This window comes from Furipterus horrens, unplaced genomic scaffold, assembly GCF_987537825.1.
Source record: "Furipterus horrens unplaced genomic scaffold, mFurHor1.1.pri manual_scaffold_4, whole genome shotgun sequence".
Lineage (NCBI taxonomy): Eukaryota > Metazoa > Chordata > Mammalia > Chiroptera > Furipteridae > Furipterus > Furipterus horrens.
In genome coordinates, this window is record NW_028327174.1 from 61,668,441 (window position 1) to 62,244,494 (window position 576,054).

General features: G+C 38.5%; 6 protein-coding genes and 3 pseudogenes across 9 annotated transcripts in view; 4 read left to right on the top strand and 5 right to left on the bottom strand.

The window, feature by feature from the left end:
* The window catches only part of RXYLT1 (ribitol xylosyltransferase 1), a 21,207-nt gene extending 17,150 nt beyond the window's left edge, over positions 1-4,057 (top strand). Inside the window, exons 5-6 of the mRNA XM_090275636.1 lie at positions 513-683; positions 3,619-4,057. Of these exons, the coding sequence (XP_090131762.1) occupies positions 513-683; positions 3,619-4,033 (586 nt within the window). The 3' untranslated portion in view covers positions 4,034-4,057. The remainder of the gene's footprint in view (positions 1-512; positions 684-3,618) is intronic.
* Positions 4,058-18,110: 14,053 nt separating this feature from the next.
* Positions 18,111-294,206, top strand: SRGAP1 (SLIT-ROBO Rho GTPase activating protein 1). The gene is made up of 22 exons (XM_090273550.1): positions 18,111-18,488; positions 135,437-135,632; positions 141,559-141,721; positions 162,888-162,950; positions 193,706-193,888; positions 194,355-194,483; positions 214,587-214,808; positions 216,908-217,009; positions 231,867-232,064; positions 232,557-232,641; positions 239,828-239,855; positions 243,468-243,570; positions 247,107-247,167; positions 247,323-247,400; positions 249,507-249,641; positions 272,685-272,790; positions 275,841-276,065; positions 278,562-278,641; positions 286,741-286,921; positions 288,113-288,247; positions 288,389-288,728; positions 292,732-294,206. Exons 1-22 carry the CDS (start codon positions 18,422-18,424, stop codon positions 293,107-293,109), a joined length of 3,258 nt encoding a protein of 1,085 aa, XP_090129676.1. The 5' UTR covers positions 18,111-18,421; the 3' UTR covers positions 293,110-294,206.
* Positions 52,042-52,908, bottom strand: LOC150012071 (small ribosomal subunit protein uS17 pseudogene; annotated as a pseudogene).
* LOC150012072 (large ribosomal subunit protein eL15 pseudogene) lies at positions 76,813-77,428 on the bottom strand (annotated as a pseudogene).
* A 36,788-nt stretch (positions 294,207-330,994) lies between the features above and the next one.
* Positions 330,995-355,825, bottom strand: KICS2 (KICSTOR subunit 2). Its single transcript, XM_090275637.1, has 3 exons — positions 355,542-355,825; positions 347,354-347,639; positions 330,995-334,259 (listed from the first exon to the last, which is right to left on the bottom strand). Exons 1-3 carry the CDS (start codon positions 355,774-355,776, stop codon positions 333,443-333,445), a joined length of 1,338 nt encoding a protein of 445 aa, XP_090131763.1. The 5' UTR covers positions 355,777-355,825; the 3' UTR covers positions 330,995-333,442.
* A 293-nt stretch (positions 355,826-356,118) lies between these two features.
* On the bottom strand, positions 356,119-458,169 carry CUNH12orf56 (chromosome unknown C12orf56 homolog). The gene is given in 17 exon segments (XM_090275146.1): positions 356,119-356,201; positions 389,125-389,455; positions 390,606-390,692; positions 390,694-390,719; positions 395,196-395,235; positions 395,238-395,287; positions 395,290-395,408; positions 401,142-401,231; positions 401,849-401,912; positions 404,283-404,351; positions 404,354-404,427; positions 412,592-412,666; positions 419,544-419,671; positions 444,085-444,096; positions 444,554-444,858; positions 453,575-453,707; positions 458,107-458,169. Coding segments are annotated over 17 exon segments (1,749 nt in total).
* Positions 458,170-458,345: 176 nt separating this feature from the next.
* Positions 458,346-500,132, top strand: XPOT (exportin for tRNA). 2 transcript variants are annotated; one of them, XM_090273551.1, is made up of 25 exons: positions 458,346-458,732; positions 462,037-462,170; positions 465,564-465,646; positions 466,637-466,693; positions 467,400-467,469; positions 470,434-470,652; positions 471,491-471,675; positions 471,768-471,936; positions 473,263-473,499; positions 474,829-474,867; positions 475,003-475,065; positions 476,042-476,166; positions 476,546-476,690; positions 476,845-476,964; positions 477,313-477,407; positions 479,217-479,286; positions 480,808-481,046; positions 481,963-482,248; positions 483,405-483,594; positions 484,154-484,270; positions 484,424-484,539; positions 486,886-486,933; positions 490,161-490,232; positions 492,358-492,414; positions 499,519-500,132. In XM_090273551.1, the coding sequence occupies exons 2-25, from the start codon at positions 462,111-462,113 to the stop codon at positions 499,543-499,545; spliced, it is 2,889 nt and encodes a 962-aa protein (XP_090129677.1). In that variant the 5' UTR covers positions 458,346-458,732; positions 462,037-462,110; the 3' UTR covers positions 499,546-500,132. The 2 variants fall into 2 exon arrangements, with proteins under 2 accessions (XP_090129677.1, XP_090129678.1); XM_090273552.1 differs by lacking the exons at positions 458,346-458,732; positions 462,037-462,170; positions 465,564-465,646; positions 467,400-467,469 and having other exon boundaries at positions 466,634-466,693.
* A 3,003-nt stretch (positions 500,133-503,135) lies between these two features.
* On the top strand, positions 503,136-558,652 carry TBK1 (TANK binding kinase 1). 3 transcript variants are annotated; one of them, XM_090273553.1, is made up of 21 exons: positions 503,136-503,241; positions 505,824-505,942; positions 510,689-510,829; positions 514,364-514,493; positions 518,584-518,765; positions 523,744-523,904; positions 529,964-530,074; positions 533,668-533,847; positions 537,783-537,979; positions 538,955-539,013; positions 539,433-539,524; positions 542,305-542,406; positions 545,123-545,201; positions 552,282-552,403; positions 552,500-552,576; positions 553,183-553,222; positions 553,726-553,827; positions 553,922-554,018; positions 554,633-554,739; positions 554,962-555,033; positions 557,878-558,652. In XM_090273553.1, the coding sequence occupies exons 2-21, from the start codon at positions 505,856-505,858 to the stop codon at positions 557,927-557,929; spliced, it is 2,190 nt and encodes a 729-aa protein (XP_090129679.1). In that variant the 5' UTR covers positions 503,136-503,241; positions 505,824-505,855; the 3' UTR covers positions 557,930-558,652. The 3 variants fall into 3 exon arrangements, with proteins under 3 accessions (XP_090129679.1, XP_090129680.1, XP_090129681.1); XM_090273554.1 differs by lacking the exon at positions 542,305-542,406; XM_090273555.1 differs by lacking the exon at positions 503,136-503,241 and having other exon boundaries at positions 505,880-505,942; positions 510,750-510,829.
* LOC150012077 (H/ACA ribonucleoprotein complex subunit 3 pseudogene) lies at positions 523,449-523,617 on the bottom strand (annotated as a pseudogene).
* Positions 558,653-576,054: the final 17,402 nt, after the last annotated feature.

The following is a 576,054-nucleotide window of genomic DNA, read 5'->3' on the forward strand; positions in this document are numbered from 1 at the left end:
CATAAAAATGGGCCAGCTGCAATAAGCCTCTCCTATATGGCATGCAAGGTTTTGTGTGTGTATGTGTTGTTGTTGTTTTAATCTACTTGAAAAGCCTTTGAAATGGGAGCTCTTTGCTCTAACAGTATGTATTCTATCACAAGGCTAAAACATTCATTAAATTATGATCATTATTAATGTAGCAGGTTATTTATACTTTTAAGGTCTTGAATTCAACCTGCCTTACAACTACAGGTATGTAATAGAAATTGAAGAATATGAAACACAAAGCACTTTGGCACACAATCTCTATAGCAATTTTGTAAAAGATGTAATTGTAAGAATCTTTTTTTTTTAAAGCTGGTAGATTCAAGGACTCTTCTGAAGTAAGCATGGAAAATTACAGTTTGGGGTTTAGAAAGTCATATTTTAAATCTCTTCTTTCTATATCATCATGGTAAGATGTTGGGTTATGGGAATTTAGCCAATTCTATTGTCATATATTATTAACTCATATGTGCTTGTTTTTATAGATATAGGAATTTTCCTGTGGTGGAGGCAAGCTGGTCAATGCTGCATAATGAAAGGCCCTACTTATGTAATTTCTTAGGAACTATTTATGAAAATTCATCCAGACAAGCACTAATGAACATTTTAAAACAAGATGAAATTGATAAGCTTTGTTGGGTTTCAGTAAGAGAACAGTAAGTTCAGTGTTTACTTGATTCATTCATTTTGTTCTTCAGTCTGAGAGTTGCTTTATGTGACAGCACAGGTTTCCAAAGAGACATTGTTAACTCCATTTACGAGTGTATCAGTCTTTTCCAAGGAGATAGATTGGTAATTAAAGCTATGAAGATCTTGGACTGTATACATCGAAAACAGGGAGAATCTCCTATAGCTATAGTGCATCTCAAAGAACACTAGTAACTGTCACATGCAAATGTCAATTGTTTGGGTTTCCTTGATAATATTTGCTAGTCACACTTAACACACAGGAAATTGTGAATATGCCAATAAGGTCTTAGTTTCATCCTGAGATGTTCTTCAGACCAGTTCAGTGTTCCATTAATGGCATGGAGTACCCCTCACACCTCCAGGGAGCTGACATCACCCTGAAGACAGGAGCCACTTATTCTTCTTCTTCGAATCCCCAGATCTAAAACAGGATTTTGCATAAAGTTGGCCAGGATAAATGGGGCAGTGGATGGTTAGATGGATGGATGCATGCATGCACTGATTTAATAGAGCTTTCTTCCATTTTATTTTTTACATGGTAATCATGAAACAGGTGTTCGTGAAGTGAAAGAAGAAATTTTGGAATTACTTTATTTTTAAAAAAATGAAGTTTTGTGTGTATAAAGCAGTCATCAGAACTGATGCCTAAGAAGTGTCCTTCTAGATCTAGAAACATATTCATTGTAGGAGATACTGCCTTCTAGAAAGCATAACTCCCAACTCTGCTATTTGTATAACCATATTATATCCATTCAGTCAACAAATATGTGTCAAGCAACTGCTCTGTGCCCAAAACTGTTTTAGCTATGAGGGATCCAGCAGTGAACAAAATGATCATAGCATAGCACAAGCCCTCTAAGAATTTAAGTGCTTGTGGGAGGAGACAAAACCAGTTAAAATGTACTGTGTGTCCGAAGATGATATATGCCATGTAAAAAAAAAAAGAGCAGGTGAGCGATGTGGAGAGAACCAGGGATCAGGAGTGGAGCATTTGCTGTTTTAGAATGGCCAGGGAAAGCACTAGTAAGAGGTTCCATTTAAGCACAGACATGAAGTATCTGGGAGAAGAATAGTCCAGGCAAGGGAAGGGCAAAGGTAAAGAGACTAAGGCAAAAGCATGCTCATGGTTGAGGAACAACAAGGGACAGTGTGCCTGGAATGGGGTGAGTGAGGGTAGTGTAAAATGACAAAGTTTAGTGTGGGAATAGCATTATTCTTGTAATTCTTCTCATACTGATGGGCCAGGAGATCAAGTAAGTGTCCTCCCTGCTTCTCGTTGCTGCTCTCAGACCACCTCCCTTTTCCTCCCCAAAACCTCCAATTGTGAATCTCCTGCCAGCAGACAAATCCATCCATTCCTCTTCCTCTGTGAAGTCATACTCTGACCTTTGGCTTTATCTCCTTAATTCTTTGAAGAATTTAGTTCCTGGCACTCACTCCCTGACATTACTCCAATCTCACTGTTGGCGATCCAATTCTACACAGGTGGTCCTTCCATCACCTTGGTCTTGCAGTTGCTTTACCTCCTCTCCTCCATGATCTGGTCTCCACTTGACCATAGCTGTTTGCTATCATGTTTTTTTCTAGACCTTATTCATACACATACTGCTTCTCCCCCTTGATCTCCAGTTCCAGCATCTTTCTCTGTAGCCACTATTTCCTGTAATTTCCTGTAACCATTGTTCCCTGTAATAATATTCTACAATGTAGTTGGGACTTACAGCCTATTGTTCCTATTCCCTTTTCATTGTCATTTTGCTCACTTCATTTTCTTCTTTACCCCACTTAACCATCATAGTCAGTCATGATTGGATATATGTTCAGTGCCCTAGTTTCCTAATTTAGCCAACCCTAACTCTGGTTAGATCCAGCTCTCACCTGCACCATACCTGTGCCCATGCAACCAGACACACTTGGAGAAAGCTGCCAAGTAACTTCACTTTTAATATATGACCTTGACCCTCAAGTGCCCAACAATCATCCATTTCCCTTCTCTGTATTCTTCCATGCTCCTAGAACACCGTTTTATACCTTGTTCTCTCTTCCAAACCACTCTTATCATAAGTTAAGACCCTATTGTTTATTTCACTGAGAACATTGGAATAAGCAGGAGAAAACATCTAGCTTTCTAACTGGCATCTCAGCGTCTACCCTTGGCCCTGTATAGTCTGTTGTTAACACAACAGCCAGATTGGTTCTGATAAAACATGCATTAGATCAATCACCCTTGTGATCCAAACCCTCCATGGCAGGATTCTCTCACTTCATCTTCTCCACGTTTCCCCCTTAGTCACTCCACTTCAGCCACACTGGCTTCCTTGCTGTTCATTGAACATGCCAGGCACACGCTGTCTCATGGCCTTGGTGCTTTCTCTGCAGTCTATTCTCCCCCCAGATATTTGCATGTTTTGCTCCCTCACCTCCAGTTCCATGCTCAGATGCCCGTGTCATGAGACATTCCCTGATCACCTATTTTAAAACTGCAACACTACCTCCTTAGAAACTCCCTCCTCACAGCACTTAAACCCTTCTAAATAATTTCCTGACTTGACTTGGTGGCTACCTGTCTTCACCCACTAGATCTAGAGCATAAGCTCTGAGGGGGCAGGAATTTGGAGAGAGGTACAGAGAGGAGACCTGGCACTCAGAAAATATTGGCTGAAATAACATTCATTCAGAAATTTTATGGTGACCACTGGATTTTTAAAATGTATAGCTGTGAACTTTTCAATATCTTAAATACTTTCAAGAAATCTGTTTGGGCAAGATTTTATTTATCTTTTCTGCCTGTCTTCTCTATGATGGGTTTAACATTGCCTGTAAGTGACATTAAAAGGTAAAATCTTTTCTAAAGATATGCTTAGAAAAGTGAAAACTACCATTGTTTTTCTGATTTTCTAGGTGGCAGCCCCAGGAAACAAATGAAAGCCTTAAGAATTATCAAGAAGCTTTGCTTCAGAGTGACCTCACATTGTGCCCAGTAGGAGTAAACACGGAATGTTATAGGATATATGAGGCTTGCTCCTATGGCTCCGTTCCTGTGGTAGAAGATGTAATGACAGCTGGCAGCTGTGGAAATACATCTCTTTCCCATAATGCTCCTCTGCAGTTACTCAAGTCCATGGGCGCTCCCTTTATCTTTATTAAGAACTGGAAGGAACTTCCTGCTGTTCTAGAAAAAGAGAAGACCATAATTTTACAAGAAAAAATTAAGAGAAGAAAAATGTTACTTCACTGGTATCAACATTTCAAAACAGAGCTAAAAATGAGATTTACTAATATTTTAGAAAGTTCATTTTTAATGAATAAAGGTTAACTATTAACTAATTTTTTGAGCTAATATCTGATTTTTTAGATCATTTCACATTGTGTGTTTGTGTGTGTGGGTGAGTGATTGTGTATTTATAAGTGTTCTTTAAGGTGCCTGGTAGACCCTAGATTGTGTCTGTCATGGTTGACCAAGTGCCCCTTCCTGGGCCACTCCTGAAAATGAAGCTAAAATGTTACTCAGCTCACTTTTACGAAGTTGGATGATTATGGTCTGGGCTGTTCAACGGGCAGGATGTATTTTTGTTGAGATAATTTTGTTACAATGATTATTATGTGTCCTTTTACTGTTCAACAGGACTTTTTCCAAAAAAGGAATGAATTTTGTCTTCAGCTGAATGTGGTATTTAAAGTGATGGCTTCTGCCATTTTGGTGAGTTTCTCAGTGTTCCTGGGTCTCTCCTAGGCACACAGGAGGTACAGTGTATACATATTATTAAATTTCTATTTGTTTTTCTCTTTCTACTCTGCCTCATGCGGATTTGGTTATTAGTCCACCCAGAAAACCTTCAAGGGGAGAGGATTATTTTTCCTCCCTGACACATTGCAGTTGTGGGGGTCCAGAATAAGTCACCCCACAGTATGCCTTAGTGGTGTGCAGATTCTTCTGTGCAAAAGGCAACTTAAGCTTCAGGATCAAGAGAAACTTCTGCCCCTCCCTTGGCTACCTGGAAGGACCTGAATTAGGGGCCTTGCCCATAATAGGAGATTATCACAGATTGACCTTTGTATAGGGCAAGGCAAACTTATATTTACCAAACCTTTGCTCTTAGCATCCTGCAATAAACCTTTGAAGCCCCCAAGGTACATAAACTCATTCTTGTATCAGGATGTCTTATGTACCTCAATCCCCCTTTTTATCCTTGAACCTTTCCTGCATGTGGTGTTTCTGACTCTCATGTGTGTGGGGTTCCCATACCTATGTGTGTATTGAATTTGTTTTTTTCTCTTGCTGATCTGTCTCACGTCTGATTATTCCACTAGTCAGAAGAACCTTGAGGGTAAAGGAAAGTTTTTTCCTTCCCCACATAGTATGATAAAATGTATCTAAGTAGTTACAAAAGATAAGAAAAAAGGGGGTGGGGTGGGAAGGAAAGGTAGGAAGGAGGGGAGGTAGGAATGAAAAGTAAAGGAAGAAACATAGGCTGGAATTATAAATTTTATGATTTTTGCTGAGCTTCACTTTTGTGGGGGAAAAAAGTGCATCAGGGAACTAGAAAAATATCAGGATTGTGGACAAAAAAGGGGATGTTATGGAAAGTAACCTCATGAGGTGATCTGATCATAAATTCCTAACTGGGCATCTCATGATGGGTAGTCATGGCCCAAGCATATAATGAACGTCTTTAGTCAAACTTTTCTCTTTGTCTTAAGCAAGACCTGTCCATTGTTTCTATGCATCTAGGCTGATGCGCTTTTGAAATGCCTCTTTTCGGACCCCTCAGAAGGGAAATGACCCTCAAGATGGCACATAATCTTGTTAACTGTCCTCTGATCTGATCCTCGCCTTGCTTTCTCCTACCTTCATATAATCCTCCTTAATTCCAAATGCCTAAAAGAAGCTGCAAACTGTGGTTCTAGGAAGCATTTTTCTCAGTCCACTGAGACCTTGCTTCCAGGTGTACCCTCTGGCTCAAGTCAATTCCTATAAAAATTCTTTTCTGGTTTGGATGTTTCTTATGACAGGATTAAAACATAGGGAATAGTTAGTATATAAGGAAAATACATCATCAAGAATAAATTATCAATTGATAATATTTTTAAATACTTGAGGGGATGGGATTTCTGTGTCACACAGACTCAGGAGAAAAGAGAGAAGGAAAACAATCCAAATTGTCTATCAAATACTTACCTATATAATTCTATCTGTAACAGAGAGATGTGAAACAGTAGGTAAATAGATAAAATACAGGGAGGGGCAAAAGTAGGTTCACAATTGTGAATACTCAAAACAGTTTATTGTATTATTGTATTTTCCATACAAACAAATGTAAGCCTACTTTTGCCCACCCTATATATCATTTTGAGTTTTTTACATATTATATATATTTTTATAAATGTAAGTTATAAAGTAGAAATACAGAAACAAAATTTTCATTGTAATATGCAGTGAAAGGTGGATGACATTCACAGTGCAATTTCAGCTTTGTCCAGAAGTGGGAGTGGCGAATTCTATGGTTTCCTGAGTTCGCTTCTGTTATTTCTCAGCTGAGGAAGTGGGGAGAGTACGGACCTGGGAAAAAGAATGCTGAATTCTGGACAGAGACGTCTTCTGAGTGAGCAATTGTCTCCCACACTGTAGCTTTAGAACCATCGAACAGAACACCCAGCCACTACCGCGCAGGCATGATTTTTTGTCTTTCCTTAACAATGTAACAATCAAATTGACATCTGTTGTTAGGAGCTTTTCATTCTTAAAAGAACTGGTTGGAATCCAGAATGTGTTCATTATTTAATGAAAGATGAGTTTCTGTTAATCGAAGTTTGGTTGCACAATCAGAAACACAAAAAGTAGGAAATTTTTGTCATAGAGCAGTGTTCAAGTTTCTCAGAACTCGAATAGTTTTTAAAATTCTTCTTAGTGTGAAAAGACAAATGTGATTACTTATATTTTATTAAATGTAATACATTCATTACTTCCTCATGTAAATTTTACTTAACATTATGGAAGTTGAATAAGTCCTACTTAAATAACCATCAAGGCCTATGAGGATCCTATTACGTGTTCACAGACGCATATCCTGTGCAAGTGAGTGTGTCTCCTGTATTGTTTCACATTACTCAGACAATTCAAGGAACGGGAAAGACAAACAAACAGCCCATAAACACATGTAAACATGTTCATCCTTGCTAGTATCAAAGAAATGCAAATTGAAATAAAAAGGAGAGACCAGTTTAGATTCATCATATTGGCAAAAATTTTAAAGTCAAATTTGGGCACCTTTATGCTCTGTTGGAAGAGTTGAAATTGCTATGACCACTTTGGAGAGCAATTTAGCACATGCAGGAAAGTTAATGATGCATAGCCCTGTAATCCAACAATTCCACTCCCCTTACATTGAAAACCTGGCTGCACATTGCACTCATTATCCCAGTGGGTTATCAGACCACCACCCCATAAGAAACTCTTGCCCATATGCATTAGGAAAAAACTTCAAATATATTCATAGCAACATTGTTTATAACAGCAAAAAATAGGAAATGACATAAATGTCCATCAACAGAAGAGAAATGAAATGTATAATTATTCAATATAAAACTAATGAAACTATACAAACTACAGGTACATGGAGCAACATGATTGAATCTCCCAAATAAAACTTTGAGAATAGGCAAAGAACACATACACTGGAATTCTACATCACAGTTAAAATTAATAAATCAAGCCTATATAAAAATCTTATATTCATTTTCTATGGCTGCTATTAATAAAATTACCAAAAACTTAATGGCTTAAAACAACACCATTTTTTTTTTTTACCTTTACCTTACATTATCCTGGAAATCAGAAATCCAAAATGGAGTACACTAGGCTGAAATCAAGGTGTCAGCAGGGCTGTGTTCCTTTCTGAAGACTATGGGAGGGTCTGTTGACATGTATTTTCCAGCTTCTAGAGGTCACTGGCCTTCCTTGTCTCCTGGCATCCTTCCTTTATCATCAGAGCCAGCAACATCATGCTGAGCCTTTCTCACACTACCCTGTCTCTGGTACTCTCTCTAATTTAGAAGGACCCTTTCGATTACATTGGGCCCACTCAGATAATCCAGCATAATCTCCCTCCTTTAAGGTCAATTCCATCTGCAATCTTAATTTCCCTCTGCCGTGGAAGGTAACATGTTCACAGGTTACAGGGATTAGGATGAGGACACCTTGGAGTAGAGTGGGGGGGTATCATGGGTGGGGTGGGCATTTTCCTGCCTACCACAAATCTCAAAAATAATATATGATAGAAGACAGTGAATTAAAAAGTGGTGTGTACTATATGATACTATTCATATAAAGTTTTAAAACAATAACACTATTGCTTTAACACTACATCTTTTATTTATTTTTAAAATATATTATATTGATTATGCTATTACAGTTGTCCCAAATTTCCTCCTCTGTCCCCCTCCACTCAGTACCCTCCTTACCTCCAGCAATACACCCTCCACTTTAGTTCATGTCCATGGGTCATGCATATAAGTTCTTTGGCTACTCCATTACCTATATTGTTCTTAATATCCCCCTGTCTATTTTATATGTACCAATTTGTGCTTCTTAAACCCTGCACCTTTCCCCCCATTCTCCTCCTTCCCCCTCCCAACTGATAACCTTCCAAATTATCTCCATATCTATGATTCTGTTCCTATTCTCCTTGTATGCTTAGTTTGTTATTTGGATTCAATTAGTGATAGTTGTAAATTTATTGCCATTTTAATGTTCATCATTTTGATCTTCTTTTTCTTATATAATTCCCTCTAGCATTTCATATAATAATAGTTTGGTGATGATGAACTCCTTTAGCTTCACCTTGTCTGGGAAACACTTTATCTGCCTTTCAATTCCAAATGATAGCTTTGCTGGATAGAGTAATCTAGGTTGTAGGTCCTTGCTTTTTATCACTTTGAATACTTCTTCCCAGTCCCTTCTAGCTTGCAAAGTTTCTTTTGAGAAATCAGCTGATAGTCTTATAGGAACCCCATTGTAGGTAACTCTCTTCTTTTCTCTTTCTACTTTTAAGATTCTCTCTTTACCTTTAAACTCTGGCATTTTAATTATGATGTGTCTTGGTGTGGTCCTCTCTAGGTCTAGTTTGTTTGAGAATCTCTGTGCTTCCTGGACTTGCATGTCCATTTCCTTCCCCAAGTTAGGGAAATTTACCTTATTATTTTTTCACATAATTTTTCAATTTCTTGCTCTTCTGGAACCCCTATGATTTGGATGTTGGCTTGTTTCCAGAGGTTTCTAACCTTTTCATTTAAAAAAAATTTTGTTTCCTCCTTCTGTACTGGTTGGCTGTTTATTTCTTCCTTATGTTCCAATTTGTTGATTGAACCCTGGTTTTCTTTCCCTCACCACTAGTTTCATGTGGATTTTTTTTTCATTTCACTTAGTATAGCCTTCATTTCTTCCCTGACATGCTTAGTCTTTTCTGTCAAGTCTGTGAGCATCTTTATCACCAGCGTTTTGAACTCTGCATCTTTTAGGTTGGCTACTTTTTCATCTGTTATGTTCACTATCTCCTTGTCACTTAGTTCTCCCACTGAAACCTTAATCTACTCCCCCCCTCCCCACTTTGGGGCTGTACTTCTCTGTCTCCTCTTCTTGACAGCTTTCTGTGTTTGCCTCTGTGTCTTAGGTAAAGCTATCTTACCTGTTACATTGTAAGGGGCGGAACCTTAAGTATTTGTCAGCGCTAGAGATACCCCCCCCCATGTATCACCACATTGTGGTGCTGTATATTGGGGAGGGGCCTGAGAGAGAACAATGCCGCTTACTCAGTACTCACCATTTTCCCAGGCACTTCTCCCCCTTCCTGTTCTAAACAAGCTGCCTCCATTGAGAGGCCGGTAGTTTCTTCCTCCGCCCCAATCCCCACTGACTTTCACAGTCAGAAGCAACATGGCTCTGTTTTCCCCAGCACTGGAACTGTGCACTGTGCAGTCTGGTCTGGGGCTGGCATCAGTCTGGTTTGGGGCTGGGATCACTTCCCAGGTTTAAAATGTATGACTGTACTTTTCGCCATGGCTACAGTCCCTGTGTCACTGCCACTGCCTCCAGCCCTGCTGCCTCCTGCAGCTGCCAGCTGCCACCTCCAAGCACTACCCCTGCAGCCACTGCTGCTGCACTGTGCCTCATACTCTCCAACCCAGCTCCACCCCTCCTTCCTGGCTGAATATTTCTTCTTTATGTCTTCATTGAACTTCCAAGTAGTTACAATTTTCTGGATTTTCTGTTTTTTGTTTTTTTTTAGTTTTGAAATGTTTGTAAATTCTTTCTTAGTTGTGAGGAAGACTCAGTGTATCTACCTATGCCTCCATCTTGGCCAGAAGTCTACCAATTGTCCCCTTTTCTTTCATTTTTAAATCTGTATTTAAAAATAAATGTCAGAAAAAATAAAATAAAAATGAATGTCACACACACACACACACACACACAGACATATATATGTACCATATATACTTATGATGCATAATGCTATAATTATCACCCATAAACTCACTACCTTTTAAGTTGCAACTACCAACATGCTTCCCTTTCTGATACCTGTTTCCTCCTTCTTTCAGAAGTAACCATAACCCTGAATTTTATTTATCATTTTGTTGTCTTTTTAAAAAATTATATATATGTATGCCTGAACACATACTATTGATTATACATGTATTTGTGCTTTATAAAAGTGGTTTCATTTTGTATATAGTCTAAGACTTGTTTCTGTTATTTTTACTCAACATTATGTTTATAAGAATCATTTATGCTATTAAGTCTAACTATAGTTGTTAGTTTATCACTACTGTATTAAATTCCATTATGTGAATAGATCAAAATTATTTATGCTTTCTTATGTTTCCTGTCCTCTGTAAACTTAAAACTACTAAAAAAATACACAAGTAAATTTTTAAAAAATTTAACGCAGCATTGGTTCTGATTGGTTTAAAGAAAGGCCTAATACATAAAAGTTCAAATTTATACCAAAACATTAGAACAGAGAATAGTCATTTTCCAAAGATGTTCTTTGTTTTACAAAAGACTCCACTTTGAGAATTTTTAAAATAGCAAATGTCTCCATTCTATTCAAATAGAGTTCTGTTTACCAACTTTGCTTCCCTGGTTCCCTCACCAGGAACACATCTACATGTAAAGTGAGAAATGACTCTGTATTCACGCTACAGAGCAGATCCCCCCCAAAATCCCCAGAGCTATGGTTGGGGGATGAAGGAAGTGGGCAGCTTTCAAGATGCCTTTGCATATCTATAGCTGCTAGCTAGTGTCTTAGTTATGCAAAAGGTTTTAGTTCTTCCAAGGCACCAGGGAGATGGGAGGGGTTTTGACCATGGAATGGTGAGGAAAGAGCATATGGGGCCTGCCCAATGTGCTGTTAATGGTCAGAACTGGTTACCATGCCCACTGCATCACAGGTCACGGTCAGGGATTTGAAAATAAGGTGGCAGCCATTTTTGGCAGAGGGGGAAGAGAGGGAGAACCACGCAGTTTGCAGAGAGGAGAGATCCATGCGACTTTGAAAGGGCAAAGAGAGAACCATGCGTGATCCAGTGCAACATGGCTCATGTTTTCATGGACTGCTATATGGAGGCTGATGACATTGTACCCCAGATCCTGAAGGAGAGAGCTGACAGATAAGGGATGGGGAACTTCTGGGTATGTTTTTGGCTTCTAGACTTTTGGGGAGCAAGGGAAGTGCTGGGTCCTGTGGGAGAACAGGGCTCTGAGCTAAAGTGTTCACTGCCCTCCTCAGGTTGGAATATTGTAAATAAAGACCTGTTTTCCTCAACACTAGTTGTTGGGTTTTACACTAAAGTGCCACGTGGAAGAACCCCCTTTCACTCTGTAACATTCAGACAGATGACAAAATTAGGCAGCCTTGAAATGTGTGTTGCCAAGGTATGCTGTCAAGAAAGGAGGAGTCTGTCATTTATTTCCTAAAATATAAGCATTAGAAAATATCCATTGCTTGGAATAATAAATGTTTTTGATGGTGTTGACTCCACATACTAATCCATCTTTGAGTCTGACAAATAAACTGCAGCTGCCATTTCTTGCCTAACTTTGGCAATTATCCTCTGAATGATAATACCATCGTTTTTTTTTTAGAAGTGATAGGATTTAATACTTTAATCAGGATGAGCTCATTGAATATTCATATCCTGCTTATATTGTGCAGCAGCCACACAGGAAGTTGCAGAAGGATTTCAGAGAAAAAATAGTAACTGATGAGAAGAGGGTTATGCGTGGAAGTTTGGAAGTTATGAGTATGAGAGTGAACACAGCAAATTCTATTTTAATGCTGATTTGTACAAAATGGAACAGGTGATTTTGAGCAGTTGGTTAAAATATTATAAAGCAATTTATTCAAAGAAAATTAACAATATTTAAAAGCTCTGATTTATTTTAGCTTTAAAGAGTTTTCTTGAAAATCAGACAAGTTTTTTTTGGAGGGGGGCTGGCACGTCGGGAATTAAATGATACAACTGAACATTTTTAAAAGAATCATTCATTTTATTGTTCTTTTTTGTCTTTTCCACCCCTGTGACCTTTAGTTTCTTCACCTTTTTCTTGTCAAGCTGTTCTCTCCTGCTGCTCTCCTTAGTATCTCTTGCATTGACTGCTCTGACGCTTTGAGGCATCACTTAAACTCACCCTCCTTGTTATATCCTACCCTCCTCCCTACCAGGGAAAAAGTGTCAGAATGAAATTGGCAAGATCTTTTGACGGCTTTTCTTTACTACTCTGATGGCAGAAGAGGGGAAATAATTATTTATATGGTCCATTTCCACAAGCTGCTGTTACATTATGGGCTAAGTTTGGTTTTTTTATTCTTCTTTTTTTTTTAAACAATAGTTAATATTTCTTGACTACCTGGCAATTTACACTGGACTAATCAAAGCTATGTGTAAATGGGATTTCTTTAGTTCTGGGCAGGGTTCAGTTGAGCCTTCACTTGGATGTTTGGAAGTGGATTTTTAATTGTTGAATTTTGCTTACACCCACTGTAGAGTATGATGTTCTACTATTTCCTTTAATCATATGGCATTGCCATCTTTTATAATGAAAATGGTCAAATATCAACAATGTCTGATAGTTCAACTTAGTATAACCAAGTCCAAGCTCATACCACTCACCATATAACAGCCAATAAGTTGAGTGAGAGGTGTTAGGCAATGGAAGTGACTTTATTTGGAAAGCCAGCAAGCCAAGAAGATGGAAACCCTAGTGGTGTCTCAAGTCCATCTTAAGAAAATACAGAATTCAGACTTCTTTTTATGTCAAGGGAAGGGGAAAACAGAAGGTACAATAGGTGATTAAGGACTGCAAACATCTGAGCACAAGCAGGGGTCCAAGGAAAATTGTGCAACTTCTTTGTTCTTAGTCTGTTGACTGTAGTTGATGTGAGCCCCTGGTCATGAGGTTTCTGTAAATCTTTGATAAACAAAGATTTTTGTACCTACTTCCCTTATCTCCTTGAGAAAGGCACTTTCTGGTTTCTGAAAATGAAAAGAAAAAAAACCGTCCTGGTCAAGCTGCAGGCAGAATTCCTCTAATGATTAGCATGTCTATAACAAGACTAAGCAGCAGCTATAAACCTGAAAGCCGTGGGAACAGAGCAGGCTTGAACTAGATGGAGTCAGAAAGGCTAAGCATTTCACTCTGTTACACTAATAGATAATAAATATTTGTTGATTAGAACTGAAATCACTATAGAAATCATTCTATAAAAGATCTGAGGTAATGTACAGGAAATGCAGACACGGTAAACTAGTAAATTATAAAACAAATCCATTAAGACCAAAGAAATTCTCAATTAAGACAGGAATATTTAAACAAGGAGGTATATAAGACACAGATAAACACACTTCAAGGTCTTTCAAGATTACAAGGTTTTTGTTATAAACTTGGAAGTTAACTTGCTGCACCAAAATAATAACAATGATAAAAACAACCAACATTTATTTAGCACTTATGCGTACAGCTTGGCACTAGTGCTTTATATACACTTTGCAATTACTTTTTACCACAAACATATTCAACTAATTATTATGTCCATTTTAGAGATGAAAAGGTTAAAAAAAATTTATTATCTTGGAAGAGAAAACAGTCCCGTTTCTTAGAGCTACATTAAATTGGAAAAATAATCTTACTTGAGTAAATGCAGCAAATATTTTGTAAAGATATTCTTTTACTATCCCTTGGCCTTGGGCACAGATTCTTACACAGAAGAATCATACAGGGTCTTCCCCCTCACCCAAAATTTGGACCTTATGGGTCCTTGCTCCTCAAAGTGTGGTCTTTATGACAGTAGTATTAGCGTGGCTTAGATGATTAGAAATGCAGAATCTAAAACCTCACTCCAGAAGGCATCAGAACCTTATTTTAAGAAGATTCCCAGGTGACCTGTATACACATGAAAGTTGAGAAGTGTGGCTTTAAGTGTAGAGGAGATCCCATGTGTCCAAACTCTAAACAGACACCTTGGTGACTCCAAGGTGATTAGTGGTAAGGTCACACTTTATAAAACACTGCCCCAGGACATGATACCAAAATGCAATCCCCCTAAAGCGCTGCTGCAAGTATTTGAGAAGCCAAGGGGTCAAGAAGTTCAGAGAACAGGAGGCGTGACTGCCCAACAGTTCCTGTTCTGCTGCTCTGCTGGATCCAAGGACAAAACCTAGGATATTGGCAGGGCTACATCTACTTTTCCATCCCAGTGCCTAAGAGAGAACAAATCCCTTATGTATAGGAAAGTAGAAAGATGGCCTACCTCAATCATGAAATTCTTAGACGCTGAAACCATAGCTTAAAAAATTGTGTCAATTTGGCATTGAATCTTCAATGCAGTTGTATTTAACTTTTAAAAAAATCCTCACCCAAGGATATGTTTTTATTGTTTTTAGAGAGAGGAGGAGAGGGAGAGGGAGAGAGAGGGGCTGAGAGAGAGAGAAACAGAAATATCAATGTGAGAAAGAAACATTAATCAGCTGCCTCCTATATGCACCCTGATGGGGAATTGAACCCCTCAACCCAGGTAAGTGCCCTGAGGAGGAATTGAGCCCACAACCTTTTGGTATATGGGACGATGCTCCAACCAACTGAGCCATTCAGCCAGGGCTGGTTGTATTTAACTTAAAAAAAAAAAAAAAAAAAAAAAAAAAAGATTTAAATTACCACTGGGCCAAAGTGAAACTCTAGTATGATGCCTCATTTATTCTGTGGCTGCAAGGATCCTTATCTGCTCCAGGGAATATGGTCAGATGATACAGTAATTTCTACTTCTGGAAATTTGGAGTGATCCTGAAAGAAAAACACTAGCAACAGGGTGGATCAATACGTAGTACGAATTCCACTGTCAGGCCCTCCAGATTTCTCTGGAGTGAGTGTGGCAGGGGTGGTAAGCTTTAGGGGGCAAATTGCAAATTGCCGTTCCAGTTTTATAGCTAAGAAAACAGCTACCACAAGGTGGAGCAAAGTCACAGAATTAGAATCACAGTTGTCTGTTTCCTAACCTTGGGTCACCCCTGGCTCTCTGGATTTTAAGTCAAAGGTATTCTCCATATCTAGCTTTGTGAGGCAAAGTGGACTCTTAAATATGGGAAAGATAAAGAGAATCGGAAAGAGAGGAAACTATGACAAGAATAAGTGACCTGTTCATCAGACAGAATGGCTGGATCAGAAGAGCTTCACCAAGGGAAAACCATGAATCAGTCACACACATTTCACTGTAGGTGAACCTGTTTCATATGTTTAAAGGGACCATAAGTTCATAGGAAGCAGAGTGGAAAATTAGGAAAACCGACTTTGGAGGTAAGCTGATAACGGGCTGGAATTCTGCCCTACGCAGGCCTTTACACATTTTCTGAACTTTCAAGATTCTCATCAGTAAAGTCGGGACAATGCTGTCCATCTTGTAGGTTCTTGTAAGAATGTATGCAAAATGCTTTGTTCAGTGGATGGGACCCAATCCTCAGCAACAATAAAATGGTGGCTTACTAATATTGAGACATTAACATTAAAAAATATTTATTGACTTATTGGATACGATGATGAAATCAAATATAATTGAGATATTCTTCCTGAATTTTAAATATTAGTTTTCATTCAAAGAAGACTAAAACTGAGATAATAAGTTTCACTTCTCAGGTGCAAATATATAATAAATTCCAGTAGCACCATGGATGGATGACATGAATCACATTTAGACTTGGCTACAATGATCACCAAAGCACAATGTTTGCCTCTGGTCTCTCTCCCGGGGCCCAACCCATTTTTCCACACTGCCAACAGTTATCTTGTGATTATGACACTTCTCTACTTAAAAGGCTCCCTGCTGTCCACAGAACTGGGTCCAAGAGCTCAGCACAGGAGGCCTCTCCCAGTTGGCCCTGACCTTCCTTCCCAGCCTCTGTTTTGGATATTCTGGCTCTTCACCTTACACTTTTACACAAGAAATTAGGGCATTCAGAGTTCCATAGTAAATCTCCTGTGTGGCAAAATGGAAAAAAAAAAAAAAAAAAAAAAAACTTAAACAAAATTTTAACTTTTTCCTTATGTTCTATTCTTTTGTTATAAAGTAAAAAGAGTTGCTAAAATTTTTTTTGAAGTTGTACAATTAAAAATAACGTGCACACACTGTCAGTTGAAACATGCATATATATTACTATTTTTCATCTATAAGAGATCTGGTATTTTAATGGAAGACATCTTGTAACTCCATTTGCAATTGCCGGAAGTATAATGCCCCTTTCCCCCCTCCACCCCCACGAAATGCAACCCATAAACTCTCGGGGATGCGAACTACTCATTGTTCATCCATTAAGTCCAGTTCAAACACCACTGCGCTGGAAAGCCTTTCTCCCCAAATCTTATTGTCCCTTTTTCCTTCCTCAGGGTTCCCAGAGCTGGGAATATTTCTCTCTCTTTCAGCATTATTGTACTGCCTGTAATTATTTATACGATAGACCATATAGAGATGCTTTAGGGCAAGGTCCTAATCACTGAATCCCTAGCTCTGAGCTTGGTGTTTGGCCCACACGAAGAATCTGAAAGTTTATATCTGGATACGTGTATGAATGATCAAAGCCTAAATTTCCTGCTCTCTTCAGATCTTGCAGGGGAAACATTTTCACACTGGGCACGCCTTCGGACACAGGATTTTGATAAATCAGGCCCATAATATTCGAGAGGGGTTTGAAAAGGAGCCAGGAAAGGTCACAAGCTGTAAATGTGTCCTGTCAAAAAGCTAGGTGTGACCTATTCTCACACCCCGCCTTTCCCACAATCCTAGCACCCCGAACTATTTCTAGGAGGAGGAGAAGATTGTGTTCGAGGTAGGTATTTTCTCCACTTCGATTGAGGAGCTTCGCCACCCGTTGATTTTTAAGAGCCACGTCGTTCACCAGTCTTCAGTTTTCCTACGGGGGTCCAATATCTCAGAGTCACATCCCTTTCTGTCATGGAGGCATCTAACTCTGGATTTCTGCAATGGAGTCTGGAAGAGCCCCCTTCAGATCTACCGCCCTCGGCCAAAAAGAGTGCCCCTGGTTGGGAAGGGGTTTCCCAGTTGCTGGGTCTGCGATCCCGGTCAGCGTGGAGAACAGCGGGGGCAGCACGGGGGACCGGGCAGGGCTGCGTTGGCCACAGGAGGCATCCATCTTCCCGGACCAGCCCCCCATTTCCTCACCCGGCGGGGCGGGGACGGAGACTGGCAAGAGTGACCGCGCTGTCCCCTCCCCCGAGCCCTGCCCCACCTCTCCGAGTCCCGCGCGGTCCGCCCGCGGCTCACTGGCTGGGCGCCGGGAGCCCCGGGCCGTGGTCGACCCAGCCACTCGGCGGCCACTGGGGGCGCGGCTCCTCCCGGTGTGAGTGTCACCGGCGGCCTCCTGGGGGCAGCAGCGGAAAGGGAGACGAGGAGAAGGAGCCCGTTTGCCAAGGAGGCAGAGGATCCTCGCGGAGAGGGCTCTGGAGACCTAAACTCTGGCGGGGCTGCGCCCAGGTCGCGTTCAAACGGCGCTGCCGCCGCCCTCCCGTCTTCAGCGGAACTCGCTTTAGGACTGCGACTCCTTCTGTCCGTCCCGGCGGCAGCAACAGCCTTTGCCGACGGAAGAGCGCCGGGCGCGGCAGCAGCATCCCCAGCCCGGGCGGGACCACTGAGCGCCGGAGCCGGCGTCTGGAGCTGGAAGGGAGGAGGGTCGCTGCGCCCGTGGTGGGCGCGTTCCCCGGCGCCCGCCCTCCCCCGCTGGCCCTGCCCCGAGCGCACCGTGCGGGTTTCTAACAATGGTGCGGAGCGCCAGCGCGAACCCCGCGTCCGCCCAGCGGTAGTAGAGGAAGTGGCCCGGCTCCGGGTGGGGTGATCAGGGAGACGCCCCCCGCCACTCGCTCGTTGGAGTTTGCCTGCGCGCCGGGCCTCTCCGGCTCCGAGCCCCGGCTCTTCTCCGGAACGCCGACCGCATTTCGATACGGGGAGTATGGTGCCAGCGCTCGGGTTAATCTAGTACCCGGCTCGCTCCTTTTTTCCTCCTCCCCGTCCTCCTTTACCGCCTGTCGGTGCTGCCGCTGTGTTCCCGGCGTGTGGGAGTACAACTCTCCGCCTCTCCAAGGAGACTGGTCTGTGACCACCTAACCGAACTTGCCCGTTGAAAGCAAACCTAGAACAGCTGGATAATGTCCACTCCGAGCAGATTCAAAAAGGACAAAGAGATCATAGCTGAATATGAAAGTCAAGTCAAAGGTAAGGATGGGAGCGGCCGCCTTGCTCCTTTTGTGTGCTTTCTTGTCATTGTGCTCTCGGGGAGTTGCATTTATAACTTGGGGTCTGCCTTGCAGAAAGGTTGCGAGGGACAGTTCAAGCCCCTGGCTGAGCCACCCGGGGTTTGGTACAAGCCAATCCCAGCCTTAATCCTAGTCCCGTCAAACCCACAGGGAGTTGGAAACCCGGTGGCTTTCCCTGGCTGCCAGCGCGCACCTCCGAAAGGGAGAGAACTGGCTTTAACTTAATCACCGCCTTCAGCTGGGCAACTTACATGGGCGGCAAGCAGCCCATGTATTTCTCCCACTTATCATCATCGTCGTCATCATCATCATCATCATCATCAGCAGCAGCAGCAGCAGCAGCACCATCCTTATTATTCTTTTAAAATGATACCATTGTCACAACATAATTTTTTTAAGGAGTCATTTTTCTGAAGTCTGGACACCAACTGGTCTAGAGCTTCATTGACTGCAGGCAATTTTGACATTCACACTGTTCACTCTTAATTTATTAGGGCGAGGCCCACTTTTATAAAACAACTCCCTGGCACCCTGGCAGTTAAACCAACCAGGGACTGGTGGAATCTGACTCCTCCTTTATAATGGACCAGAATTCACTGCCATCTTTCACACTCACTCCAGAATATTGCCTTATCATTTGCTGGAAGCCACTTGCATGTAAAATGAGGGTTTGAATATTTAAGTAGTAGTTTCCATCCATTTACATTGTCAAGTAATGAAGGGACCCAATTAAGGTTAATTAAACATTTTTGCTTAACGTGCTTTGTGGTTTGAAAAATATGTTGTCTAGAACAAGTATTTTATGTGGCTGTTGAAGTCTTTCATAAACCTTTGTTTATTGTTTATTGTATTTTTTTCTTTTGTGGTCTCTCAAGAGTAGCTTTCTCTATTGAGACAATGGATGGAATGCTGAGGTCGCTACTGTTCTTTGGATTATTCGATGCAAAGTTCGTTAAAATTGCTGTGTAGACACCTGTGTTTGTACAGCTACGATCTGACAAAAGGGCTACCAAGAAAGGCATTCCTGTACTTGCCTTGGGTGTTCTTTTGTGTGGTCAAGTTGTGAAAATGCCTAGAGTCCTGTGAGAGGACCTGGTGGGGGAACCCTTTTGTCACCTGAGTGTGGACTTGGATCAACTCCTCATGACACCAGGCACACACCGTGTGCAAACCCAGGGACTCGTGTTTCCTTTATGCTGACCCCTACAATGGAGTTAAGCTAAACGGGGCTCAGGAAGATCTTTATCTGCTTGTAATTAAAACAATTTATATTTATAGGAACTGGTTCCATTGGCATGGATGTTTTATTAACAGGGAAGTAATTATTTCTTTAGAGACAGGTAAACTTTGTAGTGAGCATATCCTTTCTTTTCTTAATGAGCCCAACACCGCTTAAAACCTTTCATTCTAAGGTAGAACTCCTGTTCTTAGTCCCTATTCCTCTGTGCGGTTTTTCTACATGGCTCTTTTGTGGCAGATCTTCCACGGGCGGCAGTCTGGCTTTCCTGCTGCATGAACTTCCTAGTGTTGGTTTAGTTATTTCTGCTCTATGATCATATGTCCATGATCACGTTCTTATTTGAAAAAATATTCTCATGATTAATTTCTCTCAGAATATGAATTCTATAGTTATATGGTTACTTATATGCTTGAGAGTATACACCCCCTACATTAATTAAAAATCAATCAAATGGGTTGTGTTGCAATGTTTAATATGTGTCTGTTAAACCCAGTACAAAGATAAATTATGAACATGGTGAAGATTGTTTTTGGAACAAATTCTATCATATAAAAACTGATTGCTCTACTCCCTTCAACCCTTCTCACTTTTACACACCCTGGAGTCCTCAGGCTGCTTTAGGATCCTTTACTGCACTTGACCTGCCCTTCTCATGAGGGCCTGTGTCCAGACTTTAACTATCTCTTGCAATACTTACATATCTTGTGTCTATTATATACGAGATCATTATATACGTATGCAAATATGGGAGTAGGGTAATACAATCAAGTCAGATCATGTACACATTTAATGGCACGAATTCGCCTGTACTTGTAGGCAAAATCAAGAGGAGAGTGGGAGAGAAATGACGGTTAAATAGTGCATGAGGCCAGGTGTTCTATGCAGTGAGAGTAGGTTGCTTAATAAGAAAAGAATGAAAGTCAGGATTCTGATTTTCTGTTTTGTTTCCTAAGACCCTCTTTAAGGCTCAGTGTCTTACCCTGACAGGGTGCTAGTCCAGCATTTAAAGATAAGTGTTTTTAGAGCAGCCAGCTTTTAATTCTATCCAGTTATTTCATCTGATGAAAAACAAAAGAAATGTGGCCTATTCTATTGCTGAAGGAAAACCTGGCTGTGTTGGTGTCGTTAGGAGAAGACATAGGTCTGTTCCCAATGAATAAAGCCAAAGATATTGGACTCTGGGTGAGTTAGAAGTATGGGTGATTTTAAGAGTCATTTTTGACTTTTTTTTCCTTCTGACTTAGAACCTAGTACTCTGAAGTATTGTTTTTTTCTTATTCTTTCCCATTTCCCTAACCCACTTGTATTTATTTCAGAATTTCTTAGATAATATCTTGATCTCAAGGAATGACTCCAGATGTAGGGTTTGCCACTGTGGCTGCCTGCACATGTTTTGGGAACAGACTTCATGGAATTATTCTCAGCTGTCAAAAGAACCATCCTAAGTGATAATACATAATTTTATGTGTAAGATTATGAATGTGTCCAGTCAGATATATCATATTGGGCAAGTCACTTAGCTTCTCTTTGGGTTTTGGTTTTCCCAGTAAGATATGGAGTTTGGCTTCTCTCACTCTTAAGGATCTTTGAGTCTAATCAAAGATGTCATGACAATCATATTAATAACCTATTAAAATTTTCCAACTTTTTTTTGCATTTTCTCTCAGCTGCCATGTATTGGGGAGAATCATCTAAGCTTTTACATTTTTCATAATGAATTCACAAACACTATGTATTATTTGAGTACTCAGGGAATTAAAATGTGATGCAACAAAGATATATAAAAATAATAGCCCTGGCCAGGCGGCTTAGTTGGTTGGTGCATCATCCCATGCACCAAAAGGTTGTTTGTTTCATACTGGATCAGGACACATAACCTAGGTTGCAGGTTTGATCCCTGGTCGGAGCGCATATCAGATTGGGGGGAGGCCTGGGGGAGGTGTGCAGCCCATCGGTGTTTCTCTCTTTCTCTCAAACCAATAAATATATCCTCAGGTGAGGATTAAAAATAATAATAATAAATGTCCAATAAAGTACGACAGAATTGTAAGAGGAGGGAGAATTGGGAATTATACATGTAGTTGAAGAATAGATAGGTTTAGCACTGATTGGTGTGGCTCAGTTGGTTCGGCATTGTCCTCCCAAAGCAAAAGGTCCTTGGTTCAATTCCCGTCAAGGCACATGCCTGGGTTGAGGGTTCAGTTCCCAGTCAGGGCACATATGAGAGGCAACCTCTCTCACATGGATGTTTCTCTCCTTCTCTTTCTCCCTTCCTTCTCCTCTCTCGAAAAATAAATAAATAAAATATTTTTAAAAAAAGAATAAGTAGGTTTAAATCAGGGACAAAAGGACTACAAGCAATAATTTAAAAGGAGTGTGTTAGCAAGGAAGAAAAAGACTAACCATTTTATGCATGTTGGTCAACTTCCCAAAGATTCAGAATCCAGAGCAATTAATGACTTGTTTGTGCGGGCCCTTATAAAGCAATCTTGTCTGGAAAAGTGTATGACATGCAAACCATTCGACAATGCTACTTGCTAGCATCTCTGGGAAAAAACCTAGCATTGGGAAGATTGTTAACAAGTGGCTAACAGAAGATTTGAGGATTATGTATGGGTTTTAGTGATCTATGTAATTTTTGAATTCTGCAGCAGAAATATTGTGGAGCACATAAAAAATACTGGTTCATATATGGGACCAAAAGTATCAAAAAATATTTCATGAGGTAGACTGCATGGATGAAAATTTGGGTTTGCTTTTAATAATGCATATTGTTAGTTGCTAAGAGTTGATAGCAATTATTTGCAGTATTTTCCTAGGAATAATCTCATACTCATCTACGTGCCATACGCACAGGAAGTGCCAAGAAAATCTGTTGTTCTTCAACTACTCTGCTGCCTGTACTGCAAACAGTACATTTTGGTAGCAGATGGAACATGAGGAAATGCTAGTTCAATTTGAACTGACCCCATGTCATGGAATAGGTTTTAATAGGGAAATGAAATTAAAAGTGCTGTTGTCATTAACATGGAACCTGTGTCTGCATCTAATGTTCTTGCAGCTAAGGTGGAATAAAAACCAGCAACAACTTAAATTATGAATTAAAACCTTATAGCTGGGAGAGACTTTAAACACTTCCTGTCCAACTTGCTCATTTACAGGAGGCATAATGACAGAGTTACACAGCTAACTATGAAGGACTAGAACCCAGGGCGTCTGCTTTTCAGTGGCAATGGTTTATTTTTAGAATCCTCACAAAGTAGAGTAGAGAGAGAAGTCTATTTAGACTATATTACTTGAAGGAATCATAGTTGGACCTAAGAGAGAATAGCAACTCTGGTCTGTTAACAGGAAGAGTTAATTAAATTGATGAACTGTAATTAAGTGGGGTTTTGTGTGTGTGTGTTTTAACCAGGATCATTTTAAGAAATGGTAGTGCCTAGCCAGCAGCTTCATATGCTGGCTTTCAGAGCAAGGAAAACAATGGCTAATATGTATAAATGCAACTTGCTTGCTGTTTTGGTCTAGCTAATTGCAGCATTGCAAAAAGCCCTTTTATGGTGCCCAGAAAATCATTAGTTAGATGGAGTTCAAAAAATATTAAGGACTAGTTTTGGAGAAATTTTTGAGCAAAAGCATATCCTGAAACACAGTAAAGGAGGGAGTCTACTAAGGATGGTAAACCTCTGCTCTGACACTTGAGTTGGGTTTGTTTAGTCCTGTGTTTTGTTTAGGAGCCACACACCTTCGGATCTGGTTCCGACTGAGAGTTTCCTTTGTGGATTGACCAGACTGACCCTTATTTCATTCATGCTACCTATTTTCACTTCAAATCAGACAAGTAAGAATTAGAATAAAGAAATGGGAGTAAGCTGTATGTCTGATCGCTCTATTTTTGTTTTAGTAGTTTGAAGGCAGAGATTGGGATTAGAAACAGTTACTTGAAGAATTTTTTTCGTTATTTGAAGGTATTTTTATTTGTAGGTCCTGAGTTACTTTCTTATTGACATTATACAGATGTGTTCTCCTGTTGATATCTTGAGATGGGAAAAAATAGAACATAGTGTTTAAGAACAGAAACTTTGGTGTTAGCCATCCAGCTCTGCCACAATGTTTTCATTTTTAAAATGGGGTTAATAATAGTACTTGCCTCCTTGTCTTTGTGAGACTTCAGTGAGGTGATTTGTAGAAAGCATTTATGACAGGCTTGGCATGTAATTAACAGTCAATAAAAATTAGTAATTGTTCTCTGTTAGTAATTGGTTTTCTTTACATCTCCGCTTCTTATTATATTCTGACTTAGATAAGCTCTTTGAAATTCAAATATATAATCTCCAGTTTGTTGCCTGAATAGATCCCAAAGTGGCCAAATCTTGAATCATTGTGATAAATGCTATGTACTATTAGAATGGAAGGAGTTTTGTGGTACAATTGAAAAGGGAAGTGTAATACACAAACCAGAAAGAGTCCCAGCTCCTTATAAGGTAGATTTTATATCATGTCATTATACTTTTTACATTATATTTTATTATATTATAGTTGTCCCAATTTCTCCCCATTTGCTCCCTTCCACCAGCAAACTTTCTCAAACTATCCTCACACCATTGTTCTTGTCCATGTGTTATGTGTATGAGTTCTATGGCTACTCCATTTCCTATACTGTACTTTCATCCCATTGGCCATTCTGTAACTATCTATTTGTACTTCTTAATCCCCTCACCTCTTCACCCTTTCCTTCACACTCCCTTCCCATCTGGGCAACCATTAAAATGCTCTCTGTATCAATGATTCTGTCTCTGTTTTTCTTGTTTGCTTAGTAGATTTTTTAGATTCAATTGCTGATAGATATGTATTTATTGCCATTTTATTGTTCATAGTTTTGATCTTCTTTTTCTTAAATAAGTCCCTTTAACACTTCATATAATAATGGTTTAGTGATGATTAATTCCTTTAGTTTTTTCTTGTCTGGGAAGCTCTTTATCTGCCCTTCCATTCTAAATGATAGCTTTGCTGGGTAAAGCAGTCTTGGCTGTAGGTCCCTGCTTTTCATGACTTTGAATATTTCTTGCCAATCCCTGCTAGTCTGCAAAGTTTCTTTTGAGAAGTCGGCTGACTGTCTTATGGGAACTCCCCTGTAGGTAGCTAACTGTTTTTCTCTTGCTGCTTTTCAGATTTTCTCTTTATCTTTAACCTTTGGCATTTTGATTATGATGTGTCTTGGAGTGGGCCTCTTTGCATCCATCTTGTTTGGGACTCTATGCTTCCTGGGCTTGCATGCCTATTTCCTTCATCAAATTAGGGAAGTTTTCTCTCATTATTTTTTCAAATAGATTTACAATTTCTTGCTCTTTCTCTTCTCTTTCTGGCACCCCTATGATGCAAGTGTTGGATCTCTTGAAGTTGTCCCAGAGGCTGCTTATACTATGCTCACTTTTTTGTATTCTTTTTTCTTCTTGTTGTTAGGATTGGTTGTTTTCTGCTTCCTTGTGTTCAGAATCATTGATTTGATTCTCAGCTTCATCCACTCTGTTGTTTCCCTGTAAATTGTTCTTTATTTCAATTAGTGTAGCCTTCATTTCTGACTGGATCTTTTTTATGCTGTTGAGATCCTCACTAAGTTCCTTGAGCATCCTGAGCACCAGTGTTTTGAACTCTGATAGATTGCTTATCTCCATTTTGTTTAGTTTTCTTTCTGGAGTTTTGATCTATTCTTTCATTTGGGCCATATTTCTTTGTCTCCTTCCTGTGTTTGTTTCTATGTATTAGGTAGAGATTCTATGACTCCGTGTCTTGGTAGCATGGCCTAATGCAGTAGGTGTTCTGTCAGGTCTAGTAGCACAACCTCCCCTATCACCCAAGCTGGGTACTTGAGGTGTGCCCTTCATGTGGGCTGAGTACACCCTCCTCTTGTAGTTGAGCCTTGATTGCTGTTGGAAGGATTTACCCAGGCCAGTCAGCTGCAAGGACTGGCTGTGACCTCTGACCACCAACCACCACCTTCTGTGGAGGATCAGCTGTGCAGGGCCAGTGGGGTGGTGATCCGACATGATCTGTAGCTGTCCACTGGGTGGTGCAGGCCAAGGTCAACCCCCACCTGTGTTCTGCCCAGGGGCACCCTGCTTGAGCTATAAAGCAATCTGAGATGGCTGCTACTTGCTGGGCTTAGTATCAAGTGCTATTATATGTCAGTTATATCTCAATACAGCTGAAAAAAATCGAAGTGCTTTCTAATGACAAGCCAAGTGGACACATAGCGGTGCCACGTACATTCCTGCCAAATCTAGTGGTGTGATTTAAGCTGCAGGAGAAAACCTAGTGAGTCCTCAGTCTCATATGTCATTTGACAAGTAAAAGAAAATGTCACTTCCCCAAGTCAGGTGTTCTGTGAAGCCAGAAGTTGCAATAATCTTAACAGCATCCAACAGTTATTGAACGCTAACTGTGTACAAGTCACTGTTGTGGCTGCTTTGCATGGGTGGACAGAGCTTATATATACATTCCAAGCTAGAATGCATGGCAGGAGGAATTTCCAGTTGCTTCTCTCACTTAGCGTAGGTTGTACTTCCTGAATTTGGACCACGGTATACCCACCTCCTGGATTCAGTTTGCCAATATTTAGTGGTTTTGTTTTCTTTTTTCTTGTCTCTGAATTGAATGAAATAGACCTAAGATTTTACTTTCTGATCATGGATTTGGGTTCATATCTAAATTATATGTGAATATGTTGGAGAGTATTGTTTCTCTTTCTATTTTGTGGAAGAGTTTAAAATTTTGGAATATTCCTTTTTTTGAAACTTGGAAGATTTAGTTGGGTCTAGTTATTTTGTGTGTGTGTGAAGAACTTTTTAACTGCTAATCATTAGTTATAAGATTATTCTTTCTATTTCTTCTTTGGAAAGTTATATTTTCCAGAAATTTATCTATTTTGTATGTTTTCAAGTATATTGATATAATATTGATGATTGTAGTCTTATTGTTTTAAAAATGCCTTATCTATACTGAATTTAAAATATTATTTTGAAATATTTATTTCTATCTTGTCTCTTGATTATTAAAGGGGCTTGACCTTTTTTTGTTTTTTTCTTTGTATTTTGATCTTTTTTTTTTTTTTTGAATTTTTACTTTATTTTTAAAGAGAGGACAAGGAATGGAGAAAGAGAGGGAGAGAAACATCAATGTGTGAGAGAAATGTCAGTGGGCTGCCTCTCATAGGCCCTCAGCTGGGTACCTGGCCTGCCACCCAGACAAATGACCTGACCTAGAATCAAACCAGCAACATTTCAGTTTGCGGGATGACACCCAACCTACTGAGCCATACCAGTCAGTGCTTGATTTCTGCTCTTATTTTTACTACCACCTTCCTAATTTTCTTTGGGTTTATTTTCTTAAGTTGGATACATAATGCATTTATTTTTGTTTCTTTGCTACTGTACATACACTTTCTTCTTTGACCCAGAGGTATATAAGAGCATGCCTTTACATTTTTTAAGAAGTAGGCAAATTTTATTTATTTTTTTAAAAATATGTAACTACAATACAATTTGAGAATAATAGTGTTTGAAATTAATTCGGGATTGTTTGCTCTTTTACTATTCTCTGGAGGAGTTCATGTAAGATTGGAAGTATCTGACTCAGGTGTTTAGTAGAACTCACCTGTGAAGTTATCTAGGTTTAGTGACTTCATCAAGAAAAAAATTATGATTGTGTCCAAATTTACAGATTTTCTGATTAACTGATATAAAACTGTTTTGCGTATTCTTCTATCTTTTCCATCTCTGCAGCATCTGCTGTCAGGATTCTTCTCTGTTAATAACAATTGTCTGTGTCACCCTTTTCCTTGACTGACCTTGCCAGACGGATGTTGATTTAGTCTTTTCAAAGAACTTGTTTTTGCTTTCTTGGTTTACTGTATTTCATCTTTGTTTTCTATTTCATTAGTTTATTCTCCCTATTGTTCCCTTTCTTTAACTTTTTTTGGTGAGCATTATTTTGCTGATTCTTTTCTTTAAAGTTCTTATTTATTTTCCAAGTTCTTATTTTTCTTCTTTTCTAATGTAAATATGTAAAGTAATAGAATTTCCTCTAAATACTGCTGTACCTGCATTCTACAAATTTTTATGTGTAGAGTTTTATCTTTCAGTTCTATGCATTTTCTAATTTCCATTGTGGTTTTTTTCTGTGACTCATGATCCGTTTAAAATTTTCCAGGAATACACAGTTATTTCAGTTATCTTTTAGTTATTGATTTCTGACTTAATCCCATTGTCATAGAAAATGGTCTGATTATACTGATCTTTTGAAATTTTTTTCTAAATGTTTTCTTTGACTATGTGTCCCATTTAGGAGTATAAGCCTTAACCTCCTCCACTGGCCCTTCCCATCTCCTTTCCTCTGCTTTATAGCTCCCCCTAGCCCTTTTTCTCATTTGATCTCTTTTATACTGACTTTATTTTGTTTGAAGGCTTTCAAAATTCCTTATTTATGTGAAAGTTGGTGATGTGATTAAAATCATATTTTAAAAAATATATTTTTTAGGCCCTGGCTGTGTGGCTCACTTGGTTAGAGCATCATCTCAATACACCAAGGTTGTAGTTCCATCCCCGGTCAGGGCACAGATGAATCAACCAGTGATGCATAAATAAGTAGAACAACAAATCAATATTTGCCTCTTTCCCTCTTTTTGCCTTTCCTTTCCTCTCTCTAAAATCAATTAAAAAAATTTTTAATAAAATAAAAATATTTTAGTTTGAATCACAAGGGTCATATAGAATTTATCTATGTAAATTTACTATATTTTAGGAAGTAGAGGTTTAATAGTCAGTGTTGTTTTATTTTTTTAACCCATCAGTACATGACTCTTTTTAAAATTGAACTATAATTGACATATAAAATTATGCTATTTTCAGTTGTATAACATGAGACAATAGTTGTAAGTATTGTAAAATGATCACCGCAATAAGCCTAGTTAACATCCATCACCACACATAGCTACAATTTTTTTCTTGTGATGAGAACTTTTAATGTCTATGAGTATAATTCAAGTTACTATGGGAAGGTATGTTTTGTTTTTTATACAGAGAATGATCTGGATCTGGTTGTTGCCATCCAGAAATGATTAAGGAGGATACATATACAAGAGAGCAAATAATGTTACACTAAGAATTTTAAGTTCTTCATATATAGGTATGTGTCTTCACATGGAAAAATCCAGGATATGTGGATTTTAAGGATGGAAGTGTGTAGTGAGGACCAGTGAAAACCTCTCATCAACATAAGAACGTCCAAATCTGTAGGGAATTTTTATGAGTTTATTTGAGCCAAACTGAGGTCATATATATGTCAGAGAGCAAGATCTCAAATGGTCCAGAGAATAACAGTTTTGCAGCTTCTTTTATGTATTTAAAATTAAGGAGGGAATGTAAGGAAGAAAGCAAGGCAAGGATCAGGTCACAGGATAGTTAAGATTATGTGCTCTCTTGAGAGTTAATATCCCCTTTGAAGGACATTACTTCTGGTGTTTCAAAGGTATGTTAACCTAGATGCCCAGGAACAATGGTGTGTTAACATAGATGCCCAAGAACAATGGACAGGCTGGCTTAAAACATTTCACCAAAGAAGTTATAGGCCTGGGGTATGACAACCCGCCACCAGCGAGCTGCCCAGTTAGGAATTTATGATCAGATCACCCTGTGAGGTTACTTTCCATACAATGCCCCCCCCCCCATTTTTTTTTCATCCACACATTCCTGATTAATCTGAGATGCTATTCTGTTGGGAAATCTGGGGTCTTGCTGGACATTCAGGTCTGGTCTTTCATTGTTGCAGCTTGCGGGTGACAACTCTCCTTTTCTTGTGGAGCTGCCCCTACCATTTTACCCCTTGGAGATCTACTCTGAAGCTGCCTGCAGAGACCTATAATAAATTCAGGGCTCTGTGGAAGACGAAGCACCCTCCAGCCATCTTGGCATCACAGCAGAATAGCTGACCTGGCAGAACAAGAGCATTGACAATGGTTCTAGCAGTTCTCCAAGTGCTTGATGACCCAGTTTCTGGGCTGTCATTTCTCACTCCCTCCTCAGCTGGTCTGTGAAAGACCTCTGGACTTTTGCCCTTCAATTTTATTATTCGGAAGGTGCGGCTTACAAAAACAGATCCCTCCCTTAGACCTCCAGCAATTAAGATAGAACAATAGGTGTCTGCTTATCTTAATCAGACAATGTACTCTTCTGGGGAAGTTCAAATTTTAGACTGGCTGTGAAATTAGCATGTGTAAAAAATGAAATTAAGCCTCCAGTCCTTATTTTCAAAAGAGAGGGAGCAGGAAGAAGCCAGTCAGCTTGCCCACCTTGCTTTATAGTTGTTAAGTGTGCATGACATATTTTGACACAGGTCTCTTGTGATGATTTTTTTCTTGTGTTCCTGTTGAATGTCCACAATTGAGTACAGTTCAGTCAAATTATAATCCCTAAACTCCATGAAAAAGTCAGAACTCAGAGCCAGAAGTGTGATCATTGCTGTGGGATTGAGTGCCGCCTGGTCCCTGCCCTTCCAGAAGGGGATATAAAAACAAGTTGGTCCAGAGAGCACCACAAAGGGTCCAGCTGGCCCCTTGGCTCACTTATTCGCCCTCGTTTCTTCACTGTGCCCAGTTTTCAACTTTCTTTTCATTGTTACAGACAAAGGACCCATTCCTTACTAATAAAACATGGCACAGAAAACTGGTACATTTTGAGAATTTAGCAAAGAGAATTTGTAGGATTTTGTGTCCCTTAGTAAAGTGCTCTGAGTGTAGCATCCCCTCATTCGTGGTTTGGCTTTCCATGGTTTCCTTGTGGTCAGTCGTGGTCTGAAAATATTGAATAGAAAATAACAGAAGTAAAGCATTCATACATTTTAAATCATGTGCCGCTCTGAGTAGGTGATAGAATTGTGCGATGTCCAGTTCCAGGAGCCCAGGATGTGAAGCACCCCTTTGTCCAGCGCATCCATGCTGGGTACGCTCCCCGCCCCTTAGTCAGTTAGTAGCCATCTCAATGTTGGATCCACCATCATGGAATCATAGTGTTTGTATTCAAGTAACTTTTATTTTAGTTAATAATGGCCCCAAGAGCATGCGTATTGATGCTAGCAATTCAGATATGCCAAAGAGAAGCTGTAAAGTGCTTCTGACAGGGGACTCAAATGCTGGAAAATTTTAGCTTCTGATAACAGCTAATAAGCTTAGTGATCAATGTATGTAGAAAGCTATTGTTTCAGGAACTGGAGGAATGACCCACCTTGACTCCAGGAAACCACAAGCAGTTGCATCTTTGTGCCTCAGGAGGACTGCAAGCAATCAAGACAGTATTTGAGCCATCGTGCTCCAGGGCGAGACGACCACTGCCCAGGACACAAAGACCACCGCCCAGGGCACAAGGACCACCTCCCAGGACACAAGGACCACCGCCCAGGACACAAGGACCACCGCCCAGGGCACAAGGACCACCGCCCCGGGCACAAGGACCACCGCCCAGGGCACAAGGACCACCGCCCAGGACACAAGGACCACCGCCCAGGGCACAAGGACCACCGCCCAGGGCACAAGGACCACCGCCCAGGGCACAAGGACCACCTCCCAGGACACAGATGGAAGAATGCTGCAGCTTTTATCCAATTAACTTTTTCCCCGAATTCCAAACCCCTTACCTACAGTTTTCTCCTTATTAAAAGGACCCATTTATAATGGAATTTAAGACAGTCTGTTAGGGTACAAACCTGCCATCTTCTCAGATCACTGAACATCTGAATAAAGTGCCCATAAAGATTCAATCCCTGTCTCTGCTTATTGGGTCTGGTAGTTGATAGGCAGCATGGACATTGGCTTTCCAGTTTCACTTCTTTTAAGTGAAAAGGTAGGTAGGTATGCATAGGAAAAATATAGTATATATAGAGTTTGGAACTATTTGAGGTTTCAGACATCCACTGTGGATCCTGGAACATATGCCCTGAGGATAAAGGAGGGACTATTGTTATTACAAAAAGAGAAAGAGTTAATGAATGCTTTTTCAAATGGCTGCTCCATTTTATTTGAACTTCTGTTACTAGAGTATTAAAATGTTTATGGGAACTCTTAAATGTTTCACTGGAAGTCCATGTTTGAAAGATTTTCAGATACCTAATCTACAAATACATATCTCTTGTTTGAAGCTGGGAACTCAACTTCCTACAGTTTGGTTAGCACTGTTGTCTTTTCTATCAAGCATCTCATATTTCCTCTAGTGGTCTTGGAATTAAATTGTGAAATAACTTAATGAAATAATTTAATCAGACTGCTGGGGTGTGAATCCTGGCCCAGCCAGTCTCCAGCTCTTTGACTGTGGACCAATGACTAACTCTTATCCTGCCTTGCTTTGCCTGCCTGTAAAATGGAGATAATAATAGTACTTAAATTCAGAGCATTGTTGAGACAGATGGAATGCTGAACCAAAAAACTATCTGGCACACAGTCAGTGCTCAAAAAATGTTAGTATATGAACTCTGGCTCTGGAAGCAATAATAATAAGCTTTAGGTTACAGAAGACTTAGTAGCCAGGAGGAACCTAAGGAGATATGAGGGCTAAATGTAACGTGGCACCCTGGATAGGATCCGGGAACAGGAAAAGCACATTAGGTAAAAATTAAGGAAATCCGAATAAAGTATGGGATTTAATTAATTTTAAAAAATACTTAGTAAGAGTAGGAAAATAAAATATTTTCTGTTTAAAAATAATCTCACTTATATAATTTATGGTCATAAAACACTTACTGGCTAAAGGACAGAATGGGTAAGGCAAAAATGGAAATTCTGAAATGGACTGGAATATATCCTACCAATGACATCATCTATCTGCACTTACAATATTTATATATTTATTTACTGGACAACTGTGATCATTTGCAGAATTCGTAATATAGACTTTCTTTTTGCCTAACAATATCACCTGTTCCAGGCTACTCAGAGTTGATCTGTAGACCATTGTTGCTCAGTAAACTGTTTATTATCAGGAGATAAGGTAAATTGTGGCATGGCTTTCTTTATCCTGAAAGCCTTGCTATAAAATAATGTCAGCTAAACTAAGCAGTGCTTAGTGAGGTGATGATTTAGGTTCTGGAAGGAGCTCTTTATCTCGTGGGGGATCTGCCACACACTTCGTTTGAGTAGTCCTGGTCTGCACCATTCCATAGAACCTCATAAAGATCCGCCTTATCCCTTTAATAGCTATTACTATTACTTGTTCTTTGTTGATTTAGAGACATGATTGTCCTTCAAATGGAAGAGTGGTAACCTTCACCATTGGTCACCTGCGTACTTGAATCTTCATCAGTTTCAGTAACTGGGCCCCCTTTAGGAAGACAACATGGGTAGACGTTAATATTTTAGATAAATCCAATTCAAATTATGATCCCTTTTGGAACCTCAATTTTCTAATTTGAAAATGAGTATGATGATTTTATCTATTTTATAAGATTATTGTGAGGATTAAATGAGAGTATACCTTAGCATTGCTCTTGGTAAATAGGGCCCAATCAAAGTGAGCTTATTATTGTTATTATTATTATTATTTACTACTGCTTGAAGCTGTTGTCTTAATTAGTGACAAATTTTGTTCTTAAATAATTTAAAACTCACTTGTCTCCAGAAAGATTAGTTACTTAACAGACTTAAGTCTTACAAAGCAAACACTAAAAACATGGATTTTAATGGTCCTTTAGAAAAGCAATGGGAGACATCTAGCCAACCACCAGAGATTGTACTGGGCACAATCTCAAAAGCATTGTGTTGGTCAGCTTCCTAGACCTCAAAGAGATACTTTGTTACAATTCCTTGCATTGTTGGAGAACCTTGAGAGCAATGGCTTCTGTTTTCTCTGTGTGTATGATCACAGCAATAGCTGCAGATTGCTTATCATTCACCTGCACTCGTTCATTAAGGATCACCAGAAGTAAGTCATCAGCCAAACAAATGAAGAGATTTTAGTTATCTCAGCCACTGTCAAAGGCATCATCTTCTCACTTGCTTCCAGATAGGATATATCTGTGTGGTGTGTCTATGTGTGCGTGTGTGTTTCTATCCTCCCTTGGAGCATGGTGGCACCCTTCCTAAGGAACACCCAAGGAAGACACTTTCTGCACGTCCTTGGTCAGCAGCTTACTTTCACAAGTCTCCCAGTAATTTTACTCTGCTTTCTCCTCTGTGTTCACCTACAGGTATTCACTATGCCATTTAAGTCTTTATAATTTGATTGTTTTGGAGTGAGATCTAGTCTCTCCTAATAATGAATCAGAGAAGAGCTTGGGTCCAGACTGATACTTGTGACCTGATGCAGAATGCCTGGTTATAATAATATAAATGTGGCTTGCAGTTATTACTCTTGCTCTCTACAATACCAGCAGCTAACATTTACAGTGTGCTGCTGTTGAAAGAGGTCATATTGGTGTCATTTTCATACTTATAGGGAAAACAAAACTCATAGATACTAAAAGGTGGAGCCGCTGGGGTTCAAACCTGTGTTCCACCCACCTGCAGAGCTAGGTAAGGATGCTGCCTTATGAAAAGTTAAATGCTTAGATTTTGTGTCAGTCATTCTCTTTAAACTTCCAAAAAGCTAAGAAAAATAATTGCTATCTTTGTCTTATAAAGAGTTATATCAGTTCTGATAAAAGTGCTTTTTGTTCAATGCACTTTTGTTCAGTGTGTCCAAACGTTAACTTGTTGCCTTATTATTATGTCAATGGATTACTCGCTGAGGAAACTCATGGTGGAATTGCCTCTTTGTATGCAGTAGAACAGGCATTTTAGGAGAGCAATATTTTAAAAGTCCTAAACTGGAATACTTGTTAAGTGTAGTGCCCTGTTCCTGGTGGTAACAAAAATCACTGCTTCAGCTGCTTTGTTACTCCCAGTGAAAGACCTTGCTGGTTCCCAAGTGAAGAGGCCCCTCCCTGTCTTGATTTCTGCTGGGAAAGAAGTTGTATCTCTTTAGCCACCTATCTAAATTTACTTAAGTCGCTGTTGTTCATCTTTGAGTGGTATTGGGACTTCTGGTAGAACCACTTAGCATGTATGAGAATCGCTTGGAGGGATTGGTTGAATCTTGTGCTGGGCCCCACTCAAATTTGCGTTTCTTACAAGTTCCCAGATGATGCTGGTGCTGTGGGTGGGAGAGCACCCTTTGGGAACCATTGCTGTAAAAATCAAAGCAGTTTTGTAACTTCGTTAAGTTAGCCAGTTTGGATACACACTTTCCTCCTAATTTGACTAAGATCTTTACCTTTCTTACAATTGCTCTCAATTCCTGTAAAAGGACATCCAATCATGGCAATTTAAACTTGAGATTGTAGAAAATGCTTGCAGCTCCCTGCTTCTTGCTTTGCTACCCCACATTCTTAGTTTGTTAGTTTCTTAAATTATAAAAAGCCTTTTCATGACACACCTGGGTAAATTGAATACTAAAATGGGAATGTGATGAGCTTTTGAGGAATAAAGGTACAATTTCCCTACAAATCTTGGTGTGTTTTTGAACTAGGAAAAAGAAGGTAAGGCAAGGTACCCTTTTTAGGACCTCCTGTAGCATGTCTCCATTTTCTACTGTCACTACCAACTCTTAGGACAGTCCAGAGACTTGACAGCTAAGTGTGGAACAACTGATGTGCTTTGTTTTGTGGGTTATGGCTAATTCAAGTTAGTGTAAAGATGGGAGTTTTTATGTAATAGGTAATTCTGTTATGCTTCTTGAGAGCTTTTATTTGATTTTTTTTTTTAAATCCAATGAAATTCCTATAGCAATAGTTACAAGAGAATTACAACTTATGTGAGGGTTAGGATCTCAAATCAAACAATAAGTAGAAAAATTAAACAAAATTATACTCTTGAAAATCTCCAAGTCACCAGGTTAACAAGAACTACATCCAAGAAAGCTCAGAAGCCAGAAATTAACTTAAATTTCTCTTTGCTTATAGAATATGGCTTCACAATTCCAAATGGCCAAGGTCTAGTTGAAAGAGCAGAAGGATGTTGAGGAAAATATAAGATTTTTCCCTTCACCTGTCAGTTCCTTCCAAGTAAATATGGATATGTAGTTAAATTCCAATAAATTAAATGTGCTTATAATGTGACTCCATTATATTATTAAGAAAATTGAAACATTTGATTCTGAGTCACTGGTTTAAATTCTTTTATAGTCATGCAGGAATTAAATGTTATTAATTCATTCAGTCACTCATTCAACAGCTCTTGAATACCTCCTTTATCATCTACCCCGGGGGTAAATGCTTTTTAAGGCACTCACCTTGGCTTACAGTAGTTGCTCAGGCAGAGTTTATTGAATTAATAACTAATGAAACACAGCCTATGTCCTTCTGTGGATCATGTTCTGGCTTTAGAGATGGAGAAGTAAACAAAGATTTGCTATATATTACATTAGAGGTGTTTTAAATGTATGGGAATGTACAGTACAGACTCACGGGGAGTGGCATTTGAGTTAGCCTTGATGAATGAGTATGTGCTCTCCAAGAAAGAAAAGGAGTTCCAGGTAAAGGAAAGTCTCCTTGAATGTTTTTCCATTTTAGGAATTATTAGCTAGGTGTTTTAAATGCTTAGAACAGAGTAACAAGATAAGAATAGAAAGGTAATGCTGATAATAGCTAGTAAGTGTTATGGACCTGGCAGTGTAATGTACTTTACAGGCATTATTTTGTGTGCATCTCACAAGAAACACTGAGGTAGACACAGGCAATTTAATCATCCGGATTAGAAAATGGAGAGAAATTTATTTTGCTAGAGATGACATAGTTAGTGAGGTGGCCACCATGCTCTGTATGTTCTTCTGTGGCATTCAGCAGTTCAGACTGTGTGTGGATTGTGGGGAGCCACTAAGGGTGATATGGTCAGATGCAAGGGTACAAAACCTTGAGAGGAGGAAGCCAGTATGAAAGACTTCTTGTACTCCACAGTGGCATACTGAAGGACTTAGTTCTGTCCTTGACCTTGGGGGTGGAAATGTTGAGAGATATGAAGGAAACATGAGAGGTGGAATCAAGAGGACTTGATGACTCGTGGGAGAAAGAAGTGAGTGATAAGATTGCAAAAGGGGAGAACAAGATATACAATGATATACTGGAAGAAAAAGAAATGAAAACACATTGAGGTTGTGTTCATTTTTAAATGTGAGTTACCATCAAAAAGTGTGGAGGCTGCTGATGCAAACATATCCAAGAGATGCATGACTATCCAGAGGTAACTAAGCCTACGGCAAGAAAAATTGAATGGGCCAGGTGAAAGGTGACTGCCTGTACTTTCCCTTTTGCAGGTGATCATTTTCTTTCTCTCTCTTTGAGCCATTTGTCTTTTTCTTTTCAGAATAGTCCAAAACATATTTAAGCTGGGTTAAAGGTACCAAAGGGGAAAGGTGTTTCTTTTCTGTGGGAAAGAAGCTGTGCTAAGCTGTTCATGGCATTGAAGAATGTTAGAAGTGAAACAGACATTGGGGCTATGTAATCCAATTTCTTCCTCCCCATCCAGAGTCTCAGACAAGTAGTCATCTTGCTTGAACTCTTTGAGAAATAAGCAGCCCAGTCTTTCACAAGGAAGTTTGGGCAGATGTAATGGGTACAAAGTTCTTCCTTTTACAGGTGCAATTGGCTTTGCTATATGCAGGCAGCTCCTACACGTGTCCTTTTCCTTCCCTTAATATAGTTACAGAGTCAGTAACATCATACATGGTGTTTTATAGTACCAAGCACACATACATGCATAGTCACACATGATGCTCACAACCCCCCTCTGTAGTGGGCAGGCATGTGTTTGTTCTGATTTTAAAAATGAGGCAGTTGAGATTAGAGTCCCATGAAAAAGTATCTTAGATATTTTCCCCATAAACATTTGTCATGCCTGATTTGCATATTGCCTATTTTGTTTAGGAGGCATTGAAACACCAGGAGTCATCTGACCTGAGTTTCAGTTCTGGTTCCACCACTTTCTAGTAATGACCTTGGGCAAGTTATGTTGCATTTGTGAGCCTCAGTTTACACCTCAGAGCACTGTTGGGAAGATTAAGTTAGATAAATCTTGTAAAGCCATTGTAAAAGCTTGGCTTAGGGTTAGGTGTGCAACAAATGTGAATTCCCTTTCTTTTCCTATCTTATTTCAAATAAGCTTTTAGAAATCTATATGTACCATGATATTTATATTTATTTAATTTTATACTGGTAGTTCAGTTCTGTTATATCAGTAAATGGACATTATCCTGTTTTGCCTCGGCTTTATTGACATATAATTGACATAAAACATTGTGTATGTTTAAGGTGTACAATGTGATGATTTGATATACATATATAATTTGAAATGATTACCATAGTAATGTTAGTTAACACATCCATTACCTCACATGTTAAAATTTTGTATGTGTGTGGTGAGAACTTTTAAGATTTACTGTCTTAGAAACTTTCAAGTATGTAATATAGTATTAACTATAATACAGTATCATCATGCTTATACATTAGTTCCCCAGGACTTATTCATCATATAAATGGAAGTGTATACCCTTTGACTGATATCTCCTCATTCCTCTTTGCCCCCCTAGAATGGCAATCACCATTGTCATCTCTTGTTTCTAAGAGTTTGATATTTTAGATTTCACATATGAGATCATACAATACTTGTCTTTCTTCATCTGACTTAATTTCACTTACCATCCTTCCCTCACATCCATTCATGTTGTAAATAGCAGAATTTCCTTCCTTTTTATGGCTGAATAATATCCTAATGTGTGTGTATACATACATATATATATATATATATATATATATATATATATATATATATATATAATTTTCTTTTTCCACTTATTGATGGACACTTAGGCTGTTTCCATGTCTTGGATATCAGGAATAATGCTGCACTGAACATAGGGGTGCAGATGTCTTTGAGATAGTTGATTTCTTTTCCTTCAGACATATACTCAGAAATGGGATCACAGGATAGTTCTATTTTTCATTTTTGAAGAGCTAATGGAAGTTACTTTGGAATTTAATCCTGTCTTTTTTATCCTGTCTTTTTCATTTTAGTTATCTTTATCATAACAATCATTAATGTTACCTGATTTTTAAAAAGAAAAGTAACATTCAGTTATTTCAAAGGTCATAAAAAGAGGTGTTATCAGAAAGACATTTAAGCTATTTCCATTTGGAGAAAAAAAAAAGTTAAGCCTGCATTGACTCCTTTATCAACATTTAATTCTATATGACTTCAAATGGATTATCTTCCCGCATTGAAGCCGAATTGGTATTAAATGGGAAAGGAATGAGGGTAGGTTTTTTTTTTAATTTGGAATTTTTTCATCATGGAGTTATGTGATAAATACGTATGTGTGTCTTTGCAATTAAGTATTTGAAGAAGAAAGATCAGTTCCATTGGACTCTCTTTATTCCTTCATTCTTCTCATGTCTGTCTGGAAGAAAAAAATAACATTTTTATTTTCATCCTGAGAAATCTTCCACTTCCAAGGTTTTAAATCATGATAATGTGAAAGCCCTTTGACAACTGCTAGCTAATGTTTAAGTGTATGTTTAGTCTGCCAAACTAAGCTTTCTGAGGACTGGGATCCAGGGAGAACTTTTCACTATGTTACTGGCACATAGCACAGTTCTCATAATGACTTGTTAGCTATCTTCTGACTGGATTAAATGTTACTTATTGCTGTATCTGTTGAAATTTAGTGAGTGTAGTTTTATTAATGAGTCTTAGGAGTTTCCTGATCTGTCTTTTAGTTCAGAAACATACACTTTAGAAAAATATATACATTCAGAAAAAATATTTTTTTCAAAAATTTACAGAATTATATTGAGTGCCTTTCTCTATACAGAGACAGTGGAAATAATTAAGATACTTTGTTATCAATGTTAATAGTGCTTTGGACATCCTTAGAATTTTTCCTTTTGAGGAATGCATTTTTTCATTTGTCCCCTAATACTTTGGTGATGAAGGTGGTGCCATGGGCCTAAGTGAACTTATTCAGTCCAGGGTACAAAAGAGAGATCTCATTTCCAGAATTCCATATCTCCTCTTCAGATTTAGCCCAATAGCATGTGTCTGAAAAGACAAAATCTTTCCACGTCTCTGGTTTTAAAATTTCCCCCCAGTAAGTTCAGTTGTGCAGGGTGCCTGTTATCTGTTGTATCCATATTTTGTCAACTTCCTGGGCTCTTTAGGGATGTTTGCAGAGAAGAATTCAAGGCCAGACAGTGTGGGTGAGGGTATCTCTGGCTATGGCTTTGACTTTTTCCCAAAAGTGATAATGAATCATCTGGGAATGATGCATCATGCATTCTATATATTTCTTCTCTTCATGGTGGAGTTGCTTGTGTATCTAATTTTTGTTATGATCAGTTCTTCTCAATAGTAAATGCTTCACTCTTTATTTTATTTCATTGTGGTCACTATTTATAAATTCGTTTTTTCTGTATGCTGAATCACAGGTCTTTCAGTTTTCATTCACCATTTTGGCATTTAGATGCTTCAATATGAATTTGATTAAGAAAAAAGAATCCTCATATCTTGACTTCGGCAGGAAGTGTTTGCATTAGAGAGCTCCAGATTTACTGACTTTTTCTTAAGTTCTAGAAAAATGTCTAATATTTGCCACTTGAGGTTTTCTAAGTATTAATGCCATTTAGTGTAATTAAATCATTTTAAAATACATATTCCATAGCACTATAGCTGAGAGAGGTTTGCTGCAGAGGTGGACCACACACAATGAGAAGTGATGTACTTTTCAGTTGAGAATTTTTTGTTTACGTTAATATTTGACACAGTGAAGGGTGCGATATGATAAACATAATTCCTCAGTAGGGAGTATAAATTATACGCTCTTTGTGGATTATAATTAGACCCTGTAATCGCATTTTTAGGAGTCCATCCAAAGGAAATAATCATAGTTTTCTTTTAAAAATAAATAAACTATAAGTCATATAAATAAATATCTAAGTGTCAAGAAATAATCAAGTCAGTTATGGCATACACAAATGTTGGAATATTATGGACCCACTAAAATGATGACTTGGACAAGTTTTCAAAATTGAGAAACTTTTTTTTCTCTTTTTTATTTAAGTATATTTTATTGATTATATTATTACAGTATTCCCAACCTTTTTTCCCTTTGCTCCCCTCCACCCAGTACCCTTCTTCCCTCCAGCAATCCCATCCCCCTTGGTTCATGTCCATGGGTCATGTATATAAGTTCTTGGGCTTCACCGTTTCCTATATTATTCTTAACTTCCTCCTGTCTATTTTGTACCAACCAATTACGCTTCTTAATCCCTGAAACATTTCCCCATTTCTCCCCTTTCCCCCTCCCAGCTGATTACCCTCCAAATGATCCCCATACCTAGGATTCTGTTCCTATTCTGGTTTGCTTAGTTGGTTTTGTTTTTATTTTTTAGATTCAGTTGTTGATAGTTGTGAGTTTGTTATCATTTTAATGTTTGTAGTTTGATCTTTTTTTTTTTTAATTAAGTCCTTTTAGCATTTCATATCATAATGGCTTGGTGATGATGAACTCCTTTAGATTTACCTTGTCTGGGAAGAACTTTATCTGCCCTTCCATTCTAAATGATAGCTTTGCTGGATAGAGTAATCTTGGTTGTAGGTCCTTGCTTTTCATCACCTTGAATACTTCTTGCCAGTTCCTTCTTGCCTGCAAAGTTTTTGAGAAATCAGCTGATAGTCTTATAGGCACGCCTTTGTAGGTAACTCTGCTTTTCTCTTGCTGCTTTTAAGATTCTCTATATCTTGAACTTTTTGGTATTTTAATTATGATGTGTCTTGGTGTGGTCCTCTTTGGGTCTAGCTTGTTTGGGACTCTCTGTGCTTCCTGGACTTATATGGCTATTTCCTTCGCCAAATTTGGGAAGTTTTCCATCATTATTTTTTCACAGAAGCTTTCAATTTCTTGCTCTTCCTCTTCTCCTTCTGGCGCCCCTATGATTCGGATGTTGGCACATTTAAAGTTGTCCCAGAGGTTCCTAAGGCTCTCCTTATTTTTTTCAATTCTTGTTTCCTCATTCTGTACTGGTTGACTGTTTTTTTCTTCTGTATGTTCCAAATGATTGATTTGAATCCTGGTTTCCTTCTCTTCACCATTGGTTTTGTGTGGATTTTCCTTCATTTCATTTAGCATAGCCTTTACTTCTTCCCTTATGCGTTTGCCATACTCAAGCATATCTGTCAAGCCTGTGAGCATCTTTATCACCAGTGTTTTGAACTCTGCATCTTTTAGGTTGGCTATCTCCTCGTCTGTTAAGTTGGCTATCTCTTCGTCACTTAGTTCTCCCACTGGAACATTGATCTGTTCCCTCTTTTGGGAACGGATACTTCTCTGTCTCCTCGTCTTGACAGGCTTCTGTGTGTGTTTGCCTCTGTGTCTCAGGTACAGCTGTTGCACCTGTTTTGTTGTACGGGGTGGAGCCTTAGGTATTCATCAGTACAGGCTACCCGTTTTACCACGTGGTGGCGCTGTATGTAGTGAAGGGTTCTGAGAGGGGACAATGCCACTATCTCAGCACTCGCCCCTTTTCCAGGCACTTCTCTCACTTCCGTATGGGACTGGTGTCTCTCTCACTGTTGCCCTGGCTGTTGTTCCTAGAATGGGTGGGTCTGTGGATGTTCTAGGACTGTGGGGGCCCTTTAAACAAGTGGACTCTGCTGAGAGACCAGCAGTTTCTGCCTCCACCCCAACCCCCACTGGTTTGTTCAGTCAGAAGTGATGAGGCTTTATTTCTCCGGTGCTGGAACCGTGAGCTGTGCAGTCTGGTCTGGTGCTGGGAACACTCCCCAGGTGTCTCTCCCTACTTTTTAAAACTTGTGACTGCACTTTCTGCTGGCCTCCGCTGCCGCTGCCACTACCACTGCTGCCACCACCGCCACTGCCACACAGCGTCTTCTCTGCCCCGGCTCCGCCCCTCCTACCTGCCTGGATGAGTATTTCTTCTTTATATCTTTGTTTGTTGGACTTTCATGCAGCTCGATTTTCTGGAACTTCTGGTTGTCTCTAGTTTTGAGGTAGTTGTATTCCTTCTTAGTTGCGGAGGGAGACACAGTGTGTCTTTCTAGGCCTCTATCTTGGCCAGAAGTGAACCCAAAGTTGAGAAACTTTTAAGACATACCATTAAGTGAGTGTGTGGGAGGAATCTATGGTGAATAAAGTACCTTATACATCAGAATATTACATTTGTTATATCTGAGTAAATGAGGCAAGTGACTTAAAAATCTGTGTGTTCCTGTATTTTCCAAGTTTTCTACTTATTTATTTTTAGTTGTTGATTTTAGAGAGAGAAAGTGAGAAAGGGAGAGAAACATCAATTTGTTGTTCCACTCTTTTTTTTATTTTTTAATTGTTTTTCTCTTACAGTTGTCCCATTTTCCCCCCATTGCTCTCTCCTGCCATGCCTACCTCCCTCCTCTCTCACAGTTAATCCCCACCCTCTTGTCCATGTCCATAGGTCATTTATACTAGTTTCTGTTGTTCCACTTATTTATGCATTCATTGGTTGATTCTGTTATGTGCCCTGCCTGGGGATCTAACCTCTAACCTCTCTAACCAACTGAGCAGCCAGCCAGGGCCCAAGTTTTCTGTAACAAGTATGCATTATATTGATGATTGAATGAATGAGTACAGGTAAAGCACTAGAATGATGCCTGGCCCCATAGTGAGCTCTCAAATTGAGCTTTTACTGTTGGTGTTAGGTTTACTTTTATAATAAGAAAACTGCTTTTTAAGTCTACTCCAATTGAAATTCATTGTTTATGTAACCATCTGTTTAATATATGTCCTCCATTGACTGGGGTCCATTATCTGCCATTTAACGTCTTCCTGCAGCATATAACATAGTACCTGGTACATAGCTAAGTGTTCAATATATAATTTTTTAGACTCTCAAAGATCAGATTTTAAAATGTTTTCTCTTATTTTGGTTTCCCAGCAGGAAGATCACCAGTGAGGAAGCTGTTAAAAATTCTCAATTGGTAACAGCTAACATTTTATGTTTCTATGAGTGTTGAAATGTATGTGAATGAGGAAATTGCATGTGCTAAATTAATAGTATGTTGTTAACCAGAAATAGGTTTACTGGCATATTTTATGTACAAATTAGCATTGAGATGCCTTTAAAATTTTTCCAAAAGTTGTAATTTTCAAATTTAGGACAGAAAGAACTCAGAAAAGATTATGACAAAGCTACTGTGGACATCCTTTTAGACAGGTCCTAAAGTTACAAGTTTAAGCAAGAAGAGCCTCTTGTAATAGCCTGGAAGGTATTTTGGTGGGACAGTAGGAGTGTATTTGGATATACTAAGACTCATGATTCTATTAAAGGACATAATTTAAACCTGTAGTTGGTTACAAGTTGTAATATACAGAGTTTCTCTGTTGTACACAAAGTTTCTTAATTATCAATTAGTGACTTCTCAAGACTTGGTGATCGCTATGAGAGAGTAATGAAATTTAGCAATAATTACCAGCTGCTGTTTTTGAACCCAGCTGATGAAATCCACTCAGTAAAAGTAATGTGCTGACAGCAGTGTTTATTGTATAAAGTATAAAAGTCATGTTTATTGTATCTCCCCGAGTCAGAATATATCTTAAGTATACCAGAAGACATTGAGAGTAACAAGCTTTTTTTAAAATGTGCCCTTATTCACATGAAACCCACATAAAAAGTTTGAAGAACCCTTTATCAGAGGTCTCAGTTGTACTGAGTTAAGCTGGAAAAATTACAGAATTGGAAAATATTGTTTTGGAAATATTAGTAATTCAGAAATATGAACTCAGAAACCATAGGCACCTGGAGAAATTTTTAATATCCTGAACCACAGAACTTGTGAACTTCAAAAGACCTTAAAATCTTGATGACTTTTGGAATCTCAGAAATAGTGTTGAAAGAACAGAGAATAGAAGAGAATACTCAGGGGAGGTAGAAGAGGGTAACAGTGGGATAAGGAGAGACTTGACTTAGGGTGGTGAACACACATAAGTTTAAAAAAGGCGGGGAGTAGGGGAGAAATGAATAATCAGGAAATTTAATGCAATCAGAACCTCACAGCCTGTTATTTGGCAAACCCTGCTAAGCTACTGTAAATGAATATTAATCTGATTTTATCAGCTGCTTGTACTATATTTATTATATAATTTGAATATTTATGTCCCTGTAAATATGTTTCACAGTGAAATTATAGTGTTTACAGAACTCAGATTTCAAAAATTGTACAACCCTTTGATGGAGAAGAATTATGTTTAAATTCTACAAAATTCAAGATGTTTTTACCATTTAGCAGTAGTCTGAATCCTATGAGGCAGGTATTTCTGACTAAAATACTGTGACAGACAGAATGATATATGTTAAAACTGACTATGAAGACAACCGTGATTCTGTTAATTTATTGTTTATGCAAAAATAGATAACCAACTAGCGTACTTTCACTTTTTAGGATAAAGTACAATTTACTATATTTTCTCACGAGAGCTTATATAATTTTGGTTGACTGCATCCCTATCTGCTTGGAAATTATTAATGAAACTTTTTTTTTAAAAACAGTATGAACCCAGCTTTGGAATTGTACAGTTCATCCTAAAGGAGCAGTAATATTGAAAATGGAAATAATGGTTGGGAATTCCTCCTTAATTTTGTAATCTGTACTTAGTGTGTATGTGTTTTGGGAAAACTTGACTCTCTGCCAATGCTTTCTTCTTTGCAAACACGAACTCACAAAAAGGTATTTTTCCCTTCAGTAGGATTCAAACACTTATTGTTCTTCTGGAAAGTATAATCTAATAGGAAAATACAGTTCATATTAAAACAAACAAAAAAAGCCTGTAATTAAGATGTGTCTCAGTCACATTTTCCCCCATCTTTCACTGAAATAGAAACATGGATTCATTTAATAAAATTGTCAGTGGGTGAAACATTGTTTTCAAAGGTTATAGTAATGTTACAAATATCTGGTTACGTCATTCTGAGTCTCTAAAATATTAACAAATCCTCCTTTTACAAAATTTGGGTATATCTGGTTACTTTACATTTTGAGGTTAATTTAGATTGATGTAGGTTAATTTGCATATTGCTGTCTTTTGTGGACACTAGGGAGAATTAGGAGAACTTTGGAATACAGTGATGAGAACAAAGTCTAGATCCAGCACTCACTTGGCTTAGTCACCATCATTCTTAACAGTGGCTTTACTTCTGTGAGGTTGTTGGAAGGATTCCCTGAAATCCTTACAAATATGTGGAAAGTGCTTAAGAATATATGCCTGGAGTCATTGATGCTTCTCATACACTGCTATCACTCAGTTGATGCTTGAGCCTTTTTATGTTGTAGGTTATAAACTTAGTTTCAAACCTTTGCCTTTTTATCATCCCCATTTTAGAGAATTAGCTAGTTGATACCCTCTTCTTTAAAAAAGTTGACAAAGGAAAAAAAATTCAGAATGTAAGGCAGCTCTCTTTGTCTAATAACAATGTTAGAGATGTTCTGATAAATCAGATGCTTGATCCTAATGCCTAAAATGATATCAGAGCTTACTTTATTGATTCATTGCCTGTGCTGTGCTATGGCCTGCCTTATTGGTATAGAGCAGGGGTCAGCACAAATTTTTTTGAGAAGAGCCAGGAAATAAATATTGTAGCCTTTGTAGGTCTTACATTCTCTTTCACAACTACCCTGCTCTATCATTGTCACCAAGACAAGGCACAGACAATATGTAAATTAATAGGCATGGCTGTATTCAGTGAAGCTGTGTTTATAAAAACTGGCTTGTCCTGTCTGTGTATGTAGCTCAGTGGGTTGTGGGTTTGATTCCCGGTCTGGACACATACAAGAATCAACTAAGGAAAGGATAAATAAGCGGAACAAATCTCTCTCTCTCTCTCTCTCTCTCTCTCTCTCTCTCTCTCTCTCTTCCTCTCTCTCCCACCTCCTCTCTAAAATCAATTTAAAAAATTTTAAGGAAAAAAAAAAAACTGGCTGTAAGCTGAATTTGACCTATAGACTACCATTTGCCAACCCTGATGCAGATAATTTAGACTTTAGTGTTTTCTTTTTATAATCAGATAAATTCTTGCCTTCGTAATTATAGTAATTAATTATTTAGTTTATCAAAATCTAAATCAATATTCTAATTTTTTATTATTTTTGGTTATATATATACATAAGTATATCTGTATTTTTTAGCCTAAAAGAATAAACTGTCAACTTTTGATTGCTGAAGCTGTATGATAATTTATCTCTTGGAACAGGGTGGGGTGACGGGGAATACCTTGATTGCCTGAGAGATTAGACTTTATACCTTTTTATTCATACTTTTGTACATTTTGCATTAAATTAGACAGCATCAAGTTCTGTCTTTGCAATTAGATAGCTTCACTTTGCAGTTCTGCCCCCTCCTAGCTATAAGTCATTAGCTTACAGTGTACTTTCCTAGGACTCAGTTTTCTCATTGGTAAAATAGTGGTAATTTCTTACCTTGTTGGGTTGCTATGACGATTGAATGAGCATGCACTTAAAATGTGGGGCTCAAGGCTTGAAAAAGAGAAGCCCAATCAATGGTAGCTCTCAAAACCTTGGGTGAGAATCTTATCCTGAAGGCTACATGATTTTTAAAATATGTTTTTGTTATTTTACACATTTTGTCCCTTTTGGAGCTATGCCTGACAAACTATTTGTGCTGAAAGACTACTTTTGTCTTTTCTAATCTGTCATGGACTAATGCTCTTTAAATATATAATACAATAGTCCTACTTATCCACGGGGGATATGTCCCAAGACCCCTCAAGTGTATGCCTGAAACCGTGGATAGCACTGACCCCTGTATATGCTATGTTTACTCCTATACATACATGCCTATGATAAAAAAGTTTAATTTATAAATTAAGCACAGTAAGAGGTTAATAATAACTAATAATAACTAGAACAATTATAATATAGTGTAATAAAAGTTATGTGCATTTGGTATCTCTTCCCCTGCTAACTGATCTGATAACCAAGATGGCTACTAAGTGACTTAACGGGCAGGGAGCCTATTCAGCGTGGATCTTGAAAATGTATTGATGTGTGAACGAATGAGTCAGTGATGCTGTCCAGGCCTCTCACCAGCCTGACATCCTTTATCTGCATTCTCTTCACTCTGCTAGGGTCCCTCTCAAAAATATAACCAGATTGGGGGGGGGGGGGTGAAGAGAAGGGGTTCACTCCAGAACAACACATTGCTGTCAGCACTTTTTCAACGACAATAATCCAAAAGAACATGCACCATGTATTTTGGGAAGTTGACTTTTTCTCATCCCTTATTTTTTGGTGCCGATTGTGTAATAGCATTGTAGCAAAGCAGCCAACAGCCGTGCTGCCACCTTCAAAGCTGTCACATTGACTTTCTGGAAACTGTCAGGCCCACACCTTACCTTAGCTGAAATCCGATGGCATTGAGCTCTTGAGATTATAGATAGTAATTTTTTGGAGTAGACACAATGGTGTGTGAACATATGACTGGGCTGGAATTTATCAAAATGCTTGCATGGGATATTATAGGTCATTGACACATTGCAGTAAACCATTTGTGGGTATTTTCTGATATCTATATATGGAGTAATGTCACTTTATGATGGGGATAGGAAAGGGTATCAGAATTTCATGTGCATAGTCATAATCTAATCATTTGAGAAGAAAAAGAACTTAAGCAAAAATAAGTTGTTAGCCTAGAGTAATAAATTAGATTTTTGGCAGTTAGTTATGTTGCTGTTTGGTGGACCAGTGAAGTTCATAGCATATTGACTGAATGCTATGGCTTTGGGTTTCCATCTAAGCTGTATGACGTTGCTCAAGTTCTATAACCTCTTCAAGCCTCACTTCCTATATTTGTAAACTGGGGGTAATAATAGGGAGGCATAGATTGCTGTGAAGATTCAATGCATTAATTCATGTAAAGCACTTAGTGCTGCCAATATTTCTTAGCACTCATTATTGCCACTTAATGTATGTAAATTATTTGTTGGTATGGAAACACTTTTGAAAATAAATAGCCTTCAGAATACCAATAACAGTTGTCTTTGAAAACTACTTTTATGTGCAGAGTGCTAATTTAACATTTAACCATTTTATATGCATTAATTTATGCTTCTGGAATCCTTGAAATAAAAGTTAACTTTAACTTTGAAACATTTTACATTGAGGTGATTTTCAGCTTATTAAAAAAGTCACTAAAATCCTAGCAAAAATAATAAGCAAGCCATATTAAACAAAGTTTTAATTCAGTGGACTATAATATTAGAAAATATTATGAAAACTAGCAGTATAGAAAGTAAATGGAAAGTTGAATATAGAGTTGTATATACAGTATGACCATAATAAAGTAAATTTTGCATTTTAAGATGAATAGATAAATAATAGCTATAGTATAGTGCTGGAATTAAGGATGGCTGTTTTTTCCCCTCTACTTTCCAAAGTTTATAATGTTGCTGTAAGGTTTTTAGAATTGAAACATTTAAAAGACCAAGCATTTGCTATTCACTCTAATTCCTCAGAATGAAAGACATTCAAAAAACATATTGAATCTAAATAAGTCTTTTAGTATAGCTAGCAAATTTATTGAATTTATTTACAAAATGTTTGTTAATCAAGAAACTGCTTTGTAAATTAACTAACTTCCTAGTTGGCTAAGGACAAATAAGGTCTCTTGGTTTTATGTTTAGGCACCACATATTAATTAGATAGCTACACAGGGCCCAGAACAATTCTCTCAAAGTTTTTAGTCTGTGACAATTTATAGACATTTCATAAAGGAACTTTTCAAGGCCGGTTGGAAGTCAGCAGCTAAAACTTCCTCTGTGATCTGTTAAGGGGATCCCCAGAGATCATTGCTGGTTCCTGAATCGGGTGTGGAGATATACAGTTACAACCCAGGGAAAGTACAGATCTGGTTCCTCATGTGATCAGTTCTCTGTCACGGGCAGGGTGACAGCCTGCCAAGCCGACATCTGCCTAGCAGACCAGGCTGGCCCACCTGCCATTGCCCTTATTCCCACTCAGGGTCAGGCCAACAGGGACCGTTCTCATTTAACCCTGAATGTCTTCATTTTCATGAAGTATTCAAAGCAGAATGAAAGGCTCAGCAGGGCAAATGGTGGTGTGATTGAACCCAGGTCAGTTTCTTAAATTGCAGGACCGTTTCCCGGTTACAGATGGGGCTGCCCTTTGTGCATCTCAAGCTATTCCCAAAGCTTCTCTTGAAACAGAACACACTGTCATAGTAGCAAATGTAATTGACCTAGGTAAGTCGTCTAACCTGATGTTAGAAGGAAACCATTTAAAAAAAAATTGTTTTTAATGGTTGCTGCTTAGATTCCCAGTCAGGGCACATGCCTGGATTGTGGGTTCAATTCCAGATTGGTGCGCATTCAAGAGGCAATCAATCAACGTTTCTCTCCCTCTCCTTCTCCCTTCCTTCTCCTCCCTCTAAAAATACATTTTTTAAAAAATTTTGAAAACCTTTCAATTTAGGAACATGTTTGGTCATAAGAACAAGAGCATTTTCAATGAGACATATGGAACACTTCAACAAAAAAAAACTTTTTGAAATATTTTATTTTATTTTAAAGATTTTATTTATATTTAGAGAGTGGAAAGAAAGGAGAAAAAGAGGGAGAGAAACATAAATGTGTGGTTACCTCTCACGCACCCCCAACTGGGGAAACAAACCAGTGGACACACTGGTCAGGGTGAATGGTTTTTTGAAACAAACAAACAAATATTCTCACTAAAAGTATATGACATTTTGCATGTACACAATCGCTGGACTTGTGAAAATGCCACTAGTACCAGAATATGTCTTTATGCTGACAGCCCTACCCAGGACTTGCTCAGCATTGAACAAGATATAACTCTATTTTGACATTTCCTATACAGGGAAATACTTTTGAATACATACATTAGGAATTACAGAGAGCCTTAGTCACTGAGATTTTTATATGAAATAGTTGAATATGATTGTTTTGATTCCCACATTATTTGAGTAGATTTTTTTAAACCAACTAAGGTTTACGGAGGCCAGCAGGGACCTTTCCCTTCTCCCCTCCTGCTGTGCTATGTGGAACCATTGGCAGGAAAAAATGCTGAACTGGTAGCTGAACTGCTCGCGGATAACCTATTGTTGAGGGAACAGTGTCTGACTCATCAGATTCAAATTTGCTGCTTATATTTTCTAGACCATATGATATAATGAGAATATCTCACTAAAAACTATCTAAAATTTACATCAAGTTGCATTTTGAACAAAAGAGAAAACAGTAATATAAAAGAGGGTATTCTTTTTTACTAAATATAAATAATTCAAAAATACTTCAGAAGAGAAAGGAAGATGCCAAATGACATGACAACCCTTCCATGTGTCAGGATTTTAACTAGTGGGGTCATGTGAAGGCCCAGTGACCCCCAGAATGTGGCTCACTTCTATTTTCTGCGTGGGGGTGTCCAGGGAAAAACCCAGCCCATGAAGGGGGATAAGGACAAGAACCCCTTGATGGGAAGCCAGCCCGTGGTGGAGGTGGCAGGCAGGAGTTATCCATGCTTTTTGGAGGAGAGAGAGCAAGAGGAGACCCTCTTGCCCTAAATGTGCCATTTGGGTCCATTGGGAACATTGAAGTTGCAATGGGGTGAAGGAAAAAGCTTGGTAGCCACAGAGGGCCTCTGAGGGGAAAGGTGTGAGACCCTCCTGTTGCAAAAGGAGTAGCAGTCAGTGGCCAGGGATGGAAACAGGTGTGCCACCTGGATCCTCAGGTGCATGAGGATCCACTTCTAGGAGCTTAAGTTTAATCGGTTTAATCAATGCTGAGTTGTCTCCGGTCTGCAACCTGCTGTCTTGAGATGAGAGGGTTTTGTTCAGCTTTCCATGCCCTCACCCAGTGACTGTGAGCTTTTAGTTCAAGGAACAGAGTCTGCTTTGAAGAGAAGAAATGCTTTTTTCAGCCTTTCTTCAAGGTCTTTGAATGGCTTTTCATGTTTCCAGCTCTTTATCCTCATGGTTCATTTTTCATCTGCTTTAGAACAATTTTTCCTCCTCTTGCTGCAAGTCATGATCTGTTAATAAGGTAATAGCCTGAGAAGCTCTATTTTTTCTTGACAAAGTTCAGTCATTTTGTTTCCCTTTCTTGAAGATTTTTTTTTTTTTTTTTTGGACACAATAACTTTATTTTGTTTGAGATAGCGGGCAGGTATCTAGTCCCAGAAATTCTGGAATTGCCTCTTGGTGCCAGCAGCCTTGGTGACCTTGAGCAGTTGAAGTACACAGTCTTACTCAGAAGCCATGACAATGTTGCCGAGCTGGACATCTCTGAAGCAGGGAGCAGGTGCACTGACATGTTCTTGTGGCGCTTCTCAAAGTGGTTGTACTTTCGAATATAGTGGAGGTAGCCTCAGTAGATGACAGTGGTCCTCTGCATCTTCATCTTGGTTACCCCTCCAGACAAGAAGCGCCCTCAGATGGAGACATTTCCAGTGAAAGGGTATTTTTTGTCAATGTGGGTGCCCTCAATGGCCTCCTTGGGCATCTTGAAACCCAGACTGATGTTCTTGTAGCATTGCAGTAGCTTCTCTGCCAGTTTCTCCAAGCAGGACCCTCTTCCTATTTTGAAAGATGGTTGTGTGGCCTGCCTTTGGTAGGCCCGCTTGGTCTCTAATTCAGATTCAACTCTAAACCCGAGGTTACTTCAGCATTTATTCTCTAAAACGCTTCCCATCGCTTATGGAATTCACTCCTTAAAAACCGGAGACACAAAATCATCCCTCAAACAGCCCAGACACATTTCAGCAAGGATTACTCTCCAGGACACAAAGACACCCACCCAGGATTCAGTTCTTATCTGATATGTACAACTTCCAAGGGTGGAGACCCTGGGATTTAGGAGGCACTAATCTAGATAATGCAGACACGCACCCTCTGCCAGAATTAATCCCTGGGAAATCAAGGGAAACCCCCAAACTGAGGTGCAGGGTCCCACTGTCCAGAACACACACTCCTGAGGCCCTAGGAGGGGGCTCCGCCACTGCAGCCGCGACCTGAATCTTGATGATTTTGAAGTGCATTTTTAATTGAGTCTTGCTCAGTCTGAAGGCTTTTAAGATTATCTGTCAGGTCTGCTTTGTGTCCTATCCTTTAGAAATGTGAGTGTAGAATTGATTTTTCTCAATTCTGGCTGTTGAAATACATACTTCACTTTGTAACATCAGTGAGTTTCCTCCTGGCTCCTCTTGCCTGATCGTTGGCATGGTCTCCATCTCACAACTCTAAGTTATCACCTGTCTTCTCCGAGGGCAGCTGTCAGGTCTTGAACCTTTCACACGCGTTCTCCCATATCTTGATTTGACTTTCGAGAGAGACTCTGGAATTCTGCTATAGAGATCCTGGGGTGTTTCTTTCTGTTGTCCTTCATAGTGTTGAGTTTATTGTAGCTTTTTTCACTTGTGTCTTTATGGATTTAGTTTCTATGTATAGAGACTGGCTCTTCCTTGTAGTATCAAACATCAGCTCATCTTGTTCAGAACATGGAGGTTTTTCTGTTTCAAGTTGGTGTCCCATAAAGCACAAGATGGACCAAATCACAGGGCTAACATGTCCAGGGTACCTGGCACTTCTTCTGGTCTTTCATCTTCTTCCACCACAGGGTAAAATCTGATGGGAGCTTTCCATTTTACTAGAACTAGTGTTGAACTCTTAATGGCATGAAACCTTTTTTTTCACTGACTGAAAATTCTGCTCAAGAGAATTGGCAACACACCAACTATCCAGGCACACAACACTGTCTTCCGTTTTTTACCAGGGAGAATGAGACTGGTCCCACATCACTAGGTAGTGCTGCCATGAAACTCTGCAGTGTCACACTTTGGCCAAAAGGACAGCTCGTGGCAAAACAAAGCCCTGCCTTGGTACCCTAAACTGCCACAGAACGTCCTGAGGTCCTCATACCCAGCTGGGCCACAACAGACCCTGGTGAGCACTGGGCACAGTTCTGCTTGGAACCATGCTTGCACCTGGAGCAGGGATGGGCCATGAGTGGAGAGGATCAACAGGGGTACAGGACTGATCCCAAGAAAAACACGCCTTCATCTCTGCTCATGGTTCCTTCTTTTCTCCGACTTAACTTTCTGTGGCCCTAGAAGCCTCCCCCATGCTGTGTCTTCTGCCTTGAAAGCCCTTTGCCTCCTGTGTGCACAGGAACAATACTCATCCCACAGCTTCCTCCCTCTGCGGCCCCAGTTCCCAGGGAAGGACCAGCTGCAGAGTGGGTGCTCAGTGTTCCACGCACATTTGGGGAAGGAACGAAGGAGTGAGAGAGGGACAGAAGGACGAAGGTACATTTGCTATACCTGAAGATTCACACATAATGCCCTCTCTTGTTCCTTGTGACTCTCACATACCTGGCTCTGGGTCACTCTTCCACATTCATGGCGGCCTTCCACACCACTCTCCTGGATGTCCCCAGTGCCCCAGTCCACTGACCTGCACCTCTACACCTAAGTCATTATCAGAGAAAAGTTCTCCAATAACAAATACCCCCTCTCTCATTGTCCCCACCTGTTCTAGTTTTCTTGCCTGTTGGCTCCCAGATAAGGACCTACGGGGTCATTTGACTCTTCACACTGTTCATCTCATTATCTCCACACCATATGGTCCTCAGTTCACTCATTTCTCTTGAGGTTATTCTTTTACCCCCATCAAAGGTGATCAGTCCCTCCTCTGAACCCTTTCTGTGTCTGGCCCACATTTCTCTTACGCAGTGGAAGGGCTTATAGTTGGGTGGGATTACTCTTGTTCTAATGCCCATAACACTTAGTACATTTCCTCTCATAGAGTTGATGGGGAGGTTCTGTTCTGTTGAACTGATTGCTGGATTAACATTTGAAGCATGTTAGTATATTCAGGAAAAGAATTGGCAAAGGCAGTAAATCTGTGTCCCCCTCCTTCCAAAAAGTATGGTATAGCTATGAAGTTTGTAGGGGGGGAAATTATTCCAGACATTGTGTTGTAGAGGCTCTTTCCCAAAATTCAGTCTTGTGACTTAGAAAAACTATTATCAAAGTATCACATGCACATAATTAAAAAATAAAATACAGTATTCCCTCACTTATCGCGGGTATTACGTTCTAGACACCCCCGCGATAGGTGAAAATCCACGAAGTAGGAACTTTACATTGATTTTAGTATTTATATATATTTTAAGACTTTATAAACCCTTCCCACACACTTATAAACCATTCCCAGTCCCTTATTAACCTTTCCCACTCCCTTATTAACCTTTTCCACACTTTTATAAACACTACTTATGTTCTTAAACATATTCTACACTCTTAAACCTATGTAACTTTAACAACATACGTATACAGTACCGCAAAATCCCACAATATAGCAAAAAATCCGTGATAAATAGTTAAATATAATATTTTTTAAAATCCCGTGATACTGTGAGGCCATGATAAGTGAATCGCGATATAGAGAGGGACTACTGTAGAACAAACAAGTTTATAATGAAAAGCAGCCATCCCCTCCCCCACCTCCAGTCTTGAACTGCAGGGCCAACCATTTTTAAATGTTTGGGTTTTCGTTTATCTGGTGGCTACTGCCGTATTTCTAAATACTATGATTTAATCTCAAATAGAGCTCCTAAAAATAATGAAGTCATACAAGATGCAGACTGAATCATTGTTTACACTGAATTATTGTTACCAATTTTATTATGAAAATTATGGAAAAATGTTCTAGATAAATGCCTTTAAGTCATGATAATATTGAATCAAAATATTCACCTCTTGCTCTTCTCTTTTTAGTATTAGAAATGAAAGCTTTTTAAAAAAGTTTTTTGGTGTATTTTGTATATTGTTCTGTATACATATATAAATAGAATAAAAGTGCTGTTTCTCCAACTGTTTTTCTTTTCCATGTTCTTTTGCTTCTTGTGGCCATTTTTTTTTTTTTTTTTTTTTTTTTGGTGGCTGTTTGTTTGTTTGTTTCCATTGCATGGGGATTCAGTATGGAAAGTTTATAGCACCTGATTTACAAGGCCATGATAAGTGCTTATTGTAGCTCTTTAAAGCTACAGCTCACTATCTTTGAATCCTGTCTCTGAAAGTGGGCTTAGAAAGAGGCTGCATATCTGCTCTAAGCTGGTATTACAGCAAATGTGTTGAGCAGAGGCCTACTTTTTGAAAAAACGCACACTTCTGATGCCTCATTTCAGGGTGCAAAATGGCTGCCTGTGGTTGAAAAGAAGTTGGTAGGTAGAGACTTTAGCACATTTAATTAAAAGTACAGTGCTAAAAGAAATTGTAGCAATTATATATTATTAACCTAAGTGGTGCCAAGGCTTTGAAGTTGTTTGCCATGGCCCATTATTTCCCTTGATTGCATACCATCTGAGATTGAGCTGGGTTGTTTGGTTATGTAGGCATTTAGAAGAAGAGCAACATAGTAAACCCAAGTATAAAATTATGATCTTCTATCTCTATGCTGTATATCCAAGCTATTGCTAAGCGAATCCAGTCTTTTGCTCCTACAGTGATTTTGACTGTATTGTGATGCTTTCTCTGCCCACTCCCCAGTCAGGCATTGTTTAGTTTATTGGAAAGTACATGTTGTATATGTCAACTAAAAACAGGGTGTCATTTTGGGGCTTAAAGGAAGGAGGCTTTTATTTCAAGTTGAAATCAATGAATAAGGAGATTGAACATCTAAGAACAATGCCAGGGCCATTATCATAAGAAAACCAGTCTTTGCTAATGTAGGGCTTCTAAGTTACTGGGTTGGCCAAATGTCCATTTAGTTTTTTCCTGTAAAATAAAAGGTACATTTTTCATGTTCACCAATAACTTCATTGAGGATATTTTGAGTATGTTGGCTCTCTCCCACTATTGACTTCTAGGGGGTAGAAGCCAAGGATGCTGCTAAACATCGTCCAATGCATAAGACAGCAAAGAATTATTTGGCCAAATTGTCAATAGTACCAAGAAACTTCACAAACCACTTTTGACACATTCGGTCAGTCTTAGCACCTTCTCCAGACACTACACAGATCTTTTTTTGTGTTTCAGTTGTATTTTTACCTTTCTTGAAATAATGAAGCTTACTATGCTGAAAATGTTGCATATTTTCTTCCATCTTCAGTATTAAAATGGCTGCACAAAAATTCACCAATTTTGATATTTTTTAAAAAATGCATGCTGATATGACAGCTGTCACAGTACAATCTAAAAAATGGTTTCGAATGAAGTTAAAGACAACTAAGCACTACTAGAGCCATCACATGGAAAAAGATCAAATGAACTTTTTAGCCGACCCAGTATATGTGGTGAGCAGCAGGGGGGGGATTTCTGGCTGAGATAAGATCAAAATGTACTTTTCTGTATTAATAACTCTGCAGGGTGGCAAAGGTCTCAGTGAAAAGAATAAAATGTTTCTAGATCTGATTTTATCATTGTAAGCTGCACTCAGCTACACTTATTAAATAGAAGGTTTATTGAGTGCCCATGACATATTTGACAGCTAAAAAATGGCTAGGAAGCAACGGGCCAACCCCTTCATTCTACGGAAGAGAAAACCGAAACTTAGAGGCCAATTAAGTTGCCTAAGTGACTTGCCCCAGGTTAAGGGCTCAGTCTGCCAAGTCCATCCTCACTTCAGATGCCAGTTGCATATCTTGGGGAGTCTTCTGGGCTTCTAATCAACCAGCTTATAAATTGGAAGTTCCCACAACCCTTACCTCAGGCTCAGTCATTTGCCAGAACAGCTCTCGGGACAACAGTTTACTGACTAGATTACCAGTTTATTATCAAGGGGATATAGCTCAGGAACACCAGAGAGGGCAGTGTATGGGCAAAGGGGCGAGGAGCTCACAGGCTCCTTAGGTGCACCACCCTCCCTGCCCCTCTGTGTGTTCTCCAACTTGCAATCTCTTCTAACCCTTTCCTTTTGAGTTTGTATAAAGGCTTCATTACATAGGCACAATTGATTAAATCATTGGCCTTTGGTGATTAATTAAACCTCCAACCCATCTCTGCTCCCTGGAGGTGTGGGGTGGGGTTGAAAGTACCAACCCTCTAATCATCTGATTGGTTCCCTGACAACCAGTCCCTAAAGTCACCTCAGGAACACGATCCCAGGTGTGGATGAAAGGGACTTGTTTTGAATAACAAAAGACATTCATTCCTTTCATCTTTATTGCTCTTATCACTTAAGAATTCCAAGGGTTTCAGAAGTTCTATGCCAAGAACTACTGGCAAAGACCAAAATATGTTCTTATTATAAATCAAATGCCACAAGTATCCACTAGTCGCTACCAATTTAAATATCATAGGGGTCGTGGGGCCCTCCTATTTACATCCAGTTAGTCAGAAGCCCAGGTGAAACTTGGATTTGCAATTTGCAATCTGGTTTCTCAATGGGGCAGTCTTGTAGGACTGAACCCCTCACCTGTGGGACCTGATGCAATCTCTAGGTAGATAACCATTTAAATATAAATAAAATTATTTTAAAATAAGCATACTTAAAAATTCAGTTCCTCAATCATACAACCACATTTAGATTGCATTGGCCAGCACTGTTCTATCCCTTCCATGCCAGAGTTATTTACTATGAATCTAGACCTGGACTCCAAAGACCTGAATTTGAACTCCACATTCACTGCTCACCCTGTCATATGAGCTGCAAGGTCTCAAACAGTTCCTCTAACCTAGACAAAACTCCGTTTTTCCTTTGGGGAAATGAGGTGACATATCCTACAATGTCATGTTACACCTAAAGTGCTTATGTAAAGGTAGAAGTTGGCGTTGTTGGTTACTGTTGAAAAACATTAGCACTGGAAGGTCTTTGCCTCTTTCCTTGCTTCAAGGGGAATTCAGGGTATGCATGGTGTCTCAGATTCATCTGCTCTGTGGGTGAACTCTGACCCTGAAGCAGTAGGTTGATGAATGCCTTTATTCTTTGGTAAGATAAGACATTGCCTTCTGCCAAACTTCTCCCTCAGGTCTTTTCGTCCTTGGGTCTAGTTGTTTTTTGGTTTTTGTTTTTGTTTTTGTTTAATAAGCTGTATATAGTATAATGGTTAAGACCATGGGCTCTGAAACAGCTTGCTCTGCCAGCTCTGCCAAACATGTTCGCTGTGAGATCTTGGCAGTTCTAACCTGTTTTCTCTTCATATGTCAGAGTTACCGTCAAGGTTATATGATATAGTACCCATGAACTTAGTCTAGTGCCCAGAACTTAACCAGGAGCTACCCCCACCCCCTTCGCCGCCGTTTCCCTTGCTCCCACCGGCCGTTGAGTCAGTCCGGGGAATTGCCTTTCCCCTTAACCCCCTTCCCCCTGCCTTTGGTTCCTCAATAAACCAGTTATCTGTTCCCACAGCAGTCTCTGGGCGATTTCTCAGAGCAGGGCTACCCTGACAAGTAAGTGCTCAATAAATTGTTGTAAATAATAGATGATGACATTGCAAATTTAGTGTAGAAAACACACAGCAGAGTTGAATTATCTGGAAAGAGTACAAAGTCCATCTAAGTACAGATATTTAGTGCTCAAGGAGAGATGTGACATTGAAAGTTCTGTGATTTACAGGAGATGGGATTTCTCACTATACCTATAATTGATCAATTCAGGACAACAGGCTTTTGGTTCTTTTTCTGTGTTCCCCTGGCCTCTGCAGAGTCTCAAAGGCATATAAATGCCTAAGAGAAACAGGCAAGTAATGCGCATGCATAAAACCTACTGCATGGGAGACTATAGAGAAAGGAAAGGATTGTACCAGCCAGAGGTGTATGGACCCCATCCAGGTGGTCTAAATCCACTGCTAAGCTTCAGCTAGTTACTACTCTGAAGTAAATAATTAGTAAATAGAGATGGTTATATGAAATTTCCAAATTTCCAGTATTGTCTCAAGTTTTATTTCAAACTCTACACATACTGGATAGACTGTGTCTGTCAAGGTAAGAAACATCCAAACCTGTGAAGAATTTTTTATGAGTTTATTTGAGCCAAAACTGATGACAATTGCTGGGAAGGAAGCAAGACCTCAAATGCTTCTGAGGCTGACAGTTTCCCTTCCTTTCATGCATTTGAAATTAGGGAGGGATTTTTCTGTATTTAAAACAAGGGAAGACTACATGAGAATGGGAGCAAGCAAGGCAGGGACTGGATTACAGGATAGTTAACAAGAGTCTGTGCTCTCTTTAGAGTGGTCACCCTTTCGAAGGAGGGGTCTGAAAAGAGGCATTTCAAAGGTGTGTTAACCTAGATGCACAGAAACCATTGACAGGGCTTTCTTAAGGTGAAGATAAATCTTTTACAGGCCAGTGGCTGACTACCCACCATAACTTGCCCAGTTAGAAATTTATGATCAGATCACCCTGTGAGGTTACGTTGTGTTAGGTTTATTACAGGGCCCTTTTATTGTCTATAGGAATTAGATAATATGTGCAGCCAAATTTAGGAAGGGATAACAGTATGAGAACCAAGGGCACTAGAGCAGTCTTTAGGAGAATAATGTTTGGACATGCAAATTGTGGTCTCTTGCTGTATGATTTATGGCGTGGTTATTTGGAACAAAGGGATGGTTACTCTCATCAATGAAATCCATGCTCTGTCTATGGGAGGAGGTGAAAAAAATTAGAAGGAATTCAATAAGCCTTCAATTTAGGCAGTAACTCTTGAACATGCTTTCAAGAATTCCTTTGCTAATAACCCCAATTTACCTTGCCTGTGCTTTCAGATGTCTTAAAATAGCATGATTTCCCACAGTCTTATTGATATGATGGTGCTTCTCCACTTAGTAAAACATTTCTGCATTAGACTTCATTTAATTGCATTTTCACGTTCTTTTTTTAAAATTCTGAGCCTCAAATTCAATTTGGGAACACAGTTAACTCATACAAACCTTTCTGGGGATTTCATTTCATTTAGTATCTGGATTCGAGGGAGGGAAATAGATTTTTTCCCCTTGATATTTTTTTCCATGTTAATCTTTTCTTTTTTAATTTTTATTCCTTAAAAACATTTTTTTTAGGGAAACATTTGTAAGGCATGCCTTTATTAATTAAATGTATCAGGTTTTATTTTGAATCTTTTTTTTATTTCTTTTTTTATTATTGTTCTATTGCAGTTGTCCCAATTTTTCCCCCATTGCTCTCCACTGCCCGCTGCCCCCCCATCAATCTCCACCTGGTTCCCTTGAGATTTTTCAAAGATATTTATAGATATTAATATAGAAATCAGAGAACAATAGGGCACAGAAGGCCTCTTCACCTGAAACTGAATGTATTTCAAACACGGAGAAAAAGAAAGGTCTGGGAATGAGAGATGGTTGTGTCTCATCCTCAGCACAGCTGCTTCACTGTGATAAGAAAGCCAAGCTCGGTATATGCTGAGCCAGCCAAAGTTTATCCTACGAACTACTGAGAGAATAAAGGAAGAACTTCCTGTGGAATACAGCTAGGGTTGTAACGTGAAAAGCTGTGAGCATGGCGCACACTTGCAGGGGGTACTCCAACAGGATTTCCTGTGCTGGAAAAGAAACTTATTGGAAGTCTTTTAATTCATTCAGAAATGTGGAGCTGTTAAGACCTTGATTTTTGCAGTTAAGGAATCGAATGTAATCTAATCTAATCTAATCAGCTCAATACATGCCACTTCTAATGTATAAGAAGATTATGCATTGTGATATCACATTGTGGTTTTAATTTGCATCTCTCTGATGGCTAGTGACGTTGAGCATCTTTTCATATGTCTATGGGCCATCTGTCCTCCTTGGAGAAGTGTCTGTTCAGGTCCTTCCCCCATTTTTTAATTGGATTGTTTGTTTTCCTGGTGTTGAGTCATATGAGTTCTTTATATATTTTGGAGATCAAACCTTTGTCCAATATATCATTGGCAGCTATCTTCTCCATACAGTCAGTTCCCTTTTCATTTTGAGCTTGTTTCTTTGCCCGTGCAGAAGCTTTTTAACTTGCTGTAGTCCCCCCCCTTTTTTTTTCCTTCATTTCCCTTGCCCTAGGAAATATATCAGCAAAAATAGTGCTGTATGAGATAGCTAAAATTTTACTGCCTATTTTTTCCTTTAGGACTTTTATGGTATCAGGTCTTTATTTAAGTCTTTTATCCATTTTGAGTTTATTCTGGCGTATGGTGTAAGTTGGTGGTCTAGTGCATTTTTTTGCATGTACCAATCCAGTTCTCCCAGCACCATTTATTGAAGAGGCTATTTTTACTCCATTATATGCTTGTGGCCTCTTTGTCAAATATTAATTGACCATAGAGCTATGGGTTTATTTCTGGGCTCTCTGTTGTTCCATTGATCTGTCTCTTCTTATGCCAGTACCAGACTGTTTTGATTACAGTGGCCTTGTAATATAGTTTGATATCAGGTATTGTGATCTCTCCAACATTGTTCTTTCTCTGAGGCTATGTGGAATCTTTTTTGGTTCCATATAAATTTTTGAAATATTTGTTCTTAATCTGTGAAATATGCCATTGGTATTTTAATAGGAATTGTGTTGAATCTGTAGGTTGCTTTTGGTAATATGGACATTTTAATGATGTTAGTTCTTCCAATCCATGAACACAGTATATGCTTCCATTTATTTGTATCTTCCTCAGTTTCTTTCCATAACTGGAATCTAATGAACAGAATAAGCCAACAAGCAAAATAAAACCAGAGACATAGAAACATGGAACAGCCCTGGCTGGTGTAACTAAGTGGATTGAGTACCAGCCTGCGAACCAAAGGGTCTCAGGTTCGATTCCCAGTCAGGGCACATGCCTGGATTGTAAGTCAGGTCTACAGTCAGGGGTGCATGAGAGGAAACCACACATTCATGTTTCTCTCCCTCTCTTTCTCCCTCCTTCCCCTCTTTCTAAAAATAAATAAATAAAATCTTAAAAAGAAAAGAAAGAAACATGGAACAGCCTGACAGGGGTTGGGGGAAGGGGATAATGGTGGAAATAAGGGGAAGGAACTAGTCAAAGAACATTTATAAATGACCCATGGACAATGCAGTGGAGATTGGCTGAGTGGAGGGGGGCAAAAGGGAAAAAATTGGGACAACTGTAATAGAATAAACAATAAAAAGAGAAGATTATGCATTCTGGATTCATTCTAAACATAGTGTGATCTTGAATGGGAACATTTTTTTGAACATTTCATGAATTTTTTTCTTATGATTTTAAAATGTAATTCTGCCAGCTAATGTAGACATTTCATTGGGCACTCTAGTCACTGTTGCAATATGGGACATTTCCTCAAATTAAAATTTATGTCATGCTGAGTTTTAAACTGGATGTGTTGCTAAAACATTTAAAATGTTTATATTACATAATTATTATACAACTGAAGTAGACACCAAAACTTATCATTCAATCAGAATCATTTTAAATAAGATTCAAAGCAACAGTTATGAATTCACAAATGTATGTTGATATTATTTTTGTTAAGCTTTTTGTAATATTCATATTTACCATTGTTAGATATAGTTTTAAATTTACTTTATTTAAAAAAGAGAAAAACAAGTTTAAATTCAGGCATACCTTTTGGCAAAAGGAATGCTAAAGGAGCCTCACCACTTGATTCTTTTGCTTCAAATTGGTTGGAAGAGTCTTGATATATGTAATAAAAATAGTCATTGCAGTTATATATGCAAATGGTGGACTGGAGATCCAAACCTGGGCAGGCTAATGGCAGATACCTATAACCATCTCTACTGCCTCTTCAGAGGGACTGAATGCACCTGCTCAAAAGTCTCTCCTCAAATGAAGGGCCAGATTTGGTTATAAAGTAACAGAGTTGATTTTAACCTGTGAAAGTGGAACAGTAGTTTATTTTCTATTCCCTTAAATTATGTTTAACTTGTTTCTAAACTTTGAAAAAAATCATAGCCAGATGAAGAGGCCTGCACTAATCTAACTGCATAAAATCAGTTTGCGTGTTTATTATTATTTTTGTTAATCACTTTTAGTATTTTTGTCACATTCACTTATTTCCAATGTTCATGGTGACCTCATTCTTCACCAAACTTATCTCTCCTTTCTCTGAATTTCGTCTGTATTTCTCATTTGGTCAATCCATCATATAAAGTATTATTTTAGTCTTGAGCTCACAATTAGATTATAAACATTTTAAGGATAACATAGACCTGTATTTCTCTCATGCATAGTGTATTTATGTATATAGCACAACGTTTAGGACAGTACTTTTTACAAAGTAGGTTTTTAATAAGTATTACTTGATAGGATATTACTGAACCATAAAAATAGATGAAATAAGCCCTGGCTGCTGTGGCTCAGTGGATTGAGCATTGGCCTGAGAGCCAAGTGTCGCTGGTTCGATTTCCAGTCAGGGCACATGACTAGGTTGCACGTCAGGTCCCCAGTTGGGGGCGCGAGTGAGAGGCAACCACACAGTGATGTTTCTCTCCCTCTTTCTCCTTTCCCCTCTCTCTAAAAATAAAATAAATAAACAAATTAATTAATTTTAAAAAATAGGTGAAATATTGCCATTTGCAACAACATGGATGGACTGTGAGGGTATTATGCTAAGTAAAATAAGTCAGATGGAAAAGCACAAAAACCATATGATTTTACTAATGTAGAATATAAAACAGAAAAGAAACAAATGAACAAAAACAAACAAAAATAAAAATAAAAACAGACTCATAGATACACATGCAGATTTGTTGGTTACCAGAGCGGAAGAGGGTGGGGGAGGGCAAACTAGGGAAGGGGGCCAATTATATAGTGATGGATGGAAACTAGATTTTTGATGGTAGGCATGCTATAATGTATATAGATATTGAATTATAGTGCACCTGCAACTTATATGATGTTATTAACCAGTATTACTTTAATGAAAAAAAAATATTGTGAGTATGGGAGCGCATTCAAATGAAAGTAGGTAAATGTATATAAAGTATGTGTATGTAACCATTTTATTCTAGAATTTATCACATGTACTGAGAAGTAGAGAGAATAGTAGAACAAATTCCATGCACCAATAGCTAGCTACAACAACTATTTTTTCTAATTATGAAATATACATAATGAATATTGTTATATACGCACGTTTAAAGGAAGACCAGTGAAAAATTAAACCCCATGTTGTAATTATCTGGCTTAAGAAATGAATGTTATTAAAATTCCTAAAGCCCCTGGAATGCATTCTCTTCCCACCCACTGATGATAACTCCTACCCTGAATTTTGTATTATTCATTTGTGGCTAAAATTGCCACAGTTCTTTTGCTCACCGACACCAATGCTCCTTTCTTCTTTAGCAATGCTACTTGCCATGTTTTAGCTGGACACACACCTTCTAAAGACTATTTCACGTGTTCCCTTGAGTTCTGACCATTGTGATGTGAAGAAATGATATGGGAACTTACATGCTGTCTCCTTAGAAGGCTTGTGCTCTCCTCTCTTACCCCTTTCTATTAGTTGGGATGTGGATGTGATAGCAGGCACAGAGGCAGTGTCTTAGAGACCATGAGCCAGAAGCCATGTGTTGAGGATAGAAAGCAGAAAGATTGAAAAGTAGGTTTTGTTTGCCCCAACCCAGGTTAGGCAGGAAGTTCATGGCACTTCCCTGATCATTTGGCTAATATACTCTGGTAAGCTTTTAAAAATATGTATTCTTTTAAAAAATTTTAAGTGTACTTTATTGATTATGCTATTACAGTTGTCCCAATTTTTCCCCTTTTGACCCCCTCCACCCAGAACCCTCTTCCCTCCAGCAATCTCCCTCCCCCACTTTAGTTCACGTTCATGAGTTGTGCATGTAAGTTTTTTGGCTTCTCCCTTTCCTATATTATTCTTAACATTCCCCTGTCTATTTTGTTCCTACCAATTATGCTTCTTGATCCCTGCACCTTTTCCCCCATTTCTCCTTCTTCCCCCTCCCAGCTGATAACCCTCCAAATGATTTCCATACCTATGATTCTGTTCCTGTTCTACTTGTTTGCTTAGTTTGTTTTTGTTTTTAGGATTCAGTTGTTGATAGTTGTGAGTTTGTTGTCATTTTAATGTTCATAGTTTTGATCTTCTTTTTCTTAAATAAGTCTCTTTAACATTTCATATAATAAGGGCTTGGTGATGATGAACTCATTTAGCTTTACCTTGTCTGGGAAGCACTTTATCTGCCCTTCGATTCTAAATGATAGCTTTGCTGGGTAGAGTAATCTTGGTTGTAGGTCCTCACTTTTTTAAATTAATTAATTTATTTATTGAGGAAAACAGGTCTTTATTTACAATACAGTACTCCAACCTGGGGTGGGCTATGAGCATTCCTGCTCAGAGCCCTGTTCTCCCATACGACCCAGCACTTCCCTTGCTCCCCAAAAGGCTATAAGCCAAAAACATGCCCAGATGTTCCCCATCCCTTATCTGTCAGCTGTCTCCTTCAGGATCTGGGGTACGATGTCATCAGCCTCCATATAACAGTCCAGGGAAACATGTGTCGCATTGCACTGGGTCATGGTGAAGTCCAATTTTTAATAGAGTCCTTTCTGCCTGTCCCTAGTTCCAAAAGTTCAAAAGTCCAGGCTTTGGAGTCCACTGAAGTTGGCACAATTAAATAAGCAGCAGCCACAGGCCGGCTTTGTTACTAGCCCAGGCTACATGGCCTCACTTTCCTTCTTTCAGACTGCATGGTAACACACCCTTTCAAAACTTCATGGTCCTCTCTGCCCTTTCAAAGCTGTATGGTTCTTGGTCCTTGCTTTTTATCACATTGAATACTTCTTGCCAGCCCCTTCTTGCCTGCAAAGTTTCTTTTGAGAAGTCAGCAATAGTCTTATGGTAACTCCTTTGTAAGTAACTGTCTCTTTTCTCTTGCTGCTTTTAATATTCTATCTTTAATCTTTGGCATTTTAATTATGATGTGTCTTGGTGTGGTCCTTTTTGAGTCCAACTTGTTTGGGATTCTCCGTGCTTCTTGGACTTGGATGTCTATTTCCTTCACTAAATTAAGGAAGGTTTCTTTCATTATTTTTTCACATAAGTTTCCAGTTTCTTGCACTTCTTCTTCTCTTTCTGACATCCCTATGATTCGAATGTTAGCATTTTTGGAGATGTCCCAGAGTCGTCTTATACTTTTCTTGTTTTTTTGAATTCTTGTTTCATCTTTCTGTTCTGGTTGAATGTTTATTTCTTCCCTATGTTTCAATTTATTGATTTGAATCCCAGCTTCCTTCCCTTCACTGTTGGTTCCCTGTGAATTTTGCATTACTTCAATTAATGTAGCCTTCATTTCTTCACTTATATTTTTGCCATACTCAGTCATTTCTCTGAGCATCCTGCTCACCATTATTTTGAACTCTGCATCTGACAGGTGCCAATCTTTTTCTGGGGTTTTGTTCTGTTCTTTCATCTGGGCCATATTTCTTTGTCTCCTCAATTTGGCAGCCTCCCTGTGTCTGTTTCTGTGTATTAGGTAGAGCTGTTTTGACTGCCTGTATTAGTGCACCAGTTAAGTTGTATGAGGCCGAGCTGTAGGTGTTCACCAGAGTGGCGCATCCGCATCAATGCTTTGTGGCTGTGTGGGGAGAGAAGGGGGAGAAGGGGTTGGAGTGGGAACAATGCTGCTACTCGGCTTCTGGAGGTTTACCCAGCACTCACCCCACTTCCAGTCATTTCACCTATTTCCCCTATGCAACTGGTGCCCTTCCAGCTGTTTCTCTGGTAGTGATTCCCAGCTTGGATGGGTGTGTGTACATTCTAAGTTCATGCAGGTCCTTTAAACAGACTCTCTTGTGAAACCATCAGTTTCTTCCACAGCCCCAACCCCCACTGGTTTCTACAGCCAAAAGTTATAAGGCTGTATCTTCCCAGCTCTGGAATTCTGGGCTTTGCAGTCTGGCATGGGGCTAGGATCACTTGCTCCCTAGATATCCCTCCCAGTTTTTATCCACTACACCTGAATGTGGGACCGCCAGTTCTGCCACCACTGCTGCCACCTCTCCATGCCACACCATACCCTCTCAGCCCTGACTCCTGGTCTCCGCCCCTCCTACCTGTCTGGATGAATGTGACTTCTTTAAATCCTTGGTTGTTGGACTTCCGTACAGTTAAATTTCCTGGCAGTTCTGGGGTTTTTTTTGTTTGTTTGTTTCGTTTTGAGGTTAGTTGTAATTCTTCTTGTGGTTGCACGAAGAGGTGAATTGTGTCTGCCCATGCCGCCATCTTGACTGAAAGTTGAAAATATTTATTTTTGATAAAGTAATAGAGTTATACATACAGTCATACTCTGCTTCAGGATCTGAGGATCCCTGTTTTTGCCCCTGGTTCTGGGTTTTACCTTAAGTGATATTATTAGTGTCTTACTAAGTGGTTGTCAAAAAATTTTGATATTGTATCATACATTTCAAAGTTGCTAAGGGACTAGTTCTTAAAAGTTCTCATCATAAGAGAAAAATTTGTAACTGTAGAGATAGATTTAAGTAGACTTACTGTGGTGATCTTTTTGCAACATATACAAATACCAAATCATTGTTTTACATCTGAAACTAGTATCTAAATTTAAAAAACAATTCTAAAGCATGCTATGGTCAATTACAAAACAAAGTGTTATAATCATTTATCAACATCTGGGCACAAGAAAGGGTAGTAGCTGTATATGCCCTGATTATTTGATAACTGCTGTTATTCTTATTAGTTGATGAGAGCTGAGCAAAGAGAAGTCCTAGCTCAGGAATAGTAGGTGGTCTAACTGTCTTGGTAAAGAACCAGCATCATTTGAAAAAGCCAAGTAGATACACCAAAGCTCATGCAGTTTTCATATGAGGGGTTCTAAAAGCTCTACTCAAAACCTCGAAGACCAGCTTCAATTTATACACAGCTCTAAACTACCAAGTGCAGTAAGTCTGCATACTAGTTCATGGAACAATGGAGTGAGTATATGGGAAAGGGGGAAAGGGTGCTTGCTGTATAAGCAGGCCCACAGACGGAAGTGAGAAGTAACAGCAGACAGGATGACAACACAGGAAGGACTTAAGCCACATGCAGCCTGGGACAGACACTCCCACATACCTCAGTAAGCCCTTTTGCTATGTCGGAACTATAGTATAGCTACATGTAATACTTAGTGTTTATGGAGATGATCCTGAGTCATCAACATAGTGTGCTTAGTGCATTGTGTTTTAAAGGATTAGAATCACCCAGGTACATGGAGGAATGATACCTTGCAGCCCTGAAACTATAGGCAAAAAATTGGGAAGACTGACAGATCCAATTGTGTCAAAACTGATAACTTCTACATGCAGACAGAAAAAAAACAAAACAAGACAAAGTAAAAAGAGGCAAACGACAAATTGGGAAAACTAGTTTTACTATTTGTAACAGGCAAAGGGTTAATATTATAGCCTAGAGAGGGATCTAGAGTTTATACTAGAAGAGGGAGAGGAGCTGATAGGTTAAAAAAAAAAGTTTGTACAAAGGTAATAGAACTATGTTACTTTAAAAAACATGTATTTTACACTTAAAATAATAATAAATGCAAACAAGGTTAAATTAAACTAACAGAAAGGCATAGGACTTTGTATAAGGCATTCTAAAAGACTGTCAGCTAAAGTATGTGACATCTCTGGTTTTTTGTTTGTTTTGTCTTTTTGTGTACATGGGAAAGTGATAAAAATATTTAGGTCCCCAGAAAACTTTGCTAAGACTATCTTATACCACCGGGGTAATTTTTTTTTAATAACCTTATAGGGATTTGTGAGAACATTCTCCGAGGCCCAAAAATTCTATGGAAATTTTAATTTGAATACTTTAAAAGTTTCCTCTGTGATCTTAAAATCGCATATTTTGGATTATATGTTGATGACTCCCTGATAGATTGTTTCCTCACATTTACTTTTTAAAAAACAACTTTATTTGGAATTACCATAAAATTCACCCATTATAAGTGTATGTTTCTATGACTTCTGTAAATTTATAGAGTTGTGTGGCTGTCACTGCAGTCAAGGTTTGGAACATTTCTATCACCCCAAATATAAGTTGTTCCCCTATATTTTTGTGTAGGTAATCCATGATCCCACCTCTAACCCTAGGCAACCACTAATCTGCTATCTCTATGAATTTGCCTTTTTTAGACATTTTATGTATGCGAAATCAAACAATACGGGTTATTTTGCAACTGGCTTCTTTTACTTAACATTTTTGAGGTTCATCAAACATCGTAGTATGGGTCAGTAGTTATTTTCATTGCTGAGTAGTACTGCATTGCATAGACTTTACATTTTGTTTATCCAGTTGTCCTGTTATGGGCATTGGATCGTCTCCAGTCACATATACTTTTGTGTTTACAATCAGATTGGTACCAATAACCATCAAATTATGACACAGGATTTCTCAATTTGAGGTTTTTAGAATTATTTTCCAGGATTCCTTAGTACAATATTAAGAGGGTCCATTCATTATTAAAATTTAAGAAACACTGTTTAAGTATGTAAGATTTATGAGCAAGATTCTAGTGACAGAATTTACCCCCACACACACATTTGAAGTGTTACATAGAACTATATTTTTATCTCCCTATGTGGTTTGCTTAAATACATAATGAACACTGTGTCTTGGTTTCTGCCTAATAAAGCTAGAAAAACAGGTTATTGCAGTAATCTATCAGTATCATTAAGTGGATCCCTAAAGGAATCTTTATTATGTATCAGTTCATCAGGAAATTAATTTATATATTACACTTTGCCTCATATTTTATACCTATCCTCCAACCTTCCCTGAATAGCTTTTAAAAAAATCGATCTCCTCCCAACAAATTGACTTGGGATAACTTAAGCTTTGGGGGACTTTATTGGAATTATAATAATGGAAGACAGAATTGAAGGAAAGTTGAACAACCAGGATCCAGGGTAGCTCTGGGGAGCAAAGTTATAAGAATTCAAGGACAGTGTCTCTGGGATGCTGACATTTAAATAATTCAACTCCGAATGCCTTCGGTGACTGCGCAAATCAAATTCCTGGGAGACTGGGCTATCTGTTTATCCTTGCGGTGCTGAGCATGGAGAGGAGCCACGGGAGACTTACTTTGCATCAATCTCTCACACTTTTCCTTTTCTTCTTCCTTTCTTTCTTTTCTCTCCTTTTCTAGTATGACCTTACCTTTAACACATCTTCACTGTGTTTAAAAGGTTCTCTATTAATCCACCTTGATTATCTTAACTGCTTTCTGCCCCCCTCTTTTTACAGCTTTATTGAGATATATTTCACATACCATAAAATTCACACATTTAAAGTGGTTCAGTGGTTTATAGTATATTCACAGTGTCACCACAATCTATGGTTAGAACATTTTCCACACCCTCAAAAGAAACTTCTTACCTATTCATTATCAGTCACCCCATTACTGCCCTCCTCTCTGCTGCACCCTGCTCCCGCCCCAAGCAATCAGTATTCTACTTTCTGTGTCTATAGATTGGTCTATTCTGGACACTTCACATAAAGAGAATCATACAGTATGTAATCTCTTGTGACTGGCTTCGTTCACTAAGCATATCTTTTCTAGGTTCATCTGTGCTGTAGCATGTATCAGTGCATCATTGCTTTTTATAATATTCCATTGTATGGCTATACTGCTTTTGTTTATACATTCATCAGTTGGTAGATGTTGAGGCTTTTTTTATTTTTTATTTTTGGGAAAACTATTATAAATGACACTACCGTGAACATTTGTGTATAATTTTGTATGGACATATATTTTCAGTTCCCTTGAGAATATATCTAGGAGTAGATTGTTGAGTCATGTGATTAATCTATGTTTAGCATTCTCAGAAACTGCCAGATTGTTTTCCAAAGTGACTGCACCATTTTTTGTTCCCAACAGCACTATATGAGGATGCTAATTTTCTTCACATTCTCACCAACACTTGTTATTATCTGTCTTTTTGGTTTTGATTTGTATCTCTCTGATGGATAATGATTTTGTTAAGCATCTTTCATGTGCTTAATGGCCGTTTGTATATCTTCTATTCAAATTCTTTGCCAATTTTTAAATTGAGCCATTTGTCTTCATTGTTGAATTGTTACTTATTTATGTATTCTGTAATACAAATCCCTTGTAAGATATATGAGTTGCAAATATTTTCTCTGATTCTGTGGGTTGTCTTTTCATTTTCTTGATGGTGCTCTGTGAGACATAAAAGTCTTTAATTTTCATGAAGTCTAATTTACCTATTTTTTCTTTTGTCACTGGTTTTGGTGTCATATCTAAGAAACTACTGCATCGCTTAAGCTTGTAAATATATATTTGTATGTCTTCTTTTAGGAGTTTTATGGTTTTAGCTCTTCTATTTAGACCTGTGACTATTTTGTATTAATTTTTCTTTAAGTTGTGAAGAAGTCTAAATTCTTCTGAATGTACATATTCAGTTGTCCAGCACATTTGTTGAAGATTGTTCTTTCCCCATTGCATTTTCTAGTCATCCTGTTGAAATTCAATTAGCCATAAATGTGAGGGTTTATATCTGGATTCTCAGTTCTATTCCATTGCTGTATATGTTTCTCCTAATGCCAGTACTACTCTCTTGCTTATCGTAGCTCGGTAGGAAGTTTTGAAGTGTGAGTCCTCCAACTTTGGTCAAGTTGGGTTTTTGTTTGTTTGTCTGTTTGTTTTACCATCCTGTGTTGTTCCTATTTCCATATGTATTTTAGGATTGTCAATTTTTGCAAAATATCAAACTAGCTGAGTCTTTGATAAGGGTTGCTTTGAATCTGTAGATCAATTTGGAGACTGTTGCCTTCTTAACAATACTGAGTCTTTGGATCTGTGAACATGAGATACCTTCTCACTAATGTGGCTCTCTTTAACAACTTTCAACAGTGTTTCATAGTGCCAAGTGTCGTACTTGTTTTGTTTAAGTTTTTCCTAGTTTATTCTTTTTATTCCATAATGTTGGGAATGGGATTGTCTCAATTTTGTTTTCAGATTGTTAATTGTAAATGGATAGAAATAAAATTTGAGTTTTGTATATTGATCTTGTATCTTGCCACATTTCTGAAATTATTCTGCTTTTTAACTAATCATACATTATCTTTACAATAACAACCTAATAAAAATAAAATCATAAAATATTTATTAAATATTCATAAAATATTTATTAAATCAACAAAAATTAATTAAACTGCTCTGAAATTTATGAGGACATAAGTTGATTTGAGCCTTGTCCTCTGGGATCTTCAGCTTTCTCACAGGCAGACACAGCCTTCCGTTTGCAACCCACTTTCCTTCATGCTGTCTTTTTACTTTATGCTTCAACAGATATATTCTGCATTCTAACATCTCTTTTCAATTGTGTGCATTTTTTTCCTTTTTCTACAATAAATTTCCTATGTATTCTCCTTAAAATCTAGGAGATTTTTGACTCTCCGTGACTGCTCCAGTCAAATATAGGCACCCCTATGTTCCTACTGTCTTTTGTACTTGGCTCCACTACAGAAATCATACTACTATACTAGAATTATCTGAGTGTTTGTGCGCTCTTGGACATGGCCTTTGTTCTTTCCATTTACTATTTGCGTGTAATAGTGAATATCATCTGTCAAGGTTCTCTAGAGAAACAGAACCAGTAGGATATATTTTGGGAAGTTCAAAGTCTGTAGGGCAGGCCGAAGGCTAGGAACTTTGGAAGGAACTGGTGCTGCAGTCTTGAGCAGAATTCTTTCTCTCTGGGAAACCTTAGTTTTTGCACCTATAAGGCCTAAGTGACTGAGGTCCATTTACATTATGGAGGGTAATCTCCTTTACTTAAAGCCAACTGATTGTAGATATTAACCGCATCTATGGAAGACTTTTACAGCAACACTTAGATTAGTGTTTGATTAAATTCCTGGGGTACTATAGGCTATCTGAGTTGACACAAAATTAACCATTAGAGTGTAAATTTCTGTGGGAAAGGGTTTGCATGTTCCATTTATCTTATTTATTCTAGAAAGTCAAATGCAATACTAATAATCAATAGATGTTTTATAAGTGCTTGATTGGATGATTGAATGACATGAAGTACATTAAGTTCAAAATCCAGTTTGAAGCCCTGGCTGGATGGCTCCATTGGTTGGAGTGTTGTCCATAAACCAAAAGATTGTGAGTTCGATCCCCAGTCAGGACATGTATGGGAGGCAACCGATTGATGTTTCTCTCCGCCCCCACCCCATGCCCCTCCCCCCGGCCCCCACGAAAAATCAATAACGTATACATCCCCAGGTGAGGATTTTTAAAAAACAAAAAACAAAATCCAGCTTGAAGACTTGAGACTTGTAATTTCAGCAAGATGAGTACTAAGCAGGTATTTTATATTGTCATATTATTAGCAGGAAATTGTTTTCCTCAATCTTTGGCAGCCCAATTATTTTAACTAAATATATCTATGCCTTCTGTTCTGGCTTCATTTCTACCTTAAGGTTACTGGAATATAAACTACTTTTTCATTTTCTTCGGTTGACTGTCCTTCTAACTGTATTTTACTGTTAAACTTAGCATGCAGCGTAGAGCACGGTGTCCTTTCCCATCTTCTCCTGCCCCATTTTGAACTTGCAAGCCTTAACATGCTTGTCTATAGTCCTCTCTCTACAGGTAGAGTAATTTGGGGGTACTTTGAAACACATTGAAGTCATGGTACATTGTTATTAAGAAAAAAAAATACATGGAAGCTTACAGAAATATTTTAGTAATATCTGTAAGACATAGTAGCAAAGCAGAATTAAGAGGCTAAAAATATGATGAAGCCAAGTATGGAATGGAGAGCCTGTTGGTCATGGTTATGAATACCATAATAATATTTTCTCTTGTTCTTTTATATTCTCTCTGCAAGTAATGGTAAAACCAGTGTAGTTTTTTGCTTATATTAATTTCCTGTCCATCAGTCTTGTGGCCAGTAGGAGCAGTGGAGGGGTTAGCCCATCCTGGTCTTAAAGGGCCTCCTCAGGGGTTGAAGAGATCTAACATTTGTCCTGACAACTACAGGGTGAAGATGTAGAAGTGTCTGGAGAACAGAGGAGAGAGGAGTAGGTCTCAGAATCAAAGCACTTGACAATAAATTTAAAGTATAAGAAAAAAAAAGCTTAATAATTTTATCTAAGACACTAAATGCCTATTGAATGCCTTTGTAAAGTGTCCTTAGCTTCCTAGATGCGCCAGCAACATCTAAGGCAGCCTCGGTTCGATCTCTGGAATTTGTGCTGATATTGGGGAGCCTCTGTGCCCATCCATGTAGTGGTCGTGTTTTGTCTAGATGCCTGTGCCCTAAGCTGATCTTTCTGAAAAGACTTCAATAGATTTGCCTGCTGCAGGCTCCACAGCTGCTAAATTAAGATAAACTCTTACATTCCTGACCCCAAATTACTACATCCCCTTGTTTAAGCCTCTGTGTGAAGTGGCACCACGTTGCTTATTCTCTATAGTCTCCAGTTGTTGTCTGACTCTCAGTGAACTCTGGACAACCATCTCAGACTTTAAAATATTTAGGCATCACCCTGATTACTTTACATTTCTAAGAGGTGCGAAGTGTTTTAAATAGACCCTGCCTAAACAGTCTTGTCTCATTCCGGTTTCCTCTCACAGAGGAAGTGTCTTTCAATAACCCAAAACTACAGGCTTCTAATTTTAGGAATAACTAAGGTAGGATCAGGACAGAAAATAAGCTCTTCTCTATTGATTTTCCTCAGTCATTTTAGCGCAGAGACCTATAATTAGCTCTATTTTCTCCACCTGTAATACATGTTTAGGTTTACAATGATGTTGGGGAAATAGTGGATGATTACACGGTTAGAATTAGGGAGCCTACTTGGTCCTACTTTTGGATCCTTATATGAATGACTCGGGGTAGGAGGAGAAGAGGAATATTATCCATCTATCTACTCATTTTCAGTTCCTTTTACTTTTAATGGTATTAATAATTCAGTAACACTTATTGATCACCTATAGTTTGTCAGGTACTGTTATGAGTGCTTTACTTATATTAGTTCACTTAATCCTCACATTATGGAAACCCTGTGAGGTGGAACTGTCACTGTCCTTTTAGAGTTGAGGAAACTGGAAGGGTTAAGTAAATTGTCCAAGTTCATGAGCCAAGAAAAGTCAGCACTAGCCAGAGCTCACACTCTTTACTGCTGTGCCCATATGCAAGGAAAGACAGAAACATAAAAAATAATAATAATTAAAGGAGGACTATAAACCTTATCCCTTCACAGCTGAACACTCTCTCCAGGTCTGGCATGATGGGAATTTTTCTCCAGCATTTTAGAGTTAGTCTGAGCCCTGCACTTCCAGCTCTAAAAAACAGGAACTCTTATAAATATAAGGTGGTATTTAATGGGCCCCACCCAGAGGGATTAAATTCACTTGTGACTGTCCCTGGAGTTGTTGTTTTGTAATAATATTTTAAATACTCAGCAAGGGGCTCAGCTGCTTTCTTTTTTCATTCCTCTGTATGAAATTTCACCAAATGGGATGCATGTTCCACTTATAAGAGCCTCCCTAACTGACCTCTTCCTTTCCCTCATTACTCAATAACATAGAAATTCTTGCTTTTCTACTTTTATTCTTCCTACCCCTCACTGTATTTTTTTCTGGCAAATCCTACTATTTTAAGACAAAGTTCAAGGGTCACATCTTCTAGAAAGCTTTTCCTTAGATTGACTCTATTCCTGTCCCCATAAATTAATCTCTTCCTCCTATGTGACAGCCGCTTACCTACTTTTATTTTAGCACTTGTTGTACATTATTCTAGTACTTGTCCATAGACTGCAGTGTATGCTGCTAGTTCTCTGTGAGATAAGTACAAAAATTGAAGGTAAGCATTTAGAATTTTTATTTCTATATTTTCATTTTCTAGTTTTTAAAATTTATTTGACAAAAGTATTAGTCTATGAAGGATATATGTATGTATGTATGTATGTATGTATGTATTTTTGACCGTCCTAAGTTGTTCACTAGGTAAGAATTTTGCAAACATTCCTTATATTAGCGGTAACAGTGGAGCTGGAGACGATTGCGCCCTTTCCAAGCTGCACGGCGAGAACCACCGACAGCGTGGTAGAACTTGCAGCCCTTCCCAAGGCCATGACTCTTGCTGCCGACAGATGTCAGCCGTCACATCTCCCAGTGCTTGTGGACTAGTTTGGTGATCCACTGGGTGTCAGGATTCCTTCTGATAGCCTTATGGAATGGATCAGTGAGGATAATCTCAAAGAATTTGTACTTGGAATCGTCACCAACCCCATAGGAATTCAGGACTCTCAGAACCCCACAGTGACACCCAGCTCTCTCCTCGGCAACAGACTGAAGCTTCGGGCAGCCTTTTAGCTCGTTAACAGCATGATGGACAGGCTTGCCGTAGGTAGCACCCTTAGCAACAGGGCGTTTGCGGCCACCACAGGCGCACATGAATCTGGTATATGACGTACCCTTGCTTGGTCTTGTATCCCAGCCTGCGAGCTTTATCGGCCCCAATGGAGTGAGGGGCCACGGGGAGCAGAAGGACCTGGTGGCACTGCCAGCAGCGCATCCTGTGAAGGAAGCGCATCCCATCGGACTGCTTCTTCCCCCACAGTTCCTAGATGTGCTTGTAAGCGCCCATCTTGGCTTACCTGGTGGCTGCGGCCAGACGAAAAGGAAGAGCCTTTCTCCCACAATCCCTTTTGGGCTCCTAGTCTGTGGAAGATTTTAATCTTTAAAAGACTGGTCCTTCACCCTGGATAGTCTGAGAAGTACTTGTCATTTTCCTTCTTCCTGCCTCTTGTGTGAGGCAGTCAGCCCCTCAGGGCAATGTTCATCCTTCTGGGAACTGAATTTTTGTGCCCACACAAATGAATTGGGCATGCAGAACAATTAAACTGTAGTTCTCAAAAAACTGTTTTTCACACCAGTACCTGTCCCTTTTTAAAGATTCAGTTATGCTGTTCTACCCTCTATCATTGTACTTACACTGTAGTTGTCTCTTTGTGGTTCTTTTCCACTAAATCCTGAAGTGTGGTTAAGACCTTAATCAACCATAGTGCCTGCTGTGAAACGAGTATCCATTAAGTGTTGTTGATTTAATGACCAAACGAATGAATGAATTCTAGCTGTTTATTCTGCTTTGTTTTTAGTGACCTAACTTGATTCATCAATTCACAAGTTCCACAGATTCCTGATAATTTAACCCTATATTTTAAAACAATGTTTAAAACAGGTCCAGAAGAATTAATTTCTAATGTATAACTACTTATAAAGTCTATTGCAATTTAATATGTTATAAATAGAAACCACTAGTCTAAATTTAGATAATATTTACACATAAAAAATGAGAAAATGAGATTTGCATTCTTTTATATATAACTTGCACTAATAAAAGGTCTTTGTATCATGTTGCCACTGATTCACATGATTATAATCCTGCTGCTCAGACCTTCTCTCCTTTGAAGATTTAAATTTCAGTCTTTGTCCCTGAGTTGCTCCTCTTTTCAAAAATATGGTAGCTGAAGGAAACCCTGCTCTTCTGTCTAAAAACTATTCCCTATGATCCAGTCACTACTTTTTTTCTTTTACATGTGTTTCCTGTTCTGCATCTAATCTTCCTAGGAGAGTGCTAAGATTGTTTTTGGATGTTGCATTTTAGCTTTCCTGGTCACTGGGAAGTCCATACTTAGATTTTGTTTTAGTTTGCAGCATTTCATGTTCTTTTCCCTCTTATACATTTATAAGAAATAGCCATCATGAAATACTTGAGGTATTTGAAATATGAATAATGCATGAAGAGTCAAATAAAAGTATATCTACATTAACTTTAGTCAAAAGGAGAAATAGAAAAGTTGCATACATTTAAAAGACTTTATTTATTTATTTTGAGAGAGGGGAAGGGAAGAAGAAAGAGAAGGAAAGAAACACCAATGTGAGAGAGAAATATCAATCTGTTGCTTCTCTCATGCCCCCCAGTGGGGGACCTGGCCCGCAACCCAGGCATGTGCCCTGACTGGGAATCGAACTGGCAACTTTGGTTCATGAGACTACGCCCAGCCCACTGAACCACACCAGTCATGGCGCAAAGTCATGTACATTTAAAAATTAATCTTGAGATATTCCAAGCCAAGAGCTTATAAAGTAAGCAACATAAGAAGAATCAACCAGGTTGGGTATTTTTTATGGCCACTGTTCAGTTTCTTGCAGTGCAGATTAGTGTTTTTGAAAAAGAGGAGGTGGACAGGGTGGACTGCCATATGAAAAATTTACTTTCAGGGAACCAGGAAACAAAAATATAAATGGTATTCCTAATGCACTGCCAAATATTATAATCCAAAAAAAAAAAAAAAAATAAGAAGCATTTTCAGAGGAACCAAAATGATGGGGGTGTTCTGTTTGTATGGAATATTATGTGATACCAAAAAACTATGAGCATAGCACATTCATAAAGAAAGATGCTATGTGTGAGGGAAAAACAGCTAATAAAGCAGAGATGACAGAGAATAAAGGCAGCGATCCACATTTTGAAGATTTTACCAGGGGACACTGAGTGATCATAGCAACCATCTCCAAGGAGACCTGTGGAAATGTGAAAAATGCTGAGGTCACACAGGCACCCAGAGAAATCCCATATTGATTAACAACTTCTAGATGTATTTTCTCTCTTCACCTTGAATGCCTCCAGCCTTTTAAACAGCATTTATTAGAAGAAGAAAGGAAAACCAAATGTGATTTACCCTGAAGAGAAAAAGTAACTCTCAGAGCAGAAACTGCTCAAAACATTGTGAGCAGCCTTTCACTAAACTTTAAAAGAAAAAAACAAACAGCTATTCAGAAACTTGGATATTAATGAAGTGAGAAGTCCTGAGGATTAAATGCAAGCGTTGGTCATAGATGGTAGTGATGGTTATTGCTTTATTGAAAAAGATGCAAGTTTAAATTCTAGGGCTGGATGCAAAGCTTTCTCCCTAAAGCGTTCTCTTGTTAAGTCCTTCATTACCAGCCAGGCAGGGACACCACCTCTTGCTAATCCTCCCAACCCCCTGGTTCTGCAGGGGCGATGGTGAGAAAGGATGTGCTGTTCACCGGGAGCAATGGTTTCCTTAGTTCCTTCAGTCAGTGAACACTTCCCACTGGTCGGTAGCAGCCCAGCCAGCTTTATGTCAGACCCTGGGAAAGCAGATATCACCCATGGGGTCAAGATGCCAAAAGTTTAAAGGGGAGATGGACAAAATACAATAAAAACAAAACCAGTAATTACATGGTATAGGAAACCTGCTCAGGGTGTTCTGAGCATAGAGGAGCTAGAGGGACATGACAGGGAGACAGGTGACTCAGGATGAAACTCCAGGAGCAAGTAGTGGCTATGCTGAAAGCTGAGAAGGGGATGAGGTGCCCTGGATGCTGTAATAGTCTTGGCACATGAGACAAACCAGTAGACTAGATGAGAAGTAGTCAGAATATGGGATGTGACAAAAATTAAGTCTGCATTAGCTCCACGTAGTTAATTCTGGAGAAATAGCATTTGGAACTGGAGACAGAGGGGCTTGATCAAAACCAGGAGGCCAGGCCATTGGGAGCCACTGACTTTCTTACTTGGCACCATGTGCGATTTCTGTCCTGGTCACACCTTGCTCTGCAAGATCAGTTTGCATATAGAAATTACATGTTCGCTCTCAAGGTTCTCACTTAATGGGATTTAGTCAGATTGTAAACTTTATACCTATCCCATAGATTCTATGGCATAGAATAGTTATGCAGATTCACTTGGCAAATATGTGTAAAACACTTAGAATATACACTGCCTGATACATAGTAATCACTATATAAAGGTATGTTACTATTGTTATGAGTCATTATTATCGCTAATCTCAGGTTCCTCCAAGGTATTGGTACCCCTGGAGTGTCCTATGTGTCTGTAGCCTGCACAGAGCTGGGGCCGTTCTCCCAGAAGAAGCTGGTGCTCTCCAAGAGGGCCCGGTGTGTCTGGAGGGAGGCCTATCCTGGGTCCTTGGCTGTAGTCCAGAGGGAAAAAGTGGTGAGTTAACTGAAAAGTTGTCCTTATTGGGAGTGTGCTGGGAGCACCGGGAGCTCATGGCATTGCAGAGTTTGGTCCTTTTGAGATAGAGGTGTTGCTATAGTAATTTTCAGAAGGGACCCAAGGGTTTCACAGCAACAAAGGCCTTGGGGTTTGACTACTATAAAATAATGCATATTTTATTATGTGAAAGACAGTTTTTGCTTTTTGTGTGTTAGTTTTATTTTGAAAGGATGTATTATAGCTAATAGTGCAAGTCTATTCTCAAGAATTGCTAATTACTATTTGAATATTATCTTCAATCCAGAACCTGCTCAGTCCCAAAGTTGAAAACAGTTTACAATAAGCCTGCTTTCTAAAATTCTTGTACATATATACATACTGACTTATGAAGTAGTTGTGAAGAATTTGCATGATAATGTATCTACATTTTTTTTGTCATAGAGAAAACCTTCAATAAATAGCAGGTGCTATTTTTACTTTTCTTGATCTCTTAATCTGGTGACTAGAGCATATGCAAGATTATATTGTGCTATCCTCACTGGAAGCTTGGTGGTTACAAGGTTTCCCTAGCACACCTCTTTAGTCTGACCAAACTGCAGAAATAACTAGAGGATTCCAATTTGGTCTGTGGTTTAAAATTGGGTGTGGAGGAAATCAGTCATAGAAAAACTGCTTAAGGAATTCAAATTGTTCACAGTCACCAAGGAGGAAAAACATCCTTTATGAGGGAAATTATATTGTTATTGCATAATAATAATTTGTGCTGGGCAAATTATTTGTGCTAAAAATTTTTTTAGTCATCATAAGCACTCCGTTACCATGTTCTACAGTTGAGGAAACTGATACTCACTTAAGTAACTCACTCAAGATCAACCAGCTAAGAAGAGTGACTAGAACCTAGATTTGTCTGACTCCAGTGTCTGTGCACTAAACCTTTTATGCTGTATTGCATGCTTGTGCTATCTAGGCCATTTATTCATCCATTTGTTCATTTATTCCATAAATATTTATTGTGTGTGCCAGGTAGTCTTCTAGGTCCTGGGGATACTGTGGTGAACAGGAATGTCAAAGATTCCACAGTTATGGAGTTTACATTCTGGTTGGAGAGACTTAAAATAAACAAGGAAATGAATGTGTGTGTTATGTATGTATATGTACATATGTATCTTTGGGAAGAATGTGTGCTATGAAGAAAAATAAAGCCCTGAGAGGAGGTACTGTTGCTATTTTACATTGTCAGGGGCAAAGTAAAATGTCGCCAAAAATAGTATCTTTTTCCCTTATCTTGGTTCAGTGTTATTTCCTAATATTTAATATATACAGGCTAACATGTTTGTAAATAATGAATCTACCACCCAATCTAAGAACTACACATTGCCAGGTTTGTTTTGTCTTTCTGTGCTTTCTTTGTGCTATCTCATCTACCTGCCTCTAAAGTAACCACTTAAATTTTTTGTTAGCTCTCTTGTCTTTTATTAGAAAAAAAGTGTTTATCACCTATGACTATATCCATAAATACTATATTATTTAGTTTTGCTTGCTTGTTTTGCCCTATAAAAATAGTATTATTGTTCCACCTTTTGCTTGTAGTTGTAGTTCATTCATTTTAACAGCTGAATTATGGTCTCCTAGATAAATGTGCAAAACCAATCGATTCATCGTCTTATTGATGGCTTTTGGGATTTTTTCTGGCCTTTTGTTCTTTGAATAGTGCTGCTAACATTCCTGCGTGTGCCTCTCTTTAAAATTTTTCTATTTATGGATTTTTAGACAGGGACAAACATTGGTTTGTGTTCTACTTGTTGATACATTCATTGATTGCTTCCTATAGGTGCTCTGCCTGGAGATCGAACCCACAACCTTGCCATATCAGGTTGACGCTCTAACCATCTGAGCTACCCAGCCAGAGTCTTGTGTGTGCTTCCTGATGCACCTGTACATAAGTTTCTCCATGACATTCCCAGGAGTAGAATTGCTAGATCAGTGTTTGACTTCACATGATAACATCAGTTTGTTTTCCAAAGGGGTGGTACCAGTTTACATTGCCACCCAGAAGTGATTAAGAGTTCCAGCTGGCCCACTTGTTATTATGAGACTTCATAATTTTCGTTAGTCTAGTGAGTATAAGGTATAACATTGTATATGGTCTTCCACGGCATTTCCCCAGTAACTAATGAGATCGAGCCTCTGAGGAGATGATTTTGGGGCTGAAACCTGAATGAATTGAGGGAGCAAGGGTTGCAAAACTGGTGGCAGAATGTTCCAACAAAGTTTCAGAGGCAGGGACTCTCTTGCAGTATCCAAAGAGTAGCAAAAGAGCAGCTGTGATTAGAGAGAAGTGAGCCAGGGTGGATGAGGTTGGGAAGGAAGGCAGAGGGGCCATTGATAAGATGTCCCTGCTCATATTTCCAGTTTCATCTCAAGCTGTTCCCTCTGGGCATCTCTTAGCTCCTTGAAGGCACCTGTCCCTTTCCCTTCCTGGGCCTTTGCAGAGGCTATTCCTGGCATACTGCCTCTTCTGTCATACATAACAGCATCCTTCATATTTTAACTCAACTGATGCTTCCTTGGAGAAGCCATATGCATCCCCTCCCCCACAGCTTTTTCCCACCTTCTACAACTGGGTTAGGTTTCCTTGTTATATGTTCTTAAAGAATATTATTTCATGCTTTTCCTTCATAGCACTTATCACAGTATATATTTATATACAGTGAGACCTCGGTACTCATTGTCTTGGAGGTTACCTTTGCACTGGGCTGTGGGATTCAACTTCAGTGAGTCCCTGTTAGAACACAGATGGGCCCAGATGACCTGCAAGGTAACTGGAGACCAGCAGAGCATTGGATGGCCAACACTGCAGGACATCTGCACTGCGGAGGACTCACTAGAGGCACAGAGGGAAAGAACGTTGTCACCTTTCCTTTGTAAGACTCACCTACCTGTCTGAAATTATATATTGATCAATCCAAAATTAAAATGCCAATCCTATCACTAAACTCTTAATGTTTTGTAATCCTATACCATTCTTTTATCTGTGCCTATATGTATTTCCTAAAATGGGATCAAACCATTCCATTTTTTTGGGTAACAGTCTTCTTCTTTTATCCATGTTACTATATATGTAGTTTTCCATACTTACTACCTCATTCTGTAAAGACTTCTAAATATTTTTCATATTTTTAGAGCTAAATTTGTTTTAATTTAAAGGGTGATTAGGATAAGGAAACTGTTCTCTCAATATTTTTAACCAGTCTTACCAAAGAAATCTCATGTGATTTTATACTATGAAAAGAAAAATTTGAAATTATCACTACTTGGGTACATAATGAAGATAGTCTTTAATAGCCTCATTCTGTCTCTATTCAAAATTACTGACCTATAAATGCCCATTTTATTTTATTAAATTTTTTAAAGTATTTATTTATTTGATTATTTATTTAGAGAGAGGAGAAGGGAGGGAGAAAGAGAGGAAGAGAAACATTGTTGTGAGAGGGAAACATTGATTAGTTGCCTCTCACATGCACCCTAATGGGGGACAGAACCTGCAACCTGGGCATGTGCCCTGACTGGGAATCGAACTCGCAGCCTTTAGCTTTGTGGGACATTGCCCACCAACTGAGCCTTGCCAGCCAGGGCCCAAATGCCCATTTTAAAAATTCCATCATTGAATAATATAATCAAGATAATTTCCTCCCTTGATAGACTAAGACACTATAACAGTCTTCTTTGAGGTCCTTAGTTTTGTACAATAAGTATATAAGATACCTGTCAAAATTTGTTAATTTCAGGAGGAAGTCACGAGAAAAGTCTACAGTCTGTGCCATTGGCTTTTTTTTTTTTTTTAAGAGAAGAGAGGAGAAGGGAGGGGGAAAGAGAGGGAGAGAAACATTATTGTGCCAGAGAAACATTGATGGATCTGTTGCCTCTTGTGCACCCCCAACTGGGGGCCTGGCCAGCAACCCCGGCATGTGCTGTGACTGGGAATGGAACCTGCGACCCTTTGGTTTACAGGACACCTTCCAGTCCACTGAGCCGCACCAGCCAGGGCTGTACCACTAGCTCTTAAGGAATTTAATTAATTGGGAACTTGAACACTTGAACCTCATAAGACATTTATATAGTTTGATATGTGACAAAAAAAAATGTGACCTCTACCAAACCTTTTTATTGCCATGTTAATTGGACTTCTGAGGTTCCTCAGTTTATTACAGTATTCTGATTAAGCATGAGAGACAGTGGGTATCATTCTTCTTTTGGTCTGAGTTACAGATGCACTGGGGTTCTAAATTCCCCCACCCCAGCCTGGTGCTGCCTTTGATCAAGAGTTAAGCAGATCACAAACAAATTCTCTATTAACTTTTCATGGTTATGCTATGTTCCCTTATTCCACATTTTGATCAATCCTCTGAGTTAAGCAGTACATGAACTTTTTTTTTTCAAGAAGTTCCAGGATTTTAAAAAATGCAAGTAGTAACCAATTTATTGTATGACATTAAAAAGGAATATTTGTAGTCATTCTGATAACGAAAGTACAGGACTGAGCAAACTTATACACTTAATGAACTTGTTGCTCAAATGAGTGGGGACTACCTCACTTTATTTTTTGTCCTGTGCCACCTCTTACTGAGGATTGAAGTGGGAGCAGTTTGGGGAACTCCCAGAGGGAACATCTTGGATGTGATATGGTTGCTCTGTGGCTTGGTCCTTGAGAACCAACTTGTTTGAGGATGTGAAATTTATACAAAATATGAATCTCGAAGAGACTTCTGACCTTTAGGCACTGTCTTCCCAGTGCCTGGCATATAGTAGGAAGGTGATAAAGATTTGCCAATTGAATGATTGAAATAAGAATGAATGATTTAAAAACTTTTGTTTAAAAAATGAGATCACAACTTGAGCCAAGTCGTGCCATCTGGTTAAAGGCTGTTTATAGCTTTTAAGTGGTATCATTTTGGCATGGTACAGTAGGGGTGACTGTCACTGCACTTGATGTTAGCCATAATTATGTGTCCATAGTGCTTAAAGGAACAGATGATTTAAACTAAGTGTGATTTGTTGTCTGGATCTTGACTTAGTAGCAGAAGCTCTCTCAGAATGAGTGGCCTGCCTTCTGTAGACTAGGAAAAAAGACAGTCTGCTTTAGATGCATATCATACCAGCATTCATATTCGAGGTGAATCTACTCTTTATCATGAACTATTTGCTTCTAACATCAAGGACTTAGCCTCTCATCTAGGCAGTTGAATGCTAGGCCCTTTATATTTTTATTTCATGATCATTTGGGAAAATAAATGAGATTTATAGCCTCTTAATTTTGATGAGTTTCGGGTTAAATTAGAAGAAGAAAAGTTGCTAAAATTTTATACATTAAAAATCTTCATTGTTGACTTCCGGTCAAGATGGAGGCCTAGACTGACACGCTCTGTCTTTCTCCACAACTAAGAAGGACTACAACTACCACTAAACCAGAAATAACCAGAAGTTCCAGAAAATAAATGGAAGTCCAACGTATGAAGTTATAAAGAAGTGGTGCTCTTCCGAACAGGTAGGATGGGCGAAGCCAGGGCGGAGAGGTCAAGCTGTGCTGGCAGCAGCAGCAGCAGCGGCGATGGCAGCGGGACAGCAATAAGCACAGACACCCATATTTAAGGGGAGGCGAGAAACGCCTGGGGAGCACCCCTGACTGCAGACCAGACCCGTCAGCTTGCAGTTCCAACACTGGAGAAGGCAGACCCCCATTGCCTTGGACTGTGAGGCCTGGAGCGTGTGGGGATGGAGGAGGAGGCTCCCGGTCTCTCAGTGGAGAGTGAACGGCAGGAATCCATCTTGGACCCTCACCCCCACACAACATGCCACAGTGGTGAGAAGGGTTGCCTGGTTGTGATGAGTGCACGGGGCTCTTCCCCCTATAGTGTAGGAGGTGTGACAGCCCTGCCCAGGAAGCAAAGGTAAACACAAAACTGTCATGATGGCACAGATCATGATAGGGATCCTGGTGATGCAGCTGACAAGACAGAAAATATCTAATCTAATGACTCAGCAGATAGGAAATCTTTCTGAGGCTTAGTTTAGAGCTTTGGTTATAAAAATACTAATAGATCTAACAGAAAATCTTAAACAAAACAGGGAAGAAATGAAGGCTAGTCCTGCTGAAGTTAACAAAAACACATACAAAACTAGTGGTGAGGGAAAGAAAACCAGGAATCAAATCAACAAATCAGAACAGAGGGAAGGAACAGTCAGCCAGTGCAGAAAGAGGAAAGGAGAAGTGAGGGAAATGAGGAGAGGCTCAGAAACTTGTCAGACAGCTATAAGTGGGCCAACATCCTAATCATAGGGCTGCCAAAAGGTGAAGAAGAAGAACTAGAAATGGAAAAATTATGGGAAAAAATAATGAAGCAGAACTTCCCTGACTTGGGGAAGGAAATAGACTTACATGTCCAGGAAGCACAGAGAATTCGAAAAAAACTGGACCCAGGGAGAACCACACCAAGACACATTATAATCAAAATGTCAAAAATTAAGGATAAAGAGAGAATCTTAAAAGCAGCAAGAGAGAAGAAGAGAATTATGTACAAAGGGGTCCCAATAAGACTGTCAGCTGATTTCTCAAAAGAAGCTCTGCAGGCAAAGAAGGGACTGGCAAGAAATATTCAAGTAATGAAAAGCAAGACCCTTCAACCAAGATTACTCTATCCATTGAAGCTGTCATTCAGAATAGTAGGGCAGAGAAAGTGCTTCCAGGACCAAGTAAAACTGAAAGAGTTCATCAGATCCAAACCACTGTTAGATGAAATGTTAAAGGAACTTGTTTAGGAGAAAGAGGATAAAAACTATAAACATTAAAATGAAAACTATATCACAACAGCCAACAACAGAAGCTAGGGAACTGAAACAAAGACAAACTAAGTAGGCAATGAGAGTAGGAAAAGAATTATAGGTATGGGGAACATTATGGGGGGAGGTCATCAGGGAGGGGGAAGGGGAGAAAGGGAGGGAGATGGTACAGGAATTAAGAAACATAGTAGGAGGGAGTGGAGTAGACAGGAAGATGTTGAGAAGAACTATATGCACAACCAATGGGCATGGACTAAGGGGGGGAGACAAATGGAAGGAGGGAGGGTCACTGCGTGGAGGGGAACAAAGGGAAAAGAAATTGGGACAACTGTAACAGCATAATCAATAAAGCATATTTTAAAAAATCTTTATTGTTTAAATGATGCCTATTAGGAAGCTATCTCTGCAGTGTGGAAATTAAAATTTATAAGCGAGATCATCATATCAGTCTCAGTGTCCTAGAATTCAAATTACCTCAGAAAATGTCATAGCAAAGAAAAATTGGGGGAAGTACTAACATTGGCTGAGAATTTTTTTGCTCCTTAATTTTCACAGAAGTACTATTGTAACATCAGAGAAGGAAAACTCTGACTCCAAAAAACCTCCGCTGCCTTGCGGCATACCTCTTCAGGGGAAAGGCTAAGGGAGTAAACCCCGACAGAAAATCCGGAGCCGGAGTCCCTAAGGCGGTTTGACGTTGTAGTCAACACCGGCAACTCCTGCGGCGCACCTGAAGCCAAGCTGTATTGACTCCGTCTTTCCCTTGGACCCTTCAGCTGCGAAGAGAGGGGGGGTCTGCTGCATGGGCAACAGCAGACCCTCCATATCACCCTGCCCAGCCTCTGTAGCTTCAGCTTCACTGGAGAGGACACTCCAGCGTCATCGCAAGATGTCGATTCAACACAGGAGGAGACAGATACCGTGTCACTCCCGAGTCGGACTGCACAACCATTCTTGGCGGTGCAGATAGACTCTTGAGAAGCTACACCATCGTCTCTCGAGACGGACGGCTGCCGATACGATACGATACTATTGTAACATTTACTGAGAAATGTTTTTACTTAATTTTCAGTCACCAAAATATTAGAATCAAAAGTAGAAAATCTCACAAGGAAGAAAAGAAAATTGAGGGAAGTTAAGGGGAGAAGGAAAGGAGTTAAAATAATTTGAGTAGGAAATACTGAACCTGCTAATAATAAGATGGTTATTTGCGGGCAGAGATGAATCAGTTTGTACTAAGAAGGACCACGGTGTGGCTGAAGTTTCAAGAGGATTTTTCTTCTATTGTTTTCTCCAAATTTAATCTTTTTTCACATTTTAAAAATTAGTAGATAATGTGTATTTACAGTATTTTGATAATGTGCCATTGGTTTGTGAGTCTTCTTTACATCATCATTATGTAGACTTTTTTAATGTTCCCAAATCCTTCTAATCTAATTGCTTAACAAAAAGCAAATGTAGATTTTTGATATACATAGTAATAGCTAAGAGTTGTTAAACAGTTACTATGTATTGGGCACTGTACTATTTGATTTTATTCAGTCTTCTTAACATCCCTGTGGAAGATGTGAGTACAGTTATCATCCCAGTTTTCCCCTGAGGAAAGTGAGTCTCAGGTTGGGTTTCTTGGCCAAGGTCATCCAAGTTGAGTGGTCCAGCTGGGATTTAGATCAACATGTCCACCTACTGAGTCTGAACTCTGCCTTTTTTCTGGGTAAGGTTTTTATTTGTTTATTTGTTTGTTTATTTACAGAGTCTAAAGTGATCATGGTTTTTTCATATGATTTAAGTAAAAGAGTAGTCAATAATATTGACATGATTCCATTTGTCACATTGTGTATCAGTGACTCCAAAGCTGTCATCCAAAACTTAATTTTGTTTCTCAAGCATCTCTATCTGGCAATTTTTCCTCATTTCAAACTCATCTCAACACACCTCATCTTGCCACCTCAAATATATAGTAATGAAGGATTTAATGACTATATTCATACATATTTCATTTTTATACCTTTGCTAGTATTTTCTCCTGGAATTTTTGAATTGACTAGATTAGAATCTGCTCCTGTGGCTCAGGGGACTTTGGATGGCCATCTATTCCTAGTCTGGAGTTCTAGCATTTGCCCTGTGTAGGCAGCGGCCTAGCCCTTGCAATTCAAGACCCATAAGAGCAGACACTGCGTTGGCAGTTTATTGCTTTATGCCAGTGGTCCCTTGCTGGCCCAGAATGGTACTTGGTAAAATAATTGTTGACTGACTGATTGCCACTCTACGTGTTTGCTGACTGGCAGTCCAGCCAGTCAACAGTACAGCTATAGCGGTAGCGACAGCGTTCTCGTGTTCATGAGGGAAACTGCAAATTTCCATGTCTGACTCCACTCTCCCATAACTCAGCAGTGACCCAGCTCTTCGGCAGAATTCTCATTTCTGCCCTTCACGCTTTCCACTTTGTTCTTTAGTTCACAGTCTATCCTAAGTTCAGAATGAGCATTTCTGCTCTCTTCATCCATTTCTACAAGTCTAAAACCTTACTGTGCAGCAAGGTCCAAATAGAATATTATGTTTGTCATGAACTCATGCCCAGTCTACTCAGGTGATTGCTCTCTCTGTGTTCCCCAAATTCTGTAACATTGGGAACACCATAATCAGCTTTGTATTTCTTATCTTCGAGAATTAGGGAACCCTTGAGAACAACTGGGTTAAACATGATTAATCAGTTTAGTGATTTCCTTACTGTTCCTTTTTTCCAGGATTTCTCAGAGCCAGTGGTCATTTAATATACTAGAATTGATTGTGAATCTTCAAGTGAAGAGAATGAACTGTAGATAGATAGATAGATAGATAGATACATACATATATACATACATACAGATAGATACAGATATAGATATATAAATCGATAAGAGACAGTTGGGAGTATCCTATATATAGTGGGTTTTTTCCCCTTTGTTTTGTTTTCTCTGATGTCTAGCAGAACCAGAGTTTTCAAGTACCCACCCAGGATATGCTGCTATAGGACAAATAAATGTGGTAATGGTGGTGGTGTTGAGGTTTTCTTTTTCTTTTTCTTTTGGGGGTTGGTGGTGGTGGTCAAATAATGAATTGTTGTGAAATACCAAACTTCACCTTCTTCTGGATGAATGCACTGAAAATTGTAGCATGCTCTTCCTAAACGACAATCTGGGTACATGTTCTAATCAAAGAGTAAAATGGTACAACCACTTTGGAAAATAGTTTGACAGCTTTTTATAAATTATACTTGCTATATGATCCAGCAATTTCACTCCTATCTATTTAATCACAAGAAAACATATATCCTCCAAAAAAGTTGAACAAGAATATTCATGGTAGCTTGATTCATAATAGTAAGCAACGGAAATAATGAATATTAAATGTTCATCAACAGGTGATTGGATAAATAAATTTTGATATATTCATATGACCATGACCTGTGAGAGGGAGAAATGGGGACTACTCATACCCACAATAACAAGGATGAACCTCAAAACCATGAAAATGTCTTAAATCTTGCTTTGGGTGGTAGTTACATGGGTGCCTACAATTAGCAAAGCTTATTGAATTGAATGCCTAAATTCTGTGCATTTTATTGTAGATGACTTATCTTGGGAGAATCAGGCCAGCTCAGCTTTGAGAGCCTGGGATTTGGAGCCAGATTGCCTGGAAGCAAATCCCGGTTCTCCCTACTCATTGCCTCTGGGACCTGTGGTGAATTGCTTAAGTGTCTGCTTCAGTTTCCTTGTCTGTCAAATGTGCCTGAAGTTAGTATTTACCTTAAAAGGTTGTTCTGTGAATTAAATTAGATTATTTTTTAGTGCTCTTTAAGTTCTTGTTAAATAAAATTTAAAAATAAAATCTAATCTTCATGGTAATACCCCCAAGCTTCTCATTTCCAATTGCACCTGAGAATCACCTGGGACACTTTCTAAAAATAATAATTATCTAGGCTCTGTTCTGGGGATTCTGATATAATTAGGCTGGGGTAGGATCTGGGCATTGCAGTTCCTTCCTTCCTTCCTTCCTTCCTTCCTTCCTTCCTTTCCTTCCTTCCTTCCTTCCTTCCTTCCTTCCTTCCTTCCTTCCTTCCTTCCTTCCTTCCTTCCTTCCTTCCTTCCCTTTCTTTCTTTCTTTCTTATTTTCTCATAAATTCATAGATGAATCTGCTGGGGAAGGCTTCCCCCACCTTTTTTTTTTAGATTTTATTTATTTATTTTTAGAGAGATGGGAAGGGAAGGAGGAAGACAGGGAGAGAAATATCAATTGGTTGCTTCTCACACACCCCCAACCAGGGACCTGGCCCAGAACCCAGGCAGGTGCCCTGCTGGGAATCGAACCGGCAACCCTTTGGTTTGCAGGCTGGCATTCAGTCCACTGAACCACACCAGCCAGGGAATTGCAGTTTCTTTTTAAACCTCCCCAGGTGATTCTAATCTGTAGCTAAGTTTGAAAACCACAGCAATGTATTAGTTTTTTTTTTAATACTATATTTTGACGAGTAATGCTATGTGTTATAATGATATTCTCAATTTCCAATGATTATGGCACTGTCTGACAGATGGACTTTATTTACTTCATTTCCAAAAGCATTGAAAATCTTCCCAGAGAAAACTGAAAAGATCAATTTAATAATAAACTTCCATAAGAATTATTGAATGTTCATTTTTTTGTGTTTCCAAGGAGAAATAACAGAAAATTCTAACATTCGGGAGAGAACTGAGACCACCTCTTTCTTTGTTCAAATCATTTTTTTCCTCACAGTAAAAATTTTATATATCTAAAGTGCTTGAGGAGAGAAAGCACTGCTCAGAGTTGAGATGATAAGCATAGAAACTTTTGAAACATGCAAAATGCAAATTGTGAGGCTCTTGGCCCTTCTATTCAGAGCTCTGTAAATGTAGGTGTCACTTTTCTGTCTTTTTATTTGTGAATGCAGCTGGTGCTGGAAGAACAAAGTCTCTGATTAATATGAGGAAATAAGTTATATTCACTTTCTAGCGTCTTTGAAGAAAGAAATCAAACTACCTCATTTTTCGCCCTGACCGGGTAGCTCAGTTGATTAGAGCATCGTCCCAATGCACCAAGGTGGTGGATTCAATCCTGGTCAGAGCACACACAGGAATCAACCGATGAATGCATAAATAAGTGGAACAACAAGAACTCTCTCAAATCAATAAATGAAATAAAAAATAAAACAAAGTACCACACTTTGTTGGGAGTGACTGAGTAAATTGTTTGGGATTGTATTAATAAAAAAGATATTCATAGTCATTGGGAAAAGAAAGGAAAAATTCAAGTGTCAAGAATGTCACTAAAAGCCACATGTAGCACTAGACTAATAGACAAGCAGTTATGAGTATAGCCAGAATGTTTGCACACATGTCTAATTTCTTTCTCCTTACATCACCATTTTTGTTTACTGATAGTCAGTTTCCAATGGACTAGTTTATGATTCTAACAACTTAATCCCCATGCATTTAGTATAGCCAATGTATCTCCACCCTCCCCCCATAATTTGTTTTTAGGTGACAAAAAACCCAGTCATGTAGAGGAAATCTCATACTATTATTGCAGTGTATTTCTTCATCAGTAATGAGGTAATGTTGGTAGGTTAGTTTGTGTGTGTGTGTGTGTGTGTAAACGTTTTCAGCAGATGATTCACATTTGCTCTGTCTGGTTTGCTCAAAAATTCATCATGAATAGGCAAGAAGTGATAGACTGCAGCAGAGTAATACACTTGAAATGAGACCAGCAGTCCTTCCCTGATTTTCTAATCCTGTTACCATTCTAGGCCTTGCTTCTACCTCTTTAAAATGGATTAGGAGGGCTTTAATTTTGAGCAAAAGAAGGCAAAGTACCATTGATCAATTGGTGAAATCAATTTGCTTAAAATGTTTTCTCCCACAATTTACTGTTGACACTTCTGTTTGATCACATTTCTGTTCTACAGTTATATATTTATGAATTAGTTAAAAATTTTCCTGTCTTTGCTCCTTCCTTTAATAAATACAGTAATTATTGAATGCCCACTCCTGCATGTGGACAAAGTGCTGTGTTAATGCCTTAAATAAGCCATATCAGTTGAGTGGGTCTCTACTTGAATCACTGGAATTATTAATTTATTTTTTTAGCAGATGTTGTGCCTACCATGGGCAAAACAAGATGCCATGCACTATAGGTCAGGTGCCAAGTGTTCAGAAAGATGGAGATTATACTTTATTAGAGAGGACTTGAGGTCAAGGGATATTGCAAAAAGTAAAGCCACTGACTGTAAATACAGGTAATTTTGGCATACGTGGGAAGGCACCCAAGGAAAAAGCCATCATTGCCACTTGAAATAGCCTTTATGCAAAAGTAAAGCTTAAGGTAGAGAAGTTGTGTCCAAAGTCTTTAGAAATACGTCTTTTTGCCCTAATATATAGTGACCATCATGAGGATAAAAATTTTAACCTGAAAGGATAGGGAAGAGATTCTTTGTACTTAATGTCAGTTAATTATTGCTCTCATGGAAACTCTGTGCTTGGCAAAGCATGTAAACTCTCAGTCTTTCTATTGCCCTACTTCAGCGGTCATCTCTCTGCCCATGAGTCAGTCAATAAACGCAGGCCTGAGCTCCTAAGCCCTGTGCTCCCACATTGCCAGCTGCTTTTGAGTCAATTCCATTGGGTTGGCCTCCCAGAGCCATTCCATCTTCTCAAAGTGGCTTCCTGCCTCCATCCCAACAGACCTAAGAGGCCCAGCAGGTATCCCACTACTTTCATTAAGTCCTTGCAATAATATGCGCTGGCCCACTGGAGCCCTTCCTTCCTCTGAACTCTTAGAACTCTTGACTCTTTCATTTATTGCTATGTTCATAATCCACCTTGCAACAATTCTCATATTTTTGTAAATTCCCATCATTATCATTTCAAGCTTATGTTGCCCTTTAGTGCTCTATAATCTGTTCTTCTTCCAAGATCTGAGCGCAGACACCTCCAATAAATATCTGTAGGTCAAAAGATTCCTGGATACCCCAAAGACCCTAACTGCAATAATTTAACTACCAAGGATAGAAGGGAATTTGAGGGGTTGTTGTAGCCGCTGTATGTCCCTTTCCTCCTGGACTTTCAGGTTATTCTACTTATTTTTACACATTTCCTGAGGATGCCCTGCAACATCCTCTAGCATTTTTAACTTACCACCTCACCCCCAAATTTTCTCAGCAACTATTTTAATCTAAATTCTTTCTGTTTCAGTTCAGACTTGTTTGCTCTTGTTTAATTAGTAAAGATGGAGAATAGAAAGTCAAAAAGATGGTGAAACCAGATGCTTTGTCATTGGGGATTATTGTTGAGACAAAAGTCTTAAATTTCTTATAAACCCTCTCAGCAGTGTCCTTGGGTCTTCACCAACCTGTGAACACCTCGGGAGCTGGGTTTGCCTTGGTTTAGCACACCACTCAATCACTTGCAGCTGGCACACAGCCTGGCACATAAATGCTCAGTAACTGATTATTTGTTAAGTAAAAACAAGCCCATGAACTCCTATGGAAGGTTTCAACAATGGAAGTTTATCATCTGGGTCTTATGCCACATAGAATTGTGCCTTAATTTAAGGAAATGCTCTCAACAAAATCAGAGGCCAAAAATCAGATAAATTAGATTATTTACTTTTATAATATTTATGCTATATTTCCTTCAAATAACCACTTACCCCAATGCTTTGAAAATGTGATTTAAGTGTATAGAAACAGTGCTTGACACAAAAGTGTTAGTGGACTTATGTCTTTTAAAGTGAATTATCTGAAAATCATGCTTCCTAAAATTATATTTATCCTTCCCAATTCAGTATTATATCTTTAAATGAAGGGATAGCTTAATTATTAATATAAAGGAAATTGCTAAATACCAGGGAAATTACACAATATTTTCTGGTCTAAAAACAACATTTACTTACAGAAAACAGTGTATCTTATCGCCAGAAAGTTTAATAAGCTTTCTCATAAATCTTGGTAAAAAATAATTGAAAAATAAAGTGTATCTGGTTTGGAATGTTGTTTTATTGAATTTTCCTCCTCAATCCCCCAAAGAAAAAGAACAGCTTATTAAAACTTTTGTGTGTGTGGTCGAACTAGCAAGTATCTTTTGAGATCCTATAAGTATATTGGGATGGAAACAAGCCTGAGCATCCAGCTTTCTGAGTTTCAGTTTTAGTTTGAAAAGCCAGGAAAATTTATACCAAAAAAGAGACATTTCTCTCATATACAAACACACATAAGTAGAAAAAAGGAAAAAGAATGGAAGATATTCAGAAATATTAATAATGATTATCTCGCACTCATGCTGAAACTAGGAATGATTTTTATTTATATATTTCTGAAAATTTTCCATGAACATGTGCAACTGGTATAATTTTTTTTAAATATAAAAAAAAAAAACTACTCAACACTGTGCAGTGAGTACTAAATGAAATACAGGCAGAAGGGCTCTATGCCTACTCAGGTAGGCTTGGGCAGCTGGGATACACAGAAGAATTGGAACACAGGCTAGGTCTTGAAGAGTAGGTAATACCATCATAATGATGGTTTCTTCAATTTGTATGTTACTTTTGCAGTAGGCCGATTGTCTCCTCTGTATGTATTTTTCCTTACTTTGTTGGAAAGGTCCCAGTTTTGCTCAGTTAGGATGGTTCCTTACCAGTTGTCAGGGATTGGTTCAAGGTTGGACATGTGACCCAATTTTGGGCAGTGAGATGGTGAAGAGAGGTGTGCTCAGGGACTTCTGGGAAAGATTTTTTAGACACTGAAAGAGAAGATCCTTCATTGCCTGTGGTCTGATATGGCCCCAGGCGCTGCTGAGGAAGAGGAACCTCTTGTAACAAGAGGAACCACAGTCAGGACCATGGAATGTTGAGGAAGAAAGAGTCATGGAACATCAATACCATTATTCAGCAACTGTGCTTTGGGTGGACTAGTTTCTTCTTCTCTATTTATATGTATGTAATTTAACCAATTTTCTTACTGTTTAAAGCCAGTTTGAATTGGGCTGAAATCATCCTTACTGATACAACAGTTTTATAATTTGCTAATCTGTTCATATCCAATATTGATTTTAGTCTGAACTCTGTGAAGTAGGTAAGACAGTATTAGCGTTCTCCAGAAGAACAGAACCAACAGGATGTGCATGTCTGTGGGGGGAGAGAGAGAGAGATTGATCAACTGATTGATGGATCGATTTATGGAATTGGCTTACATGAATATAGAGGCTTAGTGAGTCCAAAATATGTTGGGAAAGGCTGGAGTAGGCTCAGGAAATAGTTGCTGTTTCTGTCCAAAGGCAGTGTGTTGGCACAATTTCTTCTTTCTTGGAGGAGGTTGGTCTTTGTTTTATTAAGGCCTTCCACTGATTGGGTTAGACCCACCCCTACTGTAGAGGATAATCTGCTTTATGCAGTGTCCATTGATTTAAATGTCACTCTCATCCAAAAAACACTTCACAGAAACATCCAGAATAATGTTTGACCAAATATTTGAGTACTCTGGCCTAGCCAAAGTGACACATAAAATTAACCTTAATTATTCTCATATACTGGTGATGAAGCTAAAATTAAGCATATACAGCTTGTCCAAGGGGTCATATCCAAGTTTACTAATTTTAAATCTTTCTACCTTCTTTGGGCTCTTTCAAATGGAAAAGCATCTTCATGCAAACGAAGATATGTGGTGCTTATAACCAATCTGTCAGTTCTGAATTAAATGCCTGTTCTTCCCAAGCAGCCTTCTAGGAGCCAGGGACCCAATGTGGAGCAGGGGAAGGAAAAGGCAACCAGTAGAGAGTGAGAATGTGCTTGATACTTGGCTCATGAAGTCTCATATTGGCTTTAGTGGATGATATGCATTGATGGTGAGTGATTACTTGGTCAGAAAGTTAAGTTGGGACTAGATTGTGGAGACCTAAGAATTTCAGGCTAAAGAGTTAATCCTTGCGTAAGTGGAAAAAGCTGTGATGTTGATGACACTATCCCAAAGTCCCCAATCATAGGGAAGAAAAAAAAAGGGGGGGTCTTTAAAAGTCCTTTCTTCTTGGTAACAATTTCTAAATTGTCACATATAATTTATATATTATGATCTACCATATAACTTGAAGTAAAGGAAATCCAGAAACCATCAAGAACATTTCTTTTTAGTGTGGATAATTTTGTATTATTCACACCTCAACAGAAATTTATCATTATTTTATGAATTACTTAGTGCAAATTAAACTTATCCATGCCCTGGCTGGGCTGCTCAGTTGGTTAGAGTGTTGCCCCAAATGCCAAGGTTGTGGGTTCAATCCCTCGGTGGGGCACATGTAGAAATCAATAAATAAATGCATAAATAAGTGAAACAACAAATCTGTCTCTGTTTCTTTCAAATCAGTAAATTTTTAAAAAATTAAAAAAAAAGTTGTTCATGACATCTGTGCCCCATATGGTAGATTAATTTAAACAGGGATGCTAACTATGGATAATCAGATTCTCTTCAAATACTGATCTCCCTTAGGACTAAGACAGGACATTTTGACATTGATTTTTCTGTATATAGGAACTGTTATTATGAGAACAATAAACAGCCTTTTGTAGTTTCTTAATGAGGCGTGCAGTGTATTCTGTTAACACCCAGGAGCTTGCCTAAAACCGTTCTCCCTCGCTAATAACTAATAACATGAGTTCACTCTAAGTGGAAAGCCTCAGCGCTTGCTTTTTCTATATTCTTTTCACACATGTCAGCAGCCTTTGCTTTTCCCAGTATTAGGTCCCTCTTTACAGTGTGTGGAAACAGCACACTGGCTCTCTAGAAGCACCCCTAGGCACAGTTAGCCTGGACTCTCTGATGACCTCCCAACACAGCAGCAGGCAGCCCTGGATTACCAGGTCAGCCAAAAAGTAAGTTTGGTCTTTTGCACATGAGCACACCACACATGTGGACTAAGCGATGTGTAATAGTCTCCAGAGAGGGACGTCAAATGCTTTCTACTGAGATGAGTGCACCAGGAGGAGCAAAAGCTGGCTGAGTGGCCTGAGAAGACAGCTTCTTAAAGAAATCGAAACAGTGGAGATGCAGAGGATGTTGGAAGTGGAAGCTGCAGGACGGCATGGAAGACTTTCTTTTCTTTTCTTTCCTTCCTTCTTTCCTTCCTTCCTTCCTTCCTTCCTTCCTTCCTTCCTTCCTTCCTTCCTTCCTTCTTTCCTTCCTTCCTTCCTTCCAAGTGCTTGGATACCAAAGGCTGGCTTGGTGCCTTCTCCGCTTCTAAATTTAAATGCTTACATTTTAGTCAGTTCACATTTCACTTCTCCTCAAGCCACATAAATTATGTAGGGATCTTTAAGAGTCCTTGCAGGTGGGGATGAGCAGGTGCCACTTGGTTTGTGGTGGAATCGTCCAGGCTTAAAAAGGGCCCTGTTGTACTCACCTGTCACCTGTTACGGCTGAGCCATAGTGTGTTCTTACTTCCTGGTTTCTCGTGTCCTGAAGCTTGAAAACTCTTAAACCCAAGCTCAACCCTATCCTCACGAGAAATTGAGTAGAAAAAAATACTTGATTGCTTTCTCTATTCCCCCTTTTGTTTCCCTCCTTTCTTCTAGGTAATATTGTTAAAATAAAAATGATACCTTGGGCAGGTGAACAGCTAGAAGATGGTGTTAATTGTTATACTATTTGTGAACGTATGGAAATAGAGTGAAACACTAATTTTTACCACATCAGCACATTCTGCTGCTATTTATGAAATTCCTTTAGAAATGTATTACATTTTTCCCATCTTGAAATGTCTGTAATTTGAGTGAAATGTTCCTTGAAGACATAAGGTTTGTGAATGTACTTCTCAATTTAATCTGGGCAAAATATGATTATTAAGAACATATATAGAACCCTGAACAGAATTTTCAATTAATTTTCACTCAGGAGGCAGTATATTCTGCAGGAATAAGTATGAGAGTACCACTCCCAAGGCTGAGCTCAGACTCTCATGTGGCCATGTAAAGTAGAGCAGTTAACACTCGACCTCCCTCCTCCAACAGTTCCAGTGAGAACATGTGAGCCTGTGAAACACAGCACGTTCCTTGGAAGGGCAAATGCTAGTGTGAGAAATTTGTATATAATATACCCTTTTTGCTCCAGAGAGGTTTAAAGGAGTTTGCAAGAATCCCTAAATTCAAGAGGACAGAGATTGAAAGGAAGATCTAGAAGAAAGGAGGAAAAAAGGCATAAAAGGGAGCTAGAAATGAGTTAAGAAAAATACACCCCACACCTCCTGGAATGCTGGACACTTCACAGCAACCATGAAGTGAAAGACATGTTTCTCAGAAGAATAATTATTCAGTGTTAAGATAAGGTTTTCTCCCAAGGGTACTTATAGTGAGAGAAGCTCTAATTATGTTAATTGCCTGATATTATGACCCCCGGAAGGTCGCTTAATGGCTCTAAACCTTTATTTCCTCTCCATGAAATGGAGAGATTGAACTTAAAGATCTGTTTAAGGCCCTGCACTTCTCAAGTCCAGTGAGTATACTCTCTTCCTTCCAAATCATTTTTTTCTAGTAGAAAGTGAAACTTTCTTTTTTTCCCCTACTCTCGCCTATTTCTTTCTATGAACGTGCACTCTCCTTCCATCCTTCTCTCCAAGCCTATTTTTTGCTGTTGCCCAACCTGGTATTCTGTCAGACTTGTCTTTTGCAGACAGCTGCTTATCTCTGTTTTCTACTAAAAAAAAATAAAAGTGCTGAGCCTACGAGCTAGGGCCAAAGAGTGTTGTGTGCTCTGGGAGAAAGGGGAGGGGGCGGGGCGTGTGTCAGTCGGTGGCGGAGTGCTGCCTGGAATTGAGGTCTGCCGGGAAACAGGAGACAGTTTTTACACTTCCTTCGCTTGCAGGATGGCTGAGGATTCCGCTTGGAAGCTTGGCTTTCTGTTTAAAATATAGGCCACAAGGAGAACTGTCTCTGGTAGTGCAACTGAATGGCTAATTGTTCTTAATTGTATTCTTCTGTGCTCAGCCGACCACTAACTACAGTATCAGCTTAAAAACAGTGTTTAGGGAAATTGTTTGTGCCTCCGTTTGTTTCGTACATTCCAGTGTTTTCATCGTTGGAGGCCACATGCATCCAAGTGTCACCATGAAGGCTCACAAGGGCACCTGCTTTAGATGGCATGTGGCAGCCCCTATGAATTATGCACAGTCGGCATATGGAGAGTGGAGGCTGCCTACGCAAGCCACCAGACTGCTTATCGTTGCAATGGTTGTCCCCCACCTTGCAGTGACCTGATAAGAGGCAGTTTTCCCCTAGATAGGGGCTGTGATTGTTTCTTCCAGGTGTTCTCCAGAGACTGTCAGAAGTTTAATGGATTCTGAATGGTAGTGACGCTTTGGTATCTTTTAGTGTTGCTGGTCTATGAAAGACAAGTTCATTGTGGTAAATAAGATATTTGCAGCAGAGTTAATGCCTGATAAATACGCATTAAATTACTCAGCTTTCTTTCCTCAAATACCTTTACTCCTACTGTTTGCGCTTTTGCAGTTTCATGCATCTGCTGAGATTAACTATAATCTCTAGTCCTTCTGTTTGGCAGAGAGAAAAAAAAAAAGGAATGGCTGTTAACTCTTGTCATCATGCCAAAAAAGGAAGTAGTTATTCTTTTTAAACTGGACACCGGTATGCTAGGGCTTTTGTGTTTTAAAAAAAATTAGTCAGGTCCATTGGATTTGACTGTCAGCTCAACTACTAACTTATCTTGAGAATGTCTGTGCTGATCTAAATACATAAGGGGTGAAACTCATGGTTTTCCCTAAAATTGAAAGTGGGGTTTTATTTCAGAATTTTACCTAGATTTAATCAAATTTGTCTCTTGGCAATAAATTATGTGACTATTCTTTGCAAAATCCTCAGTGTGGCCCAGTTTTTTCGTAGAGGAGGATTTATAGCCCTACCTCCCAACACATAAGTTAAAAAAAGAAAAAAAAAAGCATAAAGCAAAAGCATTGATTCCTTTGAGTGTAAAGCTCTTTGTAGTATATTAGTAATTTTTTTGCCTAATATCTTAGATTTTGCTGAAAATAATAAATGCTGTTCCCTTCTCGGAATATGGACGCTAATAAGCCTGGATTCCACTGAATGGAATGACCCCACCTGGTTGTGATTTCTGAGCTTTTCTGTTTGATTTTCTTAGGAATGTCATTATACTATTTTTTCTTATTATATTATCTTCCCTGGCCAGCACTTCTTGACTTTTATTGCTTCCATTACAGGTTTGTAAATCAGATTTGAGTGTACTGTATTAGAATTCTATGTAAAATAAGAGTAAGTTTATTTTAATAATGACCTTAGGGAAACTTCTTTGAATAAAGAACATGAAATCCTATACGTTTATAACCCCTCCATCAATTCTGCAAGTCTCTCCCTCTTTCAGCTCCCTTTATTTGTACTCAAGTAAAAATAATAATAAAGGTAGCCTTGTTGAAAAAATCCACTATGGCCATCAGTATAATGAACAGATAATTTTAGCAGTCCTCAGGACTGTCATTTACACTATAAGAAAAACACCTATTGTAGTTCTTTAACCAAATAGAAAGGACATACTTGAGAATAACTATATACAGTATGACATATGTAGACTTTCTCAGCAATTAATGATATAAATATCTAAATAAAGCACATAATCCTGAAGTATAACTTTATTGCCTTTTATTTCAAGCCATCTCATATGATTTGGAAGATTTGGTAATAGTTTGTTAGGTAAGACAATATTCTTTTTTCTTCTTCATTGCTTCAAATTTCTAGTCAGATGTTATTTTAGTCCTAGTGGGGCCCTGGTGATTTTGCCAGTTGGCTCCATTGGGCTGGATCTTCAGAAGACTTTTTGTCACTTTGTGATGAGAATCATAGTTACTCACTATCTGCCTCAACAGATATCTTATTGAATCATTATCAGCATCACTGAAACTTGGCCCTGAGCATTGTTAGTCCGCTTTGCTCTTGCTTTTTTCCTTCTCCTCTGAGCCTGTCTTCCTTCCTGTCCTCTAAATTGCCCTACACTGCTTCTTTCGGTTTCTTCCCTTGGTGCCATCTCCCAGCATGCACTTTTTCCATTGTTCATTTATTTGCTATTGTTCTTAGCATAATGCTCAATGTATAAAAGGGTTCATTAGATAGATACATAGATAGATGATAGATAGATTTTTTTCAATGAATGGATACATCCAAAATTATTTTAGCCAGCCTCCAATAAAAACATTAAAATAAGAAAAAGGAAAAGAGCCCGTCAAAGTAACTCGGAGAGTTATAGGTTAAGTCTAGTCACTACAAATGAGTCTCAGATTTAACTCTGTTTCTTGAAGGTTTCAGAAAAGGAAGCACAATGAGTTATGTATCACTCATTGTCTGGTGGAAGGAAGCATGCCAAGGCATCAGGGGAAACTATTTTTTCCTTAGCACTTATTTCTGTATATACGGTTGTTTGTTCAACAAAATAATTGACAATCTCATAGTAATTTTACAAAAAGCTGCCAAAGTTTTGTCTCAGTTAAAAAAATGTATTGAGCATCAAACTTATGCAAGGTACTGTGCCAGGAACTGATCATACAAAGGTGAATAACAAATACATGGTCTCTATCATCAAAGAAAAGTCTTTTATTATATCCCCATGAAGTGAGTTAATAGTAATAATAATTAGCATTCATTAAGCTGTTAGCTCTGTGTCAGGCTCCTAAGAGTGTACATGTGTTAACATGTTAATTCTTATAACATCCTATTTGTACTGTCATTTCTGTTTTACAGTCGAAGAAACTGGGGCAAAGACAGGTTAAATAATTAGTCAAGATTCAATAGCCTATAAGTAATAAGAGCCAGGACTTGAATTCAGGTAAGGCTGGCTGACTGGCTCCTGAGCCCAAATTTTTAACAACTATTCTTAATGACTTTTCTAGGGCTATAAGAAAAGTATGAGAAACAGATTTGTAGGGGCTGAAAGTAGGTAGAGATGATTGGTTTGAAATATGTTGAATTTGAATTGCCTGAAAGTATCAAAAAAGTAGATGTAGGGCAGAGAGATCTGTACCAACATTTAGGTATATCAAGGTGCCAACAGCACATGCTTGGTGTATGAAGCCATGAGGAGAAAGCCTATGAAATGTATGAGATGAATACATTTTAAAAATCTACTCCCAGAAGAAAGGTCTAAGAAAATAAACTATTGTTTAGTTAAGATATCACTACCAGACTTAATGTAATATAGACAAAGATATGTAACCCTCTGGCAATTGGATGTGTATATACATGTTAGGTGCTGGGATTAAGTCCAGCTAATAAGCAGTAATGAGTGGTAAGCACTTTTCTTATTTATTAATAGGCGACCATGCTTGAGACACATATCACCTCAGGTCTCACAATTCTTTCCAAGAAGGTGCTCTTGTCTCTCATTTCACAATTGAGGAAACTGAGGCCCGGAAAATTAAGTAGTGTGCCAAGGTTGCACAGTTGTAAATGACACAGCTAGGGTTTGAAGCCGGAGCTTTGTGACCACCCTGTGCTCTGCCCCAGCTGCGTCGATTGGGCCATAGGAGCAGCTGTGGGTGTGAAGCTTTGCTAGGCTCTCCTCACTACATGCAACTAGACATACATGGACCGCCCCTAGTTGCCTCTGGTAGTGCATGAAGAAATAACCCAATCCCCAAAGATTCTGAGGCTTACTGTTACCAGTGTGCCATCACATAAAAGAGCCCTAGGAGAGCTGTAGTAGTGGAAGTTTTATTGGGAGCAGGTGCATGGTGGGTGAATGAGCAACAGAAGCAATACCTCCAGCGCCTCCTGTTCTGCCCAGGCAGTGGAGATCATGTCCTAGGTAGGCTGCCTCTCGTCCTGCCTGACAGTGCAGTGACATGGACGGGCCACTGGTCCACTTCCCAGTTACTCAGGCAGAACTGATGACTTCCTGGCAAAGGCCTCAGGAAAGCCCCCTACGCCCCCACCCCACCGCAGGAAACAAAGCAAACAGAGCTCTTCCTATTCCCCTATTTTGACATCCTCTTTCTGCCCCTGCCTCCTCCCCAAAGAGAGCAAAAATTTGGATTCAGCGCTTTTACTTTTAACTCTTTATTGCCGTTAATATTAATGGATGATTCTTCTTGGGGGACAAATGCCCCTCTCCTCCTTTCCCCTTTGTCATTATGGGTGTTCAGCTAAGTTCCTAATAGCCATCTTCTCCCCAGAAGTTTTGCTGCTCTACATCTCAGCTGACTCAGCTTATGGAACCAAGGATGTCTAAGTGTCATTATTCTCACAATTACTCTAGGGATGTCCGAATGTGGTAGGACACCGTCACTGTGTAGTATGTGCACTCTAGTTTTGTGGGTTTTGTCTTATTGTCTGTCAATTAAATGGTCGTTTATTTTTTCCTTTGAAAATGGTGCCTTCTGGAATGCTTTTCCTTTTCTCTGACTAACTTAAAAAATTGTTCCTTTCAACCTTGAATCTTTCCATATGCTTTCACCCATATTTCAGCTTTGTCTATTCTGCTTTGGGGAACTGTCTCAGGTCTCGCTCCCTGGGAAGCGGGTTGAGATTTGTGTGCAGGTAGTTTATTGGGTAGTGCTTTGGAAATAGAACTTCTTAAATAGCTTGCTCTGATCCCACAGGGAGCTCTGGAGCTGGGATGGCCTGAGGGAGGGGGCTGAATCTTGGGTGATGTTACTCCCTTCAGCCAAGGACAATGACCGGGGAGGAAATCAGCTGTGAGCCTTCCACAGCCCAATCTCATGGCAGCCAGGGGGAGCGGGCACTTCAGTCCTGGAGCGGGGATCATTGCTTAGACTCACAACAGCCTCTACAACAGCCTTTCTGTCTGGTCACCACACTTTTGTCTAATCTCTTGGAGGCTCTGAAGTCATTGTAGCAATGCAAGGAACTTTTCCAACTAGAAATACTGCCTATCTTCTTCTGCCCTAAACTGCATTATGAACTGGAGGTTTTTGTAATGAACAATAAAAACAAGCCAGCATAAGAATAGGGAGTATCTCATTTTCATTTTCTCCTTGATACTACCATCCTAATTTTGGCCTTGATTACCTCTATTTGAATTCATGAAGTGGCTTCTTAAATAAATTTTTTACAGTTTTATTAACATATAATTGACATACAATAAAAAGTACAATTTGATGAGTTCTGACATATGCCTATGCAACTATTAAGATAGTGAACATATCTATCACCACTGCCCCTAAATTTTCTCATGCTCTTTTGTCATTCTTCCTTTGGTCCCTCACAGCCCCACCCACTCCAGGCAACCACTGATCTGCTTTCTGTCACTAGATTAGTTTAAATGTTCTAGAGTTTTATTTAAATGGAATGATGTAGTCTTTTATTCTTTTATTTTTTTTTACTTTTGAGGGTAGTTCTGACTTTTTTCACTTGGCATAAGTATTTTGAGATTCATCCATGTTGTTGTGTATATCATTGAATCCTTTCTTTTTATTGTTGAGTGGTGTTCCATTGCTTTTCCATTGACCTAGTTGGTGGACATTTAATTGTTTCCACTTTTGACTACCACAGATAAAGATGCCATGAACATTTGTGTACACATTATTGTGTGGACAACCACTTTCACTTGTCTTGGGTACTTAGGAATGGAATGGCTGGATCACATAGTAGGCCTATATGTAACTTTATAAGAAACTGCCAAACTCTTTTTCAAAATGATGGTACCATTTCACAACCTTACCAATAGCCTACAAGAGCTACATTTGCTTTATATCATCATCACTTGGTAATGTGGGCCTTTTAAATTTTAGCCAGTCTGTTAAATGTGTAGTGGTATTTAATTGTTTTAATTTGCATTTCCTTAACCCAAGGTCACTAAAATTTTTCTCTTTATTATTTTTTTAAGTTGTGTGTTTTTAGCTTTCACATTTCGGTCTGGGGCACATTTTGAGTTAATTTGGTTTATGGTGTTAGTTAAGGGCTTAAGTTTTAGATAGATAGATGGATAGATAGATACTTATTGTTCCAACAATATTTCTTAAAAAGATTTTTCATTACACATCGTTTTTCAAAAAGCAATTAATTATATGCCTGTGGGTCTATTTCTGGACTCTATTCTGTTCCACTGATTTATACGTCTATATGCTGATACCACACTTCAAATTACTGTAGCTTTATAATAAGTCTTAAAATCAGGTAGTAAAATCCTTCAACTTTTTGTTTTCAAAATTGTTTTGGCTATTCTAGGTTCTTTGTAGTGCCCCATTAGTTTTAGCAACAGCTTATTGCTCTGGATAGACCTCCAGTTCAGTGTGGAATAGAAACTGTAAAAATGGCAAGAGGTTTCAATCTTAGGGAATAAGCATGCTGTCTTTTACCATTAAGTATAATATCAGCTACAGGTTTTTCATAGATGCCCTTTATTGGGATGAGGAAATTTCCTTCTGTTCCTAGTTTGCTGAAACTTTTATAATGAATGGATTTGAATTTTGTCAGATGTTTTTTTGTACATCTATTAAGGTAGCAATATAAGGAGTCGTTTCGACTGCAAATACTATTTTGTTCATTTTGCCCTAAAGTGCATAAGGAAATGGAGGTCTTCTTAATGTAAAAGAACTAATAACACAATGAAGAACTGTATACCATTTTCTCCTTCAGTTACCATTGTCACCATCCTCATTTTGGCCTTAATCATCTCTAATTTGGATGAATAAACTAGTGTCCTAACTGTTCTTCCCTCCCCGTCTCTTTCCCTTCCTATCATGAACTGAGAAAAATTTTCCTAAAGGACACCTCTAGTCATGGTATTAGTAGTTCTCATAATGAAAACTATCACTGGCTCCTCATTACCCTCAGAATAAGGTTTATCTGCTGAGCATGTAGGCCAGCATTTCCCACAGTCCTTCTCTCTCTCGGGTGGTCCATCCCTAGCCTTCTTGACCCAGTCTAAATATGTTCGCTTCCCATATCTGAGTTCTTATACCTTAGGACACTCATCACACTTTGTTTTATTTTATTCTGTATCTGTTTCTGTGTCATGTTACCCACAGGGTTGTAGCCAGCTGAATATACAGCTGTGTTGTGTTTGTTTTTGTATACCCTTAGGGCCTCCCTGATATAGTGCCTTGTATATAGCAGGCACTTTGCACACTTTGCATATGTTTATTGAATGAGTAAATGAATATAACTTTTACAATTTCCACAAATGCATATTTAATACTAACTAAGAGAATATACCTTTGGTACAAATGGAGAATATTTGTTCACTTCCACTTTCATAAGTGGTCTTTCATTCTGTGATAGTTACTGGGCCAGTCCTTTTTTTTGCCATTGGTTTTTAGGAAACCTAGAGTCTTGGATAAGATGTTTTCATTGTAAAGGATATAACATGTTTTAGAAATATGATGGATCATATGCACGGAATTGTATGACTTTGAAACAGCTTTACAGTTGGTAAAGTACTCATGGTACTGATGATTTATTTTTCTGACCATTACCAGAGTAATCCAGTTATTCTTTTGTGAAAAAAAGAAAAAGGGAATCCAGACTAACACACACACAAAAAAAATTCCCTTCACTCTGATACTGATTGAACCTAATAGCTCTTGTTTTGAATTTCATAATTCTAGAAGAGCTAAACTTGAAAATGTATCTCTAAACAATGGATCCTCTGTTTTCCACCAAAGGCAGTGATTGTGTTGAGCATTTTAACTGGTTATCAGACCTCAGGCTGCCGGTTTGACAAGTGAACTTTGGCAATAGGAACTTGGCTCTCAACCCTGTTTTGCACCTGGCTAGAATGTGAATAAACTTCCTATGAAAGAGAGACATATCGTCTCGAAGAATGAAAGGAATAAAGCCCTCAACCTACTAACCTTTCTCCCTTCTGTCTGCCTGCCCTGAGCCTCTACTTACCTTTTGTGAAAGCACCTTCAGGTATCAGAGTGAGATGTTTTTAGGTTCTCAAAAACTTAGAAAAGAACTCGACAGTTATCCCTCCCTTGTAATCTTCATCCTGAAAGATTTATTCTTAGGGAAACCCTGTATCAACGTGTAGTTTTCTTTCTGACTTCTCCCTCTTCAAGGAATTGCGCAAATACTGCCAGCCTTTGTGCTTTGTGGAACTCAACTATTTCTTCTTGACTTTCGTTAGGTTCCATCTTGTTTCCTTGCATGATAATGGCTTTAAGTACAGTGCATGCTTCCTCCGGTGGCCCATGTCACCAGCTCATGGCAGGCATGTGGTTCTCTCCCACACCATTTTCGGAGCAGCATCCTGTTGGTCTCAAAAAAGGTTTACTCCTTTTGAATCCCACCATGCCCTTCCTTCACCGCAAGGCTCACCATCTTTACCAAAGTCTTTGCGTTTTCGAGTGAGGTGGTGACAAAGGCTCACAAACCCTCACATTCCACAGTGCTACTTGACATTCTGTAAATGTAGCAGAAGCATTTGAGATGTGTTGGAAGCCTTACATGGGATTTATCATTTCAAACAGTGAACCATTCCTGAATATTTTTTGATATTTTGTATTTTATTTTGTCTTCAAAATTTTATCATGACTCATAGAATTGATTTCTTGACCTACTAGTGGGTTACACACGTAATTGTGCAAAAAACATTGATATAGAGACATTTTCCACTGCTGCGTTGGTAGCATGAGTACATCTCCTTGATGACCAGAGAAACTCGCTGATGTGTGAGACTGTTGGCTGGTTACAGGAACTTTAGATATCTATCTTAGATTGTCATTCCTGGTATGTTTTCATGGGGAGAATTTTTAAGAGTACCGGTTATGGCCTGACTTAGTGAGGCTCCAGTGAGGGTTTCCATGGTGAGGTCAGCTCTCGGGTCGGAGCTGGTGATAGATGTTTTAGTACTTTCTTTGACTGCATCCTTGACCTCCAGCCCAGCACTGTGAGCCAGGAGCATCCCCAATCGATCGGGGGAGTTCTGCTCACCCCTCATTCCATACACACCACCACTCCTGAATATTCTTTACATGGTGTCATCTCGGGACTTACCTACCTGCCCGTCCCAAATCACCTATGTTCTGAGTCTGCATTAAGTGCCTCACATCTGTGTTTTCTTACGCTTCCTGCTTGTTGCTGCCACGGCACTTACCCTATTATGTGACAATGTTGTTTTTTTAATTAGTTGAGTTCCTAGAGATCAGGGAGGAATCCATTCCCAGTCTTATTTTTATCTCAGGTGTCTTATCTGAGTACCTGACACATGGTAGGTATTTAATTCGTGTTGGTGAATGGATCAGTCCATACCATTGAGACCAGTTTAACCACTGCCTTCACCTTGTGTGTTGGGTTAATAATATGTTCCAGCAGCCATAGCGATGAACCTGATCTGAAAAACAGTCCTGTTTATCAAAATTCATATAGTATTCTTACCCCAGTTTTGGTAGATATTTTTAAGAGCATTGTATATTTTGTTTACAGATTAAACTTAAAAAGAAAGCTTCTCCACCATGGCTCTCTATTTTATCAGAATTAAAAAATTTTTTTAGCCTGACTTTCAGAATGTTTATATTGATGGTATGATGATGAATTTCCTTAACATTACAGACACTTAGTTCCTCAGGCAGCCCCCTAATTTTCTCATTTAAAGGCTTTTGCTGGTGGGGGGTGGGAGTGGCGGTGGAATATGTCTTTTTGGACTTAGTAACTGATAAGTTGTATAATTATTATAGAAATTCTAAAAACATTTACCTTTATTAATTGGATCCAGATTTTTTTGTAGGTTATTTGTGATTTACCCAACTATATATAACTAGGAATAGTGAGGGGACCGTCGCTAACCCATGTAGCTCATGCAGAAGATGATCTTGTCGCTTACTGTATTGGAGCCTTGATTCTTTTTACCTCTAAAATGAGTATTAGTAACTGCCTTCAAAGTTGTTTTAATACCAAGGTGTTATATGTCAGGTGTCAGCAAATGTGAGTACAATACTTTTTCCTCCTTCCTTTTTCCTTTCTTTCTAAATACTTACTTTAGCTAGACTTAATGCCTATGGTTAGCTCTTTCTAAGGAGCTTAATAAATACCTACTGAATTGAGTAAGTTAAAATGTAACGTTAAGAGAAACTTCATTGAGACATAAAATCAGACCAGGTTGTAGAAAGGACGACAATTCTGCATGCTGGTTTTCTTTTTTGTTGTTGTTGTTGTTTTGTTTTTGAAGAGATACCTGAAACTGAGTTGTCATTGAGTTAAAATAATGATCTGCTCATGGACATTAGAATTGGGGCAAGAAAAACAAAACTGAAAATAGAATACTAGCAAATTCATTTCTTTTGGGGACTATTAGTTTACCTTGATCCATTTATTTAAAATCATTTGAAGATGTACAGTGCTAATTATAAATCACTGCCCTGGAAGAACTTTTATTCTCCATCTAAAGAAGGTGGAGGACTAGCTAAGATAGTAGCCTCTTTAAAAAGACTCTCCCAAAGTGAATGTGTGCTTTGGAGTTTGTTATGACAGAGCCACTGATTGTGTAACATGGTCGTGACAAGTTACTGATGTCTGTTAGCCCATTTGCATGACAAAGAAATGATTCATACTCTTAGGCAACCTAGGTTTGTAAGAAATGGGAACCACTAAAAATGGTATGATATTGTGCAGACATGCAATATGGTTTGTAATTTTTGATAATAAATGTTTAATTATAGACCAGGAGATGGTAACCAGAAATCTCTTTCGAATACCAGAAAATGGCACTTGTTGATATTCTTTATAAGATGTAGGTGAATGGATAGATAAACTCTGGTGCATCCAGACAAGAGATTATTATTCAGCACTAAAAAGAAATGAGCTACCAAGCCATGAAAAGACATGAGGAACCTTTAACGCATATTACTAAGTGAAAGAAGCCAATATGAAAAGGCTACATACTGTATGATTCCAACTATAACGTTAGAGAAGGCAAAACTATGGAGGTAAGAAAAATATCAGTGGTAGCCAGGGATTGAGTCAGGAGAAGGAAGAATAGGCAGAGCACAGAGGATTTTTAAGGTGAAAATACTCTGTGTGATAGTATAATGGTGTATACATGTCATTACACAGTTTTCCAGCCCATACACTAAGAGTGAACCCTATTTTAAACTATGCACTTTGCAGGATTATGAGATGTCTGTGTAGGTTCATCAAATTCAACCACTGTACCACTCTGGTGAGTATTGTTGATAACGGGGGAGACTGTGCATGTGTGAGGGCGAGGGAATATAGGAAATGTCTGTTTCTTCTGCTCAATTTTACTGTGAACTTAAAACTGCTCTAAAAAGTAAAGTTAAAAACTTTTTTTTTCCTGAAAGAACAAAAATGTGAGGGAGCTCCCACCATCTAGCCCCAGGTTACAGGCACGATTCCCTAATTGCTAGGGTATCATTTAGTCTTTTGAGAATCGATGAATAAGGGGAACATTTTTTTTGTAACAGCTTTATTGAGATGTAATTTATGTACCATACGCTTCACCCTTTACACCGTACAATTCATTGGCTTTTAGTATATTTGGAGTTGCACAACCATCACTACGATCAGTCTTAGAATGTTTTCATGGTTCCTAAAAGAAGTCCTCTACCCATTAGTCATGATTTCCCATCCCTTCTACTTCCACTCCCAGCCCCAAGTAACCACTAGTCTACTTTGTCTTTCTAGATTTGCCTGTATTGGACTGTTCATACAAATGGAATCATATAATACAGAGGTGGGGAAAAGCATGATTTTGTTTAAGTATGCTCTTTTATTGGTTGTTGGTTAAATTACCATCAATCATTACCAAAAACATAAATCATAAGTAAGGATACAAGATAATAACAATAATAAGACAAATATAAATAAATAATATAATAATTAATAAATAATAATATAAGAATAAACTCTGCTTTTCACATACTCAAAAATAAACCTACTTTTTCCCAGAAAAGCCACCATGGTCTGCTCCTTACCTAGACCAGTAAGGGTAACAGTGGGGGCCCCTGGTCTATCTAATATTCTAACAGGTAGCCACGTGATGTTCAACTCCTCAGTGATAATGGGACCTGGCAAAATATTGTGCCTTCAGATGTTCGTAGCAGCATTATTCATAATAACCAAATACAACCCAAATGTCCACCAACTGACAAATGGACAAATAAAACATTCTGTATCCATGGTATGAAATATTGGAAATAAAAAGGAATGGAATATTGGTACATGCAATAACATGGATAAGCTTTGAAACCATTGTGCTAAGCAAAAGAAACCAGGTCAAAAGGAACAATAGATCATTCATGGCCCCCCCACTGTTACCCTGCCTGGTCTAGGTACGGAGCAAGCCAAGGTCGTTTTTCTGGGCTTTGTCGTCCTTGGCAAAGTCAAGTTTGTCAGTCTGCTGTTCAGGTTTAGGCCTCAGGCAGGACACCACGTGAACAGGAGAAAATGCTCACAGCTGGACCAGAGAGCCCATAATTGTGCCTGTGATAATAGACCCTCCAGAAGTACTCAACCCTCGAGTGAAGACGGAAAGGAACCAGGCTCAGGGCCTGACAGGGACCCACACCTAACTTGACTTCTCTGTCTGCTATGTTCTAGGATACTTAGTGTCTGTGATAACTTTTGTAGAAACAAAGTAGATTTGTACTTATTCCTGCCTCCACCCCACCTCCAGTTTCATATTGAGAAAGAAAAACCATATGGGAACTGAGAGTGAGCATATGGGTGTGAGGTAAAACAGATGGGCGGGCAGAGATGGGGCTACACTACCCGTCTGCTTGTCTTTATTACTTGTCTGCTGGCTTCTTAGAGTGTTCTTTTTCCTCACATGTGATGTAAAAAAAATCTCCAGAAACAGTTTCTTAGTTGGAATTGCATCTCCATTCTGCATGACTCAGTGGGTGCCGAGTCTTGGATGATAATAATACACAGTGGCCAGTGTGAACCCATAAGAGGACAAAGGGGATGGAACCACCAGAGGGTGCAATCTCGGGCACAGGAGGGGATGCAGAACAGTCTCTGAGTACCCTTTTGACGTATTTTTGAGCCTGCCTTTCTTTCTATCCCCAAATTTCTGCCAGGACAGTATGGGGACTGAGTTTTCCTAGAATGTCACTAAAATGGTTCAAAACATGCTTGGCGCAGAGGTAAGGCGAGTGACAGCTGAAATACCCTGGTACCTAGTGCTGTTGCTACGGCCCTTAGAGGCCTTCTCAGAAACTGTGCAGAACCCCAGAAAGTTATGCTGCCCCATCCGTCCTCAGTGCCACCTTACATCTGTGCAGACACACTCAGCTGTCCTAATGGGTGCCCCTGCTCACTCCCCATCACTCCCTGCTCGGTCCCCAGAAGACTAAGGAATCAGAGCCCTCCTCACCAGAAGGCTACATCCTACCCTTGCTCTTAATGATGAAATTGTCATTAAAGCTGGCAGGCTGGTTTGCACAGTGCCCATTAACTATGATGGATCGTTCTTGTTGAATGGTGACTTTATGAGTAACGTCATTGAGTGCTTAATAAGGGGATATTGAGTCCAGAGGATATCATTTTAAAAATACTGTTTATGGACAGCGAAGATTAGCATTTAATTTGCTGTCCTTTGGTAAGTGGGGTTTGCACCTACGAGGCTGATTCGCCAAGCCATGTTACTTCAGTCTCCTGTTTTACAAATTGTTTACCTACTTTCTGTGGGCATTATCTTTTTAAAAACCCAACTATGAATTTGAATCCAGTCCTAAAAAATCACACAGAACACCTTACTATAGATAGGCCTTGTCAACAGAATGCTGATTTTTAATAATTTCATATATTTAAGCTCTTATTTCCCCTCCCCAGTCTCCTCTTTCCCTATGCATCAGGTTAATGGTGTGTCTGTTCATGAAGTTGTTCATTTATCTGAAACATTTTTTGAAGGTGGGTAATTGCTGTCTTAGTTTAAATGAAATATCTTGCCCCAGGAAGATAATAGAAATAAATGTATTATATTTTAGGTAGACCATCTTCAATTACAAGATGTCTGTCAATTACAAAACTGGATACTTTTTCATTACCAGAAAGTGGGAATTACTTTGCCACTTCAGTCAAAACGTGACCCAACAAACCCAGAATTCAATGTGAAGCAATCTGTTTAATTTCATCTTTGCCAAAATACCAAAATACTAAACACCATTTATGGCTGGTTCCAGGAGATTTTTACTGCATATTTCCCGAGAAATATGTTTCTGCAATTATGATTGGGAAAATAAGTTGTGGTTACCGAAATCTAATTTGCAACATATATATCCCTTCAGCACTGAGAAAGCTTGGTGTGAGCTTTATTCTCTTCCTTAGAACAGCAGTGAAGCCTGATGGGTCATTTAAAGCTGGGATGGAAACTAAGGAAATTCAATTCTGTTGGCATTTATCCTGAAGACTTAAATCCATGTCATTAGATTATCCATAGTTATTTTATGAAAATTTACTGGTGTGTTTCTTTCCAGATTTCAAAATTCCTACTTGTGTTTGAGTGTGTTTAACTGTTTAGTATCTTTTTCTGGCTGATTCTTCCAAACAGGGCTTTCAGTTAATAATAATTACCTTTATTGATTACCTGTACTACATGGACATAAAATGGGGTATTATTTAACCCTCATAGCAACCCAATAATAAACATGTTTACCTCTCCTTTAAAGATGAGGAAACTGGTGTTCAGAGAGTTAAGTAGGTTCCTCAAAGGTCACAAAACCAGTATATGGTAAAGGCAGTATTTGAACCCAGGTCTGTGAGATTTCGAAGCCTACCCACACAGGTTTAATCACTGTACTGTATTCAGATGAACCCACCAGATTTATCTTCAGACTTTGAAACATGGAAGCCCATTGCACTACACCTTTTAAAAACTCCAAAGCACTGATGAATATGCCTTAGCATTAGGCTAAAATGATAAAAACAAACAAACAAAAAACACTTGTCTGGAGGCCAGACTGACTCTCTTGCCTTCTTGAACAACGTATGCATCTGCATCTTGGAAGAGCTGATGAAAATTCTCCATAGTGCTATCATGTATGTTGGATCAGCTTTTTTATAGCGCCTCATATTGTCAAAAATGCCCTCATGATTTGGTTCATTAGTGGAATCAATTTAAGGTAACTGATCGAGAGGAAAATAACACAAATAATCTAAATCACCAACTGAAATTCTGAGAGGTAAGCATGTAAGTAAGTTCTCACTCACCTTGTCCTTCCGACCAACATCTCCTGAGGCCAAGGTTCTCCCTGGAAGGTCTGCATGTTTTATCTACTTCCTTAATACTTGGTATTCTCATTATTTCTCCTCATTGCCCACCACCACCAACTGGTGTTAGGCTTCTACTCTTTTTACCTCTACTCTTTCCTTCCAGTCATTCTGCTACCAGAGTGATATTTTTTCATGCCATTTTTCTGATGAAAGTTCTTCTATGGCTCTCCCTTTTGCTCTCTCAGTCTCTTTATTTCCTGTAGCACATAATAACCTGTGGTAGGTTGAATAATGGTCATATCCCATTGTTTATAAAGATATTCCTATCCCCAGAACCTGCAAATGTTACCCTAAATGATAAAAAAGACTTTGTAGATGTGATTAAGGATCTTGAAATGGGGAGGTTATCCTGGATCATCAGAAAGGGTTCTTGTAAGAACAAGGGTTCTTACCAGAGGGAAGCAGGGAGGTCAGCAGGAGAGAAGATGGATGTGAAACAGAAACAGAGACTGGAATGTGCTTCTAATTCAGGGCTAAGTTCTCTTTTCAGGCTACTGAAGCTCTGAAGAGGCAAGGAATGCATTCTCCCCCAGAGCCTCCAGGAAGGACTAGCCCTCTTGACACGTTGGCATTAGCTCCTGAAGATTCTCTCGGACTTCTGCCCTCCAGAGCTATAACAATATATTTGTGCTGTCTTGAGCCAAATTTGTAGTAATTTGTCACAACAACCATAGGAAACTAATACAAACCTGTTCTGAATCATTGATTTTTCTTTTCTAGACTTGTGCTCTCCAATAGGATAGCTATTTAAATATAACTTTACAATTAGATACAAAAATTTAAAATTTTAATTTAACAGTTGTATCACATTTTAAGTACTTAATAACCACACGGGGCCAATGACTACTCTATTGGACTGTGTCGCTCTAGAATATTTTCATGGTTGTGGCACGTTCTATTGGACAGCCCTGCCTAGGACAAGAATTGTGCCTATGTACCCAGATTCAACTCCTTTTACCCTTACCCCCAACTCTGCTCTTCCCTGCAAAGGGCCTTGGGTGGATCTGGAGCTGAGGCTGGGCAAGCCTGGGAAGCAGGCTCAGGCCATATGGACAGGGAATTTAGAGCATACTCTAGATGTGGGGCAGGATCAGCAGGGAGGCATTCCCGTGGTCCCTACTCCCTTACTAGCTCAGGGGCACCATTTCTTCTAGTCTAAGGGTGTCCTTTTGCACTGTCACACTGCCTAATAATGGATGGTAGGTGCATAGTATTGTTGAATAAACAAACTTTCTGAAAACCCACTAATGCTCTGCTTTGTGTGAGTACTGGGATTTTGCAATGGATAAAAAAACTTCCCTATGTTCATGGCACCTACATTCTAGGGATGGAAACAGCTAAAGGGTCAACAAATAAATATATACTCTAGTCATGGAATGATAAGTGATGTGAAGAAAAATAACTATAGTAGCTGGATAGACTAGTGGGGGTTGAGGCTAGTCCATGTAGTTTGAACAGATAATTGGATAAAACATTTCAGGGAAGGTCACACCTGAGAATAGACCTCAAAGAAGTGAGACGGAAAGTGGGAAGAAAGGAAAGGAGGAAATCAATTGACATGGTGTTCAGTTTTAATCACTGTCATTCAGAATCCCATGTCCCCCAATAGTACACTTCCCACATTCTCTCCCACTGCTTCCCTTTGTGAGGTCCCACTGGGAGTCCACACCCACCAAGATTTTATTAATCATTATTATTTAGATATTGAAAACTGTGTGTGTGTATCTGTACATACAGACACACACATATTTGCAAACTGAGCTGTTATTTAACTTCTGATCGAAGAAGACGTCTACACTAAAACACTGTGTAACTCTTGAAGAGTGCAGAATTATCATCCTGATGTAAGTTCCTTAACTGGGCAACATCAGGGTAGGGAAGACAGGGATGATTTTGATTCAATATCTTTTCCTTGCTTTACACTTATGAGACAGCATAGCAGAAGAAGAGTACAAGCATCACTAAGGGAAGATTTTATTAAGTGGAAACTGGTTTTGCACCACTCCAAGAATGGAGGTTATGGTGAGTATATCTGTTCCTTTTATAGTGAGTAATGAACTTGGCAACTGTCTTCCTTTTAGCCTTTGGCTCCCAGAGTGATTAGGAAAAGATGTTAGGTTAATTTTGAAGGAAGTTTCATGTGTAAGTATTCATAGCTACTTTCCTATAACTACTAAACCTTTCTTTTAAGTATTTCCGTATTTACTGCCATGAGTTGTATTAGATCCTGAGCTTTTTGATTGGTTGGCTTTGTCCAGTCTCTTGAGTGCACTTACTTATACAAAGTTCTCTTTTGGAAGTTTGCTATTTAATTTAAAAAGCATTTCAGTGACTTCTTTGCAGAGGATGAGTGATGTCCCCCCATGTACGCACCTATATAAAAATCAATTAACATGAGTCATATTGTTGGCATTTCATCCATTTTTGCTGAACCAATAGATGGGTTCTTGTTTCAGTTCAAGGAGATTTTTTTACAAGTTGGAGTTGCCTGATGGGAACAGAGGCTGCTCTTGGGAGAAAGATAGTGAATTCTGGGCTGGCATGGACTTGGCCAATTTTGATCACCAGACAGCAATAGGACTAAATGATTTCTAAAGTTTATTGTAAACTTGAGATTCTGTGATTCTTCTGTTTCTCTAACATGTGTCCAAAGAGGAAAGATACGAAACATGAATTGGAATCACAGACTATTCCACAAAGCCTTTGAGAGCAATGATGGCTAATGGGATCTGTACCAGCATTAGGAGCAGAAGTGCCTTTTCTCTGATTTCTGGAGACAACATGAACAGTTTCCATCTTGAGAAACAGCTCCAGTGAAATTAGACTTCAGATTGTCTTCCAGATTTAGTGTAAGCCCCAGGAGAAAATGGCGAGGAGGAGAAATTATTCTAGTATTTTCAATTCTGAGAAAGCCAGTGTGAGAAGTTTAGAATAAGTCAAGCCATTGGCATCCAGATTACAAATAAATTCACTTAAAAGCCAGAAAATAGTATCACTCACTAAATATGTCACTGTAAGTAATTTTGAGTAATTTCCATGTACCATTTACATTGCTGCCTTATTCATGAGATTTTCCCAAATTTTTATTTATCTTAATTTTGCTTCATTCATGTTATATTTATGACAATTGAAGAAGATATTAATTTTTTCCAATAAGCTTAGAATTTTTCTAGGTCAGAGATTGCACAATAGTAGTTGAGAGGCAAAAATCTAGCCTGAGGAGAGGTTTTATGTGGTCTGTACAGTGTTTTGTCTTAATTTAATTAGTTGCTGATATTTAAAATTTTGGAGATTTTACCCCAAAATCAAGATTTTTGGCCCCTCTATTTAAAAAGTCAGTTTGGGCATAATTGCACCATGGTCTGGAGCTTGGTGGCTAAAAAGTATTGAATTAAGTATAGTCATTAATATCCCTTGTTATTTTACTTCCTGCCTGCTTCATTCACTTCTGGGGCTTGTCTGGCCTCCGAGGTCATTTGAATTTGCTCTCTATATAATGTTCATATGTAGGTCTTAGGAGTATAAGTAGCTATTATGACAACCTCAGGAAGGGACTGTTGAATAATATCAAGTGCTTCCTTGGATTTGGGCCAAGTGTTCTGCCTTTGGGATAATCCCAGCCAGCCAACCCTGGACCCAGAGTGAAGAACATGTATCCTCTGCTCCATCACTGCTGGTGTTCAGGAGATTCCTAGGCCAGGAGGCAGGCCTGCAGTGCCCTGCAGACTGTTGCCTGCCTACGCTCAGGGTTGCTTGGCGCCTGAGCTGGAGAAGGATACTGTGGAGCGGCAGAGGCTCAATGGCATCTATTCAGCAGCTTTCTGAGTGCCGGCAGCCAGGAGAGCATCAGCTGTGCCTGTGAGTAGTGTGGGTGCCTGCCAGAAACATCTAAACTTCAAAGGGAAAAAAAAATTGTACTGTGGGTTGATGTGGAAAGCGTTTGGTCCTAATGAATTGGGCTCATTTTTACAGAGAAGGAAGATGGTACAAAAAATTTGGGGGGACTGTACCTGTTTTTAACAGCCTTTCCACTCTACCCCTGAGGTGCCAAGATAATTAAAATGCTCGAAGAGCTGCAGAACCTAACCTTGAAAATAGAGGGAATACAAAGAATTTCTACTCAGAGTTGCGGAGCATTAGGTGCTATGAAAGAAGAACATGGATGCTTTTCATGGCAAGTTCCATTAAAATTGAAGTTACACATTTAGGACCAATTTTGACTTCACCTGAGTTTCTCAAGGCCTGGAAGGATGGGCAGAGGGATCTTATAACTCTGAACAACCTACATTCAGGTTATAATGCGAAAAAGAAACTGTTCTTTATGTTGTCCTTGAAATGTTATTTTCATGCTGGCCCAAGACTGAAGTCTGATGTCTGAACTTTGTTAAAAAGCAAAATGTACCTTTCAAAAATTCAAGAGACTGAAGACAAGCATGAGGAGACCAGAGCATTCTCAAAGCCCCTCCAGCACCCAAGTCTGATTCAGTGACTTCCTGATGACCTTCATCACTTACTCTACATTTGTTTCCTATTCCTTACCTGCCCCCTTTGCTCACATATACCTCCTTTTCCCTGTCTTATTCCTCTTGCTTTCCTTGATTCATTTCTTTGCTTTCTCATTAAGCTGGATTTCTCTTTACCCCATCCCACCCCACCCTACACCTCCATCTTCCCTCTTCCCACAGTCTCCCTGTCCATCGCTTTCTGTTTCCATCTTTTTAATCCTTCTGCCTCTTACCCAAGACACAGGAATTTAACAGAGAGGGTACAGAGTGTGGGCAGGGAGCTGGGGAAAAAGATGCAATTAAAAGCCAGTGTTTAGCTTATGGATGCATAATTGGGGAGAGAGGGAAGAGCTAAGTGATACTCGGGATTTGTAGGGAGGAGGGTTTATATTTCTTAAGAATGCACAAGAGCTGTTTGTGCATCGGATCATGTTTAAAAATGAAGCTCTTCCAGATAAGAGCAGCTGTGTAAAAGAGTGGGCGTGGCAGAGGCAATATTTGATGTTCTAGAAAGAGTTTATGATGAGGTATAAGATTAGAAAATGCTAGAATTTTTTCCTTAGTGGTTTTTTTCCCGTCACCATTTATCCCCCTTATATCTTCTTCCACCTCCACCCACCCCGAGCTCCCCACCCAGATCTGTCAGCCTCTTCTCTATTTTTGAACTGCTTTGTTGTAAAGATTAAAAAATACAATATCTTTTAAGAAGTTTATCTTTCCACAGTAAATTGCAAGATGAATGGACCAAAGAAAACAAGAATGGTAGAAGATAGGTGTTTTAAATAATTTGTATTTTTAAGTTACTTTAAAAGTTAAATCTAATTATAGTGAAATAAGGGGTCATACTGATCACATTATGGTACTTCCATTCCATATCCTCAGTGTCTATTGAATATAGCTGACTCTGCCCTTTCTTATCCACATTAGCATAAAAGGTGGGGTTTTTTTCATCTGTTTTCAAAATTTGGCAGGAAATGTCATTTCCTGATAGTGTCATCAGTTAGAATATAGGTCTACAGCTATCTTTTCTGTGAATAATATGCTTTTGTTTTTAACTTGTTAAATAAATCGAAGCATTCCTTATACTACGTGAATAAAGAGGTGAATAAAGATAGGATCCCTTATCTTATAGAATGTGTAACTTTAAATTTTCTAATAATTGGCCCAGCCTCTGTTTAACTTGTCACCCTGCAGAAAATAACAGACTGCCATCCACATAATTGCCCCGCCTCCAACTTAGCATATTCCTACGTAGCTGCTTGTTCAAGTGTCATTTCAGAGCCTTCCCTGATTTTCCTGGACAGCATTTGTTGTCCTTCTTGTGTGTTGTTCTCACAGTACTTTCTTCATGCTTCCATTATAAGTCTTGTGGATTACATTATAAATATGATAGTTAATTGCTTTCCTGTGTGTAGACCAGGAGCTAACCTGGTAGACCCTAAGGACAAAAAGCAATACAGTCATCTTTGTCTCTCCTGAGCCTAGTCCCTGCAAGATGCTCAGTAAATATTTGTCAGATGAGTAGTGTAAGCATTTTGATCCTCACTGTTCACTTGTCAAGTGAACATTGTTGAATAAACATTGTGAATTTCAATTTTTTTCAGATTATGTGGGTTAAAGTTGGATGTAGAACTAGAAGTACACTTGTTATACATTTTGACTCATATATAAGGATAAAACAGAAGAATACAGAAGTGGGCAAAATGTAGGTTTACAATTGTTCATATGGAAAACAATACAATAATTAATAAATAATAATAAAAGAATAAACTGTGTTTCATGTACTCACAGCTGTAAACCTACTTTTGCCCACCTCCATATTATGGTTAATAGGGGGTTTGCCAAAAGGTTCATATGGTTTTTTTCCATAAAATAAAAGACTTTTTATTTTCACCATTAACTTGATTTGGATATTTGGCTATCTCCTGCATGGTACAATGTTGATTGTTCTCAATTAATGTTTCGATTTGATCACTATCAACTTCAACTGGTCTACTGGACCATGGAGCATTGTCAAGTGAGAAATCTCCAGCATGAAACTTCGCAAACCACTTTTGAAACATTCTATCAGTCGCAGCACCTTCTCCATACACTGCACAAATCTTCTTTTATGTTTCAGTTGTGTTTTTACATTCCTTGAAATAATAAAGCATAATATGCCAAAAATGTTCTGTATTTTCTTCCATCTTCAATATTAAAATAGCTACACTAAAAATCACCAGTTTGGTAAGTTGTTTTTTTTTTTTTAATGCATGTTAAATGATAGCTGTCACAATACAATCTAACAAAATTGTTTCAAATGAAGTTAAAGACAGCTAAGCGCTACTAGAATCATCTTACAGAAAAAAACAAATGAACTTCTTGGCCAACCCAATGCATAGATGGTCTATCAAATTGGGCATTTTTTTGTACTTTGAGGAGATAAACTAATAAAGAAGAAATTAATGTTTCTGACTTTTAAACAAAGCTGGCTGATATTCAGTATTTGCTTAGGCTTGAAAAATGTTACTATATATTTGGGGAAAATATGGGAAAAAGGAGTGGTTTGTGCAAAGACCCAGGGGTATGAGTCTGGAGAGTTCAGGGAAATTATATGGATGGCAGTTTGTTATTTTCTGCAGGGTGACAAGTTAAGCAGGGGCTGGGCCAATTATATATGTGGCATATATATAAATTGATTATGTACATATTAGTACATATATAGCTGATTTTTAAAATTGCCATCTCTTTAAGGCTTTTTAAATTGATTTTAGAGAGAGAGAGAAACATCAATTTGTTGTTCCACTTACCGATGCATTCATTGGTTGATTCTTGTGTGTGCCTGGGCCGAAATTGAACCCTCAACCTTGGTGTTTCAGGACGATGGTCTAAGCAACTGAGGTGCCCAGCCAAGGTGAGCTTGAAAAGTATATTTTCTGTGGTCCAGATTGTGGCTTTCAGTTGTGCAGTGAATGCTGAGAAACCATGGCTAACTAGACTACATCCTGGTTCCCTTCTGTCCACTCCAGAGTCAGAGTTTTAGTTCACTTGGAGCCAGAGGTTATTTGAGCTCTTATTTATTGAACTGTAGTTGAACCGTAATAAGATATGCAGTTGCCAAAGTCTGTAATAGAAATCTAAAGAAAATTAAGTGAAATAATGGTTGTTTCCTTTCTTACTTTCTTAGGTGAAGATCTCTTATGGTAGATGTAGACATATAAAATACACTTCTGTTTGAGACATGTTTAAAACATTATGATATTCAGTGCAGTTAACTGAAGTTCTTTTCCACTGTTGACCAAATAGGATGTTGTTTATGGGAGAAACCTTGCTGGATGCCAGAAGGACCACATGGAACAAAGAATGAAGAGGTAGTGATAGAGCAGTGGGTTGTAGGAAGAGAGAAAAGGAAAACCATTTTATGAATTAGCAAAATTTGAGTCCTAAGTCCATGTGTGCCTAAGTAAGCATTTTGATTAGTTATTATCTTGACTGAAGCAAACATTTACCAGAGAGTTATTGAATAATATGTGCTATGTGAAAATTGAGACATGATTTTTGTTTTCAAGGCAGTAGTTTGTAATCTGTATAATTCTAGGCATTACAGTAATTATAACATGATAGTAATAGTACAATAATGATTTTAAAACAAAAACAATTGATTACATGTACTTTCTCTTAAAGCCATGGCATCATGACATTCAGGTAATACTGGGGAATTGGCATTAGCTACTTAGCTAGTTAAAAAAAATTTTTTTGAATCTCTTTTTTGGGGGGGTGGGGTTAGTTTTGGCTTCCTTACTTTAAAGGGTAGAAATGCGATCATTGCTTTTCTAAATGATGTTAGACACTTGGCACTTAAACTTTTATTTGATACATTAGTAGTTATACAGTTTACAGCATCTATATACATTCTAACAAATTATTAGAAATCCAGGCCTGGATCACTTGGCTTGTTGCTTTCTGTAGTAACACTTTTTGTAACTGTTGAGCATTATAATTTTATATCGTGGACTTTGGAGTCAGATAAACCTAAATAGGAATTCAAGCTTTAGTACTTATTAATTGTATAACTTTGGACAAAATGCTTAACCTCTCTGTGCTTCCTCTTCTGTGTAATGGAGACACCGGGTAATAGGATTATGATTACTGTAAGAATTAAATGAGCTAAGCTATATCAAGTATTTATCTCAGGATCTGGAACCTAGTAGGAACTCTATAAATATTCTTCTGCTCAATGTAAATGGTAAATTGCTTGGGAGGTTAAACTGTATTCTAATAGACAATTCGAAATTGTAATTACTGCAATAAAGGAAATAGCCTTTATTTGAAAAAACTTCAATTTGCAATTAATTCAGTACAAAAGACTTAAACTAGTTTCAAAGTTTTTCATTCTTAAAAGTTATTCGGAGAAAAACATGTGCAAGATTTTATGTTTACGCCATGAGCCTTCACATTGAATTAGATCAGGAAAGTCTACATTTAGAGAATGCCTTGAATCTTTGTCAGTAACACAGACATTCTAAAATGTAAATCTTTGTACTCTGTACAGATCAATGATTTCCACACACTTATCTTTTTCTTTTAGTAAAAATCAATCTACTAATAGGGTCTTAAATGTCCTTGCTTAATTATGGGGAAGTTAATGAAATCCTGCCTCTTGTGCCTTCTAAACAAATGCACTATAGTGAATCATTCAGATCTGTACTTTCTTAAACTGGCCTTTCCTACAGTAGCTTCAGCTTCGCTGGAGAGGACACTCCAGCGTCATCGCAAGATGTCGATTCAACACGGGAGGAGACAGATACCGTGTCACTCCCGAGTCAGACTGCACAGCCATTCTCGGCGGTGCAGATAGACTCTTAAGAAGCTACACCATCGTCTCTCGAGACGGACGGCTGCCAACGACGAGTTAAACTGCAATAATTGATCACCTTAATTTATTGTCTTTTTATCCTGGCCAGCATTCCTCTGAAAAAAAAAAAATAAGAAGTGCACATTTGTTTTTCATACTTTACCTAAAAATGTTATCTAGACCAAAATAAAGTATTTGGCTTTCAAAAGCTATGAAAACTGATTTTTTTTGTGATAAATTTTACTCTAAAATAGTAGAGGTTAACATTTCAAATGAGGGTATTATAATGAAAACTTAGAAAAATGGACACAGCCTTTCTTTAAGTGTCAGAAATGTGAAATTGACTTTACTTTCACTTCTGAAACAATGAGGATTAACTGTGCTGAGAGGACAGTTTCTTACCTTATTTTATTCTAAATGGTTTTATCATAACTCTACTCACAAATAGGTTAATCATCTCTAGAGTTTAGGCTGAGGCCATGATTTTGAGCTTAGAATGGAAACAACCTGATTTCATACATGTCTGTGTCATTTAGTTTGTTGAAGGTATTGGTGATATCATAAATTCAAAATTAGAAAAGGACTTTAGGGATTTATATTTTATATTTTCCATGGGGCACTGCCTAGATGGTTACATTATGTCCAGTCACCCCAAACTTCCTGCCCCAGAACCTGACTCTTTTGGGCCAGGGTATCAAAAATATTTAAGGAACTATATTTTCATTTCCCAAATTTGCACAGTCCTCCAAATCCCACATATCTTTTAAAGGCAGTGCAAGGCCAAGACCCTGTAAAGCTAGGATGGCCCATGATCTTTCCTTTTCTGAAAGTCCTTTAACTTGTGTAGTTGATACCATCAAATGCAGAACTTTTTTTCTCTTTTCACAACACATTTTATGATAATCGGCCATTACAGTGCTTTACATAATGGGAAAGTCTTTTTTTAATTTTTTTTTATTTTTGGTTTTTCAATTACAGTTGTCCCCTTTTCTCCCAATTTCTCTCCCACGCCCAACCCACCCCCTCTCCCGCAATCATATCCCTCCCCGTTGTCCATGTCCATGAGTCATTTATACATGTTCTTTGACTAAACCCTTCCCTTACTTATCCCCCTTCTCTCCCTCCCCCCTCCCCCCTATTGACTGCTATTCTGCTCTTTGTTCTATTTAGTTCTTTTGTTTGTGTTGTTCTTTAGTTTCCTGTATTAGGTAATGTCATATGGTATTTTTCTTTCTTTGCCTGGCTTATTTCACTAAGCAAAATTCTTTCTAGTTCCATCCATGTTGTTGCAAATGGCAGGAGTTCCTTCTTTCTTTCTGCTGCATAGTATTCCATGGTGTAAATGTACCACAGTTTTTTGATCCACTCATCTACAGATGGGCACTTAGGCTGTTTCCAGTACTTAGCTATTGTAAACAGTGCTGCAATGAACATGGGGGTGCATAAGTTCTCTTGAATTAGGGTTTCAGGATTCTTCGGGTATAATCCCAGTAGTGGAGTCGCTGGTTCAAAAGGCAGTTCCATTTTTAATCTTTTGAGGTAATTCCATACTGTTTTCCATAGTGGTTGCACCAGTCTGCATTCCCACCAACAGTGCAGTAGGGTTCCCGTTTCTCCACATCCTCGCCAGCATTTGTTGTTTGTTGATTTGTTGATGATGGCCATTCTGACAGGTGTAAAATGGTATCTCATTGTGGTTTTTATTTGCATCTCCCTGATGGCTAATGATGTTGAGCATTTTTTCATGTGTCTATGGACCTTCTGTATGTCCTCTTCGGAGAAGTGTTTGTTCAGGTCCTTTGCCCATTTTTTAATTGTGTTGTTTGTTTTCTTGATGTTGAGTCGTATCAGCTCTTTATATATTTTGGAAATCAGTCCCCTGTCTGTGATGTCATTGGCAAATATGTTTTCCCATATGCTTGGTTTCCTTTTCATCTTGCTGATGTTTTCTTTTGCTGAGCAGAAACTCTTTAGTTTGATGTAATCCCATTTATTTATTTTTTCCTTTATTTCTCTTGCTTTAGGAGATGTATCCGTGAAGAAATTGTTACATGAGATATCTGATATTTTCTTGCCTATGTTTTCCTCTAGGACTTTTATGGTGTCACGGCTTACATTTAAATCTTTGATCCATCTTGAGTTTATTCTCGTGTGCGGTGTAAGTTGGTGGTCTAGTTTCATTTTTTTTGCAGGTCCCTATCCAGTTCTCCCAGCACCATTTGTTAAAGAGGCTCTTCTCACTCCATTTTATGTTTCTACCTCCTTTATCAAATATTAGTTGACCATAGAGGCCTGGGTTTATTTCTGGACTCTCTATTCTGTTCCACTGATCTATATGTCTGTTCTTATGCCAGTACCAGACTGTTTTGATCATAGTGGCTTTGTAGTATTGTTTGATATCTGGTGTTGTGATTCCTCCTGCTGTGTTCTTCCATCTCAAGATTGCTTTGGCTGTTTGGGGTCTTTTTTGGTTCCATATGAATTTATGGAGTATTTGTTCTAGGTCTGTGAAATATGTCATTGGTATTTTAATAGGGATTGCATTGAATCTGTAAATTGCTTTGGGTAGTATGGCCATTTTGATGATGTTGATTCTTCCCATCCAAGAACATGGTATTTGCTTCCACTTATTTGTATCTTCCCTAATTTCTTTCTTCAATGTTATGTAATTTTCAGAGTACAGGTCTTTTATCTCTTTGGTTAAGTTTACTCCTAGGTACTTTATTTTTCTTGTTGCTATAGTAAATGGTATTTTCTTTTTTGTTTCTGAGGTCTTTTCATATCTCATTCATTGAAGTCTCCCATTGCCTTTGGAATATGGCAATTATGATTAGAGACATTTTACAGTTTAGGAACATGAGTTCCACATAGATAGTTACTCCTCCAAGTTCACACCTCTAACTGAAATGGGTGTCCTGATACTCTCTATTTTATCCCATATTTGCTTTGTGGATACATCTTGTTTTCTGATCAAGCTTGCTAGCTCTTCAAAGACCTTTTCTGATGGGAACTTCACATTTCAGACTCCTCTTAGGAGACACTGAGATACCAATTCACTCGTGTCTTAGAGGAGCATGATCCTACAGGTGAGCCACATTTTTAATTGTAGGCATTTTTAGTGGTCATTTAAAAAAGTAAAAAGAAACAGATGAACAGGTAAAATTAATTTCAGTAATATCTTTTATAAAACCCAGTATGTCTAAACACTTTAATTCCAATATTAAATGACCATGGCACCCCCTACACACATTCGTACCTCTCATTGCTCCTTGACATTCATACGCTATACCCCAAAGGTCACTAGCTCTCTCTGTTTCCATTGCCTGTCTCCTCTCAGAGAATGGGGCTCCTGACTTTCAGTCTGTTATTTACAGCTACTTGTAATAAGGAGTCTGGCACAAGGAAGTATTCAATAAATATTTTTCAAATGAAAGCCTACTGATACTAGTAGTAATAACATCTCCATCTGTTCCTAGTGGTTTTCAGAGCACAGCATGATTTTCACTTACATCTCTCATTTAATGCTCACCAGTCCTTGTGAGTTTACAAGATGAAACTTTGAGACATTAAGTGATTTAACACATGTCACATGCCTTATAATAGGTGGAACTGTAACTCCAACCTGGGTTATCCTGATATTGCCAAATTTTTGTACACAGTGTAACAGAAGCATAAATCTGGGGTTCAGATTTCTAGAGGAATGAACGCATGGCCTTTGCTTATTCATTCAGTTCATTCACTAAAAAAAAAAAAGTGTGAATTTTTTTTTTTTTTTTGCCCAGATTTCTAGCTTAAAAAACACATTTCACAAAAGTTTGTACCTAAGTTTAGCTACCCAGTGGCTGCAAGGTTGTATATGTTTTCACAGGAGCACAGAGTATGTGAACAATTGATAGAACCAGTTAGAGTCTCATTGGGTTCTTCTCTTAATGGCATTCTCATCTGTCTGTTGGGAAAATTTCTTACATCTTTTGGGTAAAGGTACTGATACATCCAAACAGAATGTAGCCTTTTGATACTATAAGGAACATCTAGCCAAACAAGATTATGAAATAATTGAGATGATTTGTGATGCTTTAGAAATGTTGTGGTTTTATTTGCTAATCATGAGTATCATATCTAATCTATCAATTTTATGTTCTAATCCTGGGCATTCAGTAACATTAGAAAAACAGCCTCATTCTGTGATCTCACATAAATTTATTGTAAGGGTTAGGATTACCCTTTACCAGAGCAATAGGGGGATACACCCTCATTTCTTCCTTTCCTAGGCAATTCCATTGTGTTTGGTAAATATTAGCGGATTTTTATTGCTTAGAGGAACTAAAAGGTTTTGTTTGTTTGTTTGTTTGTTTTTTTACAAATTAATTGAGTAGTTTGAACAAACACTTTTTGTATATTATTCTTGTTGGATGATTGATGTTGATTCATTCTGTGGTGATGCTTGGGTAGAACAGAAATGAAATAATTAAGTCATTTTTTAAAATGTAAATTTTATCCCTGTTAAAAAGATCATTATTTTTATTTAGTAGGTTCTGCCCTAAGTTTAAGTAATGACTGATTAGAGCCTTCTCAAGATGCCATTTTTCAGCATAAAAGAGATTGTGCTATTTGTGCATTTGGGAGCCACGGCAGCAAGCCAGCCTCACCTAATGTTCTATTAGGCAGATGTTTCCTATGCCATTAGAAATTATAACAAGTAATATACAAATGATACTGGCTAATAAGTAAATTTACTATCCTAGTTTATAGATAAATTCAGAATGACATCAAAATCTTGAAGCAAGAGCCATTTTGTGAAGACATTGTTTGAAAGCCTTTGCCCGTGTATTATCTAATTTGATAAACTACTGAAAAGTACTAGGCATGGAAATATGAGGACTTAATTTGTTATTACAATTACCATTCTCTAAAGTGTCTCAATAACCAAAAATTCATGAAATTGTGATACCACGGTGTGTCTTTTGTTAACATTACTTCTATATTTAGATATAATTCACATGTCTTCTCCAACTCAAGCGTGTACTATACACAATTCACTGAATTTTAGTATATTCATAATTTAGTAACCAGCACCACAACCACTTTGAGAACATTTTCATCACCCCAAAATGAAACCCTGCACCCCTTAGTAGTCACCTCCCATTTCCCCCAACTCCTTCAGCCCTACTCAATAACTAATCTATTTTCTGTTTCTATGCATTAGTCTGTTCTGGACATTTCACATTAATGGGACCAATGTGGTTTTTGTGATTAGTTCACTCACTGTGCTTCTATTTTCAAAGTTAATCCATGTTGTACCATGAATCAGTACTTCATTCCTTTTTATGGTCACATTTTGTTTATGTCTTTGTTACTTGATGGACATTTAGGTTGCTTCCACCTTTCAGCTCTTAATAATACTGCTATAAATGCTTGTGTACAAGTTTTTGTGTGAAATTATGGTTTCATTTTTCTTGGATATATACCTGAGAGTAGATTTGTTGAGTCTGTGTTAACCCGACATTTCAGGAATTGCAAGATAGTTTTCCAAAGTGGCTATACCATTTTGCATTCCCACCAGCAGTACATGAGGGGTTCAGTTTCTTTACATCCTCAACTGCACTTGTTATTATCTGTCCTGTTGATGATAGTCGTCCTAGTGGAAGTGATGAGGTATCTCATTGTGCTTTTGATTTGCACCTTCCTGATGGTAATGAGTTGAGCCACTTTTCAGGTGCTTTCCGCCACTTGTACATCTTCTTTAGAGAAATGTCTTTTGAGATCCTGAGCCCATTTTTTAGTTGGACTCCTGTAGACTCATACCTGTGGCTTCTTTTATGGAGTCAGTCCATCTCATAACTGGTCTTCCTCTCTTCCTGCTGCCTTCTGCGTTTCCCATCATTGTCTTTTCTGAAGAACCCTGCCTTCTCATGATGTGCCTAACACAGGACAGGATCAGTTTTGTTTTTTTTTTGCCTCCAGCAATGTTTCAGGCTTCATTTGCTCCAGGGTATCTATGGAGCACTCCTCCAACACCATTCTATTTCATATTATTCCATTTTCCCCCCATTTTAGATACAAGTTCCTATTCTAGATATAAGTTGCTTATTCATACATGATTTGCAAATATTTTCTCCCTTTCTATGGGCTGCATTTCACTTTCTTAGTGGTTACAACTGTATATCTTGTGACTAATCTCTCAGGGCATTATGTCTTCCCAGCTCATCCATGGTCTAGGTCAGCTCCATTTTCCATAGCTTCCTGGTGCATTCCTTTATTGTAGCACTGAGCTCTGGACACCAGTATTATCAACTTAGGGTTTGCCTTCCCTACTAAAGGAAGCTGTATCTTACACATTTTTGTAACTCCAGTGCCTAAGACTCTGCCTAACCCAAAATAAGAGTGCAGCCATGGCTTGGTTAACTAAATTAATATGAAGCTTGAGTCTGATGAAATGGTGCAGGTAGATACTAATCTGGGAGAGCTAGCTGACAGGAAGGGCCCCGAGGAATCTGCAGGAGGGAAGGAAACTGCAATTCCTTCTACAGAAATAGGCTCACACTTTTCCTAGAAATCACACTTTCATGTGATGTTTTCATTTGCCCCAGCCCTCATGCTGCTGTGGTACCTGGGCTAACAGTGGTGTGATGCTCTGTAGGCACCTGTGGCCCCATCACAAGGACTGGTAGGGTGGGGCCCAGTGTATCATGAGCTGCTTTTATATGTTCTGAGGAACAGACCAAAATTTACATGAACAAGCATTGATTTCACTCATTTATTTAAAAACCTTTTAAATTTTTTGGTGTTATATTAGGTTGGATCAAATCTAATGAGGTCATATTAGTAAAACCACACTATATGTGCAAGGAGGTGACCCACTGTAGGTGTTGCCTTGTGCCTCTGAAGTGATTTAAGGAACCTAGAGTTTTTCTCTTCCTGACAAGACATTTCTTATGGTATAGTACTTTTATACTGATTTTTTCCCCTTACGATCTTTTTATTTTAAATAATCTCTTCCTCACGTGTCCTAAACTTGTCTAAATTAAAGATGCAATCAGATGGGTTCTCCTTCTCCAGTTTTTGGAGCATATTTTGTTTTCTCTCAGCCATATTCTAGGTCCTGTCCCTCCACATTTTCATTGTTGGAAATGCTGCCAGTGTATTATTTTGATGAGAAAATTACAGATACCATGAAGTAACAGTTATTCCTTGAAATATGAGGATGAGGTTTTAACTGTTTAAATACAGTCTTCTTTCTCAAAACTCGATGGTTTTGAGGTTTTGATTCTGAACCCTGATGGAAGCAAGCAAGAGACTATCTAAGAATAAGACTGAAAGAAGTCATTTAGCTTTGTGTACTTTTGATGAGATTTGCACTCTCAGACACTTTTATTTCTTTTCTTAAAACATATTTTATTGACTATTCTATTACAGTTGTTCCAGTTTTCTCTCCTTTAATCCCCTTCCCCCAGTACCCCTATTCTCTCCAGCAACTCCCCCTCCCTTAGTTCATGTCCGTGGGTTGTGCATGTCAGTTCTTTGGCTTCTTCATTTCCTATACTGTTCTTAACATCTCCCTGTCTATTTTGTACCTACCAGTTATGCTTCTTATTCCTGCACCTTTCTCCCCATTATTCCCCTTCTCCCTCCCAACTGATAACCCTTCAAATGATCTCCATATCTACAATTCTGTTCCTGTTCTGCTTGTTTACTTAGTTTGTTTTTTAGATTCAAGCGTTGACAGTTGTCAATTTGTTGCCATTTTGATTTTCATAGTTTTGATCTTCTTTTTCTTATATGGTTCCCTTTAACATTTTATATAATAATATTAGGTTTGATGATGATGAACTCCTTTATCTTACTTTGTCTGGGAAGCACTTTATCTGCCCTTTCATTCTGAATGATATCTTTGCTGGATAGAGCAATCTAGGTCTGGTGGTCTGGAGGTATCTCTCCCAATTTTTATCCAGTACACATGAATGTGGGACTGCTCCTTCCACCATGTCTCTGTGCCTCTTGGCACCTCTCCACCTCTCCACACCTTTCCATGTCTCCACCCTTCCTGCCTGTCTGGATGAATGTGGCTTCTCTAAATCCTTTGTTGTCGGACTTCCATATAGCTCAGTTTTCTGACTAAGCAGGGTGATATTTGTTTTGTAGCTTAGTTGTAATTTTTGCTGTAGTTGTGCACAGAGGCGAAGTGTGTTTACCTGAGCCTCTATCTCAACCAGAAGTCCCACTTTTATTTCTTATTCAGTGCTAAGGCAGCTTAACACACACACACACACACGCTTGTGCATGCACACACACACACGCACACACACCTAGTTGACAGCCTAAGCCAATTGATTTATTCTCTCTTAGCACAGCAAGATGTGCTAAAATTAGTAAATCTTAAAAGACTTACTGGGATTCCTGAATGAGAAATACTCCCACTCTTGATTTTTTTTTCTTTATGAAACAAAAATAGTTCTTGATTCATGGGTGAAAGAGTTTGGCAGACAAGATTATAATAATGTTGTATTGAAAAACACTTACTTTGATTAACTGAAAACCAGATGCTGTTCATGGTAGTTAAAAACCTATAATAACGTATTCACTCATGTGTTTACCACACTTCTATGAGATTAATAATAGGATCCCCCAAACTAGAAGTGGAGAAACTTAAGAGAAGACACTTGCGAAATACTCTCCTATCTTCTGCCAAGGTTTCCCTAAAACAATTTTGCCTAGAACATAACCTTATTGGGGGCAGAGGCCTTGTTTTATAGTTATTGTGAATCTTCTTTGTCAGGATATAGGCCTGGCATACTACAGGTGCTCAGAACATGTTGCATGGATGGAAGGCAGGCAGAAATGTTCTATTAATCTGACTGACAGACCTGGGTTAGATGTTGTGGTAGGGGGGTCGGGGGGGCGCCACTTACTAGCTGAAGTCCCTAAGTAAAGTATTTAATCTTATTAAACCTCAGTTTCTTATTTGTAAAATGAGGATATACTAGTACTTAACTTCAATAAGGTGTAGAATAGTATTTGACTATTATTAGGAATTAATTATTAAATTGAGCAAATTTCCTGACTCCCTATTCAGAACTTGACCATCACTGTTAATGAGCTTGATTAAACATGGGCAAGTGTATGCATGTATTTATATCATCAACTGAGTCATTCTTTATTGCAAAATAATAGAAATTGATGAGATGTTATTTGGACACTGATTTCTATTAACTCCACTGAATTAGATTCAGCCCTTACTTCTCGGGATTATTTACTGGAAAAAATGAAATAAAAAAGTTTTTCCAATATGAATATTCTTGTCTTTGGAGGTTAGTCCTGGATCTCGGAACAAAAACAAATCAGTAGTCATTAGTTACTGTATCTCATTTTTCCAAAACACGTGTTTCATTGTTATAGTCTTTTACAGATAGTTTTACATGACATACTTCTGCTTTTGTGTTTTTGCTAAATCACTAAATGACTAACCTTTGTGTTCCTGATGTATTAAAATTGTCAAAAAATTCATTTTAAGATTATGTGTCGATAAGGCTGTTAGTTTGAACAATGTGTATCAGTGAAGAGCCCTTGATGAACACAATAATAAAGTGGAATCTGAGGATTGCCCCTTTATGAATGGATTTTTGGATGTAAAAAGAAATTATTTTTGGGCACAGCATCCCTACTAACCCTGAAGCTATGTGTGTTTTACAAACTAGAAATTTATGCACTAAATAAAAATTACCAGATGTCAGTGTCTGTATGTGCCAACTGGCAAACATGTGGTAGTTCAGAGTCTGGAAGAAATGATGCTCACTGCTTTGTCATTCAAGCTCAAAAGGGGTAGTTGAGGTAAAATGCTGTTGAAAAAATTACAATGTACTCAGCTACCCAACAATGTCACATGTTACAAATTGTTATCTGAAAGGCTTTAATTTTTTCCCTCATGACTCCATGCATGTTTGTGGCATTGCAAATGTAACCCATGTTTCTGTTTAATTTATTACATTCTTTCCAGAGGCTTGTCTCTTAAAGTATCAGCAGATACCGTATTTTAAGATCCAACCTGGACACAGCAGTCTCATAAAGGTCCGATACAGAGCTAAATGTACAATAGGGTTCATGGTTTTTATCTGGCACACACCAGCACACCTCAGTAATTTTTGTGAAGTCATCAAATGGATTCTCTTCTCTCCTTAGAAATTCGAGCTCAACTGGTAGAGCAACAAAAATGCCTGGAGCAGCAAACGGAGATGCGAGTTCAGCTTCTCCAGGACCTGCAAGATTTCTTCCGGAAGAAAGCTGAAATTGAGACGGAGTATTCTCGGAACCTAGAGAAGTTAGCAGAAAGGTTCATGGCAAAAACAAGAAGCACTAAGGATCATCAGCAGTACAAGTAAGAGAGGCTTGACTCAGATTTACCTTCCCAAGGCGATATCCTACTTTCACATTTATGTTTTTTGGTTTTAGAATTTTCTGTTTTGTCTCATAAGCTATGGATTGGCATATAGTATTCCCTCACTTTCATGGGTATTACGTTCTAGACTCCCCCGCGATAGGTGAAAATCCACGAAGTAGGAACCTTACATTTATTTTAGTATTTATATATATTTTAAGGCTTTATAAACCCTTCCCACACACTTATAAACCATTCCCAGTCCCTTATTAACCTTTCCCACTCCCTTATTAACCTTTTCCACACTTTTATAAACACTATTTATGTTCTTAAACATATTCTACACTCTTAAGCATACGTAACTTTAACAACATATGTATGCAGTACCACAAAATCCCACGACATAGCGAAAAAATCTACGATAAATAATTAAATATAATATTTTTTAAAATCCCGCGATACAGTAAGGCCACAATAAGTGAACCGCGATATAGAGAGGGACTACTGTATCCCCATACATAAAGGCAACCATCTGCATTTATGAGCATCAATTTATCACACTTTAAATTAATAGTATTCTCTTCATACTTTTTTCAATAAATATATATTTGTCCACAACTTTATATTCGAAGGTAATATAAAGTTTATATTGTTTATAAACTTCTTTTTTTAACATGAAAATTTTTTTTACTTAATGTTTTTGAGAGAGAGAGAGGAAGGGAGGGAGAGAGAAACATCAATTTATTTTCCCACTCATTTATGCAGTCATTGGTTGCTTCTTGTATGTGCCCTGACCAGAGATCAAACCCACAACCTTGGCATGTCAGGACAATGCTCCAGTTGAGTTATCCGGCCAGTTAATTACGGAACACTAGGAGTTGGTATCTACCACAGATATATATATTTGGAGGGGCAAACTTTAAATAGTCAAGTGTTCAAGCAGAGACCTCAGGGCTTCTGCCATGATTTTATATGAAAATAAACAATCAGAGTTGCTTGAGTGTAGTCCCCCACCCCCAACATGTTCATGGTCATTGCAGTTGAGACTGATTTCAAATAAAGGTCTTTGGTAAAGTGCTTATGATTGAGTGCAATGAAACCTTATAGCAATTGTACTTCATTTGTTTAAAAAATAATTACAGGTTTTTCTGGTAATGAAATGTATAATAAATACTAGAGACAAAAAGAGACAAGTATGCAGACAACTCCAATAGAGTAGCCAGGTGCTACAACAGGGAAAACGCAGCACATCATGGACCACCTGACAGAAAGCCAGCCTATAGTGACAGTGGGAAGGGAAGGTCAAGGAGAGGGAGAAGTAAGACATAAGTGATGACCTGAGGGACAAGTTGGCCATTTAAGAGACCAGAGCAGGATGTTTGAGGCAAGGGGAACATCATGCCTAAGGGACCAGAGGGAAGGGGTATAGGACAGCTTTGCAGGACAGGAAGTAACCTGGGGAAAGTGAGTAGTGAGGGGCTGAGTTACGTCACTACAGTATAAACTGTGCCAGATCATGGAGGCCTGTGGGTCCTACGCAACAGTGTGGATTTCATCCTGAGGGCGTGAGAAACCTTTGGAGAGTTGTAAGTAGCAGGATGACCTGGTCAGACCTGCATTTTAAAAGGATGACAAAGACTCTAGATAGGATTGTGCACTGGGCTGGAGGGGGCACTATCGTCAAGAACGGGAACCCATATAGGGGGTTTGTGCAGTATGGTATGGACTAGCCGCACTGCAGGTAGAAATAGACTTGTTTAGGAGATATTAAAAAGGCAGCACAGTCTTTCATTTTTGAAAATGCACTGGACTAGGTAATCTGAAAAATATTTCTGCCACAGAACTCCCAGAAATTCCAATTAAAATATAATAGACATTCTTTTCAATGTATAACCAACCTCATAGGAAAGTAAGGGAAATTTCCAGGGACCAGAAAAGGATGAGGGAACTGAAAACCATATTGGCAGTTGTAGCCACTCTTTAGTTCCACGTGGGAACAGAAGATGAGGCCTGAGCAAGGTAAACAGTTGGACTTTGGATTTCCCTCCACCAATCCTATCACACTGGATCCCAGCCTAAAATCAGGACCCATAGAACTGCTATCTCGGTGAAAGGATAAAACAGAAAACCATCCACCCACCCACACTGGATGACAACAAGGAGGCCTGTCTGCTCAGCCCAGCTCCATATCAGAGGGGGATTCAGAGATACCCATCTTTGCCTTCACTCTTGGCTTTGTAGCGGGTGGGAGCTATCCTTGGGGTACTTTTGCAGAAGCAAATGCAAAAAACTACACTGCATAGGGAATACGTTTTTGAAGTCCTCATCTGAGGATATGTTTATTGATTTTAGAGAGAGAGGAAGGGAAACAGAGAGAAAGAGAGAGAAACATCAATCTGTTGCCTCCGATATGCACCCCAATCAGGGATCGAACCCGCAACCTAGGTATGTGCCCTGACCCGGGATCAAACCCGCAACCTTTTGGTGTATGGGATGATGCTCCTGGCAACTGAGCCACCCAGCTGGTTCTCCTCCCCCTTTATTTTCATGACTTGAACCTCTAACGTTGGTCCAGTATAGAAATAAACCTTAGTGATGATTTCCATGGTGAATAAATGTCAAAGGTACTTGACAGAGACTGGAGCTAGAAAGAGGAGACTGGAGCCAGTACTACAGTCACATTTATAATAACTGTCCTTTTTTAAAATGATTACAAATAAGAAGTCAGCTCATTCATCCATTCAGTAAATATTTTTGAATGTCACCTTCTGTGTTCTGTACTTGGTAATAGCTGCCACTTTTTGTTTCTCCTGGTTTGTTCACTGATTTTCTTCACAAGGTAAGGAAGTTGGGATTTGCTTCAACCTGAGTAAGTTTAATATCAAATGTGGTACTGAAGATAGATGAATAATAAATCTACAGAAAGGACAAACCAGAATTAGGAAAAACTCAAAAACAGACTTTATTAAAGAATCAGACAAGTAATCGTTTCATAATATCTGTAAGTCAAAACTTATGCTGTACACCTTAAACTTATACAGTGGTATATCTCAATTATATCTCAGTTAAAACTTGAGGGTGGGTAGTCAGACAGACCTCATTTGAATACTGACTCTACAGTGTGCCTTTCGTAAAGTTACTTAACCTCTCTGAGCCTGTGTTTCCTAACTTGTACAGTGAGACTTTGTGATCATTAAATGAGAAACTTGACAGAGTTCTTGATGTGATTGATAGCTGACATGTGTTCTACACACAATATTTCTTCTCCTCTTCAGAACTATTAAATCTTTAGCACTGTATCTTTACCAATCATTTAAGCTGGACTTTTAGAGTCTAGCCCTTATTCAGGTTGGGGAGGCTTATTATATAGAATCATCCTTGGCCTAACATTGCCGCTGCATAATGCAAAGACCAAGGGTTAGAGTCCCTGGACTCTAAGACTCTCTGGCACACCAGTTCTGGGAATCTATCCAAAGAAACCCAAAATATTAATTTCAAAGAATACATGCACCACTATGTTCATTGCAGCATTATTTACAATAGCCAAGATATGGAAAGTGCTCCCCAATAGACAAGTAGATAAAAAAGGTGTGGTACATTTACACAATGGAATACTATTTGGCCATTAAAAAAAAAAAAAAGGAAAGTCTTACCTTTTTCAACAGCATGCATGGACTTGGAGATTATTATGCTTAGTGAAATAAGCCAGTCAGAGAAAGAGAAATACCATATAATCTCACTTATAAGTTGAATCTAATGAATAAAACAAACTGACAAACAAAATAGAAACAGAGGCATGAATACATGAAACAGACAACAGTGTAGTGATAGTCAGAGGGACAAGGCGGTTGGGTAGGTGGAGGTGGGCAAAGGAGGAATAAATGGAGATGGAAAGAGACTTTGCTTTGCGTGATGGGTCCACATTGCAGATGTTTTGTTGAGTTTTACACTTGGAACCTATATAGTTTTGTCAATCAATGTCACCCCAATAAATTCAACAACAACAAAAAGAACATAATGAGAAAAAAAAAAAGATTCTCTGACACTAGCTTTGGTGTTCAGCAAATCACTGTGCCTTGCTAAGGTCAGTTCTATCATTGACAGAGGGGATATAAAGACTCTCCACCTCAGATGGTAGTGTAAGTATTAAGCAGAGTTAGTGCATGTAATCTTTAGACCAGCCCCTGGGTAAAAAGAGTTACCTTTATCTAGCACTTGCTATGGATCTAAGGCATTTAAGTTAGCATTTTTAAATATATTAACTTAAATAATCCCCATAATAATCTTATAAGTACTGTTATTTTATCCATTCTACAAATGAAGTAATAATGAAGGCACAGAAAAGTTAAATAATTTGGCCAAGATCATGTAGTAAGTGATAGTTCTGGGAGCTGAACCTAGACAGTATAGACCCATATTCCATCCTCTTGACCTCTGAACTTCTTCTTATATTAGGTGCTCAATAATGATAGCTGCTAATACTATTATTATTATTAAGGCAGTAACAAGTGTTTAGTCAGTGCATTAAATAATAACTAAAGCTTACTATGGGCAGGGCACTGAGGAAACAAAAAAGTATGAAATGTTCTCAAAGGCTTTATGGGCCATTTCAACATAAAGGATATATATAGAAGTGAATATAATAAGGCAACGCTTACTTCTTGGGCTGGGTGGATAGGGAATGTCAGCAGAAAGTATTTATTGTCTGCTATACAACCACTGCCCTTTGCCTGAGTGCTCTGAGAAAAAAAACAGGATTCTACAGGTTGGGGTAGTAATTCTTAGTGTGCCAGCTGGGACAACGGGCAGCTTTTCTCAGGGGTACAAGTGCTAAGACTGTAGATCAGGGACTTCTCCTCTACGCCATTTCTTAGCTCTGCCCCCTACTTCCTCTCTTCCAAAGAGGGTTTTGACTTAATGCACGGTTAAATCCCAATTCTGAAGGACTTATTGGCAGAAAGAACCTACTTAATGATTTATTTCCTAATTTAATTAATATTCAGAGTTATAAATGATCATGAATAATAGGAGGATAATATGTTTCATAAAATACACTTGTTTCCTAGGATAAACATTCTATTCCATTTTGCCATTTTACAATTATATTTTAATGTCAAACCAAAACAAAAAAAAAACACATAAAAATTGTCGTTTGATTTCCTTTTTTTTTTTAGCAGTAACATTCCAACTGGTCACTGTTTTTGTTCAGGGTTTTTCTTTAAGATTTTTTACAAGTCTTTTGTGGCTTCTATTTACTTTTAGCTTTATTATCTGGAATAAACAAGGAGTAGTTAGAAAGCTGAAATAGTTTAATGGATTTAAAAAGGACATGTGGCAAGTTATAAGCCAGCAAACTTCTTGGTTCTACTCACAAGCCTTGAGACAATGCTATAAAGTTCTGATTCTTTTGGGGAGGCTGGAAGTTATGTATCAGGGGATTAATAAATAACCCTCAAATTTACGTTCCATGGAAAGCATACCTAGCCAAATCTCTTTTTCCAGCAACAGACTGAGCATTCAAAACAGACTTTGTATGCTGGGGCAAACCGCAGTCTGTCTGTGAGACAGTAGGCTGTAGACTTTTATGGAAAAATGAACTGCTTTCTTCAATGGAGTATTTAAAGCTGAAACTGCCTGAGTACTCTGTATGGTAGGGTCCCTAATGGCCTTCGTCAGGAGAGTGGGTTTTGACTGGTGTTCTTGGTCCAAGTTTTTTCTTCCAAGCCTGGGAAATTGCTGGCTCTGTTCCATCACAGCCTGGAAGGCTATTCTGCTGGCTGTTGGGTATCCTGATGTGAGCAATACCCAGAGCAGAACAGTGATAAAACCTGTCTCTTGTGGCTCCTAGTTTGCCTTGGTGTCTTCCCTCAGCTGATTGGGGCAGCTTAGAAATTGATGCTAATTCTGTCTTTCTCCACTTTCCTAGGAGAGACCAGAACTTGTTGTCTCCAGTGAACTGCTGGTATTTGCTCCTGAACCAAGTGAGGAGAGAAAGCAAAGACCATGCGACCTTAAGTGACATCTATCTGAACAATGTGATCATGAGGTTCATGCAGATAAGTGAGGACTCCACCAGGATGTTTAAAAAGGTACCCTCTCTCAATCCTGCCATACTGTGCTGTCCCGTTAACCACTCGGCCTATAACCATGACTGAGAAGGGGTGGGTGCCTCGATTACTTAATTGGACTCAATAAACTTAGGTAAAAAAATTAATTAATTAACTAATATTTTAATTAAAAGTGAAGCCTGCACAAGCATACTTGTAGAGTTAAACCACTGAGTCTGTGACCTAAGCAATGGGAGAAAAATTTTGAAATGAGACATGTCTACCAGTCGCACCTCTGACCTTAGGAACAGACTGCCTGAAGTTATGAAAAAACAGACCAGAAGGAAAAACCTTCGTTTCTGTGTCTTGGGCTCACGCCTGATCAGAGACTTATGAAGAACAAGATAACCAGATGTGCTGCTCTCTTGGGAAAATGTTATCACAGTTTCCTCTTACCCCCACCAGACAAGCATTGGAGGCTGTGATAGAGTGACATGAAGAACATTATTCCAAAGGGCATAGAAACTTCTGTCCCTTATGTGCCAGAGAGCTTGCTCCATCCCAAGTCCATTTATTAATGCAAAGAAGAAGAAACTTCACTTTTAAGGCTTCTTATCATTGTTAATAGTCTTAGCCAGCACTCAGCAATTTTTTTTTTGTTTGAACATTTTTGTTGAGAACAATAACAAAATTGGACCATTTCCTGAGGAGTGAATGCAGCTACTTGCTCAATTAGAATGGCTTTCAGGTTTTTTTGTTTTGTTTTTGTTTTTAATTGTTTGTTTGTTTGTTTAATTTTAGAGAGAGGGGAAAGGAGAAAGAGATGGGGAGAAACATCACTGTGTGGTTGCCTGTCACTTGCGCCCAGAACTGGGGACCTGACGTGCAACCTAGGCATGTGCCCTGACTGGGAATCAAACCAGCGAGACTTGACTCGCAGGCCGACGCTCAATCCACTGAGCCACGGCAGCCAGGGTCCGGCTTTCAGCTTTTATGTTTGTAAGACAAGGGTTCCTCCCACCCCCACCTCAGCGTTGTACTAGTGGTGTTTGGTGCCTATACCAATATCTGTGCCTCTATTCAGTAAATATTAGTTTCAGAAAGTGGAGAAGAAAAGCAACTTGTGGATTAGTGACATATTTATGTTTCAAAGGGGCACCTTAAAACAAAGATGTAGTGTTAAGCAGGGCAGCTGGAAAACTTCTTAGTCATGTTTGATGTATCCACATTAGATTTGATTTCTGACCTAGAAATGGAATTTAGCAAACTCTAAGCCATCTTTTGCTCTAGTAAATAGGTGGAGAAGTGCTTTAAACAAAGGAGAAATGTTATAAGTTTAAAACTAAGGCCCTAGCCGATGGGCTTAGTTGATTGGAGTATCATCCCTACACCAACAGGTTGCGGGTTTGATCCCCGGTCAGGCCACACATGAGTTAAAAGCAATCGATGTTTCTCTCCCTCTGTTTCTCTTTCTCCCTCTCCCTTCCTCTCTCTAAAGTCAATAAACATATTCTCAGATGAAGATTTTAAAAAATTAGAACTAACCATACTAATTAACCAGAAAATAAATAGAAGAATATCCTATGTATATTCAAAAGTAGAGATGAAAAAAATATAGTTTAGACTGAGCATGAAAGTGAAGTAATTTTCTCATACATCAGCCCTTTCAGCCAAGACCTCATTTGGTCAAGTGTTTGTTTTTGTTTTTGTTTTTGTTTTTGAATATCTTCTATGAGCAGGAGATGGTGTTAGGTCTTAGAGAAGCCGTATAGATGAAGAAAAACTAGTCCTTGTGTTCAAGGAGGTAACAGTTTGTCCAAATTTGGATGGCGCCATATATGCTTCCCAGTCATGGTGCTGGCAGCTATTCAGCCACAGCCTCTAGAACCAGTACTTCAGTTGAGTTTATTTATTTATCCATTTAACAAAACATCTTTAAAATGCCTGGCTGCAGAAGCAGAGTCAAAAGACATGCCCCTGCCTGCAGGGGACTCATTACAATAATTAACAGTTGCCAAGCCAAAGGGATGCACAACTGTGGGAGCTTGAAGGAAATTCTTCACAGAAAAGGGAACACTTGAAGTGAGATCTGTTGGACACAGACGTGGTCATCAAGCAGACAAGGTCAATGACCTATTCCAGGGGAAGCAAGAGTGTGACTTGTTCAGGGAAAAGGAAGAGTTGGATGTGACTGGACCAAGGATTGTATGGGCGTGAGTGATGGGACATGAGACTAGAAAGGACAGTTATATAAAAGGGGCTTTGTATGTCTTGCTAAGCTATTACAATTTGTATTTTGTAAATCAAAGTCAAGGGCTTGATAAAGTTGATAGAAACCTAGAGCTGAGAGTACAATGGATTTGGATTTGAATGCCAGCTCTTCTGCTTACCTGCTTGATGACCTTCAGAGGTGGTTCAAGAGATTCAGGAGAGTCCTGTTCACTCTCTAAGGGAGCGGGGAAGGGAAGACTGGGCAGAGAGAGAAGCTCTGGAGCTGGGAGGGCCCTTTGGGGTTGTTCTGTATCCAGGCAAAGGGCCTCGTCTTTGTTTTGCAGTTCTTGGATTTGAGCTGCCCTAGAGGAGGGTCTAAGTAATATTGGGGTGAGGCAGCTCCCTTTTGTGGAGAGTAATTCTCAGAGAGGGGTCAGCTGTGAGGTCAACAGTCAGCAGCCAGTATCCACAGTAGTTTGGGGGAATGGGTTCTTGGCTCTTGAAGAAAACGTCTGGAGAACGTATAATAAACACACATACACACACACACACTTGCTTGCTTGCTTGCTGCCTAGAAGTTTCTTCTTGTCCAGATATTCTGGGATTCAAGGAATTGCAATCCTTGGAAACTGCCAATTTATAGAAAGTTCCTGGTTACTTTGGCGTTTAGTGGGTGAACGGCCGTCTCCTGACCATTGCTGACCCCTGGAAAGTTAACAGTCATTACAGTTTTAGGTATCAAATCCTGCCTTCCTCAAGCAAACCCAGCAGACTACACACCCCACTTTTCCATGTATATTTTTGCTGGGAAAAGAAAGAACAGAGAGGCAGAGGGCAAAAGGGAAAGAACAGAGGTTACTGAAGAGCCAGATCAGCCCATTAGGACACATCTGTGATCTGAAAGAACAGGAAGCCAGAACCCACATCTGCCCACATCTGCTCAGTCCCAAGTCTTCAGGTCTCTTTAGATTAAGAAGCAAGACTAGTCTTTTCTGCTTTTTTTTTTTTTTTTTTTCCCATCACCAACTGTCCTCTTTTCCAATTCTTCTTCCAGGGTATGGTTCTATCAGAATGGAAAGAAATCATCAGAGCCAGGCTAAAGTGGCCTTTAGAACTGCTCTGGAGCCCTTAGTGAGCATAATGCTGTTCTTTTGGGGAAAGGATTTTAAGACTTCCTCATTTCTCAGAAAGACCCCCATCTTTCTGGTGATCCAGAGAGATGCTGGGTGCGTGGCAGGTTCAGCCTCTTACACAGCTGTATCTTCCTCAGTTCAGTCAGTCATAGAGAATCCTTTACCAAACTGTTGTGTCAAATAAAGAGTTTGAAGCAGATAATTCTAGGAATTTCTTTTGTAACCAAATGGATATAATAATAAAGAAGACACATAGTTCTATACATAGGTTTAGGGAACAGCTTCAAGACTTAAATTTTAATCACATCGGAACCAGTTATAGAAATAGTTGTATCCACTTGACAGAAAGTTTCCAACGCGTAGAAAAGGTGAAGGTTTTTAAAAACAAAAACAATACCCAATTATTTAAATCTTGATTATTTTAGAGTTAGACCTTCGGAGTTGTAAATGAAGCCTGTTGGTCAGAATAACATAGTGATTCATCTTTTAGACTCTGAAGTCAGATATTGTGGGTGTGAATCTTAGCTTTGCCACTGCTGGTAGCTGTGGGGACTTGAAAGTATTCAATATTTATAAACTTAATCCTCAGTTTTTCCACATGTGTCAAGTAGACATAATAACCTATTTCAGGTAATTGCATGGAGGATTCATAAGTCGTACATAGAGAGCTGCTTAGCCCAGTGTCTGGATTTAGTAAGTCCTAACTTTGAGCTACTGTCTTTATAGTTATATTATGTACACTTTCTCCACATACTAGCGATAATTTTGTTATGTGAGATTACACTAGACATTATACTAAATGTGTCCTCAGTCTCAGGAGAACATATGCTACAACTGTGATAATCACATCCAGATCATCACAAGTTATTTTTATGTCACTTATTATGAAGTTCCAGCCCGTATTTGTAAGTGGACTCCAAAAAACACCCTCTGCACAGCATCCTTGCTTGAAACTGAGTTAATATTTTGGTCCTCACATTTCAACAACTAGTCGGAAATCAGAGAATAACCCAGTGAATACCTGTGTTGGTCAACGCCCAGTGCCTTGAAGTTTCCCAAAGCTATTTCACATGGAGAGCCTTGACTTTGAGGCTTTGTTGATTTCTTTGTTCATTCAACAGTAATAGTCATTCATCTCCAGACTCTTTGTTATGTACAAACAACGTAAGCATGGATAGAGTAGGGTTCTGCTTTTGCGCTCGTAAGTTCTGCTTTGCCATTTTAGAAGAAGGTCAGAAGCCAGAGACTCCTTGTACACAGGGGTTCATTTCATTATCAGCTCTCATTCCTCTCCCATAAAACAAGGGTTGATAGGGTGGCTCCTGCCCCATTTTCCAGCCCTGCCTCCTGGAGTGATGAGATTTTGCTGCCTTCTTTCCATGACTCATGCTGAAAGAGAGTGTTCTGCATCTGGTTTGTTGCCGTAGCCAGAAAATGTGCAGTTCACGTGCTACACACACACAAGTAATTCATGTCAGCGGTCACGGTCGCAGGAAAGACCACAGCAAGCTTGCAGTAATCACTTTGTTTAAGCACCTTATCACATGATCTTATTTACCAATTTTGAGAATGTTAATAGAAATATGTAGTTCAGAAAGAGCACCAAAAATGGTAGCATTTGAATAGGTTAAATTATCTGTATTTTAAATTATCTTGAAGTCTGTCATTTCCTCATGGATTGTTTTAAAATTATCTATGTTTTTTTCCTTCCTTGGTTTGCATAAATATATGCACAAGTATAATTTATTTTGTTCCTTTACCAATAATAATGGCATCTGTACATTACCACTTACTGAATTTTAACTGTGCGCCAAGCACTGTGCTCTGCATTGCTTACACCTTACCTCATACATTCTCATAGCTGCCTAATGAACAGGTATTATAACCCCCATTTCAAGGATGAGGAAGCAAAATGCTCAAAGATATAAATTGTAGGGCCAGGCTGACTTGTATATATTCTTGCCTTTGCCCATATGTCTTAGATAGTTATGGTGACCCTTGGTGTCTTTTGGTGGTAACTGGCAATGTTACTCAATGCATAGGTTAGAATTTCTGAGAATTGGGATGCTATGGTTCTTGGCCCTATTTATTTCTTATGAAAAACCTGGAGAACAATAGTTCTGGATAAAGCAGCAAAAGCTGTCAGTCATCTGCATTATAGGTTACAGGCACGGATTCAAAGCAGCAGAGACTGGCCCCAAGCCACCGAGAATTACCCAACTTTGGCACAAATGCCATAAGTTATCAGATTCAGACTCACAAGAATAAAATTAACCCACTTTGGTATTATTGATTGTGTGGCCTGCTGTAAAAGGAATGATGACAGATCACTAATAAGATACGGGAATTTGTAGCTACTTTTTATTTTGATCAAAGCCAATCGATTCTATTTAAATACCACAATATGAAAGAAAATGAAAACATTTCACGGGGGGAAATGCTGTGTTCTCAATTAGATTATTTAAAATAAGTTAATATTCAGACAGATGCTTTGATATGTTAGTAAAACATATGAGTCTACTACTAATCTGTATATGAAAGAAAAGAGCCTATTTCTTTTTTAATATAAAAATATATATTAATTGTAGAAACTTAGAAAACACTAAAGATATAAAAATGAAAATAATTACCTGTATAAACAATACCTACTATGAATATCTTGGGCTATTTTCAGTATTTAAATGATAAAAATGTATGTCTAGGATACAAACATACCTATATGTGTATTTTACAAAGTTGAGATTTCATTGCATATATCTCGGGAACCAGCCCTTTTCAATGGAAAATATTGTTCCCATGTCTGCAAACAATCTTTTAAAACAGGAAAGTTCATGCCTGTGTAGTGGTTTATTGTCTGTCTGCACAGCCATATTATTTTTCTGTTGTTTGGACGTCCAAATCTTTTGAAAATTTGATTTTTTCTTAATACTACATCCCTTGAAGTGGAATTATTAGGTCAAAGGGTGGCATTAGAATTTCATGCTTTTGATGAAATTCTTACCTTTTGCCTTTCTGGAGTGAAGATGGTCATGGCTGTGATTTACCACTGAGTATCTGTCCCCTGAAAAATAAAGTGACTATTTTCTTAGCAGAGAGCTACCACATGTGATTCAGTATGCTGATGCAACAGTAGTAAATAATATAACAGGAGGAACTTTTTCAAAGCATTTTAGTGCAGTGTAGCAGAAAAATTAAATGGTGGCCTCAAGAGACAGCTTAATTATTGATGGGGGCTGGAAAAATAAGTGAGACTAGTTCAAGCTAACCCTACTATCTGGTTCTCTTGAGTTTTATAAATCAAAACCACACACATTTCTTACAACGATATAGGTTTCTGAAATGTTTTAGGAAATAGTTTTAATAGGTATTTATAAATTGCTTATCAGGATGGCTGGCACATAGTAAGTGCTTGATAAATAGCAATTTTGGGGGCTGCTGAGTGACAACAGGACATGTGTGATTTACCTGGGTGTGAATGTAGCTAGTGAGTTACTAGATAAGAGCACATGCCATCAGTTCAGAAACTTTGTTAGACTTTTAAAAAGGACACTAAGCAGATGTTATGTGTGTGTCGCCTTGGAAAGTGATATAATTTTTCAAAATCTGATGTCAGCTAAGTTGGACATTTTGTCATGCAGCATGATATGGTAGTACCAACACTCATGTCAGTAGTTAAACCCATAATTACATTGAGAAGAGTTGTTGAAAAGCACTTGAAACGTATATATGTATTAAAAAAATCTGGAAGTGCATGGACCAAAATTATTTTAAATGGATATCTCTTAGTTTACTAATTTTCTTCTGTTTATTTAGCTGTAATTTCTGATTTTTTATGATGAACATGTGGTATAAAACACACAAGAAAACAATTATTTATTGTAAACTAAAAACTTAAACTTGGCCCAGAGTACACCTGTCAGTGTTTACTGTAAAGAAGTGGGGAAACTATACACATTAACTAGTTTAGCCCCAGATGCTGTTTATTAATGGAGAATTAGCCTATTTTGCAAGTACACTTGGAAAGTATGCTTTGCATATACAGTATTAGGATTATTAAAGTGAAAAAAACATGAAACCAGGCAACTTCTGAGCAAGATGGCAGCTTGCACATGGGCTCCAGCTGCCTTACCTCCCAAGTTGTCTTTGAAATAACTAATCAAATATATAAATAGGGAAAACTGGAACAATCCTTTTAACTTCAAGCAGATATCAGTACTCCTTTGATCACTCTATTGGTTCCCACTTCACTCTGAGTAAAAGTCTATACTCCTGCCTCTTTGTTTTTTTTTTTTTAAATGCCATTAAAGTACCCAGTGAGTTACTGGAAAATCCTGATAACCAGTGTTTTGAACTCTGCACCTGATAGATTGCTTATCTCCATTTCATGTAGTTCTTTTTTTGGAGTTTTGTTCTGTTCTTTCATTTCGGCCATATTTCTTTGTCTCCTCAATCTGGTGGCCTCTCTGTGTTTATTTCTGTGTATTAAGTAGAGCTGCTTTGGCTCCCTGTCTTAGTAGCATGGCCTACTGTAGAAAAGTGCACCTATTAAGTTGTATAGGGTGGAACCTTAGGTAAGCACCTGTGCCAGCAACACATGTCACTGCTCTGTTGCTCTGTTGGGGGGAAGGCTCACAGAGGGGACAATGCCACTGCCTGGCCTCTGGAGTTTTGCATGGAAGGAAGATGTCTCCCGGCACTCACGCTTCACTTTCTCCCCATATGCCACTGGTGCCCTTCCAGCTGCTGCCCTGGTGCTGAATCCCAGAGGGTATAGGGTGTGCATGAGTCGTCAGTCTGTTGCGGGACCTTTAAAAGGAGACTCTTGAGAATCCCACAGTTTCTTCACTGCCCCAACCCGCATTGGTTTTTACAACCAGAAGTTTTGGGGACTTATATTCCTGACACTGGAACCCTGGGTTGGGTTGTCTGGACTGGGGCTGGGATCCCTCGCTCCTGAGGTATCCCTCCCATTTTTTATCTACCACATGTGGATGTGGGACCGCCCATTACCATCTCCACCTCTCTGCTTTCTCTGCGCCTCTCCGCATCTCGACCCCTCCTACCCATCTGGATGAATGTGGCTTCTTTAAATCCTTGGTTGTCAGACTTCCACACAGCTCGATTTTCTGGCAGTTCCGGGTGATATTTGTTTTCTAGTCTAATTGTATTTTTTGCTATAGTTGTGCACAGAGGCAAGGCGTGTTTACCTATAATTAGACATCTATATGCCTACCTCCTTTTTCTGTATTTTCCTCTCTAGCACTTATTCCTTTCTGACATATTGTATGTTTACTTAATGTTTATTCACTTTCTGTTCCCCCTCAAATTAGATGTAAGTTCCTGAGGGAAAAGACCTTGTATTGTGCACTGAAATGGTGACTGGCACATAGTAGGTGCTCAGTAAATATTTATTGAATGAATAAATAATGAATACTTATAGCTGTATTAGCAACCAGAGATGAGTGTGATTCACATAACAGAGAGTTCAAACATTTTAGCAAGATCCAGTATGGATTGACAGGGCTGGGTTTAAGCAACACTGTCACATGCAGTCTACTTCCCAAGAGTTCTAAGAAGTCAGAAAAGGGATGTCCTGTGAAACCTGAAAGTATTAGGGAGATTACAGAGAGGATGAAGATTTAAAAAGCAATTCTGCAAAGTTCTTTTTAACTCCTGGGCTCATCCATCCGGTTTGGGTCTGATGTTTAGCAGTATACCTACCAATGACAATAAGAACTAAACTAAGGGGTAGACCATTGCATGGGTTCCAGACTGGCCACTGGATGGTACCATGCATGACAGATCAAAATAGTGCTCTGATAGTGTTGGAACAGAGCTGACATTGAAGCCACAACTCATTGAAGGCTGATCAGAATTTGTGTCCTGAATCCAACCAGGTCGATTTCCTGATAAAACAAAAATATCAGTTTCTACATATGGTTTAAACGAGACCCAGATTCTCAAACATAATATTCAAAATATCGACAATACAATCCAAAATTACTCATCATACAAAGAACCAGTAAAATCTCAATTCACATAGGAAAAGACAATAAACAGACACCAATTCTTAATGACACAAATGTTAGAGTTATCGGACAAAGACTTTTATTTACTTATTTATTTTATTGTAGACACTATCACAGATGCCCTCCAAGAAGTAAGTGCAAGCACTCTTGAAATGAATGGGAAGATAGAAAGTCTCAGCAAAGAAACAAGATATAAACAAATGGAAATTTTAGAACTGAAAAATGCAGTAATCAAAATGAAAAAAAAAATCACGAAATTGGTTCAATAGCAGAATGGAAATAGCAGAAAGAAGAGTTATATTAATTTCTGTTCATTTTGAAAATAGAAATTACCCAATCTGAACAACAGAGAATAAAAAAGATGGAAAAATAATATTAGTTCCTCAGTAACCTTTGGAACAAAACCCCAAGTTCTGACATCTTTGTCAGCAGAGTCCCTGTAAAAGCGGGAGAGGAGAACAACTGTGTTCAGAAAAAAATATTTGAAAAAGATAATTGCAAGAAAACTAACCAAAATTGGCAAATGAGATATGCCTGTAAGTTCAGGAAGGTCAGCAAAACCCAAACTAGCTGAATTCAAAGAAGTCCATGCCCAGACACATTATAATCACACTGAAAATTAATGATTAAGAAAAAATATTGGAAGTAGCCAGAGGGAAATTGATACATTAATTATGGGAAAACAATCATTGGATGAATGTGGATTTATCTACCCACTAAATGCCAGTAGCACCTTACCAATTGTGACAAAGAAAAATGTCTTTAGATATTAACAAATATTCCCTTGGGGTGTAGGGAGTTGGCCCTAGTTGAGAACTATTGATTCAGATTGAGTCCTCTATTCTCCTAAACAGCTTTTTAAAAAGAAATATTCCAATTTGATTTTTTTCAATCAATAGTTTACAACTCTAGAGTAAATTAACAAACATAGAGTAGGTCATAAGGCACCCAGACCCTCACTTGCCATAAAGAGGAGTAAAAAAATATCTTTTGGTACCAGATTTATTTAAGTGCAGTTATTTATTGTGTTGGCAAAAAATCCATTTAGTTTTCTCCATAAAATAAAAGACACATTTTTTATTTTTTATTTTAACCAATAACTTGACTGATTTAGATATTTTGAGAATGCCGACTATCTCCCGTGTGGTAGAACATAGATTGTTCTCAATTAATGTCTCGATTTGATCACTGTCAACTTCAACTGCTCTACCCGATCATGGAGCATCGTCCAGCAAGAAATCTCCAACACAAAACTCCACAAACCACTTTTGACATGTTTGATGAGTCACAGCACCTTCTCCATACACTGTACAAATCTTTTTTCACATTTCAGTTGCATTTTTTATTTTTTTTTGAAATAATAAAGTTCATAATAAGCAAAAAAAGTTGCTTATTTTCTTCCATCTTCAATACTAAAATGGCTACACAAAAATTCACCAATTTTGATATTTTTTTTAAATGATATGATTGCTGTCACAATACAATCTTAACAAAATTGTTTCAAATGACTTTAAAGGCAACTAAGTGCTACTAGAGCCATCATATGGAAAAAAACAAACAAACTTTTTGGCCAACCCAAAATAAAAGATCAGGACTTAATAAACCCAAAAGAGCCATAGACACCACTGAATTTTTATCCTCTCTTCATCCAAGAAGGAAATTGCAGTCTTAAGAACTGATAAGGAGAGAACATTCCTACCATATGTCTTGGTGTCTGCATTTGAGATCAAAATTTTAAGCAACCTGAGGACAGTATTCAGGTTGCTAGCCAAGGTTGCTTACCATTTGAAGATTAGGTCTGATTCCACATGTCAGGATTCAGAAAGATTTTCAGCTGCAATAAACACCATATTAAGTGATACTGCACATATAGCAAATATTTGAATTAAGGAGCACGTGCTATACCTTGAATTATAACAACCCAAAAAGATGCAGTTGTAATGAGATACTGAATATGACTATCAGATTGATTTCAGTACCTTTTAAATCTCAAAGAAAAAAATGTTTTCTCATTATCAGATAAGTAAACAGAAACATTTTACCAACTAAATACTTTGTGAGATCAACACAGAAACTTTAAAAAATAAAAAGATTTTGGCATGGTATATATAAGTTATTTAGATTGAGAAAAAACAGTAATGTTTAATAATTGATAATAAACAAATGCAGGCACCATTTTTACTTTTTAAAATTTGATCGTTTCAGTTGAACAGAGAATCATAATTGGCCAATGCACTGGCTTGAATAAATGTGCCTATAAAAATTTCATCTCTTTAGCTCTAAAGATGGAGATTAGAAGGGTCAACTGAAGTAATTATCTTTTATTATTTGCAACATATTATAACTCCACTGAAGAGTCATGCCAAATCCACTGTAACTTCTTTTCCTTCCCTCTTCATTTTTTCCTTGACCCTTATACTGAGATCAGCTTTCTTTTCCAAGACAGAATAAATATTCTATTTCATTATTCATTCAATAACACTTTATTGATTGTCATTGTGTAACAGGCATATACAATGATGAGTGCTAAGGTCACAAAGGTAAGTAAGACACAAATCCTTAACTGGTACCCAAAGGAGCTTATAATTAAGTAATTAAAGGAAAGGAATTGCAGAGGTCAAAATTACATTATAAACTGGTAACTGCTCTTATAGATATAAGACCTAAGAAAACAAGAGCACAGAGGATTGAGTAAGGTGTATTGCCTCTGAAAATGGAGAAAGGCTTCGTAGAAAGAGTAGCATTTTATTAAAGTCTTAAAACTTGGTGAGATTTGCAGAGGAATTGGGTAACGTGCATTCTCTTATAGAGAGAATTGCAAAGAAAAGGGCTTGGAGCTCTGAGAAGATGAGTGTAGGTGGGGCTCTTGGTGGCCCTACCTACTCACCTGGTAACAGTGGTGATTGTAAAGGTATATTAGGGCACCTCAGTTACACAGCTGCCTGGGTCAGGAGTGTAGCCTGTAGCTAGGTGAATGGATGGTGGGATAACAGCTATCTGAGATCCAGCAAGGCAGGTTAGGGAGGTGGTGCAAGAATTTTGATCCTCAGTTTGAGGAATTAGTATCTTATCATCTAAGCAATGAAGGAAGCCAAGAGAGATTTTTAAGCGGGGATATGGCATAATCAGCCTCATTTTTCTAAAGCATTTTGAAGAGTAAATTAGATTGGGAAGAAACTGGTCTGTGGAACCTAGTGAGGAAGCTGTTTCATCTAGGTGATTATTTTTCCACTATCCTGAATGATGGTCAGAGAGCAGTTCCATACTTGTAATGATATTGTCTTCAAAAATTTTTACCCACGTAGATTAAGAATGAATCGAATGTTTGTTGCTCTTCTATAAAAGGTCTTTTGGCAGTTTAAAGCCAGAACGTTGCTATTTAGTCCATCCTAATCAGATCTTCTTAAGGCTTCTATTCTTTTAGCTGATGGCTCTTTAGCTTATTGGAAAAAGAAGAATGTAACAGTGACTCCAAGATCCTTGGGTTTACAGTAAGTATGCAGATGGGTTTGGACTGTTTCCACAAAACAGGGCAATTGCAAGTGACTGCAAGTCACTGGGAGGTATGTCTTGCCTCCTGGTCCTCCCAAGAGCTTAGCTCCACCCCTTGAAGTGTAAAGAAACTGCCCTTTTAATACTACTAGTTATAAGACAATGAACAATTATCTGGGAAGCAAGGAGAACTCTCTTGTTTCTTTAAACTGTGTTATATAAGGAATAGTAGAAGTTTCTGGGAATACTTAAGACAGAGAAAGTAAGTCTTAGCTAGGACGTAAGAGCTGTCTTCAAATATTTGAAGATCTGTCATATTAGAAGATGCTTAAAATAACTAGCTGTGTAAGTCTACAGGACTTAAGACCAATCAAGAAGACCTAACATTACTGCAGTCTGAAGTCAGCCAGGGCGAGCTCAGAATTAAGAGTTCTGCTTGGTTGTAGCAGTGCATTATTCCCTGGGATGGACTTGACCCTCTTTGGTATAGTACCTCAAATACAATTAAGCATTCCATAAATTAAGTCTTGAATTATGTTGAAGTGATTATCTGAGACATACTGATTTGAAAGTTGATACAAGTAGGCTATTACATCAGTATTTAGAAGAATGAAGGGTAATTTCATGTAATCAAACAAGGATATGACTTACCCCATGGGAATTTTTTTTTCTATTCCTTAGACTGCCTTTACTTAATGCATTGTTAATTCTATACACCAATTAACCAGTTCTGAGATGGTGCTGTTCGTATTAGGCTACATATAAATCCTTAACGGAAGCTTCTGAATTAGGTTAAATTCTTGACAGTTGATTAGTTTATTAATTTTTGAATTTGATTCACAAGTTATATTTAGAAATTTTACTTTAAATTGAATAAGCATAAATAATATTGCATTGAAATTGCTTCATTTACCTCTCTCACTAGATTATAAGGCCACTTTTCTATCTTTGGCACTAAGAAGGTAGTCATAAAAACTGGTAGAATGAATGAGAGAATGCATGAGTGAGTGCATGAATGAATGAACTTTTAGTCAGTATCTAAAGAATGCCAGCCTTTTCCTTACTAATTCAATGGATAACTTTTAAATGAGCAAATCTCTGACTTATTGATTTGTTTTTGTAAATAGTCCCTGAATTTTTCTTACTGCAGTGCTATTAAGACTAAAGTCATGGGTTTTCCTCCCAATGGGTCTAGTTTGCTTTGCCAATGACTATAATCGTAGCCCCAGCCAGCCATGCCATAGCTGTAGCCTTTTGGTCACCAGGGAGGAGTATAACTTAGGATCTCAGTCACAAAAGAGAAAGGGAGTTGGGGTTAATGATTAAATACTAAACTCAGGTTCATCTACTAAAGCGGCGGGTTTCAACCTTCCTCCTCTCATGGCACACATAAACTAACAACAAAAATACTGTGGCCCACACGAAAATATAGTTTTTGCCGACCTGACAAAAAAAAACTAGGTGTGATTTTGATTCATTCATACCAGACAGCTATTGTTGTGTTGGCTGTTGTCATTTTATTTTTAATTTGATGATCTAAAGGGAAAGAGGTCAGTGTCCCTGACTAGTCAGGCATGTTTTAAAAATTCTTGCAGCATACCAGTTAAAAATCACTGTACTAAAGAAAACATATTATTATGGTAATATTAAAAAATTGTCAATAAAGCTGAGTTATTACATTTTTGTACAGTTTAGCATATTGAAAAATAGTCTGAAAATAAATTTCTGACATTTTAAATTATATTACAAGTCTGAACCAGAATTTCATAACACATTCTGATTTTAATTGGGTAAGTTTGTTTGTATCAGCCACTGTGAGTTTATGACTAAGTGATTATTTATGTAGTGATACTAAAAAGGTATTTCTTAATTTATCACCATTTTCAGTAGAGAAATAAGCCTAGTATGAAAAATTGTGTTTCTTTAAGAGTTAAAGAAATGCAAGCTGAAAATGAAAATAGTGTCACCTGCTTTCTTCCCTGTAGGATTTTAAATTTCGATCTTGAGTTAATTAACCTGTCTGTTCATGTGCTGTTTATTCCTGGAAGGTTATGAGTGACTTTGGCGTATGTGACCTTGCACCTTTCAGATTGACTGCTCACAGGCTGAACACAGCAACAGCGGACCTTTTTCACCTGGATGCCAAATGCCACATTTGCCTAGCAATTACTTTAGTAAATATTCTAGGAGAATGCCTCCGGTATTTCCTTTTTAGATCACATTTTTTCTTGTTTCAAAAATGAAATTCTGGTTCCCCTGTGTCTATGATTCCTTATAATGTTCCCATGTTTTCTAGTGGCGTGGGTTTTTGTCTGAAAGGATACTGATTTTTTTTTCTTATTATTGGGAATGAAGTAGATGATGAGGCTAATCCCATGTGCTGATATTTAATTGCATATTTTAATAAGTACAAAATCATGTCCCTTGACAGACAGAAAGGAAGTGTGCAGAAACACTAAATATTATCAAGAAGCTTGGTTCAGGCCATTAAGCCCAACCCAGCTCTCTCCATTAGGCATTTTGGAGGATGCTATTGACTCTGTCTTCAGAGTTTACATGAATTAAGGGAATCTGTTATTGTAAAGACACTTGAACATGAACTTTAGACTTAAAAGCACACTCTGGGGAAGTATGGCCTGACGTCTTTGACCAGAATTTACATCCAAAACTCACCATTCATGAGACACTAAAATCATTTGAAACCCTGTCATTAAGTATTTAATCTGGATTTCCTCTTTCTCTCTTATTCCCACTGTGACTCAGCATAAGGTCAGGATTCTTTGACCTGTCATCACAATAGATTAAAAATACTTTTGTCCAAGGCCATCTGTCCTCTGAATTAGTCATTTAATCCAACCACATAGATCACTTGATTGATTGCTCAGTATGCTCGTGTGTGGTTGTATCATTATGCTCTTCGGTTTGCCTTTCTTTATCTCCTTTCTGGGAGGTTCCAGAAAGCAAGCCTGCAGACCTCCAGGAATAGAGATCCTGGCCAGGGCCCACCCAGTGTAGCGCTTGCTACAGTGCTCTGTAGAGAAAGCTGCTTGGGCACAACTGGCTCCTCCATGAGACTGTGAACTCTGGAGGGCAAGAGCCACACCGTGCTTAGCTCTGGGTCCCATTCATCCCACAAACATTTATGGACCATGTAGTGTGCCAGGCATCAGAGCAGGCCCTGGGAATACAAAGATGATTCGGATGTACTCCCTGCTCTCAAATAAGCAATGTTCATGAAGAAGAAACGTGATGAGCATAATAATAATGGATAGCATCAGTTTCACACTCACTGTGTGCCAGGTTTTGTGTTCAGTGTTTATTAAGGACCACCCCAATAAGACTGTGACATAGCGACTCTAGGCATCTCCATTTTGCCATTGATGTAACTGAGGTCTCACAAAATGATTTAACTGATACACAGACTGGAACAAAATAGTTTAAAAATAGGCAGTTTGATTTTAAAATTTAAACTCTTAACTACTGAATTACATAGCCTAGGATTGGTGATAAATGGATAATGTGTTATAAAACTGTAGAGAAGAGAGGGTATCAATTTTTTATTTTCGGCTCAAGGCAAAGTTACAAGGAAGTTTTCATGGAATAACATGTAGGATTGTAGCAGGCAAGAGAAGGAAGGAGAGTCCAGGCACAGGGGACAACTTGAGAAAAGCCCAGAGACCAACTAGCAGCTTGTGACCAGACAGAAGGACATGGCTGGAGATTTGTGGAATATAAAGCAGAGTAGTTAGACAAGGGAAATTTTGGGTGAGTAAAAAAAATTTGAACTCTATTCTGAAAAAATGTAGCAAGTGTTTGATGGGTTTTATTCAAAGGAAGGACATAGATTTTTATTTATTTATTTAAAAAATTCTAATGACCTACAGAAAAATGAATCAGCCAGGATAGGATTGGTGACTTCTCCTTCAAGAAGAAAAAGAAGCAAGCCTTGGGTGAACCCCCGATTATGACTTTAATGACACTGCTGTCCTGGAAGCAATTATAAATTTATTATAACTCTTTAAAAACCTTATAATGTGTATTAAGGGTCTTAAAAATGTCAGTACTTTTATCCTAGTAGTTTCATGTCTGGGGATTTATATTAAGGAAACAACACAAAATGGAAGATAAGCCTTTAGACCAGCATTTGTGATAATAACTCAGAGTGTTAAAATGTATTAGTGAAATTGAATGAATAAGTAAATAATTGAATGATTAGTGGGAAAGAGTGGGAAATTTTGGAAACCATGATAGAAGAATGATTAATATACGTTCACTGGGTAGTTATTCTGAATTCAAGTACAGTGATGGTTCTGAAAATTATATAAACATATGGAAATTTTTATGGCAACTGAAAAAAGAGTAGAAAAAATACTTTATTATTATAGAATGATTACAACTCATACCTATGTTTAAATAACGAACTTGAAGGAATACATCAAATCATAATGATGGTGGTTTTGTCCTTCAAGTCTCTATTTTTCCAACATTCTTCAATGTTCTTATTTCATTTTTACAATAGAAAAAGGTAAAAATTTTGGGACTATTAATTTTTCATTAATGTTTAAGGTGTCTGAAATATCAAAGTGACAATAAATAGTAAACAATTAGAAATAGGCTTGATATTCAACTCTGGGTTTACACATTGGAGACATTCAATAAATGTCAGCTGAATAGAAGTTCTAACCATGTTTTATTTTATTTTTTTTCTTTTGGGCCAGAGTCCTAAAACCCTGTTGAAATGAATTAGAAGTTTTACCATAATTTGAACAAGGCTTATATTAAAAGGGGAAAAAAACTCTCCCCTTTTTCAATGCCATACCTGAAGTCATTGAAGGGAATCTCCTTTCTGTGCAAAAGTAAATTCAATCAGCCAATCTCAAGTAACATAGAAAATACTTTATTTCAAACATATATCATTTCATAGTTACTTTTTTCTCTTGTACAAAGAGAACATTGATTGCTTTCTTTCATACCAGTATCATTTTTCTTACTTTGAAGTTCTTGTTCAAGGGTCAAGGGTCTGTTCTCACTGTTTTCAAATTGTAATGAAATAGAATCCACAGGCATATTTAACCTATTGAATTTTGATGGACTTTTGATAATCCAGATATTTACTAACGAGAGGGTTTCAGTCCATTAGTTTAGTATGCTAGCTTACTGTGTGCCTCAGCAGGCGTGTTTTGGTTTAAGATTGCTTCTTTAGGGAGTGTAGAGTAGCATTTAGAAGAAAGGATTGTTTTTCACTGTTACAGTAATAAATTAGAAAATGCTTAAAGCTTGGGTGGGAGCAACATGAGATGATCCCTTCATTGTCTGTGTGCCATGAGGACAGGGACCATGACCCCAGCACCCAGACTAGGGTGATATTGTGTGCAGCCCAGTATCTGTGAATAGGAGGGTGTGTGGATTCAGGTTTCACAGTTGAGTCACCTGAAGTAGTGCTTCAGGGCACAGTCCAGTTCTTTAACAACCTTTGCAGACAAAAGGAGAAGGGGTGGGAAGACAGGCTAATTTTAAAGTTATTTACTGTGAATTGTGATTCAAAGGTAACAAATAGGAATTTGGGTGATGAGTCATGAAGATAGCTGGGGGACCTACCGAAAAGGAACTCCTCACCAACTTTTCACAAAATTGAAAATTGCCACTGGAGTTTGCCTCCTTAAGGGTTATCATGCTGGCTTGTGGAATCTGAATCGTAAAAGTGATAATAAATACAACAGTTAGAAATAGGCTTGGTATTCAGCTCTGGGTTTATCCATTCTCTAGTGGATGTTGGATTAATTCATCCAGTACTAGGACACCCACAAACAGAATAGAGAGAGGCAAATTTAGTGTATGATATGACAAGGAAGTAGGAATGTAAGTAATGCCCAAAGGCTGGAACTGGATACTTGGGGACCTTCCAAATTAAGTGTCACTTGGAGAAGGATCTAAAGGCAAGAGCAATAGCGAAGGACTTCACAATCAAATCAACCTGTATCTGCCAAGCACTTCCTGTGGGGAAGTCAACAGAATCAAGTACTCATAGAGACCAAAAGAAAGAAAAATTTGACCTGGCCTTTTCCCTGAGGATGCTCCAACTATAAACAGTGTCTGGGGAAAAATAAATAATTATAACATTTATGGGATGTTTACTGCATGTGAGACACCATTCTCAGTGCTGTGTGTGTGTCATCTGACTAATGCTCTCATCAGCCCTATGGACTGTGTTCATTTTATAGATCTGGAAGCTGAGGCCCAAGGGAATCCAAAGTCTTTGAGACTTCAGACCCAGGCATTCTGACTCCAGAGTCCTTTTAAGCATTATGCTATATTGCCTCCCAGACAAATTTTTTATATTTCAAGATCTCTGGGGAAAAGTGAAAGAAAAATGTAAGAGTATGCTTGGCAGAGCATAGTTAGTCTGTGATAGATTTCATCTGTCTCATTACCTGAATTCTTGTAAAATCTGAAATATACAAAAAATCTTCTGGTCTGTTCTAAGATATTTGACCTAGGATAGTTTGGAGTGCCCTTATCACCCAAACCTGTCTTTAATCTGATCCTAAATATTTTTGGCTTAGGGCTAATAGGACCTAAGGGGTTGTTGGTTTTTGTTTTTGTTCTAAAGCCTTAGCCAAGAAATATTTTCTTTTTGGATTTGCTACCTGAAATATGGGCAGCTGAGCAGAGTTACTTGCTGGCCTTTGATCCCATTAGAGAGTTTTGAATTGGTGGCCTGGATCCTTGAATGAAATCTGATATTAAAATAACAACTAGCTGAAGTCATAGGAGATTGTAGTGTAATATATACGATCAGAATAACCAAAATTTAAGGAAAATAAAATGAGTTTCAGTTGGCTTCATTTGCTCACTTGTGACTTTCCTTTCACTCTTGGGTGATTCTTAACCCACCTCTTCACATATCAGGGACACAGCAAACTTAAAATCTCTAACTTCAATTTAGACATTTTAGAAGCTACTAGAGCTTGATAGACAGCAGCATCCTTTATCATGAACAAATTTGAATTTCTCAACGTTCAAGTACCGCTCTGATGTCATCTTCCCACACTGTTTTATCTAACACAAATTTTCGCTTCACCACAGGTGGCCTTTTTGGAGGGAGGCTTGACCCAGTGGCTTTGTGTTCACAGCTGGACTGTGTTCGTCGCAGCCCTAATGTTTTCTCAGGAGTGGTCCGTGGGCCTTTCCTTTCTGCCTTCTCACCAGGGGCCAGCTTTCAGCAAATATTCTAACTACTGCAGCAACTACACAAACACAGTATTTCAGCTCATTTACAGATTCGCTTAGCAAGTGCTCATTGGAAGCTTCCTGCATGCCCAAGCACGCCCTGGACCAGGGTGAGGGCGAGTGCCTTCTTAAATTCCATACCCCACATGCCTCACTTGCCTTGTCCTGGTCCTGGCCTTGTGCCCTGGCACGATGAAGGACTCCAGGGTCACAGAGCTGGTGAAGATATGACCCCTTACCCCTAATACTGACAGTCCAGTGGCAGATATGGAAATGAACCAGTGGATGTTCCTGTTAGTGCCTCAAACTGTAAATTAAGCCACTCTGCACCTTTTTTCCAATCTCTGTAGCTGACTTACATAATGAACCCAAAACAGAAAAAAAAAATTGGATATATGATTTTCTTTGCAATTGCTTACAGATTTGGCTACAAAAAATTCAGATACTCTTCTACAGAACTCTCAGGATTAACTTAGAGAAGGCTATTTTAAATGCTGTTATTTACCACCTGATGAGAAGAGTAAAACTCTTTTTTGTCTTAATGAGCATAATTATAATAAACACAGAGGTGAAAGTATGTGGACTGCAAGTAGCCTTACCATCTCATTGCTTTGAGGCGCTTTCTTAAAATTGTAGTCAGTCAAATAGTTATTTTGAAAAGGGAGAATTAATTTCTCTCTCTTTTTTTTTTTTTTTTTTTTTTTTTTGATTCTAACTTAGCTTTTTGGGAATCACACAGTAAAACTCTTTTGCGAGGATACCAAACTGGGAGACAGGATGCAGGAATGCATCTTTTAATGACTTTAGTCCTGCACCTCAACTTCTGAGCAAGCATGACGCTTCACCCTGCTTGCCTTTTCTCTCTCTCTCTTCTTGATAAAGTCTGATTTGGATGTTAGGAGAGCCATTTAGACTGTTCAGCCGCTTTTTTGCCTCTCTCTAGCCTATGGTGACCATTGGTGCATATATCTACTATTTAAAAAGGGCCATTTGGTCAAAGAATATATATTATATTCTTCTATTTTTAGTCAGTGGACTTAACATGTAAATAATTTAGAAGTAAGTTTTTATTATGTTTTTAAATATTCTTTCTTAATTTCTTTTTAATTACAGAGCAAAGAGATTGCATTCCAACTTCATGAGGATTTAATGAAGGTTCTTAATGAGCTTTATACGGTAAGCACATAATCTTTCTTCTTTTGAAAGAATCTTTGGTTTGGAATTATGGTTTGTAGAAATACTGCATTTATTAGAACTCATTCCAAGTTAGGGTGTTGATGAATGCTTGTTCAGTTGAAGTGATGAACCAAGTGAATAAATGCATAAAAATATATTCTTTTGCTACTCCCTCCAATTTGAGGAGACTGCATTCAAGTAAATATGTATATAGTTATCACATGTTAAGAAACTAGACTATAGGTATTCTAATATGGCATGTTTTTAATTGATTGGGTTATATGTGACATGTATATATTCAATTCCAGATATTTTGTTTTAAATTATTGCTTGCTGCCATTCTTAAATTAGTCATTCTGGGATTTGAGAAATTTAGAGATGCTTTGTTTTGGTACTTTAATTTCTTTTTTTCCCCCCAGTTCAGTTAAATTGTTTGGTTAATGATTTACTATGTTAAAATTACTTTGTGGGAGGTACTTTTTTGTCAATAATTTGCTTTTCTGAGTTTAAGTTTTATTCAGGCTACTGCATATAATCATAAGAAATTAAATAATTTGAAATTATTTAAAAAACCAAAACCAATGAGGTTGCAAGTTGGAATTAGTCATATGCCTATGTGAATTTTTTATATTTAATGATCACATTATTAAGTGCAATTTATTTTAGAGGAATTTAATGAGTTTTTATTTTATAAGAGGGAATAACATAATGAGGAATAATATTAATTTATTCTAACTATAGATATTTCCATTTTCATTGCACAAGATTATTTGAATTTTTCTTTACAGGCAAATTAAACCTGAAACAGTATTAACATTTCTTGATTTACAAATTCCATTTGTTCCTAAAAATCCATGTACAATGTAGTTTTGTGAATTAAAGTGTTTCTAATGCTCCATTGAGACTGGCTAATTAAAGGAACCCATAGTTTTAAACTTTTATGAAATTAGTGATAGTCTTATAAAATTCACTTTCTAATTTTTAGTACATGTGTGATACATTTTATATTTTTATGTAGCATGTACTTAAGAATTTAATTGACAGTTTCTATGTGTTAGTTCCTCCTTCAGAAACTTTTAACTTTACATGCAAAATCCTCATGTTATAAGGTCATATCCATATTTAAAAAATTACTAATGAAGTAGAGTTTTTATGATAAAAGCTATTTATTAGCCTATGATTTACTAATTTCTGATAACCTAGGGTAGCAATCATTTCTAGAAATCCTGGATTTAGAATTTAAAAGTTAAATGAGCAATGTGCCTCTGAGACTTCCAGAAAAGAAATGTCATCTTCCGTTGAACTATTTTAAGATGAGAGCTTCATGGCATTTTTCTTGTGGTTCCCTTTGCTTGGGCATTGTTTAGAAAATAAATCTGGTGGTTGTCATGGCATCAGAGACAAAAGCCTGTTGATTAGGGTCTAAACTAGTAGTACTAGTCAAAATAATAGTGGCAAAGATAAACTTGATTGTTGACTATGAATGTTATGAAAATTTTATCTCAATGAGATATGTGTATAGTGAAGTTTTTCTTGGATTCAGCCTATCAAGTGGATTTAGACATTTAGCAGACTGTACATATAGTTGAATCAAATAAGCTGACATCCCCTCAGAACTCACCAGTGTTAGTCTGGAAGCCTGAAGGCGCCAGGTTCCAGAAATGGCCACCAGAGTTTGAATAACCCTGTCAAAGTCATTTAACCTCTCTGAATCAGTTGAAGAATTAAGGGGTAGAAGAGACAAGCAATGAGTTTTTAATTAGATAGTCTGTAGAGCACTTGAGTTCTTGGGGAAAAAAATTTTACTTTAACCAGAGAGTATGCTCAGCTGAGGTCAGAGGTAATATTTTGCAGAGAAAACTTCTTCATATTACACACACACACCCCTTTTACACTAAAAGATGACATTTGGTTTCTCATACACTTTAAATTCAGATATACAAATTCTGTCTTGTTCAAATGAGATCTATCCATTATACATACTCAGTTTACATTCAGAAAATGAGAAAAGGTAAGGAGTATTTGAACAGTGAACCAGGTGTTGAGAGAGTGTAGTTTAGGTTTCTTATTCAGCCATTTACTTGTCATGAAAAAATAACCTTCTGAGTTGCATCATGCATAGAGTTTTGTACACTTGATGATGTAATAACGATTACTGAAATAACAGGTATAAAATAAATAGCCTTGGGGAATCGAGGATGCTATTTAATTGTCTTTTCGGACAGATATTCACTCCTTCCTTTCTCTCAGTTCTAGATACTCTTTGGGACTTGAAAGTGAAAATTCTGAGTATGTGAAGTTCGTTATACCAGTGGGGAGAGAGCTTTGTATTAAATGATAGTCAACCTTAGTGGTAGGCTTTTCCCCAAAATATTTTTCCCATAGGCATGTTGATTATTCCAAACATTGTGTCTGAAAGCTTTGGGATGGGTAGGGCAGGGGAGAGCAACTGGGGGAAAAATAAGACAATTGTAATAGAACAACAATAAAAAAAGAAATTAAAAAAAAGAAAAAAAGAAATCTTTGTCTTAAATAAAATATAAACACCCAGGAAGAATAAGAAGAGGTCATTATACCTTAGTATGAACCAAGTTTTTCAGATTTGTTGAGTATAGGTTGTGTGCATCAGGCATGAAGGCCTGGACTTCTGAGCAGAGAAGAGAGGATGGTGGCATCAGAATGCCATTTGGAAGAGGAGAAAGGGTTTTTATATTTTTTTCCTCAACCTTGCTTTTATCTGCAGAAACAGTGTCTCATAATGGTTTAAAGCCTCCATTTGTATTCTTAGACCATAAGGGCCAGCCACAGCAGTTAGGATTAATTGGGCTTTTGAGTAACTAGAACTCAAAATAATAACATAAACAAAATAGAGATTTATAGTGTGTCACATAATAGAAGTTCAGAGATTAGCAGCCAGGGCTAGTATGGAGGTTACATAAAGCCATCTAAGATCAGGCTCCTCCTAATTCACTGTTCAAAGAAAACTAGTCATGACCTTTATCCTTATAATTCAAGTTGGTTCCTAGAGCTCCAGGCATTACATCTGCATTCCTGAAGTGGAGAAAAGAAAGAAGGGCAAGTCCCATGTGTCTGAAGGACTTAATGAAAGTCTCAACTAACACATTCACCTATACCCCATTGGCCAGAACTTAGTACATGGTTCTACCAGGTTGCATGCAAGCCTGGAGTTACAGTCTGTTAGCTGGCCAGCTCATTGCTAACCAGTTACAAATTGGGGATTCTGTTAATTTGAGGGAGAAGGGGAGGTATTTGTAGGTAATTAGCCATGCCTGTCAAGAGTAGCTAACATTTATGCATGCTTATTATGTTTGTGCTAGCTCTTTTGCTAAACACATTACTTGCATTATCTCATGTAATCCTCACAGTATCTCTATAAGGTAGTTAGTATCATTATCCCCATTTTACAGAAAATGAAACTAAGGCTCCGAGAGGCTTGCCCCAGGTTGCTCACAAGTAGTAGAATAGGAGCTCATGTCCAGGTCCAGAGCCCATGCCCTTGACTGTCATTTTATCTCTAGTGCCAGAGTTTTGGGAAACCGTTTTCTAACAAAAATTTCTAAAATTTCTAAATATTAATGCCTCCCTAACAACACAAAGCACTTACACAGTTTATCACCTGTTCACTTGTATTTTTTAGTTAACAACATTAATTTCTTTAACAAAAGCATAGGTGAAAAATTGCACATATGCTCAATGGCAACCTGATTTAGAAATGTTGATTTGCATGATCTAACAGCTGGAACTCAATGGACTAAAAAATAAAAGGGTAAACCAGGATCTTTAGTCTAATCCACTAATTAACTTCTCTTCTTAGTTTAACTTTTGAAAGAGAAGCAATGTATGGTTAAGAAAACAGAGAGTACAATATTCCCTCACTTATCATGGGTATTACGTTCTAGACAACCCCCCCATGATAGGTGAAAATCCGTGAAGTAGGAACCTTACATTTATTTTAGTATTTATATATATTTTAAGGCTTTATAAACTCTTCCTGCACACTTATAAACCATTCCCAGTCCCTTATTAACCTCTCCCATCCCACTTCCTTATTAACCTCTTCCACACTTTTTTAAACACTACTTATGTTCTTAAACATATTCTACACTCTTAAACCTACGTAACTTTAACAACATATATATATATAGTGCCGTAAAATCCCACGATAGAGCGAAAAATCCGCGATAAATAATTAAATATAATATTTTTAAAAATCCCGTGATACAGTGAGGGACTGAGTGAACCACGATATAGAGAGGGACTACCATACTGTGTTTTAAGAAACAAAAATGATAGACTGGCAGACAGCAAACTTGTATTTGGATTTCAGGTCACTTAGCCAGGCTGGGCATCCGTATTAGTCTGTGTCCTCCCAAACCAGTAGGATGGGAATATATTTGTACATATATTATATGTAGATATATACACATGCAGAGAGAGGTGGGGGGAGGAGTGAAATGGACACAGTCAACAAGCTGGAGAGTCAGGTTATAGTTCCAATTTGAGTCCCAAGGCCTAAGAAAGAACCAGGAGAGCCAATGGAGTAGGTTTGAGAAGCACAAGAAGACCCTGTCTCACCTCAAATACAGTGAGGCAGAAAGAGCACATTCTCTTACTCAGCCCTTGTATTTCTTCAGACCTTCAATGAATTGGATGAGGCCCACTCACATTATTACAAAGACTATTTACTTAACAAACATTTTTTGAATGCCTGCTACTGTGCCAGGCACTTTTAGATATTCTGGGGATATAGCTGTGAATAAAAACAGACCATATACTTTCTCTTAAGGCATTGATATTCTAGTGAGGAGAAACAGACAGAAACAAATGAATGTATAGTATGGCAGCTATAAGTGCTAAAAGGAAAAATAAAGCTGAGTTAATATAGCTAGTAAAGCATTCAGAACAGTGTCGGGCACCTAGATGCTCAATAAATATTAGTAGTCAGTGTCATCTTTGTCATCATCCATGGAGTGGGGATGCTAACAGCTCCTTCTCTGCCTCTCAGAGTAAATGTGGAGATCAGGGATGATATTAACAGTAATGACAGATAATGTATATAGTTTCTCCTTAAAATGGGTATATATTACTTTTATACAAAAAGAAACAGGAAAGTAACTTCCCCTAAGAAGACCAAATCCATAGTAAAAGTGAACAGTGCTGTGATTGGGTTAATGGGGAAGCAAAAGGCAAAAACAGAAAAATGGTGTCTCGAAAGGTTAAAGGAAACATCCCAACCAGAATTTGCCTTCATCACTATATTGAAGGATTCATCATAAAACAGGAGTGTAAAGTGTTAAGCCTGTCTCCTAATACCAAAATCTCAGAAGGTTATGGCGGACTTTAGTAGAAAAAAATTATTTGCCCTATATTAATATTTCTTAACAATGCCTTGGCTTTGCAGCGTTAAGTTTGGCATTTTAAAAAGCAGTAGGCAAATTCTAATAGAGATGAACGCAGACGCCATGGTAAATCCACATGAAATTGATTGCTAATTATGTGTAATGGATTATCACACTCCCTGTACGTCAGTGACACACATGGCTAAAACAGAATCTAGAAGTAATCCATCCTCGAGTTCCATTAAATTAAGAGGCAAGAGCTGAGAAAATGAAGATTTATCCAACCCTTACCAGGAGTCAAACACATTATCCCCATTCCTTTCTCGAAGCAGCCCTCAGGGGGAGATATTCCTGATCCCAGTGTTAACAAATGGAAGCTGGAACTCAGAATAATTAGCTCAGGATCACACAGGCAGTAAATGAATGCTCCAAAATCTAAACCCAGTTTCTACCCTGAGGCCCATCAGTTCCCCACTGGAGGGCTGCTTTCCGGAAAGGAAGGATGCACAAGGCAGGTAAGGGGGTAGGAAGGGTAGAACCTGACCTGAGATAAAACTCATAGGTAAAATTCTTAAACTGCATGCCCTGATTGATACTTGTCAAAACTTAATTGAGCTTTCCAGACTATTGATACGGGATCCAAAATGGGCAAACCCAAATGGCTCTGCACATGCAGCTTTTACAATAGGATATGTTCAGTTGGGGTGCCCTTTGAAGCATATTCCCTCATTTAGCTCTAATGTTTTATGTGTCAACACCTCCTGCTTAGCTGTGCGTTAATGCACAGTGATTTCTGCTAAGATTCCACTACTGGATACTCCATTCACCCTTGTTTTTCTTTTCTGAGCTCTAGCTCGATTTGCCTAACAAATTTCAATACCTGGAGAACAGAAACTGTCCTAATACAAAGCCAGAGGCTGGTGAGCATCTTGTACAGAAGTTATCTGGAAAACAGGGTTGCTGAATGCACACAGATATCCTCCCTGGCCTTTATGTATCTTCGAACCATGTATCTCTCCAAATGTTAAAATAAAAAGCTAATTATTTTTTAGAGGGGATGGGAAGGGGAGACACTATTTATTATGTCAAGCCCTTCCTTGAAAACTCCATCTCAGAGGACTGCTGAAGAAAGCTTTTTTGCCTGACTTTGTGTGCCTCCCAAGAACCAGGAACGAATGCATTCTTCTGTAATGCAGAAACATGCCCAAGGCAAGGTTGAAAAGTCATTCCTAAGAGCCCAAGATACTTGCCACCTTCTATCAGAAGCTTTTTCTCAGCCTCAAAGAGATTTTTAATTTGTATTTTTGGTTAAGTATTTATTTTAGCTCAAGGGCATTTTAAGTATTTGAAAGATCTATTTCTGTAAAAATGAAAACACACTCCTTTGAGATGGACTACAAAGAGGTCTTAAAACAAAACACTAAACAAAGAGAAATAAGGCATAAGGATATGTAAAAAAACTCCCAAATTGAAAACTTCTTTGGAATACCACATTCTCTGTGATGCCACCTTTAAATCTTTTTTAAAAAAGCACTCTAGAGATCTTCGGCTGATGAAGTGTTTCTGTGTATCCTTTCCGGTTTTATTACTAGACACTCAGATGGAAAAAGAGAGGTGTTGGGGTCATATGACTCTCAGCCAACTTCTGAATTCTGATCTTGGTGTTGACAAAGACTTGATTTTGGAAACTAGGTTAGCTGATTTAACCTGGCTTCATTTTCTTGCCAAAATGGTTGGGATTAATGAAATTTCTGTTGCAAAGATCTGAGAGGACAACTGTTTGATAAAAACTGTGTATGTAGGCCCTGGCTGGTGTGGCTCAGTGGCTTGAGCACCGGCCTATGAACCAAAGGGTTGCCGGTTCAACCTGGGTTGCAAGCCAGGTCCCTGGTTGGAGGGGTGCGAGAGACAACCACACATGGATGTTTCACTCCCTCTCTTTCTCCCTCCTTTCCCTTCTCTCTAAAAATAAATAAATAAAATATATATTTTTAAAAACTTGATATGTAGATATCTTTTAGAACACCTTGCTAATTAATGAAGACAAGTGTTCCCCAGCTCCTGCTTGGGATTTTAATTTTCTCTTAGAGATTTAAGAATTAGTTATGATTGATGCTTATGAACTACAAATAAGACTGCCTTTTAAAAAAGTGAACAATATGAACCAAAAATATTTATTTGGCTTAGATATGAAAAAGAAAGTATTAGAAAGCATAGTTCAGTAAAAACAAAAGAATTTCTAGAAAATGTTTCATATCAAGAATCCTTCTCAAAGGAGATACACACACACACACACACACACACACACACACACACAGACAGTTTGTCCAGGAAGTATCCAGCCATGTAATATAAAAGATAGAGACATTTATTGAAGAAGATACAAGATACAAGAACCATTGTACATGGAACAATGATGCCTCAGTCCCCTTCAAAGTAGGCACCTTAGGACGTTTCAGTCGCCACCAGCTGCCCCATCATATTTTCCTGACTCTCATCAATGGTCTGAAATCTCTTCCCTTTCAAAGGTGATTTTAGTTTTGGGAAAACCCAGAAGTCACAGGGTTCCAAATCTGGGCTGTAGGGAGGCTGAGTCACCTGGGCAATTTGATGTTTTGCCAATAAACTGTATGAGATGTGATGCATGAGCGGGTACTTTGTCACGATGAAGCTGCCAATCACCAGTTGCCCATAGCTGTGGCCATTTTCATCAAATTGTATTTCTTAGCTGATGAATAACATTGAGGTAGTACTCCTTATTAATTGCTTTGCCTGGAAGGACATACTTGTGATGGACAACACTTTCCCAGTCAAAAACACAGTTAACATGGTCTTGATTTTGCTGTTACTTTGCCATGCTTTCTTCAAGTGTGAAGAACCAGGTGACTTCCATTGGGATGACTGGGTCTTCATTTTTGGATCATAGCCGTAGACCCACCATTCATAACTCTGGTTATGACCTTCTTGAGGAAACCTGATTCATTGGTAGCAGTTTGATAAATCATTAGCAACTGCGGTACAATGTTCCTTTTGCTCTGGTAAAAGAAGACACAGAATAAACTTTGCTCTGTCAAAATTTCAGACACAGTAGTTTTTGGAGTCCCCAGATCAGCTTCTAGTTCTCACATGGTCAATCACTGATCTTTGTTGATTGTAGCCCATACATGTTCAACATTCTGAGGTGTTCTGCTTGTTGCAGCCCTTCCAGAATGTGGATAATTTTTAACAGGTTCTCGGTCATCTTTGATGTGTTTGTGCCACACATTTATTTGTGCTACACTCATTGCATCATCCCTGAAAGCCAGCTGAATCATCTGAATCATTTCTATGGAGGAATGTTCAAGCTTAACACAAAATCTGATGCAGATTTGTTTCTCTACCCACTCCGCCATTTTTGAATGCAACAGCCACACAGTACACATATGAGAGAGACTCTGGGTCCCTCAGAGTGGATGAAGAAGCTACTCAGACACTCACGATCTAAGGAAGGAAGGGAGGGGGTTTTCTCTGAGGAAAATTGCCCCCGTTTCTTTATTAGCCAGGGTTTTTATCTACTTTCTACATGGGAAATACATAAGGAAAAACATGCAGCCCCTCACCAAATGATTGGGAGTAATAACAAAGGGAAACGCAGATCAGTACAGGGTTGAGGCGCCCAGGTATTTTACACAAGTTCAAAACATTTACTCTTGCTTAGTCGTTCTGTTTTTCCACATCCTACTGACAAGAATTTGGGGCTGTTTAGAGATAAACAGAGCAGGTTCTCTTTTCCTTAAAAGCCACTTTGTATTTCTCTTCTATCTTTAAAATCCCCCGGAGGGTGGGATTCAGAGCAGACCTGGGAGACAACCTGGGGGGGGGGGGGGCGGGGAACGCGGCTCCGCATAGCAGTCAGAGTCTTTTAAACCAAGCCTGTCTGTTTCCCACATCTCCCCATGCCTGTCTGTGCCCCACACATATGCTCACTCAATGGCATCTACCCCACTACTAACTAGTAGAGTGAAGTTATCATTGTTCACTCATGCTCATTCCAGTTCACTCTCCTTGGCTGCCAGGTTACTTCAATGTTGTGCAAACCATTCTTGTTACATTAACAATGGCTGGACTTTTCCTGGACAGACCATATTATCCAAACTATTACATTCTGAAATACAGTACTACAACTTTTAAATTATTAGAATACTTTAATAACAGACACCTTAATCAGAATGTTTTTTTAATTGGGTAATTAAAGTACTTGGCTTTGTTTATCATTATTCTATATATAAATATACAGCTAACCTTTGTCAGGCAGTATTCTAAGCACATTACATAATTAGGTCTTTAAATTCTTTCAACAGCCCTATGGGGTAGTTGAGGTACAGAGAGGTTGAGTACCTGCCAAGGTCACACAGCTAGGAAGTCTCAAACCAGGCAGAACTCCCTTATTATCAGTGATTATAACATAAGGCAGACCATTATGTACCAACAGAGAGGTTTAGGCAGAGGACTTTGGAGATTCAAAGAGAGAAGTACACATTGAGGATTGAGAAAAATTCATAAAAAATGTCTGAAAATGGACAGGATATCAGTAATGGAAAGATGGAGAGGGGGCAGGAAAACTTTCAACGCTAAAGGAACAATGTGAGCCAAAGCATACAGTTAGGAAGAACACAAGGCATATTCATATAATTTCACTCTGCAGCCATACCTAGAGAGAAAGGAAAAATCAGGAGTTGAAAATTTCAAGAGAATATCACAATGAGATTATCAGGAATACAGGCATGAGAAAGAAGAACAAAGTTGGAGGAATCATGCTGCCTAAAATCCAACTATACTATAAGATCATAGTAATCAAAACAGCATGGTACTGGCATAAAAAGAGACACATATCAGGACTGCCTTCACTGGGTCCCATAGGTTTGGGGCTGCTGTGTGATCATTACCATTTGTTTCCAGATGCAAATTTAAAACTATAATAAGATACCACCTCACGCCAGTCATAATGACCACCATTAACAAATCAAACAACAAGTGCTGGCGAGGATGTGAAGAAACGGGAACCCTACTGCACTGTTGGTGGGAATGCAGACTGGTGCAGCCACTATGGAAAACAGTATGGAATTTCCTCAAAAAACTAAAAATGGAACTGCCTTTTGACCCAGTGATTCCATTGCTAGGATTATACCCCAAGAATCCTGCAACCCCAATTCAAAAGAACCTATGCACCGTTGTATTCATACTAGCACTATTTACAATAGCCAAGTGCTGAAAACAGTCTTAAGTGCCCATCTGCAGATGAGTGGATCAAAAAACTGGGGTACATTTACACAATGAAGTACTATGTAGCAGAAAGGAAGAAGGAACTCCTGACTTTTGCAACAGTATGGATGGACCTGGAGAACATTTCACTAAGTGAAATAAGCCAGTCAGAGAAAGACAAATACCATATGATGTCACTCATATGTGGACTCTAATGAACAAACTGAACTAACAAGCAAAACAGAGACAGACTCATAGATGGAGAGCAGGCTGACAGCCAGGAGAGGCAGGGGGAGGTTAGGGGGTGGAGGGATTGAGCAAAAAGGAAAAAGAACTCATGGATAACAGAGTGGTGGTTGTGGTGGGGGGTGGGGGTATAAGGGCACTAAATGGTAATGGAAAGAAATACAATAAAAGTTTTTCTTTTTAATAACACAAAATAATAAAATGCTGAAAAAGAAAAGAATGCAGGCGTCAGAAAATGAATGTACATCTACTCTAAAGCAGTTTGAAAACTCAAAAATCTTTCTTGCACAGCTTAACAGCTCCTCCTCTCCCTCCTCCTCCTCCTTAATAAATACAAAGAGTAGTATTGAGGCACAGGGTCTGTGTGTCAAATTCCAAATCATTTTTCATCTAAAGAAAAGGATTCCATATCAGTCTTTCCATTTTAGTTGATGTTGCAGTTCTGTGGGTGGTAGGGCTTTTAAGATTTCAAGTCTATGGTATCCTCAGCTTAAATAGTTCATATATTAAACCTTATAACCTAAATGTCTAATACACAAGTAATGTCAAAGATATGTGAAACAGTTCCCTGAAAAGAATTAGGTATTTAAAGCTGCAGGTGACTCTGAAATTCTAATAAGTCCACTGGTCTTTCGTTACACATGTGCTTTCCCCTCAGCATTTTCAACGCCTTGCTCCTTCGCTGCTTCTGCTGCCACTGCTCTCCGTGTGGCCTGGTTAATATGCCCATGTGCCGACGCTTGGGTATTTCTCTTTTTCGGTATACTTGTATATCAGTGTCCTTTTGAGATGAGGACTGTGCGTGCTCTTCTCTCTCACTAACTTTCTCAGTTGACTTGTTGGGCAAGGATTAAGTCTCTTTCCAGCTCTGTTTCTTTGATCCATCAGACAAAAACCATCCCTCTGCTTGCAGTTCTCGGCTGTATGAGAATAAACAGTGAGCGCCAGCAAGGCTTCTTGTAGGCTTAAAACACATAATAGAAGAGTAGGGTGTCTTATTAATTGCAATAGCATTCATTGTGTGGCAGTTAGCACTGCAAGTGCCTGACATGTGGGTACTATTCTCATTTCTAATTAGAGATGAGAAAACACGGAACATGCTAAAAGGCAAAACAAGGTTTTGAACCCAGGCAGTAAGATTCCTGAGTTTAAGCATTAGAGCTTTTCAGAAATGGAATGGGTTATATTTTTAAGAGAGTTCTCTCCATCTTCAGAGGGTGGCTGCCCAGCAAATACGTGGAGAGAGGTTGTGATGTGTAAGGTACCAGCAATTACAGAATGCAGTTATTCGGCATTTGTCCCAAATCTTGGAATCTGTCCCCTGTCACTGCATCAGTTAAATGGAAAACACTAAAAGCATTGTTGCCTCCACTCTAAAATTGTTGTAGGATCATCTCTATTGCATCTAAGTAATACACACTGATGGCCGGAGGTGCCTTTCAACAAATATATAGGTCTTAGAAATGCATCAGTAACAGCATCAGTGACAGACATACAGCCTAGACTGGTGAGATATTTCCATATATGGTGAGCAGTGCTAGGCCAGATAGAGATCTCTACAGCTCTGCAAGCACAGAGCCACTCTATATGTGTGTGTGGGGGGGGGGTGCAGGGGGAGGGGTGCTGGTTCCCTGGTGAAGCTGGCACCTGAAATTAGCAATAAAGAAAGGGTGGGAAGGATGCATGAAACCACATTGCCTGTGCGGGAAACTCCATCCACTCTGATCTTGTCAGAATATCAGCAAATCATCGATATGAAAATAGAAGGAGTAGTAAGCTGGACTTTCTGAAAAACCTGTGCCGTTACCACTTTCTCCTTACCCTACAACAATTGAAGGACTTGAGAGACAAGAAAGGAAAATATCTTTTGCAAAATTAGAATTACTTGGATAAAAATGACATTTATTGCATGTTAAAAATCTCCAATAGTTGTGAAGTGGGCAGAGATTACAAATTGTTAATTGCTCTCATGAAAAATTACCCTTATGAACTAATGAACCAGTAAAAATTAATAAAGAATAAAATATAAGTGGATTTCTAGTAATAGAATGTAATGGAATCAAATAGGACAAGGTCTATTTGTGATACATAGTAGGGGGCTTAAGAAATTTTACTGAATAAGAATTTTTGTCAAGAGTAAATTAGAGGTAAACAAAACAGATAATCCCTATCTATGACTCAAAACCTTGAATTAGAAACTGCCTCTAATAACTGCTGGAAATAGAGCTAGCACAGATTAAGATTAATAACTACAGTTTACTAGTGTTACACATAGAAACATTTTCTTTTTAATGAGGCATAAAACAATTTGTCCTCTATAGGATAAATTAGTCATTTTTCTTTTCTTCACTTTTATTTTTTAAATTACACTGGGAAACACAATTTTCATTGAATTAGATCTGACACTTGTTTTTGACTAACTTTTGGCATCTGAATCCAAAAGTGACCTGTTTTTCTCTATCACATCAACTTTTTAAGGGACAGGATACCCTCCCTTTGTCCAAAAAATTATACAAAATGGACATCGTCGTCGTCGTCGTTGTCGGCAGCCGTCCGTCTCGAGAGACGATGGTGTAGCTTCTTAAGAGTCTATCTGCACCGCCGAGAATGGCTGCGCAGTCCGACTCGGGAGTGACATCGTATCTGTCTCCTCCCGTGTTGAATCGACATCTTGCGATGACGCTGAAGCTACAGAGCCTGGGCAGGGTGATATGGAGGGTCTGCTGTTGCCCATGCAGCAGACCCCCCCTCTCTTCGCAGCTGAAGGGTCCAAGGGAAAGACGGAGTCAATACAGCTTGGCTTCAGGTGCGCCGCAGGAGTTGCCGGTGTTGACTACAACGTCAAACCGCCTTAGGGACTCCGGCTCCGGATTTTCTGTCGGGGTTTACTCCCTTAGCCTTTCCCCTGAAGAGGTATGCCGCAAGGCAGCGGAGGTTTTTTGGAGTCAGAGTTTTCCTTCTCTGATGTGCCCTGACTGGAAGATCGAACCAGCGACACTTAGCTCGCAGGCCGACGCTCAATCCACTGAGCTAAACCAGCCAGGGCCACAAAAATGTACATACAAAAGAAAATAAAGAAAAAATTAACTGAATATACTGTTTATTTACAGTTATTTTATTCATATGAAGGCTATATATTGTTACTGTAAGTCAAATTGTGTACAAATAGTCAAGTTCTGCTACCAAACATACATATGAAGATATTTTATCTTTTCAAATGACAGGCTAGAAAATGCCAAAATGAGATACTTGAAACAGTCTCCTTCAGTTGGCAAAGCTTTAACAAATTGCTTCATGAGATCCAGTTTTATGTGCAGAGGTGAGAAGATAATGTTCTTTCTGTCAACAAGTGGCTCATGTAGAATGTTTGGATCACCATGTTTGAGGTCAGATCTTGGAGGCCAATTCGGCTCCACCCAAGGCTTCTCACGAGCTCTGCTGTCCCACATACACAGAAAACAGGGATACTTGGTGTATCCGTGTTGCTGACCAAGAAGGAAGCAGATCATTTTAAGGTCAACACAGATGATTCAACTGTGCTTGTGATATTGCAACAGAACAATGACTCTTTATGTCTTCGTATTCTCACAAAAACAAACTGAATGGCCAATTGGGACTGCACCAAATAAATTGCCTTTATGGAGGAGGACACACTTCAAGCTCCACTTTGAGCTATCAATGAATAATTGCCATTCATTTGCGTTATAGATTGGAATTCCCAATTCCTCCATTAAACCATGTATGTTATCGCAATGCATAAAGCCACTGTCACTTGGAAAGTACTGCAGAAATGCACTTTCCTTGATCAAAAGTAAGATATTGTTGCTCCTTTTTCAAGAAAGTTTTTCTCGTGCAGTCTTGATGCTAGGAGTTCTGAAGCCTTTTTGGATAGTCCCAAATCTCGTACCAAATCATTCAACTCATGCTGATTAAATCCCTTAGGAACTGAGTCATCTTCAATTTCAAAGTCTTCATCGTTGCTGTCACTCAGTTCTTCACCATACTCCTGTTTTGCAAAAGAGGGTAATTCAATGAAAACTGGCACTGGGATTTCAGCTGAATGAGGCACATATAGCTGATGATAGACTAGGATATTCTATTTTACATTTATTTTTCTTGTTCTATCCTGACGTTTTCACTATACAAACGTAACAGTCACTTGAATGATCTCTGGGCTCTCACCAAACTATAGGTATCCCAAATGACAATTGATCACATCTTCCCTTCATCCACATCTGTAAACTCTCAACACACTGCTTGCACACCTTGTGAGGGCCCGAGACTTGATCTTGATCACCAAGTTTTTCTTTAAAATATGCAAAATAGGCTTGTCTGACAAATGCACTAATGTTTGTCCTTTGACTGGGAATTGTGAAATTACCACAGATAGAACAAAAAAAATCAGGGTTGTTTAGGCACTTACAATGAGAAATAGCAGGGGCAGGCATGATCTGAAGGAAAGGAAATAAGTACATATGTAAATAAAAAAATAAATTCTGCTAACTCCTTGTATATAGACAAGAACTTGGACTATACTTTGGAATACAATTCACTATATAGAGCAGCACACAACCTCTCACCACACTGTCTCATGTGTAACTGAATAGCCTGGACAAGTATGAGCCTGTCGCTGGTCTCCAAGGTCATCCCCCACCCCTCCCCACTCAAGGGAGGTTTGCTCTCAGCTGATAGGAGAGCACTAGGGCTTCTCTCGATCCACGCTTGATCCAGCCTAGTGTGGTCGCATTAAGATAAGCTATAGAGAAAAACTACACTATAGAAGAAAACTAACTGCAGTTTTGAAATCAGTATGCCTATTTAAGTCTAAAACAGCTGAGAAATCGAACTCAACAGGAATTATGTTTAAAATTGTTCCCCTGTGTTATATATTGTTGATTTTGCTATTACAGTTGTCCCAATTTTCCCTGCTTTTGCCCCCTCCACCCAGCACCCTACTCCTGCAGGCAACCCCGACACCATTGTTCATGTCCATGGGTCATGTGTACAAGTTCTTTGGCTACTTCATTTTCTATACTGTACTTTACATCCCCATGGCTATTCTGTAACTACCTACTTGTACTTCTTCATCCCCTTCACCTCTTCACCCATTCCCCAACACCCCTCTCCCATCTGACAACCATCAGAATGCTCTCCCTATCCATGATTCTGTCTCTGTTCTTCTTGTTCCTTAGTTTGTTTTTAGATTCAATTGTTGATAGATATGTATTTATTGTCATTTTATCGTTCACAGTTTTGATCATCTTCTTTGTCTTAAGTAAATCCCTTTAACATTCCATATAATAATGGTTTGGTGATAATGAACTCCTTTAGTTTTTTCTCATCTGGGAAGCTCTTTATCTGCCCTTCCATTCTAAATGATAGCTTTGCTGGATACAGAGTCTGGCTGTAGGTCCTTGCTTTTCATAACTGAATATTTCTTGCCAATCCTTCTGGCCTACAAGTTTCTTTTGAGAAATTAGCTGACAGCCTTATAGGAAGTCCCCTTAGGTAAATAACTGCTTTCCTCTTGCTGCTTTTAAGATTCTTTATCTTTAACTTTGGCATTTTAATTATGATGTGTCTTGGAGTGGGCCTCTTTTTACCCATCTGCTTCCTGGACTTGCATGTCTATTTGCTTCACTAAATTGGGGAAGTTTTCCTCATTATTTTTTCAAATAGATTCCCAATTTCTTATTCTTTCTCTTCTTCTGGCAGTCCTGTGATGTGAATGTAGGAACACTTGAAGTTATCCCAGAGGCTTCTTATATGATCCTCATTTTTTTGTATTCTTTTTCTTCTTGTTGTTTAGATTGCTTGTTTCTTGCTTCCTTATGTTCTAAATCATTTCTTAGATCCTTGGCTTCATCCACTTTACTGTTGTTTCCCTGTAAATTGTTCTTATTTCAATAGTGAATCCTTAGTTTCTGACTGGATCTTTTTTATGCTGTTGAGGTCTTCACTAAATTCCTTGAGCATCCTTATAACCAGTGTTCTGAACTTTGGATCTGATAGATTGCTTATCTCCCTTTTCTTTAGTTCTTTTTCTGGAGTTGTGATCTATTTTTTCACTTGGTCCATGTTTTTTTGTCTCCTCATTCTGTCAACCTTCCTATGTTTGTTTCTATGTATTATGACTCCCTGTCTTGGTAGGCAGCCTAATGCAGTAGGTGCCCTATAGGGTCCAGTGGCACAGCCTCCCTTATCTCTCAAACTGGGTCCTTGATGTGCTCCCTTCATTTGAGCTGAGTACACCCTCTCCTCTTGTAGTTAAGTCTTGATTGTTGTTGGCAGGTCAATGAGGGATTTACCCAGGCCAGTCAGGTACAAGAACTGGCTGTGACTACTGACCCCCAGCTTCTGTCTTCTGTGGAGGGCCAGCTGTGTGGGAGCAGGGTGGATGTGCTCCAATGTGGTCTGTAGGTGTCCACAGGCTCTGGGGTTTCCTAGATGGTGCAGGCCAAGGTCAGCCCCCACCTGTTTTGGCCTGGGGCCACCCTTCCTGAGTTATAAAGCAATCTGAGATGGCTGCTACTTGTGCTGGGCTGGGAGATTCCCAAGCAGAGCCAAGCTGTGAATCTAGGCTGGCTTCGGCTAGTGCCAGGCCTCGGGCCACTTAGCAAGAGGTATGGGGGCTGGGGACTCAGAGGCTGGCTGTTGCTTGTTTGAGAGGATTTAGGAAGTTATGAAGCATGAGCCAACCAGCCATTCATATGAAAAAGCAGCTTGGGTGGGCCCATAAGTTGAGTGGGCTAGAGTCTCTAGGGATCTCCAGGGCAGGTCAAACAGTGTTATCCAGGTTGATGGAGTCTCAGATATGGCACCAGCTTACAGGTTCTGTTGGGGAGAGTTTAGAAAAGAGACAGTGGCCTCTGCTGGCCTTGATGCCAGACACTTAAGTTTTCCCCTGTACACCACTGGTGCCTTTCAAGCTGCTACTCCAGTGCTGGAGCTCAGAGGAAGTGAGTGTGAATAAGTCTGTGTGTGGGTTCTTTAAGACTAACTGGTTAGGGCGCCAGCAGTTTCTTCCACCAACTCGATTCCCACTGGTGTTTGAAGCCAGAAGTTATGGGGACTTATCTTCTTGGCACTGGAAACTTGGGCTGTGGAGTTTCATGTGGGGATGGGACTCCTCGCTCCCAAGATATCCCTCCCAAATTATTATCCACCCCACACGTAGGAGGGACAAGCCAGTTCCGTGTCTCCGCCCCTCCTACCAGTCTGGATGCATGTAGTTTCTTTTAATTCCATCAGACTTCCATTCAACTCAATTTCTGATGGTTCTGAATAATGGTTGTTCAATATTTTAGTTGTCATTTTGATGTGGTTATGCGAAGAGGCAAGCCGTATTTACCTATGCTGCTATCTTGACTAGAAGTAGTGTCTCTTTTTTTAACTTTTATAAAATTTATTTAAACCATTTTGTTATTTTTCTATTACAGTTGACAAATTAATCAATTTTTATTAAATAATTTTTGTGAAACTGATTGCAATTTATATTGCCACTTAAAAATTATTGCTCAATTTAGCATTTTGAAAACAATGACTAATGCCCTGCTTTAACTTAAATGTCGTCGGCAGCCGTCCGTCTCGAGAGACGATGGTGTAGCTTCTTAAGAGTCTATCTGCACCGCCGAGAATGGCTGTGCAGTCCGACTCGGGAGTGACACGGTATCTGTCTCCTCCCGTGTTGAATCGACATCTTGTGATGACGCTGGAGTGTCCTCTCCAGTGAAGCTGAAGCTACAGAGCCTGGGCAGGGTGATATGGAGGGTCTGCTGTTGCCCATGCAGCAGACCCCCCCTCTCTTCGCAGCTGAAGGGTCCAAGGGAAAGACGAGTCAATACAGCTTGGCTTCAGGTGCGCCGCAGGAGTTGCCGGTGTTGACTACAACATCAAACCGCCTTAGGGACTCCGGCTCCGGATTTTCTGTCGGGGTTTACTCCCTTAGCCTTTCCCCTGAAGAGGTATGCCGCAAGGCAGCGGAGGTTTTTTGGAGTCAGAGTTTTCCTTCTCTGATGTGCCCTGTACCTACCAAATAATTTCTGGGTTTTCCTCCTGAATGAGTACTTGATGATTGATTAGTGATCAGTTTGGGAGCTAAAGTCACTAGAGTGATAGATATTCCAGTTAAGGTTCATCAGTATAACAGTGTATTAGGTCATGAAGATATTTTTTCATTTCTGGATATTTTCTATGCAGCAAAGTCAATGAGTTATGGCCTCAGCACCCACAGAGAATTCTAGAAGGAACTTTACACCTTCATCATGGCATGGTATACTACCTGCTGCCTCAAGTTAACAGAAGCAGGAGTTAATGAATATAATTTGTTGTGACATTGGTTTTTCCTTTAGGTCAAAATTTATCTACCAAATACCCTGACACTGAAAAAAAATCGACTCTTTTAGTCACAAAGAAGTGTAGTATATACAATACCCCCCCCCCAAAATAAACTTTCAAGGTATTTAGTTGTTGGTAGATTAATTTCTGAAATCATGGAGTCATAGAATTTCAGAGGTGGGAAAGGCCTGAGAGTGACATGGTGCAACCACATCCTTACCCGGTGAGGACCCTGTGAGCCAACTGAGTTAAATGAAGCTTTGCTGCCAGGTCACACAGTCAGGGCATTTGCAGAATGAGGGGTCACACCCTTGGATATCTAGGACATGAATTCTTCTTCCACTAACACTGTCTCTTGAAAATGAAGAAGAAAACAATACATCTCCAACAGAAAACAAAAGGAGGAATGATACTATGGATTCTTTTTTCAGACAGACTGTTAAACACCATTCTATCATATTTTCTCAGCTTCATCAAATATTCTTTTTTCAGAGGGATATATTAAAATTCTCTTGGAAAGAAGCCTTTTAGTTACATGATCCATTTTCCCTTCTATGATTAGTCCTCTGGTTTGTAATTTTTCTTTTGTTCCACACTTTTCAAGGTATTTGAGGTGTATAGTTAGATTTGATTGTCCCTCACCTCTGGGCCATGGACCGGTACCAGTCTGGGCCTATTAGAAACTGGGCCACCCAGTAGGAGGTGAGCTTGAATGTAATGAGTTTGAATCATCCCGGAGCTATCCCCCCACCCCAGTCTCCATGGGAAAATTGTCTTCCACAAAACCATTTCCTGATGCCAAAAAGGTTGGGGACCACTGCTGTAAGGAGACCTCATGTTGTCATGTTATCTCTAATAGATGAGCTGATATCAAGGCTCAAAAGACTGAGGTTATAAAGCTACTTTGCAGCAAAGCTGAAACCAAGATCCAGGTTTATTAGATTTTATAGACCTACACTCTTTCCATTAAAATGCTGCTCTGTACAGTTAATACTGGAACAAAATTTTTAACCCTACACCAAACAGCATCTAACCATTTTTGTGATTTCCATTAGCTGTAGTTCCTCGCTATGCACATGTGTTCTCTATTTTCACTGATTTCATTTCAGTGGAGTCATAGCATACCTCAAGTTTCCTTTGATAAACCAGGTATAAAGACAGTGTCTCATACTATTTATTTGTTCGTCTTAATCTATTTGTTCATTCTAAAGAGCTTTGCTAAAATTTTTGACATACACTTAATGGAAATATCGCTAATTTCTTACCTCTGTTAGAAATTATCATCTTTTCAGTCATGGACAAATCATTACTCATTTTTTAGTACTTATAGAATTTTTAATTCATTTTTATTGAACTTATTGGGGTACCCTGGCTGGGTAGCTCAGTTGATTAGAGCATCATTCCGATACACCAAGGTTACGGGTTTGACCTCTGGTCAGGGCACATACAAGAATCAACCAATGAATGCCCGAGTAAGTGGAACAGCAAATCAATCTGTGCGTGTGTGTGTGTGTGCGTGTGTCCAATACCCTCTCCTCTCTCTTCCCCCACCAAGAAAGAATCAACCAATGAATTCATTAAGGCGACATTTGTTAATAAAAGTATATGGGTTTCAGGCGTACAAGGCTATACTGATTCATCTGTATATTGTACTGTGTGTTCACCATCCCAAGGCAAGTCTCCTTTCATCACCATTTATCCCCCCCTCTACTTTCTTCTGTATACCTCCCCTCACTCCCCCACCCCGTTTTCCTCTGGTGATCACCATACTGTTGTCTGTGTCTATGTGGTTTTTTTCCCTTAATCACTTCACCTTTTTCACCCGGCCTCACAACCCTGCTCCCTTCTGACAGCTGTCCATCTGTTCTCTGTGTGTCAGTCTGTTTTTAATTTGTTTGTTAGTTTATTTTGTTCGTTAGAGTCCACAAATGAGTGAAATCATATGGTAGTTCTCTTTCTGTGAGTGGCTTATGTCGCTTAGCATAATGCTTTCCAGGTCCCTCCATGCTGTCGCAAAGGGTTAGGTTTCCCTCTATCAATGGCTAAGTAGTATTCCATTGTTTATGTACCACAGCTTGTTTATCCACTCATCTGCTGATGGCCCTTGGGCTGCTTCCGAGTCTTGGCTACTGTAAATAATGCTGCAGTGAACATAGGGGTGCATATATTCTTTTGAATTAGTGTTTTGAGTTTATTTGGATATATTCCCGAAGTGGAAACACTGGATAAAATGGCATTTTTTAATTTTTTTGAGATAACTCCATACTGTTTTCTACAGTGGCTGCACCAGTCTGCATTCCCACCAACAGTGCACTAGGGTTCCCTTTTCTCCACGTCCTTGTCAACACATGTTGTTTGTTGATTTATTAATGATGGCCATTCTGACAGGTGTGAGGTGATATCTCATTGTGGTTTTAATGTGCATTTTTCTGATGATTAGTGACATTGAGCATCTTTTCATACGTGTATTGGCAGTCTGTATGTCCTTTTCAGAGAAGTGTCTATTCAGGTCCTTTGCCCACTTTTTAATTGGGTTTTTTTTTTTTTTTGGTGTTGAGTTTTATAAGTTCTTTATAGATTTTGGATATTAACCACTTATCAGATGTATCATTGGTGAGTATGTTGTCCCATTCAGTGTGTTGTCTGGTCATTTTGTTGACAAATATTTGACATTTCTTTTGTTGTGTAAACATTTTAGTTTGATATAGTCCCATTTGTTTTTTTCTTGTTTCTCTTGCCAGAGGTGATATGTCAGAAAAAAATATTGCTGCAAGAAATCTTCAAGATTTTACTCCCTTTGTTTTCTTCTAGAATTTTTATGGTTTTGAGTCTTAACATTTAAATCATTAATTCATTTCAAGTTTATTCTTGTGTATGGTGTTAAAAGGTGGTCTAGTTTCACCGTTTTGCATGTATCTGTTCAATTCTCCCAATGCCATTTGTTGCATAGACCAACTTTTTATCCCTTGTGTGTTCTTGACTCCTTTGTCAAATATTAGTTGACCATAAAGACATGGATTTACTCTCTGTTCTACTCCATCGATCTATATGTCTGTTTTTATGTCAGTACCATGCTTTTTTATTACTATCGCCTTATATCAATAGTATGGCTTAATATCAGGTAGTGTGATTCCTTCAACTTTGTTCTTCTTTCTCAAGATTGCTATTCGGGATCTTTTATGCTTCCACATAAATTTTTGGAATATTTGTTCTAGTTCTGTGAAATTCATTACCCATTATTTTTTTAAAGATTTTATTTATTTATTTTTAGAGCCAGAGGAAGGGAGAGTGAAAGAGTGAGAGCGAAATATCAATGTGTGAGAGAAACATCAATTGGCTGCCTCTCACATGCCCCCAACAAGGGACTGGCCTGCAACACAGGCAAGTGCCCTGACTGGTAATCGAACCAGAGACCTTTTGGTTCACAGGCCAATGCTCAACCCACTGAGCCACACCAGCCAGGGCCGTTACCCATTAATAAAATGAATTATTTTATGGCATGTTTTTCAAATATCAATAGTTGACATTTACTGTTCACTTTTTATATGTCAAGCTCTTTTTTCTGTGTTCTTTACATATGTTGACACATTTACTCTTTCCAACTACCATATGCAGTAAATAATATTATTATGCTGATTTCACAGAGAGGAAATCGAGGCACAGAAAGGTCAAATTACTTGCCCAAGATGACACAGCAAGATAGGATATAAACCTAAGCAGTCTGTTCTGTGCATCTAAGCTGTTAACCACCAGTATACTACAACTTAAAGCAAATTTTCCTGTAAATGTTACTTTGCAAATATAACTGTTTTGTAAATTCTGCTTTCATTGACTTATGGAGAGCCATCTGAGCCTAAGAAGAGGAGATGGGTTATGAAAGTTCATCATTGGGACCAACCTCAGGGATCAGCAGCTTTCCCATCCTCGATGACACAAATGACAATAAAAAAGACAAGTGCCACTCATAGGCCTTAAATGGGAGGTAGGGGGTGGGGGTGGGGACTGAAACATCCATCGTAGGTTTTGGCAGAGTGACATTAATGTCAAGGGTTGGCTTCTCCTGTCTTTACATTCTTCATACAGATAAAACATAGTCCCCTCCATTTTTCTCCCCAAGTGAGCCCTCAGACTTCAATGTAAGCTGATTAAAAAGAAGCCTAGGAATTCTTCTCCACCTCCCTCCCTTTCAGCCTACCCTGAAGTAAGTGACTGCCCCTTCCCACCTCCTGCTTGTCCTACAGTAAGAGTGGGTTTGCCTTGGTGTCTTCCCCCTGGGTAGGGATTTCATCTCTCATTCAGTACCTGGCTTATGGATACTGAGTAGCTGTTAGGTGCAAGAATAAATGAGATCAGTGTACACTGCTCCCTGAAACTAGGGCTATTGTCCACTTCATTTCACAGAATCTATCAGCGTACATCAGAAGGGTGCTAATTATGAGATGTACATTGCAGATAGTTAGATAGACTTTTCAAAGTGTGAATTCAGGTAGTGTGTTTTATGAACATGTAGGTATCTATGTAGTCAACTCCTAGCATTCCTGCCTGGCAGATGGGTTTTTCCCTAGCCCGTGTTGCAATATGAAAAAGCGGGAAGGGCCTCCCTCTCCTCTGCTTTTGTTGTTCCTTAGTTCCTTCTCCCAGCTGCTTTGCCTTTGGGAAAGGGCAACCTGGGCCTTGTTGCTAAGAGCCTGGATATGAAGCCACTTAGCCTGGCCCCAAATACTAAATGCTTACTTCTACAATGTACGTTAGAAACTGTCAAGAATGAGAATTACCCACCCTGTGATGTGCTTCCATACATCCTATCATTTGATCCCAACTTTACCTCAAAGGAACTGGGGCTCAAGAAAATTAAGAAACTTTTCCAGCTGGTCAGTGGTAGCACCAGAACTCAAATCCAGGTCTGCCTGGCTTCAGAGGCTGTATTCCTCATCAGGGTTGGCTCAGTAAAATAAAAAGCAAGAAGACTCCAGATGGCAGGTGTCAAGACCCCAGCAGGCAGTGTTATAAGTGATCTCTTCTGGATAGTTCCTGCCTTCCACCCTTGTCTAAAATAAGTCCCCAGAGACACGGCTTGGCAAAGCAGAGACCATAACCTGGAGGGAGGGTCTGAGGCTGTGTGGAGGAGCCGGGCTCCTTGCAGCACAGCTCCCTGGGGCTCAGCAGGGGGTGGCTCAGCACCTTCACCATGAACCTGAGAACTTCCTGGGAAACAACAGGAATGGGCTTCCAAGGCTGTTGGCCCTGCCCCGATGGGTTTATCAGTCTAGCACTTAGAGAGGCTCAGTTACTATTAGAGCCCTCTATCTATTGATTATAGAAAAGAGATCTTTATCCCAGGTTGGTGATACATAAGGAAACACAAAGTGTGGAGCTTTTAGTGACTGATGGGTTTAGTAAAACAGCAGGCTATGTATGAAATTAGGAAATATTGTTACTAACATACAGCTTTTCACCACCCCCCAACCACCACCACACTTGGGGGCGGGACAGTGAGAACCATAAACTCCAATGCTAACTGTTTACAAATGATTAGAACTACGTGTCACCCATCAATCCAGTCTCAGGTATTCGTTAGTGGTGCTATGTTAGATGCCAGGAATGGAAAAGAACAATGCCAGGTACATGCTAATAACATTAGTAAATATTTGTTAAATGAAAGGACAAGCAGACTAGAAAATGGATTTCTGTCCTTCATTTGCTTCTCACCAAATGCTTATTATATTCCTATTGTATATCAGACAATATTCAGGATCTGAAGACACCTAAGACAGTACTGGTGCCCTACCTGAATTTATAGGACAATCTATATATAATACAGAATGGTACACAAATATCTATAAAACAGGGCAGAGTGTCTTAAGTACTATCAGTAACTAGGTCTTGGCAGTTCAAAGAATAAGATCACTCTGGCTAAGGAAGCAGGGAACAACACTTGGCAGAAGGTGAGATTTGAACTTGCCTTAGAGGACGAGTTAAAATGTTCATGAGAGGTGGTACTGGGGAAAGGCCTCCCAGGGGTGGGATTGGCTTGGGAGGAGGCCACAGAGAGAGGAAAGTACAAATCCTGAGGAGGCAGCGTCCAGTGATTGACTCAGAGTGGTACATCAAGTGCCGCCTGGGCTGGTGCTGGGACCAGATTCTGAGCGTGTCTACTAAACTGCAAGGTAGAGGGAGTAGCATGAAGTTTAAGGTCAGAGACAGTAACAGAGAAAAGGCCCTGCATCTGTCCTTCTAGATTCTCTCTCTTACTTTCCATTCCTTCTTCCACACTGAGGTCACTTCACACCCATCCGGCATATCTTCACCAGACTGTTCCTAAGATAGCGCTTTGACCATTCACTTTACACCTCTGTAGATTCACAAACCTCTGTAGAACAATTTCAGCACTTCTTAGGGCTTCAAGCCTCTCTTGATCTTCTCCATGCCAACTACTCCAACTTTATCCTTCAGCTCAATTACCCAGCCATCTACTTTTCAAGCACTTCCCTGGACCCCCTTCTCTGCCATCTTGGTCTGCTCCTGACTACCTCACCTGCGTGGTCCCCACTGTACCTCTGCCAATCCTGTCCTTCCAGACTGAATGCCCTTCACCTGTATCCATAAGCATCTCCAAGGCCCATATGTTTAAATCCAGAAATTTAAACTTACAGAAGATGGAAACCAAGGCTTTATTTTTACACCCATCAATGCCTTATGGGTGGTAAGCACCAAGGAAATGTTGAATGAATATATACTTACCTTTAATTCCTTTTTTTCCCTCTATTCCTAAAAATAACCAAGAGTAAATATATCCTCCAAGTAAAGAGGCTTTCCATTTGTATAATGCTTTAGACTTTCCAAAAGTTATGGCATAACTGTACAGAACACCTAATATGAAACCAGACTGCCAGGGTTCCAACTATTGCTCTTCCAGTTGCCAGCTATGCGACCTTGGCAAAGTTACCTAAGTAACCTCTCTATGCCTTACTCTTCTCATCTGTGAAATGGGGATGATAAATGTATCTACCTGATGAAGAATTTTTAGAAGGATTAAATAAAATACTATTTGTAAAATGCTTAGAACAATGTGTGGCACATAGTAAGCATTTTATAATTTTTAGCTAAATATATACATATTACATATATGTATATATACATTAATGGTATAAATAAATACACATCTGTAGTCTGTCCAGAAGGTATACAGCCATATAATATAAAAGATAGACACATTTATTGAAGAAGATACAAGATACAAGAAATGTTGTACACAGGACAATGATGCCTCAGTCCCCTTCAAAGTAGGCACCTTGGGACCTCTCACAGTTCTCCCAGTCGCCATAAGCTGCTTCATTGTATTTTCCAAAATCTCATCGGTGGTCTGAAATCTCTTCCCTTTCAAAGGTGATTTTAGTTTTGGGAAAAACCAGAAGTCACAGGTGCCAAATCTGGGCTATAAGGGGCACTGAGTCACCTGGGTGATTTAATGTTTTGCTAAAAATCTACAGGAGATGTGGTGCATGAGTGGGTACATTGTTGTGATGAAGCTGCCAGTCACCAGATGCCCATAGCTGCATCCCTCTGAATCATCTGAATAGTTTCCATGGAGGAATGTTCAAGCTTAATGCAAAATCTGATGCAGATTTATTACTCTATTCAGTCATTTTGAATGCAACAGCCTCACAGTACACATGCTCACTCAATGGCATCTACTGTCCCCACTGTTAGTACAGTGAAGTCATCATTGTTCACACATGCGCATTCCAGTCCACTCTCCTTGGCTGCCAGGTTACACTGATGTTGCGCAAACCATTCTCATTCCATTAACAATGGCTGGACCTTTTCCGGACAGACCTTGTAAATATGCATATATAGTAAGCACTCAGTAAAGTTGAAATTGCACGCGCGCACACACACACACACACACAAACACAGGGAGGCACAACTGGCATCCACAACAACCTTGTAAGGTGAGCAGAAGTGTTAAATAACTTCCTCCCACCTAGTAACTGGTAGATTCCTCCCTGGAACCATGTCTTGTAACTTCTGAGCCAGAAGTCAGAAAGTAGAACGGATAGCCTTAATCCACTGATCTTCTCCAACATATGGATAGTTTTTAAATATATAATGATTTCTTGATGCTGAATACTGAAATTTGCTATAGATATTTTAATTATTTTGATTTAACAGAATGGTGTCAGATATATTCTATGGGTCAGTCAGGATTTTGCAGTCTCACAAAGAAGTCCATGATGTGTCACCTTCTACTTGACTATATTCTTCATGCGGTTAGGGCAAGATGGGGCAGAAAGATAAATTGAATATGTTCGATAGAGAATTATGTATGGAGTTTTAGTAGAGAAGATTTCAAACAGGGAAATATGCTGCTGGAGTACATTTACATGGATATAAGCCTGTCACGTCATTTGGTATGCAAAGGCTTGTGTTTGCATTAAACTGATGGCAAAGCTGTTGTTTTTTTTTTGCCGTATGTATTCAAGATGCACCTTTGAAAAAAATAAAAGCTTTCTTTGCCTTCTCTGAAAAAGAGAACTGTCAGTTATTTTATCTTATTTTATATACAGAATAGATTAAACTTCTGTCAACAGCTTTTTAAGTAATGCAGTTTGTACTTGCATTCATTATTTGCAATTAGAGTTCTCAAAGAAGCTTTTAGTGTTTTTCTCCCCAACTTTTAAAAATTCATTCACTGTAACTGTTAACATTTTAGAGAACAGTGGAAACCCTAAGTCAAATTGGAAAACTGAACAAAGACATTTCCTTTCTGTACATTGCCATTGAACTGGGTAAAGAATCCTCAGCTATTGTGCTGAACCACATAATGATGAGATATTTACACCCTTTTCTTGCTAGCGTTAGGTCAGACTCAAATGCTTTCCTTTTAACCCAAGCTAGTTAATAAGAAATGCCATACTGGCAGCCAGCTTGTGATCCTTACTTCTTAAGGCTTAGTTTGTGCAAATTACCTCCTTACACTAGCCCTTGGCATTTAAGTAAAGCAAGAGTCAGGAGATCAGTTCTTTTCTTTGTGATGTATTTTTTAAAACGATTTCTTAGGTACCATGGCTGTCTGGGATGCTGTTTTATCCAGCTTGATGGGAGTCACATGTCCTCATTTCTTCTTTCTTATGAGCAAGAAGAATACAGACAGCTGAACAATGTGTGTGTGTGTGTGTGTGTGTGTGTGAGAGAGAGAGAGAGAGAGAGAGAGAGAGAGAGAGAGAGAGAGAGATTGTTTTTTTTCACCCTCTTATTTAAAGATGTAACTGGAACCAGCACCCAGATGGTATGTGGGTTTGCTTTGGGCAGGGACTATAAACAGAGCCAAGCCTAGAAATGCAAGGTGTGTAGTAGATCATCGACCTCTCTGTTTGCCCAGCTGCAGGGTGACTCCCTTTTCATTCCCCAGCTGCCCAGCTGCTTCCTAATGATATTTTATTTTTCTTTTAAGCTGAAGTAGCCAATCAAACTTCTCCCTACAGGTTTGATAATTACTAAAAACAAACAACTTTGCAGTTACACGCAGCTCGGAAAAAGCTGCCATAGTTTATAGTTTAGCACTTTGTTCTTGTTCAGCAATGCCTTGCACTTAATTTGCTAGCTTACGTTTTTAAGGAAAGACATCATCAGATTTTATGAAAATAAGTAAAGGCTCTTCATTAACCCCATATTTTACTCTTCAAAATAGTCATCTTGAGAATGTGTATTAAGTTAAACCATTTAAAAAATGCTTATTTTTATACCTTTTTTAATATAACCTTAAGAAAAAGCAATTTCATATAGTTCAACCTAAGTAAATGTATTTATTCCAGTGGTGCTTCCAGTACCCAAACTGTTTTATAACTTATTTTGAAATGAGAAAAATCAAGGTCCTTACTTCAAAACATTGCGTTAATCTCAACTTCTTAACAACTGTAGCTTAATTACAAAATTGTCTCTGGTTATGTGTAAATGAAATAAAACCTATCTTCTTTAGATGAGAATTTGACCTAATTTAAGAGAAAGTGCCACCACTGTTACTTGGGTGCTGAAATCCAGTATGTTCCTCAACACAGTTGCATTGGAGTTCTCATACCTTACGCATGTTGCTTCTTTTAAGGCATATAATTGTGCTCAAAATAAATAGGTTTCAGAATTGGTCCATATGTCTGTCTCTGCAAATAAAGGCAGATTGACATTATATTGGAAAACTCTGGTTTTCAGGTAAACTCACTGAAAATCTATTATTCCTCTTTACTTAAGAATGTAGAGATTATATTGAGATACAATAGGTTTTATTATAGGGATAAAAATTTTATTATTTGTTAAAAAATTAAGCATATATGTTATCTAAACTGCTTTGAGAGGTTAAAAAATGGGCTATTTTTTCAAGTTAGCAGAGTGTTAAGTTGACAGTATGTTTCAAAAGCTTCAAAAATGTGCCTGTTCTCTAATGCTGCAATTTCTTTTAGAAATGTAGCCATGGAAATATGACACAATTTTGTGAATGAATATTTCTGTAATAAAATATAACCAAATTTTTAATAACTAAGAATTCATTATATAAGTTTACAGTATACCTAGAAAGGATACTGTGCAAAAATTTGTGTTCTATATATTTCTAAACTTATTAAAATGCAAACTGTGTATTATTTCTAAGAGAGTAAAATAAGATAGGATATACATCAAGGAGTTGAATAAAGCAAAAAGTTGAAATACCCTAAAGTATTCAACAATAGGGAATTAGTTAAATAAGTTGTGGTACACTCATATAAAGAAATACTATGTAGCCCTTAAAATTATATTTTAGAAGAATATTTAGTGATATAGGAAAGTATTCTAATTCATTAAGTGGAAAAAGGACATAGGACATTAAAAATGGTAATACAGTATGATCTCAGTCTTTTAAAAGGAGAAATGATATATGTCATTTTAAAATAAAGTGTGTGTGTGTGTTTTCATAAGAGAAAGACTGAAATGCTATATACCAAAATTTTACCAGTGGTTATCTCTGCTTGCTTTTTCTTTCCTCTTTTTTTTTTTTTTTAATTTTTATTATGTGTTTTCTACATTAAACATAAAGTATTATTTTGTGGTCAGAAAAACAATATTTTTAAATTAAAACTGTGCTCGAGCCTTATTACATATGTTTTGTATTTTGACAAGTAGATTTTAAGCAATAAAATTTAGTAAGGGCTGTACTAATTTGGAGTTTTACTTAAAATAAATTCAAAGTTAGGCTAAAATTTATCCACGAGTAATGGCTTATTCTGCAAATTAATAATGCAGAGGAGATTTTAGAGAAACACTTTTAAGCTTACAGGACTTTTCAAGTACACTGAAAGCATACAGAAGACTAAATCATTTTTTCATCAAGGCCTGTCCCCTATGGACCTCTTCCTGGCAGGTGAACTTAATTTGCATGTTTCTATTTGCTTTAGGTAAAAGCAGTATTCCATAATTCATCTGTTTTACTAACAATCTGAAAGTTAGAAAGTAATATTTTTAACATATGTATCAGATAATGGTTTCTATTTGCTCTAAGTTATAAGCAGACATCTTTTAACAATTTGGTTCACATTTTCGCAGGTGATGAAAACATACCATATGTATCGTGCAGAGAGCATCAGTGCAGAGAGCAAGCTGAAAGAGGCTGAGAAACAAGAAGAAAAACAAATTGGAAGATCCGGTGATCCAGTCTTTCATATTAGACTAGAAGAGAGACATCAGCGGCGAAGCTCTGTGAAGAAAATTGAAAAAATGAAAGAAAAGGTGAGTAAAAATAGATTGCCAAGTCTTTCTGCCCTTATTTGAAGTGACAAACTGAAGAACACTGATGCAGTAACTGATAGACACAGATTGTAAATTATTGTGAAATGACATGAATTTTCTCCCATGGGAATGCATAGGAGAAACATAAAAATCACGTAATAACAGCTGGACACCATTTAGTGGTGAATGCCAAGTATTCAATACACAATGTAGAGAACTTGAATATTAACAAAGAGATTTCATTGCAAATGGGCCTAAAGACCAAATACATTGTTATTCCCTGTAGCCGGGTAATTTTACTTTGTTATTCAAATCAGATTTGAAATGTACTTTTCTCAAAGGACTTCAAAGGTCATTTGTAGATGTAGAATAAATTGTTTAGGTTAATAAAAATCCACGTATGTTTCTCTATCTTGTTTAAAAATGACTTTGTTGTCTTTCCCAATGCCTGGATCTTCATTGCCAGAGACAAGCAAAGTATTCAGAAAATAAGCTAAAATCAATTAAGGCACGGAATGAGTATCTCCTAACCCTCGAAGCAACCAATGCCTCAGTTTTCAAGTATTATATTCACGATCTTTCAGACTTAATTGATGTAAGTATTTGAAGTTTTTATGTTTTCCATGTTAGGATAAAATTAGTAATAACTGTATTTTATTGATTCTAAAACACCATCATTTATTAAAACAATGTTATTTTATGTAATACTCAGAAAGAAAAAATACTGCTCAGTAAACCATACATGAGACTAAGACACTCTCAACTGTAAGATACATGTGGGGAAAATGTCCATTCTAAAACCATGAAAAACAAATTGCTAGGTTCTGTGAAGCTGTGAGTGCCTGGTAAACTCAGGTAGGAAGGAAAGCCAGCCATTTCAAGTTATGCAGTGCACAGCCCTAACTGCATTCATTGATTCAAAATGCATGTATTGGGCACACGATACACAATACAGTGTGCATAAACCACTTTTATAGATTTATCTCACTCTCTATACCAGTGATTTTCAACTGGCAGGCCACAGCACACCAGTGCGCCACAGGAATTTTTTTTTTTTTTTTTACTTTATTTCTTTTTTCTTTTAATTTTTTTTGTTTATTTATTTATTTATTTATTTATTTATTTATTTTTAGAGAGAGGGGAAAGGAGAAAGAGAGGGAGAGAAACATCACTGTGTGGTTGCCTCTCACTTGCACCCCCAACTGGGGACCTGACGTGCAACCTAGTCATGTGCCCTGACTGGGAATTGAACCAGCGACACTTGGCTCACAGGCCGATGCTCAATCCACTGAGCCATAGCAGCCAGGAGAATTTTTAAAACATACAATACTGGCTAGGCAGTCAGGGTCGCTGACCTCTTTTCCCTTAGATTGTCAAATAAAAAAATGAAAACAGCCAACGCAATAATAGCCATCAGTGTAAATAAATCAAAATTATACCTGCTCTAAGGGTTGTAGCTCAGTTGTTTGGGTGTTGTTCCCCAAAGTGAAGGATCACCCGTTGGATTCCCATCAGGGCATATGCCTGGGTTGCAGGGTCAGCCCTGGTTGGGGCGCATATGAGAAGCAACCAATCAATGTTTCTCTCACACATTGCTACTTCTCTCTCTCTTTCTCCCTCTCTAAAAAATAAATAAAATATTTTTTTTTTAGTTATACCTGTTTTTGTCAGATCAGCAAAATTTTTTTTTTTTTTTTTTTTTTTTTTTGCTGTACTGCAGAATTTTAGTAATTAATTTGTGTGTGCCATGAGATGAAGTAGGTTGAAAATCGCTGCTCTATACTTTTCACTCATGGGATCTGACAGGGAAAAGCAGTTATTGTGCTCATTTAGAGCTCTGCAAGTATATAACCACTGTTAAATTTTTGCAGTGATTACTGCCGTTATTCCTCAGCTTTAACTTTCTTCATTGTTCTTTCATCAGAAAATATGTACTGAGATCCCAGTCATTGTGCTCACACTGTAGAGGAGACTGCAAAGATGAAACAGACAAAAGCCCTGTGCCCCAAAATGCCAATGTTTGTAAATAAAAAAGTGATATGTCGTAAGAAAAGCACAGATAGAGTAAAAGAGATTCAGAGACTTATCTGTGGGAAGTTTACTCATATTGGTTTTTAGTGAGTGGATTAAATAGTTTCATATTAGAGAATTATTTTCTGTGGCTTAAAGTATCTGTCATAATTTAGACATGTAGTAGGTTAAAGCAACTTTATTTAATGATGAATGTAAATCTCATGTATTTACCTTTTACTTTAGAGGCACAGTTGGGGAATTTTACGGTGGAACTGTTAAGGGAGGGAATTATTTTTAGTTCATTAACACTTTGATGTGTTTTTATTTCATTTTTAAATTTTTTTATTTTATTTTTTCCGTTACCATTTAGCACCCTTATGCCACTCTCCCCCGCACAGTCACCACACTGTTGTCCACGTCCATGAGTCCTTTTCCCTTTTTGTTCAATCCCTCCAACCCCTCACCTCCCCTGCTCTCCATCTATGAGTCTGTCTGTTTTCCTTGTTAGTTCAGTCTGTTCATTAGATTCCACATGTGAGTGAAACCATATGGTGTTTGTCTTTTTCTGTCTTATTCATTCCATGCACTCACAAAGGGTAAATTTTTCTTCTTTTTTATGGCTGAGTAGAATTCCATTGTGTAAATGTCCCATAGTTGTTTTATCCACTCATCTACTGACAGATACAGAGAAGGAAAACTCTGACTCCAAAAAACCTCCGCTGCCTTGCGGCATACCTCTTCAGGGGAAAGGCTAAGGGAGTAAACCCCGACAGAAAATCCGGAGCCGGAGTCCCTAAGGCGGTTTGACGTTGTAGTCAACACCGGCAACTCCTGCGGCGCACCTGAAACCAAGCTGTATTGACTCCGTCTTTCCCTTGGACCCTTCAGCTGCGAAGAGAGGGGGGGTCTGCTGCATGGGCAACAGCGGACCCTCCATTATCACCCTGCCCAGGCTCTGTAGCTTCAGCTTCACTGGAGAGGACACTCCAGCGTCATCACAAGATGTCGATTCAACACGGGAGGAGACAGATACTGTGTCACTTCCGAGTTGGACTGCACAGCCATTCTCGGCGGTGCAGATAGACTCTTAAGAAGCTACACCATTGTCTCTCGAGACGGACGGCTGCCGACGACGACGACTGACAGATACATGGGCTGCTTCCATATCTTGGCAATTGTAAATAACACTGCAATGAACATAGTGGTGCTCAGAGTTCTTTTGAATTGGTGTTTTGGGTTTCTTCAGATATATTCCCGGAAGTGTGATCACTGGTTCAAAAGACAGATCTCTTTTTTTTTTTTTTTTTTTTTTTGAGGTATCTCCATACTGCTTTCCACAGCGGCTGCACCAATCTGCATTCCCACCAACAGTTCAAAAGGGTTCCCCTTTCTCTACAACCTTGTCAGTACTTGTTGTTTGTTGATTTATTGATGCTAGCCATTCTGACAGGTGTGAGGTGATATTTCATTATGGTTTTAATTTGCATCTCTCTGATGCTTAGTGGCATTGAGCATTTTTTCATATGCCTATCGGCCATCTATATGTCCTCTTTGGAGAAGTGTCTATTCTGGTCCTTTGCCCATTTTTTAATTGAGTTGTTTGTTTTTTTGGTATTGAGTTTTGTAAGTTCTTTATAAATTTTGGATAAAACCTCTTATCATTTGTATTGGCGAATATGTTCTCCCATTCTGTGGGCTGTCTTTTTATTTTGTTGATATTTTCCTTTGCTGCGCAAAACTTTTTAGTTTGATGTAGTTCCATTTGGTAATTTTTCTTTTGTTTCCTTTGCCTGGGGTGATATAGCAGACAAAATATTGCTGTGAACAATGTCCGAGATTTTCTGCCAATGTTTCCTTCTAGGATTTTTATGGTTTCAGGTCTAACATTTAAGTCTCTGGTCCATTTTGAATTTATTCTTGTGTGTGGTGTAAGAAGGTGATCTAGTTTCATTTTTCTGCACATTATCTGTTCAGTTTTCCCTACATCATTTATTGAACAAACTATCTTTAGCCCATTGTATGTGCTTGTTTTCTCTGTCAAATATTAACAACTGGATGAAATGAATAAATTCATAGAAACATACAATCTTCCAAAATTAAATCAGGAAGAATTGGTCAATTGAAACAGACAGATTACACTTAGTGAAATTGAAGCAGTGATCAAAAAACTCCCAACAAACAAAAGCCTTGGACTGATGGATTCACAGGAGAATTTTACCAAACATTCCAAGAACTAACACCTTTCCTTCTCAAACTATTCCAAAAATTCAAGAGGAGGAAAGCCTCCCAAACTCACTTTATGAGGCCAGCATTATCCTAATTCCAAAACCACATAAAAACACTACAAGGAATGAAAATTATAAGCCAATATCCCTAAGGAACAGAGATGCTAAAATCCTCAACAAAATTAGCAAACCAAATATGGCAATACGTCAAAAAGATCATACACCATGATCAAGTGGAATTTATTTCAGGAATGCAAGTTTGGTACAACACTTGGAATCAATAAATGTGATTCACCACAGAAACAAAATGAGGGATTAAAAACCACATGATCACATCAATAGATGCAGAAAAGCATTTGATAAAATCCAGGACCCATTAATGATAAAAACACTCCACTGGATGGGAATAGAGGGATCACACCTAAACACAATAAAGGCCATATATGATAAACCCACTGCCAGCATCATACTCAATGGGCAAAAACTATAAGTGTTCCCCTTAAGATTGGGAACAAGACTGGGATGCTTGCTTTCACCTGTCTTATTCAGCATAGTACTGGGAGTCCTAGCCACAGCAATCAGACAAGAAGATACAGAGACATCCAAATTATGAGTCTTAAAACTCATTTTATCCCACAATATCATAATTTCTTTCTGTGGAACCATTTAGTAATAAATAAAACCAGGGAAAGCTTTTTTCTCTTTTGTTACAAGTATTTCTCAATCAAGTCACTAATCACTTAGTTGTTTAAATACAGAAACTTAAAAATATATATTTATTTTTTTCTAGTACTCTGATGAAATAAAGATTTTTTTTTTTTTTGCTACACTGCTGCTAGATTTCCTAAATAAAAATGAATAAGTTATTTTCAGACTTAGACCTGTACAGATTCTGCAAAGTATATGGAATATAAGGGAACTAATTCTATGTAACTGATTTGCTGCTTTATTTTTTAGGGCTTATTTAAGTAGTGGATGCAGTACTTGGCTAAACCCAACTCAATTTAACATTAATAAGTGTCTCTATGTATTGAAAAGTACCCAGTACTATTCTTGACAATAGGGATTCAGCAATGAGCAAAACAAAGTCCCCATTTTCATGGCGTTAATACAAGCTAGTTCATAAATGAATCAAACAAATGTACACACACACACACACACACACACACAGTAGTGACAGTGTTATGAATCAAAATAAAACAGAGCTATGGGGGTGGGATGCTTTTGGTGTCGTGGTCAGGAAAAGCTTGACATTTGAGCAGAGAATTGAACCATATGGCTATCTGGGGAAGGAATCTCTCATACAGAAGGACTGCCAAGGGTAAAGAAATAGAGGCAGAGGTGTGTTTGGCAAGCGTAAGGTGCTCCAGCTCAGCTGGACCTGCGTGAGTGAGGAGAACAGTGCTAGAAGAGAAGGTAAGTGCAAGCACTATCACTTAGGGTCTTTTTAACAGGGAAAGAGGTTTAGATTTTGGTTTAAGCATGATGGGAAGTCATTGAAGGGTTCACAGCAGAGTGACATCACCTGGTTTACATTTTAAAGACTCACTCTGTCACCTGAGTGGAAAATACACTGAGGTGGTGACAAGAGTGAAAACTGAGCTCTATCTAGAGTCTTTGAAGTTGTCCAGGCTTGAGGTGGTGCTGGCTTCAGAAGCATGCTAGTGACACACCTGTGAGAAGAGCCTGGATTCAAAATGTATTGAAGATAGAGCTAATAGAAATTTGATATAATGAGTGAAAATGAGGGTAAAAATGACTCCTTGGTTCAGGTCCTGAGTAACCAGGTTAATGGTGGTAACTTATTGAGGTGGGGACCCTGGGAAGAAGAAGGGTGAAGGGAGGTAGTCATAGTTTTGTCTAGTAAAATTGAGATACCTATTGGGCATCTGTTGGAAATGTAGAGTAGCATCTTCAGTATTATTGTGATATACGAGGAAGAAATACCATGTCAGGATTATAAGAGTCACCATCATTGTCATAGGTATTTATTGAGCCTTTACTATGTAACAGGCAGGCTTCTAAGCATAATCTCATCTAATCATCACAAACTTGTGAGGTAAGTGCTATTTTCTCCATTTTATAGATTTAAAGAACTGAGGCTTAACTAGTGTAGATAGTTTGCCTAAGGCTACACAGCTCATAACTGCTAGGTTTCAAACTGAGATATTTTAACCTCCAGATCCAATTAACTCTGATCTAGATAAATAACAGTTAAATATACCAAGTAATTTTCAATTTTTAGAAAGTTAGACTTTTAAAAGATCAGCCTTAAATTTAAAATACAAGTAATTCTCAAATAATACAACTTAAATGTGAATTTTAAAACAAATGATACAAAATTGGTTTATGGTCATATTTAACTGAAATTGCATACTCTCAGTAAAAATTATACATTTATTGACTTTTAAGGCAATCAGATGTGAATATGTACATTCCAAAATGGCTGCTTATTTAGTAGGAATCCATTTGCATATACAGCGGTGATCCTAAAAACCATTATGCTTGACCATTCCTGATGAAAAGAAACAGACTGATTATTATCCAACAGCATTTAGAATCCTTTATGCTATGTGAGTGTATTTAGCAAGATACCTTTTATACTGAGCTATCTAATAATTATTAGAAGAGTTGTTATACCTCCAGTGAGAAAAAGTCAAGGGAATTTTTTTTACCTTTCAATGTTTTTTTAAATATATTTTATTGTTTATGCTATTAACAATTGTTCCAGTTTTCCCCCTTTGCCCCCCCTCCACCCGATACCCCCTTCTGCCAGCAATCCCTCCCTTAGTTCATATCCAGGGGTCATACATATGTTATTTGGCTTCTCCATTTCCTATTATTCTTAACATCCCTCTGTCTATTTTGTACCTACCAATTATGCTTTTTAATCCCTGCACCTTTTCCTCCATTCTCCCCCTTCCCCGTCCCAGCTGATAACCCTCCAAATGATCTCCATATTGATAATTCTGTTCCTATTCTGCTTGTTCGCTTAGTTTGTTTTTTTAGATTCAGTTGTTGATAATTGTGACTATGTTGTCATTTTAATGTTCATAATTTTGATCTTCTTTTTCTTAAATAAGTCCCTTTAACATTTCATATAATAATGGCTTGGTGATGATGAACTCCTTTAGCTTTACCATGTCTGGGAAGCACTTTATCTGCCTTTATATTCTAAATGCTAGCTTTGCTGGGTAGAGTAATCTAGGTTATATGTCGTTGCTTTTCATCACTTTGAGTATTTCTTGCTGCAAAGTTTCTTTTGAGAATCAGCTGATAGCCTTATGGGAACTCCTTTGTAGGTAGCTCTTCTTTTCTCTTGCTTTAAGATTCTCTCTTTACTTTTAATCTTTGGCATTTTAATTATGATGTGTCTTGGCGTGGTCCTCTTCGAGTTCAACTTATTTGGGACTCTCTGTGCTTCCTGGACTTGCATGTGTATTTCCTTCGCCAAATTAGAGAAGTTTTCTTTCATTATTTTTCAAATGTTTTCAATTTCTTGCTCTTCCTCTTCTTCCTCTGATATCCCTATGATTTTGGATGTTGGTATAGTTGGAGATGTCCCAGAGGGTCCTTATACTACCCTCTTTTTTAAAACTTCTTTTTTTTTCTTGCTGTTCTGGTTGAATGCTTATTTCTTCCTTATATTCCAAATTGTTTATTTGAATCCCAGATTACTCCCCTCCACTGATGGCTCCCCATAGATTTTCCTTTATTTCACTTAGTGTAACCTTCATTTCTTCCCTTATGTTGTTGCTGTACTCAATGATTTCTTTGAGCATCCTGATAACCAGTGTTTTGAACTCTGCATCTGATAGGCTGATTATCTCTATTTTATTTAGTTTCCTTTCTGGGGTTTTGTTCTGCTCTTTCACTTGAGCCATATTTCTTTGTCTCCTTAATTTGACAGCCTCTTTGTGTTTTTTTATGTGTATTAGGTAGAGCTGCTTTGACTCCCTTAGTAACATGGTTTATTATAGAAAAAGCACCCATAAATTGTGTGAGACAGAGCCTTAGGTAATCACCAGGATGGAGTAATCTGCTTCCTAGCTTTGACACTCTGTGTGTGGGAAGGTCTCAGAGAGGGGACAATACCTCTGCCTGGTTTCTGGAAGTTTACCTGGCACTCGCCCCATTTTCAGTCACTTCTCCCACTTCCTATATGCAACTGGCAGCCTTCCAGCTATTGCCTTGGTGCTGAATCCCAGAGGAGGTGGGTCTGCATGCATTCTAAGTCCATGTGGGCCCTTCAAACAGAGACTCCTGGCAATCTGGCAGTTTCTTCTGTCACTCAAACGCACACTGGTTTTTACAGCTAGAAGTTATGGGTATTTATCTTCCTGGCACTAGCACTCTGGGCTGTGTGGTCTGGCCTGGGACTGGGATCACTTGCTCCCAAGGTATCCTTCCCAATTTTTATCCACTATATGTGAACGTGGGACCATCTATTCTGCCAGCACCACTGCCTCTCCACCTGTCTCCACAACTCTACCCCTCCTTCTTGTCTGGATGAATGTGTCTTCTTTAAGTCATTGGTTGTCAGAATTCCATACAGCTCAATTTTCTCTCAGTTCTGGGTGTTACTTGTTTTGAGATCTAGTTGTAATTCTTTCTGTGGTTGCACGAGGAGCTGAAGCCTGTCTGCCTAGGCCTCCATCATGACCAGAAATCAAGGCAAATGTTTAATGCATAGCAATTTTGTATGTGAAATGATATAAAAGATACTAAGTGTATCTTCTTTAAATCAAAGCATTATAAGTAATCAAAGAGTTCAAGTTGAGACCCTTTTTATATACACCTCTGGGTTCCCTTGGTTTCTATCCATGTCAGCATCTGTCTCATATAAATTTTGTGACAGACCATGATTTAAGGATTTATTAATATAAAAAGTCATAATTTTTCAAGAATTATTTTAAAACTAGTCTTTCATTATTACAGAAATAGTTTATATACATTGTAGCAAACTAGAAAATAATGCAAGCAAAAATAAAGCAACCACATTCTTACCCCCCAAGATCATCATTGAAAATATACTTTTTCTAAGTGTCCACATATACATTTTTATATCAGAAGAGTGTGAAATTATATTTAAAAATGGCTTTCAAACCTACTTTTTAAAATCATTGATCACCATCTTTCCATTTCAGAAAAAAACGTATCTAATAACTAGACCATATTCCCATTTATGACCTCAAAATATTTCACAGCTGGTATGGCTAGACTAGACTCAATTGAGGATCACACGTTGTATCTGGGTGATGAGTTCCTTCAGTCTTTTTTTATCTGGCTAAGTCTCTTGTTAAAGAGACGTGGACAGTTGTTTCTTAAAACATCTTAGCTGCTGGATCTCTTAACTGTGGCATCATTTAACCTGTTTCTCAGTCCCCCATATTTCCTACAAAGCAGAATTATATAAAAGGCTTGATGAATTCAAGTTAATCCCTTTGCACCTGAATACATCATAGGTGATGTTACTACAACTTATATAGATATGTAGGAAGATCTATTTAACCCACCAATATTGTTGCTAAAATTGATCATTGGCATAGGGTGATGTGACTCATTACTCCATTATATAGTTAAATTTTTCCCCCTTGCAACAATATGGATATTCTAAAACCACTTAAATTTAAATCTTATTAAACTGGAAATGTGCAAATTTAGAACTCAACAACATCTGAGCTATAAAGAAAACAAAATATTTCCTCAGAGTACAAATTAATCATGAAAATTAAAGAGTAATAATATTTTCAGGCATCTCATGCTGTCAGTTTATATATACTATTGCCATCCTATTTAATGGAGTCCTCTTAATTACTACAGGTCTAAAAACTTTAATAATTCAATGCTTTAATAAACTAAAGTTTTTCACATATTTGGAGGTGATCTTATAGATTTTTTAATATTTAATAATTCCAATTTTTATGTATTTTAGGTAAACTTCATCTTTACCTATTAGTCTAAATTAATAAAGCTCACTCTCTTTCTCTCTCTCTCTCTCTCTCTCTCTCTCTCTCTCTCTCTCTCCCACACTCTCTCAGAAATAGCTGTCAATGTAGAAACACTTCTATTTCTAAAGAGTGGTTGTTGGATCTCTACTGGAATTTATTTTTAATAAATATTAATGTTTCAATGTTCCTTATTATGATCAATAAATCAATTTTATGATGAACTCTACCATTGATAACACTTTTATAAACCTAGAAAATGAACTACTTGATAAAATCCAAATTAAAAGTATTAAATATCAGCCCTGGCTGGTGTCACTCAGTGGATTGGCCTGTGAACCAAAGGGTCACCAGTTTGATTCCCAGTCAGGGCACATGCCTGGGTTGTGGGCTGGGTCCCCAGTTGGGTGTGCATGAGAGGCAACCCACACATTGATGTTTCTGTCCCTGTCTTTCTTTTTCCCTTCCCCTCTCTCTAAAAACAAATAAATAAAATATTTTTTTTAATTATGAGATATCAGACCTCTAAAGTTTATTGATATACTGGTACTGCATGCCAAAATTCATGAGTACTGAACAATGAAGCACTTTCTCTGTGGCATGGTGGTGTGACTCATACAAGTCCTAGCAAGTGCAGTGAGTCCCAAGCAAGCGCCGAGTGCTGAAACATTTATTTCTTGTCAAAATGTGATGAGTAAAGGGTGTGATGAGTTCTGAAGCTGACAAGTACCAAGGTGTCACTGTATTAAGGGCAATATACTGAAATAAATAATGGCTTAATTATTAAAGAAGTATTTACTCACCGTGTCACTCCCGAGTCGGACTGCATAGCCATTCTCAGCGGTGCAGATAGACTCTTTAAGAAGCTACACCATCGTCTCTCGAGACGGACGGCTGCCAACGATTTACTCATTTTGCTGGAGATACCTGAATATAGTAAACCAAACCGGGTTTAGACAGTTGAGGGTACTCCAGATAGAGTTATTTCCAGGGAAAAGGGAAGGGGTAGTGATTGGGAAGGAGAAGTTTAGGGGACTTCTGAACTATCAACAATATTTTATTTAAAAGGAGCATATATCTTTTGCATTTGTAAGTATGGCATATTTTATACTGGGTGAGACAAGAGTAGGTTTACAGTTGGTCATATAGACAATAATACAATAATTAGTAAATAATATAAGAATAAAGTTTGTTTCTTGTACTCACAACTGTAAACCTACTTTTGCTCCGCCCTGTATTTAAAAAAGAAAAAGCAGAGAGCTATTTTTTAAAAAAAGATAAAAGCATGCCTTAAATATTTTAATCTAAAGCATACCAATGTACTTGCACTTGTCAGTCTTTTAAATATTATGATTTATCTTTTTGTATGCAGTACTGAGTGGTCTTCTTTTGCACAAACCACATCCATTGTGTATTATCTATGATTTCTAATTTTGAGTTCTTTAATGTAGAATAAAAAGATACTCCAGATATTTATGATGCTTTTCATAATCTTGCACAATTAACATATCTTTGCCTAATTTATAGCAATTTTGTTTACTCTTGTCTTTCCAATAACTCCTTTCTCACTTTTTATCAGTTTCTTTAATATGTTAATTACTTGATAACTAAATTATAAGTGGCACAAATATTATACAGTCAATTCTTGGATGCATACAGAGCAGAAATGTTGGGCCAGAAATGTATCCAGAATACAGTAGGTCCTCTCTATATCGCGGCCTCACTGTATCACGGGATTTTTTTAAATATTATATTTAATTACTTATCGCAGATTTTTCACTATGTCGCAGGATTTTACGGTACTGTATACATATGTTGTTAAAGTTATGTAGATTTAAGAGTGTAGAATATGTTTAAGAACATAAGTAGTGTTTATAAAAGTGTGGAAAAGGTTAATAAGGAAGTGGGAAAGGTTAATAAGGGACTGGGAACAATTTGTAAGTGTGGGAAGGGTTTATAAAGCCTTAAAATATATATAAATACTAAAATAAATGTAAGGTTCCTACTTCGCAGATTTTCATCTATCGCGGGGGGGGGGGGGGTCTAGAACGTAATGCCCGCGATAAGTGAGGGAGTACTGTATTAGAGAGGTTCCATGAGCTGTGTGTGTTCACGGTGTACTGGCATTGTTCAGGATGCTTTAGAGCAGGAGTTCACAAACTTTCTCTACAAGAGTCCAGACAGTTAAATACTTTAGGCTTTGTAAGCCATATGGTCTCTGTCCCTACTTAATTGTAGTGCAAAAACAGCCATAGATAGATAATAAATAAGCAATGGATGTGGTTGTATTGCAATCAAGCTTTATTTACTACATCAGGCCATAGACTGGATTTGGCTCACAAGCTTGCTGACCTCTGCTTTACAGAATGAATTGAATATTAATTAATACAGAGTGTCACTTAAGCAGAAGACTATTACGATGCCTTCTCCTCTGTCTCTGAAGAAGGTCCTAAGTAAATTTGGTTTGTAGAGTAACAATCTCTTCATTTGGAATCAGGTGGGAAGTGGAACAGAGTTAATTTCACCCTGAAACTTTTTATTATGTCACTTTAAAGGATAAGTATGAATTGTAGGAAATGTGTTGCAAATATTCACCAAAGGGAATTTAATTGGTTTGGGGGAATAAAGGCATAATTATAGGGGAAAATAGATTGTAGTTTTATGAATAATAGATTTCACAACTGTGATTATTAATAACCCCAACATTAAATGCTAAAGAGACCATAGATAATTATTCTGTAAGAATTAGGATTTATCACCAAAAGAAAAATCATACAGGCAATAAATATTTGAAATTTATCGCTGAAATTTTCAAGTAATTATGACTTGCAAAGATAAAAGAAGGGAGAGTACAAGCCATAATGTTAGGACTCTCTGATCTGTATAATCAAATTCACCACTCTGTGTATGTGGCATTCTAAAACAACTGGTTTTAAGATTGCAGAACTGGTAATATAGAGCCTCTTTCAGTTTGGCTTCACACCTACCCACCCTCAAAAGGCATTCAGAGAACCAAATTCCTCAACAGTAAATTCTATTTGTGCTTTGTTCCGGAGCACCTGTCTAATAATAATAAAGCATTTGTTATTCTTACTAGATAACATCCCCATCTCCAGTCACTCCCTATAAAAGTGGGATATTGCCACAGAATAACCCCCTACTCCAGCTAATTTTCTTGGTAGAGACAACTGTCATGTGTTTTGTTAGTCATTTATACAGAATGAAATTGAAATTAGATTACATCATATAGCATATGCCATGTTTGTTTTATCGTTTCTAAACAATCAGCTGTCCTAAAGCTTTTAGCCTTATCTTTTTGTCTCTAGAGACATGTGTTTAATCAAAAAACAAACTTACTCAGAATTTAGATTTTCTTAATTAGTTTGACTTTCCCTCATACGTAATGGTATTAAGATTTATCCATGAAAGCCTGCCAAATTGTAATACTGTAGTCCCCATTAGGCCTGAACTCTTTTAGGGAGATTATAGAGGGATGATGTTAAATGAGTTAATATGGTGTAGTTATCATATAAACTGATTGTGCATGTTTGTATCCCTCTGTGATACTAAGAGTATTTAAAAACTAAAATGAGTTGGGTGACTGAAGTAGATGGCTTTTAGAGTTTCTTCCAGTGGAAATGCCGTGGGCCGTTGTTAAAGGAAACTGCACCCACCAGGTTTCCACCGGCAGCACAGGCTGCTCTTTCTCAGCCCTCCATGCTCACTTTCCTTCTTGGCTGGACCTCTGAACACTGCAGGTACCCTAAGGCATGATCTTAGGCTTTCTATCTCTTGGTCCCTGCCTTAAATACTACACAATGGCTCTTAGATTTTTATCACCAGTCTTGATCACCTTCCTGGGCTTCAGATTTGTGTATCCATCTGCCTGCTGGACCTCCCTAAGCAAATGTCTAATAGACATCTTAAATATGTCAAGCTCTCAAAGCAAGTTTTTATATCCTCTTGCCCCATCATCGTCATCCTCCAAATGCACAACTTTTCCTTACCATATTTTACACCTCAGAAAATGGCACCACTTTCTACCTGTTGAACAAGTGAAAAATCCAGTTCTCTCATTCCCCACATATAACTGCTTCAGCAAATCCTATCTTCTCTACTTCCAAACCTTGCTATTTCTCACCGCCTGCACTCTGATTCTCCTAAACAAAGACCTCTTCACCTCTTGCCTCCACGTAGGAAGGAGGTTCCTCTGATTCCTTCCAATCAATAATCCGTTCTCTTCCCAAGTAGCCAAAGTGTTAAAATAGATAAATCAGGGCTGTCAATCCCTCTTTAAAACTTTACAAAGGCCTTCCATTGCCCATAGAATAAAATCCACACTATTCACCAAGACCCTACATGAACCGGTGCCCACCTGCCACTCAGTGTCATGTCCTGCAACTTCCCCCTAGACGGCATGCTTCAGGCACATTGGCCTTTCTGTTCTCCGGACCCTCTAAGCTTTTCCTTGCCCGGAGCCTTTCTGCTTTTATCTAGCACACTCTTTATTCCAGAGCTTTGCAAGACTGATTCCTTCTTTTTCTTCATGTTGCACCTGCCAGCTGCTCTATATAAAAAGAACAACACCCCTCCACCTAGCAATCCTATTCCTCTGACTTTTCTCCATAGCATTTACCACCTGACCTATATTTATTTGGACTTTCTCTCCTCTTGTGATTTGATTCAGGGCAGCTACAGAGCTTTGGCCTGGGCATAAATGAGTATGGTAGCAGCTCCTCTGGTGGAAGTGACTGCCCATGTGAGTGGGAGTTGTATTAGGCAACACGTGGTTTTTCCAGCCTCCTCATTGGCTCAGGCATATGCAACCTCAGTTCTCCTCCTGTTTCCTACTTTGTCGTCTTTTCTATCACATGGATAGATACCATTTTGATCTTTTTGTTTTCAAGAGAATCTCAAGACAAATTTTCTAACAGCAATAGGAATTAAATTGTCAGCTCTTAATGGAACTCAGACATGAAAGCAAGTGTGTAAAATCTGCCTGTAGAAGTTTAGACATCCAGTTCCATTTTTCAAGATGCCCATCTGTCGCAAAAATGTGTTTGCAGTTTCTAGGAGGAGGTACCAAATAGCTAGAGAGTGATCTTTTCAAAGCTACCCGTGGTCATGTGAAAGCTGTTTTTGCAGTTCAGTTTGCTTGGGTTACACCCTTCTTCAGAAAAATTCAAGATAAGGGGTAGATCAGGTCTTTACCCAGTACTCATAGCTGTAGAATGGTCAAGGTCAAGCTTACTAAAAGCTAGAGATGGGCACCCAAGACAAAATATCATGGAAGCCTCTTAGATGAAAGCAGGAGTGATAAAGTTAAGGTAGCATACTTCCTCAGAAGAGTTCCTTCCCTCTCCATTCTCATGGCAACTGCTTAGTTCTGGAGTTACATGGGACCTTGTGGCTGCCCTCTTGGCACTTCCATGGCTGCCCTGCAAATGACATTGGTTCTTACAGGGGACATGTGTGTAGGATTTGTTTTCCATGGAGTCCCGTTGTGGTAACTCCCATCTAGGACCAAGCTTTTACCCCATTAAGGCTTCTCGTGTCATTAATGTTATCTCGTGTATTAATGTAACAGCTGTTGTCCAGTTTTACCTGACATCATACCCACAAAGTATACGTCAGCCAACCTCTCAACTTTGGGACAATATGATGTATTTCTCAGAGTCTTCAATGCCTGGATTTCATCTTCTTTTTTCACACTAATTGCAACCCTTTCACCTAAGGAAATTAGCCTGCTTTGGTGATTTACATTAGTATTAGTGGAATCTATCTTGGCAGCTCTTAGGATATTTAAAAATAATACACCCTTCTGCTTCCAGCATTTTTCCTTTTCCCCAGTTTTTTAAAAAGATTTTATTTATTTATTTGTTTATTTATTTATTTATTTGAGAAAGGGGAAGGGAGGGAGAAAGAGAAGGAGAGAAACATCCATGTGTGGTTGCCTCTCACACGCTTTCAACTGGGGACCCAGCCTGCAACCCAGGCATGTGCCCTGACTGGGATTCGAACCAGCGCCCCTCTGGCTCACAGACTGGCACTCAATCCACTAGCCATACCAGCCAGGGCTTTTCCCCAGTTTTAATCCATAATTTTATGTATCCAGTCAGAGGGTTGTTGGGTTTTTTTAATCTATCAGACACTTTTTTTTTTCATGAATTATTTTATTGGTTTCTTATGTATTTTTAGCATTAAATGTGCTTGGGTTATAACTCAACTCTGTGCAGAAGCTGGCTTTTCATATCATCATTAATAATTCATAAGCTCCATGGAATTATTTGAGGTCTTTTTAACAAAGATCTTCAATCTTAACACATCCAGTGTTGTTTTAGCTTCCAGTTTAGAAAAAAGATAGTTTTGTATTGGGCCCTGCTATCTCAGGAGACCTTGAATGAAAGTTTTATTCCTGTTTCTTGTTTCTTTTAATGTTCAGAATGCTTGAAAAACCTAGATTGGAGAAAACACTGCATATCGGCAATAACAAAATCATACCAGTTAAGTGACCTTACAAACTGATAAGTACTGTAAGGGTCAGAGAAGGAAACATTCTGTTGAAGCTCACCACAGAAACCTCCTCAGTGTAGCAAAGTCTGGAAGACACCAAGGGAGGCCGCTGAATCAGTTACTAAGCCCACCTGGGTGCTTCTCCCCAACCTGCTAGGAAACCACAGTGAAGTCGGGTCTCTAACTGGGTCCAGACCTACCAGATCCACCTGGCTCACCTGGGTGTGGAAGCACCCTGGGTGCTTTTGTAATCTTGTTTACTCCCCTCAAAAAGCCACGCTTAGAAATCTGAAGAATGAACTCTTAGTTCATTCTGGGAATAATGAAAACTTCGTGTGTATTTTTCAGAGCTCTAATTTATGCAGTTGGGTAGATGGGATTGCATTTCTTTCTTTTTCTTCCTCTTTTTTTCCTTTGTGCTCCCTCTCTTCCTCTTTTTAAGTTGTTGAAAAGAGAGTTGTTTTTGTAGGGGAGGGGTGGAAGGGCTTTCTTCTGGGTTGTTTCTTTCCTCTCAATATCAATTTTCTCTTAAGTCCCATCGGGATCAGTACTCATAAAATAAAGCAGCTGTATGTTATACTTCATTACAATCAAGTTGAATCTGTCTTGTAGAATATGGAGTGTTTTGAAGCACTGGTACATCTCAAAGAAATGAGGCCATTTCTTTACAGATTCATGTTTCATAAAATGAGATTTTATTGAACAATAGAATTTTTCAGTCCCTCTGATATATATAAAATGGCATCACAGAATCTTTATGGATTTTGAGGAATAAAAGTGGACTTTGCTCACCTGAGACTAGAATTTTTTAATTAACTGAAAATCATTCTCTATATTTGAGTGTAGCTAATTACGCTGGAAATGTAGCTTGCTGCATTTCACAATTGTATTTTCTTATATTTTTTATTTTGACGGGGCAGCTACTTTCTGTTTTTTGTTTTGTTTTTTTTAATCAAGTGATCTTTAATCAAGTCTACTTCTCTTACCTGCTTGGGGAAATAGCAACCCCCTCAAAAAAAAAAAAAACCCACAGTGTTGAGGACCCTTTTATTTGATTGTCTTAGTGCAGTGCTTCCCAAACTTATTATGCATATGAATGACCTGTGGATTTTCTTTTTTTTTTTAACTTCAGATTCTAATTCAGTAGATCTTGGTGGAGCCCAGATTCTGCATTTCTAACAAGCTCTAGGTGATGTTAACACTACGGGTCCACTGACCACACTTGGATTAGCAAGATTTTAGATTATCTTTATGTAAAAAGTCCAAATTTAGTATCCTGAAGTTGGAGGGCGAGAGTGGAAGAAATACATCGGCATTTCCAAGGACACGTCAGTGATTAAATCTGTACCTTCATGAAAGCAGAGCTGGTGGTTCATGTCCTGGTGGATGCATCCTTCATACAAAGTTTGCTTCCTTTATGCCTCTTTGTTATTTTTAGTAGCAAATTAATGAACAGCTTATGTTTGAATTCCTTGAGAATGGAGATTATATTTTATTGTGTTCCAGTCTTCATATTCCTGGAACCTAGCAGATTCCCAGGTACCTAATAGATGGCCAATTAGTGAATTGAATTCAATCAAATTGAATTGATTGAACTTCATTAGAACAATATAGTGATGACCTGGTTTTGTATCTTTAAATCCATTGTTTCCTCTTTAAAAGATTTATATTGCTTTTATGTACAGATGTAAATTCTGTCAGTAATTTATAACTGATCTTGTACAAAGCTATATGTTTTTTAAATTATAGTCTCTTGAAATGCAACATGAAAAAATAAATATTAATACAAATTAAAGGTAGTGAATATTCAAGAATCCTAAAGCCTTTTTATTTCTAGAAATACAAAACAAAATTCTATTTCTAATAAAAGGTCTTTGGCAACCATTTCTTATTTAAGAATTTTATTCTAGGGATAAGAAATATGGCATTCCCACACTATTTTGGGAGATTTGAACCTGTTCTCATTTCTAAAACAGTACTGATTATTATTGAGTCATTGGTGAATTATGCAAAACCAAAATATTACAGTTAGCATGTTTGCATTTTAGGAGGATTTCAATAAATCATTGTATCAATCTCAGTATGCACGGACAAATTCGAATGTTATTTTTTCATTACTTCCTTTTAATGTTCGGTTTTGCTTTTATTTTTTAACACTTTTATTAAGATATTAAACTACACATGCCATGCAGTTTACTCATTAAAAATCTATAGTTGGCTTTTAGTATATTTACAGAGTTGTGTACCCATCACACAGTCAACTTTAAAATCTTTTCATTACTCCAAAAAGCAATTATGTACCCCTTTGCCGTTTCCGCTGCCTTGAGGCATACCTCTTCAGGGGAAAGGCTAAGGGAGTAAACCCCGACAGAAAATCCGGAGCCGGAGTCCCTAAGGCGGTTTGACGTTGTAGTCCACACTGGCAACTCCTGCGGCGCACCTGAAACCAAGCTGTATTGACTCCGTCTTTCCCTTGGACCCTTCAGCTGCGAAGAGAGGGGGGGGTCTGCTGCTTGGGCAACAGCAGACCCTCCATATCACCCTGCCCAGGCTCTGTAGCTTCAGCTTCACTGGAGAGGACACTCCAGCGTCATCGCAAGATGTCGATTCAACACGGGAGGAGACAGATACCGTGTCACTCCCGAGTCGGACTGCACAACCATTCTCGGCGGTGCAGATAGACTCTTAAGAAGCTACACCATCGTTTCTCGAGACGGACGGCTGCCGACGACCCCTTTGCCGTTACTCCCCAGGTCCTCCATCTGCAGTCCCAGGCAACTACTACTCTACCTTCTGTCTCTATAGACTTGCCTATTCTAGGCATTTCACATAAATGGGATCATATAACATTGGTCTTTTATGACTGGCTTCTTTCACTCAGCATAATGTTTCATGGTTGATCGACATTGTAGCATGCATCAGTTCTTCCTTTCTTTCTATGGCTGAATTATATTTCATTTTGTTTACTCATTAGTTCACGGACACTTAGGTTATTTCTACTCTTCACTGTGATTAATAAGGCTGCTATAAACATTCGCGTGCAGTTTTGTGTGAAAATGTTTTTATTTTTTGTATACATATCTGGAGATGGAATTGCCAAGTCATATGTTAGCTCTGTTTAATCTTTTGATTAACTATCAGACTCATGCAAAGTGGCTGCAACATTTTATATTCCCATCACAGTGTATAAGGGTTCCAGTTTCTCCACATCTTCCCCCATACCTATTGTTATGTCTCTTTTAGTCATCCTAATGAGTGTGAAGTGGTATCCCACTGTGGTTATGATTTGCATTTCCCTGATGACTAAAAATGTCGAGCACTTTTTCATATGTTTGTGACCATTTGTATCTCTTTTTGAGAAATGTGTATTCAGATCCATTGCCCATTTTAAATTGGGCTATTTGTCTTTTTATTATTGAGTTGTAAGGGTTCTTTATATATTCTAGATGCAAATCCCTTCTCAGATATATGATTTGCAAAAAAATAAAATTTTCCCATTCTGTGGATTATCTTTTTACTTGATCATGTCCTTTGAAGTACAGAAGTCTTCAAATCTAATGAAATCCAATGTATTTATTTTTTCCTTTTGTTGCCTGTGCTTCTGATGCATATCCGAGAAACCAATGCCTAATGCAAGACCATGAAGGTTAACTCTGTGTTTTCTCTGAGAATTTCAGTTGTAACTGTCACATTTAGGTTTTTGATTCTTTTCAAAGGAATTTTTGTATATGGTGTTTTCATTTTTTTAATTTTCTAAATTACTATTTATATTCAATAGTATTTTGTATTAGTTTCAGGTATGCTGAATAGTGGTTAGACAACCACATACTTTACCAAGTATATCCCTTGATATTTCCAGTACCCACCTGGCACTATACACAGTTATTAAAATATTATTGACTGTATTTCCTATGCTGTACTTTACATCTCCGGGACTGTTTTGTAACTACCAATCTGTTCTTCTCAATCCCTTCATATGGTATTCTTTTAATTTTTAAGTGCTGTGATCTTGGCTACCATGCAAGTCTGAACAGAGCCCTAAGAACATATCTCTCTGCGGAGTATAACCTTGAAACCTCCAGGCATGAAGGCTTAGACATTATTGAGAATGCAGTTGACAATTTGGAGCCCAGGAGTGACAAGCAGAGATTCATGGAGATGTACCCTGCTGCCTTCTGTCCACCAATGAAGTTTGAGTTTCAGTCGCACCTTGGTGATGAGGTCAGTAATTATTTTAAAACTAACAACTTGTCTCCTTACTTAAATTACTGGTCACCTGCTGTAACCAACAGTTGTAAGAGTTCCCAGTTGTTTTCTCTCTCCTGCCTTCACATGGGATCTTAACATAGTATTATGGTAAGGTCAGCCATTAATACCACCTTTTAAAACAAGGATTAAATACTCAAATGCCTGCAGGGGCCAAACAAATTTATGTGCAACTCAGTTGGGTGTAAGCACTAAACTGTCTCAGGATAGTTAGACTTCTTCCTCCACCTCAAGATATTCAAATTTAAATCAAGAACAAAACATTTTGCTGAACCAATGGAATCTATCTGAAGACTTATTGTAATCCTGTTTTTAAGATCCCCATAAAGAAAAATAATTGTAATTGGCAGGAAAATAGGAGAGAGGGAAAAAATGCAAAAGATTTTTTTAATATTCCATTTGACTTCAAATTGGTGAAGTGAGCATTAAAAATGATATATCTTTATATGAATTTACCTTCCTTTCCTATTTTCCCAAGGGAAAAAAATCCATTTAAACTATTTATGAGTTACAGTGGTATATTTTATTGTCTGCAGACAGGGGAAAACAAGAAGAGCCAATTAATGGAGCATGCTATATAACACTTGATATCTCAGATGTGCAAAACAATAGTCGTACATTAAAAATCCAATTTTAGCTTGTTATGGTGACAGTATGTTTTTTTTAAATAGATGTAATTATAATACCCAAGGCAGATTTCTTGAATGCTATTATTTTTTCTGAAACACCTAATGTTAAGACTTATAAGATATATATGTTTGTACCTGCTCATTTCTAATCTAATTTTATTTTTGCTTGATTTGATACAGTGAATTACTTGATTAGAAATGGTAAGCATTTTTTATATCAGTAGCATATAAATTTGACAGGCAAGTGGCTTATGCTACCCAGAGTTATGTTTCTCCAAGTGTTTACTGTTTTAATTTTTCAATTATGGGTATGTTAAACATACAGGGTGGGGCAACTAGATTTACAGTTGTGAGTACAAAAAACAGAGTTAATTCTTGTATTGTTATTTATTAATTACTGAATTATTTTCCATATGAACAAGAGTAAACCTACTCTTACCCCACCCTGTACAATGATAAAATATCACAGACAAGTGGCTTCAATTGGGTTAATAGTTTTTATCTTTTTTTAAACTATTATTATTTTGATAAAGTGAGTCTGTTGCCTTTTTTCTTTTTTTTTTTTTAAATGGACAGCACTGCCAGAAAGCAATAATCTCTGTGATATTTTGGAGACTCCATAAAAGAAAATCCTCATCTGCCGAGAGTATTTCTATAACAAAAAAGAGGAGAAGAAATTGTTTCTGGCCCAATTTTAATATAATTAAAAGATTCTAATTTGATCTTATTTATCATTGAGATCATGGCCAAGATATTTTTTTGACAAAGCATAAGATAAGTGGCCTCTTGAAGTTTATGGTGAATCACGTCATTTGCCTGGTATTGGCCAGACAAGCTATGGTTGAAAGATGTTAATAATAGCTTTTCACATTTTTTTTTTTTTTTGAGGTTTTACTGTTCCAGGAAGTGTTCTAAGTGACTTATGTACATTGTCTCATTTCATCCCTACAAGAGCCTGGTGGCACAGGAACTGTTGTTATCCCCATTTTATAGATAAGAAAACTGAGGTTTAGTAACTTACAACAGTCACCCAGCTGACTATAACCAGTAGGCTCTGCTGCCTGCCCTCATTGTGCCTCTGGGTTCCATTTGGATCACCCTTCACACTCTGTCCTCTGCCTGACAGCCATTCAGAATTCCACGAGCGAGCTCCATCTCCAGCAACTGCCTTGTTCTTAGATAGATGCCTCCTGCAGCTGCTCTCTTCCCAGTCAGGTCCAGGCCAGGCAGCTGCATTCTGCTCTCCCCACTTACGTAACCAGTTCATATTTAAAATTGAGGTTTTGAGGAGGCTGTTAAAAGTAGACTTGTAATTGGAATCTTGGGCTCAGCATGATTTATGCAGCATTTAAGTAGAAGAACCGTCCCTCCAGAGGCTGGCTCAGTGGTGCCCTGTTGTAACTATGGCTTCTGGTTCCCCATCAGGTGTGTCAGGTCAGCGCTCAGCAGCCAGTCCAGGCAGAGCTCATGCTCAGGTACCAGCAGCTGCAGTCCCGACTGGCCACTCTCAAAATCGAGAATGAGGAGGTGAGCATACTTTCTGCACCACGAGTAATCTGAATTCTAATGTCGACTAGCAGGCATTTTCACACAGCCTCGGCATACTTAAGCTTCTAAATTCAATAATTTCATCAGGCTTTTGGAGCTAAATCAGGGTTCCTGAAATACTCTTCATAGAGGAGAAATGCAGATTCTATATTCACCATAGATCAGTAGTTTGCCAGAGATTCACTGCATACACATGGAATCTGTAATTCATACTAAAAAATTGTTCCGATCAGTTACCAAATTCAACATACGTGTCCAAGAATATACAATAATGTGTGGCATGGAACTTTTGACTGGTGTATTCATTTAATCATAACTTTTGAAATTAGTACTTTTTATGCTTTTTGTATTCTGTAGATTTTTGGGACTGAACATAGCATTACTGATATAATTAGTACAAAAATCATATTTTAAAATAATACATGAGAAAACACTTGCAGCTTTCTGGCTTCCATTCTTTTTAGAAGAAACAAGTCACCTCTTATTCAAACATGTGTATTTAAGATGTAACCAATGGGACTAAGACTTCAATCTCTGGTTAATGCCCCACAAATGAGTCTTTCCAAAGGAAAGCCATTGTTCTCTTTGAGGTATTTTAGAGTTCAGACGTTATGGTTTGAGTGAAGCATCACAAAATATTCATCTATACAGTTTACCGGATCCTACTGAATTTACAGTTTGTATGTGATTTCCACCTTTGTTTTTAAGTATATTTTATTGATTATGTTGTTACAGTAGTTCCATTTTTTTTCCCCTTTGCTCCCCTCTGCCCAGTATCCCCCTTTCCTCCAGCAATCCCATCCCCCTTGGTTCATATCCATGGGCCATGCATATAAGTTCTTTGGCTTCACTCTTTCCTATATTTTTCTTAACTTCCCCCTGTCTATTTTGTACCAAACACTTACGCTTCTTAATCCCTGCACCATTTCCCCATTTCTCACCTTCCCTCTACCAGCTGAAAACCCTCCAAATGATCCCCATACCTCTGATTCTGTTCCTATTCTGGTTTGCTTAGTTGGATTTTGTTTTTATTTTTTAGATTCAGTTGTTGATAGTTGTGAGTTTGTCATCATTTTAGTGTTCATAGCTTTGATCTTCTTTTTCTTAAGTAAGTCCCTTTAACATCTAATAATGGCTTGGTGATAATGAACTCTTTTAGCTTTACCTTGTCTGGGAAGCACTTCATCTGCCCTTCCATTCTAAATGATAGCTTTGCTGAATAGAGTAATCTTGGTTGTAGGTCCTTGCTTTTCATCACATTGAATACTGCTTGCCAGTCTATTCTTGCTTGCAAAGTTTCTTTTGAGAAATCAGCTGATAGTCTTATAGGCACTCTGTAGGCAACTCTCCTCTTCTCTCTTGCTGCTTTTAGGATTCTCTCTTTATCTTTCACCTTTGGCATTTTAATCATGATGTGTCTTGGTGTGTTCCCCTCTGGGTCCAGATCGCCCGAGACTCTCCATGCTTCCTGGACTCGTATGTCTATTTCCTTTGCAAAATTTGGGAAGTTTTCCTCCATTATTTTTTCACGTAAGGTTTCAATCTCTTGCTCTTCCTCTTCTCCTTCTGGCACCCGCATGATTCGAATGTTGGCATGTTTAAAGTTGTCCCAGAGGTTCCCAAGCCTCTTCTCATTTTTTTCAATTCTTGTTTCCTCATTCTGTACTGGTTGACTATTTTTCTTATGTTCTAAATCATTGATTTGAACCCCAGTTTTCTTCCCTTCACCACTGGTTTTGTGTGTATTTTCTTTCGTTTCACTTAGCATAGCTTTCACTTCTTCTCTTGTGCATTTGTCATACTCAAGCATATCTGTCAAGCCTGTGAGCATCTTTATCACCAGTGTTTGGAATTCTGCATCTGTTAGGTTGGCTGTCTCCTCATCTGTGAAGTTGGCTATCTCCTTGTCACTTAGTTCTCCCCCTGGAACCTTGATCCGTTCCCCCTTTTGGACCATACTTCTCTGTCACTACGTTGTGGCACTGTGTGTGGGGGAGGGGTCTGAGAGGGAACAATACCACCTGCCCAGCACTCACCCCTGTTACAGGCACCTCTCCCACTTCCGCACTGGACTGGTGCCCCTCTAGCTGCTGCCCTGACCGTGATTCCTAGAGTGGATGGGTCTGTGGACGTTCTTGGACCATGGGGGCCCTTTAAACAAGCAGACTCTGCTGAGAGACGGGCAGTTTCTGCCTCCACCCAACCCCCACTGGTTTGCACAGTCAGAAGCAATGAGACTTTATTTTCCCTGGTGCTGGGACTGTGAGCTGCACAGTCTGGTGTGGAGCTGGGAACACTCCCCAGATGTCCCTCCTGACTTTTTAAAACATGTAACTGCGCTTTCCGCTGGCTTACTGCTATTGTCACTGCTGCTTCCACCGCCACACCATGTCCTCTTTGCCCCAGTTCTGCCCCTCCTACCTGTCTGGATGAGTATTTCTTCTTTATATCTTTGTTTCCTGGACTTCCATGTAGTTTGATTTTCTGGAACTTCTGGTTGTTTCTAGTTTTCAGGTAGTTGTATTCCTTCTTAGTTGTGGAGGGAGACATAGCAGGTCTGTCTACATCTCCATCTTGGCCAAAAGTCAACTCCCACCTTTTTTTTTTTTAATTTATTTATTTGTTTGTTTTTATTTATTTATTTTTAGAAAAAGGGGAAAGGAGAAAGAGAGGGAGAGAAACATCTCTGTGTGGTTGCCTCTCACTCGCGCCCCCAACAGGGGACCTGACGTGCAACCTAGTCATGTGCCCTGACTGGGAATCAAACCAGTTACACTTACCTCATAGGCCTATGCTCAATCCACTGAGCCACAGCAGCCAGGGCCTGACTTCTACCTTTTTTAATGCATGTCTCCCTGCTGTTTCATTTAGAAAAATTCTCCAAACTCTAGGAAAATAGTGCGTTGTACACAAGCCCACAGATCTGTTTCATTTGGCTCCCACAGTTTTGGCCTATTAAAAACAGGGCAGACTGATGACTCTGGGCCTGCATTGCCTCATGAAGGGAAGAAATGGGTTATTTAAATTCCCTTTGCCATAATCATTCAGCTTCTGATTTTCTTACATTGGACTCATCCATTTATGTTACCTGTCTGGCCTCCACAAGCCTCTGAGTTAGTAACATCCAGTGTGTATCCCTTTGGGCATGAATTTGGAGAAGCCCAATGTCCTTATAATGAGGCAGGTAGAACTTCCAGAGGGTTAATTTTTTTAAACTTACTGTAGAAACAAATGAATTGGATTATCCTGATAGTTCCTGTAAGCATGGCTAGTGTTGTACGGAACAGGTTCCCTGTAGTGAAATGGGATTCCCAATGAAAGTAAGATTTAAATTGGATTTTTGACAATCAATAGATTTCAGTAGGTATAGAAAGAGGAACATGTTTCAACATATTTCAGGGAGAGAACCCTGAGATAATCTTGCTTTCCCAGAGCAGTTTGGTTATCACCCAGGTTCTCCTTGGGGATGAGCCAAAGGTGAAGCTGAAGTCATGTGATGAGAGGCCTTAAGAGGCCACCTAAGGAGACTGGATACTGGGGGCCAGTTCAATTTGGTACAGTACATAGTTGTTGAGCAACTTCTACATTCCACAGATGTTGCCAGGTATGGAGAGTACAGAGATGAATAAGTCACAGTTAGCATCTGTCTGGAGTAAGAGCCAGGCTATAAGAAGTCATTCATATACTGTGAAATAGAAGAGACATAACTTGGGAACAACATAGCAGTCATTGCTGATTTGGAGTCCTGTGTAGCACTTTACTGTAAATAAAGAACTTGCCTCTGAACCTGCTACTAATAGGACAGAAAATTGACACCTTGGTATCAAACCAAAATATATTCAATACAAGAAACATTTATGACTCTATATAACTCTCTGCCTCTGCACAAAAAAATATCCATTCATAAAGTCCAAATTTTACTAGCAATGGTTCAAGTACCAACAAATAATTATGACTACCATAAAAAGATCAAAGGTGAGAGAGAATTTCATCCAAGTTTAAAAAAGAATGGTCAGTTCAGTAAATTTCCTGAACCTTTTCACCAAATCTTACACAACTACAAATAATGGGAACCATTTGAAACTGAAGGAAGCCTTCTTAGAGGCCTTCTAAGAGGACTTTTATTATATTAATTTTCTTTGCTCTACAGTACTTGATTTTTAAAAAGTAGTTGCTGTTATTTAAAAAATCGGAGATTTTAAATAAAAATATTGATTTTTAGCTTCTAAAAAATTAGAAAGTCTTGTTAGACTACACCTACATTTCTGCAGGATGATAAACTACTTGAGGTGAGCAATAGATGCTTAACTAGAAACTGTGTACTTCTTGTTTGCTCTGCTCCCCACTCAGCCCACTTGCCTCATTTTTATTACTCCCTTGGCCCTTGAAGGTATCTGCATTTGCAGCACCTGCCTTAAAGAAAAGAGATCAGTAAGCATCTGTGAAATGACCTCAGTATACTCATAAATAGCAATTGTTGAAAGAAAAGTTTTGAGAAAGGCTTGGTTTAATTTGTGGTTGTTGCAGATTCATAAGAAATTGTGACATTTATTTTCACTTCACAACTTTCCATTTGCCTGTTGAACCTTTAAAATGAGCCTCCTGTTCGATTGTGCTGCACACTTGCATCACCGGTACCTCGCTCATGTGAGTCCCACTTCCGGTCAGCCGGTAAGCAAACACTAGTGTCCACCATGTGTTGTGCACACAAAGATGGAGCAGGGCCTGCTTTCCACACAGCTTATTCCCAATTTTTTGTTTTCTTTTTCTTACTTCAAAGTATAATTCTTTATATGAAACATTAATAAACATTAATGTAAAAGATAACATTTTTAAAGTAACGTAAATTTAAATGAGCATTTCTGCCTTTTTCCCTGTAAACTATTCTCAAACTCTTTCCAATCTAATGTTAACAATCTTGTTCATTTTCTTAAAGTTTACACTTAAACTTTGACATAGGGATTTCGGTTTAGCAATCATTCCTATTGTTTTTTCAAAGCAAGCCTTTGGAATAATTCCCCATAGACTCTTAGAGTTCTTCCCTTCTCTTAGAGTCCTCTTTTCCTTCCTTTACTATACACAGCTGAAGAAAATGAAAATGAATCGCATAATTAGAGAAATTATGCCTTTCATATTTTCAGCACAGTCTTAGTTTTAAGTATCTTGCCCCATTTCAGACCATTTGTCCCAATATTTGGTCCAGAAAATATTCACTGTCACTTCTAAGCATGTCACTTCTGTGCTGTGACTAAAACCTCACATATAAAACAAGTCTCTCTCATGTTATAGATTAATCCCCCTGAGAGAAATGGAAAAGACAGAAGCCTGTGATTCCTCAATTGATTTGCAACCAGATTTAATGAACTGGTAGCCCTATGTAAATTTTCCCAGCATCACTTAAAATCTTCCACCAACAGTTTACTAGGGAGTATTTCACAGACTGTCCCAAAAATATATTCCTTGCACAGGATATTTTCAACAATAATGAACAAGATTTAAGCAAACATTTGAGACCATTTTTATGGCATGGGTAATTGATGGAAGTAAGTGATATTTCGGTTATACCATAGAAAAATTACATTTCCCTCCAAATTTCAGAGTTTCCTGTGGTACCAATGCCTGCTGTAAAATCTTAAGTCATGTAAGTCCATGATCAAACCCTTATGGGCAATTGTCAAATTCTCTTAAGACTTGGTATAAGATGTGGATTTTGATAACCACTGACTTATAATTGCTGTCTCTGATGGTTTCTGTGGCTTTAATTTCATTTTTACTTACTTAAGTATTTCTTACTTGCCTGCAACCCTCTACTGGTGAGGTTAACAGTAAAGCCTAAGTAAATGATAGCTGCCACTTATTTTTTTAAATGATAGAATCATCTTGGCCAAAATTGAAAACAGGATCAACTGTCTTTTGCTGAAAACACAAATTTTTAGGAGCAACATGTATAAGTATGTGTAGGTATGTATAGATTCAACTAAGCTTTAACTCACTAAAGGCAGGGCTTTGATCCAGAATACCAAGCAGAATGAGGAGAGGTTCTAGAAAGGATCTAAGTCTGAGTCATGAGGTAGGCACCCCCCCCCCCCACAGAAGATGGCAGAGACCAGGTTGACTGTCAGCAAAGAAACCACACATTGATGATATGTGCTGACCACTTCTTTGACATCTGTGGATTTGAAAGGAGGATGATTTCAACTCCCACAATTCATTCAGTGAACTTTTTGGATAACCTGTTATGTCTCAGGCACTGTGCTAGTGACTAGAGATATCAAGATTTATAGGCTGTCCTTGACCTCAAGTACTCCCTTATCAATAGAAAACAAAGTCCTCTAAACAGTATGGTAGGTGCTTATGAGAACCATTTCTCATAACCATTGGTGTCATGCTCCTCGGACCACAATTAGTATCACGTTCACTCAGATGGGTCAGAAAGTGAGAGTCAGGGTGGACTACAGGAAAACAAGCTTTCTGAGGCACAGCGGAAAGCAGAATGTTGTTCAGAGCCGTGGGCAATGATCTTTGGATTAAGTTGTATCATTGCTGAGAATGAATTTTGTTCGAAAGTCAGGAGAGCTTGGTATTTATAAATGTCCCCTTACCTGCAAGTACATAGACGATCAGTGTGAATTCCTCTGGACTGGTGGTAGACACCCTCCCCTAACCTGGACTGTTTTTCCAGTTCAGGTAACACCTTACCCAGCACAGACAGAATCACTGGCATCTATACCCACTGTTAGGGCACCAGAAGTAAGGGAAGGCCATGCAAGGAGCTCTGACTCTGCTCCTGCCTTCTGTGGCCTGTGCCGGCTCGAAGTTTCTGCATCCTTGGCTAATTAATTATGGCGTTTATGCAACCTCTCAGTATGTATGGGTGTATGGTCTCTTTCTGCTATTTTTAATACAGCTGAAATGACACAGTGCTGTAATTGGCATACATCCAAGGTCAGTGATGGCAAGGAGTAAGTAGATAAGTGAGGAAGGGAAGACACTTCTGGGGTCACCTGCACAAATGGAGTGACAAGTGCTAAAGGACAAGGAGGCCTGCACCAGGTATGAGGTGCAAGGCACATTGCTAAAAGAACCATTTTCAACCAGCGTGCTTCAAGAATTTTTAAAGCATGCAGTACCTGATTATTTAGTCAGGGCACTGACCTCTTTTCCGATAGATTGTCAAATAAAAAAATGACAATAGCAACACAACGGTATCTGTCCAGTGCAAATGAATCAAAATTATACCTAATTTTTAGGGGGTGTGCCACAGAATTTTAGTAATTAGTTTATGTGTGCCATGAGATGAATAAAGTTGAAAATCACTGCTATAAGATAATGTGATGTGTGTTCAGTTGTGTTCCCCCAAAATTCATATGTTGACACCTTGATTCATAATATGACCTTATTTGAAGACAGAGGTCATTAGGGTGGTCCCTAGTCCGATAAAACTGTGTCCTTACAAAAAGGGAGACTTGGGCACAGAAGCACGGAAGACAATGTGAAGAGACAGAGAAGGTGGCCATCCTCAAACCAGGGAGGCAGTCTTGGAACACACGCTCCCTCATGGCCCTCAGAAGGAACTACCCCTGCCGGCACCTTGATCTCAGACTTCTGGCCTCCAGAGCTGGAAGACAATAAGCTTCTGTTTTAGTCATCCAGCCAGTGGGACTTTGTTACTCCGGCCCTAGAAATCTAATAGTGTGTTTGGAGAATGAAACCACCAAAACAGCTTTCTTGTTTCCTCCAATGATTGGACTGTCCTGGGAGAAAAAAAGGCAAAAGTCAGTCCACAGAAGCCAGCAGAAGTCACCTTTTCCAATAATTTGTCCTGATCATTATCTCAGAGACCTTGTCCCCGGGACATGCCTCCAGTGCATTCTTCAGGTTGTTTGTAATCCCTTTGCACTGTTTCTGGCCTCTTCTACTAAACCCAACTGCGTTTCCCTGCGGCTAATGCAGAGTCATTACAAGCCTCATACTAGTAGTTGCATATTTGCCTCATTATCTTCTCCCTTGTGACTTATTAGCATGGCTTGTGTGTGTCAAAAACTAGTGTTATTCTTTGTCAGGAACATCCCATGGGATGATATGTAGTCGCAGCCATCGTGTCTGGTGTTTTTGCCACATCTTTTATTTTTCCTGACAATTTCAGATTCAACTGTAACACTCTTGCTTCTAAGGAAGAATTGAGAAAAGAAGAAAAACAGTGTTATTGACAATGACAAGGAATTGCACGGCAGATACTGGGTTGACAGGAGAGTCTACAATAAGTGGGCCTGTTACCAAAGGCTTGGGTGGGCATGGATCCTGTCTGGTCCCTAGGCTGATGGTACTTCCTCTAAGACTAGTTAGTGTGGTGCTGGGTCAGGACTCCACCTCAGGGTCCATATTTGGCCCACAGATAGCAGGTCTACTACTAGGTTCTCAAATAGTTGTGGCACCTGTCAGGCCACTAGACATGGCCCTGGCAGGCAGAACTGGCCTCAGACCGCAGCTAAGCACAGCTGGAACTGTGTCATGGGTCCACTTCAGGGTCCACGGCCAGGAACAAGGTCTGCAGCCCTGCCTCCAGGGACACAGATGTGCCTGTCTCCCTCTAGGTCCCTGGTGGGTAAAGCCACCCCTAGATCACTGCTGAGAAGGACTGAAGCCAGGTTACAGGGACGCTTCATGATCCAAAGTTGGACCAAGGTTGGTGGGCCTGCCTGTAGAAGTACAAATGGGCTTGTTTTTGTTGGGTCCGCAGGCAGGCGTGACTGCTTGTAGATTATTGCTAAGAGGTTTTGCAACCAAGTTACAGGGCTGCTTCATTATCCACAAATGCACTAAAAGTTGGTGGGCCTGCCTTCAGGGCACAGACAGACATGTGTTCTGCCTGGTACCTCATCAAGAGAACTGCTTCCAGACTGCAGCTGAGCTTGCCTAGAGCCAAGCTACAGAATCACTTCAAGATCTACAGTCAGAGCAAGATTGGTGGGCCTTCTTCTGGAAGCATGGCTGGGCATGTCTCCCACCCCCTAAGTGGGAGGACTCCTCCTGGACTGCGGCTGGGAGGGGCGGGAGCATAGTTGCAGCACAACTTTAAGATCTGCCCTTGGACCAGAGTCAACAGGTCTGCCTCCAGGAGCATGGACCAGTGTGCCTCTGACAAGTCCCTGGACAAAGTAGAACTGCTCCCAGACTAGGGCTCAGACGGACTGGAACTGTATCAAGGTCAGCAGTCCTCTTTCTTAAGGCCCAGGCAGGTGTGACTCCTCTTGGGTACCTTGGTGGATGGTACTGGTGGCAGGACCAAGGACAAATGGAAGTGTAGCTGAGTCCACAGGGGGACAGGGCTGTTTGTGGGTCTGTAAACAGGATCATGGTTGGCAAGCCTACCACCTGGGCACAGGCCTGCTTTCTCAAATCAGCTCTTCTCAGTCTTGGACTCCAGCATGGTTTTGCAAGCTCCTGCCTGAATCCCAGAGCTCCCACAAATGCACTTTGTCCATGAATGGCTGCCAAATTGTTGTTGCTGTGGGAAGATATGAGCAGGGGACATCCTATTTTGCCATCTTGCTTATGTCACCTCCAGGATGCTGAGTGTTTTCATTTAGCCAATAAATATATAATCATGACTTTAATAACTCACAATATTGTTTTTTTTTTAATGATCTTTATATGTTTACCTCCTCTAATGATGGACTGAATCGCTCAGCTGATTTCTTCACATTTCACTATCCAGGACCAGATGCATAGCCAAGACTGAAGCCCATGACACAAGGAACCATATGTTTGTAAAAAGAACATCAAATATTTTGATCAGAAATAAAATCCAGTTCTTCTTAACTATTAATAGCCCTAATGATTTGGAAAAATAAACAAACATTCTTTCTGGAGATGATAAGCTCACCTTAGACTTCAAATAATTCTACAAAGCAAAAACAACTAGGTGCATGAGGAGACAAGAACACATGATAGCCAGAAGAAACACCAGACAATAGAGACATAACTATAAAAACTCCAAATAGTGGGATTTTTAGAAACAAACTATAAAAGAGCTGCTTACTGTGAAATAACACATTTGAAAATGAAAAATAGAAATTCTAAAACTGAGAAATACAATAACCCAAAATAATATATCGGTAGATGGTTTTAACAGTAGATTAGATATAACTGAAGACTAAATTATTGAAATGGAAGACACACAGAAGAAAATAATCAAAATGCAGCATGGAAAACAAAAGGTAGAAATACGAAGAGAAGGGTAAGCAAGATAGAGAATACAGTAATGTTTAGCAAACTAAGTAAATGGTCAGAATGAAAAGTGATAAAAAAGAAAGCAGAGACAATATTTTCAAAGATAAAGCCTGGAAATTTTATCTGAGATTATAGAAAACATCACACAATTCAAGAAGCCCCCCCAAATTCCAGGTAGAATATATATTTTTAATACTTACATAGAAACATCATGGTGAAACTGTAGAACACTTTAAAAGCAGTTGGAGAAAGAAAACAAAGTTCATTCAAAGTAGTGATAGACTGACAGCAAACTTCTCATTCAACAGGAACATAGGAGCCACAGGGAAGTTCAATGATATGTTTAATGTATTGAAAGAAAATAACTGCCAACTAGGAAAAATATCTTTCATAAATGAAGATGAAATAAAAGGTAATGTCACATCAACAAAAACAGAGTTCAACACTGGCAAACTCATGCTAGAATGAATTTCTAAAGGGAGGGTGCTCTTAAAATTTTAGAGGAGTAAGGATCAAAGAATATAAAATATATAGATAAAGCTAAGTGAGTACTAACTATATATAACAGCATTTATATATATAAAACATTAAGTATATTGTTTTATATTTAAATATATATAAAACATTAAGTATATTGTTTTATATTTAAATATATATAAAACATTAAGTATATTTTATATTTAAATATATATAAATATTTACATATATCCAAATAAATAAATACATTACAAAGATAGCATATAATTCAGGATAAGTCAATGGAGTTAGGTGTTCTAAACTCTGTACATTGTCTGGGAAAAAGGATAATGCTAAGTGGAGTTCCACCTAATTGTGGAAAATAAATGCGGGAGGTAAGTTTAAAAGCCCCTAGAAGATAACATAGAACAGTATCTTTATGGTGAAGAGATAGGAAAAATATTTCTTGAATAAGCACTAATCTTAAAGGAAAAGATCAGTAAATTGATTATATTAAAATAAGAGACCACCCTGAGTGGTGTGGCTCAGTTCGTTGGATGTCCTACCACTAAGCAAAAGGTTGCCAGTTTGATTCCCAGTCAGGGCACATGCCTGAATTGCAGGTTAGGTCCCTGTTTGGGACAGGTGTAGGAGGAAACCAGTCGATGTTTCTCTGTCATGTCAGTGTTTCTCTCCCTCCCTTTCTCTCTCTATTCCCTTCTCTCTAAAAATAAATAAATAAAATCTTTAAAAAAATAATAAGAGGCCATTTATCTAGGCACTAGAGAAAGAGTGAAAAACCAGGGCACAGAGTGGTAAAAGATATTTGCAACATGTAGCTAACAAAAGACTTATACCTATTTTCACAAATAAGTAAGAAAAAGACTCATGCCTTGGCTGGGTGGCTCATTTGGTCTCAATGTCCTCCCATGCACCAGAAGTTTGCGGTTTGATTCTGGGTCAGGGCACATACCTAGGCTGTGGTTCGATCCCTGGTCGGGGCACATACAGGAAGCAGCCAATCAATGTTTCCCTCCCACACCAGTGTTTCTCTCTCTCCCTTCCTCTCTCTAAAAAGAAAAAAAAAGTAAACATATTTTTGGGTGTGGATTTCTAAAAGACTCATAATCCATAGATAACTGAACAGAATACTTGAACAAAGTGTTTCTGAGAGAGGAAATCTAAATTGTTTTAAACATATAATGCTCAGTCTCAATCACCAGAGAAATGTGTGTTAAACCCATAATGTGGTAACACTATACAGCCAACACAGTGGTTTAAATTTTAGAAGCTGATAACACCAATTCTTGAGGATATAGAGAAATAGGAGTTTCCTACCTTGCTGATGGGAATACAAATTAGAACAATAATTTTCGGAAACAGTCTGGCACACCCTGTCAGCAATCCTACTCATGCATGTATGGTCCAACAAAAATGTGTTCATAGCAGTATTATTCATAATGGCCCAAAACTAGAAGTAAGTCATCTGTCAACAGTAAAAGAGATGGATTATGATGTATTTTCGTAGTGAGTATTCGGCAATGAAATCCTCTACTCACAAGAAATGAATACGTCCTCCTACATAAAATTGAGCAAAAGAAGCAAGATAAAAACCATACATGCTGTAGGATTCCATTTACATTTAGCACAAAAAGAGGAAAATGAAGATATGATGTTAGAAATCAGGGTAGTGGCTGCCTCTGAGGAGGAGAAAAGGGTGTGTGGTGGTTGGGAGAAGCACAAGGATATTCTAATGTACTTTTTCTTGATTAGGTGGTGGTCATATAAATGTTTATTTTGTGTTATTCATCAAGCCATATACTGTGCATTTTGCTATATATGCTAAAGTTTAAAAGATTATTTTTTAAAAATGTAACTGAGCCAGTGTGGCTCAGTGGACAGAGCACCAGTCTGAGAATCAAAGGGTTATCAGTTCGATTTCCAGTCAGGGCCATGCCTGGGTTGGGGATTTGGTTCCCAGTCAGGGTGTGTAGGAGAGGCAACCAAAAGATGTTTCTCTGTCACATTGATGTTTCTCTCCCCCTCTTTCTTCCTCCCTTCCCCTGTCTAAACATATATAAATAAAATATTTAAAATAAATAAAATCTTTTTAAAAGTGTAATTGAGAGAGCACCCAGTGATACATGAGAGTTATAAGGACTCATATATAAAATGATATCCTCCTCAGGATAATTTTGAAGCCTTTTTTTTTTCTTTTAATATGCTTTATTGATTACACTGTTACAGTTGTCCCAATTTCTTTTCCCTTTGTACCCCTCCACCCAGCGACCCCCCTCTCTCCAGTTGTCCCCCACAGTTAGTCCATGCCCATGGGTTGTGCATATAGTTCTCCTCAACATTTCCTATTCCACTCCCTCCTACTATGCTTCTTAATTCCTATACCATCTCCCTCCCTTTACCCCCTTCCCCCTCCCTGCTTACCTCTCCCCATAATGTTCCCCATACCTATAATTCTTTTCCCACTCTCATTGCCTACTTAGTTTGCCTTTGTTTCGAATCCCTAACTTCTGTTGTTGGTTGTTGTGATACAGTTTTCATTTTAATGTTCATAGTTTTGATCCTCTTTCTCCTAAACAAGTCACTTTAACATTTCATATAACAGTGGTTTGGATCTGATGAACTCCTTCAGTTTTACTTTGTCGTGGAAGCACTTTCTCTGCCCTTCTATTCTGAATGACAGCTTTCCTGGATAGAGTAATTGTGGTTGTAGGTTTCTGCTTTTCATTACTTTGAATATTTGTTACCATTTCCCTTCTTGCCTACAGAGTTTCTTTTAAGAAATCAGCTGATAGTCTTATTGGGACCCCTTTGTACATAATTCTCTTCTTCTCTCTTGCTGCTTTTAAGATTCTGTCTTCATCCTTAATTTTTGACATTTTGATTCTAATGTATCTTGCTGTGGTTCTCCCTGGGTCCAGTTTTTTTGGAACTTTCTCTGCTTCCTGCACCTATAAGTCTATTTCCTTCCCCAAGTTTGGGAAGTTCTGCTTCATTATTTTTTCACATACTTCTTCAATTTCTAGTTCTTCTTCACCTTCTGGCAACCCTATGATTCAGATGTTGGCCCGCTTATAGCTGTTCCATAGGTTTCTGAGCCTCTCCTCATTTTCTTCACTTTTCGTTTCCTGTTTCTGCACTGGTTGACTGTTTGTTCCTTCCCTATGTTCCTATTTGTTGATTTGATCCCTGGTTTTCTTTCCCTCACCTCTAGTTTCATATGTGTTTTTGTCATTTCAGCAGGACTAGCCTTCATTTCTTACCCGTCTTGTTTAAGGTCTGCTGTTAGGTCTGTAAGCATTTGCATAACCAAAGCTCTGAACTGTGCCTCAGAAAGATTTCCTATCTGTTGCTTCATTAGATTAGGTATTTGCTGTCTGGTCAGCTTCATCACTGGGATCTCTACCATGATCTGTGCCATCCTGACAGTTTTGTGTTTACCTTTGCTTCCTGAGCAGGGCTGTCACACCTCCTACGCTATAGGGGGTGGAGCCCCATGCACTCCTCACAACCAGGCAACTCTTCTCACCACGCTGTGGCATGTTGTGTGGGGGCGGGGGTCCAAAATGGATTCCTGCCATTCACTTTCCACTGAGAAACCAGGACCCTCCTCCTCTGTCCCCACCCCACAGTCCAAGGCAATGGGAGTCTGCCTTCCCCGGCGCTGGAAGCATGAGCTGATGGGTCTGGTCGTCAGCCAGTGGTGCTCCCCAAGCGCTTCTCACCTCCCCTTAAATATGGGTGTCTGTGCTTACTGCAGTCCCGCTGCTGCTGCTGCCACTGCCAGCACAGCTTGATGTGCCCACCCTGGCTTCGTCCCTCCTGCCTGCCCAGATGAGCACCACTTCTTTATAACTTCATATGTTGGACTTCCACTTATTTTCTGGAACTTCTGGTTATTTCTGCTTTTGCGGTAGTTGTATTTCTTCTTAGTTGTGGAGAGAGACAGAGCATGTCATTCTAGGCCTCCATCTTGGCTGGAAGTTGAAAGCCTTTTTCTTTTTTTTTTTGTATTGGTGATATGGGATATTGTTTACCTATCTCTCATCTCTGCCCGACAGAATGAAACTGCATGTTTGTGGGATTCACAAAATAGGTGCTAGTGTGAGAAATATATTCCTGTTCCCAGGTTAAGAAAACAACTGAAGCCACCCTGCAGACGATACAAGACATGGTCACCATCGAAGACTATGATGTTTCTGAATGCTTCCAGCACAGTCGCTCCACAGAGTCTGTGAGGTCCACTGTCTCTGAGACCTATCTGAGCAAGCCCAGCATCGCCAAGAGAAGAGCGAACCAGCAGGAGACTGAGCAGTTCTACTTCATGGTGCGTCTGTTGCTTCCCCAGCCACCCATAGAACTCAGATCTGAAGTTCCCAAATGTTGCTTCTGGAGTCCCATTGTAATCACCTAGGGTTCTTTATTAAAATATGGACTCCTGTCTACCCTCGGAGTGTCCAATTCAGTCGGTCTAGGATAGGTTTTAAGATTTAGTACTTTTTCAAAGCTTCTCAGGTAATTCTGATGTGCAGACACATTTAAACAAGACTGCGCTAAAACAGAACGTTTAGACCTTGATGGACACACATGTCACCAGGAGAGCTTGTTGAAATGTAGGTTCTTATTTCAGGAGGGCTGGGGAGGGAGGGGCCTGAGAGTCTGCCCCTCTCTAGGCTCCCAGGTGATGGCTGCTGCTGACCGGCATCAGACCGCACTCTTGAGTAGAAATTAAAGTGGTTGTATTTTAGATATCCCATGGGAAGTCCCTTGACATTGATTTTTTTTTTTTTAAGTTAAAAACGAATCTTTCCTTTGGCAGAAACTCAGAGAATATTTGGAAGGTAGTAATCTCATCACAAAACTTCAAGCCAAACATGACTTGTTGCAGAAGACCCTTGGAGAAGGTCAGTTATTTGATGGGAAAATGGCATGGATTATATATTGTATCATGTATAGATTCCATGAAGTGTGTGGATGTGGATTTGGGCTTGAAGAAGCAGAGAACACCATTTGTTTAGATACGGCTTTATCAGTTACTGTAATAACCAAGTTCTCCCTGGAACTATTTTCTTTATAAGCTTGGTGAAATCTGGAGAGGACTGAATAGCCAGCACAGAGCTCCTAAGGAAGGATCTTCAGAGCAGGGGGCTCCCAAGAGTAGAGTAGAGAAGTCAGAAGGAGCTGAGCTTGGCCTCACCTGCTGAGCGTCCCCCACCCCACCCCAGTCACTTCTTTTCCTTTCCTTCTTGGACTTTCCCACCCCTCCAACCCCACCCCGTTTGTTTTAATGGGCCAGTATTTTTGTCCCGTCTAATGCCTTTTTTGAACTCTAGAAAATAGTTCAACCAGTTGAGTTGACTTTTTTTTACTTTCCGTTGGCATTGGTTTTAGTTAAGAAATAATCTAACTAAATATATTGTTATGTCTGATAATACTGAAAACAACAATAGTTGCCACTTATACTATACTGTAAGGCTTTCTGAGTCAGGCATTGTTCTGAGTTGTATATTTAACTGGATACTATATGTTTCCTCATTTTTGCAAATGAAAAAACAGAGGGTGGGAAGGATTATAGGCAAAGGGAACTATGTAAATGTTACTGTTTCTCTTTCCATCTTCAGGAAATTTAAAAGGAAAAAATAAATATAAGCCAAGTCCCTGTCTTAAGTGCCTCATAGTTCATAACTTTATCTTTTATTCACACTAGATCCTGCTAGAACAGTGGTTCTCAACCTTCCTAATGCCACGACCCTTTAATACGGTTCCTCATGTTGTGGTGACCCCCAACCATAAAATTATTTTCATTGCTACTTCATAACTGTAGTTTTGCTACTGTTATGAATCGTCATGTAAATATCTGATATGCAGGATATATTTTCATTGTTACAAATTGAACATAGTTAAAGCATAGTGATTTATCACAAAAACAATATGTAATTATATATGTGTTTTCCGATGGTCTTAGGCGACCCCTGTGAAAGGGTCTTTTGACCCCCAAAGGGGTCACAACCCACAGGTTGAGAACTGCTGTGCTAGAAGTTATAAGAAGTGAAAGAGGATATGAATGGGAGCAGGAAATGAGGAGATGGAATTGTGCGAGCAACTCAGGCCAAAAACAGTTTGCTTCTCTTTGACATAAACTCTTGCCTCCCATAATTCTAGAACCTTCCTTACCCATGAAAAACATTTTCTATCACCTTATTTTCTTTTTTTCTCCAAAGAACCCATTACCCTCAGGGTATAGATAAATGGAGAAAGGTCATCACGACCTAAGTCTCACATATTACAGTTAGAATGCTGGATTCTAAGATAAAAGCCCAATATCACTTAGAAAAGAATTAATCTATACTACTAAAAAGGGTCTTAAAAGAATAAAATAACCAAACACAATGTATGAACTTTCATTAGATTCTGAATCAAAAGGCAAAACTTATAAAAGGCATTTTAAAGACAATGGGGGAAATTTAAATGATATTATTGAATTAATTAATTTTCCTAGACTTGGTGGTATAGTTATGAAGGAGAAGATTCTTATTCTTAAGAAATGCTTGCTCAGTGTCATAATGGTTGCTACTTACTTTCCAAATGGTTCAGGAAAAATAATACAGAGAGAGAGCAATGGGCCAATGTGACAAAATGTTGACAACTGGGAAATCTAAGTGAAGAGTACATGGGTGTTCCCTGTACTGGTCTTTCAGCTGTTCTGTAACAGACGTTTCAACTAAAGAAGAAAAAAAATACCTTTTTATCCTTTGAATTGTTGTTCTACCTCAGCATTTGTGTCCCATTTTCCCCTTTCCCTTCATAGTATCAGGTCTTTTTTTTTTTTTTTTTTTTTTTCTCTCTCCATGTTTTACAAATGCCTGCTATTTCACTGATGCTCCCAAGGCCCAGATGCCAGTCCGGAAGCATAGGTTATCTTAAGTGTGGATCAATACTTACAGGCACACAGTCCTTCCTGCAGGACTGGATACCACTTGAGAAACTGTGAGTTGGAGGGAATTAAGCAGTGGGTGAATTCATTCTTGGCACTGCCTGTAGATATATGTGTTAATACTCTTGGGCTCTCATCCTGAAACTTTTATGGAACTCATTCTACATAGATTCCCTTATGTTCCTAAGAGAAAAAGCCCCGATGATTAATATTATTTTACATGCCGTTATTAGATAGGGCTATATTTTAGCCAATTTGCTGAGTCTGGGCTCCAGATTCTGTCATTAGCTGCTGAACTATGTACAGCAATGTTGTCCCTTGTGAACTCTATAAGGAAGGATTTCTCTATCTTGGAATTTCTCTCAAAAATTTCCAGTGTCCTAGTGGACACTGGACGGTTCTCATCCCGGGGCAGCAGACGCACTGCCCTCTGCCCACTGGTGGCAGACCTCTCTGCCCCCAGGCCTGCCCCACATGAAGGCTTGGCAGCACTCCAGGGCTTGGTCACTGCCTGAAGCTCTGCCCCTGGCAGCTTTGCCCAGAGAAAAACTGAGCATGAAGAACATGCCCTACCTTTCAGCTCGACCATTGTGAGACTGCTAGCTTGCCACACATTAATAGGCTTACACCAAAGGACGCTAGGAAAGTTCATGGTGTCTGTCCCACAGTGAGCTAATTCAATGACAAGCCCTTATGAAAAAATGCAAGTCTAGGTTTGGCTAAATAAAGGTAGTAGCACAGGATTAAAGGGTGTGTTTGGGGGCAGCCCTGACTTCCTATTACTGAAAGCACATCTCTCAATTATACTGGCCTCACTGCTCCAAAAACTGCCTTCATAGTAAAACAAATAGAGCTTAACCCAGGGAGTTAGCAGTTGATCGTACACAGCTGAAACTGTAACTACAGACATGTGTTTGGCCTGTGTTACTGCTCACTTTTGGCAGGCGACCAGTGGCCAAGTCCTTTGATTTACAACATTTCTGAGCAACGAGATTGGGTTCTTAAAGTAGCACCACCAAAATTCAGAATTCCAGATCTTTGAAAACTATTGAGATGGAAAGAAACATCATGAGTTCTTAAGACCAAAATCATCATCATCATCACCATCATCATCATCATCATCACCTTCTTTATCCATCAGCAACACCGTTACATCCTTTTGTGATAGCATTTGTTTTTAAATTGGAGGAATTACATTGAGCATAGTAAGTGAACACTGAAATCTTTTTCTTTTTTAGCAATGAGCCTTGATGTTCCCATTGGCTCCTTTGTGACAACACTTGGGATTAAGGGGATATAAATATCAGTGCAATTTTTGCAAAACGCAGATAGTCTGACACTGGAAGCTGAGTTCCATGTTATGTTATTTCTAGCACTGGGTACAGGGTTCCTGACAAAGGAATTAAATAGGTTATGCTCACACAATTCATTGTCTGTCTTCAAGTAGGAGTACAAATATACTTTCAGAAGAGAAGATTGTTGTAAAAAATCGGTGGGGTTTTTTTTGTTGTTGTTTTCTGTTTTTGTTTTGTTTTGCTTTTTTAGAAAAACCTGCAGTAATTGAGACTCGGGGAGAAAAAAGACTGGGAAGTAATGCCAGGAATCCTTATCAATCTTTCATTAAGGACCTACGCTCGGTTTGAGTTTTGCCCATTTTAAATATTTTATTTAATTGGGTTTTTTATCTGAAATTGCCACCATACTATGTTTTGGGTTTTCCTATTATTCTGTGGAGAAAAAAAAATACATTTGGGCATGAAAAAATAATTTACTCCTTAATTCTCAAGTGAAATTATAAGAGTAATCAAATTAGGTGTTTGTATCAAGAACAAGATAATCCTGAGTGATTTTTTTCTGTCTAAATGATATGTATAGGGGGAAAGGGGGAAACGAGTTGTCTGTTGCTTTTAATAATTAAGTAATCTTCCAAAGAAAATGATTGAAATCTAATCTTCAGACCACTGGAAGCTTTCACATTTCTCTGGGAAGTAGATTCTTCTAAGCTTGCATGTTATTGATCTATTAATGATGATACTGATTAAAAAATAAAACATTCATCAGCTGAGGCATACTCAGTTCTATTAGCTGAAAAAAACAGATGTGGTGGTGGCAGTTATACTATGAATGATAGTTCTTTTGCAAAGCTTCCTCTTGTTTCATTAATCAAAATGCATCTTTTATAGGTTTTTAATTTTTTATCTCATACTATTAACCATAGATGAATGGAGCAAAATGAATTTAAGCCATTTTATATATGATCTTTTTCTAACTCTAGAGAGTATTTGGTTGGGATATTTTAACAAAAAATAGCAAAATTTTAAAGTTATAAAGCTTTTCATTTTTAAGGAGTTATTAGCATCTTTATCACTGAATTAACTGAAGTGACTAAGTTGTGTTATTTCATTTAGTTTTATAAGTATTTATTAAATTTGTTTAATAAGTTGTTAAATGTATTAAACCATCAGTATTTTTAAAAGATTTTATTTATTTATTTTTAGAGAGAGGGGAAGGGAAGGAGAAAATGAGGGAGAGAAACATCAAAGTGTGGTTGCCTCTCGCACACCCCCAACTGGGGAGCAGGCCTGCAACCCAGGCTTGTGCCCTGGCTGGGAATCGAATGGGTGCCCCTACAATTCACAGGTCGTCACTGAGTCCACTGAGCCACACCAGCCAGGGCTAAATCTCCGGTATTTTATATTTGGCTCTAGCCATATGGAGCAGAAAGAGGTGTAAGCCATGATCCCTACCTTTCTTCTAGGATCTTTCAAATTATTTAATAGGGGGAAAAAGACTTACATTTTTACAATATATTACTTGGGAGCTCAGGTCTAGAATTAAAACAAACCTGAATCCTAGTGCCAGACCCACCACATACTAACAGCATGACCTTAGGCAAGATGCCCAGTCTCTTATGTAAAATAAGAATAATACTAGTACCCACTTAGTAACATTGTTTTGAAAATTGTGAGTTAATATATAAAAAGTGCTTAGAATGATATCTAAATAAATGGTAGATATTATTGCTGTTTTTATTGTTGTTACTAATTATATATATATATATATATATCGTCGTCGTCGTCGTCGTCGGCAGCCGTCCGTCTCGAGAGACGATGGTGTAGCTTCTTCAGAGTCTATCTGCACCGCCAAGAATGGCTGTGCAGTCCGACTCGGGAGTGACATGGTATCTGTCTCCTCCCGTGTTGAATCGACATCTTGCGATGACGCTGAAGCTACAGAGCCTGGGCAGGGTAATATGGAGGGTCTGCTGTTGCCCATGCAGCAGACCCCCCCTCTCTTCGCAGCTGAAGGGTCCAAGGGAAAGACGGAGTCAATACAGCTTGGCTTCAGGTGCGCCGCAGGAGTTGCCGGTGTTGACTACAACGTCAAACCGCCTTAGGGACTCCGGCTCCGGATTTTCTGTCGGGGTTTACTCCCTTAGCCTTTCCCCTGAAGAGGTATGCCGCAAGGCAGCGGAGGTTTTTTGGAGTCAGAGTTTTCCTTCTCTGATGTACCCTGACTGGAAGATCGAACCAGCGACACTTAGCTCGCAGGCCGACGCTCAATCCACTGAGCTAAACCAGCCAGGGAATATATATATATAATATCATACTATTATGTTATAATAAAGTATGCAACATGACAGAATACAATACAGCACAAGCCAGATAGTTTCTCTGCCCTCAACCCTTTACTCATTCTAATGACTCACGCTGGGTGAGCTCAGCTAGGTCCCATGGCCCCAACACAACTTAAATGCGAGAGACTCTCAAGTCTTAAATGCCAGCCCCACCTTCTCTCTGCACTTCAACTCTGTGTAGCCAGGTTCCTGCTGAAGGATATCCCACAGGTACCACATGCTACACTCAGTGCCTCCGTCTTCACTTTCTGGTAGGCCTTCTCTCCCACTTATGAATAGCTATAAATTATTCTGGAGTTCTGTGTCAACCTTCTCTTTTTTCTTCTCCCCCAAAGTAGCAGAAGGCCAGCAAAAGGAAGGGACTTACAGTTAAATGATAGGTCGATCCAGGGGGAAAATCTAAATCTTCTCCTTTCCCTTCTCCCCCATTCCAAGTCACGGCTAAGACCTGATTCTGCCAGCACTTAACAGTGGCCTGGATCTGTGTTGAGAAAGGTATTTTCTGATAATAAATGTCACCCGCTGTTTAGTAAATAGATATTAGTGAAAAACTTTATGTTACTTGTTGAAAAGGAGATAATAGAGTGAAAGACTCTTTATAGCCTGGGAGTATTCATTCACCATTCCTAATAAGCCAGTTTTCCCTACTGTTGTTATATATTGGCCTTGCCCTACAAGTCTGAATCACTGCATTATGATATGTTGGGCTGGGCTTACCTGTTTGTGCTACAACATGACTGTTCACTGCCAGCTGTATCTTCAGACTGTTTGAGGACCATATTATCATTTTGCAAACAAACCAGTTGAATGCTTCCCTTTCCCACACCCCTTCCCATGGCTCCACCCTAAATGTAAGAAAGAGTAGACAGCAACCATAGGCACATTTAAACTCGAAATTAGCACAACTTGTAAGAACACCACAAAAATGTAGAGCTGTTATTTAAAATAAGTCAAGAAGTCTGAATGTATAAGAAGAACCTTATGTTTTAAATAACTGAGAACTTTTAGCTTACAAGTTGGTAGAATGTAGCATAATTTAATGTCCTTGTACTTTAATATCTGCAAATGTCATTTATGATTACAAAATGCAACTTCTCTCCCAAATTTCATTTTATGGAAAGAACACCAATTTAATTTAAAGGAAACTGAGTTCCCCAAATCTTGTTTGAACCCTTACTTCCTCCCCAAGAGCTACCAATCAAGACAAGGAATAACTAACATTCTGGGGTGTGTTTTATTTGTATTTTATTCTTGAACTTACAGTTAAGATCAAGCAGCTACTCCTAGTTTAAATAAATAAATAAATCTCCCTGCCTCAAATTGCCAAGTAAAACATGTTTCTACAGTCTATAGAATTTATTAAATTTTATGTATAGATTTTATGAAATATTTACTTTGAATTATTTGCCTATAATTATATGCTATTGTCATTTTAAAATAATGGACAGATGATACAAAACATTACCAAATGCATTCCACTGATTTCATTCTATTTCCTTCTTTTAATTTTCTTCTGCAGGGCATAGAGCTGAGTACATGACTACAAGGTAGGAAAACATTTTATAACTCACGTTGTGTCTCACTCACTTTTCTCGTTAGCAAGAAGCAGCCTCTGAACATACTTTGTTAATGAACATGGAAGACAGTTTTGGCTTGACAAAACACAGTAACGTGACATGTTTGAGCTTCTCCCAAGACAGGATTTGCTCTGGCTGGCAGATCTGGGGCCTTCCCAAAGGAATTGTAAAGCTCTTTAATGAGCAGACTCAGAAAAAAAAGACATAAATTGAATGGGTTTAGTTTATCTCATGCACAACACTTTTAAGTTTCTAGAAAAAGTCCAGCAAGACTTTTGATACTTCTATTAACAAGCAGTGTTATGTGCGTATCTACTGTGTTAGCAAATGTGAAGTATGATTAGTTACATCCTGCTCCTGCTTTTCTTCATGTCGTATAAAGATGAGAGCTGTGTTGAATATTCTTTGGATTTCAGCTCTCTACACCTTTTTGGTTTACTTTAAAGATTTAACTTTTAATGCCTACAACCATAGTGCATTTCCTTTCTTTCTTTTTAATTCATGGAAGGATTCTGAAACTAGTGCTGAGAAAGAAGTCTTTTTGAAAGCTGATTCTGATGTGGGTTAAGGAAAGTTTATGGCAACTTTTATTTTTCTGTGTCCACATTTCTGCAACAGTCAGAAATTATTCTAATTGACATAGGAAGACTTTACACTTTTAAACCTGAGTTCTCTTTGAGGTAAGAGGCATTTAGAACACTGGTGTGCCTATAGCAGTAATTGGCAAATTGATTTTCAAGGATCTGTAATGTGCCTGCTGGACAATTTATTCAAAAGTAAGTCTCTCTTTTTGGTGAACGAAATAGGGAGATACTGCTACTGACTTGTCAAAAGTTTACAAAAATACTGAGGTCTTTCTTCCCTGTGTCACTGACAAAAAGGAATATTACTACTACACAGTAATATGCAGCTTATGGAGATTTTTTTACATACATATATCTCTTTGCACTATCAACTCTTCTCCCTGTTGTTTCTAAATTCTGATTAATGTAAGGCACTTCTAAATAATTTTTTCAAAAAGTAAAGAATACAAATATATTAATTTCCAATGAGAGCAATAGTGCCAAACAGACTAGCTCTTTGCATCCCCGTGACTGGCGCCCTCCCTCCTGCACATCAGCAGCCTGCACAGGCAGCCAGACTGTCAGGACAGTGTTTGGGAAGCGCACACCCAGAGCGAGTCATACCATGTGGATGGCCCTGACTTGGTTCACCTTGTGTGTATTATACATAGTAGAGCCAGAACCATCAACACAGCAGTCTGCCTGATAAGCCACCTCTGCCCTAGGGAATGACTTTGACAAGCACTGGAGCAATTTGTTTTAATTTCAAGTCATTCTCACAACATTAGTATCTTTACATTTGCCTCATAATTTAGAGCCATTGGGAGAGGCAATTTTCAGGCCTTTGGTAGAAAACTCAGAAGACATCCCTGTCTTAGTCCCAGCCAGGGGCATCTCTCTGTCACGTGGGAGCAACTGTCCAGTGCCACTGGTGCTTTGCTCCAGCCACAAGTTTTGTTTGACCTGTGAATCAGTGATCAAGCAAAATGAGCCTGTGTTCTTATCGTCTTAGCTTTGTCAGCTGCTCCAGATACCATCAAAGGTAAAGCTCTTTTGGACCTCGTAATAACTACACTTCCTAGTTCCTTAATCGATGCTTTGATATCTTGGAGTCGTGCTGTCTCTAAAGGGACCGCCCCTCTGAGGTTAGTCAACACCTGGAGATGGCAATGGACTTGCTGCGAGTGTGCCTTTCTGTTTACAAGCCAACCAATCCAGAGCCCATCCCCTCCAGCACCTCCTTTATTGAGCATTCACACTCAGAGCCGCTATTCCCCTTCCCAGATCACCCAAAGGCCAGGTCCCAGACAACTAGGGACGGTTCCCATGCTCCAGAGCCCACCAAAATCATTCAAATTAGCCAATCCTAAACCTGTTTACCCGGCCTTGCCTATTCCTTCCCACGGGACCCACAACAGAGCCTCTTGCCAGCATTTTTCCTCTCTCCGTCACTCCCTCTCTCCCCTGACCAACGCTGCCACTTGCTCATGTGGCTGCCCATGTGGGCATGCCGCTGCTCTTGAGAACTATGAGTAACCACCTGTCTTTTCAATGACAATTGTCTTCTGACCTGTGGCCCTCACCAACCATGAATAAAAATAAAGTCTACATTTTAAAATATTCCTACAATAATGAAAAGAGTGGATAAAATCAAGCTCATATGGGTAGATTCCTTGGTAGGCATTTGTTTTCTTTTTTTTAATCTATCAAATCCTTTCTTCTTTGGATGGCACAGAATTCAGTGCATAGAAGAGATTTCAGAAATTTCAGCAGTGGCAGATTATGACATGCTGCTGGTAGAAGTTTCCATATTTGCTTCTGGACATTTGTAAAGACTCCTTCTACCCTTTAAGCACCATGGGCCTTGAGGTGCTGCTTGCTGCACACCCCCATTATCATGTAAGCCCCCCTGCTGGAGCCTTAGAATGTGGCTGTGGAAGACCAAATCAGTACATTCATTCCCCTCCTGCTCTTGATTTCAAAGGCAATATCTTATGAAGCTGGGCAGGCTTCCACATAAACTCCTGGCATTTTGTTTCCAAACTGGCCTTTCTGAATTTTAATGAACTTAAAAAAGGTACTGGTAATTCTTCCTAGAGAGTTTGCAGCTTAATGAAGGGCTTTACCTAATTTCCAAGTGTGATATATATCCTCACATAACCCTTCCGATGAAGAAGTTTACATTGGAATGTCCAGAGAGAGAGGTCTTAGGACTCTTCTTCCATGTATACTGTTCAGCACAGTTGTAGAAATTGAGTCAGATGGACAGAAAAGTTTTCCTTGCGCAATTACAGAGCAGGACGCTGCAAGGTTTATAAATGTGGTACATGGTCACTGAATGCACATGCGCCAGAGACTGACTTAGCCATCAAAGCAAACAGACTGGAGATGGAGAGAGTCCAGAGCAGAATGAACTGGTACATCCTAGTAATCTACAAATATTTAGGTGATGAGATAGTTTGTTTTAAAGAAGTAATCATTCACACGAGTCTGTATACCCCGTCCTGAGAAATAACATTGAAACCCAAGTCCATCTTTTCACCTGTAATCCATTAATAGTTACTTTGGCATCAAATCAAATCTCATTAATTCCTGAAGGATACTGAACACATGTGATGTTATTTGCATTGAAGAGTTATGTTGTAACTAAAAATATGATATTTACTTTCTCATATTGGGAATCTGTCAGAGCCCTAACTTTTATGACCCATCATGTCTTCTATGTGGCTTGTAAGCCAAATAACACAAATCTCGGTTTGTAATACTTGGCCGAATAGTTCTCCATTCCATTTCGTGACGCTTTTAATTTTTAAACAAACTAGCAAACAAATACCAACTTGTATGGTTTTAATACATAAGTAAAAGTAAATATATAGGAAAGGGGAAAGACTATTTTCCCCATGGGTGGAGGTGGGGAAGGAACACAGAATTGGTGTTTTATAACTTTGATGTGACCTATGGGTGTTTCGTTTATTGTTTGATTTTTGCCATGCTCAGTAATTATATTCCCTTCCCTTAGGCCTCCAAATGTTCCCCCTAAGCCCCAGAAACACAGGAAGTCCAGACCCCGGTCACAGTATAATGCTAAGTTGTTTAATGGGGATTTGGAAACATTCGTCAAGGTACTGGCACCAGCCATCTGGGTGGCTGATCTCCATGCTTCTGACTATAATGGTCTCAGCCTCTCATAAATGGAGGCAGGTCATTATGTCCAAGTCTGTCCTGGGGCTCTTTGCTTTCCCAGAAAATCAATATAATATTTCCTGAAGTCGGAGAGAAAAGAATATTTGGTTTGAGTGCCTTCAGTAGAGGAAATAAATGTGCTGGCAAAAGAGAAAGCTGTCTTTATTTTAAAAAACAAACAAACAAACAAAAAACATAATTTGTACAAAAACGAAAAGAACTACCTGATAAAATGTTTTGGTTTTACTCATACAAATGAGATGGCACAAAATATATTATTAAAGTTTATTGTTAGGGTAGCTCTGAAGCTCAGCAAGAGTTTTTATTTCTCTTGGCTTGAGGAATTCATTATATTGGATAAATTGTAAGACCCTGTGGCCTGTATCTTGTATCTCTGCTGTGTTTACTCTGTCTTCTTTTTCATCCTGTATTTCTGATAATGCTTCTAGCCGAGGACGAAGGAACTCGCACGCGAGACATCAGGTATAGTGCTAGAGGGAGGCGCGCGCACAGCTCTTTCGCTCTTGGTGTCATTTTCAAATCATAATCATGTTTGGCTTTAATTAGGTTTTTTAAGGTCTTTAAAAGAAAAATGTTTGCAGTGGGAAGTCAGGCTTATAAATAGAGTTTACTTAGAAAGGAATTATAGAAATCAAACACTGATTTAAGAAGAATAGTCTTCTCTGGTAAAACTAGATAAACTTGTAGTTTTTATATTATGTATTTGGCAAATGGACCAAATTAAAGTCACAGGCTTTTATTAAGGAAAGTCAATGTTAAATGCCTCTCATGTAAAATATACGGAAAAGAAAAGAACTGGGTCTTTCATAACTAACATTTTATGACATGGGCTGCAGTGTTTCTGCAGACTAAATTTACATAGGAAACTACATCGCTGATAATCTCCCTTAATAATATGGTACAGATATCTTACTTTTTTAATAGCATATTACAGAAGCTTACTTTCTTTAAAGACAGATCTTTTATTGAATAGGTACACTAATGGTTGTAAACCGTGTGTGCACACACATGTGGCGTGTGTATGGACAGACAGACACACACATGCATCCAGAGACTGAATACCTCTCATGGCCTTAAAAATGAGCCCTAACCCTGGAATTAAATAAAAGGCCATTAGACAACCTAAACAGCAATCACAAATCCACTGCCATAAACCTTAAACTCAGAAGAGCCTTATTGGCTCTAATTGAATAGAAAATTATTGTCAAATTTGATTACCTAGTTTCCCAGCCCAGGGATTATAAGCAGGGGTAAATTAGCTGGAGAGAAGGGGACAATAAAACAGAAGCACTGAGCTGAGCAGCAGAGAAAGAACATAGAAAAGCAGATGGATGATTCTGTTACATCTGATAACACGGTGTGAAGATGATTGCTTAAGGTGATAGAGAAGCACATACTATATTTTTTAAAGATTTTTCATTAAGAACAGTTAAACCGAATTTAGGCACTAAAGAAGGCATAAACCAGTTATCATGAGAAATTCACTGATGTGAACCCTTTGCTATCCCAGGTGGCACATTAAACAACCTTTGGTAATAGCAATACAAGCAGATACAGAAATCTCTACACTTCTAAAAAGTGCTCAGCTGATGTCCCCACCATGTCACTGTGAGGCAGCAAGAGCAACACCGTGATTCCTCTTTTTTTCCCCTGGAGAAACTGAGGCACAAAAGGATTTCTTGGATAGTGGGTGGAACACAGCTCATTTTTCAACTTGTAAAATATTCTACCAAAGCATCTGGCATCCATAAAATTAAATTAAAACACACACACAAACACATTTTTTTTTACTCCAGAATTCATTATATCTCAATGAAGTACTGACAATAGCTAAAAGATGAGCGATTACTTAAGTAAATGTAAAGACAAAATTATTGGTAAGATGCAAAGCTAATACGTTTTTCTTTGCAACTCTCTTAGTGCAAACATTTTCCTTTTAATAACCTTTTATTCTTTGTTTTTCTTTTTAACACTAAGTTCAGCAGAGATGCAAACTAATATTCTCCTTTCATCACTTTTATTTAAATATTTGTTGCTCTTTTACAATGTTACATTCATTGTTCATATAAAAGGTTACTTCCTTAAAACACATTTGTATCTTAAAGAAAAATCCTGTCACCTATTCAGCAGCTTTTGAATAATTACACTGTCATTCTTGTGTCAACCAGTCCACACTAAAAAGAGTTTTTATGCTTAAGTACCTTCTTTAAGAAGTTAATAAAGTTTACATTTCTAAAACCAATTAACTATTAGAGAAACTTAATATAGGCTCCAGAAGTAATTGAACCATTAGCTGCTTTATACACTAATTAGATTGTTTTAAAACCTAAAATAAAACTATTCCTCTAGTAGTGTATTACCCATTCTAAAAATAATAGAGTCTAAATTGCTGAACCACGTTATTCCCAATCCTTCCTCTGTTGCTTAATTGGAAAGTTTAGTGGATTGTGAATTGTTCTAATATGTTGAGAGAGCCAAATACTTCTTGTATTTCAGAATAAAATTTTTCATGAATTAGTACCTAAGGTCAGCTAATTGTTTCGAACCTCCATGTTTCCTTTAAAATCTAATTTCTGAAAGAGCAGAATCTAAAAGTACATGAAAAATAACTCCCTCATCAGTAACCTTCTTTAACTACACGGAGTGCATGGCATTGTATATATTTAACTGTGACCTCCACAGCCCCTTTGTCTTGATTGTCATCGTTTACATGTTTTTAAGCATTTCTGGTATTCACATTTGCTCAGTATAGTGCTCTGACTATATTACTAAATGTGGGAGAAAATGGCAAAAATGTTCCTTCCAAAGAAAACGAGATCTCCTGGGATGTACATTTGTGCCATTTTTTAAATTCATAAGACATGAAAAAATAACAATGAAAAATCTATCAGGATGAATAAGTTCTGATGCAAATTAAATAAATACATTACACATTATAAGTATCGGTAAAGCGATGTTCATGTCATACATCTGAAAGCATGCAAACCTCTCAGGGATATCAAGGTGATGCTGAGATGGCTGTATGGTTGTGTTCGGTGACTAAGATACTATGGTCAGAATATACAGTTCTTTTTAGGTCCAGTAGGTTAATTTCATAAATAACCTTTTAAAAATGAGTGATTCATATATTCATTTTGGTATGTACGCCTAAATTTAAGTAGAAGAGATGATTAGCTTTGCCATCTCTAGGCAGATAGGCACAGCGGAGCTAAGTTGAATCAGGATTGTCTTAAATCTATTTAATTTGGTTTGCTCCAGAACTGAAATATAGCTTTGGTTAAATATAATTTTATATTTGGCCCTTGTGGAATATGGGGGGAGGGGTATATTTGGAAACAGTCACCTGAAAGATGAACAATGCCATGCAGTCCATGTAGTTAAACCATGAGCTTTATTATTAGCTGTGATTTATGCCTCTCCCCTGCAGTTAACTGGCTTCTGTCTCTTTACCCAGGACTCAGGACAGATTATCCCCCTCATTGTGGAAAGCTGTATTCGGTTCATCAATCTCTATGGTAAGCCATAAACTGCGGAATGCTTATTTTAATAAATACTCACTAGGAATATTTCAGTAAATGTGCCTTTCCATTTAACATTTAATTCTTGAGAAAGAGGGTACCTAGAGGATGTAATGGGATCTCTCACCCTCTTCTCCTTCTGTTCTCCTTAGGTCTTCAGCATCAGGGGATTTTCAGAGTCTCTGGTTCCCAGGTGGAAGTCAGTGACATTAAAAATTCATTTGAGAGAGGTAATTGCATGTCTATACCTTTAAGCAAGTCGTGTAAAAAGTCATCATTTTCTGTATAGTGAAGTGGCATACTCATTCTGTATATCTTCAAAACCTTTCTTTTTGTGTTTATTTTATTTTGGATATTGAGGTAAGAATCTATTTAGACTAGTTGAGAAATGAAGCCAAAATCACATGGCTTTGTTATCAAGTACAGCATACAAGGTTTGTGTCCTGGGTAAGAAATGGCAGCGATCAATCTCAGGTGGCACAAGAAGGGTCCCAGAAGAGTGGCAAGAACAGCTCTGGGCCTAGAGAGCAGGTGTTTCAGGCAACTCCTCCCAGCTTCATGTCTATTTCCTTTGTTAGGAAGTCTTTCCTTCCCCTTGGTCCATGCCCACACTCCTTCCCTGTGACCAGGTGGTACCTTACTCTTGTTCACAATTGGCTGTCATGGAAGTCCTACCAAACTGTTAATTAGCATATTATGATGAGCAAAACCATACACTTCTGAGTCAGGCAGACCTATAGAATCCAGTCAGACTCTTCCCTTTACTAATCGTGTGATTTGGGTCAAGTTACTCATCTCTTACTTTGGCTTCAATGTCCTCATCTGCAAAATTCCAGGATTGGGATGAGGATTTGGTATGATCCATGAAAATACCTAACTCTTTAGTGATAGCTCTTAGTTATTAATGCTCCCCAATTATAATGATGTAGATGTATCTGCACTTCCTTCCCTTGCATGGAAGTCAAGAGGAGAATGCAGTTGGAGAGGCATCATGGCATGGAGACAGGGCTGCTTTCTCCCTCTCTTGGTCCCATTTCCCCTGGCCCAGGCTTGACAGGGAGCTCTTGAAATTTTGAAACCTTGTTGAGGAGTAAACTTGGAGCCAGATTGTTTTCCTGTTCCAAATTCTCAGACTGATATGATGTGTAGAGCAGAGAGGCCTTCCCTGTCAGCAGCTAAGTGTTCCAAGGCTCTGACACTGACCACATTCAGGATAAGCTGAAATGTTGTAAAGCCTCAGTTCCCGTGCCAGCCGCCACAGGCATTATTACTTTTCCTTGGAAATTCCCCTGATATTTGTTATTTGTTTGTGATCCCTTTGGATGAAGTTTTATCACATTGAGGGGAAAAAAAATATTTTGGTAAATTTGTGTTTAATGATTTCCCACCCTACAAGCAAAGAAAAGGGAACAAACATGTCCTTGAAAATAAACTGCCCCAAGAGGCAAACAAACAAACAAACAAAAAAAAAAAACTACAAAACTTAATTAGCAGTGTACAGTTTTTGTGAACTTTAGAAGAGAAGAGCAGTCTTGTGAATAAAAAATGCAGTTTGATTTAAGGCTACATAATATTATGTTGAACTTAAGGATTTTATCTCAATTTCTCAGGGAGGTGGACTAGCCAGGCCACTTACCTGTTATTTTAAAACTGCTTATCATAAAGAAATAATAAAATTCCATATTTGTGATATGTTTTTAAAATTTCCACTTTCTGTACAAATTCCCTGGTACAGTTAAGGGTGCATTTTCAAATTCCCCTGTCTGATTTCAGAATCTTCCACTGCTGAAGGTAGCTTTCAAATATGCTGTGAACACTGCCTTGCCACTTGGGGAAATACTTGCTAATTTAATTGTAGGTGTTCACAATCAGGTGAAGCCTATAATATTTCTGATACATTTTGCTAATCTATATAGAACACCCAGACAGACCTATATTATCTCTTTTTCCCAGTAGGTTAAAAAACACAGTGTAGTATTTGAATTAGTGTCAAACTAAGATTACTGATTTTAGCTTAAAAAAAAAAAAAAGCTGGGTAAAATTTTAAATCCCACAATATTTTATTTTAAGATTTTGGTAACTTGTAAGGGATTATTTGGTAGCATAAGATTTTAAAAAGCTTTATTTTAGTCAACTATTTTAAGTTAATCATGGGGTGGTATATATAAGCCAATTATTTTAATTTTAGTACCATATAATCTTTTATAAAGTATAATTAAAAGATACATATATATAGAAATGTGTGTGTGTGTGTGTGTGTGTGTGTGTGTGTAGAAACATATTTTGTTCAGCGAGAGAAAAAGAAACGGTGCATATAATTTTTTTTTTTTTTTTAGGTGAGAACCCTTTGGCTGATGACCAGAGTAACCATGATATTAACTCAGTTGCTGGCGTTCTGAAGCTCTATTTCCGTGGGCTGGAAAACCCCCTCTTTCCTAAGGAAAGATTTAATGATCTGATTTCTTGTATCAGTAAGTGGACTTTATTTTTTAGTCTTTTCCCACCAGAATTGTTTCACTAACCAGTTTTCCTGGAAAAGGCAGTGTCCACTTAGCCTCCCCTCCCCCACCGTCACCCCCTCACCACCACATTTCTGAGACCATTTGTTTTCTTTCTGGATCCAGCGTGAGTCATCCTCCCAGCTGTGGCCTCGCCTTAGCTGAGTGGGCTTTGCTCCTAAACTTGTTCAGGCTCCCTAAAGCCCAAGAGCTTCCCACGTAGTGTCTGGAATAAAGCAGAAAGGCAGGTGCCAACCAGCCAAGGGAGAGGAGGAAGTTATAAGCATGGAAATATAACATCTTTTTGGCTTTTGGTTCTGGTTTTCTCTACCAATCTTAGGAATGGGGTAATTTATCCATCTTGAATGTTACTTAAAGAAATAAGGTAAACTGAGATAAATGATTATTCTTACAGAGCAGAAACACCAGGTGGTAATTATTTGTCAGTGGGCATCCCCAGCTAATAGGCAGAGTTGCAGCGGGACTGTGAATGATATATTATGAAACCAATAATCATCGGTGGAATGAAGCATTGCTGTTTTCTTCAGTGGGGGCTTTAGACACTACAGGAGGGAAGGTGGAAAGAATATCTGGAATTAGGTATGAACAGCAATTTCGTTCCATACATCTAAAAATGCAGTGCCCCTTTAAGTCCATTTTCCCAGGCAAGGGTCTAAAGCTGATGTATGTCACATAGTGAGGGCTTTCTCAAGAATCGAGCTTTATTCTAATAAGGAAACCTCCTACCCCAGCCTTCCAACTTCACACCTAATCAACAAGTACTATTGACTCTGCCTCAAAAAAATCTCTCTCCTCAGCCCTCCTTCCCCATTCTCACCATCATTTTCTCCCTGAAGCTGGTGTTCGGTCTCCTGCGTCTAGGTTGTGCACTAGCTCCCCACCTCCACATCATTCCATGGTTCATACTGCAGCTGGATTTGGAAAGACCAATTGGGTTATATCACTCCCCCAATTTCCTGTTTAAAACCTATTTCAATATTCCCACCTAAAAATAATCTTAGTAGGGACAGTTCATAGAACAGAATTCTTCCTCTGCCTTCTGTGCCTTTTCCTCCTGCCATCCTGCCCTGTGTACGTTATAGTTCAGCCACGGCAAATAGCAGGCATGCCGAGCCATCTCCCACCTCCACGCCCCGGCCTGCACTGTTTCATCTGCAGCCATTTGACGTCTGCTACGAGGTCTGCAGCAGATGAAACAGCACAGGCAAAGGCATGGAGGTGGGAAAGGTTATGCTTGCAGTTTGCTGTTGTTCAAATAGAGAGTAAACGGGGAAGGGGTGGCAGGAGACGAATGCCCAGAAGTGAAGAGATCAGACAGAGGAAGAATTCTAGTCTATGAACTGCTGCCCGCAGAATACCATCCTCCCCGAAGCAGAATTAGTTATTTTCCACTCTAGTAACGTTCCACTGTGTACCTCTGTCTGTAGTTTTTCTTACCACCCTACGGCAGTTTTTTAAACCCCACTGTTGCCCCTTACTAGTGAGAGTTCAGGGAAAAGGTTAAGAATATAGGCTCTGGACTCCAGCAGCCCAGAAAGAAGTCCTAGGTCCAAATTGCTCACTAGCTGTGTGACTTTAGGCAAGTTTCTTAATCTCTCTGCACCTCAGTTTCATCAGCTATAAAACAGGGAGAATATTAGGTCACATATCAATAGAGATGTGAGAATTAAATGAGTTAATACGTATAAAGCTCCTGCCAAGAAAAGTGCCCAGCAGTTTATTCAATGAAACACCTGTAATTGAGCTCCATAGGCCTGTGGGGGTCTTGATGGATTATTCAGTTTTGTAATTTCCACGCTTGGCATAGTTAAATTCCAGGCACATAGTAAGTGCATAACTCATAGTTGTTAAATCAAATGTAAATGAAATGAAGAGTCAAAATTCCACCAAAATTCCTTTGTTGGCATCCATACCTAAAATCCTGGTTTTCGTTGGGTATGAATTCCCCTGTCATGATTACCTTCACCCCCGCCCCTACAGTCTGATGTCCTGTGTGGAGTTCAGAAGTGTGTCTGTGTGTCCATTCCAAGGCCCTTGCGTAGTCTGAGTCATCTCAGTGGGCCTCTGACCCAGCTGGAAAGGACTGAAAAGGAGGTGTCACACTTCTGGAATTCTCCTTTGGCCATGTCCAAAGATTTCCCTCACATCCCAGCCAGAAAGCTGAAATCTGGAAAAATAATAACCACTCTACAATGCTTAGAGGTTTTCTAGGTACATACATCATATCGTTTATATATGTGCCAGTTGGGTAAAGAATATCGAGCTACATTTTCAGTTACTATTGTAAAATTATTTCAATTTCATTGGATGAGAAATATTATTTCATTGTGGTTATTAAAAGCTGAAGCCAGTGAGTTAGAAATGTCTAGGTTCAAATTCTAGCTTTACTACTTATCAGCTTTGTAACCTTGGACAGAGATTAATATCTGTTTATATATTATTAAATATCTGTTTCTTTATCTACTCCATAGAGTCTATGTGAAGAATAAATGAGACAAGCCATGCCTGGCACATAGTAAGCCTCAATAAGTGTTACTAGCTGTCATCATTACAACTATTACAACTACTTCTACTATAAACTAGGGTCACATATGCCAATACCTGGGTTAGCCACTTGCTGGTTTGTTATGCTAAACATTAACATAATCACTTCATGCATTTGGAAACGATGTTAGTATAATCCAAAAGTTGTGCTGGTTCCAGCATGACTTTGCCCAGCATATTAAATGTTTTGTAACAATCAAAGACAAGTTTCCCACAATTAAAGAGTTATGCTTAGCAAACTATGAAGACATGAGGAAAAAATGGGAAATCTCCAGAAATATCTTTCTGTCTTGCACACAGTGCCTTACATGAAATGCTGCAAATGCAAACGAAGGAGATGCAAAGACATGTACCCCTGTGTTAACTAAAAACAATGGAGGTAATTAATGAAAATCAATAGATTAATAATCCTAGGGTTAAATTTTATGAAAGTAGTCTCCATTGGAAACAAAAACCCTTCAGGACCTTCATCTCAAAAAAAGCAGAAGCCCTGGGGGTTGAGGTTGATAAGGTTGCTAGGTGCACACACCAGTAGAGATTTAACTGCGCTATTAATTTTAGTATTGTTAATGTTTTTGTTAGTGCTGTAGTTGCAAACTTTCATAGATGTTAAGCAATCTGTCCCAACCCTACTTTTACCCATAAGTTCTGTTATTTTTAGTACACAGTTTTGCAGAATAGTATAGTTTCAAGAACATGTGATGGCACTATATATAACAAGCTCCTTTCTTCCAAAATCAAATCTCTTAAAAAGAGGGACTTTCTGACTATTTCTGACTTATCTCTAGGTAAGCATCTTTTCTTATTGATGTGACCTTGCTGTATCTGTAGTTTTCCTGGATTTTCAATAAAATCTTTGAGAATAGTATAATATGTCCATCATTATATTGACTCATCATATTACATACTTTTGATGATTTGAATGATTGATTAATTGCCTATAATGTGAAAAACTTCCTAGAGATCCAAAGACTTGATTTTTTTTTTTTTTAATTTTGGTTTTTCAATCACAGTTGTCCCCTTTTCCCCTAATTTCTCTCCCCCACCCAACCCACCCCCTCTCCCTCAATCATATCCCTCCCTGTTGTCCATGTCCATGAGTCTTTTATACGGGTTCTTTGACTAATCCCTTCCCTTACTTATCCCCCTTCTCTCTCTCTCCCTTCCCCCCTATTGACTGCTATTCTGCTCTTTGTTCTATTTAGTTCCTTTGTTTGTGTTGTTCTTTAGTTTCCTGTATTAGGTGATATCATATGGTATTTTTCTTTCTTTGCCTGGCTTATTTCACTAAGCATAATTCTCTCTAGTTCCATCCGTGTTGTTGCAAATGGCAGCAGTTCCTTCTTTCTTTCTGCTGCATAGTATTCCATTGTGTAAATGTACCACAGTTTTTTGATCCACTCATCTACAGATGGGCACTTAGGTTGTTTCCAGCACTTAGCTATTGTAAACAGTGCTGCAATGAACATAGGAGTGCATAAGTTCTTTTGAATTGGTGTTTCAAGATTCTTCGGGTATAATCCTAGTAGTGGAGTCGCTGGTTCAAAAGGCAGTTCCATTTTTAATCTTTTGAGGTAATTCCATACTGTTCTCCATAGTGGCTGCACCAGTCTGCATTCCCACCAACAGTGCAGTAGGGTTCCCGTTTCTCCACATCCTCGCCAGCACTTGTTGCTTGTTGATTTGTTGATGATGGCCATTCTGACTGGTGTAAAATGGTATCTCATTGTGGTTTTTATTTGCATCTCCCTGATGGCTAATGATGTTGAGCATTTTTTCATGTGTCTATGGACCTTCTGTATGTCCTCTTTGGAGAAGTGTTTGTTCAGGTCCCTTGCCCATTTTTTAATTGTGTTGTTTGTTTTCTTGATGTTGAGTCGTATCAGCTCTTTATATATTTTGGAAATCAGTCCCCTGTCTGTGATGTCATTGGCAAATATGTTTTCCCATATGGTTGGTTTCCTTTTCATCTTGCTGATGTTTTCTTTTGCTGAGCAGAAACTCTTCAGTTTGATGTAATCCCATTTATTTATTTTTTCCTTTATTTCTCTTGCTTTAGGAGATGTATCCATGAAGAGACTGTTACGTGAGATATCTGATATTTTCTTGCCTATGTTTTCCTCTAGGACTTTTATGGTGTCACGGCTTACATTTAAGTCTTTGATCCATCTTGAGTTTATTCTTGTGTGTGGTGTAAGTTGGTGGTCTAGTTTCATTTTTTTGCAGGTCCCTATCCAGTTCTCCCAGCACCATTTGTTAAAGAGGCTCTTCTCACTCCATTTTATGTTCCTTCCTCCTTTATCAAAGATTAGTTGACCATAGAGGCCTGGCTTTATTTCTGGACTCTCTATTCTGTTCCACTGATCTATATGTCTGTTCTTATGCCAGTACCATACTGTTTTGATTACAGTGGCTTTGTAGTATTGTTTGATATCTGGTGTTGTGATTCCTCCTGCTGTGTTCTTCTGTCTCAAGATTGCTTTTGCTGTTTCGGGTCTTTTTTAGTTCCATATGAATTTATGGAGTATTTGTTCTAGGTCTGTGAAATATGTCATTGGTATTTTAATAGGGATTGCATTGAATCTGTAAATTGCTTTGGGTAGTATGGCCATTTTGATGATGTTGATTCTTCCCATCCAAGAACATGGTATTTGCTTCCATTTATTTGTTTCTTCCTTAATTTCTTTCTTCAATGTTATGTAATTTTCAGAGTACAGGTCTTTTATCTCTTTGGTTAAGTTTACTCCTAGGTACTTTATTTTTCTTGTTGCTATAGTAAATGGTATTTTCTTTTTTGTTTCTGTCTCTGCTATTTTATTGTTGGTGTACAGAAATGCCTTAGATTTCTGTATATTTATTTTGTACCCTGCGATTTTGCCAAATTCACTTATTATATCGAGTAGTCTTTTAGTGGAGTTTATAGGATTTTCTAGGTATACTATCACGTCATCTGCATATAATGAAAGTTTTACTTCCTCTTTCCCAATTTGGATGCCTTTTATTTCTTTTTCTTGTCTGATTGCTGTGGCTAGGACTTCCAACACTATGTTGAAAAGGAGTGGAGAGAGTGGACAACCTTGTCTAGTTCCTGAGTTCAGGGAGAATGCTTTCAGTTTTTGTCCATTGAGTATGATGTTGGCCTCAGGCTTCTCATATATAGCCTTAATTATGTTAAGATATGCTCCCTTTATTCCCATTTTGTTGAGTGTTTTCATCATAAATGGGTGTTGTACTTTATCAAATGCTTTTTCTGCATCTATTGAAATGATCATGTGATTTTTGTCTTTCATTCTGTTTAGGTGATGTATTATATTTATTGATTTGCGAATATTAAACCATCCTTGCATCCCTGGAATGAAGCCCACTTGATCATGATGTATGATCTTTTTGATGTATTGCTGGATCCTGTTTGCCAATATTTTATTGAGGATTTTAGCATCGATGTTCATCAGTGATATTGACCTGTAGTTTTCTTTCTTTGTTGTGTCTTGACCTGGTTTGGGGATTAGGATAATACTGGCTTCATAGAAAGAGTTTGGGATTTTCCCCTCTTCTTGGATTTTTTGGAACAGTTTGAGGAGGATAGGAGTTAGTTCTTCCCTGAATGTTTTGTAGAATTCGCCTGTGAAGCCATCCGGTCCAGGGCTTTTGTGTGCCGGGAGATTTTGGATTACTGTTTCAATTTCCTTTTTTGTTATTGGTTTGTTGAGACTTTCCACTTCTTCTTGATTCAGTTTTGGAAGGTTGTATGTTTCTAGAAATTTGTCCATTTCTTCTAGATTGTCAAATTTCTTGTCATACAGTTGTCTGAAGTAATTTCTAACTATCATTTGTATTTCTGAGGTATCAGTCGTGATTTCTCCTCTTTCATTTCTGATTTTGTTTATTTGTGTCTTCTCTCTTTTTTTCTTGATTAGACTGGCTAGAGGCTTGTCGATTTTGTTGATTTTTTCGAAGAACCAGCTCCTAGTTTTGTTGATCTTTTGGATTGTTTGTTTAGTCTCTATGTCATTCAGTTCTGCTCTGATCTTGATGATTTCATTCCTTCTTCTTGCCCTAGGTTTTGTTTGTTGTTGTTGTTCTAGTTCTTGTAGCATTGTGGTTAGGTTTTTTATTTGAGATTCTTCTAGCCTTTTCAGATATGCCTGTATTGCTATAAACTTCCCTCTCAGGACTGCTTTTGCTGTGTCCCACAGGCTTTGGGTTGTTGTGTGCTCATTATCATTAGTTTCTAGAAATTTCTTGATTTCTTCTTTGATGTCATTGTTAACCCATTCATTATTTAATAGCATGTTATTCAATCTCCATGAGTTTGGGTGTCTTTGATTTTTTTTTCTGAGGTTGATTTCTAGTTTCAAGGCATTGTGATCTGAAAAGATGCTTGATATGATTTCAATTTTCTTGAATTTGTTGAGGCTTGTTTTGTGACCTATCATGTGGTCTATCTTTGAAAATGTCCCATGTGCACTTGAAAAGAATGTATATTTTGCTTCTTTGGGGTGAAAAGTTCTATATATATCAGTTAGATCCATGTGGTTTAGTGTGTTGTTCAATGCCTGTATATCCTTGGTGTTTCTTTGCTTTGATGATCTGTCTATTGTTGATAATGGAGTGTTGAAGTCCCCTACTATGAGTGTGTTGTTGTTGATATCCTTTTTGTGGTCTTCTAGTATTTGCTTTATGTATTTGGGTGCTCCTATGTTGGGTGCATATATGTTTATCGAAGTCATATCTTCTTGATGGATTGTTCCTTTAAGTATTATGAAATGTCCTTCTTTGTCTCTTTTTATTGTCCTTGCTTTGAAATCCATTTTGTCTGATATGAGAACTGCTACCCCGGCTTTTTTTTCCGGTCCGTTTGCTTGGAATATTTTTTTATATCCCTTTACTTTCAGTCTGTGTAAATCTTTTGTTTTCAGGTGTGTTTCTTGTAGACAGCAAATATGTGGATCCTGTTTTCTTATCCATTCCATTACCCTATGTCTTTTAATTGGAGCATTTAATCCATTTACATTTAAGGTTATTATTGACGTGTATTTATTCATTTCCCTTTGTACCTCTGTTCCTCTCCTCTCTTGTTTTTTCCTTCTTTTTTCTTAGAACACTCCCTTTAGCATCTCTTGCAATGCTGGTTTGGTGGAGATGTATTCTTTCAGTCTTCCTTTGTCTGAGAAACTCCTTATTTCACCTTCTATTTTGAATGAGAGTCTTGCTGGGTAGAGTATTCTTGGTTGTAGGCCTTTGTTTTTCATTGCTTGAAATATTTTTGACCATTCCCTTCTGGCTTGTAATGTTTCTGTTGAGAAATCAGTTGATAGCCTTATCGGAGCTCCCTTGTATGTTATTTGCTGCTTTTCTCTTGCTGCTTTTAGGATTCTCTCTTTGTCTTGGAATGTTGCCATTTTAACTATGATGTGCCTTGGAGTGGGTTTTTGGGGGTTCCTCTTGATTGGAACTCTCATTGCTTCTTGGACTTGCATAGCTTTTTCTCTCATCAGGTTCAGAAAATTTTCTGTCACTATTTCTCCTATCAGATTTTCAATTCCATGTTCCTTTTCTTCTTCTTCTCGTATTCCGATGATCCTTAAATTATTTTTCCTAATGCTATCCTGTAATTCCCTTACATCTTGTTCATATTTTTTCAATCGTTTTTCATTTTGCTGTATTGTCTGGGAGTTTTTCTCTACATTATCTTCTAACTCACTAATCCAATCCTCTGCTTCGTTTAGTCTGCTTTTGACTGATTCTACTGTGTTTTTCAGTTCAGAGATTGTATTCTTAAGTTCTTCCTGGTTCTTGTTAACAATTTCTATGTCTTTTTTTATGCTGGTGTAGTTCTCTGCAAGTTCCCTGTAATTTTCTTGGAGCTGTTGGTAACTTCCTTGAAGGTTGTCATAGTTGATTTTAAGGCTGTCGAGTATATTGAGCTTCTTTACCACCATTGTTTTGAATTCCATGTCTGACATTTGGGCTATGTCTATTTCATCTATCTCTCTTTCTGAGGATTCCTCTTTTCTTTTCATTGAGGGGTTATTTTTGCGTCTTACCATGTTGGATTCTTTTTGTTTTTATTTATTTATTTATTTATTTGGGGTTTTTTTGGGGGGGGTAGTCTGCTTTGACTTCCCTCCTTTGTGGTGTAATATTCTTTATCGAAGGTCTGGGAATTTCAGTGGTGCAGTCTCTTTGATATCCTGAGCCTGATGTTCTTGAGTTACCCTTTATGTCGTTTGTTTATGCTGTTCGGTTATGTTTCAGATGTTCTTTGATAGGATCTTCCTTCTGGCTAGTTGGTTGAGAATCACTCTATCTGCTTTGTCTTGAGTTCTTTTGTGGATATGCTGTTAAAGACATAAACACACAGCCCAGGCAGGAGACCCACACCCTCAAAAAGTATCCCCCACTCTATCCTGCTATCGTTAGCCAACTAGCCCGTATTAATATAAATGTAAAGAGATTTGAGCTTTTATACTATAAGAAGAATAGATAAGAGTTGTTTTTGGGGGAGGAAAAATATAATTTTTGATAGAGGGGGTGATAGATTAGTAATATTTGAGACTGTGCAAGCCAGTTAGTAATATTTACATTGTATGTTAATAAAAATAGAAGAAAAGGATAGAAAAATACATAATATAGTAAGAAAGTGGGATTGTATTGTATTTGGGTTTATATAGTAATTATATTATATTATTTAGAGTGATAGGGGGGCTAAGCTAGACACACAAACGAATAAACAACGATTAAAGAGAAAGGATGAGAAGGAGAGGTTATATGCAACACGTTAGAGATAAAGTTTGTTGTTATTGGAAGAGGTGAAGGAAAAACACCCCCCCAAAAAATCCCCAAGAAAATAGAAGAAAAGAAGAAAGAGAAGAAAATAAAAAATTTACCACAAACCCCCCCCCAAAAAAACCCAAAAGGTAAGAAAGAAAGGAACAAAGAAAGATAGAAAAGAAAGAATAAGAAAGAAAGAAAGAAAAAAGAGAGAGAAAAAAAAATATTGAAAAAAAAAATATATATATACCCCCCAAAAACAAAGACTTGATTTTTGCATTCAAGAGGCTAAAAATCTAGTAGGGGAGATAAGATATTTACAAATAAGTATAATGTAAGGTAGTATGTGGTAGAAGCACAAAGATTTAGAAGTTGTAGGGGACGGAGAGCTCTCTTGGAGATTGATTGTTTTTATGGATGTCATATTCTCGTGAAATTGCCATAATTGCATTTGACATTCCCTAATAAGGTAATTGCACGTGCCAGTTATTCTGTATTGAAAAATCTTCCCTTTTCATCTTTTCTATGAGTTTGCATAAACCTCTGGAGCACCTCTTCCTTTTTGTTTACCTATTTTTAGATTGTTTGGAGAAAGATTTTTTTTTTTTATGGTGAGCTATTATTATGCCATTTTTATGTCCCTAAATACCATATTCCTTGGAAGCTTGCAGTGTGTGTATTGATAGTAAAAGACAATTGGTCATAGCATTTGCTGTCTTTCTCTTTCAATGTGCACTATTCATTTCCCAATTCACTGCAAATCTCTTTTTAAAAATTGCTTATCTGAAGACCTGGTGAACTGAAATGCAGTCTAAATTTGAAGTGACAAATTTGGTAGCACCTCAGTTTCTCACCTGCGGGTTGATTGTTTTTTTAAACCATCTACCTTGTGAATGGTTTTGTGAATGGCTATGCCCACCCTTTCTGGACAGCTTCTAGAATGTCTGTGTACTGTGTTTCTGAGATTCCCTAGGGCAGAAGTCCAAGTGACTCGCTTTAGAAGAGCTCTTCAAGCAATTTACCGTCTCCCCTGGCTGAGAACTGAGAGCCCAGATGAAATATTTGCACTTCGTTTTACATCATTTGTTATTAGTTTTAGGTGACTGCTCTAGACATGAGAAAACATTTTTAGGTGGTGATTTTCTTACCTATCACAAAACCAACATGATCATTGTAGAATATTTGAAAAATACATGAAAAACCACATAGATGAAAATACTGTTGTGCATAATGCCACTTCCCGAAGAGAATCACTGGTGTGGATGCACTTTGTTACATTTCCTTCTGCTCTTTTCCTATCTGTGTGCACACTCAACTTTGTTTTAAAGCCAAAGTAGCACTGTACTGTCCATTGTGTTCAGAATCAACCTTCTTTTTGACTTTTTTATGATAATTTCAAATATTTACAAAAGGATACAGAAAAAAATAATGGACCCTAGCATAAATAGTCACCTAGCTTTGACAATTTTCATTTCTTGGATAACTTATCTACCTATACCCCTTCCTCCATCCCTCTGACATCATATCACTTCACCTGTATGTATATATCTCTAGAAAATGAGTACTCTTTTCTTTTTTTATAAATATTTTATTTACTTATTTTTAGAGAGAAGGGAAGGGAGGGACAAAAAGAGGGAGAGAAACATCAATGTGTGGTTGTCCTTGAGCACCCTCAACTGAGGACCCAGCCCACAACCCAGGCATGTGCCCCAACTGGGAATCAAACTGGTGGCCCTTTGTTCCACAGGCTGGCACTCAATCCACGGAGCCACACAGCTAGGGCTCTTCTTTTTTTTTTTTTTTTTTTTCATGTACAACATGGCCACAGTACCATTATCATACCTAAAAATAATAATAATTCATTAAAATTAGCAGAAAGTCAATCAGTGCTTTTAAGAAAGCAATTGTTTATTGTGCTGTTAATATGCGATCACTGTAGAAAAATTAGAAAATAAACCAGAAAAACAAATCACCTATAATTCCTCTACACAAAGATAATGTTTACCTTTTTAATGTCTTTTTAGATTTTTTCTTTACATGTACCTGTACACTTTTAAAAATACCTTCTTAAGATAATTCTCGTACCATACAATCTATCCATTAATGTGTACAATTCAATGGTTTTAGTATATTCACAGCATCACCCATCACCACAATCAATTTTAGAACATTTTCATGACTCCACAAAGAAACACTTCCCAATTAGCACACATTTCCCACTTACTCATAACCACCACCACCCTCAGGACTAGGCAGCTACTAATCTACTTTCTAGCTATAAATTTACCTATTCTGGCCATTTCAGAGAAGTGGAATTATATAATATGTGGTCTTTTGTGGCTGGCTTCATTCACTTAGCATAATGTCTTAAGGTTCCTCCATGTGGTAGCATGTATCAGTACTTTATTTTATTGCCAAATAATACTCCATTATATGGATTTAGCACAATCACATAATTTTAATAAAAACTGTATCATATCAAGTGGCTGCTAATGGATGTGAGATTTCTTTTTGAGGTCTTCAAATGTTCTAATATTGATTGAGGTAATGGTTGATCAACTGTGAATATACTAAAAACCATTGAATTGTACACTTAATTTTTTTTATTTAATCTTTATTGTGTTTATTTTCATTACCATTTAGTCCCCTTAGACCCCCCTGTCCCCAGCAACTACCACACTGTTGTACATGAGTCCTTTTTCCTTTTTGCTCGACCCGTCCACTCCCTGACCTCCCCATACTTAGCTGTCATCTGCTTTCCATCTACAAGTCTGTCTGTCCCCATTTTCCTTGTTAGTTCAGTTTGTTCATTAGATTCCACATATGAGTGAAATCATATGGTGTTTGTCTTTCTCTGACTGGCTTATTTCACTTAGCATAATGTTCTCCAGGTCCATCCACATTGTTATAAAGGATAAACTTGGGCTGTTTCCATATCTTGGTGATTATAAATATGGCTATAATCAACATAGGGGTGCTTATGTCTTTTGAATTAGTGTTTTGGGTTCCTTCAGATATATTCCCAGAAGTGTGATCGCTGGGTCAAAAGGCAGAGTCTTTTTTTTTTTTTTTTTTTTTGTAGTTTGTTTGTTTTTTTCTTTTTTGTTTTTTGTGTTTTTGAGGTATCTCCATACTGCTTTCCACAGTGGCTGCACCAGTCTGCATTCCCACCAGCAGTGCACTAAGGTTCCCCTTTCTCTACATCCTCGCCAGCACTTGTGGTTTGTTAATTTATTGATGATAGCCATTCTGATGGGTGCAAGGTGATATTTCATTATGGTTTTAATTTGCATTTCTCTGATGATTAGTGACATTGAGTTCATATGTCTATTGGCCATCTGTATGTCCTCTTCAGAGAAGTGTTTATTCAGGTCCTTTGCCCATTTGGTAATTAGTTTGTTTGGTTTTTTGGTGTTGAGTTTTTTAAGTTCTGTGTAAATTTTGGATATTAACCCCTTATCAGTTGTATTGGCAAATATATTCTCGCATTCTGTAGGTTGTCTTTTTATTTTGTTGATGATTTCCTTTGTTGTGAAAAAGCTTTTTAGTTTGATGTAGTGCCATTTGTTTATTTTTTCTTTGTTTCCCTTGCCTGGGGAGATATATCTAATAAAATATTGCTATGAGCAATGTCTGAGATTTTGCTGCCTATGTTTTCATCTACAATTTTTATGGTTTTGGGTCTAACACAAGTTTTTGATCCATTTTGAATGTATTCTTCTGTGTGGTCTAAGAAAGTGATCTAGTTTAACTTTTCTGCACATATCTGTCCAATTTTCCCAATACCATTTATTGAATAAACTATCTTTAGCCCATTCTATGTGCTTACTTCCTCTGTTGAATATTATTCTACTATAAACGTGTGGGTTTATTTCTGTGCTCTCTATTCTTTTGCATTGATCTATGGGCCTATTGTTATGCCAGTACCATGCTGTTTTGATTACTATGGCCTTCCAGTATAGTTTGATATTAGGCAGCATGATTCCACCAACTTTGTTTTCTCTCTCAGGATTACTGTTGCTGTGTGGAGCCTTTTGTGGTTCCACGTAAATTTTTGAAATATTTGTTCTAGTTCTGTGAAATACATCACTGGAATCTTGATAGGAATTGCATTGAATCTATAGATTGCTTTGGGTAGTATGGACATTTTAATAATGTTAATTCTTCCTACCCATGAACATAGTATGAGCTTCCACTTATTTATATCTTCTTTAATTTCTTTCTCCAGTGTCTTATAATATTCCATGTACAGGTCTATTACATTCTTGGTTAGGTTTATTCCTATGTATTTTATTCTTTTTGAAGCAAGTGTGAATGGGATTGTTTTCCTAATTTCCCTTTATGTTAGTTTGTTATGGACATATAAAAATACAGCTGATTTCTGAATATTAATTTTGGATCCTGCTACTTTACCGATTCATTTATCAGCTCTAGTAGTTTCTTGGTGGAATCTTAGGGGTTCTCTATGTACAGTATCATGCCATCTGCAAATAAAAACAGTGTCATTTCTTCCTTTTAATTTGGATGCCTTTTATTTCTTCTTTTCTGATTGCTATGGCTAGGACTTCCAGTATTATGTTGAATAAAAGAGGTGAAAGCAGACATCCCTGTCTTGTTCCAAATCTTAAGGGGATTGCTTGCAGTTTTTGCCCATTGAGTATGATGCAGTCAGTTTGTCTTATATGGCTTTTATTGTGTTTAGGTATGATCCCTCTATTCCCACTTTGCTGAGCATTCTTATCATAAATGCATGCTGGATTTTATCAGATGCTTTTTATGCATCTATTGATATGATCATGTGGTTTTTATCCTTCGTTTTGTTTTTGTGGTGAATCTTATTTACTGATTTGTGGATGTTGTATCAACCTTGTATTCCCAGAATAAATCCCACTGGATCATGGTGTATGATCTTTCTGATGCATTGCTGTATTCAGTTTGCTAATATTTTGTAGAGGATTTTAGCGTTTATGTTCATCAGGGATTTTGGCCTATAATTTTCTTTCCTTGTCCTGTCTAGCTGGTTTTTGAATTAGGATAACGCTGGCCTCATCAGAAGAATTTGGGAGTCTTCCCTCTTCTTGACTTTTTTGAAATAGTTTGAGAAGGAAAGGTGTTAGTTCTTCTTGGAACGTTTGATAAAATTCACTGTCCAGTCCAGGACGTTTGTTTGTTGGGAGTATTTTGATCACTGCTTCAATTTCACTAGGTGTAATCTGTCTATTCAGATTCTCTGATTCTTCCTGATTTAGTTTTGGGAGATTATATATTTCTAAGACTGTATCCATTTTGTCCAGATTGTCCAGTTTGTTGGCATAAAGTTGTTCATAATATTTTCTTACAATCCTTTGTATTTCTTTGGTGTCAGTTGTTATTTTTCCTCTTTCATTTCTGATGTTATTTATTTGGGTCCTTTCTCTTTTTTTCTTGCTAAATCTGGTTAAAGGTTTGTCAGTCTTTTTTATCTTTTCAAAGAACCAACTCTTGGATTTGTATCCTTTTTTTAGACTCTGTTACATTTATTTGTGCTCTGATCTTTATTATTTCCTTCCTTCTACTCTCTTGGTGCTTTGTTTGTTGTTCTTTTTTTCAAAATCATTTAAGCGTGAAGTGAGATTGTTTATTTGAGCTTTTTCTTGTTTTTTGAGATAGGCTTGTAATGCAATAAGTTTCCCTCTTAGGATTGCTTTCCCATCGCCTGACAGATTTTGGATTGTTGTGTCCTCATTTCCATGTGTTTCAACGTATCTTTTGATTTCTTCCTTGATCTCATTGTTGACCCATTCATTCTTTAATGACATGTTATTAACTTCCATGTCTTTGTGTGTTTTTCAGTGTTCTTGTGATTGATTTCTAGTTTCATAGCCTTGTGGTTAGAGAAAATTCTTGATATAATTTCAGTCTTCTTAAATTCATTGAGACTTATTTTGTGTCCTAATAAGTGGTCTATCATAGAAAACATCCCACGTGCACTTGAAAAATACGTATATTCTGCTACTTTGGGGTGAAATGCTCTGAAGATATCAATTAAATCCATTTGATCTGGTATGTGGTTTAAGGCCACTGTCTCCTTACTGATTTTCTGCCTGGAAGATCTATCCATTAAAGTCAATGGGGTGTTAAAAATCCCTGATTGTCTATCTCTCACTTCATGTCCATCAAGATTTGCTTTACATATTTAGGTGCTCTTATGTTGGGTGCATAAATGTTTACTAGTGTTATATCCTGTTGTTGGATTGTTCCCTTTATCATTATGTAGTGTCCTTCTTTGTCTCTTACTATAGCCTTGGTTTTAAAGTCTATTTTGCCGTATACAAGTACTGCTGCCCCAGCTTTTTTTCCTTCCTATCTGCATGAAACATCTTTTTCCACCCCTTTGCTCTTAGTCTGTGTGTATGTTTCAATCTGAGATGGGTCTTTGGAGGGAGTATATATATGGATCTTGTTTTCTTATCCATTCAGCTACCCTGTGTCTTTTGGTTGGAGCATTTAAGCCATTAACATTTAAGGTGATCACTAATGGATACATAGATACATAATTAGTGCCATTTTGTTGTTGACTATTTTCCTCTTTTTTTTTTTCTTTTTTTCTTTTTTTCTTTCTCTTTTTCTTCTTCTTCTTCAAGCAAGCCCTTTAACATTTGTTGCAATACTGGTTTGGTGTTAACAAACTCCTTTCGCTTTGTCTTGTCTGAGAAGCTTTTTATTTTCCTTCAATTTTAAATGATATCCCTGGTGGGTAAAGTAGCCTTGGTTGTAGGTCCTTGCTTTTCATCACCTTGAATATTTCACAACACTCTCTTCTGGTGTGAAATGTTTCTGTTGAGAAATCAGATGACAGTCTAATTGGTGCTCCCTTGTATGTAACTATCTGCTTTGTCTCACAGCTTTTAGGATTCTCTCCTTGTCATTAAGTCGTGTCATTTTAATTATGATGTGTCTTGTTATAGGCTTCTTTTGGGTCCAACTTGTTTAGGACTCTCAAAGCTTCCTGGACTTGTGTGTCTTCTTCCTTCACCAGATTAGGGAAGTTTCCAGTCATTATTTCCTGAAGTAGGTTCTTGGTCCCTTTCTCACTCTTCCTTCTCCTTCTGGTATTTTCATGATGCTGATGGTGTTACGTTTCATGTTGTCCAAAATGTTTCTTAAGCTCTCCTCATTTTTTAAAATTCTTTTTTCCTTTGTTGCTCTGCCTGAGGGTCTTTTTCCTACCTTGTCTTCCAAATCACTGACTCTATGCTCTGCTTCATCTCTCCTACTGCTTATTCTTTCCAGTGTATTATTTATTTCAGATATTGCATTATTTATTTCTGACTGGTCCTTTTTTATGGTTCCTATGCCTTTTTTCATGGTGTTGAGTATCCTTATAATTATTACTCTAAACTCTCTATCTGATAAATTGCTTGCCTCCATTTCATCTAGTTCTTCTTCTGGAGAATTCTCTTGTTCTTTTATTTGGGGCCTATTTCTTTGTCTTCCCATTTTGGCTGCTTCTTTGTATTTTCAACCTTAGTTATTAAACTAATCAGTGATACAGCCTTAAGCAGCCTGGCTTGAGCACCACTGGGTGGGGCAGAGTAACTTCTGTGGGCTGGGCTATTGCTTCACCTCAGGCTGATGCCACTCCGGGAAGAGTGCTCTGCCTAAGAAGGATGACTCCTGCAGTATGTGGAATGACTCAGCACAGGGATACTACCAACTGTTCCTTCAGTTCTCTCCCCAGAGCCACCATCCCCAGACTCTCCTCAAGCCTCTCTAGTCCACTCTGCCCTCCCTCTGCTGGAGCCCAGCGTAAGTGGTTGCAAATGAAATTTTGTGTGTTGACCCTTTAAGAGGCTCTGTGCATCTCCAGTCTTCGCTCTGTGCATCTCCAGTCTTCGCTCCCTGGCAGACAGAATCCCTGCTGCTTTTCACAGCTGGAGGTTATCCAGGTTCCTTTCTAGCTCTAGTGCTGTAAGCTGGAGACCCCACACTTCTCAGGGGTCAGCTGCTGAAATATCCCTCCAGTACCTCAGCTGCCACCCCTGGGAGTCCAGCCGGCCCTCACTCACCTCCTTCACACTCCCTACCAGTCTCATTATGATGTGGTTTCTTCCATAAGTCCTTGGTTATAGGGCTTCTCTCCAGCTAGTGTTCAGTTGGTTATTCAGGATAATTTCTCTACAATTTAGTTGTAATTCCAGATTGGTCCTGGGATGAGTGTGTAGCCTCCACTTACCCCTCCACCATCTTGGATCTCTTGAATTGTACAGTTTAAATGTGGGAGTTATATGATATATAAATTATATCTCAAAAAATCTGTCATTAAAAATTTCATTATACTATATTTGCTCTTTATAAATGTTTTTTAATTTAATATTATTAACATTTTCCTATATCAGTAAATATTTTCAGTGATTTTACAATTATAAAAAAATAGTATTATCAGCCTCTTAGTACATAAATCTATTTGCTCTTTTCTAATTTTTTTCATGAAAAAAAAAGAAAGCTTTTGAATTCTTTCCCTGGTGCTCTAGTGTATGTTTTTGTTGCTAAAAATTATTTCAGCTTTATTGCAAACATGGTGGTTTTCTCTCTGAACGCTAAATTTGTTTGATGCCTTATAATAATTTTCTTTTACGCTTAAAAATGTTTCCTAGACTCAGTATCTGAACTGAATAGGTAAAGCTTCCTAAGCTAAGATTCAGTTTCTTTACTAACTTTAATATAATAATTCAGAAGAAGGAGGAGCATTATGTATATATTTCTAGTGTTACTAATTAACTAGGGAAGAACACAATGGCTTACTTCACAGAAGTAAATCTATTAATAGTTAATGAGAGTTGCTAGCATTTCCTTTCTTATCTAGAAGAACAGCTGGTAACTCATCTCAAGACTAGACTAAGATCCATCCAGATGTATTACTAGAACACCACTCTGTTTTTCTCACTATCATACACACACAAATTGATTAATTCCTTGACATTGTTAGAACCTAACCGTGAACTGAACTGGCCCAGCCTGTTAAAGTCACCTTGAGTACTGCTCTTTGGGCTATAGAGCTCAGAAGTATTTGTGTGCTTCCTGTTAAATAAACCATTTTTAAGTATGGCCATTAATTTCCTTCTGTCTTCATACCTGAGGATAAATTTGCATCTTGTGATTTGTTATTTGTTTTCTGACCAACCAATACTTATGCAAATAGTGCCACAGAAGAGCTGCCCTTTCCAATACAGGCCTTTTGAACTTTTTGCCATTTTCTGAAGTAACTTATGCTTTGTGGGGAACCTTTCACACCCATTTACAGAGAGCTGTCAAACCCACACGCTGGGAAGTTGGGATTTTGACACGGAAACCTTGCCATACTCAAAAAGGAACATAAATTAGGCTGCGGAGCTCAGAGCATGTGACCAAGATGGGATGAATGCTACTTTCACCTAATTACATAAAGTCTGAATTGTGGGGGGCGGGGGGGGAGCCCATCATAAAGGAAATCCAAGTGAAACACTGGTTTTCCTCACTGACAACTTTTCTGGGGGGAAGAAAAGATCCATCTTTTCAGGCTGTTTAAAATTATGAAAGACCCAAATTGCCACACCCACAGCCAGCTAGGAATGTGCATTAATCAATGTCCTTAGCAACCTGGGCTCCGGAGAGTGAATGAGTCATTTGTACTCAGTAAGACGGCTGTGGGATGCACACTGCAAGCCTGTTGAGCAACCAGTCAGGTCATACATATCTGAGTCCTGCTCCCAGCCATTGTGGTCTGAGGTCTTCGGGACAGAGCTGCTACTTCAGGAATGCCAGCAATTCTGTTTTGCTTTGATTTGTGTTTACTGCTGTTGCAGAGAATGTATGCCTGACTCAATTTTATCTAGTCATTTTGGTGTCACATTTTTTTATTCCTGTTGCTTTTCTCTCCTGAAATCTTTTCATTTGCATCTCACAGCACCCCTTCCCAATCCTTTTTTTAAAATAATTGTGGTAAAATATACGTAACTTTAAAAATGTACCACTTTAACCATTTTTAAGTGTACAGTTTAGGAACACTAAACCATTCATCTCTAGACATCTTTCATTATCCCAGACTGAAACTTTGTATCCATTAATCAATAATCCATTTCTCCCTTCTCCTCATCTCTTACAAGCACCATTCTGTTTTCTGTCTCTATGAATGTAACTATTCTAGATACCTTGTGTAAGTGGAATCATACAATACTTGTCTTTTTGTGTCTGGCTTACTTCACTTAGCATAATGTCTTCAAGATGTATTCACTTTGTGGTGTGTATAAGTATTTCATTACTTTTTTAAGGCTGAATAATATTCTATCAAGTGTATATACCATCTGTCCATCAATGAACATATAGGTTAATCCACCTCCTGGCTATTATCAATAATGCTGCTATGGAATTGGTAATTCTTTTAAAGTAAAATTTGAAACTGTCTTTATGGGTAGGGTAACTAAGTTTAGAGCTGAGAGATAGAAACAAGAGGATCTTGAATTAACATTAAGCCCCTTGGAAGTAATGCCTGTTTCCTCTTCTAGCCTGAAAATGACTTGCATCCTATGGGATCTGACAAAGATTTACAGATCAATAATGCATTAAAAGTGACTCTTTTGCATTCTTTCCTTTCCTTTTCTTATTTTCTTTAAGATCTTCAAGTTAGTTTTCAGCTGCTAACACCCTCTCGCTGATAGTTCACCATAACCTTACACTGAGGATTAATTTAGAGAAGCAGTAGGCTTAACTCTTGAAATACTCCCAGATCCTCAGTAAACAACGGCTGAGTTTTTTGTTGTTATTTTGTTTTTAACTATAACCCTTATATGGCTCTATAAGTGACTGGAAAAAGAGTAGAAGGTATTGCCAATCAGGGGACCATTAATGGGACAATTCATCTTTAGAGTTTATTATTTACATTAGTATGTTGAACTTTGTGACTGTTTGGTGTTGAGGCATGAATGTAAAATCATTTATGCACACACAATTTTTAATGACCAAGGGAATAAATGCTAGTAAATCTCAATGTATACTTTTAAGAATGGGTCATTATATGTATAATTTCACCTTTGAGAGATTTTGCTTATTTGTTGAGATAAACTTTCTAAATACAAGTGTACTAAATTATCTTTTTATCTTTAATTGAAAAGAGCAATAACAGTCATTTCCTTAAAAAATTAGTTATTTCAGGTAATAACCTTTTAACCATTTAATTTTGGATATGAAACAATAATCTAGCTATGCCTAAATATGTAGCATTTATAGATGCAAAGTGCCCCCCTATCCCCATTAAACTCTCAATGCATTGCAAATTACTTCATCTATAGGTATTTCAGTTCCTCTCTCTGTACAATGTGGGTTTGCCAAGTGGCCCATGAAGTTGTCATGGAAGACAGATTACTCTGGGATGTGTTTTGGTCCTACTGGGACACTGGGGATGAATTAGGTGGAAATGTTGATAAACTTAATTATTGAGTTCTCATGGCCTGAGTAAATTTATGTTCCTGTTTAATAATGGTTTCTTAAGCCTTTTATTTTTCTTTTCAGAAAATATCAAGATCATTGTCTGGAAACTATATTAAACATAGTACTTAAATTCAACAGATATGCCCCTAACCTACATGAATCATAATGTTATATTTTTCCCATTTTGAAATATTACTTTACAAATTAAAATACAGGATATAAATGTATTAATTTCAATATTACTGAAATCACAATTATTAATTATTGGTTTGTGTTGAAAATTTTAAAGAGTTATAGGAATGTTAATTGGATGATCATGTTTTACTTACATTCTGATTAGAGTTACTGAAATCCCATTTTCTAAAAGATGACAGTAATAGTTCCAGCTATGGCATACTCAAAGATGGGAATGAAAGTGATTTGTCCCAAGGATCCTGATAAATTATTTGTTGTTTTGTGAACTCATCAGTGGTTAAATGAGAATGCTCCTAATACACTTTTCACTTTTTCAGCCATGCAGAGAGAAGAATAAAATGCCTCGGTGACTGGGTGTTTTGATAAGTGGAAAGTAGCTGGGGTCAGCACCTGAGATTCTGGGGACCTGAGCTTGGCATGAGCAATTAAGGCAGTGGTTCTCAGCCTTGGCTGCATAAAAGAATCTTGGACATCAGCATTTTTAAAAACTCCCCAAGCAATTCCAAGTCAAGGTTGAGAACCACTGGTTTAAGAAGAATTAGAATAGGAAACTAAGTTAGGACAGTATTATGATGGTCTAAGTCAGAAATAATAAAGATTTCAACTAGGAGATATCATTGAGATATTCAGGGGGTAGAAAGAACAAGGCTTATTATGGTCCACATGAGTGAGAAAAATGAAGCCAAGATACCATCTTCATAAGAGTGATGGTCCTAACCTTGAGACTGGATGAGGCTGCCATTAAAGAGAACCAAGTAGAGATTCCTGGGGAATAATAACCTTTTCTGTGGATGGGAGAAGGTTTTAAAAAAACAAACAAACCTGAGAAATAGGAAGAGATTCAATTGGCTATAGTGTCAGAAGCTAAAGTCTGAGGTTTTCAAGTAGGATACATGAATATCTCTAGAGCCATTAAGAATAAATGTAGTAATGTGAAATTATAGTAAGCTTTGAAAGTGTTGTTGCAATATTTTTTCAAATGTATGCTTATTAGATATCTTCAAAGTTATACTTTATAAAGATACTTTGAAATCCAAGAAAGACAGCCAGACTTAGGAAATACAGAACAGGTTCTAGTCCCAGCTTCCCCTCTCTAGCCAGCTGACCTGGGTGAGCTAAGCACCCAGCTCTCGTTTTCCCCAGTCCATTAAGCAGGAATGACGGTGCGTGCCATGCCCACTGCACAGCATTGTTGTCCACATTAAGTTAGATAATGAATGTGAAAATACGTTATAAAATACAAACCACTATATGCAGATAATGGATTATTAACAGTAACCTTTTTGCTGCTGATCATAAGCACTTTAGTACTGAGACGCTTTGGACAATTTGTGTTCCTGGTAAAGAGGTAAAATGATACGAGTAAGATGCAGATACCCATCTCTTCAGAGAGCTCACCGTCCTACAGGGAAGACAGGATACAGAAACAAATCGCTGTAAACACCAGGGGGTGAGTGCTGTGCGAGCAGGAATCCTATCACTAATGTACTCCTAATGCCTAACTCGGTGCTGGAAACCCAGTGGGCTGTCCTAAAACATGTTGCTTAAAAAATTGATGAAATAGTATAAGACAAAGTAAAAATCATATAAATAAAATACTATGGTAGTTTTGGCGACGGAATGGCCTGAATCATAGTAACAGACAAATAAATATATGATAAGTTTATGAATAATGGGGTGAAGGAGAACATCCCCCAAAGCTGCTTTAGTTAAATGGAGCAATAAAAGGAGTTGAAACCATATCAGATGCAAAATCTTGAACTAGCAAGTGAAAAATTATTTTTGAATCTAGAAGACTCTGAGTTGCTCAAGCCAAGACCATGAAAATCAGAGGAAACAGTGATGGGTCAGAGGAGAAGTCTTCAGAAATGGTGTTATACCCAGACTGGTCACTTATTCTCTGTATTGGTTATGATTACATCTCACCCAAGGGCAAAGGGCTGCTTATGTTCAAATATAAAATTTGGTCCTATAGTGTTGTGCTTTAATGTGGCAAGTGAAAAGACCCTGACCATACATACCCTCTTCTGTCTGCAGGAGTCGATAATCTCTATGAGAGGGCGCTTCACATCCGCAAACTCCTCCTGACCTTGCCCAGGTCGGTCCTTATAGTGATGAGGTACCTCTTTGCCTTCCTCAATCAGTAAGTACCCTAATGCCCTGCCAAAATGCCCATCTTAATTCTATTGCCACAGCTCTGAATGCTGTCTTTGATCTTGGGTTCTGTAAAATGTACATTGGGTTTCATTTATCAGCAGAGTCACAGATGATTGAATATAGATGGAAGGTACCTTTTCCCTCAGCAGATCGGGATCATTTTATGATAGATGAAAGATGTGGAAACGATGGTCATAAATGCAAAATTATACAAATATCACTAAAAAGAACACTACTCGGTGAAATATGTGTTTTTCAAACTTTCATCCAAAGCTAATGTCATTAATGTTTTTGTCAAAATGATGTAAACCACCTGCTCACTGTAGAAAATTTCTGTGATTTTTAACATTGTAGTCAGGGAAAGAGGGGAATTGTACCTGAGGCTTATACACAGATCCAAAAAAGAATTTCTGCAAAGTCAGTTGAATGCGACCTTCTTAACCAAAAGTTATTTCTAAAACCTCTTTTAAAAAGTAACAGAAGTCTTAAAAATTACTGCATTATTTTCAAAGAAACTTTTTAATTTAAGCAATTTGATTTTCAGTACTGATACAGGGGCTGTTATAAGAGCATCTTCCCCGACTTGTATCTGGGAGTCCCCTTGCCATTCAGTGTTTCAGTTAAGCAACTGGAAATAAATCCAGGGGGAGTTAGCTTGGGGATTCGCCTTCTCATCCTGGCATGGATTCCCCCTTCCTAAAATTAGGATATTTTCTCTTCTCTATTTCACTAGAGGTTTTGAGTTCTCAAAAGCCATGGGGATTTTTTAGAACCCTGTTGACAGTTCCCAAAATCATGCCCATTCAGGTTGACCCTAGAAACTAAGTACCGTACACTAGGGAAGTGCTGGCAGAGAACCATACAGAATGGAACTAAAACTTCCACAAATGACGAGAGGAACCTATTTGCTGTACAGACATCGCCACTGGAAATAAACAGTATCTAGAGCAATGGGCATAAACTATGTTGAGGTTAAATAGAAGCCATAAAATTTCACCTTGAAATAGATCTACTGAGTCTAATCACTATGTTGTATGCCTGAAACTAATATAATATTGTGTGTAAATTGTAACTGAAAATTTTTTAAATATTTTTTTAAGATTTTATTTATTTTTATTTTTAGAGAGAGGGGAAGGGAGGAAGAAAGAGAGGGAGAGAAATATCAATGTGTGGTTGCCTCTCACACTCCCCCAACTGGGGACCCGGCCCACTACCCAGGCATGTGTCCTGACTAGGAATTGAACCAGTGACCCTTGAGTTTGCAGGCTGGCACTCAATCCACTGAGCCACACCAGCCAGGGCAAAAGAAAAAAATTGTTTTAAATATTAAGTCTAGTCACCTAGGCAGGTGTAAAATCTGAAGAATTGGCATTTTCACCTTTAGTTGCATGTGCCTCCTATTCCACAATATGGAGTGCTTTGCATTCCTGTAGGTCCCCTCTATCCTTGCTGTCCTGATCAAATTCTCCTGATACACCTGAGTGAAACCAACTGGGAACCAATAAACCACAACAGATTAGTAAAACAGACTTTGAATCAAGGAAGTTCTCGAAACCTGAACCTAACTCATCATGTATCTGAACAGAATGGCAATTGTGACATGAATCAGGCAGCTGGAATCGCTCCCAGCATTTCTACCCAAAGATGCCCCCGGCTCCCTGCACCTGCCTTCTGCAGAGACAAGACCGATTGCCTAGGGCAGGATGCTTGGGACAGGAGTTTTGAAATGAAAACCTACCTCTTCTTTTTCAATTATAAAATCAAAACATAGATAAGTAGCATTTTTATGTCAAGTTTTTGCTTTTCAAGCCAGCACTGAATTAAAGACCCAGAGTGATTAACTGTGACTTTCCCCATTGAGCTTAAGTCTGTCTTTTGAAAATTAGACCATTCTTATTCTGATTCTCACTTCTCCTTCCTGCATCCATTTTTAAGATGATCTGTAACATGATCGTGGCTGTTATTGTGAACTTTTTTTAAAGATTGTATGTTTGAGAAGTGGCAGAAGGGGAAGACATATGTTAGCTGTGGAAATTATGCTTTTGTGTTTTCTCCTTTCTAGGCTATCTTATTTCCAAAAGAGGCTAAAATATCATGTCATGTGGTTTCTCAGTTTCTTTGTGTCTGTCACCATCTCACAAAGGTAGTTTGGTATCTTCTTTCTCCTTCCATTTGTCATCTGTGCAACTGGATTTTACATTTCAAGATCGACATTTTATACACTGAAAGATAACATCTCCAGGTTCTCCCTAGAACAGGGCCTTGCTCATGTGTTAGACACACAGCAATAAAGAGCTGGCTCATTCTGAGTCACTTGTGGAAAAATATCTTACAACTGTCCATGGAATTGAATTTAGACATTAATAGTAGGCAACTGGAAATCTCCCCAAAGTTTGTAGTGTCCCAGCTTTAAACGGAATGAGAGAATTGAGGATTCTCTTCCCCTTCACTATCTCTAGAGTTGCTAGTCTTCCCAAAAGCAAATTACAGAGTCTGGGGTTGTTTGCTTTCTCTCAGTGGTTACAAAGAATAGGTGCTTTGTTTTCCTTTAGGCTTTCCTCAAGATTTATAGGAGAAAACTGAAATTGGAGATGTTTTTGAGTAGTGGGAGGACAATTTTAAAGATCTCCATAAAGCTTTATGGAATTGCTACTGTCCTTTCCAGGTTTACTTGAGACGCACTTAGAACCCCACCATAGAGTTTACAAATGAAACTCACTTAGTTTATTACAGTTTCCATTGTAGTAGAGATTATCTTAAACTCCCTTGTGGCTTTGAAAAATGCCACTTAATTAAGCAAGTAGAATTTACATTCCCCTTTCAGTTCTATCTGGTTGAAGGGTTATAATTCTTTTTACTTTCTTCGGCGTTTGCTGAGTCAACTTAAAGTAGGATGGAATATCATTTTATTCTAGTAAAAAAAAACAAAGAAGATGTTTTACATCCCTATTTTTCAGAACATGGAGTATCTTACTAAACATCAATTTTCTTTTTTCTCCCTTACTCTTTTATAACTCCTTCCTTGCTTTCTTTCAGTCTTTCACAATACAGTGATGAAAACATGATGGACCCTTATAACTTGGCCATTTGCTTTGGCCCGACATTGATGCCCGTCCCAGAAATCCAGGATCAAGTGTCTTGCCAGGCTCATGTGAATGAAATTGTCAAAACCATCATCATCCACCATGAGACCATTTTTCCAGATGCTAAAGAGCTGGACGGCCCTGTTTATGAGAAATGTATGGCTGGAGATGACTACTGGTAAGTTCAAAAATTTTAATCCTTCTGCCCCTGGAAATATTATGAAAGTGTAGAAGCCAACTTTTTCCCTTCCTTCCTTCCCTCCCAAACCCCTGTGTTGAGGGCTGACTTTCAGTAGATCACAGTGGAATGGTTTATCAGCAGGTGAGTCGTGTGACAGTGGAGGGGATGCCTGGTTTCCAGGAATGAGGAGCTCTCCACGTGTCGTCGGACCCACGTCCAACAGCCAGGTGCCACAGAGGGCGCTAAATATCAACTTTTTAATTAAAAGAATTGAACGGAAACTGCCGTTGCTTCCTACTAACAAAAGGGAGCAGCAGTAGGAGCACTTGAGATAAATTGGATTCTAAGACCCATGACAACACTGGCTTCTTATTATAGAAACTTATTCATCCCTCCCTTTTCTCCAAGGATGACATCTTTTCAGATACATCCACCTTATCATGGCTTTTGTAGAGAATTAAAGGTTTCAGTATTATATAGAGCTATTTGAATTTTTACTAGTACATCAAGAAAAGATAACTGTTGAATTGACATTTTATTTTCATTCTGAAATAGTTTTAATTTTTTATAAAGTAGTTTTAAAATTCGAATTTTTAAAGAAGCCCAATCAACCAAATGTATTTTTATTCTTACTAATATTATTCTAAACAATTGCAGTAATGGTTATTTTGAGCAAGTTTATTACATTAATATATTGTTGCGATAACAATGACTTATTTTATTTATTTATTTATTTTTATTGAATGTATTGGAGTAACATTGGTTAATACAATTATATAGGTTTCAGGTGTACATTTCTATAATCCATCGTCTGTATATTGTATTATGTGTTCACCACCCCAAGTCTAATCTCCTTCCATCACTATTTATCCCTCCTTTACCCTCTTCTACCTCCCTGCACCCCCCTTTCCCTCTGGTAATCACTTTTTTAAAATACAGCAGGACAGACACCTTTCATTAAAGTGGTAAAAATGGAGGGGCTATAGGCAATTGAATAATACCATTGATAGAAAACCCTAAAAGGTGTGTGTTCACTATTTGATATATAGGTTCCAACCTCTAGGAAATCATATACAATAAAAGTAGCTTTGGTTCCTTGAGCCCCTGCTGCATACCAGCTACTCCATGCGTGTGACCTTTGTAACCCCTCACAATCACCTACCAAGTCAGTTAAAGAGAGACCGGGGAGCCTGTTCAATGGCTGGTGGTAACTGGAGGCAGCCTGGGTCTGTCTGATTCCAAAACCCACATGAATCCTCCCACTCAGCTGCTTTCTCCCAGCCTATCTCAGAAACTGCCCCAGGCAGCTCAGATGCAGGAGCAGTTAGAAATAGAAGTGTCTGAGCCTTCATCCTCCACCCTCCTGGGAACTCTTTGTTTCCCTTTGCCTTACCAGGGATTAAGTAGAAGCAGAATAAGTAGCTGAAAGATCTTAAGTAACTTAAAGGTACACTTATTTTTCACTTAAACCACAATATGATCTTAAACCAGAGTGGTCATATGCCTTAAGAAAACTGAGAGCTGACTCTTTCCAGCTTTCTAAATTAACAATGAATTATGACAGTTGCCAATTTTATAGTATATCCAACAATTTCACACATGAAATTCAGTACAAAAATATTTACTTGCACACTTAACTGTGTGCAAGGTATTGACTGGCTTGGCTCTGAGAAGGTAAATGAAGAAGTATGTGAATGTCCGATCAGTATTATTTGATGTGTTGAACTCTCAGACGTTTTGTGGTTGCTACTTTTTTACAGAGTAAAAGCCCCACAGTAAAGAATCTTGCAGCCGTAACGGGTGCTTGATTATGTCTTTCCCCATACACAGCGTTCTCCATGGGTATTGCTCATTCCAAACAGAAAGTCAATAATACAGTAGTTACTCTTGTCACCCAACATCAACAGTATAAATAGGCTTTTACAGTCACCTCAGGTTTGTATTTGTGCCCAGTGCATGTTTGTTTACCAGTATGCATTTGAGGAGAGGCGGTAGTAGTTGTAAAGGGTAAGTTTTTTCAAAGGATAAAATCATAATTCTCACACAGATATACAGTGAACATCTGTCAAGAAAAGATGGAAAACGCAATCAATTCAAAGCAGAAATCCAAGCGCTATTAATTTATATGCAGTAAGGAATATTGAAATGAATTTGCAAAAAAATTGGTACATCCATAGGGTGATAATTACATTCCACTAGAAGTCAACAAATTTTCACTTCTGTGAGAAAGAATTATTTGTAACACTACAAGTTCTCTGCACGTTAACTTTGTCTTTACAGAGTTGTACAATAAATAACCTTCGTGTCAGAGACGAAGGGACACAAGCTCCTGTAGGACCAGATAGTTCTTGGAGGTTCCCGCATTCCATGAAAAGGCTGTTCAGTAACCCTTTTGCCATTCCAAGTCTTCTCTTTTGCCTTGCAGCAGCAATTGTTCATTTTTGAAATTCTTTCCACTCTGGCTTCACAAGAATTTCTATTTCGGCTCCACAGCGACAGCCCCTACAGTGAACACGGCACACTGGAGGAAGTGGAGCAGGACGCTGGTACGGAGCCCCACACCAGTGAAGACGGTATGCCCTGTGTTTGTGCTATTATAAAACTAGTCTTTTTTAAAGAATTGCTTAAATTAAGAATTCGGTAGAAACAAAAGGTGTGTATAAAGTATGAAGAATGACATTACAGTGAACACCCATGGAACCACCACCAAGTTTAAGAAAAAGGACATCGCTGCCTTTCTGCTCCCCTTATCCCATTGCCTTCCTTACCCCCACGGGTAAACCACTGTATGTCTGTGTGTTTAAATGGTTTCTTCTTTCGTTTTCTATTTTATTGACCTTTCTATAAATGGAAATGATACTGTATATACTTTCTATGATTTATTTCCACTCAGTGTTATGTTCCAGAGATTCATCCACATCGTAGTGTATAGTTTTAATCACATAATTTACTCCGTCGTCGGCACCCATCCGTCTCGAGAGACGATGGTGTAGCTTCTTAAGAGTCTATCTGCACCGCCGAGAATGGCTGTGCAGTCCGACTCGGGAGTGACACGGTATCTGTCTCCTCCCGTGTTGAATCGACATCTTGCGATGACGCTGGAGTGTCCTCTCCAGTGAAGCTGAAGCTACAGAGCCTGGGCAGGGTGATATGGAGGGTCTGCTGTTGCCCATGCAGCAGACCCCCCCCTCTCTTCGCAGCTGAAGGGTCCAAGGGAAAGACGGAGTCAATACAGCTTGGCTTCAGGTGCGCCGCAGGAGTTGCCGGTGTTGACTACAATGTCAAACCGCCTTAGGGACTCCGGCTCCGGATTTTCTGTTGGGGTTTACTCCCTTAGCCTTTCCCCTGAAGAGGTATGCCGCAAGGCAGCGGAGGTTTTTTGGAGTCAGAGTTTTCCTTCTCTGATGTACCCTGACGGGAAGATCGAACCAGCGACACTTAGCTCGCAGGCCGACGCTCAATCCACTGAGCCAAACCAGCTAGGGGAAGACATAATTTACTACTGTACAATATTTCATTGTACTTATCTATTTCATTATTGATGAATGTATAGGGTGTTACCTGTTTTTGCCATTAAGAACAGTGCTGCTGTGAATATTTTGAACATGTATCCATCCCACTGCAAATGTACAGCAGTTTCTCTGGGATATACCCACCTAGAAGTAAGCATGCCTTCAAACTGTACTAGATATTGCCAAACTATTTTTGAGCGTGGTTGTAATGATGCATAGTTCCACCAGCAGTGTATCAGCCTTTCAGTTGTACATATTCATCAACACTTGATGTAATATGCATTAATGTGGTTACTGATGAAGATGTCTCAAAATATAGTGTATGAGTAGAAAGTGTGGGGTATAGTAAGGACAACGGATCAGGAGACGATTGCCAGTGAAGATACTTTGTTCCCAAGAGGAAGGACCACAGCACAGCTTGGGTGGCCACAGGATAAAAAACCAGGGTCTGTCCTGAGGGAGGGAGAGGGAGCAGCTGAGCAGGAGTCTTTGTTGTGCTTTCCACAGGAACAGGAGAAGCAAGATAAGCAGGTTTTAAGGGCTCTGGGGCAGAGGCACCCTCTCTCCTTGTCTGGTACCTGGCCCTGAGGTGATTAGGACAGGTGGGTGCTGACCAAGCATGTGAAAGCCCCAGAGACGAGGTGGTTGGGTTTGGGCTCTGGATTGGTTGCACTGTATTTGAAAAGCACACTGCAGGTGAGTTGTTTAGTTCTGTTGGAATTGGCTGACCCTGGGAAGGACAGGGTCAACAAGGCCCCAGATATCAGAATACAGAAAAATAAAAAAACATGGTTAATACAGATCTACTCATTTTTATATGTTTAGATTTCTTCTTTTGTGAAATCCCTTTCAAGTCTTTGGCCATGAAGACCCACTGTTAGTTTCTCTGCTGGTTGGTTTGTTTGTTTTTGCTTTTGGCTTTGGTTTTTTTTCTTATTTGCAAGAGTTTATTGTGGCTCTGGATCAGGTCTTTCACTGGATTTATATTTTACAAATATCTTCTGCTCTGTAGCTTTTCTTTCATGTGCTTATTATGTCTTTTGCTGAAGAAAGGATCTTAATTTTAAAGGAGTTAGAGGTTCTTTCACTTTGTGTCTAACTTTAAGGAAGCCTTCTGAGCCTGAGGTAATAAAGGGAATTCTCCCATACTCTCTTTTAAATCATTTCAGGTTTTGTTTTCCACATATAGGTCTTTATTCTACCAGGAGCTTATTGGGAGGTGTGGTGTAAGGAGTGGCGTCAGTTCCTCTTTCTCCGTTCAGATGCAGAATTGTCCCAGCTGTCCCAGCATTGATTGTCCTTTTCCATGGCTCCTCACCTCTGTCACAACCCAGGTGCCTTCTCTGCGCTAGTCTATTTCCGGGCTCTGTTCTTTGCCGCTGTTCTACTTATTTATTCCTATACCACTGTCTTCATTTTGATATCTTTTAATAGACCTTAATATCTGGCAAATCATGACACCTGACTCTGTCCCTCTAAACAATTCTTGGCCTTTTTGCAATTTTATATAATTTTTAGACTCAATTTTTCAAGTTCATAAAACAAGCAAAAAGCCCTAAAAACCCATTAGGGTTTTGACTATAGTTACACTGATAATATATATATTAATATGGAGAAAATTGATATTTTATAATATTCAGTCTTCCAGTCCACATATTTCTAGTTACTTCATGTCTCCCAATAAACTTATATACTTTTCTCTGTAGAGATCATTTTATCTTTTTCTGATGTCTTAAGCTTGATGTTTAACATTACTTTTCAAACCCTTTTTTAATATGAACATATAAAGCTGTCATTTTTCTCATGGTACCTCTTTAGCTCTATGCATGAGCCTTTGATTCTTTCTTCAGCTATGACTAATCTGCTTTAAACTCATTCACTGGGTTGGGGTTTTATTTTTGTTTTGTTTTGTTTTTTTCCTACTTGTTTTGTTGGGTTCACTTTTATATTACTGCTTGGTCACATTTTATATTATCTTTTGCTCTGTACTCATAATATTAATCCTTTCCATTGTTTCAGATCATGGGTCTGATCATTCTGATATCTGCAGTCTTCCTGGGTCTTGCTCATTGAATCTGATATTCTAGTGTATTTGTAAATTTTTTACATATTTTTGGAACTCTATAGAATTCCTTTTAGGCTCAACTGAAGGTTAATTCCTCCAGAGAGGGTTTACATTTATTTCTACCTGGGGTACAGCCAGCTTGGGACCACATTGAATTTTTAGCCCAAGGTTTTCCAGACCACCCAGATAGTATGAACTGAATCTGCAAACCCTCCTATGGCCTGGAATGTAGCTGTAATTCTCAGGCGTGATTTGGTCCAAGGTTTGAGATAGATGATTTTCTTAAACCCGGGAGTAGGAACAGAGGTTGGGTGTTTACAGTCTGTGGGGAAGTGTAGAGGGCTGGAAGTTCACTGTGACACTGATATGATGGGGGTGATGGGGAGCTTAGATTCTTCACACTAAGCCAGCCCCTAGGCCTAATCTTTTGTATAAAATGAAAGCTTAAGTTAACCAGGCAGGGAAAATGCCATGGAAGCAAACTCTGACTCACATTTTCTAGTGTTCTTTTTACTTTGCTGGATTCCCACTTTCATTGAGTGTTGGTTCTTTAGTATTCCTGAGTGTTATGATAGCTTACTAATGCCATTACAAAGATTATTTTTTAAATTCAATGTTTCTAATTGGTTTCAGCAAGAAGGTAATCAGTGTATCCACCCCATGCTACAAAAGGAAAGTTTCTTTGTATTTTTAAAAGTAGGATGAGTTGTCCTGACCAGTGTGGCTCAGTTGGTTGGGCAGCATTTGCAAAACGAAAGATCACTGGTTCGATTCCTAGTCAGGGCACATGCCTGGGTGTCAGTTTCAGTCCCCCTGTCAGGGCACATAAGAGAGACAGACGATTGATGTTTCTTTCTCATATCCATGTTTCTCTCCCTCTCTTTCTTCCTCCCTTCCTCTCTCTGATAGAAAAATAAATAAAATCTAGTTTTTAAAAAAAGGATGAGTTGATATTTTCTGACCTTAGGGTAGAAGATACAGGTTAGAAGTGAGAGCTGTGATGTTGCTTCTGAAAGTCTGTGAGTCCTACCTCTGCCACCATTGATTCTTTTGTCTTCAGTTTCTTTGTTTATGTCTGATTCATTCCTTTTTCACTGACGACTTCTCTAAGTGTTTCCTTGCTTTCCCCAGGGGCAGGAGAAACCAAGACAAAGCCGCCTGGCTTTCTTCCCGAACATCAGTCTCACCACCCTGCCATCTGTCATTTGCTCTTACCTCTTGACTATAAAAGAAAAGCTTTGCTGAGGGCCATGTTTTAGATAACATTTTGGTCATGTTCACCTGATTTTGCTAAAGAAAAGCATTGCTTACAAAAGACAGACACCCTTGCCCACAGCCAGCCCCTGAAGTCCTGTAACTAAATTAATTAGAGTATTGATTATTTTTTTGATTGCTCATATATTTATTTTGTTTTTTCCTCATGGTTTCACCAGAGAGAATAGCTTTTATTTCCAAAAGAGAGGCTGTCACAGAACAAAGCCATGGTCTGCAAGGGCAATGGGTAACAGGTATAGAAGGGAAAGTGTCAGGGACAAGAAGGTCCCAAGGAGAAAGTGTAATATACTACCATTTTGTGTAAAATTAGAAGACATATAAATATAAGACTTGATAGCACCAAGCAGCCAGAAAATCAGCTCTACTGAATTTTATTTCCTTCTGCACAAAATTATAATAACCATGCTGAAAAATGAAGCTATCATATACACTGTTATTATAGTTACTGGTAGCAGCAGCATTTCTACAGAGTCTTGGCCCAACCTTAAAGGACCATGTTACTCTCTCTGTGAAAGGCGTATGGTGCGTGGCCATGCCCTGAGAGTGATTTGCGCTGCCGTGACTAGACTAAGATGTGTATAAATAGCTTATGATTGACACTTGACAGTGAAATGACTCTCATGGGAACAGAAAGAGTTAAAATAAAATAATAAAATTGCTCAGAATGTAGGAGGGTTACCAATAAAATGTACTTCTGATTCATCTGGTCATTCTTTCATAACCTCTCCATGTTTGAACTAAATAAGCAAAGACTGATAATCCTGTTGCTAGTTGTCTCAAAAAAATAAAAAGAAGAGAAAATGAGCACAGAGGTATGATTATGGGATTATGATAAAATATTTATATATATATATTAAATAGCCTTAAATAGCCCTTGGCCAGCATTGACAATATATGAATGAATGACATTAAAGACCATTAATGGTTCTTTCTTCATTTTTCATTGACAGGTACATGGATTGTACACTATGTTATGAGCTGGTATCTTTTTTTTTTTTTCAAAAAAATAAATTTTTAATACATGGGGGTGTTCACATAGGAATTTACAAGTTAATGTCATAAAGTTCTTTTTTTTTTTTATTCATATTGGAGAGGGAAGAAGGGGCGGAAGAGAGAGAGAAACATCAATTTGTTATTCCTCTTATTTATGTATTCATTGGCTGATTCTTGTATGTGTCCTGACCAGGGATTGAACCCTGCTCTAACCTATTGAGCTAACTGGGGCTTATGAAGTTTGTTTTAATAAATTGACATGTCTTCATTCTCCCATGGGTATGTTTATTTGTGTCCCCCAGAGAGAACTGCAGTAAAAAATGTGGTATCGGCCTGGTTGCTGTGGCTCAGTGGATTGAGCATCGCTCTGCAAACCAAGTGTCACTGGTTCAATTCCCAGTCAGGGCACATGACTAGGTTGCACCCCAGGTCCGCAGATGGGGGCGCGTGAGAGGCAACCACACATTGATGTTTCTCTCCCTCTCTTTCTCCTTTCCCCTCTCTCTAAAAACAGATAAATAAAATTAAATTAAAATTAAATAAAATAAAAGTAACCCTGTTAAAAATTAAATAAAATAAATTGGAAAAAAATGTGGTATCTGTCATCTCAGATGAACCAGGATTTATTCTGCAACTGCAAGTTCAGAACAAACTAAAAAGTCAGTATCTTTGAATACAAAGTTATATTCCTCCTCTATGAAGCAGACTAGTAGATATTCAATAAAACTGCTATTTATATTGTTTTAATAAAGAAAATATAATTTTAAGAGGGAATACCAGAGTATTAACATATGTTCTAAAGTTATAGTCAATTGTTAAAGGACTAAACTGTTGTTTTAAAATTACTTTTATATACTTTGCTGAGAATTATACTGCATGCAATATGAAATATTATTCACCTTAAAAATTATCTATTAGCAAAAAGATGGGGTATATATTGTCTTTACTTTAGTTATATGGCTGAAATTCACCCAGGCCCTTTAGATAAGGCAAATCCTAAGCTTTTTTAATGTATTTGTTGAATTTTATGCCTTTACACTACATGTCCTGGAGAATGTTTGACTGTATTAAGTGAGAAAGAAGCTTAACTGGCTAGTCGAGGACTTCTTGGGCAAGTTATTCCATATAAGTACAACAGATATTGAAGATACTGCGATGAACTTTGGGAAAAATTAACTGTCTTAAATGAGAAGGTTTGTTACCAAGGAAAACAGAAGACAATTTCCTGAGAAAGTATTTGACAGATATTTAGGTTTTAATCTGTTATATGCACATATATATTCTAGAGTATTTGGAAACTAATACATACTCAGTTTTTAGCAAATGAGGTATCGCTCATGGCATAGATATATTTCTCTAAGTATCGGCCCTTTTTAATTCTGTGTATTATTGATTAGAAGTTTATTCACCTACTACAGTTGATAGCAGAGAAGAGGATGGGGCAATGGTGGGAGAGACAGAGAAAGATCATACTGCTCCACACAGAAAGGCTTTCCACAATATGCTGAATCACAAAAAGCACCTCCTATAGTTGTTTGACTTAATTTGTCCACTTTTTTGACTTTGATATTTGTGTCAGAATTAGACCTGAGCCGAAATTCCAATTCTAGGCCCAGAATTCAATGTCTTTTTCAAACTTTTTATTTTGAGATTATTATAGATTCATATGTTGATGAAATAATTAATACAGAGATCTCATATATCCTTCACCCAGTCTCCTGCAAAGGTAATAATATTTTACATAACTATAGTGTAATATCACAATCAGGAGATAGATGTTGATACAGTCCATTCACCATATATTCACATTTTACCAGTTTTATATGCACTCATTTGTGTATCCGTTTATTTAGTTCGATAAGGTTTTAGCACATATATAGATTTGCATGACCATGATAGCAGTCAAGATAAAGAACAGGTCCGTCACAAGGATGCCTTGTGCTGTCCTTTTACAGCCATTGCCTTTCCTTCTGTTGCCTCCCCCACACCAACCTTTGGCAACCATTAATCAAGTCTCTATCTCAATATTATGTTCCTTGAAACATGCTATATAAATGGAATCATACAGTATATAATCTTTTGAGGTTAGCTTTTTTCACTCACTATAATCCCCTTGAATATCTTTTGATCTCTAGAAAATACAATTTTTTAATCTGGTCTTTAATTATAGTACTGGACAGTCTTTAAGTTATGCTTATGTCATAGATACTATCCAGAATTTGTTCCTGATACTAGAGAAAACAAAGTTGTCTTTACTGTTAGTGGTAGTTTGAAGATATGATAGTGCAGAAAAAGTAGATGAGGAAATTAAATGTATTCAAATAGTATTTAATGTGGCAAGGTTTGTAAATTTGATTTTTTTTAAATAAGCAAATAAAACATAAACTTCCTTGTGTTCTGGGATAGTGATTTTTCCACATTATAAATGGAGTTAACATGTCACAAGGGAACTCCATCGATGTCAAAATAACATTGGAGCTATTGTAGAGGATATTACAACCCAAGGAGAGATCTTATATACCATATTGCAAACTTTAAAATATGTTTTATTAGATTATCATTGTACTTCTTGTAAGAGGCTGGGGAAATTAAGATCTAATGTTCAATTTTTCTTTGCCTGAAAAACTGTTGACAGCCAAAGAATGTTTTTCTATATCTTTTTAACATCCTTATTTTCTCTTTCTTGGTGATTTGTTTATTCCCTTGTTCTCTCTGGATATTAAAATAGCCTTGTTTATTTCTAAGGCCTCACCTAGACCATTTCGATAGTGTATCATGCCTTCCTAACAATCCTGCCCCTCACCACTTTCTGGTGTGTTCTTTGTAGAATGTGAGCCGATAGAAGCCATAGCCAAGTTTGACTATGTTGGGCGATCTGCCAGAGAACTGTCCTTCAAGAAGGGAGCGTCCCTGCTGCTGTATCACCGCGCCTCCGAGGACTGGTGGGAAGGAAGGCACAACGGGGTTGACGGCCTTGTGCCTCACCAGTACATAGTGGTGCAGGATATGTGAGTAGTCCCCACGCTGACCGCCAGAGTGCTCTCCAGAGGAGACTCCACCTTTTGTTCTTGCACTGCCCTTGGTCTTGTGAGAAAAGAGCAGGAGGAAAGACAGAGTTAACACTTCTGAGCTGGGCACAGTTCTTCACCTAGGTCATGGGTCTCTGAAAGCAGAACTTTAGGTTTTCATTTCCCAAACTCTACCAGGAGCTTGAGAGCAAGGACTAGTGAGAGATGCCTTTTGAAGCTCCCAGATTCTTAGAACCTGTGCAGAGAATAATGTTAAGAGCTGAAGTGATGCTGCTAATTCCAGAAATAGCGGGGCTTTCTTTTGGTGTCTGTCTACCGTTTCAATTCCACATTCCCAAAAGAGAAGATACTGACCTAACGTTTTAAAAGTATCATCTCCAGGCTGCTGCTGCTGCTTCTTTTTTTTTTTTTTTTTTTTTGCTGATGAGGAAGCTCTAATTTCAAAATTATTTAAAGAGATTGGAAGATGATCGTAATATATAACTGAAAGAAGCAATTTACAAAGTGATATGTACAGTATAATACCTACTTAGTGAATATGGTATTTCACATGCAGAACCAATTTAAGAGTAGCTTTTCAAGGAAGAGAGAAATATATCACATAAAACGTGTAAGGTAAACGTATGATTCAACCTCATTTTAGAAATGTTCAAACTTGTAACTCAGAATCCAAGAAATATTGTGTGTATATACAGATCAGTCATATGTATCTAAAGTATATAAACATAAGCATCTATGATGTAAATACTATACATATAGAGGGTGGGGCAAAAGCAGGTTTACAGTTTTTCCTATGGAAAATAATACAATAATTAATAAATAATAATTTAAGAATAAACTCCATGTTTCATGTACTCATAACTGTAAACCTACATTTGCCCTACCTTGTATATGCACATACTTATAGATATGTATCCCAGGCATTTTTTAAAGTGTAGAAGGATTTTTTTTTATAATTCTAAGAGTAATTGTCTCTGGAGGTTATATTATGAGTGATTGTTATTCCACTCCTTTTTGTCTATCTGAATTTTCCACTTTTTCTGCATGAAATTGTATTCTTTTTATAACAAAAAGAAAAAAGTTATTACATACATAAACGCTATCACTTTTTTTGTTGTTGTTCTGGTTTATCTAACAAAAGACCCTCACTCTTGATTCTCATTATTTCAGGGATGATACATTTTCAGACACTCTGAGCCAAAAAGCTGACAGCGAGGCCAGCAGTGGGCCAGTCACTGAAGAAAAGTCTTCATCCAAGGACATGAACTCCCCTACGGACCGTCATCCTGACGGCTATTTAGCCAGGTACGTGGAGTCTGAGAATCAGGACCCCGAACACCCACTTCTCCTGGGGGCTGTGAGGAGCCACAGTTCCCGCTTCTTTGCAGCATTACCCAGTGTGATAAGCTCTCCTTTTCTCTCTCTTTCTCTCTGTGTTATGTCTAGACAAAGAAAAAGAGGAGAACCACCCCCTCCAGTAAGGCGTCCTGGTAGAACCAGTGATGGCCATTGTCCCCTTCACCCCCCACATGCTCTATCCAACTCCTCCATTGACCTGGGGTCCCCAAACCTGGCCAGTCACCCCCGGGGCCTGCTGCAGAGCCGTGGCCTCAACAACGACAGTCCAGAGAGGAGGCGCCGGCCAGGCCACGGCAGCCTGACCAATATCAGCCGACACGACTCCCTCAAGAAGATGGACAGCCCTCCTATTAGAAGGTCCACGTCATCCGGGCAATACTCAGGCTTCAGTGACCACAAGCCACTGGACCCAGAGACAATCGCTCAGGTAGGATGCTTTTAAGGGACCAGTGCATGCCAGGTACATGGGGCGTGATGAAGTGGGTATGTAGGATTTACTTTTTTGTAGCCATGTATTTCATATTGAACCAATTAATGAAAACAGAAAGGAAATTAGCCCATTCTTTAATTTAAGACCTCACTATGGGTCTCTTGAAGAACCATTTGTTACTGGAAAGGCCCAAGTACATTAGGTTTATATTGATTTAAACAGAGTCACGGCAGAAATGTAGGGCCCAGGGCATTCAAATGTATCATTGCTACATAGATGGAAAAATTTTGCAGAGAAGAATAATAAGGAAGGACTAGCTCTACCAGATCCTAAATGCATGCTAAAGTTAGTAAAACAGACAAATTGATGGAACAGTATGGAGAGCCCAGAAACAGAAAAATTTTAATACAGGATGTGATGGATTAGTCAATAAATAATATGAGAAATCATGGTTAGCTGTTTGAAGAACAGCGTGTCTGGATACTCTGTCACTGTTGAATGTCTGTGTGTCTTCACTTCCCAACAGGGACTGCAGAGGGCTTTGTACTTTTTCCTAGTGATTAGACTTGACAAAGTAAAAGTACCTGTAAAACAATATTATTGGATAATTGATTTTCCCATAGTTCTACCATTTTTTCCCTCTAGTTTTTTTTGTAGCATAGCCATCAAAAATGTGTGGCCTTAACCAGGTGGCTGAGGTGGTTGGAGTATCGTCCCATACACCAAAAGTTTGCAGGTTCAAACCCCAGTCAGGACATACCTAGGTTATATGTTCGATACCCAGTCGGGGCGCGTACGGGAGACAACTGAATGCTATTTCTCTCTCACATCGATTTCTCTCTCTCTCTCTCTCTCTCTCTCTCTCTCTGCCCGCCTCCCCCTTCCTCTCCTTCATCTCTCTCTCAAATCAATAAATATATCCTCAGGTGAGGACTTTTTTTTAAGTGTATGTATAGCCAGTGACAAAGGAGGTAAATAAATTCAAGCTTTGCCATTTGAGTAATCTAAAGCATCTTGCAGCTGTCACTGAAGCGTAAAACTGAATAGATCAAAAAAGAAAGTGAATGAGAAATGAATAGAACAAACATGGGGAAGTAGTAAAGATGCATTATTTTTAATAAAAAACACCCAAGAAAACCTGCATTGACATGACATATTTCTAAGATATTTTCAATGTCCTAAGTAAAAAGAATATTCAATAACAAATTAGATTGTGTAAGAAGTTTGATATGTTTTTAAAAAATCAAAACAATTTTAAGTACATAACAGTTTTTCAACAAAAATCAAAAAGACTTTTGACCTTTTTGGTTTTCTCTATTTGAAGTGCTATCTCTGCAGGACCCTTTGAGACCTAATTAGAACCAGTGAATTTGACTATGATTTGAGAAAGTCATAACATTGCTACTTGTAATAAACAGGTGAAACGGGATTTGGGTTAGAGAGACAGGGAATTAGGAACTTAGGGATGGGAAGGTGTAATAAGGTCTATTTAACCCTTTTGCTTCTAGAACCAGGAAATCCTTTCTTTGTAAATCATGAAAAAAAAAAAAAAAAAACTCAAAAGATAAACAAGGCTCTCTACATTCTCTCCGGGGCAAAAACTTGTTATAAAAACAAATCCATATGCTTAGCATCAAATGGAAGTCACATATGAAAGTAATCACTTAAAAAGTGATGTCATCCTCACAAAATGGCTTCCAGCTGTGTCCTTTATTTATCTTTCCATCTCTCATCTCCAGACTTTCCCAGGGGGACAACTAAGCCTGCCATCATGGTATTCATACAAAAAAATATGCGTATTCTTTCATTAAACAAATCAGTGGAATCCCTAATGCAATTTTTTTAACTTCAGTATCCAATGTGATCATCATGTTTTGGTTTATTCATTTAGCATGCCTTTATTGAGCACTTACTCTACGCCAGGTCCTATGCTAGGCTTTATGGACGCAAAGTTAAATCAGTAGCCAGCCACTGCTTGAAGGTGCTTACAGTTCAGTGACGGGGTTAGATGTGGAAATCAGTTACCACTGTGCATTGCCATAAGGGTTATACTCCAGGTGAGTGAAAGGAGAGGTCTTTCACTCAGACCAGAGCAGTGGTCCTCCACTCACCCTGCCTCATACTCCACTTTTCGTGTGTGTGTGTGCTAAAAACACGTAATGTGAAGTTTACCATCTTAGACATTTTTAACTGTACACTTCAGTATATTCACATTGTTGTAAAACAGATTTCCAGGACTTTTTCATCTTGTAAAACAAAAACTGTATACTCCTTGAAGAACAACTCCCCTTTTGCCCCTCCCCCCTGTCCCTGGCCACCACCATTCTACTTTCTGCTTAGGCTATGAGTGTGAGTGCCTTGTATAAATGAACCATACAGTATTTGTCTTTTCTGACTGTCTTATTCCGCTTAACATAATACCCACGAGATTCATCCATGTTGTAGCTAATGGCAGGATTTTCTTCCTTTTTAAGGCCAAATAATATTCCATTGTCTGTATATATCACATTTTGCTTATCCATTTATCTATTGATGCAGCACACTCCACATTTTGAAACAAAATATTTTGTAATTCTCCTTTTACTATCTGAAATAAATTTATTAGATAAAATACCTCATTTAAAAATATATATTAATCTCTGAACATAATAATATAAAGGAAAATAAAAGGGAATAAATATTAAAACAAATGTATTTCAGTTAATGCTTAGCAACACTAGAAGACAAATGAAGTAATGAGATGCTTTCACCAACATGTAGAATTACTATAAATACAATTAAAAATGCACATTGAGCACTGACAAGCATGGCTCAGTCGGTTGGTTGCATGTTGTCCCACAAAGTGAAAGGTCACCAGTTCAATTCCTGGTCAGGGCACATGCCTAGTTTGCAGTCTCAGTCCCCAGGTAGAAAGCATTCCAGAGGCAACCAATCAATATTTCTCTCTCACATCAATGTTTCTCTCCCTGTCTGTCTCCCTCCTTTCCCCTCTCTCTAAAAATAAATAAATAAATAAATAAACTCTTTAAAGAAAAAAATAAATAAAAGAATAAAAATGCACATTGATGTAAAAGTATTAAGTTAGTCTTAACACAAATTCCATGAAAGGTATTTGCATTAGTGATGTGATTTTTCTTAATGGTGGACAGCCCTGGGTCAGTCCCAATCAAAATAGAGTATAATTTATTTGATCACTTTATTCCTAGAAAACTTAACACCATTTAAAAACAGATTATATTTATATATAAGAAAGAATTAGGTTCTAGGCTCAGGTTAGTAAAAACAGATTTTCACCCACATAAATCTCTGGAGGACATTCAAAAGTTGAACGACTTGTGGGACAACTTACTGCATGTAAACTCTCTAGGACACTTGCAAAATAGCTAATATGCCTGGCCCCTGCCCACCAAATGCTAATGATACCACCCGATTGTTATGGCATTTAAACACACACACACTATATTACAAAAATGCCCTCCATGAGCAGCACCATCTCCATTCTGGTCCACTGGTCATGATCATTAGGAGAATGCTCACACTGATTTTTGAAGAACTGCGAGGAGTTAGCCAAGTACATAGTAAGTGTTCAACAGATATTTGTTTAATGAATGAAAGAAACCTAATTTTTTATTGCAATTTGCTTTTGTTTCTTGAGAAACTGTTGTGATATCTGAGTTTAAGCTACATTTTACCACAAAATAAAGTACAATTCTATATAAAAAGTCAGCATGTAAGGTAGAAACCACCAGAAGGGTACATGGTGACTTAGAATGGCAATTGTTTGATAAATGGCTCCATGAGCCATTGTATCTCGGTCTCCTGAACATTTGGAGTCAAAATAATTACACGAGATGACATTATGTTTATACCCTTTCTACCTACAATGAAGTTAAAACATTCATAATTTTGCTGGCCTATTTGCTTGAAATGAAATATGTGGGTTTCTGTGCATTAATATTAATTATCAGTTTGTTCTCTCTTTCTAATGATTTCACAACAGGATATTGAAGAGACGATGAACACCGCTTTGAATGAACTTCGAGAACTGGAGAGGCAGAGTACGGCAAAGCATGCCCCAGATGTGGTTCTGGATACCTTAGAACAAGTAAAAAACTCTCCTACCCCAGCCACTTCCACAGAATCTCTCAGCCCTTTGCACAGCGTTGCCCTCAGGAGCTCAGAGCCTCAGATTCGACGAAGCACTAGCTCCTCCTGTGACACCATGAGCACTTTCAAACCTATGGTGGCACCCAGAATGGGCGTGCAGCTGAAGCCTCCAGCCCTAAGGCCAAAACCTGCTGTTCTTCCAAAAACAAACCCTACCATAGGACCTGCACCTCCTTCCCAGGGTCCAACAGACAAGTCTTGCACAATGTAAACACCACTGAGCAAGGTCATAGAAGGAGGTGATTAAAAAAAGAAAATGGATCAATGACAAAAGTCAATGATCCATACCTTTCCTTAGTTTTGTGCTTATAACTGGAGATCTTCTGACTTTTCTACGTTCTCAAATGTAACATCAAGAGACTACCTAAATTGACATGGGCATTTGTATTTTTTAATTTCTTTTTTTTTTAAATGACTGGACATATGTCATTTTAAAGACAATAGACACACTTAGACTTACTTGAAAATTCAATGCTGCACCATTTGTAATGAAGGCAACACCACTCCGCTCTTGGCATTGCATAGTGCTTCAAGTTCAGTGTAGCCTGGGTGAGGCAGAAATGTCTGGGTCCGAAGGCACGAGAATCTGGGTCCCACGCTTTGGAGTATAACCAGGGTTGGTCTCTGGCACTTGGGGCAATGGCTGAAAGGTGATAATGGCATTGTTTGGGAGCTGACAGTGAGCACCTCTGATTCCATGCAGGGGGCAAGGTTCAGCTCATGATAAAGACTTGCAGTCGTCACAGTGGGGTGGATATTCCCAGTGGGACCTTCAACCCACAGCCTGAATGATTGGGTGATTGCCTCTTTCATAAGAAGTCATTTCCCTGGGTCTGGGTTAAGGACTCAGCAGAAGAGGGTAGAACCTCTATGGTTACTGCTCGAACTGAACCTGGGAAAGGAGAGAGACAGTTCTGCAGAGCTATCACTGTGACTCCTTCCACGAGCGTAACCAGGCCCAAGAAGATTTCCAGCTCCATCCCATGCATTCACAAAGGACTAGAACAGTCTAATTCTAAAGACTTTCTTGTTACACTGCTCCGCAAAGTCCTCCTGAGATCTGTGGTTCAATAACCGCCTAGAAATTATTTCCAGCTCCCTACCCCGCAGTGTTCTCTGCAGAAATGGAGAAGGCAGGCAGCACACAGGTCCTGGGTTCACTTGGCCTTCTCTTCTCCTGACTAAACAATCTTGGCTCCTTTAAACATGCTGCAGAGACCTGATGATTCTACATTGAATCTCCACCTTGCCTCTCCTTTTGGCTCTTTCAGCCAACCTAGAACCGGCATGGTACTGGAGTGAGAGCTGTGCTGGCCATGGTGGGAGGGTTACCTCATGATTCCAGGACCATTTCTTCCCAGTTTTGTACCTTGGAACCATGACTCTTTTTTTTACTTTTCTTTTCATGTGTGGTCTTTATATAACTAACGTAGTCACCTGACTCCATTAGGCACCCTCTTTGCACTCCCTTTCTCTGACATCCTTGCACATAGACATTTTTTCTTTAGCCCATATTTATGCTATATGTTTTTTTCTATCTTAAAAAGGTTGCTTTGAATTCAGTTGTTTTTACTAAGGTACAAATCACCCCTCTCCCACCAGCAGCAGCTTATATCATCCGTAAACCTGTGAGCATTTATTCTGTCATTGAACATACCCATGAAGAGACCTTTTTGTTTTTAAAGATAAATGGATGGCCGGAACTGACCCCTCTGGACCACCCCTGATTTCCTTCTAAGTCTGGTTTCGAACTCCTAGCCAGTTGCATGCCCACCTAAGAATTACATAGTATGGACCTTATCGGCCCACTCGTGAATGCATCATGAAGGAAAGAATGAGGATCTGGAATAAAATCAAGATCATGACTTTGCTATCTACCTCAGTTTGCCAGGCTAATTATTCCAATGCAAACAGAGATTAAATTAATGAGATAGTTACCTTTCAAAGTCACACTGCTGGTTGCTTGCCTACAGCCTAATTTCACAAATGTATTGAATAGTGATTTTTTTTTCCCCAAGTATTTTCCAGGAATGGTAAGTTTTTACACCTCTTAATTTTCAGAACCAGCTTTTTGTCCATCTTGAGAAAGAGGCCCAGCTCAACATCTTGTCCAACCCTTCGCCATTTGTCTTGAGCTTCAGGGGTCCTTCAGCACCTTGGACACATGGAGGCAGCCAGGATGAAACTTTGAATAGCACTAACCCTTTTCAACAATCTTCCCAAATTCCCTAGGAAACTTAAACTTTCCTAAATAATCTCCCAGTTTTTTCTGGTTTCCACTTTGGTTTCTAATTCTCTGTCACTCTGTAGGGAAACAGAAGCAAAGAATAAAGGTGGAAGTAATAATAGAGGAGGGAAGGGAAACTTTACATTTTTAAAAATTAAAATAAAAGGGATTCTTAGAAAACATTTTCCATCTTTGATGCAAGTGTAAGATGTTAACGAAGGATATCAAAAGACTGGAGAGAAGGGTCTTTTCTGTGTGGAGGTGGTAAGGCACAAGGAGAGAGGCTCTAGAGAAGAAAGAAAATGAGTCCTGGGATGTTACTCCTGCAGTGTCAAGGATCTTGTCAGTCCTCATGTGCAGTTGGGAAGGGGGTCATTTTGATGATGGAGAAATGATGGTTCTCTGAAGATTACCTGATGTTACTTACACAAGAATATGAATTCACAGTTCATATCACTGGATGTTCATGTCCCCTGCATTGAGCTCACTGAAGGAGATTTACCAAGTTGGCCTTTTGGTTTGGGTTAGGGTGTGGATTAGTATAGAGAAAAAGATACTTAGTACACATTTTCTGATGAGTGCTCTAAATTATTCCAACATGTTGAATGGCCCTTTGTAAAGCTGTTGTTCAACAATTTTGCACATTTTCACACAATGTAATCTTAATCTGACTTAGGTGCCCCTTGAGCTATCCATAGAATCATTCACAGCAGCGCCCCACTTACTCTACTGCAATGGCATGAACAGTGATCCGTGGATATAGAGCACGAAGGGTCAGATTGTATCCGTACAGTTTTATGTCTTTGTACTTTTGCCATTTCCAAAAATGAGCTTATAATTTAGTTAAAAAATGAAGAGATTAGCCGTCTCCTTAGCATTTAGGAATGACACAGCCCCTGGGATCTACAAACTGAAGAAACTTTAATCTGATCATTACAGCGTCTAACATCCAAAATTAAGAGCCTATGGGTCTGTCAAGGGGTTTAGAAGACTCCATGTTTGGGATGATACTCATTCCTGAGCAGAGTAAAGAGAGACCACAAATGCAGGAAATGCACTTGGGACTGAGTTATCTGCCACAGAAGCCCTGAGCCACAGAGCAGCTTTGAAGTAAAGGCTCTGTCCCTGTGTAGAGGAAGCTTCCTACTCAATCATCCTCTGAACTGAGAACCCAACCCCAGTGGGAGGGGAGAGGCTTGCTGCAGAGTGAGTTTGGCACAGCTCCATTCAGATGGGTAAAACAAACTGGAAATTGAGCTTTCACTTACCCTAGTATACTTTCTTTTAAAAATAGACCACGTGGTATAATTGAGATGGTTATCTGTATCTTAAATTATGTAGGGAATTTTGTATGTTTAAATAATTGTTCTGGGTCCATAATACTTATCATAGAAACTGTTTAGTAAAAGAAAATATATAAACCATGCATTTGTGAATGCCCCCCTTAGAGCATTCATCCAAGTTCAGTGTGTCGTGTGATGGTTACTATAGACGTTTAAAGTATAGCTAAGTGGCTGTGTAACAGGAGAGACTGCTATTTACCTGAGGGCTCAAGCATAGCTCCTGCCCACCTAATTAAATCACTGTTGTCCTTTCCTGTCCCTTCCATCAGTTGCGGTACTGGTAGCTTCCTGCTTGTGACTGTTACCTAATCGTGTCAATGTACATCCGTAGTATGTACATGTGGAAGTGCCTTTCCATTTTAGTTTTAGCCTGGCTCTTTACTGTTGCCTCGCCCACGTTCACCCTCTTCTGCCCCCTCCTTCCCCACTTTCTCCCAGCTTCTCCATCCCCACCTTCCGGTGCCTCTGGTGCTTTGTATTGGCCCATCTTGCATCCTTGTCTGTCATCAGACTCTGGTTTTCCTTGCAGCCGTGACTGCGCCTTCCCTTCCCACCCTTCCCTCCCCGCTCACGTGCTGCTGCCGCTGCCCTCGTGTTCGCCTTTGCTCTCTGGTCTGCCTCGCATCGTTACATGCCCTCGGCTCCGAGGTGAAAATAAAGGGGGTTGCTTTTACAGTTCTGGGAGGAAAACAATGTTTTGTTACTCTGTTGTGACAATGCACTTTTATGTATAGTACTGTACATTTTGGCATGTACCATTCCAGGCTTCAGTATACAGTCAGGTCTGTTCTTCACAGTGTATCTTTATAATAAATAAGGTAGTTCTGGCTGCCTTTGTCTGCTTCGGGTCTGGTGTGTGATTCTCCGTGGTGTTTTCATTCCTCTTCTTTCTTTTTCTAATCACTGTTTACCGCCCCCAACCCAAGAACTTAAGTTGCATTAAATGATAATGTGAAACCACCTTTTTAAAAAATATATTATCTTAGTTTCATTTTTGTTTGTGAATTTGAATATGAGGCTTTGTGCACAGACCCTTGACCATGAAGCCAGGGTTTTTCAGAGTTAGAGTCAGGAGACTCCTGTGTAGTGAGGGAAGAGGGATTGGGAGAGTCCCAATGAGAAGCTGAGAGGGCAATCCTTCTGAACACTAGACAGCTGGAAATCTTCTCTTTGAAAACTATTTGGCATAGTAAACCTTACCAAGCTGATCTTTGGTTTCATTTGAATGAATTGAAATGCAATCCTTAGGTATAAGCTATATTTAGAATTCCCCCAGGGTGTTGGTATTCTTTTCTTCAAACTTAAAAAAATATATATTCTTAGAGGGATAGCAATACATTTTAAGTAGCTTCATAAAACTGTATCAGCAATGTGCTGGATTGAAGAGTGATAAGAGATGTGGAGTAAAAATAATAGCATGTAAATCAAGAGGAAGAAATTTCATTGGCATTAAAATACATACAGAAAAGTGCACAGATTATTAGTACAAGGGTTTTCACAAAGTAGCACAACACCCAGATCAAGAAATAGCACATTATCAGCATCCCAGAAGCTAGGCTTGTGCCTCTCCAAAGTTCATCACTATCCTGATGAATAACAGGTTTGGTTCACCTGTCATTAAAGCTGTCTCTAAAGGGACTCACAGTATATAGATTTGTGTGTAGCTTCTTTTGTTGAAATTAACAGCAGAGAGTTGTCCATGTTCTTACATATAGCAGTAAGGGTTTTTTTTTTCCATTTTTACTGCTGTATAGCTTGGTGTTATATTTATTTTAGTATTTCCTGATTAAACTTTGGGTATAGTATGCAGAAATCTTTAAACATGGACAAATAAATAAACCAAAAATAAAATAAAACCCATCTGTTAAAGGACATGTTTTCCCAAAACTTGATGGAATGACTTTGAACTAAGTCATTGACCAGAAGGCCCTCCTGAAAACAGGTAGGTGGATTTAGAGGCTTCCCCATGGGAACAAATGCCCAAACTAAATTATAGAATTGTTACAGGAAAGCCTCCACTGTCCTGCATCTCCCTCATTGCTACCCTCAAATCCAAGAGCCTCAGCCTTCCGTGTACACCTAGATTCCTCACTGCTGAGTTAAGAGTCTTATGTGGGTATGTCTGGTTGTCAGCTCCCTGTGTTCTTATGCCAACACCATGTAAGAATATTAGGAAGGAAGGGAAAAGAAGTCTTCTGGCTTCTACCTTGGGTACTTGGGACTCCTACAGTGGAAAATCCCACAAGTTTGATCTAAAGTGCCAACAAGTTTCTTAAGCCAGGAACTATGGGCCAGATATCCCTATTTGGATTTCTTCTAATTTTCTATTTATTGATTTGAGAGAGAGAGAAAAAAAAAAACATTGATGTGTTCTACTTATTTATGTGTTCATTGATTGTTTCTTGTATATGCCCTAAATGTGGGGTCGAACCTGCAACCTTGGCATATTGGGACAATACTCTGACCAACTGAACTACCTGGCCAGGGCCTATCCCCATTTGAATTTTGGAAAATATGGTCACTGTATATTTGGGAAATAATCACACTGAGGTTTACCCTTCTTCACTATGCATTTATCCCTTTCTACATAATAGATAGAAATTTTGCTTTCTACAATAACAAAAATAGTAAGGAAACAGCCATTTTATAAAGGTCAGTCCTCAGCAAGAGTTGCTGGAGAAGTGGGACTTGGCTGGATATCAATGTGTGTGTGTGTGTGTGTGTGTGTGTGAGAGAGAGAGAGAGAGGCCCTCCTGTTGTTACCTCATTCTCTTTAACATGTGTGTTTATGTCTTTTTTTGTGGCTTTTATTGTCAATTAGAGAGGTATTGGGAGGCAGGAGAGGTAAATGTCTGTCTTCAAATCATCACCTTTAAACAGACGCTCCTCTTTAGCCTTTTAACAAAAATCCTTCCTGGTTAAATCAGCCAGAGTTGGTTGGTTTCTGTTGCTTGCAACTGAAAGACCTAACTGATGCACATATTCAGGAAGAATGTTTTTCCTAATACAGGTAGCCTCCTCTTCTCAAAATCTTATGTTACACCACTTCCCTTTTATGAAAAACCTACATTATTACCTGTTTTTGGCTAACCAAAAAAATCTGAAGAGGATTTTCACTTTTACAAAAAAAGATGAAAAGCAAAAATAGCATTTATTTTGCAGCAAGCTGTTAGAGAGGCAGAGTGCACCCCAAGGGGCGGCGAGAGCGCCCCACCAAGTGCCTTCCCAGGAGCTGTACGAAGCATCTCAGCATGAAGCCGCCATAGCTTTGAACGTTGTGCGTATGTGTGCTGTGTCTAGATTTTTTGTGTGTATCCAAAAGCAAGATGTGTCCCAAGATACCAGAAAAGCCTAAGATAACTCGTAAGGGTGTTACCTGAGTGCAAAGCTGGATGTAATCAAGCTTTTTGATTATGGTAAATAAAATAAAAAACATATTAATTGAACTTTGTGTCTAGGAACGCTCAAAATTTTTTCCATGTAAGTTAATGGCAATTGGTTCTTCACTTTATGCCATTGTGCCTCATGAAAGGGTTTATAGGAGCTCTGCTTTCAGATTGGGGTGGGGGGGTTGGACTTCTAAAGCTAAAGTAGTTAGTTTTGAGGGTAGAATAAATAGAACCCTAAATGTTAAAGAGATAAATTCTAGTCCAGACCAACTATTTAATCAGGGAGAGTTACCCAAATTCTGCAGACCACAACAGTTGCAACATATACCTTTCTACCTCAGAGGGCCGTGAGGATCCCATCTGCTCCCTCAAGAGAAGATGGCTTGGAAAAGACATCTCCAAAACTTATCCTTAATCACTTTAGCATTTAGGAGCCAAACAGTAGGGGAAAGTTATTTCATTTTATTTTGGATGTATTTGAGGTTTCTTTAAAAAATATTTGATTTATTTATTTTTAGAGAGAGGGGAAGGGAGGAAGAAAAAGAGGGAGAGAAATATAGACCAGTTGCCTCTCCATGCCCCCAGGCAAAGATCTAGCCCACAACCCAGGCATATGCCCTGACCAGGAATAGAACTGGCAACCTTTCGGTTTGCAGACTGGCACTCAATCCACTGAGCCACAAGAAAAATAAATAAAGATAGTCAAAAATGAAAAAAACTTGTTTAGCATGGTATGAAGCAAAATACATAACGACAAATGTTCTTTGAATAAATAGAGCACCTGATCAAAATGAGTAAGTAAAACGACCATCCGTAATAGCTCATAAATTTCTACTTGGAAAAAGTAAAGCTATAATATAGTTTGTTTGGAATGAGAGAATGTTAATGAAAAAACTAACAAGTCCCCAATGATCTATGTAGAGAAAAAGAGGTTCAAATGTATCTGATAATGTGCCAGGAAAAAAAAATCGCCTATGGGCTCTGGGAATTATTTCCATTAAATAAGCAAAATTTCAAAATAGAAATTCATATATAGGTCAAATGCAGGTCGCGAGTTGTAAAAGTCTACTGGAATTCAGAAATACATTTAGAATGAAGATATTATAATTGAGTCTTGACAATGCAGTATGATGGGGAAATGTTCTATAAAATAATCACCAGGAAGTTCTAGATGTGAAAATATTGGTTACAATAAAGAGAGAAGGTCATTGTTAAGTCACCCAATTTGATGGTATAATTCATCCTTATTACATTCTTAAAATTAAATTGCCTGGACCCTAACCCTCAACTGCCAGTCACAGTAGGCTTTCCAAAAGTCCATCCATTCCCTTCCAGGCTCTCATTCCTCCCCTTAGAGATTCCTTCTTGTCTCCAAGTACCTCGGGAGCTGCAGAGGTTGGCTGGTTCCACCTAGTAGCAATGCACAGTGTGGCAGAGAGGCCACTACAACCGAGTGCCCAAAGCACAGTGCTGGACAAAGTCCTTGCTCCCAGAGCAGACCGAGGGGCTGCAACAGCAGTGCCCTCTGAAGTAGCAAATCTCAAATAGGCCACACTGACACAAACAGGCACATGCTGGCACATGACTGAGATGTCCGAACAACTGAGGAATAAATCAACATTTCAGTAAAAACTCATATTCCGTAACTGGGTCTAGCACCTTCCCTTTGGCATTTATTTGGTGGTGATTAATTGCTCTTTTGTCCAACTGAGAACAAAAGAAATTGTTTTCTTATTTCCTGCTATTCCCAGGGAAAGTCCTAGAGAGTTGAGAGTTGACTTAAAATGTAATGTTATTTTAAACTATGCATGATAGATTAAGGTAATTGATTAATATTGAAGTTTTCTATTTGTCCCTTTGCCATTATATCATGGCATATGGAAACCAAATGGAAGAATTATGTGTGCTCAAGTCAAAATAAGCTCCCCATGTACTGGAGAATCTTTGCCATATTCCTGAGCTAGGGAATCTAGGAACCAGGAATGAACGATAAAAACATCTGCATGCAGCTGGAGCTGAGACTGAGTTTAGAATGGTTCTAGACCTTCACTATTTCTATGAGCACCCTTTTCCTTTAGTTTTAACATACGTAAAATGAATCTATGGTGTGACTTAGCTCTTAGCACCCCACCCAAGTATGCTTTTCTTTAATCCCATGGGCATCTACGGTTTTCTTATCTTTGCTGAGAAGAGGCTTTTAGGATGGGAGTTTATGTATGTTGTGCTTAGGATTCAGCCTGCTCTGATGAGCAAGACTGACATTTTTTAAAAAGCAGTCAATAATCTAAAATGGACAGCATGTCACCTCATTCCCCACTTAAACTTCCTACAGTGATTTACCGTGCCACTTAGAACAAAACCTAAACTCCCAACCTGGGTCAGCATGATCCAGCTTGGCCAAATCCTTCTACCCTATCTTGTTCACTGTCCCTCTCATGACGCCGCCGCCGCACTGGCAGTTTTGCGTTCCTCCAACATGCTGAGCTGGCTTCTGCCTCAGTCCTTTACCCTCGTTCCCCCTACTAGAATCATCTTCCCTTAGATTTTCACCTGAACGTCTTCTTTTTGATATTCAGCTTGCTGCTCAAAAGTCAACTCTGCAGAGAAGTCACTCCCACAACCCTGCTGAATTAACACCCTGGACACAGACTGAGTGGATGTAAATCTATTCTTCCTCTTTGCAGGGCAATTTGGCAACAGTGATGAAAATCACCAACACATATTTCCTCTGGCCCAGTAATTTCACCTCTAGAAAGTTATCCTACAGATACATACACACACAGGGAAATTATATATGTATGAAGTTACTCATTACAACATCTGAAATAACAAAAGATTGCAAACAAACTCAATGTTTATCAATAGAAGACAGGTTAAATAACTTACAGAATGTTTTTACCATGGACTATTACTTTGCAGCTATAAAGAATGAAAAAGCTCTCCAAGTCCTGACATGGGAAGCTCTCCAATATATACAATTGTATAAAAAAGCAAAGTGCGTACCAGTGTATGTGATATACTGCCACCTGTGTAAGGAGGGGTTAAAATAAGAATGTGCGCTTACATTTGCTTGTTTATATCAAGAAACTATAAGGATACACAAAAAAGTACTCACAGGGGTCACCTGGCAGCACGAGTGGCAGGTACTGATGAATGGCAGACTAAGGTGGAAAGGAGACTTCCGTGGAGTACTTTTTAATACATGGTAGTGTCTGTCCGATTCGTGTGATTGTATTACCTTTGCAAATTAAATAAATTTTAAATGGTTTTTATTCTGCAGGAAGATAAAAGACAGCACTCTGCCAATATCCCCTTTATTCATATAGCATTTACTACTACATAACAGGATATAAAAATGGAGGCTCCATTGAGGGAACAAAACGTATTCTACCCTAGGAGCCCAAACCAACATGCAAAGTTTCAAAGGATTGCACTAAAAGCTGGCGAGTGCCTCACACTCCTCTAGTGATGTATAAACTATGACTATTAGAAGAATGATTTATGAAGAGGATTTTTGGAGAGACATATGTTGTGCTGTGAGCTCCTCTCTAAGGAGAAGATTAGAGATGCCTGGTCCTCACCTCAACTCTAGTGAGTAGGGCATCATTGGTACACCCCATAAGTTCAGTGTATTAGTATATGCCCTGCATTTGAGGGACACAGTGGAGTGGGTTGACTTCCCTGTGAGATCTTTAGGGTAAGGCATAGCCAGGCTGGCTAGGTGCCAATGGAGGGGTGACAGAGATGTGGCAGCGTGGGCCAGCTGCACTTCAAAAGTCTGGAGGGGCCAGGGATGCATGATGTGGGCCAAGCTCTATGCAAGAGAGGGCTGAGTGAGTGTTGTCCTCTGTCTTGGTCCTTGGATTGCCTGGAGGCAAAGACAGAACCTTGAAAAAACGGGGCTGGGTTCCTAAGTGCTGAGGAAGTAGTAAGCAAACAGCCAGAAGAGAGATCCCAGCTGGAGTAGGGAAGGAGAATGTTAATGCAAATTGAATTTTAAGTTTATATTACTTATATTATGGGACTTAAAATTATAAATGACCGAACCAAGGCTGTGTTTATAACTTTAAGTGGTCATAGGGTTTTTATTGCCTAATTATAGCCAGAGTGAAAACAGGGCAGAGAGGGGCCAGGGGCACTGGCTAAGTCGGGGGTTGTGGAAAGCTTCTTTGAACAATGACTTAGTGAGGTGAGAAGACAAACCACACTGACATCTAAGCAATTTCTAAGAATTTCCTAAGCAGAGAGAACAAGTACAGAGGCCTTGAGAGTGGAACATGCTTGAAATGCTGGATAAACAGCAAGAAATGCAGCACTGATTGCAGCAGAGTGAGAAAGGAAAGAAGGGAGGACATGAAGCAGGAAAGTGAACCCAAGGCCAGACATGCAGGGGCTTGTATCCGTAGTGAGGAGTTTGGATTTTCTTCTTAAGGGGATGGGAAGTTTATAGGTGGGGTGGGGAGTTGATATACATGAATTGAATGTGTAAATGGTAAAAAAAAGACCTGATCCTACCCTCTCACCATACTTTATCCCTCTCAAAGTTTCAATGATTTGAGGGTGGACCACGGGCCAAATTAGGATCAATCCTGGGGCTTGTGTTTTACTTATGGAAAATAGTTTCTCTTTTCCCTGAGCTTGCTAAGCCAATAAGATGTAAGCCTGGAACTGTGAGCACCATCCTCAGAGAGCCCACCTGAGAATAGTGCCAACAGAGATGAAAACGCATCAGGAGAGAAAGAAAAAGTGACAGGAACCAAATTTCTATGATATTGTGTAAGCCCTTGAATGCAAATAAATGTAAACATAAATATTGTATAACCGTGGACTTACCAGGTCCATAAGCCGATACCTTTCCATTTTTTAAACTCAGGGTGATTTCAGCTGGGCTTCTGTCCCTAGCAAGAGTTCAGAATACCACAGGTGGTAAGATTACAGGTAATTGCTTACGTTCCCTTCCTGTTTATATGTGTTTTGTTTTTTAATATTGATGACAAATTTACTCATTTTGCAATAAGAGAAGAAATTAAAGTATTATTTTAATGTACTGAGGAAAGAGAACATCATTGAGGTTGGGGAACGAGCAGGTGCCCAACCTAAGAAATGGCTCTGGACCCTCCTTGGCAATCTCCAATCCCTACTTCACTTTAGCGTTTTGTGCTTCCCCATGTTACGTGCATAATTTATTTTTAATATCCAGGGATAGAAGAATGGCATTAATGATTTCCAAAAGTCTCTGCCAAGTCTGTGATTTTCAGAATGACTTCTATTGCTGCACAGGTCATAACTGTACTCTAATTCAAGCTAATGTTGGTGCTGTGTTTTTTGGTAAGAGAAAAACATGGAAAATGAGAGGTTCTTTTTTTATTCCAATAAACACGTTCCTCCCACTTCAGTTACTTAATGTCATTTGAACCACAGACAGCCTCAAGATCACCTGGGATATCTGTGTATAATACAAATTCTTAGGCTTCGCCCAAAAAATCTGAATCAGTAGGTCTGGAAGGGGGTCCTGTAAACTGCATTTTATAAACTCTCTGATGAATGTTCCTGCACAATAGAGCTTAAATCATTTTCATAAATAGCATGCAAAAATTCTATAGTAGCAAACTTTCAATATAAATTTACAACAAAAAGCTTTTTCCGTGAGACTTCCGGCCAAGATGGAGGCTTAGACGGACACGCTCGGTCTCCTTCTACAACTAGAGAGGAATACAACTACTTCAAAACAAAAGATAACTAGAAATTCCAGAAAATAAAGCTACACGGAAGTCCAACGTATGAAGTTATAAACCAGCAGCGCCCTTTGGGCAGGTAGGACGAGCGAAAGGGGGCAGTGCTGTTTGCGGTCGCACCAGGGACAGCAGCAGGGAGAACAATCCCGGCTGCAGTCGAACCCCCGGCAGCTCGCGACCCCAACGCTGGGAAAAGCAGCCACCACATCACCTCGAACAGTGAGGCCCAGGGGGCGGGAGGACGGATCCCGGTCTCCTAGCGGAATAACTGTGTGAATCCATCTTGGACCCCCACCCCCACACAAAGCGCCACAGTGTTGCGAAATAGATTGCAGATTGCCACTGGTCACTGGGCAGTGACGACAAAGCGCCACAGCGCGGCGAGAAAGGTTGCTGGACCACCGCCGGTCGCTGGGTTGTGACCACAAAGGGCCATAGCACGGCGAAAAAGGTTGCAGATCGCCGCCGGTCGCTGGGTTGTGACGAGTACACAGGCACTGCCCCCGACAGCCGGCCCAAGAAAACAAAACGCATCTGTCAAAATGAGACAGACAACTATAGAAATCCCGGTGGCGCAGCTCACCAGGCAACAGATGAAGAACCTGACAGATGAACAAATAAGAAACCTGTCAGAGGCTCAGTTCAGGGCCATTATTATAAGGTGGCTTACAGAATTAACAAAAGATCTGGAAAAAGATGAGAAAGAATTGAAAAACACTCACACTGAAAGAAACAAAACCACATACGAGACAGATGGTGAGGAAATAAAATCCAGAGTTCAAATCAACAAACCAGAACATAGAGAAGGAACAAACAGTCAACCAGTGCAGAGAGAGGAAACGGGAAGCAAGGAAAATGATGAGAGGATCAGAAACCTCTGGGACAGCTATAAGAGATCGAATATACGGATTATCGGATTGCCAGAGGGCGAAGAAGAAGAACTAGAAATTGAAAAATTAAGTGAAAATATAATAAAGCAGAACTTCCCAAACTTGGGGAAGGAAATAGACTTACAGGTCCAGGAAGCACAGAGAGTTCCAAAACAACTGGACCCAGGGAGAACCACACCAAGACACATTATAATCAAAATGTCAAAAATTAAAGATAAAGAGAGAATCTTTTTTTTTTTTCAGATTTAATGTGTTTTATTGATTAAAATATTACATTTGTGCCAATTTCCCTTCCCTCTGCTCCCCTCCACCCGGTGGCCCCCCTCCCTCCAGTTGTCCCCCCCTTTTAGATTATGTCCATTAGTTGTGCATACAGTTCCTCCCAACCTCTCTCCGTCTATTCCATTCCCTCCTACCTTGATCCCCAATTCCTATATCATCTCCCTCCCTTTCCCCATTCCCCCTCCCTGTTGACCTCCCCCCAATATGCTTCCCGTACCCACAGTTCCTTTTCCACTCTCGTTGCCTATTTAGTTTGCCTTTGTTTCATCTCCCTAGCTTCTGTTTTTTTTAAACCAGTCCCTTTAACATCTCATATAACAGTGGTTTGGATCTAATGAACTCTTTCAGTTTTATTTTGTCCTGGAAACACTTTCTCTGTCCTTCTATTCTGAATGACAATTTCGCTGGATAGAGTATTCGTGGTTGTAGGTTTTGGATTTTCATTACTTTGAATATTTCTTGCCAGTCCCTTCTTGCCTGTAGGGTCTCCCTTGAGAAGTCAGCTCATAGTCTAATTGGGACCCCTTTGTACATAATTCTTTTCTTCTCTCTTGCTGCTTCTAAGATTCTCTCTTTATCTTTAATTTTTGACATTTTGATTATAATGTGTCTTGGAGTGGTTCTCCCTGGGTCCAGTCTCTTGGGAACTCTCCTTGCTTCCTGGACCTGCAAGTCTATTCCCTTCCCCAAGTCTGGGAAGTTCTCCTTTATTATATTTTCACTCAATTTTTCAAGTTCTAGTTCATCTTCCTCATTCTCTGGCAAACCAATGATTCTTATGTTGGGTCTTTTATAGCTGTCCCAGAGGTTTCTGATCCTCTCATTGTTGCTTCCCATTTCCTCTCGCTGCATTGGTTGACTGCTTGTTCCTTCTCCATATTCCAGTTTGTTGAAATGAACTCTGGATTTTTTCTCACCTTCTATCTCGTATGCGGTTTTGTTCCTTTCGTTATGAAATTTTTTCGCTTCTTTCTTATCTTTTTCCTGCTCTTTTGTGAATTCTGTAAGCCACCTGATAACAATGGCCCAGAACTGAGCCTCTGACAGGTTTCTTATCTGTTCATCTGTCAGGTTCTCTATCTGCTGCCTGGTGAGTTGTGTCACCGGGATCTTTATAGTTGTCTGCCTCATTTTGACGGATGCGTTTTGTTTTCTTGGGCCGGCTGTCCGGGGCAGTGCCTGTGTACTCGTAATGACCCAGCGACCCGCGCCGTTTGGCGTCACAAATCAGCGACCGGCGCCTGCCTGTCCGCGACCTATTTCGCAGCCCTGTGGTGCTTTCTTTGGGGGCGGGGGTCCAAGATGGATTCACACAGTTATTCAGCTAGGAGACCGGGATCCGTCCTCCCGCCCCCCTGGGCCTCACTGTTCAAGGCGATGCGGCGGCCGCTCTCCCCAGCGCCGGGGTCGCGCACCGCCAGGGGCTTGCACAGCCGGGATTCCTCGCCGCCCGCCGTTCCGGGTGCGACCGCAAACAGCACTGCCCTCTTTAACTCTTACCTGCCCAAATGGCACCGCTGGTTTATAACTTCATATGTTGGACTTCCGTGTAGTTTTATTTTCTGGAATTTCTAGTTATCCTTTGTTTTGAAGTAGTTGTATTCCTCTCTAGTTGTAGAGGGAGACCTAGCGTGTCCGTCTAAGCCTCCATCTTGGCCGGAAGTCCTAAAGAGAGAATCTTAAAAGCAGCAAGAGAGAAGAAAAGAATCATGTACAAAGGGGTCCCAATTAGACTATCAGCTGACTTCTCAAGGGAGACCCTGCAGGCAAGAAGGGACTAGCAAGAAATATTCAAAGTAATGAAAATCCAAAACCTACAACCACGAATACTTTATCCAGCGAAGTTGTCATTCAGAATAGAAGGGCAGAGAAAGTGTTTCCAGGACAAAATAAAACTGAAAGAGTTCATTAGATCCAAACCACTGTTATATGAGATGTTAAAGGGACTGGTTTAGAAAAAGGAGGATCAAAACTATGAACACTAAAATGAAAACTGCATCACAAGAAACAACAGAAGCTAGGGAATTGAAACAAAGGCAAACTAAATAGGCAACGAAAGTGGAAAAAGAACTATAGGTATGGGGAACATATTGGGGGGAGGTCAGCAGGGAAGGGGAAGGGGGAGAGGGAGGGAGATGGTATAGGAATTAAGAAACATCGTAGGAGGGAATGGAATAGACAGAGCGGTTGAGAAGAACTATATGCACAACCAATGGACATGGACTAAAAGGGGGGGACAAGGGGAGGGAGGAGGGCCACTGGGTGGAGGGGAGCAGAGGGAAGGGAAATTGGAACAAATGTAACACTGTAATCAATGAAACACATGAAAAAAAGGAAAAAAAAAAAAAAGCTTTTTCCTCAAAGTTCATCTTTATATATCAAGTCTAATCTCAACAATTGAGAGGTCCACGAAGTTAGACTTGTTCCAATATATTTCTCCTAAATTCTCTAATCAACCCAAAATTTAGCCAAAGGGTTATATTGCCTCTTTTCCAGAACCTCAAAAATGAGCAGCTAAATTACTTCTCTGAGAGCAGTCAAGAAAAAGCTTCATCACATCTATGCAAGATGTAAACAATATACATTTTCCATTGATGTCGTATATGGTGAACTCTAAACAAAAGGGAATGAAACCTCCATCAGCGCTAAGAAGGAAAAAGAGCTAGGCTTTGCTTTTTCTTATGGCATTTTGGAGCCCATCAGCTGCTTCAGGATGAAGCTGCCAGGAACTCATTGAAGTAAACAATGAGCATAAACTTAATACCTTTTATGAGAAGCGTATGGCCACAGAATTTGCTGCTGATGCTCTGGGTGAAGAATGGAAGGTTATGTGGTTCAAATCAGTGGTGGGAATGACAAACAAGGTTTCCCCATGAAGGAGGGGTCTTGACCCATGGTCATGTCTGCCTGCTACTAAGTAGGGGTCATTCTTGTTATAGACCAAGGAGGACTGGAGAAACAAAGCACAAATCATCTGTTTACAGTTGCATTGTGGATGCCAATCTCAGTGTTCTCAACTCGGTCATTATAAAAAAAAGAAAAAGAAAAAGAAAAGAAAAGGGGGAGAAAGATATTCCTGGTCTTACTGATACTACTTTGCTTCCTCGTTTTGGACTCAAAAGAAATAGCAAACTTTCTATCTCTCTAAACTAGACAATGTCCGCCAATATGTTGTGAGAAAGCCCCTAAACCAAGAAGGTAATAAACCTAGGACCAAAGCACCCAAGATTCAGCATCATGTTACTCCATGTGTCCTGCAACACAGACATTCGCATATTGCTCTGGAGAAATAATATTACTAAGAAAAATGAGGACGAGGCCACAGAATACATTAAACTTTGGCTAAGGAAATGAAGGAGGCCAAAGAAAAATGCAAGTAACAGATTGCCAAGAGGTGTAGTCTGTCCAATCTGAGAGTTTCTACCTCTAAGTCTACATCAAGTCAAAAATGAGATTTCCTATGAGTAACAAATAAATAAGAACAGACATTTTTTAAAAGGCAGCCAGGTTTTGCTGCTTCTCCAAAGAATTTGCTTCAAAGAAGGACTCTAATAAAGACATCAGTGAGGAGGAATATGTGATTGGGTTGAATCAATATTATGTGGAAACAAAAGAGTTGAACTCACAAGAAGCAGAGAGAATGGTGGTAGCCAGGGCCTGTGGGGTAGAGGAAATGGGGAGATGTTGGTCAAAGGGTAAAAACTTCCAGTTATAAGATGAATAAGTTCTGGAGCTCTAATAAACAACATGGTGGCTATAGTTGATAATGTATTTGCAAAATGAGTAGATATTAAGTGTTATCACCACTGAAAAGGGGGGTACTATGTGAGGTGATAGATGTGTTAATTAGTTCGACTTGGTAACCATTTCACAGTGGATCCCTATATCAAATCATCACTTTATACATATTAAATACATGTAGTTTTTATTTATCAATTTTACCTCAATAAAGCTGGAAAAATCTCCTTTATCATTTACAGCCCATTATATTTATTTTGACTGTATTCTACTTTATACCAGAATAACTTTGGAGAAATCCAGAGGTGTTTGACAGAAGCCCTTTTGGAGTGATAAAAAGAAACCTAGCTCCTGCAGTGTCCCTCTTTAATACAAGCCATAAAAGACTCTGTGTGGGGGGTGTCTGTTCTCATCATAGAAGTGAAAAGACTTAAGCCATGTGATCTAAGAGTAAGAGAAGATAATGTAAATCCTGAACTATATCATGGAGTTTGAAAATGAACCCTCTTTAAATGTACTATACAATATTATCAAGTTTAAAAAAAAAAAAAACAGAAGGAAAGACAGGGCTTAATGAATGCACCTCCTTTAAAGAAACTGGTCCCCAAAATTTCATCGCCATGACAACTGTACTCCATCATTGCCATAGTAACCAGCTGCATAGCATTTGTCTAAAGAGAAGCTCCCTGATTGGGAGACCCACGGAAGCCATTAGGAGCCTCACAACAATACTGAAAAGGCTGTTCTGCAATCACGCTGACCTATTTCTGGTGTTCCAACGTGTTTCAGTTCTCCAGTGTGAGGCCCCCAAAACAAATGTGATTATACTGGAATGAGACAATCTCAAGCGGTGTATAATAATTGTACTCCCACGTGTCACTGCTGAATTTGAGATCATTTGTTTTCTAATTTTCCAGAAGTATGGTAATAGCTGACAGCCACACCCTTCACCATGCCTTGCAGTTTAATTATGACATCCCCTCTGTTACAGCAACAAGGCACGCTAGCCACATCTAAAACCAGATGTTCGTTGCTGGCAACAAGTTGTCTTAGTTTTTTATTTTTTATTTTTTCACCAACCAAGAGTCCACACATCCCACCACCTCCTCCATTGAGCTTTCATAGTTGAGATGGCCCCTACACTCCAGAGCACACTAGAATCATGCAAAGCAGCCAGTCCTAAGCCTGCTTGCCCTTCCTTGTCATTTCTTCGCACGGAAGCCTCTTGCCCATATTTTCCCCTTACGTTCTCTGTTGCGTGGCCAACCCTGGTGCTTCCCCATGTGGCCCTGTGTGGAATGCTGTGGCTCCTCTTCCTTCCTTCCTCCTTCCCTCCCTTCCTCCCTCCCTCCCTCCCTTCTTCCTTCCTTCCTTCCTTCCTTCCTTCCTTCCTTCCTTCCTTCCTTCCTTCCTTCCTTCCTTTTGGTATCCTAGAACATAGTTAGGATTGAAAACCTCCAACACAGAGGAAAGAGACAATACAATATAGTGGGTAAGAGCCTGGCTGTTACACTCAGGCTGCACAGGTTTGAATCCCAGCTCTGCTATGTACACATGCTCTGTTTCTCATTTTCCTTACCTGTGATACGGGGATTATGATCATATAACCTCAGAGGATTGTTATGAGAATTGAATGACTTAACATTGAGGGGGTGTTGTTTTTTGCTGCCCGCCATTGTGCGTTATTTGTTTCTTTTTATCTTGTCCATAAATTCTCTTTTCCCCATTCTCCTACCCCACCCCTTTGATAACCATCAACTTGTTCTCTACTCTGTAGGACTGTTTGAGTTTTTTGTGTGTATTTATTTTGTTTTTTAGATTCTACATATAAGTAAAATTATATGGTATTTATCTTTCTCTGTCTGACTTATTTCACTTAGCACAATACCCTCTACGTCCATCCACGTTGTCACAAATGGCAAGTTTTTTTTTTTATTACTGAATAATATTCTATTATTATTACACACACACACACACACACACTATCTTCCTTATCCATTCATGTATTGATGGACATCTAGTTTCTTCCTTATTTTGGTTATTACTAGCAAGACTGCAATGAGCACAAGGGTACATATGTTTTTTTTTTAATTAGTGCTTTTGTTTTCTTCAGATAAACACCCAGAAGTGAAATTGCTGGATTGTATGACAGGTCTATTTTTAATTTTTTGAGGAAATTTCACAGTTTTCACAATGGCTGCACCAGTCTGCATTCCCACCAACAGTGAATGAGGTTCCCTTTTCTCCACATCCTCACCAGCACTTATTTGTTGATTTATTGATGACAACCATTCTGACAGGGGTGAGGTGATATATCATTCTGGCTTTAATTTGTATTTCCCTGATGATTAGAAATATTGAGCATCTTTTCACATGTCTATTGGTCATCTGTATGTACTCTATAAAAAATGTTTATTCAATTCTTTACCCATTTTTTAATTGGATAGAGTTTTGTGTGTGTGTGTGTGTGTTAAGTTGTATGAGTTCCTTACATATTTTGGATATTAATTTCTTATTGGATGTATCATTTGTGAAAATCTTCCATTCAGTAGGTTGTCTCTTTTGTTTTACTGATGGTTTCCTTTGCTGTGCAAAAACTTTTTAGTTTAATGTTGTTCCTTTTGTTTATTTTTTCTTTTATTGCCCTTGCCCAAGGAGACATATAAAAAAATATTGCTAGGAGCAATGTTGAAGTTTACTACCTATGTTTTCTTCTAGGAGTTTTATGGTTTTGAGTCTTACATTAAAGTCTTTCATTCATTTTGAGTTTATTTTTGTATCTAATGCAATAAAGTGGTCTAATTTCATTTTTTACATGTATTTGTCTAGCTTTCCCAACAACACTTGTTGAAGACCCTGTATTTACACCATTGTGTATTTTAGCCTCCTTTGTTGTAAACTAATTGACAATACAAGTGAGGATTTATTTCTGGGCTCTCTATTCTATTCCACTGATATATATATGTGTGTGTGTGTGTGTGTTTATGGTACTACCATACTATTTTCATTATTGTAACTTTGTATTATAGTTTAATATCGGGGAGCATGATATCCTCCCCCTACTTTGTTCTTTCTCAAGATTTCTTTGGCAATTCAAGGTCTTTTGTGGTTCCACATAAATTTTAAAATTAGTTGTTCTATTTTCATTTATTTCATGATAGTTTTTTACTTCCTGTTTGACTTCATCTTTGGTCTATTAGTTGTTTAGTAGAATGTTGCTTAGTCTCCACATATTTGTGTTTGTTTTTTTCCCCCAGTTTTCTTCCTGTAACAGATTTCTAGTTTCATGCCATTGTAGTCAGAAAAAAATGCTTCATATGACTTCAATCTTCTTGAATTTATTGAGGCTGGTTTTGTGGCCTAATATGTGATCTATACTGGAGACTATTCCATTTGCACTTGAAAAAAAAAGTGTATTCAGCAATTTGGGGGTAAAATATTCTAAAAATGTCTATTAAGTCAATCTGCTCTAATGGGATATTTAAGACCATTATTTCCTTATTAATTCCCTGTCTGGATGTTTTGAGTGGGGTGTTAAAATCCCCTACTATTATTGTATTACTGTGGATTTCCCTTCTTATATCCATTATTAATTGCATTATATATTTAGGTGCTCCTATGTCGAGTATGTAGATATTGATAGTTGTTATATCCTCTTCTTGGATTGACCCCTTTATAATTATGTAATGTCCTTCTTTGTCTTTTTTATATTTTTTGTTTTAAAGTCCATTTTGCCAGATATGAGTATTGCAACTCCAGATTTCTTTTCACTTCTTTTTGCATGGAGTATCTTTTTCCATCCCTTTACATTCAGATTATATGTGTCTTTCCATTTGAAATGTGTCTCTTGTAAGCAGCACATAGTTGAACAATGTTTTCTAATACATTCAGCCACCCTTTTTTTATTGGAGCATTTGTCCATTTACATTTAAAGTAATTATTGATGGATATGTACTTAGGTTGTTTTTATAGTTCTCCTTTGTTCCTTTCATCTTCTATTGATTACTGGTTTCCTTTAATGTTTTGTTTGGGTTCCTTCTCTTTATGTTTTATATAACTTTGTAGATTTTTGGGTTGTGGTTATTATGAGGTTTATGTATATTATTCTATATCTATAGTAGTCTATTTTAAGCTGATAGGTGTTTCAATTTGAATAGATTCTATAAGGACTACATATCTACCCACATCCCTCCTTCCCCAATGCTTCACGTTACTGATGTCATGTTTTAGCTCTTTGGAGTTGTGTATCTCCAACTACTTACTGTAGTTTAAGTTGAGTTTGATACTTTTTTCTTTTAACCTCTGTAGTAGTTCTTTAAATATCTGATTCTCTATTTACTAAATATTTGGCTTTAGCTGTGACTTTTTTCTTTTTCATATTTTCTTATTTCTGGTTATGGACTTTTCTATTCAACTTTAAGAAGACCATTTAACATTTCTTATAAAGCTGGCTTAATAATGAACTCTTTTAGTTTTTACTTGTCCAGGAATCTCTTTATCTCTCCTTCAAATCTGAATGATAAGCTTGCTGAATAAATTATTCTAGGTTGTAGGTTCCTTTCTTTCAGCATTTTAAAGATGTGCTGCCACTCTCTTCTGGCCTGCCTTGTGGGGTTTCCTTTGTATGTAACCAATTTCCTCTTGCTTTCTTTAAGGTTGTCTCTTTAACTTTTGCCGTTTTAATTACAATATATCTTGGTGTGGGTCTCTTTGGATTCATCTTGTTTGGAACTCTCTGTGCTTCCTGGACCTGGATGTCTGTCTCCTTTCCCAGGTTAGGAAAATTTTCAACGATTTTTTTTTTTGTATAAAATTTCTTTTCTTTTTTTCTTTCTTCCCCTCTCTCTCTCTCTCTCTCTCTCTCTCTCTCTCTCTCTCTCTCCTCCCTCCCTCCCTCCCTCCCTCTCTCTCTCTCTCTCTCTCCTCTCTCTCTCTCTCTCTCTCTCTCTCTCTCTCTCTCTCTCTCCCAGGATCCCTTCAATGCAAATGTTTGAGTGTTTGATGTTATCCCAGAGGTCCCTTAGACTGTCCTCATTTTTATAAAAATTCATTTTTCTTTTTGTGGTTCTGATTGGTTCATTTCCACCAGTCTCTCTTCCAGGCCACTGATCTATTCTTTTGTATTAGATAATCTGCTGTTGATTGCTTCTAATTATATTTCATTTCAGTTACTGTAGTCAGGTCTAATACAGTCCTTTACTTTCTAACTATTTGATGAAGTTCTCCCTAATTTTCTCTATTCCAATCTCAAGTTTGTTGAGCATCTATCTATATGACCATTTCTTTGAATTCTTTATGGGGCAAATTACTCATCTCCATTTTGTTAGAGGTTTATTGTGGGCATTTTTTTTAGTCCTTAATTTGAGGAAGATATTCTTCTGTCTTTTCATTTTGTTTGACATTCTATGCTTGTTTATATGAATTAGACAAAATCATCCTCTGTGTGAGCCAGGTGGATTTGGCAGGCCAGTAGGAGTGAGAAGGCGCCTAATAAGGCATCCAGGGCACTGGCCTATGAGACAGACTGGCTCCAGGTGGGGAGGCCAGGTGCATATAATAATGCCCTGTGGATCCTGCCTGCTTCCTTGCTCCCAGGTGAGACGGGCTCAGGCAGAGTATCCCGGAATGTGTGGCAGCGAACTTACAGGTAGGCCAGAGCACCTGAATAGAGCCCCCACCCACCTCATGGGGGTCCAGGAGGGATATAAACCATGGTGCTTCCTGGCACCTCTGATCCCAGAGAATTTCCTCAATCGTTGGAGACCTCCCACAGCTCCCTCGGTCTCTCTTTTGTTTGTTGTAGAGAAAGTGGTCCTGAGTAGCCTTTATGAGCCAGGTAGTCATTTTGAAAAGCCTGTGTGAGCAAGGCAGGTACTTGTGGTCCCTGTGGCACTCACCTAAGGGGCTGGAGTGGCTCCTGGCAGGGATGCCAAAAGGGTGTGGTGACTGCCCTGTAGTTTCTGCTTGCTCCCTTTGTTAGGAGGCAAACGTCTTCAAGCAATGTAGCCGAGAATTGTGATGGTTTTGCAGGTAGCCAAAGCACTGAGTAGAGCTCTGGCAGCCCTACCTGTCCCTGTGGGAGCAGAGGGGCACTTAAACAAAGATGCTCACTGGCTTCTCCAGTCAGGAGAGTTCTCACTGCTCCCAAGGGGCTTCTGCAAATTCCCAGCCTTCTATATTTGGTTTCTTTCTTTCCTTTGCTGTTCAGAAGCTGTTTATTCAGCCCGCAGTTTTCTGGCAGGAGTAGCCTCCCTCTACATACGGGTATACTTGAGTTTGTTCAGGAGAGGGGGTGAGTTCATTTTCCTCCTACATTCCCCTACCCCACCATCTTGGACCTCCCACCTTCTCTAGCTAAGGAGGCCACTGACAAGCTCAGCTGCAAGGAACCTTTGAGGATGGAGTCTGACACTCCTGTAAAATAACAGAGAGGGGAGGATCCAGGCAGGTGGCGGCACTCTTATTTACATATGCACATAAACTACTACTTACAATGCAAAAATGGTTTTTAAAAAATGCTGTCCTTTCAAAAAAGTTGTTGAGCTTTTTAAAAGAAAAACATTTCCACCTAATATTCCTGCTTGGGGTTTGCTCAAAAAAGCCAAACCAACCAACCAACCAACCAAACAAAACCCTGCTTATGTATTTCTGAACCATTTCTAGGTTGCTCTTGGTAGCAGAGATACCTTGGGAAATCTGTTCTTCCCCCAGCCTACACTCTCTCTAGTTGGAGCACATTTTACTAGGTGGGTACTCTTGGGAAACTTCCTTGATATTTTCTAGCTCTGAAATCTCATAAAATATATATTGAGAACCTACCTGTGTGCAACATCAATGTTTCTAAAGTGAGGGGCTTGAAAGTGCAATCTACTTAGATGGTGGGAAATTAGAGAAGAAAGGGAGGGGACTTGTCATGAACCTGGGTTTGCTTATACAAAACTGAATATTACAGCTCAGTGAACATCCAGTTTTCTCAAGTCACCTTTATTAATTCCAGATGCTTGGAAAACATAAGTGAACAGACAAGAAGCCCGGCCCTTGCTGAGCTTACAGTTACATTTTACATAAGGTGGAGACCATAGTAAATGTCTATATCCAAGAATGGAAGTACTTTTTGTGGGATGTTGGATGGGAGAGCCCCAACCCAGACATTTCTTGGCACTGCTTCTCATGTACGTTATGTTCTAGCCACTGTGCTAAAGGCTGGATATACAAAGCCTATATCCAGCAAAAGGTTCATCCCCTGGCCTCAGGAAGTTTACAGAGCAGAGAAGGAGGGAGTCACTCAGGAATAACGGCCATTTGCTTATAGAGGAGATCAGGGTTGTGAAGAAAAGAAACCCAAAAGCCTTCAGCCAAAGGAGACGGAGCAAAGCTGGGTAGAGAAAGATCCAGGGCTTTCAAAAGGAGTGATGACTGAGATGAGGGCTGGAGGACAAAGGAATGAGGGAGTGACACAGGGTGGAGGATAAGGAAGAGCATTTGAGAACATGGGGTGTCCACAGGCCCAAAAAAAGGCAGGGAAGCGTACATGAGATGAGGCTGCACTCAGACTGCAGCATTTACTAAAAAGGAAGTCCTGAGATCAGCGACTGTCAACATTTTTCATCTGAAGGCACACATAAACTAATTACTAAAATTCTGCGACACACCAAAAATATATATTTTTATCAATCTGACAAAAAATAGGTATAATTTTGATTCATTCATACCGGATGGCTATTGTGTGGCTGGTGTCATTTTTAACTTGATAATCTAAGGGAAAAGGGGTCAGTGCTCCTGATTAAATAGTCAGATATTGCATGTTTCAAAAAAAATTTTAAGTATGTTTTATTGATTATGCTGTTATAGCTGTCCTAAATTTTTTCCCTTTGCCCCCCTCTGCCCAGTACCTCCTCCCCTCCAGCAATGCCCTCCACACACAGTTCATGTCCATGGGTCATGCATGTTAAGTTCTTTGGCTTCATCTTTTCCTATATTATTCTTAACTTCCTCCTGTCTATTTTCTTCCTATCAACTCTGCTTCTTAATCTCTGCACCATTTCCCCTTTTCTTCTCCTTCCCCCTCCCAGCTGATAGGCCTCCAAATGCTCCCCATACCTATGATTCTGTTCCTATTCTGGTTTTTGCTTAGTTTGTTTTTGTTTTTATTCTTTAGATTCCATTGTTGATGGTTGTGAGTTTGTGTCATTTTAATGTTCAAAGTTTTGATCTTCTTTTTCTTAAATAAGACCCTTTAACATTTCATATAATAATGGCTTAGTGATGATGAACTCCTTTAGCTTTACTTTGTCTTGGAAGCACTTTCTCTGCCCTTCTATTCTAAATGATAGCTTTGCTGGATAGAGTAATCTAGGTTGTAGGTCCTTACTCGTCATCACTTTGAATGCTTCTTGCCAGCCCCTTGCCTACAAAGTTTCTTTTGAGAAATCAGCAGATAGTCTTACAGGAACCCTTTTGTAGGTAACTCTCTGCTTTTTTCTTGCTGCTTTAAAGATTCTCTCTTTATCTTTAACCTTTGGCATTTTAATTATGATGTGCCTTGGTGTGGTCCTCTTTGGGTCCAACCTGTTTGGGACTCTCTGTGTTTCCTAGACTGGTATGTCTATTTCCTTCACCAGATTAAGGAAGTTTTCTTTCATGATTTTTTCAAATAAGTTTTCAATTTCTTGCTCTTCCTCTTCACCTCTGGCACACTTATGATTCGAATGTTGGCACATTTAAAGTTATCCTAGAGGTTCCTAAGCCTCTCTTCATTTTTTTCAATTCTTGTTTCTTCATCCTGTTCTGGGTGTATGTTTATTTCTTCCTTTTGTTCCAAATCATTGTTTTGAATCCCGGCCCCTTACCCATCACTTTTGGTTCCCTGTGTGTTTTTCTTTATTTCATTTTGTATAACCTTCACTTCTTCCTTTATTTTGTGGCCATACTCAATCATTTCTCTGAGCATCCTGATCACCAGTGTTTTGAACTCTGTAACTGATAGGTTGATTATCTCTGTTTTGTTTAGTTCTTTTCCTGGAGTTTTATTCTGTTCTTTCATTTGGGCCATATTTCTTTGCCTCCTCAATTTGGCAGCCTCCTTGTGTTTGTTTCTGTGTATTAGGTAGAGCTGCTTTGACTTTGTGTCTTGGTAGTGTAGCCTAATATAGTAGGTGTCCTGTAGGGTCCAGTGGCACAGTCGCCCCTATCACGCAAGCTGGGTACTCAAGGTGCACCCTTCATGTGGGCTGAGTACACCCTCCTCTTGTAATTGAGTCTTGGTTGTTGTTGGCAGATCAGTGGGAGGGATTTACCCAGGCCAGTCAGCTGCAAGGACTGGCTATGACCGCTGACCACCAACCTCTGCCCTCTATGGAGGTTCAACTGTGCAGGAGCAGGGTGGTGATACTCCAGCATGGTCTGTGGTTGTCCACTAGGTGCACAGGCTCTGGAGTCTCCTGGATGGTGCAGGCCAAGGTCAGCCCTCACCTGTGTTTTCCCTGGGGCATCCTGCCTGAGCTGTAGAGCAATCTGAGATGGCTGCCACTTGTGCTAGGCTTGTAGATTCCCAAGGGAAGCCAAGCTGTGAATCTAAGTTGGCTGCTGCTAGTGGTGGGCCTAGAACTCACTGAGGCCAGCGGTTGCTTGCTTGGTAGGATTTAGGAAGTTGTGAAGCATGAGTCAAGACAGAGCCATTCATATGGAAAAGCAGCTTGGGTGAGCCCATAAACTGGGTAGGGTGGAGTCTCTGGGGATCTCCAAGGGGGGTCAAACAGTTTTAACCATGTTGATGGAGTCTCAGATATGGCACCAGCGTCCAGGCTCTGTGAGGGAAGATTTAGAAAAGAGACAATGGCCTCTGCTCACCTTGATGCCAGACACTTCAGTTTTCCCCTGTAAACCGCTGGTGCCTTTCAAGCTGCTACCCTGGTGCTGGAGCTCTAGAGTGAGTGAGTCTGAGTAGGTGAGTCTGTGTGTGGGTTCTCTAAGGGGAACTGCTTGGGACTCCAGCAGTTTCTTCCACTGACTCAATCCCCACTGATTATTGCAGCCAGATGGGTACTTATCTTCCTGCCACTGGAACCCTGGACTCGTGGGGCTGGTGTGGAGCTAGGACTCCTCACTCCCAAGGTGTTCCTCCCAGATTTTTACCCACCACATGTGGACATGGGACCAGCCTGTTTGTATCTGTGCTCCTCCTACCCGTCTCGATGGGTGTGGTTTCTTTAATTCCGTAATGATCAGACTTCCATTCAACTCGATTTCTGATGGTTGTTCTATATTTTTGTCGTGATTTTGATGTGGTTGTGCAGAGGTGAGCCCTGTCTTCCTGCACTGCCATTTTGACTGGATCCTCACATGTTTTAAAAATTCTTACTGGCATGTCAGTTGAAAACCTCTGCCTTAGATCATTAACCATGTAGTAAGTCAGACTACACTCTCTTTTTAATTTAATATGATTTTACTTTAAATCTACACATAGAAAACAATTCTTTTTGTTTGGTTGGGGATTATAATAACAGGAATTTGGTTTGGCTTGGAATTAGAATACAGAGAATCTTCAACTCAACAAACAGTCCTCAAGCACTGTCAATACCCAATGGTAGGCAAAAAGAAATATTAACACCCCAGCCACTTAGTCCTTACAGTCTAGTCAGTCATATACACAGAAGTGTACAAATTCATCTAGAGTATTTAAAAAGTGACCAAAGAGAGAGGTGCATGTGTCAGACAACCTTCATCTGAACATTTGTATCTAACTGAGCTGAAACTTCAAATTGTAAATGTCTCCAAGGCAGGCACTGCCTTACTCATCCCTGAATACTGGACAGTATAAAGTAGTTTTAGAAATTTTAGGTTCTGGAGTCAGATAAAGGCAAAACCCAGTCCTTGCTTTGCCTCCCTACAGGCTACATAACTTTGGGCAAGTTAATTAACTACTCTGTGCCTCAGTTTCCCCACCTGAAAAATAGGATTTATTGGTTCCCTATCATATATAAGATTAAGATAAAGCATATAAGGTGCTTCTCACAGTGCCTAACACATAGTCGTCGTCGTCGTCGGCAGCCGTCCGTCTCGAGAGACGATGGTGTAGCTTCTTAAGAGTCCATCTGCACCGCCGAGAATGGCTGTGCAGTCCGACTCGGGAGTGACACGGTATCTGTCTCCTCCCGTGTTGAATCGACATCTTGCGATGACGCTGAAGCTACAGAGCCTGGGCAGGGTGATATGGAGGGTCTGCTGTTGCCCATGCAGCAGACCCCCCCTCTCTTCGCAGCTGAAGGGTCCAAGGGAAAGACGGAGTCGATACAGCTTGGCTTCAGGTGCGCCGCAGGAGTTGCCGGTGTTGACTACAACGTCAAACCGCCTTAGGGACTCCGGCTCCGGATTTTCTGTCGGGGTTTACTCCCTTAGCCTTTCCCCTGAAGAGGTATGCCGCAAGGCAGCGGAGGTTTTTTGGAGTCAGAGTTTTCCTTCTCTGCTAACACATAGTAAGCACTCAATAAATGCTAGTTCCCATTGTTAGCCCACCAACTTAACAAAGGAGGGGTTCAAAAAAATCTGCCAAATTACCTGATAGGATTCAACTATGAAGACCAGTGTTTTATGCTCACATCTGTTCTAAGCCTTCATAAAATTTCAGTTTTTCCCTCCTAGGAAAGGATTTAGTAATAGTAGTTTCCCATGTAGCCGCAATAGAAGGATAAATTCATTTAAAATGCACATATTAGAATAGAACCTGATTTATAGCTAGTACCAAAAGAACAGATGTAATCCACAAAGAATAAGTAAAAAGTTTAGGACTATGCCTCATAGGGGAAAAAATTCAGTTAACTACTAAAATGAGCCCTTCCAAAGTTTACCATCTGAGAGAAAACTTCTGACCCAAGATGAGAAATAATAGACAGAATGACTAATATTAAACGACTGTGTTTGGTCTCCTTAAAGCCATTTAGAACTGAAAAGCACTACATAGAAATGTTCACCACCATCACTGTTAATAATTACTATTTTGCTTTTATATGCATCACTTGAATGTGACAGAATAACAAAGAGTCCACAATTCATAGATGCACAGCAACGTAGAGACAGACCTCAGCTGAACTCTCAGAACATGGTTCTGCACAAAGGTATAGTATCTGCCAAACAGATAAGATTCAAAGCTTAGGAACCAACAATACCACAACACAATTTCTTCATTGCAAGGGAGAGTGGCCTACTGTGGACCTGTTTTAGTCTCAGAATTTTCAATTTGGAAGGAAATTGAGAAGCCCTTGCAGATTAACCTCCACCCTACAGGACGGCTATCCTAGTCACTGGATTAAAATGAATAAAGGAAGGAAGAGGGACAGAGGCAGGGAGGGAAGGAAGGAGGAAGAAAATGAAACAAAGAGAGAGTGTAAAGAGTTAAATATTACCGGGATGAAATGAGAAACCTGTAACTAACACTCATCTAATTCTGTGTCTCCTCCCAGTCTGACTTCAACTATGGCTACTCCTTGGATAGGAGGTTTAATCAGGTATAGATAAGCCATATGTACTAAAGGCCTTAATGGGTTCATTCCATCTTCAACAATAACTACAGAGTGCTACGTGGAAGCCTTTGTAGAAAAGTCAGACCCACCCTCCGGGATCTGACCTATACAACATTCTTACTAGTGACCTGGATGAGGTCATATACATACAATTACCATGGGCCAGTGGACATCTTTGTGAAATTTGGCTGGAGGGCCCAGTATGTAACCTACTATGTTAAAACTTTTATAATTATGATAAAGGCTATTTCAATCTGTGGCACCTAGGAAGGGTATTAAGTGAATAAACTAGGTGTTCCCTTCCATAACTAATTTCTCTGTTGCTGAATAAATTTGCCTAATAAGGACTTCTCCATTGCAGTTTCTCCTCCTTCCTTTTCTTTCTCCCTTCTCTCTTCCACAAATCGCAGTCGACCCTTGAACACTGTGGGGTTAGGGGCACCAACTTCAAGCACACAGGGATTCCCAACTGAGGGGTTGATCCTTGAAAAATACAAGTTTGAACTGTGTGGGTCAATTTTTAAAAAGTCTTGTATAAGTGGATTCACACAATTCAGAACTGTGTTGTTCAATGGTCAACTTTATAAGACATGAGTGATACCCAAAAAGGGCTCACAGTCTTATGAGTGAAAGAAGACACTTATTTCATCATGGAGATTTAAAATATCATAGCACTTCAGCAGCACAAACAGTTTAGGAGACTGGAGTCCCAGGTGGGCACCAGCCACATTGTACCCAAGTCACCATAAAACAAAGTAAAAAGCTAAATATCGTGAGAATGGTATGAACAGTTACGACAAGAGTCTGAAGGGGAAGAAATCTCTTCTGATAAAGGTGACAGGGAAAAATACAGAGCATAGACTTTCCTGGTTTTAGAAAAGCATAGGGTTTTGGAGACAAAGATGGCATGAGGTAATGATCTATTCTAGATCAGAGGTTTTCAACAAGTGGATACGAGGCTGCAATATTGGAACACCTGGGAACTTGTTAGAAATGCAAATTCCAGGGTGTGCCCTTGACCTGCTGAATCAGAAATAAGTCTTACCAATCTGTGTTTAGCATTCACATGATTCTGACACTTACTCTAGTTTGAGAATCAGTGATCCAGATTTAAGACTCTGAACAGGGAGTCAAGAATTTGGATGGAAAACAGATACATCTTTATTATTACTAACCTATAACTAAAATTTAGCATTTTCTTCCATTGCAGATGTAGACAGTGAACAACTTTGATAATTATTAGAATCCATGATAGATCTTGCTATTTATAAATGCATTAATAAAGAACACATATCAAAAATTTTATAACAATATTAGTTTCCTTGGTAATTCAATGTAGATAATTGTATGCATTAAAAACATTCTGAGCCCTGGCTGGGTGGCTCAGTTGGTTGGAGCATTGTCCTGTACACCACAAGGTTGCAAGTTCAATCCCAGTCAGGGCACATACCTAGCATACAGGTTCTATCCCCAGTTGGGGTAATGCAGTTGGGGGAGGGGGAGGTGAAACAATTGATCTCTCTCTCTCTCTCTCCCTCCCCCCTTCCTCTCTCTAAAATCAGTACATATATCCTCAGGTGAGAATTTTTTATTTTAATTCTGAAAAGGATCCATCATAAAAAGCTGTTAAGAACCCCTAAACTAGAAGGATTCTAGACAAAGAAAACTGAGCAAAGGCTAAGAGGTGAGAAATACAGGGTAGGGCAAGTATTCCATTTTGACTGACACGTGAGAAAACAATGGAAGAGAAAAAAGGAAAAGTCTGAATTTGATTATTTTCAGCAGACTCTGGGGAGCAACTTAAACAGAATATTGTAAAAGGGAGCAAGAGTCAGAGGAGAAAATCCAATCAAAGTAGTATTTTAAAATAATTGCCCAGTAAAGGTAAGAAGGATGGACTGGAATGCAAAGGAACAAAAGGGGAGAGACTTAATTTCTAATCCAGGCTTGGCTAGTGAAGACAGTAACAGGAAAACGAAAGAAGGAACTGAATACGAGAGTGCTCTGAAGACTGAGCACTGACTATGACAGAAAGGAATCACTGATGACTTCGAAGTTTTAAGTGAGTGCCTTTGGCACAGGGGTTACACCAAGAAAACATCTCAGCAGCCAAGTAGAGCAAGGCAAGTTCAGAGCTGCCTACAGGATGTCTAGGTGAAAACTCTCAGTATTGATTTCTTTCTAGTGTGGGACTACCCTTCAAGAGTTACTGACTCTAGTTCACTCTTCTGAACATTCCAAGCAAGCAAGCCCTCTTTGATAATTTTGGAAGGGGACAGGAGTCTCAGAACAAACAAACAAAAAATTCTCAGTAATGAAGCAGCAGCAAGATTGCAGTCATTTGTGAATGGTTCTGAGTCAGAAGGAGCTCACCACACACTCACCAGATGAGGAAAGGGTTTGGAATTTCTTGGTCAAAATTCAATGCAGATGACAGTAGTTTCTGACTCATCTCTTGAACCAAATCTTGCCTGAATACCTGTTACTAAAAGAGCAGTCATTAAAACCCCAAACTTTAACACTAAAAATGGGCATTTTTATAATAACTCCTGTACTGTTCAGCTTTCCGCTATCCAAAGGACAGAAAGGACTGAAAGGAAATTCCAGCTCAGGAGCACGTTTTAGTGTTGCCCTCTACTGGCTAGCTGCAGGTCGCTCTCGTCCCCAGCGTTTGTACTGCCAAATGCAAGATTTTCTGGTTAAGCTGCTTTTGATAGGGCCTCTCTAGAAAGTTCAGACCACAAGAAGATCAAAAAATTTTTATCCAAAATCTACCAGCTCCAAAAATAAATAAATAAATAACAGCATTCTCTAACAGTACATTTTTGACTCATGAAATATTTGTTGACTCCAGATAATTACGACAAAGGATGCTTTTGATGTGAAGCATATGAAGTGATAACAAACAGAAGAGGCAGAGACTAGGAAATTTAAAAGTTGTACCACTTTGGTTAGGTAGTTTATAGAAAGTGATTTTCACGATAAGCTAATAAACGTATTTATTTGTCATATATACCTCAAAGCTAGAAAATAGAACTGGTTACATTTTGCCTTTCTTTCCATTATTGCCTTCCAATGTAATCAATATATGTTGATGATAAACGTAAGTCACCATCACCATCTGATGAGTCAAAGGGGACATGGTGCTGTTCCTTTCTTCCTATAACTTAAGGAACAGAATGAGGAAGAAAGAAAATATTGTTTACACTGACATGTAACTTAGATGTTAGTTGTCCTTTTCCCTTCCTTGAAAGTTCCTCCCCTCACTAACCCCTCCAAAAAATCTACTCAGAAGTTCCTCAGTTTCATAGGGGGAGAGTTTAAAGGTTTACATTGAAACCTCTCAACTAACATCCTGAAAGACCTTCGGTTAGGCATTTGCCTCCTGCTTTCCATGGGCACTAGGGGTCTATTTAATTCTATTAGGTAAGGTACAGCCTCTTGGTTCCTCTTTCTAATTCATCCAGTAAATCCCTTCTCTCCCCTCCCCACCCACCCCATTCTTCCTCCAGGGAAGCAAAAGGAAGACTCTGCTGGTAACAAGACCAATTCTACTCCAAATATCTTTTCAATATTCCAAATGTTTAATACTTTTCAAATAATTTTATTATTAGCAGTAAGTGGTTGAGTTTTTCAGTTTTCACTTGTACGTAGTTGAAGTTTGACCATTCTATACAATTTTTTTGAAGCTGTTGGCCGCCATGTTCTGACACTGTCCATAATAATGTCTCCCACAAGCAAATGGAAATCATGCTTACTCACCATAATAAAACATTTGAGTTTCTTAAGATCATAATCCCTCTCCTGAAATGCAACCTATTGCATGAGCAGGCATCCATCTGGATCCATCCACATTGGCCCCGAGGGGATTGGGGCTCAGGCAACCAATGCAAAATGGTGATATTCCGGTGTTATTGCTGTAATTACTGTCTTGTGTCCTCTGACAACATGTTATATGAAACTGTGGCAAGCTAACTTGTAAAACCTCAGTTCTTAACATGAGGTATTACTGCAGGGTATCAATATAAAGAAAAATTTGACAATTTCTTTAATCAGGTCACGATAAACACTGAAAGATATATTTCAGATAAGATGTCTAATATATATGCTATTTGGTTATTAAACTCTTAGAGCCTTATGGAACAGAAAGAACATAGAGCATATATAGTATAAATATTAGCTCTTCCTGAAAGCGGCTAGAGGTGACCTCTGAAAATGGTTTGCTACTCACTTGACCCAGAAAACTCCACAAAATCATGGAAATCAGGAGGTTAAAATCTTCATATTCAGTCTAAGAACACTTGTGAAACTGCCCAGGCCACCAAGGGTATGCATATCTGAAAAGCCACCAAGTACCTGAAGGATGTCACTTTATAGAAGCAATGTGCGCCATTCCGTCATTACAATGGTGGAGTTGGTAGGTGTGTCCAGGCCAAACAGTGGGGCTGGACACAGGGTCAGTGGCCCAAAAAGAGTGTTGAATTTTTGTTGTTCATGCTTAAAAATGCAAAGAGCAAAGCTGAACTTAAGGGTTTAGATGTAGAGTCCCAGTTGTTGAGCTCATCCAGATGAACAAAGGTCCCAAGATGCAGCACAGAACCTACAGAGCTCACGGGCAGATTACCCCATACAAGCGCTCTCCCTGCCACACTGAGACGATCCTACTGAAAAAGAGAAGCTTGTTCTCAAACCAGAAGAGGAGGCTGTGCAGAAGAAAAAGATATCCCAGAAGAAAATGAAGAAACAAAAACTTATGACCCAGGAGTAAATCCAGCATAAAATAAATACTAATCAACATAAAAAAATTAATAATAGGTATAATAGGTATTATATATATACATACATATATATATATATATATATATATATATATGGTGCTGTGAAGTATTTAATAGGATGATCAATAAGACTTTTAAGCAAAATATTTTCATATTAGGACAAAATTCTATGGGAGAAGTAGAATAGAGTTCAAGGAACAAGAGGAGTGATAAAATATTTCTAATTGTTATAAAGCTTAAGATAATTTTAAATATGGAAAATGATGGCTGACAAGACTCTATTGTATCAAGATTTCACCAGATACATTTAAAACAACTAACATTTAATTTTAAATGTCAATATTTATAATATACAATGAAGTGTACAAAACATATCTTTTGAAACTATTTAAATATAATGATGATTTCAGATTTTAGAAAGAAAATCCATCAAGGTAGCATGATTTTTTCAGAACTGGTAGAGAGGTGGGCAAGTAAAATAAACTTAAAGAGCATTCATTTCTCATTTCTACTTACAGCTCTCTTAGCTCCTGCCCTGCCCGGAGCTCACCTTACTACCAGCACTAACCAAGCAGGCCTCATAGTTGTGTTGGCTGACTGTTGTATCACCCCTCTTGGCATAGGGGATGTTTAATCATTGTTAAGTGAATGTTGAATACAAGCGAGTGTCATTCATATACTCTATCTGCTTCTGCTTTGGGGACTTCTCTAACACTTGCCTAGCCTGGGGTGACTGAGACTTAAAATCAAGGGGTCAAGTGGTATCTGCACTGTCATATCTTGTCAGACAAAAAATAAAGTCTAGACCTAATCTAAGTTTGACTAGCCAAGTCATTATAAATCTCAGATCAAATGAGGCATCAGATTTTCTAATTTAACTGGATTCCGGAATTTCTCTAGTTTTTAAGATCAGCAAAAGTAGAATTCACTCCCCTAGGGACAAACTTAGCCAAAATGCCAATGACCATCACCCTCTACCAGATCAATGTCAAGTGCCACCCTCTATTTTCCTATTGCCACTTCGTGTCTAAGCAATCCTCTTTCAGAATGCACCCTGATGCAGTTGCCCCTCACGGTCCTCCCTGAATTGAGCCATCACTCAGGTTCTGATATTAAGTGTGGGGCTACTGACATGGGACCCCATTTGCATCTCTCCATGTCTAGCATTGATATCTTATACATACCACATGTTTTTCAACTTAAAAGTATCCCAGAAACAGACTTTTAAAAATAATCAAGACCAGATTGAAAAAAATACACAGACAAGTCAAAATACTTGCATTAATGAAGCCTTACGGATTTATGTGATCTCAAGAAAAGTCTCCAAAGGCAGAAACCTAGTTCTTCTATTCATTTCCTCTGGAGAAGCAGCTTCAAATTATTCAGGAAAAAGGCCCTGAAATAATTGCATTGGCAACAGAAACCTGGCGGGAAAAGTAGAAGGGAAATTACTAAACTCTACCTACAGGACTTTCTCTGGAAGTCACAGGCCATGTTTTTGCTTTCTCACTTAGATGGGGGGGGGGGGGGGGATGTCTATTTTGTTAAACATTTACTTGAAGGGAAAATGAAATCAGAAGTTAATGTAGTGTTTTTATACAGATGAGTTACAGCAAATAGACTATGAATGATCTTTTACTTAATATTAAAAATTATAATAAAAATACACTTGGAAAGATTTTAATTCTGAGCCGCTTTCTTGCCAAATAATCTATTACATACATACAGCACCACTTGGCTGTAGCTGGCTAAACGACTTGGGAGCTCATGAAGTGAAGGAGCTTAACTGTGGTCACCCTACTTGTGTTAATATTGAACTTTTCCCCGCTGCGTATTCCTCTGTTGCTGCTTGGAAAAGACTAACTAGTTATAAAACTATCAAAAGAAATATTTTCAGGCGCTACTTTCCAAAACTGGGTCAGAGACCACTGGGGTATTTCCTGGCTCCCTGAGGCATGGGAAAGGAGTGACTAATGTAAAATTGGTGAGGAAGATATTAGAAACTAAGGAAGGGAGGGGGAGGAGGGAAGAAAATAGTCAATAGTAATTAAAAATCAACCATGAATAAATAAGGGAAGGCCATAATACTTACACTAAAGTGTCTTGTGGTCAGGGTTGGGGGAGGAATGGCTGCTTTATTGCAAATTTAGGGTAAAATCTAGGAGGCAGAATTCCTCATAAATTCATAAACATTAAAAAAAATAGAACAAAACTCGCTGGTATCTCTGGAAGGTGTAAGGGAACTCACCATTTTAAAAACTGGCACAAGAATCAAGCATTTATCCAGCCATGCCTATATGAACTGTTCTTCAAGGTAATCAAATAGAGGTGAAGTTTCTCCATTTTACCACTTTGATCTAGGTAATGCCAGCTATTAGCTGCCTCCTCATAAAATGCACAACATCACTACTATAAAACTAAACTAAATATGATCAGACCTCTTGATCTAACTCCAAATATAAGGGGGGAAAAAAGGATAGACAAACATGTTAAATGATGTTTTGAAGATACCATCAGCAAAATCTTCACTGTAAAAAAAAAAAAAAAAAACCTACAGGAGAAATGAACTAAATACTTGAATCAAATGGCAGATAACTATCAGATTGGAGAGCAGAGTGGTTATGCTCTTTTTAATCAGTCTTCTCTCTTTAGTTCTTCCTATAGACACTTTAAAAATAGACATACAAATAGATGAGAAGTGAGAGGATGGAAAAAGATGTACCATGCAAACATACCATGCAAACAGCATTATTAGCAAGCTGGAATGACCATAAAAAGAGGACTTCAGTAGTAGTGGAACTAAAGCAGAAAACTTTGTAATGATAATGGATAATACATGCAAAAGACAGAAAAATTATAAACGTATATTGGCCTAAGAACTTCAAAAAACAAAATGTAAAAAATTGACAAATATGGAAAAATCCACAACCACAGTTGGAGACTTTTAACGCACTTCTCTAATTCATAGACAAAAAAAAATCAGTTTGCATATAGAACTGAAATGATGCTATCAACCAGTCATAAAAACTTGGGAACAAAGAACCACGAAGATTCTAAATTAAGAAGAGTAGGCGGGTTGGTTAAGCATGTATCTGCCTCCTCTCCCAAACTAGTTCTCTAAGTAGTGTTCTAACTTAATGACTAAGCACAGGTTTGCCACAGACCCGAAGAGAAAGACAACAGGAGAGACACTGACTTTAAGGAAAGAGTGGTCCATCTTTTATTTATGCAGCTTTTGAACACAAGTACACTTTCAGAGCCTTTTTTACATGCATGATCTCATTTCATTCTTACATACATTCTTGGGGGAAAAGCCCACATTTCCTTATCCCCATTTTACAGATAAGGAAGTCCAGTTCAGAAGCTGACTTGCCAAAGAAATAAAACCGCAATTTTGCTGCTAGACCAAAGGGTGGACATAGTATTTCAAAGATCACCTGAGTGACTCTACCGGGAGTGCAGTGAAGTACCAACTATTTTCTTTCTTGAAAGTAAGTTTTTCCAACATGTCAAGAATTAGGTTCTGTTTTCACATACTCCCTAAAAATATATAGTCAGATACCATAATTGGACCTGAGAGGGGACAGTGGTAAACATTCACCCTGTGTCCAAACAGCATCCTAACAAGAAACTCCCTGATGGGCTCCTTGGCAAACCCACCGTTGATAGAACACACTCTCAGTTACCCATAAAAATTGATCAATTTGTGGTTTAGAAACAAATTTCAAAATAAGCAGTCTATGGAAAATATGCATATTTACTTTTCTAATTAGCAAAACATAGACTTTATAGATCAATTCATTACTGAATTTGATGACAAATCTCAGGGTAAAATGTTTCTTGGCTTGAACCAAAATATGTTTAAAAATAAATATATAATTCAGATATGTTCTACGTGAGGGCTAGTTATTTAAGTATTGTACATATGCTTTATTTACACTCTTGTCCATGTTATTTTCTTTTAGGTACATGTTTTCTTTTAGGTACATGGGAGACCATATCATTAAGGCTAGTGGTGGTTTTATCTAGGACAAAAAGAACACATGCACACCAAGAAGTATTTTTCAGCTTCTTAGCAAAACACAAAAGGGAGGGAAAATGATTTAACTTTTCAGTTCCAATTGTTTTCAGTGTTTTATGTGAGGTCAAAGTGTACAACCTGTTCAGATTTTTATAGAATCTGAGTGAATAAATGCAGAAGTAAATCACTACATCCTAGTTAAAGCAAACTGGCTTTTTACAAATCATATGACTTTTTTTTTTAAAGGGAATAAAAAAGTATTCTCCCACCAGGTAATCCAGACTGAGGTGGAAGACCTCCTACCGAGCTCTGCCGGCTCCTCTGGTCTCTGTCAGTGCTGCCGGCTTGCCTGTCGTGGCTGCCCAGGTAAACAGCGGCTCTGTGCAATCACGAGAAACAGGACCGACTGGACTGTTACACTGCACACACTCTCTGAAAGAACTATCAAATAATAACGACTCTGTTACTCTTTGTGGCTTATTTTTATTCTGAATCAGTAAGGTAGAAGTGAAGGTCTCCACATTATGCCTTCTTCCTCATGAACATCTATGGAAGAAAAGGGTTAAGGCAGCATGTGTTAAGATGTAGCACTACTTCTAAAAATACTTAGAGGAGATGGGCATGAATCCCAAGTTCAGATGTGCTTAAGTTGATTACTCAACTCAGAAGAGGTCTGCTGAATGTACAATTGATTTTTAGCAAGTGTAGTGATTCTATTTTGATTTTTATAAAAGTAGGCTAAGTCGCATGAATGCCTAAGACTGGCTGAAAAACCAAGACTGCCTGCTTTTTCAGCCTGAAAAAAACCAGGGACGTGGAGCCAAGCATGAACACACATTTCAGCAAAAAGATGATAAACAAAAAGCCAAGTAGATGATATGCTGAAGAGTAAATAATCCCACATAATGGCTTATGCCGACTTAAAAAGTGTGAAAAATTCAAACATATACGTAACGGTAAAACAAATGCAGTTAGGTATGTAGCTCACCCCAAAAGAACCCATGGTTATTAAAGTTGCCACAGGGGCTTCTGAACTGTTAAAACCTGATGTTATCCTACTATTCTGATTTACCTTTCACTTTAATAACTGGTAGAAATTTAATTTTGGCATCAAAAATATTCATTTATAGATCTGAATCATAAAGCATAACTTCATGTTAACTGGCTCGTTTAAAAAATAGGAAACAGAGTCCTTCATACTAAAAAGGTCATTTAACATCTATTCCCAATTACTCCTCCAGGTAGAGGGGAAGAGAGAGGGCATTTGGAATGGCATCAGAACACGATGTTTAGAATATGAAACATCTGGAAAGAAACATCAAAGGCCAATAAATATTCAGTCTACATGAAATACAGAAAAATAGGAGAAAATACTGGGAGTACTTTGCTGTATCAAGGAGATACACAGTAGCCATGATCACTTCCTAGATTACTCTTTGGATACTTCTTTCAATTGGCCTTAATTGCATATAAAGTGTGCAACATAATTAGGAATGACTTGTCTTTAAATAGGTCTCAAAGAAGCATGAATGGATCAAAACTCTAATCACAGACAATTGTAGATAACTAGAGCAATTAAGAACACAATTTCTTATCCTGAAAACCTTTCGCACAAATAAGCTGCTAACCTTTGGATCCAGGTTTCAAACTTGCAAAGATTTTGGGGTTCTTAAGGGCAAGTGAGAGCTCATTGAGGAAGGAAATAAAGTGGGAGTCTCTTTCGGATTTCTTTGACTCAAAAATGACAACAATAGTAAAGTGAGGTTCTGGGCGAGTCAGGAAGTAGGTGCTCTGAACTTTGTCATCATAGAAGTGAACCACTTTCTCCAAGGTGTTCAGGTCAGACGTGCGGTCTGTCATGATCATGATGACATTGGGCCAGTGCATGACAGGCCTGTCGCTGGGCAGAGACACCACAGCTGGATACTGGTCCACACCCTTAGGGGCCTCTCTGTAGGAATGGGGGTGGTGATAGCCATGACCCTGAAAGCTCTCAGACCCTCGGTTATCAAAGATTAAAGACACGTTGGCAGCATCATATTTCCTGATGAAGCTGGATATCTTTCCAAACAGGTCTGGGTTGGCTTTTGCAGTCAACGTTTTCATTTCTGAAGCAGTCGTTTGTCGGCTCAGAGCCTCATGAAAGTAAAAGCTAAATTTGGCAAGAAGCATGTTTTTGAGTTTCAGCAGCCAAAGGAAAAGGTGTGGGGGCTGAACAGCCTTCTGAGACTGCCCTCCAAACAGATGTTTCTTGGTCTCTCGCTGCTTTTCAAAGATCTGGCCCCAGGTCTGCAGCTTGGTGTGTGCACTGTGCAGGTTAACCAGCGATGGCAGGAACTTCCACTCTGATACTTGAGCCTGGGCCTTCAGGAGGTGACTCAGGACATCCACTTCCAGCTGGAAACTGCTTTCCAAAGGACTGAGGATTGGGTGGTGGAATCTGAAGGGAGAAAGGGAAATTCATGGAAATAAATGGAAATATTACCCTGTGTTGACCTTTTATACCCTCAAAGAAAAATGTGGTGAGAAAAATAATATTACAATTGGAGGCAGGGAAAGGAGAAATGGAAGGATTCCATGTTGACTTATTTAAAAATTCATGTTGGCATAACTTGACCATTTCATAATTATGTCAGCATCATATTCTCCTATGGAAATTGCTGATGTTTTAAAAAATGATAGTAGCCACCTTCTTTTCAAATACATGGAAATTAGCTATAATTCTTTCTTAATTTATTTTATTTATTCTGGTAATTGTGTGACTCCAGGCATCTTTTCAGGGTGTGTTCCTAAAGATGCACAATGAAAAGGTCACTAAAACATCTCGAGTGTGTACATAATACACTAAACTTACATAATATTCACAGTAACTCCATAAGGTATTATTAAACCCACTTTTCAGATAAGAGTACAAACTATAAAACTATAACTGAAACATAGTATATAATAAAAAAATGTTTATTAAAGGACTAGAATATTTACCAGAAAGCCCTTATTCAATCCTAGTTCCCAAATTCCCTTTATATTTAATCAGAGTTAAAAATAAAATGGTAGCTAAACAAAAAATATCTAACAATTCAATCACTTTCCAGTTATCTTAGGGTAGAATCTAAAATCTTTAAAAAGGCTTGAATAATCTGGTCCCTTCTTAGCTTGGGCCACAATTCCCATTCTTATTATTTTCTCTACACACTAAATAAATAATTAGAAATGCAAAGGTCAAGATATTAGTGTGATCTCATTTCTACTTGTTCTAGACAAAATGTTTTAAAATTTTTTTGACCATGATCTACAGTTAGAAGTACACTTTACATTGTGATTTAGTGTGCGCGCACACACACACACACAAAATGACTTTTTAACTTATTATTTACCCTTATTATGCACAGTGTATTCTCGATGTTTAATAATATGCATATTTTTAATTGGATTACTACTATCTAAATTAAGCTTATGACTCAGGAATTCCTACCTGCTGTTTGTAAAATATATTCTACTTTACTTGTAATAATATTGAGGAGGAAGGGGACAGGATGTGAGAGTATCCTCCCTTCTGGGCAGAGGGGAAAGGGTAAGTCAAAGACCCTGAGGTCAGTGAGAGTATGAGCCCTTTTCATCAATACTTCTTTCTGATGCTTCAGGTCTCCTCTTCACAGTCACCTCCTTAGAAATGTCTTCTCTATCTACCCCCAGACTAGGTCAGTCTCCCAATTACCATATTTTTCACTCCATAAGATGCACTTTTTTCCCCAAAAAAGTGGGGAGTAAATGTCTGTGTGTCTTATGGAGCAAATATTGCATCACAGACCGTGATGTGTACTACCTGACCTGTCACTGGTGGCGACAGCTGTTAGAGGAGGAAGCGGTGGGCCCGCACGAAACCCCTGGGGACACTTAAATGTCCCACTTTATTGCTGAATCTCAGGGCATCTGGTCAGTATGAAGATAATAAAGGAAGTGATATCAGTGATTGTGAACAACTGAGCTTCATAAATTCTGACAGTAGCGATGATAAGTTCTTGGGGTTCCCAGAAAACTGGAAGAGTACTTGAACCTTAAAGTCTCTCCTCATTTGCTAATGACAGTGATGATGATTCTTAATACCACTGTTGACTGTGGTTCACTTTACATGGTTGAAATATTATTCTGTTATATTTTATTAAATATTTTAGTACACCAGAATATTTTTTTTCTTGTTTTTGTCCTCTAAACCTAGGTGCGTCTTATGGTCAGGTGCATCTTATAGTGCGAAAAATACAGTATACCCTCTAGTTTCTTAAGACCTGCCTTCCTCTTTAGTAGTTTAATCCTATAATTTATCAGACAAACTGGGACATACAGTTACCTCTGCTTTGAGACCCACGCTGGAGGGAAGTAACACCTGCCTGCTTTGTTCATTCCTTTATCCCTACAGTACATGGCACACAGTGGAAATTCAGTATATGTGCTGTGTTAAGGTTTGAATTCTAGTTTCTGCCTCACTGATTCTGCCTGTTGCTTATGATCTAAATGAAATTCTGGAAAAATAGGATAGAACAGCTACAGAGATTTCTCTCTGGTTGGACTACTCACAGCTTTCTTGCTCAGACTTTTCTTCTGCCAAGTGCCCAAGGAGGTTCAGTGTCTACCTAGCTGGGTGTATCCTCCTTCTCAAGGAGCCTGCGGCAAGCCCTTACACTCCCTAAAGAGCCACAGCCTCTGCAGAAGCTGCAGGAATTATCGTAGCAAGTGAGCCCATTTCACGATTTCCCTTTCTGATAGTTTATTATTAGCATATAAAAATGCAACTGATTTCCGGATATTACTTTTGTATCCTGCTACTTTACTGAAGTCATTTATCAGTTCTAGTAGTTTCTTGGTGGAGTCTTTAGAGTTCTCTATGTACACTATCATGTCAGCAAGTGATCCCCTTTCACAGGTGTGGGCAGATCTAGCCTTTACTGAGCATATCTTGTGCTCCAGGCAACACGGGAGATGATTTACAGGCCTGAGCCCATGTAATTTAATTGCTTCATTGTCAATGACAGAAGCTTCTCACACAGCTCAGTTTTGGCCCCCATGGAAAGGGGAAATGCTGGTTATCAATTAAACAATTAGGAAAATAATAATCACAAGTATACCTAGAGTTTTTAAAAGTGTATTTAAACAGTAACTAAAGGGACTGTAATTAAGAGAGCCTGTACTAGGCTGGACAGTATAAGATAGAAACTGATTACCATGTGATCAATAGGACGTACTTTTTCACATGATGAGAACAACATATTGCTTTTTTCTATTACTAGAATATGGGTGGAGGGGCTAGTCTAGTAATATATTCAAAGAATCACAAAGATAAAACATCTCAAATCCTCTAGCTCATGTCCTTAATTAACTAATTTGGACTATTCAAACATAACATGCTTCTGAATAAACATTAAGAAATTCTAACACACACACATACACACACACACACACACTAGCATGTCTCAAAATCTTTGAATTGTAAGAAATGCTCCTACTTCCTTGCCCTAAAGGCTAAGACCCCTTAACACTTAATGAACATTAAATATCACAAGATTCTACAAGAATGGATATCAGGAACTGTAAACACAATAAGACTGTTAATAACAGAAAACAGTATGAGACTGAATAAAAGTCTACCACTAATAACAATATTCTAAGTTATTTTTCTACTTCCAGTTGGATATCATCATTTATACCCAACATTCTCCTTGAAAGAACATGAATTCTCTGTACAAACCTTCAGAAAGAATTCTGAACAAGCTCTTCCATAAATATATACTAAAAGTGCTTAAATGCTAAACATCAGAATGAATGTGAATGTCGAAGCTATTTTTCATTCTTAGAAGAGCTAAAAATACATGTTAGAATTATTCTGCCAAGACTCTGAGATTAGCATTATGATGTATCATTTCCCCATTTCCACTCTGCTGTGTGGCTCACACCCATTCTATTCACAACTCACACTACAGGGGGAATCTGTTAAATTGTTGTAACCCAGAAATACTCACCTCAACTATGGCAACAAGCTTGAATGAGTCTGAATACAGAATAAATTGACAACTACTTGCAGAGAACATCTGCTTTTTAAAAAGCCAAGAAAATAAATAAATAGAAATAAAAAGCCAGAAAGAGAGTACACATACACAAATATACTCCTTCCTTTATAAACCCCAATCAAAGAGTTACTTCCAAAAGAAGTATGCAGGTTCCATGCATGTGAGAAGGCAGAAGCCCAATTAAAAATAAATTGTAACAAACAATGTAAATATTCTAAATGCCACAAAACTGTACATTTAAAAATGGTTAAAATAGATTATGTATATTTTAGCACAATAAAAAAATCTGTAATATCCTCTCTTTTAAAACAATTAGTTTACTTGTTTTTAGATACAAATACACCATAAAGGTGAATTAGCCAGAAGTCTGCCTTCTAAGACTTTCCATGCTAGAAGGAGGTATTTGTAATGGATACAAATAGAAAGTAACACATCTCTAATGACAGGTACAAATCAAATAACAGTTTAGAAGGAGCAATTTCTATTGTGCAGGCCATAAAGGAGACAGTATTTGAATTGAGCCATACAGCTTAAAGAGCAGACAGGATCAATTTTTTAAAAGGAAGGGGGCAGGTAGGATTTAGCTATGTGAAGATGAGGGCTTACACTTTTTATCCCAACTCGTAACCACCCCAGATTCGACACCCTTTGCTGCATGTCCCTGGAGATGCTCCCGCCTTAGGAGTGGTCTATTTTCCCACCCTGGACTATGGATGGACTGGGCCATGTGACTTGCTTTGACCAAAGGGATGTTAACAAATCCGACACAAGCAAAGCTTAAAATGAGCTTGGCTAGGCGTGCTCTTTTACACTTTGGCCATGACCACTGAATAGCTGCTTCCCCTCTAACTTTGGGCCCAGAATGAACACTTGTGGGGCAGACTAAGCCCAAAGCTCACAGCAATAAGCCAAGCCTAGTAAGACCAACAGTGTTAAGCTACCCAACTAAGATTAGCCAAGGTAAGCAACTCTCAAAATAGACCTGAAAGCCTATAAGTGTGAATTTTGGGGTGGTGGTTATACAGAATGATTGCGGCAATAGCTAAATGATACATGATAGGACAATGTTATAGGATCTAGAACATGCTACTCCAAAACAGATACATGTTATTGAGTCGGCTCTGATTCCCAGGAACCCTATGATGAGTGATGTCCACCATGTCCTGTCCTCAACAGCTCTGTGCAGCTCTTGTAGACTCATGCCTATGGCTTCTTTTGCGGAGTCAGTCCATCTCATAATTGGGTCTTCCTCTCTTCCTGCTGCCTTCTATTTTTCTCAGAATTATTGTCTCTTCCAAAGACCTCTGCCCAAAATAGGGCAGTTTCAGTTTTGTCATTTTTGCCTCCAGCAATGTTCCAGGCTTAATTCGTTCTAGAACCTACTTGTTAGTCTTTCAGACGGTCCACCAGCAGTCCAGGGTATCCGTGGAGCTCTCCTCCAGCACCATATTTCAACTCAATCAATTTTTTCCTTTCAGCCTTCTTCATTGTCCAACTTTTACATTTGTACACAGTGATTGGGAATGTAAGGGTGTGGATGATCTTAGCCTTGGTCTCTAAGGACACATCTTTGCTCTTGAGGACCTTTTCCTAATTCTCTCACTGCTGACCTGCCTAGTCTCAGCTGTCCTTTGATTTCTTAGCTGCAGCCTCCATTTAAATTGATGACTGAACCAAGGTAAGCTAAGTATTTAATAATTCTGATACTGGATATTTTAGGCTGAAGGAATTTGGGAAACTACAGGGGCAGGAATGACTTTCTGACCCTTCCCTGAACTGGGTCATAAAACCCTCGGGTGAAAGATGCCATCCCCAAATCCTGAGTGAAGGGCATCCTTACCTCCAAAGACTAGGGGACACAGAGAGGAATCTGAACGAACGTACCCTGCTGCTGCCCTCAGTTTACTACACTGAGCTCATACTTTTTTTCTTCCTAGTACATTTTTCCACGGCTCTCCAGTCTTCATCAAGCATAAAAACACAGTTGGTGGCTTCTTTAGGTTTTCATCTCTTACGAAGGCTTTGCGGTCATATAAAATTTATATTAAATACCTTTGTATGCTTTTCTCCTGTTAATCTGTCTTTTGACAAAAGGACCCCGGTTGAGAATTTAGAAGGGTAGAGAAGAAAAGATATTTTTCCTCCTCTACAAATTCAAGAACATTCTAAGCAAAATAAATAATATGAACCAAAGTAGGAAATGAGGAACACATAAGATTATGGACTGCGTTTGTGGCTTCTGCTTAAAATCCTCAAAGGCTTCTCTGAGGCTTCTTCCTTTTTACTAAGAGTTTGGCTGCAATTTGAAGCATTTCATAGGCTTTAGATGAATATGAAAAGGTAGAATGGGGCCTTAAGCCTGCAGTTAAGATTTAGGCATGAGAGGTACCTAGAGTAGAATGCACCTGAGAAATTGCACTATTGTTGGCTTTCCTTATGAAATTTTCAGTGAGAGATAATTAACCCTGAACTACACATACAACTGTTTCATTAACAGTCCAATCACAAATCTTTTCCTGAAGGAAAAAAAGGCATAAAGCCCAAACAAATCATAGTCCTCTGCCTTTGGTGAGAATTCTGTCATTTGAAACATTTGGATAAAAAATGCAAACAGAAATTTTATGTAACTAAAAAAAAAAATCTTTAAATTCTAGCTATAAAATTATGATTAAAGAATAAAATTCACAGAAGAGTCTACTACTTCCATACCAGAGGGATTTTAAAAAGCTGTCTAGAATGCATAAATAATTGCTGACTTCTTTAGAGGATTAGTTGTTAAAATTATATTCTTGATTTAGGAGAGTAAATATTAATTTGCATTAATCTATCTTCCAGCTTTGTTTTAACCACAAAACAAAGAGATTAGCCATAATTTTTTTTTATGCTCACTGTATAAAACAGTATAAATAAAGTCAAAATAAATTCTACTAACTCAAAAAACAGTTCATTGATGCTTCCTTAGAGGGAAAAAAAAAACACTCAGTTCTACCTCTCCTCAAGAATATTCAAAGAATAGCAGAGCCTCTGGTCCTAAATGAGCTAAATTCATGTTTTTTTTCTTCTAGACGGCACACAAAACCTCTTCTCTGAGTAATGTTAATTATTCAATTTGAAATGCAGAATCATAAATGACTGTGATTCTGAAACAAGAATTTGTATTTGTACAATAATGTAATAAGTTTACCAAAAGAGGAAACCTTTAACACCATTCTATTCTGAATGCACTGGCTTAGAGAAAAAACCAAACATGCTTTCCATTCATCTCTGAAAACAGACTGGACATTGCAATAACTCACACAGGATCTGCATCTCAAATGAGGGCCAGAGGTTTAGACTCCATGCTATGTATCATGCTCGTTAATTTTTTAATACAAAAGCATTCCATGGTTTAAAAGATGATTCACATAATTTTGTATAAGTATTGTGCCATGGATCAGATATATTGGGGCAAATAAGCTTTCCCTGAAAGATAAATTGGGTCCTTTGGGAAAGGGTTTAACTCATTCAATACAACAGAATTCAAAAATATGAATTATTTCTCTAGAACATTGGGATAAAGAAAGAAATGTGCTTCATGTAGCACAGATATCAAATCAAAAAGTCTATAGAAAAAAAGGATGTTATCCTGGCAAAGGGCAGATCATGTTCATTTATACCTAAAATAATCCCACTTCCCAAAGAAAATCAATATAGTATACAGAATTTCAACTTTTCAGAATTTCTTAACAAAGGAATTTATGTTGTTCAAATTAACCAACAGCCTGCAATTCAGATAATTTTCAGGCTAGGATGTATCTGCAATCAGTAATTCCCTACGATTAGAGATAGGGAGCATGGGTGGACGATGGACACTGCAAATGAAAACACCCATTGACCACATGTGGTTCTGCAACCCAGCTCCATCAGACTCCATCGCCACCCAATCAGAAGACTGAGGGGCAGAGCCAAGTACTGCCCAGAGTCTCAAGAATGCAATCTAGGAGTTTGCAAGAAGTGAGAGATATTCTCAAGCTTCTGGGAAGTGGGATGTTTCAAAGAAGGTTCCAAGATAACAGACAAATCACAAATCTAATAAAAGAAAAAAGAAAATCAATTACATCGTAGCAATCATTGCTAGGAGGCACACACATGTACACATATATGTAAGGATCAATACTCAGTGTATCCTAACATTGGCATCTTTCTCATATTTTTACAATGTTTTTTCATGCAGACTATGTATCAGTAACACAGGGAACTTCTAAAACATTCAAATTTCTGAGCACCCAATCCAGAATCACTAAATTTTACCCCTTAGGGAAAAAGAGAAAGGGCCTAGGTAATAGTATTTTCTTAAGCTTCTAAGACGGTTAAGCTAACCACTTTCACATTAGCATTTAAGTCAACACCATATCTCTTAGTCTTGAGAATCATATCTCCAATTGTAGTTTAGTTTTTGGTTTTCAAACAATTACTTTATTAAGTATATATATATATATATATATATATATATATATATATATACATACACACAATCAGATTTGAGAAATATATTTATAAACAAAAAATTTGTACACATGTAAAATTTGTCTAAAAAAGAAAATGTGTATATGTATATGCATAGACTATCTCTCAGGCTTGACAGGAAGAACTTGCTAATATTCATTGCTTCATAGAAAGAGAATTAAGTAGCTAAAGGACAGGGGCAGCAGGCAGATTTTCACTCTGTATTATTTTGTACTTTATAGATTTTGAGTCATGTTAATGTATCACCTACTGAAAACAAATGAAAAGAAAATTTAGAATACAAGGTCTGTCCAGAAAAAGTCCAGCCATTGTTAATATAACAAGAATGGTTTGCACAACATTAATATAACCTGGCAGCCAAGGGTAGTGGACTGGAATGCACATGTGTGAACGATGACTTCACTGTACTAGTTAGTGGGGGCAGTAGACTCTGTTGAGTGAGCATGCGTACTGTATGGTCGTCACATTCAAAATGACTGAGCAAGTAGAGCAACGAATCTGTGTCAAATTTTGCGTTAAGTTTGAACATTCCTCTGCGGAAACTATTCAGATGATTCAGAAGGCCAAATTTATGGGCAACTGGTGATTGGCAGCTTCATCACATAATGCACCTACTCACACCGATCACTCTTGTGCAGAGTTTTTTGGAGAAACATCATATCACCTAGGTGACTCAGCCCCCCTACAGCCCATATTTGGCACCCTGTGACTTCTTTTTCCAAAACTAAAGTCACCTTTGAAAGGGAAGAGATTTCAGACCATTGATGAGATTCCGGAAAATACGAAGGGTCAGCTGATGGCAACTGGGAGAATTGTGTGAGGACCCAAGGCACCTACTTTGAAAGAGACTGAGGTATCATTGTCCTATGTACAATCTTTCTTGTATCTAGTATTTTCTTCAATGTCTCTGTTTTTCATATTACATGGCTGGATACCTTCTGGACAGACCTCATATAAGATCAAAAATACAGGACAATGAAAATAACAACTATAGAGGACATTTTTGGGACAATTGAAGAAATCTGAATATGGACTATATATTAGGTGAGGGTAAAAATCAGTGTTAAATTTTCTGTGTGGAAACTATATTATAGTTTTGTATGGTTCTTAGAAGAACCAACTTGAGTATTTAGAAGTAAAGTGTGATTATGTTTCCATTTGACTTCCAAAAAACTCAGGAGAATAAAATCATATACAGAGAGAGATAAAGCAAGTGTGCCAAAATTTTAATAATAGTGAGTCTAGGTAAAGGATATGTGTTCATTGTACAATTCTTTTTAGTAACAGTTTTACTGGTATTTAATTCAAATATGTAACATACACTCTTTTAAGGTATAAAATCCAATGGTTTTAATACATTCAGAGTTGTATAACCATCACCACCTTCTAATTTTAGAACAGTCTTGTAATTCCCCAAAAGAAACCATATACGCATTAACAGCCACTCCCATTCTCCCTCCCCGCCCTCCAAACCCTGGAAACTATTTTCTGTGTCGATGAATTTGTAATCTACTTTCTGGGTCTATGACTTTGCCTATTCTGGACATTTCATATAAATAGAATGATACAGTATGTGATCTTTTGTTATTAGCTTCCTTCATGTAGCATAATTTTATAAGGTTCATCCATGTTGTAGCATGTTTCATTACTTCATTCCTTTTATTTGCTGAATAATACCCCAGTGTATGAATATACCACATTTATTTATCCATTCATCCATTAGCTGGTGGACATTTGAGTTGTTTCCACCTTTTGGCTATTATCAATAATGCTGCTATAAACAGTCATGTAAAAGTTTTCATGTGTAGACATATGTTTTCATTTTATATTTTTCTTTGGGCATATACCCAGCAGTGGAATTATTGATCATATTATAACTCTATATACATTATATTATTATTGCAACTTTTCTGTGGGATTAAAAATTTCATACCCTGGCTGGTGTGACTCAGTGGATTAAGTGCTGGCCTAAGAACCAAGGGGTCACCAGTTCAATTCCCAATGGGGCACATGCCTGGGTCGCAGGCCAGATACCTGGTTGGGGGCAAGCAAGAGGCAATTGATTGATGTTTCTCTTGCACAATGATGTTTCCCTCCCTCTCTGCCTCCCTTCCTTCACCCCTCTCTAAAAATAAATAAATAAATAAAATCTTTTTTTTTTTTTTTTTTTTTTTTTTTAATTTCAAAATAGCCCAGGCTGGTGTGATTCAGTTGGTTGGAGCAACATCCCATAAACTGAAATGTCATGGGTTGAATTCCCGGTCAGGGCACATGCCTGCGTTGTGGGTTTTTTCCCAGTCAGGACTTGTGCAAGAGGCTGATTGAAGTTTCTCTCCCTCATTCTCCCTCCTTTCCCCTCTCTCTAAAATCAATAAGCATGTCCTCAGGTGAAGATAAAAATGTTTTCAAAATGAAAAATTCAGGAAAAAACTTTATAAAAGAAGAATAAGAATATAATAACATATTAGCCAAACTGTCTTGTGCTCAGAGAGAATACGTACATTTCATGATCTTATGCAGTACACAGCTCTTATTCCTTGCAGGGGAATCTAGGCTTGCAATGTTTTCCATCTTACTGTGACAGAAGACTATTACTTCATAGTCTTACTTTGTCTTATTATTTACTTAATATATAAAAATTAATCTTATTTATTGACTTGCAAAATGATCAACAGAAATAAATTGTTTATCTGGACTGGATAAAAAGCATCTCACTATTTGATACAGCAATAATGCATATAGAATATGAACTCTGGGGTCACCGAGAAGTGGGTCCAGAGATAAGTTGCATGACCCTGGGCAGGCTTAACTTCTCTGAGACTCCGTAAAAGGAGAACTCTCTGCATCTATACTTCAAAGCAGATATAAGAGGGCCTTACACAGTGCCTGACACACAGTAGTTGCTCAACATGTGCTAGTTTCCTTCAAAGTAACTATATATAAATACTTCCCCCTTTTTCTTGAAAGCTTAAAAATCAATTGCTGCTGTATTACAGAAACACTGATATGTTAGTTTTGAAACCAAAAACAAGATAAGTTTACTTCTCTATACAGATGACCTACAATTGTTTTGTTTCTGCCTTTTCTTCTGATCTCTAAAAACCCATTTCCAACTGCCTGCTGGATCTCTATTTTAAAATCTGCTAGCAACTTAAGTTCAACTTGCTCCAAATTTTGCTTGCTGCCTTCCTTCTAAGCCAGTCCCTCCTGACTTCTCAATCCTGTAAATATCATTGGAGGTGCAAAACCTCTGAATTAGCTTTGATGGAAACTTCTCATTACTACCACTGGCCAAAAGTTGTAGACTTTTCTTGTTCTCATCTCTTTTTCCACTGTCTTGCAACCACGAGGCCCTACTATACTGATCAGACTGCCACACTAGCCTGCTAAACTAGTCTACCCTCCCATAATCACTCCTTTCACCATCCCATCCCATTCCCCACACCAGTGCCCTGGTAATCAATCTGAGATAAATATAAGAATATAACACTTCTATCTTCAAAAACCTTTCATGGTTCCCCACTATTTACCAATTATTCACTTTTCTATTTAATAAACACCTATTGAGCACCCATTATGTGCTAGGCTCTGTTCAAGGTGCTGAAGACACAGGAGCTGCCACGGAGTTCACATTCTAGTTGTGAGAAAAGAAAAAACATCCTGAGCAAATAATAGTAATTTCAGATGGCAATAAGGAATGTGAAGAAAATAAATCAGGGGGACAGAATAGTAACTAAGGGTAAGATAAGGAGAGAAGGCTTCTCTGACATATGAATTAAGACTTAAATGATGAGAGATTGCTAGCACAAGAGTGTTTCCAGAAGAAAGCCTAGCAGGTACCAAATCTCTGAGGCCTTTCAGTATTCTGAAATCACCTTCTGGTCTCAAAGCATCTGCTCCCTTTTTTCCTATCTTTACTTTCCAAACCCTACCTGCCCTTTAAAGTCATCTCTGATTCTACCTCCTCCATGAAGTCTCTTTTAATCTCTTCCCCGCCCGACTTTGCCTCCTTTCCCCAGTCCATTGATCAGATGAGTATTATCATTCACTTAGGAATACAAGTTAACATATTTACCTTCTCTTTTAAGCAAACATATATGAACACATATATTCAAAAGAGTACTATCTTTCAAAGTAATCACCTTCCACTTAGTCCATCATAAAAGTATTTAGCACCTGCTATGTGCAAGACACCAGGACAGGCTCCATGGACCCAAAAATAAAACTGGGTTATTCTCGTCAATGATATTCACAACGCTTCTCAAATTCCTTTGGTATTGCTTTTTGGGTCAGGCTGTGAGCAATACCTTATAACTAGTCTCCTTTCTTTATAAGTAGCAATTTCTTTCAAATAAAAGTTTCAGTTGATCAATACCTTTTTTTTAAAAAAATTAAATTTGTTATAAATAACTTTTTGACTATCAAAGAAACCCTTAAATATGCCGTCCTCAGAAGCACAGATACCTGCCTCTACCATGATGAAATGTAAAACAAAGCCAAATGAGGCCATATGTGCCGAAAGCAATTATACAAGAGTTTCTAACATGAGTAAGTAACTGCTATGTGAGAGGAGTAAGTGGATAACTCACCAAGGTGATTACTTTGAAGGGGCATTTAATTGAATAGTGGTTTGTTAAAAAGTCACATTATACAATTCTCTTCTTGTTGTATGAACTCTTTTATAAGCATGAACATCAGTTATAATACATCTTTTAAGTCTTATTTCATTATTGGTCATTTGCTATTGCTTAGAGAGGTATCTATCTAGGATGGTGTTAACTAAGCCCAAAAGGTGCCTAATGTATACCTGTGGATTAATATGTACAAAACCTAGTGCAGCTATTCTCCTTTGTTTTTTCTCATCGCAAATTTTCATAAGCATATGGGGTTTGTGTGGGATTGAGAGAATGCCACATCCTATCCCTCCCTTCTTCCCTCCTTCCCTCCTTCCCTCCTCACCTACACTGACCTGGAGCTGTACTTCTTGAGGATGGTGTCCAAAAGACCAACGAGCTCTTCAGCATTGATGAACTTCTGTGTGCTCAGGGTGTACATCTTCTCATAGAAGTCTGCGATCTCCATCCGAGCCTGAACAAAGAAGCAGAGCTGCTCTGACAGGTGGGAAAGGAGTTCTTCCATGTGAGGAGCAGTCCCACCCAGGGCACCACGGCCAGTCACGACCTTCTTCAGCTCATTATGCAGGGAAGTATAGATGGTGCGAATGGAGTCCTTCCTGCTGAAGAAAGACTGGCCCCCTGGTAAGCAAAGGACATAAGCACAACAGGTAAGGAAGAGAAACCAGAAGTACAAAACACCTCCCCGCATCCAGAAGGAAAGGATCTGAACCTGCTGCGCTCAGTGAGTTTTTCACCTACCATATTCTATGACTTCAATGACTGGGATTTAAATATTTTGTGGTTGATAATTTCACTGAAGAGTAAGTTAAACAATGCCTGATACAACTCATTCATGTAGCAATAACCTGTGTTTGATTTCTGTACCCATGCACCAATTCTCTCCCACCCCACTTTAATGAGGGTCCAGGTTCATTTCAGAAAATAATTAACCTAGATCTAAAAAGTCCTCCTTTCTAATAAATGTATTTAAAACAAATGAGAATACCCGATTATGAAACACTATTGTTATTCCTGGTAAATCAGAAAATTTTATTTCTGCTTGAGAGTTGCATTTTCCTTTGAATCTTATCTTTAAGCGATCTTTTAACCTTATCTTTCAAATCACAAAATAGAAAATACACATATATCTCCCTTATACAAGAACACAGACTACTAGGATCTCATGGGGAAAAAGGAAATCTTAGTACTTTTGACAAAGTTGACAATATAGGTTTTAACAAAATAAGCAGCACATTGTGAATCATTAAGAGCAACAAGCAATTATAAATAACTGCTGCTGTAACACAGGGGTTTCGAAGGAAATCAGCAAAAAATAAAACCAAATATTATACATCCTTTTCTTTCTTTCTTTTTAATCCTCACCTGAGGACATATTTTTATTGATTTTTTTTTTTAAAGAAAGAAATATTGATGTGAGAAAGAAACATCATCAGTTGCCTCCCACACATTCTCCGATGGGGGGATCGAACACACAGCCCAGGAATGTGCCCTTCAGGAATTGAACCCACAACCTTTTGGAGCATGGGACAACACTCTAACCAACAGAGCTACCCTGCCATGGCCAAATACATCCTTTTCAACAATTAAAAAAGATCAAATGGCATAGAATCATTTTCTTCCTTCTGTATTAATACATGATCACTTATATTTCTATAATTAGAGAGCCAGATTCATAGATGTTGCCTTAAGCAATTCTGCAAACCACCACAGTGTCAAAGGCAAGATATTAGGAAAATGAAAAGAAAAAGGACAGATTTAGCCCTGGCTGGTGTGGCTCAGTGGATTGAGTACTGGCCTGTGAACCAAAAGGTTGCCAGTTCAATTCCTAGTCAAGGCACATGCCTGGTTTGCGGGCCAGGTCCCCAGTCGGGGGCGCATGAGAGGCAACCACACATTAATGTTTCTCTCCTTCTCTTTCTTCCTCCCTTCCTCTCTCTCTGAAAATAAATAAAATCCTCTTTAAAAAGTGCATAATAATAATAAATCGTTGATTCTTTAAAAAAGAAAAAGAAACAGGACAGGGTTAAAACTGTGATTCTTAGGAAATATATAAAAATCTCAGAGATGGGTGACAGTTTAAGTTTTCTATTGATATACAAAGAATGTTATAATGAGTGAATTTATTATTATTCTAAAATATCAATTAGGAGTAAAAATTATTTATCAGGGAATTGGCAAAATAACCTCTTAATGAATGAAACATTTCACAAATTTTTTTTTAGTTCATTGCTCAGCTTGTTTCAAGAAATTAGTCTGGGCTTCTGGTCAAGATGGCAGCATAGGTAAATGTAGTACTCACATCCTCCCACAACCACATCAAAGTTACAACTAATCTACAGAACAACCATCATTCAGAACTGCCTGAAATCTAGCTGAATGGAAGTCCTACAACTAGGGATTTAAAGAAGCCACATCAAGTTTGGTAGGAGGGGCAGGGACATGGGCTGGCCCCACACCTATGTGTGGCCATTTAAAATCAAGAGAAATATCTTGGCTGTGGAGATTCCCCAACCACCTCTCTAAGCAACACATTCAAGGGGCAGACTGAAAGGGCACCAGAGCCCTGCTGAAGTAAATTCTGCTCTGTGGAGCGGGCTCCTGAACAGCTGATCCTCCACGATGGTCAATGGTCAGAGCAAGTCCTTGCAATCAAATCCACATGGGGGGCACACCTGGAGTACACAGCTCAGTTGGACAGGAAGGTTGTGTCACTGGACCCTACAGAACATCTACTATATTAGGCATCCTACCAAGCCCAGGAGACATAGCAGCTCTGCCTAATACATAAAAACAAACACAGGGAAGCTGCCAAAATGAGGAGACAAAGAAACATGGCCCAAATGAAAGAACAGAATAAAATTCCAGAAAAGGAACTAAACAAAATGGAGATAAGCAAGCTACTAGACACACAGTTCAAAACACTGGTTATAAGGATGCTAATGAATTTGGTGAGAACACCAACAGCATAAAAAAAGGACATGGAAACCATAAAAAAGAACCAGTCAGAAATGAAGAATACACTAATTGAAATGAAGAAGAAGAATGTACAGGGAATCCACAGTAGATTAGATGAAGCTATGAATCAAATTAGCAATTTGGAATATAAGGAAGCAAAAAACACCCAATCAGTACAGCAAAAAGAAAAAAGAATTAAAAAAAAAAAATGAGGATAGTGTAAGGAACCTCTGGGACAACTTCAAGCATATCAACATTTGCATCATAGGGATGCCAGAAGGAGAGAGAGCAAGGAATTGAAAACCTATGTGGAAAAAGAAACAAAACAGAAATCTTCCCTAACGTGATGAAGAAAATAGACATACAAATCCAAGAAGTGCAGAAAGGCCCAAACAAGATGAATGCAAAAAGGCCAACACCGAGATGCATCATAATTAAAATGCAAAGGTTAAAGACAAAGAGAATCTTAAAAGCAGCAAGAGAAAAGCAGTTAGTTGCATACAGGAGTCCCCGTAAGACTATCAGCTGATTTCTCAACAAAAACTCTGTAGGCCAGAAGGGACTGGCAAGAAGTATTCAAAGTGATGGACAGCAAGAACCTACAACCTAGATTACTCTATCCAGCAAAGCTATTGTTTAGAATCAAAGGACAGATAAAGAGCTTTCCAGACAAAAAAAAAAAAAAAAAGCTAAAGGAGTTCATCACCACTGAACTGGTATTACATGAAATGTTAAAGTGTCTTTTTTTAAGAAGAAAAAAAAAGACAAAACCTGTGAACAAGAAAATGGCAACAAATACACATTCATCAACAATTGAATCTAAAAAACAAAATAAATGAACAAGCAGAACAGAAATAGACTCATAAACAGAGAGAACATTTCGACAGTCGCCAGATGGGAGGGAGGTTGGGGGAATGGGTGAAAAAGGTGAAGGGATCCAATTGGTTGTTACAGGATAGTCACAGTGATGTAAAGTACAGCATAGGAAATATAATCAATAATATTCTAATAACTATGGTGTCAAATGGGTAGGAGATTTATCGGGATAATCACTTAGTAAATTATGTAATGTCTAATCACTGGATGTATACCTGAAACCAATATTGTATGTCAACTATAACTGAAAAATAAAAAAATGTTAAAAAAACAACAACTATATATATACACAGATCTTTCCTATAATCTAGGAAAAGTGAAATGTCAAAAGTCAAAGTGATAAACTTAAAGTGCTAAAACAAAAGGCACTTCACAAACTCTGTTCATTGAAACAGTTAACATATCCTAGTTTTACATTCTTCACTTTGTAAGTAACAGTGAATATTGGATTGGAGGACACAGAAATATGAACAGTTTCATGGCAGTAAAAGTGTGAAAAAAAATAAGTGATAAGCCGTTGGCCAAGGTTTTCATTTCTGATGACCTTAAATCTACTTTAACTTTCCTTTTATAAGAGGAAAAACAGAAGGATTCAGAATTAGAAGAAAAGTTTAAGTCCTAGAATGCTATTACTTGAGGGTTTGGGTGTGGATAGATATTAAGTCACTTTTTTGGTCTATGGTGCTTTATTTCTCAAAAAAAAAAAAGAGAGAGAGAGAGAGAGAGAGAGAAAAGAAATGAATCTTCTATCCCTTACTACTATGGTGAACATCTTGTCCCAGTTTATCCAGAGCTTTCCAAATTTTAGCACTGAAAGTGTGGCCTCTTGGGAAACACCATCAGTCCTGGACAAACCTAGAAGGTTGGTCACTCTACTTACTACTGAATCCACAAACAACTAATACTTAAATACTTTCTTCCTTAGTCCGGGAAACACCATCAGTCCTGGACAAACCTAGAAGGTTGGTCACTCTACTTACTACTGAATCCACAAACAACTAATACTTAAATACTGTTTTCTCCAATATGTTGTGTAAACAGACTAACTAGCCTTCACATCTTATCTCTTAATAGCAGTAAAATCCATATGGTACAAGTGGACCGATCCTGACACCAACATCCCATACAGGACTGTATGTGCCCTTAAGGGCTTGCCTTCCTTCCACGCCCATGTTTAGTCTAGCTTTGCAAATTTTGTAAGTTGGCAGTATAAACAGACCTCTGTGCTCCAGTCTAGGACAAAATTTCTTAGGTTAGGAAGATAAGAGTACCATGTAAAACCTAAAAGCTCTGAAAGTCTGACACACTGGGTTCTAAATCACAGCTTCCGAACTTACACTGTGTGATGTGCAAGTGACTTAGCCACTCTGAACTTTAATTGTTTTAAATGCAAAATTAGCAATAAAGCTGCTAAGAAGAAAAATTAAGTAGTATTTGGTATGTAATGTACCTGAAGCAAAGCATATTCAATAATGCTAGTCTCTTTCCCTTCCATTTATAACTGATACAAGAAAATGCTCAATACTACATAATTGGGCTTCTGAATCTCTATGAAAAACAGGGAGTTTCAAGTCCTGTAAAAAGAACAGCTATCTATTTGACAGAGCAAGGTGACCTCAACTGTGTGCTCACTTCCACTGTTAAATAGGGTGGCCTTGGTGAAAATATTAACTCTGGATGAAAAAGAGATACCTTCCTTCAGCAGATTACCCTCATCTGGGGGAGTTAAAAATGACATAAAAACAAAAAATACCTTTAAAAGCTTATCAATAACCATCAATCACAGGTATATGAAATCAAGTAAAGGAACACCATAAGGAAGGGAAAGACCACCCCATTTCTTTATACAGGTTTCTCTTCTCAAAGCTCTCAGGAGTACAAACTTAATATTTATTGACTACCCTGATTAAGAATAGCCATTGTGGATTAGCCTTCTAGAGACACCAGAATTCTTTCTCTTGTGAATTTTTTAAATTTATAAAATATGAGTATTTTGAATTAGTTCCAGAAGGCTCTATTTTTGAGTGCTTGTTATTTCTCAAGATTTTAACACCATCCAGCAACATGAAAGTTCAAGGAATAAGTGTATTAAAGAAATATGTAAAACATCTAATTGGGTATTTTATTCTATAACTTCTGGATAATTTTTAAATGTCAGTTCTCAAGTTAGGTCATTTTCTACCACACTAAATTCCAGTAACCCGAGGTTGAGGAAACCTTCCAGCAACAAAACAAAGGGGAGAAAAATGTGACTTTCTAAAATCCTCCTCAGGCATTGAGTCACTACTCACTGATCCTTCCCCAAACAGGGTTATTCTTCCCTCCAAGGAAAGAGAAAGCTCCAAGATAAGGGCTCCACCCAAAGTTTTTCACAAGTGAGCCAAGACCAGAACAGAAAGGTCCCTGTCAGGTCTGTCCTTTGTCTAAAGACACCTATAATCAGGATTCACTGCTAAAGTCTCCAATAAATACCAGACACAAGAGTGAGATCAAAAAGACTCACCTTTTTGAACCATGTTTTAAATGTTTAAAGTACATAAAAGTTTTTGTTTTGCTTTTTAAAGAAAACCATATAAAGGTCCTAATTAGCAAAGTAGTTGAAGAACATAGGAATGTTTAAAATGGCAACACAAAATTTTTTTAAAGAAAATGGAGAGTCAATCCAATAATCATGAAGTCATACTCTAAGTACATTGATATCACAAGCATTCTAGTACCAAAAACTGTAAGATATTTACAAAGTTTAATTTAACCTCTGAACCTACACATTTACTATACATGTGAATAAGAGGCATTACAGTTAAACATGCCATTTCAAAACATGTATTCTGAAGTGACAGGTCACCTGGGAGCTTGAACAATGTGCCTGGGCATGTTTCACAGTGTAAAATGCTCCATGGGTCAATTTCAAGACATGGTACTCATGTTCATCCATGCAGGGAGGGGTCCATGCAGAACCAATAACTTTGCCTAATAAGGTCTACTTCACAGAACCAATAACTTTGCCTAATAAGGTCTACTTCACAGAACCCACTTCAGAGGCAATGATGGTCTTACACATGTTCTTATACACAGGGTAGCCAGTTTTATTTACCTAAAACCAGGCACATACAACTTAAACTAGAGTAGCAAAAAAAATTTTTTAACAGGGGTCCATAAATAGGCTATAGGAAATCCAACTGAATCCTCTCAGATATGCAAAATTGTAATACATGTTTATTTTTCTGGGGAGTTAAATCCACAGGTTAATTAAATTCTCATAGATAAGCTAAAAAAACAAAATTTAAGAATCATGGCCCTGGAGTCAATCACCACACTTCATGAGGGGGAAACTAAAAACAACTAAAACTGCCAGAAAATTACCCACCTTCAATTTTATAGTCTGAATCCTCCCTATTTACATACACAACTATAAATTGTAATACATGCACAAATGTTTTTATAAATCATGGATACAACACAATCTGACAATTCAAAAGCAGGTATTCTGGTTTGGGTTCTGTCACCTACTCATACAACTGCACGTACACCATTTGTGAATCTGTAGAAAGGAAAATAATAACACTGCAACAGCAACTGCAAATTTGTGAGAAGCAACACTGTAAAAAAGGGAAGAAAAAAATGCACAAGATGAAAACTATCTGATCAGTTTTGCCAATAGGTCAACATCCTAAATAACAAAGTATTTGAATGGCTAAGGCAGAAGTTTAGATCTCAGAAAGCCTTGCTCCTTGAATGTTTACTGGAAGGTACACACACATACCTGGTCAACTTCAGGCAATATAAGGAAACTGGCAGTGAACAAGAATCAAAATGGAATCTGCACTTAATTTTACATTTCTATCCTATATTGTATATTTGTGTCATTCATTCATACCAGACCTTGTGCCTTGGACAATTAAGGGTCTAAAATAGGCCAAAGTTCTTAAAACAACTCTAAAAGCTCTGGAATTCATATTTATTATTGGTAATTATAAGCAGTAATACCTTGTCTGTATGTATAGCCCTTGGCTTTCACATATATTACTTCCTTCTGATCTACTTATACTAATTGTTTCTACTAGTGAAAAGTTAATTGCATCTACTCTTGCATCTTTTCAGGAACAAGATTTATCATGGGATGTTTAGAGTGTACTATTTTCCCTTTCAGTCTTCTCTTGCTAGTGTTAGGCATATTTCTTGCCTGTCCTGTGCAGTATTCACTTACTTCTTCATTCATGAAGTATTTATTAACGGCTAGGAAGGGGCGGTAGAACCACATCTGTAATTATGGGGGACCTAACCTTAGGAAGCCAGACAATTGTGTTCATTAACTGTAACTAGATTGTCTGCCAAGTTTTGTTCCTCTGGCCGCAGAGTCACTGGTTAGAAGAGCGAGGACATAGTTTGCTTCACTTCTCATTTACGGCACCAATCCATGCAGTGGGCAAAAACAGATACATCCATCTGTTTGAGGCACAGCCCTGCAAAGAGCATCCACCCCATCTGCCAATCTATCTGCAGCAGAGGCCGGTGGGCGGGGTTTGTGGAAGCCAAGAGAAGGAAGGGAACAGTGGGAGGAGAACTGGGAGTGCCTGGTTGAGCCTGCAACTAGAAGTGACAGAAACAGGGAACCCAAGCCACTGCCGACCGGGGAATATATCCCCTTTCCTTCCTCATCAAGGGTCACGGGGGGCGGGGCGGAGGTACCTAGTTTCTGCCCCAGGTAGGTGAGGCTGTGATAGACCTTCTCGGCAGCAGCCAGGTGGGCCAAGGCCGCCAGCAGCGACAGCCAGCTGCCCCCCGCGCTCTTGTTGGCCTCTCGTTCCTTCTCCACATTGTCCTTGGCCTTGTCGTAAGAGAAGATACCCAGGTGAGAGAAGAATGTCTCCAGCACAGCCTGTTCCACCGGGACCGGGGCGGCCAGCGGGATAGACTCCCCCATGCGAGCTGCGCTCCAGCTCCACCCACGTGGCTGTGCTCCCCCTCGCACTTCCGGGTTCTCAGGGAACGTGCGCACAAGCGTGCGTGCTCGTGACCGCCTCAAGCGGCGGGCTCGCGAGCGCGCCGCTGCCTGGACCGCGCCTGGGCCTTAGAGGACTCGGTAAAAGCCAAGGAAGGAGGTGGCTCCTCAGCTCCTGAGTAGCTTCGGCGATTCAGTTCCCGCAGCTCTGAGTATTCCGACTCTCAGGGAAGGAAGCGAGGTAGCCAGGAGGAGCTGAGCACGTCCTGAGGTGAGCTCAGAGACCCCACCCGTGAGACTGCGTCTATGCTGTTGACGTCACGTTTACATGACGTCAGTAGTGCCTGCCCGAACATCTGGCCCGGGCTCTCCGTGGGCCTGAGAGGCGGGGCGAGATTGTGAGACTCCTGGTTGGACTCACACGTGAAAAGGAATCAGCCCTCATAGCTTCTAGACCTGCTCATGTAAGTGTTTTACAGATTGGAAACCTGACATAGGTAAAGGTTTATATCTTAGCAACATATCTAATTTTACCCATCACAAACTAAGGGTTCTCACCTGTATCCCATTCTAGTCATTTTAGGTTCAGCTTCAGCTTGCACATACTACACAAACTACCTTAGGCATAAAAAGGTCTCATAATGAAGGATAAATTAATGTAACTTATGTTGAAACATCTGAATTCTTGCACTTTGTCATTCAGATTAATTACAAATTCCTTTGACATTTAATAAACTCCATATACCCATCTCGCTGAGTTAGTGTTTCCTTTCTTTTTTGTTGTAATGCTTTATTTATGCTATTTAATCACATAGTATTTAACCTCCTATATTTTTACATGTCTCTTTTCCCAAAGTGATGAACTCCCTAAAGCAGAATGTAGGGTTCACTCATCTTTATTATCTTTTCATAATGGATAGGACAGTGATGATTATTGAACAAATGAGGGAATTTTCTCTTTCATTCTTTTGTCAAACTAGAGTTATTTTGCCATTACTACCTTTTAATCCAAATCCCATAACTGTAATGAAGAGGAGTATATATTACACCTGTTCCCTGTTCTTAATATAATTGGATAAGATCAACCCTGTTAACTGTGACACCAGGCAGAATTTTATACATTAAGGTGAAAAAGGAAGCAGCAATCATTTGGGGGGAGGGTAGGCTTCCTGGAAGAGAATGTGATGGTTCTTTTATAACTAGTATTATTTTTAATCCTCACCCAAAGATATGTTCATTGATTTTAGACAAAGCAGGAGAGACAGAAAGATCGATGTGAGAGAAACATTGATCAGTTTTCTGCTGGACTCGCCCTGACTGGGAATCCACCTGGGTTTGAATCTGAAACCTAGGTAGGCGTGTGCCCTGACTGGAATCGAACCCACAACCTTTTGGTGTACAGGATGACACTCCAACCTGCTGAACCACCTGTCCAGGGCGAGGATGTGATGGTTCTTGATGAATGAGTAGAAGCCAGTAATTTAAATGAAAAAAAAAAACAAAAACAAAACTGTGCTAGCACCAAAGCCAACAGGCAATGAAAGAGGATTGTAAAGCTCATAAACATACCTGAATAATAAAAGAATTCTTTAGATAGTAAAGGTGGCATCATAAATCAGTGGGGAAAGGAAAATTTATTCAATTAATAGTGAAGAAGTCATGATTATGAAAAAAAATCCTTTACCCTATATTCTGCAACAAAAAATAATTACGTGTGTTAAAAAGAAACAAACTATAAAAATACAAGTGAAAATTTAATTAGGGTTAGAGAAGAACCTTTTATTTATAAAATTGGAAGAAATTACAAAGGAAGAGATTGACTTGACTATATAAAAATATCAAGAAAACACTGTACCGACCTGGGAAAAATATTTGTAACATGTCAGACAAAGGTTTAATGTGACTGACATATTAAGATCTAGTGATCATAGAAATGCAAATTAAACTATTCTGTTTTTCACCTGTCATATCTTTTAAATTCTTTTTTATGTGCTGGTAAACAAGCAGTGAGTCTGTTCTTACTATTGCAGATGAGAGTATAATTTGGTGTGACCTTTCTGGAAAACATTTGACAATACAGTATATATTAAGATTAAATAAGAGAACATGTACAGTGTCTAGAACAGTGTCTAAGACAAAGTAGATACTTAATAAATATTAGGAATATCTATTGTTGTTACTGTTATTGTTATTTTTTCATTAGTATCATACCTTTTAATCAGCAGAGTACCTAGAATAATACTTTGAACTTAATGGACGTTCACTAAATTTTTAATTGGCTGATTATTCTTCTCTCATAAGAATTTTATAGAAAAAGATATACAGTTAATGCCATATCAAGCTGTTAAAACATTAAAGTTATAAAGCAAGGAGTTATGAATGACCATATGGTTCAGCCCATAAGCAGGATTCTTTGTACAGTAGCAATAAATGTTGATGATATGTTAGCTATTTACTACTACATATCCAATAACTCCAAAACTTAGTGGCTTAAAACAATAAATATCATGTTTTATCTCTCACAATTTTTGTGAGTCAGGAATGTAAAAGCAGCTCAATTGGGCATTTCTGTTTCAATCTCGTAAAGTTGCAGTCAGATATTGGCTAGGACTGTTACCATCTGAAGACTTGTTTGAAGCTGGAGAATCCACTTACACGGTGACTCTCTCACATGTCTGGAAAGTTAGTTGGCTTACCAGACACTTGCTATGGAACAAACTCTTTCATTTTCTTTTTCGATTATTTACTAAAAAATAACATAGAGTTAGCAATATATTATGTAGCGCTTTAGCACCCAACTTTTAACTAAATATTGGGCTGGCCAAAAAGTCCATTTAGTTTTTTCTGTAAAATAAAACACATTTTTCATTTTCACCAATAACTTTTTTGATTTGGATATTTTGAGTATGTCAGCTATTTTCCCCTATTGGCTTCTAGTGGGTAGAGGCCAGGGGTGCTGCTAAACATCTTCCAATGCGTAAGATAGCCCCACAGCAAAGAATTACTTGGCCAAAAGGTCAATAGTACCAAGAAACTTTGCAAACTACTTTTGACACATTTGATTAGTCACAGCACCTACTGCATACATTGCACAAGCCTTTTTTTGCATTTCAGTTGCATTTCTACCTTTCTTGAAATAATAAAGCATAATATGCTGAAAATGTGTATTTTCTTCCATTTTCAGTATTAAAATGGCTACACAAAAATTCACCAATTTTTTTCTAGCCTTCTTGCCCCATTTATTATAATAGTATTAAATGTTTTATTGTTATTCTATTATAGCTGTCCCAATATTTCCCCCGTTGTCCTCCTCCACCCAGCCCCCTCCTCTCCCTCCAATCCCACAATCATTCCCCACCCTGTTGTCCATGTCCATGGGTCATTCATGCATGTTCCGTGAGTAGTTTCTTCCCCTTTTCACCCTTATGCCCTTTCTCCTCCCCTCTGGTTGCTGTGAGTCTATTTCTGCTACTCATGCCTCTGGCTCTGTTTGGTTCATTTGTTGGTTTCGTTCTTTAGATTCCTCTTATAAGTGAGCTATGTGGTAGTTTTCTTTCGCCACCTGGCTTATTTCACTTAGCATAATAGTCTCCATATATCATACATCCATGCTGTCGCAAAGGATATAGGAGTTCCTTCTTTCTTTCTGCTGCGTAGTATTCCATTGTGTAAATGTGCCAGTTTTTTGATCCACTCATCTACAGATGGGCACTTAGGCTGTTCCCAGCACTTGGCTATTGTAAATAGTGCTGCTATGAACATTGGAGTGTATAGGTTCTTTAGAATTGGTGTTTCAGGATTCTTAGGGTATATTGCCAGCAGTGGGATCACTGGGTCAAAAGGCAGTTCCATCTTTAGTTTTTTGAGGAAATTTCATACTATTTTCTACAGTGGCTGCACCAGTCTGCATTCCCACCAACAGTGCACTAGGGTTCCCTTTTCACCACATCCTCGCCAGCACTTGTTTGTTGATTTGTTGATGATGGCCATTCTGACCGTTGTGAGGTGGTATCTCATTGTGGTTTTAATTTGCATCTCTCTTATGGCTAGTGATGTTGAGCATCTTTTCATATGTTTATGGGCCTGCTGTATGCCCTCCTTGGAGAAGTGTTTGTTCAGATCCTTTACTCATTTTTAATTGGATTGTTTGACTTCCTGGTGCTGAGGCATATGAGTTCTTTATATATTTTGGAGATCAATCCCTTGTCTGAGGTATCATTGGCAAATATGTTCTCCCATACAGTTGGTTCCCTTTTCATTTTGATGATGGTTTCTTTAGTCATGCAGAAGCTTTTTAATCTGAAGTACTCTCATTTGTTTATTTTTCCCTTTAGTTCCCTTGCCCTAGGAGATATATCAGTAAATCTGAAATTTACTGCTTATGTTTTCCTCTAGGACTTTTACGGTGTCAAGACTTATATTTGTCTTTATCCATTTTGAGTTTATTCTGGTGTATGGTGTCAGTTGGTGGTCTAGTTTCTTTCTTTCTTTTTTTTTGCATATACCAGTCCAATTTTCCCAACACCATTTATTGAAGAGGCTATTTTTACTCCATTTTATGCTTCTACCTCCTTTGTCAAATATTAATTGAACATAGAGACATGGGTTTTTTTCTGGGCTCTCTATTCTGTTCCATTGACCTATGTGTCTGTTCTTATGCCAGTACCTGACTGTTTTGATTACAGTGGCCTTGCAGTATAATTTGATATCAGGTATTGTGATCCCTTCCACATTGTTCTTCTTTCTCAAGGTTGCTGATACTATTCAGAGTCTTTTTTGGTTCCATATAAATTTTTGAAATATTTGTTCTAGATCTGTGAAATATGCCATTCGTATTTTAATAGGAATTGCATTGAATGTATAGATTGCTTTGGGTAGTATGGACATTTTTAATGATGTCAGTTCTTTCAATCCATAAGCACAGTTTATGCTTCCATTTATTTGTATCTTCCTTAATTTCTTTCTTCTTTCCAAGTACAGATCTTTTACCTCCTTGGTTAAGTTTATTCCTAGGTACTTTATTTTTCTCGTTGCTATAGTAAATGAGATTTTTTCCCTAGTTTCTCTTTTTGATATTTCATTGTTGGTGTACAGAAATGCCCTTGATTTCTGAGTACTGGCTTTGTAGCTCACTATTTTGCCAAATTCACTTATTAGGTCAGTAGGTTTTTTGGTGGAGACTATAGGGTTTTCTATGTACACTATCATGTCATCTGCAAATAATGACAAGTTTACTTCCTCTTTTCCAATTTGGATGCCTTTTCTTTCTCTTTCTTTTCTTCTTTATTTCTTTTTTCTTTCATTTTTTGTCTGATCACTGTGGTTAGAACTTCCAGTACTACATTGAATAAGAGTTGTGAAAGTAGACACCCTTGTCTTGTTCCTGATCTTAAGGGGAAAACTTTTAGGTTTTGCCTGTTCAGTATGGTGCTGGCTGTAGGTTTCTCATATATAGCCTTTATTATATTGAGGTATGCTCCCTCTAGTCCCACTAGCTGAGTGTTTTTATCATAAATGGGTGCTGAGTTTTTCCAAATGCTTTTTCAGCATCTATTGATATGATCATGTGATTTCTGTCTTTCATTTTGTTTATGTGGTGTATTATGTTTATTCATTTGTGAATACTATACCATCCTTGCATTCTTGGGATGAATCCCCTTGATCATGCATCCAGATTGCCAATATTTTGTTGAGGATTTTAGCATCTACATTCATCAGAGATATTGGCCTGTAGTTTTCTTTCTTGTGTCTTTACCTGGTTTTGGAATTAGGATAATACTGGCTTTGTAAAAAGAGTTCGGGAGTCTTCCCTCTTCTTAAAATTTTTGGAATACGTAGTTTGAGAAGGATGGGAGTTAGTTCTTTAAATATTTGGTAGAATTCACCTGGGAAGCCATCCGGTCCAGGGCTTTTGTGTGCCAGGATTTTTTGATTACTGCTTCAATTTCACTAGTTGTTATTGGTCTATTCGGGCTTTCTGCTTCTTCTTGATTCAGCTTTGGAAGATTATATGTTTCTAGAAATTTGTGCATTTCACTCAGGTTGTTCACTTCCTTGGCATGTAGTTGTTCATAGTAGTTTCTTACAATCCATTGTATGCCTATGGTATCAACTGTAACTTCTCTTTCATTTCTGATTTTGTTTATTTGGGTCCCCTCTTTTTTTTTAATTGGTGAGTCTCATTAAAAGTTTGTCAATTTTGTTTATCTTTTCAAAGAACCAGCTCCTAGACTCATTGATATTTTGAATTGTTTTTTAGTCTCAATGTCATTTAATTCTGCTCTGATCTTGATTATTTCCTTCCTTGTACTCGCTCTGGGCTTTATTTGTTGTTGCTCCTCTAGATCTTCTAGATGTAGGAGTAAGTTGCTTATTTGAGATTTTTCTATCTTCTTTAAGTAGGCCTGCATTGCTATGAACTTCCCTCTCAGGACTGCCTTCACTGTGTCCCATAGGTTTTGGGTTATTGTGTGTTCATTTTCATCTGTTTCCAGATACCTTTTGAATTCTTCCTTGATCTCATCATTAAGCCATTCATTATTTAATAACATGTTATTTAGTTTCCATATATTCGAATGTCTTTGAGTTTTTTTTCTTGAGGTTGGTTTCTAGTTTCAAGCCATTGTGATCTGAGAAGATGCTTGATATGATTTCAATTTTCATGAATTTTTTTAGGCTGTTTTGTGTGCTGTCATGTGGTCTCCCTTTGAAAATGTTTCATGTGCACTTGAAAATAATGTATATTTTGCTTCTTTGGGAAGAAAGGTTCTGTATATATCAATTTAGTCCCTTTGATCTAGAGCAGCGGTTCTCAACCTGTGGGTCGCGACCCCTTTGGGGGTCAAACGACCCTTTCACAGGAGTCGCCTAAGACCATCAGAAAACACATATATAATTAATATTGTTTTTGTGATTAATCACTATGCTTTAGTTATAGTTGGGGGTCACCACAACACAAGGAACTGTATTAAAGGGTCGCGGCATTAGGAAGGTTGAGAACCACTGATCTAGAGTGTCATTCAGTGCCTCAGTTTCCTTGTTGAGTCTTTGAAAGATCTATCCATTGTTGACAGTGGGGTGTTAAAATCCCCTACAATGACTATGTTGCTGTCAATATCTTTCTTGAAGTTCTCCAAGGTTTTTCTTATATATTTAGGTGTTCCTATGTTGGGTGCATGTATGTTTACAAGGGTTCTAGCCTCTTGTTGGACTACTCCCTTAAGTATTATGAAGTGACCTTGTTTGTCTATTGTTATGGCCTTTGTTTTGAAGTCTATTTTGTCTGATATAATACTCCAACTTTTTTTTTTATGTTTATTTGCTTGGAATATTTTTTTCCATCCCTTCACTTTCAGTCTGTGTAAGTCTTTTGTTCTAGGTGGGTCTCTTGTAGACAGAAAATGTGCAGGTCATGTTTTCTCATCCATTCAGCTACTCTATGTCTTTTGATTGGAGCATTTAATCCATTTACATTTAAGGTTATTATTGATAAGTACTTATTCATTGCCATTTTTTCCCTTTGTAACTGTGTTCCCCTCTCTCTTCTTCATCTTCTTAAAGCAGTCCCTTTAGCATCTCTTGCAATGCTGGTTTGGTGTAGATGTATTCTCTTAGCCTTTTTTTGTCTGGGAAACTCCTTATTTTGCTTTTCATTTTAAATGAGAGCCTTGCTGGGTACAATAGTCTTGGTTGCAGGTCTTTGCTTTTCATTATTTGGAATATTTTTTGCCATTCCTTTCAGGCAAAGAGAAGGAAAAAGTAAAATTTAAAACAAAAATAAACAAAGGCAGAAGGAAGGCAAAATGGAGGAGGAGAGGGGAACAGAAAAATTTGAGATTTGATATGCAAAAATAGTAAAGATCTAGGAATAAAATTGAAGAAATGCAACAACAACAACCACATCAACAATCAACAAGCAAAGATTAATAAAGGTGGAGAGAGAATAGGGTATTTCAAGAATGGGGAAAAGAATGTGAAATGACTAATGACAAGAAAAATTGTTTTGTGAGGCTGGAAGGGGACGAAATAGTAAGAGTACAGAATAGAAACAAATCATAGCAAGAGAAAGAATAAAATTTAAAACAAGAATAAGAAAAGGAAGGAAGAAAGCAAAGTGGAGTAAGAGAAGGGAGGAGCAAAATATGAGATTTGAAATAAACTAAAATTTAAAAAAATAGTAAAATAATAGGAACAAACTTGAAGGGAAACAAATGAATGTTAAAAAGCTATGCAGGAGAGAAAATAATGCAAATAATGAAGAAGACTGTGGTGGAATTTGTCTCAGCAGAGTCCAATGTTTGTCACTATGTTATCTTTCTGGATCTGCCCCTGGTAATGTCAGATAGTGTCCTAGTCTGGCCCTAGGCAACCTGTTCAAGACTACAAGTAATCCAGTCTGTGGCTGTCTCCTTCAGACTTGACTGGTCCCCACTGTTCTGCCCTGCCAGCTTTTTTTTTTCAGCACAGGACCCAGGATTTGTTCATTTAATGACCCGAGAGGACTGCCAGTACCTTCTCCAACTGCTTCCAGAGGGGACCCCTAGTGGGAGGATGGGAACCCTGGGTCACTCCCAGGAGATGCTGTTCAGTCTTCAGGGAAGGTGGTGGGAATGTTTCCAGGTAACATCACCGCACATCTTGGTCTGTCCCAGATTCTTTCCAAAAATGAATGGTTTCTGGTGAATTACCTGTGTTTCCTGTGAGGGACCAATATATGTAAAAAGGGCAGCTCTTTTCTGCTTGGTGCAGACAGCAGTTCTGTCTAAGCACTGAGGCGCGGTGGGGCCCTGAATCCCCCTTGCTGCGCCTGTCTCTAATCTCTCTGCTCTGCTGGTTTCAGTGGATCAGAGGCCAGGGAACAGGGCATCTTGTAGTGTCTGGTAGGAAGGGCCCTTTCAGAGTTTTCTTTCTTTCCCCTGTGGATAGCGCCCAGGAGGGTGCTCCTGAGCCTGGCCTCACTGATCTGCAGAGCCTGTAATCCCACAGGTTGGGGTTGGGCTCACCTGCCTGGTAGGGGACCTGCCTGGCTGCAAATATCTCAGGCATTCAGCTCCTGGCCATTTTGCAGGAGACCCGGGTCCAAGCTACCCACTCTGCACAGTCCCCTGCTCACCAGCCATGCTGGGTCAGATCCCACAGTCCCTTCAGCATGACACTATCACTCTGGTTTCTTTGTTGGCAGAGTCGCTGCACGTGCATGCACACGTGAGGACAAGGTCCCTGTTGAGTATTGAGTCTTGCCTCAGCTCCTCTTTTAAAAGAGTTTCTATGTGGTCCCCCTCACTAGGGGGCCTGTTCTTCATGTCCTCCCCCTCCCCAAAAAGCACAAAGCCTCTCCTTGGTCAGGGCTGACCACAGCCTGCCAGAGCCTCTGACAGTTTTAGATAAAATTTCTCTCTGGATCTCTCCCAGATGTCACTGGGACAAGTCCAGCAGCAATACTGTAGCACCGGGCAGTGGCAGGTGCTCTTGCCGTGCCCTCCAGTGAGTCTCAGCCTTGGGCAGGCCTGCTCCTGCCTCACTGTCTCTGCAGCCAGCACCTCCCCACCATCTCTCTCTGCCCCGGGAGTGCATTCAGACTCTGCCCCATTTGCAGTTGTCATGGAGCCCGTGGTTGGGAAGGTGACAGCCCTCTCCCCAGTAAGTACCACAGTCCCCAATTCCTGGCTCCTGGCAGTAGCAGGGTGCACAGCCCTGCCAGGACAGAGGGCACAAAGACATGTCTGGGCACAGAGGTATGGGCACGCTGGAGGCTTCTTCCCAAGGAGGATATTTTAAATTCCTCAAAATGGCTCCCGCCTCAAATCTGCACAGCGAGAAGTACCTGGCTGGGCAGCCGCAGCAGCAGCTGCTCCACCTAAAGAGCCCGGGTCGCATGCTCCCGAGTGCCCTGCAAGCGGGCAGGCTCTTGCCCACTCAAGAAGTTTTTTCTTTAAATGCACGCTGAAATGACATCTACCACAATACAGTCTAGCAAAATTGTTTCGAATGAAGTTAAAGGCAACTAAGTACTCCTAGAGCCATCCTACAGAAAAAACTAAACAAACTTTTTGGCCAACCCAATATTTTCCCTCTTGTATGCAGAAAAGTCTGACCAAAAAAAAAAAAAAAAAAAAAAACACAACAAATTTAACTGTTTTCATTTTGTTTTTCTACATATCTAAATATAATGTGATCTTGAAATCATGCTTAAGGAATTATATTGGATGAGTTAAGGGACTAATCTAAACTTTAAGAGAGAAAGATTGTTAGATCTATTCTCTAACCATTGTCCAGTTATTGGTACAGAGCTGCATTGTCTAATGTGGTAGTCACTAGCAATATGTAGCCAGTCACATTTAAATGCATTGAAACCAAATATAATTTAAACTTTGGTGGTTCATTTGCACTAGCCACATTTCAAAATCAGTAGCCACTTGTGGCTAGTGGCTGCTGTATTGGATGGCACAGGTATCGAAATTTCCATCATCATAGAAGGTTCTATTGGGCAGTGCTGGGGAAAAAAAATTCATAAGAAAGAATTTCACAAATAAAACAAGCCAGAATGAACAGCGAGATCTGTTATTATTTTAATTCTATTTCATACTTTGACAATAAATTTTCTCTTTAAAATGTTTTATATGTATATACATATTTCTAAACAAAAATTATAGCTAAATCTATTGAATACTTTAAAAATTCCAGGAATTGTGCTAAGTGCTTTACATGAATTAACCCATTTAATCCTTAGGGAAATGTTCATTATGGAAAATTTGGAAAACATTTGAGAGAGACAGAAAGAGGAAGAGAGAGAGAACCAACCTTAATCCCCAAACCAGAGATAATCACTGTTGACATTTCTAGTGGATGCTGTGCTGTGCTGCCCAGATCCCAAGATACAGCTGCCAGGAATGTTGGCTGCTGATGGCTCACAGTTGAATTTCTCTCCAGAATTGCCTTCTGTGAAAGAAACCACATGACCCTAGATTATATCTCCTCCCTACAGGCAGCACAAATCTAACAACTGGTCAATTGCGAAGGTACGAAGGCACAGTCTCTCAATTGGGACAATCTGGGACATCCAGCTTTAGAACTTCCCGTGGGACTGCTTAAAGTCTCTGTGGCAACTGCTCTGCAGTTTGCCTTCTCCCTCTGTCCAACCCAACCTCTGTATAGGTACTGTTCCTGAGAGCACTCTCCAGTAAACCACCTGTGTGCAGATCTCTGGCTCAGAGTCCGTTTTCTGAGAAATCCAACCAAAGTCAACATTTCAGAATGTAAGTTCCAGTTGTTTTTTTCTTTTTTGCATAATATCTGTTTAAATTTATAAAATCTATCTACACTTATTCCACCCCAACACATTTGATGTTTTTCTTTTTTTGATGTTTTCTTATCTATGGTTGTATACATTAATTTTTTAGTTGACAACATTTTATGAATAATTTTAACATGCAACTAAGTATTTTTCTATGCCACAATTGAACTGCTATCTGGGATTCACTTGGCACGTCATACTCAGTCAGTCTTGTATTCTTAGATATTTTTCTGTTTCCTGGATTTCATTGTGGCAGATCCTAAAATATGGTAGACCAACACCAGTTCCCAACTTGCCTCTCACTTGCCTTAATTACAATTCGAGGTAGTATAAACTTCAGCCATTGGAAAGTAAGCTGAAGATTTCTGAGGTTGAGGGGAAAGTTCCAAGAAATTCTGCCTTCCAAATTAAATGAGACGGCCAAAACTGGTATCATCTCTTACCTATTTTTTCTTCTTTGTAAGGAATGAGATGTCTAGAGCTGTATTAGCTACCTTTCATCCATGAAGGAAACATTAAGAAAATTAAAGGCTTTTGGCCCTGAGATCACTGAACATTTAAATCAATGCCAACAACTACTAATCTCTGGATTTCTTCTTATGATGAGAAAAATAACTATTGTTTTAACGTACTGGTGTCTGAGGTTTCCGTTTTTTACAGCTAAAGTCATTTATAAATGTCACTGCCCCTGACATTCCTGTTTAGAAGTAATACAGTAACGAACATCATTGTACATAAATACTTGAAGAGCAGCAACTTAACATTAAAGTCAGGGAGCAAGAGAATTAGGATCCTGCATTTCCAGCATTTCTTCTTTTCAGCCATATGCAGCTTTGTCCTTACCTTACACTTCCTGTTATCTTTTGCTTGTGGGGACCAGAAAAGTAGTGCACATAAGGCTTCCTAAACTCTTCTAAAAGATAGGTAGTTAGAAGAGGAACTAGACTTTTTATAAATCAGAATCCTATCTCTTTAGGATATTTTGGCAAATGCAGCATGCCATGGTATTCATTATCCATAATACAGAAAGGACAGGGTTAAATTGAAAAATAAATATTGAAAGTGTGTTTGATATCAGCCTTTAGTGGCAGGTGCTTGACAATGCAAAACCTGAATCTAGTGAGTCTACCTCCATGACTCCCACTTACTCACCTAATCCTGAGGCTTGTCCTGGTTCAAAATAAAGAAGTGCGAATGCTTTTTAATACTGTAGGGAATCAGAGTATATAAGACCTGAAGTGTCCAAAGTAAAGATGCCCCAGCTCATTTCCTCTAGTGTCTTTAGGATAGAAGATGGCTCCAGATCTGGCCAGGCTCTCCTGCAAGTTACTCGAGACTTAGACTTCCATTTGTGAACACTGACTAAAACTGGACTGGTGTCAGCAACAAAGGCAAAAAGCAACCTAAGGAAATTATCTATCTGATAAAGGGTTAATATCCAGAATATATAAGAACAAGAAGTCCTAATTCAACAACAACAACAAAACATGTAACCTGATTTTAAAATGGGCAAAGAAAATAGTATGCAAGTGGCCAACAACCGTATATGAAAAGATGCTCAACATCACTAATTATAGGGAAATGCAAACCAAAACCACAATGAGATATTATTTCACACTCATTAGAATAACTATAATCAAAAATAAATAAATGTTGGCAAGGATGTGGAGAAATTGGAAACCCTGACCACTAATGGTGGTTCCTCAAAAAATTAAAAATAGAATTAGCATATGATCCAGCAATCCCACTTCTGGGTATATATCCAAAATAATTGAAAGCAGGATCTCAAAGAGATATTTATTCATCCATGTTCATAATGGCATTGTTTATAATAGCCAAGAGGTGGAAGCAACCCAAATGTCCGTAAAAAGCTAAGTGGATAAAGAAAATGATGTATATATATATAATGGAGTATTATTAAGCCTTACAAAAGAAAGAAGGATGGAAGGAAATATTGTCACATACTACAACATGGATTTTGAGGACATCATGCTAAGTGAAAGAAGCCAATTACAAAAAGACAAATACTGTATGATTTTACTTATGTGACATATCTAGAGTAATCGGATTTATAGAGAGAAAGTAGAACTGTGGTTTCCAGGGCCTGGAAGGGAGGAGAGGGAAATGAGGAGTTGTTATTTAAGAAGTATAGACTTTCAATTTTGCAAAATGAAAATATTCTGGAAATGTTGCACAACAATGTAACTATACTTAACACTGAGCAGGAGGGAAAGGAAATCAAGAATATAAGTGGCCCACAAAGCTTAAAATATTTACTATATGGGCCCATTACAGAAAAAGTTTGCTGACCCCTGTGAACTGTATTATTTATAGCACATTTTGCATTTTTGTATTCTGTTGGTGTATTAGGTGCAATATATAAGAACCACTCACACCATTTTAGGAAAAAGGGGGATTTAATACAAGGAATGAGGGGCTCACAAAATCACTGGAAACGCTAAAAGGAAGGTCACTTAGCAGGGCCTACAAGAATGATTCCTAGGACAACTGCTGGACTGGTCTACCAGGCAGCTACTACTGCTACAATAATCAGAAAGGTGGGGAGTCAGGAGACGCCACCAGTACTGTTGAGTGCAAACACACAGCACTGTAGCTGTGACCCAAGGATCAGGAAGCCACTTCTACACCTGCGACTACTTCAGTGTGTCCACACTGAGTCTGTCAGCAGAAACAAAGTAGATGACTCTAGCCTGGGATGCACCTTCCAAGTGCTTCTCATTGGCACAAGCAGAATGCTAACTTCAGGAAGATGGAGAAATGTGGTTTTTCTTTCTTTAGCCCCTGCAGGATGAGAAAGCACACTACAGGTTTGGAATGGATGCTGAGAGCTAGTTCTGAGTACCCACCGTAGCTGGTTTGTGGCTTTAGGCTCTTTCCAACTCTTCTCATCATTGGCCAACTCCTTATTCTTTTATTTGAGAAACCTTCTCTGGCACTCCCCTACTTCCATCCAACCTTACTGGGTGAATTGCCCTTTTTGAGCTTCCATAGCTTGTAGCCCTGGCTCTGCAATATGTATATCCCTCCATAGCATAAGAGCCTGAATTCTTCCTCCACTGGACTGCAAGCTCCTTGAAAGCAGAATCTCAGTCTTATTCATCATTATGTGAAGTAATCAATATATATTTGTTAAAATTAATGAATAGTTTCTGTATTATAACATTCTAAATAGACTCTTTTCTTATTTTCTTTGTTCCATACTCATGTATGCTGTATCTGTATACAGTGAAAGCTCAGTACTTTCTGGCTTTCTTTTTTACATGACAAAGGAAAGTTCTATCAATACTCTATATGGGTGTCTTTATTTGACTCTGTATAACTAGGTTAATTAATGCTATGGAACAACTAATGTGTGAACAGTTTCCATATGTATATACATATATATACAAACACACTCAAATGAGTGTATATAAAATCCTCACAACTATCCTATTAGCTTGACACTATTTTTATTCCCATGTTATAGATGGAGAAACTGGAGCTTAGAGGAGGTAAGTAGCTTATTTACTGTCACAGAGTAAGTGGCAGAGCTGGGACTTACATCAAGGTGTAGCTAATACCATAATTTGTACTCTTAACTATTATGATGATGATGATTGTGGTAATAATGACAACTGATGGTTCCAGACATTGTGCTGGACATTTCACATGTGTTCCTCCAGCTATGTACTTCCTTGCATATAATTGATGCTCACTAGTTATTACATATAGGAAGGTAGACAAAGCTCTTGATACCTGTGGTCTCTTCCTGGCTCTGCTACTAATTCACTGTGTAACCTCAGGTAAGTACTAATCCTTCGGAGTTCCAGTGTTCTCTGCAAATCAGTGAATGAGCTCAAAAATAATTCTAGTTCTAAATTTTAGGCCTCTGTAAATGTTTTTTATTCTATTATTATTACTTCTGTATACCAAGCATTTTCTCACCCTTTAAATTCTAATTTCCTATAGGATCTTGATTTTGTTTTATATTGTTTTTTGTTTTGTTTTTTTTCACACTTTCCTTGGTACCTAGTCCAGTGTTCTCCATAGTATATAACAGGCTTATGAGAGGTGTGTATATAGATATACAGATTGAGCTGTGTCCATGGGGAAACATCCATCTTCATAAGAAGCTGTGGTTATTGTCATATGGCCTTCCTTTGCAGACGACATTGAACTGTAACTTAGGGCTGCCTCAGAGAAATAGGCACTCAGCGCCTTTGGAAACTTTTCTGCAGTCAGAGATAAGATTCTTATCCTTAAAGCAGAGCTGTGGTCACTATACAAGCATTTACTCCTGTGACTGAATGCAGAAAGCTGTCTTTTATGAAAATTGTGCTGTGCGCACGGAACAGGATCTTGGCCTATGGATAATGCCAGATACAGTAGGGAGTTTTATACAGGGAACCAATTTTTATCCTATTCCCTGTCTCTTCTAGGACAATCTGAAAATCACAAATCATTTCATAGCTTTTCTGAATCTTCAAAGAATCACATTTTAGAAAATGAAGTTTAAAAAGGAACTAACTTTCTCCCCAAACATATGAATGACTTAATGCACAATGCAAAATATTTCTGAAACTTTGACTTTGTATCTGTAGTTTAGACAGTCTCAAGAAAAAAAGCTACCCTTGTCCACTTTTCTCCCTATTAGCAGCAAGCACAGGGTTAGGAATATATCAGGCACTCAAATATATATACTTATGGACTGAATTAAATAAATGGTTTTTCTGCTATGTCTTCCTTTCCAAGCTATAGAGTCAGCTGGCAGAAATCTGATTTTTAAAAAATGGCTCCTACATTTCTCTCGGGGATCAGAACTAGGCCATGTTCCTGATTGGGCTGACCCGACATGGATTTCAGGTTGAGATGATTAGGTACTCTGAGACACTATATTATTAGTCAGCTAATGCATGAGTGGTAGTAGAAAAATAAGTAAATTCATTTTCATCAGTGAGACCATCCCAAGGTCTGGAAGCTTAGTTTAGGGACTTGCTGTGCTGTTTCCTGGGTGCTGAGACAAGTTTGCCAGCAGTTCCTGGGGTGTTCACTGTCAGCCTGAGTTAAAACCCTGAGGACAGGGAGTTCACAGATTCAGGCTTCAAAATGAGAGCGCTTTTTAAGCCCCCACCTGACACAAAATGAACACTGAGCCTGGGAATCCTCCTTAATTTAACTCCTTGAGTTAAAGATAATCTTTTACTATAGCCTTTTTCCTAATACAGTCTTACATTTCATTTTAATTGTCCTCTATATAACTGCTCTGCATTTCAATTACTTCCATTTTTATTTGTAATGTTTTGTAATTTCACATTTCTTTTTAAAAGTCTAAACGTAGACACACCCTCTTTATTTTAATAGCCGTGGTGCCCTATTTGCCACTTAATATCTGGGTTCCTGTAGTTTCAACAGATCCACAAAGTGTGCCACCTCCATCTGATAGATTGATATTCTGATCATGTTCAAGGCTGAAAACAGCTGCAAGAATTTGTCCTTGAAATTCTTTAGCAGTAGCTTCCAGTTGATGAAGCCCAAATTTGTCCAGTCTTGTGGATTGACCACTAAGACATGATTATCATGATTCCACCCTCACTGGGACAAACTGAGCAGGACTGGCCTGTTGTGGAACAAGCTGCAGAAGTCAGTATTCCCAGAGAGGAACAGGTTAAAACCTTCCAAACCTGCTAAGGAATTTGACCTAGTTCCTTGAAACTAGAGTGTAACTTGAAAGTATAATTGGTTGCAAATGTGTTCCTTTCTTCCTCAAAATTACTTTTGAAACCCTGTGAGACAGAGAGAAGGCACCTTTCCTCACATGGTTTCAGACCATCAACTGTTGATAAACTTGACAAATTTAATATGAAATTTGGGGAACAGATGATTAATGCGACTTCATTTTATCAAAAGATTGTTAGGTACGGAGGTGGATTTAACTGCGGGTGCACTGGGCACGCGCCTTGGGCCTGGACTTCTGAAGGGCCCCGCAAAATCGCAACTTTACATTTTTTCTAATGACACCAAGTTTGCTTTCATATGTGCAATTTTAATTACGTACAAGTTTACAATTGGCGGTAAAACTTGACAGTATGTTTATATTCGCTTATTTTCATTATTTCATTACTCTGCTGCATAGGCCCCACGTGGCTGCGCTACCACTCATCAGAGCAATAGAATCGTATTTGCTACAAAGGTTCTCCTGCAGTGCAGACTTACAATATATGCAAATATGCAGGGATGTAAATTAGTTTGTGGAAATGTACTTGTTTCATTTATGGTTTTAAAAATAGTTTTCTGTGTGTATAAATAAATATTCAGGTAAGTTAAAATTATATTAAAATAAAATTAATTCATATTGAAATTATATTAAGATAAAATTAATTCCTGTTGTTACATCAGCACCTGGATTTTCATAGTTTATGAATAATTTTTGAATTTTAGTTAATCATTAACTTACTGTGCTATAACAAAAAATCTCTTCTCTAGTATTCTAATCATTCAGACTATTAAGTTTTATATTTTTCTTTTCATTGGTAGCTAGAAAAATGAAACAACATCTGTCAGGGCTGAAAAAAGATATTTTAAAAAAACATGAGGACTACCAGACAAGATGGAGGCATAGACAGACATGCTGCATCTCCCTCCACAACTAAGAAGGAATACAGCTACCTCAAAACTAGAGACAACTAGAAGTTCCAGAAAATCACTGCATGGAAGTCCAGCAAACAAAGATATAAAGAAGAAATACTCATCCAGACAGGTAGGAGGGGCGGAGCCGGGGCAGAGAGGACACAGTGTGGTGGTGGCAGCAGTGACAACAGCAGCAGGCCAGCGGAAAGTGCAGTTACACGTTTTAAAAAGTCAGGAAGGACAGCTGGGGAGCATTCCCAGCCCCTCACCAGACAGAGCAGCTCACTGTCCCAGCACGGGAGAAAATCAAGCCTCATTACTTCTGACTGTGCAAACCAGTGGAGGTTGGGACGGAGGCAGAAACTGCCAGTCTCTCAGCAGAGTCCACTTGTTTAAAGGGCCCCCACGGTCCCAGAATGTCCGCAGACCCACCCACTCTGGGAACGGCAGCCAGGGCAGCAGCTAGAGGGGCGCCAGTTTGGTGCAGAAGTGGGAGAAGTGCCTGGAAAAGGGGCAAGTGCTGGGCAAGCGGCATTGTTCCTTCTCAGATCCCTCCCCCAGATACAGTGCCACAACATGGTGAAACAGGTCGCCCGTTACTGACGAATACCTAAGGTTCCGCCCCTTACAATATAGTAGGAGTGACAGCTCTCCCTGGGACATGGAAGCAAACAAACACAGGAGACTTCCAGCCAAGATGGAGGCCTAGACTGACACTCTCCATTTCCCTCCACAACTAAGAAGGAATACACCTACTGCAAAACCAGAAATAACCAGAAGTTCCAGAAAATAAATGGAAGTCCAACATATGAAGTTATAAAGAAGTGGTGCTCATGCAGAGAGGTAGGAGGGGCAAAATCTGGGAGAAGAGTTCAAGCTGTGCTGTCCACGGCAGCAGCAGCGATGGAGGCAGGACAGTGATAAGCACAGACACCCGTATTTAGGGGGAGACAAGAAGCGCCTGGGAAGCACCTCTGGCTGCACACCAGACCCATCAGCTTGCGATTCCAAAGCTGGGGAAGGCAGACCTCCATTGCCTTGGACTTGAGGCCCAGAGAAGGGGGGATGGAGGAGGAGGCTCCCAGTCTCTCATGGGGAGAGTGAATGGCAGGAAACCATCTTGGACCCCCACCCCCGCAGAAAACGCCCCAATGTGGTGAGACGGGTCGCCCAGCTGTGACGAGTGCTTGGACCTCCTATAGCATAGGAGGTCTGACAGCCCTGCCCAGGAAGCAAAGGTAAACACAGAATGGTCAGGATGGCACAGATCATGACAGAGATCCCGGTGACACAGCTGACCAGACAGAAAATATCTAATCTAACAGAGCAGCAGATAGGAAATATTTCTGAGGCTCAGTTCAGAGTTTTGCTTATAAAAATGCTTACAAACCTAACAGCAGATCTTAAACAAGATGAAGAAGGAATGAAGGCTAGTCCTACTGAAATGAACAAAAACACATATGAAACTAGTGGCGAGGGAAAGAAAACCAGGGATCAAATCAACAAATCGGAAAATAGGGAAGGAACAAACAGTCAACCAGTGCAGAAAGAGGAAATGAGAAGTGAGGAAAATGAGGAGAGGCTCAGAAACTTATCGAACAGCTATAAGCCGGCCAACATCCAAATCATAGGGCTGCCAGAAAGTGAAGAAGAAGAACTAGGAATTGAAACATTATGTGAAAAGATAATGAAGCAGAACTTCCCTAACTTTGGGAAGGAAATAGACTAAAAGGTCCAGGAAACACAGAGAGTTCCAAAAAAACTGGACCCAGGAAGAACCACACCAATACACATTAGAATCAAAATGTCAAAAATTAAGCATAAAGAGAGAATCTTAAAAGCAGCAAGAGAGAAGAAGAGAATTATGTACAAAGAGTCCCAATAAGACTATCAGCAGATTTCTCAAAAGAAACTCTGCAGGCAAGAAGGGATAGGCAAGAAATATTCAAAGTAATGAAAAGCAAAAACCTACGACCATGATTACTCTATCCAGCAAAGCTGTCATTCAGAATAGAAGGGCAGAGAAAATGTTTCCAGGACAAAGTAAAACTGAAGGAGTTCATCAGATCCAAACCACTGTTATATGATATGTTAAAGGGACTTGTTTAGGAGAAGGAGGATCAAAACTTTGAACATTAAAATGAGAACTGTATCACAACAACCAACAACAGAAGCTAGGGAATTGAAACAAAGGCAGACTAAGTAGGCAACGAGAGTGGGAAAAGAATTATAGGTATGGGGGAGGTCAATGGAGAGGGTGAAAGAGGGGAAGGGAGGGAGATGGTACAGGAATTAAGAAGCATAGTAGGAGGGAGTGGAGTAAATAGGAAGATGGTGAGAAGAACTATATGCACCACCAATGGACATAGACTAAGGGGGGGGGTGTATAACTGGAGGGGAGTCACTGTGTGGAGGGGAACAAAGGGAATAGAAATTGGGACAACTGTAATAGCATAAACAATGAAGCATATTAAAAAGAGGTAAAAGACGCCCCCCATCCCAAAAAGAAAAAGACGTGAGCAAGTTGCCAACCAACAGAAAGGAGCATTGGACAAATAACTGGCCCTGGCCATTCAGGCCATCATAATTCGAGCAACAATGAAAATGAAGAACAAGGAGCTTCCATCTGTCAAAAAAAAGTTAGTTGAAGTTGAAAACCAAGGTATAGAAGAAAGCAACAATGATGAAGAAGATGAAGAACCAGTCAACCAGGTAAAAAACCAGTAGAAAAAAATAAAGTCCATTAGAAAATATTGAAACGCAAATGGAAAACATTCCACTCGAAGTTACACTAAAAGATATTGCTCTGTGGCCTAACATTTTATCTAATGAAAAGGTTGAATTTCTAATTTCAAATAAACCAAAAAATATAGGCAATGTAACTATACTTAAATCAATCTATAAACACAGTGATCACATTTACTACAGAGGTTTATGTAAAGACCATTTTTACAGAAAAATTTCGAATGGTGAAAAAAGAAAGGATGTACCTAATTTTTTCTGAAACATCCAAATCAACTTATTGCTACCCATGCAAAATATTTTCGGGCTCAAAGTCTAAGTTGATTACAGGGTTCCAAAATTGGGAAAATATTGGAATAACTTTGAGCATGAAATATCAAAAGAGCATGTTGCTTCAATGTATACATTATACAAGTGCTCCTCTACATTAAATCACATCAGTGTTCAAAATCTGCAAATTACATTGCAAAAAGAAAATTATTGGAGAGAGATTCTGCGAAGAACTGTATCCACAATAAAATCCCTCACAAGTTTGGGCATTGCTTTTAGAGGCCATAATGAGAGTGCAGCATCTTCGAGAAAAGGCAATTATTTGACCAGTTTAGAGTATTAGAGCGAATATGACAATTTTTTAAAGTTGCACTTATAAAAGTATGGAAATCAAGGTAGCAGACATGTAAATTACTTATCGCGTCAGACGTGCGATGAACTTTTGCAAATAAATGCTGATTCTCTTATGGCACACATTATGCAGGAAATAAAATGCGGAAAATATTAATAGTATTATTTTAGATTCTACACCCGATGTTGTACATGTGGATCAACGTACTTTTGTAGTGCGCTATTAGCAAATAGGGATGTTAAAGAAAGATTTTTAAAGTTCTTCCCTATAGAAAGACATGATGTGGAGTATCTAGAAGAGACAGTTTTGTCTACCTTGCAAAATTTGCCAGGAGATATAAAATATTGCCGTGGACAATCGTACAACAATGCAGCAAATATGTCAGGCAAGTACAACAGTCTGCAAACAAGAATAAGACAACATGCCCCATCAGGCAACGTTTATTCCATGCTCCAGTCATTCACTTAATTTAGTTGGTAATGTTGCTGTAGAGTTGTAGTAATGCTTCCAGATATTTTTTATTTGTGCTAAATTTGGTTTTTTCTCTGCATCAACTTTTCGATGGAACATGTTGTGCAATAAATTGGATAAAGGTTCTTATACATTAAAGAAATTGTCAGATACAAGGTGGTCTGCCAGGATTGATGCAGTTTTAGCACTAAAATGTGGCTACAAAGATATAAAAGAGGCATTAGATGAGATATGTAATTCCACAAAAGAAAATGAATGATTATAAAACTGCTGTAATGACAGTCCTATGGAATAAAATTTTGCAAAGAATCAATGCAACAGCTGAATCTTTACAATCTATTGACTGCACAATTATTAAAAGTGTCTTTATTAAAAAGTCCAGAAATTTTTATTAATGAAAACATAAGACATAATTTCAATGAAATAAAATCAGAAGTTAAATAACTAACAGAACATTTGATGATGATCACAAGTGAACATGTACAGAAAACTAAAAGGAATTTTTTTTACATAATATACTCTACGTAATATGCGATCAGTTAATAGCAGAACTGAACAGACACGGAAAAATCTATGAAAATGTTATAAGTAATTTTAAAGTTTTTTTCATGTTTACATTGTGTGTAGAAGAAAAAAAATTCATTAATAATTTAATAGAAATGTATAAAGATGACATTGATTCAAATAATTTTAAAAATGAGTTGGAATAGTTTTTAATCTTTTTAGATGAAGAAGACACGTGATCAATTAATAATATATAAGAAAAGCATTAAATATGAAAGCAACTTTTCCAAATATGGAAATTATTTTGAAAATTTTGTTAACCATGCCAATTTCAAACGCATCGAGGAAATGCACATGTTCTTGTCTAAAAAGAGTAAAAAATTAAGAAATTCAATGTCAAAGGAATGACTAAATAATATGGCTCTTTTATATAGAGAGAGCTATTAAAATTACTGATTGTTATGAGATAGTTAATAAGTTTACAAAATGAAAAGCAAGAAAAAAATTAATTTAAATATTTTCACATTTGTAATTTTAATTTAAGTAAAATTCTATGATTTTTTGTTCAAATTTCTGATTGTTACTATTATACATATACTATCATTAATTATAATTATACTTTTACATATGTTCAACTATTCAAAACTATGATTATCCTATCATTAATTATACATATCAAATTTTATTGGAAATAAAACAGTAGGACATATTACTTTTTATTTATTTAAAAATATGGTTAACATGTATTTTTATTTTCCCAGTCTCTCTCTTTTTTTTTTAAGGGGCCCAACATTTTCTTCTGCATCCGGGGCCTCAACCAACCTTAATCCACCTCTGATTAGGTCTCTAGTTGTGAAAGTCTATGAATACACAGATGATGTGATTGTAACACTCAAGTCTCCTATCTATATTTTTGCTACTGTGTTTAGCACCATACCAGGCACAGGTGCTCAGTGAATGTTGAATGAGTAAATGAATGAAAAGCTCTTAACGATTTGATTCCTACCTACTTTTCCAGTTTTATTTCCTATGCCCCCCCTTCCAAAAAAACATATAGTTTAGTTTACACTCTGGCAAAATAGCTATTCAGTTTCTGAAACACCTCTTCTGCTTTCACACTTCTGTACCTTTGCTGTTGCCATGCCCACTGCCAGGAATGCTCTTTTCTAATATCCCAGACCATGAAAATGTTAGTTTTCTTATTTCAAATGGTACTTCCTTCATGAAGGTTTTATTGAATCTCATGAAGATATAAACTTTTTCTCCTTGTCTCATTAAAACTTGAACCTCTTGCTTATTTATTATCAACCACCTTATATTGTAATTATTTTATGGTTAACTTTTATTTCTCTTAAGATACATATATATCGAAGATAGGCACTGGGTTTGTTCGTCTTTATAATTGAGTAGCACACAGTTGACACTCAGTAATTACAGTAATCAGTTTGCTGATGCTATAGTATGAACCCCAGCAAATGTTTATTGTTTTTCTTAATAAAATGTATGTGTTATTCTCATCTATGGACATTACTCAAACTCCAGAAATAGATTGAAATTGTACCTTGTCAACATTTTCTTTCTAGTTAATTCTGCAGGAGATTGAAGTACTCAGTAAAACTCTCCCTTTGTGTTTTAAATGATCATGAGTTTATTTAGTTCTTTTAGTGACATCATTAGCATGATTACAGTTCTTATCTTGTGCTCCTCAGAGATCTTGTGAGTATTTTTTCCCTAAGTATGTATGTATCCTTAAATCAATTTATACAATCATTCATTGCTGTCATCTTGCCTGCACTGCTAACAAGTGACATTTCCATCCATCCATCCATTTACATGTGAGGCAGAGGCCTTCAAGGAGACCCTTGGGGCTGTGCTTTCTGCGGATTATTGAACATTTTTTTCCACAAATAACCTCTTCTTGACACTTAATGATAAAAGCAAATATTGTCTTCCTTTAAAAAAAAAAAAAGAAAACTACCACCACCTGCTAGGAGAGGAGCTAGAGCACAAATTATCCCAGAACTGGGCCTGGAAATGAGTTTGAGAAACTGCCCTCTTAAAAGCAGAAACACTGCTATGTACTTTAATTCCTAAAACTTCTAGCCCTCCTGAGAAAGGTTTGTAATACTTCATTTGGAAGATTCTAAGGATTTAAGACAAAAGATATAGAGGTGGACAAAATTGTCCTTTCCAAAATTTGGGATAGTCTTTATTCTGACCAGTGTATGGGTAGCAGTCCTGGATTAGAACTTTCCAAGTCTCTTTAAAGCATTATTCCTGAAATAAATGCTCTTCCATTCAAGCCCTCAGCAGTTTCTATTTTAAATAAAATTCTCTCCTTTCCCCACACTCGTCTTGGAATACAGCTGTAATTGTGCCTAGTGTCTGTCTGTCTGTCTTTCTGTCTGTCTGTCTCTCTCTCTCTCTCTCCCTCCCTCCCTCCCCCCTTTGTCCTTTTCTAATCATATCTTGGCCCTTCTTTTTTTCATTCTCTTTATTCTAATTTACATCATAATATTTAGTCATAAAATACTTTTTCCATTTTTTAAAGATTTTATTTATTTTTAGAGAGAGCGGAAAGGAGGGAGAAAGAGGGGGAGAGAAACATTGACCAGTTGTCTCTCGCATGCACCCCAGCCAGGGGCCTAGCCCACAACCCAGGTATGTACCCTGAGCAGGAATAGAACCAGTGACCCTTTGGGTTGCAGGAGGATGCCCAGCCCACTAAACCACAGCAGTTAGGGCTATGCTTTTCCATTTCTGAGGTAATTTCATAGTCTTCCCGACTTAGTGATCTTTTTCAAAACATTGATTTCTTACTGACACATGAATATTTTCTTAAGTTTAAATTTTATTGTCTATAAATACAGTTTTATTGGAATACAGCCACACCTGTTCATTACGTATTGTCTTTGGCTGCCTTTCTTGCTAAAACAGAGTTGAATAGTTGACAGAGACCATATGGTCTGCAAAGCCTAAGATATTTATACTATCTGGCCATTTACAGGAAAAGTTTACCAACCCCTGGTCTGCAACACAGTTGGATTAGACTAGAAAGGATCTGGGGTAGGAAGGAGGAAATATCACTGCCCAGTGGAAATGGATTCTTAAAAAATTAAAACAGGAAACAAGCAGGCAGAGCAAGGGAGCAAATCAGGGTGTTAGGGAGCTTAGGTAAACCACTTATTTTCACCTGAATCAGTATTATAAGATCCTTCCAAATCTGCACTTTCCCCATCTTGCAAATATCTCCCGGAGTTCTATTCCTAATCTACTGCTCTGGTCATACAGTGTTCGTCAGAAATCTCCAGAGGTTTCCCATATCTGCAGACCTTTCAGTCAGGACCACTTAGCCAGGGTCCTGCATGATGTGACTGCATCTTAATTTTCTAGGATTCACCTTTGATAGAACCAGACACCCAGCCTGAATTTCAGGATTCTGTGCTTCCACTCATACTTTCTATACTACTTGGAATGCATTTCTCTGTGCCAAGTCCAAGACACACCTTATTATTGTTATCGTGAACTATTTCAAGCATTCAGAGTAGCAGCAACAATAATATAGGAATATCTGTGTGCTCACCACCAAACTTTGTCATATTTTATCATTTTGCTTTGTTCTTTAGTTGTAACAAATTATTACATCTTTAGTTTAAAGTTTTCTAAATAGGCCTCCTTGATTCACCCGGTAAGGATCGCACTTTTCTGCCCTGACCAGTGTGGCTCAGTTGGTTGGGCGTTGTACCATGGAACAAAAGCTTGCCAGTTTGAGTCCCATTTTGGGCACAGGTCTGGGTTATGGGCAACCAATCGATGTTTCTCACATTGTTGTTTCTCTCCCTCTCTTTCTCTCTCCTTTCCCTTCTCTCTAAAAAAATAATAAAATATTTTTTAAAAAAGAATAACACTTTTTTCTTCCTGTGATTTCCTGTAACACTTCCCTTGTACCTCTAATATCTGACCTATTCTGCCCTTGTAAAATATTTTCTTTCATTATTCCTTACTACTATCATTCTCAGAATGGACTCTCAGATAATCCAAGGAAAAGACAGTTAAAGAAAATTTTTGTTGTGTTTATTTAAAAATGTACATTAGAAGTATGAACATACAGATACTTAAAAATATATAGCTAGAACATCAACTCCATGATTTCCCAGATATTCTTTGGGATATGGATAACATAGGTAAAGACATTAGAAAATTATTGAGTAAACAATGGTATTAGAAAAATAATGAGTAAATAAAAATATAGATGATATGGCAAAAATTTGAAGGTTGTACTCAATATAATTTAGCTTGGAAAACTTAGCTTATTAGTATGGGGATCCAGCTTTAATTATTTTTATATACCCTAAGTATCCAACTAACTCAGAAGAGTACCGAATTGAATTGAATTGATTTCTCTCTGGGACAGTGAGATTTTTGAAAATCATATGGAACCTGCTACACAATCTGACAGACCACTTTTAAGACATTTCCCCCACACTGAATATCCCTGACACATATGCCAGGGACAGATGGTGTGTTTTTTTTTCCCTCTCCCTTCCTTGTCTATTATGACAAGTTGCTCCAGTTGGGGCTTGATAAATATGAATAATGCTAATAATAGTCATCTTCTGAAGGAATGAGGACTCAAGGTTGCCATAATCCTCTTGTTAGTATCGCTTCAGTGGACCAATATCAGCAAACCTTAATTTGTGGATTTGGTTCAGTAGACACACACACTTACTTTCCCTCAGAATACTTTATGTATTTCTTAGAGAAATAACCCTCAGTCTCCTTAAAAATCACTGTTTAATGGCATCTTTTCATTGTTGTTAACCCTGAACCATATGAAGTCACATTGGCAACTGAATTTGGTCTGGAGACTTGGTGGTGAGGAATCATCTTGTGTATCAACCAATACTCAATGTTAACCAAATTATGTCATGTAAGTACAAAATTGCTGTTCTGTCTAACAGCTTTTCGGAGTAAATGTGACCCTTTCAGAAGTTTCATTTCCCCTACCCTAAAATGACCTTATATACATGCAGATATCAAAGGATCCTGCTAGTGGTGAAATCTTTCACTTTATTTCCTTTCTTTTAGCCTGTGTTTTGAGGTGGGCTTTTGAGAGTATGGGGAGTGGGGTGAACCCCTGAAGCCTCTGAGTCACAAAAGAAGATTATAACATGTTAGAAGTTCGGTTTAACCCCCAAAGCTTCATTCTTATTGGACTAGATAAGCTTCTAAGAAAAGCCTATTAAACTTCTGTAAATGGCTTTAACTTCATTTTCTCCTACTGCTAAGGCACAGGTCTTTCCTGATCCTAAAACTCCACGCCAGGCCTGGCTTATAACCCGAGTATATAACCTTATACTTTATCATCCAAATGAGGATACCTCTGAAAATGAACTGGGGTACTGGGGAAAAAGGCTTAAACCACCCAGGGAAACCGTGATGTTAAGTCACTATACTTCAAACGTTTTGAGCCCTTTTTCCTTTAGCAGAGCCTATCAAATTAGGGTCTAAATTTCAACTTGAAAGTTGGTGGGGTTTCTTAGCGAATTTGAAGTTTTGTTTTCATTTCAATGAGATTCCTGTGTTTGCATTGTTTACATTGATGCATTGTTTGTCCCTTAGTGGGAGAAGTTTAATTGTCTCTGGCCAAAAAGAGAACAGAAGCAGAATTTCACACATAATGAAATGTTCAAGCCAAGTGAACGTCAAAGGTCAGCATGGCCTTTTAATTAAAGACATGTTCTGAAAGAGAAAAGTGAAACGTGCTAACAAAGGAGCCTATGGTGTACATTCTACCATAATTATTTTGCAGGAGGAGGTGGAGTTTCAGCAAAACAGCATACAGCATACATGACATTAATGATGTTAATTTGCACTTAATTGTATAAACTTTTAAATTATAAATTTGTGTTGATTTTATGAGAATAAGGAGCTTTCTTAACCTACATGTATGTTGGTTCATATTAAAGAAGAATGATAACAACAAAAAAATCTTCGTCAATTTTAAGTTTAAGATCAATCAGTGCTCCTGGTTAGAGCAGTTTTGCTTTTATCCCTTTGTCTTCCTAATACAACTGTGCCCTCTGGTGGATATAGTTGCTAACAGAAATAAAATATTCCCTTTATAAATGTGTCCTTTCAAAATTCATTTGTAGGTCAGCTTGCTGAAGAAAGAATAATTTCCCTATAGACACAGTGTTACAAATAACAGCAGATATTGCAAGATAGCCCACAAAAACCCATAGTGACCCTGTGTCCCTTGATCTAAAACTTCCTTCTCCTTCCGCTGCGCCTCCTTGCTGCCAAAACAAACGAATCACCATATCCAGTCAATGCCACCACCAGTACTACTCTGCTGCCATCACCACCAGAAGTAGAACAAAGAGAGAATGGGGTAATGCTTTGGTCAAATCCAGTATATTTATGGGCACAACTTCTGTCCTGAAACCCCAAACTCCTTTTGGAACCTTCAAAGGAATGAGCCACCTAGAAGGAAACTTAAAGGTCCTCTTTGTCTCTCTCAGAATCTTGGGGCAAATATTAAGCAAACCTTGCTTCCTTTTTGCCTGTCCCATTAATAGCTCCTCTTTGTTCTCCAGAGTCAAAGTCACCTTCCAAGTGGAAGAAAGGAAAAAGAGACCCCCCAAAAAATGGAAAGAAAAGAAAACCCTTTGACACAATGTTTCCCCAAACCTAGAAGCCAGTAACCTCTAGATAAATTTTCAAAGACTTGTCTCCTCCAAGCCTTCTAACTTAACCCACCAGTCCCTTTAGGGGCTGGCTGGAAGAGGAAGGTTGAGGGAAGAAGCAGTCTCAGTGTGGTTGGTGCACATCATACACCATCAACACTGGTGGTCAGCTTTGCTGTGTGGGATTCCTAGGGCCCTCCCTGATGAGTGCCAGTGACATTGTGGATCCTGCTGTATCTAAATAAATTCAGATATCCATCCCATTTCAAAGGGACTAAAAGAACTCTGTGGAAAATTTTTAAGTCCATTTAAAGTGGCAAAAGGGAAAATTTATACTATGGTTTTAACAATGCAGAAAAATTAGCTGGAAGAATATGTAGACAAGTAAAACAGGCTGGTTAGAGATACCTGGTTGTGGTGAGTTATTTAATTTGGAATTCCCCTACAATTGATTTAATGTCACATAATTTTAGTTAAAATTAATGAAAGTGTTCTTCATTGTTTTATCTACTGCTAACACTTTTTCTTTTTAAGTTGAGCTCACAGAAACAGGATAGAAAGTGGTTGCCAGAGGCTCGGGGATGGGAAAATAGGGAGGGGTTGGTACCTCTTCACACTTTTCAAGGCTACAATCTTTCAGTTATAAGATGAGTAAGGTCCGAGGATCTATTGTATAATGTGGTGACCATAGTTAATTACACTGTATTGTATAATTGAAAATTGCTAAGAGAGTAGAATTTAAATGTGCTCTCTCTCTCTCACACACACACACACACACACACACGCAACAGATAAATATGTGAGGTGATAGATTGATGAACTCAACAGAGGGAAATCTTTTCACAGTGTATATGCATTGTACACTTCAAATATCTTATAATTTTAATGTCAATTATACCTCAATAAAGCTGGAAAACCCAATCCTTTATTACATCTCACAATACTGTGGATTGTCTGGGTAGCTCTTCTACAGGTCTCATTTTAGGTAGCTCATGAATTTTCTGTAAGGTGGCAGCTGGGGCCAGGGCTCCTCTCCATGGTCTCTGTCTACAGGTTTCCTTAGTCTATTCCTTCACTCAATGTAGAAGAGGCACTTTGTACCAGGCACTATTCCAGGTGTGGGGAAATATGTTGAGCAAGACAAATGAGGGCCAAACCTTCATGGAACTTCCATTCTTAAATTCTTGCATTGCAAAGTATAAGTTAAGTAAATTTAAACATTATAAGGTGATGTAGGTGGGTGGGAGGATACTTTGGAGTGATCAAAGCAGCTTTCTTTGAAGTCACATTTGAATATCTGGGGGAAAAGCATTTGCCAGTGCTAATTTCCAGGGCCTGAAAGAAGCTGGGATATTCATTTGAGGGGAAAGCCACAAAGGCCAATGTGTTTTGGGAGTAGTGAGTGAAGATGAGAATGATTGGGTTAGGTCTCAGAGCTAGTCAGAAGCCAGGTTATGAAAGGCCTTGAAGGCTATGGTGAAGACTGGATTTCATCCTGGGTAATGAGAAGCAGTGGATATGTTTTAAATCAGAAATTGTATTGATTTTCTTGTTCGAAAAATCACTCAACTCACCTTAGAGAAAAGATTGTATGTGTCAAGGGTGAAAGCAGGGTCACTTAAATAGGCTACTGCAGTCAGGTAATGGAGGTTTGGATGAGGGGAGTAGCAGTAATTATGGGAAATCAGTAGATTACAAACACATTTTGAAGGAAGTTCTAATAAGCACTGCTGATGGATTACATTTGGGGGATGAAGAGAAGGGAGCTAATAAAGTTTCTGTCTTTAGCAGTGGAGTGAATGAATTACCAATTACTGACATAGAGACTGGTAGAAGAACAGATTTTTACTGTTGGGAAAAGCAATCAAGAAAATTTAAATTCTATTTTGAACATATTTAAGTATGTTATCCCCATTCAATAACTTGTAATTGAACTATATGATTTTATTTAAGGTTTATCCAAATCTGTGCTGGAATAGGTGCCATACTATCTGGGAACTCAGACTAAATGATATGTATTTAAAGTATAAGTTCATTAAGCAAGTTAGTATTTCGTTAATATAATAGATACTGCTTGTGGAGGGGTTTTTATAATTTCAACCATATGAAATTATGGATATTGACAACTTTGAACTTGAAAATGGCAATTCCATATGGTTCATCCCAGTATATACTAGCCACAGGACTATTGATTTATATAAAAATGAATGAATATTCAGAAAGACCCTCAAGGTTGTCTTTCGTTACCTTGTTAATTGCTAAAACTAAAGTTCTGAAAGAGGTCAAATATATTACCTGCCAAAAGTCTAATGACAAATTAAGTAGGCAGGCAAGGGTCACAACAAGGTATTTCTGACACAGCATCTGTACTCTTAGCCACAAATTACAACTACCCTGATTTCTAGCTATGGAATCATGCTGCCTTCCCCAAAATGAGAAAAGCTTCAGATCCAAAGACACAGCTATACAGACACAAGAGTGCTCAGTCTGACTGGATGGAGAATTGCTGACTGTCTCCCTCCTACAGAGAGCCAGAGCCAAATCCAGGTGGACCTTACAGATTGGTATTGCATTTTAGAAGTAAATGCAATGAACAAAGAGAAATCAGACAGCGAGTTAACACTATTAAAGTGTGCTAAAAAATTCCCATCAAATTCATTACTTCAAGAAATGTCCAGCTTCTCTTCCATATTTATCACATATATTAAATACAAAACAAGTGATTCTAACCTCAGAAACAGAAAAGGTGATGCCACAAGTTGGAGCATATCCCTGCTTCGACCACTTTTATCAAATGCCTTATAGTGTATTACTGTACTCTCAAGCATTTCTACACAGAATTGAAAGTGGTACTACCAGTGAGTGAGAGTTAAATGGAAACATGTAAAATATTATCAATTATAAGAATGCCAAGCTTTCTCTCTTTACATAGTATCTAGATTATCTAGATTTCAATAAAATGAAGAAACTCTTCACTTATTTCCTTTCACACTACCAATGAATCAATTAGAAACTCTGCATCAGTTTTATCAGTAATTACCTATTCAAGTCAAAGGCTGAAAAAAGTTTCTATGACTAAAAAGCTTTCTCTCTACCCTCAGGAAGAATACTTCCCATATAGCTCTTGCACTGACAGGGTCAATGTAGAGCCAACAGTCCTTCATGGTGGTAAGCAGTAGAAATAGCCACTTGTCAATTAAGTCACACTCCTGCTAATGGAAAACTGGATTTTTTATTTTTTTAAAATTATTTATTTATTTATTTTTAGAGGGGAAAGGAGAAGGAGAAGGAGAGAAACATCACTGTGTGGTTGCCTCTCACTTGCGCCCCCAACTGGGGACCTGATGTGCAACCTAGTTATGTGCCCTGACTGGGAATTGAACCAGCGACACTTGGTTCGCAGGCCGACGGGATTTTTATTTTAATAACTAAATGAATCTGTCCTTCAATGATGTAGAGATCATGGGTTCTCTGAACCCCAAGCTTGGTCCAAAAAATAAAGGCAGTACTTATTAACCCCTAATTTCTCAGCCAGCTTTGGTATTATCTTAATAATCATAATAATGAATACAATTTACTGATTTCTTACTACATGCCAGATACCATTCTGTGTGCTTTACCAACCTTTTAATTTAAATCTTCTAACAACCCTGTGGGATAGGTTATATTATTATCTTTGTATTGACTGAAACTTAGAGATGTTAAGTAACTTCCCAAGGTCCCAAAGTAGTGCAGAGCTGAGATTGAATCTCAGCTATTTGGGCCTCAAAATACCCATGTTCTTACCTCCTTAATATGTATATTTGTTTTTTAATGGTAGAGCTGACTGCTATGAGTGACTTCACTCCTAGTGGAGGTGTAGTAAGTGGTAATGCTTGTATTATAAAGGTGGTCAAAGTCCAGAACCTTGAACCCAGCCTGGAAACTGGCTGCTTATCTTCTTGGCGATCCTTTGTTATTTGTGTGATTTTCATGTTCAAAATTTTTCTACAATTAGGTTTCCTGAAAAATATTTTTTTTGTGTGGTTGAGATCAACGTTTAGTCAATCAAATATGTCTGATCACTAATAGACATGGATTACTTAGTGATTTTCTTGGCTTGGGCAAAAATGCAAAAATACAGCAGAAAAGAATTGTGACAGGATAACCCTTCAATGTATTAATTTCTGGTTTTTCCCCTCTCCCAGACTGTACATATGATTAGACATGTGCCATAAGAAAATGAAGATGATATTCAACCAAAACAGCCACTGACATAGAAAGATTCAGGTACAGAGATTTTGCTCCCAGACATTAGATAAGGTATGTTCTCACAGCAAACACAATGCCAGGATGGAAGAGGTGACATTGACAAAAAGGCACATGGGCAAGAAGCCCCAAACCCTCTCTAGAGCCCAGAGCCAGAGCACTGGTTAGAAGCTGACAGGGCTGAGTTGATTCATTGTCATTCTGTAGGTTCCACCATTCACCAGTAGGCAATGCACTTTGTCCACTTTTGTCCACTTTGAAGTGTTGTCCACTTTGAAGTGTTGCTTGCCTGTGTTCCAAGAGTATTTTCATATTCTTCCGATTGACCATCTCTTCAGAATAGTCCTCCATATTACAGCCCAGGACACTCATAAACACCATTTTGTTCCTCTTCGTGCTCCCAGGTTGGAGAGTAGCAAACTTGTAGTCCTGATGGGTTATGGTGGAGGGTGATGTTGGTGACAGCTGAAAGAGAAATATTTGGTCTAAAGAAGGCAGGATTATTTGGAATCAGTGTGAAATCATCCATTGAATCAGAATGGCAGAGGAATGCACTCACTACTCTGCTCCAGGGTGTTAAGAAGTGTCTTATCATAGGTAGAAAGTATTAGAGCTGCAAGAGAACTTGGAGAAATTCTATTCCCACCCTTCTATGTAGCAGAGGAGGCCCAGAAAGTTTACCTGACTTGTTCAAGGTCAAATAACCACTTAGCAGCTCAGGCAGAACCAGAAATAGGATGCCCTGAGTGAGTTGTCTCCACTGCACAGCACAGGCAAATCTGGTTTGAGAGTTCTGTCTTCAGATCTAGATTTCTCTGTGATACTCCCTCAAATCATGCTAAGTTCTTAGAAGGCCAAATTCAATAATACCTCACAGTGATACCAAAGTTAAGTTTTTGTTGGATTAAATTAGTTTATTGCCATAAGATAGACATTTTTTAGTGGTTGGGAGATCCTAAGTGCTTATAGACAATTTCTCTTTCACAGAGACTCTACTGGACTGCTCACACTAGCACAGAGGTATCTGAAACAAATGCATTTAATTTTGTTGAAGAAAGTCTAAGCTTTGTTCTCCATGATAAATGAGGAACTGACGTTCCTTATGCCTGTGTTCTTCTGCTCATTCTTCCATGAATACTTATATCACTAGAATTTTTACAGGTGGACAATGAGGGTGTCATCCTATTGCTCAGCATTTCTCTAATGATCACTTGGTAATTTATACTCCCCATAACAATTTACCTTCGGCTATTGCAGTGGCCACTCACCATTATTACACTCACGTAACTCATCAGGTCACACTTTCTCCATTTGTTCTCCACAGGCTTCTGTTTCCTTTATAGTTTTTTATGTCTTTAGAAAATTTTTTTTTTTTTTAGAAAGAAACACTAGTTTTTAGCACCACTTTATGTATGCCAATGTATTAAAGTTTTTTTTTTTTTAAGAAGTCTTTTTTAAAGACTTCTCTTTGTAAGGCATTGATGGAACATTCAAATGAAATCTTTGTTTATAGGACATGGGGTTAGTCAGGGACTAAATAAATTTTTAAAATGTTCCTCATAGATATTAAGTTGACTTTTGATTAACATTTTATCCTCAATTTTTAACATTTCACACATTGTTTCTGTTCAGTCAATTTCAGAACTTCATGAAAAAGTTGAGTGGTAGGCTGGGTAATAGGGTAACACAATGAGAGCCTCTTTTTCCAAGGCTGGCATGTGAATAAAGTCATCGTCGTCGGCAGCCGTTGGTCTCGAGAGACGATGGTGTAGCTTCTTAAGAGTCTATCTGCACCGCCGAGAATGGCTGTGCAGTCCGACTCGGGAGTCACACGGTATCTGTCTCCTCCCGTGTTGAATCGACATCTTGCGATGACGCTGGAGTGTCCTCTCCAGTGAAGCTGAAGCTACAGAGCCTGGGCGGGGTGATATGGAGGGTCTGCTGTTGCCCATGCAGCAGACCCCCCCTCTCTTCGCAGTTGAAGGGTCCAAGGGAAAGACGGAGTCAATACAGCTTGGCTTCAGGTGCGCCGCAGGAGTTGCCGGTGTTGACTACGTCAAACCGCCTTAGGGACTCCGGCTCCGGATTTTCTGTCAGGGTTTACTCCCTTAGCCTTTCCCCTGAAGAGGTATGCCGCAAGGCAGCGGAGATTTTTTGGAGTCAGAGTTTTCCTTCTCTGGTGAATAAAGTACAAACAAACAAAATAGAGAGCTTCAAAAACAAGAATTTTCACACTGGTCGCATCAGTATGTACACACTCACTGGTGTGGGGTTGTTGGTTATGGGGATCTCAACCACAAGACTCAGCCGACACCCTCAGCCCTCCAACCTCCCCCACCTGTGACTCAGAAGATCTCTGATATGTGTGACTTTCAGCACACTGAAGCACTTCACTTCAGCCAAGAAAGTGAATTTCATTAATAATGTATCAGTTACCAAAGCATAAGTAAGGAAGCCAGGACTGTTCTCACCACAGTGTGCGCTGAGGCCCCTGCTTCTTGTTTCTCAGGCAGTATACAGGGGGGAGTTGAAGTGAAAGGGTCAAAACTGTGGTGACCACTAGGGCCAAGTCAGAGGAGTAAGGGTCATCCCCATGGCCTCAGTGAAAGTATAACACAGGCCAGGGGAATAAAAAAAAATGATTAAACTTTTAGTCATTCCTCGGGATGCCTTAAAAACTTGCTTCTGAACCCTGGGTGTATATTAGAATTACCTGGAGTCTTTCTTTTCCAATGCCTATGCCCAGACACCACCTCAGAAAAGTTGAACAGAATTTCTATGTATGAGACCTGGGTATCAGAATTTTTTAATAGTTCTGGTGATTCTAATGCACGGCAAGCTGAAAATCACTCATTTAAAACAAGGGTCACAAATCTAAATGCCCACAGGTAACGTATTAAGGAATAAGGCTAAGATTAAGAATAGATAGAGGAGTCCATGGCAAACTAAACAATACGTTATCACCCAAGAGTGTAGCTGCTGTTGAGCTCCAGCCAACTATTGTTATGTAGAAATATGATGCTAGTTTTGCCAGCACTTCTGATTTTTAATGTGCATAAGTCATATTTTTAAATTGGGTTATCTGATACAACACAGTGGAACCTTGAAATGAAAACATGCTAAGTGAAAGAAACCAGGCACAAAGGGTTTATATAGCATGAATCCACTGATATGAAATGTCCAGAGTAGGCAAATATATTGAAACAAAAAGTAGATTTGTTGTTGGTTGTTAGGGGCTGGAGAAGGGGAGAACTGCTTCATGGGTACCAGGTTTCTTTGGGGGTGATTAAAGTGTTCTGCAATTAGGTAGTAGTTGTGCTTGCCCAGAATTACAAAATGTATTAAAAGCCACTGAATTGCACACTTTAAAATGTTTAAAATGGTTTTCATGGTACATGAATTTTACCTCAAAAAAAAAAGTGAGGAAATAATTGGGTTGTTTGGAACAACTCAGAACAGGCCAAACAAGCCCTTTTATAGGAGCCAGAGTGGAACCTATATTGTAAAACCACGTGGAGTAAAAACAGGATCCACAAACTGGGCTAATTTTTTTATAAAGCCAATCTAAGGCCATATGGATACCTCCACATCCCTTTAGGTCTCCATGCAAACTGCTGTACCCTTTGCATCTTAAGTCAGACACAATCTGGTTTTTTTCTTGATAGGATCTGATGCAGGGCTGTAGAGCTAAGTGCACTTGGCATTGGCAGCCTATAAATAGAAGTAGGAACCCCTAAGGTGCAGAACAAGCTGACTGATGAAACCAATGCTTGCTACTACTGCTTTTTCTTACTGCTTTGTGACCAAGAGTAAGAGGGGGCAATGAAACACAGAAACAAACAAAAACCTCTAATAACTTCATTCATTCATTGTTTCTCCTTTTTCAGTTTCTTCCCCCACAACTCAGTTGAATTCACGGTCCATAATATTTTATCCCTTTCAGTGGGGTTTGTTACTCTTAATTCTCACAGTACATTAAAATCATTACAACTTCTGTGAGATGCTGACTGCAATCAAAACGATGAGTAAGGACTTCCGGCCAAGATGGAGGCTTAGACGGACACGCTAGGTCTCCCTCTACAACTATAGTGGAATACAACTACTTTAAAACAAAGGATAACTAGAAATTCCAGAAAATAAAGCTACACGGAAGCCCAACATATGAAGTTATAAACCAGCGGTGCCATTTGGGCAGGTAAGAGTTAAAGAAGGCAAAGCTGTTTGCGGAGCGGCGGGGCGGGGCGGCGAAAAATCCTGGAGGTAACCAAGCCCCTGGCGTGCGCGACTCCAATCAAGCCCCTGGCTTGCGCGACTCCGGGCGCTGGGGAGCAGCCGCAGCATCGCCTTGAACAGTGAGGCCCAGGGGGGCGGGAGGACGGATCCCGGTCTCCTAGCTGAATAACTGTGTGAATCCATCTTGGACCCCCGCCCCCACAGAAAGCACCACAGAGCTGCGAAATAGGTCGCGGACAGGCAGGCGCCGGCGGTCGCTGATTTGTGACGCGTACGCAGGCACTGCCCCCTGCCCCCGACAGCCGGCCCAGGAAAACAAAACGCATCTGTCAAAATGAGGCAGGCAACTATAGAGATCCCGGTAACACAACTCACCAGGCAGCAGATAGAGAACCTGACAGATGAACAGATAAGAAACCTGTCAGAGGCTCAGTTCTGGGCCATTGTTATCAGGTGGCTTACAGAATTCACAAAAGAGCAGGAAAAAGATATGAAAGAAGCGAAAAACTTTCATAACGAAAGGAACAAAACCACATACGAGACAGATGGTGAGGAATCCAGAGTCCATTTCAACAAACTGGAATATGGAGAAGGAACAAGCAGTCAACCAATGCAGCGAGAGGAAATGGCAAGCAACAATGAGAGGATCAGAAACCTCTGGGACAGCTATAAAAGGCCCAACATAAGAATCATTGGTTTGCCAGAGAATGAGGAAGATGAACTAGAACTTGAAAAATTGAGTGAAAATATAATAAAGGAGAACTTCCCAGACTTGGGGAAGGGAATAGACTTGCAGATCCAGGAAGCAAGGAGAGTTCCCAAGAGACTGGACCCAGGGAGAACCACTCCAAGACACATTATAATCAAAATGTCAAAAATTAAAGATAAAGAGAGAATCTTAAAAGCAGCAAGAGAGAAGAAAAGAATTATGTACAAAGGGGTCCCAATTAGACTATCAGCTGACTTCTCAAGGGAAACCCTACAGACAAGAAGGGACTGGCAAGAAATATTCAAAGTAATGAAAATCCAAAACCTACAACCACGAATACTCTATCCAGCGAAATTGTCATTCAGAATAGAAGGACAGAGAAAGTGTTTCCAGGACTAAATAAAACTGAAAGAGTTCATTAGATCCAAACCACTGTTATATGAGAAGTTAAAGGGACTGGTTTAAAAAACAGAAGCTAGGGAGATGAAACAAAGGCAAACGAAACAGGCAACGAGAATGGAAAAGGAACTGTGGGTAAGGGAAACAGTGGGGGGAGGCCAACAGGGAGGGGGAGTGAGGAGAGGGAGGGAGATGATATAGGAATTGGGGATCATGGTAGGAGGGAATGGAATAGACGGAGAGAGGTTGGGAGGAACTGTAAGCACAACTAATGGACATAATCTAAAAGGGGGGGACAACTGGAGGGAGGGGGCCACCGGGTGGAGGGGAGCAGAGGGAAGGGAAAGGGGCACAAATGTAATATTTTAATCAATAAAACACATTAAATCTGAAAAAAAAAAAAAAAACGATGAGTAAGATACAGATTTTTTTAATGTATTTTTTTATTTTTTGGTTTTTCAATTACAGTTGTCCCATTTTTCCCCCATTGCTCTCCCCCACCCAGCCCACCCCTTCTCCCACAATCATATCCCTCCCCGTAGTCCATGTCCATGAGTCATTTATACATGTTCTTTGACTAAACCCTTCCTTTACTTATCCCCCTTCTCCCCCTCCCCCCTCCCCCCTAGAAACATTTCTTCAAAGAGAGTTTGATGTTTCACTGGTCTGGGAATATATTGCAAATGGCAATGATTCTTAGAGCTCCCCCAAATACTACCTTACTGCAGATCAAAGTGAAATATTATTAAAAGCAAAAATAGAATTTTCTATTGTCACTTAATCTTCTAAATATTTGGCTATGTTGCAGTTTTGCATGGAGATTAGAAATAATGGATTTTACTGCAGGTTAGATTCAGACTTCTTACCCGAATTCTTCTCCATAGTTACTCCTAATATACTCTGTTTTATAGTCTTGCTGTACTGAAGGCAGCTCTTGAGGATGTAAAACTGCTGGACAACAGAACTGCTTGGCTGGGACTTAACAGCTGAAATGAAGCTGAAAACCCCTTCACTTTTTTCACAATACCAGCCACAAAAGTAACCCAGACAAGAAAAATGCAGTTACATGTAGGCTGCCTGCCACCCATAAGCGCACCTATTTCAGCTGGAGCCTCAACTAGAAATCTAGGCTGAAGTCCTCACCACCCTTATACCAATGCCTTTGCACTATTTCTCATTGAAATGGTACTCAGAGCATGAGACTATAGACCGGTTGGGCTTACCAATTGCTCCCCTGCAAGCAGGATCAGAACAAGCACTGACTGACTGTCAAGGAAGCTTGGCTCCAAAGTGGAAAGAGAACATTGGAAGCAGAAGTGGGGAAAGAGGGGAGCTCGGAAAGGGCTATGGCCTCCTGCAGTAGTAGGGAAGATAGTTTCTCTTCTATTTTACTGTGAAAAACACATGGCTATGGCTTCCCAAGAAGGTTACTACAAGGCAATGGTTCTCAAAATTTAGTATGCATAAAAATTACCCAGGCATTTCACTAACCATGAAGAATCCTGGGCCTCACCTCCAGATAGTTGCCATAAACAATTCTGATGGATTTGTTCCCTGGACCACACACCGAGAAACATTGAGAACGCAAAAAAAAAAAAAAAAAAAAAAAAAAAGGCTTGACCGAAGCAAGTGATGATGTCACTGTTAGCTGGGGTTTTTATCAAAAGCACTTATGTTATCATTTCTCAGAGAGAAATTAAAGTGGAAAACATAGCAATAATGTGAAGTTATTGGGTTCCTGCTTCTCACATACACAAAAAGCTGTTATTCACAACAGAACCATATATTTAAAAAAAAAAAAAAGAAGAAGAAGAACAGTGGATTCCATATGTCTTTTGGGTGGAGTGTGCATTTTCAAACTACTATCCAGAAATGTAGGCTACTATAAAAAAAAACAGAAAGAAATGTTAGTGCCCTTTCAAGCTCTAACCAGCAAGTCACTACACATCCATTAGTGTTACTATCAATTAATGCATCACCTTTTGAGAATCCTGCAGTTTTCTTCCGCAGCCCTAATCCCCACTGGTTTTTTCAGCCAGAAATTATGAGGACTTATCTTCCTGGAGCTGGAATCCAGGGCTGGGTCGTCTGGTCTGTGGCTGGGATCCCTTACTCCCAAAGTATCCCTCCTGATTCTTATCCACTACACGTGAATGTGGGGCCACATGTTCCAGTGCCTCGCTGCACCATTCTGCATCTCTGTGCCTCTCCATGTCTCCACCCCTCCTACCCATGAATGTGTCTTCTTTAAATCCTTGGTTGTTGGACCTCCATACAGCTCGATTTTTTGACAAATCTGGGTGATATTTGTTTTGTGGTCTAGTTTTAATTTTTGCTTTAGTTGTGCGTGGACATGAAGTGTGTTTACCTACACCTCCATCTTGATCAGAAGTCAGTACCTGAAAACCATTCTTGACTAAACTTTCGGATCCTTGGACATGCAGACAAACGTCGAGAGATAAGACATTTCAATGAAAATATAATTTCTTGATCTTCTGGTGCAGAGCAAGTTCAGTGCTGAAAGTTCATATAACTTGGAAAGCTTAGAAAATCTGGATTTAAGGGAAATTTGGGTGATCCAATTATAGCAGTATTTTCCAAAGGGCTTTTTATGGATCAATAATTCCAGGCAACTTTATAGTCAAAATAGATTGCATTCAAAAGAGGAATAAGCCCTGGCCTGGTGGCTCAGTTGGTTGGAGCATGGTCTCATGCATCAAAAGGTTGCAGGTTCAATCCCCTGTCAGGGCACATACCTAGGCTGCCGGTTCAATCTCAGATCAGGTGCATACTCGAAGCAGCTAATGGATCTTCCTCTCTTACATTGATGTTTCTGTCTCTCTCTCCCTTCTTTCCCTTCCTCTCTCTCTAAAATCAATAAAACATATCCTTGGGTAAGAATTTATTTTTAATGTTTTTAAAAAAGAGGAATGAGAAATACTTGATTTAACCAAGTTTGCTGGATATCTTTACTACAGGACTTCTCAGAGGCTTTATTTAATATGCTAATGTGCATGCACTATATATCTCCAGGACAAAGAAACAGTATAAAGCATTTTTTTCTTTTTTTTTTTAATCCTCACTTGAGGACAAGCTCATTGATTTTAGAAGGGAACAGGGGGAGAGAGAGAGAGAGGAAGCAAAGCATCCACGTTAGAGAGAAACATTGTGAGCTTGCCCCGCTTACATGCCCGACTGGGACCAAACCCACAACCTAGGCATGCGACCCAATCAGGAATCGAACTCTCAACCCTTCAGTTCACAGGACAATTCTCCAACCAACTGAGCCACACCAGCCAGGCCTGAAGCATTTCTTAAAATGCTTATTTGACCACAAGTTTTTTGACTCTACAACCGTTTTTTAGACAAAGGATTTCAGAGGCTATCTGTTCTACTGAAGGCCACTAGCTGTTTATAAAATTGATATTACACTTCAGGTCCTTTGCTTTCAAATGCAATGTACTGTTCACTAATGTGCAGTAATAAACATCTTAAATGTTACTACATGTTTGAATAATATACCATATGATTTGAAAAGAAAAAGAAAACAATCATAATTCAAACTGAGCATTCTGAAGAGCTGGGTTAGTAACACCATCTTCATATGTGTAGTACAACCCATGTATGCTTGAAAGGAGCTGAAAGCAGACCATTAGAAATACAGTTGCCTAACTGAAGACAAGATCAGGGTAGCTTTGGCAGGTAGGAGTAGTAAAAGAATGTATATATAGGAGTGTATAAAAATTCCCTTAACCATAAGCATTCCTCTCAAAAATGGAATGAGACTATAAACAGTCCTTGTTTAGCAATATTTGAGGCTTCTTAATCTTTTTACAATCATTTAAATCATTACCATGATTAGAAATTCATGATTAACAAAAAATTCTAATTAAATGCAATTCTCCCTTCTCCAACTCAAAAAATAAATCTAGTTCTCATATCTGCAAAGAATCGTGTCAGTTAGCACATTTCTCAAAAAAAAAAAAAAAAAAAAAAAAAGGCAGGATATGTCCTACAGGATATTTGCTAATGTTTTATTCAGCTATTTTAAACTGGCCAAGCTTACTCTTAAAAGACCCTTCCAAAATTAACAAAACACTCCATTTAGAAGCTTTTCCTGATACTGTTTGAATTGACATTCCATTCACTGTTATATTTAATTTTAGTCCTTTATTTTCAGCAACAGCTTCTTTTTGAAATATCATATATCTAAGGCTAAGGGAAGGAATGCTCAAAAACTGGTTCACTTGCGGTGATAATATATGAATTCAATCATTACAACACTGAAACATGAAAGGATTATAGTATATTTCAAGAAGAATACAAGGAAGTGGGATAAACTAATAAATTCTGAACTTATGAAAAAATAGAGGAAAATATTGAAAAGATTAAGTGCTTTTTTATTCGCTCAAATGGGATTTAATTTGTAATCTACCCTTCTGCCAATTCAATTTAAAATCCATGAGGCTAATAATAGTTAAAAGAAATTTTAATCTAAATGGTAGTTTCAGCCTGAAAATAAAGACTTACAGGATTGACTTCACAGCCTTAAAAAATGGTGCCAACAGTTTGATACTTTCATTGTTTTAATTGTCATTGTTTCCAATTTAAGAATTTTGAACATATTATATTTTAAAATACAGGCTTTGAAAGGCAAACTCATTGCCTCAGAAGTCAGTATGTGCTATTATGATAGGCAGTATTCTATCTGGCTTCCAAGATTTCTGCCCATATATATATACACCCTAACCCTAACCCTAACCCTTAAATTTGGGTAGGACTTGTAAATATGTTGGAGTATCACTCATATGATTATGTTGTGACTGGTAAAAGGATTTTGCATCTTTCATTAAGGTTCCTAATTAGTTGACTTGGCTTAGTCAAAGGAAGATTATACTGAATGGACCTGATCTAATCAAGTGAGCCCTTTAAAAGAGAGTTCAGGCCTTCCCTGAACTTAGACATAGTCTCCTGCCAAGAAGCAAGCCATCATGAGTTTATAGCTGTAAGGCAGTTTATTCTGCCAACAATCACCCGAATGAGCTTGGAAGAGGACCTCAGATGAGATTGCAACCTCAGCTGACACCTTCATTTCAGCTTTGAGACCCTGAGCAGAGGATCTAACAAAACAATGCCCAGATTTCCTGATCGACAGAAACCATGAGATAAAAAATTTACATTGTTTTAAGCCACTGAGTTTGTGGTAATTTGTTACAGGGCAATAGAAGACTAATATGGTTACATTAGATATTTACCATGCTAGCAATGATATGGATAATATGATGACCCTATACATATGAAAAGTGACTGAAAAGTTAGTATATATTACAACCACACTCTGTTACAGCAATATAACATGTGCATTGAAGGACATGAAAAGAATTAGTCATATCAGGAAAGAAACTTGATGTGGCTGATGTGGTCAAACCAAGTTAAGACAGAACAATTAAAATACAACACTATATAGTAGAGGTTAGTAAGAGTGATTTTTTTCTTTTTCCAACTTGGATAGGGAACGTAGGGACCAAAAGAGACACAAAAAGAGTAACATGATTTAGCAATAATTTCACTGTGAGAGAGGATAGAAATATTAGAAATAATCTTAAATTTCCATCTTGGACATATGCAGAGAAAATAACAAGAGTGTATTTTCTTATATTAACACAGGGGTCAACAAACTGGCCTGCAAGCCAAATAGCACAGAGCCTGTTTTTGTAAATAAAGCTTTATTGGAACACAGCTGTGCCCATTCATTTACGTATTGTCTATGGCTGCTTTTGTGATACAGTGACAAAAATGAGTAATTGCAACAGAGACTATAGGGCCTGAAAAGCCAAAAAAATGCTTACTATAAAAAGGATAATATGCAGATAATATGCAAAATATACAAACACATACCTTTTGTGACAAAGAATGTTATTGTCCCTCTATTATACATTCATGCATTCTTCCTTTTATTTACAGATGTTCCCATCACCATCCAAAGTTTATTTGGGCACATAATTGTGCAACTACAGACACATTTTCCAGCCTCTTTGCAGCTAGTTTTGGCCACATGCCTGAAGTTCTCAGCTAGTGAAGGCTACATGCAAAAGTCTTACATGCCTTGCTTAAAAAAGAAATTTGCTTTCCCGCCACTTCTCTCACTGCTTCCCACAGGATGTAATGAAATCAAGTAGATAAGCCAGCTTTAACCATAAGGACAAAGATATTCTGATAGATAATGGCAGAGCAACAAAAGGGAAGGAACCTAGGTCTTTGGGTGATTCTGTGAAGGAAAGGTTGACTATCTACTCTTGACTGTTATGTGATAGATGTAAATTTCTATCTTCTTTGGGCCACATATTTTAGAGTATCTTTATTATAGCACTTTATGCTATATGTTAATAAGCCCTCCTGCATCATTCACTCCAAGGTTGCATAACTATATATTAAATGAAGTTACTGTAATTTCTGTCTTTGCAATGTAATTTTTCTGTTGTGTAAGTGTAAGGGTACTCTGAAAAATTCTAGCAGAGAAGCCCTCTGGATTTTAATGTACGATGGGTCATTGGTCTTTTTCAAGTTCATCAGACAATAACAAAAGATAAAATTATGCTAATAATCCAAAGAGACAGAGAGAACTCAGTATGTGCCAATTAATCTGTTCATCACAGAAGGAGATGGAGAAACAAAAAAGAGTTTAATATACTTATAAGGAGATTGAACAGAGAATTTAGAGAGCTTTGAGTTTTGGAAGACACTCAAAAGAGTAGTTAATAGATTGCAACTACAAGGTCCCAATATTTTCTGTTTTCTAATAGACCTTACTTCTTAGCTGCCAATGTGTTCAGACATGACAACTCAGTTTTGGTTTCTCTGAACATCAGTCACAGAATCTGTACAATTTCAATGCATGCCCTAGAAAACAAATAAAAAAAAAGCATGAAAATTCATGATTTCAATACAAGTTCAGAATTGCACAAAGTCAGTAATTCTTAATAAAATTACACTCAGATATCTATGTAGAAAAAAGTACAGGAAGGAAATTCTGTATATCAACCAATACTGATTGAGTGCCTACTCTGATTGTTACATAGTAAGCACTCAGCTATATTTGTTGAATGAGTGAATAGCTGAATGTCAGGATTAGAAGTCATTTTCATATAATTTTTTTCTTAAACTTTTTTCCCACAGTTTTTACAATAATCATGTACTACGTTCTTAAAATAATTTTAACTTTTTCAATTAGGTAATATTTGACTCTAAATTTCAAAAGTAAAAAAGAAAATACAATAAAAATTGTCTTTCCTCCAGACACCCAGTTTTTCCCCTTTAGGACAGCCAATATTACTAGTTTCTTGTGTGGTCTTTCTTTCAAAATTAGAAAAAAATGAATGCTATTTTTAAAAATCTATGTGAGGTAAAACTTGAAGCACCATTAATCATTAAAACAGTTTATATTTTCTCTAGTGCCTTCTATTTATCTTTAACACCCTAAGGAAAAAAATATCTATGATTATCCAGTTAGTACTTACACCAGCTCATCAGCTCTTTGGCTTTTATATTGAAGTGCATTCTTATCCCTAGACTCTGACAAGTCTCACAAAGTTTGTTCACTAGGAAATAAGCAAGCAGGAAAGAAGATGAAGTTCAGGGTCTATTGGTAAAACTCTATACTCGCATAACAAAAATAATAAGTAATGATTTCTTTAATGAGGGAGTGATTTAAATATCTCTCATTAATACAAGCATTACCCAAATGGAAAACATATTTTTACTTACAATCAGGAGACCACTGTCCTGGTGAACAGTGCAAGAGCTAAAGTCCAAAGTGTGAAGCCGGGGGTGGGTGGAGGGGGTTGGTATGCCTTCCAGACATGGCTCAATCATTAATATTGAATGAAGATTGTCCAGAAGTTGATGTATAATCTCAGGCAAGTCATTCAGTTACCCTGGAATAATATATTAACTGGGGTCTATATATAATAAAATCAAGACCAGATAATCTCTCATTTAAAAAATGTTTACTATTACAAAAACAAATGTAGAGCACTCATGTAGCCTATGAAGATGGTGCAGGATGATATTAATAATTCTGTTAATACAGTGGAAATGCACATTGTCATTTCTGCCGAAATAAACACTGACTTAAGAGTGGGGAACCTTTTTTTGTGTGTTCCTTTCCAGTCTCATGAGATAAATCAAGCATGAAAATAAGCACTGGTCCATGAAATCAGACAAGTTGGTACTAATGAGAAATATAATGTAATTGCTTCTTTTTTCTATTCCTCTATTATTCATTTTTCCCCTAAAACTTTTTTTAACAATGACAACTTAGATTCTTTGTTTAAACAGGGATATTTGTGCCCTTGTTTAGGCGATAAGGCCTGAGAAGAGGCTGAGGATGGCAGGTGAAGAGAGGGAAAAGTAGGGGAGGAACAAGATGTACACCAGGCCTATCGGAAGTACTTGGGCTTACAGAGAGACCTACTACATTAGCATGGTGTGTTACTTTACACATTGACTCTGGAGCCAGATTCCTGAGTTCAAATCCCAGCTCTGTTACTGATCAGCTGTATGACATTTGGCAAATTACTTATATACTCTGATTCAGCTTCTTCACCTCTACCATGGGCTTAATAATATCCCTTCATGGAATTGATGTTAGGATTTAATAAGATAGTATTTGTAAAGCCTGAATAGTAAACTTAGCACATTTTTAAAAAATAATTTATTTATTTGTTTGTTTGTTTATTTACTTATTTTTAGAGAGAGGGGAAAGGAGAAAGATAGGGAGAGAAACATCACTGTGTGGTTCCCTCTCACTTGCACCCCCAACTGGAGACCTGACGTGCAACCTAGTCATGTGTCCTTACTGGGAATCGTAGGCCAATGCTCAATCCACTGAGCCACAGCAGCCAGGGCTTTTGAACTTAGCACATTTTAAGTGCTTAATATCAGTTGTTATTTCCCACTTGCTCACTGGTTCAGGAATTTTCACTCATAAAATATCTTTATCTACCTGCAATAACATCAAAGAATTTCAAAAATATTATGCCAAAAGATGCCAGACACAAGAGTACATAGCGTACAACTCCATGTAAGTGGAATCCTAGGACAGGCAAACCCATCTATAGTGAGAGAAAGCACAGTAGTTGCCTAAGACCTGGGTTGGAAGGAACTGACTGCTAAAGGGCACAAGGTAACCTTCTGGGGTGACAGGAATGTTCTAAATCCTGAGTGGGATGGTCAACTGGGACAGTTGGTCACCCTAGTCTGGGCAAACCAGAACAGTTTGTCATCCTACCTGTGAAGCATTAGAATCTAAGAAATGGGCAGGACTGTGTTGTATGGTTGGGGAGCTGTGCAATGCACAGCTACTCAGTAAAGTGGTGGCAACTATGTAGGAGACCACTAGCCAGAATCAGCCTTATTAGCATCAGCCCCAGCACTGCCTGGGCTTCTCAAAACCTTCTCAACACCTTTTCCCTGAAACTGGAAGTGAAACTAGGGAAGTCTTACAGGGTATGCCTGTAACTCACTGAGTGAGAACTAGGTTGTTTTGACTCTCCAGGAGTCACCTTTTTAAAAATAACAGTCCTATACTCAAAAATAATTTTTAGATTGTATTTTTATTGTAGGGGGACCTTTCAGGTCCATTGCATGCCAGAAGCTTCCCCTCTTATTTACCTCTCTTTTCTTTGATTTTGAACCTAAACCATGTGAGCTATCTTTCCTGCCACTCTCCTTTCTTTCTGTCTACCCCACCCCCACCCCAACACACACACATATATTGATTACATCACAACATTTCAAGTGTTAAGATACGATCGCATTAAATTTAATCAACAGTATAAAATACAGCAGCAAAATACAAAGATGACATTTATACAGCATTTTACTTTATCCTTGAATATGCTGCATTCGATAAACAGGTAAAACAAGTTTTGAAGATTAAAAATAAAACACCTACTTTCCAGAAGAGCCTTTTCAAAATAAAGTTTTTCTGGGCTGCTACTTTAAGTTCTGTAATTAAAGTATCTTCCTCAAAGTATTGTCTTTAAGGAAAAGTTCAGATTTAAGCTGACTGAAACACTTAATTTTCTCCTCAGATCTACAGAAACATAAGAAAACACATAAAAAATGATAAACGGCAGTTGAGGAATATCAACAATTATTGAACAGGTATATAAAACTTTGTTACTAATGGATATTTTATTTTATTTTTCGATAACAGTTGACATTCAACATTATTTTCTATTAGTCGCAGGTGTACAGCATAGTGATTAGACATTTATGTAATTTACGAAGTGATCACTCCGATAAGTCTAGGACCCACCTGGCACCATACATTGTTATTACAATATTATTGACTATTTTCCCTATGCATACTTTATGTCTCCTTGATTATTTTGTAACCACCGATTTGTATTGTTTAATCCCTTCTCCTTTTTCGCACAACCCCCCATCCCCCTCCCATCCAGCAACCATCAGTTTGTTCTCTGTCTCTGTGAGTCTATTTCTGTTCTGTTTGTTCTTTAGATTTTGTTCTTTAGATTTTATATATATCATATCATAGGGTATTTGTCTTTCTCTGCCTGACTCATTTCACTTAGTGTAACACCCTCTAAGTCCATCACGTTTTCCCAAATTGGGTACTTTTCAGGCACTGGCTCTATCACCAGTAGGGAGTAGAGCTGGAGATTAGTATTCTGTTACATTTATAGAATGTCGGAAAGGTTAAGTAACCTGTCCAAGTTCACACAACTAATGACTCAGAAAAGCAGGGTGCAGAGTAATGGTAGAAGACATGTTTCATGTTCTGTTCAGGTTGATGAAAACTTCTTAGAATTTCTGAATTGAATTAAAAATATTTTTACCCCTTCAGAAATCTTGATGCCAGCTACATAGATGGAGTCTTAATTCTTGACCACTACCGCCCCCTCTATTAAAAAAAAACAACAACATGCCCTGGCTGGTGTGGTTCAAGGAATTGAGCTCCAGCCTGAAAACCAAAGGGTCACCAGTTGGATTCCCAGTCAGGGCACATGCCTGGGTTGTGGGACAGGTCCCCAGTTGGGGGTGCATGAGAGGCAACCACACATCAATGTTTCCTCTCTTTCTCCCTCTCTTCCCCTCTATAAATAAATAAATAAATAACATCTTTTAAAAAACACAACTAAAATATTCTCCCCTACCCAATCAATAAGCCTGTCTTATTAAGACACAAATTCAGACTTCCTAGAAAACCGTCTTTCTCTGTGAAGACATGGGAAGAGAAACAGTCATTAAAAATTCAGTGACAATAGAAGAGCATGATTATAAGCATGGGGAGGGGGGAATCAGACAGGTTAATCAGAATCCTAGATCTGCCCCTACTTAGCTTGGTGATAGCCACAGGCAAGTTACTTGGTCTCTCTCTCCCTTAATTTCCTCATCTATAAAATGAGGATGATGATAGTACAGTACTTGTCCCATTGTGCTATTTGATACCTTAATGACATATGTGCTTATCACACAGTGTTTAATAAGTAGCATCTAAATAAAGTAGGAATAAAATTTGATATCCCACTTTCCTATATATCCACTTCTAATTTCACATTACATTTTTAAAATAGTTGTAAAGTCCCTCTATTCTCTGAGAACTTCAAAAACAGCAGTAATGTAGTTTTCACAAACAAAATAACTTGCAAAAGCTCAGAAAAAAATACAATATCAGCAGAATAATTTTGAAATTGGTTTTCTAGTCTTTCCCAATAGGAGTCAGCAATTTACTAAGATCCTTAGAAACAAACTTTTTATCCTTTGGCACGTATGATAATAGACTGTAATACTAAACCATTTTTTTCAAAAGGCCAAAACAAATTTCATAAGAAAAAACACAGTAATATCTTCATACTAAAAGTCAATTCATATATAAACTGAGGTCTCATATACAGTCGGCGGCGGCAGCCGTCCGTCTCGAGAGACGATGGTGTAGCTTCTTAAGAGTCTATCTGCACCGCTGAGAATGGCTGTGCAGTTCGACTCGGGAGTGACATGGTATCTGTCTCCTCCCGTGTTGAATCGACATCTTGCGATGACGCTGAAGCTACAGAGCCTGGGCAGGGTAATATGGAGGGTCTGCTGTTGCCCATGCAGCAGACCCCCCCTCTCTTCGCAGCTGAAGGGTCCAAGGGAAAGACGGAGTCAATACAGCTTGGCTTCAGGTGCGCCGCAGGAGTTGCCGGTGTTGACTACAACGTCAAACTGCCTTAGGGACTCCGGCTCCGGATTTTCTGTCGGGGTTTACTCCCTTAGCCTTTCCCCTGAAGAGGTATGCCGCAAGGCAGCGGAGGTTTTTTGGAGTCAGAGTTTTCCTTCTCTGATGTACCCTGACTGGAAGATCGAACCAGCGACACTTAGCTCGCAGGCCGACGCTCAATCCACTGAGCTAAACCAGCCAGGGCATATACAGTATTCCCTCACTTATCACGTATATTACGTTCTAGACCTCCGCCGCGAAGTAGGAAAACCTACGTGACTTTAACAACATACGTATACAGTACCGCAAAATCCCATGATACAGCGAAAAATCCGTGATAAATAATTAAATATAATATTTTTAAAAATCCCGCGGCCAGAGTATTTTTGCTTTTACATAGATGACAAACTTTCTTTGACTAATTTAAATAAGAAAAAAGTGCCAGAAGACTCCATTAATTTCAACTGAGGAATAAGGGGAAATCACATTCATGTTAACAGATACTCTATTTTTCATCAGCTAAAAAACATCATACAAATAACACTGCAAAAAAGGATACTTGAATGATAAGCTCTATTTTGCCTATATTTTTTTCATTTTTCACCCAGACATTTAATAAAATAATACCTTAAAGTTGTATAATGCTTTACAACTGGAATAAGCTTTCATATATTATCTCAGAAGCACTGTGTGTATGTTCACAATGCTTAGGTTATAGAACTCACCTTTGTGACAGAGTTCTAATTTGAAAACCTAAAAAATATCTACTTCTTTTAAGCTGAAGGTCTCTCGCAGGCAAAGACCATTTCTTGTGTATCTTGTACATATACTGTATCCCTGAGAGTTAATTTTTAATCACTACATTTTAAATATGTTGCCTTCAGGAATTAACTTTGCAAGATATACACTTTTTCTATGTCAAGATAGTGGTAGAACTCTTCCTCTTGCCTTCAGGAACAAATTCAAGCCATATATATACAAAGTTAGAGCCTATTTTATTATACAATTAGCTTAAAAATCACTTTAAACACCAAAATTAAAACTAATACTCTTTTAGAATAACATATGAAAACATGTAGAAAGTCTAAGCTATCTCTATTACCATACTTTTACAAAAAGAAATCACAAACATTATGTTATTTAACCTCTCGTCGTCGGCAGCCGTCCGTCTCGAGAGACGATGGTGTAGCTTCTTAAGAGTCTATCTGCACCGCCGAGAATGGCTGTGCAGTCCAACTCGGGAGTGACACGGTATCTGTCTCTTCCCGTGTTGAATCGACACCTTGTGATGACGCTGGAGTGTCCTCTCCAGTGAAGCTGAAGCTACAGAGCCTGGGCAGGGTGATATGGAGGGTCTGCTGTTGCCCATGCAGCAGACCCCCCCTCTCTTCGCAGCTGAAGGGTCCAAGGGAAAGACGGAGTCAATACAGCTTGGCTTCAGGTGCGCCGCAGGAGTTGCCGGTGTTGACTACAACGTCAAACCGCCTTAGGGACTCAGGCTCCGGATTTTCTGTCGGGGTTTACTCCCTTAGCCTTTCCCCTGAAGAGGTATGCCGCAAGGCAGCGGAGGTTTTTTGGAGTCAGAGTTTTCCTTCTCTGATGTGCCCTGACTGGAAGATCAAACCAGCGACACTTAGCTCGCAGGCCGACGCTCAATCCACTGAGCCAAACCAGCCAGGGGTTATTTAACCTCTACATATCAAAATAAAACAAACATTTTCTTACAAAGACATGATTATCACACCCAATATAGTTATCAATGTCGTTGTCGGCAGCCGTCCGTCTCGAGAGACGATGGTGTAGCTTCTTAAGAGTCTATCTGCACCGCCGAGAATGGCTGTGCAGTCCGACTCGGGAGTCACACGGTATCTGTCTCCTCCCGTGTTGAATCGACATCTTGCGATGACGCTGGAGTGTCCTCTCCAGTGAAGCTGAAGCTACAGAGCCTGGGCAGGGTGATATGGAGGGTCTGCTGTTGCCCATGCAGCAGACCCCCCCTCTCTTCGCAGCTGAAGGGTCCAAGGGAAAGACGGAGTCAATGCAGCTTGGCTTCAGGTGCGCCGCAGGAGTTGCCGGTGTTGACTACAATGTCAAACCGCCTTAGGGACTCCGGCTCCGGATTTTCTGTCGGGCTTTACTCCCTTAGCCTTTCCCCTGAAGAGGTATGCCGCAAGGCAGCGGAGGTTTTTTGGAATCAGAGTTTTCCTTCTCTGATAGTTATCAATAATTCTTTGGTATTGTCTAATGCCCAGTCCATATTCAAATGTCCTCTATTGCCTTAAAAATATCTTTTCTATTCAGTTTGTTAAAATTAAGATCTAAATAAGATACTTGTTATATTTGCTTGTTATGTTTCCTAAGTCTTTTAAAAACTTTTACTATAGAAATTTTCAAACATACACAAAAAAGGAGAAAACTGCATAAGAAACCCCACATACCAACCACCTAGCTTCAATATATAATATTTCAACATTTTGCTAATCATGTTTTATTAATTCCCTTACACACACACACGCCTATCATTTTAAAAGTTGAAATAAAATATGCAAAATATAAAATTTACCATTGTAATAGTTTTTAAGTGTACAATTCAGTGGCATTAGGTGCACTCATAATGTTGTGTAAACAACACTATCAAATTCCAGAATTTTTTCATCTTCCTAAACAGAAACTCTTTACTCATTAAACAATGACTCCCATTCCCCTCTCCCCATGGTGACCTCCATTCTACTTTCTGTTTCTATGAATTTGCCCATTCTAGGTGCCTCATATAGGTAGAATCATACAACATTTGCCTTTTTATGTCTGGCTTATTTCAGTTAGCATCATTTCTCCAAGATTCATCCATGTTGTCACATTTGTCAGAATTTCATTCCTTTTTGAAGGCTCACATACCCACACTTTAAAGTCAGGTTCAGATTTAATTGTTTTAATGAGATAATTCATAAGTGGTGCTATGTGTTTCATATTACATCAAATCATAAGGCACAAAAATCTGTCTGTCCCACTTAAGTGATGCTAAGACTGATCAATGAGTTTACTCATTTACAAAATAATCCCTTTATTTGAAGTTCTGCTTCATCTGTCTAATGGTTTCATCTATTGAAGATTGCTGCATGAATCTATCATTTGATTAGGAGTTGCAAAAATGGTAACCTTCTAATTTTGTTAAATCTTTCACATGCATTAGCTGGAATTCTGTAAAATGGAATTTTCCCTCATTAACTTGGGCTGCTTGATTACCCTGAACTGATTACAGTTCATGCAGGAAAGGCAGGATAAATGCTTAATTCTTTCCATTTGTTTGCTAATTTGTAGAGTAATGAAGTTCGATGTGTTTCTATCTCTTTCTGTGTGGAGGTGGGGGAGGACCTTTTCTCTATCACGCATCATTATACACTTCTAAATTTTTATATATTTATTGCGTTCAACCATCTCATTCATTATTTTTTCTAATACTCAAATGTTCCATCTTTGGCTATTAAGAGCCTTCATGTGGGCTTAGTGGATTGAGGTGCTTTAGGGTCCTGTTACTCTGCATTCTGGCACAAGCTGTTTCAGACTCATTTTGTATATTTCCTGCCCCAGATCTAGAATCAGTCATTTCTGTAAGAAACTTTGGTTCCTTTAGTGGGAAATAAATATGCATCTTTTAAAACTTACTCTTAACTCATTTACACAACCCCCGATATACAACCTTTTAAAACTTGACCATAACTTAATATCAAAATTATTGATGCTGTTACAGAAACAAGGGAGTCCAAAAATCCCCAGAGCTTGCAGCTGGGGGATGGGGAGAAGGAAGCAGCTTTTGGAATGCCTCCACTTGCCTGAGGCTGGTGGCTAGTGTCTTTCTTATGCAAAATGGCTTTAATGCATCCAAAGCCTCAGGTAGATGGGAGGGGTATTGAACCAGAGGACGGTATGGAAAGCACACAGAGCCTACGTAAGGGTCTGTGAATGGTCAGAACTGTTTGCAACGCCCACTGCGTCAGATGACGCAGTCAGGGATATATAAGCAGCTGCAGACATTTTAGCTCTGACTCTCTCTGGCTCTCGCTCGTGCTCTCACTCGGACTCTCTCGCGCTCTCTGACTTGGGCTCTCTCGCGCTCTGGCGCTCTCTCTCTCGCGCGCTCCCGGGCTCTCGCTCTCAGGGTCTCGCTCTCTCGCTCCCTCCACGTGGCTTGGTGAAGGGGCCTTCTCCGTGTGGCTTGGAGAAGGGGTCTCCAGGCTGCTTTAAGAGGCTCTCGCCATGCGGTTTTGAGGAGGAGAGGAGATCTGTGCGGTTTGCTGGAAGAAGGCAGTTTGCAAGGAGGCTGAGAATCCAGGCAGTTCTGCATTGAGAGCTGGAGGGCAACACAGCACAGAAAGGACCTCCCCAATCAGGATTGAATGATTGGCAGCTGCTGGTAAAGCTGAACTTTGTTTGGAAAGTAGGGAAACGGTTTCTCTAGCTTTCCTAAAACTAGCCTGGTTTGGAAGGGGGCGAGGCAAGGATATGTGTTTGTGGGTGTTTTAAAGAGCATAAGACTTAATAACAGAAATCCGCAAATAACTAAATCTATATAACTGTTAAATAAACAATTCTTTTTCTTTTCACCAAACTCTGATATTGAGAGTTATAATTTTGGCGGCGGGCAATCGGGCCCCTAACTAAAGAGCCCGTGGGTTTGTTTTCAATTGGAGCAGCCCAGGGGTTCTGTAACAATGCCATCAATTCACTGAATGCATTCTATGTGCACACCACTGTTTTAAGTAAGTAAAATACAAAAATTAAAAAGACATTGTTTGCTTTCCAGCAGTTCAAAATTACTGGAAGAGATAGTCACATCACAAGTAACTACTTCACTAGAAGGCTGACTGTGACAACAATCTAATAGATCTATGAAATCTGGATAAAATCCAAACTTCTTAGCCCTGAAGCCCTTTATGATCTGGTCCCTACCTCTATCTTATTCATTCATCCATTCATTCACTCATTTGTTCGTTCGTTCATTCATTCATTCTCTAAAGGCTTATTGGCATACTCTATGTGCCAGTGACCAAGTCCCTGCCCTGAAGAGGCACACTGCATAATAGGGCAACATATAATCAAATAAGCAATCATAATACAGACTGGTAAGTGTTATGTGGTGTATAAGCTCAGAATGTTATGGAGGGGCCCCTCTTAACTTAGTTTTGAGAAATTATTTTTAGAGAAAACTATAGTAAGCTAAGCTTGATAAACTGAAATTAATTCATGAAGGGGAAGAGGAATAGAGAGTAGGGTTCTAGAATAAGGGCCATTATATCATGTTAGGGCCCAGAGGAAAAATAAACAGGGAGCTTTCTGAGAACTGTGAGTTTATTTGGTTCAGGAGTGTAAGGCAAGGATGGGAAGGACACAGTAGTTGAGGCCAGAAGAAATGGAAAGACAGGAGGAAGATCTGTGTAAGCTGTTAAAGGGTTTAGAACCATCTCCTAAGGGCTAGGGGAACCATTCAAAGGCTTTAGGGAGGAATTACATGATCAGATCCTCTGCTTCTGAAAGAGTCCTCTGTTGTAATGGAGAATGGTCTAGAGAGGGCCAAGAGTGAAGGCAGAGGCCAGCTAGGAAAATACTGTAGGAGCCCAGACTGGGCCTGAGTGTGTTTCAGCGGAAAGATGTGGATGTTACCCAGATATAGTAAAGCACAATAAATCATATGGTGATTGGCTGTATGTGGCCATTGGTGAAGGAGAGAGAGAAGGTAAAAAGGTAACATCCAGAACTCTGGTTTAGGTAATCTGGGGATAATAGCATTATGCCCTGTGTTAGGAAACAGCAGAGGTTAGGTCCCAGAAGGTAAGATGATGATTTCTGTTTTGAATATGCTGACTTTAAAAAACCTACAAGAGGCAATGTCCAGTGGGTAACAGTTTGCAGACCTAAAATTCAGGGCAGAGAGTTGAGGTAGAGGTCAAATGTGAAGGTCAGTAACACATAGAGTTAGGAGAGGCACTGAAAAGAGAACAGTCCTCCATTGAACTCGATCATATCATCCTCTCCTTACCTGTATGGCTTTTGACCTCCAATAGCAAAACTGAGCTCACTAACATTATAGGAAACCTTGTAAAAGAGTAGCTTTCTAAAAGAGGAAAAAAGTGGAAATAGAATTTTTGTTTACTGAAATTCAGTTCCCCCTACTTTTAGTCATTATCATAGATTGATTCTTTAATGCCTTCTATAGTACATGATTTGTTTATGTAACTCATTCCAGTGTTTGATAATACCACAGGGAAATTTTTTCATTATATAATTTTTTTGCATTTTTATTTATTTTTTTTAGATTTTATTATATATTTTTAGAGAAAGAGGAAAGGAGGGAGAAGGAGAGCAAGAGAAACATCAGTGTGTGAGAGAAACATCGATTGGTTGCCTCTCATGCACCCCCAACTGGGGACCTGGCCTTCAACCCAGGCACGTGCCCTGACTGGGAATCAAACCAGCCACCTTTTAGTTTGCAGGCCAGCACTTAATCCACTGAGCCACACCAGCCAAGGCTCCTTATATAATTTTTAAAGTTTTAAACATAATATTTGGTTATGATAAAATAAAATTATCTATCAAACTCAAACAGTACAGAAATGTATAAAGTAAAAGATAAAAGTTTCCAGTCTCTCCCTACTCCTCCTATCCCACTGTTCAAAGTACCTTGCTATTATCAGTTTGGTTTATATCCTTCCAGGCATATAAAAACATACTAATCATACCATATATGTTTGTAACATTAAATATTAGAATATATTTAATACTAGATAAATCATATCATATATATTAATCTGGAACTTTTTTTCCACTTAGTACATGGTAGACAGTTTTTTATCTGTGTTTATAGATTTACCTCAATCTTTTCAATGATTTTCTAGTATTCTATAGCATTGTTATCTAATAATTTAACTATTCTCCCATTAACAAGGTTATTTTTTCCTCAAATCTTTAGTGTTGCCATTTCTCATTCATCCTGGGTCCTCAAAACAAAAGGTCATGTAGTGTTCAGCAAGTTCTCTAAGTATTATTTTATTTATATAGAGGATTAACAGGCATATTATTTCAGAAGAAATTTCTGAAATGTTGCTGATTTACTATTCCAAATAAGTTTACCCCCTACCTTATTCCTTAACAGAGCAGAGTGGTGGGTGAGTAGGGTGGGGAGGGGGGAAACACGTGTTTTTTTCTTACTACGTACTTTGTCATTGCTCTAAGCTAGAAAAACAAAGCTGCCTTTTTCCCCCTCTCCAAATATTTATGCTTGCCTTAGATCTAGAATTTTAATTTGGGATATCCCTTAGCTCTTTAGCTTTCTAGTGGTGATCTTCAAATGTATAAAGGGCAAAGAATTGCCACATTTCATCTTTGTAGAATTTAAGATGCTAAACAACCTAGATATAATTACTTTTTGTGAAAGTTACAAATAAAATTGTTACTGAAGGAGACTCAACTCTTTGGAAACCCTTAAAATAAAACATGAGTTTGTTTCTAATTGGATAATTTAGATAAATTTTAACTGAAAATATAGGGAGAGTTAAAATATCCAATTCCTTTTCCCAGGAGCACTTTCCAGGTTTAACATGAAAGGTCATTCTGGATCTCAAGGCACAGAGATCAGTTAATGAAGATAAGTTTCCTACAACTTATGAAGACATCACTAAGACTAACTAAAGGAGGCCAACCTGGTGAAAAAAACTCAACTGTGTCACAAAAAGTCAGAACTTTTAAATGTTTATATTGAACTAATATCTTATTCTTGTTTTAAGTATAATTTTATTGATTATGCTGTTACAGTTGTCCCAGTTTCTCCCCCTTTGCCCCCCTTTGCCTATTCCACCTGGTACTTCCCTTCCCTCCAGCAATCCCCCCACCTTGGTTCATGTCTGTGGGTCCTGTGTGTAAGTTCTTTGGCTTCTCCATTTCCTTAACTATTTTTAACATTCCCCTGTCTATTTTGTTCCTACCAATTATGTTTCTTGATCCCTGCACCATTTCCCCCTTTCTTCCCCTCCCCCCTCCCAGCTGATAACCCCCCAAATGATCCCCATACCTATGACCCTGTTCCTCTTTTGATTTTTTGCTTAGTTTGTTTTTGGTTTTGGTTTTTAGATTCAGTTGTTGATAGTTGCAAGTTTGTTATCATTTTAATGTTCATAGTTTTGATCTTCTTTTTCTTAAATAAGTCCTTTTAACATTTCATATAATAAGGGTTTAGTGATGATGAATTCCTTCAGCTTTACCTTGTCTGCGAAGCACTTTATCTGCCCTTCCATTCTAAATAATAGCTTAATATCTTATTCTTACAAAAATGAATGCTAAGAACAGAGAAACAAGATGGCGGAGGAGTAAGTGGAAGCTACACTAACTTCCTCCTAGAACTAGTCTGGATTTACAATGTAATTTTGGAGAAATCATCTGGAATAACGAACCGAACACCAGCTGGAGAGAAGTCTTATAACCACGGAGAGACAGAAAAGGCCGCTACATCACAACGTGACCGGTAGGGAGTGCGGAGACGTGGAAGGGCTGGCTGGGCTCCCACGGGTGGCAGCTGAAGGGGCTGAGAAACAGCTCAGCAGCCGGGGATTCCCCCTGAGAAGGGCAGGGTCTAAACCCCCAGCTGGGCTTCCCAGCCTACAGCGACAGAGTGGAAAGTAAAATAGTATCAGCTGTGAAAAGCGAAAAGCCACAGGCTTTCTTGCTAGCCGGAGAGAAACAGCAGGAGAAAAAGAGCTCTTAAGTGGATCACATACGAAAATATTTTGGCCACCACTTACCCTGGGCTCAAGCAGAGGGAAGGCAGAGAGGACTGGAGACACTTGGGGAGAATTTGGCACGGTGGCTTTGAGGGGAGAACTGGAGGAGCAGCTGACTGGGTCCCAGTGCTGACTCATCCCCAGTACTGCGGGTAGACCATTCCCCTCCAAGTGGCGTCAGCCTGAGGGGAAGCAAAAGCCCTGCCTACAGGAATTAAGCTGCCACACCCACAGTCCTTAAGCCTGACAGCTAATCACAGATTGAATAGATTAACAATCAAAGAAGACAGACAACAGCAGTAGATCCCTGGAAGTCTCCAACAGGCTGCCTAGGGCCAGACTGGTACATGATCTGACGCCACCAGAGGCAGATCCAGGAAGTGCAGATCATTCCAAGAAGCACCAACAAACAATAGGAGTCAAAAAAATGGGGAGACAGAGAAACAACCTCCCATCAAAAGGAAAGGTAGAATCCCCAGAAAGAGTGCTAAATGAAATAGAGGGGAGCGAACTATCAGATATGGAATTCAAAACATGGATTATGGAGAAGCTGAATGAGCTCAGCGGAAACTTCAAAGAACTCCAGAAAAACTACAAGGAACTCACAGAAAATTACGTGAGCATGAAAAAGGACATAGAAGCTATCAATAAGAGCCAGGAGGAAATGAAAAATACGATCTCTGAATTGAAGAACACAGTAGAAGGAATTAAAAGCAGGCTAGAGGAAGCAGAAGATCGGATCAGCGAGCTGGAGGACAACCTACACAAAAACTCCCAGACAATGCAACAAAATGAAAAAAGACTGAACAAGACTGAAGAGGTTCTAAGACAGCTGCAGGACAACATGAAACGTAATAATATCCGTATCATAGGAATTCCAGAAGGAGAAGAAGAAGAGCAAGGGATAGAAAACCTCTTTGAAAAACTAATGACAGAAAACTTTCCTAACATGACGAGAGAAAGAGTCACGCAAGTCCAGGAAGCACAGAGGGTCCCAATGAAGATGAACCCCAACAGGCCCACTTCAAGACACATCATAATTAAAATGCCAACATTCAAAGACAAAGAGAGAATCCTAAAAGCAGCAAGAGAGAAACAACTAATAACATACAAGGGAGCTCCAATAAGGCTATCATCAGATTTCTCAGCAGAAACACTACAAGCCAGAAGGGAATGGCAAAAAATATTCCAAGCAATGAAAAACAAAGGCCTACAACCAAGAATACTCTACCCAGCAAGGCTTTCATTCAAAATGGAAGGTGAAATAAGGAGTTTCCAAGACAAAAGAAGGCTAAAAGAATACATCTCCACCAAACCAGCATTGCAAGAGATGCTAAAGGGTCTGCTTTAAGAAGATGAAGAAACAGAGAGACAGAGAGGAACACGAGTACAAAGGGGGAAAATGACAATGAATAAGTACTGAAAGAAAGAAGGAACTTCTACCATTTGCAACAACATGATTGGAACTAGAGAGAATTATGCTTAGCGAAATAAGCCAGGCAACAAAAGAAAATTACCTTATGCTGTCACCTGTTACAGGAAACTAATGAACAACACAAACAAATGAGCAAAATTGAACCAGAGGTATGTAAACAAGGAATAAACTAACAGTAACAAAGGGGGAGATGGGAGGGAGAGAAGGGGAAAGAAGGGGAAGGGTCTAGTCAAAGAACATGTATGAATGACCCATGGACATGGACAACTGGGTGGGGACTGACTGTGGGGGGGGGCAGGGTGCAGGGAAGCAAGAGGGGGAAAAAAAGTGAGACAACTGTAGTGGAAAAACAAACAAACAGAAAATTTTTTAGTGGGGGGGGAATAAAAATATAAAGAATAGAAATGCAAGTTCAGTGAATATTAGAAGGACAAGGATTTTCCTTCCGATAAGACAGTCCTACAGATTTAGAGACTTGTATGTGGGTTATGTTACATAAATTAACATGTGTTTTCTGTTTTCAAAGGGCATAAGCCTACAATCTCATTACCTGAGTGATTATCTGTATGCATAGGCCTCACTTAATCCTGTCTGCATTGCTGCCTCCTGAGACTCAATGGTTTGGCTGAACTAAGTGGCTGGGTTGGTGAAGAACGGGGTGGTCTGTGGGCTTCACTTTAAAACTGGTTTCTCTTTTCTATCCTAATGGCTTGGACAGAAAAAGCCCAGAGGCCTGAGATGGGGGAAACCTAAAATATTTCCCTCAGTCCAAAATAAGTATAATGGGCAAAAGGGTTTTGGACAGGTGAGATGTACCTGGCACACCTTCCTCCAAAGAAGCCCTTCTTTTCCCTAATGTGGGACATTGAAAAATTAATACCTGTCTTTTGTCATCTAGTGGTTACGGATTAAATGATGTCCTTTAACCCTGTTGCCCCCAGAATACAACAAGGATGCCAGCCTGTCAAACCAAGCATGCCGTTGTCCAGAGACAGCCAACCAACCTGGAGTCTGCACGATCCTTCCCCTTGTGGGAAGGCCACCCTCCCCTCCACATCCCCACTCTTATTAGGGATTTCTTGACCCACGGGTAGGTAGGACGACGACCATGTCCAGCTTGAAGCAGCTAGAGGAGCTCGAGACCTTCATCCATTGTCCTTTATAAGATTGTAAAGGGTCTTAAGTCTGAGAGGGAGGAATTGTTATTTTTTATTGTTAAAATATTTAACTAATTAATTAATTAATTTTAAAAAAAGAAGAAGAAGAATATATGAAAGGGTGAGGCGGGAGAGCTTGTATGTACGACCCATGGGCATGGACTTGGAGAGGGGATTGTTGGGGAAGGGGGGTGCTGGGCGGAGGGGAGCAAAGGGGAAAAAAAATTGGAACTATTGTAACAATATAATCAATAAAATATACTTAAAAAAAAAAAAAATGAATGCTAACCTGACTTGTCATTTATATATGAAATATTTGCTTATTCATTTTCCATCTTTCAAAGGTAGAACATTATTTTTAATATTATAATATCCATCAAATAATAATCCTCCACCCAAATTTATTCCAGTAATCATGGGAAGAAAAAACATCAGACTGGGTTCAAATCCCAGCTCTAGACTGGTTGTGCAAACTTGCAAATATCCTTTAATTTCGCAGTGCCTTAATGTTCTTATCTATAAAATGAGAATAACAGTCTTACCTCTTACGGTTGCTGTGCAGATCAACTGAGTTAATATACAGAAAGCATCAAGTACATGCACCAAGGCCTCAAATGACTATAACCAACAAGCAACCCAAAACTATGGGGCCTACCCCACCCAACCTGGGCAGGGTTATTGCCTGCAGAGCAATCAGCCCTATGGACATCAGAGTTCTGGCGCCTACAGTCAGTCGGTCAGGGGACACTCAGGCTATGGCCAGAGCACCTATGGTCCTTATGGACAGATCCAGAACAGCTATGGCACTCACTCTGCTCCCCAGGGATATGACTCAGCTGCTGGCTATGGCAGTGACCAGAGTTCTCAGTCATCCTATGGATACCAGTCCTATCCTGACTATCTATGGCCAGCGGCCAGCTCCTAGCAGCACCTCGAGAGGATATCGTAGCAGTTCTCAGAGCAGCAACTACGAGCAACCCAAATGGGAGCTGTGGGCAGCAGTCTGGCTCTGGTGGACAGCAACATAGCTATGGCCAGCAGCAACACTCCTGTAACCCTCCTCAGAGCTATGGCAGCAGAACCAGTACAACAGTAGCAGTGGAGGTGGTGGGGGGGGGGGGGGAGGTAACAAGGGCCAAGATCAGTATCACATGCATGGTGGCGGCAGTGGTGGCGGTTATGGCAATCAGGACCAGAGTGGTAGTGGTGACAGTGGCTGCAGGGGAGGCCAACTGGAACATAGGGGGTGAGACCAGGGTGTGGTGGTGGTTATAACCACAGCAGTGGTGGCTATGAACCCAGAGATCATGGAGGTGGCCATGGAAGCAGAGGCAGCATGGGTGGAAAGGATGGTGGTGGCTTCAACATATTTGGTGGCCCTTGGGACCTAAGATCACGTCATGACTCTGAACAGGATAACTCAGACAATAACACCGTCTTCGTGCAAGGCCTGGGCGAAAATGTTACAATTGAGTCTGTGGCTGGTTACTTCAAGCAGATTGGTATTATTGAGACAAATAAGAAAACAGGACAGCCCGTGATTAATCTGTACACAGACAGGGGAAACAGGCAAGCTGAAGGGAGAGGCAGTGGTATCATTTGCTATATTTGCTGCTTGACCAGCACATTTCAATCAGGGTGGTGGCAATGGTCGCAGAGGCTGAGGGCGATGAGGACCCATGGGCCATGGAGGCAGTGGAGGTGGTGGCAGTGGTGGTGGTGGCTGAGGAGTCCTCCCCAGTGGAGGACTGTACCTAGAGGATGATGATCCAGTCCAGGCAGAGGCTTACATAAATCGAGCATCATTGCTTCAGAATGAATCAACCAACAAACAATTACAGATACATTATAAGGTATGCTATGCACATGTTCTTGATTATAGAAGAAAATTCATTGAAGCTGCACAACAGTACGATGAGCTCTCTTAAAAGACAATAGTGCATGAAAGTGAAAGACTAGAGGCCTTAAAACATGCTTTGCACTGTACCATCTTAGCATCAGCAGGACAACAGCGTTCTCGAATGCTAGCTACTCTTTTTAAGGATGAAAGATGCCAGCAACTTGCTGCTTATGGGATCCTAGAGAAAATGTACCTTGATAGGATCATCAGAGGAAATCAACTTCAAGAATTTGCTGCCATGCTGATGCCTCACCAAAAAGCAACTACAGCTGACGGTTCTAGCATCTTGGACAGAGCTGTTACTGAACACAATTTGTTGTCTGCAAGCAAATTTTATAATAATATTACCTTTGAAGAACTTGGAGCTCTTTTAGAGATCCCTGTAGCTAAGACCAAAAAGATAGCATCACAAACGATAACAGAAGGACATATGAATGGATTTATTGATCAGATTGATGGAATAGTTCATTCTGAAACACGAGAAGCCCTACCGACATGGGACGAACAGATCCAATTGCTTTGTTTCCAGGTGAATAACCTGTTGGAGAAAATTAGTCAGCACCAGAATGGACAGCACAAGCCGTGGAAGCCCAGATGGCTCAGTGGCTCCTTGCATAACTTCTGTACACACTCTACTTTTTTCCATGTTGTACAGATTAATTTCACTATCTCTAAAACATTTGCATATATATTTCAATCCCTTTTATGCTGAGTTCCATTTAAATAAGACAATGTTAGAGCAGGACATACAAGCATTTAAAAATATGTAGTTCCCATATATTTAGGGTCTCTGTGTATCAGGGTAACTCAGATGTTTTGAAAGCTTTTACTTTAAAGAGTAAGTGAAATACCTGTGGCTAAAAGTTTGGGATTTGTGATCACTTTGTAGTCATGTGAAACTTAAGTGTTTTGTGCCTCTCCAAATCTGTTTATTCTAGTAAATGGAGAAGTGAGCCCCCCACCCCCCAAAAAGTGCAGAAGTGTTGATGACGTTGTGGAAATAATGTGCAAATGAAGTTCTGATCCTTTCTCTCTAGGTTTGCGTTGCTTTGTAAAGGGGAGGCCAGTGAGGAATTTCCTAAGTAAAATTCATTTCCGTTCCCATTGAACTTGAAAGGGATTTCACTTAAGAGTCTTTGTGATCTGAAAGTCCCTCGGGTTCTTTTGTATTTGTTGTGAAAGATGGCACACTGACAGCCATGCCAGTGGCTTATGTGGACTGACAGCTCCTCCTGGAGGGGGTAGTTAAGGGTTGAAAGGCACTTTGGCCATGAACGGACAGCTTCTTGAGATCTGAAAGGGGACAGAGTTGAGTCCTTGGATGGTGTGCTGCTCTATTGGTGGTACCTGTTAGGTAGAAGTTAGCATTAAACATGATATTCAGAATTTAACAGTAAGGAACACAGAGAAACCAGTGGCCCAGTTGGAACAGTTTAAGACTCTGAAAGTAAATGTTTTCACATAAAAACGATACTTGTTAAGAGAAGTGAGTAATTTAATCTCACTTACTCACTGATCTAGGGGAGATATGGCACAATTCTCATTGTACTTTTCTGCTTTCAGAAATAAAATTCTACCCAATGTCATTTAAAGAAATATGTTTTATATCTAAAGTATTGTGCCTGTCCTTCATGAAGCCCAGTGTTTCCATTGAAAGGACTTTTCATTCTAGTTACAAAACCTGATTTTACTTTTATTGTGCATTTCTAATAGGTCCTATAAAAAAATAATTCATATGGTGATAAGAAAACATTTTTAATGGTGATTCACATATTGCTAATACTCTTCTGATATTTCCAATAGCATCCCAAAAGCCTCAGTACTTTTTTCAGAATCAATCTTTTACCTTCCCTGTTCTCTCCAGCTCACCACAATCCATTTCTGTTCTGAAGCACAAGGAAGCAAGTTGTAGAGGCTTAGAAGTTGCAGAATATGATGAGATCTAAGTTCCAATCCCAGCTGTGGCACTCAGTGGTTATGTGGCTTTGGTTGACCTAGGCCTCAATTTCCTAATTTTAAAATAGGAACAGTAACAGCACCAATCTCATATAGCTTCTGTGAGAATTAAATAAGAAAATACACATACACTATGTTTGTAACACTGAGAACACTAAGTGCTACCTATTATTATCCTATATTGCCTCAAATTGCTGGTTTATCATTTTATATTATAGTATCTTTGTCTCCCTTACAAGAGTGTAACTACCATGAAAGTGGAAAGCCATTCAGTTTTTATGAGTTCCTAAATTAATTTTAAACAGGTATAAAATTCATTAATTATCTCTATAGTGCTATGAACTGTGCTGAGTTCCACCCATCAGCTCCCTCCCACAGATTTTGCATGTGCACAGATGCACGTGCGCGTGCACGCACACACACACACACACACACACACACACACACACACAGGTCACTCAAATTCCATTCCCTTTTACAGCCATGACTTACGTTACACTATTTCTTCATAGGATTTTATTATGTAACAGAGTTATAAAAGCATCTAAGAACATAAGATGCTCACACTAGAATTTTCAGTTAAGTGAATATATCTATTCCTGAAGTGGATGATACATACTCCAATTCTCTTTTAAATGACAGTTCTTCTATTCTTGAAGATAATATTTTCCAAAGTTTTCTCCATGCAAATCGGACCAGTGCATAGATTATGTTAGACAATGTTATAAAAATGTTACAATATTCATGTTAGGCACAACATATGTTTCATGTAATAATTCAGCAAAATGATTTCAGGTAGTTACAGAAAGTAAGGGGGGACCCCTTAGTTCATGTCCATGGGCTGTGCAGTCCTTTGGCCTCATTCCTATACTATTCTTAACATCCCCTTCTATTTTGTTCCTACCAATTATGCTTTTTAATCCCTGCACCATTTCCCTCTTTCTCCCTCTTCCCCTCCTAGCCAATAACCTTCCAAATGATCCCCATACCTATGATTCTGGTTGTTTGCTTAGTTTGGTTTTGTTTTTGTTTTTAGATTCAGTTGTTGATAGTTGTGCTTGTTGTCATTTTAATGTTCCTAGTTTTGATTTTCTTTTTCTTAAATAAGTCCCTTTAACATTTCATATAATAAGGGCTTGGTGATGATGAACTCCTTTAGCTTTATCATGTCTGGGAAGCATTTCATTTGTCCTTCCACTCTAAGTGATAGCTTTGCTAGATAGAGTAATCTTGGTTGTAGGTCCTTGCTTTTCATCACTTTGAATATTTCTTGCCAGTCCCTTCTTGCCTGCAAAGTTTCTTTGGAGAAATCTGCTGACAGTCTTACGGGAACTCCATTGTAGATGACACTGTTTTTCTCTTGCTGCTTTAAAGATTCTCTCTTTATCTTTAATCTTTGGCAGTTTAAGTATGATGTGTCTTGGTGTGGTCCTCTTTGGGAACTACTTGTTTGGGACTCTCTGTGCTTCCTGGACTTGTATGTCTATTTCCTTCGCCAAATCAGGGAAATTTTCCTTCATTACTCTTTCAAGTAAGCTTTCAATTTCCTGCTCTTTCTCTTCTCCTTCTGGCACCCCTATTATTCAGATGTTGTTACCTTTAAAGTTGTCCCAGAGGTTACCAAGCCTCTCCTCATATTTTTCAATTCTTGTTTCTTCATTCTCTACTGGTTGACTGTTTATTTCTTCCTTACGTTCCAAATTGTTGATTTGAACCCAGACTTCCTTCCCTTCACCACTGGTCGCATGTGTATTTTCCTTCACTTCACTTAGTATAGTCTTCAGTTCTTCCCTTATGCATTTGCTGTACTCAATCATTTCTGTGAGCACTGTTACCACTAGTGTTTTGAACTCTACATATGTTAGGTTGGCTATCTTCTCCTCATTTAGTTTTCCCTCTGGAGCCTTGATATGCCACAGCCATTGGCTTTCTGCCACTGCCACTGCTGCCACCACCACCGCTACACCATGTCCTCTACACCCTGGCTCCCCAGCTCTGCCGCTCCTACCCATATGGATGAGTATCTTTATATCTTTGTTTGTTGGACTTAGATTTTCTAGTAGTTCTGGTTGTTTTTTGTTTTGAAGTAGATATAATCCTTCTTATGGTTCCAGAAGGAGGTGAAGCGTGTCTGCCCACTCCTCCATCTTAGCCAGGAGTCCTCAGAAATTACGTTTTATGGGAAGGCTCTGGATATTTGTCAGTGCCCTTCCTGTCCACAATACACTTTTATTTATCAGTCTTGGTGGTGCTTGGCCTGATCATATTAGACAATAGCAGAATGTTATCAGTCATAATTTCAGCTATTATGCAAAATGTTGACTTGGTGACAGACTTATTTTTAATTTGCATTTACCACTTTCTAGACCAGTAAATTTTTAGCAGGGAATTATGTCAGTCTTACAAACATAGTTTGTAAAGCATACAGATATCTAGGCCTATTTCAGACTTACTGAATTGCTTGACTTGCTAGTCTTGGTTTATAGTTGGTATATTCTTGCCACATTATATATACACATATATTAGGGTGGTGCAAAAGTGTGTTTACAGTTGTGAGTATGCAAAACACCATTTGTTCTTGTGTTATTATTGATTATTGTATTGTTTTTCATATGAACAACTATAAACCTACTTTTGCCCCATCCTATATGTATTTATATGTGTACACAAACACATGTTATGTTATATTCAAGGCTCTCCCTCTGTATAAATTATGTTCATTCACTTTTACAAATCAGATGTAACTTTTACTGATTTCTTTGAGAATAGGCTTCATCACTGTCTTCAGAGACATTTGGCTATTTTGTGCAATGGCTTTGTGATCTTTGTTTTGCAGGCCATAGAAACAACCAAATTTTCTTGTCAGTTGCCTACACATAATATGAACTCTCATCGGATGTTTTACATTTGAAAGTTCTCAAAACTAACCTCAGTCATTTGAAGTCTATCTGCTATAGATAGTTTTTGTTTTATTGCAATGCTTGCTTGAAAGTTCTACTATATGTTAAATATCATAGTTTGTGTCCTCAAAACAGAAAAGCCTCGGTGCCTCCTAGAAAAAGGATTAACTAAGTACTTCAAACTATTAACAGTTCATAATTGAGTGAGTTTACATTACTTAGATAATACTCAGACCACACCAGCAGACTGAGTCAGGATTTCCAGGATTCTAGAAGAAATTTCAGAACCTCAAAATTCACTCAAATATATGAATATTGAAGGAAAATCTGGTGGTGAGAGTTTCTTGGATTTGACTTCCTAGCCTTGGGAAAGCAAATAATAGAGGCTTTTGAAAGTCTAACTTGACATTCATTATAAAAACTTTCAAACTGAAGTGAAGTTTATGACTACAGTAGTTGTTCAATACTCTAGATTTGCAAATATATGGTAAATTAACACTTCTGTCTAACTTACGTAAATAAATAATCAGGCTAATCTAAAGAGAGCCTTATTTTGTGATTAATAATTTTTTATTTGATATTATTTTCACATTTCATTATAATTATCTGCTTATAATTTTTTTCTTCTTTTCCATTTGCTTGTCTTCCTCTCTAAATTATGAGATACTTAAAATCAGGTACTACTTTTTATTCATTTATATATTTATAGTCCCTGGTAATTCAAAGCATTGGTAGAATGCTCCATATAAAATCTAGCATCTCTTCAATGGAACTGCACAGTAGAGAAGGGGAAAAAAACACAAACCAGAGTTAAAGTGAAAAGGAAAAACTGAAGGCACACCTCATGTACTGAGGTGAACATTGGAGACAGTGGAAGTAAGGCCCAAAAAGGGCTAAATTGTGTGGTATTTTTCAACTTCCATGGTCCTTTCAAGACCTAACTTCCTCTCTGCAAATCAAACTCTAATTCTAACAGTCTCCAACAGAGAGAAAAGCAAGTAATAAATTAATTCACTCAAATTGCAGTTTGATGTATTATTTGTTCCAAGAGTATTCCAGAGAGAATCTGAACAAGTAACAACAGTAAACTCAAAGGTTTGATCAACTGATGAAGCAGCCAATGAATTTATGGAGATATCGTGAATGGTTTTCCCTCAAATTAAACAACACTAGCAATTACCTGTGTCACACTGTACATAAGTTTAAACCTAAATAAAAGCTATTTTTACATTTAGCATTTTGCAAATCCTTCCATTGTCATAATTAACAGACTCATTGCAGTCTCAACCAGGAGGGGTTTTTCCATTATTGTCTACTTGAGCTACAGCATGCCAATCCCTAAGGAAGTTTGAGTAGATGAACTATTTTTGTAATCTATTAATATAGCTGTCATGAATGATCCACCCACATATTCCAAAAGGAATTAGCACTTGGAAGAATTGAACACTGCCTCATAATATTGGAGACTCCCTAGACTAGTTCAGTGTTAGGCTTGAAAATTCATTGCCTGAGGCCCAAGAGCCACAGCTAAGAAAGACTAACAGAAAAAAACCTTTCAAGCTTGGCACTGTGAAAAGGATGCACTTCCACCTGGGTATTTTCAGCCAACCTGTCCTTGAACCTCATCAGCAATAGCAATGACACCAGTGTCAATTTTGAAGGACAATAACCTTAAATACAGAGATATGGTGTTTGAGAATGAAAAAGACGTTTATCACTTCATCCCCTCCTTTCTGACAGCCAATGTTTGGGAATCATGCAATCTGCATATTGAGGTAACTATGGTGCCCCTATTGCAAAGCCTAAAGACTTCCAAAGAAATACCACAAATTTTCAGGAGGTCAGTTGTTACTATGTGCATAGTGGTTTTAGAATGCTGGCTTTGAGGTCAAAAGACCTAAGTTTACATTCCAGCTCAGATGTTTTCTGAATATAGGACCTTGTGCAAGTATTTATCCTTTTGTTACAGAACCCCTGGGCTGCTCCAATTGAAAACAAACCCACGGGCTCTTTAGTTAGGGGCCCGATTGCCCGCCACCAGAATTATAACTCTCAATACCACAGTTTAGTGAAAAGAAAAAGAATTGCTTATTTAATAGTTATATAGATTTAGTTATTTGCGGATTTCTGTTGTTAAGTCTTATGTTCTTTAAAACACCCATAAACACATGTCCTTGCCTCCCCCCCTACCAAACTAGGCCAGTTTTAGAAAAGTTAGAGAAACCATTTCCCTACTTTCCAAAGTTCAGCTTTACCAGCAGCTGCCAATCACTCAATTCTGATTGGGGAGGTCTCGTCTGTGTTATGGGGTCCACCAGCTTTTAATCCAGAATCTCGTGGATTCTCAGCCTCCTTGTAAACTGCATAGTTAGTCCTTTTGTAACCCGCAGTCAGCCTCAGCCTCAGTCAAATCCCCATAGTCAGCCTCAGCCTTAGTTAAATCCACACAGTCAGCCTCAGTCTTAGTCAAAATCCACACAGTCCGCCTGGCTAAAATGTCTGCCGCTTATTTTTAAATCCCTGACTATGTCGTCCTCTGATGCAGTGGGTGCGGTAACCAGTTCTGACCATTCACAGAACCTCATGCAGGATCTGTGTGCCTTTTCCATACCGTCCCCTGGTCCAAGTCCCTTCCCATCTACCTGAGATTTTGGATGCATTAAAGCCATTTTGCATAAAAAAGACACTAACCACCAGCCTCAGGCATGTGGAAGCATTCTAGAAGCTGCTTCCTTCTCCCCATCCCCCAGCAGCAAACTCTGGAGTTTTTTGGAACACTCCTGTTTCTGTAACACTTTCTCTGCCACAGTTTTCTCATCTGTGAAAAAGATTAATATCACCTTCCTTATAGAATTAATAAGATTAAATGAGATGATCCATTTAGAGTATTTGGCACAAGGCTGAAACATGGTACATACCCAAAAGATGTCTATTACAATTAATGATCTTTGATTGTTCTTAAGAACCTCAGTAATGCAATACTAAGCCAGATTCATGGTCCACTCAATCCAGTATTGTCTCTGATGATGGCAGCAATGGACATTTTGGGGAGAGGAGAATGCTCTTTTAGTTATTACCTCAAATGACTAAAGCTTTATCTGAAAATATCCTTAACTTCTTTGACTAAATCTCTAAGAATAATATGTCATCATTTGAGTATCTATATCATTTTTATCCATATTTATATTGGCAAATAGAACTGACCCTTACATTAAAATACTACTTTCAAAAGGCAAGGGGATACCCCTTATTTCTTTTTTTCTGGTATTTTGTTAACAATTCCATATTTACCTTATACTTTAGTCTTGGTTTCAGAGTTTTGAATCAGATTTCCCTTATCAGCTTTAATTTCAAAAAATAAAAGAGCCCTAGCTTTCAGCAGTTGATTATCTTGGTTCTAATTTGCTCACCTCAATTCATCATGGATATTTTTTAGTTCCTACTGCAGAGTGCAAAATTGAAACATAAAAAATATAAGATGGAGTTTCTGTTTTCAAAGAACTGAGAGTCTTCTGGATAATCAGTCACTGAAAACCATGTACCAAGGCAGCTATAGCCTAGAGATTAAGAGCACTGACTCTGAGCCAGACTACTTGGGCTCAAATTCTGATTCTGCCATTTGTTGATGACCTTGGGAAAACTGCTTAAATTCTCTGTACTGTTAGAAACAAGGACATAGTGACTCCCAAACCAGTAGAAAGACATTAGTAACAAAGGCAGATGTAATTAAAGGGTCTTAAGGGCAAATGTAATTAGAGGGTCTCTGAGAAGGGAGCTGACATCACTGGCATATCTACAAACCACAGAAGGGGCATTTAGATAACCATGTTAGATTGTAACTCCGGAGTAACCAGTAATGGAGAAACAGGGAAGAAGGAGAGGGGAGGGGGAGCTAATTGCATTAGGCGGGGAAGCTAATCGCTCTCACTTTAGGGCAAAGAAGATAATCACTTTAGGGTGGCAATTTCAGGGTGGGGAAGCTAAGACTATAAAACCAGTTTCCTTTGTCTACTTGGCGCACACATTCTCCTGGCTGTGAGGGTGCGCCCGGCTCTGCAGACTCGTGAATAAAGGCCTCGCTTTACTGCTCAAGTCCTGTGTCCCAGTTTTTATTGTGAGTGTTTCTCACAGTACTTCAGGTTCCTTATCTGTAAAACAGCTAACAGTATTGTCTGGGGTTATTATAAGGATAAAGAAGTTCCAGATTAAGCACTGAGAATAGCAGCTGGGTGGCACATAGTGAGCACTCAATAAAATGTCAGTAATTTGAAGTAGGCATTAAAGCTATTTACAAATATTCCTCTTCTCTCTTCCAGACATGTGGAATGCACACAGAATGCCCCCTTTTAAGTTAGGCATGTGCCTGACTCTGGCTAATGATACATGAGAAGAAGTGACATGTGTTACCTCTGGGTTGAAGCTTTAAAATCCAGGAGATAATTTGCTGAGTTAATTGACCCCTGCCATGGTGATTAAGCAAGCATGTACTGAGCTACAGCCTCTGATACTAAAATGTGTGACTAAGTATCACATATCTGTGACTAAGATGAATAAATACAGCCCGTTGCTAAACCATGATGGACAAGTAGCTCGACTAAGACAGACTCTATGTTACTTTACAGCAGTAAGATCTTGAGGCTATTCCAGTCCCTGGGGATATAGAGGTGAATTAAACTGACAAAATGCCTGCCTTCATGGTGTTACAGAGTGGGGGTCTCCAAAAATCCCCAAAGCCTGCGGGTTGATGGATGGGGGAAAAGGGGACAGCTTTTAAGATACCTTTGCATGACTATGGCTAGTAGCTAGTGTCTTAGTTATGCAAATGGTTTTGGTTCTTCCAAGGCCCCAAAGAGATGGAAGGGAATTTGACTATGAAATAGTGAGGAAAGAGCATACAAAGCCTGTGCAAGGTTCTGTGAATGGTCAGAACCGGTTACGATGCCCACAGCATCACAGGATGTGGTCAGGGATTTAAAAATAAGATGGCAACCATTTTAGAGAGAGGAAAAGAGGGGATCCACACAGTTTGCAGGAAGGAGAGAACTCCATGTGGCTTGGAAAAGAAAGGGAGAACTCCATGCTGCTGTGAAAGGGAGGATACCATGTGGCTTTGAAAAGGACAGAGAGAGAACCTGCATGACCCAGTGCAACACAGCACATGTTTTCCTGGACTGTTATACAGAGGCTGGTGACATCATATCCCAGATCCTGAAGGAGAGAGTTGACAGATAAGGGATGGGGAACTTCTGGGCATGTTTTTGGCTTTTAGCTTTTTGGGGAGCAAGGGAAGTTCTGGGTCCTGTGGGAGAACAGGGCTCTGAGCTGAAGTGCTCACTGCCCTCCCCAGGTTCGTCGTCGTCGTCGTCGTCGTCGGCAGCCGTCCGTCTCGAGAGACGATGGCGTAGCTTCTTGAGAGTCTATCTGCACCGCCGAGAATGGCTGTGCAGTCCGACTCGGGAGTGACAATCCCTGCCGCACTTGGTACAGGTGAAGGCAGATGGCTGTTGTTGCTGCTGCTGACGCTGCTTCCGCCTCGATCTTTTCTGGACCGCCTCCTCGTTGCGCGCAGCCTCCGCGCGTGACGTACCTTGCCTGACCACGAGCATCCAGGCTAGGCGGTCGTCTGCTTGAACTTCCCATGTGTTGAGATTGATGGAGCATTGTGTCATGTCCTTTTTGCAGATGTCTTTGAACCGCAGTTTTGGGCGCCCTGTCATCCTCTTGCCTTCTGCTAGCTCGCCGTAGAGGAGGTCTTTGGGGATACGGCCTGCATCCATTCTTTTGACATGGCCGAGCCACCTGAGGCGTCTCTCGCTAAGAACTGCATGCAAACTGCTCATATTGGCTCGCTTCAGCACCTCGGTGTTGGGGACCTTATCCTGCCAGGCGACATGCAGGACGCGTCGCAGGCACCTCATGTGGAAGCTGTTGAGTTTCCTTTCGTGCCTTGCGTAGGTGGTCCACGTCTCGCTGCCATAGAGGAGAGTGCTGAGTACGCAGGCTTGGTAGATGCGCAGTCTGGTTTTCTCAGTGAGGCTGGAATTGTTCCACGCTCGCCGGTTCAGTCTGGCCATAACTGTGGCTGCCCTGGCGATTCTCCGGTTGACCTCCAAGTCGACTGACAGAGAGCTCGAGATGGTGGACCCGAGGTAAGTGAAGTCGTTGACAACCTCCAGGGTGTACCCGTCGATGGTGATGCATGGGGGAGTCCCCGTGCCTTGAGCCATAACATTCGTCTTCGTCAGGCTGATGGCTAGTCCGAACTCCTTGCATGTGTGGGAAAGGCAAGTGACTAGCTGCTGGAGTCCCTCTTCGGAGTGTGATGTCAAAGCTGCGTCGTCGGCGAAGAGCATCTCACGGATGAGCACCTCTTTGACTTTGTTCTTGGCTCGTAGACGGGCCAGGTTGTAGAGCTTGCCATCGGATCTGGTGTGAATGAAGACACCCTCGCTGCAGTCCTTAAAGGCGTATTGGAGGAGCATGGAGAAGAAGATTCCGAACAGCGTAGGCGCGAGGACGCAGGCCTGCTTTACTCCGCTGCTGACTGGGAAGGCCTCAGAGGTTGCACCGTTGTAGGACACCGTGCTGTGCATGTTGTCGTGAAAGGACATGACCACAGCAAGCAGATGTGGTGGACAGCCAATCTTCCATATCAAGCTGAAGAGTCCGCTTCGACTGACCAGATCAAACGCCTTCGTGAGGTCAATAAAGGCGAGGTAGAGTGGTTTATGCTGCTCGTGACACTTCTCCTGCAGCTGGTGTAGGGAGAAGATCATGTCCACTGTTGATCGGCCAGCTCTGAAGCCACACTGAGACTCTGGGTAGACGCGGGAAGCAAGGGTCTGCAGGCGGGCAAGAGCGACCCGGGCGAATACTTTGCCGACGACGCTGAGGAGAGAGATGCCCCGGTAGTTGTTGCAGTCACTGCGGTCTCCTTTGTTCTTGTACATGGTGATAATGTTGGCGTCTCTCATATCCTGGGGGATGTAACCCTCCTTCCAGCAGAGACAGAGTAGATGGTGGAGCGGCTGTAGCAGGACTGGTTTCCCGCTCTTTAGGATTTCTGGAGGGATTCCGTCGCTTCCTGGTGCTTTCCCGCAAGCAAGGCGGTCGATGGCTTTGCCGAGCTCTGCCGCAGTAGGTGGGGTGTCTAGCTCCTCCATGACTGGTAGGTCTGGGATGGCTTTAAGAGCAGTGTCTGTTACGGTGTTCTTCGTTGCGTACAGCTCGAGGTAGTGCTCGGTCCACCGCCGCATTTGCTGTTCCTGGTCAGTGATGACCTCACCTGTCTTGGACTTAAGGGGGGCGATCTTGGAGGGGATTGGGTCTGTTGCCTTCTTGATACCCTCATACATTCTTCGTGCGTTGCCTATATCGGCGGCTTCCTGAATGCTTCTGCACAGGTTTAGCCAATAGGTGTTGGCACAGTGGCGGGCGGTCTTCTGGACTTTGTTCCTGGCAGCCCGTAGAGCTTGAAGTGTACTGGGAGTGGGCGTGACCTTGTAAGCCAGTAGGGCCTTCCTCTTAGCCTCGATCACGGGTTCCATTTCTTCCCAGTGAGCCTCGTACCAGTCAGCGTTCTTCCGCTCTTTCTTCCCGTAAGCAATAATGGCGGAGTTGTATATGGCGTCGCGGAGACGTGGCCAATTGGATTCGATAATGTCATCTGCCGCCACTCCCTCGCCGAGTGCATCTTCCATCTTGTTGATGAATTGCTGGGTCTTAACTGGGTTGCTGGCACAACTGGTGTTGATGCGTGGGCGACCCTTCATCTTGGAGTGGTGCAACCTCTTCGGCATTATGCGCACCTTGCTTACCACGAGGGCATGGTCCGTGTCGTAGTCTGCACTGTGGTAGCTGCGGGTGAGGAGGGTGCTGCCAATATCCGTTCTTCTGGTGATGACGAGGTCAAGCTGGTGCCAATGACGGGAGCGGGGGTGCCTCCATGACACCTGGTGGATCTCTTTGCACTTGAAGAATGTGTTTGTCACGCACAGGCCGTGGTGACACGAAAGCTCAAGCAGTCGCTGACCATTCTCATTGATCTTTCCTCTCCCAAAGTTTCCAAGGCAGGTGGGCCAGGCCATGTGGTCGGCTCCTACTCTTGCGTTGAAGTCTCCAAGGAGATAGAGAGCGTTACTTCTGGGAATCTTGGATAACGCTTCGTCCAGTGCATGGTAGAACTGTTCTTTCTCTTCGGTGGTGGCGCAGAGGGTTGGGGCATACGCGCTAAGAATGCTGACTGGGCCGAAAGTTGTTGACAATCGGAGGGTAAGTAATCTCTCTGTGCCTCCTGTGGGTGGCTCTATGGAGTTAACAAGCGTGTTCTTCACAGCGAACCCAACACCGTGCTGTCTTGGTTGGTCCGGAGACTTCCCTTGCCAGTAGAAGGTGTAGTTGGTTTCTCTGATAGTTCCGTTGTCGGCCAACCGGGTCTCCTGTAGAGCCGCAATGTCGATGTTTAGTCGTGCCAGTTCCCTATCGATGACAGCGGTTTTCCTGGCACCCTTGATCCACGGAAGGTCTACAGTAAGTCCGGGGCACATGGTCCTGATGTTCCAGCTAGCGAGGCGAAGAGCCGGAGGCTTCTTTCTTGTTGTTTGCTTGGAATTAACTGGTGCGGGTGTTTTGTGGCCCACTTTTCGAGAGGCGCCTCTCTGATCCCCACGCACCCAGTGGGGCAGGCGAGCCATGGCGAGACGGTAGCTGTCCAGTGAGGTGCGATGACCTCTCCCACCGTCAGAGGAGACCCCTGGCGCTCGTTTCCTTCGCCAATCGGATGAGCTTATAACCGGTATCTGTCTCCTCCCGTGTTGAGTCGACATCTTGCGATGACGCTGGAGTGTCCTCTCAAGTGAAACTGAAGCTACAGAGCCTGGGCAGGGTGATATGGAGGGTCTGCTGTTGCCCATGCAGCAGACCCCCCCTCTCTTCGCAGCTGAAGGGTCCAAGGGAAAGACAAAGTCAATACAGCTTGGCTTCAGGTGCGCCGCAGGAGTTGCCGGTGTTGACTACAACGTCAAACCGCCTTAGGGACTCCGGCTCCGGATTTTCTGTCGGGGTTTACTCCCTTAGCCTTTCCCCTGAAGAGGTATGCCGCAAGGCAGCGGAGGTTTTTTGGAGTCAGAGTTTTCCTTCTCTGATTTTAGAGATGTCCTTCCTCTTTCCTCCTTTACAGTCTTGAGGGCAGCACTTACAGGCTAAAATAGAAAACTGGCAGTGTAACCTTCTAAGCAGATACTACCAATACCCTGCTTGGGTATACTCACCCAACAATAAACATTTCTTAAATGTCCTCCAAGTGCCATGCCTCGAATTAGTAAATGGCAGTGCAATGGCAGCCAAACATTTGGATCAGTTTCACTAAGTAAACCACCAACACAAGTAGGTTTTTAAAACAATAGAATAGTGTCTCATTTTATTAAAAATAATAACTATTTTTAAGCAACTTACCAGCAACACTGAATAAAAACCTGGCTGTGTTTCCCACTGTTTCAACTGCTCCTCAGCTGGCTTTAACACAGCAGTATCCTGACTGGTGGCCTGAGTTAAGACTTGAAGAACAACAGTGCTGGCACTATTGAGATCCATGGAAACCAATTGGCTCAGTCCGAATAGCCCGGCTCTCCAGCTTCCACTGTCCAACACGAAGTGGCGTCGGTTGGTCCCGCGCCCCACGCTTGCAAGTCCACGCGCCGCCGCCCACTGATGCCGAAATCGGCTTCTAGGAACGCGCCATGTTCTGAGTCCCCAGGTTGGAATATTGTAAATAAAGACCTATTTTCCTCAACACTAGTTGTTGGGTTTTACACCAAGGTTCCACATGAAAGAACCCCCTTTTGCTCAGTAACAATGAGGTTTCTCAAGGCTTGAATACAATATCCAAACTATTTATGCAAACAAACTATTAAGAAGAAGCCAAAATGACTGATAAGTTTATTACTTCTTTCTGCCTCCTACAGTGAGAGCTTTGAAATGCTACAAATGAGTGAAACTAGAGAAAGAAAGCTAAAGAAGCATCCATAACATGGCCTCATCTTATGTAACTCTTATTAACTCTCAAAATGTGTGACATGGATAAACAACACAGGGATTACATCATGCAAGCATGAAATGGAGCATGACAGATCTGAACTTGAGCATCAGGAGACCAGTGAGAATTCTCTCTGGCTCTGCCACTAACTGGCTGTATAACGCTGGCCAGTGTGATGAGCTGTCTGGAGCCCCTCAATAATTGGAAATGATAAAATATGATCTCCCTTTCTAAGAGGTAACTTAGCATCCACTCATTCATTTATTAATTCTTCCAATTGACAGATAATTATTGACCATCTATATACTATATGTCAGAAAATATAGTGCACAATGACATAGGAATGAACAAGATAGATAAGGTCCTGCACTCATAGAGATAATAAATCATTACAAAGGTTAATCTTATAATGCTGATACTGATCAGTGCTTTGAGACAAACAGATACGATAAGTGTGTTAGGGGAATGGCAATTTAGATAGGGTGACCATGGAAGGAAGGCATCCCTGTGGAGATGATGCTGAATTTGGAAACACAGATAACAGGAAGGAATCAACCCTCTTATGATTTGGGAAGAGGGTTCCAGGTAGGATGGCAAGGCAGTGAGGCAAGGGAGAAGAGTATAAAGAGTTTAAGAAGAGTGGGAGGAGGTCAATTGAATGGAGGGGTCAAATCATGGAGGCTCTTGTAGGCAATAAGGAGTTTACAAGCTCACGGGGGCTTTGAAACAATACAGTGACATAATGTAATTAATAATTTATGTTTAAAAAGATAATCCCAACTGCTATTTGAAGATGAATCAATTTGGGGGCAATTTCAATAGTCTAGATAAGAGATTGGACAGGTGGCACCAGAAAAAGGCATAATAAAAAGGTCATAGTTGGAATATTTAGGAAGACAAGTGACAGGGTTCAGAACATGTGACCCCAAAATACGGCACATTGGCATACTGAATATTTTAAGCTAAAGGAATCTGAGAAAAAGGCAGATTCAGGAAAGTCTCTTTGACCTTCCCTCAAGCATGGGAGAAGTGCCCTCCCTATACCCAGAGAAATGAAACATCCCATTTTTGAGACAGGGAAGCCTAGAGAAATCCAAGCAACAGGTATGGCTAAGTTTTCCCCAGTTTATTACCCTTAGTTCGTACCCCTTTTTGTCCTATCACATTTTTTTATGACTCCATTCTTCATCAAAATTAGTATTAAAAATGCACCGGTTTAACTGTTTCTTCGTGTCTTCATTTCCTTATAAAGGCTCCTGTGTCATGTAAACTTTATACTAAATAAATTTGTATTCTTTTCTCTTATTACTCTGTCTTTGTCAATTTAGGGGCCCAGCCAGGACCCTAAGAGGGTTGAGGAAAACCTTTTCCTCCTTTACACAAGACAAGAGGATACACTAGTATGGAAGTTCCTTTTAAAATCAAGAATAGAACTACCATATGATCCAGCACCTCCTCTTATGGGTATTTAACCCCCCCAAAAAATATGGAAACACTAACTTGTAAAGATATATGTATCCCCACATTCATTCCAGCTTTATTTACAATGGCCAAGATTGGAAACAACCTAAGTGTCCATCAATGGATGAATGGATAAAGAAAATGTGCTATATATACAATAGAAACTACTTGGCCATTAAAAAAAGGTGAAATACTGCCATTTGTGACAACATGAATGGAGCTGGAGGGTATTATGCTAAATGAAATGTTAGAAAGGACAAAAACCAATTATTTCACTCATATATGGAATATAAAACAAAAAAGTAACAAATGAGCTAACAAAACAAACAAAAACTTAGATACAGACACAAAATGGTGGTTACCAGGAAGGAAGAGGGGGTAAAAGGAGGGTAAATTGGGTTAAGGGAGTCAAGTTTATGGTACAATAAGGAAACCAGATTTAGGGCTATAAGCATGCAATAGAGTATATGGATATCAAATTATAATGTTGTACACCTGAAACTTATATAATGTTATAAACCAATGTTACCTCAATACATTTTTTAAAAGAGGATATATGATATGTTGGATATGGGAGAGAAAGACAGAATTAGAGATGATGGAAAAAGTGTTTTCCTAAGACAGGGAAAGCTAAGGGATGAGCAAGTTTGAGGTGACAATCAGGGATTCTGTTTCTGAATGTATTAAATTTGTCAAACCTCCTGGGCAGATTTCTAAGAAGAATAAATGACATAATGTATTTCAAAACACCTAATACATAATAAATGCTCAAAAACAGTTATTTTCTTTCCAATTTCCTAAATTTCCTAAAGCTAAATGTCCTAATTTGGAAAAGGAATAATAATGTAGATCTAACAGATTCATGGGGAGCCCTAATTGACTTAATATATGTGAATTAAAAATATTAATTATAACTAACATATATGTAATTCTTATCATATGCCAAATGCTATTTGAAGTGTTACATTTATTAACTTACTCCTTCCCGCACTCTGTAAGTAAGGTGCTGTTATCTCCATCTTACAAATGAGGATGTGGGGCATGGTGTAGAGGTGAAAAAATTGACCAAGTCTACACAGGTAGAAACAAAAGCTGAATAAAAATGTAGTATAAAATGCCCAAATGTATACTGTAGATAATAAATTCAGAAAGAAAAGAGATAGAAGACAGATTATATTGAATATTTAACAAGTATTTATTGAGTGTCTTTTCTGTACCAGGCAGTGTTCTAGGAACCAGAGATACAGCAATAAATGAAACAGACCAAAAAATCTGCCATTACGGGCTCAGTCAAGGAAAAGCAATTTGAAGAAAGAATGACTTAGGCTCAGTTTAGAAAATGTGTAGGATCTGATTATGGAAGGGAGGAAAGCAAAGATGAGTTGGCCAGCTACAGTGGTCCCTTCAGCACAGCCTGTGACCATTCTAAGCTAAGAATGTTTATTACATTTTTTTTAAGGAGGAGGAAAAGAAGAAAACGGAAGAGAAGGAGAAAGACTGTAAATATGATGATCTATATGGCAAATAGCAGGATACAAAGTCAATATTCAGAAATCGGGGGCATTTTTGTACACCAACAATGAAATATCAAAAACAGAAATAGGAAAAAACATCCCATTTACTATAGCAACAAGAAAAATAAAGTAACTAGAAATAAACTGAACCAAGGAGGTAAAAAACCTGTACTGAGAAAACTACAGAACACTGAAGGAAGAAATTAAGGAAGATACAAAAATGGAAGCATATACTGTGCTCATGGATTGGAAGAATTAATATCATTAAAATGTCCATACTGAGACTTCCGGCCAAGATGGAGGCGTAGATAGACATGCTGCGTCTCCCTCCACAACTAAGAAAGAATACAACTACCTCAAAACTAGAAACAACCAGAAGTTCCAGAAAATGAAACTGCATGGAAGTCCAGCAAACAAAGATATAAAGAAGAAATACTCATCCAGACAGGTAGGAGGGAGTAGGAGGGGCAGAGAAGATGAGGTGTGGTGGCAGCAGCAGCAGACTGGCAGAAAGCGCAGTCACACATTTTAAAAAGTCAGGAGGGACACCTGGGGAGTGTTCCCAGCTCCTCACCAGACCTCGCAGCTCACGGTCCCAGCACCAGGGAAAATCAAACCTCATTGCTTCTGACTGTGCAAACCAGTGGGGATTGGGGTAGAGGCAGAAACTGCCGGTCTCAGCAGAGTCCACTTGTTTAAAGGGCCCCTGCAGTCCTAGAATGTCCGCAGACCAACCCACTATGGGAACAATGGCCAGGGCAGAAGCTAGTGGGGTGCCAGTCCAGTGAGGAAGTGAGAGAGGTGCCTAGAAAAGGGGCGAGTGCTGGGCAGGTGGCATTGTTCCCTCTCGAACCCCTCCCCCACATACAGTGCCACAACGTGGTGAAACAGGTCACCCTGTACTAACAAATCCCTAAGGCTCCACCCCTTACAACGTAACAGGAGCGACAGCTGTACCTAAGACACAGAGGCAAACAAACACAGGAGCCTGTCAGAATGAGGAGACAGAAAAAAGTATGGCCCAAAAGGGGGAACGGATCAAGGTTCCAGTGGGAGAACTAAGCGACAAGGAGATAGCCAACCTAACAGATGAGATAGACAATCTAACAGACGCAGAATTCAAAACACTGGTGATAAAGATGCTCACAGTCTTGACAGATATGCTTGAGTATAGCAAACGCATAAGAGAAGAAGTGAAGGCTATGCTAAGTGAGACGAAGGAAAATCCACACAAAACCAATGGTGAAGGGAAGAAAACCAGGGTTCAAATCAATGATTTGGAACATAAGGGAAAAATAAAATAAAATAAAAAAAACCAGTCAACCAGTGCAGAATGAGGAAGCAAGAATTGAAAAAATTAGGAAAACTTCCCAAATTTTGCGAAGGAGATGGACATACAGCTCTGGGAAGCAAGGAGGGTCCCAGGCAAGCTGGACCCAGAGGGGACCAAGCCAGGACGCATCATGATTGAGGTGCCAAAGGTGAAAGATAAAGACAGAGTCCTGGGGGCAGCAAGAAAGAGGCAGAGAGTTGCCTATAGGGGCATGCCTATAGCACTATCAGCTGATTTCTCAGAGGACACTTTGCAGGCAGGAATGACTGGCAAGGAGTATTTAATGTGATGAAAAGCAACCTACAACCAAGATTTCTCTATCCAGCAAAGCTATCATTTGAAATGGAAGGGAAGATGAAATGCTTCCCAAACAAGGTGAAGCTAAAGGAGTTCATCGCCAAGCCATTATTATATGAAATGTCAAAGGGACTTACTTAAGAAAAAGAAGATCAAAACTATGAACACTAAAATGACAACAAACTCACAACTATCAACAACTGAATCTAAAAAATAAAAACATCCAACTAAGCAAACCAGAATAGGAACAGAATTGTAGGATGGGGATCATTTGGAGGGTTATCAGCTGGGAGGGTGGAGGGGGAGAAATGGGGAAATGGTGCAGGGACTAAGAAGTATAATCGGTTGGTACAAAATAGACAGGGGGATGTTAAGAATAATATAGAAAAAGGTGAAGCCAAAGAACTTATATGCAGAACCCATAGACATGAACTAAGGGGGATGGGATTGCTGGAGGGAAGGGGGGTACTGGGCAGAGGGGAGCAAAGGGGAAAAAACTTGGAACTACTGTAACAACATAATCAATAAAATATACTTTAAAAAATGTCCATACTACCCAAAGCAATCTATAGATTCAATGTAATCTCTATTAAAATACCAATGGCATATTTCACAGATCTAGAACAAATATTTCAAAAATTATATAAAACCAAAAACAACCACAAATATCCTCAGCAATCTTGAGAAAAAAGAACAAAGTAGGAGGGATCACAATACCTGATACCAAACTATATTACAAGGCCACTGTAATCAAAAGAGTCTTGTACTGGCATAAGAATAGACATACATCAATGAAATAGAATAGAGAGCCCAGAAATAAACCCATGTCTCTTTTGTCAATTAGTATTTGATGAAGAGGGGAGGAGCATAAAATGGAGTAAAAATAGCCTCCTCAACAAATGGTGTTGGAAGAACTGGAATGGTACATGCAAAAAAATGAAACTAGACCACCAACTTACACCACACACCAGAATAAACCCAAAATGGATAAAATACTTGAACATAAGCCATGACACCATAAAAGTCCTAGAGGAAAACATAGGCAGTAAAATTTCAGATAGCCATACAACAATATTTTTGCCAATACATCCTCTAGGGAAAGGGAAATAGAGGAAGAATAAACAAATGGCAGTACATCAAACAAAAAAAGCTTCTGCATGACTAAAGAAAAGATCATCAGAATGAAAAGGGAACCAATTGTATGGGAAAACATATTTGCCAATGATACCTCAAATAAGGGTTTGCTCTCCAAAATATATAAAGAACTCATATGACTCCACACCAGGAAGTCAAGCAATCCAATTAAAAAATGGGCAAAGGACCTGAACAGACACTTCTGCAAGGAGTACACAGAGAGAGCCCATAGACATATGAAAGGATGCTCAACGTCACTAGCCATCAGAGATGCAAATTAAATCCACAATGAGACATCACCTTACACCAGTCAGAACGGTCATCATTAACAAATCAGCAAACAGTGCTGACAAGGATGTGGAGAAAAGGGAACCTTAGTTCATTACTGGTGGGGATGCAGACTGGCACAGTCACTGTGGAAAACAGTATGGAATTTCCTCAAAAAACTAAAAATGGAACTGCCCTTTGATCCAGTGATTCCACTGCTAAGAATCCTGAAACACCAATTCAAAAGAATCTGTGCACCCCTGTGTTCATAGCAGCGCTATTTACAATAGCCAAGTGCTGGAAACAGCTTGAGTGTCCATCTGTAGATGAGGGGATCAAGAAACTGGCACATCTGCACAATGGAATACTACGCAGCAGAAAGAAAGAAGGAACTACCTTTTGCAACAGCATGGATGGAACTGGAGAGCATTGTGCTAAACGAAACAAGTCAGACAGTGAAAGACAAATACCATAGGGTCTCACCTATAAGAGGAATCTAATGAACAAAACAAATGAGCAAAATAGAACCAGAGGCATGGAAACAAGGAACAGACTGACAGCAATCAGAGGGGAGGGAGAAGGGTTGAAGAAGGGGGGAAAGAAGGGGAAGGGTCTCATCAAGAAACTAGCATAAATGACCCATGGACATAGCAAGGGTGTGGCAGGCAGGGCAGGGGAGAGCAATGGGGGGAAATTAGGACCATTGTAAAAGAACAACAATTTTAAAAAGGCAAAAAATATATATATGATGATCTGATCAACCTTGAAAGAGGAGGTAATGAATACTGCAAGCCAACAGGCCAGGCTGTAAAAGATACATTTGTTGTTTGTTCAAGAGTCCACAGGATGCCTGGGATGGCTGGAGCACAGATAATTCAATGAGGAGGCAGTGGTGAACGGACAAGGAGAGAGGAAAGACATGAAGGCAAGGGCTCTGTAGCTCTTGGGATGGAGCGAACCCATTGGAAATTCACAGACTGTTCTAGATATTTGGTTCTCACTCTTTAACAGTATGTGTCTAATCTTAAAAGCACTTAAAGAATAGTGTTTTGATCCATAAAACAAGAGCAGAACTCTAGAGAATAATTTCAAAAGTAACTTTTAAGGAAAATGTCAGCCTTTTATAAAAGCTGGGCCCAAGCTACCTTAGAAACTTTCTTTTAGGGGATGAAATACCAAATGCCTACTGAGATCTCCAAGTGCACTTTAAGCTCATCTTCGATGCAAAGGAAATTTCACTTGTGCCCAATCAAGTTCTGCTCTTTTGTTACCACAGATAGGAGGACAACTACATGAGATATAACACAGGAAGCAGGAAAATTCTGTACATTGTGGTATTAAGTAAGGACATTGTTTTCATAGGTGGATGACAGTCAACAGCCTCTGTGGTTATTGATACCAGATAAAGCAATTCTGTAGCATCCATTTTTCACACATCCAATGGAGCTTAGTACAATCCATGAAATATAATAATAACTCCAGAACTATTTTATTAAAACTCAGAAAAAAATTGTTAGGAAATTTGTGTTTGACATGATTATATTTATCTCACTGAAACAATATTTTTTAAAACAATTACCAATTTTAAAGCACCATAATAGGGGAAACTACTGTATTAATTTCTGGTTGCTATTGCAATACATTACCACAAACTTGGTGGCATTAAACAACACAAATTTATTCTCTTACAGTTCTGTAGTACAGAAGTCTGAAATGAGTCTCACTGGGCTAAAATGAAGGTGTCAGCTGGACTACATTCCTCCTAGGGGCACAAACTTGATGTCTTGCTTTTTCCCACTTCTAGGGGCTGTCCACATCCCTTAGTCTGTGGCCCCTTTTCACCTTCAAAAGCAGTAAGTCTCATGCTGCATCACTCTGACACTGACTCCTTTTCTGCCTCGCTTTTCCACTTTTAAGGACTTTGTGACTACCTTGGACCCACCCAGATAATCCAAAATAATCTCCCTGTTTTTTAATTAGCAAACAACCTAAACTCCATCTGCAACTTTAGTTCAACTTTAGTTCCCCTTTGCCTTGTAATGTAACATTTACAAGTTCCAGGGATGTCTTTTTGGGATCATTAAACCTGCCTAGCACAACTTCAACCGAAGTTAAACTATCAACAGTGCTGAATCTTAGATTTTTCAGCACCTTTATAGACATTATACACTCGTCTATATGCCTGAAAAGTAAATTTTGTACATAAAGCATTACCAAATTCATTGGTAAGCTTTTTTGTAGGATTCTTGGCTTGGGGGTGCCTAGGGAGCTCTACTGTACTTTTCAGATTCTAACAGCTCAAAAAGAAAGATATATAACTACTGAAATGCATACACTGTGGCTTGTTGAGAAGAATAACAAAATCCTAAAATCGTTACTTTTTGTCAAAACAATAAATGTTTACCAGACACTGGAAAAAGCTGAGCATTTGATATTTTTTTAAACACTTGGTAAAGGAAACTTTTTTTTTTTAAGTTCAAGATAACAGAAATAATGGCAGTAAGGGAAAAGGCAGTTTTACTTCCCACCTTTTACAAAGAAAGAAAGAAAGAAGAAAGAAAGAAAGAAAGAAGGAAAGAAGGAAAGAAGGAAAGAAAGAAGGAAGGAAAGGAAAGGAAAGGAAAGGAAAGAAAGAAAGAAAGAAAGAAAGAAAGAAAGAAAGAAAGAAAGAAAGGAAGGAAGGAAGGAAGGAAGGAAGGAAGGAAGGAAGGAAGGAAGGAAGGAAGGAAGGAAGGAAGGGAGGGAGGAAGAAAGAAAGAAAGAAAGAAAGAAAGAAAGAAAGAAAGAAAGAAAGAAAGAAAGAAAGAAAGAAAGAAGTATGCACCGTGATATTATCCCACAGACATTTTAAGTAGGAAAAAAAATTTTTTTTTATTAATTTTATTCTCTTCTTACAGACTATTCCAAACAAGCTATGCTTCTCTTGGCAAAATAGCCCCATCAAGTGTCTCACCAAACTCTCCCTTGGGGAATACAGAGACACAAACAAGGGGAAAGATAAACAAAGCTAGACACCTGTCCCCAATGGAAAAAAGAACACACCTGGAGAGCAGCTCAGACAAAATGAGCCAAGGGAGGAAAAATAGTAACTGAAGAAGAGAGACTGCTTCCAATCTGTTGCTGATTTATAAGGTAAATCTATTCCTGGAGGAAGGGGATACAGTAGCAGCACACCAAAAACTGGGACAAGGCCTGGCTGTGCCAGATTGTATCTCCTTCAAGGCTCCACCCTGATGACAGTCCTGCCAAGGATGTTTTTCCAGCGTGATCTGAGCCCAGTTTGGATCAAGTGACCCTCTTGAGATTGTCAGGCATCCTGTGCGCATCTCATTAATGCATTCATTCATTCACTCGTTCATATTGAGCACTTACGTGCTGTTCATGCTGGAAATTAAAAAAAAAGTAAACAAGGCATGAGAGCACTTATCACATGGCACTTATTTGCATTGGTGTTGGCTTTCTGTCTCCAGGAAGGAGACCTATTTCATTTTGCATCTTCAAAATGCACAGGCTAGGGGCATACTGAAAGGAGGAATGACTTTAAAACGTACTTTTGATAGGGCGCTATATTCCCAAATCTGTAGCCCTATTTGGCGGGGGGGAGGGCGTGACCGGTACACCCCATGAGACTGGGCAAGGCATCTCTACACGAAGTGTATAAGCAATTCAGTTTCCCTATGTGGCTGCTAGTTCCGAAGTAAGTCAAAGAGAGTTCGGAAATCCAGGGAGAGAAGGGGTGGGTCTTCCTTCTCCTTTTCCTTCCCGCGTGCAGGAGGGCTGGGATTGGAAGGCCCAAAAAAGGAGTTTCTTGTGAACCCGACTGCCCGCCCACGCTCCTCACCAGACCAATGGCCACGACGTCCCGCAGCGCCACCACCTGACGGATGGACTTGGGCGGGTTCTCGGTCAGGTAGATGAACTGGTCGCTGAGGACCCATTTCTTGAACGTATGCTTCTCCGACCCAGACATCACAAGGCACAGCTCGTAGGCGCGGCTCGCGTCGTAGACCTCGGGCGCCAGGTGCACGTCCAGGCGGCTGGTTGAGCTCGTTGGGAAGCCGAACCCCGTGGGGATGGCCAGGCCGGGCCGCCGGGCCGAGTGCGGAGAGCTGCAGACGCTCTGCCCGGCCCCGCCTCTGCGCCGCCCTTGGTAGAACCCGCGTACCACAAAGCCGCCGGCCTAGCTGCTGCCACCTCCCCTTCCCTCATGCTTAATGCAGGGAGCTTGGCCCCCAGCTTTGGAGCGCCACTCGGGACGCTGGCCTCCTGAAGCCTTCCCCACAATCCTCGCCCCAACTTCCGACCACAGTGGGCGGAGTGGGATGCTGGTCCTTCCAGTTAACCATGGCCAAACGTCGGGGGCTGCGTGGGGCCCTCCGTTCAGCGCGCCCACACCCCAGTTGCCCCCAGCTATTGCAGACCATGCGATTCCTTACCAACTGTATTGAAGCAGCAGTTTTAATCTGGTTTGCCGTTAGAAAGTTGAACGAGATGAAATTTACCGATTTATTTTTTATACAGGCAGAACAATTCCAGATCCCTATTAAGACCCATCACTAAGTTTTGCCATTTGGTTATAACATTGCCTGCAATAGCTCTAATTTTAATGAGTATAAACGTAGGCTTTCTTTCCCCAACCAGCTAAAAGTTCTCAGAGAAGAGAATCCTGTCATAAATTGATTGGGTACAGTCAAAGCTACCTAATGGATGTATTTGTGGTCGCAATGGCCAGGACAAGACCTTGGAAATAGCTGGAGCTCAATCTGTGTAGGATGAATGAATGAATGGGTGAGGTTTATAGCTCAGAAATGCCAATTACACAGCCTTGAGGCTGCATGGTAGTAAAAGTACTGCTTAGATTTGATAGAACAGGAACAATATTATAAATTAGGTTAGAGAGAAGAGTACAACAGAAACTTGCTTCCAATAATCCTAGGTGAGAACTTTCATTTTAATTTCAAGTCCTAAAAAAGTCATTCACCCTCCCCATTTACCCAAAGATTTGGTAATGAAAAGTGTATATATATATTTTTTCTCCAGCTACCCACAACCCAGAATCAAATTATATTCTTTATTGCAAGTTATGGTCTCCTTTTCTTCATATACTGTATGTCGTAAACAATTTCAAAATCTTTGTGGAAAGAGGGTATAAATACATTTAACCGCATACACAGATATTGTCTACTAAATCGCTACCAACGGGAACTGAGAAGAAATGTTTGGGGGGTACAGCTAAACAAGTCTAAGGAACTCAATAGCAACAAAGAAATAGGGCAGTATTTCTTTTCTTGGAGAGACTATATTTGGTGAGGAAAGAGAGCAGTGCCACCTGGTGATAAAAATCTTAAATGACCTAGCATTTAAAGTTTTAGAATCTGATCATACATCTGACTTCTGAGTAGTACTTCTTAACTGGTTGAAAAGTGAACTCAACAGGAATGGCTATTTCCTCTAAAATAAAGACTATTTCCTATATAAACCACGCTTGACAGACTTTGTTACTTCAAACCAATAAAAGGCAAAGGCCCTTCACCTTTGCCAAACAGCCACACCTCAAAGAGCTGTTGACAGGGAAATGACTATATCAGAGGTAGAATGTGAGACCTAAGTATGGAAAAAAGCCTCACCACAGGCTGCTATTAGGTGTCTCTCAGGCTCTCTACTCATATCCAGGACTAAGAGAAACACAATGTCTGATCATTGCAGAAAAGACAGCATACCTGATCTGTCTGCCAAGAAAATCATCAAAAGAGAGCTTTTGGCGACAATGGCAATGAGTTTAACAAAGGTTAAAATGAAGCACGTGAAGAAGGGAATTTAACATAGGGATTGGTGGCTAATGACTTCAGTTAAACTTAACTTTGTGGCACTCAGAGAAGGCAGTGTCATGGTTTCTAGGCACTTGGTGTTTTGCATTGTTGCCGAAGTAACAGCAAAGTTCAAATTGTAGGAAAAGGATTTAATATATAAGAGAAAGGTTACTGAAATAGGAGTCAGGAGAACTGGATTAGAGTGCTAACCCTATTCTCGCTGAGATTTTTGGACAGTCACTTAACAATTTTGAGCCTCAAGTTTCATCATCCTTAAAATGAAACTACTAATATTTGCCCTGCAAACCAAAGAGTTGGTGTGAGGAGCAAAGGCAATGACTATGAATTCTAAAAGCACTATAGACATGTAAAGTAGCCATAGTCCCTTATCTTTTCGTAAGGTTAACATAAATACACCCAAGACGGACACTTACTCCTTATCTTCTAAATCCAAACTCAAAAAGCATTTGGTGCATATCCTGTACAATCAAGCACCTAATAGATATTTCTTGATAAAACTATCAAATAAAGTGGAACATTACATACCTGGAACCAAAAGGCACTCTCCCCAACCAGGAGAACTTTCACCAGAATTGCTTTAGGTCAATTCAATTAGTTTGAAAGAACAGTTGTTATGAGCATAGAGTCAGATGACCTGGGTTCAAAATCTAGTTCTCACACTAAGTAGCTACATGACCTTAAACAAATTACTTTAATCTCTCAGTGCCTGTTTTCCCATCTGTAAGATTATGTAATAGTACCAAACCCATAGAGTTATTATGAGAATTAACAATGTTTGTAACGTACTTAAAAAAGGTACCTGAGTACAGCGTATACCTTAGCATAAACACTATATAAGTCTTCTAAAAGTAAATTGAACAAGTATGTGATTTCCTGGTACATATATAGTCATTTGGTATCCCATATAGAAGGTAATATCAAATTCTTCATTGCACACTAGCCTAATTTTTTAAACTTTAGTTAAGGCTCAGGACAAAAGTCTAATCTACATGTACACACATACCAACAGAAGAATGGCATTTGTACTTGTTTTTTAGTTGATTTTTGGTAGAAGAGTGATCAGTGGGTCATTGGATATAAGAAATCTGTAAAGATTTCAAATCAGAATTCCCCTTCAATGGATCTATGAATCCCAAGTGTCCAACTCTCAACTTGAAACTAAAGACAGTAGGCAAAGAGGGACACTTGAAATCTGTAGTAGGTAAATAGAACATGAATTTTAAAGGTGTCTGCTTTTGGAATGTCTTTCTAGGAATGGTGTTTCTATTGGTTATTAATGTATACTTACCATTTTAATATCTACAACTAGCAATAAATTGGCATGAAAATGAAGTTCAAGGGGATACACACCCAGTTCCTACAGAGAGGCTGTGGTACCCCCAAGGCTTGTGGGGGGACCAACCCTCAGGGGGTACACACCCCTATGCTGGAGACCATTTTCTCCAAGCGCCCCAAAAGGGATGCCCTGTCATGTTGGTAACTTCTTAGACGTGGAACCATGGGCCCTGCAACTTATTGCCTGCCACCTGGTCCACCCTGGCTCCTATGCAAGTGTTACTATGTCAGCTGGGAACTGTCAACAGAGGGGCTGTGGTCCTCACGTGTTTTCCCAGGGCCTCTTACGGTTTGCACCCACTCCCTACTTGTGTGTCTTCCCTTTTCTTGCCTGGGGCCAACACTTGGGGGGTCTGGATCTCCATGTAGGGGACCGTTTTCTCCGAGAGTACACGCGGGGTTTCCTTCTGAGTTGGATAACTGGTTACACATGGAGCAATGGTCCCTGCCACAATTTCCCTACCAGCTGATTAACCCCGGTTCCCAGGCAACCATCACCACACCCACTGGAGATCCTCAACAAACTTGTTGTTGCTGGTTCAGGGCCTCAGCAGTAATGGTGGCTAGAGACTTTTAGTTGTATGACGATGGATAGAGTAAGAATTACTCAGATAATTGTAATAAATTATGTCGATGTTATCTGGTTGTGGCATGCTGTTAAGTGGAATTTAATTTTCCAATTTTTAACTTATAAAGTTAACATTGATTAGCTTCTTAATGAACCTAGTATTGATGTTGATAACTTTTCAAAATGTTTTAGAGGAACCATTTCAAGGATGATGGGTGTGAAGCTATGGTTAGATCCACAAATTTCAGAACACTGGCCATAATATAAGCCTGGGCGAGTATTTAATAGGGTTGTTTGGATTAGACAGCCTGGAATAGCATCTGTTTTTAGGCCTAATGTGGGGACTGCTCATGAAAGGAGTATGTCTCCAGAGGAAACTAGTATTTGGATTGTTATTTCTATGGGTAGGACTACTCAATTATCTACTTCTAAAAGACAAAGCTCTTCTGGCTTTAGGTCTGATGTGGGAATTATATATGAGTTGAAATTTAGTTCTTCATAATCAGTATACTCAAGCTTCAATATCATTGATGGCCCATTGTTTTAATAGTTATTGATGGGTCATTAATTTCATCTATCATATACAGTATCGGTAACAAGGGGAGGGCAGTTGTAGTTAGAATGATGGCTGGGAGGATTGTTCAAATTGTTTCTACTGCCTGGGCATCTATTAGTTAGACTTACTGTCATTATTAGTGAAATAATGTATAAAACTAATAAGCTGGTCAGAAGTATAATTATTAATGTATGGTCATGAAAGTGTAAATATTCTTCCATAATAAGAAAAGTTGCATGTTGAAACCCTAGTTGAAATGGATATACCATAGAGATATATAGGGTTTTCATATAACTTAACTTTAACAAAGTTACATAATTTTTACTAATATCTTACTTGTGGAGAAAGACATAATGGCTATGGTGTTGGCTTGAAAACAGTTTGAGGGGGTTCAATTCCTTCCTTTCTTACTTGGGGTTTATGTATGTGGGTTCTTCAAATGTGTGATAAGGAGAACGGCATCTGTGAAGTCATTCAAGATTAGCAGTTGTCAATTCTATTATTAGGACTTATCGCTTAGCTGCGAATGCTTCTCAGATTATGAAAATTATTAGCATAACAGTCATTACTGAAATGGGAGAGCCCATGGATGATACAGTGTTTCAAGTGGTAGGAGCATCTGCATAGTCAGAGTAAGGACCTGGCATACCAGGTAGGCCTAGGAAGTGCTGTGGGAAGGTTATATTTACCCCCACGAATATTACTAGTAATTGGATTTTTGCCTGGGTTATATGTAATGTGTAACCTGAAAATAGTGGGAATCAGTGAAGGAACCCACCCAGAATAGCAAAGACAGCACCTATTGATAGAACATATAGAATTGTGCTATTACCTAGTATGTATCATGAAGGACAATATCCAGTGATGAGTTAGTTGGCTAGAATGATGCATGTCAGACCTCCTACTGTAAAAAGGAAAATAAAGCCAAGGGCTCATAATACAGCAGGGGACCACTTAATATTACCCCTGTGTAATGTTGCCAATTAGCTGAATACTTTTACTTCGGTCGGGATAGCAATAATAGCAGTAGCGGATGTAAAGTATGCTCGTGTGTCGACGTCTAAACCTACTGTAAATATGTGATGAGCTCAGACGATAAAACCCAAGAACCCAATTGATATCATGGCCCAGACCATCCCCATATACTAGAAAGGCTCTATTTTTCCTGAGTAGTATGTGACAGTATGTGAAATTATTCCGAATCCAGGTAGAATTAGGATATAAACTTCTGGGTGACCGAATAATCAGAATAAATGTTGATATGAAACAGGATCTCCTCCTCCAGCAGGGTCAAAGAAAGTGGTATTTAGATTTCCGTCTGTCGACAACATTGCGATGCTGGAGGCTAAAACGGGGAGGGAACAAAGCAGTAAAACAGCTGTGATTAGGACAGATCAAACGAAAGGTGATGTTTGATATTGAGAGAGGGCAGAGAGTTTTATGTTGATAATGATAGTAATAAAGTTAATTGCCTCTAGAATAGAAGATACCCCAGCTAAGTAAAGGGAGAAAATTGTTAAGTCCACGGAGGCTCCTGAGTGAGCCAGATTACGGGCTAAAGGCAGGTAGACGTTTTAGCGGGTGCCCGCTTCAGCTTCGACTATTGAGGAGGCTAGTAATATGATAAATAGTAGGAAAGATGGGGATTATAATCAAAAGCTTATATCATTTATTTGGGGGAATGCCATGTCTCGAACTTTTATTATTAGTGGTACTAGTCAGTTACGGAAGCCTCCGATTATAATAGGCATGACCGTAAAGAAAATCATTAGGAAAGCATGGGCAGTAACTACTACATTGTAGATATGATCATCACCCAATCGGGTCCCAAGCTGACCTAACTCAGTGTGGACAATAAGACTGAGCGCTACCTACAGTGCCTGTTCAGGCACCAAATAATAGGTACAAGGTGCCAATGTCTTTGTGGTTTGTTGAGAATAATTAACAAGTTATGGACATAAGTAAAAAGGCTGAGTAAGCATTAGACTGTAAATCTGAAGACAGAGGTTGTATCCTCTTTTTACTAGGCCCTGTGGTGTATTACATATTGAATTGCAAATTCAAAGAAGCAGCGTCCATCCTGCCAGGGCTTCTCCCGCCTTTTTGTCCTAAGGAATGGGAGAAGTAGATTGAAGCCAATTGACTAGGGTTTTTAGCTGTAACTAAAATTTCGTGGGTTTAAAGCCCAGCAATCTAGTGAGGGCTTAGCTTAATAGAAGTGGTTGATTTGCGTTCAGCTGATGTAGGATATAGTATTAGCTCAGGAATTAAATATACACTATTTGCCTAGAGCTTTGAAGGCTCTTGATCTTGGTGAACCTAAATTCCTAGCCCAACATTGCCATGATAGGGGTTAGTGGTAGAATCATAGTTGAGATAATGGTTAGAGGTGGTCAGTATACTATCTGTTTTGTGTTTGCAAAGTATTTAATTTTGGTTTTGTTTGTTGTGGGAAGTACAGTTAGTGATGTTGCCTACGCTAGGCAATGTAGAAATACAAATTAAGCAATGTGGCAATGGCTATTAGAGTGGGTATTAGAAAACTGTCATCTTTTTGCTAATTCATTTAGGCATTAAACCACTTAGTGAAGGGAGGCCCCCTAGTGATAATATGACTGTTGGGATAATTGTAGTGACTAGGGGTGTTGTGTTTCATATGTGTGATAGAGGGTGGTTGTTGTTGCAGTAGTAGCAAATACCACGTATGTCGTGGATGTTAATAGGGCACAGATTAAGGGGTTAAGCGCAGTGATAGTTGGGTTATAGATAATAATGACAGTTATTCACCCTATGTGAGCGATAAATGAATAGGCTATGATTTTGCATAGCTGGGTTTGATTAAGTCCACCCCAGCCTCTGATCACCATAGATACTAGTGATATAGTAAGGAGTAAGTTTAAGTTAATGCTAGGTGAGATGTTATATAGGGCTAATAATGGGGCAAGTTTTTGTCATGTTAGTAGGATTAAGCTTGATGACAGAGGAATGCCTTGTGTGACTTTGGGGACTCAAAAGTGGAAGCGAGAGAGTCCAAGTTTTATGGTGAGTGCTAGTGTTATGATAATTGATGCTATTGGGTTGACTATTTTTTGTAACAGTCCATTGGCCCAAGTATAATAGGTTGATGATTACGGTTAGTATAAGTAGTATTGATGCGGTGGCTTGGGTGAGGAAGTATTTGGTGGAAGCTTCTATAGATTGGGGATTATATATTTTTATTACTATTGTAATAATGGCTAGTATATTTATTTCAAAGCCAATCTAAATTGTTAGCCAGTATGAACTTGTTCTTACAATGATATTTCCTAGAATGATGGTTGATATAATGAAGGAAAAAGATGATGGAATTTATTAGTATGGGAAGGGTATAAACCAACATTCTCGGGGTATGGGCCCAATAGCCTATTTAGCTGACCTTACTTAGGATTTGGTGTAGTGTGGTAGCATGAAGATTTTTGAGTTCTTACGATTAGGTTTGATTCCTATAGTTCTAAAAATAAGAGGACTCTATCCTCTATGATTTACTCTATCAAAGTAACTTTTGTCAGACATATTTCTTATGTTTGAGGTGGAATACTCACTATAATAATTGGCATTGTTATGTGTCACAGAGAGCTAGGGTTAGTGGTAGGAAATTTTTTCATAATAAATGTATGAGTGGGTCTTATCAGATATGTGGATAGGATGCTCAGATTCATAGAAATGAGGTTGTGAGAAGCAGGGTTTTGTTGTAAAACTTGAGTGCATATAGTTTGGGCATGATGGGGTTATGATAAGCCCCTAAAAACAGGATTGTTGTGAGGGCATTCATTATAATAATGTTAGCACATTCTGCCAGGAAAAATAAGAGAAAGGGGCCACCTCTATATTCAACATTGAAGCCAGAGACTAGTTCTGACGCTCTTTCTGTTAGGTCAAGAGGGGCTCAGTTGGTTTCTGCCAGGGTTGAGATGAATCATATTATTGCCAGTAGTCACAGGGGAAAAATCAGTCAGATATATTCTTGAGTAGTGATTAAAGTTGATCACATATATGAGCCATTATTAGTAGGATGGATATTAAGATAATTGCCAGTGTCATTTCATATGAAATTGTTTGTGCAACAGCTCGTAGGGCCCCAATGAGGGCATATTTCAAGTTTGAGCTCCCCCCCCTTCCCCCCAGATAATAGGATGGCATAGACAGCTAGGCTTGATATGGCTAGTATGAATAATACACTCAGGTTTATGTTGATCAAGGGGTGGGGTATGGGTAGTGGGACTCACATTGTTAAGGCCAGGGCAAAGGCTAGGACGGGGGCAATAATGAGTGATAGATGATGTTAGAGGCTGTAGTGGTTCCTTAATAAATCATTTTATGGCATCAGTGATTGGTCAGAGCAGTCCAAATAGACCTATGATGTTTGGTCCTTTGTGTAGTTGTATGTAGCCTAAGATTTTTTATTCTATTAAGGTTAGGAAGGCTATGGCTAGGAGAATTGGGATAATCATTAGTAAAAGGTTAATAAGGTACATGTTGTTAAAGAGAGGAGTTGAACCTCTGGTAATAAAGGTTTAAGTTTTACACAATTACCGGTCTCTGCCACTTTAACAAACCCTGATTTGGGGTAACTTGTTTTGTGGCGTATCAGATTGAGACTATGGTAATCTTTTAGCTTTGAAGGAGCGTCTTTGAAAGTGGGCCCTGTTGCTCTTGTCATTTCATGCTGAGAAGGGTATAAAATAGAAACCAACCTGGATTACTCACGTCGGAACTCAGATCATGTAGGACTTTAATCATTGAATAAGTGAACCATTAATAGCGGCTGCACCATTGGGATGTCCTGATCCAATAGCAAGGTCTTAAACCCTGTTGTTGATAGCAACTCTTAAATAGGATTGCACTGCTATCCCTAGGGTAACTTGTTCCATTGATCAAAAATTTTGGATCAATAAGTGATAAGGTTGCTTTGGTAAGTCTAAGTTTATAGTCACTCAGAGGTTGATTTGTGCTACGATGTCACCCCAACCTAAATTGTCACCCTATAGGTGGTTATTTTATTTCTTTTGATGATTAGTAGTTCCTCTTAGGATGATTAATTAAAGCTCCATAGGTTCTTCTCTTACTGGGTTATCCCCACCTCTTCACAGGGAGGTCAATTTCACTGATTGACAGTAAGAGATAGTTGAACCCTCATGTGGCCATTCATACAAGTCCTTATTTAGAGAGCAAGTGATTATGCTACCTTTGCATGGTCAGGATATTGTGGCCATTGAATGGATGTCACTGGGCAGGCAGTGCCTCTAATCCTGGTTATGCTAGAGATGTTTTTGGTAAACAGGTGGGGTTCGTGTCTGCTGACTTCCTTTTACTCTTTTTAATCTTTCCTTAATTGCATGCCTGTGTTGGGTTAACCAGTTACCGGATAAACAACCTGTTTGGTTGGGTTTATTTTTTGTTAACTACCAGTGGTTATCTGTTCTGATATGCACTTGTGCTGGGAAGAAGTTGTTCTTTTTACTCATATTAACATTATTTCTTCCATGTTACAATGGAATAATCCAGTTTTATATTAGGAGTTAATTGGTGTTCTTGGGATTAAGATAATTTTGTTGAGCTTGAACGCTTTCTTTATTGGTGGCTGCTTTTAGGCCAACTGTGATTTTTTGTGTGTGTACTTACTCTCTAATAAAGGTTATAACCTGCGTCTAAAGGGCTGTACCCTTTTAGATTATTATTTACATTTACATTTAAGTTATTATTAAGTAAATTTAAGTTTGAACTAAGATTCTTTTCTGGATAACCAGGCACACCCTTACAAATGGAGATTTCCCTCATAAATGTATATGTCCTTTACAAAGGGTAACTTTGCATTTGTTTTCAGAGCATCTCCAGTGTTTGCTGTTTCTTAAAAATAATCCTTATTACAGAGACATATTTTGGGGTAACAAATGTGTTTCCCCTACATGGCTATGGGGAAGACATGTTAAAGAGAGCAAAAGTAGGAATGCAGTGAAGAAGAGAGAGTAGTCAAAACCAAAGGAGCTTGAGGGTAGCATAGGATCAGAAGAGAAAAGAGAATTTCAAGGAGGATAGTGGATCCGGAGAAGATTCATTTGATATGAACTGTGAGAAGGAATTATCTTCTGAGATGTACTCCCCATCCTCAACTGAGGGCCCAAATTTTATAAATGAGAAGAGCTTAGTGGCCATTTGCTGACAGGGGTTTCTCACATACTCTCTATACTAGGAAGAATGTCAGTTTGAACTTAAGGCTATCTGTTCATTTGCACAGGTTAAATCAACAATTATGAGGGAGTTGCTTGCTTTGTTTTTCAACCAGTGGACTATGACCTGCCCCCTCAATCAGACTACCCCGTAACAACCAAGCAGGACACTTATTGCTGACCAATCAGGACTGTGCAATTTGGACCAATCAGAATTGTACTAATTTGGGTACCTAAATGAGGTACCCAATAATATAGACCTAGTTGGGAACCTGAATGGAAACTTCCTCTATAAAAGGCAGCCTCCCCCTTTGTCTCAGCAGAGCACAGCTTAGGTTATTCCTTGAATCTGTGTCTCCAGGGCTACAGCTCCTTTTGCTCAAATAAATGCTCTTTATTCTTTATTACAGTCTAAAGTTATTTTTCATTTACGTTTAGAATCAAGAGTCTAGGGTTCTAGCCCACCATTTACTGGCTATGTGACTTAAGTTACTTAAAATAGATCCACCTTGATTTCCTTATCTATAAATTTAAAATGATCATGATGATGATGCCTGCTACATCCCTACAAGGTTAAGAGGAATAAATTAGAAAAGATATCTGATGACATATTGTAGACCACAATGAAATATATAAATGTTATCTATCAACAGTTTCAAATACTCTGGGAACTGAAACAAAGGGAAGACATGGGTCAAGAACAAAATTTCATTGTTATAAGAAAGGGGACTCAGCTCAGCTACCTGACTTTTATGCACTTCAGTTTCCTGTTCTATAAAGTGGGGATAATGATAATACCTACCTCATAGAGTTGTGAGGATTAATGTCTGAACACTTAGAACTGTTTTCTGGCACAAAATAAATGCTCAAGAATGTTTACAATACATAAAATATTGCCATATGTAAGCATATATAAGTTAAAATGACAGTGTTATTTGTCAACATTTTAATACCTGACATTTTATATTAGTCTGAGATTAGAAACTGCTCTTCATGGACAGGGTAACCAGAATATGGAATGGTCAAGGTTAGTATACCTTTCAGGTCCTCTTAAGTTGGATTTGAAGTGCTTCCTTTTTTGTTCTGTAATAATGTGAATTTATGAAATTGAAAAACATTTTTATAATCCTAGCTATTTGAGCTACCATAAAGGTTCAATGTTACTAGAGAAACTGCAGATAAGCTGTAAATATTAGATGTTTTAAATAAACATTATATGATATTTAACATATGAAGTATCCACAAAATGAATTTATAAATATAAAGGGCAAGTCAAGACAGCAACGATACAATACACTGTATTTTGATGTTCTTTAAGATGAGGCAATACAATATATTGACCAAATTAAAGACTTTGGAGCTACTCAAAACAGAATTGGGCCTCCATAGTCCATAGTTGACTCACATGACTAATGTAAGAATATATGCAAATATTCACTTATTGAGTTGTAACTACAGGCTGGCACTGTACTAGGCTCTGGGGATACACTGAAATTGGGACAGAAATCCTAGCCTGACATTCTGAACAAGTAAATTACTGATGAAAAAGCAATTCAAGATACTTTATATATGAAATTCCTCATGCAGTGTCTTGCACATGATGGGTCACTAAAATGTAGCTGTTAAATTATTACTCTCCCACGCACCCAGTCTGAGAAGGAAAGGAACCTGCAACCTAAGCATGTGGCCTGACCTGGAATGGAACTGGTGATCCTTTGGTGTTGGGGAAGACACTCCTCCAACCAAGCCAGACCAGCAAGGGCTATTACATTAGAGGTTCCAACTGAGCCGAACTGGCCAGGGTTGTTACATTAATTTTATTCTATGTCTCTTTCCATTCCCCCTTCCCAAGTTTTGTTTGTTCTTCAATGTAGTCCCAGTGACTGCAAGCTAGTCTGTATTCAGCACATATTGAATAATCAATAGTGAAACCTAAATATCAAACTTACTGTGTGCCAAACCTGTATTGACTCAATCTTCTCACAACAACCCATTGAGGTCAGTACTTGAACTATCCCCACTTTACGGATGAGTAGACTAAAGTACAGATTATGTAACACACCTGAAACTGAGGTCAACTAGTGAAAGGGAGCTGGGATTCATACATATGCAGCCTAAGCCTGTATTGCCTCGATGCATTAATAATAAATTAATAAATCAGTAAAAAATAAGTGAAGTAACTGTACCATAGAAGGAACCTATAAGTAAGACTTCCTAAGAATGCTCTTTTTCATGAATGACAAATATTATTGGTACTAGAAAAGCCAGTGTTCATGCCGCCTTTCATCTACCAGATCCAATAAGCATAGGCAGGGATTGAATCTTTATGGATGCTTTATTCAGATGCTCTGCGATCTGAGAAGACGGCAGGTTTGTACCCTAACAGATCTTTTCAAATTCCATTTTTAAACCAACCCTTTTTATAAGGAGAGGAAAAGTGTAGGGAAGGGGTTTGGAATTCAGGGGAAACCTTAACCAGATAAAAGCTGCAGCATTCTTTCATCTGTGGCCTGGGCGGTCGTGGGTTGTGCTCTCACCCTGGAATACAACCAACCGCTCAGACCACCTTGATTGGGCCATCTTGCTTGCAGTCCTCCTGAGGCACAAAGGTGGAACTGCTTATGGTCTCCTGGAGTCAAGGTGGTTCATTCCTTGTTTCAAAACAATAGCTTTTTACGTACATTGATTACTAAGCTTAATAGCTATTACCTGGAACTAAAAATTTTCCAACCTTTGAGTCCCCCATCATTATTATGTTTAAAGTGAAATTTAAATTTTTCAGCACTCATCGGAGTAACATGTGGGACGTGAAAAAACTATTAGCTGACTCACGTGGAGCGGACCAGTCAACAGAATCTGTACTCTGACCTACCAACTATCTGACGAACCCTCCTTTACCGCACCCCCTTGACGAACTCCACCCGTGGTTTGAACTGGTGCATAAAGAACGGGAACCCGCATGCCCCACAGCCACCCACCCACCCAAGGACTCAGACCGGATGCCCCATCCCAGCATGCACTACAGGCTCTGGCGACGACGCCTGCGGGCCAGCGCCCGGGAGCGCGTGTGCGATCCACTGTCCGGAAGCAGCGCCTTCACGTTGCATGCTGGGAGTTGTAGGCTCCCGGCCACCCCGGCCCCGGCCCGCGGGCTGCGGTCCGCCCTCCAGGAGGCTGCTGGCCCTGGCCCGCGCGGCACCGAGGCGGAGAACGCGCTTTGCGCTGACTCAGCGGCGGCGGCGTTGGCTGGGCCCTCGCACGTTTTCCCTTCCTGGGGCACCGACCCCACCCGCCTGCTTTTGCTAGCTTGCTGCCCGGTGCCACGCAAGAGAAGGCGACAGGGGACGCGCAGTGGCAAGAGGCGCCTGGCCCGGGTCAGCTCCGGCGTTAGCGCCGCGGCCGTGGCGGAGAACGACGGCAAGGACGAGGGCCGTTCTCCCCGCACCCTGCGTGCGGCATTGCTCCGTTTTGCTGACCGGTCCTCGGGAGTACAAGCGGGGAGACGGGATGGAGTGATAGGGAAGGTGACTTGGGGCTACAGGGCGGAGGGACTGGGACCTGGGGTGGAGGGACCGGGACCCGGCTCGGTCCGCGCGAGGCTGCATGGAAGTTGACTAGAAAGACTGGCCCAGGGGGCCCCCCCACGCTGGGGAGGGGTGCGGGCCGGGGGCCCTCCATGGCGGCGCGCCCGGAGGCTGGGCAGGTTGGGTGGGGGTGGATACTAGCTGTGGTCGCCGCGGAGCGCGTCCCGAGTGCGTGGCCGCCCGTTGCCGGGTGTTTCATCACCCGAATTGCCACGAGGCTTCCTTTAGGAGAGGATCTGGGGAAAAGAAGGGTACAAGGCCGGCCAAGGAGGGTCTGCATTAATAATAACCCCTATTTAATAAACATAACCAAGCCCATTTGTAATAGTTATATCGTGTCTCGCCTGCAGGTGACTTAAACTTGATCGCCCCCCCCCCCAACCCGGACCCCCCCCCCCCCAAAAAAAGTTTTTTCTGTATAGTAATTTGCCAGCAGGGACACGCCATTTGTTCTCGACCCTTCGTCACAATTCTGCAGGAGTGATGTTTCCTGTAACCAGAAGAAAAAGAAATACTTTTGAAAGTGCTAATTAGTTTTTACTGGAGGAGGTTACATTTTACTAAAGTGACTTGTCAGCGTGGTGTTAAAGTTGAAAAGCTTCATTGTTGGTCTTTGAACAGTCTTCAGTAGGCGTGGAGGGACTTTTCCAAATTGTTTGATTCTTGATAAAATGGCTATAGAGGATAAGTTAGGGCTTAGTATTTTAACTGCGTTGCTCACATTTCTCCATAACATTTGCTAGATGTGTAATTGAGGTGTTTATTACATTGTAACAAATGTTTAAGCCTGCAAGGCTGTGTGTGCCATGTTAGAATTTGTGTTGAGCACAACCTTTTACGGGGAAAATTGTCACATTTTCAAACAGGTTGTAGCTTTTAAGGTGTTTGCATATTGATTATTATCTAGGTCCATCTCTGAAGGATTCTTTGTGTACTGACAACTGTAACAAGTTCATGTTTCCTTAGGTAGTTCTGTTTGCCATGTTTTATCTTAGGACCGCTTGCTGCTGAAAGGGACTTGACCAGGCTTGAGAAGTTTTCCTTAAATCCATATCAAATTCAAGGAATCTTTTATAGGACTTCTCAAGCTGGGATTTATAGAAACTCAGTTTGTCTTTGATATTTGTGTGTTCATTTTTCAGGGGAATTGACATCAAATTTTCGTGTCATTTTTGGCGGGGGGTGTGAGGTGGGTGAATATAACTTTGTGTTTTCCACTCTGTTTAAAATGCCAGTTTTACTATAATATGATAAATCTAGACTGCTCCAAGCAGTTCCCATCCCCCATATGCCTACTTCTGAATTGTGAAAAAAACCTATTGAGGACCTAACTATGTGCTCGGCGGGCTTTACATACCTTTGTTCATTGAAGTCTTTACAACTTTATGAGGCAGATGCACTTTTTCCTATTTTTGTAGAGAAGGCTCTCTCTCATATTCACGTGGCCCCAGTTTGAAAATGACAAGATTGGACTACAAATTCAGGTTTTTCCAAATACAAAACCTATGTTCTGTTGTGCCCTAGGGACATAGGGATGAGTATTCAAGACAGTCAGTCCTGCCCTTTAAGAATAATGAGAGCAAACTAGTAAACAGGCAATGACTATCAGCACTTAGGAGGGGCACCTAATCCAGTTTGGCAGAGTTAGACAATAGGGGTCAAAGAAATCTTGACAAAGGTGACTTCTAAGCTGAATTCTGAAGGACAGGCACACGTTAACCACATAACAAGATGAGCAGTTTGTGCAAAGATGAAAGGCAGAATACCACTGGCCTTGTGGGGTGGGGGTGCAGATTGATGAGGAGTTATTCACAAGTGTTTGGATCTTAATCTTGAGGGCAGTGAGGAGCTACACTGCCTTGCTGTAGTCTGCTTTCTTCTTCAGGGCTCTCAGCATATATCCTGATCTACCATTTGATTTTGGGCAGGCCCAGGGGAAGAGAGAATAGTACATTGTAGTAGGGGGTCCGCTAACCTGGATCTGATCTTGGCCTCACCATTTCAAATGACTGCCTCCATTGCCCACTCCTTAGTCTCCTGGCCTCTTTAGGCTCTGGTCTTCTGTTATGGTAAAAGAAAGCAAAAAAAAAAAAAAAAAAAAAAAAAAAAAAAAGACCCACAGCCTTTTAAATGGAAGTAGTAAGGTCTGGTCTTCCTGTCTGATAGGCTTTGAGAGAAAGCATGTGATTTTCACATTATTTAGAGTTTTTTCCTTGCTTCCTCAAACAAATATGCATTCTGTCAAAAATCAAGTTGTCTTTAGGGTTTATCATGTTCTTATTTGAGAATGTTAAGACACTGCATTGTGAAAAAGTGCCTTACTCTCCAGAGAATTAAATATATATATTCTAAAACAAGTAGTAAGGTTGTCAATTTTTATAGCTATTATTAAAAAATGCTTTTTGAAATACATTTCTAGAATTGGCTGGCAAGAGCAGCGATCTGTAAAAGCCAGCTAGTCCATTGTTCAAAAGCTAAATTAACTAATTTTTCACTCTCCTATTTCTTCCTCTTTCCATTTGACTTCTCTTGAAGTACTTTTAGACCCTCCATTAAGGATATTGAACTCATCACTGCTTAGCCAGGAATTCTAATTTTATTTTTGAAGTTTGTGATATTGATATATGGAAGTAGGCAATTACTGTAATTAACATAATAAAACCTAAATTTGTCATTTTTTAAAATACAGTTACACAATTGCATTTTTAAGTATACTGGATACAGTACATAACAATATTGCATAAATTAGATGCTTCTATTTAAAGTAGAAAATGATTGCTTTCTATACTTTTGATGGTCTAGAAAAATAAGAAAATTTGAGGACGTTAATGGCATACTTAGATGTTTAGAAATTACACATTTGTGGAATAATTAGTCTCATTTTTGAGACTTCAGGCTCCTTTAGTTGTAATTTGGATAGTTTCAAAATAATTTTTGTTTTTAGAGAGAGAGAAGGGAAGGGAGGGAGAAAGAAAGAGAGAGAAACATCAATCATTTCCTCTCATATGCACCCTGACAGTGACTGAACCCACACCCCAGGCATGTGCACTGACTGGGAATTGAACCCGCAACCTTTTGCTTTGTGTGATGACGCCCAACCAACTGAGCCACTTTGGTCAGGGCTCAAAATAAGTTTTTTTTAACACTTAAACTTTGCATAATGTTATCTACTTGTTATGGTATTCTGGATAAGCATCTGTTTTGTTTATCAAATACTGTTTTCTTTCCACTTCTTTGTGTCCAGATGTTTGTGGATTCTTCTGTGGGATCCGAGGGCACGTCTGTTGGAATCAGAAAACTCCCACTATAGCAACAGGGATGGATGAACAGGCTCTTTTAGGACTAAATCCAAATGCTGATTCAGACTTCAGACAAAGGGTATGTTAAGTTTGCTTAATTTCTTAAAGCATGTTACCACAGATTTGGATTAGAGGACTTGAATACAAAATACATCTCATGATAAAGGTTTAATTAGTATAGAAATGGATAGAGATAATCAAATTTGAGGTATATGACTATATTCTGAATACAAAACAGTGAGGGTTGTGATTTATTTTCTGTTTACTTGGCTCAACAAAAGTATTAAAATTTCACGTGATTGAAGTTAGGTGTTTATGTCACATCAATCATTACTGATAATTATTTAAAAGTTGTAATACAAAGGATTGTTCAAGGGACTTTCCATAGTAGCAGGCATACATATTTTATTTTCCTATTGCATGGCTTGGTGTATACAAGTTGATTAACCCTCGCATTAGTGATATTTAACATCCTTGTTATTTAGTCCAGGCAGACATGTAAATAAGTAGTTATGATATGCCATGTCTTAGGTTACTTAGAGTAATCACACGGTAAGGAATCCAGTATGAAGTGCTGGGATATTTGGGTAAATGTAAACTATTAAACATAATGTAGTCTACACCTGTAATTATGAGTATAGCTGGATAATAAAAGAAGAATCTGAAGAACAAGCCTATAATTAAATATTTAAAGAGGTGAGGGCAGTTTGAAGTATAGGATGAATGGAAAGAGAGTTGTTTTCGTCTTTCTACTTCTCATAGCAAATGATATATTTTATAAATGAACTAAATGAAGTTAATAGTCTTACTGGATGCTATAGCACTTTTTGTCATGCTTTTAAGCAGAAAAGTTTTAAAATAATAAAAAAATATTTCAGGTAACTTTTTAACATAACACCATGTCCGTGCCTCTGCTGTTAAATAAATGAGCAGCCTTATAGATAGAAGAAAAGAACAGGAACTGAGAATTAAATATCTAGCCAATTGTAACATACCTGTCCAGCTGGCTAGGACATCAAAAGACATTAAAAGTCCAAGTCTTCTGTATGTAGACAAATATTTCTTTTTATAGGAGTCGAGTTTCAGCTACCCAGCATTAAACCCTTAGTCGCATTTGAAGCATCCTAGGTCTTTACGTTTATTCTGGCTTGGTATTTGCATGGTTATTATAACTAAAAGCCTTATAGTAATCAATTATTAGCCTTCTCTGTTATTTTTTTATGTTCCTTTTTGGAAAAATTTTTTTAAATTCATCATCTGACTTTTTTTTAATGTGCCATGATTTTCTTTTGAGAAAACTAAAACCAATAAATTGTTAGTGTTTTTAATACAGAAGTTAGCTTTTCACCAATAAAAAGAGATTCTGTCAGTCATAGGCATATTTGGTCCAGATTTGATTTGATGTCTCATTAAGCCAGCCTGAGTGACAATTAGGACAAAAAAGAAGGAATCTTGAGGAAAAATGAGTTCTGATAGTCCTGATGTTGGAGTTCAGTAGTAGGAACTTAATTCAGCTTGGGAGTAAGATAAATGACCGCCAACTCACATTCTCAGTTATAGTTCTCTGTTTTTTACATGGGCAGTAAAAGTAAAAGTAGCTGAACTGACTCTGTTGCCACTTAGAGACAGTAGACCAGTAAAAAGAAAGTATGAGGTAGAAGAACAGTGTGATAAAAGCTTTGACTTGTTCATCATTGCCAGAAAAAAAATTGTTTAATACTTGTAACATGCACTTAGAGTGCAAAGACTTGTTAAACACTGCAAACTTTCTAGCTGTTGAATCAGTTTTTCTTGTGAAGACTTTCTATTATTTAAAGAATATAGTGTGTTAATGACAATTCTAGCAGCTGAATTCCCCACCCTCCTTCTTTTGGTAAGTGAAATATTAGGAATTAATGCAACATACATGATTGACTTCCACCTTTTCACTTGCCCTGGCCCTCAGAATAGTGCTAAAAGAAACCCTAGGTTTCATGAAATATTGTTACACAACAATTGAACTATATTCTTTTGTAGCTGCTTGGATTTCTTTATTTTTATTTTCTAAATATAGTTATTATTTATCCTTTAGATAGTATTTGGTGATCTCCATTTCCACACTTCCATTTATCTTGGTTCTCTGCCAGTGGGAGCAGCCACTGAGAACACATAGAATACCCGTTCCCTCATTTATATAATTGCATAATATAGGAAACTAGCACCTAAAAAAGCGGGGTTTTTGCTTTATTTTTTAAACTAATCCAAAGGGAAAAATAATTTCACATCTTGACCTAGTACATATGTATATAAGTAAACATATATAAATAAACACATATACACATTTATAACTAAAACAAGTTATGCAAAATAATAAGTTATCCTTGCTCAGTGCAGTGCACGCTGATGTTTTGTCTTTTGTTATTTCAGACTAATAAAATTTATCACTAATAGGGCACAAACCACATTTAAAAAAATATTGACTAATTGCAATGATTGACTATAGAATTGTACACTTGAAGTCTATATAATTTTATTAACTAATGTCACCCCAATAAATTCAATTAACAAAAATAAATCAGTATATCAGCTAATTGAGATTAGGTTCTACTAATGCTTAATATCCCTTTTTCTTCGTCTCAAGGTTAGTATCAGTATGTAATTGTTTTAAAATCATCTAGCAGTGTTTCTAGTTTATGTGTAAATTTCTTGGTTGTTTATGTTTATGATACTTTTCACAAGTTGTAGAGATTATTATTCACCCATTGTCACATGTGAAACCTGCATCTGTCATTGATGCCATTTGCAATATGCATATGGAAATAAGTATCAGAAGTCACTCCTTATTTTCCCAGCTGGTCTGATAGAGAACTTACAGACTTGGTGCTACATTCATTCTAGAGTACACTTGCTCTTAGAACAAGGAAGGCCCTGAATTCATGAATAGAGGTATGAGAAAAACGTTTCCTAAATCTTTGACCTTTTCAATTATTTGAGTACTTGCTCAAATTTATATCATATGCTTTTACTCTGATTTTAATCTCACATTTTAGGGAACTCACTTGATATAGTTGAATTGAAACAGTCCTTCTTTGTTTAATTGTAGACCAAATGGCATATAGAGTATGTTTTGTCTTTTATAATCGCCTCTTTAATAGCATATATGCTATTAAATAGGAAAAATACCTTTTATATAGCATTTTTAATTGCTTTTGACAATAATTCAGTGAGGTCTGAAGGGCGTTTTTGTGTTGTCTCCTGGGCTATAAGGAAACAGATTTGAGTATCTTAACTGATGGATTTATTTTTCATTTAACCATTTTTCTAAAACGGTCGTTAAGTGGTATATATTCAGAAGCCCAAATTCAATGTTTTAGCTATTTTTCTTTAGATTCACTGATTTGTTATAGGTTTGTGACTCACAGAATATTTGCTTACTGTTGACAGGGCATTGAGATTGACATTCCAAATACATTTTTGCTTTGAATTCTTATAGGCCCTGGCCTATTTTGAGCAGTTAAAGATCTCCCCAGATGCCTGGCAGGTGTGTGCAGAAGCTTTAGCCCAGAGGACATACAGGTAATTAAAACAAAATTTGCATGACTCTTAGAATTTAAATTTATGTGAACTTGATGGGACTGTTAAACTTTCCTGTATTTGGAAAATGTTTTCATTTAAACATTTTGTGACTTGTGTTTTGGGAAACCACTCAGGGTAGAAATGAGAGAGAAAAAAAAGTAACCCTGTAATTTGGCCATTCCAAGATTGACTTTTCAGTAAAACTATCCTTTGCCTTATGCCATGTACCTAACAGTAGATCGCAACTAGAATATAGTAAACATTTCCTTATTTTCTTCATGATGTGAATGATAGTAGGTTTTCTAAAAAGTTGGTAAAGGAGGTAGTCATAAATTTTAATTTAAAGTATATAAGCATTCACTAGCTGTCTCACAGCAACTCTGGCTCACCTCTTAAAAGACAGTTGGAAGTCGATTAATTGTTGGACACTGATTTTTGCTCCCCTTTTATAAGAGCGGTATATTTGTAGCTTGGTTTTCTGTATGTATTTTGAGGCTAGACTGCCAGTCCAGTTCACTCCCTTGTTGTGGGTTTGGCTGCAGCAGAACTGTCTAGGGTTGAATTTTAAGTATGACTTTGATACTATCTCCGATTTAACTCAGTCTCTGGCAGTTCTGCCATTTGTCATTGTGGCACCTAGGCTCATTTTAACTCCTGTGCTTTAGGAGTTTTCCAGGAATCCTAACATTGGAATTTAGGGGGGGGGGTGTGTCTTTAGTTTGTAAAGCACTATACTTAAGGTGAATCTTAATTTGTTTGGTGGTTCTGCTTCCCAGATTTAGTGGAAATATTGAATATTATATAATATTTAAAGTTCTCTTAGCTTTTTAAACAAATAGGCATTAATGTAATAAATGAGATCAGTAAGTAGAAAGCATGCCAAAAGTCTAATTTGAGAAACTTTTCAACTATGTTGTTTATTAATATTTTATCTTTCATTTGTTTTCTCAATTCATATTCTGCTTATCTAACTTTATTTTTCTTTTTCAGTGATGATCACATAAAGTTTTTCTGCTTTCAAGTATTAGAACATCAAGTTAAATATAAGTAAGTCTTTTTCTCACTGTTTGACTCTTGAGGTTTGTGGGGAGAGGCCTTTTTTTTTCATTAGTTTTTCCCTTTTTAGGGAAACCATAATACAGATTATAAATTAACAGTGTATGTCAAATCCAGTTTATAGATGTATTTTGATTTGTCCCAAAGAGTTTTAAAAAGATTGAATTTGTTGGTTACATATACAAATCTAACCATTTCAACAGGGAGAAAAAAACAGATTTCCAACTTCTCTGAAAATAGCAGCAGATCTAGCAACACCCAGCCTGTTTTTCTATGATAACTCTGTTAGAGTTGAGTGGCATCATGGGCACTTGTACTCAAAACCCCTGCCTTAATTAAGTAAAAACAGTGAGTCACTGCTCAGAGGACCCTTACTTTGTCTATTGATATATTCTGTAATCCATAGAGCTCAGAACATAGACATATTTCCATTTGAAAAATTGTGTAGCTGCCATATTTTCCACATAAACTGAATCACACATCAAACTAGTATCAATATTGATACCCTCTCTGCCGCTCCCATACCTATCTTTTCCTTAAAGCAGTGATGAGAGAGAGATTTTATCAGTTTATTTGGGGGAATTTTAGATAATTGAGTGTTATAAAATTATCCTTTACAGTGTATAAGAAGTGTTTATTTTTTTAAACTGCAGACACCAAATATAGCTTTTATTATTTTTCTTCTCTATTTGAACAGATATTCAGAACTAACTACTGTTCAACAACAACTAATTAGGGAGACGCTCATATCTTGGCTTCAGGCTCAGGTAAAATTGTAATTTCAGTACCTCAAATTACTAGATACTTAAATTTTTATTTTTGCAAGAGTTTGCAGCTTTACCTCAAAAATGTTGATTATTTATCCTCCATTTGATCCTGTAGCTTTTTTAGAAAGTGTAGCTTTTGAGATCATAGGTAGATGGAAACATAGTAATAATTTTAAATTGTTCAGTAACTGAAATTGTTATGCTTTCCATAACACATTGTGGAATTGTTGGTCTTAAAATATAATTTTTTTTTTACTTGACAAAAGCGACTTTCCATTCATTCTTAAAGGTGAGCCCCCTCCTATATGGGTGTAAAGTACAGCATAAGGAATATAGTCAATAATATTGTAGTAACAACATATAGAGCCAGGTGGGTATTTGACTTATGAGGGGCGATCACTTTATAAATTACAAAAATGTCTACTATGCTGTACACCTGAAATTAATATAAAATTTAATGTCAACTATAATTGAAAAACAAATGATAAAAAAAATTTTTAAAATAAAGGTGAGCCCTCCTAAGTAGCCTCTTCACAAAGACCCCTTTTCAGAGGAGCCAATAGAGTTCTTTATTCACAGTATGTTCTTTTTCATTAATTGTAACTAATCTTAATGTACATATAAAGCAGTTGTATAGTTAGAATTTTTACTGTCCCATAAAGAGCAAGTAGCTAGAAGGAAAACAACTGAGTTTTTTCTTAGATAAATTATAGGAATCAGTAAAACTCTGCACATGAAACTTTTCTCTAAAAGTGTAAGAATGAGAGACTTCCAGTCAAGATTGAGGCATAGGTATGCACTCTTCGCCTCCTCATGCAGACATAGAAAGAGTTACAACCAGATCTCAAAAACAAGTAATACCCAGAGCAGTCAGAAAATCAAGCTGTATGGAAGTCCAACAACCAAGGATTTAAAGAAACCACATTCATCCAGATGGATGGGGGGGCAGAGATGGGTGGAAAGGCAGAGTGGCACGGAGAGGAGATGGAGGCGTAACAGATGGTCCCATATTCATGTGTGGTGGATAAAAATGGGGAGGGATACCTCCAGCCTGAGGAATCCCAGCCCCAGACCAGACCACCCAGCCCAGGGTTCCAGCACCGTGAAGATAAACTCCCATTACCTCTGGCTATAAAAACCAGTGAGGATTGGGGCAGCGGAATAAACAGCTGGATTTTCACTGCTTAAAGGGCATGCATGAGCTTAGAACATATGCAGACCCCACAGCAGCACTGGAAGGGTGCCAATCACATATGGGAGCTTGGTGAGGTAATTGGAAGTGGGGCGAATGCCAGGGAGGCCTCCAGAGCCAGGCAGCAGCATTGTCTCCTCTCCAACCACCTCCCCTCACAGACCCACAAAGTGGTGGAGTGGGTTACTGTTCCCTGGCAATTATCTAAGGCTCCACTGCACACAATTTACAGGTACCTTTGCTACATAGGCCACGCTACTAAGACAGGGAGTAAAAGCAGCTCTTCCTAATACACAGAAGCAAACACAAGAAGGCTGCCAAATTGAGGAGACAAAGAAACAAGGCCCAAATGAAAGAACAGAGCAAAACCTGTGAAAAAGAACTAAACAAAATGGAGGTGGCCAGCCTATCAGATGCAGAGTTCAAAACACTGGTAATCAGAATGCTCAGAGAATTCATTGAGCATGGCCACAAAATAAAGGAAGAAATGAGGGATGCACTAAGTGAAATAAAAAATATGTATATGCAAGGAACCAACAGTGAGGGAAAGGAAGCAGGATTCAAATCAATGATTTGAAACAAAAGGAAAAAATAAAATTCAGCCAGAACAGAAAGAAGAAACGAGAATGAAAAAAACAAGGAGAAGCCAAGGAACCTCTGGGATGACTTGAAACGTACGGACACCCAAATCATAGGGGTGCCAGAAGGAGAAAAGGAAGAGCAAGAAATTAAAAAGTTATTTGAAAAAAATAATGAGGGAAAACTTCCCAAATTTGGTGAAGGAAATAGACATACAAGTCCAGGAAGCACGGAGAGTCCCAAACAAGTTGGACCCAAAGAAGACCACACCAACACACCTCATAATTAAAATGCCAAAGATTAAAGATAAAGAGAGAATCTTATAAGCAGCAAGGAGTTCCCTTTACAGGACTGCCCACTGATTTCTCAAAAGAAACTTTGCAAGCTAGAAGGTCTGGCAAGAAGTATTCAAAGTAATGAAAAGCAAGGACCTACAACCTACATTACTCTATCCAGCAAAGCTATCATTTAGAATGGAAGGGCAGATAAGACACTTCCCAGAAAAGGTAAAGCTAAAAGAGTTCATCATCACCAAGTTATTATTACATGAAATGTTAAAGGGACTTATTTGAGGAAAAGAAGATCAAAACTATGAACATTAAAATGACAACAAATTTGCCACTATTAACAACTAAATCTAAAAAACAAAAACAAACTAAGGAAATAACCAAAACAGGAACAGAATCATAGATACGGAGATCATTTGGAGGATTATCGCTGGGAGGGGGAGGAGGGGAATGGGGAAAATGGTGCAGGGATTAAGAAGCATAATCAGTAGGAACAAAATAAACAAGGGAGTGTTAACAATAGTATAGGAAAGGGAGAAGCCAAAGAACTTATATGCACAAACGATGGACATGAACTGAGGCGGGGTGGTGCTGGAGGGAAGGGGAATACAGGAGGAAGAGGACAAAGGAGGAAAAATTTGAACAACTGTAATAGCATAATCAATAAATATAAAATAAAAGTGTAAAAATGAGAGGTAATAATTAGCACCTTTGTTCATTTGATTGTTCCCCATGTGCTTAGTTGCTTAAATAGTTTGGTGATTTTCAAGCATATTTTTTGCACAGCTAATCTAGATCATGTTGATGTTTGATGTGTTTTTGCCTATTAATGTTAAATAGGAAAACAATGTGTGTGAATCCTTTCAATTTACATTGAATTTCATGGACTGTTTCTCTGATTGTCAGATGCTGAGTCCCCAACCAGAGAAGACCTTTATAAGAAATAAAGCAGCCCAAGTCTTCGCCTTGCTTTTTGTTACAGAATATCTCACTAAATGGCCCAAGTTTTTTTTTGACATTCTCTCAGTAGTGGACCTAAATCCAAGGGGAGTAGATCTGTACCTCCGAATCCTCATGGCTATTGATTCAGAATTGGTGGATCGTGATGTGGTGCATACATCAGAGGTAAGTAACTTCATTAATTTCTAGTTTTTAATGTAGATTGTATAGGTGATAATGGACACAATATAAGGGTCATGAATTTTATTTTTGAGACATACTTTCTTAAGAATAATTATAGATTTACTCAACATTTTGAATTTTGTTTTACAAAAAAACTTAAACTTCCCCCCGCTCTAAGTATAGGTTGAAATTAGAGTATTTCTTTAGATTTTTTTTTTAAGTAGGTTAAGCACTTTCTCTGGTGAAACACACAAATTTATTTTCTCCTATGAATTTGGAGGGAAACGTGGTCTCTATTTACTGCTATAAGGCCGTTGACTGAGGAAGAAGCATTGCTTATGAATCAATGCTCAGTTCTTCTGTATTCTCAGTCATATAACCCATCATCTTAGTCTTTTTGTGTCCCATTACCCAATATAACCTTCTCCTTATTCTTAAAGAACACAAAAGGAATAGCTTAATTCAAGTGCATATAATAATTTTAAGTTCATTGTATGCCTAATGTTCATAAAGGTTATCGTGCATTTAAGTTAATGGTGTTTTCTTTTAAGTATCATGTTTGTATTATGTTGAGCAATAACTTATGCCTAAGATTTTTAAGTAATGCTTATTTACAGTTTGTGTTTAATGAGAGATTTAAGTCTGGCACTGAGGAATAGAAAGGAAGGAGGAAATAGAAAGATATGCCAGATATGATTTTAAAGCTGATAAATAGGAAATGTTGACAAGTCTGGAAGTTTAGTGGTAAGGTAATTACCGTGTGCAGTTATTATTATGTGAAACATTATTTTGTGAGGTAGTTTGCTTTGACTGAATATAAGGTGTTTTGTTTTGTTTTTAGGAGGCACGTAGAAATACTCTAATAAAAGATACCATGAGGGAACAGTGCATTCCAAACTTGGTGGAATCATGGTACCAAATCCTACAAAATTATCAGTATACTAATTCAGAAGTGACATGTCAGTGCCTTGAAGTAGTTGGGGCTTATGTATCTTGGATAGACTTATCCCTTATAGCTAATGATAGGTAAGTATGTTTTAAAATACAAACCTGCAAAATACAGTATGTGAGACTCATGAATTTGAAAACATTTTAACAGTTTTTTATTCCATTGCCAGGTTTATAAATATGCTGCTAGGTCATATGTCAGTAGAAGTTCTACGGGAAGAAGCATGTGACTGTTTGTTTGAAATTGTAAATAAAGGAATGGATCCTGTTGATAAAATGAAGCTAGTAGAATCTTTGTGTCAAGTATTACAGTCTGCTGGATTTTTCATCATTGACCAGGTCAGTAAATTTATGTATAAAATTTTTTAAATTGTTAGAACAAACTAGTATAGGTAGTAATTTAAATATACTTTCTTTTTTTAAATGTTGGAAACTCTCCTTGAGATTATAATAATGAAACACTGTAACCTGAAAGCCATATTGTTTCTATAGCATTTGCCTTAGACAATGGATTGTACCAGTTCTGAAACTTGAAAATCTGGGATAGTACTTTCAGTTGTGCATTTCTAACAAACTCCCAGGTGATGCATATACCACTGGTCCACAACCATACTTTAAGTAGCAAGGGCTCATACTATTTGTATGACAGTGCAGTTTGACCAAAGTTATACTTAGTTATAAATGCCATGTTTTCATACTTTTGAATCATTACTCATTTGAGCTGTTAGGATTTAACCGCAACAATTCTGGATGTTATTAGTAATTTAGATACACAATTTGAAGGATTTTATTCTAATTTTACCTATGATAGAGATAAAGAATTACTAAGAAATCTTTATATTACTGATATGTCAGTAACACGGCTTTAGTGTTTTCCTTGTTGACAAGTAATATTGTTTTCTTATATTGCTAATAATTATCTTGTTTAGTCTGTGGTAAAAGACATAAAATAGTGAAAGTAAAAATCTGTTTCTATGGGATGGCATCATAAGGACAATTAATAAAAAACTAAGTGTGCGTTCTGGCTCTAGCACTGATAAGACCTTAGGTGGGTAATTGTAACAGCAGTATCTCTTTGCAGCATAGTTAAGGCTCAAATTAAATGGTAACAGAAAGGACTGTTGTAAATTGTTACATATACTGTAATATGACAGCATAAACTTTATTAGAGTGTATTTACTAAGTTTAGTAGTTTAGAGAGGAGGTTCTAAAACCACACATTTCATCTGTGTTTTTAAGCTTCTTTAAGTCAGCAATGTCTACAGGACTATAATCACTAAAAACGATTGCTTTGCGGAGTACTAGTGTATAATAATGTTAGAAGAATTCAAATTCTAAAAATTTCCTAGTCAAGCCCTGGCTGGTGTGGCTCAGTGGATTGAGTGCTGGCCTGTGAACCAAAGGGTCGTGGGTTCAATTCCCAGTCAGGCACATGCCTGGGTTGTGGGCCAGGTCCCCAGTTGGGGGTGCATGAGAGGCAACAACACATTGATGTTTCTCTCCCTCTCTTTCTTCCTCCCTTCCCCCCTCTCTAAAAATAAATAAATAAAAATCTTTTAAAACCGGAAAATTTCCCAAAATGGTAGAAGATTCATAAAGTTTCAGGTGTTCCCTCTTACTCTTAGGTGGGTGGTTTAAATTGAGAACTGTCTTGATTCCTTTTAGGAAGAAGATGTCGACTTCCTTGCCAGATTTTCTAAACTGGTAAATGGTATGGGACAGTCATTGATAGTTAGCTGGACTAAATTAATCAAGAGCGGGGATATCAAGAATGCTCAAGAGGCACTACAAGCTATTGAAACGAAAGTGGCGCTGATGTTGCAGCTACTAATTCATGAGGATGATGATATCTCTTCTAATATTATTGGATTTTGTTATGATTACCTTCATATTTTGAAACAAGTGAGTCCTTGTTTTGATTTTTTGTCCAGTGGATAATATAGAGGTCATAAAGAATTGGAAAATAATAAGAAAAATGAAAATAGCTGTAATTCTAGTACCTAATGATATTTATTGTTAAATACTAATGTATTTCCTTTTTCTTTTCTTTTTCAAGTATTTTAGCCAAAAAAATAAATTGCCATGTTCTACAATTCATAAGACTTAACAATAAGCTTCAGAATTATTATAGGTTTAGGTTATTTTTTCATTTTTAAATGGTGTTTATTTCTAAATACAGTAGAAATTTTGTTAAACATAGTTTATTTAAATTACATATACACCACTTTTTATAAATAATTTTTTACAGTTAAAAATGTTCCCCAGATAATCTCTTCCAATAAGAACTTAAAATATCAAAGTATTTGCCCTGGCTGGTGTGCTTTAGTGGATTGAGTGCCAGCCTGCAGACCGGGAGGTCACAGATTTGATTCCCAGGCAGGGCACATGCCTGGGTTGCAGGTCAGGTACCCAGTTGGGGCTGCGCAAGAGGCGACTATCTGTGTTTCCCACCCTCTTTTTCCCTCTCCCCCCTCACTAAAAATAAATGAATAAAAAATTTTTCTTAAATCAAGGTATTAGTCTTCATATTATAGCATGTAGCCTTTTTAAGAATTAGTAACTTCTCATTGTAACATTAGATGAGAGAACCATTTTTATTTTATTTATATTGAATTAGGTGAATCAAGTCAAGCTTAAAATAATTTCTTTTTTCCAAACTGGGATTAGCTTCTATTTGTTATAAACGTAACACATGTCTGCATACATTCTTTTAAGAATTTTTTCGGCAATGTGGAATCGTATGAAGAAAGATCATATCACTGTTGGGATAATCCCACTGTGGATCTCATAATGGATTTCTATGCCTTTTTTCCTTGTTTAAAAACAAGATGAGATCATACTTACTGTCCTATAATCTTCTTTGCTGAATACACTACAAGTATCTTTAAAAATCAAATTCATCCACATGTCTTTACCTATCTCAAGTCATTTATTGAAACTGGAATTGCTAGATCATAGGTACATTTTAAATACAGGGTGGGGCAAAAGTAGGTTTATAATTGTGAGTATGAAAAATAGTTTATTCTTACATTATTATTTATTGTTGTATTATTTTCCATACGAACAACTGTACACCTACTTTTACCCCATCCTGTATAGAAAGGAGCTGCCACGCTGCCCTCCAGAAAAGTTGTGTGCATGTTTTTAAAGATGTGAATCAATTAGAAAAGTGTCCTGATAGACGAGTATAACTTTAGGAAGCCTAATAAATTATTGCTTACTTTTTAACAGCTTACAGCGCTCTCGGATCAGCAAAAAGCTAATGTAGAGGTAACTGACTTCTTTTTATTTCTTTTAAACTGGTAATAGTATCTGTGTCTACAATGTACCTTCAAATAATAGCTTAATTTCTAATTTTATGAAATTAAAGGAGAGTGATAAAATGTCTTTTATTCTTAATTATAGGCAATCATGTTGGCCGTTATGAAAAAGTTGACTTATGATGAAGAATATAACTTTGAAAATGAGGTAAGAATTTCGCATTGTAGAAATCAGTTTTAATTTTATTGTCGATTTACACCAAATTAATGTTTGAAGTCTTGATTATTTTAAAGTTTTTTAAGACAAGTATTTTAAAAATTGGTGTGATTTATATTCACTAACTTTAGGTAAAATTAATGGAAGCCTCATAGTCCTTCCTATTTGGTTTTAGGTACCTTTTAAAAATAATCCTTTAAAAAATACTTCGTAGCACTGAATTTATAAAATATTGACAAAATTTTTGGTGATCTTGTCTTACTTTGTGTTTAACAAGAGTGATAAGTTGAGGCCCAGTCAGTGGACCTCAGATCCTAAGTGTATATGGGAGAGTGGAAATGAAGTATGTATGTTTTTAGCTCCCTGGGCTTGTTCTGCTTAGAAGTCTTGTGAAGGTTGCCAGAGAGTCAGCGTCCCATTAAACACAAGGGTCATCAGGTGCTTTCTGGCAACTCAGTCCTGGCATGTACTGTTTAGCTGTGTGCTAGTGTCCTATTCCTTTTGAGTGCCCAACAGCTTTGGAGTATGAAAGGTTAATGGTGCTAATAACTGACACACTATGCACTTACAAAGTGCCAGGCTCGTTACATATAATAGCTTCATTCATACAATTTTATTACAGTTTTTACAGTGAACAGAGAGATACAAGGGAAGTAAATAAGGTGCTGAAGTTCTCACAGAACCCAACATGAACAAATTCTGACTCCAAACTCTTGTCCTTAAACCTCCTTCCCGTACTATTTCTGGTTCTAGGCTTTCAAGGTCTAGGGCTATGTTCAGAGATACTTATTTATAAGCAGGAGGAGAAAGGCTACTATTGAATCTAGGACAATTTCCTATATAAATGAATATTGATGAAAAAATGAAAGTATTAAATTTGTAAATACAGAAAACTGTCAACTCACCATTTACATTAGTTTTAAGGTATTTTATGTTTTTACAACGAGAATTTTAAAATACATCATAGGGTGAAGATGAAGCCATGTTTGTAGAATATAGGAAACAACTGAAGTTATTGCTGGACAGGCTTGCTCAAGTTTCACCAGAGTTACTGCTGGCTTCTGTTCGCAGAGTTTTTAGTTCTACACTGCAGTAAGTTTGTTACTGTTTTTGTAACAGGTTACCTCTTTCCTTGTCTCCCTGGTACTGGTCTACAATAAGTGATTCACGTTCTTTATTAATCTATTGACTTATTAAGATCTTATGTATATCTCTGAAACATTGTACCTATCACCTTGATTTTTCTTGATCCTTGAGGGGAAATATTGCATTTTGGAACATAAACAATAAAATGGATAACATCTGTAATTTCTGCTTTTGTGATATAAATTTTGTTACCTGACAAAATCAACAACTGATATGACTTCTTAATAATTAAAGAGGCTTTTGTTGGTGTCTTTTGGTCCTGTGTATCACTAATTGTATAGAAAGTATATGTTCAGATCTCAGTGACATTATTATACCTTGGTAGGAACTGGCAGACTACTCGTTTTATGGAAGTTGAAGTAGCAATAAGATTGCTATATATGTTGGCAGAAGCTCTTCCAGTATCTCATGGTGCTCACTTCTCAGGTGATGTTTCAAAAGCTAGTGCTTTGCAGGATATGATGCGAACTGTAAGTATACTGAAAATAATTTATTTGAACTTAAGTTTCTGTTTTGACTATAAGCTAATGGGAGTTCCTTGTTATAGCTTAGTATCTATTAATACTGGGGCATTTTGATGTTACAACAAATAAGGACAGATTTCTTAATTTTTTCTTGTTCCAGTTGGTAACATCAGGAGTTAGTTCCTATCAGCATACATCTGTGACATTGGAGTTCTTTGAAACTGTTGTTAGATATGAAAAGTTTTTCACAGTTGAACCTCAACACATTCCATGTGTACTAGTAAGTATATGTTGTATTCTCAATTTTTGTTATTTTCCATGTATTTCAGCTAATGAGCATATAGTATTCCATTTTTATATCTTCTATAACTTTTTCCAGAGCCAAAAGGTTTCAAAAACTCTTGAACACAACTGAGATCCTCCTCCATTTTAAAAAAATTTCTGACTAATGAGTCACTTAAAAAAAGTCTTCAAGGGCTTATTTGTGTGTAGGATTATTATATATATCTGGTTCCTGCCTTCTAGAAGCAAAAAAGTAAAATTTGATGTGAATAAAAATGTATCACAAGAATAGCAACAAAAGTCTTAAATAAGTGCAGAAATGGTAAAACTGTCTCTGTTTCTTTAGATGGCTTTCTTAGATCACAGGGGTCTACGGCATTCCAGTGCAAAGGTGCGGAGCAGAACCGCTTACCTGTTTTCTAGATTTGTCAAATCTCTCAAGTAAGTACAAAATTTCAGCTCTCATGTTTTATTCTTATATTTAGGTTTATTAAATAGGACATTAAATTATTCTCTAAGAGCCTGTGGTAGATTTGTTGTTTTCTGTTCTATGGCATTTTTTAAAGTATTCCTTTTCTCTATGTTAGGACTTCTTTTTCTTTCCACTCATTTACTTTGTTCATTAAAAAGTGATTTGTTTGCATAATGTTATGTGTAACATTATGTAATTATTTAGCCAACACTGTTTTGTTTTTGTTTCTGTTTTTTTAAAGATTTATATAATTTTTAGAGAGAGGGAAGGGAAGGAGAAAGAGTACAGTTGCCTCTCGCACACCCCCAGCTAGGGACCTGGACCGCAACCCAGGCATGTGCCCTGACTGGGAATCAAACGGTAACCCTTTGGTTCGCAGGCTGGCGCTCAATCCACTGAGCCACACCAGCCAGTGCTAACCAACAATTTTATTGCTGTGGATCAGTATATGACTTCTTTGAAATTCTGAAGAATATATTCCTTGGAAATACATTTCAGTTTTTAGTATAGTTTTAAAAATCATTGCTAGTCTTTTTTTTAAATTATATTATTATAGCAGTTGTTTATTATTGCTTTAGAAGTTTCAGTAGTGTAAAAATTATTAAAATGTGATGACTTGTTATATGCATACTATTTTAAGATGTTAAAGTTCTAAAATAAAACACTAATCCTACTTGACATGTATCAAGAAGGAAACATAGGATCAAAAAATGAAAAGCTATTATAAAGCTAATTAGGTAATTAAATAAACTTTTGTAAAAAATAAAGTGGGGGAGGATTTTCCACAGCTGTTAATTCAGCTGATTGTAGATGAATCCAGATCTGTTAATAATTGACTTGAATTTACCTTCCACCTCTATATAAATCATGAAGGAAAGTTTTTAAGAAGTGACTGGCAGAGGGGGAAATGAAGAAGTCTTATATTAAATATGCTCTTTGCTAATACAGGTACCCAGCATCTGTTTTGGATATCAGATGCAAATTTAAACTCTTAAAATTTGAATATTTGGATATCCAACTCAAATTTAAACTCAAAAACAATTCACTTTAAATAAGAACGTTGAACTTCCAAAAGACTTCCAAACAAAAATGTTGTTTCACCAAATTCTCCTTACTGGGGAATGAATAACTGATCAGATTCGGGTAACTTTATTTCATCTCAAAAGATTCTGTAGTTAATCTTTTTTAAAAAATGTTTTATTGTTTATTCTATTACAGTTGTCCCATATTTTCCCCCTTTGCCCTTCTCCACCCAGCTCACCCCCGGTTTCCATAGTCAGTCCCCACACAGCTGTCCATGGCCATGGGTCCTTCATGTATGTTCTTTGACTAATCCCTTCACCTTCTTTCAGTCAGTCCACACCCCTACCCACCTCTTACAGCTGTCAATCTATTATTCCATGAGTCCATGTGTCTCATTCTATTTTGCTCATTGGTTTATTTTGTTCATTAGATTCCTCTTATAAGTGAGATCATACGATATTTGTCTTTCACCGACTGACTTATATCACTTATCATAATAGTCTTCAGTTCCATCCATGCTATCACAAAAGGCAGGCATTCCTCCTCTTTTTTTTTTTTTTTCTGATGCATATATTCCATTGTGTGAATGTACCACAGTTTTTTTTTATCCACTCATCTACTGATGGACACTTAAGTCACATGTGACTTAGAACTGAACTTTTTTAGTTCTACCTAAAAGGGGGATTTGGTTTGTGTAGCAGCTTTTCAAGCATTATTATTTATGGCCTGTGATTTTCCTTTTTGCCTTTATCCAGTAAACAAATGAATCCTTTCATTGAGGATATTCTGAATAGAATACAAGATTTATTAGAGCTTTCACCACCTGTAAGTATCTATTCTTCCAAGTTACAGATTTTCCCCAAATTTTGAGGCCACATATGCCTTCAGCACTAATGCTTGTGGGCATTCTTTTTTTAAATGCAGATGGTGTGTGCAAGGGTTAGTTTTGTTTACCAAAACCGTAAAGATATAATAAATAAAACATAGTAAATAGAAATAGAAAGGACTCAAAGAGGTGACTGATAAATTTGGCAATGTAAGGTACAGTTTCCTCCCTCTGTACTGTTGAATGTTGGTGAAGTGTTTAATGGAGAAGAAAAAATTCAGTTTCCAAATTAGTACTATGATCATATTAGCTATTAATGCTGATTTATCTGAATAATTTGATTTCCATTTCAATAGAAAGATTTAAGTTGGGGTATTTTGTAGGAGGCACATCTTGACTGATACATGTTTTTGTATAAAGCAAAATACTTATATTGACTCAATATTTTTATTTGATAAAAATTACTAAAGCTGCCACTAAAAAAGTAGTGAACAAAAAAAAGACCACTTTTGTTCTTTTAAGTATAAATATCAGTATTTAGAGTATACAGGTTATGTAATTTCACTGCGTGAAAGGTTACTAGTGAATTGTATGGTCAAATTATCTTTGCCTACACTGTAAAAGCTGATATTTTAAAGTACTTCACCCAGTTAATGCCAGTTTTCTTTGGGGTTCACAATGACCTATTTTTTGAGTATCTTATGTTTCTATAGCTACTTTATCTTTGTGTTCTCAATTCCTAGAGCAGTGATTAGTCCTAGTGGTACTTAAACACTTCAGTTACTTCTAAATCAGGACATTTCTTTTTTAAAGAGATGAGGGATTCTTTTATAATAAAACCATGACATAATTTATCTAATACTAGGTTTTATGTATTTCTTAATAGGGAGCTTGAGCGTTGGACATAGAGGGGCCTCTTGTATTTCCCCATAATCCTCTTGACCTCCCTAACTGCATAAATGCCAAAAATAATAGAACTTATTGATGAAAATTGACCAGAATATGGGATGCTTGCTTCTGCCTGAATGAGATGTTTTTTTTGTTGTTGCTATTGCTGTTTTTTTGCAGTCACATTTTCAAATATTTTAAAGTAACAACTGTTGTGTATATGCCTGTGTATTTATAGTGTGGATTTTGTTGTTATCAGCTCTTTAAAGTATTAACTTGTGTGGCCTTTGTACTAACTTTCAGAGTACCTTTGTACTCTCATTTTTAGCCTCCTAACAATCTCACAAGTGAGAGTTTTACAAGAGAAAACAAGTTAGAAGGCTAATTAATAATTATGACCATTTGCAAAGTCTTGATGAGGGTAGCATTAGACCCATGATCTTTTGGCCTCTAATTCATTTTTCTTTCCTTTATATGGTCCTGGGAGAAATTTTATTTTTATAAGTACTGAGTCTCCTTTTTCATAATGAGTTGATGTGATAGATATTATCTCCCTGCTTTTGCACTTCCTTTGCTTAAATGAGAAGACCTGAACAAGGAAAAATTTCAGTAAGACTTAACTTTCATTTTAGGAAAATGGTTACCAGTCTTTGCTGAGCAGTGATGATCAACTGTTTATTTATGAGACAGCTGGAGTGCTGATTGTTAATAGTGAATACCCAGCAGAACGGAAGCAAACATTAATGAGGAATCTATTGACTCCACTAATGGAAAAGTTTAAAATTCTGTTAGAAAAATTGATGCTGGCACAAGATGAAGAAAGGCAGGCATCTCTAGCAGACTGTCTCAACCATGCTGTGGGATTTGCCAGGTGAGTGACTACAATTAAAATTATGAAGTGAGTGTCTCTACACAAACAGAACCATTTATTTGGCTGGATCTTTTAGAATTGGGCACATACCCATGTTTCCAAAAGTGGATTATCTAGAGTTGTTCAAACCTTTCTTTTCTAAATGTAGTGAGTTAGGTTTAGCTGAAGAAGTGAATAGATCAATAACATTCTGAATTTCTGCCTGGACAGCTGAGTCCTTAACTCTGACTTCTTTGGTATAAATTGATTGTGTATTTAAGAGGATTAGCTACAGTGTTTATATACCAAGAACATATTGGGACATCTTGGTTTAGTCTTGGTACCTTAAAAAGAAAGTCCTGAGGCTTCCTTTTAGCTGTTGCATTGTATCATGAAGACCACCCAAGCTGCTGTTTCTTTCGCTCCACCAATGCTTTTTATTGGCAAACAATAACAGCATGAAAGTTGTAGTGATTGCCAATTAGAAGTTATGTAGAGAAATTGCTCTATAGATTATTTCAGTGCAAAATCTAATACTAGTTGTATAAATAACTTGATTATAAAGACTGTTTTCTAAATTTAAATGGGTAGTTGCAGATTCTTTAGTAGGACAGCCTAGTCATAGTATGTGGATTTTCCCCCCTCTTTTCTGCATACTTTATCAGTAGGGTTTTAGTAAAACAGTTTAGGTGGACTCAGATGAGAGAGATTGTGGTAACCACATCTCATTCATTTAATTTAATTTGAGCCCTTTCTGGAATAGTCACTGGAAGCAATAGTTCACAAATAACCATATTAAGCTAAAGATTGAAGTATTGTGACATGGAAAATAAAGAATTGTCTTCATGAGTTTTGTAATTTGCTGTACATTGTTTGTTATTACTTTATAAAACTTTTAAAGAAAAAGTTATAAAGTTACCTGATTTTGCTTATATAGTCGAACCAGCAAAGCTTTCAGCAACAAGCAGACTGTGAAACAGTGTGGCTGTTCCGAAGTTTATCTAGACTGTTTACAGACATTCTTGCCAGCCCTCAGTTGTCCCTTACAAAAGGATGTTCTCAGAAGTGGGGTCCGCACTTTCCTCCATCGCATGATAATTTGCCTAGAGGAAGAAGTTCTTCCCTTCATCCCATCTGCCTCGGAACACATGCTCAAAGATTGTGAAGCAAAAGACCTTCAGGAGTTCATTCCTCTTATCAACCAGATTACAGCCAAATTTAAGGTACCACAAACCTCAGAGCATCTCTTGATTTAAAGAAATCCTGCAAGATTAGATGTATTTATTTTTAGGTATATTTTGGCATCTGCCCCTTAGTTTATTTTTGTAAATAATGAGTTACTTGAATGCATGGATTATGTGTTTATAGCTCCAATGTCAGGCATACTCACTGACACACAGGACATGCTTAATAGATGTTTTAACATAAAGACATTATCTGCTCTGTGCAGCAGAAGAAAACTATTAGTCTGCTGTTCAGAAAAACAATAAAAATAGCATTGAGTACTAGATTTTAAAGAGGTAAGTAAAAAGCATTGTAACTTGGGTGCCCACACAGGAGTTTAAAAGTAATTCAGTTTACTAAAGTTAGTTTCATGTACAAGGAGATGTAAACCAAGTATTATTTAAGCTGGCTAATAAGAATGGCTAACACGCAGTGCCTTTGTTTAAAATACGTTCTAAGCATTTGCCTGTACATTAATTCATTTGATCCTTGTAACGACCCCAGGAGATAGGCATTGTATTTTATAGATGAGAAACAGACACACAGAAGTTAAGGATTATCCAATGGCATATAAAGCTCGAGAGCCCAGTTGTACAAATTCCATTTATAATTTAGCAGTAGAATTATTTCTTAAAATTAAAGTTGAAAATATTCCATGGCAATATTTGTGAAATATTTCCAACTCCTTATTACTTTAACCTGGATCTTGAACTGTTAGGAAATGGATTACATTTAATGATTTTGATACTTTTAATAATGTATATGCCATGTAGATTTTGTTTTAACCTTGATATTTCCTTACTGAAGTATGTAAATATAATCCTAAATAGGAACTCTGAAGAAATGTTTTAAAACATGTTTTTTTTCTAAGCTTTATTTATTAATATTTATTTATTTTAATTGACATATAATTGACCTATAGCATTATATTAGTTTTAGGTATACAACATAATGAATCAGTATTTATATATATTGCAAAATGGTCACCACAATAAAGCTAATTAACAGCTATCACTACGTTGTTATAGAATTTTTTTGTGATGAGAACTTTTAAGATTTATTCAGCAACTTCCAAATATGCAGTATAAAATTTGTACTAACCATAATAATAATGTTTTTACTCATTTCTGAACTAATAATAATATTTATCTTCAGATACAGGTATCTCCATTTTTACAACAAATGTTCATGCCTCTGCTTCATGCAATTTTCGAAGTACTGCTCCGACCAGCAGAAGAAAATGACCAGTCTGCTGCTTTAGAGAAGCAAATGTTGCGGAGGAGTTACTTTGCTTTCCTGCAAACAGTCACAGGAAGTGGAATGAGTGAAGTCATAGCAAATCAAGGTGGGACGCATGCGATGCCTAAATTGTCTGCTCAAGTCCTCGTCACAGTGAGACATCTATGTGAGCAAGAGCTAGCTGAAGTAGACACTAAACTTTTGGAGTGATGTACATTGGCTCCTAGAATGACAGCTCATTATTTCAAGGAGGAATTACTTGCAAGTAAAGACCTTATAATTAATGGGTATTCAGTGCCCTTTTTCTTAAGGCAGTATTCTTTCACTGGTTCTTTAGTATAAATAGCATGGTGATAACTGCCAGAATGAACCTGACAATTGAGTTTTATTGATCAATTTGCCATTTTTTGAAATTAAAAATAAATGGGACTGTATAGATCAGTGTAGAGAATTTTGCAATATACGGAATCTAGAGGGCAAAATAACAAGAGAATCGTGATTTTTCAATGTTTTATTCTTAAAATCAAGGAGCTCAGTTAATAAAAATTGAGGGATCTTACAAACTCTGTAAATGCTTTTGTTTTGTTACTATATATGGAATGAGAGCTTCAGTTTACCTTTCTAGTTCTTTTAGAAATTAAATTCGAGTTTCTTTTTCTTTTCAGGTGCAGAGAATGTAGAACGAGTTCTAGTTACTGTGATTCAAGGAGCAGTTGAATATCCAGATCCAATTGCACAGAAAACATGTTTTATCATCCTCTCTAAGTTGGTAGAACTCTGGGGTAAGATGATTTTATTTAAAACTTTATTCTCCAACCTCTTAGAGATTAAATGGAATCCTAGCCCTAACAATAGGCAGGAGCTAGGAGTTACTTTTCCCCAATAATAAATTCACTTTATTTTTTACAAGATGAAAATTTGAATTCTTTTGACAGGTGGTAAAGATGGACCGGTGGGATTTGCTGATTTTGTTTATAAGCATATTGTCCCCGCATGTTTCCTAGCACCTTTAAAACAAACCTTTGACCTGGCAGATGCACAGACAGTATTGGTAAGCACCTGGGAATTTTTGTTTACCTTGTGTGGATCTGATATGTTCTTTTTTTTTTTTTTTAATATCTTTTATTGATTATACTGTTACAGTTGTCCCAATTTCTTTTCCCTCTGCTCCCCTCCACCCAGTGACCCCCCCTCCCTCCAGTTGTCCCCCCCTTTTAGTCCATGCCCATTGGTTGTGTATATAGTTCTTCTCAACTTCTTCCTGTCTACTCCATTCCCTCCTACTATGCTTCTTAATTCCTGTATCATCTCTCTCCCTTTCCCTCTTTCCCCTTCCCTGCTGACCTCCCCCCAGTATGTTCCCCATACCTATAATTTTTTTTCCACTCTCATTGCCTACTTATTTTGCCTTTGTTTCGATTCCCTATCTTCTGTTGTTGGTTGTTGTGATGCAGTTTTCATTTTAATGTTCATAGTTTTGATCCTCCTTCTTCTAAACCAGTCCCTTTAACATCTTATATAACAGTGGTTTGGATCTAATGAACTCCTTCAGTTTTACTTTGCCCTGGAAGCACTTTCTCTGCCCTTCTATTCTGAATGACAGTTTCACTGGATAGAATATTATTTGATTTTCATTACTTTGAATATTTCTTGCCAGTCCCTTCTTGCCTGCAGGGTCTCCTTTGAGAAATCATCTGATAGTCTAATTGGGACCCCTTTGTACATAATTCTTTTCTTCTCTTTTGCTGCTTTTAAGATTCTCTCTTTAATGTGTCTTGGAGTGTTTCTCCCTGGGTCCAGTTTTTCTGGAACTCTTTGTGCTTCCTGGACCTGTAAGTCTTATTTCCTTCCCCAAGTTCAGGAAGTTCAGCTTCATTATTTTTTCACATAATTTTTCAATTTCTAGTTCTTCTTCTTCGCCCTCTGGCAATCCTATAATTCGAATGTTCGTTTGCTTATAGCTGTCCCAGAGGTTTCTGAACCTCTCCTCGTATTCCTCACTTTTTGTTTCCTTTTTCTGCACTGGTTGACTGTTCCTTCCCTATGTTCCAATTTGTTGATTTGATCTCTGGTTTTCATTTCCTTACCACTTGTCTCATATGTGTTTTCGTTCATTTCAGTATGACTAGCTTTCATTTCTTCCCTGTCTTGTTTCAGATCTTTTGTTAATTCTGTAAGCCACCCTATGACTATAGCTCTGAACTGAGCCTCAGAAAGATTTCCTATTTGCTCATTGGTTAGGTCCCTCATCTGCTGCCTGGTTAGCTGCATCACCGGGATTTTTATCATTGTCTGCTTCATCCTGACAGTTTTCTGTTTACCTTTGCTTCCTGGGAGGGCTGTAGGGGGCGGAGCCCCGTGCACTTGTCACTACCCGGTGACCTGCGACCTTTTTTACCACTCTGTGGCCGCTTTGTGTGGGGGCGCGGGTCCAAGATGGATTCCTGCCATTACTCTCTGCTGAGAGTAGTTTCTTCCTCCGTCCCCACCCGCTCTGGGCCTCACAGTCCGAGGCAGTGGGGGTTCTGCCTTCCCCAGCATTGGAATCAAGAACTGCAGCTGGGATTGCTCCCCTGGCGTTTCTCGAAGTCCCGCCCCTGTTTCTGCTGCTAGCACAGACAGCACCGCCCGATTTTTCCGCTCCGCTGGTTTATAACTTCTTACCTTGGGCTTCCATGTAGTTTTATTTTCTGGAATTTCTGGTTATCTTTGGTTTTGAGGTAGTTGTATTCCTACTTAGTTGTGGAGGGAAACCGAGAGTGTCAGTCTAAGCCTCCATCTTGGCCGGAAGTTTGATATGTTCTAACTCACAATTTCTTCTTTAATGCCAGGTTGATTATGTTAAATTAGGATCCATTTTTAAAAGGTTAATGATACTACGTGAACCTTTTGTGGATTCTTACTAAATCTAGATGCTAAAGTTGACTATATAAAATCAAGCTTCTACAGTTTTAACAACCAACTCTTTCTAGGACCATGAAAGTTTACATGATACTAATAGTCTCTAAAGTTTAGTTGAGTTATTAGTTTCTTACTACTACTTTCATTGTAAAACTTGTGCTTAATGGTTTTTTTTCTATTAAGTAACTTTCTCTTCCTTGTATGATGGTTTCCCCAAATCTCATCTCCAAAATGTTTAATATCATCAAGCAGTTGCTTTTCATTCACTTCCCCACAACCAAGTAAAAGCTTGATTTCATAATTATAATTCACTACGTTAAGATAGCATTTCTGTGTTTTTATATTTTCTGTCCAACCTACTTTTTCCATCCTTCCTCCACCCTTCCTACCCCCATCCTTTGAAGGTTAATGTCACTGGTTAGGGAAATAAAAAAAAGAAGTTGGATCAGTAACCAAGAATAGACTATATTAAAAATTTTATACTTGTTTCACACAGGCTTTATCTGAGTGTGCAGTGACACTGAAAACAATTCATCTCAAACGGGTAAGCTTTGGACTCCATACTCATTCATTCTCATCTCATGTGTATATCCATTATGGTTTTAATTGTGTTTGACTTATTTTTGAAGCTCTATCTCTTATAAAAGCTAATTAACTTTAGTTCTGCTTGTTTGGGATTTGAGGAAGTACAATATCCATTATTGTCCTTCTTGTTTTAGATAATAAGAAGGTTAAAAGTTATGTTTTCATTTGACAGAGAATGTGAAGAATCTTAACCAGAATGTCACATTCTGGATTTCATGATCTAGCAGGCTCTCCACAGAAGATTTCTCTACCTTCTTAAGTACTGCAAATGGTTAGAGCACTTTACTACTGAAGAATGTCGTGTTTTTTCCTTTTCATCTCATCATTTGTATAAATCATAAGTGATTCAGGACTGAATCTATCTGGTGTGTTGTTTGTCTTATACAGTATTTTTCAATAACTTGAATTGATTGCCAACATTTAAAACTCGGTTACTTTTTTTTTTTAACAAAAATTCCTATCTGCGGCTTCTCTCAAAGCCAGGATGCCAGTACAGCAGTGGCATTCCCACACAGCTGCAGTCAGCTTACAAGCAGCAGCCCCCCTCACCCCAAAAAACAGCATGAGCTCTCATTCATTAATCTTCATTCAGCCCATTCTTCATTTGAACTTGTGTTTTTGGTTCTGATATGGATTTGAAGGGTTTTCAACTCAGCATTTTCTCTGTGCTTGCTGTGTGCTAGGTAAGGGCTATGCGTTTTAGGGCTGTGGGGGCAGCAGAGTAGCTGTATGAAGATGAATTAAAAGTTCTGCATTACTTGGCTCTGGCTGGTGTGGCTCAGTGGCTTGAGCTCCAGCCTGAGAACCAAAAGATCACCTGTTCGATTCCTAGTCAGGATGCATGCCTGGGTTGCAGGTCAGGTCCCCAGTTGGGGGCATGTGAGAGGCAACCAATCAATGTTTCTTTTCCTCTCTGTCTCCCTCCCTTCACTCTCTCTAAAAATAAACAAAAAAATTTTTTAACGTTCTCCGTTATTTGTAGAGCTTATTTACAATCAGGTGAGACCGTGCATAAATAGCTTAATGGGCTGGGTTAAGTAAATGCTTTCATAGAGCTATATTAATAGATCTGTATTAAATGTAATATTTTGGGACTAAAGATAAAGGAGCAGCTTTGTCTGTGAGAGCAATCTAAGAAAGTCATTAGAAAGAGGCAATATTTTTGTTTTTGATAGACCTTAAATATAGATTCATTAGCAAGAGGAGGAACTGGTATTCTGGGCAAAGTTAAGACATTGCATGGTAGATCCGGTAGAAAATAGTGTTAACATGTTTGGCTCAAGTATGGAGGCAGAAGTAATTAAAAACTGAAACGGGACTAGGTGTGTTCTATGTGGAAATTTGAGAAGTTAGTAGGAAGTAGGATAGCTAGGTGGGAAAATACATTCAGAGAATAGTTTGGAATATGGGCCTGAACCAGTTAGGACTAAATACTGATTTAGGAATCCCAATTATGTAGTTAGTCAAGGTAAAGTGAGACTTTGTAAGAGTAGGACAGAAAGAACCTTGGCTAAAGCAAGAATGAAAGGAAAACTAGAAGAACCAAAGGTATGAAAGCTAAGGGAAGAGTCACAAGAGAGCAGATGGGTTGGCATGGGATGCTAGAGAGTCAAGGAGTTTAAGGAATGACACCCCCCTCCCCGCCAAAAAAAAAAAAAAAAAACCCGTAAGAGTGGTATTTACATTTCAGAAGTATTTATCTTGTCCTTAGAAGCTCTCGTTTTGATACAGAGAATTGAATCAAATGGAATATTACATTTGAAAATGTTTTGCTTCATTCTGTTTTTTCATTTATTCATTTGACTGATTCCTCTTGAGGTACAAGTTTACTTTTCCCAATTGAAAAACATTAAAACATATATACTTCATTTTTAAGTGATTACAGTGGGGTTATATGAGATTATGTGCAGTGCCTGGGCGGTTAAGTTTGGGGAGATGAAACTAAAGAAGAAGGTAAGGAGTGTTGAAGGGATCTGAGAAACTTTCACAGTGAAATGTTTCCTCCTCTCAATGGGAACAGGCTTCCTTGGGTAAATTGTGACGTAGACCCATTGGGTTAGAGGGTCCAAAGATCAGGGTAGAAGAAAAAACATGAAGACACCCTTTGATTCAGGAGCAGTAGCATTAAACAGGAGATCAGATATTACTGCAAGAAGCAGCATTATTGAGGAGAAATGGATTGATTTCATTTTGATAACTGTTACTTTTAGTTGGACCGTGTTAGGGTCATTAATATTATTAAAACCTTTAAGTCAGATTCAAGTTTAAAAGTGAAATTAACTTTTTTTTTTCCTTAAAGGATTGGAGTTTTTACATTTGCTTGAGGCCACTTTCTCAAAAATACTTTGCTATAGGAAAACCATTTTCAAATTGTATCCTAATTTCTTTTGTAGTTGCTGAGCAGGGATGAGGGAGTTTGGGGATAATTTTTGGAATTTTTCTCTTTTCCCTTCACCAAACTTACCCCCCAAAATGCCCCAGAAAACTGTTGTTACAGTTTTTAGCATCTAGAAGTATAGAAGATGGCAATGAAGAGCAATGGTTGTAGGAATCAGGTGACCCGCTTTTTAGTACAGATTTAATCAGCAACAGACTGGGCGAACAGTCCTGTCTTTCTGGGCTTGGTTTCCTTACCTGGCTACTGAATTCCTTTTCCCTAGACTGTGAGCAGAAAAAGGAAGGTGAGCTTTTATTTCTGTTCTCTCCTAGCATATCATTTTATTCTTTCTTGTTTGTATTTTAGTTTCTAAAGATGGTCATTACTCTGGGACTACCAAGAGGCCTCCTGTACCCACAGACACCCCCAGGAGCACCTCTCTTAGCAGTCATGGAAAGCTCTTACATTGTGACCTGCATTTAGAATATTTTTCTAATCTTTAGCACTACATAACACAATTAGTAATGTTAAAACATAGTAAATGCTAAAGCTTTACATTTCTTAACTGATTCAATTCTTACAACAGCTCCATTTGTTAGGTGGAGAAACTGAGGCTCAAAGAAGTTAAGCAACTTGCTCAAGTTACCATAAATTGGCCAGAGCCAGACTTCATAACAAAGCAGTCTGGTTTCAGAGTCTGTGTTCTTAATCATGATACCTTATTGTGTTTAAAGTATACATATATTGTTCCAGTTTCTTTTAAAGGTGTATTATTGTTAAGAATAATTTAATCATCTTTTCATATTCAGGGCCCAGAATGTGTACAGTATCTTCAACAAGAATACCTGCCTTCCTTGCAGGTAGCTCCAGAGATAATTCAGGTAAGAGCTATCCTAGAAGATTTTCCTCTTAATTTAGTTGAAGAAGTATGACTGTAGTGCAGTCTAAATTTTGATTCAAGAACACCAAACTACATTCAACTTGATGTTTACCGTGTATAGAATAGCAAGAGTCTGAACTTCAGGTGAACTGGTGAAATTGAATGGGAAAAATATTTTTATTTTCACTAACCTTTAACAGAAATTTAATTTCCTGTCATTGTGTAGGTGACAATCACAGTAGTATTTACATTGCTGTGACTTGGTCACCAACAGAAATCACAGGTATTTTGTATCACACTATTTCTTCCAGAGATCTCAAAATACTGTTTATACCCATTAATATTTTGAAATTATGAGTTAAGATATGCCACTAGACCTTGTTACATGAGTCAGTAAATCTTACTCTACCACATGTCAAAAATTTTTTGATAACCATAAATCATAATTAGTTTCCTTTGTTATCCCATGTGTTAAAACAGTCTAAAAGGGTTCAGTAGGCTCCCCCAAACTGCCAGAGGGGATTGTGACACGCACATCTCTTCTGGTTTGTGACAGGTAATTCATGTTGTATGTGCCAAGCTTATCAATGCTTAATTTGAAAATCTGGAACTATATTTTAAGATATGAGGCTAGAAATCTGTATCACTTTTGCACTATTACAGTCATTTTTTAATGGCATTTAGTTATTTTCTTGGCATATAGTTATCCAGATTTCTTCTAACACATAGATCTAATGAGGTATCAAAGTTTTGATTAAACTAGAGTTAGAGCCCCGACTGCTGTAGCTCAACTGGTTGGGTAATGTCCCACAAAGCGAAAAATAGCCGGATTGATTCCTGGGTCAGGGCACATGCCTAGGTTGCAGATTTGGTCCCTGGTTGGGGCACATATGAGAGGCAGTGTATCAGTGTTTCTCTCTCACATCGATGGTTCTCTCTCCCCTCTAAAAACAAATAAATAAAATCTTTAATAAAAAAACAGCTACTCTTGTGTAGATTCTAAGAATTGTTTCTCATCAACAATGATTTATAATGCTGTTTTATCAGAGACATTGAAAAAACATAATGAAAAGTCAGGTAGATCTCATATAAATATGAGTAATCAAGACTCATTTTTAGTGAATTTATGGTTTCTTATGACACATCATATTTAACTTCAGAGATAATAAATTTTCTCATTCTTTATAATCTAATACTTTATGAAAACCATAAATTACTGATTACTCATGTGATCTTAATGTGCATCAAAATAGAAATATGTCATTTGATTTTGAATAGCTAATACTCTCCCAAATTGCAAAATGAAGCAAAATTATCTCTAATCATTTGATTATGAAGGTTAAGGCTCCCCAGTTGTCCCTTTTTCAGATGCCTTCTGACAACATGTTTATAGATAGAGAATTTTTTTCTTTTAGTCTGGCTGTGCTCATTTACCTACTAGGTGTGAACAGCCATAGCAATGTAGTTTTTGTCCCTTAGGCATGAATCGGCCTTGTCAAGGAGAGCTTTGTTCTCAAAGGTGAAAGCAGCCTGTCTGACAAGCATTAAACTTGAGAATACTGTGTGACCTTTTTTGGTGAGGAACTGTTCAGGTTAATTTTGGTAAATTACGAATACTGTAGATTTGAAGCAATGCAAATGTCCATTGACAGATGAATGGATAATATGTGATATAGACACACAATGTAATATTATTCAGCTTTAAAAGAGGGAAATCCTGTCATATGCTAAAACTTGGATAAATCTTGAGATCATTATGATAAATGAAATAAAAGTCACAAAAAGACAAACACTACAAAATTTCACTTATATGAAGTATCTAAAGTAGTCATACTCTTAAAAACAGAAAGTGGGATAGTGGTGGCCAGAGAATGGGGGTTGGGGAGAGGGAAAAGGGAATTATTCAATGGGTTTAGTTTTAACTTTGCAAGATGAAACACTTCTAGAGCTCTGTTTCCCAACAGTGTGCATATACCTAACACTGCTGTACTGTACACATAAAAATGGATAAGACGGTCAATTCTATGTTTTTATCAGAATTTTAAAACAGTGCTGTGCATTTGCATTGTGATGAATTTAATACAAATAGATTCATTTTCCTCTTTCCTCTCCTTCTGGCCCCCCAGGAGTTTTGTCAAGCACTTCAGCAGCCTGATGCTAAAGTTTTTAAAAACTACTTAAAGGTAGGTATTTGGAAAACTTACCTGTCTTCATATAATTAGGTAAGGTATCAGAGCCAAGAGGGAACCTCTATATTTTTTTCAAGTTTCCAGGATATTTTACTTTTTTTTTAAGTACATTTTATTGATTATGTTATTACAGTTGTCCCAATTTTTTTCCCTTTGCCCCCCCTTCGCCTGGTACCCCTCTTATCCTCCAGCAGCCCCACCTTAGTTAATACCATGGGTCATGCATATAAGTTCTTCAGCTTCTCCATTTTCTATATTGTTCTTAACATCCCCCTGTCTATTTTGTACCAACCAATTATGCTTCTTGATCCCTGCACCTTCTATCTATTGTTTCCCCTTCCCCTTCCCAGCTGATAACCATTCAAATGATCTCCATATCTGTGATTCTGTTCCTGTTCAGTTGTTTGCTTAGTTTGTTTTTGTTTTTAATTTTTAATTGTTGATAGTTGTGAAGTTGTTGTCATTTTAATGTTCCTAGTTTTGATCTTTTTCTTAAGGCCCTTTAGCATTTCATATAATAAGGGCTTGGTGATGATGAACTCCTTCTGCTTTGCCTTGTCTGGGAAGCACTTTATCTGCCCTTCCATTCTAAATGATAGCTTTGCTGGATAGAGTAATCTAGGTTGTGGGTCCTTGCTTTCATCACTTTGAATACTTCTTGCCAGTCCCTTCTTGCCTGCAAAGTTTCTTTTGCGAAATCATCTGACAGTCTGATGGGAACTCCTTTGTAAATAGCTCTCTGCTTTTCTCTTGCTGCTTTTAAGATTATTTTCTTTATCTTTCACCTTTGACATTTTAATTATGATGTGTCTCTTAAAGTGGTCCTCTTTGGGTCCAAGTTTGGGACTCTCTGCACTTCTTGGACTTGTATGTCTATTTTCTTCACCAAATCAGGGAAGTTTTCTTTCATTATTTTTTCAAATAAGTTTTCAGTTCTTGCTCTTTCTCTTCTCCTTCTGGAATCCCTATGATTGGGACGTTGGCACTTTTGGAGATGTCCCAGGGTCTTCATATTCTCTCGTTTTTTTGAATTCCTATTTCTTTGTTCTGTACTAGTTGACTTTATTCCTTCCTTATGTTCCAATTCATTGATTTGAATCTTGGCTTCCTTCCTTACACTGTTGTTTCCCTATGAGTTTTTCTTTATTTCACTTAGTGTAGCCTTCATGTTCTCCCTTATGCTTTTGCCATACTCAATGAGTTTCTGAGCATCCTTATCACTAGTGTTTTGAACTCTGCATCTGATACGTTGGCTATCTCCATTTCACTTAGTTCTTTTTCTGCAGTTTTTATCTATTCTTTCATTTGAGCCATGTTTTTTTGTCTCCTCAATTTGGCAGCCTCCCTGTTTTTGTTGCTATGTATTAGGTAGAGCTGCTCTGACTCTCTGTCTTGCCAAACCTGTTACATTGTAAGGGGTGGAGCCTTAGGTATTGTCAGTGCGGAGCAACCCATTTCACCACTTTGTGGTGCTATATGTGAGGGAGGGGTCAGAGACAGAACAATGCCAAATGCTCAGTACTGTCCCCTTTTCTAGTCACTTCACCCACTTCCTATATGTGACTAGTGCCCCTCTAGCTATTGCCCTCGTGGTGGTTCCCAAGGTGGGTGGGTTTGCCTACATTCTAGGACCATGGGGGCCCTCTAAAGGGACTCTCCTGAGAGACCAGCAGTTTCTTTCACTGCCACAAACCCCACTGGTTTTCACAGTCAAGCTATGAGGCTTAATTTTCCTGGCACTGGAACCTTGGGCTATGCACTCTGCCTGGGGCTGGGATCACTCCTCAGATGTCCCTCCCCGGTTTTTATCTGCCACGTGTGAATGTGGGACCACCCATTCCTTCCTTGCCACCACTGCCTCTCCTGCCACCACTACACCTTGTCCTCTCTGCCCCAACTCCCTGTCTTTACCCCTCCTACCTGTCTGGATGAGTATTTCTTCTTTACACCTTTGGTTGTCAGACTTCCATACAGTTCGATTTTCTGGCTGTTCTGATTGTTTTTTGTTTTAAAGTTAGTTGTGATCCTTCTTATGGTTGTGCACGGAGGTGAAGCATGTCCACCCATACCTCCATCTTGGCCGGAAGTCCAGGATATTTTTTTGAGAACATGTGTTACAGGATACTGTAGTTTGACCAGCTGTCACTATTTTGGAATCTCTGCTCTAAAACCTGCTTCTAAGAATCTGTAGTTATGTTATACTTCAGAGTCTTCCCGTGAAATCCCTTTAAAGCAGCGGTTCTCAACCTGTGGGTCGCAACCCCTTTGGGGGTCAAACGACCCTTTCACAGAGGTCGGAAAACACATATATAATTACATATTGTTTTTGTGATTAATCACTATGCTTTAATTATGTTCAATTTGTAACAATGAAAATACATCCTGCATATCAGATATTTACATTACAATTCACAACAGTAGCAAAATTACAGTTATGAAGTAGCAACGAAAATAATTTTATGGTTGGGGGTCACCACAACATGAGGAACTGTATTAAAGGGTCGCGGCATTAGGAAGGTTGAGAACCACTGCTTTAAACTAAATGATCATAATCAGTCAGTTAAGAACACTGATTGTGTATGTGCCTGAGTATTTCGTATGAAAATGCCAGTTTTCTTTTACAGTTTCATGATGTAATGAAATAGGAACTAGAGCATTGAGAGAACAAATAATGCTCGAGAACAGTTGCCCATATTGGGTTGAAAGGAAGGAGCTGAAAGTATAGAAACAGAAGTAGAGTTACTTGGTTGTATCCTTTCTTGAAACTTTGAATTGTAAAACACAAAAATATCTATCTTCAGATTTGGCCAGCAAGGCTCTTTGTACATTTGTACAATCACTGACTTTTTAAAACCCTCCAAGTTTGAGGAAGTACCAAATGTTCATTTGGTATTATATTTATAATTAAATTTTTGAGACAGCACTATCATGCTTTCACCTAAGTAGTCAGCCATTCAGTACTTCCCGATTGCTTTTTATGTAACAGGCGCCGTGCTGTTGCAAATATCAATATGAGCGACTTTCCCTGCCCACAGGAGCTCCTGGACTGGAAATAAAATCACAGTGTGACAGAATGAGAAACTGTTCTTTATTTTTATTTATTACCTTCATTCAACAAATCTGAGGATAAAGCACTATGCTAAATGTCTTGGTAGCAGGTAATTTAATGAATGGCTGCCTGGTTCTTATACCCCAGTCAGTCAGTAGAATTTGTAAGTCAAGGCGTTTTGCTGAGTAAATAAGTGTGCTATCCTTTGACTTGGGTTCTAATTTCTTCCCTTGTCAGTTTTTCCCCAGTGATGGTAGTTTGTTAGCTTAAACTGACAAAAGAGTTTGTGAGAAGAATATTGAGTTACTGTTTCTATAGCATCAGGAACTCTCCCAGTCCCATTTCCTCATAAAAGGAAAGTGTCTATGAAGGTAACCTATTAAATAGCTCATCAACCAGACTGCATTAAAGAACTCAAAAAATGGTAACTGTTACAGATATCTGTAATAGCACATCTATGTACATTATAGTAGGCTTATACTGCAAACGAGGAATGTATGAGGGTATCAAGAAGGCAACAGGCCCAATCCCCTCCAAGATCGCCCCCCTTAAGTCCAAGACAGGTGAGGTCATCACTGACCAGGAACAGCAAATGCGGCGGTGGACCGAGCACTACCTCGAGCTGTACGCAACGAAGAACACCGTAACAGACACTGCTCTTAAAGCCATCCCAGACCTACCAGTCATGGAGGAGCTAGACACCCCACCTACTGCGGCAGAGCTCGGCAAAGCCATCGACCGCCTTGCTTGCGGGAAAGCACCAGGAAGCGACGGAATCCCTCCAGAAATCCTAAAGAGCGGGAAACCAGTCCTGCTACAGCCGCTCCACCATCTACTCTGTCTCTGCTGGAAGGAGGGTTACATCCCCCAGGATATGAGAGACGCCAACATTATCACCATGTACAAGAACAAAGGAGACCGCAGCGACTGCAACAACTACCGGGGCATCTCTCTCCTCAGCGTCGTCGGCAAAGTATTCGCCCGGGTCGCTCTTGCCCGCCTGCAGACCCTTGCTTCCCGCGTCTACCCAGAGTCCCAGTGTGGCTTCAGAGCTGGCCGATCAACAGTGGACATGATCTTCTCCCTACGCCAGCTGCAGGAGAAGTGTCACGAGCAGCATAAACCACTCTACCTCGCCTTTATCGACCTTACGAAGGCGTTTGATCTGGTCAGTCGAAGCGGTCTCTTCAGCTTGCTACGGAAGATTGGCTGTCCACCACATCTGCTTGCTGTGGTCATGTCCTTTCACGACAACATGCACAGCACGGTGTCCTACAACGGCGCAACCTCTGAGGCCTTCCCAGTCAGCAGCGGAGTAAAGCAGGGCTGCGTCCTCGCGCCTACGCTGTTCGGAATCTTCTTCTCCATGCTCCTCCAATACGCCTTTAAGGACTGCAGCGAGGGTGTCTTCATTCACACCAGATCCGATGGCAAGCTCTACAACCTGGCCCGTCTACGAGCCAAGAACAAAGTCAAAGAGGTGCTCATCCGTGAGATGCTCTTCGCCGACGACGCAGCTTTGACATCACACTCCGAAGAGGGACTCCAGCAGCTAGTCACTTGCCTTTCCCACGCATGCAAGGAGTTCGGACTAGCCATCAGCCTGACGAAGACGAATGTTATGGCTCAAGGCACGGGGACTCCCCCATGCATCACCATCGACGGGTACACCCTGGAGGTTGTCAACGACTTCACTTACCTCGGGTCCACCATCTCGAGCTCTCTGTCAGTCGAGTTGGAGGTCAACCAGAGAATCGCCAGGGCAGCCACAGTTATGGCCAAACTGAACCGGCGAGCGTGGAACAATTCCAGCCTCACTGAGAAAACCAGACTGCGCATCTACCAAGCCTGCGTACTCAGCACTCTCCTCTATGGCAGCGAGACGTGGACCACCTACGCAAGGCACGAAAGGAAACTCAACAGCTTCCACATGAGGTGCCTGCGACGCGTCCTGCATGTCGCCTGGCAGGATAAGGTCCCCAACACCGAGGTGCTGAAGCGAGCCAATATGAGCAGTTTGCATGCAGTTCTTAGCGAGAGACGCCTCAGGTGGCTCGGCCATGTCAAAAGAATGGATGCAGGCCGTATCCCCAAAGACCTCCTCTACGGCGAGCTAGCAGAAGGCAAGAGGATGACAGGGCGCCCAAAACTGCGGTTCAAAGACATCTGCAAAAAGGACATGACACAATGCTCCATCAATCTCAACACATGGGAAGTTCAAGCAGATGACCGCCTAGCCTGGAGGCTCGCGGTCAGGCAAGGTACGTCACGTGCAGAGGCTGCGCGCAAGGAGGAGGAGGTCCAGAAAAGATCGAGGCGGAAGCAGCGTCAACAGCAGCAACAACGGCCATCTGCCTTCACCTGTAACAAGTGTGGCAGGGATTGTCACTCCCGAGTCGGACTGCACAGCCATTCTCGGCGGTGCAGATAGACTCTCAAGAAGCTACACCATCGTCTCTCGAGACAGACGGCTGCCGACGCCGACGATACTGCAAACATAAATCTATCCAAGCAGCGTTTTGAGAAATCCTTCTCCAAGGCCAGCTTCTCTATAATGATAGCATTAAGTCAATAATAATTGCAAAAAATGAAGTTCCTTTTTTTATGCCGACTCTCTTCATACCAGATTGATCCTCAGACCTTGCTCATTCTTCCTCCTCACTCACTTGCTGTCCCTTCCTTTCTGTCTCTGGTATAGGCTTGTTATGTCACTGATCTTGTTCTAGCCAAGCAGGTCTATTTGAAAACATTTAACAGTCCCCCTGAAATTTATTCCTCTCCCTCAGAATTTTCATAAGCCTGTTGTTGACTAAAAACAAGTTCATGATTCTTAGTTTGGCATTCAGGGTTTTTCTTTTTGTACTCTGATCTCTGGTTTCTCTCTCAGGAATGGTTTTATCATTCTTGCTGTTCTTTAGAAATTCTGCCTTATTTCTGCCCCTACTCCTTCATGAATTCTACCCATTCTTCTAGGCTTACCTGAAGCATGGCCTCCTTATAAGGCTTTCTTTTGCTCATATAGCAACCATTCTTTTCTCTCCACTTAAGTCAATAGATTATGTGTTGTTAAATGAATTTCTGATGTTAGTGCTAGGGATACAATGATCAATACAGTTCTTATCATTAGAGCTTACTACCTACAATTTACTTTCTAGTGCTCTCTTAACATGTACCTAACTGTGGACCGTAGTATGTAATACTGGGCCAGTGCCTACTGCAGCCTCTTGCCTACTTGTTCATAGTCTCAAATGCTGAAAGTATTTTTTTTATAATCAAACAGTAAATTCCTTAAGGGATAACAACTGCTATCTGTAGCTTTGTTTCTTCTTCAAAATTTAATTTCTCAGCATTAACTTTGACAGTACAGTAGTCCCTCTCTATATCGCGGTTCACTTATCGTGGCCTCACTGTATCGCGGGATTTTTAAAAATATTTAATTATTTATTGCGGATTTTTCGCTATATTGCGGGATTTTGCATTACTATATACATATGTTGTTAAAGTTATGTAGGTTTAAGAGTGTAGAATATGTCTAAGAACATAAGTATTTATAAAAGTGTGGGAAAGGTTAATAAGGGAGTGGGAATGGTTTATAAGTGTGTGGGAAGGGTTTATAAAGCCTTAAAATATATATAAATACTAAAATAAATGTAAGGTTCCTACTTCGCGGATTTTTACCTATCACGGGGGCTCTAACGTAACGTAATACCCGCGATAAGTGAGGGAATACTGTAGTGTCAGTCAGCCAAATGTGTCAAGAGCATGTTTTCCTCTGACTACTTGAATTTCATAGCATTAGCAGAAATACTGTATTTTCACTAGTTTCTCTACTGGGTATTGTCAACATAAGTTATCTCTAGACTTTATCAAATTGTCCGAAAGAGAAGGCTCTTACCTTGTATAAATGTGTGGATTCATGCTGTGAAATGTTTTAAACATCTACTGAATTTTACAAGAGTAGCTAGCACTCAGTAACTTAGAGCCATTCTTCAAGTGCAAGGTGGTATCTTCAGACAGCAGTACTAACTGTACTAATACTTTATTTGCAGATGTTCTTCCAGAGAGCAAAGCCCTAAGAACTGGATCTCCCTGTGCCTACTTCATGATCAGGATTTATGATCAGAAATTCCAGTTAATAATTTATAAAGAAGCAGTTTTTGTATGCCATTCACACTGCTCTTTTTAACTTTGCTTTGAGCTTATTGCAGTATGTATATGTATTGGGATTTTTCTGTAAAATGTGTGTAATTTTCCCTAAATACAGGTATGTGACAACAAGAAAAATTGCTTGCATGCCAATTCAAATTGTCTTATGTAAAAATGCCGTAAAAAGTCAGCAGAGTTATCCTAGTACATTATTATTTCTATTTGAAACTTTAAGTCCGTTGAAAGATCATAGCAAGAAAAGTGTACTTTTTAAAAATTGCTGAATATAAAATATTTGAGAATTTTTCTTTTCTGTCTGCGGACGCAAAGTATGGGGGAACTACAACAGATCAAAGATACTTTTTTTGTAGATAGCCATGACATTTCTTTAAAATGTTTTGATGCCAATATGTATTCTACAAAAAAGAATGGTTTCGTAAATTAACTGATTTAAGAGTAGGTGCCAGTGTTATAATTTTTTTATAAAAAATAAAATAAATTTTACATAGTGAATTTACCAAGTCTTTTTTGGAATTATTATAGATATTTTAACCTTATTTTTTGTCTTATATCCCTGATTTCCCATTTAAAGAATTGCATTTATAAGCTTACAGATGATTTATTTAATTATATTATGCTCCTAAAAGGTTATGTGCAACTTAGTTCTGTTAAATAGAATCTTTTTAAAATGCCATAGAAAAAGCCTGTGTGAATCTGTCAATAGAATTAAAAACCCAAGTTTTTCTACCTCTTTTATTGGATCTACCTAGGGCACAATATACCTATGTGTTTATGATGTTTATAAGTAGTCGCTGCCCATTTAGTTACTAGAAGTACCTTCCCCTGTCTTCTCCCATTTTTATTCATGACTGCAAGAAAGCAAGAGGAAGAACAATAGTATCAGTAGTAGCAGTATCAGAAAATTAAGAGGGACAACACTGAGTAGAATTACTATAGTCATTTAAGTTTAAATTCTAAAAGTCTAAGTAAGATTTTAGGGGAGGGTTGGGTGGTTTTTGTTTGTTTGTTTTCTTAACCTTTGGCCAAAATGGTCCCTAGGGGTTTCATGGATGGGCTTCAGGGGTTTATTAACTCCCTAAAATTGTATTCTAAATTGTGCACATATTTCCCTCTCTCCCTCCCTCCTCTTTCTAAAAATAAAGAAAATATTTTTTAAAAATAATAAAAAATAATTGTGCACATCAATCTTTTTGTGGGATTAATTCCAGAAGAGATTTTAAACGTTTTCCTTACATCATAGAATAAAGGTTCTAAACTGACAGTTACTTGTATAACTAGATCAGTGGAATGTATATTATACTTCGATAACGATGTTTTTAAAAATAGATGAGTGAAAGCTGAGTAAAGTTTTGTTAACTTCCCTTGTACTATGGGAGAGATAATTGCACCTATTGCAATAGTACTAATTGTCCAAAGTATACAGATGAGTAGCATAGCATAGTGGTCAAGAGCACAGGCTCGGGAACCTGATTAAGTAGTTTCAAAAGCAGTTCTGCCAGTAACTGGTTTTGGAACCTTAAGCAAGTTAACTTCCCTCTCCAGTTTCCCCCTTCTGCAAAATAGGAGGAATAATGGTAGCTACCTCATAACTAAGAATTTAAGAAGTTAAACATGAAAAGAGCTTATTATAGTACCTGCACGTGAAGGCTTGATACTAGCTATGGTTACTGTGCTATTCCACATATGTCAAGGAGATACCTGCTGCTTTCTCTCTGGCTCTTTTAAGCCCTTCAAAAGATTAACATATGTTCAGAGCTAAGAGAAATCAAGACATGGAAATTAAGAGTGTAATAGAAATTAAACTTCATGTTATATGATCATGTGTAATTTCTACCTTCATTCCCTGAAGTTGCCCAGAGCACTTAGGGAGTGCTATAGCAATTAGGAAACTGTTCCATCATGAATTACCTTATTTGTATTGTACCTAGTTCCAAAAAGCAAGCACCCAAATACCTGGCACAAAGGTGTCTCAACTGTTAACAGGTGACATAACATTGAGGCAAAAAAAAATCTTAGGGATGTATGACTTGACTATGTAACCACCAGGGTTTTGTGATGCCTGGTTTAGTTCTGTGCCTAATAGGTTATTTAAATCTTAAATGCTAACTAATTGGTTCACAAGTGGCTTGACCTTTAAGAAAACATTGGTATTTCAATGTGTATAAATTATGTGGGAAGCATGTAAATAAATGCCTTGGGCTCAGCTAATCATTTCTCCCATAAACTTTGAGCTGTGGGCTTTAGTATTGCAAGGAACTTTGACAGGACCTTGGTGTTAGACATGGGAAAACTGGTTAAATTGTAAGCAGTGAATAGATTTGTTATGATTCCATCACTTAAACATTGTATAAAAGTCTAATAAAAACTTTTTTTTTTGAACAATGCATTACAGTGGGCTTTTTTTACTGCCATTGTGCATATAACAGACTTAGGTGAACAACAGAAAACTTGTTTGAAGTTCAGTATTTGTCAGGGCCAGGAGAGCTGAAACAGCAGCCCCTGGTCTGCTCCATTCGAAAGCCTCCGCCCTTGCCCTGGCTGGGGTGGCTCGGTGGATTGAGCCGGTAGCCTGCGAAACAAAAGGTCGCAGGTTCCGACTCCTGGTTAGGGCACATGCCTGGGTTGAGTCTCTCCGGGTTCGGGGTATGCAAGAGACAACCGACTGACGTTTCTCTTCCTCTCTTTCTCCCTCTTTCCCCTCTTTCTGAAAGTAAATAAATAAAAGCTTTAAAAAAAAGTTTTTAAAAAGCCTCTCCTCTTAACTACTCTGCCATGGTTTCCCATTTAATTGCCCGTTGCTGTAGTTCTCAAATGGGAGGCACTAGTACCTCAGCAGTCTATGGCCTCTCCTTACGCTGAGGCTGCAGTGCTGTCAGTGGGCAGAAGGAATCCCTCTAGATAGGTAGCTGCCTGAGATCTTGGCAGCACGAATATTGTGGACCTGATTTTAATCTTTAATCTCTCCAATACTGTCATTTTCCAAAATACCGTTTAAAAGAGGAAGTGAGCTTATTTACTTTAAGACTTTTACGGGTTAATTATTCATAGGCGATAATGTAGATCCACTGCAGCCAGCGTGGGCTTTAAAACATACAAATCTGTCTCTTAGACTATGATATTCCCCAGCGATTGCCCCTCTCGTGTCCAGCATTTAGCAGCACATCTGGTGATTTGACTGTTAAAACGAGTTCCATTCTGCCTTCCCCACTATGGCCACATTCCGCACTTTTGCTCTCCCGGACCGGGCTGGATTTGCAGTTCTGAGTACCTGAACCACGGCGCTCACTGCGCAGGGTTCGCAGGCTTCCCGCTCAGAGCAAGGGGGACGGCGGGCGGCGGGGAGTCCAGCAGAGAGGTTGTAGCCCAGGTCCAACTCCGGCCACCGAGATCTTCCCGGTCCCTCGCTACAGAGCATAGACCAGCCACCGCGTAGGAGCTTCGGAAGCCGAGGATGAGGCCGGACTCTTGGGAGTGCGCACGCGCACTCGCGTGCGCCGGCCGTCTGTCACGTGGCCCTCGGACAGGGCTCTGGAAGCCGGAAGTGTCCTGAGGCGCACGGAGGCCTCGGGAGCCGGCTCGCGGTGGTTCGGCGGCTACCCGGAGCGGTGAGTGGGGGCGGGAGCAGGTGAAGGGTTGGAAGTCGAGAGGAGCAGGAGCATCGGAGCCCCGCACTGGCCCGCGCGGAGCGTTCCCGCCCTCCCTGGGATGCTGAGTCAGAGCGGGGGCGGGGCGGGCGACCCCAGGAGCCCCGCATGGCCTGAGGCCGTGCCCTCCCCGCACTCTAGCTGCGCCGACACCTGGTCCCCCAGGTGTCTGGGGCGTCGGAAGCCGAGGGAAATGGTTACACAGGCCCTGTCCCTTCCATCTGGATTCGCCGGCCCTCTGACCAGGCCCTCCCTGGTCTAGCGACGTTGGGCAGGAAGAAAGGATGTGTTGATGAGTGCGTCTGGGCCCTGTCCGCCCCGCAGAGACGTTTTGCCCCTTTCTCTTGCAGTTAGACTGGCCGCTTTGTACCCCTATTTCCGAGCGTTGACAGAATCGGCAGTTTTTACTTATTGATTGATTTTAGAGAGATGAGGAGAAAGAGAAACATGGATTTGTTGTTCCATTTATTTATGCGTTCATTGATTGTTTCTTGTATATGTCCTGACGGCGATCAACCTGCAACCTTCGCGTATGGGGAGGATGCTCTAGCCAACTGAGGACCCGGCCAGGGCAAGATCGCAGTTTTAAAGTGGATTGGCTTTTTGTTTGTTTTTCAGATAATTAAAAAGACATTTTATTAAGGTTTTAGTGATGACAACCAGAGGGGATTGGCTCATGGAAAGCTAGAAGCTGCAGACCTTTTTAATAAACATACACGTAACGGATAATACAAGTTCCCAAACGTTTCCTATAGGGAAATGGCTTGTAGGTTTGTTTTCCGATACGCTTCCCAGGTGTTTTCAGTAAGTGGCCTTAAACCAAGTTCTACCCAGTAACTTGTCAAACGCATAACCAAAGACCGACCTTTTTCACTCAAGAACGCAGAATATAATACCCCTTTAACAAATGAGTCACATAGTAGTACAGTTTGGAAATCCTGAAACTTTGTCTATTTGCCTATTCGTTTATGGAAAAATGGTAACTTTCGTTTTGGAGAGTATAAGGAAGTAGACTGAGGGCAAGGACAGCAGTAATGTACTTGTTGGGTGCTTGCCTTATACTGTCAAAATTCTTGAAAATTTATATAACAAGTACCTTGTGCAAGTGCTGAGTCATGTGTTAGCATGCTATTATTGGGGGTTTTGGAAGATAGTTTCAAAAGACATTTCCCCAGATCATTATAAAACCATAGGTTTGTATCTGCATACGGAGAGCAGATATCTTAGCTGATGTGTTTTATGTTATCCACTAGGTGCAAATAGGTACCTATGATACTATTTGACACTTACAGTCAATTCAAACAACAAAATTAATTAGGGAAGGTTTTTCATTACTGAAAAATATTTGAGAAATTTAGAATTATTACCTCAGTAACTGATGAATGTGTATTTCTTATTTGTGAAAAGGAAACCTGATTTTTATTGCTTTTTTCCAATCAATTCCTGTATCTGACATTCCTTATCTGAATTAGATGGCTGGTAAAATTACATATATCTTAGTATATCAAAGATTGCTGAAATTTAGATCCTTGGCCATTCTTTAAATTCCTGATTCTACTTGGAATATTGGCAGTCATTAATTCATCACTGACCACCAATCAGTTCTAACTTACTACAAAGGAATGTTAAGTTCTGGTTTGATCTGACATTACAGCAGGTTTAAGGTGGCGTGATGAGACTTTTTATGCTATTTAACATACCTCATTTTTATTCCAACATACAGTTCAAATATTTTTAGTATTATATAGCTTTTCAGTTTAAAGGGCAGTATTAAATGAGGTGATGCTTTTTAAAAAATAGACTTTACTTTTTAGAGCAGTTTTAAGTTCACAGCAAAATTAAGCAGAAGGTAGATAGATTTTCCATATACTTCCTGCCCTGACACATGCATGGCTAGCTTCTTCTTGCTTATTTTTAAGAATTAGTAATATACACTTAGCATGTCTAAATTTATATACTTGGAGGTTGGAGAACCTATCCTTTAATTAATTTCAGAAGCGTTAGTAACCTTTAAGGAATAATAATTCTTTGCACCTCTCCATTGTGATTGTCAGGCTCTGTGTAGATGAAATTTTAAGTTATGGGATGTTATGAAGTGGCAGCAGTTGTTTTCATTAGTTTGCTCCGCCCTTGAAGGAAACAAAGTAACTTTTTACTATATTCTGTTATATTCTACATTATTATTTTATTTTTAAACACTTTAAATATAATTCATCATTGATTAATTTTTCAGTACATTTGAGGGAGGTAGCCAAGATCACTCTCATTGACAAAGATAAAATTAGGAGGGAAATACATTTTTTATAGCCTTTTGATAAGTAAGGTGTCTTGAATACATAAGGTGTCTTTGGTGAATGTTATTCAGAGCCCTCACAACATTTAATGTAACTGGAAACTTAGATTTTTTTTACTTTGGACTTTTTATATACCTTAATTTAGCTATAATAATGGGTGCTCTTACCTAAGATTGAAAGTAGCTAACATTTGTTTCTAAAATGTATTAGTCCATTAAAACAAACATGCAATTTTTTCTTTTCTCTTAGTATAACAAAGAGGATCGCCTGACCAAGCCAAGATGCAGAGCACTTCTAATCATCTGTGGCTTTTATCTGATATTTTAGGCCAAGGAGCTACTGCAAATGTCTTTCGTGGAAGACATAAGGTTGGTACAGAGAAAAGTGAAGGCTTTTTATCGTTTTAGATGTACTCTTCTGAGAAGCACACTTTCAGTAAAATGTGAGACTTGGTGTTTTTTTTATATACTCTCTAAAGAGTACCTATTTTTGTGGTTTTTTAAAGGTATAGCTTATGTCAGGCAGTGATATCTACTCAGTGGTGACAGAGAAAAACAGGAGTTTGGTTGAAAAAAGGGACTAGGGAAGATGTGTTGTGCCTTTTGATTCTTTCCCCAACCTAGCCCTCCTATGATTGGTTGTGAGCAGTCTCACTAACAGAAGTGCAGTGTGGCAGGTGTCAGGGGGATGCAGATTTCTAGCTTGGAGGGGAACCCACGGACGTTCGGATATGCTGTACTAAGGCTTCGTGCCCCCCCAATAAAACAATATCCTACAAGATAGATTATAGTAAAATAAGAGTATTAACAAGGAGCCCAGGTTTAAAAGGCTCTATTTTTGTATGAAGTAATTAGAACTTGTTAGTGGAAGTGAGAATAAAATAAAAGGCCTAATCCCAGAGGCACTTCAGGAACCAAAAATAACTTTGTGTCAGATTCTATATTGGAGAATAAAATTAAAGATAATTAAAAGAATTTAAAAGGAACACATTTAAGATCATTAAAGTTTCTATTCTGAGAAAGGAGCAGGACAAATAATGGAGTTAAAATCCTTTTATAATACAAAGAATCATCAACTAATTTTTCAGCACTATGGATTTGTTTTGAGGAAATGATGTTTAGAGCGTCCTGAATTCTTATTTTTAGAAACAGGAGCTTTAAACATTTTAGTAAGGAGGAATTTCTTCCTGTTTTTCTACAGCTTTGAGATTATCAGTCAGTTCTGTCAGTGACAGTGAGATAAGAATTCATATCAGAGGGCGGATTCCTCTCCTGGGGAAAGAATAGGACTAAATAGGACTTTATGGCTCATAGAGAATGAATCAGAAGTGTCATAGGAACACTTAGCTTTTTTCCCTCTGCAGAATTGTCCACAGGTTCTGGGTTTTTGATCAAGTTCATTGTGGACTCTGGCTCCTTGATCAAATCCATTGTGACCAACTATAGCTATTCTGTCCTAGGAATTGTTTTTGTTTTGTGCCCTGTGCCAAACAGAGAAAACAAGTGGCAACACAGGATTTAGTGTTGAGAACACACCTGTCTTCCCGTGAGCCAAATTAACTGACTTCAATAATTCCTTGATATGTCAGACACTGTGGTGGACCTAGTGACTATAAATACAAATAATGTGCATTTCCTGCCCACAAAGAGTTCTGGGGTTAGTAACAGGGTCACATTGGAAGGGATGTAAATTGTAAACTGATGAAGTGATAAAAGTTTGCTTGGCACTAGTAAATATTTCTTATATTCCAGTCCTCTTTCCTTACTTAGATTAGATACTCAGTGTCCTTCATCTAAGTGTCTACACATAGTAGGCAATCTGTAAATGCTGCATGAAAGAATGAATGGATGAGCACAGATTAGACTAAACTAAGACAACCTAAAGTTTTTCTTCAAAGGAAACAAAAATGTGCTTTATCCAGTATAGTTTGAATGCCCAAAATAAGGATTTGAGAGGTATAAGAATTGACTTAAAAGATTGCTAAGAGCCAGTTTAGTATTCAGTTCCTAATAGTCTTCCCAGGGATGTGTTTTAAGAAACCATGTTTGTTCTCAGTGACATCAATTTCAAACGTTCAAGACTATACCCCAAAAATCCTGCCTGCCCTTAATAACTAAGGATTTTAACCATATTATTGTAGCTAAACTCTTTTATGTTATTGCTTAGCATGATCAGGTCCCTGAATTTACAACTTATTATTCAAGTTATATTACCTTCTTAATCTGTCTCTTTCATCAGGTTGCCTTTAGCCACTAATTTTTATGGATGGCGCTATATATATATATATGTGTGTGTGTGTGATAACCATGGTGAAGTTAAAGGGAAGAGGGCTGTAGGAAGGAGGTGTTATTCTGCTCATATGTATACAGTGAGTTCTCCAATAATGTGGTGTTTGTTCAAGGTTATTACAACGTTGATGAGATGCTATAGGAACTTGTTTATAACAATTAGTCTATGGTAAAATTGGTTTGATTATACATCGTTTCACTTAAAGTCACAGAACCGTCAATGTTAAATGAGAACTTACTTTTTATATAAATATCTAAATATTTGCATATGTTTTGACTTAGGGACCGTGAATGTGTGCAGTTGAATAAAGGGAAAATTGTATATTCTCACATATATCCCAGTGATCTCACAGGTATAATGCAGACTTCACAAATTTGGAAAATACTGGCCTTGATCATAGTGGGTACATTGCAACATTGTGTTTTTTCCCTGCTCATGCCTCTGTTAGAATCACCTAATCTTAGACTAAGTTTAAGACAAGTATCCTTAAGAAAAATTTTCAACCAGTGTGCCTTAAGAATTTTTAAAATATGCAATAGCCAACTATTTAGTCAGAGGCACTGATCTCTTTCTTAGATTGTCAAATAAAAAAAATGACAATGGTCAACACAACAATAGCTGTCCAGTGAGAATGAATCAAATAATACCCATGTTTTTTGTCATACCGGCAAAAAATTTTTTTGGTGTGCCGCAGAATTTTAATCATTAGTTTTTGTGTGCCATGAGATGAAAAAGGTTGAAATTCAGTGCTTTGTTGGATAGTGTAGATTTGGCAATGTCCTTACCCTGGCAGAACAAATGGAAAAACATTGAAAGCGACCTCCATGTATTTCAGGTGTTCAGCTTTCACGTTGCCTGAAAATGGTCAGTGACCCCTTTTCCTGTGGAGAGAATATATATGTGTATTTGGTGGGGAGGAGGGAGAGAGGGAGGCATCATCACATCACATTGATGGCGGTCTCCAAATAGTTGTCTTGAAGGGTGAGACCATGAAGGAGTAAAATGGTTCTAAGAAAACATCATGAGGTTCTGAGGCGCAGGGAAGAGGTGCTGGCTGTAAGTGAGGAGTCTGTGTAGAAGCGGCATGGAGGGCTTCAAAGCGGGAACAGCTCAGGTCCCAGCACAGAGCGAGCAATGAAATACCTTTAGGCAGAGGGTGCTCGAACCCCAAGGTCAAAGAGGAAATGAACTTTCCACTTGCTCCAGGGAAGTTCAGCCTTTGATTATGGGAAAGTAATATTAAACTCAAAGAATCTGACCACCAAGGAGAGGCTTGCAGATAAGTGTGAGTGGGAGGAGGTGGGAGCATCTAAAGAGAGAGCCTTAGAGTAAGGTTAATATGAAGAATTTGAGAATGTAATGTTTACCTGGAATTCAGCATGTATTTTGTACCTCTGAAATTCCTCCCAGCTACAGCTGTGCATTGTAGTTCTGTGTGTGATCCAGTACATGTGCCGGGAGAGTGAGCGCGGGGCGCTACGTGGGCATTTAAAGGACGTGCCTCCATCTCCTAGAGGCGGGCTGTGCAGCGGGAGTCTGCCCCGCTCACCGCTGGCGTTGCCGTGGCGGTGCGGTCCAGTGAGGGTAGTCCGCTTTAACCTTACTCTCTGGCTCCTTCTTCCGCTTGCACATGCACACACATTTTGGCAGCTGGGGAATATTTCTTTTTATTTCATTCTTTTTTAAAAAAATTAATTAATTTATTTATTTGTTGGGGGGGGCCTGCTCTGTAACAATCCTCCCCTCTCAGACATAAGACTATAATCTTACTAAGGACAATGGGCGAAGGTCTTGTGCTCCTCTAGCTGCTTCAAGCTGGACATGGTCGTCCTCTTACCTACTCTTGGGTCCAGAAATCCCTAATAAGAGTGGGGGTGTGGAGGGGAGGGTGGCCTTCCCACATGGGGGAGGATCTTGCAGACTCCAGGTCAGCTGACTGTCCCCAGACAACGGTGTGCTTGGTTTAACAGGCTGGCATCCCATCCCTGTTGTGTTCTGGGGGCAACAGATTTAGCAACAGGGTTAAAAGGCATCATTAAAACCATAACCACTAATAACAAAAGGCAGGGATTAATTTTTCAATGTCCCACATTAGGGAAAAAAAGGCTTCTTTGGAGGGAGGTGTGCAGGGCACGTTGGGGAATATTTCTTAAAAGTTAATTGCATTACTTAAGATTCATACTAACAATTTCATATGTGGACTATAGTTTTCAGCCTCTCTTGTCCTGGTTTGATTAGTTTAAGATTATGAGGCCCTGGGGAAACTCTGGTGAGTTTCACTTTCTATGTCTTACCGAAAGTACACTTTCACATTTGCTCCTATTAGAGCTCTTATTTTCTGATATGTAAATGCCTATCTTTGCCACGTGTATCATAATGGAAGCTTTATAATAAAAAAAGAAGTCGTCTACATTCCAAAGCGCATACAATTTGAAAGAAATATTGAAGTTAATTGACTTATTTTAGCTTTAAAAAACATCAGGAGCCCTAGTATAAATTGCCTATGCTAGTTCTTTTTTGTTTTGTTTTGTTTTGTTTATGCTATTACAGTTGTCCCAGTTTTTCCCCTTTGCCCCCCTCCATATAGCACCCTCCCCTCAGGCAGTCCCCACACCACTGTCTATATTCAGGAGTCATGCATATATGTTGGCTACCCGCTTAACCTTTGAACCAGTCCCCATCTCTACGCTCCTCTCTTACAACTGTCAGTGTGTTCCATGTTTCTATGCCTCTGATTCTGCTATAGCTAATTATAATGGTACCTTTTTATCTTCTTTATGATATTGCAAATAAATAAAACGATCTTTTTTTTTTTTTTTTTTTAGAAAACTGGTGACTTATTTGCTATCAAAGTATTTAATAACATAAGCTTCCTTCGTCCAGTAGATGTTCAAATGAGAGAATTTGAAGTGTTGAAAAAACTCAATCACAAAAATATTGTCAAATTATTTGCTATTGAAGAAGAGGTAAGTCAAGTTTTAATTAATATTGTCATGTTTATTGTAGTTATTATAATTCAGGAGAAATAATTAATGATGTTTTATAAACGGGTTTTTTTAAATGGTGAAAATTAGAGCTCATATAATGAAATATTCTAGTCTCAAAGATTGTTGAATAGCTATAACAATGGAAATGAATTACCATGGAGTCAGAAAAAGTAGTATAAAAAGTAAAAGAGTATAGAATATGGCTACCAGTATTATTACTAAAAAAAAAGAAATTAATTTAAGTTAAATTGACATAATTCTAAAAGGAGCAAGGAGAGGGTCAAACAATAGAAAGGCAGCTTTTCAAAAGAATAAAAATCTTAGGAATCCAAGGATTAATATGTGAAGTCCATTTGTAATAGAATTCATTTTAGGGGGAAACAGTGAAAATAGGATATCATTTGGATAATTATCTAGAAATAATGGAAATAGAAATCTATTTTAATCTCTTTAGACATGGGTAACTGTGAGAAACGCTCAAAATAAAAACACCGGGACACAGGACTTTAGCAGTAACGAGGCAGCTGTTTATTCACAAATCTGCAGCTCTGGGTGCAGCCAAATCAAAGGTGCGCGCTGAAAAGACAGAGCTGGCTATCTTTATCCCTAACACGAGTAAACCCCCCACCCGTTAATCTAAGGTGGTTAACTAAATTAACTGAGGGTAATCTGGTCTGTCTCCAGCTCTCCTCTGAAATTTACCTGCCTTGTTTGCTGGGCTGTCTAGCTACATTTTTCCATTTCCGGGAGTTTGGTGGTGAATATCCCACCCCCACCCCCGCTTTGATCTCAGATATCCTTTGTCCTCAGAGCATTTGTGCTGAGCTGCAGAATGCCCCCTTCCTGCTTTGTAAATATGCTAATACTGTTAACTGGCTCACAGACCCTTTGATTACATTTGTCCTTTGCTTGGGTGTCACCAGTTTGGGTGTTTGGGTGTCACCAGTTTGGGTGTCACCAGTTTCCTTGCCTCTTAACAGTAATCAATAAAATCACACTTTTTGAAGAACAGTTTGGCAGTTTATACTCCTTATAATAGTCATTTTATTTTGTAGGGATTACTTTTTAAAAAGTGGTTAGAAATATAAATTACAGTTTTATGCACAAAGATGTTCATTGCTGCCCTATTTATAATTTTAAAATATGGTTAAATAGGTTAGAATGTGCAATGGATAGTTTCCCAAAGTTAACTATGCTCAAGGTTAAGAACATAGCCTTCCAGACTACCAAGTCTGTTCAAGACTTCTGACACCAGCTGAAAAGAGTTTGGCAAACTGCACAGTCCGTGAGAACAATGCCCATATGACTATGCTCATTCAGACATGAGCTGCAAGCTCAGGAGTCCCCAGGACTACCTTCACTTAAGACCAGCTGGCTACAAATTCGGGGCTTCCCATGGCTATTCTCAGATGTGATAATTTGTTACTGTTGAATGACTCACAGAACTCAGGAAAGCACTATACTTACAATTAAAGTTTTAGTATAGCAAAAGAATACAAATCAGAACTAGCCAAAGAGACCCCTAGGGTGGTATATAGGAGGACTTCAACACCAAATCTTTCTTGTCGTCAGATACACATTACTGTCCTTGAGTTGATAGTGTGCACACGATATTGCCAACTTTGGAAGCTTACCTTAACCTCTATGTCCTGAATTTTTATTGGTGCTCAATTACATTTCTCCTGGATGGCTGACCTTTTCTCTCCAACCGTTCTAGAGGTTCAGGCTAATACCTTAAGTCTCCATTTCCTTTAGAAGTTGGAATGGATATGCACGAGCTAAAACCCCCACCATAAATCACATTGTTAGACCCTTATGTGGCCAAAGGCCCCAAGACCACTTGTAGCAGACAGGACATTCTGCCTAATGAGTGGCCAAGGGCAAAGACCAGACCTCTTTAAGGTACAATTAATTATTCACTACACAGTAATTGAGTAGTAATGAAGAAAAAGATATTTACCAAAATTTTAATCACCTGGGAACATGCTTATGTATAGTTATGTTAGAAAATTAGAACTAAAATACATATACAGTATGATTTTTTTTTTTTTAATCCTCACCTGGGGATGTGTTTCTTGATTTTAGAGAGAGAGGAAGGGGAAGAGAGAGGGTGAGAGAGAAACATCAGTGTGACAGAAACACATCAATTGGTTGCCTCCCGTATACACCTTGGCTGGGGATTGAACCCATAACCTTCTGGTATACGGGACAACGCTCCAACCAACTGAGTCACCTGGCCAGGGCAGTATGTTTTACCAATAGTGTTAAGCATCTATAATGTGTTTTGATGTATAGATAAAAGACTGAAAGAAAATACACAAAATGTTAATATTATCTCTGGGTGGTAGAATTATAGGTATATCCCAAATTGTCAATAATCAGCATGTCTTATTTCATTATTTAAAAACAAGTTCTTTTCTTTTAAAATTATTTCTGATACAGAGAACATTTTGACCTTTGCCATTTGAGAGGGTGGTTGGGGAAAGGGCTAAAAAAATGTGAAGAAATTAAGTATAAATTAGTAGTTACAGAATAGTCATGGGGATGTAAAATACAGCATAGGAAATATAGTCAGTAATATTGTAGTAACTATGTGTGGTGTCAGATGGGTACTAGATACATCATGGTTATCTTTTTGTAAGTTAAATAAAGTCTAATCACTGAGTTGTACACCTGAAACTGAACAGTGTACGTCAACTGTTATTGAAAATTTTTTTAAATCTATTTTATAATGAATAAGTAAAGTATTTCTCATAACTAAATAGTAGAGGAATTAAAAATATTTTATAAAAGTTTTAGAGATATGTAGAAAAATTTATAAAACAAGAAAGGATTAAAAATTGAAGATGAATACTGGATTTTAAGACTCATTTTCACATTTTCAAGTTTCTGAAATGGCATATATCTTATAATCAATGTGTATATGTAATTAGGTAATATGTTTTCCCTATAAAACGGTTGTTAAATTGATGTATCTTACAATTAATGGTACGTTAAAATCAAGGTTTAAAACAAATCAGTGGCTTAGATGCAAATGAGCAGACTAGAACTTTGCTCCAAGAGGGTCCACTCAGCATCCTGCCCCCTGTTTGTTTTTAGGTCTAGAACTTCACTCCTTGAGGTAAAAGTATTCTTCATGAGAAAAACTTCAAGTGCTTTGAGAGATTTGTTAGAAGAGCTAATGTCCTAGATGTACTATTATGTATTATAAGTTAAAGATAATTTTTAAAGAACCATTCTAATATTGTGGCAGTAATGTACTAATTCGGATTTAGCCAACTTTCACTGTGGCTTGATTGTCTTCAAAAACAAATCCAATTTTAATAGAAATTTAGAAGTTGTTAATTCTTGTATGTGTAGTCAACAAATATTTAATAAATCCCAGGTAAAGCAATTCAAAGTGCTTTCATCATTATAGCAAATCCCACATTTAACTGAAACCAGATATGTACTGTCGTATAATAAAAACTTATTTTTTATATTGAGTCTCAATCAGTGATTTATTTTTTCTAGACAACAACAAGACATAAAGTACTTATTATGGAATTTTGTCCATGCGGGAGTTTATACACTGTTTTAGAAGAGCCATCTAATGCCTATGGACTACCAGAATCTGAATTTTTAATTGTTTTGCGAGATGTGGGTATGTTTGCTTATTTATATAATTTTATGTATATTTGTATATAGATTAATGACATAAAAATTCTTTTAAATAATGCTTTTGCATTCAAAAACAAAGACCTTTATGTCATGCTTTCTTAAATATGACACCAAAAGCACAGTATAAAAAGAAAAAAATAGCTCTGGTTGGTGTGGCTTACTGGATTAAGCGCCAGCCTATGAACAGAAGGTCGCCGGTTCGATTCCCAGTCAGGGCATATGCCTGGGTTGCAGGCCAGGTCTTCAGTTGGGGGGCGTGTGAGAGGCAACCAATTGATGTATCTCTCACATATTGATGTTTCTCTCCCACTTCCTCCCTCCCTTCCCCTCTCTCTAAAAGTAAGTAAATAAAATCTCTTTAAAAAAAATAGGTAAACTGGACTTCATCAAGAGAGAATATTTGCAAATTAAGTATCTGATGAGAAATTTTTACCCTAACAACTCAACAATAAAAAGTCAAATAATCCAATTTGAAAATGGGCAAAGGATTTGATAGACATTTTTCAAAATGTGATATACAAGATAAATAAGCACATGAAAAGATGCTAAAGATCATTAGTCATTAGGGAAATGAAAATCAAAACCACAAAGAGATACCACTTCATATCCACTAAGATGGCTAAAATTGAAAAGACAACACAAGTGCTGGTGAGGATGTGAAGAAATTGGGACCCTCACAAACTGCTTTTGAGGTTGTAAAATGGCACAGTCCAGCAGTTTCTCAAAAGGTTGAACATAGAATGACCATGTGACTTAACAATCCCATTGCTAAGTATTTACCTAAAAAAATTAAAAACATATCCACACGAAATACTTGTACGCCAGCTTTCATAATAGCCAAAAAAATGGAAACAGTCCAAGTGTCTACCAACTAATGAATAGATAAACAAAATGTGGTATATCTATACAGTGGAATATTTGTTCATAAAAGGAAATGCAGTAGTGATACATGCTGTAATATGATGCACCTTGAAAAATTAATGCTAAGTGAAAGAAGCCAGACACAGAAGGCCATAATATTTATATTATTTTATTTATATGAAATGTTCAGAATAGGCAAATCCATAAAGACAGAAAGCAGTTTAGTGGTTGCCAGGGGTTTGAAGAGAGGTCAGAGTTGAAGAGTAACTGCTAATGGTTTTGGGATTTCTTTCTGGCATAATGGAAATGTTCTGAAATTAGTGGTGTTGGTTGTACACTCTGTGACTGTGACTATATAAAAACCACTGAATTACATACTAGAAGGATGAATTTTATGATATGTGAATTTTATCTCAATAAACCTGTTATTAAAAAAAAGAAGAACATGACAACCAAAAGGAATAGAATCTTCTTGGAAAGAAATGAATCAATATTTGAAGACTGGGAAAAAGTCCAGTGATAAAGAAGGTGTAAGGTTAGTGGGAATTCTTGGCACTGAAAGCAATGTGGAGACCATTTAGATGAGGATAAAATGAGAAAGAAATAATATATGTTACAGCCTGCTTAATTAAATAGAAATTATAGATGATTAATGCCTTCCTAAGTGTACTGGTAGCTCTGAGTTTTCATAATTAAATGTGGATTCCCCTGAACTTGCTTACATGTGTTATATTTGGACATTCATCTGTCAACTGTCAGATATTTCAAACCATTACTCAGTGACACTGCTTGTCAGCCAAAACAGCTTAATTTCAGCAGTGTAGCCACCTTTACCCTTAAAAAAAAAAAAGGAAAATGTCCCTTTTAGAAAAGCATATGAGAAATACATTTTTATGGATACAAGTGTGACCCTTTGTTCCTTTTTCTATTACTTTTTTACTATTTTATGTAGTGAGTTCAGTTTACTTTTTTGTGGAATTTTTCCCCCAAGGTAGAGAAATGTGAAACTGTAGCGAAAGATTGATATCATTCTTAGGAGTCTGTTCTTTTGTTTTTATTATACTTTTTAATTTATTGGGGTAACTGGTTAATAATATTAAATGAGTTTCAGCTATACAGTTCTGTAGGGCATCATCTGTATATTGCTTGTGTGCTCACCACTCAGTCTAGTCTCCTTTCGTCACCATATATTTGACCCTCTTCATCCTCCTTTCCCTTTGGTAACCACCCTTCTATTGTCTTTGTAAGTTTGTTCATTGATTTCTGTTTTATATCCCATATATGGTTGTTGTCCTTTTCCATCTGAGTTATTTCACTTATCATGGTACTCTCAAGATCCATCCATGTTGTCACAGATGGCAATATTTAATCATTTTTTATGCCTGAGTAGTATTCCATTGTATATATAAGGTCTGTCCGAAAAAAGCCCAGCAATTATTAATAAAACGAGAATGGTTTGTGCAACCTCCATGTAACCTGGCAGCCAAGGAGGGTAGACTGGAATGCGCATTCATAAAGAATGACAACATTACTGTACTAGTCAGTGGGGGCGGTAGATGCCATTGAATGAGCGTATGTACCATGTGGCCGTCACAGTCAAAATGACTTGAGTGAGTAGAGCAATGAATCTGCATCAAATTTGGTGTTAAGCTTGAACATTCCTCCACAGAAACTATTCGGATGATTCAGAAGGATGCAACTATGGGCCACTGGTGAGTGGCAGCTTCATCAGAACAGTGCACCCGCTCATTCATCGCGGTCTTGTGTAGAGTTTTTTGGTGAGAGAGCATATCACTCAGGTGACTCAGCTGCCCTACAGCCCAGATTTTGCGCCTTGCAACTTCTGGCTTCTCCCAAAACTAAAATCACCTTTGAAAGGGGGAAAATACAGTGGGACAGGTGAAGACAGTTGGGAGAACTATGTGAGGTCCCAAGGTTACTACTTTGACGGGGACTGAGGCCTCGTTGTCCAATGTTTCTTATATTTTCTTCAGCAAATGCCTCTATTTTTCATACTACATGGCCAGATACCTTCTGGACAGACCTCATATGTATCACTGCTGCTTTATCCAATCACCTGTCAGAGGACGCTTGGGTTGTTTTGTGTCTTGGCTATGGGGAGTAATGATGCAATGAACATAGGGGTACATATATCCTTAAGAATAAGTGTTTTCAAATTTCTGGGGTAGATACCCAGAAGAGGGATTGCTGGATCATAAGGTAACTCTATTCTTAATTTTTTGAGGAACCTTTGTACTGTTTTCCATAGCAGCTATACTAATTTGCATTCCCACAAGCAGTATGTGAGGGCTCCTTTTTCTCCACATCCTCTCCAATACTTAATTATTTCTTGTCTTATTGATAATGGCCATTTTAACAGGTGTGAGGTGGCATCTCTTTGTGGTTTTGATTTGCATTTCCCTTATAGCCAGTGATGTTAAACATCTTTTCATAGATCTATGGGCCATTTGTATGCCTTCTTGAGAAAAGTGTTCAGGTCCTCTGCCCATTTTTTAATTGGATTGTTTATAATTATTGTTGAGTTGTATGAGTTCTTTATATATTTTGGATTTTAAACTCTTATTGGAGTTATTGTTTGCAAACATCTTCTCCCATTCTGTTGGTTGCCTTTTTGTTTTGTTGATGGTTTCTTTTGCTGTACAGGGAATCTTTATTTGTAAATTTAGGGAGATTGACCACATGTATGTAACCAACAGTCCCTGCCCAGGCTCTGTAGCTTCAGCTTCACTGGAGAGGACACTCCAGCGTCATCGCAAGATGTCGATTCAACACGGGAGGAGACAGATACCGTGTCACTCCCGAGTCGGACTGCACAACCATTCTCGGCGGTGCAGATAGACTCTTAAGAAGCTACACCATCGTCTCTCGAGACGGACAGCTGCCAACGATGTAACCAACAGTAATTCAGGAAGTCATATGCTTAAGACCACTTTTTTTCCATGTTCCTGATAGTACTTAAGGGATATTGGACTCTTTAAACCAGATTGATTCTTATCATTCTAAAGCTTTCTATGACTCAAACATGAGATACAAGATATTAATAGCACCTATTCTTTGATTAAAATGACTTAGGGCTAGCTTATGAAAAAATGTATATTGAGTGAATATGAATGAATTATATCAATGAATTTGAAATGCACAGATAAGATACCTACATTATTATTTCCTTTGTTTTATATTTATTGTTGAAGTGGGTGGAATGAATCACCTTCGAGAGAATGGCATAGTGCACCGTGATATCAAGCCAGGAAATATCATGCGTGTTATTGGGGAAGATGGGCAGTCTGTGTACAAACTCACAGATTTTGGTGCAGCTCGAGAATTAGAAGATGATGAGCAGTTTGTTTCTTTGTATGGCACAGAAGAGTATTTGGTAAGTCATGCATTACTAATAATGTGACTGAAAGAAGCTGGATATATTGTAAATATGGGTAACTGGTCAATCAATTAACTATACAACATGTTACATAATTTTTATGACAAAGATTAAATTTTCTGTTCTAATGAATATGGGTATAATGGGAATATTAATATATATTTGTTTCTGATGGTTTTGTCATTTTTCTGTTAAAAAATTTTATATGTTTTATAACAGTCTTAAATTCTTTAATTTTATTAATGCTATGGACCTGTAGTAAAAGAAAAAGCTATCTGTTCATTCCAGAAACATCTAGGTTGTTAAGGCCCCCTTTTTTGGACCAGAATAAATAATATATTATAAGGTTGTTATAATTATATTCCCTGTAAAGTAAAACTCATTAGACTTCTGGAGCAGATAATTCTATTCAGGGCCATTAGTTATCAATAGAGACCACCATTGTTAGAAACACACGTAAACAATGAAATGCTTTTGAAAAGATCTAACGTGAAATTCTCTTAGCTAGAAAAGTTCTGTGGTTGTAACAGTTTATGTAAGTGTGTTTGTGTGGAGTTAAACATTTAAACACTTCAGAAAAGATTCTTACCCTGAATGCTGTGGCTCTTTTGGTTGGCTATCATCCCAGAAAGCGAAAAGTCACTGGTTGAGTCCCAGTCAGGACACATGCCCAGGTCGTAGGTTTGGTCCCCAGACTTGGGGCATACAAGAGGCAACTGATGGATGTTTCTCACATTAATGTTTCTCTTCTCTTTCTCCTTCCTTTCCCCTCTCTCTAAAAATAAATAAAATACTTTTTAAAAAGAAAAGAGAAAAGAAAATACTCTATTGTTTTGGTTTATTTTTTAAGAAAATATTCTTCAAAGAAAGTACATTTACACGTAATCAGGAAGTTTATAATATGTTTTATTGTAGCTATCACTAATTTTTCCTGGCTGTAAATTTTGGCTTGAAAGGCTTAGATTCTGTGACTTTTCCAATTGGATTCTGCTGTTGTAATTTTACTACAAGAATAAAGTCTAGCTGACCCTATGGCTTTATTTAAATTATTCTAAGTCTGGTATGAATTAAGGTGTCTTAAGTCATTCTCCTATCAATATATAAACCCAAATAGTTTGTAGTTATATTTTGATAATTTTTAATAAGAGCACCTAAAATTTTTATTATAGCTATTCAGCAAATGTTTACAGAGTGCCTACTATATACCAGACACATGATTCCTGCTCTTGTGGAACCCTTATTATAGTGGGGGAAACAGATGGTTACTAAGTAAATAAGATAAATTCAGATAATTGAAGTGGTGAGAAGACAATAGGGTAATAAGACAAAGAGTGATTAGCAGGAGAAAGAAAGCTGGGGAAAGCCTCTTTTCCATCCTAAATGAAGTGACACTTAAATGGTAAAAAAAGAAAGCAAGCCAGAGGTTTGGGAGAAGAACATTGTAAGCAGAGGAAACAGCAACTGCAAAGGCCTTGAAACAAGAATAACCCTAGATGGTTGAGAAACAGAAGGGATAGCAGTTTGGCCGGAATTCAGTGAGTGAAGGAGCAGGTGGTAGGAGTTGGGATTGGAGAAGTAAGCAAAGGCCAGCTAGATCATACAGGCCAGTAGTTTCATCCCTCTGCAGTCACCCCCTTTTTACAATAATGTTTTGCAGTGTTTCCTTTAATATCTTGAAATGAAGTTCTTAGATAATATAACCAACCTTCATACCTAATTAAAGGATCACATAATATCTTAATAATAATATAAAGGAAACTTTATAATAAATCATAGGTATTAAATATAAAAACGTTTAGGAACCACTTCAATGCCAAACAAATTATCAAAAGTTTACAACTATACATAATACCACTTCCAATGCAAGTGCACTGATAACTTGCATGTTGTATTGGTGAGTCACAGCATCGCAAATGGTGGTGGTGTCATTGACATGATTTTAACAAGTACGTAGTGAATAATTCTTGGTAGTTTCTAATTAAGTAGATTTACACAGAGCTGCATTCTTGTAGCTACAAAGTACTTTATGTTTATATATAAAATGGATTCAGACTTCTCATATGTATAGATCTCTAGCAGGATATTTGGAAGTCATGCAGGATGTGAGAAGCTTGCTTTTCAGAACTGTCCCGTATTGAGCAGGATGTTTCTCATCTCTGGTCTCTGCCGATTAAATTCTAGTAGCCCTTCCCAGTTCCTCTCATGACCAAACAAACAACAATGTGGTCCTGTACCAGCCTTCTTGAGGCTGATTTCCTATTACCAACTATTAATTTTTCATGTATTCTCCTAGGACCACAGTTGAGCTTTTGCTTCTAACAGACTTAAAATGGAAAGAACAAAATATTAAATATATGAACTCCCAAGTCCATGCTGTACTCTAGGCTGAAATTTTACTTTCCCCCCCCCCTATTTCAGATTATGCACAGTCTTGTTTTCATATACAGTGCACCAGAAGTTATAAAATGAGTTAAATAATAGCCTGAGGTGCAATAATTTAGAAATATTTTCATATATAAATGAAGACTTCTTTCCTTTTGGAATTCCCAGGCCAGATGTTAAATCTTCTCTTTGTATATTAACATCCAAAGAAAACACCAACAATTTTTCTTCCACCATTTTTAATGTGATGGATATCTTAATAAATAATCTAGGAACTTTGCTGTAGCCTTATTCTTATGCTCCTATTCCAGATGTATAGGCCCAGGCCTAGTAATACTAAGCCCTGGTAGCACATTCAGGAGAGAGCCAGTGGGCACACGTATGTCCGACCAGAATGTGTCTCAAGTCACTGTGGTCACTCCCCAGGGAATACCTTCCAACTATGCCAATTTGTTGCACCTTTTGAGGAGGTACCCCTCCCAACTTTTGTCTCCTCCTAGAATATCCTTTCCCAGGTTGGTGGCCCCATGTTCCAGAAGATATCAGGCATATCCAGGTACTCTTGGCCTATTCACAGCATTATTCATATACTAAGTACCAGCTGCTAGGTCAAAGATCAACCTAGCATTTTGGGGGCAATAGTTACTTTCTGTGTTATGCCACAGAACCAGCGAAACCACTCAGACCTCATATATCTTGTAGGCATATGTTTGGACATTCACTTTAAATTGCTCATGTTTAACCACCTCCTTTGATTTCTCATTAAAATGTGCTTCCCAAAAGAGTCCCCAAAAATCCAGGGATAGTGACCCTTTGGGAGTCAGCTTTCATAGACTGCATCATCTCAGAACCTGCATTGGTTCCGTCTATTGGAACATAGCAAAGTATCACAAAGTCATAAGGCATTGTTTTGATTTGGAATCATTGGGTGATTACTTTACTTTGGTCCAGAGTACACTTGTAGCTTTACCTCCCAAGAATCTTCAAGTTCCAGTGCATAACTTCTATAAAGCAAATTGCAGGAGGCTAAGCATGTGTGACCCTGTTCTTTGCACAGCTAAATGTCCATCGGAATCTATAGATCTGTAAGCTCCTAAGCATGTCCTCTAAGACCCATTTGTTCTCCACACTGTAATATAGTGTCTTCTGTGAAGGACATGTGTTTAACATCAGACTAGCCACTTGACTGGGTTGCTGGATCCCCAGTGAACCCAGTCAGGCCAGTCGTCTGAATTAATTCTAGAACATTTAATTTTCATCTCAGAGCCCATATGCCTTACTCTGATGGATTGTATGTGAGGGATGAGGAAAAGGAATCAAAGCTGCCTGATAGGTTTTGAGTGTGAGCAGCTGGGTAGATGGTGTTACTGTTTACTTAGAGGATAAAGGTTAGAAGGCAACAGATTGGAGTGGGAAGACCAAGAATCTGTTTTGGATGTTAGGTTTGAGCTACCTTTAAGATATTCAAGGAAACAGTGGGATGTATGAATCCAGAGCTCAGGGCAGAGATATTTTGGGGAGTTAAAGAATAGCTAATATTTAATGTCATGGGCCTAAATAGAAGATGAGGAAATAAGGTAGTTGTAAGTGTGGACAGCTATTTTGAGAAGTTTTGATTTACTGGGAAGCAGAGAATTGGGTGATAGCTAGAAGGCATTGTGGGGTCAACTTAAGGTTTTTTAAAATGGGAGATAATTGATACATAAAATAAAAGTATAATTGAAGAATTGCTGAGATGATATGATGAACTCCACAATACAGATGAAAAAGTTACCCATTGTAACTGGAAAGTAGGCCTGGAGTGTGGACAAAGATTCATGTAGGTTGGTATTTGTAAAAGGTATAAGGGAGATTTGATCCTCTGATTGCTTCCATTTCCTCATTGAAGTATGAAGTGAAGTCATCAAAATTGAGGGTCAAATAAGGTGATGTTGGAAGTTTGAGGAGAGGAAGACGTGAAATAGTATTTTCAGATTGAGAAATATAAATGATTAGGAAAATATTGTAGAGTTCTAGGCATTATTGAATATCTATTTTTTTTTTTTTAGAGCTCTTTCAAATCATTTTACTAACCTGAGAGTGAGTTAAATAAGAAAAAGCAGATTCAAACTTGTTCCCTTTAAGGGTGAAATGCTACCATAATTGCTTCACACACACATGATCAAAGGTAATGATGACACTGGATTCCAAAATGCAAGGGTGGTTAAGAGGGCTTCAAGATTGACGAATTGAAGAGCTCACTTTCGAAAAGTCAGAGGGGTAGCAGGCGGCAGGAAAGACACAAAATTTAAAGGACCCTCAGAGTACAGGGCGCGGTCGCTGGGTCATCAGCACCTTGAAATGTTTCTTGATGGTGATTTGGTGTCAAGAGTATTTGTCGTCTGGGGAGAACTGAGCAGGATGGGCCAAGCAGGTCTGTTGTCCCATAGGGTCAAACTTGTTCACTGAGGTAGAACTGGAGAAACATGATCACGCTGAAGCTGGAGGTTGCAATTCTGTCCGCAGTTCAGTCCACCGGAAGACCTCACATGAATGTGTAATGTATTACCATAGAACATAAGTTAGTTTTCTTTTCCCTTTTCTTTTTTTTAAGCATCCTGATATGTATGAGAGAGCAGTGCTAAGAAAAGATCATCAGAAGAAGTACGGAGCAACAGTTGATCTTTGGAGCATTGGGGTAACTTTTTATCATGCAGCTACTGGATCACTGCCATTTAGACCATTTGAGGGGCCACGTAGGAATAAGGAAGTGATGTAAGTGATTTCTCTGTCTAAAATTAGAAATAATTTTTTAAATGTATCTTTGTCTTATTTTGTGTTATCAAATGTTAGAGGTGTGCACTAATCAAAATTGATTAAGCCATCATAAAGCTATTTGGATTCAAATAAGAATGTAGCCTTATAAAAATGTATAAGCATAATTTTTTATATTGTGTTGAAATAGCTTATATACAAAGTATAAATGACATCTCGTCTTTGGTCCATCATTAAAAATATAGTGCTTTCTGGATTTTATTTCAGCACATTGACTCCTTTTACCATTTCAAAAATATTAACGTAATATTAAATGTTTTTCTAGTGTTGCAGTTTCAGTTCCAAAGACTGAGTACATTTTACTAGTACATCATACATTTATATACTGCCATAGTTATTAGGAAATAATTACTGTGTATAAAATCATTATTGTAGCCCTGGCTGGTGTAGCTCAGTGGTTTGAGCGCTGGCCTGTGAACCAAAGGGTCGCTGGTTCAATTCCCAGGTAGGGCACATGACTGTGTTCCGAGCCAAGTCCCCAGTTGTGGGCAAGCGAGAGGTGACCACACATTAATGTTTCTATTTTTTTCCCCTTTCTTTCTCCCTCCCTTCCCCTCTCTCTAAAAATAAATAAATAAAATCTTTAAAAAAATAAAATCACTATTGTAAAACAAATAATGGAGGAAGGAGAGAGATTTCTAGATGTAAAATCTGTTATGAAATTCATTCATACATTGGCTACACATCTTTTTATTTTAAAAGAAATTAGTAAATGAAATTGATTCATAAGAAATAGCCAAACCATGCACACATAAAGCTGAGGTTGTGAATGCTGTTTCGTTTAGTGAATGATTTGGGACAGTAATTCACTGACAGCCTAATGTGTCAAAGCGTTCTTTAGATCTTAACATTGTCTCAGGCCATTGTATATTTGATGCTGCCTTTTATAAACAAACATGACTTTATAATCACACCTGTAAAAATCTTTTATTTAATCTCATCTGAAAAAATTTAGGGAAAAGCATATTTTTCTTTTTGTTGATTTGAGGAAGTAAAACCAGTTCAGCTGATGTAGTGACTTTTGCTAAAACCTGGGTAGCTAAATGTTTTCCAGCAAAGATAATATACGAGGAGGGATCCAAAAAACCCAGAATTACAAGAAGGTATCCAGCCATGTAATATGAAAAATAGAGACATTCGTTGAAGAAAATACAAGGTACAGGAAACATTGTACATAGGACAATGACACCTCAGTCCTCGTCAAAGTAAGCACCTTGGAACCTTAAGCAGTTCTCCCAGTCACCATCAACTGCCCTGTCGTATTTTCCTGAATCTGATTGATAGTCTGAAATCTCTTCCCTTTCAAAGGTGACTTTTAGTTTTGAGAAAAGCCAATAGTCGCAAGGCGCCAAATCTGGGCTGTAGGGCAGCTGAGTCACCTGCGTGATATGCTCTCTCACCAAAAAACTCTACACGAGACCGTGATGCATGAGCAGGCGCACTGTTCTGATGAAGCTGCCACTCACCAGTGGCCCATAGCTGCATCCTTCTGAATCATCCGAATAGTTTCTGTGGAGGAATGTTCAAGCTTAACACCAAATTTGATGCAGATTCATTGCTCTACCCACTCAGTCAGTTTGAGTGTGATGGCCACACAGTGCACATGTTCATTCAATGGCATCTTCTGCCCCCACTCACTAGTACAGTGACGTCATCATTGTTTACACCTGCACATTCCAGTCCACTCTCCTTGGCTGCCAGGTTACATGGATGTTGCACAAACCATTCTTGTTATGTTAACAATGGCTAGACTTTCTCCAGACAGACCTCGTATCTTCTGGAGGGCAGGCCTCTTACAGTACAGGCTTCCCCTGCTAGGAGGGTGTTCTAGGAACCCATCCATATAAGTGTATCAGCTGGTGGTGTTAGGAGAGGCTGCATTCTGGCTTCAGTTAATTTTTTTTTTTTTTGAAGACTCTTTCAACAGCATTTGCTGATGTGGTAGAGGTGAAACAAAAAAGCTAGTAGAAGCACTAAAAGGCATCAAAATCTATGAGTTCAAAAACTTTTGAGCAGTGGAAAAACCATCTCGATAGGTGTATTGCATCAGATGGAGAGCACTTTGAAGGTGACTGAAGTTTAAACATGTAAGAATAAATACACAATTTTTTAAATAAATACCATTTTTGGGGGGTCCCTCCTCATACATATTCAGAGGAAGAATACATCCATTACTATATTGATGATTTTGGTATAGCATCATCTTGAGCCTGCAATACAGCAGTGCCTTTTTTTATTTTAAATAAAGTCTCTTCATTAATGAAGGCTGAGAGTCAATTTGTGTTTTATCATTAAACATAAAATTGTGCATAGTAGTTAATCATGCTTTTATTGTCACAGGTATGTTTTAAAGAAATGTCAGCATTTCTTGCTGTTCTAAAAATGGGTTAAATAGAAGTGTGATACTCCCTAATAAAGGAAACATATAACTCATAAGCAACTAAGAATTCTTGATGATTTTGTCTGCCTACTATGTGGGTAAATATGCAGTTAGGAGAATTTATTTCTTTATTTGCACAGTAACTCAACTTTTTATAAACATTGATGCCAATAAATGTTCAGATGTACTTGAAGTAATAATAATTACTAATGAATGATGCATTTATCTTACATTATAGCAGTATTAATCCCTTTAAATCTCATTTGCGTATTATAAATGTCTTTTAATATGCATCTTACCAAAATTAGTTAAGGTTTCTCAAGAATTTGTAAGCATTCCCTTAAGAAGTCTGTCATTCATTCTGTTTTCTTCTTTTTTCTTGCTCTAATCTCACATATCTCTACTTATTCCTTCACAATCAGATCATTCTCATGTGAATGCAACCAATTTTTTATATTAATTTCTGTCCTAAAAAATCTCTTAAGGCATAAGTCCTGACTGCCTCTGCTGAGGAAAGAGCAAGCAGTCCAAGTCAGTTGTATTCGTTCTACTTGTTCTAAGAATGTATTGATTTGCTCTTTTTGCCACATCTACTGCCAGGATACAAACCATTCTCAGCAGTCAGACTGTCAGCATCCCAGAAAATGTCCACATCACTCTGAAGTGACTCGCAGGTATTGTGAGGATCCCAAAGGCACCCTGCAGAGTGACTTCAGTTACATTAATGTAGACCTCAGTCTCCTTAGAAAGACAAAGAAGAGACTCCGGGTTGATAAGTCATGGGAGATAGAAAGGAACTGACTACTATTTGCACTATCTGCAGTCATGTACAGAGTATGAACAAGGGTGTTAGACTGAGGTCTGTGTGCACTCACCCATCAACGTTGTTAGTCACAAAATGGTTCTCTTGTTGAAATCAAAAATTTCTTAGGCTAAAAAATACATCTGTAGGGTTTGGATGAGGTCAGGCATTGCTTGTTCAATATCTCAAGCCCAAAAAGATGAGTTGATTCGAAGGAAATGACATTGAACTTGTATCAAATTCAGCTGGTTTCATTCAGCAAGCCACACAGTTAAAAACAAGGATCTCAGAAAAATTCTGATGGTACCTATGTTTCGAAAAAGGAACAGTTCTGCAGGCTGATGAATAAGATCTAAGTTGTCCAGCTATATGGAAACAGCAAGATGCCAAATGATTCCTCTGACTTGCACAACCATAAGGATTACATCTACCTCAAAACAAAAACCAGAGCTACCAGGAGATCAAACTGCATGGAAGTCCAACAAACAAAGATACAAAGAAGTAATACTCATCCAGACAGGAGTGACAGCTCTACCTAATACACAGAGGAAAACACAGGAGGCTGTCAAGTTGAGGAGACAGAAAAGTATGACCCGAAAGAGGGAGCAGATCAAAGCTCCAGAGGGAAAACTAAGTGACAAGGAGATAGCCAACCTAACAGACAAGGAGACAGCCAACCTAGGAGATGCACATTTCAAAACACTGGTAATAATGGTGCTCACAGACTTGACAGATATGCTTGAGTATGGCAGACGCATAGTGAAGAAGTCCACACGAAACCTGTGGTGAAGGAAAGGAAGCCGGGGTTCAAATCAACGATTTGGAACATAAGGAAGAAATAAACAGTCAACCAGTACAGAATGAAGAAACAAGAATTGAAAAAAACAAGGAAGGGCTTAGGAACCTCTGGGACAACTTTAAACGTGCCAACATCTGAATCATAGGGGCGGCAGAAGGAGAAGATGAAGAACAAGAAATTAAAAACTTAGGTGAAAAAATAATGCAGGAAAACTCCCCCAATTTGGCAAAGGAAATGGACATACAAGTCCAGGAAGTGCAGAGTCCCACACAAGCTATATCAAAGAGGCCCGCACCAATATACATCATAATTAAAATGTTAAAGGTTGAAGCTAAAGAGAGAACCTTAAAAGCAGCAAGAGAAAAGAAAAGAGTTACCTGCAAAGGGGTGCCTATAAGACTCTCAGCTTATTTCTCAAAAGAAACTTTGCAGGCCAGAAAGGACTGGCAAATATTCAAAGTGATGAAAAGCAAGGGCCTACAACCAAGATTACTATGTCCAGCCAAGCAATCATTTAGAATGGAAGGGCAGATAAAGTGCTTCCCAGACAAGGTAAAGCTAAAGGAGTTCATCAGCACCAAGCCCTTATTACATGAAATGTTAAAGGGACTTATTTAAGAAAAAGAAGATCAAAACTATGAATATTAAAATGACAACAAACTCACAGCTATCAACAAATGAATCTAAAAAAAAAAAAATACTAAGCAAACAACTAGAACAGGAACAGAACTATAGATATGGAGATCATATGGAGGGTTATCAGCTAGAAGGGGGAAGAGGGAAAATAGAGGAAAATGTGCAGGATCAAGAAGCATAACTTGTAGGTATAAAATAGACAAGGACGTTAAGAATAGTGAAGTGGGGTGGGTTGGGTGGGGGAGAGAAATTGGGGGAAAAGGGGACAACTGTAATTGAAAAACCAAAATAAAAAAATTAAAAAAAAAAAAGAATAGTGAAGTAAATGGAGAAGCCAAAGAACTAATATGCATAACCTAAGGATATGAACTAAGGGAGGGCATTGCTGGAGGGAAAGGAGGTGCTGGACAGAGAGGGGCAAAGGGGAAAAAATTGGGACACCTGTAATGGCATAATCAATAAAATATACTTAAGAAAAAGAAAAACCAGCAAGGTGCCAAATGATTCCTCTGACTTAACTGTGATATTTAAAGATGCAATAAGAGCCATGAATGATTTAGGGGGGAAAAGAATACACTGATTTGCTCAGAGCACATTTATATAGACATTAAATAAAAAGACAACTATGTCAAAAATAAAATTTTTAAACTTATTATATAAGATTCTGCTATTATGTTTTACATTTTCATCTGGATGAAGTATTCTTGAAGGCATGAAGCTCTTATTTCTCTCCTACTTTCAGATTTTGTTTAGGAAAGTGTTGAAACCTAAAAGGTTGCTTTCATTGACTTGCTACATCATTGTAGTATTCTTTTGCTTCCCCATCCAGCTTTTCTTCAGTTCATCTCTATTTTATTACCTTCATCAAGAATGAAGTTAAATTTGACTTCTAATTTTGGTACATATACATATTTCTATTTGTTTATATATTTTTCAATATGCAAAGAATCTTCCAGAAACTATTGTGCTGTAATTTCATTTTCCACTTGACTGTGCCTTTGGATAATATGGATAAATGGGATTTAGATGCTTTTTTTAATATGGTCTAGAGACATTCTGTAACATAACTTTTGTGTTTGCTCAATTTTTTCAGATGGAAATTAATATTTTTGTTACGAACATCAAGATGGGGTTATATGGCACTCTGAAATCCCAAATGAAAATTAATTATGTCATACATAAAATGATAATACAACCACTATCCTACTTCAGTCAGTCAGATTCAAAGTATTTTGATTGTTTTATGGATCCTGTGAACATAATCACAAAGTTTCGTCTAGTAGATCATTGTAGGTGCGCCTAAGGAAGTACTTTTGCAAAGCATATCGATAGGCTATGCAATAAGGAACTACTTATTTTATTCTGCTTTTATTCCTCCCAAGGTATAAAATAATTACTGGAAAGCCTTCTGGTGCAATATCTGGAGTGCAGAAAGCAGAAAATGGACCGATCGACTGGAGTGCAGAAATGCCTGTTTCTTGTAGTCTTTCTCGGTGAGTATAGTGTATCTAGTTCTCCTCTATTACAGTAGGTGTTTGGAATCTTAATTGACTAAAATCATGAATACTTGAGTGTAATTTAGCATTGTTTGTTTTAGAGCAATGCTTTGATTTGTGATTTTTGTCTCTGTGATGATGAAAAAATCTATTATAAATATAATATAATGTATAAGTAATTTTTGCCAGATCTCTGTGAGGACATAGGGCATACATTTTTGAGATTGCTAATCACTGGGCTTGGAATTCTGTCCAGTGTTGTGATCTAGTTTAGGACTTTGGCATATTTTGTTCTCTCTTCCATATTGACAGATGATAAATAGTGTTAAATAGATAGTAGTAACTAGAGTTCTAAAAAATAAACACTCAAATTTAATATACCTTCATTCTTAAAAAGTATTCACATTACTCAAAAGGTGAGAAATAATAGTTTTCTCCTACTACTTACAGGATGTCAAGTGTTCATAAAAGTCTTATTTAATTTAGCAGCCAGAATGCTAAAAATATTGTATTCTCAGAATCCTATTATCACAAAGACAGATTTAAGATAAAAGAAGTTAAAAGTAGAGAGTAATGGTTCGATTCCCAGTCAGGGCACATAACTAGGTTGCACGTCAGGTCCCCAGTTGGGGGCGCGAGTGAGAGGCAACCACACAGTGATGTTTCTCTCCCTCTTTCTCCTTTCCCCTCTCTCTAAAAATAAATAAATAAACAAACAAATAAATAAATTATTTTTTAAAAAGTAGAGAGTAAATTATTTTATATTTTACTGTGGAAATAAAGCCAGGACACTCATCAATATGTAGAATTTGTGATTAATGAATTAACTTTTATTTTTCCCAAGTGTAATAATTGTATAATCCACAAGTGAACACATACGTATAGGTTTTGATTTACTGGCTTAACATCTATTATAATTTGTGGATACTTTTTTTTCTTATTATTGGTTGCTTCTTGTATGTGCCCTGAATAGAGACTGAACCCACAACTTTGGCATATTGGGATGACACTGTTACCCACTGAGCTACCTGGTTAGGGCTGTGGGGGCTTTTTGTATGATATATATAAAATATATATATCACGAACAAATAAAATGTTACCTATCATTTATGTATTGATTTCACTGAAAACTCATTTAAACCAAGAGTTTCACTGCTAAAATAATTTTTTAAAACCACTGTTTTGACAATTTTATTTTTTTTGTTTTTCTTAAGTCTCCAAAATAAAATTGTGTCATGCATCTAGCATTATCAAGAGAAATTCATTATATTGGAGAGCAGAAATTTAATATTATAATAATGATTTGTGTTGATTTTGATTTAGAAAGTACTCATTTTGAGAATCTCAAGAAAAACATAAAACTTAAAGAGGTCAGGAAATGAATACTTTCCATGTAATAATTATATTGCTGTAACTCAGAATCAATAATTTGGCCATCTGAACTACAGATCGCATATTCCAGGAGGGTAACAGGCCTTATCTGTCTAGTCAGTCTTTAGCACACCAAGTTATACATTCTTTGATAAAAATTGCTTAGGTACCAGAAAACATACATTCTTTTCTTTTTCTTTTTTCTTTTTTTTTAATAGTAGAACATTAAGTACTACTAATAACAATGAAAACAACTACCAAAAATGTAATGACTAAATTGGGAGAAAAGGGGACAACTGTAATTGAAAAACCAAAATAAAAAAAAAATAAAATAATAAAATAAAAAAAATGTAATGACTGCAAAAAATATATAACCATCCTCTTTCTTACAAGTATTAGGCAAGACTGGATAGCAAGTGAGGGAAACCTAACTCAACTGGTTTAAGTGCAAAAGAAAATAGATTGACTTTGTAATTAAAAATTCACGTGTGTTTGACTGAAAGCCCAACTAAATCCTTGGACTCAGGCTGTCAAGATTTGGTCTCTGCAAATCATTCGGATCTGCTTTTCTCTGCTTCCTCTTTCCCCTCAATAGGTCTCTTTCCCAACAGCCCCAAAGAAGGCTGCTCACATTGCCAGACTCCTGTTCTTACAGCCTTGAAAACTCAGTGGGAAAAGAGATTGTTCCCTGTAGTTTTAGCAAAGATTTCTGGGTTGATTCTCATTTAACTAACTTAGATGCTACCACCTGACCACCTCCAACTAATCATAGCCAAACCTGGCTCTTAAGCCCATTTCTGCATAGGGAGTAAAGTTTCAGAGGGGAGAGGTGTGGATTCTCTTATAAAAGAAGGGAAAGGAGATACCTGTGAGGCAAAAATTTAAAATGACCACTACATGTTTTGAAAACTGTTCACAGACAAGGAATTATTTTATTGCTTGTCACGTAGTCAAGAATATATGTTTGTCTATTTGAAATTCCATAATTGAGAGTCTGCTTAAGCATGTTCTGTAAAAGCATGAAAAAGAAGAAAGTCCTCCCATTCATTTTTTTTAAATATTTAAGCTTATTAGTCAAAAACTATTCCTGTTTGAATTGGCTCTAATTGATTGCTTGATGATTATAGTAATTTTACTTCCTAAATAATTGTCAATGTAAGAAACTTATTTGAGCCAAACCAATGACATATGCTGAGGAACGGGATCTCAAGTTCTCCAGAGAACGACAGCTTTCCATCTTATTTTATACATTTGAATCAAAGGAGAAGACCTAACTAAGGCACATGAAATCCATTGGTGGTAGGTTAAGGAGGAGGAAGAAAACTTAGCCAGGAAACCTCTAGGACTGGATAAAAGACAAAGTGGAGAAACACATACTTCTTTTACATTGATGGGTACAAGATAGTTAATAATGAACAAATACAGCATGTAGTGATGGTATGCAGGGAACAAGATAACAATGTAGGGGTTCTTTGGTCTGGTGGTTTGGTGCTCATGGTAGTGCCTTCAAGGGGTAGGAAAAGAAACTCACTCTGACATTGCAAAGGTATATTATCCTAGATACATAAAAACAATAGACAGAGCTCACTTAAGGTAAAGATTGGCCGTTGCTAAGGAGGCATTCGGCCTGGAACTTGACTACCCACTATGATTTTCCCAGTTAGGAATTTGTGATCAGACCATCCTATGTGCTTACTTTTGGTCACTAAGCCTGCTAGGCCTGCCATGTGACCCCCCTGAACTTGTAACTTCATTACATAGCCCCTTTTTTTGTTCACAGAAGTACTATAAAAGACATATAAATTCAACATAAAAAATGTTCACGTGCCATATTAAAAGGACATTAACAACCCTGAAATTAAACTATTATCTTATCCCCATGACCACCTGGTTCAAATCAATTGATCTTACCTGGATGATTTTGCATATACAGTGTTAGAATGTGTTTGGAAAAGTGAGGAAACATGGGAATGAGAGAATCAAAGAAAATAACCAGTAAAAGAGAAGTTAACATAAAAACACTATAATTCCTGATTTATTGACAAGTAATATAAAACTAAGGCTACCTGACTTTCTGAAAAATTAGCAGATTTTAAAAACTTTGATCTAATATAATAATAATAGTAGCAGTTCCTTTGATTTGTTAGTTAATATTATAATTTTGTACCTAGATAAAATATAGCACATTCACTCTTCAACTTTCTTTAATACTATTTTAGAGGTCTTCAAGTTCTGCTTACCCCTGTTCTCGCAAACATCCTTGAGGCAGACCAGGAAAAGTGTTGGGGTTTTGACCAGTTTTTTGCAGAAACAAGTGATATACTTCACCGAATGATAATTCATGTTTTTTCACTACAACAAATGACAGCTCATAAGATTTATATTCACAGCTATAATACGTAAGTACCTCTTTATTTTTCCTTACTATATGATAATATTGTGTTTCTAATAATTATCTGCATAAATTATTAGGAGAGGATATAGAAAAGATACCTCAGCTTCACCATAGGCACCCTCTTCCCACTTAAAAATAATGTTTGAGTGCTTAGTAAATTCCTTTTTACTTATCTTTGGAATAAAAGGATTAATTTTATATTTTTTTTGAAATTTACAGGTAAATTAGTTTGGTCTTAAACTGCAAAGTTTACAAGATTTTTTTTTGTTTCTGTCTTCTGTCAAATTATATAATCTCATAACCATAAATAACATCTACTAATAAATGGGCCAATTTTCATTAAGAGTATTGCCCGGTTCTATAAAAAATATTAAAGCCGAAGTCTTAAATATAGTTAGTTTAGTTATTGTTTGCATATGTGGCATAAAACCCTTATTGAGTGCTAGAAAAATAATCATTTGTTTTACTGAAACAAAAGCACATAACACCCATGTCATAAAAAATCTATCCACGTGATAAAACGGCATATAATTATATACACACACACTTATATGTGGCACTGTGCAATCTGACTAAGAAAGGTATCAACAGTGTCAACATCCTGGTTTTAATATTGTACTATATTTATGCAAGATGTTACCATTGCGAGAAACTAGATGAAGGGTATATGGCATCTCTATATTATTTCTTTTTCTGTTTGTTTCACTGTTCTTTTTTTTATTTTTAAGTATATTTTATTGATTATGCTATTACAGCTGTTCCAATGTTTTTCTCTTTGCCTCCCTCCGCCCAGTACCCCACTACCCTCCAATAATTCCTACCTACTCCCCTTATTTTATGTCCATGGGTCATGCATGTAAGTTCTTTGGCTTCACCCGTTCCTATACTATACTTAACATCCTCCTGTCTATTTTGTGCATACCAATTATGCTTCCTGATTACTGCACCATTTCCCCCTTCTCCTTCTTCCACCTTTCCAGCTGATAATCCTCCAAATAATCCCCATACCTATGATTCTGTTTCTGTTCTGGTTGTTTGCTTCGTTTATTTTTGTTTGTTTTTTAGATTCAGTTGTTGATAGTTGTGAGTTTGTTGTCATTTGAATGTTCATAGTTTTGATCTTCTTTTTCTTAAGTAAGTCCATTTAACATTTCATGTAATAATGGCTTGGTGATGATGAACTCCTTTAATTTTACCTTGTCTGGGAAGCAATTTATCTGCCTTTCCATTCTAAATGATAACCTTCCCAGATAGAGTAATCTTGGTTGTAGGTCCTTGCTTTTCATCACTTTGAATACTTCTTGCCAGTCCCTTCTGGCCTGCAAAGTTTCTTTTGAGAAATCAGCTGACAGTCTATGGGAACTCCTTTGTAGGTAACTCTGCTTTCCTCTTGCTGCTTTTAAGATTCTCTCTTTATCTTTAACCTTTGACATTTTAATTTTGAGGTGACTTGGAGTGGTCCTCTTTGGGACCAACTTGTTTGGGACTCTCTGCACTTCCTGGACTTGTATGTCTATTTCCTTCGCCAAATTAAGGAAGTTTTCTCTCGTTATTTTTTCAAATAATTTTTCAATTTGTTGTCCCAGAGGTTCCTAATCCTCTCTTTGTTTTTTTGAATTCTTGTTTCTTCTTTCTGTTCTGGGTGAATGTTTATTTCTTCCTTTTGTTTCAAATCGTTGATTTGACTCCCACTTTTTTCCCATCACTGTTAATTTCCTGTATATTTTTCTTTTATTTCACTTTATATAACCTTCACTTCTTCCTATATTTTGTGGCTGTACTCAATCATTTCACTGAGGATCCTTATTACCAGTGTTTTGACTCTGCATCTGATAGGCTGGCTATCCATTTTATTTAGTCCTTTTTCTGGGGTTTTGATTTGTTCTTTCATTTGAGCCATATTTCTTTGCCTCCTCAATTTGGCAGCCTCCCTGTGTTTGTTTCTGTGTATTAGGTAGAACTGCTTTGACTTCGTGTCTTAATAGTATGGCCCAATGTATTAGGTGTCCTGTAAGTCAATGGCACAGCCTCCCCTACCTCCCAATCTGGGGTACTCGAGGTGTGCCATTCATGTGGGCTGAGTACACCCTTCTCTTGGAGTTGAGACTTGCTTGCTGTTGGTAGATCAATGGGAGGGATTTACCCAGGCCAGTGAGCTGCAAGGACTGGCTGTGACCACTGACCACCTACCTCTGCACTCCATGGAAGATCAGCACAGGAAGAGTGGTGGTGCTTTGACGTGGTCTGTAGCTGTCCACTGGGTGCGAAGGCTCTGGGTTTCCCAGGTGGTGCCAGCCAAAATGAGCCCCCACCTGTGTTTTGCCTGGGGCCACCCTGCCTGCGCTATTAAGCAATTTGAGATGGCTGCTACTTGTGCTGGTAGAGGAGATTCCCAGGGGAAGCCAAGTTGTTAATCTACGCTGCCTGGTGGTAGGTAGTGCTGGGCCTGGGTCTCACTGAGGCTGGGTATTGCTTATTTGATAGGATTTAGGAAGTTATGAAGCATGACCCAAGACCAGCCATTCATATGGGAAAGCAGCTTGGGTAAGCCCATTAGCTGGGTGAAGCAGAGTCTCTGGGGATCTCCATGGAGGGTCAAACAGTATTAGCCAGGCTGATGGAGTCTCAGATATGGCACCAGCTTGCCATATGGATGTGGTTTCCTTAATTTTGTAGTTGTCAGACTTCCATTCAGTGTGATTTCTGACAGTTCTGGCTGATGGGTGCTCTATATTTCAATTATAATTTCGGTATGGTTTTGCAAAGAGGTGAGCCATGTCTACCTGTGCTGCCATCTTGACCCTGCCTCTGTATTATTTCTTAGAACTGCATATAAATAATCAGTGATCTCAAAATAAAATGTTTCTTAAAATGAAGGAAAAAACAACATTATACCTGTTCTCTGTGCCTCAGGGTTTTTTGTTTTGTTTTGTTTTGGACAGGATTCAAATAGTAGTTTTGATGCCTCATAAGACTAAAAAAGAGACTTACTGGTAATTTATTAAGGAATAACATTAATTAGATAAATATTTTAGATATTAATATCTAATATCTATGTCTAACATAAGCATTAAATATATAAATATAACAAAGTAATACTAATATAACATTAGATAAAATATTCATCTTTTTTTTGGTAATTAATAGCCTGAATAAATATGTATTATAATTATGTGTTGGCCACTATTTCATTTTTTAATTTAATCTTTATTGTATTTTTCCATTACCGTTTAGTCCCCTTATACCCCCTCCCCTCAGCAATCACCACACTGTTGTCCGTGTCCATGCATCCATAAAATTCTATTTGAACATAAAAAGATCAACCAGGCCTGATCCAAATCTTAGCACAGGCTTGTGGAAGAGAGAAATCACAACATTGCTGCTAAAATGTTTCTTTGAGTTCATATTTCATTTTGAAAATATCTGGTTTTATTATTTAACAAACATATAGTTATGATGTAAATACTGTTCTCAGTTCTTTGTATATTTAAGTCATTTAGTCCTCACAACAGATCTGTGGAGTGGGTCCTATTATCCTGATTTTACATGTGAGGAAACTTAGCACAGAGGAGTTAAGTAAATTAAGGTTTCAGCAAATAAACGGAAGAACTGAAATTTGAATTCAGCCTGATTTCAGAGTCAGTGCTCTTAGCTCTCTACTATGTTGACTCCCCATTATTAAATATTAAAAGCCCTGTATATTGCACATATTCAATATAGGTATGTAGTCAGAAATATTTTAGAATTGATGCTGTATAGACAGTTTCTGTGGAATTTTTAGTTAGTATTCACATCAACAAGGCACTGTTTCTGTGGACTGGTCATGATCTAAATACCAGTTAGAAATGGATGTTGTACTCGGTCATTTAAAAAAAAAAAAAGAGTTCACCTTTCTTTTTTATCTCAATTATGTTTTCTTTTTGGATTTTTCTCACACAGTGCTACTGTATTTCATGAACTGGTGTATAAACAAACCAAAATTATTTCTTCAAATCAAGAACTTATATATGAAGGACGACGCTTAGTTGTAGAACCTGGGAGACTAGCACAGCATTTCCCTAAAACTACTGAGGAAAACCCTATCTTTGTAGTAAGCCGGGAACCTTTGAGTACCATAGGATTGATATATGAAAAAAGTAAGTTGGGATTTTCTTGTTCTTGAAAGAAAAACCTGTGAAATTGTCATCTTCATAAAGTTGATTAATGATGACTTTAACATAGGCCTTTTATAAAACATTAGAATTTTGTGAATTAGTTGAACAAAACTAATAAAGTTTAAAAGCCTTGTAGGCAAAGTAACTGACTTTAAATATTTTGTTTCATGAAATGGTAAATATTTTGTCATGTATGTTTCACTGTAGCTTTCTGCTTTTAGTATTTTACTCACACTTAGAATACCCACCCTTCACCGCTCTCTGAAAATAAAGTCTTTCAAAAGAAGAAAAAAAAAACAGATTTTAAAATTTCTATTTAGATTTTGGGATTTAATTTTAATTCAGATAGAAGCATTGAGCTGGTTGTATGGGAATGTGTTTAAGAAAAAAATGAAATTTCTTAGAAATATTGCAGGTAATTTGTTACAGAATGAGTATTATTGTTTCAAGTGTTTTTTAAGATTTTTATCTATTTAGTTTTAGGGAGAGAAGAAGGGTGGGAGAAAGAGAGGAAGAGAAACATTGAAGTGCAAGAGAAACATCAATCAGTTGCCTCTCACATGCCTCCAACTAGGGACCTGGCCCACAATGCAGGCTTGTGCCCTGACGGGGAATCGAACTGGCGACCTTTTTGTTTGCAGGACAGCACCCAACCCACTGAGCCACAGCAATCAGGGCTCAAGTGGTTTTGTTTTTTTTTTTAACCAGAAAAAGAATATTACAGAGTTTTGCCACTAATATTTATTTAGATGTAATTTAAAGGTTAATGTTGATGTTAGAGATTACTATATATATATATGTGTGTGTGTGTGTGTGTGTGTGCGCGCATATATATGTGTATATATATATATATACACACACACACAAATATACATATATATACATATATATAAAGGATATAATAATTTATTCAAAATTCTTAATTTCTGATTTTAATTATTTTATTTCATGTTTCAGTTTCCCTTCCTAAAGTACATCCACGTTATGACTTAGATGGAGATGCTAGCATGGCTAAGGTTAGTATTTAATTAAATTACTATGTAAACATCTGAGTTAAAATTATCCTATAAGTAGTGTAAGCAATGATGTATTGTGTCTTTATATATGCCTATATGATTTAGAAAATTATTCATATAAGTCATTATCCATTGCAAATTATTTTATGTTCTTTCTTTTTTTACTTTATATCCTTGTTTGAATTCATAAGAAAACTGTTGAGGCAGTGCATGTTTTTAATCTTTTTCATAAAGAAGACCCTTTAACATGATTATATTGAGGATGAAATGTTTATTGCAGTCCTCAGCTTTTAGAAATTGATAGTTGTGTTACTGATTAACCTGATAAAAATATATAAGGTTAAAATTTTTTATGTAACTTTTCCTTAACTTGTACCTTAGTTAGCACCAACTAATGACATGTTGCATTTCTTTATTAGGCAGTAACAGGAGTTGTGTGTTACGCCTGCAGAATTGCCAGTACCTTGCTGCTTTACCAGGAATTAATGCGAAAGGGGATACGATGGTTGATGTAAGTAAATTGAAATTTGAAAATTGATCTTTGCATAGACCTCACTAAATAACTGGTTACCACTCCATCATATTTCTTCAGACTAGGTAGGGTCAGGTGCTTGATTTTTATTATAATATTTTGTTTCACAGTTCATAAAACATACAGCAGCTATGTTTTTCAGTTGATTCCTACGATAACCTTGTGAAACAGGATATCTGAATTTTTTTTAATTTTATTTTATTGTTTATGCTATTACAGTTGTCCCGATTTTTCCGCCTTTGTCTTCCTCCACCCAGGTTCCCACACACACACTCCCTCAGGCAGTCCCCACACCGTTGTCCACATCCATGGGTAATTCATCTATATTCTTTGCCTACTCTTATTCCCTGTGCTGTAGTTTGCATCTCCATGACTGTTCTGTAACTACCAATTGTACTTCTTAACCCTTTCACCTTTTCCACCCCCCCCCCCAGATCCCCTTCTCATCTGGCAACCATCAAAACATTCTCTGTGTATATGATTTTGTTTCTGTTCTGCTGTTTTCTTTTTTTTAGTTTCATTTGTTGATAGATATGTATTTATTGCCATTTCATTATTCATATTTTCCATATTTTTCTTAAAGAAGGCCCTTTAATATTTCATATAATACTGGTTTGGTAGTGATGAACCCCTTTAGCTTTTCCGTGATTGGGAAGCTTTTTACCTGTCCTTCAATTCCAAATGGTAGCTTTGCTGGGTAGAGTAATCTTGGTTGTATGAGTTTTATTTTTTTAAGCTTTTATTTATTTACTTTTAGAGAGAGGGGAAGGGAGGGAGAAAGAGAGTAGAAGAAACATAAGTTTTAAAATTTACACCACACTGTACATTGTGATGACAAATGAATTCCTTTTCCAAAAACTTTAACTTGGCTCTCATTTCACTATCTTGGAAGGCTTTGTCATTGTTGTAATACAGTACAACCTGTACTATTTCTAGGTTCATGTTCTTAGAACCTTTCTCCATTTCCTGCCTTTTTCCCAAATGAAATCTACACTCAGCTTTCTTAAAAAATAGCATTATTGGGTAGGTCTGGGTGACACTGGACCAAGGGAGAAAAAACAGGGACAACTGTAATAGCATAAATAATAAATAAAATTTTAAAAATAGCATTATTGAGATATGATTCAGATACTATAAAATTCACTCATTTAAAAAATGTATAATTCACTGGTTTTTACTACATTCACAGAGTTGTGCAGCCATCACCACTAATTTTAGAATATTTTTATGACCCCCAAAAAGAAACGTTGCACCCATTAGCAGTCACTCATTTTTGCTATAACCTCTAATATACTTTATTTTGCTATAGATTTGCCTATTCTAGACATTTCATATAAAGGGAAGCATATAATATAATATGAGCATACACTCACTTTGACAAACAGTTTAAAAGCTAATTTCTTTTTAACTAATTCACTTAATATAGTTATTCTAGGTTAGGATATTGATTATCTAGTTCAGTATGCTCTTCCTGAAAGTGGCCCTAGGAAATGTTTTAAAAGTGAATAGGATTTGACCCTTTTTTAACGTCGCATGATTTATAGATACCATTTTTCCATATATAGAAAGGGAGAATAAATGGTCTCTTTTAAGAATCATGCTCCTAAGCTCTATACAACATCATTTGAAGCTTTTGAATTTTATACACCCAGAGTAATGGCTTCATGATCTCTGGACTCAGTGCTCTTCAGCTTTAATGCTTGTGACAGTTTCTGTGTACCCACCTCCATCTAGCCTTTCATTCGTGCAAAAATATCTATGAAGCATGTCGTTATTCTTTTTTTAATTGATTTTTAGAGAGAGAAAAATACAGATTTGTTCCACTTAAATATATTCATTGGTTGATTCTTGCATGTGCCCTGATCGGGGATCAAACCCACAATCTTGCAGAACGACGTTCTAACCAACTGAGCTACCTAGCCAGGGCTGCATGTTATTATTGTTGTTCTGCTGCTCCTTCTAAAGAGAAAAAGGAATGGCTCCCCACCACCACCACCTTTATGTTAAACCCATAAATGTATGCTTGTAATAGTTTTTTGTGTGTTCACATATCTAGTTTGTAAGCCTGTGCTTTTCTCTTTCCATTAAGAAACCTCTTTGTTTTTACTAAATAGTTTCTGGAGAAATCTAAGTGTTGACGCCATTTTTTTTCACAGTAGTGTTACTAACAGCTCTCATTTTCTCTTGCTATTGTTATCTACCCTTTTCCTTATTAGCTTTTAGTTTCTTAAGTCATCAGAAAATCATTTTTAATGTAGACCACTGTTGGTAAACTTCTTTTTCAATTAGTAAATATTTTTTTATTTTGTGGGCATATAAAGTCTCTTTGTTTCTATTTTGTTTTTACAACCTTTAAAAATGTAAATATCATTTTTAGCAAGAAAAAAAAAAAAAAAACAAGCATCAGGACTTAGTTTGTTGACTCTTGATGTAAACCAAAAGCCCTACTATGAGTAGGAAAATTCTGACAGTATAAAATTAAATCTGTTCAGCTTAGTTGTGTGAATGTAGATTAGTTTTTACTTTTAATATAATGTTAGTGCTTCAGATTTCTAATTTGTTAACCTAATGTGTAGTAATGGTTTATATCCTAGACTTCCATAAGGTTCACAGAAATGCTTTTATTAATAAGTAAATTGGCTTTCATAATATATCAAGACTGTTAAGAAATTCGAATGATAGGACAGTAGTGTAATTAGTGGTAGATATGAGAAAACAAATAATTCCTTAGATAACTAATGAAAATATTCTTTTTTTAGAGAATTAGTTAAAGATGATTATAAGCAAACTGTTCACAAAAAGACAGAAGTTGTGATCACACTGGATTTCTGCCTCAGAAACATTGAAAAAACTGTGAAAGTGTGAGTAGATTCCTTCTTTAACCAATCATTTTAAAATGTTAAATATTGTTACATTTCTGTTTAATTTGTTTAGTTATCCTTGACACATATAGCATGCTTTGCGAGTGTTTGTATTAAGGCACAATCTTAGTTTAAGTCACTTCTTCACAAAGGACGAAAAGCATCCAGTTGTCTCAGTAAGCAACAAACACCGATTTTTGGTAGCATTTCTCCTTCCCTTTGCAAAGAAAAAGGTAACCTGAGATAAAAACATCTCACTTTTTACCTTGCAAAGCAGACTGTCTGAATAGGAAAATAAAAAACCTGTTATCAGCAAAGCATGTATGAAGAAGTAGTCTAGAACTGGATTTTCATAGTATTTTTAGAAGGTTGGGATTACTTAGTTTAGTTTGCTTATTAAGCTTATCCCTGAGAATGTCTTCTGAAACTGAATTTTTTTTTTTTTTTAATTTTATTTTTTGGTTATTCAATTACAGTTGTCCCATTTTTCCCCTTTTGCTCCCCCTTCCCAGCCCATCCCTTCTCCCACAATCATATCCCTCCCCGTTGTCCATGTCCATGAGTCATTCATATACGTTCCTTGACTAGACCCTTCCCTTACTTATCCTCCTTCTCTCCCTCCCCCCTCCCCCCTACTGACTACTATTCTAGTCTTTGCCTATTTAGTTCATTTGTTTGTGTTGCTCTTTAGTTTCCTGTACTGGGTGATATCATATGGTATTTTGCTTTCTTTGCCTGGCTTATTTCACTAAGCATAATTCTCTCTAGTTCCATCCATGTTGTTGCAAATGGCAGGAGTTCCTTCTTTCTTTCTGCTACATAGTACTCCATTGTGTAAATGCACCACAGTTTTTTGATCCACTCATCTACAGATGGGCACTTAGGTTGTTTCCAGCACTTAGCTATTATAAACAGTGCTGTTATGAACACAGGGGTGCATAAGTTCTTTTGAATTGGTGTTTCAAGATTCTTCGGGTATAATCCTAGCAGTGGAATCGCTGGTTCAAAAGGCAGTTCCATTTTTAATCTTTTGAGGTAATTCCATACTGTTTTCCATAGTGGCTGCACCAGTCTGCATTCCCACCAACAGTGCAGTAGGGTTCCCGTTTCTCCACATCCTCGCCAGCACTTGTTGCTTGTTGATTTGTTGATGATGGCCATTCTGACTGGTGTAAAATGGTATCTCATTGTGGTTTTTATTTGCATCTCCCTGATGGCTAATGATGTTGAGCATTTTTTCATGTGTCTATGTCCTCTTCGGAGAAGTGTTTGTTCAGGTCCTTTGCCCATTTTTTAATTGGGTTGTTTGTTTTCTTGATGTTGAGTTGTATAAGCTCTTTATATATTTTGGAGATCAGTCCCCTGTCTGTGATATCATTGGCAAATATGTTTTCCCATATGGTTGGTTTCCTTTTCATCTTGCTGATGTTTTCTTTTGATGAGCAGAAACTTTTTAGTTTGATGTAGTCCCATTTGTTTATTTTTTCCTTTATTTCTCTTGCCTTAGGAGGTGTATCCGTGAAGATATTGTTACGTGTGATATCTGAAATTTTCCTGCCTATGTTTTCCTCTAGGACTTTTATGGTATCACGGCTTACATTTAAGTCTTTAATCCATCTTGAGTTTATTCTCGTGTGTGCTGTAAGTTGGTGGTCTAGTTTCATATTTTTGCACATCCCTGTCCAGTTCTCCCAGCACCATTTGTTAAAGAGGCACTTCTCACTCCACTTTATGTTCCCTCCTCCTTTATCAAAGATTAGTTGACCATAGAGGCCTGGGTTTATTTCTGGGCTTTCAATTCTGTTCCACTGATCTATATGTCTGTTCTTATGCCAGTACCAGACTGTTTTGATCACAGTGGCTTTGTAGTATTGTTTGATGTCTGGTATCGTGATTCCTCCTGCTGTGTTCTTCTGTTTCAAGATTGCTTTTGCTATTCGGGGTCTTTTTTGGTTCCATATGAATTTTTGGAGGATTTGTTCTAGGTCAGTGAAATATGTCATTGGTATTTGAATAGGGATTGCATTGAATCTGTAAATTGCTTTGGGTAGTATGGCCATTTTGATGATGTTGATTCTTCCCATCCAAGAACATGGTATTTGCCTCCATTTATTTGTATCTTCCTTAATTTCTTTCTTCAATGTTGCATAATTTTCAGTGTACAGATCTTTTATCTCTTTGGTTAAGTTTATTCCTAGGTATTTTATTTTTCTTGTTGCTATAGTAAATGGTATTTTCTTTTTTGCCTCTGTCTCTGATATTTTATTGTTGGTGTACAGAAATGCCTTAGATTTCTGTATATTTACTTTGTACCCTGCTATTTTGCCAAATTCACTGAATATTTTAAACTGCCTTTTTCTAGGCTATTCTTCTACTGCACAGGAAAAATAAGTAACTAAGTCAGAATTTATTATTGACTACTATTAATTCTAAATTCTAGTATTTTGACTATTATTCAGGCATAAAACTATTTGAAATTAAGTTGTCTTTTATATTTTATCTCCTAATCTGCAAATTTATAAGTAGAAGTGTATAAAATTTCTTCTTTACAAAGACATCAAGTTTTCTTGGAATATTTCTTTGGAGACTTTGCATTCAGTATTTTATTCTTAAAAGATTATGATAATAAAAACTCAAATATAATTTATATAACATCTTTTTAAATCTATGTATTTGTTATACTTATTTAATTTTTCAATACTTATTTTTCATGCAGGTATGAAAAGTTGATGAAAACCAACCTAGAAGCAGCAGAGTTAGATGAAATTTCAGATATACACACCAAATTGTTGAGAGTAAGTATTTACAAAATTATGACAATCGGGCTCATAATCTATTTCTTTGCCATCAAAATTAGATCTGAACTTTCCTAGAGAGATGATATACCAGAAGATCTCCAGAGAGAAAATAGCCTTTTCTTATTTTTATGAGCTGTTTTACAATATTTAAGTACCCTTTCTGCCATTCAGTTCTTTATGCTGTTTTCAGATGCCTGCTTTGCTTGAAACCCGTTTCTCTCTCCCTTTCTCCCTCTCTTTAAAATCCATAATGCTCTTGTTGCTGCTATGGCAAGTAAATCAAGTTCATAATGTAATATAATATGCAGAGTGCTAAAACTTGCTTAGAATTAGGTGCAAATTAGGAAAATATCAGATCTTTTCTAAAATAAAAATAAGAAAAGGAAGATTGTGTTTCAACGCAGTAAATCATTTCTATAACTAAAAAAAGAAATTAGGACAAAAGTCTCTACTCTGCTAAAAATACAATAGCATTTGAGGAAGTTTCTGGATCTCCTATTAAAATGTATTATAAAAGAGCAGGGAATTAATTATGTGTTGTGAGAGTTGATTACTAATCCCAGGCCTGCCCCTGTTTACATAGCTACTCCTGCCTGTTGACTTAAGAAGGGCCTTAAATTCTTTGTATCCTTGTTTTCTTTTTCTTTAAAATGGGCAGTTTCTTACCCTGCTTATCTCACTCCTGCAACCTTTTAGCATTTGAAGTATTCTTTCATGAAATGGATATTAAATTAAAAGTGAAAAAGAACTTGATACAGTATCCCTTTTCTCTTTCCAGCTTAGGCTGTTTTAGTTGTTTTCTCCTTCAGTTTCAGATCTAGAACAGTGGTTTTCAAAATATGAGTCATGAACAATTACAGGTATCCCCCATATAACATGGTTTCACTCTAACACAATATGACTGTAGAAGATACCCAAGAATTGCTGGTAGAAGAAGAAACTGATGAAGCGATTTTGCTGGAAATGACATCTGGAATGTGCCAAGATAACTTAGGGGATGATAGCACTGATGAAAATGAAGAAGTTAAACAGCTTACTCTACAAAGCCTAAAGAAAGGCCTAGACTTAACCGAACAGTTAGTCATGTTGCTTAAATGAAGATCCTTGCTCTGAAAGGAGCACAAAGGTTAAGAGAGAAACTTCAGAAGTGCTTAGTACCATACAACGAAATTTATAAAGATCTCTCAGCTAAAAGCAAGTGATCTAAAATAACAGATTTTTTGCAAGAAGTAGAGCATAGCAATCAAGATGATGCTGAAGAAAGTTCAGAGGATGAGGATATCTTGTCAAAAAGAAAACGCATTTGGCCAATGGAGCTTAGTAGTGATGACAAAGAAAACATTACTTAGTTCATATTAATAAGTAATACTTTTGATGAAAATTTCTTTAATAAAGATATTTCTCTTAATTATAAAAATATAATAGTGTGTTTTTTTAATTTTGGAACCTAACCCCCCTTTTTGTACTAGCTCTTTATTTTGTATAACAGGGATTCACATAACACAGCATTTATTAGGAACCTAACAACCGTGTTATACGGGGTTACCTGAAGAAGGTTGTAAAGTTTAGTGCATTGCAATCAGTAATGTTTTTAAGTGAAATGGAATACAAAATGTCAGAATGCATCATATATAATAAGGAAGTTACTGTTCCAGGAAACTTGCAGTTCAGTTATATATACACATTTAAATGATACTGGGTTAAAATAAAGTAAATGTCTTACCATAGGTCATGATCAAAAAGTTTTTAAAATGTTGATATAGAAGAAACCAAATAAAAGAGAAACAAATAGTCTTGCCCAATATTTGTTTGTATTTAAATATAAGCAGTTATATCATTGTGTTTTCTATTCTTTTTCTGCTTTTGTCTTAGAACTTTATGTAGTCCTAATGGACACATTTCCAGTGCAAGCATCATTTGAGCACTTTGAATTGAAATTGTATGTTTCCTCTCAGGGAGCCCAAAGTGTTTCTCATTTTGTGACATTTCTATGAAGATTTAGATTTCCTATGAGACTTGAAGCATGGATGATTAAATAGCTTAAGGTCACCAAGTTGTATGAAATCAAGTCTTTAACTTCAGTCCAGTTACTTTTCACTAGATTGCATTATTTTCCTCATAACCTGTTTAGTTATTGTGGTTCTTCTAATGGAGACCTTAAAATATTTTTCTACTCTAAAAAACATTTTTAATAAAATTTATATGTAGAAATTATACCAAATTTGCTCCCCACCCCCAAAATGATTTTATTTTATTTTTATTTTTAGAGGCAGGGGGAGAGAGGGAGAGAAACATCAGTCGGTTGCCTCTTGCATGCCCCCACTGCAGACCTGGCCCACAACCCTTAGATTCTCAGACAGGCACTCAATCTACTGAGCCACACCAGCAAGGGCCAAAAAATGATTATTAAAAGTTCTGTTCAGTGTCCTGCAGCAGTGATTCTCAGAGTAGTTCTCAGCCTCACATGGGAACTTGTTAGAAACAACATTTTGGGGTCCACCTGTTGAATCAGAAACTGATGGTAGGGCCCAGCAATCCATTTTTTTTTTTTTTTTTACTTTCAGTAAATTTTTATTTTTCAATTGCAATACACAATATCATATTAGTTTCAGGTGTACACCCCAGTGATTAGACATATATAACTTACTAAATGATCATTCCAATACATCTCATACCCATCTGACACCACACATAGTTATTACAATATTATTGACTATATTCCTTGAGCTGTATTTTATATACCAGTGACTATTCTGTAACTACCAATTTGTACTTTTTTTTTTTTTGAGATTTTATTTCTTTATTTTTAGAAAGATAGGAAGCAAGAGAAACAATGATGTACCAGAGAAACATGGATCGGTTGCCTCCTACATGTCCCCAACTGGGAACCTGGCCCACAATCCAGGCATGTGCCCTGATGCAGAATTGAACCAGCGAACTTTCAGTTTGCAGGATAACTCACAGTCCACTAAGTCACACCAATCAGGGCCCAATTTGTACTTAATTCCTTCACCTTTTTCATCCATCGACACCAACCTCTTACCTTCCAGCTGCTATCAGAATGTTCACTGAGTCTATTTCTGTTTTGTTTGTTCATTTATTTTGTTTTTAAAATTCAGTTGTTGATAGGTATGTATTTAGTGCCATTTTATTATTTATATTTTTGATCTTTTTCTTTTTCTTACATTGTTGACCAGCAATTTTATACAAAAGCTATCCCATATCACCAGCTATTTTTTTTGTAATTGAATATGAAAATGAAACAATTTACAAAATTTTTTTACAAAATCCTATATTACTCTCAGCTTTAAGAATTGTATAAGCTGATGCAATGGCAAACACAAGTTAACTCGCTATCGGTCAATAACGTTTGGGCCTGAAAACAAGTTTTTTCGTGACGCATCAACAATGTGTTAAAGAAGACCCTTTAACATTACATATACTGGACTCCTTTAGCTTTTTCTTGTTTCAGAAGCTCTTTATCTGCCCTTCAATTCTAAATGACAGCTTTGTTGTATTGAGTAATCTTGGTTGTAGGTCCTTGCTTTTCATCACTTTCAATACTTCTTGCCAGTCCTTTCTAGCCTGCAAAGTTTCTGTTGAGAAATCAACTGATAGTCTTATGGGAGCTTCCTTGTAGGTAACTAACTGCTTATCTCTTGCTGCTTTTAAGATTGTTTCCTTGTCTTTAACTTTTTGCATTTTAATTATGATGCCTCTTGGTGTGGGCCTGTTTGGGTTCATTTTGTTTGGGACTTTCTGTGCTTCCTGGAGTTACATGTCTTTTTTTCACCAGGTTAGATATGTTTTCCATCATTTTTTTACATAGGTTTTCAATTCCTGCTCTTTCTCTTTTCCTTGCATCCCCATGATGCAAATGTTGGTATGCTTGAAGTTACCCCAAAGGCTCCTTATACTATCCTTTTTTTTTTTTTTTTTTCTTTTTGCTGTTCTGATTGGGGGTATTTTCTCCTTTCTTATTTTCCAAATCTCTGATTTTATCCTGTGTTTCATCTACTCCACTGTTGATTCCTGGTAAGATAGTCTTCATTTCTGAATGATTCTTCTTTGTTTTGTAGTTCCATTTTTACGTTTTTATCTCTTTGTTGAAGTTTTCCCTAAGTTCATCTACTCTTCCCCTAAGTTCATTGAGCATCTTTATAATCAGTGTTTAGAACTCTGCATCTGATAGATTGCTTGTCTCCATTTTGTTTAGTTCTTCTGGAGTTCTGTTCTTTCATATGGGCCATGTTTTTCTTTGTCTCCTCATTTTGGCAGCCTCCTTGTGTTTGTTTCTATGTATTAGCTAGAGTTGCTCCATCTCCCAGGCTTGATAGAGTGGTCTATGTAGTAGGTGTACTGTACGGTCCAGTGGTGCAACCTCCCTGTTTATTCAGTCTGGGAAATCTAGATGCATCTCCCCATCACGGGCTTTGTACACCCTCCTGTTGTAATTGAACTTTGATTGCTGCTGGCACATCATTGGGAGTTATTTATCCCTAGGCCAGTCAGCTGCCAGGACTGGCTGTGACCACGGTGGAGGGTGAGCTGTGCCTGGGCCCTCTCCATGGAGTAGGGCTTACTTCAGCAGGGCTCTGGTGCCTGCTGAGTCTACCCCTTGAGTGTGTCACGTGTGGAGGTGGTTGGTTGGTGCTTCAATGTGGTCTGAAGCTGCCCAGCAGGTGTGCTGGCTCTGGGTTCCTCCCAGGAGGTGCAGGCTAAGATCAGCCACCACCTGTGTTCTGCCCAGGGCCACCACCTGTGTTCTGCCCAGGGCCACCCAGATCACTACAGAGTGATCTGCAGTTGGTTGCTACTTGTGCTTGGCTTGGAGAGGCCCAGGAGAAACAAAGCTATGGACCAAGACTGGCTGCTGCTAGTGCCAGGCCTGAGACCACTTAGCAAGAGGTATGGGGCATGCCAAGGCTAGATGCTGATTGTTTGAGAGATTTTAGGAAAATCTGAAGCATAAGCCAAGACTGGCCATCTGAATGGAAAAGCCACTGGAAACACCTTGGGTGTGCCTGCAAGTTGGGTAGAGTATTTCAGGGAATCTCCAGGGTCAGGCAAACAGTGTGAGCCAGGTTGATAGAAACTCAGATGTGGCACCTGCCTGCTGGCTCTGTGGCGGGGGAGGGCCCAGAAAAGGAATAATGGCGTCTTCCAGCACTTCTGTCTGGGTGAAAGCTGCCCCTCCAGTTCTTGTCCCAATGCAAGACAATTCAGTTCTTCCCCATCTGTCCCTGGTGCCTTTCCAGCTGCTGCCCCAACTCTCGAGCTCAGAGAAACTGAGTCTGAGTATGTACATGCATGGACCCTTGAACGACCTGGGACTCCAGGAGCCCTCTATCTCACTTAGCCACAATCTGCACTGGATTTTAGAGCCAGAAGTTGTGGGGACTTTTTGTAACTAGAATCCTGGTCTGGATGTCCTGATGAGGGGCTAGGACCCTTTGCTCTTCGGCGGGTATCTCCACAGCTGAGATATCCTTCCTGATTTTTATCAACTGGTATGAGACCAGATCTGTACCTCCATTCCTTCTACCAATCTTGATGTGGCTGCTTCCTTATATTATTAGTTGTAGGGCTGCTGTTCAGTTAGATTTCAGGGGGTTCTGAATGATGGTGGTTCTGTAGTTCAGTTGTAAGTTTGATGTGGTTGTGGGAGGGTGTAAGTACTGTGTTTACACCTACACCGCCATCTTGACCGGAAGCCCCAGCAATCCAAGTTTTAAGAAGCCCTCCAGAAGATTTGGATGCTGCTGAAGTTTGACAACCACTGTTTTAGTCTTCTCTCTTTATATATAGTAAGTGTGCCCTGGCTGGTGTGGCTCAGTTGGTTGGAGCATCATCCCATAACCAAAAGGTTGGGGGTTTGATTCCCAGTCAGGGCACATACCTAGGTTGTGGGTTCGATTCCCAGTCCGGGTATGTACAACCCTCAGTCTGAGCACGCACAAGAGCAACCAGTTGATGTTTCTCTCTCACTTCAGTGTTTCTCTCTTCCTCTCTCCCTTTCTTGCCCTCTAAAAGCAATGAAAAAAAAAGAAAGAAAATTGTATTATAGTAACGGTAAAGTACTATTTTTTGTCTTTCAAATTAGCAAGGCTTAATCGGAGTTTCTGATTCAACAGATGGGATCCCAAAGTGCATTTGTAACAAGTTCCCATGTGAGGCTGAGGCTGCTGGTCCAGTGCTGACAGGAGTGTAGTAAAAAGAGCACATTTGTTGCTAGTGGAAGTGTAAACCACTACTTAAAGCTTTATTTGCCTGGCTGCTGTAGCTCAGTGGATTGAGCCTTGGCTTGCAAGCCAAGTGTCGCTGGTTCGATTCCCAGTCAGAGCACATGACCAGGTTGCATGTCAGGTCCCCAGTTGGGGATGCGAGTGAGAGGCAACCACACAAGCAATGTTTCTCTCCCTCTCTTTCTCCTTTCCCTTCTCACTACAAATAAATAAATTTTTTTTAAAAAAGCTTTATTTGTATCAGAACCCTTAAAATATTTAGATACCTTTATTCATTAAGTCTAGCCTTTATCCTTTTTTAAAAAGTTTTACAAATGCTTAGTTCTATGATAAATAAATGTAAATTTACTAAGCTTAAAATGAGCAGGATCTTTTCATTTTTTGTTTTTAATAGGAATTACCTCCTCCCCCACCAAACATACAACACAATCTTGGCTACCTACATTTTATCCTTGGGACTATGCTAATGGTTCTCCTATTTGATTTTTACTACTCTATGATATAGGGTATTAACCATATTTTACAGATAAAGAAACAGAAGCTTAATTGAGTGATTAAAAGTATTTTGTATGCTTTTTTAAAGAATATTTAATGTGAGAAATGTTTTTTAAATGTATTAATACTAGTTAGTTTCATATTATCATGTTATCATACCATACTCATGGTGGAAATTGACCTGAGAAACTGTTCTTGCATTTAAAGATAAAGATAATTATTCTGACTTTGAATTGAAGTAATCTATAAAAGAAATATGATTCATACTTTAGACTCCACTGTGATTATCATTTCTGATCTTTGGTAATCTAAATCTGAACTCATTGGTTTTATTTAGCTCTCCAGTTCTCAGGGAACAATAGAAACCAGTCTTCAGGATATCGAAAACAAATTATCTCCAGGTGGATTGTTGTCAGATACATGGGCCCATCAAGAAGGCACTCATCCAAAAGATAGACAGTAGGTTATAACTTCATTGGTAGTTTCTGCTCTATTATTCTGTGTCCTTTTCACATAGACTCAGTTAATTTATTTGGGTTTTTCTTCCTTAATTAGTGTAGAAAAGCTGCAAGTTCTGTTAAATTGCATCACAGAGATTTACTATCAGTTCAAAAAAGACAAAGCAGAACGTAGTAAGTAAAATTTACTGTTTGTTCATCTAATGAATCAACCCTACTGGTTGTAATTCAGTTGAATTTTTTAGTATATTTGTAAGAGTGGCTGCATAAGTTATATTTCAGAGGTTTGATTCTCTTAGGAAAGAGATGAAATGTACTAAAAATTATTTTTAAAACTAACCTTTTGAATATTTTAAATGAGGGGTCATGCACTTCACAACCTCTAGAGGCTGGGCATGTGACAGGAAGGGAATTGGCCATGGGAACTGAGGAGAACTACAGAGGAGAGACTGTCATCTAAAGGGGAGAGCCAGCATGCAAAGTCACTTGGTTTGTTGCACAGTCTTTCTATATCTCAAGAAAAACTTAAAAAAAAAAAAAAAAAAGAGTTTTACTGGAAATAGCCTCATTTTAAATGTTGGCAATTAATTTTTCTGTTTAATGTTAACACTGTACAGACCAAATAAAAGCATTTGTGGGTTATATCTAACCCGTGGGCCACAAGCTGTTGACATCTGCTTTAAACTCTTAGACTTTTTGAAGTAATCTCAAAAGAAAAAAATACTATGTATGACCTTAGGATTATACATTTACAAAAGTAATATAATCTTTTACTTTTAGGACTAGCTTATAATGAAGAACAAATCCACAAATTTGATAAGTAAGTACCCAGATTATGCTTAATAATTATTTTTGATTATATTATTAATGTGATTCTTCTTAGAGCTTAAATTAATTACAAATAAAAGTACAATTTAATCTTGGCTTTACACAGTTATTACTCTGTGTGCACATATTTAAGGCCCACTTATCCAGCCCCTGGATGAGGGGTTACTGAGATGCGAGAATGAAGGGGCAGGCTTCTTCTGCCTTATGTGCTTCCACTGCAGAAAGACAGGTCATAGAGAATAGAATATAGGCGAGGACAGACTTAACCACCTCTCTAACCTTAATGTCATTCAATAGATTTTTTTTTACTCTTCTCCCTTCTCATTCTCCTCCTGCTGCTATAATGTCTATCTTAGAAACTTTTGACGCTTCGTAAATATTCTAAAGTCACAGCAGTCATTACAGGAAATAAATTTTACATACTTGAAATTTTTTAAATATTGTAAATAGAAACAGTGACATTGGTTTAAGCCTCTGATTATTTCTAAACTACAGGCAAAAACTGTATTACCATGCAACAAAAGCTATGACCCACTTTACAGATGAATGTGTTAAAAAGTATGAGACATTTCTGGATAAGTCAGAAGAATGGATGAGGTAGGTAAACTGTTTGGGGGGTAATTAGTGGTAATTATTTTAAGTAAGAATAATTTATTAGAGTGCTTATTAATCTAGTCTTTTTGGTTTTCAGAAAGATGCTTCATCTTAGGAAACAGTTATCATCCCTAACTAATCAGTGTTTTGATATTGAAGAAGAAATATCAAAGTATCAGGACTATGCTAATGAGGTACAGCTATCAAAGTATCTAGAAAATAAAACCTTTTTTTCCTATTAGGGAAAATTGAAATAAAAATTTTTTAAGCTTATATTTGATTATGACTGTGCAGGGAGAATTAGGACATGCATGTGTCAGCTCTTCTTGCCTGTTGTGGTATATATTTTGAACCAAGTTTTAAGAACTTAGATTTAATTTTTTTCAAGGTTTTATTTCTTTATTTTTAGAGAGAAGGGAAGGGAGGGAGAAAGAGAGGGAGAGAAACATCGATCAGTTTCCTCTTACATGTGCCTCTACTGGGGACTAAGCTGCAATCCAGGCATGTACCCCAAACGGGAATCGAACCAACCACCTTTTGCTTTGTGGGATGACACCCAACCAACTGAGCTACACTGGTTAGGGCAAGAACTTAGATGTTTTACAATTGAAAACATCTGATAAACTATTTGTTTTTCATCTGTAAGAAAAGATTTTTAAAAAGAATGTTGATTTAAGTATTATATCATTGATGGTTTTGAAGTTAAAACTTTGAGCTATAAAGGGCTTATTAAAACCTGTAACATTGATCTAAGATCTGTAGTAAGTACTTTGTTCTGTGATTGATTTGGGATCCTTTTATGTTTTAGTTACAAGAAACTTTGCCTCAGAAGATGTTTGCAGCCTCCAGTGGAATCAAACATACTATGGCCTCAATTTATCCATGTTCTAACACATTAGTAGAAATGACTCTTGGGTAAGAAATTTATTATTTGATAACTATGATGTTTCCATTTGTTTTTGTTTCAGTGTGTGACCTTGATTTTTTATATTGAAATTTTTTGTAAATATGTTTTCAAATGTTATTTAGTGACTTATTTCAAGGTATTGAACTAAAACATAATATAAATATAATTCTAAAACATTTGCATACTTTTTGGGGGAAAGATGCTTACTTATCTTTATTTTGTATGTGTAGTATGAAGAAGTTAAAAGAAGAAATGGAAGGAGTGGTTAAAGAACTTGCTGAAAATAATCATATTTTAGAAAGGTGAGTTAATGCAGATATTCTGCCCTGTGATTTTATATGCAGTCAAATGTATATATGTCTACACTTGTGTATCTGTCTTCCCTTATCAAGAAATGAGCAGTGGGAAGGGGTAGAAAGTGAGAACCCTTATGTTTTTTACTTCCATGATGCCATTTAATTTGGGGTTGTTTGGATAAAGACAAATCTATTATGAATGATTCCATTTTATAGAAGCACTGGTTAATAGAATTATTTATTTACGTATTTGAATCAGTTTGTGAAAATGAAAATCTTTTGCACATTTTTTATAACTTTTCTCATTAGAATTATGATTTTCAATTTGGGAATCAGAGATACTTATAAGATGCCAGCACCCTGTTTGGTGCTGGACAACTTACAGACAGACCTCTCTGCAAAACTCTTTGCAGGTGAGTACTGTCTGTAAAGTGCAGTTGTTTGAGGATTCTGCTTATCTACAGAATCCTAAGAGATCAGAGAAAAAGAGAGTTTGAAAATGTCCAGAGCCAATAAAACCACTTTGAGATGGCTATTTTCCTTGTCCCTGTTCCTCAGAGACATTAAATCATATTTCGCTAATAGAATAGAACCTTTCTCTTTCAAGACCTTAGGTGTTCCTCCATGGGTTCTCTAACCTCTAAATCCTAATAAAAATATTTCACTTTTATATGATGTTTTATACACTTGCAGGACACTTTCACTCTGCGTTATGTCTCGTTAAGTGCATTCCAGCCTTATACAATAGTTGAGCAGATAGTCTTTATTCATGTTCTACAAATATTGAAGTTCATACTCTGAGAAGGTAAGCTGGAGCTAGGACCCAGCCTCCTCTTGCCTCCCAAATTCTTTTCCCCACTATCAGGAAATCACATGATTTTTGAGCTGTGTGCAGAAAGTTATGAGACATTTCTGTAGTATTATTGATTTTTTAATTTAATGAATTGTAAAAAAAAAATTTTTAAGGATTCCACCTGCCTTGTCTCATGACACCCCATCCCTACAGAAGTAATCACTATTAATAGTTTGTTGTACATGTGTGTTTTATAAGAATGGAATCATTCTGTCCACACTGGTTTAGTCTTTATTTTTTCACTTAAGACTATATATCAAAGGTGCTTTTTCAAGTCCACACACATAGCTCTATTTTTTTCATTTTCAGCACCTGCCTATTATTTCAATATATGCAGTCCAGCATAGCTATTTAATGCGTCCCTATTGAGCATTTATTTCTAATTTTTCATAATTACAGACCATGCTTTAGTGAATATACTTGTATGTATATCTTCATGTACTTGTATAAGAATTTTTGAGGGATCAATTTCTAGATGTGGAATTATTGGGTCAAAAGGTACGCACATTTAAATTTTATAAGTGTTGTTAATTTGTTCTTTAAAAAGTGTGTATGTTGTAGTCCCAAAGACGTGCTTTTGTTGACACTGATGTTACCAATTTTTAATATATTTGCCAATTTTTTTAGTAAAAACTGATATCTTTCTTGTTTTAATTTGCTTTTTTGCTTAATAATGATGTGAAGCATCTTTTTATATGGTCATTGAATTTTTTTTCTGTGTCTTGCCTATTAGGTTTTAAAATTTTTCTCCTATTGGTTTATAGCAACTATATAGTAATTATTTACCTTTTTATAGTATTCAGTTTATAATTTCTTCACAACTTTAGCTAAGTCCTAAGTTTATCTTGTAAGGCTACAGATCAGCAAATAGAGAAGACTATTAAAATATGCTTGAACAAACTTTTATACTGAATCACTTAGGCCTTATGGAATAAAATCCCCACTTTCCAAAACTTGTCTAACAGGTTCCTCCTATGGTTTACTTGTAGGTTTATTTGACAACGTATGGATGATATAACATGGCATAATCCTAACTTAAATGTTAAGTGACTACTTAAGGATTTGTGCCAGAACTAGCAGCAGAGGCCAGGTCTTGTGCACTGTCTCCATTTGAATGTCTCACTGTCACTTCAGACTTTCTGCCAAAAATCATTTAATATCATCCTTCCCAACTCAACTTCCCCTCTAATTTTCTTATCCTCTTCAGTGAGACAGTCTTTCTCCTACTCCTTTGTACATAAGTTATTTTAGATATTTATTCTTCTTTACCCCCTTTCTCCAGGTGTGGTAATCTTCCTTCAGAATGTTTCCATATTCACCTCAACAGCCTCCTTCAGCTCTCCTTTCCCCTCACTAGTGAGCTGTGGTTCTGGCACCACCAATTTCCTTAGCCCCAGGCTCTTTCACCTGTCATGGGTATTACAGCCAAAATAATCCTCCCACCTACTGGTCTGATTATGCCACTCCCTTGGCTCAAAAATGTCTAAACTCCTGTTAGCTAAAAGGTAAAAGTCTAAATTCATACTTCAACTCAAGAAATATAATAGTCTGCCCCCAGCCTGTTGACCCAAGTTTATTTCCCACTACTCCCCCAAATAACAGTCTGTGCTCGTTTTAGCAGCACATACACCAAAATGACAGTCTGTTCTAGCAAGCTTCCATTCCTTACTGTCCCTTTAGTATGTTACATGTACTCTTAACTCCACGTCTTTGCTTAGAAATCGCACCCCACTGAAAAGAAATTATCCAATTCTTCCTAACACGTTCTGGATTACATCACTCTCCATTTGTTTTTAAAGACGTCTTTCCAAGCCACTGAATTGTATTTTTTCACATATTTATATCAATGTGTTTCAGTAAGAAAGAGAGTAAGTCATAGTTGCTTAAACTATTTAAAATTAACAGTCTGTTCCTCTGAAAAGTGTTCTAGTCTTTGTTAAAATGTTAGGGAACAAATAAATGAATCTTGAGATTGCTTTTTTTCCTTCTGTTTTTAGGTTTGGCTCTTTAACCATGGATGGTGGCCTTCGCAATGTTGACTGTCTTTAGCTTTCTAAGAAGTTTGAAAAAAGTTTCAGTTTGCACAAGAAAATAATGCTGAGGCATTAAACGGAAGCTTCTAGAGCTCATCTCTTGTTTCTACAGTTCAGTATTTGATGTGGTCATGTAAATATGTACAATATTGTAAATACATAAAAATTATATATGAATTTTTGGCTGCTGTTAAGATGTAATTTTACCTTTTGACATTTATAATTATATGAGGACCTTTGACCTCAGTGAGCACTAGAAGAAAGCCACAATTTCTATGTGGAGATATGATCATCTACTCTTCTGCGTAAGGCTGTCACATCTCCGACTGCCTACTGGGAACATTTTCAAATGGAACCAAAATTGGCATCCTTACAAATCAGAAGACTGATAGCTGACATTTCTAAGTGGTAGAATGGAGATAATGGCTTCCGTGGGTGGGGAGCAGAACCGAACCACTGTTTTCACAAGATCACAATTCCTTTGCAAAGGAAAGTGGCATTATTTTTATTTAACAAGGTGCCCAGATCCCAGTTATCCTCATATCTTTTTATGTTCAGATAAATTATTGAGCAAAATTTTTAAGTGATTTAATTATTACAAACTGTTCATTTTTATTTTGGCCATGAATTTAAAATTATCATAATTTTAGGATCATTTCAACTGTTTGAAGCTGTATATTTCTTCTTTAATTCTGCTTACTACTTGATAAAAAAAAATCAATAAATTTCTCAGTTTTAATGTAAAGAATTTGTATTTTTCTGTGTACAAAAGTTTGAGAAAGAAATAGTAATTTTTTTTGAAAGAAACAATATGGGTGATGATGGTAAATTAGTCTCAGACTATTAGATGTAGGGACAATTTTATGTCTCTTCCAAACCCACTGATTCCAAGTGTGGTAAAAGTTCTTATCCTACACAAATCCAAGGGGGACATTCTCTGAATAAAACTACCCAGAGTTCTAGACTACAGGATTATGCTCAGCAAGAGATTATTTTGTCCAACAAGGATTTGTTTGGCTTTTGGTTTCCAATATATCAGATTATTGAAGTATGATTATATATAACTCGTGTGTACATGATAAAGATATCATGTCCTAAAGAGTAAATAAATATGATTATCATGAACATTTGAAAACTGAAAATGAATTGGGATTTTATTTTAAATCTCAAATTGATGCATTATTGTGGTAAGGAATTTTAAATGTCACGTATACACATTATAGAAATAAATGCATGGGTTGAATGACTTATATAAACATAATTATCCCCTGTCAAATACCTGTTTCTGAGAGTGTACGGACTGAAGGTGTATTTAATCCCTCTTGATTTAAAGTTTCAATTTGACTTTAATTACATAGTTTAAATGAATGTATCACTAAACATTAGATAAGATTTTACTTAAATTATGTAATCAGTTAATATAATCACAGATGTTTTTATTGTAGTGCCTCTGGAAAAGAACACCAATAAACAAACCCTTGCAGTGGGGATTATATTTTTATAAGATGATTGGTAAGAACAATCCTATTCCACATTAGTATTGGTTAAGACTTACTGTTTTATTCCCCAGGTTAAAATGAAAATTCAATTAATATCTAATTGGCTTTATTAATTCATGAATTGGGCAGCATCTCATCTAGCAAGCAGAGAGATACTCTGAGGAGTTACACAAAATGGAAGGCCTTTATAGGAAGGAGAGTGGGGCAAGGACATCATCAGCAAAAGCAAAATGAAAGGTTATGTGAGGTAGTAAGTATTCAGGGTAATGATGGCTTCTCATTGGCTGAGCTGTGGCATTTTCTATTGTCTGGGCTTGTTGCTGGGCAAGAAGAAAATCTCTTCCTGTTGGGGTAGTAAAGTAGATACACTTCCTATTGGAAGTAAGAGTTAAGTCTTACTGTTTGAGGTAATAGATGAGTAGCAGGGTGTGAGAGCTTCCGCTATAGGCCTTACCCACTCCAATTTTAGTTGAAGTTTCCTTTATTAATTTCACATCCAAACAGTAACATGGAAATCAAATAATTGATTTCAATATTTTACCCGCAAAAATGCATTCTTATTTAAAACATCTTAAGTCAATAACTACATGATGACACCAGTGTATTGACCTTAAGTTCTGGACGACTAAGTGAAATTAGCTTTATATATTTCTATTTTTTAATAATTTTATTTTTTATTTTTGAAGGGAAGGGAGGAAGAAAGAGCTAGCAAGAAACATCATTGTGGGAGAGAAACACCTATTGGTTGCCTCTTATGTGCCCCAGGGGACCCAAACTGCAACTCAGGCATATGCTCTGATCAGGAATCAAACCATCAACCTTTCACTTCATGGAACTACGCCCAACCAACTGAGCCACACCGGCCAGGGCTGAAATTAGCTTTAAAATAAGTTGCATCTCTAGTTTCTGTAGAATTTCCTGCCCCCAACCCCAATATTGTGATATATTTTCAAAAGAAAAGGATTAGTGGTGTACAGTGATTTAATTCAATATAGAAGAGAGATTATAGTTCTAAGAACAGAAGAAATAATTTAAAGTGAAATAAGTAAAGGTAAAGTATGTGCAAAAAGGGGGAGATGTTTTCAAGGAATGAAAAGGGAATTAGGATAGGGAAGATGTGAGAAATAATCTCATAATATCTTTTAAAGTTCTGGCTTCAATTTTTTGAAAAATCACCAAATACTATATATGTGATTTATAGACCTCATTACACTGTATCTAGCATAGTGTCTCTTCTTAGGTATAATAGATCTTTTCCTCAAAATATTTCCTTAAAAATATAATCTCTTTATTAGTAAATTATTCAGAAAAAAAGTTAAAATAATCCTGAATTATTTTTTGTTTTTCTGTTATTTTTTAAAGCAACTAACACCACCTGTTGTGGTGTTCTGTACTAATAAGATTAAGTATGTTGTTTGGAATTTAAAAAGGGACCATCAGTAAGAATAAGCAATCTACTAAAATGTCAAAAATTTATTCTTCCTTCAGAATTACAGCCACAACCAGAGCTCATCTTTCCTAATTTTACCCCACTCAGAAGTGCCATTGTGCTTTGTCTTTGAGAAGTGCTACAAAATTGTGTACGCAGATTTTTAAAACAGAAGTTCTAGGGCAGACGAAAAGAAATCATTAAGGTTTGCCCTAACTAGTGTGGCTCAGTGGGTTGAGCATCGTACCACAAAGCAAAAGATTGCCAGTTTCATGCCCAGTCAGGGCACATGCCTGGGTTGTGGGTCAGGTCCCCACCTGGGGTCGTGCAGGAGGCAATCGATTGATGTTTCTCTTGCACATCGCTGTTTCTCTCCCTCTCTTTCTCCCTTCCCCTCTAAACATAAATTTAAAAAAAAATTTTTTTAATAAGTCTTAAAACACTATTGTTTTAGCTGGGTCCACTACTCCACATCTCACTTTTAAGAAGAGCAAAGTATCTGAAAAGTCTCACACTGTTATTTTAGTTGGCCTTCCTCTCCACTTGTCACTTATAAAGAAGAGTCAAGGTCCAAATTTCTAAGAAATACTGAAAATGGAATAGAATGGAAAACAAAAACATCTGTCCTGGACATTAAAACTGGTAATACAATAATAATGTCTTTGGGATTTTTTTTTTAGAGTGTAAATCAGCTCCAGAAATTTAGTGTAGTATGTAAAAGCACAGCCCAGATATTTACATCGGGCAGTTCTAGAGACAAAGCAAGCCATGAATAAGTTTATTTCTCTAAACACAAACAAAATGCTCAAGGTCCAGTTGTTAGACACAGTTTCAGGAGTGATGCTGAGAACCTCAGTCCCATTTGCATAGCAGGCAACTGAACATTGGTGTCTGCTGAAATAATATAATGTTAAAGAAAGGTGTAGATAAATGTTCAAGCAATTAAAGACCAAATCAGGACCTTGGGGGGAAAGCTTGTTCTTTTACAACATTTCTCAACTTAGAAGAATCAATGCAATTTTTTTTTCTGGGATAAATTCCTGCCAAGGTTTAAAATACATATATCATTTTTCCAGTGAAAAATGTACAGAACAAGTGAGATCAAGGCTAATAGCTTGTTACCGCTACATCCTTGAAATTGCCATTGACCATTCTGCTGGATGCTGAGTTTGTAGATACTGGTTACTTTGCTCCTCTATGAAAGTAATTACGTTTTTATGAAAGAAGATTGAGGGAGGCAGTGTCTGTGCTTAGAAATTCTCATGTGGCATTAGAGTTTCTGAAGCTTAAAACTTGAAAAAGAAAATCTATTACTACGGTTTCTAGCTCTGAGGGCTAAAGTCTAAAGGACAAACTAAAGGAGTGACAGGGAAAGGGGATATAGGGCTAACAGATGGTCCCCAGAAACACCGCCTAAAAGAGTTTACAGCTGAAGTGTCGTATCTGGGTGTGGCTGGGGTTTTCTCACGCATGCTCTCTGTAGAGAGGCGTTCTGAAACACTGGTAGCTATGGCCATAAGAAGTGACTTTAACAAGACCTTCAGAAGAATAGCCCGGCTCTTACTGGTTCCTCAAATCACTGACCTGCTCAAAGAATCAGAAATCCAAGTTGCTCTGGGGGCAAGTGGGAGGTAAGTTATCTCAGGCTAATGCTTCCTTTCAAATACATTTTTTTTTTCTCTTTACTACAATGGAGCCTCCCTCAAGTAGGAGGAAAAAATAAAATCCTTAAAACCTTTAAAAAGTGTTATTTATATAGTTTTCTGGGGGAAAATTGAGAAAAAAAATAAGGCAGTTTGAAGGGGAGGTTATATTAAAAGCCATGAGTATTTTTATAATTCAGTTTTATGCTTTTTAAGCATTTAGGTGCAGAGAAGTTTTCTAGAGAGAGGTGGAAATGTTTAGCTTTAAAAAAGCAAGTTAAAAAACAGCTCTTATTTTCAATGAACCTTAATTTATGGAATTAAATTACCTCAGAATAAACAAAAAAGAGTAAGTTAATCACAGCGAGTTCCCTTTTTCTAGAAAACTGAAAAGGCCAATGGACCTTATATTTCTTTTAGGGGGTCAATTTATGTAGCATATTTTAGTCAGGGATTGATGTGAGATTTCAAAGCACCTTAAATATGCTACTGCATAATACTCTGCATTTTCTGTGCAGTCTTGCCTAACTGGACTGTGAAAGGTGAGAGGAGAGGGAATTTATAACGGGAGCCCGTGACCTCCCCAACTCGGAGTCTGAAGCTCCTACAGAGCCCAGCTTTCACCTTCATTCTTTGCAGGTGGGAGGAGTGTGGGACATACGGCCTAGACTAAGGTAAGCAAATTCTTTTACTTCATAATATTTCATCTTGCACTGAATTAAAATTACAATTATGTTTCTTTGACAGCCATGTAGCTCTCCATCTTACATAAGTGCTTCACATTTATCCCTTGTTTGAGAGAGTATCAAACATAATCTGATGATATGATAGGTGACCCAGCACCAAATCCTTTAAATCAACACAGAAATGACTATGATGTGAAATCACCAAGGAAGGTATCTGATTAAGAAATTTAGAAAGTGTAAGATCTAGTACATTTTGATTATCTATTTTTCCTGAAGTTAATATTTTATTTAATTCTTTTTTACTACCAAAATATGGGGACTTATACTGAATAGTTTAAAAGTCCCTGTTTTATATATATATATCATCCCTCATATATAGAATAGCATAATTTGAGGTGTTAGAGCCCCAAGAGAACTTAGAAAAATCATCTCCAATCCTTTCACTTTAAGATGAGTAAACTGTCTCCAAAAGGTTAGATATCTTAACCTTTCAAAACAATTGCATGGGAAGAACCATAACTTTATCTGAGATCACCTAATTACACAGGAAAATTTTTTAACATAATTCCTGTTGAGTTCGATTTTTCAGCTGTTTTAGACTTAATTAGGCATGCCGATTTCAAAACTGCGGTTAGTTTTCTTGTATCACCTCAAGGTTTTCTCTGCAGCTTATCTCAATGTGACCACTCTAGGGTGAATTGAGCCTGGATCAAGGGAAGCACTAGTGTTCTCCTATTGGCTGAGAGCAAACCTCCCTCAAGTGGGGAGGGGTGGGGGATGACCTTGGAGACCAGCGACAGGTTCATACTTGTCTAGGCTGTTCAGTTACACATGAGACAGTGTGGTGAGAGGTTGTGTGCCGCTCTATATAGTGAATCGTATTCTGAAGTGTAGACCAAGTTCTTGTCTATATACAAGGAGTTAGCAGAATTTATTTTTTTTATTTACATACATACTTATTTCCTTTCCTTCAGGTCATTTCTGCCTCTGCTATTTCTCATCGTAAGTGCCTAAACAGTCCTGATTCATTTTGTTCTATCTGTGGCAGTTTCACCATTCCCAGTCAAAAGACAAACATCAGTGCATTTGTCAGGCAAGCCTATTTTGCATGTTTTAAAATAAGACTTGATGATTAGGATAATCACAAGGTGTGCAAGCCGTGTGTCGAGAGTTTATGGATGTGGATAAAGGGAACATGTGATAAATTGCCATTTGGTATACCTAGGGTTTGGCGAGAGCCCAGACATCATTCAAGTGACTGTTACGTTTGTATAGTGAAAACGTCAGGACAGAACAAGAAAAATAAATGTAAAATAGAATATCCTAGTCTACCATCAGCTATATGCCCAGTGCCTCATTCAGCTGAAATCCCAGTGCCAGTTTTCATTGAACTATACCCTCTTTCGAAAAACAGGAGTATGGTGAAGAACTAAGTGACAGCAATGATGAAGATTTTGAAATTGATGATGACTCAGTTTGTAAGGGATTTGATCAGCATGAGTTGAATGATTTGGCACAAGAAAAGGCTTCAGAACTCCTAGCATCAAGACTGCATGAGAAAAACTTGCTTGACTTTTGATCAAGAGAAAGTGCATTTCTGCAGTACTTTCAAAGTGAGGGTGGCTTTGTGTGTTGCCATAACATACATGGTTTAACAGAAGAATTGGGAATTCTAATCTATAATGCAACTGAATGGCTACTGTTCATCGATAGCTCAAAGCGGAGCTTGAAGTGTGTCCTCCTCCATAATGGCAGTTTATTTGGTGCAGTCCCAATTGGCCATTCAGTTTGTTTTCTTGAAGAATATGAAGACATAAGGAGAGTCATTGATGTGTTGCAATATCACAAGCACAATTGGATCATCTGTGTTGACCTTAAAGTGGTCTGCTTCCTTCTTGGTCAACAACGCGGATATACCAAGTTTCCCTGTTTTCTGTGTATGTGGGACAGCAGAGCTCATGAGAAGCATTGGGTGGAGTCGAATTGGCCTCCAAGATCTGACCTCAAGCCTGGTGATCCAAACATTCTACATGAGCCACTTGTTGACAGAAAGAACATTATATTCCCACCTCTGCACATAAAACTGGGTCTCATGAAGCCATTTGTTAAAGCTTTGCCACCTGAGCGGGACTGTTCCAAGGATCTCATTTTGGCATTTCCTAGCCTATCGTTTGAAAAGATAAAATACCTTAATATGTATGTTTGGTAGCAGAACTTTACTACTTGTACACAATTCGACTTACAGTAACAATACATAGCCTTCATATGAATAAAATAACTAAACAGTATATTCAGGTAATTTTTTCTTTATTTTCCTTTGTATGTACATTTTGTATGATTTTGGGGACAAAGGGAGGGTATCCTGTACCTTAAAAAGTTGACGTGATAGAGAAAAACGGGTCATTTTTGGATTCAAATGCCAAAAGTTGGTCAAAAACAAGTGTCAGATCTAACTCAATGGAAATTGTGTTCCCCAGTGTTATTGGTCCAGTGCTTTTTTACCAGACCACAGTTTGTAGGTATCAGAGACTGTGAACATATAAACTCTCTCTGCATATTTTACAATAGCCCTCATCAGTGGATAACCTATGCCTAAAAAGTTCAGTCATTTCTTTTTCCAAAGCAATTGCTAGTACAGGTAACCCCCATTAACACAGTTATTAGATTCCTAACAAATGCCATGTTATGCAAATCCATGTTATACAAAACAAAGAACTAGTATAAAAAGGGGAGTTAGTTTCCAAAAATTAAAAAAAAACACTATTATATTTTTATAATTAAGAGAAATATCTTTATTAAAGAAATTTTCATCAAAAATATTACATACTAATATGAATTAAGTAATGTTTTCTTTGTCATCACTACTAAGCTCCATTGGCCAAATGCGTTTTCTTTTTGACAAGATATCCTCATCCTCTGAACTTTCTTCAGCATCATCTTGATTGCTATGCTCTACTTCTTGCAAAAAATCTGTTATTTTAGATCACTTACTTTTAGCTGAGAGATCTTTATAAATTTCGTTGTATGGTACTAAGCACTTCTGAAGTTTCTCTCTTAACCTCTGTGCTCCTTTCAGAGCAAGGATCTTCATTTAAGCAACATGACTAACTGTTCGGCTAAGTCTAGGCCTTTCTTTAGGCTTTGTAGAGTAAGCTGTTTAACTTCTTCATTTTCATAAGTGCTATCATCCCCTAAGTTATCTTGGCACATTCCAGATGTCATTTCCACCAAAATTGCTTCATCAGTTTCTTCTACTAGCAATTCTTGGGTATCTTCTACAGTCATATTGTGTTAGAGCAAAATCGTGTTGTAGAAGTACCATGTTTTATTGGGGATACCTGTACTCTCATTAGTTTAGAGATTAATAGCCTGTTTCCAACAATCTTTTTACTTCCAATCTGATAAAATACAGTCTTTTGTTGAGATGTTACCTCATTCTAATGAGATTATTGAATTATATGCCATATAGAATTATATCCCTCAAGATCAATAACTATTAATCTATCTTCAGTGTTTAACAATGTTTTGTATAGTGGGCAGTTAATAACTATGTGTCTTATGAATTGATTTATGAAGACTGCTATATGGGATTTAAGTTGGATGAATTAGAAAAATGAATTGACTCTTCAAACTCTGCTAATTCCTGGGGATTCTTTCCCTAGTCGGGGAGCATGCAGGAGGCAACCGACCGATACTTTTCTCTCTCTCCCTTCCTCTCTAAAAAATCAATAAATATATCCTCAGATGAGGGTTGTTTTTTTATTTTTTTTTTTTAAGGAAAAATAAGCTGCTAATTTTTTATCCTTTTAAGCAAAAAAAAAGGGGGGGGAAAGTTACAGGTTCCCAGACTGGGAGCCTAGCTATTATGCATTAAAAATGAGTGTGGTGTTTCAGTTCTCTGGATTTCTGTTACTGTTCCTGCGAGGTAAAAGTATTGAGGCCATTACTGAAAAGAGAACACTTGAAAAAAAACAGAAACCAAAGTGACTGATTGAAATTGGAGGTATAGCCTCAGGAGAGTCCACATGAAAAGTCTTAGAAAGATGGGTTTTAAATGTCGATGAGCTCAGCAACAAAACCAAGAATAGACAAGTGGGACTACATGAAACTAAAAAGTTTCTGCACAGCAAAGAAAACCATTAGAGTAAAAAGACAACCTACTAGGTGGGAGAAAATATTTGCAAACCATCAGATAAGGGATTAATTTCCAAAATATGTAAGGGACTCCTATAATTCAATAGCAAAAAAAAAAAAGCTTGTTTTTAAAATGGGCAAAGGACTGGAACAGACATTTGTCCAAAGAAGACATACAAATGGCCAACAGGTACATGAAAAGATGCTCAACCTCACTGATTAGCAAGGAAATGCAAATCAAATCCAAAATGAGATATCACCTTACACTTGTCAGGATGGTTATTATCAAAAAGACAAAGACAACAAGTGTTGGTGAGGAAATGGAGAGACTGGAACCCATGTACTCTTTTGGTGAGAATTCAAAATGGTGCAGCCACTATGGAAAACAGTGTGGAGGTTCCTCAAAGAAATTAATGATCCAGCAATACAACCCAGCAATCCCATTTCTGGGTATTTGTCCAAAGAAGTGAAATCAGGACCTCAAAGAGATAGTAGCACTTCCATATTTTTGGCAACATTATTAACAGCAATTAAGATGTGGAAACAACCTAAGTGTCAACAGATGACTGGATTTTTTTTCATGTGGCATATACACACAAGGGAATATTATTCAGCCTTTAAAAAGGAAATCCTGCAATATGTGACAATATAAGTGAGCCTTGAGGATATTATGCTAAGTGAAATAATCAGTCACAGGAGGACAAATACTGTATGATTTCACTTATGTGAGGTATCTAAAGTAGCCAAACTCACCCTGACCAGTATGGCTTAGGTGACTGGGCATCATCCCACAAAGTGAAAGGTCACCAGTTCAATTCCCAGTCAGGGCACATGCCTGGGTTGCAGATTTGGACCCTAGTTGGGGTGCATAAAAGAAACAACCCATCTATGTTTCTCCTCTTCTCTTTCTCCATCTAGTCCCCTCTATCTAAATATAAATAAATAAAATCTTCTTTAAAAAATAAAATAAAGTAGCCAAACTCATAGAAGCAAAGATAGAATAGTGGTTGCCAGGCACTGGGGGAGAGAGGAAAAGGGGAGTTGCTGAACAACGGGTATCAAACTTCAGTTATGCAAGATGAATACTAGAGATCCGCTGTACAACATTGTCCCTATAGGTAGCAATACTGTATTGTACACTTAAACCTATGAAGAGGATTCATGTGAACTGTTCTTACCACATTAGAACAATTTTTTTTAATATTATGAGGTCAAAAGACCTAGAGATGGTCTTTTTTTTTTTAACTTTATTTATTTATTTATTTGTAGGAGGGCAGGGAAGGGAGGGAGGCAGAGGGAAAGAAACATGAATGTGAGAGGGAAAAATCTATTGGTTGCCTCTTGTATGTGCCCTGACTGGACTGAACCCTCAGTTTAGGCAAGTGCCCTGACCAGAAATCAACCACCAACCGTTCACTATGCAGGACGATACCCAACCAACTGAGCCACACAGGTCAGGGCAAGATGGTCATTCTTTAGAAAAAATGAAGGTGGTGTCAACTGGCTAAAGAGTATCCCCAAGGGCTCCAGAATTAGCCTGCTGATAAGAGGTCAGCAAAACAGAAAAGGTGAGTGGACTGAGCCACATTCTCTCCACGCACTGGAAATGGTTTGGAGGGTCATAGAGAATGGTGTGGAAACTGGGGTGACCCCCAACTGTGCAGGAGCTCCCTGGTTATGGCCTGAAAGGGGAGTGAGGCAGGGCCCCCACCTCACCCAAGAACTGGGCCCAGTGTCATTCTCTGCTGCGTCCAATGCTAGCGACCAGCCTCCTCCATCCTGCTCCGCAGTCATACTCAACTTTGCTCCTTACCAGGTGCGCTGCTAAGACAGGTGGAATGTGGAGATGAAAGCAATAGGGAGCTAAGGAATGTTCTTAAAAGGAGAAATCTGTCCTCCACTCCCAGGGCAGAGGCTGCGACTGGGATCCCGATCAGATTACGGCATTTCTGTCCTTTCCTCGCCCCTCCCCCTCTGGCCCACATTCCCCCTTGAGATTGTCCTTTGTGTCAGGGAGGTGTACTAATAAGAGAAAAACTCAGAAAATAAGTAAATCTGCCTAGGCCAAAAGTAAAATCAAGAAAGTCTTAAATTTTTTTAATCCGATGCAAAAAAGTTACATGTGGATCAATAACATGTACAAAGGAAGAAAGAACGGTGCCCACAGATATGAGAATTGTAGGTAATATTTCTCTCCCTCTCATGTGTCTGTGCTTTTGTTTTCCGAAGTTTCGTCATGGTCATTGCCATTTATTGGGTGACAACTGTGTCTGCAGCCTATCCTGCAACACTGCAAGTGTTATTATTCCCCATCCCACTTTATTTTAACCAAAGAAGGAATCAGAGAGGGTCGAAGGCTCAGATGCTCAAAGAGGCCTGGTGACATGCCCAGGCCATGCAACTGAAAGTGACTCAGGCAGGAGAAGTGAATTTTAGTTTCAGCTGTGCCTGAGTTTGAGCTTCTTGCCCACCTTCAGAACCCTGCTGGGGAATGCAGACTGGTGCAGCCACTGTGGAAAACTATGGAATTTCATCAAAAAACTAAAAATGGAACTGCCTTTTGATCCAGTGATTCTACTGCTGGGATTATACCCTAAGAACCCTGAAACACCAATTCAAAAGAACCTGTGCACCCCTATGTTCATAGCAGCACTATTCACAATAGCCAAGTGCTGGAAACAGCCTAAGTGCCCATCTGTAGATGAGTGGATCAAAAAACTGTGGTACATTTACATGATGGAATACTATGCAGCAGAAAGAAAGAAGGAACTCCTATCTTTCATGATAGCATGGATGGAACTGGAGAGTATTATTCTTAGTGAAATCAGCTAGGTGGTGAAAGACAAATAGTGTATGATCTCACCTAATACAAGAACCTTATGAATAAAACAAACAAATGAGCAAAATAGAACCAGAGGCATGGAAACAAGGAGCAGATTAACAGTGACCAGACAGAAGGAGGGGGAAAGAAGGGGAAACGTCTAGTCAAGGAACAAGTATAAATGACCCATGGACATTGACAACAGGGTGGGGATTGACTGTGGGAGCAGGGGGTTTGGGGTGGGCAGGGCAGTGGAGAGCAACACGGGAAAAATTGGGACAACTGGAATAGAACAATAAAAAAATAAATTGGAAAAAATAAGAACCCTCCCAGGTCTCTACCTGTTGGTTGATTCATCCCTAGAAGAGAGGGGGAATCTGTGCAGTTCCACAAAGTTCAGCTTGTGAAGCTTCAAACTTTTAATTTCACACTTATAAATTATTTTTTATTTAATAAAGTTTTATTTTTTCAAAATGTACAGCTGGTGGGACCTCTTGATGTGTCTTCACCAGCTGCTGGGCAGCCCCACTTTTGGTGCTTCTGGTGTAAATTACTTGAGCTCTGTGCTTTGAAACTAGTTGAGTAAGTCCCGTACTAAGGAGCTCCCAGAGGGCTGCCCTGGCCAGGAACCCCGGGTCTTCATTCTCGGAGACAACAGCTGGGGTTATCAGCTTATAGTTGGGAACTTCCTGATAGTTTGCCATACGTTGCTTTGTCAAGCAAGACCAGGTTATTGAGCTAGTTGCAAACTTTGTCTTTGGACCACCACTTGTGGCCTTGACCCCAGTCTTGACCCCAGATTTATTCACTGGGTCTCTGTCTTTCTTGACGGACTTTCCAACACCTTTCTTCTTCCTGTCGTCCCTGGGCGGTAGAGGGAAAAGGTCTGAGAGCAGCTGCTACCACGGCTGCCTCAATGAGATGTCAGACAAAAGCCACTTATAAATTCTTTAGAAACAGCAAACTTTTGGACCTCCAGGAGGCATGAAAGCAAATGCCCTCCGAAATGCGTTGTGTTTCTGGACAGATCTGGAAAGTTCAGTCAAAGTAGAACACCTTTGAAAATACCAAAAAGTCCATGTTACAGGATAGGTCTTCTCCAGGCTCAAAATTATCCTTTTTTTTTTCAGAGTGGATAAGATAACAACAGAAATTGCAACAGAACTTCCATTCTCCAGATGTCAAGTCTATTATTTTCAGCTCGGCTCCTCCTGCTGAGGAACATAGGAAGAAATTGGCAAGGACTTGTCTTCAGCTTCTTTTAGCCATCGGGGCACCGGCACAGTGGTAGGCCAGTGCTATTTTTGAAATATATGGTTGGAATTTTTTAAAGAATTTTTGTATTGATTTTTGGAGAGAGAGAGAAAGAAACATCAATTTGTTGTTATTCGTTAGTTGATTCTTGTATATACCCTGACCAGGCACAAAAAGTGCACCTGCGGAGTATCCAGACAACACTAACCAACTGTTACCCGGTCAGTACGGGTTGGAATTATTTAATCCCCCTTCCTACACTTCCTCCTCCTCCCACCCAGCCCAGCGTGCACATGAGGAAGCAAAAACATCTATGTGCACATACACATAACACCTAGTCAAGTCTCTTGTCACTGCTCAAGAGGAGATGGTCTGGATGATCTGCTTTCTTGGATATTTGCCAAGAGAAAGTGCCTGTGAAAGTTGTAGGCCATGACTGCCAGCCCAAGAAGTTAAGAGACGGTGAGTCTCCCCCTCTCTACTTCCACAATTATTCCGCTGGCTGTGATTTCCACAGCCATCCACCTACTTGGTTTCAGCTAAAGAGGCTGGGGATATAGAAGTTTCTCTGTCCCAAGAGAGGTTTAAGATGCAACAAAACTTAGACCTCTAATCCTGGTACCCCGGATCCCTTGGGAAGCGGGGAGAAAAGGTTAGCCTCATTTCCATTCTGCTCACACTGCTGTGGGTTGCTGAGCTCCTCTGCGAATCCAGACACAGAAGAGCCCTTGCTTCTAGGCCAGCTGGTTCCCCAAATCCAGGCTGTCAGGCACAGGACTGGGTGTGGAGGGTGTCGGGGTGGGGGAGCAGTACTGATTTCTTCAGGGCAAAGGGAAGTCCCCACATTTCTCAAACCTCTGCGCTGTTCCTTCGCTGTTCATTTGCTTGAAAGAGTGGGCTTCCTTAGACAGGCATTGCCTGTGGATAAAGCTGTCCCCCAGGTTCCAAAAAGCTCCCTCCTTCCCTCACTCTCCACCAGCCTCCCAGGAACTCTCTGTGAAGGCCAGCTCCCAAATCTGCATATGAGCCAAAGCCACCTCTAGGCTAAGACCAAAGGCTGTGAACTCTGGGATGGCTAAAGGAAAAACCAAACTGCAACAGGACAAATGTTTTTAACCGAGTGATTTTCACCTCGGCCTGCTCTGCACCACACCCTGGCACCTAAGCTGATCAGGTGAACAATTCAGGGAGAAACGGGAACACTGGTGGTGGGAGGCGGCTTCCATGTCCCACCTGCACTACTGCTGTCACTTGCTAGCTGTTCTTACATTCAGTTGTCCTTCCTTCCTTCCTGCACCCAGTTTCTAACATGTAAGTGTGCTCAAACCCTCCCCAAGCCACCGCTGTTCTGTGGCGCCCTGTCGCCTGCAGCTTTGGCTCTCAGCTACTGTTCTCCCCTGGCGCCTTCTCATACACAACTCACTCCCAAGGAACAGCCCTCCTCACTCAGCAACGTCAAGGTGCAGGCTGTCACGAGGGCACCGACACTCCAGTGAGACTTCTAAGGAGCAGACTCCTTCGTGTGGCATCTAAGGCCACGCCAGTCCAGCCCACATGGTCAGTCTCATCTTCTCCACCCTCTTCCTGCACCGCGTCCTCTGAGATAACTGCATCAGCACCCACATCGTGCTGATGTGCACCCTCAGATGTCAGTAAGAATCCAGGCATGACTTAAATGAACCAAAGGGGTCAAGTGAAAGGGAGATGGGAAATGGTGGGGACTGTGGCAAGCGGAAGAGCTCTTGTTCCAGCTTTGTCCTCTTCAGCCAAATTTTGGGCACCAGGGCTTAGAGTTCTGAAATATTTTCATTCATTTCCTCATCAGATTTGCTCCATACATAATGGAAAAGATTTGTACTTATTGCGCTTGTTTCCACCTTGTACTTTAAGTTATTTGTTACATTTCCTATTTTCTAGATCTCCGGTCTGATGGAAATACAACCAGAAGGTCACTTCCTTCTTTTCAGAAGCTCTGAAAGCATCCTCACTTCTTTGCCCTCTTTTTTCCTTTCTCTCACTTTTCAGCAGGCTAACAAAACCACCTCTTGTCCTCATTATCTCTTTGAAAGAGTCAAACCCAATCTTCCACTTTTTTCTCAGCCTTGTTAAGCCCCATGTACTCCGCCTCCATGTGATCATAGTGAGCACGAGTGGGATTGTGCAGACCCAGAGTTTGTTTGGCTCCACCCTGAATTTTTCTACTTTCCTACCATTCTCTGCCTTGGAGTTTCTTTTATTACTGTAGAGAGCTCAGGAACATGAAGATCTGCTGTCAGAACAGCCGTGAGAGTCAAGAAGATTTGATTCTCACTGTCACTGTGATGCCTAGAAAAGGAACAGTTGGAAGAGGCATGATGTCAGCTCATTACTGGGGTCCCACAGGCTGGGAGTGACAGGCCAGGTGAACAAGGGAGAAAAGTCTGTAGTGAGCTCATCTCCCAACAGCCACTTGCCGTTCCAGCCACTCCTGGGATTACAGCTGCGTCTCACATGAGACCGTAGGTCCACCCACTTCAGAACTACCTGAGTGATCACAAAAACTTGGCATCCCTGCACCCTCCAATCTAAGGACCAGGATTTCTGAAGGCGGGGCTGTGGCTCTGCAGTTTTTAACAAGCTCCCCAGATAATGCTCATGCTGTCCCCTGTCTGAGTCCTGCTGAATTACAGAATCCTCTCTGGGTCTTGGTGACTCATGAGTCCTTTGCACTCCACCAAAGTTGCCAGCAGAGCACAAGGCCTAAGAACATGGTGTGAGGTCAGATCCTGGCTCGGCCACATGTTGGCAGGTGGCTGAAAGAGAAAAAAACTTAACCTCCCTGTGCCCCAGTGTCCTCTTCCATAAAATAAAGATGATAATGGCAGCTCTTGGCCAGGTAACTTAGCTGGTTAGAGCATCATCCCAGTACATGAAGGCTGTGGCTTTAATCCCCTGCCAGGGCACGTACCAGAAGCAATCAATGATGCATAAATAAGTGGAACAACAAATTGATGTTTTTCTCTCTCTCACAAAAAAATAAAAATCATTAATAAAAGACTTTTGAAAAAGATGATGACAGTACCTATTGTGTAGGACTGTTTAGAGTATTAAATAAGTTACTACACATGAGCGCAAGGTTCCAGGCGTGTAGTAAGGGCTCAGTGAGCGGGAGCTCTCGTTTCCCAAACGTCAGTCATTCACAGGCCATCACCACAATGTTTGCCATACTTGTATGACCCTCTACTAGTATTTACTTAACATTTTTTACTAAATAACTTGCCCTTTTAACTGTGTGTCATCCTAAGAAGTGATACCTGGGAAATAATTGATTTGTTGTATTATTATATTTTTTACACATTAAAATTAGTACGTAAGTACTGAAAAGTTTAAACATTCATTGTCAGCACCACCGTAGTATGTTTACCACCATCAGTAAACACTGATCTAATCCAACATCAGTTCAGGAAACCGAGGCTCAGAGAGGTTAAGTGGATTTTCCAAGGTCACACAGGGTGTTGTGGGAAATGCCAGAAATAGAGGAATTCAGGTTTCCTAAGTGGGCCAGTGCTCTTTACTCCACACCAACCTCTGGTTTTAGTGTTCGAAGAAGGCACGTTGAAATGTACTGAAAAGGGAACATTCTTTTGTGAGCCTGATGTTAACTGAAGTAACCCTTATATGTTAAATTTAGCATTAACAGGAGAGCAAGTTGAAAGTGTAGGCTCACCTCCTTTCATCCCTAACAGCCCCTGAGTGGGTGCTGGGTAGCCGTGCAGAGGACAGGTGAGGCCAAGAGGCTCCCTGTGACTGACCCTCGGCAGCTGTGACTCCTGGTTACAGATTAATGCTGCAGCAAAAGCCTACTTCCATGACAGCAGCTAAGAGCACAGGCTTTAGCACCAGATGGGCCAAGTTCTCATCCCCTTCACCACTTGTAAGCTTGGCCTTTGGGCAAGTTACTTAGCTTTTCTGAGCCTCGGCACTCTCATCTGTAACATTCTTACAGGGTTGCTAAAAAAATGTTAATTAAATACTATCTAGAGAAAATGCTTAGTACAGCAGGTGTAGCTTTTATTTTTACTTCATTGTGTATTTTCCTAAACTGAATGATCAAGATCATATGCAGTGAAATACAATTAGCTTTTAAGCCACAGCTTGAAAGGAATAGGGGACAGAAAAATCTGCTACAATGAGTGATTAGAACTTAAATGTCCCTAATTGTGTGAGTCCAAATGTTGTGTATCTTTAATACAAAATGCAATTACTTTGCTGAGTCAAATTTTCTGGAAATAAAATTAAGCCCCACAGTAAATTAATTATTACTTCTTTACAGGGGCTAACCCTGGCTGGTTTGGCTCAGTGGATTGAGCGTCGGCCTGCGAGCTAAGTGTCGCTGGTCTGCTGCATGGGCAACAGCAGACCCTCCATATCACCCTGCCCAGGCTCTGTAGCTTCAGCTTCACTGGAGAGGACACTCCAGCGTCATCGCAAGATGTCGATTCAACACGGGAGGAGACAGATACCGTGTCACTCCCGAGTTGGACTGCACAACCATTCTTGGCGGTGCAGATAGACTCTTAAGAAGCTACACCATCGTCTCTCGAGACGGACGGCTGCCGACGACAGGGGCTAACGTTGCAGGTAGGTGTAGTGGATATCTGATTTTCTTTAATGAACCATTCATTTGATCTGTGGG

Excerpts from the sequence above, each read along its gene's own strand:
- SRGAP1 (XM_090273550.1), top strand. The coding sequence starts at position 18,422 with ATGTCCACTCCGAGCAGATTCAAAAAGGACAAAGAGATCATAGCTGAA. Across the intron at positions 162,951-193,705 it reads TTCTTAATGAGCTTTATACG|GTGATGAAAACATACCATAT; the intron begins GTAAGCACATAA and ends ACATTTTCGCAG. Across the intron at positions 193,889-194,354 it reads TTGAAAAAATGAAAGAAAAG|AGACAAGCAAAGTATTCAGA; the intron begins GTGAGTAAAAAT and ends CTTCATTGCCAG.
- TBK1 (XM_090273553.1), top strand. The coding sequence starts at position 505,856 with ATGCAGAGCACTTCTAATCATCTGTGGCTTTTATCTGATATTTTAGGC. Across the intron at positions 523,905-529,963 it reads CGTAGGAATAAGGAAGTGAT|GTATAAAATAATTACTGGAA; the intron begins GTAAGTGATTTC and ends ATTCCTCCCAAG. Across the intron at positions 530,075-533,667 it reads GTTTCTTGTAGTCTTTCTCG|AGGTCTTCAAGTTCTGCTTA; the intron begins GTGAGTATAGTG and ends ATACTATTTTAG.
- XPOT (XM_090273551.1), top strand. The coding sequence starts at position 462,111 with ATGGATGAACAGGCTCTTTTAGGACTAAATCCAAATGCTGATTCAGAC. Across the intron at positions 473,500-474,828 it reads ACCTTCATATTTTGAAACAA|CTTACAGCGCTCTCGGATCA; the intron begins GTGAGTCCTTGT and ends ACTTTTTAACAG. Across the intron at positions 474,868-475,002 it reads AGCAAAAAGCTAATGTAGAG|GCAATCATGTTGGCCGTTAT; the intron begins GTAACTGACTTC and ends TCTTAATTATAG.
- KICS2 (XM_090275637.1), bottom strand. The coding sequence starts at position 355,776 with ATGGGGGAGTCTATCCCGCTGGCCGCCCCGGTCCCGGTGGAACAGGCT. Across the intron at positions 347,640-355,541 it reads CTACCTGGGGCAGAAACTAG|GGGGCCAGTCTTTCTTCAGC; the intron begins GTACCTCCGCCC and ends TTTGCTTACCAG. Across the intron at positions 334,260-347,353 it reads CTCAAGAAGTACAGCTCCAG|ATTCCACCACCCAATCCTCA; the intron begins GTCAGTGTAGGT and ends TTCTCCCTTCAG.